The 576,716-nt window shown below is 37.4% G+C and overlaps 5 protein-coding genes across 13 annotated transcripts; 3 read left to right on the forward strand and 2 right to left on the reverse strand.

Moving 5' to 3' along the window:
- Positions 1-49,971: 49,971 nt before the first annotated feature.
- COPS2 (COP9 signalosome subunit 2) lies at positions 49,972-79,021 on the reverse strand. 2 transcript variants are annotated; one of them, XM_046009470.1, is made up of 13 exons: positions 78,893-79,021; positions 67,327-67,440; positions 66,565-66,642; positions 62,842-62,967; positions 60,464-60,574; positions 60,259-60,336; positions 58,621-58,795; positions 57,700-57,878; positions 57,537-57,589; positions 54,688-54,785; positions 53,269-53,351; positions 52,717-52,775; positions 49,972-52,074 (listed from the first exon to the last, which is right to left on the reverse strand). In XM_046009470.1, exons 1-13 carry the CDS (start codon positions 78,944-78,946, stop codon positions 51,930-51,932), a joined length of 1,353 nt encoding a protein of 450 aa, XP_045865426.1. In that variant the 5' UTR covers positions 78,947-79,021; the 3' UTR covers positions 49,972-51,929. The 2 variants fall into 2 exon arrangements, with proteins under 2 accessions (XP_045865426.1, XP_045865427.1); XM_046009471.1 differs by having other exon boundaries at positions 60,464-60,553; positions 78,893-78,969.
- Positions 79,022-79,177: 156 nt separating this feature from the next.
- On the forward strand, positions 79,178-201,714 carry GALK2 (galactokinase 2). Of its 4 annotated transcripts, none has more exons than XR_006818669.1 (11): positions 85,756-85,917; positions 95,566-95,654; positions 97,929-98,052; positions 107,065-107,155; positions 110,252-110,398; positions 155,312-155,410; positions 156,842-156,994; positions 166,611-166,821; positions 191,399-191,600; positions 200,501-200,649; positions 201,135-201,262. XR_006818669.1 is itself a non-coding variant. In XM_046008114.1 (11 exons), exons 3-11 carry the CDS (start codon positions 95,585-95,587, stop codon positions 201,340-201,342), a joined length of 1,305 nt encoding a protein of 434 aa, XP_045864070.1. In that variant the 5' UTR covers positions 85,787-85,917; positions 91,757-91,796; positions 95,566-95,584; the 3' UTR covers positions 201,343-201,714. The 4 variants fall into 4 exon arrangements, 3 of the variants coding, with proteins under 3 accessions (XP_045864069.1, XP_045864068.1, XP_045864070.1); XM_046008114.1 differs by lacking the exon at positions 200,501-200,649 and adding an exon at positions 91,757-91,796 and having other exon boundaries at positions 85,787-85,917; positions 201,135-201,714; XM_046008113.1 differs by lacking the exons at positions 85,756-85,917; positions 200,501-200,649 and adding an exon at positions 79,178-79,397 and having other exon boundaries at positions 201,135-201,714.
- Positions 201,715-201,837: 123 nt separating this feature from the next.
- FAM227B (family with sequence similarity 227 member B) lies at positions 201,838-403,357 on the reverse strand. Its single transcript, XM_046008116.1, has 15 exons — positions 403,259-403,357; positions 400,204-400,257; positions 395,069-395,300; positions 393,640-393,707; positions 389,001-389,036; positions 388,437-388,541; positions 382,360-382,458; positions 373,888-373,989; positions 371,837-371,963; positions 357,607-357,744; positions 238,869-238,966; positions 234,747-234,909; positions 209,639-209,714; positions 205,238-205,307; positions 201,838-201,957 (listed from the first exon to the last, which is right to left on the reverse strand). Exons 1-15 carry the CDS (start codon positions 403,304-403,306, stop codon positions 201,838-201,840), a joined length of 1,536 nt encoding a protein of 511 aa, XP_045864072.1. The 5' UTR covers positions 403,307-403,357.
- FGF7 (fibroblast growth factor 7) lies at positions 279,291-330,023 on the forward strand. Of its 3 annotated transcripts, none has more exons than XM_046008119.1 (4): positions 279,291-279,496; positions 280,092-280,647; positions 327,347-327,450; positions 328,743-330,023. In XM_046008119.1, the coding sequence occupies exons 2-4, from the start codon at positions 280,362-280,364 to the stop codon at positions 328,935-328,937; spliced, it is 585 nt and encodes a 194-aa protein (XP_045864075.1). In that variant the 5' UTR covers positions 279,291-279,496; positions 280,092-280,361; the 3' UTR covers positions 328,938-330,023. The 3 variants fall into 3 exon arrangements, with proteins under 3 accessions (XP_045864075.1, XP_045864074.1, XP_045864073.1); XM_046008118.1 differs by having other exon boundaries at positions 280,271-280,647; XM_046008117.1 differs by having other exon boundaries at positions 280,275-280,647.
- Positions 403,358-411,051: 7,694 nt separating the features above from the next.
- Positions 411,052-471,781, forward strand: DTWD1 (DTW domain containing 1). Of its 3 annotated transcripts, XR_006818834.1 has the most exons (11): positions 411,052-411,381; positions 415,024-415,342; positions 419,955-420,098; positions 423,600-423,849; positions 436,255-437,551; positions 442,417-442,533; positions 443,477-443,560; positions 445,263-445,422; positions 452,168-452,219; positions 452,812-452,876; positions 471,150-471,780. XR_006818834.1 is itself a non-coding variant. In XM_046010008.1 (5 exons), the coding sequence occupies exons 2-5, from the start codon at positions 415,079-415,081 to the stop codon at positions 436,500-436,502; spliced, it is 906 nt and encodes a 301-aa protein (XP_045865964.1). In that variant the 5' UTR covers positions 411,052-411,381; positions 415,024-415,078; the 3' UTR covers positions 436,503-438,363. The 3 variants fall into 3 exon arrangements, 1 of the variants encoding a protein (XP_045865964.1); XR_006818833.1 differs by lacking the exon at positions 443,477-443,560 and having other exon boundaries at positions 442,207-442,533; positions 471,150-471,781; XM_046010008.1 differs by lacking the exons at positions 442,417-442,533; positions 443,477-443,560; positions 445,263-445,422; ... (1 more) ...; positions 452,812-452,876; positions 471,150-471,780 and having other exon boundaries at positions 436,255-438,363.
- The last annotated feature ends 104,935 nt before the right edge of the window (positions 471,782-576,716 follow it).

Below are 576,716 nucleotides of genomic sequence, written 5' to 3' on the forward strand. Positions count from 1 at the left end.
CCTGCCAGCCAACCTTGGGGTTTCTGGATTCCCAGCTATGCTGAGCCCAAAAAGGTTACATTTCATAGGCTCTGAACTGGTCAAGTTCTCTGAAGGAGAAATAGTAGGAGCCATAGCCCTTGGCAGTCAAAAATAATGATCTGTTAAGGTTGTCCACAATGACCCATTATGAAGTAGTAATAGTAACAACAAGCCTACATCCATTGTGCCAGAAACAGTGATGATTCCTTTCCAGAAAGTATCTCGTGTAATCTTCACAACAGTACATGAGGTAGGAATCAGTGTCCTTTTTTTTTCCCCCCAGAACGGGAAACCAAGATTTACATATCTCAGTTAGCTTCCATAAGAGCCAGTAGAGTTAGAATGTGGCAGGACTGGAATTTGAACGCAGCGAGCAGGGGAGCCTGTCTCTAAGGAGACCATGTTGTTCTGCTGATGAGAGGGCATGCAGGGACGTTAACAGCTTTGCTTTGGCACTCAGGCCTGTTCGGTGCCCAGCTGGGCAAGGGCTCTTAAATGCTGCATCTTATTGCTTGTGCTCGGACTCTGACCATGACTGGAGCCACACTGTTGAGTTCTCATTCCAGCCTGAAAAATGCCCTGTGGTAGAAAATGACCTCACACTTAGTGAGCAATCATACTGGGACAGAGAGAGGAACTAAAGTTTCAGGGGAAAGGTCCTTCTGGCAGGTTCATGCAGCAAGCGCCAGGAAGTGGTTTGGGATGACCCAATCAGCTGGGATCAAAGAAGAACGGCAGCTGCACTGCTCCAGAGACTCAGATGTCCATATGTCTGGTAATATATTTTGCCAAGGGCACAAGAAAATCTATGGTCTCCTTAGCAGACGGTGAATGTATCCATTCCAAAAGATGGGAAACCAGTGTGTTTGGAGGAGGAAAGGAGGGGGACAGAAAATGCACATCCAGGAAAAGAGAAAGGAGAGGAGAAATCAGAGCAGTAACTAAAGCAGGGACAGAAAGAGGCTGCAGGACTCACAATGGGCATGGTAGGAACTCTTCCTTTTTCTCAGCCTGTCCATCACCAAAGCCTGAGGGCAGAGCAGTGAGGACAAAGGGGAGGGGCACACACCTGCCCTGCCCCCCTCACCCAACCTCACCCTTGCTTTCTCTCCAGCTCTTCCTCCACCGTTCTGCCATCCCTTCCTCTTCTCCACCTCTCCATGCTTTACTTTCTCTTCCTCTGCCAATTTTCTCATTCTGTAAATGCTCTGCTCAGAAGCATAGAGTGCTGAAAGGGCGGCTAGCCCTGGCTCTGGAGTGTGTGACTCATGACTGTGTTGTTATCCTGGGAAATGAGGTGAGTGAGACATTTAAGTCCAAAGCATGCAGTGTTTCTGAGATCCCTGAGACCAGGTCCTGAGGCTTGGCAGTGGATAGCATCGTAGCACTTCCAAAGATGTAACTTGGTTCTGTGTCTGCCTACTCCACCCGGGACCCCGAGACACCTTTGAAGTACGTCTTGTGTAACATCTTGCAATTCCACTGCTGCAGGGGAAGGATGTTTGTTTGCTATGGGAGTCCGTGACTCCATGCTATTAGTTCGATGTTTTCGTGCCTTTGTGTTCTTGAAATTGTATGTTGGTGTGATTAAGTTAGGACTTAGTTTCAAAGCATTAAAATCTTTGTTTTCTCACTAGAGGAAAGTCTGAGGGAAATCTATTCAGAGGGGAAAGATGCAATGCTACTATATAGAGAGATATCAGGTGGTAAAAGTCACTCTTTAGCACTGTTGGTAAGAGTGCTAGGCCATTTGTTCATTCAACACATAGTTGAATATGTCAGCAGTGATATCTGCTCTAAATAAATTAAAGTTTGGTAAAGGGATAATATATATAGGTGGGCTATGTTAGAAAGTTTGGTCAGGGGGCACGTGGGTGGCTCAGTGGGTTGAATCTCTGCCTTCGGCTCAAGTCATGATCTCAGGGTCCTGGGATCAAGCCCTGGCATCCGGCTCTCTGCTCAGCAGGGAGCCTGCTCCGCCCCCCCCCCCACCTCTCTACCTACTTGTGATCTCTCTGTGTCAAATAAATAAACAAAATCTTAAAACAGGTTGGTCAGGGAAGACCTCACTGAAAAAGTGACATTTAAGCAAAGCACTGAAAGGAGGGGATTGAACCATGCAAACACTGGGGAAAGAATGTTTCAGAGAGAAAGGACAGCAAGTGCAAGGGGCCTGAGATAGAAATGAACTCAATGAGCTAAAAAGAACAACTAGTTCTAATTTGAAAGCCAATCAAATTAGAGTAGGCTTAGGAGGAGAGCAGTATAGTCGTAGAGGTACACGAGCCTGTAAGGCTATAATAAATAATTTTTTAAAAGATTTTATTTCCTTATTTGACAGAGGCGGGGGAGGGAGCACAAGCAGGAGGAGCAGGAGTCTGCTGAGCCTGATCTAGGACTCCATCCCAGGACCCTGGGATCATGACCTGAGCTGAAGGCAGACACTTAACCATCTGAACCACCCAGGTGCCCCTGTAATAAATAATTTTGATTGGATTATAAATGTGATGATGAATCATTGGAAGGATTTGTTTTAAAAAAGATCGCTTTACCCTCTGGTTGAATAGTAGAGGAGAACACAGGCAGAAGCGGGAAAGCAAGTCAGAAGGCTATTAGGGTAGCCAAAGTAAGAGAGAATGGGGGTTCTCAGGTTTGGAATATACTTTGTAGAGAGAAGAGGACTTGATGGATTCCGAAGTGGGTTGTGAGGGAAAGAGAAGATTCAAGATCACCTTTAGGTTTTTAGCCTGAGCAATGGGTTAAGTGATAGAGCCATTTACCAAGATGGGAAAAGTTTGGGGAAAAGGCAGTAAACCCAGTGTTCAGTTTTATGAAGTTTGAGGTAAGTTTGAGATTGCCTAAGACACCCAAGTAGAGATGCCAAATAGGCAGTTGAGAGGTGACATTGACTGTGTAGTTGACTAAGACATACTTCTTACCACCACTGTTAGTCAATAGTTAGATATTTGAATTTCAAAAAAGGAATTCATCTCCTATCTAGGTCACTGAAGTTCACCCTACAGAGCCCTTCTCTCCATTTCAGTGCTGCCAGGGTGGGGAGGGTGGGTATTAAATGAGATATTAAGGAATCACCTGGCTTGTGGAGTTCACAATCAAATCTTCCAAGAGTGTCTTGAGCAATGACTATTTGACATTTCAAAGGGCCCCAACTAGAGAGATCATGTGCTCCTTTAAATGTCGTCCATAACCTGGACAGAAACTCTGGCCTACAGGAGCAGCTGAGCATATGGATGAGTGTTCCATAATATCAACGATCATTTTCAGGCATAGTAACCACTTTTGGAGGATGTGGGGAGTAACAGATTTAACAGTGTGGAGCATGGATTCTGCCGGAGGAAAGGGCACCTTGAAAGAGTTAATACTATTCAAAGGACCATGCTGAATGGAAACCCAAAACTCATGCCATAAGGTCACATTACGTGACAGTGGATGATCTGGATTACTCACGGAACTAACTCTAAGGCCCAAGGACTGTATCGCATTGAGATTACATGCTTCCCGATACTTCAGAGTATTTAACAGGATTAGTAAAGAGCCATGCATGCAAAAATGGAAGATTTTTCTCAGCCATGGCATTTCAAGAATCAGTAAAGACTTTTCCCACTCTATTTTCTCATGAGGTGTCTTGCCAGAGTTACCAAATAAGCCCGGACTTCTTTAACATTGAACGTTCACACAGCTGAGTTTGCCAAGGCCTTCTTTGTGTAGATACTATCACTCATCCTTTATGGAGATAGAGTCTTCTGGGAAGGAACACAGAGACCTGGGGCAGAGCATGTGTGCCATTAGAAAAGTCTGATCACAAAAGGTGTCAGCAGAATTCTCAAAGTATTTCCCAAGAGACTGGGACCTTATAAAGTTCTTTCTAGCTTTGTCCCCTTTTAATTGGTTCAAGTCTGTTTGGCATCTCGTCCTTCAAAGGAGTTGCTTACCAGTCAGACCCTGTTATCACACTCATTCATTTGAAAGCTAGGTGTGTATATTTTGCTATTAGAAAAACATGGAAAGAACTGGTTATCTTGTCAAACAAGGTCTCTTCAAATCAGTTGCATGTACCACCATGCTGTATGTCAGTCCTATGCCCAGGCTCATTAACTGCGCCTATGCTGTGAATGGGCAAGGTTAGAGGTTTATTAAGTTCATTAAGCAGACCTTAATTAAGTTTCGGCAGTTAGTTAACACCATGGTATTTGTAAGTTCAGAGAATGAAGTTTGATATGAGGCTTGACCTAGCTCAAGGCTCCCAGTGACTTATATTTTTCAAATTGAGGTAAAATTTACATAACATAAAATTAACCATATTAAAGTGTACAATTCAGGGGCACTTAGTATATTCACAATAGGAGCAACAATCACCTCTACCTAGTTCCAAACCGTTTTCAACACCTCCAAAGGACACCACTCTCTGTTAAGCAGTCATTCCCCATTCCCCTCCTCCCCGGGTCTTGGAAACCACTACCGCTAAACTGTTATCGTATTCTAGATAGTTCATATAAATGGGATCATATAATATGTGATCTTTCGTGTGTGGCTTCTTTCACTTCAAATGACTTATTATTGAAGATGAAACTGCAGATCCCCAAAGACTTACCCCAGCATCATCCCATCATTTCTGATACCTTTAGAATTTTCCCATGCTTGATGGGGACCCTGGGTCTCCAGGATTTCAGATTCTGTCCTCTATTAAAGAAATGCTTGAATGAGGTGTGGATGGATTCTCGGGAAAACCTCAGGAAGTTCTAAGTCATTTTAACATATCAAGTATCTGAGACAAATGACGCCCTCAGCATCTGGAGATTTTGGCAATGATGCAGTACATACGATCCTTGATGCCCTTATTACAAAAACAGTTCCTCTGAGGAGAGTGTATAATGTGCTAGAGCCTAATGAAAGATATATTTCCTGACTTCAAGCTTCCCATAGTCCACTGGAGGAAAAGAAAAGACAAATGACCAAACATTAAAATACAATGTAGTAAGTACTGTGACTCAATTAAGCACAGGGTACCACGGGATCACATGCGAAAGTACCTGTTCCTATAGGAGATGCTGAAGGGCTACTCCTTATACTCCATCTTTCCTGCACAAAAGGCTGAGTCCTTGTGTTGCAAATGGAAAAGAAGATTTTATACAACATGAGGTAATATTTTTCAGAATGTTAAATGGTTGTTGACTTTGGAGACTGTCCTAAGTTATTGTCATAAAGAGTGCTGTTACCATGGGTACATCTCCTTAGATTACTAGTGTTCTGTGTAGCCATTGATGCCAAGCAGCATTAAGGTACAAATTGCAAACTCAGGATAACATTCCTTATGGTATGGGACTGGACATTTATTGATTGACTCAGAAATCCTTACTGGTATTGGAAGAATTATTTTCTACTTAAACTCTTCAACAATTTAAACTCATCACAGCTTTTGAGAGGACTCTATTCTAAGAATAATTACGTTCTGTCTCAGCCCTCTGCTGCAGTCGTAAGTCTGCCCCCATTATTTGCAACATACATGCGTTATTACACATGGCCTTGCTGTCTTTGCTCAGGATCAGTCTCAAGCTGGATGACAGCTAATGGTTATCCCTGTGTCTGTAGCATTATAGACACACCCACTTTTATAATATTTAAATAAAAATAGCTCCTGGGTACCAGCCCCATCTCTCCTTGACCTCAGAAATTTTAGGCTTCCCTTTCTCCTAGTCACTTCTGATTCTGATGTCCTGCTTCTGCTGAATTCTCAGTCCTTGCCCTGGGTCTCACCCGTTGTACTTACTGAAGCTTTTCTGCACCACATCATTCCCATATTGGACACATTTGATCTCTCCACACCCCAAAATGCTACTGATCAAAGCAAGATCCAAATACTTAGAGACAACTGAAAATGTTTTAATGCAGGACAGAACACCAAATAACTTAAAATTGCATATTGTAGTCAGTTCCAAAGTCCCTTCGTCCATTTCTCTCACGTATTTTTTACCCACCTCTTTTTTTCTCTCCCTTAATTTCCCTCAGAATTCAGATTTTCTCCCATTTTATTATTATGCAGAGCCTCCCAATTCATTCTGATGCATGCAAAACTTTGAGAAGCCTTGACTTAGGCAAACTTTGACTATACACAATAAGTACAAATATGCAAATCTACTTCATCATATTTAATGGTTGCATGGATTTCATGATTCCATACTCCTGTGCATTTATGTTGTTTCTGATTTTAATACATGAACATACATCAGAAGAATACATGAAAAGATTAAAACAACCATGAGAAGATCTAGCTATTTTATTTTATGTTTAAAGATTTTATTTATTTATGTGAGATAGAGCAAGAGAGAGTACAAGCAGAGGGAGCAACAGGCAGAGGGAAAAGCAGGCTCTCCACTGAGCAGGGAGCCTGATTCGGGGCTCCATCCCAGGACTCCAGGATCAAGACCTAAGGTGAAGGCAGACGCTTAACTGACTGAGCCTCTCAGGTGCCCCAAGATTTAGCTATTTTAGATGAAATTTTAAAAATTCCTTCAGTGTTGGAATATTGTTTAACAAGAAATACAAATTGGAAGAGAGAATGTTAGGTAAGCTAGCAAAGGGAGGGAGTCACGCATTCTCCATAGAAGACACAGCACTGTGGTGGGTGAGAAACTCCATAAGGCTAGGGACTATATCTGATTTGTTTACTTTCATATGCCCAGTGCCTTGAACAGTGCCTGACACAGAGTAGGTGCTTAGTAAGTATTTCACGAATGAAAGGATTAAGTAAGTGCTGCTGAGTCTGAAATTGTATAGGTCAAGCCCTGGGCCTTGAACTTTTGGACTATCCAGGACTGTAACTGAGGCCCTACTTCATGTCCCAGAGCTTGTCTGCCTCGGGGAGATGCCCAAGACAACACCATAGTGAGAAGCCAAGAGCGCCTATCAGCACTCCTTTCTTCTGAAAGACCTTAACATTTCACCCATCAGTGAGCAGGTTTAGCAGCCTGGTTCTACACCAACTGAGTCATGGAAGGTACCAAGCAATTATTGTTACTTTTTATTTAGTTTTAATAACGGTATAGTTTCATGCAATAAACTGAAAAGAGCCAAAGAAAGAATAACGACATAATAATCATGGTTGACACTTGAACAATGTGGGAGGTTAGGGTTGCCAACCCACAGCACAGTCATAATGCTGGGTATAACTTTTGAGTCTCTAAAAACTTATCTCTTAGTAGGCTACTGTTGACCAGAAGCTTTACCAATAACATAAATAATTGATTGACATATATATTGTATGTTCTGTGTATTACATACTGTGTTCTTACAATAAAATAAGGTAAAGAAATGAAAATGTTATTAAGAAAATCATAAGGAAAAGAAAGTACATTTATGGTACTGTATTATATTTATCAGAAAAAAATCCATGTGTAAGTGGACCCATGCAATTCAAGCCCATGTTGTTCAAGGGTCAACTGTATATATATATATATATATATATATTCACACACATATATATAAACATATATATATAATACATACACATAAATATATATATTTAAAAACATGTATGAAATTTATATATATCAAATAATATATTTAAAAACCATCAGGATGGGAAATTTGAAGAGTGGGGTACAAATGAAACAAGATGGGCCATCAGCTGGTAATTATGGAAGCTAAATGATAAGTAGGGACTCATAATTAATATACCGAATATATATGTATAAAGAATAGTGTAATGATTATATCATTCTCTCTTTTTAAAAAAGTTCTTCAAGTCATCAGCAGGTGCTGTCCCAGTAACCACATGCTGATTCTCCCACCTGTACACCGACTCCTGGATATATATCTCTTGTTCCCTTTGGTACAGCAGAGCACATTCTGAATCTCAGTCCTTCTTACATTTTAATGCACTTAATACCAACAATCATTTCTTCTCTTTCCTATGTCATCAATCTCTACCTCTTTTCCGGATTATTTGGCCTCAGTCTTTTTTTTTTTTTTTATTTTTAAAAAGATTTTGTTTATTTGAGAGAGAAAGGGAGAATGAGAGAGAGGACATGAGAGGGGAGAGGTCAGCAGGAGAAGCAGACTCCCTGCCGAACAGGGAGCCCAATATAGGACTTGATCTGGGGACTCCAGGATCACAACCTGAGCTGAAGGCAGTCGCTTAACCTCTAAGCCACCCAGGCACCCTTGCCCTCCGTCTTTAAATATAACTCAAATGTCTCCAATATTAAAGATCAAACAAACATATACCCTTCAATTCAGACACCTCCTTCAGTAATTGCCCTATTTTTCTCTGTTCCAGAACCTCCAAACTTATCGAAAGTTGCCTATTTTTCTCTTTATATTTCTTTGCTTCTCTCTCAATCTACTCTGGTCTGGCTCTTTCCTCATTCATCAAGAATGATGTATATCACAAAATTCAATGTGCATATTTCAGCTGTTAAAATAACAACTCCAGCCCAGATAGTCTTCTTCTACAGAGAGACTCATCTCCCAAATTTGGTGACATCTCCATTTAGATATTCCATGGTTGCCCCAAACTCAGTATGTTACAAGTAGAATTCGTGGTCTCTCTCCAAACCTGTGGTCCTTCATTTTGGTGAACCACCAATAATTATCCAAACAAAAAAACACATGAACCATGTCTTTTTATTTTTAAAACAGCTTTATTGAGGTGTAAGAGATATACCTCAAAAAATACACACATTTACCTGATCTACTTTTCTGTCACTATAGGTTAGTTTGAGGTTTTTATTTTTTTAAAAGATTTTATTTATTTATTTGACAGACAGAGATCACAAGCACGCAGAGAGGCAGGCAGAGAGGGCGTTGGGGAACCAGGCTCCCTGCTAAGCAGAGAGCCCAATGTGGGACTCAATCCCAGGACCCTGAGATCATGACCTGAGCCGAAGGCAGAGGCTTAACCCGCTGAGCCGCCCAGGCGCTCCTAGTTTGAGGTTTTTAGAATCTTATGGAAATGGGATTATATAGCATGACTCTTTAATCTGGTTTTTTTTTTTTTAGTCAGCATAACTATTTTGAAATTCATCCATGTGTTATGTGTATTAATTGTTCCTTCCTTTTCATTAGTGAGTAGTATGCCACTTTATGGTTAGGTCATAATTTGTTTATTTATTCCCCTGCTGCTGGCCATTTGCATTGTTTTCAGTTTGGGGCTCTTATAAATAAAACTGGTATAAACATTCATGTACATATGGACATATGGTTTCATTTTTCTTGGTCCAGTTCCTATGAGGGGAATATCTGGGTTGTATGATAGGTTTTATTTTTTAATTTATTTTAAAGAATTTATTTATTTATTTGAGAGAGAGAAATATCAAGAGAGTGAGCAAGAGAGAGAGAGGAGAGAACAGGGGAGAGGGGCAGGGGAGAGGGGCAGGGAGAGAAGGAGAAGAAGACACCCTGCTGAGCAGGGAGCCCAATGCAGGGCTTGAACTCAGGCCTCTGGGATCATGACCTAAGCCTAAGACAGATGCTCAACCAACTGAGCCACCCAGGCACCCCTGGTAGGTGTGTTTTACTTTTATTATTTATTTATTACTGGGAGAGGACTTTTTAATTTTAATTTTTAAAGAAACTTCTGACTTTCTATAGCAGACATGGTTGACTCCCTGCCCAACATCTCACCCTCTGCTTCCTACTCTTCACTGTCTTCTCACTGGCAGAGGCTGAAAGGTAACATGTGCTTTCCCAGCACCCTTTGTAGCTGCAACTGGGTACATGGCTCCACCTGGCCCAGGGACCTGAAGGGAAGTTGGCTGGAGGTGTGGGATAGAAATGTACCAGGAAGATCCTTTGCCACTTCTGTGTTGACACCCCTTCCCACAGAGGGGAGGGTTCAGAGAACCAAGAGGCCACACCCCCTTGAGCCTGCAGCCTCCTTCTGCGTGAGCCTCTGGGTACCCAGGACCCTGAATTCCCTATCCTCACTAGCCCAACCGCTTCCACAGCTTTAGAAGGCTTCTTTTCCTTCTTCCCCCTAATGGCAGACTGCTGCTGGCCTGCTCCTCCCTAGACCCCAACAGGGGTGGCCATTTGTGGAAGGAGATGCTCTGAGGGGTCCACACCCATGTGGGTAAGATCTCAAATGGTGAGGGATGCGGTATGCAGTGGGGAGAGTTGGGAAGGCTCCCCTTGCACCCTTGTCCAGAAAAAGTTAGAGATAGGATACTCAGGTCTGCCTGTGACACTAGAAAGTTCAGCAGACATTCTGGGACCATGAGGCCTACAGCACCAGAATGCTAACGACAGTCCTTAATGGCACCTTGGAGCTCCAAACCTTCTCAAGCCGCCTGGCCTCTGGTCTATGTCACTTGTGATTAAGTCCTCTGTTTCTTGAGGCTCAAAGCATCCTGACTGATACTCTCCATTTCTTTCTCGATTCTTTCAGTAATCACACTTTTACTCCCCTGTCCTTAAGAATGCTCAAGTCTGTCCACTTCTCTTAACCTATCTGCCACGACAATGTTACAGCAGGACACTGTTATCTGATTACTGCAGATCCTGAAGGTTCTGCTCATGGTACAACAGCTAAGTACATCTTTCCTGGAGTCACCGAGTTCAAATTCCAGCTTGCTCCTTACCAGCTTAGTGACTTCTCTGTGCTTCAATTAAAAGTACTTTCCTGCCAAGATTGTTGTGAGTGTTAAATGCAATTAAAGAAAAAAATGTAGAGCATTTAGCACAGTTCCTGGTTTTACAAAAAATACTTGTTACGTTTCTTTTTCAATATCCACGTAATTTGCTTGCGTCGGTTGTTTTTTTGTTTGTTTGTTTTGTTTTGTTTTGTTTTTCAGAAAACCTTTCCTGGACATTTCCATATCTAGTTAAATCCTGCTTGTTTTTAAATTTCAGTTGAGGTGCCAGCTCCTTCAGGAAAAGTTTCTTGATTAACTTACACTTCTACTTTCCTTCCCAGAGAACAGCTGCTTTACCTTGCCAAAGTACTCTATCATGATGCTTATCACACTTTGGGGTTATTATTATCATTATTATTATTACTAGGCTCCTGAATCCACAGTAGTTAATGATGAACTTTTTGAAGGCAAAGATGATATCTTTAGCATTGAAAAAAATTTGCTGTCATGAAGTCCCAAGAGGAGACAAGTGTTAGTTAAAACTAGGAGATTGACATACTGATACTGTAGGATTCCAATGAATAATGACATCTGGAAAAGGCAATGCTATGGAAACGGGAAAATGATCAGTAGTTGCCACTGATTTGAGAGAATGAGGGGATAAGTAGACAGAGCACAGAGGATCTTTAGGGCAGTGAAAGTACTCTAGTGTGTAGTGTATGATGGGTGTATGTCATTCTATATTTCTGGAAACCCACAGAGTATACAGCACCGAGAATGACCTTAATGCAAGCTATTGACTTTGGCTGATAATAATGTATCAATGTAGGCTCATCAATTGTAAACAAATGTACCACTCTGGCACAGGGTGTTGATAGTTAGGGAAGCTACCATGTGTGTGGAAAGAAGATACATGGAAACTCTCTGTACTTTCCAGCTCAATTTTGCTGAACCTAAAACTGCTCTTTAAAAAAAGTACACACACTCCCACACACATGAGGCGCCTGAGCAGATCCCATGAAGTGAGTCAGTTTGACACTCATGCCTCCTGCATGCTCGGTGTTGGAGATGTCACTGTGAAGAAATAAAATCCTTCTTGCCTTTGTGGAAGCAGACATTAACCAAACATGATTATGCAAACTATCACTTATTTACCATTTAAGAAATGCTATGGAGCACAGGTCTTCCCTGAGAAAGCACAACTAGACAGGGAGAAGTTAATCCAACAAAAAGGCTATTCAAAGGGCCTAAGGACCCAAATGAGCTGTGTGTTCCAGGAGCATGAGGCAGAGAGGAGAGTAGGTACAGGCAGGCCAGACTAGTTGGGACGTGGTGAGCTAAGGTGAGACAGAGGAGGTGAGCGGAGGGCAGACAACATAGGGCTCAAAGCCATGATTAGGGTTAGGAGCTGGGGCCTAAGAGCAGTGGGAAGCCATCAAAAGAGAGTGATATGGTCAGATTGGAATTTAAGAAAAAAAAAATCTCTCTGGCTTCTGCATTAGTGAATGGATCAGAAGGGATAATCTAAGAGGGACTGGACCAGAAAGGAGAGAATGTCATAGTCCAAGTGAGGATGAACCCTATAGCAAATATGACCTACTTAGCTCCTTGTGGATGTGCTCCATGTGGGCATGAGGGACATGGATAGTGGAGGAAGACAGTGGAGAAGAGGAAAAGCGTGTGAAAAGGAAGGAAATGTAAGCAGGCAGTTAACAGAATGACAGAGCTGAATATATTGACATAGATCATAAAATAGAATGCTTTTAAATAATAGCGCTTTCATATCAATGATAAGTAATAAGAGCATACCCATACCGAGAGCTGGTATTTATTGAGTAATTACTTTTTGCTAGGCTTTTTGGTGCTTTGCACGCATAATAATTCATTTCATCTTTTTTTCTGGTTATCTGTTGCTTAGTAACAAATCAGCCTAAAACTTAGTGCTTAAAACAACTACAGTATATATATTTTGCTTCCAAATCTGTGGCTTGGGAAGGGCTTGCAGGTTGGGGGAAGCCTGCCGCTACTCTACTGGGGCCGCTCAGTGTGAGAGCTAGAATCTCTGAAGTCTGCTCACTCCCACGCCTGCAGTGGCTCCCACCTGTGTGCCCCAAATCTACGCCTACTCTTCTGTTGTTGGACTCAGCCCGCTCTACTGTAGTATATTTGCTGGCATGTCCGATTCTCTGCTAGACTTGGAGCTCCTTCCAAACACAAAACATGTCTTATTTATCTTTGTATCACCTCTTTTGGGGGTATCATCCCCACAGTAGGTGCTCTATCAAAGTTTATTGAAAAAGGAACAAATGGGGCACCTGGGTGGCTCAGTTGGTTAAGTGTCTCCCTTTGCCTCAGGATCCTGGGACAAAGTCCTGCATAAAATCCTTGCTCAGCAGGGAATCTGTTTCTAACTTCTGTCCTTCCTCGTGCTCGCTCTCTCTCTCTTACAAAAATAAGTAAATTAAAAAAAAAAAAAACCACTTAAAAAATGAAAAAGGAACAAATGAATGAATTCTCATCCCCATTAACAGAATATTTTCCTTTACCAAATCCTGGTAGGAAACTATCCATTTCCCCTTTGAACACTCCTGGCAACTGGATTTTTTATAGCTTTGCATGGCTACAACTTTATTGGGAAGTTCTTATCCCATATCTCCTTTTGTATGACTTTTACTCAGTGCTTCTAGTTTGGACTTGTAGAGCTCCATGCAATGAGCCTAAGCTAACTTCTCCGTGACATCCATCCCCTCAGTGATAAATATCAAATCACATCTAAATCCACTCTGAGCTCAATACCTCATTTCCTATCATTGTTCTTCACGGATATGTTTTTGGTCGTGACCTCACTCTTAGATAGTTATGGGAGTTCATAGAGATCCAGGACAAAATGCCTGGACAAATATTAATGATGAGCCTGTGGACACAAAGGAATGAAAGGGATAGAGAACCATTCGGAGACCATCATAAGAGGACCACCAAAAGGAGGTGCAGGATGGGACTGAGAGGTGAGGACGCGGATGGGATTTGGGGACAACATCCTTTCATGGTCCTTCCCTGGGTAGGCTGATCCTGGTGAAAAGAAGATGGAGAATGTCTGAGAAGGTAATCTGAGATATGGGTCAAAAATGGGGAAGGAAAAATGGGAAGAGTGGAGAGCTCATTTGAAACCCAGTTTCTCGTTTTAGGAGAGAAACCCACTTCTCTCCTAAAAGACTGTTTTTCGAAGCATACTTTATTGATCATCTTCGTAAGAACCCCATAATCTGCTGGTGAATATACAGTCCTCAAACTCAGCCTTACACATCCTGAATGCATATCCTTCACAAACTCCAAAGTAGTTCTTAAATACACTGAGAATCTTATTTTAAGGGCTGGGGAAAGACGGCAACTGCTCCTAAGATGGGCAACCGCTCATATTCAGATTCAGGAGTTTTTCAAACTGTTTCACAAATCTTCAGCTATTTCTTTGAAATATAAAAAGTCCCAGCTCATGTGTTTACTCTGTGCACGTTCCATCCCTTAGGTCCTCATCCCAAGCCTTAAGGGCCTGAAAAAAAAACAAACAAACAATAAAAGAACTGCCTTTGTCAAAAGATCCTATTACAATAACTCTTAGAGAAAGGCCTCCCACCCCTCAGCCCCCCACCTCCAGGAAAAGAGCAGTTGAAGAGTTCAAACCCATGATACATTCTTTCTATTCCCTTTCCCCAGCTTTATTAATTTTTTTTTCCTTTTTTTTTCTACTGATAGATTTTAAGATAGATTTTCCAATGAATTTTTAGTTAAATAATGAATGGAATGCGTCAAGTATAGCTTTAGCAGGCGTAGATTTTATGCTTAGAATAAGAGAGAAGCTAAAATGGAATTTATCTAAAATATGTTTTTTGCTCTTTTGGGGAAATATTTTAAGAACACTTACTGAGTGTCCTGAGGAAGTATCAGTGTACATGTTCTCCCTCCTCCTCCTATCTGTGCACAATTTTTATGAAATTTTAACACATGAAAATCTACCATTACTACACAAAAATATAATGGCCGGTTTTTCACATGTGAAAGAATTCTTGCTCTAACACAATGATTTTACAATAGCATTTCTTCGAATAGAAGCCTTTGCGTTTTAGTCTCTTTCCTCCAACTATTAAAGCATTTATTTATAGAGTAGAAGGAATATCAGTGAAAAATGTATTCTTTTAATGAAATAGTGCCAAGAGATGAACAGTCTGAAAGGGGAAGAAAGCATTAGTGATAATTACGGCAAAAGTCTTCAGAAAAGGATAAAAGTGGACTCAAAGTGGATTCACCAAAGCCCTTCAGAAGCACTGCTTTAAAAGTAACAGAGTCTATGGGGGCACCTGGGTGGCTCAGTCAGTTAAGCTTCTACCTTCTGCTCAGGTGGTGGTCTCTTGGTCCTGAGATCAAGCCACTTGTAGACCAGCTCCCTGCTGGGCAGGGAGTGAGTTTCTCCCTTTCCCTTCCACTCACGCACGCTTGCTCTTTCTCTCTCAACTAAATAATTAAAATCTTACAAAAGAAAAAAAAAAACACTAAAAAAGAAGGAACACAAACTATGATGCTCACTCATTGACTCCTAAAATATTTATTGAGATCACCTCCAATGTGACTGCTGGGGATAAAGAGGTAGCCAAGACAGGCACAACTTCTCTATTCATGACAGAGCTCCAAAGCAACCAGGGGCCAAGGCATTTAATTACAATTGCAGTGAATTCTCTTAAGGAGAAATGTAAAATGCTTTAGGAATAAATTTATCATCCTTTGAACGTTAAGTTGAGGTCAAACCAAAACTTTTAAAACTTTTTTTAAAACTCAAAAAAAGTTTAAACTTTTTTCCAAGCTTCAATTTGGACTTAACTTCTTTGCTTCAAAATTTTGAGAGTTGTTTAGAAGAGTGGCCTTATAAAACATGCATTGTGTGCCAACGCGTTTCTAGTTTTCTACGCGCTCCTTCCTTGAAAGCAAGGAAATTCACATTTATTGAGCACTGATTCTGTAGGAGAAATTGGACCCATTTTGCCCAATAATCCAAAATGTGTGTGTCACTATGCTCTCAGGCAGAAAACTGAGGCTCAGAGAGATGAAATAATTTGTTTCAAGTCAGCAGAACCTATTTTAGCTAGAAAGTGGAGGAGGGGAGAGGGTGACAGATAAAAGGCTAATTTCACTGACAATCAGGCTATTGTTAGCACAGCTAATGGGTTGAGCCAAAGCAATTGGAACCAACAGAATGCTGCCTTTTTATCAAAAGTAAAGGCCGGTCCATAGATGAAAGAACAACAACGGAGGTTCTTGAGAAAGGAACAGCAGTTGAGATTTTATGTGAAATATAGCTGGTAATAAAATTAGGTTGTACTAAAATGCATGAAAGAGACTGAGCATTGCGTTTCAAGCACTTTGTTGAGATGTTTGTTTTACCTTCAGCAAAGTTTGTAATAGATAACAAGGTAAGATAACAGAGAATTTATTTTGTCCAATGGAAAAAAAATTGCACAACGTCAATTTACACAACGATTTAAAGCTTTTGATTTTAAGCAAGAAGCCAAGGAAAGAGCTAAAGTAGTTGGATCAGAGAAATCTTAGGAAACCAGAGTCAAGATTTGTCAACAGGCCGTAATGTGGGAAATTGAGATCTGCTTCCTTCAGGAGAATAATCGGTTGTATTAAGAGAAAACAACAAACACTGAGATTAGTAAAATTCTAGTCTGGTCTCTGCTACATCTGCCCAATAAAGTCCAGATGCCAGCTACTCCAAAGAGTTAGATTTTAGTAAGTCCCAAAGCAGCTGGTGAGAATCAACATTTAATTCATTCTAAATTTAAACCCCTTAGGGCCTCATCATCCAAGGTGGCCTGGCAAGAAAGTGGAAGGTGGGAGCAGAGAAGCTAGGGTCTGTGGTGGAGAGACATTGAGATTTGCCTTGAGTTTTTATTCTCCACCAAATGGTCATCCCACTTATTTAATTTGCAGCCCACTTATTAATGTAAGTAAGGACAAGCTAAGGATACATTTATGTGCAAGGAAATATTTATAGATTCTAAATAATACTATAGATGATATTCAGTAGTGCTATTCTGTTCATCTGGTTACAAAACATTCTCTTCAATGATATTTTTGGTAGTAAATTATCTTTCAAAATCATCTCTTTCTGTAATATAAATGTCTGATTTTGATAAACTCTTCACCATTAAAATAGCAATGCCTAGTCGCTCTTCCCCTTTGTCCACTAAATATCTCAGTCACCTCCTCATGAAAAGCAAATCTAAACTCTTAAACTATTCACCAAATAAAATAATTTTCTAAAAGTCCAGACAATTAAAGGAAGTCGAGACAATTAAAAGAGAAAATTACTTGAGATTAATTTGTATATAGGACATAGCCTACTTTCCCCTGTGCATTTAAGATATTTTAATACATTTAATTTATTTACTAGATAGTGGGTCAAGTCTGTTTAGCCTCTAGTTCCTATCAATTCTAGCAATTCACCCAGAATAACAGAATCCTAGTTTAATAAAATAACATGTATATTCTTTTAAATATACATGGCTTATGTTTATAAATAAATGAATTTGAGTTTGTATGTCTACTGTTCTTTTGTCTTTCCTTTTAACACAGACTCTCCCAATTGCCTTTTTTATCAACAATCCTACTTCTACAAAAAACACAGAGAGGGCTGCAGGAGGAGATCATTCATGATGGAAAGCAGCAGCCTATATATTTTTAAAATAAATGCCCATGAATAAAAATGCTTCTTTGAGATCAGTCAGAACTCTTTCTGCTTTGTATGTAATGACAAATAGATTTAAAATTATTTATCAACTTATACCTCCAGAAAGACTTTTTTAGGCAACTGACAAAAACATAAAATACCCATGATAGGGGCTCCTGGTGGCTCAGTCGGTTGGGGGCTACCTTCGGCATGGTCATGATTCCCGGGTCCTAGGATCGGGTCTGTGGTGGGCTCCCTGCTTGGCAGGAAGCCTGCTTCTCCCTCTCCTTCTGCCTGCAGCTCCCCTCTTGTGCTCTCTTTTTCCCTCAGTCCAATAAATAAATAAAAACTTAAAAAAAAAAAACAAAAAACCCATGATAGAGTTGTAACAAAGACATATAGTTAAACAACAAACAAAAAGACAAGACTCCCCATGAGATTAATGCACTTGCCTTCCCTATTCTACATACTTGCTAGAGGGGGCTGCAAACACAGCTCTGACCTTTTTGGCAGTGAAGAGACATGGTCAGTAACATGATTCACAGAATCTGTGAAAAACTGGTCTTTCATTCAGGTGAAGCACAGACATTCAGACCTGCCTGAGAGGCTGACACCCCACTTCAAAGACATGTGGTTGGTTGACCGACAGGATCACACTTAGCATTGGGACAAACTGATGGTCCAAGGCCTAACGTTCTGTGTCATGGTGGCACAGTTGGACATGAGGTGGGATCTGAGACCATGGTTCCATAACTGGGGAAAATGTTTCAAGCACATTTCACCAAAACCACAAAAACAAACATACCACAATTCTCCGTAAACCTCCATAAAAGGCTGACTTTGAGCAGTCCCTTCTAGATTCAGTTTTTTACCAAAGGTATATCTGGTAGAAGTCATTTGCTGAATGTAGTTACATTTAAGGCAGTTGTATCCTGAGAGTTCTTTATTAACGTGGAAGACTTTGGCTAAAGAGTAGTTGGTAGCTATTGGCTCCATGACCCTCTCATTTCCTCTCGCAAAAGAACCAGTTCCTATGGGATTAGAGAAGATTTAATCTTCCACTTTCCTAGTTGGGTGCTGAAGGAAGAATGCTCCCACACTTTGAAATGGGTACTGGAAAATGCGTGGTTACTGGGTAAGTTAGTGTTAAACCCACACTCAGAAGAGAGAACGTGTACAAACTGCAGGCCCAAAGAATGGGGAGAGACAAGAAACTGAGGAGAGTTACAATCACAGGCATTGTGTTGGGCTCAATGCTCTGTGCCTGTGTGGTGCTTGGTGTAACAGATTTTGTGGGGGTGCTGTGAAAAAGCTTTTCTTCCTCCAAAATAATTAAATAAAAAGGAGGATGCTCTGGAACGCTGCATAACTCTGGGGAATTTGTCTGCTCTGGGGGAAAAAAAAGGCTGAAAATAGGACATTGAATAGGATATGACTTATGAAATGTTGAAGATTTTCTTAAATTCCATTTTAAGGAATTTGCAAAATCCTCAGTCTGTCATTTTAAACAATGCATTCAAGTAGGATGGACACACGCCTTTCAGGTTTGGTTTTTTTTTTTTTTTAGATTTTATTTGTTTATTTGACAGACAGAAATCACAAGTAGGCAGAGAGGCAGGCAAAGGTGGGGGGGCAGGCTCCCCCTCTCTGAGCAGAGAGCCCGACCTGGGGCTCGATCCCAGGACCCTAGGATTCTGACCTGAGCTGAAGGTAGAGGCTTTAACCCACTGAGCCACCCAGGTGCCCCAACCTTTCAGGTTTTTTTGTTTAAGGTGGTGGCTCATGGGAATAAAGTCAGGAATGGCCTAATACCATAGGGTAAAGACCGAAAGGAGCAGGAAAGAATTTTTTCTTTTTACAAAATGTCAAAGGCCTAACCAGAATATAACATTACGTATGTATAAAAAATTATATATAATCATTATGTATATCACATTAAGTAAAAAGAGAATAATTGAATATACAACAGCATTTCTGTACAGTTTGCTTGTTTTGAGTATGGTGATGACCGCTGATGGCTCTAGATGGAAGGATTTTAGAACTTCACTTCTTTGTATTGTGTATTTTAATTAATTAATTAATTATGTGCACATGTATAGATGCATGGATGTATTAGGAAGACGGTATTACTTTTCCCTTCCTGTATGTTCAGGTGGCATTGTTTTTAAAAAATTCAAAGAGATAATGTACATGGTTATGTTTTTCCAGTAGTAAAATTACCAACCCTAGTACAGAGTATTTTAAATTGTGTCATGTGCTGCTTTGGGTTGGTTGGTCTCTTACATGGGTTTCTTAGATTCATAAAACTGAGTATGGTTTTGTGGTGAAACAAATATTCTTTTGGAGTCCAGCAGGCATTCTCTGTATGTAGGTTTTTCCTTAATAATCCACACACAACCTGAAGTTCAAAGCAGTGTGGAAGAATAGAAGTCAGATTTTTTCAATGTTAAAAGAAATGCTTAAAACCTTAAGAAGGATTATAAATGTTTGGCCAGTTTTTTTGTTAAGACTTTTATCAGATTAACTATATACTTTGATTTTAGTTTGTTATAGTTTAGTGATATGTTAGCAATAAGCCTTAGACCATTTTCAGAAGTTTACTTACTCAAAAATATTTTGACGCAGCCATTACCTGGCCTTCAGTTATAACTGAAAGAAATTATTTCTCATCATACCCCATGTCTACCTCCCACTTGTCTAGTTCTAACTTTTGGAACAAGGCCAATTCCCATTTTTCTGGGTAGACGTTAAATTATTTGAAAACGGCTATTTCCTCCTCCCTAAGTCGTCTCTTGTTTAAGCTAAGAATTCCAAGTGATACAGCTTTTTAAAAACTCAAATGTAAGTTTTATATCAAACCCTGTTAAATTTCATTGTATTATTCTCATCAATTAGTTTGCTCTGTGAGGATATCCAAATATTTATTCTAGGATCCAAGACATTAAAAGCCTCTCCAAGTTCATGTCTTCCTGCCTTTGAAATACACTGGAAAAACATTTAAGAATTATAAAAGCGGAAGTCATCTTCACTTTCCAGCTTATGAATAATCAAAAGAGGATGGTAAAGATAAGATTTACTGAATCTGTCTTTAAAATTTCTCATGTGGACCCATTAGAAGTATTTAACTTTTTAAAAAAATGTTATATGAAATAGTCAAATATATTTGCATATACATGTTTTCAAAGTACCTGGACCATATTTTTTCATTCTAATAAGATAATTTACACAGTGACAGATGTTACACTGTACAAAAATATTTTTGAATAATCAGATTAAGCTCATGAATTAGAGATGATTTCTTTTCTTGAAACTTTATAAACACTACTTTGGTTAGTTGGAATAATGAAAGAAATTCTATTTTCCAGGGATACAAATTTAATTCTAAACAGTTAGGCTGTATCATGGCTTTAATATTAGACCTTCATCTTTCCTTAAGTTGTGAAGAATATATTTCAGGGTTTTACCAAACAATACTAACATACTTTTTGCAGGAATAGTTTAGACTAAATCTTCCTATTTTAAAAAAGCATTTTTAAAATAAGGGGGTTCACGTGCCTGGCTGGCTGAGTTGGACGAGCGTGACAACACAACTTGACTTGTGAGTTCAAACCCCATGTTGAGTGTAGAGCTTACTAAAAATAAATAAAATAAAATAAAATAAGGGGGTTAGCTTAAGTAATTTCTAAGGTTGCTTCAAGTTTTTTAATAAATTTTTTAATCCAGTAGAGAAATATTCTCTTATCCCTTGAACTATACCTCCAGTAGAGAGTTCATGTACACCCCCCCCTTAAAAAACACTTAAATGATTACTCTTCAATGTTCAATTTCTGTGTAGACATGCGTAATTCAGCAGTTGTCCATGAATATTTAGTTCTAACTCAGCAAAAGATCAGAAAAATCTGTAAAACTCTTCAGTGGAATAATACAACTTTCTGATTCTCAGAATGAAAACATTTGTTTTCATGTTGCTGCTATAGTTGGATTTTGATCATGTTCTGTAAGACACACCTCAAATGTGCTAGAAAACATACTGCTGAAGCTGTAGGGGACTTGGCAGCTCTGCGGGGATGAATACAGGAAGCAGAGCGAGGAGAGTCCTAATGCACTAGCGTTCTCTTGCCAAGGCTCTTCGGCTTGTTGACCCCTGGCCACACCTTCCAGCCTGGCTCTCCCAAGCCCCTGGGGTCTTCCTCATGTATATCCCTACCTCACTTCCAGCGACCACGTGAGCCCCCTTTGTCTTCCCTGGACTAATGCTTCATTTCTTGGATCACACTCTGACACGAAGTGGTCAGAGAGTGGGCCAGGTCTTCCCCAGCCCTGACTTTGAAATAAGGTCTGTTTATATTAATCAACCTGACAACGATCCTTGGAACATCTAATGTTACGCTGACCACCTAGCATTTCATGTTTGCTACTTTTAGAGGAGAGTGGGGGGGTGTTGTCCCCTGAAGACTGAAAGGAAGTGTGAACCAGGGATTACTTAACTAGCCTGATCTGCTGAGCCCTGACTCCACCAGCATTTAACATCCAACCCCAAGGCCTCAGATCTGGCCTGGTTCCAGCAGGCCAGGATCTGGCTCTCCTCTGAATCCAGGCAGCCCTGGGAAGAGAAATCCAGATTTGGATCAGATCTGTTTCAAAGGAATCATGAAGGGGAGATGATAACAGGGCACTGTTAAGCCTTCTTTAGAAAGGCCTGGCACAGGGCCACAAAGTAGGAGATGGGACACCTGATCCCAGATCTGGATAGGTTATTGTTTCTCTGGGCATTCGTTTCTCATTTGAGAAATAACAGGTCAATTAGGTAATTTTCTAGACGCCATCCATTGCATCACCTGTTCTTTTTAAGTAGATCTGAAACCACCTGTCAGCTTGAGAATGGAATAAATCACCTTGCACCATACCATACCCTTCCCAATGCAGATCACATGGACAACAAATGGGAGCATAAGGTGACACCAGTCTTCACATCAAGTTAGTTATGGTGCCTGGGTAAAGGCTTTTATTTGTGTTTATATTTTTTTATCTGTATTATTTTGCTGTTCTCATTACAGATAAGGCACAGTTGAATTCATACCAGCTGATCTGGTACAGAATATCTCTTTAAGAGGAAAGAGATTGGCCGCCAGTGTTTGGGACCTTCACAAAGAAAATATTTTGAAGTAGAAGAAGCTAAGATGAGAAAAGAGAAAGCAGGTTGTCCTATGCAGATTATAATCTCAAGTTGATTTTTTTTGCATACAGTTAAAACAAACAAAAACTCCAAATCAGAACAGAAAAGGGTGACTTTGTGTGCTCGGTTTCCTCCCTCTTCCCTCTGTTACATCTTTTCTCCTCTTTTAGACCTCACTTAAAATTCTGAGTTTTCATACTTCCTGGGACTCCTTTAGTCACAGAAAAAAAAAAAAAAAAAAAAAGGCAGGTCTCATAGAGGAAGTTCTTTAAACAGAAGTAGAGGTGGTGCTGTCTTTCCCAGAGCAATTCATCATTAAAAACCACGGAATAATCTCTCTTGATAGGCAAGAAAATAGAAAGCAAATCATCAGAGAAAAATCACTTTCACTCTCATCTTCCTCTCACACTGCTGTTAGCATTTTAATTTCTTCTCAACTTCTTTCTTTGCATAGGTTTTTCCTATGTGGTTGTAATGATACAGTATATGGATTCCATATCTTGTTTTTCTATGTTTTCACATAGCCTTTAATGGTTGTGTGCTACCCTCCCAGGAGGGTTATTTTTTTAACAACCATTCCTCCAAGTTGGGGCTCCCAGGTCCTTTGAGGTCTGGATGAAGCAATGGAATGACACAGAGGGATTACTACTCAGTGGCAAGACCTTACGTGCACTGGGAAGCATGAGGTAGAAATTTTGAAATGGGTAGAAGTTCATGGGCCCCATCCTCTAGATGTTAACAGGGAGCTCATTATAAGGAACTTCTTTTTCTTTTTTGTTTAATTTCAGATTTTACTGTCATATAACTCACATGCCATAGAATTTAGCTGTTTAAAGGGTACAGTAGTTTTTTACGATAGTCACAGTGTTTGTGTAGCCATCACCATACTGAATTTTAGAACATTAATGGTCGATTTCTATGAGGGATGAGAAAGTGAATACCTTTATCCCACATGGAATTTGAAATGAGTTTCCATGTTTTATTAGTTTTACAATTATTTATTTAAAACAGTGTTTTTCAAACCAAGGTGGTGCATTAGTAATACCCTCAAACTCTATTGCTTCTAAGCCTGGGCAGGTGGGAGGGTTAACAGGTTCCATTACAGAGGCATATGCCCTTTTGGCCAGTGTGAGAGAGCAGATAGCAAGTAGTCTTTGCTGTAGGGTCAGGCTTACTTCTGGGTTCCCATTGCTGGTGTTGTGTTTTGATCTACCTTAAATTCAGGAGTCAGGAGTGCTGATGACTTCCTCTTTCTCTTCCTCTTCTTTCTTCTTCCTTTTAAATAGGCTCCATACTGGACATAGGGCTGAGACTCACGACCCCAAGATCAAGAACCACATGCTCTGCCAATGGAGCCAGTCAGGTACCCCAAGATTACTTCTTTCTCTTTGGGTCTCTGTTGGTTTCCAGTCCCCAGCTTACTCCTGACTCTCAGTAATCCATTGACACCCAGGTATCTGCTTAATGCCCTGGCCTCCTGGCCGGGGTTCTTGGACGTACTCCTGATCTCTAACTGCACTGGAGTCCTCATCCCCCAGGTGCAGGTTCCAGCCCCTGACACCACTTGGCCCTCTCCCCCGCTGATCAGTTTCAGCTGTTGCCATCCACACCCTATTTTGAAATCATGAGTGATTAACTGCACATAAGCAGGGCTCTCTCTTTAACTGAAGATAAAGAAGTCCGTGTTTCAAAGGTCATTGCTTCCAAATTCAAGAATTGTAAGATCTACTAAGAACCAGAGATAAACTAGTTAAAAAAAAAAACAAGCCTTAGTGATTCTTTTTTGGTAGAAAGATGTTTCACATATGTTATTTATAAAATTGAAATAGCTAGCAATGGAGGGTAGTTGAACGAATTAAGATGTATCTCCAAGAAGAAATATTGCTCAGCTATTGATACTGATATTTAGTAAAAACCTTTAATGATGAGGTTAATGCTTATATGTTTGGTTGAAAATCAGGATTAAAATTACATATAAAGAATCTCAGTTATGTAAAACACACATAGGGAATTAAGCAAAATATTGTATCTTGATAGATACTGACTCTTTTCTATGCTTTTCTGTACTTTGTAAAATGAGAATGTCTTCCTTTTACTTTTTTTCAAGATTTTATTTATTTATTTATTTGAGGATGGAGAGGGGCAGAAGGAGTGGGAGAAGCAGACTCCCTGCTGAGTGTGAAGACTGATGCTGGCTCAATGTGGGCTGGATCCCAGGACCCAAAGATCATGACCTGAACTGAAGTCAGATGTTTAACAGACCGAGCCACCCAGACACCCCTGTATTCCTTTTATAATCAGAAAAAAGAGTATATCAACTTTTTAAAAATAACTTTACTGAAGTGTATTTTACATATAAAATTTATTCATTGCAAGTGTACGATTCACTGATTTTTAGTAACTTTACCAAGTGGTACAATCATCACCATGAATCAGTTTTAGGTCCAATAAGATCCTTCATGCCTTGACAGTTAATATTCCTTTCCACCCTCTGCCCCAAGCACCCACTGATCTTTTTGTCTCTGTAAATTTGCCTTTCCTGGACTTCTCATGTAAATAGGATTATACGGGATGCTGGTTCTCAGGTCTTGCTGCTTTCATTAAGCAGAATGTTTTGGAGGCTCATCTATGAAACATGCATCAGTTTGTGTCTCTTTATTATTCAGTATTTTATTATGTAAATATGTTGTATTGTGTTTATTTATTCATCAACTGATGGACATTTGGGTTGTTTCCAGTTTGAGGCTATTATGAATAATGCGGCTATGAGCACTCATGTGCAAGTCTTTGTGTTTTCATTTCTCTAGGTACGTAGCAGTGAAATGTTGGGTCACATGGTAGATTTATGTTTAACTTTTTGAGAAACTGCTGAAGTGTTTTCTAAAATGGCTACATGGACTCTTACAAATTCTACCCTAGGACTTAAAGTCCACCTCTCAGCATTTAGATGTGCCCCTGGATCTGGCTCTTCCATCCTTTCTTGAGCAGATCTAGCTGGTGACTTGAGGGGGTAGTATTATAAAACTTATAACCATATTGTATTGTCCTATGATATCATTTTAGAAATTATTAAAGATTCTCATACAGCCTCCGTATTTCCTTAAGCTCACAAAAAACCATGAATTCTCTGCTTGGCTTTCTGAATTGTGGAAATTTCTAGCATAAAGAATTTGTGTATTCAAGAAGGAAGTATGCCTCTTTCCCAGTTGCATGGCCACTTTGGAAATGTTTTTATTGTTATCCAAAAGGCAGCCTTGAAAGACTCTGGTTCACCCTGGAGAGAATCTAATAATCAAGAACGTGCAAATGTGAAGTATGTGCCCAAGACTCCGCTAGGTACTGTGGATTATAAAAAAGAAATACTAGGTCATCTTTCCTCTCAAAAAACTCACAACTTGGCTGTGAAGATAAGGCTAAACAGATATTGGAGAAAGGGGAACCCTCTTGCATTGTTGGTGGGAATGCAAACTGGTGCAGCCACTCTGGAAGATAATATGGACGTTCCTCAAAAAGTTAAAAATAGAGCTACCCTGTGGTTCAGGAATAACACTACTAGGTGTTTACCAAAGGATACAAAGACACTAATTCAAAGGGATGCATGCATCGCCATGTTTATAGCAGCACATCTACAATAGCCAAATTAGGAAAACAGCCCAAGTGTCCATGGATTGACAAATGTATAAAGAAGATGTGGGGTGTGTGTGTATATATATATAATGCAATATTACTCAGACATAAAAAAGGAATGAAATCTTGCTATTTGCAATGACTTGGCCGGATCTAGAGTCCATATGATCTCACTCATATGTGGAATTTAAACAAATGAGCAAAGGGAAAAAAGAGAGAGAGACAAACCGAGAAACAGACTCTTAACCTACAGAGAACACACTAGAGGGAGGGGGGTAGGGGGGTTGGTTAAATAGGTTAAATAAGTGATGGGGATTGAGGAGTGCACTTGTGATGAGCACAGGGTGTTGTATGAAAGTGTTGAGTCACTACATTGTATGCCTGAAACTAATGCTATACTGTATGTTAACTAACTGGAATTTAAATAAAAGCTTAAAAAAACACTAAATACATATTAGAGGACAATTGAGGACTCAACATATTGGTGATGACAGTAGTGTGGGTTGGGATAATGAGCTAGAAAAAATAAATCATACAAGAAAAGGAAGGCAGAGGCTTTGGGATTTATTTTTCCGCTGAGGACTTACTCTGTGTCAGGCATTCTTCTAGTTCCTGGATATATAGCAATGAAGAAACGGACAAAATTCCTATATTCTAAAGAGCTTGCATTCTGGGAGGGCATGACAATAAATAGGATAGGGAGTTGGGCTTATATGCACATATTAAAATAGCATGGTCACGGGGGTGCCTGGGTGGCTCAGTGGGTTAAATGTCTGACTTCGGCTCAGGTCATGATCCCAGGGTCCTGGGAATGAGCCCGGCATCGGGCTCTGTGCTCAGTGGACAGTCTGCTTCTCCCTCCTTCTGCCCTGACCCTTGCTCAGGCTCTCTTTCTCTCATATAAATAAATAAAATCTTAAAAAATAAAATGAAATGGGGGTGATCAGGGATCATACATCTTAGAAGGTGGTATACATAGGTACCTCCACTTTCCAAAAGTTTGCATCACCACACTTTGCTTTCACAAAAAACCTGTTTTATGCCTGTTTTGCTACCAAAAGAAATTAAAAGAAAAGTTTTAAAAAAGATTTTATTTATTCATTTGAGAGAGAGAGATAGCAAGAGAGAGAGAGAGAGAGAGAGAGCATGCATGGAGCAGGGGGGAGAGAGAGAAACAGGCTCCTCACTGAGCAGGGAGCCAGACGATGTGGGGCTCCATCCCAGGATCCTGGGATCTTGACCTGGGTCAAAGGGAGATGCTTAACTGACCTAGCCACCCAGGCACCCCCCAGAGAATTTTTGCTTTCTTAAAGAAAAGCCATTATCTTACTAACAGTCTTTCGTGAAAGCAAAGTAGCATAAAACAAAATTTCAGGATTTAGGGATACTCTTCTATGACCTTTAAGCTTATGAAAAGTTTCATGGAACACTCTACTCTCAGATAGCAGGAGAAGCCTAGATCTATGAGAAAAGAGCCGAGGAAACGAAGGCATCCGTAGTGTGGCTCTCCAGTGGAAAGAGCGTCTCAGGCATAGGAAACAGCAGTTAAAATGGCCTGAGGGGGAAGATGCCTGGCAAGTTTAAAGAGACTGCAGAGACCAGGGTAGCTGGGGTGAAGTGAGCAAGGGAGTGAATACAGGTGATCAGGTCAGAAGGGCAATGGGGGGGGGCAGTCTGGACAGGGCATGGCAGACCATTTTAAGAATGTGTCTTTTGGCCTAAGTAAGTGAGATGGGAATCCAATGGCTTTGAGCAGAGGAGTGAGATAATGGATGGGCTTTCACAAATCACTGTGGCAGTGTGCTAGGAGTAGACTGGAGATAAACTGAAGGGTGAAAACGTGGAGACCAATTAGGAGGCTGCTGAAGTAATCTCTCAGGAGACAATGGGGATTTGAACCAGGATGGCTGCCGTGGAGGTGGTGAGCTGTGGTTGGCATGGTTGTATTTTTTAAAAATATGTTTTATTGGACTGTAAATGGACATTCTCTGGTTTTATTTTATTAAAAAATATTCTCAGTAAACTCTATGCCCAGTGTGAGACTTGACCTCATGACCCTGAGACAAGAGTTGTATGCTCTACCAGCTGAGCCAGCCAGGTGCACGGCGGTATTTTGAAGCAAGGAGCCTCCATGAACAAAAGACAGAGGTGGTCAGGGAACACTGAAGAACCATATTGGGCTAGTACAGAGAATGCTAAGTGGGGAGAAGTTGGAGATGAGGCTGAATAATTATGGTAAGATTGAATTTGGTAGGGTATGTAAAGAAGACTGGAGTCAGAAAAATAGGGACTAACCCTAGCATATTAGTTAGCTTGGGCTGCCATAACTGAATACCAAAGACTAGGTAACTTAACAACAGAAATTTATTTTCTCTCAGTTCTGGAGGATAGAAGTACCATATTAAAGTGCTGGCCAGTTGGGTTCTTGGTGAGAAATCTCTGGCTTATAGGCAGTCACCTTCTCACCATGGCCTCACATGACCTTTCCTATTGTGCTAGCTGGAGAGAAAAAGTTTAGGTCTCTCTTCCTCTTCTATTGGGACACCAACGCTATTGGATTAGGGCCCACCTTTATAATCTCATTTTACTTTAATTACCTCCTTAAAGGCCCTGTATTTGGAGTTAGGGCCAATACAGTAACATTAGGAATTATAACTCTGGCTTGTGAATTTGCAAGGGACACCATTCAGTCCATAGCAATGTGGTTCTCAAGTGGAGAGTTTTAGGGGACAAATCTGGCACTGGCTACCAGTATGAACTGGATGAGAAAAGTCTAGGGGACTAATTGAGAAGTTATACTCTGAGGTTCAAGACAAGGGATATTGCAAGCCCTACTAAGGGGTAGAGAGGTTGGCTATCCAGCAGGACAGAGTTTGAATGGAATTTCCTAGCTCTACAACCACATTTTTTTATAGAAAAGGAATTTTGTATCTTTATTCCCCCCCCCTTTTTTTTTAAATTATTGAACATATACCAGAGTAAATGCCAAAGAGTATACTAGGCATACGGATACTCCATTTACCCATTCATACACATACACCCAAACACTCAACTCTATGTACTCTCACTCCCCCACACCCACTTGTACATACCTGTATTCATCTATGAAACAGAAATTCAAGGATACAAATGAAGAAAAAGAATGAGTCCAAAATAGGAGTTTGTGGGAGAAAGACGGGAAGGTAGGAGGGAGAGTCAAGATCGTGACAGTTAAGAGAGAGGGTAATGTCAAGATTGCTAAAGCCCAGGGGAGGATCCATGACTACATTCGATGAATTTCTCTTTATCCTATTGTGGGGAGCAAGTTGCATACATTTCCCACTACTCTGTTGATATATATCATACTAAAAACCAGTGTTGCATAAACAGGCATATGTGGCATACAAATTAGAGGTATCATCTTTGTTCAGGTTTACATGAAGAAGTCACTGGGCCAGGGGAGCTCCTGGCTTTTACTCAGATGGACAATGTCTGCTGACTGTGTTCTGTTAGAGTAGCCTGGGTTGAATATGGATAGGACTTTCCAGAAGGGATACTCAAAACAAACAAATAAAAGGTAAAACAGGCAATAGTTCAAGGGCATTGTGTGGGAAGAGAAGTGACAGGTGTTGCACAGGAGTGGAGTTAGGTAATATAAAGATAGCTTCTGGCCTCTGGAGTCAGACTGACCTAGGTCTAAATCTCAGCTTCCCCACTTGGCAGCGTGACTTTGAACACATTATTTAGCCTTCATGTGCCAATGTTCTGCTAAGTGAGAGTAACCTGGAGAAGAATAATACTTGTCTCACAGGTTGCTCTGAAGATTAAATGTAATAATGTATTCAAAGCATTCAGCATAGTGTTGCACATAATATGCATGAAAATAATTAAGTGGTGGAAGTTTTCCCTTAATGTCTAAGAGAGAAAACCTCACAGTGCTTAAAATAAAATAAAATAAAATAAGCATTAACCTTTCTGTGGAGCTTATTTAAAAAAAAATCCAACCAGCTTATAGTATTATAAAGATATTCTTTAGAATGGTGGGAGTATCTTGGTCAAAAAAATTTGCATCAAACATCCCACTGGTAGAATGAGTTTTCTCACAATCCCATTCTTTGTGAGACTGGATATGGAATGCAGCAGAACTAGACAGGAATCCCACTCTAAGTTTGCTGACCACCAGAGGCATGATGACATTTTCCCAAGATATTTATTTGCTCGATTTTTTTTCCCCCAAATAATGAGTCATTATTGTGAGATATTGTTCATTGTAAAACTCCTGTGTTTCTGCCATACATACCAAAATGAAAGGTCATTTTACAGGCACTTGATGTTACAGTCAAGAACAAAAGAAAATAACATAATGCTGTGAAATGTCATACTGTGGTGTGGTGGACACCGTCTTGCTGTGCCTTTTTTATACTGACTTGAAATATACATATGAGGAACAAAGCAAGTGGAACATTATTTGGATCCACTCATGCAAAAATTATATGCCTTTATATGCACGGATAATTTCTGGAAGGACAGAACATAATCTGTTGATAGCAATTATATCTAAGGTCAGGATCCTCCTGCTTTTCATCACATACCCCTGTGTACTCCAGAGTTTAATTTTCAAATGAACATATAGTAGTTGCAGAATACTTTCCTAAGCCATGTGAAAATGCTTTACAGAAAAAACTTTACACTGCCAGATGAAGAGTAGGTTTCAATGTTCTAGGTATAGTTTAGGGAGAAGGGATAAAACATTGTCATCTGACACTGTTTGTCTTTCAAAATAAAAGACAAACACCAAAGATAAATAAATGTGTGTGTGTACACGTAACTATTGTATTACAGCAATTGCTTACAGCCTAACTCATGTTGAGAACAAGGAGTTCCCATTAAGAATTACCTCCAAGAACTCCCATGACTACTCTGTAAATGTGGGAGGCTGAGATGCAGCATTTTCACTAAAATGAAGCAATCCAATGGAGTTCAGTTCAGAAGAAACTGTTCTGGCACAGGTTCCAGCCATACTTCCCGGTGATAGGGATCACCATCTGGTTGTCTCAACCTAGTTGTCCATCTGGATATATCCTGGCTGCCTCACTCAATTATGCTCAATACCTTTCCTTTGCTGAGTCAGAATAGTGATTCTTAGGGCTGTAGTTATATCATGAGGGGAATGGATTCCCTGTCCCTACATTGCCTAGGTATTTTGCTTTTTATCCTGCACCCATATCCAATCTGTTAACTATCATGACAGAAAAGCCAAGTGACTTCTATAACCTAATCTGTCTGTATTCTTATATAAAAATGGACATTTAAGGAATGAAAAATTTAAATTTCCTGGTAAGAAATTTCTTGATATGGGAGAATATGTGTGTGTGGGGGGTGTAAACCAGAGAATAAAGTCACAAGCTCCATCCTAAAAATCCTCAAATTGACCTGCAAACAAAGTCAAATTAGGATAAGAACAAACATTCTTAAAGCTTAGTGGAAAATCTTCCAAAAAGCAGGAGTCTTAGCTAAGACATGACAAAATAGCAGTTTTTGATGGAGTCCTTCTAAGGTAAGCAGATAGCTGTGATCTGCTCTGGAAGTGTCTTCAGTAAATATACAAAATAAAATGATGCAGAGACTTGTAGCTCCTCTACCCACACAGTAATCATTTTTAACTGCTCTATGGATAGTGAGCCTATATATGGGTAGTGTGAGAAGAGTTTATGGAGGAGAAAGCCTCACTTTGTTCAGATTAACAGAAAGAGACCACATGGCCAACATGAACTCCTCGCTTTCACCTCACAGAACAGAGTCTGTTAGACCCTCTCCTATAAGGATGGTTTGGGATGAATGAGGACAAGACTTTCTGTAAAAGAGATTCAAAAGAAAATAGCAAAAAAATCTCTCTTCTTTCTGTCATTGTGAACCTGTAGGTCTCAGCTGACCCTGTCTGTATTTTACAGAACCATCTTACAATCTGTTCCTCTATACCTGATTTCCCAGAATAGTAGCACTATAAAAACGAAACCCTTAAGTATATTAATTCAGAATCAACAACACAGAGAAAATTGGCTGGATTTTGTTCATGGCATAAGTACAAAGTATACATTATCAATAAGTACCTGGAGGAAAAAAAAAGAGAGAGAGAGAGAGAGAGAGAAGACTCACAGTAAAGTGATTGAACTGTTTGGATTAGTTTCCATTTTTGACAATTCTGATAATAGGTGTTCCAACTTTAGTTTAAGCCAGGTTATCTGCTCAGATTTTTTCTTTTTCCCTCATATTTAAGCAGACAAGCAAAAATGGTGGCGGGGATGGCAGGCTCCAAGTTTGTACCACTGGAGAGTTAGAATCCTAGGAGGAGCTGGTGACTCTGCTGAAAAAAAAAAGGGGGGGGTGGGGTGGGGTGGGGTAAGGGAATAACTTACGAGGGAGGGGAGAGAAACAAAGAGAGGAAGAATAAGAGATGTCCTCTCATTCTGTGGAAGAGACAATACAGTAGGAGCTTCAGGTAGCTGGTACCCGTGGGCTATGAGGAACCACAGAAAGTTTAGTCAATTTGATGAGAGTGTCAGACTCTGCAATGACTAATATTCAACCCCTGATATTCAAACCCTGTATAGTACTGTAGCTTCATGTTTGAAGTTACATGAAATCCCTCCTTACCCTGAGTTCCCTAAGAGAAGGTTAAAGCATACACGGATTTAGTTCTTAAGTTGATACTCACTGTTTGCAGAGTCCATATTTGTGAATTCACATGCTTGCTAAAATTGATCTGTAACTTTCATGATCATTTGTAGACATACACATGCACAGAGAAGTGAAAAATTTGAGTCATGAGATGCATATTTCCAACTGAGGTTAGACAAAGTGATATCCTGCCTTCTTGTTTCAACTCTCATTCTGATAACGTATCCTTTTTGAGGTGTATAGTCCCATGTTTTTTGACTTTTGGTGCTTTTGATTGGTGCCTTCCCTATTTAAAATGATCCCCAAGAACAGCACTGAAGTACTCTCTTGTGTTTCTAAGTGCCAGAAGGCTGTAATAATGCCTTGCAAGGAAATACGTATGTTAGGTAAGCATTGTTCAGGCATGAATTAGTGCTGTTGGCCATGAATTCAATGCTAATGAACTAATATGAATTAAATTAAGGTGTCTTCAAACAAAATACACATAAAACAAGATTATATATTGATTGGTCAATTAATTGGCTCACAGAAACCTATCTCTATATTTCTTCCAAGTCCTTCTTAGAGAAGAACTTAATAACTTAATGGATGGGTGTACTAGTTTCCTAGGACAGCTATAACAAATTATCACAAAGCTGAAGCTTACAACATAAATTTATTCTCTCGTAGTTCTGGGGCCAGAAGTCAAAAATCAAAGTATTAGGAGGGCCATACTTTTCCCATAGGCTTTAGGGGAAAATTCTTCCTTGCCTTTCTCCTAGCTTTTGGTGGCTCTTGGCATTCTTTGGCATGTGGCAGCATAAGTCCAATGTCTGCCTCTGTCTTCACATTGCCTTCTTTGTGTATCTCTCTGTTTCTAGATATCCTTCTCCATTCTCTTATAATGACCCCAGTTATTAGGTTTAGGGTCCATCCTAAATCCAGGGTGTTTTCTTGTTGAGATCTTTAACTAATTACATCCATAAACACCTCGCTTCCAACTAGGTCACATTCTGCAGTCTATGTGTACCTGAGTTTTAGGAGATACTATTCAACTCACTATACTGGTTTTAATAATAGATTACATACATTGAGGAGAGAATAAAAATGTTGGAGAATAGGCAAAAGAATATCCAAAATAAAGCATAAGCAGGCAAAAAATTAAAAAAGGGAAAAAATCAAAATTAGGGTAAGAAATATAGATGAGAAACTCTAACATAGGTTTTGCTTTTGTTTTTTGTTTTTGTTTTGTTCTGTTTTGTTTTTTTGTGAGTTTTTTGTTTGTTTGTTTGTTTGTTTTATTGAGTCTCAGAAGGGAAGGAGAGGAAAAACAGGGCACAAAAAAAATACTTGAAAAGACAATGGTTCACATTATGCTAAAAGTGGTGAAAGATGTCAATGCACAGATATAAGAGATGTGATAGAGGTCAGTTGCAGTATTTCTTTTAGAAGTCTACATCTAGAAACATCATAGGAAAACTGTAGAAAATCAAAGACAAAGAGAACAGTATAAAAGCAGCCAAAGGAAAAATGACTGATAATCCTCAAAGGCAAAACAATTAAATTGACAGTTGACTCCTTAGTAGAAACACTAAAAATGGGTGAAGGTTGTCAAAAGGTACAAATTTCCAGTTACATGATGATTCCGTTCTGGGGATTAATGTACAGTATAGTGACTATAGTTATTAATACTATATTATATATTTGAAAGTTGTTAAAAACGGATGCTGTATTTTGTCAAATAAAAAGCATTTGACAAAATTCAGCATCCATTCCTGATTAAAACGCTTCAAAGTATAGGGATAGAGGGAACATTTCTGAACTCCATAAAATCTATCTATGAAAGACCCACAGCAAATATCATCCTCAATGGGAAAAAGCTTGCAGCCTTCCCGTTGAGATCAGGAACACGACAAGGATGCCCACTCTCACCACTCTTGTTCAACATAGTATTAGAAGTTCTAGCAACGGCAATCAGACCACAAAGAGAAATAAAATGTATCCAAATTGGCAATGAAGAAGTCAAACTCTCTCTCTTTGCAGATGACATGATTCTTTATATGGAAAACCCAAAAGACTCCACCCCCAAACTACTAGAACTCATACAGCAATTCAGTTATGTGGCAGGATACAAAGTCAATGTACAGAAATCAGTGGCTTTCTTATACACTAACAATGAAAATACAGAAAGGGAAATTAGAGAATCGATTCCATTTACTATAGCATAAGATACCTGGGAATAAACTTAACCAAAGAGGTAAAGGACCTGTACTCGAGGAACTACTGAACACTCATGAAAGAAATTGAAGAAGACACAAAAAGATGGAAGACCATTCCATGCTCTCAGATTGGGAGAATAAACATTGTTAAAATGTCTATACTGCCCAGAGCAATCTATACTTTTAATGCCATTCCGATCAAAATTCCACCGGTATTTTTCAAAGAGCTGGAGCAAATAATCCTAAAATTTGTATGGAATCAGAAGAGACCCCAAATTGCTAAGGAAATGTTGAAAAACAAAAACAAAACTGGCGGCATCACGTTACCCGATTTCAAGCTTAACTACAAAGCTGTGATCACCAAGACAGCATGGTACTGGCATAAAAACAGACACATAGACCAGTGGAACAGAGTAGAGAGCCCAGATATGGACCCTCAACTCTATGGTCAAATTATCTTCTACAAAACAGGAAAAAATATACAGTGGAAAAAAGACAGTCTCTTCAATAAATGGTGCTGGGAAAATTGGACAGCTATATGTAGAAGAATGAAACTCAACCATTCTCTTACACCGTACACAAAGATAAACTCGAAATTGATAAAAGACCTCAACGTGAGACAGGAATCCATCAGAATCCTAGAGGAGAACATAGGCGGTAACCTCTTCTATATCAGCCACAGCAACTTCTTTCAAGATATGTCTCCAAAGGCCAAGGAAACAAAAGCAAAAATGAACTTTTGGGACTTCATCAAGATCAAAAGCTTCTGCACAGCAAAGGAAGCAGTCAACAAAACAAAGAGGCAACCCACAGAATGGGAGAAGGTATCTGCAGATGACAGTACAGACAAAAGGTTGATATCCAGGATCTATAAAGAACTCCTCAAACTCAACACACACAAAACAGATAATCATATCAAAAAATGGGCAGAAGATATGAACAGACACTTCTCCAATGAAGACATACAAATGGCTATCAGACACATGAAAAAACGTTCATCATCACTAGCCATTAGGGAGATTCAAATTAAAATTCTCATAACAAAAGAAATTGTAACTAAACAAGGTGACAGTTGTTAACTAAAGTTATTGTGGTAATCATTTTTCAATATACATATGTATCAAATAATTATGTTGTATGCCTTAAACTAATGTAATGTTATATGACAATTTTATCTGATAAAACTTGGAAAAGAAGAAATAACAAAAAAAAAATGAAAACAGTGAAGTATGATCAGTGTACTGAAAGGAAAATAAGAAAATAACAGAAAACTTAGATTTCTAGACCCAGTGGAAATATCCTTTAAAAATGAAGACATTTTCAGATAAATAAAAACCAAGAGAATTCATCATTAGCAGTTATAGTTAGTATTAGACCTATTTCTTTAGTAAGAAAATACCAATAAGGGCTGTGCAGACCTAAGGAAAAATTATCCCAGATGGAAATTCAGAAATGTAAGAAGGGATAAAGAGCAAGACTATTAGTAAGTATGCAGATAAATCAAAATACCGACTATATAAAATGACAACAAAGTTCTTTGCAATGTATAGAGACATTAAAATTTGATAGATCAAGAATCCATGCTATAATCTCTAGAATAACCACTAAAAGAATGATAAAGGTATATATAACTTCCAAAGAGATAAAAGGAAAACAATACACTAAGGAGAAGTAATAAGTCCAAAACATTTAGTGAATGGGTTACATAATAAAATAAATATACCTGAAGAACAAATTAGCGAGCTGAATATAGGTCATAAAGGCAGATAGATCAGGGAGGGGAAAAAGTTGGAAAGAATAGAAAAACAGTTAAATACATGAGGGTGCCTGGGGGCTCAGTAGTTTGAGGATCTGAATCTTGGTTTTGGCTCAGGTCATGATCTCCAGGTTGTGAGATTGGACTCAGCACTCAATGCAGTATCTACTTGAGATTCTCCCTCTCCCTCTGCCCCTTCCTTCTTCTTGCATGCACATGCATGCAATCTCTCTCTTAAATAAATAAATGAGTCTTAAAAAAAAAAAACAAAACTAAATACACGAAGGACAAGAGTGTAAGTTTAATAGGTTTCCAGAGGTGAAAGAAAGGATAAATGCTAGGGAAGAGATCTTTCAAGAAGTAATGACAGTTTTCTAGAATTAAATACGGATATAATCTTTATATTGAAAGAATACCAAACAGAATATATAATAAGAACACAATGGACAAAAGTCCCTCACCTAAATATATTGAAATGAAATAAAGTAACATTAAAGAAACTTTGAGAAGATGTTAGCAGATTACTCGTGAAGTAATAAAAGTCAGAGTATATCAAATTTCTATATTGGCAATACTAGATGCAAAAAGACAGCAAGATAATGTGTTTAAAGTTTTGAGGGAAAAGCACTGAACCTTGTTTTAGCTAAATTATCATTTATATATAAAAATGAGTCAAGTTATCCACAGGCATATCAGGGACTCGGAATAATCATCACACAAGATCCTCTTTGAATGTACTCAGCAAGAAATGAATGAAGACTTATTGTTGTTGTTGTTGTCTAAGCAATGACCAATGTGTTCAATGTATTCTGAAACTAAAATTCTAAAAGATTCCAACATCATGGTTGGGCAGAAGGGGATAAACCAGAGGGGTGGTCGGGGAAAATGTGACAGTTACTTTATTTTGTTGATAAAAAGACATAAAAGAAATAGATATTGGGATAAGTTTTTAAAATTCATAAATGTACCATGGTGATATAAGATGTTAATATTAGGGGAAGCTGGGTGAAAAGTACATAGGAATTCTCCATACTATATTCGCAACTCTTCTATAAATCTAAATCATTTCAAAACAAAACTATTGAAGAAAAAAATACAAAAAAAAGATGACAGAAACAAGTCTAAAAATAACTCTAATTTTAAAATTTTAAAATAAGCTTCAAAGGACAGAGAACAGTTAATTGAATTTTAAGATATTAAAATCCAGTAATATGTTAATATGTTGTCTACAAGCACATGTGTCCAAAGGGGAAAAAAAAAAAGGAATATGAAAAGTTTGAAGATGAAAGAGAAAAATATACCAGGCAAATATAAGCAACAACAGCAAAAGCTAAAGGAGTGATTGTAAAACAAGACAAAAAGACGATAAGGAAAAAAATCATAAGTGACAAAGAGAAAAATATTTACTGGTGAAAGCAACAAGATATCACTGTACGAACATATATCCAGCTAAGAGTTGTGCATTAAAATATATAAAGCACCAAGTGACAGAATTATAGGAAGACATAAATGAATCAACAGTTATCATTGAAGATTTTAATAAATTCCTCTATGAAATGGATACATCAAACAAATAACAACACACTTGACCAAACAGTTTGGAGAAGAATATTACAGAATATGCATTAATTTATTTTTTAGTTTTTAAAACTAGCCAGCACCCATGCCCAACATGGAGCCCACGGTGGGGCTCAAACACACAATTGTGAGATCAAGACCTGAACCACGATCAAAGTCGAATGCTCAACTGACTGAGACACCCAAGGACCCAAGAATATGCATTATTTTAAGGCATAAATGGAAAAATCACAAAAGATGTCTTTATCGAGCTACAGAGTAAATTTCAATATGTTCAGAAAAACAATATCACACATTATATTCTCTAAATAGAATGTATTAAAATGGTAGTTGGGAATATTCCATGTTTGGGAACTAAAACCCTATACTGATGAATGGGGTGTGGCTTAAAATTTCTTGGCTAAAAAAAGAAATGAATAGCAACTAAAGCTTTATATATTAACAGTTTTGAGCAAATTTTAACAAAGTTTAAAAATGATTCAACTCAAGTAGCTATAAAGAGAGTCATAATAGATATTCAAAGAAATGAAAATAAAGGAAATACTGGAGCAGAAATAGAGAACAATAAAAACAATATTAAAGATGAAACAAAAGCTGGTACTTTGGAAAGCCTAATAAGATAACAAGATAACAAAATCAACACATGTTAGAGTAAAAAGGAGAAAATAAGCTAAATTTAACAGATATTTAAAAAAGAAAATTACAAATTACAGTTGACCCTTGAACGATATGAGAGTTAGAGATGTCCAGCCTGACCCACTACAGTAAAAAATCTGTATTTATCTTTTGACTCCCTAAAAATTTAGCTACTAATACCCTACTCTTGACTGGAAGCCTTATGGATAACATAAACAATCAATTAACACATATCATGTATGTTATGTATATTATATACTGCATTCTTGCAATAAAGTAAGCTAAAGAAAGAATGTGATTAAGAAAAGCATAAGGAAGAGAAGACATATTTACAGTATTTTACTGGATTTATAAACAAAAAATCTGCTCATGGGTGGGCCCATTCAGTTCAAACTCATGTTGTTCAAGGATCAAATGCATATCCTCATAAATGTGAAGATGTAGACAAAAAAGATGTATTTCTGAAAACAAATGAAAGTTAAAATAGCATAAGATGAAGCAGAACACTTAATTAGATGAATCATCATATTTAAAAAGATGAATAATCATTAAGGGATTGAAAAAGTAATTTAGAAATCTTACTAATTCTAAAAAGTCTCAGTCCAAACAGCCCTGCGAGTTCTTCCAAAGAACAGATTTACTCATATTATACATATTGTTTAAAAAAAAAGAAATAAAGTGAAATGTGCCTATTCACTTTAAGATGTAAAATAACCTTGATAACTAAATTGATTAAAGATATTCAAGAAGAGAAAATTATAGGCTAATTTCACTTCAGAACATAGATGGAAAACCTCTAAATAAAATGTTGGCTAGAAAATCCAACATTGTACTGAAAAAGAACATACAATTTACAGTTGGCATCTATCCTAGAATGTAGGGATGAGTTAATGTTAGAAAACCTATGAGTGTAATTCACTCCGTGAATGGACTAAAAGATGAAAAATCCTGGATTTAGGTATATCTTACTAGGTACAGAAACATTTAATAAAGCTCAAAACCTATTTAGGATTTTTAAAAAAATACACATGACTCTTAGGAGACTAGAAATAGAAGGAAACTTTAGTTAATGAAAGCTGACTCCCCAAAACTGATCATAAACCTCAGACCTAATGGAGAAACTCAAGATGCTTTTCCTTTGAGACGAGATTAGTTGTCATCCCTTCTGTTCCATATATTTTTGGAGAGCCTGAGCAATGCAGTAAGATAAGACAGAAATAAGAGGTATAGGGATAGAAGAAAATGCATAAAAATATAATTTTCTTGATAATATAATTATCTACATAAAAACACAGATGAATCAGCAGACCAACTATCAATAGAATAAGGTTCAGCAAGGCTGGCAGATTAAAAAAAATCGGTATGCAAATATTAATATCATTTTTCTACCCCCAAAATAACCAACTGGAAAATATTTTAATAAATAAAATAGCATTAAACTATAAAGATTTGGAAGTTGATGTAGCAAAGAATGCTCAAGATCTTTATAGAGAAACTGAAGACATTCTTTTTTTTTTTTTTTTAATATTTTATTGATTTGACAGAGAGAAATCACAACTAGGCAGAGAGGCAGGCAGAGAGAGAGGAGGAAGCAGGCTCCCCGTGGAGCAGAAAGCCTGATGCGGGGCTTGATCCCAGGACCCTGGGATCATGACCTGAGCCGAAGGCAGAGGCTTTAACCCACTGAGCCACCCAGGCGCCCCTGAAGACATTCTTAAATGACATAAAAAGAGACTTAATCTCCAAATCCACGCAATTCCAATTAAAACTTTATAGAGCCTTAAGGAAGTCAACGAAGGTATTCCAAAACTGATATAGAAAAACGAAGGTCTACAAAGACTAATTTCAAAGTGAGCAGCAAATTGGGTAGGAATTCTGTAATTAAGACGTTATTCAATTCAGTGATAAAAACACAAGGTGACACTGTTGAAGAAACAGAACAGTTGGAAGATTGGAGAATCCAGAAATATATCCTTGTGTATGTAAAAATTTGATAGCTGAAAATGGTGGCACCAGAAATTAATATGGAATAATGATTTAGTAGATGGCACAGAAAAAACTAGCTCATTACACAGAAAATATAAGATTTGATTCTTATCTCAAATCATGCTCCATTAAGCTCCATTAAGAGAACTCAATATAAAGGAAGAAATTATAAAACTATAAAAGAGCGTTTTTGTAATACCAGTGTAAGAAAGGACTTAAGATTCAAAAAAGTAGGGGCACCTGGGTGGCTCAGTGGGTTAAGCCACTGCCTTCAGCTCAGGTCATGATCTCAGGGTCCTGGGATAAGTCCCACATCGGGCTCTCTGCTCGGCAGGGAGCCTACTTCCCTCTCTCTCTCTCTCTGCCTGCCTCTCTGCTACTTGTGATCTCTTCCTGTCAAATAAATAAATAAAATCTTTAAAAAAAAAAGATTCAAAAAAGTATGGTTGATTGGGGGAGGAGAGATGGAAAGATGCAACAACAGAATGAAAGATTTCTATTCAGTGAAGGAAACCAGAGACAGAGCTTCAGAGTATATTTGCAAGTCTAAAATAAAACAGATAAGGAGTTAATATCTAGATTATACAGTGGCGTCCAAAGTCATTAAAAAATAGGAAGCCAATAACAGATTGTGAAGAGTAAATAGTCCACAGAAAGGAAAACCTGAATGGCTAATAAGTGTATGAAGAGATGTTCAAGGTTATTAATAATTATAAAAATGTAAGTTAAAATCAAGAAATTTTTAAAATGTCGTTCTAGAAAGTCACATATTATCAAGGGCTGTCAAGGAGAGAAGAAAACCAGAAGTCTTATGCACTACTGGTTAGAACATAAACAGTGCAGCCATTTTGATGAATAATCCAGCAATACCTGGCAAAATTAAGCAGTAAGCCCAAAGACCCTGTATTTCCAGAAATACACCTCAGAGTAATTTTTGCGCAAATCCGTAATGAGATAGGTATACAATATTCATCATAGAATTATCTACATAGTAAGGATTTGGAAGGAATACAGATGTCTATCACTGGAGAAATGAGTAGGTAAATTGTGACATATGCATGAGATAGAAGAGACAAAACAGGACTGATGAACTAGATTTGAAAATAACAGATATAAAAGAGAATGAAATTTATATCATTATGGAAATTAAAAATAGACATGCAAATTATTTTTAAGATATATGCATATCTAAATACATGAAAAGTAGACTGAAAAGACATGATAGTGTACCATATGCCAAGGATTAGGATTTTTTTCAATTCTGAATACTTGAGGTTAAGAAGACTTATTGAACTAAATAAATTGGGAGTTCAGAGAGGTTAAGTGAGAGGGTCTCAATTCAAGGCCTTCTGAAAAATGCAGATCCCTTGTTCCTCAGATCTGTCAACTTTACCATACTCCTTTCTGCTAAGAAGCAGCAAAAGACATCTTTAAGATGTCAACCTCTGTCCTAGAGTTCAGGTATTTTATCCTCAGAAGTAGAATCCTACTTGTCAATTGTTTCCTGATTTTTATTTATTAAAATTAAAAAAAAATAGGCTCAGTGCCCAATGTGGGTCTTGAACTCATCATCCTGAGATCAAGAGTTGCATGCTCTACCAGCTGAGTCAGGCAGGTGCCCCACTGATTATTTAATTGTGGAAAATGACTACCATAATTCTGAGATACAATAATCTGTAAATTTAATTATTCTACTTGCTTTATGAGCATTCAAGTATATAAGCAAATGTGTACTTTCAGATAAAATAATTTCTAGGTAAGGTATATTGTTGTTCCACTGACTATTTGAGATTGCTCAAATATCAACCCCTTAATTGTCACAGTGTTGTTTGCATTTGAACAAGTTCCTTGGAGACAAATCCAAACATTTCAAGAATTCATGATTTTGGTGACATTAACATCCAACTATACTGATATACCAAAGTATAATGAAAGTTGATAAACTGAAAGGGCTTTGTTTACATATTACGAATCCATTCATCATAAACACTAGAAAGGTTTGACAGCTCTTGTAGGGACATAAAAATGTTAAGTGAAGCCAGGGACTTGAGACAATTTCATAGTTAATATGTGTCAAAGAGAAAATTTAAAATTAACTGCTTATGTAGTGTTGGAAAGGGGAAATGGGTCTTAAATCTCTTACAAGAGACATTTTGTAAGAAGTCTGCTTGTTCTTTTAAAAATTTCCCAAGTTCTCCTGCTTAACATTCAGGAGATGTAAAAAACAGACTTTTTGAAAACCTTCAATTTATAAGAAGTAAAGGACAGTGACTGTTAAAGAAGTTCCTCACAGTTCCTCCAGAAGAGCTGGAACATACCTGTCACACATTAGCCACTCCAAAGACTATCTTGATAAAACCTACGGCCTTCTCACCCCTTACCTTATTTAACTTCTCAGCAACATTCACAGTTGATCTTTGTTTTAAAATACCTAGCTTCTGTGATACTACTATTATTTCCAAGTTTGTAGTCCACTCTGGTGTCTTTGGCTCGCTCTGCCTCTTCTGCCAAAATTAGGCTTTCCTAGTTTTCCCATTTTATTTAATGATACACCTGTCTACCAGTTGCTCAGTAAGAAACCTAGGAACCGTGTTCTCTTTCTTACAAATCCTCAGGCCCAGTTCATAAGCAAGTCTTGTTGGCCTGTCCTGATCCTGTGCACTTCTTTCCAAATCCTAATCTAAAAGCCTCTATTACCTATCGTAGACTTCTGCAATGGGCTCTTATTTCTGCCTGGTCACACGATTATCTCATATCATCATTTCTCCACACAAGAGCGAGAATTATTTTTTAAAATATTTTATTGGAATTTAAATTTCCAATGGTTTCCCATCATCTTTAGAATAAAATCTCAATTCATTATTGAAAAACATAAAGCTATCCATAATCTAGTCCCTGATCACCTCTGCCATCTGAACATCATACTCTATCTTGCCTAAATTGGATATACCCATTCCACCTCAGATGGATTTAACGTCTGACTGGACTACTCTTTTCCTTAGCTCCTTTTCCTCATTCATGTGTGACGTCAACTTTCACATACTCAAGAGGTGCCTCTCCCACCTTCATTTATTGTATAGAATTTTTCTCTATGAAAATTTATCTTGTTTATCTGCCTCTTCCTGTGGCACTAAGCTCCTTTAGCACAGGGATAATTTGTGTCTTATGGTATTCTTTAGCTTTAGGACATAGCAGACAGTCCCTAGGACTTAGCAGGCATACAGAAAATACCTGTTAAATAAAAATAAAGGGGTTAAACTTTTGTAGCAACATGGACGGGACTGGAAGAAATTATGCTGAGCGAAATAAGTCAAGCAGAGAGAGTCAAGTATCATATGGTCTCACTTATTTGTGGAGCATAACAAATAACATGGAGGACATGGGGAGATGGAGAGGAGAGGGAGTTGAGGGAAACTGGAAGGGGAGATGAACCATGAGAGACTATGGACTCTGAAAAACAACTAGAGGGTTATGAAGGGGCGGCGGGGGAGTGGGGGGGTTGGGAGGTTGAGGGACCAGGTGGTGGGTAATGAGGAGGGCACATACTGCATGGAGCACTGGGTGTGATGCCAAAACAATGAACACTGTTATGCTGTAAATAAACAAATAAAAAACAAACAAACAAACAAAAAAAACAAACAAAAAAAAATAAAGGGGTTAGAGAAAATCTGTTTCTTTTAGTATTCTAGCACTTTTAAATTTCTTTCCTAATTGCCTCTTGGTGATGAAGACAATAATGAAAAGGGGGAAAGACCAGGTTTTAAATATCATTCCTACCCTACCTTATCAAGTCAATCCTACCCTATAAAGCATATCAGTCTATAGTCTATGTTTGTTCACAACAAGTCACTTTTGGCAGGTCCAAGGTAGGTAACCCTTCTTTAGTTCAAGTGCAGTAACCTACAGTGGATTAATTACAATACAACAAAGCTTAAAATAGGTTTCTACAGGCACACCTGGGTGGCTCAGTTGATTAAGCATCTATCTGCAGCTCAGGTCATGATCCAGAGTCCCAGGATGGAGCACCGCATAATGGTCTCCATTCAGCAGGCAGTCTGCTTCTCCCTCTGCCCCTTCCCTTTCTCATGCTCTCTCTAATAAATAAATAAAACCTTAAAAAATAAGTTCTTGGAAAGAATACTATAAACCTCCATTCATTACTCTAAAAATTACCATAATTTTTTTTTTTTTTTAAAGTAGGCTGCACTCTGGGCAGGGATTTGAACTCATGACTTTGAGATCAAGACCTGAGCTGAGATCAAGTGTCAGCCTCCTAACCAACTGAGCCACTGAAGGAACCCTGGGACCATAAAACTATTAAGTAAATAAAAATACAACTCAGGATATTTGATGTATATATTGCTTAGGTAGTTCCTTCCTGGGCTATTTTATCAACATACCAACTACCACTACTGTTTGAAATGTAGCCAAGGGGCGCCTGAGTGGCTCAGTTCGTTAAGCAATTTGCCTTCTGCTCAGGTCATGATCCCAGGGGCTTGGGATTGAGCACCGCATATGGCTCCCTGCTTAGTGAAGAGCTTGCTTCTCCCTCTCCCTGCCTTTCTCCCTGCTTGTACTCTCTTGCTGCGTCAAATAAATAAATCTTAAAAAAAAAAAAAAAAAAAAAGGAGCCAAAATAGAAGTACTCGATCTGCCTCCTTTCGTCCTACTCCCATAACTTAGAAGGCCAAAGGACATTGGTTTTATAGATTTACATTGGAACCTTGGCCATACGGCTTAGCCTGGAAGTTCTTTTGACTTTCAAAAACTGATTTTGTTAACGTGTTTTGAGATAAGGGTTTGTCCATTCCACTAGGTTAAAAGTTACACCTGAGACCATTATTTTTTGGATACATAATAAATTCACAAATGTTTTCTTAGATGCTGCAGCCCTAAAGGGTTCATTTTAAAGCACCAAAGCAAGGATTTGGGAGAGTACATTTTTCCTCCACTTCCTTCCTTGGCCTAATTTCCTGCTTCAAAATGTTTAATTTTATACTAAAGGAGTAATTCCCAAAACACTTGTTTGCAACATGAATTGTTTAAGGATAGATCATTAAACAGGGTTCAGGAGAGGTCAACTCCTCTATGAATGCTTCAAAGAACAAGAAGGTAATCTTAAAAGTGGAAAATATTTAAACCCTGAATTTCAAACAAAGTGAGCATGATTTTCAGAGAAATATTCTTAAAACATTTAAAAGCAATTTCAGAGTATACATTATTTGATTACTCAATCAAATACACACAGTGTAATGTTTGAAGCCACTGTGTTTTGTGCTGAGACTAGTATTTACACAGTAAATACTTAAAGAGGCAGAATATGTAACTTTTATTACCAATGAAGAAGGTGTATTTCCAGTCAAAAATCTTGAGTACGTTAAGTCTTAAAGCATCTTGTGACTCAACCTGCACATAGTCTCAGTATTAACCTGTGGGACTTTTAATTACAGGTAGACATCCTCTGCCACACTTCTAGTAACCTGTTTTCTACCACCTGGTAAGTATGAGCTCAAGGAATTTGTCATTTTTAATGTTAGTCAAAAACTAGTTAGAACATGGGCACCTGGGAGGCTCAGTCGGTTAAGTGTCTGCCTTCAGCTCTGGTCATGATCCTAGGGTCCAGGGTGGAGCCCTTCATTGAACTCCCTGCTCAGGGGAACCCCTCCGCCTGCCCCTCCCCCCTCAACCAGGCTCATTTCTCTCAAATAAATAAGTAAAATATATTTTTTAAAAATAAGTAAAATCTTAAAAAAAAAAACCCACTGAGAAGACTTGTAACGCAACCGTGTAATATGGCAAAACCAAATGATTTTACATTTTCCATCATTGCTCTATTTTTTGGTTGACATGTAACTGAAAACTCAATTATCCCCAAACTGTTATTTAATATAGATGCATTAAAAATTTAGAATTGTAGCAGTTAAACAGGAGCTTGGCAAACATTAACAAAAATGAGATATTTAACACAGCATTAATATGTACTATAAGCATGCAAGCTTTTGACAACTTTATGGGATGATTAAACTTCCAGATTAATTTTATAATCTTTACATTCATGTTAAGATGAATAATGTCCAATAAAACCTTTATCAATTGATTTTAAAACACTCTACTTTGGAAATTAAAAAAAAAAAAACAGCTACCTAATTCCTCTAGATTGTTTTGTAACATTGGACACTGACTTCAGGAGAAATTTAGGTCACAACGAAGTTACTGGTACAGTGGCAATTCTTTTCATAGCCTATGTTTGCATCAGAGGTTAAGTGAAAAGTAATGGCAACTGAAAAAAAAAAATCGTGATGGATTGGGAGTTAAAATTTTGTATTCCATGGCTGCCTGGGTGGCTCAGTGGGTTAAGCCTGCTTTAGGCTCAGGTCATGATCTGTCCTTGATCTGTCCTGGGATCAAGGCTGGGACCAAGGCTGGCATAGGGGCTCTCTGCTCAGCAGGGAGCCTGCTTCCTTCCTCCTCTCAGCCTACTTGTGATCTGTCAAATAAATAAATAAAATCTTTAAGAAAAAAAGATTTTGTATTCCTACTTATATATACACTCACATGTGAAGTGTACACACACACACACACACACACACACACACACACACACACACACACACACACACACACAAATGCTGGCCAGCCATTAATGTGAAAATCATGACCAAGGTTTAAAATTTAAAAAACTTAGCCAAGAGGAAATACAGATGTCCCCAGTAGAAAGGTAAGTATCTGAGAAATGTTTCTTTTCTTGCCTCTCACAGGGTATTAAGGTACAGTTGGCATCTACCTTTGGATGCCATATGATTTGACAGCATTCTTAATTATTCCAGCAGGTTTATAAAATAACATAACTCTAGAGAAGCAAAAATTTAGAGAACCACACATTGGTTTCTTTTGGGACATTACCCAAGTTAAATAAGTCTTCTCAAGGTTCAAAAGCAAATTGATACTGAATTTTAGCTTTTTGAGAAATATTCAGAATCAGTGATTTAGATTAGATGTTTTATGGTGCTTAGCTTCATAAAACTTAAATACTCCAAAGGTCGTTACCATTCTATAACTTACCTTGAAATCCCAAAAGTGAAAACTTTTCAAATCTCATTGAATGATAAAAGAGAAATAAACATCATTGGTTAATCCATTCTATTAAGGGCACATGCTAGCTAAAAGATACAGAAAAATCTAATAATCTTGAATTAATAGATCCTGATATACTAGCATTCAAAAAGTTAAAAATCTCTGATGTCTACACTAAGGAAGTTCTTATGATTCCTACTTGTAATTGTATGAAAATATAAGATGCTCTTGTTGTATGTATAGGGAGGAACCTAATCCAAACACAAGTAAAACCTCCAAAAAAAGGAAAGTTTTGATTTTGGTCACGCAAATGAAGACCAAAGTCCTTGCGCTTCAAGTTCTGAGACCCAACACCCAGTGTCTTATTCTAAGTACTTGGATAATATTCACTAACACTTTGAAACAAAATAGCTGAAAGTCAATTCCTTCTGTATTATGTTGAAGTATTTCAGTTCAAAAGGATATTTTATACATCCCATATAAAGAATGAAACTCCTAGCTTCACTAGTTTTTTAAAGCAAAAGTTTCAATTTAAAGACCTGCATCGAATGAAAACTTTTCAGGTTTATTTAAATATAAGTAATAATTAAAATATTTTAAAAACAGGTTGTTGTTAAAAAGGAGCCTTAGTAAATAAATAAAAGTAGTTATCTGAGTCCCTTAAAAAAGTTGAGAGGTAATCTATTAGGCAAGTACGTTTTTATCCTATGGACTAAACTGACCATTGTTCTTTACCAGCATAATCTGCTTCATATACTTATTAGATAACCTCACCCCACCCCACTCCACCCGAAAGTTTACTTACCATTGTTTACTGAATAATTATAAAGACTACTGATTAAAAAAGAAAATGAAAAAAAAAATCCTACCATCATAGATATTTTAAATATCAAGAGCTGTTTTCCAGTCTCTGACAAATCATTATCTCACAAGGTAATGAAAAAGTACTAAAGGCCCCCCAGTGTAACCCGTTTAAAACAAGCTTCACTAAACTATACCCCAATGTGACATCAGATCCTCCGTAGTCTTGAAGGACACATTATCAATGTTTAGTTAAAGGGACTCATGTAATGAAAACAATTCTTAGTACCTACATATTTATCTCATCTTAAAAAAAATACGTTATGTTAGAGGCGCCTGGCTGAATCAATTGGCAGAGCACGCAAATCTTGATCTCAAGTCATGATTTCTAGCTCCACACTGGGCATAGAGATTACTTAAAAAAAAAAAAAAAATCAACATAAGAGCTTACAGCAGACATTTATCTATTACCCTCAGCCGAACAGCAGCCGAATTTGCTGTGGAGTGAGTGTTTCCAGGTTTGGGGTAGAAGAGAAAGGAGATAAACACATCACAATATGATGTAAAGTACAGAATAAAGTATTCTGTAGTTTTCACAGAAGGAAAGATTTAATCAGTAATTCAAAATGCTAAGAATTTGCCAATTAACTTTTTACTTCCCTTAAATTTAGTTATATTTTGAAATGCAATCTCAAAAAAAACATTTCAACTCTGTAAGATGCACAGGAACACAGAACATGTTTAATGGGAAAAAGTAAAAATATCTTTAAGTTAATCAGACTGTTAAGATGTATCAAAAACCTATGTCCTAAAATAAATGTGGCAAATAACTTTAAAAAAAGAACTTATGTTTAGAAAATATTTAAACAAAGCCTATATGATACATACAATTACATTAAAGATTATATAACTTTGGATATTGTTATATGCTTAGCTCAGTTTCTCAAAGAGTAAGTGCATGCTTTCCCTCTAGAAACTGGAAGATGCACTATTGCCATGGGGCAAAGAAATCACAGGGGAATTGGACATTATAAAGGTTGGAATGTAAAGGTTAAATCACATCCTTCAAATCCTTTAAATTCTAATTCCATCAACTCTGAGTTAAGCAGGGCCTTTCCCCACAGTTATGACATGCATACATATTTGAATACAGGCACAGAAACTTGTCATTTTTATTTGGGTAACAAAGGGTCTCCAAATTATATTGAAAAATAAGTCCTAATTATTATCACTCCTGTAAAAAAAAATTTAGCACATTTTCCACAAATGATTTATGTAAAAGAGAAGAAAATACACATAATTTTATAATATCTTAAACTTTTTTATTCCCTACCAGAGACATCTTGTCTTCCGTTTTCTTTCAGTTTTCTACAATTTCCAAGTTGCATCTGTATTTAATACTGCTTTAATCTGCTAAAGACATTAACTGATTGCTTTCCTAAATCTAAGGATTATATAGTTTTAGTATAAATATATACCACATATTTTCGTAAAATTTTGACAAAACCGAATAAGCATGCCTTGTTTTAAGTCCATGCTCCTTCCACTGTTTATAAAATCTGATTTAATGATCAAAAATTCTTGGTTGTCATTCTTCAGTTACAACAGTCTTCCTTCTGAACTGCCACTCACTTCTTTTTACATAATGACAAGCAATAGAAAAACCAAAAATTATCTTAATCTTAGTTCTTCCTTTTGACACTATAAAATAATGTGATTTTTTTTTTTTTTAAATGAAACAAATACATCCAAAACTCAATACATTCAAATGAGCTATGCCTCCTTTTAGGTGGTCACCTTGGTAGGCCATAGGTTCATTATCCTAACTATGCTACCACTGCTCAAAATACCTTTCAAACTCTTTTGGGATTGCCTTCAAAGCTAGCTGCATCCTTTCTAATATTACCTCAAAGATAGATTAATTTTTGGAAACTGTCCAAAGTCATTTGGTGCCAAGTGATGGTAACCATAAAAAAAAATCAAGCCTGATAATACTTTTTGTTTTCTTAATGTGAGTCATAAACTTAATAGTGTGTATGACTTAAATTAGCTCTGAATGCAATTCTAAAAGAGCAAAACCCAAGAGGTTTTGAGCAATGGTAGATTGCTGGAATTAGGAAATAATTTTCCAGCATGATCACTATACAGGGTAACATTCATTTAGCTGTCTATGTTCTGGCATATTTGTTTAAAGTGAACATTCTGAGAGTTAGAATTTATTTTTAAAAAGGAATATCATTCTTAGAAAAAAAAAAGAATTTTATTCCTTTAAAGCATCACTGTCAAAGTAAATACTATGCAAGTGTTTTGTTAGAAACTAGTTCTCCTTACTTTATCAATAAAGACTACTTCAAAAACCCTGAAAGCAAATAACCAACTTACTTGCTCCCAGGCTTTTTAAAATCATTAACTGAAGATAAAATAATTTGAAATTTCTAAGGTACTAAAAAACAAAACAAAAACCCCAAATGTAATAAAAACACATCAAGAACCAAACTACAATTTCTGAGCTGCACTGTTTATTTTGCTGCTTGAAACCTAAGTGACAGTATGCCACTATAATTATGGGGTTTCATCTAAACCTTTACTACACTGCAGGTACAGAAATATACGGACACATTTTTGGAGAATTGACATTTTGCAAAATGCAGCAAACATTTTAATTTATACATGAGAAAAGGAAGTGTTCAAAAGGGTATGCATTTCAAGTTATTGCAGGTTATTTGTGAGAGAATTTCTGCAGGTAAAACATGTTTAAATTTAACCAACAGTAACATGTCAGTGTATTTAAAATCATGACAAAAATCTTCTCGCTCTGGTCATGTTGCCCATGACAAATTACTATGATGTTGTATGTTTAGGGCAAGACGTCAATACAGCATAAATCCCATGGCATTTTGGTTTTCTTCTGGAGATTAAAGCTGTTTTTTCTTGGGATAAATGCAGCAGCAAAACACAAACCAGTTGATCAAAAAAAGCACTTCTGCCATAACTCCAATAATTTTCAGGACACATCAACCGACAGTAGTTTTGCCATTCCCAGTTCTTTTAAGGATTACATCTCTGCACTGTTGCATTAAGTACGTCTGTGAAAGCTTGTTCTCTGTTAAGCCAGTTTACTGACTACAGCCTGGTTGAGAGAATTTAGTTGGTTGGTCCATTTATCTAGTGCAGTATATCGGGCACCACCCCTCTTCTGATGATCCAATTCAAGGAGTTGGTTGACTTGATCAATTCTGCCATGAATAGTGCTGGAAATAAATAAAAGACATGTCCACAAACCATTTTCACTGACTCTAATTTTTAGACTAATGTTTCATAAAATATATACAATGTCAATAAATGCAAAAGAAGAAACTACTGCCTCTACTAAGGGACTCAATTCAGGATTACTTATTTCATTCACTGCCTTACTAAAACTCTACACAGAAACTGGATTTCAGCCACTTTTTATCAATTTCACTAAAAGAATCAGTAGGCAGAGACTTACCTGATTAATCAAGAGCAAATGTAAGCTTGTGAAGCTTTGAAAACCATACTGCTTTTAAGAAACATGTAATTTCAGAACTATTACATACCATACCTTATACTTTAAAAACAGAAAACCACCCCCCTCCACTATTCATTAAATAATTCTCTAGCTGGATATGGGACACACAAAGAATGAGAAATCTTTCTGAAAACCATTTACAACTTTTTCAGAGATCAAGGGCTTAATACGCTCGCTCATCCATAAAAAGCCACCATGCATACATATATATCTCTTTTAATAGAAAATTATAGCCAGAGGGTGCTTTTTGTGAAAAATCAAGAATTCCACTGCTACCTCTACTCCCAGTATTCAAATGTTATGGTCCTAAACATTTTGTGATAAGAAACAGCCAAGTACTTACTTATCCAATATGCACTGCACCAGCAAGCTCTCCACATCAGCTACATCTATGTTTAACTCCTAAGACAAAAGACTTATTATAATTCTAGTAATTAACTTCTTTAAATACTTTATGATAAGGAATAATTATTCTGATTTTAAATTCATTCCCACCACCTAAAAGAAATTTAGTATAAAGAAATTTAAGACAAATTTCATTATCACCTCAAAATATTTCTGAGAACACAGGTCTGACAAAATTTAACTTTGTAATCTTTAAAGTATATTCTTACTACAATTTTATTGTGGTTGGGTTAACACTACATCAATTATATATTTTACCCACTACTCTGTCTTCTACAATGTTCTTTGAGGCTGAAGGAATCTTTAAAAAGAAATGTAATGATTCCTTATTTCTCTTTACTGTTAATTTATTCCAAGAAAACACAGAATAATTTACGTTAAAAGGAAAGCCCTAAGCTATGCTGTATTTTGCAAATGTAGTATCAAATGTACCAAAAATAATTTTAAATACATTTATAACTACAAATTTAAGATCCATGAATATAAGTACCTTAGAAATAAAAGGAATATGTATTCTTGTGTAAGGCTTAATTAATTTTATGAGCACTTGTGTTCTGATGTTTCGCAAAAGCTCTGAAAGACAAAAATGAAAATAAATTTAATAGTTTGTACATCTGCATGAAACATTATGTACTTCTAAATCACATTAATTAATTATATCAATTATTTTCTCAAAGTCTTTCTGCCTGGCAAGGACATAATGCATTTGGGTTTTTTTTTTGGTTTAAGCAAGCTTTATGCCCAACATGGGGCTCGAACTCCTCACCTCAAGATCAAAAGTAACATGCTCTACTGACTGAGCCAATCATGTGCCCCAGACATAAGGTATTTGGAGCTAAAAATATTTGGGTCCAACAGATGCACAGTAAGATTAGAGGCTGACTTTCCCATAATTTTTCTTGTTCCCACCTCCCTGATTTTGCTTATGTTGTGATGCTACCTAAAATATCCTTTTTGCCTTTTCAATAAGACTCCACACTGCTCATCTCTCCTTTATAGTTAAGATCTTTCAGGAAGCTCTGATTCATGCCAGTCAAGTCCCTTATTTTATGTTCTCTCAAAATCTAGAGTATTATATTTTATACAATGATCGTGCAATTTTCTCCCATTTCTTCACAGACAAGTGCCTTAAAAAAAAAAAAAAAAGAACAACAAGAAACTAGACTGGAGTTCATGCACAAGGCTTCTAAAATTTTCTATATCCACCAAGTATAGTACCACTCTAGCTTCATACAAGAACTTTTAAAAATGTCTGCTAAATGAAAGAGAAAGGAAGGTGGTGAAAAAAGAACATTACTTCTAAAGTATTCTTCGGATTTTCCTGATGCATGTGGAATTTAAGTATTTGAATGAGTTGTTTGAAATGGTCATTTAAAAACCCTCAAAGAGCTCCATAACAGGTGGGAACACTGGAGATACAAAAGAGGCCCCAGAACAAGGAATGATTTTTGTTTTTGTTAATCCAACAGAACTTATTAAAAAATCTCATACACTTACTGGTACATTAGCCACCCTTCAAAGTAATGCATCTCTGCAACATCTATAGCAGACTATTTTAAAAGTTTTTGTTACTTGTCCAAAATCCTAAAAATGAACTTTGAACCTAAGTATTAGTAATAAGCACGCAACAATATCTAAATTAGAATAAAAAGAACAGACAGCCACCTTAAATGAATTGCACATCATATAAGAATTTGATTGTTAATAAATAGCAGGAAACTGGTAGATGATTTCTTTAAAACAGCTTTATAACTTTAAATAATAGCCTATTCCATGACCACATTAGGAACATTTCTATACTCAGCAATACACAGAGGAAAACTGGTTTAATTCCATGCCGCTCCCTTAAGAAACACTGATTGACAGTGGCAAAGAAGGTAATTGAATTCAGTTAGCAGAAAGAATATACCTTCAATGTGTTCCCTAATGAAAGGATCATCCATGATGTTGCTGTGATTTGTTTTTAGAATCTTTTCAAATTCAGTGATGTCATTATTCTGATAGGCACTAAAAGGAAAAGTACAAATCTTGTCAAACACGAAGAAGTCATGTATTAACTCAAATAATCCAAAAGCCCAATTTTTTTGCAATAATCTAAATTACGTTATAGTTTTTATATGCAATAATCTACATTAGCTTGTTATAGAAATCAGAGTTATATACACACATTCTTCTGCAAACAAAATTAATTTCTTTTTTAATGTTTTTGGTTTTATAAAGATTAAATTTCTTTTGGGGGTCAAATATTATATTTATATATATTCATTAAAATCTCAAAATCTTGACACCGTTAAAAACTCACAAATTTAAAAACTGTTTAATGCTTGATACTTTCAAGCTAAATTGTGCATTTATCACTAATCCCTAAGAAATTAGGTTTCATACATACTACTGTATGGAGGAGTTTGGCCTTGTCTTTGAAATAAGATATTACATTCTCTCTGAAGATTATCCAGAAATGCAGCTTCCTAATTTTTATCTTCTAGAAAGCTACCAGCAATTGCCAGAACTCTGCAAAGGGAACATTTGATTCTAAATTTTCTCTAGCCTTAAAAATCCTACTGAGTTATATAGCAGAAATATCAGTGGCAGGTAGCTAGTGCCAAATGGGACACACGCACAAAGAAGAATGTGATGGACACTGCTGCAGAAGGCCAAAGGCTGATTTATGTTCAAAATTCTCTGAGGTGTCTAGTATCTGCTCCTAAAATAACTCTGTAGGACACTATGGGGATTGCTAAAGGTGCTGAGAAGGAAGAAGCCAACCTTCTGGATATGGCACCACTGTCTGCTTTATATGTAAGACATATCATCAGCCATTCTGCACGCCCTCTGCTGTGCTTCCATCTGTTGGGTCGCAATGTAACTTCATGTTAGGGGCAGGTGATTCAAGTGCTTCAACAGGAATTATTTTCCTCTAGTCTGCTGGCAACTGACTAGGAAGATAAAATTAGGAAGCATTACTTTTTCACCTACCCCAAATACATTATTGCAAAATATACTATAGGAGGATATATTCAAGTAGTGAAACACTTGCACATGTGTATATTTTAACCAAGAAACATTCTTCCACTATTTAAGTGACTTCAAAAAATATATACAAAATGTGAGACAACACAAGGCACTTGCTTGGGTCGAAATTTACCATTAAAATAAACTGAGTTCCAATACAGAGGTTTCAGTAGAGTAAATTGTATGATATAGCAAATACGTAAGTATAGCTATTACCACTTAAATTTCTGATAAAATCAGCCCTTTAGTCCATTTTAATGTATTTAACCAATTTAGATAGAATATTAATGTTTAGTGCAAAACTCTCCCTCAATTTTTAAGTTTAGTTGTTGCTCAACAATTAACTTCACAAACATTTTTCTAAAGTACTACGAAGTGAATCTCTAACCAAATCATCTTTTAGTTAATGTGGCCAAATGCTGAGGAGTAAGAAATCTCCTTTCATAACTAGAATCTATTTAATTCAACAAATTGAGGATAAAGGAATAAACAATAAAAGAAAATGGTATTTTTTTTTTAAAAGTAGGCTCCACGCCCAGCATGGAACCCAACATGAGGCTTGAATTCAACCCTGAGATCAAGACCTGAGCCGTTATCAAGAATTGGACCTTTAACCACTGAACCACCTAGGTGCCCCAAAGAAATTGATTTTTTAATGTTGCAACTCAGAGTTCTTTTCTCCTATCTATTCCTAGTCCCCTTAAAATAAAATCATTATTTTTTACAGCTAAAATTAAAATTTCCTTAAACAAATCAACCTAGTAATTTGCAAAAACCTATAGCCAGATAAAAACAAAGTAAATGAAGACATTTTACATAGGAACTCAAACAATATCATGTAATAAGCTATTTGCTCCAAGTATATAAAATTTATATATGGGTGACTCATAATTTATAGTCTAACAGTACTTTTAAATCATAAAAGACTATTAAAAGAATGTTTTATCACTTCCAGTATCCACATACATATGCAAAAACCCCACCCTACTCTATGTCCTTAATATTCTTCCTGCTTTGGAAGACTTGGCAGCACAATTTAAAACAAAAGACTTGAAAAAACCTATGCTCCATTTATTCCCAGCCCAGAGGAAAATTTTTCTTGCTCACTGATTTCTTTTGCAAAAGTAGATCTTCTTTTCTAGGCTTTTCACTTTATTTTCTGTACCTTATTTAATATTAATTGATCACAGCAGGTTTTTCAGCTGCTAACCATCATACCACAGAAGTCATCAATAAATCCTTGGGTTTTTTACCAGTATGACCCCTCTGCTCCTCACCTCAGAAAACTATCTGAGGTAAACATTTTTTAAATGATTTTTTAAATCTTGTTAATTGAGAAAATATGTGAATAAAGACATTGTCTTATTGAAAATTTTTGATTTGTGTGGACCAATTCATAATTTCATATTGGATTAAGAGAGGGAGAAACAGCAAACTCTGTGAAATTGTTTTAAGATATCTACAATCAGTCTTCTACTGAAAAACAGTGCACACACAAACATGTAGATATTTTAAAAAGCAGCCAATACTATACTAAATATATCAATACTATATAAAATCTTGGAACTAACAGAAACAGAATAAATGACTTAAAAAAATAAAAATTTTAAAATTTGAAATAATTCAAACCAAAATACAAAAGAGTAAATTTGGTGTATTAACTGACTTCTCAAAATTTCTCTCCCTCTTTCCCCTCTACTTCATTGCTTTAAGGAAATTTACCTTAACCGAAATATAAAATCTTACCTTACTAAATTCGTCATTGCTAGGATTTCTGGGTCATTTTTGTATGGTTTGGCCTAAGGAAAAAAAAAAGAAAAATTAACTATGCTGTATGTACAAAGAAAGAGTAACATTTATTTCCAGAAAAGACAGGTGACAGAAATGAACAATTAGAACAAACACATACCTCCTGTGAGTCAAATGGATTTATTCCCGATTTCATTAGCATATTTGCTAACACCAAATATTTTAAGCAAGTGGTTCGTCTTGGACTTCCTGATTCATCATAATTCTTGAAGGCTTCAAAAAAATCAGTGTGTGCCTTTTCAAATTCACCTTCTCTCAAGTGCATTTTACCACCACATTCTATAAGAATAAAAATGGGATAAAAGGGCATTTGCAGTTCTACAGTATGACTGAGCACTTTATAAAAATCAAATGAAAACTATGATAGTGGCTTTCCAGTCTTTTAATTCCATAGACTGAATTGTATTAGTCCCAAGGTACTCACTTTAATTTTTTTTTTTTTTTTGTAGGTGGGGGTGGGGATAGAAAGGGAGAGAAAATCTCAAGCAGGCTCCACTCTCAGCATGGAGCCGGATGTAGGGCTTGATCTCACAACCCTGTGATCATGTGATCATGACCTGAGTCGAAATCAAGAGTCAGATGCTTAATCAATTAAGTCACACAGGTGCCGCAGTACTCACTTTAATTCCAAAAAGCAAGTCCTTCATTATAAACATCAAACAAGCATTTGCAAATCTTTACACTTAGTTGATGCAGAAAATAATTTTATGTATATCACTACAATTCAAGAACAGAATTTTTTTCCCCATCTCTCCCAACCACCCCCAAGTCTTGAGAATAGAACATCTGATGGTAAATTTTCTACTGAAGTAGTTCACTGATATAACCTTTTACAAGACAAAAAATTCAATTTCTAATTCTAATTTCTTTCCAAGACTAGACTACATCATTTCACTGATTTTACTATTTTGCCATTTATTTTCACTAAAACAGAAAAAGCCTTCGGAGTCATTCAGTCATATCCAGTGACAACCTGGTATCTTCCTGTGACAGTGCCCACCCTTCTCCAAACGAAACTTGCCTCTGATGACTCCCATGATCAGTGGATGAGGGATGGCGGACTTGATGTGAAGTGACTGCTCATAGAGAGCTTTAAGTTTTTTGTTATTCTTCTGTGCTGTGTACATTTGAATTTCCAAAGCGTATATTTCTAATAACTGTGTACCTTTTTTCAGGTCATCCTCTCCATCATCAGTCTAAGGAAGCAAATGATGAACTTTAGTTAAAATAGAACTCAGTCAACCTAGTAATTTTTATTAGAGTTAGCCTGAGATCCTTATGTTTATAATACTAATTCTGAGCGAACACACACTACAAATTTTAGTTAAGATCTAGAACATTAAGAACATTAAGAACTTTTAACAGCCAAAAAGGAATGCACACGTCCTTTGTATTTTCTAGTCATTCAATAAGGAAAAAGTGACCAGAAGTATTTTTTAATGTATAAAATGTTATAATGTTTGTTTCTACCTAAGAGATTCTTTATGGTCTTCCCCAAATCTTCACAACCACTTTATATCCACTGATTTGATCAAAATGCACTTCCAAGAGCCTTCCTAATGCCAGGCACTAGGTCTAACATGGCGAAATACACAGTTAAATAAGCTAATGTTCCTGGCCCCCAAAAGTTCACAATCTAGAAGATTAATCTGTAAACAGATAAATTACAGTAATGATTCTATTTGAAGTGCCCAGAAGAATGGAAGAGAAAGTGACTAATTCTGCTGATGGATGTCAAAGGAGTAACAAAGGTGGTAACATTTTGTTCAACTTTGAAAAATAATCCAAAAGCTCACAAAATACAAGTCATGAAAAATAGCATATAGGTAACAGGCAGATAATCATAAACATCAAGCTCTTACACAAAGCCAAAGTTTATTATTTATTTGTTCTTCCAAAAGAATTCTATGTAGTCATCAAATGAAAATACATGCAGGTGATTAGAACACTTTCCTGATCAACTTTTTTCTCATTCAAAGAAATAACATATACAATTGAAATAGTACATAGCATAGGAAGAGGTTTAAAAACATTTAAAACAGTATTTCCACATAAATATTAAACTAAAATGAAATAACTTATTGATCAAGACAAAAAGGAAACACAAAATTATAACCGCAGCTAAAAAGTTATAGAGGTGCACTGTCCGCATCACGTGGCCATTCAAATTTAAATTAAGTAAAATTAAAAACTCAAACACATTTCAACTGCCTGATGACATGTAGCTGGTGCTATCATAGTAGTGCAGACACAGAATATTTCCAGTTTCTAGCATCATATGAAGTCCTGATGGACAGTACTGTTACAGAAGATTCATATACTATGAACTAGATATGAAATATCTTTATTACACATCTCTAATGTTCTTTCCGATTTTCACATGGTCTACAACTAAATATGAAAGACTTATTCCTAATAAGTATTAATGACTAGCCTATTTGTTTATGGATACCTGTGCCTTACTCCACAAAAATAATAATTAAACAGGAAGAAATGTAATACTCAGAAAAAATTAGCTTCTTGGTGTCTTTTTTGCCGAATTTTATTTTGGGGATGAATCCTGAACAAAAACATCCCTAAGTAAAAGTTTCAAATATAATTTTTTTCTTATGCTTTTTTTATTATGAAAAAATACTAAGAAAAAATAAGAGAATGCTACCTGGCAAGACTGATGTAATTGACGTAAAATTTTTTGAAGTTTTCCATATTCTTCTCGTTCTAAATATAATTTCCCAAGCTGTAAAAGAACATACTTATTAAAATCAAAAGATTTCAACAGGAAAAGGCATGAATTTTTAGGACAGTTTATTAAGGATGCCCTCCCATTCTTCAAAAAAAAAAAAAAAGGTAATTGTAATTGTTACCTTTGTGTTTGTCTTAAACCACAGTCTATCATTCTTAGCATCTTTCAAAGCTTCCAGTGTTGTTTCATAGAATTCCTGCAGTAAATCCATCTGACATAAAAAATCAGAATTCTATAATTGTAAACAGCAAATTTGTACCTGTTAATAAAGTTAATTTGAACAAACTAAAAGTGCATCTTTGAACTTTAATACACATAAGATACCCTGTTTCTGAATGTCTGTGTCAGTCTATAATTTAACAAAACCTTAGCAAAACAGACCAAGTTTACAAAAGTGCCAAGATCTGTTTTTATGTGAGTTTTTAGAAAGTAAAACCCAGAAAGAACCCAATGCTCTAACAGTATGATTTGTCCTTCCCAATCTAATAACTCTTTCTATATTGATGGAAATGAACGACATACACTTTGAACTAGTTGTGCTGTTATTAACAGTGTGTATCTTATTCACTCAACTCTCATTTGGTACCTATATGGCAAACACTAGGTAATCAGCTAAAGAAACAAAGAATAAGCTTCCCTCAAAAATTCTTCTACAAATGTAATCAATCAAGTAATCAAACTACACAGCTCTTAAGTTACTGGTAAACTGTGGAGTTATGGAGAGGGTAAAGTCCAGCACAATTTTAGCTGTGTCTAAACACCATCAATTCACCAATCTAAGTGTGACATTTTTTCATGGAAATCATTCTATTTTGCATTGTGATAAGCTCCCTTATCTACCTTCATCCCCCCACACTGGGCTCTGCCTTTGTTTGAATACCTGATTCTCTCAGTCTCTATTTAGCAGAATCAAGAACTAAGAGGGCCATAACAACAGGAAAGTTTAATACTTTCAGAAACAGCTGCCTATCTATTCATGACTGCTGATGGCATACTGAATGAGTACCACCCACCTGATATCTATTCTTACTTTCAAAGACAAACACCGTACTTATAAGAGCGCAAAGCAAAACACAATCTTGGAAGTTTGAAATTAATATGCCCCCACCAATATCTGGAATAACATTTATAAATAGTGTACCAAAAATGTTTTGATGACATTTGTTTGTAAAGCTCAGAATATACTTCCCCACATAAGAAAAGCCCCCCAATATGTACAACTCTATAGTGCCATTACTTACTAATGTTTTAACAAAACATACACAGTTGACCCTTGAATAACATGTTTGAACTGTGGGGTCCACTTATACATGGATTTTTTCTTGTAAGTACCGTACAGTACTATAAATGTATTTTCTCCATAACATTTTCTTTTCTCTAGTTTATTATAAGAATACAGTAAACACATTACATACAAAATATGTTAATCAATTGTTTATGTTATAGGTAAAGCTTCTGGTCAACAGCAGGCTATTAGTAGTTAAGTTTTTGAGGAGTCAGTAGTTATACTACAGATTTTCAACTGCAAGGCAGGGGGGGCAAAGGGGAAGCGCTACCACTAACCCCCATGTTGTTCAAGGGTCAGTTTTAAGTTTATTTTTTTCTCTATTTCTTTATTCTTTATTTCTCTATTCTTTATTTTTTCTCTATTTCCTATACATATATTTTAGATAGAAAGAGTAAAAGTAATAAACTACAGTAGAAAATACAGAATGAGATTCTGAGATGAACATTGTTTATAATGAACATGAAAAGTATTAAACATTTCAAGAAATCCTAAATGATATGGAGAATAAATGACAGAGAGTACTTCTTATGCTAAAATATCAGTATTTAAGAAAGTTATGTTGCTTAAGAGTACGAACAGCAATCCAATTAAAAATTATCTTGGCAATACAGTAAAATCATTGCTTTTCTTAACAACCAAAATCTAGAATAACAAAAGCACTATCCTTCCCAAGCTTCGTTGTAGTTTCTTCATCATAAGCCCTTTCTTTTATCATCCAACAACCACCCATTCTTTGTAAAAGCATTTATTAAACACCTACTGAATAATGTCAATTACTAATATGAGTACAGGGTCTCCTCTCAAGAAATCAAATCTACACTAATCTAACTGAAGTGATGATGGAGTTTATTGGAACGAACAATGATAGTAACTATATGGGAGTTTAAACCTGTAAAAGTTGTGTGCAGATTATGTACCTCAAGATAGTTTTTGAAGAGACTTAGCTAGTTATTGCCTTTTAATACTGTATGATTAGTACTATAATTAAGAAAATAGTATTTATTATTTTTAAAGCACATTAATGCCCGGTGTAACTGTTTAACTAGAAATCTCTAGACCTAATTAAGAAAGAAAAAAAAAAAAAAAAAAAAAAAAGAAAGAAAGGGAACAAAGTCTTTAGTATAAATAACTACAGACAGCTGGATGGGTTTGTTATAATGTATAAGTAATAACACATTGGTAAATACCAAGAGGAAAAACCAGAATCTAACCTGTTTAGAAGTGGAGATATAATCAAGAATAGAATTAATGGATTTTTCAGAATAATTTCTTGTGACTGCACTCCGAATATAGGTCAATAGTTGCTTATATCTATTCATCATTTCTGGAAAGTTTGTCTGTCAGGGAAGAAAAATGCATTATTAGATATGTATTTAGGTGCTGAACAGCTACATGATTAAGACTATAGCACATACTACTACATAACTGAAAAACAAAGTTTTATGATAAAGTATGCATGTCAGAAACACCATAAACATTTTCGCTTAAATTTGGAATTTCTAGATTACTGACACATGAACCAAATTTACGAAGTTACCCTATGAAAAAGTACAATTTATAGATTTTCAAAATTTCAGATGTTGTTCTCATTGCACAACAAATATTTACTGAAATCCTAAGAACTACTGAAATATTCACAGACTAGAAAGTATAAATGAATCCAATTTTTCAAATGCCTTGGGTACCAACTATGCAGATATCACCTATATCCTCTCCTGAAGATTTACTCCTCAATGAGAAAGCTCTCTAATAATGATATGTTTCTTTTCTCCCTATATTATTGGTTGGCTCAGTGATAAAATGTGAAGTTGAAGGAATCTTTTCAAGCCCAGGTACTCATCCCACTATCAAGAAAAGTCCTCCCACCCAAGGCTCTACTCAATGGTAGATGTAGCTAATGTTGTTATTCCTTGCAGGACTATTTGTACTACTGCACTCTCCAGGAAACATGAGAGATCTGAGAAATGAAGAACTACCAAATTTTCAAAACTTAAGTATTTTGGTGGATGGTCTATCCTCCCTCAAAGTATATCACGTAAGTCAATTTATGAGTCTAACCTGATAACCTATATCCACACACAGTCCCCACAATCTCCAACTGCTATTAGTCCTTCTTTTTATTGGGTTCTACTCTGCTTTTAATCAGGGAGGTGGAGCACTGGTAGATACAGTGTTTTTCTTGACTAATAGAGCATGTGTGTTTATGAACCTGAGAAGACTCCCTGAAATCTAAGCAAGAACTGAGTTACAAAAAAGAAAACAATAGTTGGGATAGGTGGGGAAAAATGGACAGAGCAATGGGAAAAGCCTGAGCAATATATATCAAACTACCTTATTTCCAAGTATGCCAGTACCATTTAAGGGCAGATAATAGGTAATGTCCTATCAATGAACTGTTAAAACCCAAGTTACAGAACATTTTTTATGGCAAAAGGCAAATCAGAAATGGGACTGTCCGAACTTTGAGATTGTGTCTGGATACTGAAATAGGATTTTAGCAAAAAGTTAGTTTTGAATTCATTTTCTTATGCTCTAGTAATTTTAAAGCTCATTTTTCAATAATTCCGTTACTGTATTTAAGATTAAGGGAAGATTAGGTAAATTACAGTGGTGAACACAGAGCAGTTGATAACAAACCCTTTCAACTTTTTATTGCTCAAAAGCTTCACATAGCAACATGGGTCCTATTCTGAATCCAACTAGAAAATGAGGGATAGAAGCTGAAACTACTATTCACAGAAGCTGTTTGAGCAAATAAAAACACAGTGAAGGAAGGTAGGCAAGGTAACACTAACTACAAATAATCCTTTCCCTACTTACTTCCCATCTTGGCTCAAGGTAAAATGGTAAAATCAAGTCTTATGGGTAGCATATATTTAAATGGGCTCAAAAACTAAACCACTGTTAGTAATGTTAAGACAGCAGTTTTCTAGAGTTTTGGTACTATTTCAAATCATAAAATCTTAAGACTTGAAGCCCAATGTTCAAGTCAAGACTAAAATTGTTTAGTCAAAGTCCCTGTCCCTTGAGATACCTGATGCTTCTCCCACGTCCTTCTAAGCTATTAATTTAAATATGGTAGGTGTTTAATATTTTCACAAATAATTAATGGAAAGAAAGCACAAAGGCTTTCTTTGTGCAACGGAGAGATACTTTTTGAGAATATCAGAGTAGAACTAGAAAGGGTGAATTCAAGACAGACATTCTCCCTTTAACTATATAGAAATGCAGTATGAAATATACTTATTAATGTCCAACATTTTTTGAATAGTCTTGATATTTTGGGGGGAATAATGAGCTAAAATATGGATAGTTTCTATAAATGTCATGGAAGGATCCTCCTTTTGAAGGCAGGTGAGGATGCCAAAGAGTATGTCAAGAACAGGATGAAAATTAGTGCAAGTTAACTAGACAAAGGTAACAGTCAAGTCAATTCAGGGAGTTCAAATTCAAATATATGAGATGGAGAGGTTAATAGGGAGAGAGAGGAAACATATGAGAAATATATAGACAAGAGGAAAAAAAAGTGGTAATAGATTGCCACCTATCCTTCCATTTGCCATAGAAGCAAGTGCTTACCTCTGCTATCCAAGCTCCACTTTATCTTTTTCTCAAAAATTCCCCTATCCTTAGTGATTTTAAAGTTCTGTCTGTCCCTACTCCTCTTATCTTACCATTTATTCCCCCCCCCACCTTTACCCCGCACTCTTGATGACTAGCAATTCTATGAGAGTACTATGTCATGACAATGCCAACAAGACATTTGAGCACCTACTGAATGCCAGCCACTATTACAGGTGACAGGAATGTGAATAGGGAATAAATTCCAACTCTCATGGAGCTTACAACCTATGAGAATGAGGGCAGCAGAAAGGCAATAAGTAAATGGATCAAGGGGTGATACAGTCAAAAGAAAAAAAAAAACAGCAGAGTAAGATGAATATCAGTGATGATGGGAAGGATGTGATTTTATATAAGGTAGTCAGAGGAAGGCCGTCTTGATATATGGTGACCCTGAACAGAGATCTGATCAAATGAGGAAAAGAGCCACATGGCTATTCGAGGGGAGAATTTGGGGCAGAGGAAACAGCAAATACAAGTGTTTACAAGTAGTAGCATGCTTAGGATGACATGAGGACAGCAAGGAGCCCAGTGAAGGAGAGAATAGAAAACAGTATCAAAAAGGAGGCAAAGGGTAAGCAGACATAGGGCCTCCTAGGCCATGGTAAGGATTTGAATTTTATTAAGGAGAGTAGGAACCATTAGAAGATTCAGAGCAAAGGAATGATATAATCTGACTTAACATTTTAAAAAGATCACTCTAAAAACAAAACCAAAAGGATCACTCTGCTGCTTGTGGAGAACAGACTGTTAATAAGGCCAGGATAGAAGGAAGGATACCAGTTAAGAAGCTACTGAAACAATCCAGGTAAGAGATGAATTTTGGCCAGGACAGACTAATAGACATAAAAATGGTTAAGTAGCATTCATATACTAGGTGTATTTTAAAGATATTTAAAGACACCTGAATTTACCAATAGATTATTTGAGGAGAGAGAGACAAAGAGAGGAGTCAAGAATGATGCTAGTTTGGGTACTTATCATTGAAGTGGAACTCCCTATAATACAAAGTAGAATTTTTAAACTCCAAAATAAACACAATAACTTGTGGAAAAATCTGTTAACAGTGCAGCCAGATACTATCTATGTATCTATAGGAAAAGTTCTCTTAAAACAGAAAAGTTTGACTCCTGTGCCCAATTTTTTTTACTTAGTATTACTGTAGTCACAAATGAAAAGTAGGCTTAAGTACAGAAATATTATCACCAGAATTATCTTAAAGAAGTAGACAGAATGGCATTTTGTTGCCATGAGGTTTTTACCAACAGAATTTATTTTATTATTAGTTTAATTCCCCTCAAAACAAATCTTACCAACTTGAAGTTAATCTTAATCATTTGCTTCAGTGCTTTAAATCCCCATTCTCCTTTTTCACCTTCAAGTTCCAAAACCTAAAAAAAAGAAGACATTTTTCATCTAACTTAATGCTAATGTTATTTTCTAGTTGACAACAATGTCTGTTTTGAATTAATTTTACATCAAATGTATGACAAACACTTCCCCCAAAATTCCACCATTTCTCAATGCCATTTTTAAAAGGCTTTAAAAAAGAAACATGTCTTAAAATGCTTAAGTATAAGTGAGCTTATTTTTAAGTTTCTTCATCAAAATATTAAATAAGAACTACTGCTCAATTATTTTACAATCCCAGAAATCCTTTTTCTCCCTCTGAATAATCCATTGGTAAGAACAACCCAAAAGTTTATCAGCCATTGAGAAATCACATTATTTAATAGTGGAACCACACCTGTGTGATCTGTCCTCCAAAAAAGGAACAAAATTGTAGTATTATCCTACAGGTATTATCCCAGTAGGTATTATCCTATTGATCATAATGGTGGTTTCCTTCTGCCAGAACCATTCTAGCTTTCCAGGACAATGGCTCTGCTTTATAGATAGCTTGATTAGAAAAAACAATGGTATACCCCTTTTAAAGTATCTCCCTGCATTGCAAAATGCAAACTTATTTACAGGATTAACACTTAGTACCCAAAACACATTTCTGAGATAAAATTCTGAGACATCATTTGAAAAAATAAACTTTAAGAAACAATCAATCAGAAAAAAATATGAACCTTTTGAAAACTGCTTAATGCTGCTTTTGGGTCATCTTCTTTTAGCGCTTTGGAATTATAGTACTGATTTTCCAAATCCACATTTGGCTCAGAGTTACTATCTTCAGAGTATTCCTGTGTGTTAGAAAGAGACAATAAAATGAAAAAGAATTCAACACATTGCCCTGTAAAAAGTGAGTACTGTTAAGACAGAGAAACCATACATTTACACAAAACAACTTTACACACATAGGTAAAATGCCACTAATACTTAATCATTATTTAAAAAACAAATGAAAGAACCAAAATCAAGTGGGGAGAACAGAATAATTTCTTTCTTTCAGATCAAAACTACAATTTCCATAGAATTAACAAAAAAGCAAAATGTACAAAATACTGGTTAGTGACCCCCAATTTTGCAGTGGTTAATTTTCCGGTGGTCAGAGAACTCAAGAAAAATCACCATAAATGTTAATTACTACATAAAAGCTAATTATTCATCTTAAGTTCTGTAATTTAAATTTCTCTACTCCTTAAGTCTATATTTCATTGTTCTAATATGGCCTGACTACCTAGGATGGTAATCTATATGTGGCAGAGCAATTTATTGCTAAATACAATGATATGTTAATAAGAATAGTTGTTTTATGTGCACTCCACATTACCCAACAGCTATTATTATATTAATGTACTTTAACTAGCTTCATAACAAATCAAATTAAGAGCAACCGAATTTAAACAATTTTATTTGACTTTTACCACATAAATTCAGTTCTTTGTACTGAAACAATAAGAAAAAAATTGGAATAAAGCTACTATTTTGTGAAGCAGTATAAACAAGAATTTAAAATAGTTTAAAACAGTTCAAAAGATAGTCAACTTAATGATGAGGATTATAAAACATAAATAGCTTGGTAGAATCAGACACAAAATTATTTCCATCAGCTACAAATCATTACAAAAGGCAAAATGTCAAATTAAGAACGGTACCTGGAAGTAAACACAAAAAGACAAGAAGAGTATTACAGAGTTATTTCTAAATCCAAATACTTAATAATTTTTTTAGAGATATTCATGAAAAATCTTAATTTCACAAAGGCCAAAGAATGAAAAAAAGCATAGTTGAGTACAGTGCTACAGAGCTCAAAAATACATAAATACAAGATGAGTTTTTTCTTTGACAGCAGATGGAGGAGGATGTTTGATGTTAGTATAAAACCAGTTTTATCTGACCACAGAGGCTTTGTAATGTGCACCCTCTAGAGGACAATTATTTCCCTGTGTAAGGACATGAAGCACGGATGCAATCTTCTGGATTTGATTGGGAATTCTGTTTAACATGAAAATCCTTTGTAATACTTCTCTTTGGGATGAAATCAAATTGTGGGTAATGAATAAATCTGATAATCAATCATTCACTTCTTGACCCTGTAAGCTAGGTTTGACTATAACTGATCAAACCAGAAAAGCAATTAATAAAGACTTAATAAACAAGCTAACGTATCAAATAATGCTGTGAGAGTGAAGGCTTCTGAGCTAGGTTCTGTAAGATAAATGGGGTTTTTTTTGCCTGCTAGAGGAAATAGGAGAGGGGAAAGAAAACGGTAGATACAAAACAGCATCATGGGAGGTGACTAAAGAACTAAAAGCAGTCACATTGTTGGAACATAAAAAGTCCTTACTGATTCTAACTTCAACATAAGTCTCAAATTCATGCACTTTCCTCCTTCTCCTTTGCTACCACCCTAGTCTACCAAGCCACTTTCATCTCTCCATAGACTTTCTGTTATCATTTTTTAAAAGATTTTATTTATTTATTTCACAGACAGAGATCACAAGTAGGCAGAGGCAGGCAGAGAGAGGAGGAAGCAGGCTCTCTGCTGAGCAGAGAGACCGATGGGGGGTGGCGGGTGCTCAATCCCAGGACCCTGGGATTATGACCTGAGCTGAAGGCAGAGGCTTTAACCCACTGAGCCACCCAGGCGCCCTGTTTTAAAGGAAAAAAATTATATGCATAGGGATGAAGAAGTGGAATGTGTAACATTTTTTGCATAACTGCAATTCAATTCTTAAACAGTATTGCCAAAATGTCTAAGTACATAAGAACTGGTGTTCCTGACTGGCATTCTTATAATTAGGCAGTCCCTTGTTATGATCTGTAACAGCGTACTCAGAGGGTTTGAAACCAGCCTCTGTGACATGACTACTCTGTCATATGCAGTTCAATGAATCAGTACAAGCTGTGTACTACAGAAAACTCATCTTTGCTATTAGACAGATATTTTGAGAAATCTTTAGAATAATTCTGTTGTTTAGATATCTACTGTTAGATATCTATTTAGATACTAAGTGATAAGATCTTCAGCATATACCAGCAATTAATGTTGCTCATGCATATGCAAATTAAATCTTTCCATCAAGCTATTCATGGTCAGGGACAGATACGCAAATGAAACAGCAATGCTCTAACACAATAAAGACACATATTAGGTACACCAGCAGCTCAAAGAAAGGAGTGAATTACGTCAAAAAATGGGCAGAAGACATGAACAGACACTTCTCCAAAGAAGACACACAAATGGTTAACAGACCCATGAAAAAATGTTCATCATCATTAGCCATCAGGGAGATTCAAATAAAAAACACACTGAGATACCATCTTACACCAGTTAGAATGGCCAAAATTAACAAATAACAAGTGTTGGAGAGGATGTGGAGAAAGGGGAACGCTCTTACACTCCTAGTGGGAATGCAAGTTGGTGCAGCCACTTTGGAAAACAGTGTGGAGATTTCTTAAGAAATTAAAAATAGAGGTACCCTATGATCCTGCAATTGCACTACTGGGTATTTACCCCAAAGACACAGATGTAGTGAAAAGAAGGGCCACCCGTACCTCAATGTTCACAGCAGTGATGGCCACAGTTGCCAAACTGTGGAAAGAACCAAGATGCTCTTCAACGGATGAATGGATAAAGAAGATATGGCTCATATATACAATGGAATATTATGCCTCTATCAGAAAGGATGAATACCCAACTTCTGTATCAACATGGGCAGGACCAAAGAGAGTCAATTATCATATGGTTTCACTTACTTGTGGAACACAAGGAATAACACAGAGGACACTACTGGGAGATGGAGAGGAGAAGTGAGTTGGGGGAAATCAGAGGGGAAGACAAACCACGAGACACTGTGGACCCTGAGAAATAAACTGAGGGTTTTGGAGGGAAGGCAGGTGGGGGGTGGGTGAGCTCGGTGGTGGGTATTGTGGAGGGCACGTATTGCACGGGGCTCTGGGTGTCGTACATAAACAATGAATGCTGGAATACTGAAAAGAAATAAAATTAAATTAAAAAAAAAAGAGAGTGGGGGCGCCTGGGTGGCTCAGTGGATTAAGCCGCTGCCTTCGGCTCAGGTCATGATCTCAGGGTCCTGGGATCGAGCCCCGCATCGAGCTCTCTGCTCTGCAGGGAGCCTGCTTCCTCCTCTCTCTCTGCCTGCCTCTCTGCCTACTTGTGACCTCTCTCTGTCAAATAAATAAATAAAATCTTAAAAAAAAAAAAAAAAAGAGAGTGAATTAGAAGGAAAAGTTACCTGAAGCAGGTCTAAAAATATGAATAGGAGTTGCCTGGGGATTAGGAAAGGCATTTGAAACAAAGCAGTTAAGGTGCAAAGGCATGGAAGCTTGAAATGGTACCACATAATTCAAAGACGCATGGATAGTCAGATTGGGCTGAAGCACAGGATGTGTACAAAGAACTAGTGAGAGAGAAACTATCAGACAGAGGAACACCACAACAGAAGTCTAGCAGGGAGCTTAGATAAAGTGGAGCCACTAAATAATTTTACAGGGAAATAATCAGATTGTGTTTTAGGAAGAGTCCTCTGGTAGCAACGAAATAGCCTGCTGGATAATCTTACGACTGTCTGGCTAAAAGATGATGGAAGTTTGATTCCAAGTAGTAGAATAGGGAGAAAAGGAAGGATATAGAGTAAGTACAGAATATGTCAAGAGATGTTTGGGATGTAAAATAAAAAGGACCCACAACATGGGCATGGGATAAAGGGAAATAAAAGTTATCTCTAATGACTGGGGTGCCTGGGTGGCTCAGCTGTTTTGAGTGACCAGCTCTCGGTTTCAGCTTAGGTCATGAGCCTTGCCTTGGCTCTGCACTCAGCACCGAATCTGCTTGAGATTCTTTCTGTCCCTTTGCCTCTGTTCCTCCCTGTGCTCATGCTCCCTTTCCCTCTCTCAAATAAATAAATAAATAAAATCTTAAAGTTATCTCTAATGACTATTGATGACTTGGATATACACAGTGCTGTTAATCAGAATAGAGACTATATAAAAAGTATTAAATATTGTTGAACTCAATTCCCTCATGTCAGATGAGAAGGATAGAATTATAATTTGTAAAAGTTTAAAGAAAATGCTTTTAAAAAGAGAAACTGGTATTTCAATATATTAAGCATGTTTTCAAAAAAACAAAAAAATTAAGCAATATATGAAAAGAAGGCATATGAAAATTGTTAAAAGGATTAAAAGCCTACCTGTTTTTAAGTTCCACCTATTTATATAATAACTCATGTCTTAATCTCCCCAAAGCAATCTGTGATCCATGCACACACCCAAATCTATTCTTCCTTTCCCACATGTACCACACAATTCAAAATCTCTATATTGGCATTAACTGTCCTCTCTGCTAGGAATTCTAAATTACCTCCCCTCTTTACAAACTTCCCACTTTTCTCCTATGATGCTTCCCAGCCCTAACAGTCCTGGAAGATGTACTCAAGGCTTACCTTGTGGTTCTTCCTCCAATTCTACTTAGCAAAAGAAATTTTCTCCTTAGTCATGCTTTTACAGGACATGCATCTCTCTAATATGGAGCCTTGTTGAGTGTTTTGTTCCCACCTCCCCTCACCTTACTACTATGAGCTCCTCAAAAAGCAGGAAGTTTCTCTTCCTTATTTTGGCATCCCCAGAGTCTCTTATAACACAAACTACTCAATAAATGTTTGTTTACCTGAAATGAAAAGTAGATGAATGTTCCAAAATAACATTTAAGAACAGAACAGCCAGGGGCAATAATGACTCTATGTTGGAATGCACCTACTGCTAAAGGTCAGTTTCATAGCTCTACTTATTCCTGTGTCCCTTGTCAAAAGAGGTCTTTGAAATGTGCTCTAGAACAAAAGACCCACCATTAATAATGCTTTCCAAGCCTTGATCACATCTTGACAGCTGTACTAGATGTTGGGCACAGAGAGGCAAAGGGCAAGGTCTCATTATCTTTAAGGACTAGATATAAGACAACTCCTAAGTAGTCACTTGTGGTTTAGCCATTCATAAAGTTGTCCTAAGTTTTTAAAATTTCACTTAAGTTAATGGGTCCTAATTCATCTACAGGGTAAATCAGAAGATTCTTTAATTTGTCCTAAACTTTCAGTCTTCAAATTAAATCTTCCAAAGAGAGAAATCATAAATGTCATTAGACCTGGGATATACTTTTGACTCTCCCACTAATCTGTCTTATAAATTTGAGTGAAACACTCAGACATGATGCTTTAGTTTCTCTCTTATCAAATGTGGTGGGTTGAACCTTAGGAACTTTCTAATTCCCACTGAAATTCAAGTGTTTGAGATATAACATACAAGTACAAATTCATGCTGCTAGATATTCACAGTTCACAGATTTCAGTTATGGGTAAAAAGTCTTAAATTTATCTTACTCTCAGCATGTTAAGAGCTGTCTCCTGTTACTTATCATTTTAGTTATACTTGTTTTAACCTCTCCAATTTCATTATACAGAGTATACCTATGAGGTGTAGGACTTTTTGGAAATACATCGAAACATATTCCAAACCAACACTTATCACTGAAGTAGTAATTTCAAGAGGCAGTAAAGTTATTCCACTGACACAGATTATTAAGCAACGTTTCTGAAATTCTGAAGAAAAACTTCACTAGATGTTTCTAATCTAAGAGTATCACCCAGTTTGATGGCCCAACTTGTTTATCAAACATGACTTAGAATATGGTTTTCCACATCTACAAAAAAAGATAAAACCTATCACTTTAGTTAAAAAAAAAAGCTGCACATTGTTTAACAGCAAAAGGAAACAGGACAAATGCTTATCAAGAGAGAACTGGTTATATAAAGTATGGCACACCCATACAGTCAATGCAGCTGTAAAAAGAAAGAAGTGAGCTTTTTGCATACTTACATGGAATAATCTCTAAGGCACATTAAAAAACAAAGCATAGAACAATATGTATAATAGGCTATATCTGGTTTAAAAACATGTATTTGTTTATGTATGGGAGGAATGGGAACTGGACAAATGGGGAACGAGAATGGAAAGAAAACTTTTTATATTTTGTTTGAACTACGTGCACGTATCACCTATTTTAAAAAGCTACACGCTTCAGGTTCTTCGAAGAACTCTAAAAATTTTGAGCTATGACAAAATCATTATTTGGTCTCTCATGATCAAAGTAGTATTTCTGTTCATCATTTATACCCTAGAACCTGCCCCTTCTCACCTTAGCAATAAAATACAGGTTCACTGAGAAATAAACAAACTTTTATTTCCACCCAATTAAACTATAATACAGATTACATATTTATAGTGTATATGTGTTCACTGTGTGCATAGCATTGGTGATCAACCCTTATTCTCCCATGTGAGGGTTTTCAATTACAGTGCCCTACCCACAGAGGAGGGCAAGCGATACCATCTCCTTCTCCACAGCTGTTCACAGAGGAGGGTAAGCGATTCCATCTCCCTCTCTACAGCTGTTCACAGAACGCCACACAGACCTTAGCTGGGTCAATAAAAGTCCTTCCTAGGGCTTTGCTGTTAGAGCTAGCAAAGACCCTTTTGCCTTTGAGGTTATAATACTAGGAAGATGCTGCATTACATCTTGTGATGTAATGTGAAGGCAATTATGCCGTTACAGCGAGGAAAGCAGACCAGGAAGAAAGAAAGAGAAAAATAGCCACCACCATCATCTGAGCCATGAATCCAGCCATATTGATACTTCCTGGTGATGTCTGTCAACACATGCTCTTCTTAGTTTAAGCTAGTTTAACAATATTCTTGTCTCTTATGCCCAAGAGTCCTGACCAGTACAAGTTATCAAAGTTTTTCTTATCACTGAATATTATTCAGAGCATGGTTTGAAATGCTGATATAGCATTCCATCACATGGATATACCATAATTTATGTGGCATTACCTTATTAGTACTAAAAGGATGAGTATTTTCCTATTATGGATAATCTGGAGTTGTTTCCAATTTATTTATTTATTTTAAAAAGATTTTCATTTATTTATTTGACAGACAGAGATCACAAGTAGGCAGAGAGGCAGGCACAGAGAGAGGAAGGGAAGCAGGCTTCCAGCTGAGCAGAGAGCCCATTGTGGGGCTGGCCCAGGACCCTGGGATCATGACCTGAGGTGAAAGCAGAGGATTTAAACCACTGAGCCACTCAGGCGCCCCTCCAATTATTTATGATTAAACATGTTAAGTTTCTTTTAAAAGCCTCAGCTATAGAATCAAATTTCATCTTCATGAAGAGTACATGCAGAATTCCAAATGTTTGTGCAGCATAGAAAACAATGGCTCAGACCATAAGCAGTATACTGCTTGAAAATCTATGAAGGTCCCCAACATTCTGTCAAATAGTTAAGTTACTGGCACAGCAGTCTCAGAGGGGAATAACCTATAACTCCCAAACTCCTTATAGACACAATGAATGACAAGTGACATCCCTCATACTAAATATACAAATTCCTAGAGCTGTTTTTTTTTTTTTGCCCTTGTCCTATATCACCACTTCTTTTCAAAGGAGATCATATATTCTATTTGTAGTAATTCAAAAGTATTTTTTAAAAAACAGAAGTGTTATATTTTCATTTGTTAAACTATGTTCTAAGATTCTTTATAACACCAGAAAGTAAGTTCAAGCCATTATTTGCTAAATGGTTAAAATGGTGACAAATGAGATTCTATAAGATATCCTATGGCTACGACTCATTTTTCTCCCCAAAAAATGCAGATAAAAAAGAAGCAAATGTTTAGAGCATTAAAACAGCAACATATTAAGACCAGAAAACCCCAATGCTAGTAAATATTCATTCACTAATCACAACTGTGAGGATGGCTAGGGGAATATGAGGCTCACAGCTTTAATATATTTACCCTAGCAGAATTAGTCTATCTTTTTGACAAACTTTTTCCATTTAAATGCAAATATACACTGCCCTACCTTACCACAGGATCTACTAAAGAATAATACTTGGAGTGAAGTCAATCTGTCTTAAGTCCTTTCTAAAAAAGATTATTAGAAGTCCTAAGCAAAAGCAAAACAAAAAAACAAAACAAGCAAAAAAAAAAAAAAAAAGAACTACTAAGGAATTTCATGCTAGAATGGTTGGACCGTAGAATTACAATACGGTTAACATATCAATAGCCTTACTAACTTAATGAATGGTAGTATAGTTATTACTTAGTATTATCAGACTAGCAAATATTCAAGACATTTACCAGTACCATCTCCTACTTCTCCATTTACTGATATATAAATTCCTATGCTTAGAAAATGCCTGCTTTTGGGGCACCTGGGTAACTCAGTCAGTTGGGTAGCCGACTCTTCATCTCGGCTCAGGTCTGGATCTCAGAGTTCTAAGTTCAAGTCCCACCTGGGGCTCCATGCTAGGCCTGAAGCCTACTTAAAAAGAAAAGGGGAAAAAAAAAAAAAAAAACACCTGCTTTTGCTTCTAATAAAAAAATAAGATAGGTCTTAGAAATAAGAGCTCAAGCAAATTAGATTTCTTTCACATTTGTTTCTTCTTTTTTAAACCAAGTTGGTTCTCTTTTCTTCCAGATCTTGGGGTATACACCATTAATTACTTTCTTATACAAAAACAGTATAGTTTTAGAAACAGTTTTACTTTTCCTGGTGGTATCCTAAATACCTACTTCCACTAGATTGGGCAAGTACAAAAAATGATTTAGGGTATTAAAATCTGCCAAAAGACAACCCAAAAAAAGATATGCTGAATATATCTGCGGTCAGAAATACTCAGAGCTTTAGTTAATATATATTTTTTAAAGATTTTATTTATTTATTTGTCAGAGAGACAGCACAAGCAGGCAGAGTGGCAGGCAAAGGCAGAGGGAGAAGCAGGCTCCCCGCGGAGCAAGAAGCCCGATTCAGGACTCAATTCCAGGACTCTGGGATCATGACCCGAGCCAAAGGCGGATGCTTAACCCACACGTGCCAGCTTTAGTTAGTATTTTGGCTAAAATGAAATCGCGAATTTTCCAACAAACAATATTTTTTTTTAATAAAAAAGAAATTTCCCTAAGCCAGCAAGTCAATTCTTTTGACACTTTAAATCCCAAGAAACAAGTCTCAAGTAACTACGAAGAAACACCCAACTTCTCTCTTGACAACATGTAAGCACGAAATGGCAACCGGCCCTCCTAATCTTTTTTTTTTTTTTTTTTTTTTTAGATCTTACTTTTATGTAATCTCTATACCCAATGTGGGGCCTGAACCTCAAGATCAAGAGTCCCCATGCTCTACCAACTGAGCCAGTCAGACGCCCCCTCCCTTAGTCTTTGTTTTAGAAACATATAGTGGTTTAAGGAAATTAACAAACCAAGAAATAAACTGCTAAATAAATTCTATGCCATCAAAAGACTTTACCTCATAGTAAAAAAAGCTTTCACTATTTGATATCTGATTAGGAACCCAGAATGGTATCTTCATAGGACAGATATGGGGGGTGGGGCAGAGGGAGGACTATTTAACAGAATGCTGGGGGGAAGATTTCATTTAATTATGTAGTAGTGTAAAATCTTACATTTTTTGGTTAAGAAAAAAAGTTAATACAACTATATATTAAACTTTATATTGTACATGTAGTGTAGGCTCTAAAAGGCTGGAAAAAACCTAGCCAAGTTAAAGAATGCATGTTTAAAGTTCTTTCAAAAACTGAATACTTTATGGGACAACAAAATTCTCATTCCCATTCCTACATTACATTCTCATTGATGATCTTCAAGTTTACCACAGTGCTAATAAGTCATGTACTCAATACTACTTAGGAAAGATAAGCAGAAACATTTAAGAACAAAAATCAAAAATACAATTTTAAGAGACACTTCCACAGTTATGAAAATACCTGTAATATATAAATAAACATGCAATAAATAAAAATGCACATGATGTCACAAGTAATACATTCTTAATGCACTGCCTAAAACTGGTCTGATCTGCACAAACTAAAATGTAAAGCAGAACTCATTACTATTAGCAAAACTCTACATTCAACTTTAAGAATTACCAAAACCTCTAGTTTGATTTTCAGGTAACAGCAAGCACTTTCCTCTACCTTTTGCAAATGTGCCTTCATTTAAAATATGAAGATTAACAGTAAATGACTATACAAAAGTTTCAGACGCATTCAAGATGATATATTAATGTCTCAAGAATATCTGGCACTTAAAATATAAGATGAGCCAGATATCCCTAAGCATCTACTTCATAACTTGACGATAAGGCAGAATCACTATAATATACAAGAAACATGCACAAAAACGCTCCCAAAGTAAAAAACAAAGTTGATGCTAATTCTTGGCCCGAATAATTTTTCTTAGTCCGCTCAGTTATTGTTCCTGAATAGCAACCCGAAATGGTAGTGAATTTTTTTGAAAGCTTGTAAATACGTTTAGTTAAACCTTGAATCTTTACAGATCACCGTTCAGTTACATAAATTCGTTCATTTTTATACTGTTGATATTTTTAACTTTGAATACTGGGAAATCTCAAAGTCAAAAAAGAAATCCACTGGGTCAATCCCCTTAACCCCACCCCCCCCCCACCAAAACAAACAAAAAAGCAAAACCTCTTCCCCAACTTTTACCGAAACAAGTAGTTTAACTACTTTGTTTTGTTTGTTTGTTGTTGTTGTTTAACAGCTATCCTTGCCCTGAACGCTCTGCTGCACCTTTTTACCTTAAACCAAAACGGACCCTGGACTATTATTCCTAAGCTGTTTCCAGGAGACCCACCAAGAGGCGTTTCGCGGCCAGGCCTGGGAGCAGTAAGGTCCCCTAGTTTTCAGACCCTTCTCAGCATTTCTCACTCGCTCAGTTCCAGGGTGAAGAAGAAGGGGCCCGGAAAGCTGGGCCCGAAAGGGCAGAGTCAGGGCCTAGACCGCTGCACGATCCCCGAGGCGGCTCGCGCGGTGGGGAGGAGGTAGGAGGCACCGAAAACCGGACGCCGGAGGCCAGGTTTGTAAACGTATGTAAACGCAGGAGACGGTCAGACTTGAAGCGCAAGGCTCGGGACCCCCCTCGCTGCCTCCTTTACCCTCCCCTCCCCCATGCTGGAGAAGCAGGGCCCGGGCCCGGTGAGGGAAGGGGGAGGAGGTAAACCCGTCCTGTCACTACACCGGGAGAAACTGGAAGAAGCACATGTTCTACTGGGAGAGGCTGCGGTCGACCCTGCCCCAGTCCCTAAAGCCAGACACCACCCTTAATCCCAGAGTTCCGTCCCCACCGCCTCACCAAGTCGTAGTCCTCCTCATCATCGCACATGAAATCATCCTCCATGTCAGACATCTTGGCCGGGAGGGGGGGAGAGGGAGGAGAAATTGGAGACAACCTCCTCCCACAATCCTCCACGGCTCAGAGGCGTCCCTCCCAGCTTCTCCTCGCCTTCCCGTCGCTCTTAGAGGAGCTGAATGTTTCCTCCCGGAACAAATGCGCTCGGTGTCGAGAGGATTCGCTACGACGCCAAAAGGGAGTGCACTGCCCCGTCTTCCTGCGAGACGGTTGGTGCCTTAGCAACTAAACCTAGCAACTGGGGAATCCTCTAGTGCTGAGGATCTCTGCTGAAGGGCCTTGGAAACCTTGCGCTCACGCTGAGCAGTTTCCAGCCTCCTGGGCAAGGGAACAGTCTCTTCCCTTGCCTGGGACTCTGGAACCATCTCATTCTGGTGAAAGTAAGAGGCACCGTAGGATCAGAAGCGTTTCGCGGAGAAAAGGCTGACATGCCCGTCCTATTTGACAGGTAGTAGTATTTCTGCCTTGATTATCTTTGTGCATTTTGCCCACCTATTATGGTGGGTGTTCCTGTGATGTTTGGAGACCCTTTCAGCAGTACGGTTTACACATGATGTTTGTTATGTTTGTACTCGGCAAAATGATGCTGTGGCTCTCCCAAACCAGTTACGCATCAATCGAGGCGCCTAAAATCTTACTCAGCTTTTCCGACGAATTATAAGCTGACCTTTACTGCCCTTAACCAAAATTAAGGTAACAGGTAACGACTGGTTTTTAAAATACGTACTATTGTTGCACAAAATTATAATCAGAATTCAAAATGAAAAAAAAAGTGAAATACGGGGGCGGGGGACTGCGTTTTAAACAGCATTTTCCATATAAACTTGCAGTTCTGTCCACTTGAAGCAAATTTTATATAGTTATAGCACAGATATAATTTCGGATTATTTTTGCACCTAGTTATGTAACAGCATAGGACAATATATGCAATATGTTTTTGACAGTGAGAATTTAATGGTTGTGTAATAATACCTCCATTGAATGTACCAATGCACCACAATTCACCTAAGCATGCCATTAATATTGTACACTTAGAATACTATTTTAAACAATTTTGCAACGAATATCTTTGCCACTTTATTTTTTCTTGGGAAAAAAACCCAAGAGGAGGAATTATAGGCTGCATTTCGTAGCAATCAATTGAATTGCCATCTTTTTGGTCATAGTTCTTAAAAGTTGTACTTATAACAACAAGACTGCCTATCTATAAACAGTTTTTCCCTAAGAGTCTTTTCTTGACAACTTTTTATTATGAGAATTTCAAAAATTCAGAAAAATTGATGTAGTCCAGGGAACATGTGTGTACCCACTATCCGCTTTGTGTTTGTGTGTGTATTCCCTGAATCAATTGAAAACAAAATGCTTGACACATCACTCTTAGATGCAGCTATGTGTATTTCCTAAAAACAAGGACATTTTCTTATATTATCAGATCATTATAACATCAAGAAAATTAATAATTCCCTAATATCATCTAATATAAAGTTCATATTCAAAATTCCCCTATAAAGCATAGGATTTTAGAATTGGAAGAGCCTTTAATGATATCACTTTAGGGTCCAAGGCTTTCCAAGCATGGCAGTCCATTAGATTATAAACCTCCCAAATCCCACACCAGAGATTCTGATTCAATAGGTCTGGGGTATAGCTTGGGAATCTATACTTGTAAACCTTAAAACAAACCAGAATCTCCCTATAACTGGGGTGACTATACACCTCAGTTTCCCTGGGACAGCCCTGATTTAATACTGTTGTCCCAGAGTAATAATTATCACCATCCATTTCTCTCAGGAGTTTGGGCAGTATATCACATGGTTACTCTACCTGAAATCCATAATTCTTCAAAAGAGAAAATAGAATTCCAAGGTGGTTAATAGGTTAATTTTTTAGAGTAATCGGAACTACATAGTTTTGCATTCTAATCAGTATAGCAATTTTGCGATTTTCTATTAACCTTGTGCATGGTGGTTTACATTGAATTTATTGATATAATTTTCTGCTTTTTAATTATTTGCTACTACAAAGGGGAAAGAAATCAAGTGAGTTAGTGACTAGGAGCCCTAGAAAAATTGCAGGTAAATGTTGAGCATAATATTCTTAATCATTTCCAAATTTAATCAATCCAGTCTGGAAAAGTGCTCAGACAGACGAAAAGGTCTTCACAGTTTTTAGCACACTGCTTGGGTACACAAGTTTGTTTATTGAATGAATAAACATGTTAATTTTTCTATACAAGGAATGCCCTTATAGCTATCACTGTGCGTCAAATCTTTTCTGTCCTTAAAAATCCGTTTAAATGTGATTTTACTCACATGACCTATCTTGAACAATTCATAATTGTGCAATTATGATATTCTCTTTTTCTTGAAATCAATTTTATTCAATGGTAAATAATTTTTTTTTTAACTTTAACAGGGAGCATTAATGTGATGTGGTGCCCTTGTAGAAGGTGGATCCATGTTTAAAAAATACATATATATAGGGGCATCTGGGTGGCTCAGTGGGGTAAAGCCTCTGCCTTCGGCTCAGGTCATGATCTCAGGGTCCTGGGATTGAGCCCCACATCAGGGTCTCTGCTCAGCAGGGAGCCTGCTTCCCCCTTTCTCTCTGCCTGCCTCTCTGCCTGCTTGTGATCTCTGTCTGTCAAATAAATAAATAAATAAAATCTTAAAAAAAAAATAAAACTTTATTGAAGTATAATTTTTCAGCTTTACTGAGGTACATTAAGCTGCACATACTTAAAGTGTACAATTTGATGAATTTTGACATATGTATATACCTGTGAAACCATTACCACAACCAAAGTAATGAATATATTTATCATTGCAGAAACTTCCTCATTACCTCTTGGTAATCTTTGCTTTTCAACCCTTTCACTTTTCCCAGGCAACCACCAATCTACTTTTTGTCATATAGATTATTTTTCATTTTCTGGATTTTATATAAATGAATCATACAGTATGTACTCTCTTTTGCCTGACTTCTTTCACTCTGTATAATTACTTTGAGATTCATCAGTGTTGTTTCAATTGGTTTCAATTGATTGTTTCTTTTTATTGCTAAGTGTTCCATTGTATAGATATCTCTCAAGATATCTATTCACCTGTTGATGGGTATTTGAGTTTTTTTCAGTATTTGGCTAATACAAATAGAGCAGTTGGGCACATATGTGTACAAGTTTTTGTGTGGACATATATTTCATTTCTCTTGAGTAGTGTGGTAGACAGACAGAGGTGGTCTTCTTACTAACCATGCTCTTGGATAATCCTTCCCCCCTTGAATGTGGGTGGGATCTGTGACTTACTTCTCTTTTTGTTTGTTTGTTTCAGCTTTAGTGAGGTGTGATTGACAAATAGATGTGACTTGCTTCTAATAAGATACAGCAGAGGTGATATATGTGATTATGTGAACATAATTACATTGCACAAGGTTGGAAACTCATGTTGCTGGGAGAGACTCTATCTCCCTTGCTGCTTTGAGAAAGCACGTAGTCATGTTATGAAGGATCATGGGGCAATGAGCTGAGGGTCACATCTGGCCAATAGCTAGCAAGAAACCGTGGCCTTCACTCTGACAACCCATGAAGAACTGAATACTGCCAACAGTCAGGTGATCTTAGGAGTGAATCCTTCCCCAGTTGAACCTCAGATAAGACTTTGCGAGACCCTAGAACAGGACCCAGCTAACCATACCCTGACTCCTGAATCATAGAAACTGTGAGGTAATCAATGTGTATTGTTTTATACTGCTATGTTTGTGGTAATATTGTTATGTAGTAATAGATATGAATATAGATAAATACCTTGCAATGGGATGGTTGGTAGGTATATGCTTAAATTTCAAAGAAACTCTCAAATTGTTTCTTTAAGTGGTTTTGCCACTTTGCATATCTCTCAGCAATGTATAAGAGTTGCAGTTGCTCCACATCCTCATCAACACACAGTGTGGTCAGTTGTTTTAATTGTAACCACTCTAGCAGGAGTATAGTGGTAGATCATTGTGTTTTCAGTTGTCATTTCCTTAATAATGAATTTTGAACATCTTTTCATGTGCTTATTTGTCATCCATGTTATCTTCTTTGGTAAAGTATCATTTCAATTCTTGTGCTCATTTAAAAATTGGGTTATTTGTCTCATTACCATTGAGTTGTGAGAGATTTTTGTGCCTTTTTTGTTGTATTTAAGGAATATTTGCCAAAACCAAGGGCACCAAAATTTTTTTAAGTTTTCATCTAAAAGTTTTACATAGTTTTAACTCTTATATTTAAGAGTTTAATTTCAGGTTTAATTTTTGTATGTAGCATGAGGTAAATGTGGAGGTTTATTTTTTTCTGTGTATGGATATTAAATTGTTCTAGCTTTGTCTGTTGAAAAGATGACCTATTCTGTGTTGAATTGTCTTACTAGCTGTGTCAAAAATAATTGACATATAATACCCAACATAATTCAACCCTTTAAAAGTATATTTTTATTTGCTTTGTTACTGTGTATTATCATTATTTTGTGTTCTTTATTAAGCTGAAAGCTCCTTCAGGACACAATTATCTTACTTATCTCTGAATCCCCTGAAACTAAGCATGTGCTTTGCCTATAGAAAATGCTCAATGAAAATGTGATATTTTTAAGTAAACTCTGGCATTCATGATCCCTTACTTCTCTGGGTTGAGACATATGGTTACCCCAAATAGGCTCATGATCTAACATCCCTTCACATTGATCATCTTAATTTTTTTTTTTTTTACTACATTTATTTAGAGAGGCTGAATACCATAAGTTACAAGGCAAAAAGGGAGGACTCCTTTTATAATAGTTAAGATCTGGACAGGAAACTCAGGGTGTACTCAGGGGGGTTAATGAAAAATTTAATGAAGCCAGCCTGGCTGGCTCAGTTGATAGAGCATGAGACTCTCAATTATCAGGGCTGTGAGTTCAAGCCTTACATTAGGCTCAGAGTTTACTTAAAAAAAAAAAAAAATCAGCTGGATTTAGCAGAAGTTGAGATGGACTTCCCAACAGCAGCCATGGTTGTAGAGAAATGAGAAATGCAGCTACTGTCACAACTGTAGCAAAGGTGTGGTGTGGAGGTCAGGTGGGAGAATGGTGATAAATACCTCAACTTTGGCTGTAGCCTAAATTATATACTTCACTCAGGGAAGGAATTTTCTCTCCTTCAAAGGCAAATTGACAACTATCTGTTGTTGGAGCATATCCCTTGATCTTACCAACCAACCTAAGTGGCTTATCAAAATGTTATTTCTACCAATACCCACTCTTTCCTGAGAGGAGTTCTGATGAATACAATTTGCATGATTGCATTACATTCCCACCTTATAGACTAATGGCCTTGCGTACTTACTGCTCCTTTTAATCTGCCTCAGTCTCTTCAGATTAAATAAAATGATATATGTTAATGCATGGTGCTTACAAAATACTTAATAAACATATCATCTTTAAATCAATCGACTGTTCATATTAGCCCTTCAGAATACTCTATACTGCAGTTAAGTTTTTTATCTCTAAAATTGCTATAGGAGGAATGTGCCAAAAAAAAAAAAAAAAAAAAGATGATTAGGCCTGCTGGGACTTTTCATTCCTTATGCTGTCCTCGACCTTGTAAAAATGTCTTTTGTAAAAATGCAATTGCACACTTTTAGTAATATTATTGTTGTTTGCCATTTTGGTATCTCTAATTCTCATTTATTTTTATTCCCACCCCAAATGGTAACCATACATCCCTAGGTTTATGAAATGTGAACCACCTACTTTTCAGAAGGATGTATGGTATGGAGGCAAAGCAGGGAGCAGACACAATTACATTGTAATTCCAAATTTGTCTTTGTTTCCTTTACTGAAATCTGTAAGTTCTTTATGTTTTGCATTAATCCTCCCATGATTCCCCTGTAAACTAAAGCAGCACTGAAAGTGCTTAGTTGATAATTCAAGTTTTACTACCAATTGACTGTGTGACCTTAGGAAGTCACTTCACCTTTCATTTGTTCATTAAGTTCATCTTACCTATTAAGAATCTGCCAGATGCTGCCTAGATACACAGTTCCTCAGTACCCTCAACTTGCTTACTTTGTAGTGGTAGTGATGGTGGAGATGTTGAAAGACAATACGCAAGAAAAGAAATATGCAGAAGTTATGAGAACCATGAAGGAAAGAAAACAAATATACTAGAATGATGGGATGGGAATGGTGTGCTCTTTTCATAGGGCATTTGGGATTTCTCTAGGTAGTTGAAAAATGAAGGGGTTGAACTGGTTGCGAAGGGTTCTTGTAGTTTGAAAGACATGTATTTTCTTCTTTTCACTATTAATTGCATTCTGGACAGGCCCACTGATGCCTTCATTCTGGAAATAAGCAAATACGTTTAAATCAAATGCATCAATTTTATACTGCCTTAAGGGAATAACTAAACAATTTAGGGTGTATTTGGGGGTGTAGTTGCTGGTCACGAAAGAAAAAAAGAAACACCCTAACTCAAAAAAAAAAAAAGAAAAAGAAAAAAGAAAAAGAAAAAGAAAAAGAGAGAAAGAAAGAAAAAAAGAAAGGAAAAAAAACAACCTGAGGCGCAAGGTTATAATCGTGTTCTCAGGTTTACACCCCAGGGCGCATAAAATAAACTTCTTAGCGTCTTCGCACTCACCCAGCCAGTCCCAGTGCCCGGAGCTCCAGCAGCATGCTGGCTGTACCTGACAGTTGCTGGGAGGGCACTAGGCCCTGGAGCCTGGGGAGGAGGAGCCGTAGGCGGGACCGACTGAAAGCAGCCACCTCAGCAAAGCGGCAGGATTTCCGCAGGCTGAGGGCCGCTGTCGCCCGGAAGAAAAGGTTCCTGCGGCAGATGTCTCGTGATTACCTTGGGACCTCTGTTTCGCCAGTTGCAACTGCGGAGGAAAGAAGGATCTAGCGAAATATGGCTACGGAGGGTCCTGCCATGCGTCGAGTGCAAGTGGCAGAACATCCCAGGTGGGGGAGAGGAGATGCCGCGTTTTGGGATCGCCTGGGTAGGCTAGGTGCAGATAGTGTCCAGGATTTCTGGCTCTTCGCTGGCTGCTTCTTTTGCTCCTGGGAATGGACAGAATCCTTGGGATTTTATGAGGCCGCATGGCTGGGCTTGCGAGAAAGACCACATCTCAAAACACTTTACACCTTGATTCCTACCAAGGGTTGAGGGTTTTTCTCCATCCGTGCAGATCCTTTAACCTTTGGTGCTGAAGGTGGTACACTGTTTCTGCTGGGCTTTAGCAGAAGTGCCCAAACTAACTTAGAACCCCTTCTTTCTTTGTCTTGCCTGTCAGTTGGTAGTGCTTTTTAAAATCCCCTTTCTAAAATACTCATTGCAAACAAACACACCCAAACCCAAACCCAAACCAACCTCCCTTAGTCTCTGCATCCCTTTAAACAAACCATGAAATCTAGGCACAGCCACTTAGGGAATTCATCTGCTGCGGGTACCTAGCTACAGAATAGCTTTAGTGATACCTAAAGGAGGATTTTTTTTTCATTTGAGGGCATCTTGCAGATACTTTGTAGAAATACTTAGTTCTGACATAGGATGGAAATCTCATAGAACCAAGTCTCTAACCTGCTGCATATTAGCTGTGCAGCTTTTCTAAGGTTGGATTCTCTCCTTCTTTGCTCTTTTACTTTTTCCCTGTTAATTTTTTCCTATAACATTAAGTCTTCAAGCTTTCGCTGCTTCCTGGTTTTTCACAGTCATGTGGGAGTTGATAATATTATAACTTACTAAAACTTGCAAATGCTTTTTTCACCCTTAAGAAATCAAACAGTGGGTGTTTAGTTACCCGAAAGAAAGGAGAGCAGCAGGGCTTTAGACTACTCATGTATGTCTTTGGATTTCCGTGTATTCTCTGAAGGTCCTTGGGAGGTATTGTTGACCTTACATACTTGAATGAACTAGGACACATTGTGAAAGACATGCTTCAAATGAAATTCATCAGGAATTTGTTATGTGAAAATTATCTAGCCCCTTGTAGTTTAGGTATTTTGTTAAAATGAAACATATCCATGTATAAATTTCTTCTGTTTCTATTAGTTATGATTTAATTATAATGCTTAATATTTCTGTAATTACTGTGGGGGGGGAGGGGAAATGGTGGTAACATGTACAGAAACTGAAGAATTATTTACTAGGTTTCCTTAGAGTTGTTTCTTGCCTTTTATGAGTTTCACAGTATTCATTCATGCAACATACATTTATTGTTAACATTTATCATTCTGTGCTAGCTGCAGAAGAGATCATAATGGTTAGATAATTGTGCTCTGCCATTTTCTTGTTTTTCACTTGTGCAAGAAATACAGAAATAGTTTTAAGCAATGTTTCAGCCACTTACTCATTTTAGCGGGGACGAGTTCAGTGAAATCTAGATAGTATATCTATAAGCCCACCTAATTGGTCATATGTTGCAGTATGCTGAAAGAAAAAAAATGCATAAGGGCCCCACGGCCAGACTGTCTTCTTTGGAATTCCTACTGTTTCTTTAGAATGCCTCTTCAGCTTCACAGGGCACCTGATGTTCTAAGTAAAGGCACTAGTCAGTCACATTAAACATTTCAGCAAACGTAATTTCTTTTTTTTTCTTTTTATATAAATGTCAAATAGAAATAGAAACTCTAATTTTTTTTTCTTCATTTCAATCTCGCATACTCCCTATACTATAAGACTACTTCAAATTCCAGTGTTCTAGCTTTCTTAATGCATTCTTTTTTTTTTTTTTTCTTCTTAATGCATTCTTAGGAGTAGCTTTCTTAATGCATTCTTCTCTTTTTCTTCTCTTTGGAATGAACCTTTAAACTGTTGGATTATTGGTGGTTGTTTTTTTTTTTTTATTGTAACAGCTTTATTGATATAATATCCCCATACTATACAGTTCACCTGTTTAAAGTTTACAATTAAGTGTTTTTTTAGTATGTTCACAGGATTGCACAGCCATTGCCATAATCAAAGTTAGAACATCTTCATCATCCCCCAAAGAACTCTGTATCCCTCAAACTATCACTACCACTTCCACCCCACCCTTCTCTACTCTGCCCTAAGGCTAATGTACTTTCTGTCTCTATAGATTTGCTTATTCTGAACATTTCAAATAAATGGTATCATATAATATGTGTTTTTTTGTGACTGGCTTCTTTCACTTAATGTAATGCTTTCAAGGTTCATCTGTGTTGTAACATGTTATCAGTATGTCATTCCTTTTTATGCTTGAATAATATTCCATTGTATGATATCACGTTTTGTTTATCTCTTCACTGGTTGATAGACATTTGGGTTGTTTCCATCTTTTGGCTTGTGAGTAATGATTTTGCATGAATTGCATTCTTAATATGAAAGATTTGGATTATTTAAAAATATGTTCATTAAAAATTAATATATAAAAATATTCATTAAAGCTTGAAAATTTCACAGTTCCTTTCCTCACTATAGTCTCTGATTGCTATCCTCTGCCAGTTCTTACCTCCCTTCTTAGAAGTTATCCATTTGGTTCACATTCTTGTAAAATCATTTTATCTTTATGGTATCTTTATATCTTTACTGTATCTTTTATATTTTTATATAAAATATATTTATTATATATTTACAGAATATAAATTTTATATATTTTTATCTTTTATATTTTTACTGTATCTTTTTATCATTATTACAGTTTTTTATAAAAATGGTATTATAGTCATAAAAGTGAAATCATATTTATTTTTCTGTTACTTACCTTTTTTCACTTAAAAATACTTCTTAGAGATCCCGGCATATCAGTCCATACAGATTTATATCATTGTTTTTTAGGGCTGAGAGTATTTCATAGTATGAATAATGCTATTTATTTAACCACTCAACTGCACTATACATTTAAGTTTCCAGTTTTTCACTCTCATAAAGTGCTTCAGTAAACATCTTTGTACATATATCTTTGGGCATTTTTGATGCTATTTCTTTAAGCTCATTAATGGAAATGGAATCAGAGTCAAAGTTAATAAGTATTTAAAATTTTGATCGTTCCTGCTCTGCAAAAAAAAAAAAAAAAGATAGATTGTCTATTTGTTGTCAGTTTTTAGGAACTCTTTATGTATGTATATATTTTTTGTATGAAGGGATGTAGTTTTGGATATAAACCATTTGTTGCTTTGTATATATTATATATTGTTCCCAGTCTAGCACTTTCCCTTTAATTTGATGATGTCTTTTGTTGTGTAGATATATTGTACTTTATGCATTATAGTACAGTGTTGAATGATATCATCTTTGTCCTTATTCTGATTTCAGTGGGGAAGCTTCTAATATTTTGTCATCATATAAGTTGTTTACTATTTCTGATAAGTAGCCTTTATTAAATCTAGGACATTTCTTTCTTTTCTAGCCTGTCCATGCTTTTTAAATTATTATTATTTTAAATTTTATTTTAAAAAATTAGTCATGGTTATTGAATTTTTGTGCATATTTTGAGAGGACCATGGAATTATAGAGTTTCCCCCTTTTATTTGGTTGGAATAGTATGTGTTTAATGAAGAGATTTCCTGGTACTATCTTTATATTCCTGGAATAAACTCTGTTCACAAATATTAAATAATGTGTGTTGGATTAAAATTACCAATATTTGTTTTTTCTCTGTTTTCACAGGGGATAGTAACCTATATTTTGCTTTTGTGGGCTGTCGTTGTTTTAGCATCTGGGTTATTCTGGCCTCCTAAAATGAGATAGAAAGTAAACAGGAAAGATGTTAGGGTTCATAGCTGATGGCCAACAAAAAATTCTTGAGATGTCTTTGGTACAAAAAGGTGGTTTTATTAAAGTGCAGAGACAGGACCTGGGCAGAAAGATCTCTGTTGGAGTTGTGAGGGGTGGCAATTTTATACCTTCAAGTTGAGAGGGGAGGTTAGTGTTAGTCTCTAAGGAATTTTGGAAGCAAGGCTTCTAGGATCTTGAGGGAGCTAGCTATTGTTAGGAAGAGGTCATTTATTACTGTCCAGTAAAACCTTAGTCATGAGACCCTTCAGATCTGTATCAATGGGTCATAAGCTTGGTGATGATTGCTAATAAATACCTTGGAGGATTTAGAGATAAGGAAATTTCCAAAGGAATTTTTATATATTTAAGTGGCTTACAGGATCCTGGGGGTTCAGGCAAAGATTGCCTTTTGCCCTTAGCTAAGGAATGTCTCTCTGCCTGTTTCAAGGACTTGTCAATGGACTATATATAAGGTGTAAGGAAATTTCATTTTTCTTCTGCCTTTGTTTACCACATCAGAAAGGCTTTCTGTAGCTTGTACTGTTAGAACCATTTATAAAAGCAAAGCATCATCTTTATTTAAGGTCTGGCAGAACTAACTCATAACATTTTCTGAGCCTTGTTAAGGAGATTATTTCTGACTACTTTTTCTGTTTCTCTTCTGTCAATTTTTAGACACATTTTATATATATATATATATACACACACATATACATATATACATACATATATACATATACACACATATACATATATATATACACGTGTATATGTATATATACACACACATATATATGTGTATATATATATATATACATATATATATTAAGTTAAAAGCATTCAGAGCACCAGATTCAGCAATTTGTGTGGCGATGTTTTGGCCAATTCTGCCTTTAATAGTATAATCTTTGTAGGAGCTATTATTTTCTTTCTTTCTTTCTTTTTTTATTCTTTTTATTGTGGTAAAATAAATATAATATAAAATTTGACATTTTAACCATTTTAAGTATAAAATTCTTAAATTTAAAAATTTAAATTAAATTTAAAAATTTAAATTAAATTTAAATTAAAATTAAAAAATTTTAAGTATAAAATTTAAGTATAAAAGTATAAGTAAAAACCATTTTAAGTATAAAATTCAGTGACTTTAGTTACATTCACATTGTTGTGCAATAACCACTGCTACATATTTCTGACATTTTTCATCATCCCAAATAAGCTCTCTACTCATTAAGCAATAAGTCCCTATTTTCTCTACCCCTCAGCACATGGTAACCTCTAATCTACTTTTGTCTCTATGAATTTGCCTATTTTAGGTATTTTATATAAGTGAAATCATACAGTCTTTGTCCTTTTGTGTCTAGTTTATTTCACTTAGCATAATGTTTTCAAGGTTCATCCATATAGAAGTATGTATCAGGCCTTGATTCTTTTCTGTGGATCAATAGAAAATTCATACATACATACATACACACCACATTTTGTTTGTTCATTCATCTGTTGTTGGATGCTTGGCTTGTTTGCACCTTTGGACTATGGTGATTAATGCAGCTGTGAACATTCTTGTGCAAGTGTCTGTTTGAATCCCTGATTTCAATTCTTTGGACATATACATGGAAGTAGAAATATTGGGTCATATACTACTTCTGCGTTTAACCTTTTGAGGAAACACCAAACTCTTTTCTATTCTGTTGTTTTTAATGCTATTGTAAATGGAATTGTTTTCTTAATTTCACTAGATCTGTTGTTTTGTATCCTGCTTTTTTAAAAAAATAAACATATAATGTATTATTTGTTTAGGGGTACAGGTCTGTCATTAGGGGCTATTATTTTCATATTGAAAATGCTCATTGTACTCTTGGGGAAGGGACATACTTTAAATGACTACATTTTAAGAGACGGAGTCTTGCTGGTGACACCCAGAGCTGTGAAGAACAGCTAGTACCCCAATTACAGCCATACTACTTCATTATTAGAGGATTAGGTATCAAGTTTAGAAAAACACTGTACACTTCAGTTCTTTCTATTCTTAGAGAGAAATACTTTTCTCGTTTCCTTTTATAGCTTCCGTGCATTTGAATTTCAAAGGGAGGAATGTTGAATGGTAAGTAAGCCTCTGGTGCTGAGCACTTAAAAAAGCATGGACAGACTGCCTTCCTGAGGTAGTCTGGGAAAAGGGCACGTTTGAGAACGCCCAAATCATTTCATTAAAGCATGTTTTAGGAGGCTCATTCTAGCTTTGTTGCTAGCACTTCACCTTATTTGTGTTTGCAGCACTCATAAAGGCAAATTAATAAGGATTCAAATTCAGCTGACCTTGAATTTTGTCTGCATATGATTTTCAGCAGAAACAAAAATGAGCCTCTGTGGAGGCTAGTGGAGTTATGGAAGTCAGAAAACGAGGAGTTACATGCTTCTTCCTCTTTCTCAAATTTTCTCACTTCTAATTGGTCACTAATTCCTATGGCTTTGACTTTTAAAATATTACCTTAATTTAATTTTCACCTTTTTCTATCCCCATCACTAATGTACACTTGAACTTTCTCTCTAGGTTTACTGTAAATGGCCATTTATTGGATTTCTTTGTTTTTACCTTGTCTTCCTCCAGCCCATCTTTCCTACACTTCTCAGTGAGCTTCTTGTGTGAAATTGATTAATATCACTCTATCTGTAAATGTGTCTTCACATCCATTGCCTGTGGCTTAAAAGCCAGGTTCCTCAACATGGCATACCAGGCCCTTTAAGATCTGAGGCTTGATTACCACCAGCCTCCTCCTCTGATGTATTTAAGCCCTAATTATAATTTTCTGAATGCAGCATGCTGGGACTTTTCATTCCATTTGCCTGGAATGCATCACCCCATCCCACTTGTCTGACATCATCCTTTAAAATTCATGTTAACTATTGTCTTTTGAGGGAGGCTTCTCTAACTTAACCTCCCCCTTCTGGATTTATTTTACCACCCACATTCTCCTACAGTAGGGTTGAAGTATCTTTTCTCTGTACTGCCAAAGAACTGTATTTTTCTGGCTTATTGCTCTACTGTCTCTCTGTATTGTACTTTTAGCTTAACTATCTTTTTTTTTCTGCCAAATGTTTCCTAGAGGCCAAGGGCTACTATTAATTTCCTTTCTAAGTAGAGTACTTAGTAAAGCACCAGTAAATACTTCTTTAAACAAATGAACAAACACACTTTGTTGTTTTTTTTTTAAAGTAGTCTTCATGCTGGGCATGAAGACCAAGGAGGGGCTTGAACCAAGACATGGCCTGAGATCAAGAGTCATATGCTTAACCAACTGAGCCACCCAGGCACCTCTTAAAATTTTTTGGTTATTTTAAAATAAATTCATACCTAACATAAAAGTCAAATATAGCCAAAAAAAATACTGTATACTCTTTTTTTTTTAAAATATTTTATTTATTTGACAGAGAGAAATCACAACTAGGCAGACAGGCAGGCAGAGAGAGAGGAGGAAGCAGGCTCCCCACGGAGCAGAGAGCCCGATGCGGGGCTCGATCCCAGAACCCTGAGACCATGACCCGAGCCGAAGGCAGAGGCTTTAACCCTCTGAGCCACCCAGGCACCCCAATACTGTATACTCTTATCCCAGATTCTCCAAAGGTAACATTTTACCATATTTGCTTTATCATCTTTCCTATGTTTTATATATATATATGTATATATATATATATACACACACACACACACACATATATATTTATATATATACAAATATATATAAAAGACTTTACAGATGTGTTCTTTATGATTTAATATAGGATCAATATTTGTGAATATTCCATGCATTCTTGTTATATTTCCCATTATCAGAGTATAATGTTAAATATATGTACATATCCATAATCTATGAATTTTGTTGTTTGAGTCTTTTTTTTTCTTTTTGTCCACCTGATCTTTTTTTATACTGAGAAAGGTATCTTATAGTCTTCTATTATTAGTATATTTCTATCTGTATTTCCTTACTTTACATATAGATTTGCCTTATAAAAGTGGTTGTAGTTTCATTTGGGGGCATTTCTTAAACTATTACCTTTGTTCTGAATTGCAGCCCTCAGCATTAAGAATTTTCGCTGTATCTTCTTCAGCACACATTCTATGATGTGATTCTATGATTCTATGATGTCTGATATCAGGATTACTATCTCTGTTTTCTTATTTCCTAAAGTCTGCCACCCAGATTATGTTTTTTGAGAATTTGAATTAATGGACACAGAGAATTAATTAGATAGTATAGGACACGGGAGCTGTTAATTGTAGAGTTGAGACCACAGTGTCAAGAAAACTGAAGGTATGGAGGAACAGAAACCAAGATACTCAGAGAGGCAACTGAAATGTGAACAGCACAGAACAAAGAGAAGTGGAGATGGTGTCTTTGGAGGGATGACAGAATGAGACATGAAAAAAGAACTAAAGACACTGATATAAACAATTGCTGATGACTGTCCAGTTCTTAGGACACCATCTTGAATAACTTCCAAAGATATTCAACATATCTTTCTATCATTATAATAAATTTCCTTTTTCCTTGATCTCTTTTTGGTATGATTTTCTGTTTCTTACAGCAAATTAACCTTTAAGATCAATCAATTAATGAGTGTCTTGAATATAGTAGGCTTTAAAAGATATTTATTGTCGTGTTATTATGCAGATACATATGATGTGGGACTGTTAACAGTTGGAGGGTATTCATAGAAGTGTCTTGAGGTGATTGAACAGTATAAAATTATTAAATCTATTTTAAGAATTTTGGATCTACAAGGGGCCTATAAGGAATATCTAGTCAAATTCTTTAATTTCACAGAAGAGAGGCTAAGGGAAAATGATTTGCTCCATTGAAATTAGAACTGTGGTCTCCTGATAACTACTCTAGTTTTCTTTTCTTTTCTTTCTTTCTTTCTTTTAAGGATTATTTATTTATTTATTTGAGAGAGAGAGAGAGTGAGAGAGACAGACAGAGCACAATCAGGGCAGAGGGAGAAGGACAAGCAGATTTCCTGCTAAGCAGGGAGGCTGATGTGGGACTCTATCCTAGGATCCTGGGATCATGACCTGGGCTGAAAGCATAATGCCTCCTCACCTGCACCCCATTCATGTCCACCTGGAACCTCAGAATGTAACCTTATTTGGACTAGCATCTCTTTGTACTTAGTAATCAAGTTAAGATGAGTCATAGTGAATGAAGGTGGGCTCTAATCTGATAAGACTGGTGTCCTTATAAGAAGGAAATACAGAGACAGAGAATTCTGTGAGAATTCTGTGAGAATTCTGCTTGGTGGCAGAGACAAAATTTGGATTGATGCAGCTGTAATCCAAGGAATGCCAAGGATCGATGGCTACCACCCAAAACTAAAAAGAGGCAAGGAGGGATTCTCCCCTCCAAGTTTCAGAGGTGCATGGCCCTACTAACACTCTGATTTTGGACTTCAAGTCTCTAGAGCCATGAGACAATGAATTTCTATTATTTTAAGCCCCACCCACTTTATAGTATTTTATTATGCTAGCCTTAGGAAACTGAAGTACTACCCCATATGATTTCTTTTAGTATAAAGAGATTCTTCTCTGAATATTTTTCAGAAAGTTATATTCTTTATAATTGAAGGAAATAATTTTTCCTGTTGAATACATTAATCTTTTTTTGTTCTTCTCTGTGCTTGGCTACACTATTGTGTCATCTAGGAAGTTACCATATTGTCATATCCTAGGATTTTCAAAGAAGTATATCAGTGAAAAAATTTTGCTTTTCTTTTTAGAGATAATTAATGGTGGTAGGTATATGAAATATGTTTGTTTGTGTATCTTATGGATTTTTCTGTTATACAGATATCCTGAAGTATTCTACTCTTGCTTTCAGATTGCTGAAGCTAAAGGAGATGTTTAACTCTAAGTTTGGATCCATTCCCAAGTTTTATGTTCGAGCACCAGGAAGAGTCAACATAATAGGTATTGCTAAAGTTCCTTCTCTTATTTTTTTCTTCCTTTGGTAAGATCTAAATTTTTATTAATATACTTTTTTTCTTAACTTTTCTCAAGAGAATTGAAAAAATAGAGTATTTCACATGTATCTCCTATAGCAAGTTAAGCTTTTACGTAAAGAACACACTATATTTTCATCATTCCCAATCCATGTGATTGTTAATTTTGTCCATTTATTTTAAAAAATGTATTGAAACTTCATTGTTAATATTGTTTTCATGAGAGATGAGAAGATTTTTTTGTGCTGCAGGTTAAATTTTTAGATTGTGGTGAATAATCTTGATGGTTTTACATTTACTCATTGGATTAGAAGAATACTGGGAAGCCCTTTTAAAAGTGTGGTGACCCGGAGGGGGCACCTGGGTGGCTCTGTCGTTAAGCATCTGCCTTTGGCTCAGGTCATGATCCCAGGGTCCTGGGATCGAGCCCAGTGGCAGGCTCCCTGTTCAGCGGGGAGTCTGCTTCTCCCTCTCCCCCTGCTTGTGTTGCCTCTCTCAATGTCTCTCTCCGTCAAATTAATAAATAAAACCTAAAAAAAAAAAGAAAAAGAAAGTGTGGTGACCTGAAAAATGAATAGGTTGTATTAAGAGAAAATGGCATGGAGAACTGAGGAAAAACTAGGAGTCAAGGAGAATTAAAAAGAAAACTTTCTATAATGGAAAATATAAACTTACAAAAAAGTCTTTAGAATAATATAATGAACTATCATTGATATTGAATTAATAATATTGAACTAAGTCAATTATTATCGACTTAGGTGACTTATTTTATTTTGAAGCAAATAATGGAGGATTTAAAAAAAATGGGATGTTTAAGCATGGTTAAATGAGGGAGGGAGGGGGAATGGAGTAAAGCCAGTGGAGAGAGAGGGATTATAGATAACTGAGAAGAGAGGAACTGATGGAGCAGATTTCCCAAGAAGGCTAGAGAGGTGGTATCTAGGGCATCAGAAGAGGGTCACTTTGACTCTTTTAATAGCCAGCAAGGAAAAAAAATGGTGCAGGTTCACGTAGGTAAATGTGTAACTTTCTACTTGGGAACCACTCTTTTATATTACTGTCTTTTTTTTTTTTTTTAAACATATTATTTATTTATTTGGCAGACAGAGATCTCAAGTAGGTGGAGAGGCAGGCAGAGAGAGAGAGAGGAGGAAGCAGGCTCCTCACTGAACAGAGAGCCTGATGTGGGGCTCGATCCCAGGACCCTGAGATCATGACCTGAGCCGAAGGCAGAGATTTAACCCACTGAGCCATGCAGGTGCCCCTATTACTGTCTTTTTTGAAGGAGGTGAGAAAGACAGTTTTGAAAACCACTTCTCCATTTGTCATTGTCAATCCATAAAAAAAAAAACCCTTTTATCAATTCATTTTAAAGGACACATCAATATATAAAGAAAAGATTTGCTCCCTGTAATAATATGTAAAATAATAATTATTTAAAAACACAATTATAATTATGCAGTTGAATTGTCTTCCTTTCATATTGTGTTTCTTAGCTGGGCAGTGTTTGTCATAGGAACAATCAGGCATGAAAACCTGTCCTGGGGAAATATAGATGAGCTTGCTTATTGTGCTTATTTCTTTCTCGAATTGTTATTTTGTATTTAAATCTTATGAATAACAAACTTGAGTTTAAATAGCAACTTGGAGAAAATATTATGGTACGATATGAAATAAAATTCCTGATGATTAGAGCTATGTCTAACACACTCAGCACAACTTATCAATGCCAGTCTAATTTGTTAGACATTTATTTAGGCCACAAAAATAAATAAAGTGAAGTCCTCAACTTAAAGGGCGTGTTGGCTTAATAAAGAAGAGAGTAAAATTCACATAATGTTAATATAAGGCAGTGTGTGAAAGGCTTCAATTGTCCATACTTAACAAGGTAATATGAAAGAGCAACAGAGAAAGGAGATATTACTTTTTGGATACCTCATGTAACTAGTCACAAAACAAAATATTTGAAGATGATCACTATGAATTAGAAAGTAGAAAAAAACTTGTGAAGGTTTAAAGAAATCTAAAAATTAACAGAAGCCAATTAATATACTTATTCTAGCAGAAGTTTCTGGCTTGGATGTCAGGGAGAATAAGAAAACTGAATCATTTCCTGCACATAGTATTTTTATTTTCTGTTAAAACCTGGCTCGTGGTCAAGTTTTTCCTGTCTATCAACCTGATTGAGATTCTCTTGTGTCATATGCTAGCAATATTAAAAATTCTTTCTCTTTTTCTCTAGGAGAACATATAGATTATTGTGGATATTCTGTTCTTCCTATGGCTGTAGAACAAGATATGTTAATAGCTGTGGAACCTGTGAAAACCCAAACTCTTCAACTAGCCAATACAAATCCCTTATACCCGTGAGTATTTAGGATTGCTACAATGTGTAATGGTGTGTGTGTGTGTGTGTGTGTGTGTGTGTATTCTTATCCAAATGAACTCTTTAGAAGCAGTCAAATTTGTAATAAATCATTGACTTTATTTAAAATCTGTATCTGACTTCCAAAATAGTCTAAGTCTGCTCTTTAATATTTGTTCCTTTTTTTTTTTTTCATTTGCTCATTCATTTAAGAAGCATTTCCCATTTTAGATCCTGGGCTGTACAAAAATGAAAATAACTGTCCTTGTCCAGAAGGTATTTATCACCTGTTTAGGTAGCTGTCTTCAGCAAAGTCAGTGGTGGTGCTTTTCTTATGTTACTAGGGCACCCTCTAATTCTCTCATCATAACATCTTACCACGCTGTATTACAAATACCTCCTTACTTGCCTGTATTTCCCCAGTAGATTATAAACTCTGTGCATTCAGGTACTGTAGCGTCTTCAGTGCTGTGAGGCTCGGTGTCGAACTTCAAGTTTGGTGCATAATAGATATCAGTTTCTAGTACATACGCTTTATCAAATTAAGGGCACACTTTTTTGTTTCCTGTTGTTTTTGAATTCTTAGTTTACTAAGATTAAAAGATTAAAAGAAATCTGTTAATCTATTAATTGAATTTTATTAAATGTCTATTCAATATTGAAGAACAGTTTTAAAAAATATGAATTACACTGATGGATTTTCTAATGTTGAGCTGTTTTTGCTTTCCTGGGATGAGTCCTACTTTCTACTGGGATGAGTCCTTTTTCTTATAATATAGTATGATGGACTTGATTTACTAATTACAAAAAAAAGATTTGGGCATATGATTGACACCTTTTATTTTTGGCTTATTGTTCATTGGCTAGTTTGCCTGCAGTAATGTTTATTCATTCAGTAAATATTTTTTGTGTGCCTTTAATAAGGCACAATACGAGGCTGTGTCTGGCTTCTACATTGAAACCTTTAAAGAAAACTTTACATTGTCTCAAACAAAATTTTGTGTCATTATTTGTAAACATTTAAAACTGGCTACGTAACAATTTGTCACATTGATTTACTCAGATTCACTTAACCATTCCCAGCATCATGAATATATGGTTTCAGTTTCATTTTTTCACAAACGCAGAGCCTGAGACAGACTTGAATGAAGGTAGAGTATTTGGGATATGATCCTGGGTGTGGTACTGAAACAACATGGAGAATGATTCAGGGAACCAGAGAGGAATTACTAAGGTAGGTAGTCCCTGCTGTAGGTAAGGGGCTTCATTCTACTAGGACTTCTAGGAGGTATGTAGCATGCCTCCCAGAATTGTCCACATGTTGTGTAGCATTCATTGCATGGAGATACTATACTTTATCTACTCACCATTGAAGGGCATTTAGATCATTTCTAGCTTTTGGCTATTATGGATAATGCTGTTGTGGATATTTATAGACAAATCTGTGCATCGACCTGTATTTCATTTATCTTGTCGCTATCTAGGACTATTTGGTTTACCTTTTTAAAAACTTGCCTGGCTGTTTTCCATAGTGTTTGTACCATTTTTCGTTCCTATCACCAGTGTATAAGAGTTCCATTAGTTCTATGTTTTTGCTAACATGTCTTTTTAAATTTTAACCACTCTCATAAATATGTACTAGTAACAAATTGTGGTTTTTTATTTTAATTTCTCTAACTAATGATGTTGAACATCCTTTCATGTACTTGTCACATAGATATCTTCTTTGTTGAAGGACTTGTTCAAATCCTTTGCTCATTTTTAAGCAGAATTTTTGCCTTCTACTATTGACTTATAAGATTATCTTTTATGTTGTAGATGCAAGTCCTTTGTCAGATTAATTTTTTTTAAGATTTTATTTATTTATTTGACAGAGAGAGATCACAAGTAGGCAGAGAGGCAGAGAGGGAAGCAGGCTTCCCGCCGAGCAGAGAGCTCGATGCGGGGCTCGATCCCAAGACCCTGGGATCATGACCTGAGCCGAAGGCAAAGGCTTCAATCCACTGAGCCACCCAGGCGCCCTCAGATGAATTTTTTGCATATATTTTCATCTAGTCTGTGCCTTGGATTTTCATTTTTTACCATGCCTTTTGAAGAATAATTTTTTTTTAATTTTTTTTTAAAGATTTTATTTATTAATTTTGACAGAGAGAGATCACAAGTAGGCAGAGAGGCAGGCAGAGAGAGTGAGAGGGAAGCAGGCTCCCTTCAGTGCAGAGAGCCCAACGTGGGACTTGATCCCAGGACCCTGAGATCATGACCTGAGCCGAAGGCAGCGGCCTAAACCACTGAGCCACCCAGGCGCCCGAAGAATAATTTTTAATTTTGATCAAGTGCAATGTATTGATTTTTTTCATGGTATATAGTTTTTCTTTTTTTTCTTTTTTTAAGATATAGTTTATTTATTTGATATAGAGAGCTCGAGAGAGAGAGCACTAGTGGTGGAAGAGGGGCTGAGGGAGAGGGAGAAGGCTCCCTGCTCAGCTCAGTCCGTGAGCTTCACCAGAGCTGAAGGCAGATGCTTAACAAACTGAGCCACCCAGGTACCCCTCATGGTTTATAGTATTTGACTTTTTAGGAAACCTTTGCCAAACCCAAGGCACTGAAAGTTTTGTAGTGTTTTCTTCTAGAAATTTTATAATTTTAACACTTAAATTTAGGTCTATGATACAGTTTGATTTAACTTTTATATGTGGCATGAGATGAAGGTTGAGGTTTATTTTTTTGCTCATAGCCATCCAGTTGTGTCCTACCGTTTGTTGGAAAGATCGTTTCCCATTGAATTATCTTGAGAAACTTTGTTGAAAAGCAGGTAGCAATAAATATGTGGGTCTATTTCTGGACTCTATTCTGTTTATTGAGTGTTTTATTTGTCTATCTTTTAAAATAAGATTTATTTCTTTATTAGAGAGTGAGAGCACATGCATGAGCAGCGGGAGGAGCAGAGGGAGAGGGAGAGGGAGAATCTCTCAAGCAGACTTAACACTGAGCATGGAGCTCCACTCAGGGCTCAATGTCATGACTTTGAGATCATGACCTGAACTGAAATCAAGAGTGACGCTTGATCAACTGAACCACCCAGGCACCCCATGTATTTATCTTTATGCCAGTATCACACTATCTGAAAACCATAGCTTTTTAAAAAATTTTTACTCTTTTTATTTGAGTATAGTTGATATACAATGTCACATTAGTTTTAGGTGTACAACATAGTGATTCAGCTTCCCTATACCTTATGTTATGCTCACAAGTGTGGCTACCATCTGTCACCATACAAGGCTGTTACAATATCATTGACTATATACCCTATGCTGTGCCTTTTATTCCAGTGACTTATTCATTCCATAACTGGAAACTTGTATCTCCCACTCTCCTTCACCCATTTTGCCCATCCCCCCACTCCCTTCCTTCTGGCAACCATCAGTTTATTCTCTGTATTTATAGATCTGATTCTGCTTTTTGCTTGTTTATTCATTTGTTCTGTTTTTTAGATCCCACATATAAGTGAAATCATATGGTATTTGTCTTTCTCCGTCTGACTTATTTCACTTATCATAATACTTTCTATGTCCATCCATGTTGTGACAAATGGCAAGATCTCATCCGATATATGGCTGAGTCATATTCTAGGGTATATATAATACATTTTCCTTATCTATTGATCTATCTTTGGACACTTAGGTCACTTCCATATCTTGACTATTGTAAACAGTGCTGCAATAAACATAGGGGTACATATATCTTTTTAATTAGTGTTTTCATTTTCTTTGAGTAAACACCTATTAGTGGAATTACTGCATTGTTTGATGTTTCTGTGTTTGATTTTTTGAGGAACTTCCATACTGTTTTCCCCAGTGGCTGTAACAATTTATTTTCCCACCAACAATGCATGAAAGTTTCTTTTTTTTCACACCCCCACCTTTTGATTCTAGCCATTCTTTCAGGTGTGAGGTGATATATCATTGTGGTTTTGATTTGCATTTCCCTGATGATTAGTGATGTCGATCATCTTTCATGTGTCTGTTGGCCATCTGTATGTCTATTCGGATCATCTTCCCATTTTTTAATTGGATTGTTTGGGGTTTTTTTTTTGGTATTGAGTCATATAATTTCTTTATATATTTTGAATATTAACCCTTTATCAGATACATCATTTGCAAATATCTTCCCCCATTCAGTGGGTTGCCTTTTTGTTTTGTTGATGGTTTCCTTTGCTATCCAAAAGCTTTTTATTTTGATGTAGTCCCAATAGTTTTTTTTTTGTTTTGTTTTCATTTCCCTTGCCTGAGGAGACCTATCTAGAAAAATGTTGCTACTGCTGATGTCAGAAAAATTACTGCCTCTCTTCTCTTATGGATTTTATGGTTTCAGATCCACATTTAGGTTTTTAATCCATTTTGAGTTGATTTTTGTGCATGGTGTTAGAAGTGATCCAGTTTCATTCTTTTGCATTTAGTTATCCAATTTTCCCAGCGCCATTCATTGAGACACTGTATTTTCCCCATGGTATATTCTTGCCTCCTTTGTCATAGATTAAATGACAATATATGTGTGGGTTTAATTCTGGGATCTCTACTCCATTCCATTGATCTCTGTGTCTGTTTTTGTGGCTAGTACCGTACTGTTTTGATTATTGCAGATTTGTAATATATCTTGAAATCTGGAATTGTGATACCTCCAGCTCTGTTTTTCCTTCTCAAGATTGCTTTGGGTATTTGGGATCTTTTTTGGTTCCATAAAAATTTTAGGATCATTTGTTCTAGTTCTGTGAAAAATGCTTTTGGAGTTTTGATAGGGTTTGCATTGAGTTTGTAGATTCCTTTGGATAGTGTGGATGTTTATCAGTATTAATTCCTCCAATGCATGAGCATAGGTATTTTTTCATATGTTTGTATTGTCTTCGATTTCTTTCATCAATGGTTTATAGTTCAGAGTACAGATCTTTCACCTCCCTGGTTAAGTTTATTCCTAGGGATTTTATTCTTTTCAGTGCAATTGTAAATGGAATTGTTTTCTTTCTGCTACTTTGTTATTAGTGTATAGAAGTGTTACCAATTTCTGGGTATTAACTTCCTATCCTGCAATTGTACTGAATTCATCTATTCTAATAGTTTTTTGATGGAGTCTTTAGGGTTTTCTGTATATAGCATCATGTCATCTGCAAATACAGACAGTTTAACTTCTTCCTTACCAATATGGATACCTTTTTTTTTTTAAATTTTTTAAATTTATTTATTTGACAGAGAGAGATCACAAGTAGATTGGAGAGGCAGGCAGAGAGAGAGGAGGAAGCAGGCTCCCCACTGAGCAGAGAGCCTGATGCGGGGCTTGATCCCAGGACCCTGAGACCATGACCTGCGCCGAAGGCAGAGGCTTTAACCCCCTGAGCCACCCAGGCACCCCCAATATGGATACCTCTTACTTCTCTTTCTTATCTGATTGGTGTGTCCAGGACTTCAAGCAGTATGTTGAATAAAAGTCGGGACAGTGGACATCCTTGCCTTGTTCCTGATCTTAAACAGCTCTCAGTTTTTCACCATTGAGTATGGTGTTAGCTGTGGGTTTTTCATTTATAGCCTTTATGATGTTGAGGTATGTTCCCTCAAACCCACTTGATTGAGAGTTGTTATCAGGAACATATGTCAAATTTTGTCAAATACTTTTCCTGTATCTATTGAGTTGATCATATGATTTTTATCCTTAGACTTGTTGATGTAGTATATGACATTGACATGCAAATATTGAACATCCTGCATCCCCAGGATAAATCCTATTTGATTATGGTGAATGATCCTTTTTTTACACTTGATCTTAGCCAAAAGGTCGAGAAGTGATTGATCCTTTTTTTAAAATTTAAATTCAGCTAGCCAACCTATAGTACATCATTAGTTTCAGATGTAGAATTCAGTTATTCATCAGTTGCATATAACACCCAGTGCTCATCATATCACCTGCCCTCCTTAAATGCCCATCACCCAATTACCATATACCCCCTACCTCCCCTCCAGCAATCCTCAGTTTGTTTCCTATAGTTAAGAGTCTCTTGTGGTTTGTCTCCCTCTCTGATTTCTTTCCATTCTGATTTCCCTTCCTTCCCCTATGATCCTATGCAGTGTTTTTTATATTCCACATATGAGTGAAACCATATAATTGTCTTTCTCTGACTGACTTACTTTGCTCAGCATAATACTCACAAGTTCCAGCCACACTGATGTAAATGGTAAGTATTCATCCTTTCTGATGGCTGAGTAATATTCCATTTTGTGTGTGTGTGTGTGTGTCTGTGTGTGTGTGTGTGTGTGTGTTTCTGTATATATGTGTATAAAGAACACATCTTTATCCATCCATCTGTTGATGGACATCTCGGCTCTTTCTTTAGTTTGGCTATTGTGGGCATCCTTTTAATGCATTGGTGAATGTGATTTTCTAATTAAAAACCATAGCTTTATAAGAAGTCCTGGAATCCGGTTGTGTAAATCCTCTAACATTGTTTGTCTTTTTCAAATTTATTTTCACTGTTCTAGATCTTTTGCATTTCCTTGTTCATTTTAGAATCAGCTATTCAATGAATATGAAAGAGTACACTGGGATTCTTATTGGGGTTGTTGGGTTTATGGGAAGATGTGTAAATCTTAGAAAATGGTAGGGCAGAGAGGCAAGACAGGGATGCTAGAAAAAAACAGGCATGAAATAACTAATCATAAGAAAGATTTTTGGGGCACCTGGGTGGCTCAGTGGGTTAAAGCTTTTGCCTTCGGCCCAGGTCATGATCCTAGAGTCCCTGGATCCAGCCCTGCAACTGGCTCCCTGCTCAGTGGGGAGCCTGCCTCCCCTTCTCCCTCTCTCTCTGCCTGTCTCTCTGCCTACTTGTGATCTCTGTCTGCCAAATAAAGAAATAAAATCCTTAAAAAAAAACAAACCCACAAGGTTTTTTTTTTTTTTTAAAGATTTTATTTATTTACTTGACAGAGAGAGATCACAAGCAGACAGAGAGGCAGGCAGAGAGAGAGAGAGAGAAGCAGGCTCACTGCTGAGCAGAGAGCCCGATGCGGGACTCGATCCCAGGACCCTGAGATCATGACCTGAGCCGAAGGCAGCGGCTTAACTCACTGAGCCACCCAGGCGCCCCCCCACAAGGTTTTTTTGAATGACGTATTTAGGCTATATTTCTAATTCTGTAGGAACTGACACTTTTCAGCTTTGTCTTTTGCATTTCTCATGTAGCTTTGTGCATCTGTACAAATTTCCTCTTCTACCCCTGTTTCCTTGTTTTCTTTTCTTTGTGGTGACTTTCAAGATCTTTGCTTAACTACGAACAGAACCTGATCAGTGTTGCTAACATAGTTTTATCCACTTTCCAAATTCTGTGGCCTCTTGTTGACTGTGAGCAATATATTTTAACTTCTGTAGGTGACACTAAAATGCTTGTGAGCTGGAGTCATACTGTGTGTTTCCTTGGAGAGTCATTAAACCTCTTTAAGCCACCAGGAAGGCCTCCCCTCTTCACTCTAATATACTGATCATAGAAATGATGCCCTTTTGGTCTCACATCCCATTCCATATTATACACCATCACGTGACAGTAGTGTGTGATCATAGTTTGTGTTCATGTTGTCTCAGTTAGTTTATGAAAAGATAATCCCTGTGCCATTTTCCTTTATATTCCTGTGAATGCCTTGCATGCTTAAATATTTTTCTTAGGACAGGATGTGTCCATGTTACTGAGTTAAGATAATGCATGGAGGGCGCCTACTACAGTGACTGGCATATAATAGGTATTTAGTAAACTATGTGAAGAGTATTCAGTCAATATGGGGAATGTTGCTTATTTGCTTACTTTTTATTTGACCCCATCTTCTTCCATTTCATGTTTTTTTGTCCTTTAGCTGATTTAGAATCCTTTTTATCTATTTTTCATTTTGAGATAATTTTTGACTAATAAAGAACTCAAAAATAATACAAAGAATTCCCACACATCAACTGATATGTTCTCAGTTCATGATATCAAGGAGACGTATGATGTCCCTTTATTGATGGTGTTAATTTTGATCATTTTGTTGAGGTGGCGTCTGCCAGATTTCTTTGCCATAAAATTATTATTTTTTTCCCTTTACAATAAGTATCTGATGGGGAAATACTTTGAGTCTATATAAATGTTTTGTTTCTTATCAAACTTTTTCTCCCTAACTTTAGCATCCATTGATGATTCTTTCCTGAAACAATTAACATGGAGTTTGCCACATAGTGATTTTTTGATTTCCACCATTTCTACTTCATCTATTCTTTGACATTTTACTCTAAGGAAGAGGTTTTCCTTCTCCTTCATTTAGGTGGTTTTTCGTTTGTTAATTTATGTCAGTATAGACTCATGGAATCTCATTTAACAAGTTATGATCCATTAGAATCATTATTTGTTTTTTCCCCCATCTGCTTCTTAAACTGTGAAGATGATAAAATTGGATAGGTGGCAAAGAGTGTGGGGAGAGAAGTGTTTGAGTTCTGTTAAAGTTAGAGATATACCAAACAGCAAACCCCATGGATAAGCATTTATGTCGTTTATATCAGCTTAACAAAGACCATCATGAAATAAAAGTTGGTGTAGATTATATTTAAATATATCGGTTCCTCTATGTTTCAGGAAATAAAAAGGGTCAATAAGAAGTAGTTTAATTGTTAACTTCCCTTAACTTTTAGCATGTGGGGATGTTTGTTGTTGTTTTTTTTTTTTTCTCCTTTTTTTTTTCCATTTTATTTATTTTTTCAGCGTAACAGTATTCATTCTTTTTGCACAACACCCAGTGCTCCATGCAAAACGTGCCCTCCCCATTACCCACCACCTGTTCCCCCAACCTCCCACCCCTGACCCTTCAAAATGGGTAGACTGTGAAGTACATAGATAAAAGTAAATGGAGAATGAAGTTTCAGTATCACTCTTGTGGCACAAGATGGCAGCAGTCAGCCATGGATTTTGCAGCCTCTAGCCTTAAATTAATGGTGTCTTTTGTTTTTGCAGGGACTTCAGTACTAGTTCTAATAATATTCAGATTGACAAAACCAAGCCTTTGTGGCACAACTATTTCCTATGCGGATTTAAAGGAATTCAGGTAAATTGGTTTATCAGGCAACTACCAGCTGTTGAACTTAAAGTGTGTATTATATATCAAGATTTTAAAAAATTTATTATGTATTTTTTTGTCATCTTTCAAAGCAACACATGTTTCTATTATTTTATTTTAGAGGATGAGGTAGGTATGACTGTTCACTGGGGTTCACAGGGAGCAGTAATGTCTGTTCATAAATCAGTTGCATCTGATGAAAATCCTCTTTTTAAAAAAATCTTTGTTCAAATTTTCTTTTGAAGGATGCAGTCTAGTAATATATTTGTTCTAAAAATATGTAGGTATAGGCGCCTGGGTGGCTCAGTGGGTTAAAGCCTCTGCCTTCGGCTCAGGTCATGATTCCAGGGTCCTGGGATCGAGTCCCACATCAGGCTCTCTGCTCAGCGGGGAGCCTGCTTCCTCCTCTCTCTCTCTCTCTCTGCCTGCCACTCTGCTACTTGTGATCTCTCTCTCTCTGTCAAATAAAAAATAAGATCTTAAAAAAATAATAAAAATATGTAGGTATATACTGTAGTAGGATTTAGTCATACAGCCCTAGGTTTGAATCTGAGCTCTGCTCAACTGTGTTAATTCAGCCTCTTTAAGTGTCAGGTTTGTTATCTGTATAATGATGTCCTTGCTGTCCAGCAAAGAGTTGTTACAAGGATTACACAGTGCTTGACACACAATAGGCATTCAATAAATAAACAACTAGTATTGTTATTACCACTTCAGATAGGGTAAAAAAAAGAGGTAGTAAAGTTTATTAGAATAAGTATTTTCCTTAGAAACATTGAATAATCAGGAACATCTCTAATGTCATGGGAAAGAATAAGAAAATGAAATATTTCTACTTTTTCTCCAAAATAAAAAAGTGTAAGTCAATTTGATTTGTTAAAATCCATGTTTTAGAGAGCTTGTGTTCCTTGCTGTCTGGTGGTCCTATCTGAAGCTTTGTCACAAGTAGCTCAGGACTCAGTAACATATTTCATTTCAGGAAAGCATCAGATTTATTTCTGATGTGTAGTCCTACACTCAGATTTTGGTGGTTCTGTTCTTAGAGTTCCTGCATTCATTTCTTCTCTCCCTTCCTTCTTCCTCCCTCCCTCCCTCTTCCCTCTCTTCCTTTCCTTCATTCATTCTTTCTTTCTTTCCCTTCCTTCCTTCCTTCCTCTTTTTTATTTTTCTTTCTTCTTTATCAAGACACATGGTAATAACTTGTGGGAATAGGTATTGGCAGCTTTTAAATCTTCAAAGTTATCTGGCTTATCAAATGCATTAGTGGGAATTACAGTATTTGGAAGGATTTGCCTGACAAATGCAATTTGATCTTCCTTATAGCAACATGCCTTTTATAGCATATGGGTAAGTGACCTAAATACTGCTTGTTGCTTTCTGTTGTTTCTGAAAATTTGAGATCTTAAAGCCTTCTTTTTTGGTTTGACAACTTAATGTGCTAAAGTAGGTCTGTACAGCAAATTTTTGGCAGAGAATTAATTTAAAAGTTAGCCTGTTTAGAAAACTTCAAATTCAAATACTAGAAAATTTCAGAGGATAATCTGTTTATATTAAATTGAGCATGTTATCCTTTTGGGATAGAGCTATTACAGAATTTGGCAAAATCCATTTACGTTTTTGAATCTGTTGTACATGTTAATTTAAACATTGCGTGATAAGTTTGTAAGTATGATTCACATTCAAGATACACTGAGGATCAGTTTATGGTTAAATATATAGCATTCTCCAAGGATTTTTTTAAAAAAAACAAGCTGTCTGATGTTCTGTATGAAAGGGCATTGGCAGCAGCAGTGTTTCAGTTTATAATTTGTTTGTATTTCTGGAAAGGAAATTTTTAGATGACTTGAAATCAAGAAGAGAAGTACATCCAACAGAATCTCTTTTTTTGTGGTATGTGAGTTTTGCCAACATAGGAAAAAAGGACAAGAAATTAAGGGGAAAAAACCAGCCTTTAATTTGCAGAGTTTTGTTGTTACTTTGGTTATTCTAACTAGTTTATTGAAATTTCTCCCTAGAATAATATGTATGATGAAATGCATAATTATGTAATATAATAGTATTTTGTACTTTGGTCTTGAGCTTTTTGAGTAATTTGCAAACATGTGGTATTTTTTCTTGAAAATGGGGTGGCCTTGAATTTATTTTTAATCCTAAACCACAAAGGTTATGATATAATATCATCTTAAGTGTCATCCTAGATATTCATCTAAGTATCCTAGAGATTTCCATCTTTAGATCAGAGTCTCATTATTTCTCATTATTTTTTTCTTTCCTAATTGTAGAAATAAGAGTTTCTCTACTTCATTTAGAGTCTGTGTTCTCATTTGTGGCTGAATTCTAATTTGGCTGTCTTGAAAGCTACCATATGGCTTAACTGTATCTATAAATTCTAGTAAAAATCTGGATTTTCTCATATAGCTCACTTACATTAAATCATAGTGACAGTATGCTGGCCCGTGTTACTGACTGCGGTGGAGAAGTTCTCAACCAGAAATCAGAGACCTGGGTCCTACCCCCAGCTCCCTATATGCAATGTTGGAAAAAATTTTTAATCTTTTGGTACGTAGGTTTTTCCATAAGTAAAATGGAACTGAAGTTGAGAACACGTTTTCTTCAGAGAAACTTCTGAAGAAATACTCAATAGGAACAAGCTGCTGCTTGATGTTAGACTTTCACAGTCGTGTGTTGGGCTTTGTTACATGGAGCTTTAATCTGCCTCACTAATATTGTGTATTTCTTATCTTGCTACTTGAGAAATGGAATTATAACTGTTTAATTAATTTTTATGTTTAAGTCAGTTAATGTTCAAGAAAAAGGTGACTCAAGGCAATTTTATGAAATGGATTAATAGCTTTTGTTGAACAAAGTAAAAAATAATCTACAGATTACCAAACCCTGTAGCCAAGAACCATTAAATGAAATATCATGTATAGACTCAACTAAATTGAATTGCACAAGTAGTTTCTATAAATAACATAATAAGTCCATTGATAAATGTTTGCTCTCTGGAGAATGAAAGAATGTTTGCTACTCCTCCAATCTAACACCAAAGTTACTAGCACTGTTTTTTCCTTCTATTCTTAGGAACACTTTGGTCTTAGCACCCTGACTGGAATGAATTGCTTAGTGGATGGAAATATCCCACCAAGTTCTGGACTCTCCAGCTCCAGTGCTTTAGTCTGTTGTGCTGGCTTGGTGACACTCACAGTGCTGGGAATGAACCTATCTAAGGTAACCAACTTAAATGTGTTAGCCTTACAGAACTCTCTCTTTGTAAAGCTGTTAATATCTGAATCTCCAAATTATAAGATCTTTCTTTGATTATAAACTTTGTCTTACCTGAAAGGACTCTACACATGCGAATGCACTGTAACCTAAAAATTAATAAGTCCTGCTTGTGATAAACCACTATAAAGTATCTGATACTTTATAAATAGGGAGCAGATCTGTGACTATCTGTATTAAAATGCTCTTGTGCTCTTACATTAGTTGTGGAGTTTGAGTGCATGGATATCTTTTTGGATCACCTCACTAACAAGTTCAGTTTAGACCAAGAAATTGTGGGCCTCATAGTTGGACCTGCTTATTTTCAACCAAAACCTTAAATTAAATATTTGACAGGCACTGGGTAAAAAGGGTAAAGACCAGGCAATAAAGGAACTGAACAGCATATCTGTTTATACCAGCAGGTTAGTCACTGAAATAAACTTTAAAAAAAATATTGCATTACAAAGAGGAAATGCTTATTTAAAGGAAACATAAATCCTACGAAAGGTCAGAAGGCCTCAACTTTACAAGTTCACATAAATCTCTGATTTTGCAGTTCAGAGCAGGTGTGCTCAGCTTTAATTAATGCTTTGGAGTTCTGGTTCAAACAAAATGTTATCATAGGTTCTTTTTTATCCCGTACACATATACTACCACATTTATAGGTGGTTTGGGAAGGGCATCAGGCAGATCAAGAGAAAGTCCGCCACATACTTGGTCTGTCTTCAGCCTGTTTAAATTTTCTTTTTTTTTTTTTTTTAAAGATTTATTTATTTATTTATTTATTTTTCCATTTTATTTATATTTTCAGCGTAACAGTATTCATTCTTTTTGCACAACACCCAGTGCTCCATGCAAAACGTGCCCTCCCCATTACCCACCACCTGTTCCCCCAACCTCCCACCCCTGACCCTTCAAAACCCTCAGGTTGTTTTTCAGAGTCCATAGTCTCTTATGGTTCGCCTCCCCTTCCAAATTTTTTTTTTTTTTTTAATAAACATATAATGTATTTTTATCCCCAGGGGTACAGGTCTGTGAATCGCCAGGTTTACACACTTCACAGCACTCACGGTAGCACTTATGCAAGAGGAAAGAGAAATAAAGGAGAAAGCAAAGGCTCAGATAGAGTTCTCTTGTCTGTATATTGGCTGTCATTTATAAGTATACATTAGTTAGCCCTTTGTGACCCATGGCTTATTTGGTGGGAAGAGCAAATCACTTGTTTTTTGTTTATTGAGAGGAAGGAAAGCAAGGGAAAGAAATCCATATGTGAAATGTGTTTCCAGTGGTACTATGTTTAATCTGATGATTTATTTATTTATTTATTCATTTATTCATCATTCAACCATTATTTATTTAGTGGCTACTTTGTACCAGGTAATGTTCAAAGCATTAGAGCTATGATAGGTCCAGTTTTAACCCTCACAGTGCTTATGATCTGAAATGGGAACAGAGACAAGTAACAGACAACTATAATAGGTTGTGATGAGTGGATAAATGCAGATTTAGAGAGCATGGAATATCTAAACTGAGACACAAGGTTTTTAGATGTTTGTCAAGAAATACTGATAGCATGAAAACACTGGTAACATCAATAGGCATGTATCAGGTGGAGGGAAACTTAAGTGGGAATATCTAGAGTAAGAGTGATCATAGATTGTTGGAAGAACTAAAAAGGGGCTTAATTTGGCTGGAGTAATTTGGATAACAGAGTAGAAGACCAGATGTTGGGTCTTATGAGCCATGTTGAGGAATTTGGGCTTTATCTTGATAGCAGTGTAAAACCATTTCAGGCTTTTAGAAAGAGGGTAACATTATCATGCCTATATTTTACAAAGATTCTGGCTCTATTATAAAATCTAGATATGAGGGTAGTAACAATATTGGTAGTAGGGAAATGATTTGGTCTAGGGAAATGGCAGTGAGAATGGAGAGACCTGGATCATAGACTTAAAGTACATCTCAGACAGAATCAATAAGACTTGCTCATTGATTGGGTATAGGGATGAGGCACAGAGAAGAGTCAAGGATTTTACCCAGGTCTCTGGCTTGGTGTGATTTGTTGGAATAAGGAATATAGATGAAACTGAAATGCTGATAGGAAGAGGTCTCTGTGGGCATGCTGATAGAGGTATATAGTATTTAGTCACAAACAATATCCTTGAAGATAAGGAGGAGGATCTGAATTCGTGGTGGCCCATTTGAGAGTTATTTGCATATAACTGGGTTTTGAAGCTATAGGAGTGGGGGAGGACAACCAGTGGAAGAATGTAGATAGAAGGACAAGGAAGACTAGGACAAGGTTCTGACAAACATGAACATTTGAAGGATGGGCTTAAGAAGAGATGTCCACTGAAGAGACTGAGAAATAATCAGATAGATAGAAGGAAAATAAAAAAGATAAGGCAACAGCAAAGACAAAAAAGAGACTATTTCATGAAAACAGTGGTGTCAAATGCTACTGGGATGTCAAGTGAGACAAGGACTAATCTTCATTAGATTTGGCATCAGAGAAGTTGAAGAAAACCTTGGCAAGAACAATTTAAAATAGGAATATGTTAAAGGGTCTATGAGAAGTGAGAAAGTGGAAAAGTTCAGTGGATACAAAAAATCTGGCTGTGCCTGGTGAAAGAGATAAAATGATGTCTGTCATGGGGATAGGGTCAAGAAATTAATTTATTAATAAGAGGATTGGTGAAATTTACTTTTTTTCACTTTTTTTGGCTTTTAATGGTATAAATATGTAAGGGAAAAGAAAAAAATGATGGGAAAAACCACTTGAAACTTAGGAATTAATTTTGGCTGCCCCTGTGTTTTCAAAGTAAAAAAATAACAAATGTATTGACATAAAAAGAGATACATGGATCAATGGAACAGAATTAAGAGCCCAGAAATAAACCCATGCATATATGTTCAATTAACTAATGACAAAATATATAACAAACTCATACAACTCAATAGCATAAAAACAAACAATATGATTAAAAATGGGCAGAGTATCTGAATCAACATTTTTCCAGAGAAGACATATAGATGGCCAACAGACACATGAAAAGATGTTCAGCATCACTTACCATCAGGGAAATGCAAATCTAAACCACAATGAGATATCACCTCATACCTGTAAAAATGGCTAGTATCAAAAAGATAAAAAAATAAGTTGTTGGTGAAGATGTGGAGAAGAGGAATGCTTGTGCACTGTTGGTGGGAATGTAATTTGGTGCAGCCATTATGGAAAACAGTATAGATACTCCTTACAAAATTAAAAATAGACCATATGCTCCAGCAATTGCATTTTTGGGTATTTATTTGAAGAAATTGAAAACATTAACTTGAAACAATATGTATGCACCCCTATGTACACTGAAGCATTAAAATTGCAATAGTAAAGGTACAGACACAACCTAAGTATCTGTTGGTGGATGAATGGATAAAGAAAATATGGTATATATATATATGTACAATGACATTTTAGTTAACCATAAAAAAGAATGATATCTTGCCAATTGCAACAACATGGAGGGAATTTAAGAGCATTGTGCTAAGTGAAATAAGTTATACAGGAAAAGACCAATATGTATGATTTCACTTGTGCAATCTAAAATTTTTTTTCAATGTTTTATTTTATTATTTTCTCTTAGATAGGGAGAGAGAGGTGGGGGGAAGGGCAGAGGGAGAGAGCAAATCTCAAGCAGACTCCACACCCAATGTGAGGTTTGATATCATAACCCTGAGATCATGACCTGAACTGAAATCAAGAGTTGGGTGCTTAACCAGCTGAGCCACACAGGCGCTCCTAAATTTTTTTTTAACAACTGGAGCTAATAGATACAGAGAACAAATTAGTTGTTGCCAGAGGTGGTTGTTGGGAGATGGGCAAAATGGGTAGAGGGAGTCAAAAGGTACAAACTCCCAGTTATAAAATAAATCATGGGATGTAGAGTACAGAATGGTAACTGTAATTAACAGTACTGCATTGCATATTTAAAAGTTGCTAAGAGAGTAGATCTTAAAAGTTCTCATCACAAGAAAATAAAATTCTATAACGATGTATGGTGATGGATGCTAATCAGACTTACAGTGATGATCATTTCACAGTATATACAGATATCAAATCATTATGTTATATACAAAAACTAATATGTTAGTTATACCTTGATTAAAAAAATGAATAAAAAATAGCAAATATACTTTTATCAGAACTGACTTTATTGCCTAAAGGGAACAATATGTATATCCTAGCTTTCCCCGCTTGTCTAAGTTGCACTGACAATACTTAATATTTCATAAGGACCTAGTATCATTATTTAGGAGAGTTTCTTTGCTGTAGTGAGATAGAATTTTTTTTAAAGATTTTATTTATTTATTTGACAGAGAGATCATAAGTAGGCAGAGAGGCAGACAGAGAGAGAGAGAGGAGGAAGCAGGCTCCCTGCCCAGCAGAGAGCCCCATGTGGGACTTGATCCCAGGACCCCAAGATCATGACCTGAGCTGAAGGCAGAAGCTTAACCCACTGAGCCACCCAGGAGCCCCGCTGTAGTGAGATAGAATCTTAATTGAAAGGAAGCCTGATTTCCTCAGAGTCTTTATAGTTAAGTGCTAATTGTTGACATAGAATGTAAGAACTCAATGGACTTTAGAGATGAGCTGGTTCAATTTTTTTTTTTTTTAACTGATGTATCAGTCAGTGTCTAATAAGAAAGAAATGGCACACAGGGTATAACTGAAGACAGTTTAATAAGGAGACTATTTACATAGATGTGGGTAGGTTCAGGGGAACCAACTAGGAAGAGTTCCCTTGTGAAATCAGAAGCTATTATACTTTAGGAGCTATGACTGTAGAGTAATGTTGCCAGAGATGCAATGAGGTGGGAAAGAGTGAAGTGGGTAGGAATGGCAGTGAGTGGGAATGGACGAGGGGAGTTGTCCATAGAGGTCAGTCTTCTGGGGATACAGAGAAGTGTGAGAATGGAGGGCCAGAAAGGCAAATGGAGAATAGCCAACCTATCTGATAAGAAAGGTAAGTCCCACAGGAGACTGGTGACTAATCTCTCCCAATTGATGAATAATCCCCTTCCAATTAATATGTATATCCAGTAGTCCCTGTTAAATTGCAGATAATAATTACTGTAAATGAGATATGATAAGTAGATTTGGAATTTGGTAACTCATTAATAAATGAAATGTTTTATGGCTGAAACCACTAAAACAAGATGGCTAGTCACCCAGAAATTCTGGAAGCCTGAAATTATGAATGAGAAGGAAACTGGTGAAGAGAATATGGTGTAATAAAAAGACCTATGAAATAGAAAAGCCTAGAGACTTCTGGTTTCAAGATGCCAGAACAAAGAACATATCTACTTTTTCTTTCCCCAGCCCTCATTTATTTTGCTTTTTCAAAAAAATCATCCCCAAACAATAGGGAAAGCAAGAAAATGGAGGCACAGGTTTCATCTTTGATAAATCAATGAGACATAAATAACCCTAAACCACAAGATACAAAGATGAAAAGTCAGTGGAAGGGTGGTACATGACTTAGGAGAATGAAGAAAGGTCAGAGCCAAGTGCCTGTGGAAGGAAGTGCAGATGGAAGGCAAATTGGTTTACAGTTGTCTGGAAAGGCTTAGGAATTAGAGGCACCCAGTACCGTAGAAAGTAGGGTGACAGTACAGGGCTGAACTACATCCTCATGTTAAAATCTAAGGAGGAGAAACCCTCTACAATCGTGGTTGATGAAGGCTGAAATGATCAACAGAGAGCTGTGGGCTCAGAGGGCATTCTGTATGCAGTTATCTTTTGGCAAAAATACAATTCATGTTATGTCTGAGTAACTTGGAATATGAATTGGGCATAAAACTTTTCCTTGAGGGTTGCTGTCCACTAAGGAAACTGGAGAAGCTCATGGTTAGGCATCAAGAATCCTATTTGTTATTGGGAAGCCTGGAATAACACAAATAACACTGGATTTATGAGGGAGTGCTTCCCAGCGAAGATAGGCTTTTCAGCCACAGTATAAACTTCCTATCCTAAGTCTTGGAATTAGCATTCAGTGACATTTATTGAACGCCTACCAGGTGCCAGGCCTTGGTCTAGGCACTAGGGATACAGCTGTGAATAAAATCGGTGAAGCCCCTGCTTTCATGGGACTTAAGTGCTAGTGTCTGTGGTGATAGTAGGAGATAATGAACAACTATCTAAATAAATGTAGAATATCAGCCAGGGCTATGAAGAAAAATAGGCTGTAGTGAGGGGAAGTTGCTATTTTGGAGGAGTCAGAAGTCTCTTTAAGGAGGAGCCATTTTAACAGAGACTAAGGAGTGAGCACAAAAGAGAAGTAGAAGGAACAGCTCATCCAAAAGCGCTAGGGCTAAAGCATGTTCCTCATGGCCGAGGAACAGTGGAGGCAGTGTTGTCGGGGGACAGGACAGGGTGGTTTGAGGTGAGCTAAAGAGAGGTGATCAGAGGCCACATTGCCACATTGTATATAGATTCTTCTTTGGATTTCATTCCAAGTATGATCGGAAGCCTTTAGAGGGCTGTGAACTGAGGTGTCCAGATGTGATTCACATTGCTTTGAGTTTCTTGCAGTTGGAAGTAGTATGTTGTACCCTATACTGACCAGGGAGAAAATAATCTAAAAAACAAACAAAAAGAAAAGAAAAGGAATGGGAATGGTCAGTGCCTTTATGGAACTTAAACGCACATAGTGGGGTACCTCACAAGACTTATTAATTGAGCATCTAGCTCATACAAGATCTGAAGTATTTTATGTGTAAATGGAGAACAGGGTATTAAGAATGGCTACTTGATGTTGTTAAATGGGGAAGTTTTTTTTTTTTTTTTTAAGATTTTATTTATTTGACAGAGATCACAAATAGGCAGAGAGGCAGGCAGAGAGAGGGGGGAAGCAGGCTGCCTGCTGAGCAGAAAACCGATGCGGGGCTTATCTGAGGATACTAAGATCATGACCTGAGCTGAAGGTGGAGGCTTAACCCACTGAGCCACCCAGGCTCCCCTAAATGGGGAAGTTTTCAAGTGAGTGGTAAGTTCTAAAAAAGCAAGGAGAGGCTGTGTCTTGACACAAAGTACTGGGAGGGGTCCAGGGCATTTCAGGCAGAGTGAACCCTTAAGTGTATTGTAACAGTTCTCTGAGCCAGACTGATAAAAATGTGTCAGCCAAGGCCTAGAAATTCCTATGCTGCCTCATGACATTCCTTTTCAAAATTTTATGTGATGACATACAACTCTTCTTGTTGCTTAAGTCCCTCAACGGGTTTGAATAACTTAATTTCAGGGGTGAGTTACTCATATAGACACGGATTGATCCTCTTTCAGAGGAGTGTTTTGGTGTTTGAAATCCATACGTACAAGGGACCTTTGAGATTCAGAAGCAGAGTAAATTAAATGCTCAACATTCTGTGCCAAATATGTCTAAGTTTTCATTTCCTGAGTTTCTCTGAGAAAGTTTAAGGGTATATTTTTCTCTACATATAGTTACATTTAAGTTAAATATTTCTTGACCTTCAGAATGAGATCTTGTCCTTAAAAAGTAAAGACAAGATGTACAGGAAAATGAAAAGAATCTCACAATTACACAAAAGTGTAAACTCTGATGAGAATGTTTTAGTAGCAGTTTGCTATATGTTACAGGACAATCAGAAAACAATTTGCACTGTCACTAATCATTACGTTTAGAAGTCCATAGAAGGATGTTGTTTCACTTTGCATAGAATAACAAAAACCTCCTCCATATAATGGTTAAGGAAAATAGTAGTTTAAAACAGTCCAGCCAGATGTGGACCGCTAATGAACTGCAGCAGCATGGCCTCTAAGAAGATGGTAAATCCAGAACACAATTTTTGAAAACAATCTCTTAATTAAGTGTTGGACGTGGACTAAAGCCATGTGCTCACTGGCACAAAAACCAGGAGGGCTCAGCGTTAGCACCGGGTGGCCTGTGTTTAAAAATGTTTGAAATTTTGGGGCACCTGGGTGGCTCAGTGGGTTAAGCCTCTGCCTTCGGCTCAGGTCATGATCCCAGAGTCCTGGGATCGAGTCCCGCATCGGGCTCTCTGCTTGGCGGGGAGCCTGCTTCCTCCTCTCTCTCTGCCTACTTGTGATCTCTCTCCTTCAAATATATAAATAAAATCTTTAAAAAAAAATGTTTGAAATTTTAAGTTAATATTGTTAATACATAAATATAAAACCATTCACATAGTTTTATCAATAAAAAAGAACCAAGTTTCTTTCAGTTAGGTGGCATTGTGTTTGTCTCTCGTTATATTCTTTTTTAGGAGTAAAATTGGAGACAAAATTTATTTAATGGTTTTGAGTAATTTGGATTCACTTGGATGTTGTGACCAAGCTATTTGCAGATTAGGAGGCTTGCTTTGCGGAGGTTGTTTAGGTCACCTCTGTTTTTTTTTTTTTTTTTTTTTTTCCATTTCCTTTTCTAGGCTAAATACATGTTTACCTTTAGCATAAACTGAAGCAAACAAGACAAACTAGGGAGCAACAGATTGGAGAACTATGGTTCACTGTTTCCGAGTGTCTTCAAAAAAAACCACTATTGCTGAAAATTCATGCATATGCCTTGGTTGTGTTTGAACTTTTGCTGTGATCCTTATATCCTTATCATTATTAGGTCACTATGTGTCAAGGCCTCCAAACTTTGACTTGCACCCAGGAATAAGTTAAATGTGATCTAGTATTTAAAGAATCAACTGGGACAGTCCCCGTGATATTAAGTATGCCACATGTGTGCATAGTCCTTACCTACTACATTCACTGTATGCAGAGAAAATAACTAAAAGATGAACATACAAGCTCGTTTCTTTTTAATACTGGATAATATTTCATTGTGTAGATATTACATAGTTTATCCATTCACCTGCTAAAGGACATCTTGGTTGCTTTCAAGTTTTGCCAATCAAGAATAAATTGGCTATAGACATCTGTATGCAGGTTTTTGTGTGGGCATAAGTTTCGACTCCTTTGGGTAAATTACAAGGAGTGTAATTGCTAAAATGTGTGAAAAGAATATGTTAAATTTTGAAAGAAACTATCAAACTGTCTTTCAAAGTGGCTGTATCATTTTGCATTCCCACTAGCAATGAATGAGATTTCCTGTTGCTCCATATTCTCACCAGCATTTGGAGCTCAGATTTTGGCCATTTTAATAGGTGTGTACTAATATCTCATTGTTGTTTTAATTTGCATTTTCCCAATGACATATGATGGGGAGCATCTTTTCTTGTTTTTTTTAAGATTTTATTTATTTATTTGAGAGAGAGAGAATGAGACAGCGAGCGCATGAGAGGAGGAAGGTCAGAGGGAGGAGCAGACTTCCTGCTGAACAGGGAGCCAGATGCAGGACTTGATTCCCCAACTCTGTGATCATGACCTGAGCCAAAGACAGTCACTTAACCAAATGAGCCACACAGGCGCCCCATGGAGCATCTTTTCATTTATATGCTTACTTACCATTTGTATATCTTCTTTGGTGAGGTGTTTCTTAAGATCTTTTGCTCGTTTTTAAACAGGTTGCTTATTTCATACTGTTGAGTTTTAAGAGTTCTTTGTATATTTTGGATGATAGTCCTTTATCAAATATGTCTTTTGCAAGTATTTTCTTCTAGATAGTGGCTTCTCTTTTTATTCTCTTGATATTATCTTTTGCAGAGAAGAAATATTTAATTTTAATGAAATCCAGATTATTAATTCTTTCTTTTATGGACTGTGCCTTATCTCAGAAGTCATTGCGAAACCCTAGGTCATCTAGGTTTTCTCCTATGTCATCTTCTAGGAGTTTTATAGTTTTGTTTTACATTTAGGTCTGTGATCCATTTTGGTTTAATTTTTGTAAAGGTGTAAGGTCTGTGTTTAGATGCTTTTTTTTTTTTTTTGCATATGAATGCCCAGTTGTTCTTGTACTATTTCTTGAAAAGACTATCTTTGTTCCATTGCTTTGCTTTTGCTCCTTTGTCAAAGATAAGGCTATATTTGTGTGGATCTATATCTGGGCTCTCTGTTTTGTCACATTGATCTAATTGTCTGTTCTTTTGTGAATACCAAACTGTTTTGATTGCTGTAGCCTAATATGAAGTATTGAAATTGGAAAGTGTCAGTCCTCCAACTTTATTCTCCTTTCATATTGTGTTGCTATTCTGGATGTTTTGCCTCTCCGTATGAACTTTAGAATCCATTGATAACCACAAAACAACTTGCTGGGATTTTGGATGGGATTGCATTGAATCTGTGGATCGAGTTGGGAAAAATTAACATCTTAACAATATTGAGTCTTCCTATCCATGAACATTGGATATCTCTCCATTTAGTTCTTTGATTTCTCTGGAGTTTTATAGTTTTCCTTGTGTAAATCTTGTACATATTTCATGTGATTTATACTTAAGTATTACATTTTTTCAGGTGCTAATGTAAATGGTATTGTATTTTAAATTTCAAATTCCACTTGTTTATTGCTAGTATATAGGAAAGTGATTGACTTTGTATATTAATATAGTATGTTACAACCTTGTTATAATTGCTTGCTAGTTCCAGGAGTTTTTTTTTTTGTTAATTCCTTTGGATTTTCTGCATAGATAACTATGTCATCTGTAAACAAAGAGTTTTATTTCTTCTTTCCCAATCTGCATATCTTTTATCTCCTTCTCTTGTTTTATTACATTAACTAGAACTTCCACAATGATGTTGAAAAGCAGTGGTGATGGACATTCTTGCCTTGTTCCTGATCATTTTACCTTTTGAAATTCATTCTGAAATTGTCATCTAGAAAGATTTTATCAATTAATATGCAGCAACATTACATGAGCGTCCATTTCCACACAGCCTTACCAACAACTTTATCAATCTTTAAGATCATTTCCAATCTGATAGATTCTGTCTTGGGCATATCTTTGATGATTAGACTGCTTAAACATCTTTTCCATGTTTTTTATTGGTCATTTATAGTTTTTGGACTTTGTTATATATCTACTCAGTTTCTATTACTCCATAAGAACTCTATATATTAAAGTGTTCATATATTATATGTTGCAAACATCCACCCATTTACTAACCAATTTTCTGTTTGACTTCTTTTAAACTAATAATTCTGTTTTTTGTTTTGCTTTATTTTGCTTTTTAAGTAAGCTCTGTGCTCCGTGTGGGGCTTGAACTCATGACGCTTAAACAACAGTTGTATGTTCCACTGACTGAGCCAACCAGGTGCCCTTAAGCTAATAATTTTGTATTTGCTTTTTAAAAAAATCTCATGTATTTATTAGAAAGAGAGAGAGAATGAGCAAGGGGGAAGGGTAGAGAGAGAGAGAGGGACAAGCAGACTCCCCACTGAGCAGGGAGCCTTATGTGGGACTCGATCCCTGGACCCTGGCAGATGCTTAACCAACTGAGCCACCTAGGTGCCCTAAACTAATAATATTGAAGCAAAAGTCACTTTAGTCATATTTAAGCAAACACATAGGATGGGATCATTGTATATACACTTACTTTTATCTTTCTTGAGTTGAAAATACTGTACACCCTTTTATTTCATTTTGAAGTACTTGGACCCAAGTCTATTAAATGGACCCCAGGGCTCTCTAATTTACTACGTATTTGACATAGTATCTTTAGAAGCTTACTCAGAGGAACTAAAATCGTAACTGATTTGTATGGTAAGCAGGAATATTTTCCAAGTAGCATTTGTGCTGTAAGATATATACTTTTGAATTATGAATAATGCAATTAACATCTGTTTAGCACTTGGAGAAATGCAAAGAACTTTCCCCTCATCCTTTTGCAAGGCCACTTAACTCTGTAAAGTAAGAAGCAACTGCCAGCTTCTCAGAGCCTAGTGCCAGGATTGTGTACTTGTACTTTATGTTTTATCAAAGGGTTATGGCAGGTTTTACTTTTAGAACATATTAATGTTACTTCTACTTCCCCTGAAGGTCTAAAAACATTCAGTAAGAACAACAACAACAGCAGCAGCACCAACAGAACAAAACTGTTTGGAGGGCACAGTCATTATGTGGGTGGGTTCAGGGTTCAGTCAGCCCTTTTAGGGCTTAGGCAAGGCACTGGTAACTGACAATGGAGATTTCTTTTTAATTTTAAAGGACATATAAATCTGTTGAGAATAAAAGAAGGACAGTCAGTCTGGCAAATGGTAAATAACCTTAAAAACTTTTCTCTCTCTCTCTGAGGAAAGAGATGATTGTATCATTTTCTTCTGAGCAACTTTGTACTGTCTGGCATAAAGGAGACAATTAGTTGGGTTAGATTAAATTAGTGAGTTATTACTGCTACCATCATCTGCATAATAGCCATTTCCCCCTGTTTTTAGTATTGTATTTGGATGAGTTAAAGAAAAACATAAAATGAATGATTTGTTCCAAAGACAATAGTATCTTCCTGGAGAATACATTTATTTTTATTCTGAGAGTATAGGACTGAAAAACAGACCTGGGTCTTAATTCTGGTACTGCTACTCTCTAGCTTTATAACTGAGGGGAAGTCTGTCTCTGGGTCTCAGTTTCTTCACTAGTAAAATAAGTGAATTTAGACCACTAAATCTTTGAGGCCCCTTCTAGCACTAAGATTATGTGATCTAAGAGGTAAAGCAATTCTTAAGATCATCAATTTTTGAGGAGTTGCTGAATAATAATTAAACTCTTGCTTATACTATATCGAAATCTTCTAATGGATTTTCAAAATTCTAGATCCTAGTGACAATAAAATCATTATTGGAAATAAAATTCAACCTTGGGAAAGTTATATCTAAACTTTGGGAAACTGCTGTTTAGATACATGTTACAACGTAACAATGTAATATGACTCTGGTTGTATTGCTGACTGACAATTCCATCCCTAGGGGTGGAGGAGGACTGTTGCCTTTCCTTCTTACCTTTTTTTTTTTTTTTTTTAGTTATGTTTCTTATAATTACTTTGCTTAATAACTGGCAATCAGGAATTTACTGAATAAAATAAACTTTTGTGATCTCAATGTCCACTAGATGGAGATACTGTGGTAACCAAGGTCCTGAACTGACCGCATATATTTTTACTTTGGGTAGTTTGCTCTTAAGTTTTAATTAAAATAAATGAAATAGTAAAAAAAGGAAAAGAAAAAAAGGAACAAAACAAGTAAGGGCAAGAACTGAGAGTGAAATTCAGCTTTGCATGGCTCCAAGGAAAGATTCAGATACACCATAAATCATTGTGAAGCATTTCAAAGCTGTACTGCATATTTCCTGCCATTAAAACTGTGTATTGATCTAATTTGCAAATACCCACACCCCTTGAAATGACTGTGTTTAATTTACTATCTTTGAAAAAACCTAATAAAAACTCAATTTTTTAATTTCTCAATTTTAATTTCTACATTTAGTATTTATGGACATAATTTTTATTTTTGTCTTTTGAGCATTTTTTTCCTATTAAATTTTTTAGTAGCTCACTCTTAAAAGCATATTGAGCAATTTGTAAGTATTGCTTTTTCAGAGTTGGGGTGCATTTGGTAAGTATATTGTGACTTTTTCAAATGCAATTATTTTAAGGCCTTTGATGATTATAAAAGCAAGAGACTAGGGTCAAATCCTAGGTGAAAATGCTAGAAGTGAGGCTATATAAAACTAATATATTTATGGAATATTTTAGTGAAGGCTGTAGGCAGTGAATAATATAGGCATATAAAAATAATTTAATGATATTTATCCAGGTATGCCCAAAATAAATGAATAAGACAAAGAGTATTTTACAAAATAAATTTTCCTTGGTTACTGAGTATACCAGATACTTTATTTTATCTTTAAGATTTATTTATTTATTTTAGAAAGAGAGAAAGAGAGAGAGAGTATGAGAGTGGGGAGAGGGACAGAGGAAGAGGGAGAGGGAAAGGGGAAGCTGATTCCCACTGAGCACAGAGCCCAGAGCAGGGCAGGGCTTGATGCCAAGACCCTAAGATCAGACCCCGAGATCACAAACTGAGCAGGAACCAAGAGTCAGACACCCGGCCAACTGAGCCACCCCAGCATTTCTACCAGATACTTAGGAAGTACTATTGGAGATTATTTAGAATTTGGATGAATGGATGTAATCCCTTAATTTTAATCATATCTGAATTGGTAAGAGAGCAGAGGATAGAAAATTAATTTGGTCTGATCATATATACTATAGAATGTAATTAAAAGATGATTTTAGCTCAGCTTCCTACAGGATGTTATGACACAAAGAGCATGTCCTTTAGATTCAACACGACATTGAACTCTAGCTCAAGAGCTGTGTAACTTGGCACATTACTTAATCTCTCTGTGTCTTTGTCTGTAAAACTAGGATCATAGTATTTACCCAGTAAAGATAGTTGTGAAGATTGGAGTAATTATATAAAGTACAACACCTAACTTACAGTAAGAGGTAAGGCTCATTACAGTCATCCTCACTTTATAATAATGGTAATGATGATGATAGTAATAATCTGTAATTCTCATTTAAATTAACAAAATGTAGATTTTCTCTATTGGGGAGAATCTCTGGAAAACGGTTAGGCTAGTTTTTACTGGAAGCCTTTTTTTTTTTTTTTTTTCCATTTGAGGTTCAGGAATACCATGAACCCCAAATGGGTTAGGGTAGTAAAAAGAACCTTACTTTTCATTCCTTTATTAACAGTGTTACAGTGTTTATTCAACTAGGCAATCTTATAGAATCGGGGCTGGAAAAGTAAAGTAGACAAAGAGCTTATATTCTAGAAGGGAGAGACAGATAATAAGTAAATGAGCTATATACTTTCACATAGGGTTAACTTCTATAAGGAGAATGAAGTCTGGCAAAGATGGAGAATGATTTGGAGAAAGGCTACTTTAGGTTATGTGATTAGATTTAGATTTAGATTTAGATTTAGATTTGATTTAGAATCAAAGTAAGAGATGTGAGGAAGAGAAAAAAATGACTAATTAAAACAATTAGTAATTGTAAAATTTGATTAGTAAAATTTAATTAGTAAAATTGAGTATTATTGTGGGCAGCAATAACATGAGGATGTAGGGATTGACATTTAAGCTGAAGTATTATTAGACATTTAACTGTTAGCTATTCTGAACCTTTCTTCTCTGGATAAAGTTCATCTTGTTGGTCTGCAAAATTTTTCTCGTAAGGAGACTGGTAGCTCTCTTTGGATGCAATCTTGCTGATTCTGCCATGAGAAGCCATTGGTAGCTGCGGAGATCCAGGGTAGATTGGGATACTCCAGGGCCCTGGCAGGTTGGGCTTCTTTACTTTCTGTGGGATATCTAAAGTTAGGTAAAAGTAGAGTCAGTAGGCACCCCTTTAAAGGCAACCTTTGTGTTTCAGGATTAGGATCTTCTAGTGGATTTCCAGGCTTTGCTTTGTATATCTCCTTACCCATTTTTCATGGGAGTTCCAGTTGGAGCTGAACATGGTGAACAGTTGAGTACCATTTGTCTCACTTTGTCTAGGGAATCTTAGATGGTTAGTATTAGACTTGAAAGGTAAAAAACAAAGTTAAAGAGGAAAAACTGTCTATTAAGTTTTCCAATCAAGTTTTTGCTTGGTATTTTAAAGATTCTACCTTTCTATAATACATTGGATCATGAAGCTTCTCTTCTGGGGCTGGCTTAAGAAAGTCTCATGCCTTTGGCACTGGTTAGAGTTAGGTATTGTTAATACTGCCAGTTTCCTCAAGTTACCTAATTTTTATTCTCAAATCCTGTTCTGTTGTCTACAGTGATAAAATTTATGCGTTTTAACCCTTATTTCATGATATCATTGTATCTCTTTTGTTATCATTTCACTCTTGTCTGAAGAGATCCCACAATAAATTACTAAAATGAATAATGTAAGCCAGAGTTCCTGTTGTTTTGCTTTTTATACTTCTTCAAAAATAAGTATTTTAAGGAATTAAAACTTTTCAAAGAAGGAAGGATTTTCTTTCTAGGTATCTCAATGGCAAAGGCAACATTTGCGAAAATTTCATTTCACATATGCAGACTATTCAACTGGCAGGTTGGCAATTTGACATTTTAAAGTAACGTCCCATAATTAAATTATTTCCCATGGAATATCATAACTTCTTTGGAGCAATAGTGGGAGCAGGACTGGTGGATCAGTCCTTTCATTTTGGTTCTTCTAATGAACTGGGGAAGTTCTTTACATTCACCTTCTAGAAACCCAGGTTGTGTGCTGTTAACACTCTGGTGCCTGCTTTCTATCAACACCAATATACTTTTACTAAAGACAATATAAGAGGGGGGTGGTTTTTTTTGGGTATCAAATGATAGATTTTAATGAGTGCCACCCAGGTTACTCTTTGGCTAATATGCTGATTTAATTATTTTAAGCATGCAAATAAAATATAATTGTTTCAAAGATCTTGGGTAACATCCCACATAAGAAGACATTCTAGGCTATTAAACACTTGTTAATTTTCACTGTGTTTATTTAAATCAAGTGGAAGCAGGCCTCTGGGAAACTATGTGTGGTCATCACAGCTCATAATCTCCTATAATTTAAGTAAGCTCAGGGAAGGTAAAATTGGTCATGACTCCTGTGGTTACAAGGGCATCCAGAGAATAGTGATGAATGTTTCTTCTTTTGATACAACTTTGCGTGTTTTTATGAAAAATATGCAAAAATCAAGCAATCAGTGAAATTCAAAATAAAAAAAAATTAAATGTGAATTCATTTCATATGCTGTAAAGACCTCTACCTAGCGAAGAGGTGAAAGTACTCCTTTTTATTGTTATAAGTTAGGTTGTATTTATGTTTATTTTCATGAAAAAATGTTCTAATTACCAGATTTTATAGATATTTTAATTCTTTAAATTGGTGATAAATTTACTGAAAAAGCAAAAAATTTGTCAGAAAAAATAAAAATGCATTATTCCTTTAGGAATAATTCACATAAGCTTGCAGAAGTTTTCATTGATTAGCTTTAATGTTTTTGAGTAACGTTTTAAGTATGATACACTCTTACTTGTTGACAACAGTGTTAAACATCACATATTGAATTAGATTTATTTTTAATGTAGCACTGAAAGCTTTTTTCTCAAGTTTTTATTATGGGGAACTTTCAATTGTATAGAAAAAGTGCAAGAATAGGCAATGAATACACATGTTTTATCTAGATCCTTGTAAACATTTTGCCACATTTACTCTTTTTCTCTACTTTTTTCCTGAACCATTGAGTTAATTGCAGACATCACCCTTAAATATTTCAGCATTTGTCTACTAAGAACAAAGCATTGTTCAACATAACCGAATGAATTATCACATTGATACAATATAATTATCTAATATGCAGTCCATAGTCAAATTTCCCAGTTGTCCCCATAATAACATCCTTTACAGCTTTTCTCTTGTTTCTTTTTCTTTCTTTTAAATTTTTTACTGACCCAACCATTACATTTAATTCTCATGTTTCTTTCTTTTCTTTTATTCTAGAACTGTTCCCCAGCTTTTTTGCCTTTCATGACATAAGCATTTTTGAAGAGTCTGGACTAATTTGTGTGTGTGTGTGTGTGTGTGTGTGTGTGTGTGTGTGTGTGTGAAAGTTCCTCAATTTGGATTTGTCATTATGGTTGTCTTATTGTTATATTGAGATGAACCTTCTTCCACCAGCAATACTTTGTGGGTGATGTCCTTCCCAGTGAATCACATCATATGATTTCTGTCTATTCTATTATACTTAATTTTTTAATATGTATATTTGGTAGAGCTCTGCTACCTATCCGAAAGAATGCCTTAGTTTAGGTATGTAATGTAAATACCCTTTTTATAAAAGTTAGCTTTTTGTTAGTAGTTTAAACAGAGTTTAAAAAGTCCTTTAAGAGTGGAAAAATATGCTGTAACATATCTAGCTGTCTATTATGTGTTTTAAACACAACACTCCATGCATATTTGCTGAATGAGTGAACATACTGATGACTTAAAATCACAAATCCTCAGCTTTGTTAAGGAACGAAAATCCTCTACTGTTCCACTTTTTAAACTATTTTTTATGTTTTCCTTCATTGTTTTGTTTAGGAAACAAAATGTACTAAGCTTGGAATAAACGGTTTGAAATATCTAACATAAAAATAACCCAAGCAAATGTAATTTTAAACTGTCACGGTGTATATAGGGTCACATTATTTCACTTGCAGTCACTCAGGGTTTGTATATATCACATTTCAGTGTAATGACATGGGCCGGCTCCAAAGAAAATACCAGGCGACATGAATTTGGTTTGACTAACAAATATTTACATGTCTCTGTATCTCTAATTATTGTAGTCTTTCAAAAGGTTTATGCTACACAGGCTTGATTCTTGAAAGCTTCTGTTAGATTAAAAGAGGTTGATCAATAGTATATCTAACTATAAAAATGATACTGCAGGCTGTCTAGATAAATGTTGGAATTAAGCCAGAGCTTCTGCAGAGAACAGGTGGACTTAAGAGTGGCCTGACACAAGCAGACAACTGCCTGTCATGTGCATTCTTTCTTACATGTATTAACTGTTTTTTTCTTTTTTAAAAAACTTATTTTATTTAAATTCAGTTAGTTAACATATAGTATATCATTAGTTTCAGATGTGGAGTTCAGTGATTCATCAGTTGCATAAAACACTCAATGCTCATTATATCATGTGCCTTCCTTAATGCCCATCACCCAGTTATCCCAACCTCCCACTCCCCTCCCCTATAGCAATCCTCAGTTAGTTTCTTTTTTTTTTTTCTCAGTTTGTTTCTAATAGGTAAGAGTTTCTTATGGTTTCTCTCCTTCTCTGATTTCATCTTATTTTATTTTTTCCTTCCTTCCCCTGTGATTCTCTGTTTTGTTTCTTAAATTTCACATATAAGTAAAATCATATGATAATGGTCTTTATCTGGTTGACTTATTTCACTTAGCATAATACCCTCCAGTTTGATCCACGTCAATGTAATGGTAAGATTTCATCCTTTCTGATGCCTGAAATATTCTATTGTGTATATATACCACATCTTTTTTATCCATTCATCTGTCGGTGGACATCTGGACTCTTTCCATAGTTTGGCTATTGTGGACATTGCTGCTTTCAACATTAGGGTGCCAGAGCCCCTTCAGATCACATTTGTGTCTTTTGGTTAAATATCTAGTACTGCAATTTCTGGGTCATGGGTAGCTCTATTTTTAACTTCTTGAGGAAACTCCATACTGTTTTCCAGAATGGCTATACCATCTTACATTCCTACCAATAGGGTAAGGAATTCTCCTCATCCTCGCCAACATTTGCTGTTTTGTGACTTGTTAATTTTAGCCATTCCAATCAGTGTGAGGTGGTATTTTGTTGTGGTTTCGATTTGTATTTTCCTAATGATGAGTGATGTTGAGTATTTTTCATGTGTCTGTTGACCATTTGTATGTCTTCTTTGGAGAATGTTCTTTATAAATTTGGATACTAGCTCTTTATCTGATAAGACATTAATAAATATCTTTTCCCATTCTGTAGGTGGTCTTTTGGTTTTGTCAACTATTTTCTTTGCTGTGCAAAAGCTTTTTAACTTGATAAAGTCCCAATAGTTCATTTCTGCTTTTATTTCCCATGCCTTGGAGATGTGTCTAGCAAGAAGTTGCTGTGGCCGAAGTTGAAGAGGTTATTGCCTATGTTCTTTTCTAGGATTTTGATGGATTCCTGTTCCACACTGAGGTCTTTCATCCATTTTGAGTCTATCTCTGTATGTGGTGTAAGGAAATGGTCCACTTTCATTCTTTTCCATGGGGCTGTCCAATTTTCCCAACACCATTTGTTGAAGAGACTGTCTTTTTTCCATTAGCTATTCCTTCCAGCTTTTTTCCCATTGGATGGATATTCTTTCCTGCTTTGTTGAAGATTAGTTGACCATAGAGTTGAGGGTCCATTTCTGGGTTCTTTTTTTTTTTTTTTCCAGGTGAGTAGTGTTGATAGAAGTCAAGGTTGTCATTTCATCTTTTAGGTTTTTCTGGTCATCTAGTTGGTATATTATAGGAAAGAAAAGATAAAACAGTGCTGTCCTTGGCTAGTGAGATTGGTAGTTGGGTAGATGGGTAGTTGTATTGTTGTCTGCAGAACCATTCACATGTGTTTGCCCATTTAGTGCCATCCATGTCAGTGCTTTTGCTTTCATGAGATGACCAACTGGAAATGTGGGTTGAATCTATAAAACCATATATTGGATTCCCCTCTTAATTAAAGCTCCCATGTCAATGTGACCACAATAGAACCTCTAACTTCTCTATAGTGTTTCTCATTTTGTATTGCAAAGATGTTTCCCTTAGACTGTCTTGAGTTCTTCAAGCACAGAGACAGAGACAGACTATTCCTTTTTAAATCTTTGGATTCTCAGTGTATAGTCTGATGCCTTATTGAATTAAAAAAATGTGCTCTCATTTGCAATATGATAATTTGCTGGAAAATGTGCTCTCATTTGCAATATGATAATTTGCTGGCAATAATATAAATAATTACTTAGGCTTTTATTTAGGGTCAGCACTTGAGATTCTATTAATTTGACAGGCTTAGTCCTGAGGATTTATTCATTTATCCACATTTATTTAAGTTATTATATTTAGGTTGGATTAATACACCATTTCTCTTTCCTTTTCTATAACTAATGTCCATTTTGAGTAGTTGGAGTCTGTGCCATACTGTTGTTAAAAATGTAAGTATCATCCCTGGTTTCGGGCATTTGCAATAGGTGCTGGATTCATCCTATTTGCCAATAGGCTTTGTTTCTCATATACATATATGAAATCATGTCCCATAAATCCAAGCCTGCATATTCATAGAGTTGTCACACTAATGCGACATAAACACTGTCCCTCTTAGGCTTCAATGTGAATTTTATGAATTTTATCCCCTGCCTCTTAAATTTTCAGGTGAAGGAGTTATTATATAGGGAGTTGTTCACGGAGCAAAAGAGGCAATGAAACTTGACATACTCCTATAATACATAATTGGTTACCCAAAATGGTGGTGTTTCTACAAGTGCAAATCTCCCTTGATGAATGTGAAAACATCTTTTTTTATCTCTAACTGTATTCTTTGTGCTTGTGTAAATCTCATGTTGTCTTTGTTGTTTTATTTTCTGTTTCCTAATTTTCTTTCCACTGGAGAAAGGAAGCTGTTGTAAAGTAGTAAAGTAAGAGTTTTTGCTCATTGACCAGGAATTTAAGATCAGTGAAATATTTTATAATTAAAGTGTTATAGTGAAATTTGTATGTTTTGACTAAAAGTAATGGTGGTAGGAATACAAACAGTTTTCAAGTCTGGGTTTTGGTTTTGAGGCCTGTTTGTGAGCTGCAGGCGCCTAGAGTCATGAATAGAAGTGGGAAACACAAAATACCATCTTAAATGGGTGCAAAGATATTTTTAATAACTCCAGGTTTTTCCTGATTTCATCAGGAATGATTATAGGTTCCTCGAAAGTTATTTTTCTTATTATAAAAGCAATGTATTCTCATTATAGAACAACAGGGTATTTAAAAAATTAAGCAGTATTTATTGTGCATTAACTATGTACTAGGCTTTTAAAACATAACAACTCAATCAAATGGGTAATTATTATAACTCCCATTTTATAGATAAGGAAACTTACATGATTTAGCCACTGTGTTATCCTGATTAAGTGCTATGATAGTGCAGAGAGTCAAAGTCATTTCTAGGAGGTCATGAAAATTTCCTAGAGGAGTTGCTGCTTGAATTTAGTCTCAGTGAAAGAGCACTTACCCATAGTTATGAAGACAAGAAGACCATAGAATTCCTGTCTCATTTCTTCACCTGCTCTATTTCTAGAACCTATAACAGTGCCTTGCACATAGTTGACAATAAATACCTGTTGAATGAATGCAAGCAGATTAGCATTTTCAAAGACATATATGCATAGAGATTATAATTTCAGGAAACTGAAATTAGTTTGCTTGGACAGGAGCATGGGCTATGTGGTAACAGTAGAAGAAATAAGCAGAGGTCAGACCATGAATTTACTGTTATGAAAATATAATAGGGTACTTATTTTGGTAGTGTATATATAATAAAAATTGATAAGCTATAAAGGAGATGATTTGGAATCTGAGAAAGGATAAAATGCAATGGTGTGAATAGTTCCAGATATATGTTTGTTTGTTTTTTTTTAAAGATTTTATTTATTTATCTGACAGAGAGATCACAAGTAGGCAGAGGCAGGCAGAGAGAGAGAGGAGGCTAACTAAGCAGGCTCCCCGCTGAGCAGAGAGCCCGATGTGGGGCTCGATCCCAGGACCCTGAGATCATGACCTGAGCCAAAGGCAGAGGCTTAATCCACTGAGCCACCCAGGCACCCCATCCAGATACGTGTTTTTAACTCAATGGAACAAAATGTTTAAAACTGTTTGAATGTTTGAATATTCTTTGGACTTCTGTGATGATAAAGTATTTTTATATGCAAATGTAGATATTAAAACTCTTGCTTGCAGGATAAAAAGCACTTTCAAGGGATGTGTCCTGGAATGCAAAGGTGGGTTTATTGTTTAGCCTTTGCTGTGTAACCCTCCCCAAACTTAGTGTTTTAAAACAACCACCATTTGGGCTGGATTCAGCTTGACTGTGCTTTTGCTTATCTTGGCTAGGCTCATTCACACATCTGCTCTCAGCTGCTAGACAGCTAGGCACGCTGTTTCTGGGTTGGCTGGTTGTCAGCTGGGATGATAGGGGCAACTGGGCCACGTGTCTCATCTTCTGCTAGGCTAGCCCAGGCTTGTTCAAATGGAGATCTCAGGCTTCCATGAATGGCAAGAGGCAAGCTCTATGTATGAAAGCTCTTCTAAGCTGTTTGTGTCACATTTGCTACATATCCCATTGGTCAAAACAAGTTACATCCTAGATTCAAAAAGTGGAGAAATAGATTCTACCTTTTTATGGGAGGAGCTGCAAAGTCACATTGCAAGGGACTGGAAATAGGGAGGGGAAGGATTGGTAGCCATTTTGTTGTCTACAGTAATGGATGATAGCTAGGTTTCAGGAATGGACAGAAACCTGAATGTTGTTAGATTTGCCCTGTCCCTCCTTGCTTTCTTTCTTTCTTTTTTTTTTTTTTTAAAGATTTTATTTATTTATTTGACAGACAGAGGTCACAAGTAGGCAGAGAGGCAGGCAGAGAGAGGGGGGAAGCAGGCTCCCTGCTGAGCAGAGAGCCAGATGTGGGGCTCGATCCCAGGACCTTGAGATCATGACCTGAGCCGAAGGCAGAGGCTTTAACCCACTGAGCACCCCCTTGCCTTGCTTTCTTGTTGCCTGTCATTCTTCTCTATCTTTAGACCAGCTTCCTCTACTTCTCTGGTTCCTGTGGTTTAAAAAAAAAAAAAAAAGTTTGCTGACAACCTCTAAGATCATATAGAACAGATCTAGATATCCCTGAACTGACTCTTCCTTTCTCCACTGGGAAGATTCCCTTGGAGAAGGGAATCTAGAATCTAGAAGGGAATCTGGTTAGTTTTCCTTCAGTAAACTGGATCTGTGAACTGTGATGGTGGGGACTGGGTGTTTGTATGGAGGTGGGAGATGAGGGATTACAGTTTGTGAATCTAGCACTCAAGAGTTATATTACTATAACCTTGGGATAGTTGGGTTGGGGGAAATGAGAAGAAGAAGAAAGGGTATGGTGCCCTCAGAAAACAGTAGATACTGGAAGACATCTCATAGGGATCCATTACACTGAGTTTTATAAAAAATATAGAAAATTCAGGGAACTGAGAATAGTGACTAAGACCTTTGAGGAAGAGTGTAAGAACTATTTTTATTTGCAACACTTCTGACACCAAATATATGGGTTTTTTCCTAACACTAATCAATTCTCCAACTCTCCAGACACCAAATGGGTGTCCTTCAGTTCAATTCAATTCAGTTCAATTCAATGCACCTGGAGTTAGCATCAGATTCCGTAAGTTAAGGACTCAGTTTTACAAGAATCCCTCCTCCCACCCCACTTCAAATGTCAGTTGCAACTCCCAATTGTACCTCTACTTCTAATCAAATGGCTATAAATTCAGGGTTTCCAGCAACCCTCTTCTCAGTTTCAATAATTTGCTAGAATGACTCATAGAACTCAGGGAAGCCTTTTACTTATTATTACTGATTTATTATAAATCATGTGACTCAGAAACAGTCAAATGAAGAGATACATAGAAGAAATATGGGATGAGGGGGTAGCACAGAGCTTCTGTGCCTTCTTTGGGTGTGCACCCTGCCAGCATCTTGATATGTTTATCAACGCAAAACTCTCTAAGCCCATTCATTTAGGGTTTTTTATGGATGTTACATAAGACTGATTGTTTAAATCATTGGTCATTGGTGATTAACCCAATCTCTAGCCTCTCTTCTTTCCCCAAAGGGTGTGGGTAGGATGAAAATTCCAATCCCCTTACCCATGCCTTGGTCTTTTGTGGGACCAGCCCCCACCCTGAAGTGATCTGGGAGCCCTCAGCCACCATTCATCTTGTTAGTATACAAAATATACTTCAGAGATTCCAAGAGCTTTAGGAGCTGTGACAAGAATAAAATATTTATTTTTTTATTATATCACAAAGGGTAAATTGGGGTACCCATATGAGGAAAGAAAGAGTTAAGATTCAATCATAGTTGGAGGGGCTACAAAGTATGGCTAGGGGAAAAAAAAAGCAGATCCATAGGGTCAAATTAAGAAAGGCTATTACAGGGCACCAGATTAGCTCAGTTGATTGTCTGTTTCTGGATTTTGGCTCAGGTAATGTTCTCAGGGTCATGATATCAAGCCCTGCATTGGGTTCTGCTCTCAGTACAGAGTCTGCTTGAAATTCTCTCCCTCTCCCCTGCCCCTCCTCCAACTTGTGCGCGTGTGCGCACTCTCTCTCTCTCTCTCTCTCTCTCAAATAAATAAATCTTTAAAAAAAGGAAAAAAAGAAAGGCTTTTCTGGCAAAGACAGATTAAGGAGGAGCTGTGCAGAATCTGTAAGAGGGTGGGTAGGGCCTTTACATGTTCCCGAAAACTGAAGATATGGCTGCAGTGACCTGACTCTAAGGAGTTGGATTTTTAGCCTCACTAGAAAGGACTGGAGAATCCCAAAGTGGTTTCAAGTTTAAAGCATTAGGAACCAGATTTTCTATGAAGATTATAGGCATTTTTAAATATTTAATGAAAATAAGAAAGCTGGATTCATAAATAAACACTGACCTATAAATTACCTATCTGTAGCTTGCTATCTGAGATTTCTTCTACTATTAATTAATTAGTCTAAGTCAAAGTTTCTCAGACTTTTTAACTATGACTCACAGTAAAATAAGTTTTACATTGCAATATAATGTGTGATATTATGGTCAAACAAACTGAGAATTTTCACCAAATAATATGTATCCCCCCCTTTTTTTGTATCCCCCCCTTTTTAAGATCTGTTCATTTGTTTGAGAGAGAGTGCAATGGGCAGAGGGAGAGGGAGAGAAGGTCTCAAGTAGACTCTGTGCTGAGTGTGGAGCCTGACACAGGGCTCGAACTCACAACCCTGAGGTCATGACCTGAACCAAAACCAAGAGTCAGACACTCAATTAACTATGCCATTCAGGTGCCCCAATACATACCCTTTCTAACTGTAATATTTCCATTCCATTCCATTCCATCCCATTCCCTTTAAAATGTTTATTTTAAAATGACTAAATTGATTGCATGATCAGTTAAGAGGTTGCTACCAATTGTCTGAAAGCATTATTCTAAGAGATTTACTAAAATTATGATGAGCATAAGATCGGTACAAAGAAGAGGTATAGGGGCAAAGTAAAGGGGTAAAACTGTTCTGTCTCAAGGTCTCAGTCCAAGATGGGGAAACACTAATCTCTTTGATAATGGCAGCAGGGAGTTCCCGTTAACATACTGAGAAATCTTCTGTTTGGGAATGTCTTAAGTAGTTTTATCACTCAACCCCTTCTACACATAGCGTCATTTGTTTGGTAACAAATTATTTTTATTCAGCAGAATTTTCTAGGTCCTTTATTTCTCCCTTTTCATGTTGTTGACACTGTAGATATTTTAATAATCACTGATACATTTTCTAAGAAATAAATTAGAAAAGCGGAAAGAAGTGAAATCCTACTCTTTTATATTATTGTCAAAGGTAGAAGGTGCAAATTACTGAGGATAATGAGTTTTCCGGATTTTTTCCCCCTGTATCTCAGCACATGGAATGGTCAGTTTCTTTATTATTAATTTTTTTTAGAGAGGGACAAAGGAAAGGGGGAGGGGCAAGGGAAAAGGGAAAGAGAATCTCAAGCAGGCTCCATACCCAGCACAGAGCCCAGCACAGAGCTCAAGGCAGGGCTCAATCTCTGTAATCATGGCCTGTGCCAAAATCAAAAATCAGACACTTAACTGACTGAGGCACCCAGGGGCTCCTGGGCATATTTCTGTTTCTGAGTATGGTGGATTAGTAGGGGGATGAGGAGTTGACATCATATATTCATTTGTTAATGTATTCATTCAATATTAATTTATCAACAAATAGGTTAGGTTTTATAGATACAGGAGTGAACAGACACATGCTCCCTTACCTCATGGAGCTTAGACAAATGGGGGAAACCAGTATTAAACAAACATATACAAATATCTTCACACAGATTATGATAAACTATGAGAGGAACAGATTGTGAGAAAGAAAAAACAGGAAGGACTCAATTTACATGGCGAGCGATAGTTTTAGGGAAGGTCTTGTGGAGTTGAGATATGGAAGCGGAGTAGGAGATGACAGGCAAAAAAGACCTATTATTTAAAGTATATGTCATATGTTGACATAAAGCACAGAGTATTCTAGCATGCTTTGAAGAGCTAAAACTTCAGCTGTAGAAATAAGTAATGTACAATTCCTTCCAAGGAACTGGAAGGGAAGACTCATGAGGTGAAGAAGGAAAGTGAGCAGAGCTCCTTCCAAGGCACAGGTGGTCCGGACTGTGGCTGATGTTGGAGGTTGCTCTGTGGTCCAATGGCAGAGAGACTGTTACTTACTTTGCAAAGCAGCCAGGGCCCATATTTATCAGTATCTCTTGGAAACCATCTTTGTATTTTTTTCCCCTTCTCTCCTACCACCCCCCCTTTAGACAACATTTGTATCTCTTGTTACATGTGTTGGCAGAATGTAAAGTGGATGTATTTTGTAACAAATTATTTTACCAGTTGGAAACATCTCCTGGTCTAGGTTAGTTCCTCTTCCGTTAGAAATTATTTGCCCTTCCTCTGAAACCTTCTGTCAAGGTTTTGCTAAACCATTATCTGGCATTTCTGTATTTACATTCAGGAGAGTGTTTAGGCAATATCATTTCCAATACTCTTTCTGTTTTTATATTGGTCTTTTGCTGAACACAGTATTTATAACATGTATAATTTAGGGGAGTGTCAGGAATGACTACACACGGGTACCCAACAAGGAGTGAAAATCAGAGAAAGAGATTGCAATCAGACATTTGTTTTCTAAAGGACAAGTTTTTTTCAGCCAGTTTTTCTGCCTTTTGAATTAGTCTATTCTTGGGCTGATGATTTGTGATAACACTGTCCATTCATGAAAGCAGATGTTGGATGGATTTTGGCACTTCTTTTGGTTCTCCTATAGTACATGGTATAGAGCTCTGAATATATGTTAAAAAAATGCTGTATAAGAGATTACATCAACCTGTTCCTAGCTGCCCTTGCATAGAGTATGATGTGCAGTGCAGAGCCGGGGCCTGGTGGATCACATGGCGGGTGAAGGTAAGCTGTCCTGGTAGCCCCAAGCCAGCATGTACCTGAAAGAGCCTCATAGAGATGATGAACGATGGACCAGGTATGTGCATTAGAATCCATATTTTGTGATATAAGGTAAAATGGAAATATCCTACTGTTTTATGAAGTTCTCTCTTCCATCTCCTGCCCTACAAAGGGCAGGAAATCTCCTCCCTTGGAAGGATTCTGTGAAGCCAGCAGAAGGAGTTCCTTGAGTCACTGCAGGGTCTCTAGCCTTCTCTAGGCCTTCTATTTACATCTTCGTCTTTTGTCAAACAAAATAGTTATAATATTTACAGTCTTTGGGAAGGTGAGGAAATAAGTAGTTTCCCCAACAGCTGAAGTTAAGTGTTTCTATGTCTGAACACCAACTGTCAGGGACCCTCTCCTATGTGCCTAGTTATTCTAGTCACCTGCCAACCGGAGCAAAATTCTGCCCTTCAACATTCATAGGAGACAATTTTCTAACCTCTTCTTGAGTATCCCCGGTGATCTAATTGCTTCATGAATTAGCCATTTTCATTCTTGGACCACTTTAGTCTTTGGAAGATTTTTCTTGTATTTAAACACAACTTATCCTTTCTATCTGAATCCCCAATTTTCTCCTTCTTTTTCTTCCTTCTTGTTTAATGGACTGGGATAAAACAAGTATCTTCTTTTTTCTTTTTTTTTATTGATGTATAGGCGACACACAATATCACATTAGTTTCAGGTTTACAACATAGTGGTCAAGAACTCTGTGTGTTATGCTGTGCTCATGACAAGTGAAGCTACCATTTGTCACTATACAACACTATTACAATACCACTGACTATATTCCCTGTGCTGTACCTTTTATTCTATGACTTATTATTTCATAACTGGAAGCCTGTATCTCCCACTCTCCTTCACCCACTTTTCCCTTCCTCCCACCCCCTCCCTTCTGCCAACAACCAGTTTGTTCTCTGTATTTATGGGTCTGTTTCTCTTTTTGCTATTAGAGTCTTTCAAAGTTTGAAGGAAGTTCTTCTGGTTCCTCTTACTCTTTCTTTAGGTCATATAGCCACTATTTTTCAACTATTCCTTCTGGAATATGGTTACTGGACCTCTGCTATTTTTACTTTACCTTCTTAATAGGTAGTATTTCTTTTCATTGCCCCTCTTAACATGACTATTCCACCTGATGCATGTTATATGTCAGTTTTTTTCTTTTACTTGTTCCAAATGCCTATTTATTTTGAAGAAAAACTTAAAAATTATATGACCAAGAATATATATTCAATAAGGTTAATAAATTAGATACAGAAAACTGGGGCAAAGGAAAGAAATGAAGACACACCTTTTAATGACTGCTAATTACTTTGTGTAATTGTAAAAACTGTTACTTAATGCAATTGGGTTTTATTTAATAGTTTACTGAGATTCCTGGAAGCCAAATTAACAAGGAAACATAGTAAGTTTTGTAGGTCTTGTGACCAGAATAGAGACATCATTTCAGTTCTTCAGAAGAGGCTATGTTTTCCCGGGGGTATTAAATTCAAAATGTGTTTCTTACATGGATTCTTTATAGCCTACAGAACATAATGAGAATGAACTTGCCATTGGTCTGAAAAATGCAACATGATGTTCACATGACTATTTCTTATACTGACCTTTAGTAGATGCTCTTGGCATAACATTTGAGCACAATTCAGTAAAATCAATTTAACACTCTCCACCATTTCCTGACCCTAAATATTTTTCCCACTTCATGTCACAGTCTTTGTGAATTGAATATTGTACACATAAAACCCTTTCTCCAAGGCAAATGTGAATACCGAATTATGGATTTGGTTGATTTTGATGATGATCCACGGCACTTATATTTTCATCTTTGGTTTGGGTCTGTTTCTATATAGCTGGAAAGCTATATAGATAGTAGGAAAACTAACACATGTTAATTTTAACAATTATGATTATGTTGGGAGGGGCATGTAAATCATACTTAATGCCCTGGCTTCTTCTCTGCCTCCTCCTAGAGAGTCCAGATTGGTCTACAGAGTTACTGTAGTTAGGACCTTTAGGGTGGGGCAGGCCTGTGCTGCTCAAAAAACTCTGTATGAAGAACCCTCCCCAGAGGAATGGGAGCGTCCCTTTGACCACGGGAAGGGACGTGCAGTTCCAGGAAACATTTGCCAAACCACAGAGATTGCAGGCCTACTGCCCATCCATTATTATCATCATTATTTAATGTCTTTCAAAGGTCAGAGCCAAAATAAATGGTCTGTCAGCCAAGTGAGCGACACCAGCCTTTACCACAGGCATTGGAGGCCCTTTTGGTATTTAGTAGCAATGACTTGGGTCATATTCTTGTCTGATTCCATCAGTCTGGCTGGACTTCTGGTTTCTTCTGTCTTGCCACAACTGTTTTTTTCTGTATTGGCTGTGCCCGCCCCCCCCCCCCCAAGTAATAGTTACTTGGTATGTGTTTGTTTTCTTTTTTTAGAATTTAAACAATGAAAGGGATTGAATTTAATTGTGCTAGTGAGTGATAAAAGTATTCAGGGAGGCTTTCTGGGGGTCCTGAATTTTGGGCTCTGGTCCACCTCTGAGATTCTACTCCCCTTGGGGATAAGGAATAGTATTGTGGTCAAAAGCATAGAGCTAAAACTCTCGAGTTCAAATCCTGATTCTGTCACTTAGTGTCTGAATAATCTTGGGAAATTTACTTAGCCTTTCTGTGCTTCAGTTTCTTCATTATAAATTGGATTTAGTAATCAAAACCTCCTTCATGCATTTGAAATTTGATAATATATGAAAAGTACTTGAAACAGTACCTGTCTCAGTGTGTTAGCTGCTATTATTATTAGGCTGCAGAAATCATACCAAGATATCAGCTTTATATTGAGATCACCCGGGGTTGAGGCTGTTTGGGAAGGAGGTGGTTGGGATTGTCTTTGGAGATGGATAATGGGAAGCACGTCCCTCCCTCTGCCCCTGCCCCAGCCCCAGCCCCAGCCCATCCAGTGATATGGATATTTTTTTCTCTCTGGGGATAAAATGGAGTGAAATTATGATGACTCAGAAGTGTCTGCATCCTAGGGCTCATGGCCAACTTCAATGTTCCTTCTAACAGAAGGGATGTTCAGTTCAGGTATCTATAAATTTTGCTCCATCTGCTTACCAGGGCCCAGTATCCAAGCATAGGCTCTGTTGCCCGAGACAGGGGAACAAGGTAGCCTCATGGACTTTGAACCAGACCTATCTATCTGGCTCTGAATCTTAGGTTAGCTTGTTGACCTCTATGAGTCTCAGTTTCTTTCTCTATAAAACAGCAATTATAATTCTGACATTTCAGGGATGTTTTGGAGACTAAATCATATGGCACGTGTAAAATACCACATGTAGTATTTGACCTTTGAAGACATTTGCTTTGTTAACTTCCTTCCCTTTCTTCTAATTCTTCCCTATCTGCTAAATTTATTAAGAAAGCCTCAATGTAGGAAATAATTGAGAGAAATGCTTTCAAATTTAAGGTGGGGTGGCAGGGATCTTGTTAAGCTACAGATTCTGATTCAGCAGGTCTGGGCTGGGTCTGAGCCTGTACTTCTCATCAGTCCCCAGGTGACACCAGTGCTGTGTCTGAGGCCCTCACAGTAGCACAGCTCTGTATTTCCTCCCTTTGAAACTCATTATCACCTTTTAGATGCCTGTTAGTCTTTTGATAGTCTTACCACACACATGTACTTCTAGGATCATCATTTGGAGAAATAGCAAGGGCTGTATGTTATCACACCCCTTAGGTGCTTTCCCTTATGCAGCATAGGCAGCATGGTGGAGGTCTAGGAGAAACCTATCTTAGGCATTTTGTCAGAATCCCCATTGAACCTGGGATCCCAAACTGTTTTCCATAAAAACTCCTGTCTGTTGACAGCCTCCTGAATCTGGGTCCCTCTGTGATGTAGATTGCAAGTCAGCTAGGTTGGGGAAGTTTTCTTTGTTTTTCTCTTTAGAGTTTGAGGGGAGTTGACTTGAAGACTGTGCTTCTGCCCTCACTAAGCACCTTTGATATTTTTAGAGCTATGTGTTCCAGCTACTAGCCTTCTCTAGGTTCATTAGATTATGTTCTCTCCAATATACACAGATGGAACAGTCCACCTTTGTTCTTTTTTTATTTCATACACATTTGTGAGTGTTTGTGGCATATTCTTTGATTGGTTTTAGATTTTATCAGGTTTTTCAGATTTACTTTTGAGAACCTTCCTCACTGTTGTTTCTCTGTAGCATTGGATCTTTTTTTTTTTTTTTTTAAGATTTTATTTATTTATTTGAGAGAGATCAAGAGAGCTTGAGCAATGGGGAGAGGGAGAAGCAGGCTCCCCTCTGAGCAGGGAACCCAACCTGGGCTCAATCCCAGGACCCTGAGATCATGACCTGAGCTGAAGGCAGATGCTTAACCGATGGAGGCACCCAGGTGCCCCACATTGGATCTTTTAAATATTTTAACTTCTTTTTTTCTTTCCTGCATTACTTCCTGGAACTTTTTTTTTAGCCTGGACCATCATCAGGGTCAGATGCATCTGCTGTGTGCATTTTGGGAACTGGCCCTCAACACTCAGGCAACTTTTCTTGAAGTAAAAAATGTAAAGGCGACTAATCTCTTTGGGTTATACCCCTTTGAATTAGAGGTGTGGAGAAGAAATAATAGCCTCCTCCTCCTTCTTCAAAAAAAAATTTTTTTTTTTTTAAATTATAGCAAACCCTTTGTTTTAGAACACTCCAAATTGTCTATAAGTTAGATCTTGGTCATCAGCCATGTTACAAAGCAAAGCAAATCTACATCAGTCTTTTAGGCTTTCCTTGGTCCTATTTCTTAAAGAGTTTCTCCTGCCAGTTTGGGGAATAATTTGAAAATAGTCCCAGGTAAGAACCCAGGTATTTTGAAAGTTAAGATGGAGGAATATTGCAGGGGGAGAAAAATCGGGAAAATATTTGATGCAAAGAAGAGTCAGAGGAGCCATTAATATTTTCACATTATCTAGATATGTATCAGTCAGGGTCATAATAGAAAAACAGCACACTCATAATAAAGGACATAATAAGGACATAATAAAGGACAGCTTACAAAGGTGGGTGTATGGAAACCCAGGACTACTTATAGCTGAGTTATCGCACTTGGGCCTAAAAGTGACCTTGGCTGGGAGGGACCTGATCTCACTATTCTTCCCCCACACTTTTAATTTATTTCCAGCCAGAGCTCTCTGTTGGAAGAACCCAACAGGAAGCAGAGTGTACACAGTTCATGCTGGGCAGCCTCCCGAGGCAGATAGTAGGATGAAGATGGGTGGACAGAGGACTGAGAGGGGTAAACAGAAGCTGATTAGCACACTAGTTTTACACTTTCTTTTGAAAAGACTTGTTCACCTGGAGACAATATCAGTATTGAGAACTCCTTGAGGGAAGACAGTGGCCTCCCCCACTTATATGTGGGACACTGTTTAAAGGATTGTTAAGTGAATGAATGAGACCGCTCATCTTCTTCCATTCTCCTGACTGGCACTTGGGGTAACCAGGGATAGCCAAGTGCTGCTGTCTTGATGGAACGCTTGTGTTGTGAATGCAAGCACCTCAAAGTCACAGCTAACTGACTCAGAGATTAACACTTCCTGACCATGTAACTATTCTACTTTTAACAGTCTCGTTAATAAACTGCTAAACAAAGATAGAACCTACTGTATTAATACCTTGAGTCTTTTTGTTTTGTTTTTATAAATATCCAGATTTTGCTGGCATGGTATTCATGAATCTTTAGCCCTTCTCAGTGACTTTTTTAAAGAAAAGATTTACTTAAATAAATAAATACAAATAAAGAAGATTTACTTCTTTATTCTAGAAGGAGAGAGAGAGAATTGTGGGGAGGGGCAAAGGAAGGGGGAGACAAGCATACGCCCTCCTGAGCAGGGATCCCAAAGCCAGGCTCTGTCCCAGGACCCTGAGATCATGACCTGAACCAAAATCAAGAGTATGACGCTTAACTGAGCCATCCAGGCGCCCTCTTTCTCAGTGACTGTTAAATCTAACCCTGTTATTTCTCCTCTCACCAGTGCCCCACTGGTCAGCAGATGGGTAAGCTGTATAATTTGGGAACCCATGTGACTTTTGATTCTTTCCCAGGCTGCTTCAAGAGAAGAACACACAAAGGGCTAAATTAGCTTAACTATCTTCAGTAGCTTTAAAAGAAGGCCTATGAATAATGCCAGATTTCTCTTAACTGTCCAGAGAACAGGAGCTCAAAATAGAAATGAGTTTATTAGGTATACATTTTGGGAAAGTTCCTCATGCAATCCAATTGCCATCCCTAATGATTCTCAAACATTTGTATTTTGCGGGAAGGGATAGAGCTAAATGCTGCAAGTAACTAGTTTGGAGGCACCTGGGGTTCTTGAAGTACTCAGGTATAAGGGCAGAAGAAAATACATTGGTGGGGAGGGAAATGAGTCCCTTTTCACTTAGAGCTTCACTATTCTTGCCTGAGGGCTCTCAGGGCTTGTGTGTATGTGTGTGTCTGTGTGGGTCTGTGTGTCTGTGATGTGGGGAGATAGGAGAAGTGGGGGAGACTCAGAATCCTTTAAACCTCCAGGAAAAAAATGACTTTATCCTTTGTTAAATTGAATTGGGTCCTCAAATTCTATTTGATCTTTCTTTGAAGTTCTGATAGGTTTCTTTGCATATTGTTGGACAGATCATCTTATTCTCCTAAAAACTGTTGCTCTTTTACATAATTCAAATCCGAATAGAGTATTGATTCAATTCCTGCAAGGATTATAACTCTTGGAGGCCTTTTTTATAGATCTATTTCCAGGGCCCCCAAAGACAGAATAGGCACGGCTGGCTCACATGTATCCCTCGCATTACCCAGAATGACAGGCATTCTCTGCTCCCATTTACACGCCCTGCTGTTAAGGTTCCTCTGTTAATGGGTTTCCAAGTTGGGCTCATGACGTCTCTGGCTAAGGCTATGGACCTACAGAAGAATGCAGTTTTTTTTTGCTTCATCAGGATTTGAGATTTAAAAAACTTTTGTTTCTAGTTTCTTCACATGTCATAACAATTTTGGATTTGACATTTTTGCTTTTGGTATGGGGGTGAAGGGCTAGGGCCACTGGAAAAGCTACTTGCAGGCCTGCAGTTGAAGTTTCTACTACAAGCATGTTTTGTTTGACAGGCAGGGAACCACCCCCACAATCCTAGTTATATTAAACTGCTTCAAATGGAGCACACACATTCCTATTTGTCTCAGGTTCTATTACTGCCTATTGTTAAATTAGTTCTCCTGGGGACATCTGGTCTTTTATATTCTGTCTTTTCCTAAACACTTTAAAAAATGGTTGTGTTTTCCAGAATAATTATACCTGTTTTTACTTTTGGCTTGGGACTTAGCTACTTGCGTAAATCAAATGATTCTTTATTTATTATGTACAAATAATAAAATTAACAATTGTATAGTTCTTTAGAGCTTATGAGATATTTTTATTTAATTCATTGGATTGTCACAATAATCCCATAGCTAGGCAGGTGGGTATTTTTCTCCATATTATGGATAGGAGGTTATATAGCATGGTGATTAAGAGTATAGGCTCTGGAGTTAGACAATTTGTTTGAATTTCACCTTTTGTAATTACAAGCTTAGTCTCAGCTATTAAACCTGCTCAGTTTCCTTATCTGTAAAATGAGTATATAACTACCTATCTTACAGGGTCATTATTACAAAGTAATTAGAACATTTCCTGGCATATAGTGAGTGCTCAATAAATCATTATTATTAATAGTATATGAAGAAATGGAAACTTGGAAAAATTAAGAAATCTACAACAGCTAGTTGGCAGGAGCTTGGGACTTTAACTAAGGTTTAGAGGTGTCTGATACTGTTTTTTCCCCTCCATATTTACTACTGATTTCCGTATGTGCTTTGGGGGGACTGTAAGATAAATCATCCTTTCTTTTTTGGCTTCCTTATCTTCATTTTCTTTTGTTTCCTCACATTTAGAACTCTTGGGTATCTGTCCAGTCATGGGATCCATCTGTCAGAATTCAGCAAAATGTAGGGATGTCCATATCCCTGCAGGTGGACTCTCCTTGACACTGAGCTTCTGGGGCTTCTGGGATCCTTCTGAATTCTATCCAGATAGATAGTCTGGAAAAATTAACATTGCATTTAAAGTAAAAGTATCCTATTGTTGCCCCATGGAAGACATTTTAAAACATAATAAGCATGTATTTCTCAGTGCTTTAGTTTCTTTCCTCTTAAAAGGGAGGATACTTAACTTTTGGTGATCTCATTTGTCGTTTCACATCCCTTTGAGGTAGTGAGAAAATAGGTCGTATTATCTCCAGGGGTTGGGGACAGGAGAGGAGTAATGAAGTCCAGTGTGAAAAGAGCAAAGGCTATGGAGTCAGGCGGAGGAGGTTCAAATGGCTTTTCCACTTTCTGTTATATGTCTCCAAGTCCCATTTTTCTCATCTGTGTGAGGAGGATAACCAGAGGGGATACTGCTCAGAGAAGAGATTATGCTAGATACATAGCATGTAAATGTGGCTGTTATTGATGTTGCTGGGGAAGTGACTTTTCACACTGGCTGAGGGTGACAGAGAGACTCAGGTCTCATCATTCTTAACTGAATGCTCTGTGGACTTCCTCACCTCCGTATATTATTTCTTTCCATTTTAAAATCTAGGTGTTTTGACCTTTTATTTGCTACTTTATTATTTTTTTTATTTTAAATTTTTTATTTATTTCTTATTTTTTTATAAACATATAATGTATTTTTATCCCCAGGGGTACAGGTCTGTGAATCGCCAGGTTTGCACACTTCACAGCACTCACCACAGCACATACCCTCCCCAATGTCCATAACCCCTCTCCCCCTCTCCCAACCCCCCCCCCCCCCCCGCAACCCTCAGGTTGTTTTGTGAGATAAAGAGTCACTTATGGTTTGTCTCCCTCCCAATCCCATCTTGTTTCATTTATTCTTCTCCTATCCCCCTAACCCCCCATGTTGCATCTCCACGTCCTCATATCAGGGAGAGCATATGACAGTTGTCTTTCTCCAAGTGACTTATTTCACTAAGCATGATACCCTCTAGTTCCATCCATGTCGTCACAAATGGCAAGATTTCATTTCTTTTGATGGCTGCATAGTATTCCGTTGTATATATATACCACATCTTCTTTATCCATTCATCTGTTGATGGACATCTAGGTTCTTTCCATAGTTTGGCTATTGTAGACATTGCTGCTATAAACATTCGGGTGCATGTGCCCCTTCGGATCATTACATTTGTATCTTTAGGGTAAATACCCAATAGTGCAATTGCTGGGTCATAGGGTAGTTCTATTTTCAACATTTTGGGGAACCTCCATGCTGTTTTCCAGAGTGGTTGCACCAGCTTGCATTCCCACCAACAGTGTAGGAGGGTTCCCCTTTCTCTGCATCCTCGCCAGCATCTTTAGGATGCTGACTTTTCCTGACTTGTTCATTTTAGCCATTCTGACTGGTGTGAGGTGATATCTTATTGTGGTTTTGATTTGATTTCCATGATGCCGAGTGATGTGGAGCACTTTTTCATGTGTCTGTAGGCCATCTGGATGTCTTCTTTGCAGAAATGTCTGTTCATATCCTCTGCCCATTTCTTGATTGGATTGTTTATTCTTTGGGTGTTGAGTTTGCTAAGTTCCTTATAGATTTTGGATACTAGCCCTTTATCTGATATGTCATTTGCAAATATCTTCTCCCATTCTGTCAGTTGTCTTTTGGTTTTGTTAACTGTTTCCTTTGCTGTGCAAAGCTTTTGATCTTGATGAAATCCCAATAGTTCATTTTTGCCCTTACTTCCCTTGCCTTTGGCGATGTTCCTAGGAAGATGTTGCTGCGGCTGAGGTCAAAGAGGTTGCTGCCTGAGTTGTTCTCAGGGATTTTGATGCAATCCTTTCTCACATTGAGGTCCTTCATCCATTTTGAGTCTATTTTCGTGTGTGATGTAAGGAAGTGGTCCCATTTCATTTTTCTGCATGTGGCTGTCCAATTATCCCAGCACCATTTATTGAAGAGGCTGTCTTTTTTCCATTGGACATTCTTTCCTGCTTTGTCGAAGATTAGTTGACCATAGAGTTGAGGGTCTATTTCTGGGCTTTCTATTCTGTTCCATTGATCTATGTGTCTGTTTTTGTGCCAGTACCATGCTGTCTTGATGGCGACAGCTTTGTAATAGAGCTTGAAGTCCAGAATTGTAATGCCACCAACTTTGGCTTTCTTTTTCAATATTCCTTTAGCTATTCGAGGTCTTTTCTGGTTCCATATAAATTTTAGGACTATTTGTTCCATTTCTTTGAAAAAAAATGGATGGTATTTTGATAGGGATTGCATTCAATGTGTAGATTGCTTTAGGTAGCATGGACATTTTCTCAATATTTATTCTTCCAATCCAGGAGCATGGAACATTTTTCCATTTCTTTGTGTCTTCCTCAATTTCTTTCATGAGTACTTTATAGTTTTCTGCATATAGATTCTTAGCCTCTTTGGTTAGGTTTATTCCTAGGTATCTTATAGTTTTGGGTGCAATTGTAAATGGGATTGACTCCTTAATTTCTCTTTCTTCTGTCTTGTTGTTGGTGTATAGAAATGCAACTGATTTCTGTGCATTGATTTTATATCCTGACACTTTACTGAATTCCTGTACAAGTTCTAGCAGTTTTGGAGTGGAGTCTTTTGGGTTTTCCACATATAGTATCATATCGTCTGTGAAGAGTGATAGTTTGACTTCTTCTTTGCTGATTTGGATGCCTTTAATTTCTTTTTGTTGTCTGATTGCTGAGGCTAGGACTTCTAGTACTATGTTGAATAGCCGTGGTGATAATGGACATCCCCGCTGTGTTCCTGACCTTTACAGAAAAGCTTTCAGTTTTTCTCCATTGAGAATGATATTTGCGGTGGGTTTTTCATAGATGGCTTTGATAATATTGAGGTATGTACCCTCTATGCCTACACTTTGAAGAGTTTTGATCATGAAGGGATGCTGTACTTTGTCAAATGCTTTTTCAGCATCTGTTGAGAGTATCATATGGTTCTTGTTCTTTCTTTTATTAATGTGTTGTATCACATTGATTGATTTGCGGATGTTGAACCAACCTTGCAGCCCTGGAATAAATCCCACTAGGTCGTGGTGAATAATCCTTTTAATGTACTGTTGAATCCTATTGGCTAGTATTTTGGTGAGAATTTTTGCATCTGTGTTCATCAAGGATATTGGTCTGTAGTTCTCTTTTTTGGTGGGATCCTTGTCTGGTTTTGGGATCAAGGTGATGCTGGCCTCATAAAATGAGTTTGGAAGTTTTCCTTCCATTTCTATTTTTTGGAACAGTTTGAGGAGACAAGGAATTAGTTCTTGTTTAAATGTTTGGTAGAATTCCCCTGGGAAGCCGTCTGGCCCTGGGCTTTTGTTTGTTTGGAGATTTTTGATGACTGTTTCAATCTCCTTACTGGTTATGGGCCTGCTCAGGTTTTCTGTTTCTTTCTGGTTCAGTTGTGGTAGTTTATATGTCTCTAGGAATGCATCCATTTCTTCCAGATTGTCCAATTTGTTGGTGTAGAGTTGCTCATAGTATGTTCTTATAATTGTCTGTATTTCTTTGGTATTAGTTGTGATCTTTCCTCTTTCATTCATGATTTTATTGATTTGGGTCCTTTCTCTTTTCTTTTTGATAAGTCTGGCCAGGGGTTTATCAATCTTATTGATTCTTTCAAAGAACCAGCTCCTGGTTTCGTTGATTTGTTCTATTGTTTTTTTGGTTTCTATTTCATTGATTTCTGCTCTGATCTTTATGATTTCTCTTCTCCTGCTGGGTTTAGGGTTTCTTTCTTGTTCTTTCTCCAGCTCCTTTACATGTAGGGTTAGGTTGTGTACTTGAGACCTTTCTTGTTTCTTGAGAAAGGCTTGTACCGCTATATATTTTCCTCTCAGGACTGCCTTTGCTGTGTCCCACAGATTTTGAACCGTTGTGTTTTCATTATCATTTGTTTCCATGAATTTTTTCAATTCTTCTTTAATTTCCTGGTTGACCCATTCATTCGTTAGAAGGATGCTGTTTAGTCTCCATGTATTTGGGTTCTTTCCAGCTTTCCTCTTGTGATTGAGTTCTAGCTCCAGAGCATTGTGGTCTGAAAATATGCAGGGAATGATCCTAATCTTTTGATACCGGTTGAGACCTGATTTGTGACCCAGGATGTGATCTATTCTGGAGAAGGTTCCATGTGCACTAGAGAAGAATGTGTATTCTGTTGCTTTGGGATGAAATGTTCTGAATATATTTGTGATGTCCATCTGGTCCAGTGTGTCATTTAAGACCTTTATTTCCTTGTTGATCTTTTGCTTGGATGATCTGACCATTTCAGTGAGGGGAGTGTTAAAGTCCCCTCCTATTATTGTATTATTATTGATGTGTTTCTTTGATTTTGTTATTAATTGGTTTATATAGTTGGCTGCTCCCACGTTAGGGACATAGATATTTAAAATGGTTAGATCTTCTTGTTGTACAGAACCTTTGAGTATGATATAGTGTCCTTCCTCATCTCTTATTATAGTCTTTGGCATAAAATCTAATTGATCTGATATAAGGATTGCCACCCCAGCTTTCTTCTGATGCCCATTAGCATGGTAAATTGTTTTCCACCCCCTCACTTTAAATCTGGAGGTGTCTTCGTGTCTAAAATGAGTTTCTTATAGGCAACATATTGATGGGTTTTGTTTTTTTATCCATTCTGATACCCTGTGTCTTTTGATTGGGGCATTTAGCCCATTAACATTCAGGGTAACTGTTGAGAGATATGAATTTAGTGCCATTATTACCCTGTAAGGTGACTGTTACTGTATATTGTCTCTGTACCTTTCTGATCTACTACTTTTAGGCTCTCTCTTTGCTTAGAGGACCCCTTTCAATATTTCCTGTAGAGCTGGTTTGTTGTTTGCAAATTCTTTCAGTTTTTGTTTGTCCTGGAAGCTTTTTATCTCTCCCTCTATTTTCAATGATAGCCTAGCTGGATAGAGTATTCTTGGCTACATGTTTTTCTCATTTAGTGCTCTGAATATATCATGCCAGCTCTTTCTGCCTGCCAGGTCTCTGTGGATAAGTCTGCTGCCAATCTAATATTTTTACCATTGTATGTTACAGACTTCTTTTCCCGGGCTGCTTTCAGGATTTTCTCTTTTCACTAAGACTTGTAAATTTTACTATTAGGTGACGGGGTGTGGACCTATTCTTGTTGACTTTGAGGGGGGTTCTCTGCACCTCCTGGGTTTTGATGCTTGTTTTCTTTGCCATATTAGGGAAATTCTCTCCAATAATTCTCTCCAATAGACCTTCTGCTCCCCTCTCTCTTTCTTCTTCTTCTTGAATGCCAATTATTCTAATGTTGTTTCGTCTGATGGTGTCACTTATCTCTCGAATTCTCCCCTCGTGGTCCAGTAGCTGTTTGTCTCTCTTTTGCTCGGCTTCTTTATTCTCTGTCATTTGGTCTTCTATATCACTAATTCTTTCTTCTGCCTCATTTATCCTAGCAGCGAGAGCCTCCATTTTTGATTGCACCTCATTAATAGCTTTTTTTGATTTCAACTTGGTTAGATTTTAGTTCTTTAATTTCTCCAGAAAGGGCTTTTATATCTCCAGAGAGGGTTTCTCTAATATCTTCCATGCCTTTTTCGAGCCCGGCTAGCACCTTGAGAATCGTCATTCTGAACTCTAGATCTGACATATTACCATTGTCTGTGTTGATTACGTCCCTAGCCTTCAGTACTGCCTCTTTTTCTTTTGTTTGTGTTGATTTTTTCCGCCTTGTCATTTTGTCCAGATAAGAGGATATGAAGGTTCAAATAAAATACTAAAAGGGAGCAAAGACCCCAGAAAAATGTGCTGTAACCAAATCAGAAGAGACCCCAAATTGTGGGGGGGAGAAAGGGGATAAAAAGAGGTTCAGGAAAAAAAAAAAAGAAAAAAATTAAAAAAACAAAACAAATAAAGAAAAAATATAAAAAAGAAAGAAACAATATATATTTTAGATAAACTAGTCAAAAAACGTTAAAAAAGAAAAGGGTAAAAGTTTTAAAAAATTTAGTAGAAGAAGAAAAAAGAAAGAAAAAAAAATTAAAAAAAAAATTGAATTAACCACAAGACCAAAGAATCATGGGGAGAAAGCCATGAGTTCCGTGCTTTGCTTTCTCCTCCTCTGGAATTCCGCTGCTGTCCTAGGTATTGAACCTGCTTTCCTTGATAGATGAACTTCGTCCTGGCTGGATATTTTGTTGATCTTCTGGGGGAGGGGCCTGTTGTAGTGACTCTCAATTGTCTTTGCCCGAGGCAGAATTGCACCGCCCTTACCGGGGGCTGGACTAAGTAATTCGATTTGGTTCGCTTTTGGGAGCTTCTGTTCCCTGAATGCTTTCTGTAGAGTTCCGGCGGACGGGAATGAAAATGGTGGCCTCTCTGTCTCTGGCCAGGAGGGGCCGAGATCCCGGGGCCCCACTCCTCAGTGTGCCCCCAGAGGACAGCACCAATCACTCCCGTATCCCCAGCCTCTAGCCGCGCTCTGAGCTCACCCAGCCCGTGACCGGTTCAAGGTAACCCCGAGCTGAGACTTCAGTCCTCTGCTCTGTCTCTGTAGCCGGCTTCTCCGTTCTAACACCTGCGAGCTCTGTGACACTCTGACACCCCCGATCCTTCTGTGACCCTGCGGGACCTGGAGCCACACTGACCCTGCGTGGGCTTCACCCTGGTTTAGCCTCTGGAGCAATGTCCCTCAGTGGAACAGTCTTTTAAAAGTCCTGATTTTGTGCTCCGTTGCTCCGGCACTTGCCGGGAGCCGGCCCCTCCCCCCGCGGTCTATCTTCCGGTCATTTTGGATTCACTTCTCCGCCAGTCCTACCCTTCAGAAAGTGGTTGATTTTCTGTTTCTAGAATTGCTGTTCTTCTTCTCTTCAATCTCCCGTTGGATTTGTAGGTGTTTGCAATGTTTAGATAAGCTATCGAGCTGATCTCCTGCTACCTGATGTAGTCTCAGCCTGCTACTTCTCCGCCATCTTCGCTACTTTATTTTTTAAGTTGATTTTTTATTATGTTATGTTAGTCACCACCCAGTACATCGTTAGTTTTTGGTATATTTTTAATGTGCCCGTAATGGGCAGGTCACTTGGCTGTGTGTTTAGCAAGGCCATTTGCAATGCCCATTACACCAAAGTCCCAAGTTTACCTCATGTCACAAGCGAAGGTAGTGAATCCACATGACCAACAAGGAATGTGACACAGACTCTCTCATATGGTACTGGGGCAGCTATTCTCACAAAGTGAAAGCAGCAGGTATGTATTATTTACTATGTTGCTCAGCATTGTGTGAGGTTGGGAACACAATAGAAACACCAGAATTTTTCTGTCTTTAATAAGACTGACAATTTTCCAGGGAAAACAGATGTGATCAAAAGCTGACACAGTTAAAGAATGGTAATAAACACTGGGATTTAGTCACAATAGTTAAGTGGGCTCTCGTAGACTGGTGGATAACAAGTCTACACTTGTTAAAGCATGGTTTGGTAAATGAGAATAGAATAATTAGTATACAGGAATGTAGGGGAGGTGTTATGTGGTGTGTGTGCATATAGGTAGTGGTGTGGGTTCCAGGGAGAGACAGTGCTTGAATTGGTCCTGGTGACTAGTGGGGAATGCTGGGGAGAGGATTATTGAGTAAGGAAGACTGAAAAATGCACTTTGAAAGGCACTGAGAGATGAAAGAGCTTAAGGATGATAAAGAAAAGTATTCCTGGTCCGAACTTAGGTTTCCAGGGTTAGTGGTAGGAGAGCAGACTGGAGAGGTGAGAGAGGGATGTCATTAAAGACATTGTGTCATTATGGACTTAAAGGCATGTAGAGAAATAAGAGCATCAGGGTGTCGGCAACCAAGCAAGCCAGAGATGATTATCAGCTTCAGAATGATCACTCCAGGAGGATCTTCCAGTACAAATAGGTAAGAAATAATAAGGGCCTGAATCAAGTCTTAGGAGAAAGAAAAAAATGAATGGATTGATGGATGAATAGGAGAGTGAGTAAATGGATGATCCTAACTATAATTGTTGTAGAAGTTCAGAGAAAGAGGATGCCTTTGTAAGAATAATATTTGAGGAATACTTTATGAGGGAAGAAGATTTGAGTGGTTAGCCCAGAGACTTGTCCATAGTAGGCAGTTGGTAAGCCAGGTATTGACTGGCTATAGGATTTATATGAGAGAAGATAGGGAGTAATACCAGGTTGCACAAATGTGTGAGATGGTCAAAGAGACAAATCTAATTGGAAATGAGTGGTAGATAATATGATTTCATATGCAAATTGGTTACATATTTTAGAAGGCTTTGAAATGCTAGATTGAGGAGATTAAACTTATTTCATAAATTAGTAGGAAGTCACTGAAGATTCTTAAACACATATTTTGACATACTCAGTTTGGATTAGAACTGCGTTTGTGTGTTGGGCCTCTTCATCATGGTTGGAGGAAGATGTGTCTAGGGAGATGATGCTAATTCACGATCTTTCTTGATGAAAGGGATGTGACATGACAAGAATTTCATGATATTCCTATCTTTAATGGAAATGCCATACAGACGGCATTACTTTTGGACTGGAGGATAAAGTTGCATGACCCCACTTTGACTGTATGGGGACTAGAAAAGTCCACTGTGGGGAAACAAAGAAAGACAAATGAAGGGAGGGATGAGTGAGTACCCATATAAGATTTTTGGTGATACTAGTCTGGAGAGGGATGGAGCAAGTAGAAAGGTGGAAGAAACTGCTTGCCCTATGGAGTCTTTTATGGAGAGAAAATACATGGGGTGCATAGCCAGTATCTCATTACATCCCACTGGAAACATTAATTCATCATGGTATGTTTTCTAATGGAGCTCAGTGGTAGTCTTAGAGTCCTTGTTAACACAGTGCCTCAGGCAGCTTTTGTCAAATGATCAGAGTTAGCACTGGAATTCAAAACTGTCATGCCTGGAGTAAGAAATGAATGAGAAATAAATTACGACTGTACTCATAGTGCAAATCAATTTTTACTTTTTCAGGTGGAACTTGCGGAAATCTGTGCCAAGAGCGAGCGTTATATTGGCACTGAAGGAGGAGGGATGGACCAGTCCATATCATTTCTTGCAGAAGAAGGAACTGTATGTGATACTGAGCTATTTGGAAATATCAACTAGGGAAAGTTCATATGAAGAGGTTCTGGGCAGTCAATTCTGTTAGGTTCTATTGTAAATGGTATTTATCATCTACTTTGTAATTCAGGGCTGCTACTAGTTCATGTAATCTGTTTCATATTGATCACCTCTTCCTCAGGCTTCCAGAATCATACCTCAGATCTGTTTTTCTCTTGTGCCTAGTTATTCCCCCCTTCTTTTTCTCTTCATTGTTGAGATGAGATTTCTCAACTCCCACCTTTCCCGCTCTTGTACTGAATCACTCATTTCATGGCATTTTCATAATCTCTTGTTGGTTTTAAACCCAAATGTTAACTTCTCTTACCACATATATTCACAATCCTCTCTTTTTATAATTTACTCTTTGGTATCATTTTTCTCTGTCAACATTTTTGGGGCTTCAGTGGTGGGGAAAAGAATGTTGACAGGAAGCCAGGGATGAATTCTTTAGCTGGATACCACTTCCCCTTGGCTATCAACATCCTTAGGCAGGGTAGGGGTTTTTGGTTGTTGCCCATAAACTGCCCATTTCCAAAATAGAAGCAGACATTTCTTTAAAGTCTTTTCCTAGTTTTTCATCAGATTTCCTACAAGCTTGGCTATTTTCTAAGAATACCTAGATATGTTCTTATTAAGAATATTTATTTTTGATTCCTCTAAGCCAAAGACATGAACTGTGAGGAAATGTGGTTTAATGTTAAGAAAATACTCTGGGTGTTTTGGATGAGACCTGACAAGCAGACATGGTGGCAAGAGTGCTGATGTTAATGTAAGTTAGCTATAGAGTCTGAACAAAGTCCAAATTCTTTGAGCTTGCAAAACACGTCACAGTCTGGCTCCTGCTTTACCTCTGCATTCTACCCTCTCACCAACCCTCAACCCTCAAACTATGAGCTCCAGGCAAATTTCAATACCCAAAGCTTTATTAACACCTCCTGTTTTTTTGCCTCTGAACTTGTGTTTGCTTTTCCCTCTTTTTGTTATCCTGTTTGAATAGAGAAATCCTCTGTCTGCTCTTCTCTTGCTCAGCCTTTAAGACTCAGTGTAGATTTTCCCTTTTTCAAAGGAGCCTACACTAGGTGATCAGGTGCTTCAACTATGTGTCTATAAAGCAGCCTGGGCTTTTCGACCATTGAAACACAACCTAGGAATGTATTTGTCCATTTGATTGTCTTTCCTGCTGGATAGTAAGCTCTACGAGGGCAGGGACAATGTCTTTCTTCCTCACTGTTATATCTCGAGTGCCTAGTACAGTGCCTGGAAGTCAATAAATAATATTTGAAGTGAATGAATGCATTTTTATGAAAAAATTTTGCTACAGTAAATAAATAAATAAATGATTAAACATTTTCTGAATTCTAATACATTATATCTCAACTGTCTTTTTTGTTCCAATAGGCCAAGTTGATAGAATTTAGTCCTCTGAGGGCAACTGATGTGAAACTCCCAAGTGGAGCAGTATTTGTGATTGCCAACAGTTGTGTGGAAATGAATAAGGCAGCGACTTCTCATTTCAATATCAGGGTGATGGAGTGTCGGCTGGCTGCAAAGGTATGAACTTGGCAAACTGGTGAAACTTGGAGTAGGCTTTCTCTTGTCCTTTTTTTTTTTCTCTCTGTTACTCTGTCTCTTTCCCTCAAGTTAAGAGCATCATTCTGATTGGAGCGCTATTCTAAATGAAGGTCTTTGGGTAGAGAACAATTTGATTCCAAATTCAGGAGATAAATAAACCTACTAGGTGTGCCCTGCAACCTCGAGATATTTAGAAGCTATATGAACTTCACAGCTGAGTCTTCTAGGGGGGCCCTGGGAAGAAGAGGATAGTTTATATCTGTGAATCATAGGCCATGGTTAGGTAAGAGTGGAGAAAGATAGTTGGAGGTAATTGGTGGGAAGTGACCATAACTGATCTTGTTTCCTTGACAAATGTGGTGGTAGCCTCAACAGCTGTTCCTCTTGGATGCACCATTTTTGTAGTGGGCCATCACTGGTCACTCTAAAAATACAGGCTTAATGTAACACTCCTGTGCCCAAAAGACTTTTACATGTGTGCAAAGGAAACAGAAACCTGAAGGGAGTCTTGGCAGTCCTCTGTTCCACAATTTAGAAGACCCTTGCCAGTCAAACCTTTAACCTACATAGGAAGTATTCATTGAATACTTCTTGTATGCCTAGGACCATGAAGATATACAAAAGGATATAAGACATAAAAATAGAGAGAGTAGAGTGAAGAGTTAAAATTAGAGGATGTGAAGTAGGAAATGGTTAGTATGTGATCAGGTGGCAAGAGAAGTGAAATGTTGTGGAGGATCCAGAAAGGTACATGGTCTGACCAGAAAGATAGAGAGAACTAAGGCTAGGAGCCAGAGGTTTCTGGCTTAGGAGCTGTACTGTGCTTTCTCCTAGTTAGAATGGTGGTTTAGAAATTTAAATCTGATCCGATAATTTCCTTGGTTTACACTTTTCAAAACTTTATCTCCTTGGAATAAAGTAAAAAGTCCTTGTCACTGGCTAGAAAGCCTTGTAAGATCTGATGCCTGTGCACCTCATCCTCTTCTTGTCTTAGCATCCCCCACTCCCTTTACACTTCAGCCATAATGCTCATTCCTACCCCAGGGACTTTACACATGCCCAGAACACTCTTCCCCTACTTTGAAGTCTCAGTCAAAATGTCCCCCAGGAAGCCTTCCTTGACCTCCAGACTAAGGAAAGTCTCTCTTCTATTTCATAGCTCTTGCACTTCTCAGTTACAGAATTTATCACAATTGTTTAATGTCCATTTCCTCCTCTTGATTCAGTTTTATCTGAGAGCCAGGGCTGGATCCATCTTGCTAACTCTTATATCTCTAATGCCTAGCATAGTGCTTAGGTCAAAACAGGCTCAGGATAAACATTTGTTGAGTAAATGAATGACTACTCCCTGTGTTGCCTGCCCTGTCATATTTATTTTGCCTACGTTTACAATATTATACAAGTGAATATTGGACTAGTTACTCTGGACATATCTAAGGTGTGGGGTCATCCCTTGTGACTGACTTGCCACTTCACCCTACTCCCATCCCCTGAAGTTGTGAAGTTAAGAAGAGTAAAGATGTGAGGAACCACTAAAATAAAAGTTGTCTTTCCTGGAAAATTTTGGCGTTAACATTTTTTAAAAAAATCATGATTTAAATGTTTAAAATTGGAATTTACTCATTCAAACAATTTCTAAAAATTATTTAAAGGAAATGTTTTAATATTAAACTCTTGATGTTATCTGATCAGTGCGTACATGAGTAGTGCAGTAAACTTTAATATCAAGGCTTCAGTGAACTATATTTTCCTTTAGGACAAGCTTCCTCTTTCAGGAGATGGAAGAAATTAGTGTCTTATTTGTTTGAGGGCTGTGCTCGCTTCGGCAGCACATATATTATTTGTTTGAGGGCTTATTCAGGCTGACTTTACTTTGAGATTGATGAGTAAGTGTTGCCTTCCTGAGGAGACTTCAAGCATACACAGCGTTGTTTTCGAAGTCTTACACGAAATGAGATAGCCTCTACGAGATCTCTGGGTGAGCTCAGCAAGTATGAGATGTGAAATGGGTTCACCTTGTGACTCCTGTCTTCCTGAGATGCAGGGAGAGAGAGGAATACAGTGGTGGTGCTGAATCTCTAGTGAAAGTTGTCAGGATAGGGAAATGGTCAGAGTTGACTGGAAAAGGCAGGTCTTTTGGGAGCAGTTGTATGTAGAAATCTTAATCCACTGTGGAGCCTCCTCAAGAACTGCTGTTGATAGCTCCTTGGGAGTCTGAGAGGTACTCTGGTCAGTGAAATTGGCATCTGAACTTTGATTTTTGCTACTCACTCCTCCCAGTGGGTGCGTACTCTGAATTTACCTGTCTTTTAAAATATGGAAGAAAGTAAAGTGAAAGACTTTATCAAGATGGAAAATGTTTCTTAAATCATGTTGCTGCAAACTACTAGAATCCAAATTTCTGTATAATAAATAAAACTAAAATAAAGATAAAACTGCTAATATGATCTTGGTGTTAAGCATACACTTTTGCCTAGGTGGGGGCGCCTGGGTGGCTCAGTCATTGAAGCGTCTGACACTTGGTCTCAAGCCCCACATGAAGCTCCATGCTAGGCATGGAGAAAGAAGGAAAGAAGGAAAGAGAAAGAAAGAAAAGATTAAAAAAATAATACACTTTTGCCTAAGAACATAGGCTGGAATTCTGCTAAGCATATTTTCCTTCCAATATGGTTCCATTCTTTTATTTATATGTGAATGAATATAATAGTTGTTTGGAAATGATCTCATTAAATTGGGAAATAAACCTCCCATGTAAAAAGGTAAGGAACATTGTCTTAATCTGGACAAACTTTCTGTTTTCAGACAGTAGAAATGAAATGTCAGGGCAAAAATGACTGATTAGGAGAGTTTTGAAAATGACACTGATCAGATGGAGCTCTACACAACAAAACTGTAACGAGTGACACTTATTTTCCCACTCTGCTCCCAGCTCTCCAAAACGAGTGCCTTTTGTATCTACTTAAAACAGGGAAGTGCACTGAACCAAAGAAGATGGTTTTTCTTTGTTTTGCTTTCATGTTGATAGTTTCATCTATATCCTCAGGTCTACTTTCTGTCCCTCTTTCTTTCTCCCTCCTCTTCTCTTTCTAGTAGCTTCCAAAAACTAACTGATGCAGATTCATTGAAAGAGTCTTATAGAGCCATTTCAACTAAAATTAAGAACATTTCAAAGCAAACTCAGTAGAGATTTATAATTATTACTTACGTAAGTGATACTTTTATGCAAAGCACATTTTTATGTTCTTAAATTAACAAAATCTTTAATGAGCACAAATTTTTCATACTTTACACACATTCAGTGGCTTAAAATTTTCCAGAAATGTTTTATGTCTATGAAAGAGAGTATCCCTTAATTCTATTGGGGGATAAAATGTGTGATGCTGATAATGAGTATTATGGGAAGTCAAAAAGGAAAGAGAAATTTTTCCATTGCTTTTGCATACCCTGAACTCTTTCTGGCAACAACTGAAGCAATGAAAGAGAGAGTTTCATGTGGTCCTTTGGCACTTCAAGGAAATGTTATAATGTGATTCTTTACAGAGCCTGTCTAGTCAGGAGTCATCACTCACTCAGTTTTTTTAGCTCCTGCCGCTTAATGATCAGTATGGAACTTATTCTCTGGTGACAGAACGTGAGAAGTGGGCATAATGTCAAGGCTTTGACAGTTTCCTTGAATTTAAATGGGGAAAACCAGACACCTAAGAATGTAGCCCATTTTGTTCAGCACTGTTGATTTAGTAGAGCACACTCTGCCAAGACTCTAGTGTGGACTATGCCCAGCATGGTGGGTCCAAGCTACAGAGCAGAGGAAGTCCATGTGTTTAGTGGAACCAGGTTGTGGCAGGGCCTTCAGTGCTGCACTAAGGATCAACCAGGCTTTGTCCCAGGAGCAGTGGGCAGCTGCTGATACTGCTAGCAAGGTATTAGATGTATTAACCTGGCAGCAGGACAGCACGTCTGGGATAAAAAGGGAGCGATATGAGAGAAGCTGTGACTGAACCTAGTAAAGGGGGTTGGGTATAAAGCTCTCCATGATTGGGTGTCTGTTCTCCTTTCCCCATGAAGCTTTCCCACTCTCCTTATGTTAAATGTCCTTTTATATGCTCTTACCACCTCCTGTATTTTTCCATTAAAGCAGTTTATCACAATTAGCTTAGGTTCTTCACAGTGTAATTGTTATTGAAACACCTGTCTCCTCTGGTAGGCTGTGAGCTCCCTGTGGTCAGGAGCTGCACACTGTTGTTGTGCCCAGGGCCCAGAGAGTCGCATGCAAATATGCATCAATGAAGGAAAAACATTGAGTTGGTAAGCTGCAGTTTCAAGCTGAAATGATGGGGTGGAAAGCATAGTGCTGTCCCTGGTAGGTTTAGAGAAGGTTGGAAGGAATGTGACTGGAAAGTGAGAGGTAGTGATGTTTCTCATGGAGTTTTTGTCCTACTGGTTAGGAATACATCTGAAGGCTCTCCCCCATTCCTCACCTATATCTCTGGGCTTGGGGGATAGTCTTCAGATGTATTTGTTTGCAGATAGTAGTTGAAACCAAGAACTAGGTTCAATTTGCTGAGAGAAAGAATGTGGCAAGAAAAGTCCAGAAGGCCAGGGGTTAACCTTGGAAGGTGATTTTAGTTAGGAAGTAGGTAATGAAAGGGGAAAAATGAGTCATGGAAAGAAATGGTGCAAGGACCAGAGAGATGAGAGAGAAACCAGGAAAATTCAAGGCTACAGAAGCAATAAGACGGAATTGGAAGAAAGTAGGTACTGAAGAGTGCCAGAAGCCATTGCCTTATTAAGGCTAAAGGACCGAGAAAACTCCAGTGGCTTTGGAAGTGGTTCCGGAAGTAAGGAAAAACCCTTGGGAGGCCACATTCAATAGCAAGAGTGGCTACTGAAAGCCTAGATCATGGGCCACTGGTGGTTCGTCAAAGAGTGGGAGAGATAAAGAGCAGTAGCTTTAGGATTAAGGATTTTAAGACAGCAGAGATCTGTCTATGTTTGAAAGCATGGAAGAAGGTGTCAGGTGGGTGAGAACTAGTAAGAGAGGGGATGTGGGGAGGGAGGGAAACTTGCTCGTCACAAAAGTACCTCTTCTGGACCACTAGATATTTTTCATTGTTATCTTATTGAGTCTTCATAGTAGCTTGTGAAGTAGCCATTAAGTTTAAGTGTGCCTTTTTTACATACTGGGAGTTTCAGGCCAGCTTAGGCAGTGACCTGTTTTAAGGAAGTGCAGAAGTCCTGGTGTGTCTTCACCCCTGCTCTTTCCATTGTGCCCCATGGGAGTTAGGCGTGTTAGGGAGTTAGATCCAGAGCACAATATCTGGGGACTCCAGGATGTGCTGAGGGTACAGTGAGAACTGTCGTTGATTTGTTCTATACAGTTTTGCAGGTTTCTTCAGATTTATCCTGAAGGCTGAGTGCAGACAGCGGGGATTACTAACATTCAGGAGGTCAATGTTTTGCTGTTTTCATGATCGTGACGAGTAGAACATGCACATGGAAGTCACCAGCTGCTATGGAATACTGGAGAACAGCTCTATGTAGTTGGGAGGGGGTAAAGGGGACATAAGCAAAAAATAATAAGTCTTTATGATAAGAAACAACTATGTATGATCACATCTATATCAAACTTTATGTGTGTAGGTGTACAGAAAGTTTGCATAAATATAATATAATAGTATGGTTATCAAAATAGTGGTTGGTGCTTATCTTGTTGGAGTAATTACAGATGATTTACTTTGTATTTTTTTGTGCTTTGAGCTGTTTTGTGCTTTTTGAAATTTTAAAAATAAGCATGTGTGACTTATATAACCAGAAACAAAAACAACATAGCTGCTTTTGTTGTGTGGGAAACAGCTTGTTGAATGAATTGTTGTTTTTAAAGGTAAGTCAGAGAAGGGATTAGAAATTTTAGCCTTTGCTCCCCAGGGGGAAGAGAAGACTGGGTACTCTTCCCTTTGCTTTGTTAATATTGCTAAATGCAATGGGAATGTCAAAGAGAGGTGGATTCTGGCAGTTTCCTGAATTAGGGTCCAGATCTTAGCCCTCTCCTAGCACATGCTCTCACTGGGAACTCCAGCAACTCTCCCAGACTGAGGGCTTTTTCTGGCAGGGGCTGAGTTCTGAGTGTGCACCTGAGACGACCTGGAGGTGCTAGGGAGCTAATGTCCTTTGTAGTACCCTCAATGGGGGGATAGATGAGAGTTAGTGGGTAAATAAATATTTTAGCTTTCTTGCCCACAGGCAGGACACATGAGAGGTTTTTACACACAGGTTCCAGAGGGCCCAGCAGGCCCAGCCTCACCTGTCCATGTCACTACACCTTGCACTGACTTCTGTTCCTGTTTCACTTTCCACTCCTCTACCAGCATCTTGGAATCATCCTTTCCCCTAAATCCTTGCCTCAGAGCCCATTTCTGAGAGACACCAACCTGAGACAGGATCCTAGCACTATTTATCTGCCTCTTTCCATGTCTGTGGACAAAACACTTGTTGCCTGCTTTCTTGCCTACAGAGCATGGAACAGGTTCAGGAACCTCCCAGAAGTGGTATCTGATATGAATACTTAATTTTTGCAGTGGTGAGAAGAAAGTGGTGAATGTTGACAAAGAGCTGCTTTCTCTTATTTCCCCACCCTGCTACAAGTGAGGAGCTTGTGATGAAATGACCCATAGCCCTGACTCATAGCCCTGCTTCACAAATGTGATGTAGGCCATCACCAAGGCCTCAAGTGGCAAATTCCTTCATGAGGTTGTCTTTGAGCAACAGTGATCTTACCCACCCACTTCCCTCATCTGCAAGTCATCCTTCTGTTTCCTGAGCCAGATTTCAAAGGGCTTAAGCAGCTTTCCCATTTTACTCACACAGTGTAGTGTGCTATTAGTCCTGGCTCATGGCCCTGCAGCTGTCGTTGACGGCATGGGGTAGATTTCATCCTCCACAGAAGTACAGACCAATTGGCTATGTGGACCCTCCACCTGGGGGCTAAGTGGACCTAACTGGGATATTGCTGGAGTGAATGCTAGCTTTTGTGTGTTAATGCCTCTGTCTGTGGAGGCTTGCCTTTGAAAAACAACCTTGTAGGCAGCAGGCATCCCTCCCAGACTGTCTCCTCACACATCCCTGGCCCAGTTTCCTTGGATCAAGTGCCTGAGGCAGTGTCACTTGTTCAAGTGAGCCTGAGATGGAAACGTGAAGATTGTTGTTGACTTAAAGGTTCTTAGGAAAAGCCCATTCTCATTACTTGGGGACCATTCTTTAGTGTTTTTCCTTTTCCTCCTCCTCCTTCTTCCTTTTTTTTTTTAAAGAGGGAACCCGTCTATGGAAGGGTTTTTAAGTCACCAGACTGTTCATTTCTTTTTTTTTTTTTTTAGATTTTTTTTTAAATTTAAATTTTATTTTCTTTATTTGACAGCGAGAGAGAGAGAGAGAGAGAGAGATCACAAGCAGGCAGAGAGGCAGGCAGAGAGAGAGGGAGGAAGCAGGCTCCCCACTGAGCAGGGAGCCCAATGTGGGGCTCCATCCCAGGACCCTGAGATCATGACCTGAGCCAAAGACAGAGGCTTTAACCCACTGAGCCACCCAGGTGCCCCTAGACTCTTCATTTCTAACACAAATCTTAGTTTGTGCTTAGAAATCCATTGGTAGGAATTGAATGGCAATTTGAACTAGTGTGAGCAGAGATGAGATGAGATGGCATAGATATTAGCTATAACTCACTGAGATTGTGACCTTGGGGAAGGCAGACAGAGTCAGAGGACTGGAGTTTAGTTTCCAGCTTTGTTTCTTACTAGACTTTGGGCAAGTCATCTACTCTTACCACTTAAATAGAGTAATAATACCCATCTCACAAGGTTGGTGAAGATTAAAATAAATAAGAAGCACATTTTAAATCATACAGCACTACACAGTTGTTAGTTACTTCTCTTTGCCTCATTGCTTATTTCACCTGGGTTTGGATCTGGGTTTCATGAAAGTATCATTCTGGGAGATTATCAATCTCAGCTCTTTCTATATAAAATAAATATATTGCTTTATCTATGTCTTTGTAAGTTATCTGAAATTATTTTTAGAATACATTAGAATATAGACCATGAATGAATGAATTAAATGAACAAGTGAATCTGTGGAGGTCTCAGTCTAGCCCTGCTTGTAAACACTAAGTGTGCTAAGCAGACAAAGTCAGAAGAAAGATCTTAGCTTTAGTCCTTGCTTTAAAAATGGCACCATGGGGGCACCTGGGTGGTTCAGTGTGTTAAAGCCTCTGCCTTCAGCTCAGGTCATGATCCCAGGATGCTGGGATCCAGCCCCACATCTGGCTCTCTGCTCAGCGGGGAGCCTGCTTCCTCCTCTCTCTCTGCCTGCCTCTCTGCCTACTTGTGATCTTTGTCAAGTAAATAAATAAAATCTTTAAAAATAAATAAATAAAAATAAATAAATAAAAAAATAAAAATAGCACCATGTTCTGTGAAATAATGGAACAGAAAAGTATAATTCTTTTTCTCTTTTCCCAGTTCTGCCTTAAAATCATTAACTCCTTTCAAATGTATGAGCCAGAGTTTTAAAAAGAGGATTAATGAATATAAGAACTTCTGTTATTAGCATTCTTCAGAAGTGAGTGGCCCTAACCAAAGTTCAATGGTCTTTTGGTAAACCCTGCTTCCTGTCTAAAAGAAAGGAAAATCAAATCATCAGCTTAATAGAAGGGTAAATCAGATGCACATTTCCTTGAAGAGGAGTTTTCCCTTCTTTTGCTTGTTTCTTTTTGCTGTTTGTACTGTCTGCCCCTGCCTCACACCCAGGGAATGGATTTTATAGACCTCAGGATGAGAATATCTTCACTTCGTCAGGTCACCTGCTCTGAAGGGCTCAGTCAGTGGTTTGGGGAAAATGAGAAAAACATATTCTGGATTGAGGTTCCCATGGGTAGACCTGGTTACAAAGGTTTTGTTTGTACTTAACCCTCTCCATCAGGCTGAGGGATGCCTCAAGATGCAGTTGGAAGCCAAACTCTTTTGAGGGCGGAGAAACATACAGCTCTAGTTCCACCAGCGACCTAATGAAGTGGTTTTTCATAAGGTCACCAATGAGGTTTTCATTTAAAATCTGGGACTTTACTCCAAATACCCAGATACTTAAATTCATTAGCCATTTTCAAAGAAGCATGTGGTAAACAGGAAGTGCTCTAATGAAATCGGGCATACAGTGTCCACCTCAGGACCCAGATCACATGAGAATTGAGTAGTTTTCTGTAGACTTTATAGAGAGTAGGGTATTAGGGATGAACTGAATAGGGATAAAAGGACAAAATCATTCAAAGCAATAGCCCTGAGGGAAAGTGGTGACAGGCGGAAAAAAAACCACAAAAAATCCAGTGGGATATTGGGTTTTTTAAAGAAAAATGTTTAACTAGCCTGTGAGTGTCACACAAGCATGTTTTAATTCCAAACATCTGAACCCAGTGTACATTTGCAAGCAATGGTGGGCAATGTAGATAGGTTGAAAGGAAAAAAGAAAACAGTTGCATTTGGCTAATTAAAATGGCATTTTATCGATTTCTGAAATGAAATCTAACCATTATCTTGGTTTGAACTTGCAGCTCCTGGCAAAGTACAGAGGCTTGCAGTGGGGTAAAGTACTACGACTAGAGGAGGTGCAAACCAAACTGGGGGTCAGTCTGGAAGAAATGCTGTGGATCACAGAAGATGCCCTTCACCCCGAGCCCTATAGCCCTGAGGAGGTCTGCAGGTGTCTGGGAATTAGCCTGCAGGAGTTTCGAACCCAAATTCTGAGTCCAAACACTCAAGATGGTGAGTCTGCAGAAAAAAGTGAAGAACATGCTAGTTCCCCTACTCACAGCTGGAAAGATTCCACTTTTCCCATGAATTTTACTGATTTTGAAGCATACTTGAGGGTATTTGAAGAATGTGTATGTTTTGGCAAACTTAATTCTCTAGATTCTGGACTTCATTAAATTCATTGATTCATTCTTCAATAAACATTTCCTGATCTGCCATATGCCAGGTATTCTGGCGAGGTAAAGGTGGATAAAACATGGTTCCTGCCCTCGAGAAGTTCCTACTTCAAGATGTTTCTCTTTCTTTCTCCCTCTCTGCATTTTTCTGATTATTATACTACGTGCACACAAAAGTCTAGGTTGGAGCAGTGCTTATAACTGCTGAGATACCCCCTGGAACACCAGGAAGTTCACTGCTTAGCTTGGAACTTTTTGCCCACCTTAGCGTGAAAGCTTTTTCTGTTTGCCTGCTGCTTTCACACGATGTTGTTTTCACAATGATAACATCAGATCCCTGAGATGACGGTAAAGGTTGGAGGTGAGGGATGCAGCACTGGCGTGGCTTCTCTTCTTAGAAGTAAAAGTTGTCTATCTGTGGGCAGTCACCCCTGGGGAGCAGGGGCATCTAGCTAAGATCCAGTTGTCTCTGGAGGTAGAGTTAGGGTGCGAGCTTGTAAAGGCTGGCCTTCAGTTCAGTGCATTGCCTAAGCTCCTTAACGTGGATGCTAGTTTTCTCCTCAGTTTGGCCTAATCCTGTGCTTTCCCTACTCCCTGTTGAGTCCATACAAGCACTCAGACACTATTGTCTTGTCTAAGAACTATTGTACTTACTAATTGCATCTTGGTTGTGCCTCTCGACTTTTTTTTTACCTTTAAATATTTTTTTTTTAATTTGTTTATTTGTTTATTTACAGCATAACAGTGTTCATTGTTTTGGCATCACACCCAGTGCTCCATGCAGTACGTGCCCTCCCTATTACCCACCACCTGGTTCCTCAACCTCCCACCCCCCCGCCCCTTCAGAACCCTCTGGTTGTTTTTCAGAGTCCATAGTCTCTCATGGTTCATCTCCCCTTCCAGTTTCCCTCAACTCCCTCTCCTCTCCATCTCCCCATGTCCACCGTGTTATTTGTTATGCTCCACAAATAAGTGAGACCATATGATACTTGACTCTCTCTGCTTGACTTATTTCGCTCAGCATAATTTCTTCCAGTCCCGTCCATGTTGCTACAAAAGTTGGGTATTCATCCTTTCTGATGGAGGCATAATACTCCATTGTGTATATGGACCACATCTTCCTTATCCATTCATCCGTTGAAGGGCATCTTGGTTCTTTCCACAGTTTGGCGACCGTAGCCATTGCTGCAATAAACATTGGGGTACAGATGTGCCTCTCGACTTTTAATCCTAAACATCACTGCCCTATTCTGATGGGATCTTTACTCTTTTCTGAATTAAGCTTATTCTCTTTCTCTGTACCCATGTTCCTTTTTCTCAGCATCTGCATGTCTTTCCAACCTTTTTTTTTTTTACCATTAAAAAAAAACCCAAGTTAATTTCCCAGAAAACCTTGGAAAACACGAAAGATACTTTCCTTATTATAGTACATGCATTGCTGTTTATGTATATATTTAAGGTTTCCCCCCAAAATAATGGTTTAATTGTTTTTATAAAAACGATGCATGCTTAATCTTACTCCTTCATCTAAAATAACTACCCTATTAGCCCACTTGCAATGCCTTCTATAATTTACTTACACTTTGTACTCAATAAATCTATGTTGAATGAATGAATCCATTTTATAATTCTGTTATCCTTAAAAGGTTTCTTCCTCTTTTACTGTTGAAATTAGTAAGTTAAAAACCCAAATGTGAACATAAATCAGTCAGTGGAGTTCTAGAATCTCCTAGATTCATGTCACTTGATTTACTTTCTGAATCTAACTTCAGCCAAATTTCCAGCTGAATTCTCTTGGCACTCAGCTTTTACTTTAGGGATCAAGAAAGATCCTGTTGTATCTTCACTTTGTTCCTTCTGAGTGTGTGCTTCGGTTGGTCCAAGACCTCAAGAAAACATTTCTCTTAACCTTTTAGATAGTGTGATTCTTACTAAATGTGGTGCTACACTTAGATTGTATGAGGGGGCACAGAGATGACATAAGACCCCAGCACAGACTCTGGAGGGTGCCTCCGCCCTTTAACATACTTAGTTTCGACTAGAACTAATTTTTTTCATCAGGGAGATCCATGTCTTTCTCAAAGGGATGTGGAATCCACTGTTCTCTTTCAGCCAAAATTGGTTTCTTTACTTGGTTACGAGTGTGAGTTGGGAGATGTGGACCGTGAGGTGACAGTGTAGGGAGAGATGTTTACAATCAAACTGTGGCTCACAGCCTTTGCTAAGCCAGCCAGACTTCCAAAGGCTCATGGACAATTGTTTTTTCTTTCCAAATTTCTAATAAGTAGATTTGGAAGTGCTCAGAGGCCATTAAAATTAAGCACACAAAGGAAAATCCTCAAATCCTTTAGACGCTGTTTAGAATGGCCACAGTCCATTGCTAGGAACTGGCAAGGAGTAATTTAAGTAGTATCTGTTAGGCCTTCCCCATAGGTAGGAAGAGTCTAAGGGTGTAATATGGTGTGTGGGTTTCTAGAGGCTCCGGGACCAGGCTGATTTGAGGGAGGGGAAGTGTCTCCGAAGGTGTGAACCAAAAGGAAAAGACAAAGCTGTGGTCAGAAGCAGGAGAGGTAGGCACATACAGTTGGCATGGGGGTGGGCCTGCTGCTCAGATGCACTGTGCTGGGCTGGACACAAATCTCAGTGCTCAGATTAGTAACTGCCTGGGACCATGTGTGACAAAAGTGCTGGCCAGTTGCTGGCTAATTTGTTTGGATCCTGTGATTTCCAAAGTCATGAGCAATAATCAGGCTTTTGAGCAAGCACAGGGCACTGACATGGACTGCTCTTTAGGAAGACATCTAGAGTGAAAAAAAAAAAACAACGAAAAGTGTTGTTATTTGCTTTATGGTTTACATATTCCTCTTTACTCGCATCATATAGTTTGAATTTCATAACAACTCTGGGTCACATGGTTCTCTTCATTTCGTAGGTGAAGAAAGTAAGGTCAGAGAGGTACAGGATTTGTCAAGATTTACAGGTTAAGTGCTAAAGCCAGATCCCAAATCCTTCTTTTCTGATTTAACCCAATTCTCTTTCTGCTATTCATTTTTTTTCTTCTCAGCACATTAATAAGCTGGCCTTAGCAACCCTGCACCATAAGATAATATTGACTTTATTTTTTTTCTTGAAACCAGAGAGAGGTGATGAACATAGGTTACTTGTGGTTGAAGAGTTTCCTTTTGGCTCTTTCCCATTCTGGTGCTTTGGTCTTAGGAGTCTAAGATCATAAGGCATCCAGTAGCTTGCTTAATTTAAGGAGCAAACTCAAGTTAACCAGAATGTGCATGAGTTGTATTATAGAAGAATTGCGAGAAGCGCTGTGGAATTTCTCATTTGATAGAAGTGCGGTCCTCATAGATGATCTCAGGCCTAAGAAAAGTGGTTTGTTTTTATGTGATGGAAACATATAAAGGTACTTCATAAAATAAAAACAGTCAGTTTGTCAGTAATCTCACTTTCTAATTAAGTGTTCTCAGATATTAAGGAAATTGATTTAAAAAATAGCTTGTAAGCTACCAGGCCCTAAATTCTATTACCTCAATGCATTTAATTGTTCTTGTAAGAATTTTGGAAGAAAAGTTTTCTATGAAGAGTCTAGACGAAACTCCAAAGGAAAATATAGACCTTTCTAGAGTTTACAGATATTGGTTGAGCAGAAGTCCTTAAAATCTGGTGATGGACTTCTAATAATGCCAGATAAAATGAGTCCTTCAGTTTTGTTTGTTGTTTTCATTTTCACAATATAATAGATTCTTACGAAACAAAGTATTGAAAGATAAATCAAGTAACTATATTTGTTATGCACAAAAGATATGCTTTAAGTTGTTTTGGAAATCAAGTGTGGGGAAAATTAGCTTTCACTTAGTCCTTTTTCCTTTCCCTCTCTATCTGGTCTCTGTGTTTGTTGCTCAGTTCCTGTTGACTTCTTGGCTATCTGGCCACAGAGGGCAGGATCGTTCCAGGAATAAAGGACCTTTATTTTCTGGAAAATAAAACTTTGATCTCTGATCACGTGGGGATAATGCTTCCTTTGTGGGTTTTCCTCTTCTTCTTTCAACTGTGTGTATTATATACCCCTATTCTTTGGTTTACCTTCCCTTTTTGAATATTTAAGGAACTAAACATGAATGTGAACATACCTTATATGTATGATTTTTAAAGACATGACATCTTAAAACGCTCAACTTCTGTAGGGACACCCAGTATCCTTGTGTTGGAGTCACGCCAGTGATCAACGCCAGTTGGAGTCATGCCAGTCAGTGGCCAGTGCCTATGCCACTGACGGGAACCTCCCCCTAAGCCCACAAGGCTCCTGAACCACCCTGGAGTCACAAAAGTGGGAGAATTCTGGAATTTTCATCTCCTCACATGAGACTTTTAAAAGAGCTAAGAATGAAACAAATTCTGAAGGTACGTTTCGAGAAGCATTTGACCCCTACAGTAGTCTTAAATATATTTGGCCATCTTGAACTGAGACAGGCCCAGAATGAATCTATGAACTTGACCACCTCTTCATACTCTGTACCTTCAAACCCTCGAGTTCCCCAAGTATCTCACGTTAATGTGATTTGGGCACGGTTGGCAAAAGAGGATGAAGTGTTAGAGAGTTGTTAGATCAGTGAGACTAAACATTGACCTATGTCAGACACTCTGATCCTCTGTGTTGAGGACAAGTGTTTTCCTCTCTCTAGGGTCATCCTTGTGTACCGAGCCCTTAGCTTCAGAGAGACCATACCTGGTATAGGGAAGGCAGAAGGGGACATCTGCCTGCCTGACAATAGCAGACCCATGGACTCTGGTGACCTACAGCTATGAAAGCAAGCTGGAAGCAACTTTTCCAGCTTCCTATGAAACTCTCACACAGTAGTTACTAGAGTAGCATTTCCCAGAGACAAACCCTTGAAGAGTCACGGCAACTAAATATGAGCCACGAGGAATCATCTTCTCCGAGGATTTTTGTGCACCTCTGTATTCCCGTGATGACTAGCACATGTTCGCTGAATGAGTAAGTGACTTAAATGAATTTTCTTCTCTCCATATGGAGAAGTAATGGATAGGAGGCCAATTCAAGGAACTCAAAGTCTAAATAAAGGGTGTTATATCTAGCTTTAAAAAAAAATCTGTTCACCTGTATTAATAGTAATAATGGTATTAACAATATCTAACACTGAGTACTTACTATGTTGTAAGCACTTACACTCTTCTAAGTTCTTTTAAAATATTTGCTATACTTGTCCTCCTGTTTAGAGTACCTTCATGAAATAGTCCTTTTCCAGGCCGGAAACTGGTATAAACACCTTCAGACACATACATCCAAATCTTGATGCATTCACCCTTTACATCGTCCTCCCTACCCTCCTAATCTGTTCATACTATTGAGATATGACAATCAAACTCCCCAAATTAGGCAGCTCCTGGGGAACAAAGAACTTTTTGGTAGATGTTGTTTTTGTCTGTTTGAAATTCTGTTTAGAAGAGAAAGGCAGATGCATTTTCCATTACAATACTAATTAGGCTTGTGCTCATTGACATAACTGTTAATAATGCTGAATATTCCTTTTTCATTCTATAAATACAGAGTGATATCAATGTTCTGCAGCCAACAGAACTGTCTTGCATCTCAGTGTTTTTGACAGTGGTCTTTGAATTCACACCGGACTTTCCTTAAAACATTTGAAATCTCTGTAAGTGAAATAGAGCACAGGCTACGTAGATTTAGTTTAGAGGAACATAAGGGATAAAGATTGGCTGCAGATGATTTTGCTGCTAGGAACATTTGTATGGTAGGTTTCAAGATTTTGCTATTTTGCAGATGAGAAACTGAGGCACAGAATGATTAACTAGTCCAAGGTCACACAGCTGAAAGTGGCAGAGTTGGGATTCAAGCCCATGCAGTGATTCCTGAGCCCTCCCTCTAAGTAAACCCTCCCTCTTAACCACCGATGTGGGGGCTATATCAGGCTTTTATCAGAGAAAGGGATTTATTATTTAGATCTGACCACATGCAATAGTATGAGCTGTTTAAACAGTACATAAGGAGCTAGAACCTGAAGTTGACAAGAAAGACAGTGAGGCAGTGAGGGTTGATGTAAAGTGGGGAGCAGCAGGGACAAGCAGGAACCCATGAGGATGACCAGAAACAGGAGTCAAACTCTCACCACCTCTGGGCCTGCAACTTTGATGATACCAGTGTCCTTCGGGGGAAGCTTAAAATGTACTTGGCCCAAGAGTCAGAGAAGCTGAAAGTAGAGTCAGTGGGATTGGGATGGGGGTCCTGTGCACCAAACTGCTGCTCCATGCCAGTGAGGTGAGCTGGCAGAGAAGTGATAAGGTACTTGAGCTGCAGTGGCACCTGGTGTCCCTGCTTAGATCACTGAGGCATGAAAAAAAAGCCTTTCATCTTAATATTTTTTTTTTATTTGCTTGTTTCTCCTATAGCCACCTTGTTTCCCGGTCCTGCCAGCTACCTTCTTCACCCCAGCTGCCTCCTTGGCCTTGGCATTGCTGGTGCCCCTGGGCTGCTCAGCCCTGACTACCGCCTTGGTTCCAGCCCTGCCAGCCTCCTTGGGCCTGACCTTGTAGTTCCTGGCTACTTCCTCAGCCCATATACCTTTTTGACTCTGGTTTTGCAGGCCATGCCACTCCTGGCTGCCTCAAGGGAAGGGAGAGGAAGGAGAAGAAAGGAAAAGACAATTCGCAAACTTTTAAATATGTGTTTTTCTTAAGTCTAGGATATGTGACTTGACATTATTCAGTATTCCTTTTGCTTGAATCTATCATGGATGTATCTCTACCTTCAGAGAGGTGAAATCATCAAGGGGTCAGGTGTGAATTTACTAGACCCTCTTTTTTTTTTTATTTAATTTAATTTTATGTTTTTTTTCAGTGATCCAAAATTCATTGTTTATGCACCACACCCAGTGCTCCATGCAATATGAACCCTCCTTAATACCCTCTGTTTTGAGTAGAATGAAGCTTCTGTGGGTAGGAGGACAGCTGACGTCCCACTGTGTGCCGGGTTGCCCCTCTGCTGCTTTAGATTCAGAAAACACCTTCTATAGTCTTCATCTACCTAAGAGGACAGAATCTTGCCGTTCCTTTTTTACTTTTTTGCTATTTTTGCTTTCATTTTCACAGTTTTAAGTTTCCATGAAAGTATTTTCTTTGTATTCAAAGCTGCTTTTCTTATAGTTAAATCTGTTTATTTTGGTCAAAGTTATCATTTCCTGTATTGATGTGTTCAAAGCTGATTATGCTTTAGTAACAAGACCAAAGTCTCAGTGGCTTGACCCCTGAAAAGTGTGTTCTCTCCACATATTCAACTCAAGGCAGCAGAGGAGTCTGTTCATCTGAGAAATACAGGGACCCAGGCATGTCAGGGGGATGGGGGGAGGATGGGGGGAGCAGGGGATCTATCTCATTACATTTGTCCATAATTCCTGTGGCCAGAGGATGGGAATATTGCTAATCACTCACTGGCTTTTAACATCCCCTAGGGAGTGACGCCATCACTCCTACTCTCATTTCATTGGCTCCAGTAAGGCACGTGGATGTGAAGAACTTCAGTGGGGGTGGGGAAGTACAGTTTGTTTTAACATGTGTTAGGAGCACAGGGAACATGTGAGAAATATCCCTAATGACACCCACACTTCCCTGTGCTGTGTAGCTCTGAGTCTCATCCTATCAAATCGAAGTGATGAGAGCCAATTTACTTGCCCATGTAAAATTATGAAACTGGCCTTTCTTTCCAGACATCTGGGACAATGAATATTGTTCTTGACCAAATTCCAAGTATTTTCACTTAAAAATTAGACATACTGTGATCTCTTTTTATGTTGTGCATTTCTCTCACATTGGCATTTTATCTGCACTTTGGTGAAATCATTCCTAGTTCTTGGCTTGTCACTTTCTCCCTTGTCTTGTGGAGTTCACACAGACTCTTTTCAGGAGACTGTTTTTCTAGAGTCTTAGGGTATGGTCCAGGAAAACATCTCTTGTTTGAAATCAGTTGTGCACCTCCTATGTCTTTGTTATTTTTCAAAGCACCTCGCTTTAGGTGGAAGGAAATGTCCTAATAGAACTTCTAAATTAGAAACTGTGTACTTCTTCCTTTCCACATGAGTTTGTGTCCACACAAACTAGAGAAGTAACTAGGTATGGATCTAGGGACTCTGAGCAGGTTATTGCCAAATTTTAATAGTAATGACAACAAAATAATGACCCATTGTGTCTATCTAGACCTTCATAGTTTTAGCCTCATGAAATCTTGATTCATCTTTATTTGTGCTGCAGATTTCCTGACGAAAACATGACATGGGACCACTTTATGTTCAAAGGCAGAGATATAGCATAGTTTCTTGTTTTTGTTTTTTTCTTAATTCTTGAGGAAGCTGGTTCTTCATATTGTCTTCAGGTAGGAATGGGGTGGGAGACAACACAAGAATGAGCACCTGCAGTCCATTGGTGCTGCTGGGAAGCCTTAATTCTAGCAAGGGCTATTGATGCCGCAAAAAAGACCAGAGACCACCTCCCTGGGAATAGCAGTAACATTTAGTCTTTTAATGAGAAACTTTAAAATGTTCTAAGAGCAAGGAATATAAAATTCTACTCGATTAACACGAAATAGCAAGGTATATACTTCCTTTCTGTGTTTTAGTCCAACAGGGAAAAGGGGGCAAAGAGGATGCAAATCAAAAGGGAGCTGTCAGACAGACAAAGAAAAAGGGAAAAAAGAATCTGAACGAGAGAGAGACTAATGTGTACCCAGAGCTGGCTTATGGACAAGCATGTAAACACAAACACAGAGAGAGCACAGACCCACTCAGGCCTGCGTGCATTCACTCCCCACGCTGGTCCGCAGGGGGCTACATAAACACGTGCGTAATCACGGACTTCTGTGAACCAGCATCCTCCTCATCTGTCTCTGCAGGATATGACCGGCTATGTTGCAAGCCCCTGGAGAATGGGAACACTCATGAGATGTTTGTGAGAGTGCACCTCTTTACTCTTCCCTACTATCACACCGCATCTTGGAAAGCCCAGCTGTAGTGTGGGTCTACTGTCTTCAGTATTTGCCATGAGGCAATTAAGGGGAGGGTCCCATTTAGCTTGCCTCGGAGCTCCCTCACTCTCCTCCTTGTGCTGTGTCCAGGCCACCTTCCTGGTCTGAGCTAGTGCATCCCTGTCAAAAGCAAGCTCTGGGCAGCGGCCCATGCAAGCAGGCGTCTTGCATGGTGGGTGACAGAGCTTCTCACTTGCTTAATCTCTTGTAATTTGGCAGACTCCTACCTTTTGATCATAATGGCAAATAAATGAGTAATATGAGTAAATAGGGGTAAATTTTTATTCCTTTATTCAATAAGTACTCAACTGAAGGGCAACTATCCAAGCACTGTGCTAGGGCCTGTGATCAGTAAGGCCAGCATAACCCAACAATAAGATAAATGCTGAAGTGTTCTGATGAAAATATACTACTTATTTCTCAGATAAACATGGAGTTTCCCTTTGCCTCTCCTTGTCCTTTTTGCTCCCTTATGTTCCTCCTCTCCCACCCCCTGTAATTCAATTAATAGAAGATAGCAAAGACAAGAGCTCATTTCCATTTATGCAAAAATATTAGGACAGGCCAGCTCTAGGCAAGTGTGACCCTTGTTTTCCATAGTCCTTCATTCAGCTCTGCGTTGACCAAGACTCCTTCCCAACTCCCGAGGCCCCTTTTCAAATGACTTGAAATTGTCTTGTCCTTTCACTTTTTCCAAGAACAAAATTTTAGGGATGTTCTGGGAAGTTCATGGGCAAGTAGTTTGCTCAAGAAAGAGAGGGAAACAAAAATGCGGCTCATCCAGGAACTAGCTTTAGATTCTTTCTTCGCTGATGGGATGGGAGCCAGAAGTGGACATGTGTTGAGAATTAGTTGAGAATTATTGAGAATTTATCGTTACATTTAAGACTGTTTATTAGGTTCTAGGGTCTGGAGAGGAGAACACATCACTGCTAATGAGTCACAGTGTTTCACTGCTGCTGGGGGTGGGTGCCAGTTTTTGGCTACCTAGCATCCAGGCCCCTTTCCTAGGGAAATGTAGGTTGATGAGAGAGTGGGTCTTGCTTCCTGCCATAGCAGCTGAATGGTCCGATTTGCCTCTCCCAGGTCGCTTTTCACCTGGGTGTGAGCACGGGCCTCAGGTTCCTCCTGGTGTTCTGGCATGTGCTTAAGTCTGGGGCTTTGAGTCTGCTGGGCACAGGGTCTGTTGTTAGGGTATCTTGAGTCCGATGTCCTATCTAGACTTGTGAAGTGACTGTGACAGTGCTCTTAGCTGCTATAAAGATGAAGACAGCCCAGCCCTTGCCCTCCTAAAACAGAGTGTGATGACTGTAATTAGAAGGGAACACAGTAATTAGGGAATGAGGGACTCTGTCTTGTCATCAAAATGGCCCTGGAATTAACAGGGTCTTTGTGTGTTGCCAGAGTATAAACTGCAGGTGCGGGTGACAATAGCAGAGGGAGGCAAAGCCTTCAAGGTCAGAGAAGTAGAGTTTATTATGACGCTGACAATGCTGGCTCTCGCTGCTCTTGAAAATCTGAGCAAGGGAAGTTAGAAACATGTGGGATGTCCTTATTCTCCACAGACAAGATGGCATTATGTTGTGGATTTGCAAATATTCACAAATGACTCTTGGAATGTAGTTTTCCATGGATTAATGTGGTTTGTGTTGAAAGTGCTTATATATATATATATATATATTTTTTTTTTCATCTGTGGTTTTGCTTTTAAAAGCAGGTAAAGATTTTTTTCCTCTTAAATGTAAAATGCTAATTTAATTTAGTGTTTGCAGCATGGGAATGGGATGCTAATGTGACTGAAAACAGCAGTTCATTTTTTGTGGGTTTGACCATTTCAGAAACTTCACATTTCTGAAAAAATATTATTATTAGAAAAATAAGTTTGAAACCACAGTCCAACTTCAATGAGGAATATATAGTGTTTTTCCATTCTCCTTGTTTAAATAGTCCAAAGACTCTATGCCTCAGAGCAGGGACTTATTATAACTTTGCTGCATAGGAAAATAGAGGACTCCAGAGCAGATTCTGAAGTGGTTTTCCCCATCCACCTCTGGGTTGCTGTTCTTGGAAAACAACTCTTGGGTTAGCCCAGTGGAGCCTTTTGTTTTGAAAAGAAACTGGCCAGTAGCGTGTAGTTCCATGGGGGTACAAAGGCAACTGAGGACTCAACTGCTTTTAGCCCCTTGCCCAAACACCAGCAAAGTGTTTTGGGGTATGAGAGTCTCAGAAAGACTCATTATATACATACATGAGAAAGATTTCCAGTTCTCCCGGAGCAGCGTATTTATTTATTTTTTTTTGTGATTAATTATCCTGAGATGAAGTTTTTACCCAAGCCTGATTTCCCAAATATTGATCACTTTTGAGCATGTTAGCTGAAGGCCAGCACTCTGCATTCTTTCACGTCCACACAACCTTTATGCAGTTTGGTAGTATGAGGTGACACGAACTCTGTGTACTGAGGTTGGGGAAAGGACGGTCCAACCGTACTTGGCGCTCCTCAGACTGACTCCTAGGAGAACCACCTCGGAGTGGTGGGAGAACTCCCTTTTAGCGTTCTGGGAGAACTCTGGGAGTTCCACCCTTTTAGGGGTGGAGAGAACCCCTAACTGGGAGAACCACCCTTTTAGGAGGACAATCAGTGAAGGAGACTTGAAATCCAGTCGTGTGAGGGAAGCTGGGTGGTTGGTCTGCGGAGGAGAAAGCATCACTGCTAATAGAGTCATGGTATTTCACCACTGCTGGGCATGGGTGCCCTAGTTTGGGCTACCTAGCATCAGGTCCGATTTGCTTCTCCCAGGTCGCTTGTCACCTGGGTGTGAGCAAGGGGCTCAGGTTCCTCCTGGGGTCCTGGCATGTGCTTATGTCTCACAGAATTTGTGAGCTCCCCAATATCTTTAAAATAAATTACTTTTTTGATTAAGTTAGTCCATATCGGTTTCTGTTGTTTACAAACAGGAATCCTGACTGACATAATTGCTAAAAGCCTATAATGGTTTCTTATTTCTAGCTGGAATTTATAACCTGGATCCAAGGATAGCTTTATGGAATCTTGTGTGTATGTTGTACTATATGTAAAATTTTGGATATTTGTGCATTCAGATGGGGGGAGGTCTCTAGCTTTGATTTGACTCTGGAAAGTTTCTGTAATTCTAAAAGGGCCAAAAACCACTTACCTACAGGGTAAAATTTAAATACCTTACTTAGGGAAATGTACAAAACCTTGATGATCCGGCCTCTGTATACTGCTTCAGTTTTCTCTTTTATTGAGTTTCCTGTTGCTTCTGCTCTTTGTCCTCATTCCATGCAAGTTACAGCTGTGTACTGTGGATTCTCTAAAAGTACCTCGTGTTTTTTAATCTCCATGTCTTTGTTCATGATGTTCCTTCTGCCTTAAATTCCCAGTGTTTTTCTTGGCTCTTTACCCCACCTTTTAGTGGGTTTTCTGGGTACCTGCTCATCTTTTAAATTCAGCTGGTTTCACCTCTTCTGCGAAGGTCATAATCTCTGTGCTCCATCCCCTTGGCTCACCTGGTTCCAGCTTACCAGCAGCCATGTCATGTTAGCAGCTGGTGTGAGCGCATCTTCATCAGCTTGGGGCATTCTTCAAAGTCACTGAAGGTAGCTGCGCTGTCCAGGCACATCTTTGTGGAGAAGTTAACCCCTTTGGGGGCAACAGTGGGGATGTCTGTGGACAAATGCCTCAGGCCTCCCATCTGCTGGTGGGACTATTCTACATGGTTCTTCAGAGAGGCCCCTGAGCAACTGGGTCCCCAGTTGTCCACAGTGGTGCCCTATTTGGCACCCTCCATTGGCCCTTCTTCTTTCCTGTCTCCTTTTCCTTACTCCTCTGCTCCTGCCTCCTAGATTTCTGTTACCTGTACCCAAGGCTTTTTCTTAGCCTCTGCTTTTGGGTCAATCCATCAGGACAACCTGTTACTGTCATGCCTCTGTGTTAGCTCTGAGGAGATGCCTTATCATCTGTTGGCCTTTATTGTCCTTATTTAGTGATTTTTCTCTAGCAAACTATTATGTCTTTTTTATTAAATTTTTTTTTAAATTTATTTTCATTTCTTTTTCACTGTGGTAAGAACAGTTAACACAAGATCTATCCTTTTAATACATTTTAAGTGTAATTATTGTTGACCGTAGGTACATTGTTATACATCTTACTTGATAATCATCTTATTTCACTGAAACTTTATGTCTGTTGATTAGTAGGTCCCCATTTCCCCTTCTCCTGGCCCGCAGTAACTACTATTCCAGCCTTTGATTTTGTGAATTTAATGACTTTAGCTACTTCCTATAAGTGGAATCATGTAGTACTTACCTTTCTTTTGTTGGCTTTTTGGCTTATTTCATTTAGCATAATATCCTCAAGGTCCATTGATGTTGCTGTATATTACAGAACTTCCTTCATTTTTAGGGCTGGATAATATTCTTTTATATGTATATACTATGTTTTTTTAAGCCATTCATCCACTGGTGGACATTAGTTTGCTTCCATATCTTAGCTATTGTGAATAGGGCTGCAATGAACGTAGGAGTGCTAGTGTCTCTTTGAGATCCTGATTTCAGTTTTTTTGGACATATACCCAGGAGTGGGATTGCTGGATCATACAGTAGTTCTATTTTTAATTTTTTGAGGAACCTCTGTACTGTTTTCCATGATGGCTGCACATTTTGCATTCCCATCAACAGTGTGCAAGAGTTCTAGTTTCTCCACATCCTCACCAACACTTGTCTTTTGTTAAACTATTACTTCCTGAGGGTAAAGAGCTCATCTTACTCATTAGTGTTCCCTCAGTATTAACAAAGAAAATTGTATCCTCATCAATGTGTGAAAAAACTTAAGACATGAGAGCTTTTCTCAGAGCTGTGTTTACATGGCTCTGAGGAGCAGAACTAAGACCAATCAGTAGAAGTTACTAGAACACAGAGTTAGTTCAATATGGAACTATCAGTGCACCTAAAGGAGGGGTGGTATTTGTTAGTAACCGTGGATCCTTATGGCATGATGACTCATTTGGTTTGCCTACTCTTCCTTTTCTTGCCAAGAATTCCTGTAATAAAGAGCTTTGTGTTAAAAGAGAACATGCACATTCCTATAGGGACCAGGCAGGCATGCAAACTAGTGAGGCAATCTGAGTATCAGAAAATTGGGAATGGAGGGAACTGTGTAGAAATAAAGTGTGTGTATTCTGTCTAAAAGGGATAGCTGCTCCTCAGCTCCAGCCAATGACCTTTGTGCAAGAATATAGGTTCAGTGCTGCCAGGCTTCAGTTTTTCAAGGGAAAGCAGAAATCCAGATTCTTATATGAAAATTCCCAGTTTGGAAAACAATACATGGGTCACGAAGGCATCACTGGGGCTGGATATGGACCATGGGTTGTTAGTTTGCAACCTTTGTGTAGCATGTGTAGCAAAGGAAGTTAAAACTTCAGGTGTGAGGACAACCTCCTCGAGAGATTGCCCCAGGTTCTGGTCAGTCTGCTCTCTTCAGGTCTGTAAACGCACTCTGCCTGTTCCCAGCTCAGGCCTTTGGTCATCCTTTCTTTGCAACAAGGAAGCTCTGTGGTTCGGGCTCTTCTGTGATCCTTCCCATTACTGTTGTGCCTCCACCAAACCCTGTCATCTTAGTGCACCTTCAGCGGCTCTGGCACTTGCATGTCTGCTGCAGTTCATCACTTGTCAGTGGTCTCAGAGCTTGTTTTCTCTGTTTAACTGAGTTGTTGAGTTCCTCACATCCAGGGCTCCTATTTCACATGTCTTTCCTATCATTTGGAGCATGGTATGTGGCACATAGCAGGTGCTCAATAAGAACTGTTGGTTGACTGATGCTAGATGGCCATCGTGCTCAGGCCTTTTGTCATCACTCTTAGTAGGAGATGAGGTAATAAAAAGGCTTGTAAGTAAAAAAAAAAAAATATTGAGTTAGATTAAATCAGTGGGACTCTTTTAGAAATTGACTAGGCATGTCCCCCATCTCCTGTTGACCAGCTGCTCTTAGAGCTTTTATGAGGAAATGGTGTCTGGTGTGTTACCTCTGCCACAGACTCTTTCTCATCCTTTCTCACCAAAGATACAGCAAAAGAACCAATCATCTGTTCCCCATTTTAGATCCATTGCTTAGAGGTGGGTTCTGATCATAATCTATGTGGCCATTCTTTTAAGGTAAAAGTGAGCAGCACACAGCTTTTTGTTACAAAGATTGTCTAAAAGAAAAAAATTATCTTAACTAATTCTGATGATCTATTTCTCTTACTCCCCTTTTATTTGAAACACTTCTTGTTTGTTTTAGAAATCTCCTTTCTTCTATGTCTGTGAAGTAAAACACAATATAAACAATTCTGTCATCTGTGATAACGGGTATTAGGTACACTTTGGACACGGGAGTTTACTAATTGTCTTTTAACCTTCTTTTAGTCAGCTTTTCCCACTTTTTTGGTGAAGGTGCTAGTAAGCATAAACTGCTAAAATAGTAGGTGTTTTCTATTGCATTTGTCCCATAATTGTTTACTTCGCCAAGTTTTGCTACAAAGACAAGGAACTGACCATTCCTTCAGTGAACATTTATTGAGCCTGGTATGCCAGGCCCTATTTCAACTGCTGAAGATGCAAAAGTGAAATTCTGTAGACAAGGAAGGCCCTTGCTTTCCCAGGGCTGACCTTCTAGTGGTGAGAATCAACCACAAACTGATGAACAAATATATATAAGCAAGACATTTGAGATGGTAGTAAGTGTCAGGAGAATAAAATAGAATGGAGAGCATACGTACGTGAGGGAGTTACTCTGGAGTTGAGGGAAGGTCTCCTTGAAGCTGTGACAGCTGAGGCTTGAATGACAAGTGGGGTCCAGCCATGTCAAGATCAAGGGGAGGAGCATTCCAGGCTAACAAAACAGCTCATGCCGGGGCCTCCGGCAGGAGCTCATGTGGTAAGTGTACTGACCTAGGAAGTCAGACGGAAGGGGAAGTTTAGAGCTAAGAGAATTATTATACAAGTGAATATATTCAGAGGCTTGTACAGTTTAAATGTTTATGGTCGTGATCATTTAGATAGATCTTGAAATCTGTGTCATGGTTTCAGCATTAGACTCAGTCATTATCTAAGATTCACACTGGAGAAAGTCAATCTTTCAAAGTCTATGTGGTATGTCCTGCTTTGAAGCCTCAAATTTCCCATGATAGGATAAGACATTAATAGTGTCTGGTGTTATATTTTTTTTTTAAGATTATTTATTTATTTATTTGACAGCGATCACAAGTAGGCAGAGAGGTAGGCAGAGAGAGAAAGAGGAGGAAGCAGGCTCCCTGCGGAGCAGAGAGCCCCATGTGGGGCTCGATCCCAGAACCCTGAGATCATGACCTGAGCCAAAGGCAGAGGCTTTAACCCACTGAGCCACCCAGGCGCCCTGGTGTTATATTCTTTTTTTTTTTTTTTAATTTTTTATTTATTTCTTATTTTTTTATAAACATATAATGTATTTTTATCCCCAGGGGTACAGGTCTGTGAATCACCAGGTTTACACACTTCACAGCACTCACCATAGCACATACCCTCCCCAATGTCCATAACACCCCTCCCCCTCTCCCAACCCCCCCGCCCCCCTGCAACCCTCAGGTTGTTTTGTGAGATAAAGAGTCACTTATGGTTTGTCTCCCTCCCAATCCCATCTTGTTTCATTTATTCTTCTCCTATCCCCCTAACCCCCCATGTTGCATCTCCACATCCTCATATCAGGGAGATCATATGATAGTTGCCTTTCTCCAAGTGACTTATTTCACTAAGCATGATACCCTCTAGTTCCATCCACGTCGTCACAAATAGCAATATTTCATTTCTTTTGATGGCTGCATAGTATTCCATTGTATATATATACCACATCTTCTTTATCCATTCATCTGTTGATGGACATCTAGGTTCTTTCCATAGTTTGGCTATTATAGACATTGCTGCTATAAACATTCGGGTGCACATGCCCCTTCAGATCACTACGTTTGTATCTTTAGGGTAAATGCCCAATAGTGCAATTGCTGGGTCATAGGGTAGTTCTATTTTCAACATTTTGAGGAATCTCCATGCTGTTTTCCAGAGTAGTTGCACCAGCTTGCATTCCCACCAACAGTGTAGGAGGGTTCCCCTTTCTCTGCATCCTCGCCAGCATCTCTCATTTCCTGACTTGTTCATTTTAGCCATTCTGACTGGTGTGAGGTGATATCTCATTGTGGTTTTGATTTGTATTTCACTGATGCCGTGTGATGTGGAGCACTTTTTCATGTATCTGTTGGCCATCTGGATGTCTTCTTTGCAGAGATGTCGGTTCATGTCTTCTGCCCATTTCTTGATTGGATTGTTTGTTCTTTGGGTGTTGAGTTTGCTAAGTTCCTTATAGATTTTGGACACTAGCCCTTTATCTGATATGTCATTTGCAAATATCTTCTCCCATTCTGTCAGTTGTCTTTTGGTTTTGTTAACTGTTTCCTTTGCTGTGCAAAAGCTTTTGATCCTGATGAAATCCCAATAGTTCATTTTTGCCCTTACTTCCCTTGCCTTTGGCGATCTTCCTAGGAAGATGTTGCTGCAGCTGAGGTCGAAGAGGTTGCTGCCTGTGTTCTCCTCAAGGATTTTGATAGATTCCTTTCTCACATTGAGGTCCTTCATCCATTTTGAGTCTATTTTCGTGTGTGGTGTAAGGAAGTGGTCCAATTTCATTCTTCTGCATGTGGCTGTCCAATTTCCCAGCACCATTTATTGAAGAGACTGTCTTTTTTCCATTGGACATTCTTTCCTGCTTTGTCGAAGATGAGTTGACCATAGAGTTGAGAGTCTATTTCTGGGCTTTCTATTCTGTTCCATTGATCTGTGTGTCTGTTTTTGTGCCAGTACCATGCTGTCTTGATGATGACAGCTTTGTAATAGAACTGGAAGTCCGGAATTGTGATGCCACTAACTTTGGCTTTCTTTTTCAATATTCCTTTGGCTATTCGAGGTCTTTTCTGGTTCCATATAAATTTGAGGATTATTTGTTCCATTTCTTTGAAAAAAATGGATGGTATTTTGATAGGGATTGCATTCAATGTGTAGATTGCTTTAGGTAGCATGGACATTTTCTCAATATTTATTCTTCCAATCCAGGAGCATGGAACATTTTTCCATTTCTTTGTGTCTTCCTCAATTTCTTTCATGAGTACTTTATAGTTTTCTGCATATAGATTCTTAGCCTCTTTGGTTAGGTTTATTCCTAGGTATCTTATAGTTTTGGGTGCAATTGTAAATGGGATTGACTCCTTAATTTCTCTTTCTTCTGTCTTGTTGTTGGTGTATAGAAATGCAACTGATTTCTGTGCATTGATTTTATATCCTGACACTTTACTGAATTCCTGTACAAGTTCTAGCAGTTTTGGAGTGGAGTCTTTTGGGTTTTCCACATATAGTATCATATCGTCTGCGAAGAGTGATAGTTTGACTTCTTCTTTGCCTATTTGGATGCCTTTAATTTCTTTTTGTTGTCTGATTGCTGAGGCTAGGACTTCTAGTACTATGTTGAATAGCCGTGGTGATAATGGACATCCCTGCCGTGTTCCTGACCTTAACAGAAAAGCTTTCAGTTTTTCTCTATTGAGAATGATATTTGGGGTGGGTTTTTCATAGATGGCTTTGATAATATTTGAGGTATGTGCCCTCTATGCCTACACTTTGAAGAGTTTTGATCATGAAGGGATGCTGTACTTTGTCAAATGCTTTTTCAGCATCTGTTGAGAGTATCATATGGTTCTTGTTCTTTCTTTTATTAATGTGTTGTATCACATTGATTGATTTGCGGATGTTGAACCAACCTTGCAGCCCTGGAATAAATCCCACTAGGTTGTGGTGAATAATCCTTTTAATGTACTGTTGAATCCTAATTGGCTAGTATTTTGGTGAGAATTTTTGCATCTGTGTTCATCAAGGATATTGATCTGTAGTTCTCTTTTTTGGTGGGATCCTTGTCTGGTTTTGGGATCAAGGTGATGCTGGCCTTATAAAATGAGTTTGGAAGTTTTCCTTCCATTTCTATTTTTTGCAACAGTTTCAGGAGACTAGGAATTAGTTCTTGTTTAAATGTTTGGTAGAATTCCCCTGGGAAGCCGTCTGGCCCTGGGCTTTTGTTTGTTTGGAGATTTGTGATGACTCTTGCTATCTCCTTACTGGTTATGGGTCTGTTCAGGTTTTCTATTTCTTCCTGGTTCAGTTGTGGTAGTTTATATGTCTCTAGGAATGCATCCATTTCTTCCAGATTGTCCAATTTGTTGGTGTAGAGTTGCTCATAGTATGTTCTTATAATTGTCTGTATTTCTTTGGTGTTAGTTGTGATCTTTCCTCTTTCATTCATGATTTTATTGATTTGGATCCTTTCTCTTTTCTTTTTGATAAGTCTGGCCAGGGGTTTATCAATCTTATTGATTCTTTCAAAGAACCAGCTCCTGGTTTCGTTGATTTGTTCTATTGTTTTTTTTTGGTTTCTATTTCATTGATTTCTGCTCTGATCTTTATGATTTCTCTTCTCCTGCTGGGTTTAGGGTTTCTTTCTTGTTCTTTCTCCAGCTCCTTTAGGTGTAGGGTTAGGTTGTGTACTTGAGACCTTTCCTGTTTCTTGAGAAAGGCTTGTACCGCTATATATTTTCCTCTCAGGACTGCCTTTGCTGTGTCCCACAGATTTTGAACCGTTGTGTTTTCATTATCATTTGTTTCCATGAATTTTTTCAATTCTTCTTTAATTTCCTGGTTGACCCATTCATTCGTTAGAAGGATGCTGTTTAGTCTCCATGTATTTGGGTTCTTTCCAGCTTTCCTCTTGTGATTGAGTTCTAGCTCCAGAGCATTGTGGTCTGAAAATATGCAGGGAATGATCCCAGTCTTTTGATGCCGATTGAGTCTTGATTTAGGACCCAGAATGTGATCTGTTCTGGAGAATGTTCCATGTGCGCTAGAGAAGAATGTGTATTCTGTTGCTTTGGGATGAAATGTTCTGAATATATCTGTGATTTCTATCTGGTCCAGTGTGCCATTTAAGGCTTTTATTTCCTTGTTGATCTTTTGCTTGGATGATCTATCCATTTCAGTGAGGGGAGTGTTAAAGTCCCCTCCTATTATTGTATTATTATTGATGTGTTTCTTTGATTTTGTTATTAATTGGTTTATATAGTTGGCTGCTCCCACATTAGGGGCATAGATATTTAAAATTGTTAGATCTTCTTGTTGGACAGACCCTTTGAATATGATATAGTGTCCTTCCTCTCTGGTGTTATATTCTTTTTTTTTTTAATATTTTATTTATTTGACAGAGAGAAATCACAACTAGGCAGAGAGGCAGGCAGAGAGAGAGGAGGAAACAGGCTCCATGTGGAGCAGAGAGCCCGATGTGGGGCTCGATCCCAGAACCCTGGGATCATGACCTGAGCCGAAGGCAAAGGCTTTAACCCACTGAGCCACCCAGGTTCCCCCCTGGTGTTATATTCTTCAATTAAATTTGCCTTGGAAGTAATCACGCATGTGGTGAACATAGTAAGAAACAACTTCTTTCATCTTTTAATATAATAATTGCTCTCAAGCATTTTAAGAGCTTATAGACAGTTGGAACACCTGGTTTTAAAGTGAACTGGACAGGGAAGAAAGCTATTGTGGATAAAGTTTCAGATTTTCTTGGATTTTTTGGTATCTGAATAACAAGAGACCCAATGAATTGCCAGCACATAACAAGCCAGAATCCTGGATTCAAAGAGCATTTGTGATGTCCAGCCAATGCAGACCTGCTTTTTCTCCCAAAGGGTGGTCTCCAAATCTTTTGTAGCCCTTGGCAAGATTTTTATATCACAATTGAAACCAGATGCCCTTTCTGCCCTCTCCCTTATTGTTGGAGTTACTACCTTTGGGGGGGTGGGGTGTGAGCCATGGCGGTCTGTCATGCACCTTCAGAATGCCCTGCCAGAGTCCTCAGCAGATGTGCCTACTCAGAAATCTTGTGTGAAACACTGTGCAATGGAAAACAGATTCGAGAAGGTGCCAGGTTGTGAAGTTCTGGTCATCTGCTCGGCGCATTCTGAGTGTTTCTTGTCACAAAGCAAAACACCAGTTCTAAGGTTTAGTATAAGAGACCTTTCTGGGGGCACCTGGGTTGCTCAGTTGGTGAAGCCTCTGCCTTCAGCTCAGGGGCCGGGGATTGAGTCCCACATTGGGCTCCCTGCTCAGGGGGAGTGGCTTCCTCTCCCTCTGCCCCTCCCCTGCTTGTGCTCTTTCTCTCAAATAAATAAATAAAATCTTAAAAAACAAAACAAAACAAAACACCTTTCTGGATGGTTTCTATTTTAGAATATTTAATCCCAGTGGAAAACATTTCATCCTAAAGGACTATGTAATCCTAAAGAAAAACTAAAGCATATTGTCCCTACTGGACTATATTGAGTTTTCTTCTGGGCTACAGCTCTGGAATGTGCCTGTATTTTACATACATGACACTGGGAATCCAGACTATCAAAAGTCACTGTGAATTCTTGATTAAAAGGGACTTATTAGATATAACAATGAAACATAATGTGTCCCCTTTGTTCAGATCCTGGTGTAAATCAACTGAAATTTAAACAACTGGGGAAATTTAATCAAAATTTAACATGGACGGAATATGAGATGATGGACTGCAAGAGCGGTGTAGAGTCAAGAGAGAGTTTCCAGCTGGGGCCACCATGGCTTCTCTGAGCATAAAAAATTAAAACTGAAACAGGTGAAATTTTGAGAGAGAGAGAAAGGACAGGAAATGATTTCTGGTGGCTACCTAGTATCCTGAGAAGCAAACAGTGTTTGGGTAAGAGTAGGGGAGTTTGGCTGGAGGCAAGACATCCTGCTGGGATGGAGCGTGCTGAGGGCAGGAATCTGAATGATGGGAACCGCTGGTGAGGCAGAAGGTTTGGGGAAGTAGCATGATTAAGGCTGTGTGTTAGCTCAGTCTGGCGGTGTCATCCTCAAGGGAGGTTGCAGGGAGGAGAGATTAAGACAGGGATATCAATTTAGAAACTACTGCAAAATAGTTAAGTGGGAAAAGGAATAAAAGTGTAAATTTGGGTGATGACAGTGGCAATATAAGGGAGGGATGATTACAAGACATGTTGCAAAAGAACTGACTAGATTTGATGACTGAATTTAGGTCCTCTTTGAAAGAGGACAGGAAAATTCATAAGAATTTGCATCATTTCATTGATGCAAGCAGTTAACTATAAGTTTAATTTACTAAATATGACTGAATTGAGAATGTTTGAAAGAAAACTTTGATTTTTTAAATTAGTTTATAGAAAGGTAGCCCCACCCTTGTACTTACTGAAATTTACAGAAATCCTAAGAATGGCTTGGGCTCCTCTAGCCATGGCTGGCTTTTTATCCATTTCCAAGAGTCGGACAGTGCTGTGGAAGGGAAAAGAATGTGACCTGAAACTTGCAATAAAATGTATTGGTTTGTAAGAAAACTGTGACAGTACCTCTGAAAAAGTAGTGAAAGTCTAGGAGAGGAAGCGGCCGGCTGACACTGGAGGTGTACCTGAAAGGATGTTCATTGTCCTCCAGTCGAGTGGCAGAATCAGTTGCAAGGAGGGAGCCAGGGAATAAATCCTCTGATCTACTCTCTTCCCTCCCATTTCTCAATGATCTCCTTTTCCCTAGTCTACACAGCAAGGGAACCAAGGAGTGTAATCATACTTGTCAGCTTCCTGAGGCAGAGCAGAGAGTAGAACTGAGTGTGCAGACAGGAGGTAATAGTCACGGCAGCCTCTTTACAACATCTAACAACATGGGGGAAAGGGAAAGGCTTGGAAGGAGATCTTCATAGAATCATGAAATGTTAGACCTGGAAGTAATTCTCAGCCTCATTTTAGAGATGGGAAAATAGAACCGTGTAGAGGTAGCAACTGGGTACAGCTAATTTTCACAGAGCTGAGAAGAAATGACAGACCTTGTGATTCACAGCCCTGGCTCTTTCCAGAAGACTGGGTAAGCTTCCATATAATCACAAATTCCCCAGGCCCACAGCACCCCCTCAGCCACTTCGGCAAGATTGAAAACGGTAAGAAGGTCCCAGTTGTTATTCAAGGGAGCGTATAATCATTATTAAGCCATCGCAGTAGGATGTGTTTCTGTAACTGAAGTTAGAGTCATTGTGGATAATCTAGAAAGTATAGAAATGTGATTAAGGGGAAAATAAAATCACCCATAATTACCACAGAGATGATAACTATTAATATTTTGGTGCTTTCTTTGAATTTTTAGAAATTAAGGGCTCCTTGGTGGTTCAGGGAGTTAAGCCTTTGCTTCCGGCTCAGGTCATGATCTCAGAGTCCTGGGATTGAGGCCTGCATCAGGCTCGCTGTTTGGCAGGGAGCCTGCTTCCCCGTCTCTCTCTGCCTGCCTCTCTGCCTACTTGTGACCTCTCTCTCTCTCTCAAGTAAATAAATAAAATCTTAAAAAAAAATTAAAATTTACATACATGTATATGTGAATGTAAAATTAGTATCAGTTGTACCTACAGTTGTGTATCTTGTTTTTCACTTGATAGTGAATAATTTCCATGAGTAAATTTTCTTAGAATCTGTGTATCTAATAGCAGTAACATTTTTTAATGGATGTAGCTTAATTTTTAAAATGTTCCCTGTTATTAGACATTTGTTTCCTGTTTTTTGCTATGATAGATAATGCTGCTGTACATGTATGTGTGTGTATATACATATGTAAGTAATTGTGCTTATCTCTAGGATACATTTTTATAAATAGAATTGCCAGCATAAGCATTTTCAGTGCTCCTTTCTGGTGGGTCACAGTGGAAAGAATGTGGCCCGGGGATCAGACATCCTTATTGATATTCTGCTTCTCTAGTTTCTGGATGTGTGACCTCAGGCATGTCATTTCAGCGTGCTATCTGTTTAACAGGGATCAGGCTGCTACTCCTCCAGTGCTGTGAGGAGAATGACATGAGGCAGTCATGCCTCTAAAGGGCCTGACACGTAGGGAGCGCCCAGTACACCTCATCTCCCCCTCCCGAGGGGATGAGTTAGTTTGCATGCACATGTGTGCACACGTCTCCATGTGCAGAATGATGGGAAGAAAGTGTACTTCTGAGACTGTATTCCATATCAAGAAAAAAGTAAAACTGACTTGGAAAGAGACAGATGTGGATATGAAGATTTCTTTTGGTGAAAGAGAGACCTATTTACAGTCTAAGGATTTGAGAATGAAGATAGAAATGGAAGTCCTCAGTGACTACTTTTCCTTGCACTGGGTTGTCCAGTAAATATTTCTCCCCTTGTTCCCTGTTCCTTTTCTTCCTAAGTGCTCATCTTCAAACTCTACCAGCGGGCCAAGCATGTGTACAGCGAGGCTGCACGGGTGCTCCAATTTAAGAAGATATGTGAAGAAGCACCTGATGACACGGTCCAGCTGCTGGGAGAGTTAATGAACCAGAGCCACGCGAGTTGCCGGGACATGTACGAGTGCAGCTGCCCCGAGCTGGACCAGCTGGTGGACATCTGTCGGTGAGGCTGAGAGAGCAGCTTGGTGGCGGCGGGGGGACCCTGCCAAAGAAACTGTCAATGGATGAAAACTGCAGTATTTTCATAACCTTCTAAGTGAAAGGAGATCCTTCCCCGCTTCCTCTCTGAGGTGTTGTATACAGGGCTGAACTTGTTCTCTCCTAAATATTTGAGGGAGAAAGATTCCAGAGACCTGACTCCACAGCTTTATGAGGTTTGGAATCAGTTCTTCCTATGTTTCCATCTTGGGATGACTTGGTATTTCAGGAAGCTTTCCTTAGACAGGGGTCCTGTTGTTGCTTTCTCATCATATTTTCATCACTACAATGGTGGCCCTGCCAGAATCTTCTGTTTGGTGTCCTGAGTTCAGTAGCTTTATTTAAAAAGAAGGCAGAAAATAGAGGGCCTCAAACCCTCTCGGAGTGTATTCAGGGGCAGGAAAGGTTGCTGAAGGAATTACTCGGCAGATCAGCATGTCCTGCCTTCCAGATTTAGGTTAGGCAATTTGGAGAAATAAGGATTTGATGAAAGCCTCTTTTATAAATGTTTGATTGAGACAGAAATGTAAAGAGGAAAACTCTTTCACAAAGCCTGAGAACAGCTTCCTTATAATTGTTAGAGAATGGGGATAATGGATAGAGTAGAAAGGTCACTCTACCCAGAAGGGATTTCATTGACCTTGGGAGAACTGAAAGGGAAATTGGGAGAACTCTCAAATGACTAGATGTTATTTCCACTGTGAGAAGATGATACAGAACTGCCTGCAATTAGTCATGAGAATATAATTAACCACTTGGCGCCTATGGCTTGCCTCACTCATTGCCACACTCCTAGCCTGAAAAGTTTAAATCAACTAGCTCCAGTGATCACAATTGGCATGTATAACTCAACTTGTAGAGAGATTTGAACATAGCATTGACGAGAATCCTTCTGCTGACGTCAGAGTTTGCTCATTAATTGCCAAAAAGCCTTCCAGAGCTTGTTCCCTTAGAAGTGCTCTTTTCTGAAAGTATCAAGGGCCCAGTAAATGGAAGTGACAAATGTTGTTCAGTTCTGGAAATAAGAGGAAGTGGAATGATTTGTGCAGGAATCAGGAAGAAGTGTCTTTGCCTGGAAGGTAGTGGAATAGTTTGAATCCCACCTGAAAGGCAGTGAAAGGGCATTTGTCAGTCTCCTGGAATTCCCTAAAGAACTTTCTCTTCCGGGGATGGCCAATCAGCTCTTGCTCTTTTGGAGCCTACATTCTCATGGGGAAAGAGGGAGGTGACAATGAAAAATAAATTGAGTGGTAGTAATAAGTGCTATGAAAAAAAGCACAGAAGGGATAGAAAGCACCAAGGTTGGGGTGGCTAATCTTTCTAGGAATTGGTTGAAGAAGGCTTCTCTGGGGAGGTGATGTTTGAGCAGAGACCTGAAGGAAGTGAAGAAAGGAGATGACCAGTGCATAGGCCCCGGGGTGGGGACATGGCTGCCACGTGTGAGGAACAGCTAGCAAAGCAGTGAGGCTGGAGCGCAGTCAAGGAGAGAGTAGCAGGTGATGAAGTATGAGAGGTAGCGGGAGGCATACCACATGGGGCTTCATGGGCCATCAGCCATCGGAAGGACTCTGGCTTTGGGTGGAGAAAGGTAGCAGTGGAAGCGCTAATGGATCTGAAGCCCGATGAGCCTGGAAGGAAGATTCAAAACATCACTGTGTGCGTGAAAGACAAGAATTGAGCTGACTCCTGGGTTTTTGGCTTGAGACACAGGGCTCCATCCCAGGACCCAGGGATCATGACCTGAGCCGAAGGCAGCCGCTTAACTGACGAAGCCACCCAGGCACTCCAGGTCTATATATTTTTAAAGGTTGTGTTCCAGTGAAGGATTTAGTGGCTGTGTCTTGAAAGGGTTTAGAAGTGCACCTTTTATTTATTATTTCACTTGTTTGTTTTTGAAAGCTTCTTTTTTAATAGCTTAATTAATACTTGAATTTAACACTTAAAACACTTTACTTCTTAAAATATTTCTGTCTAGCCCATTTTCATCTGCTGTATTGGTTTTCTGAGGGAAATTCAGTTGTGTCTAGTTTAAGGAGTGCACTCCCCTTTTTGTGGTTGTTTTTGTTTGGAAAGTCAATTGCTAAGCATCAAAATTAGTTTCTGCTTACTCCATAACCATATAGGGACCAAGTTTCCCATATTGAAAGATTACCTTTTGGCATGTTGTAAATATTGGTCAGAATAGCTGTCTGGTCCTTAAATGTCTTATATAATTATTTTTTTCATTGCTGTCACTGTGACCAGCAGGTATTCTTCAAATGTTCCCATTGGTTGCCAGTTACTAGAGGAACCTGAGGATAGCCCCCGGGAGCTCTCACTGATGACATTCTTCCCTTGAGCCAGCAAATGCTTTCCAATAGGGTATTTGTGTTCTATGTGACACTGAAGTGTAAGCCCTATTTTCAAGAGCTTTAAAACTTTTTTGTGTGTGGATGGACGGGGGAGGTGGAGGAATGCAGAAGAATGAAAAAGATAGCGGTGATGTGGGGTGGTTAAAACTGGGAGAGAAAGACGGCTAATGGAGAGTAGTGGATGGTAAAAGTGTGGGAAGGTTCAGTGAAAAATGAGACACAGTTAAGCCCTGGTTGCTCCTGAAGCTTTGTGACTGTTCACTGGGCCAGGCAGAGGCAGTGCTGGGAAGGACCCTGGTAAGGCCAGGGGCCTGGTACATAAACTCAACTTCTGGGAGGGTATTATTTTGTTTAAGAATCATGATCAGCTCCAAACTTCCCTGTCCCTTTAAAAATGTTAATTTAATAATGTTAACAATCAAAATAATAACAGTAACAATGATGATAATAATAAAAAATAATAAATAAAATAAAAATGTTAACACCAATGGGGAAGGTGTGACCAAGACTGGGCAGCCTGAGAAGGTTGGTTGCCTTTTGGGAGACAGAAGAAGGCAGAAGGCAGCTGAAATGGGTGCGAGGAGGAGCAAGGCCAAAGACAATCTTTACTTCCTAGTCCAGTTGTGGCACTTCAGAATTCCTTTATTTTCCTGAAGTCCTGCTTGGAAACTATGAGCATGAAAAGACAACTAACTGATGGAATTAATGCCTAGATACCTAGGGCACTACATACAAGCTAAAATCTTTTAAGTTTAATTTTTAAAAATGTTTTATTAAATTCCAATTAGTTAGCCTACAGTGTAATACTAGTTTCGGGTGTACAATATAGTGATTCAACACTTGCATACATCACCCTGTGCTCATCACAGCAAGTGCCCTCCTTCATCCCCACTCCATTTCATCCATACCCTACCCCACTTACCATCTGGTAACCATCAGTTTGTTCTCTATAGGTAAGAGTCTGTTTCTTGGTTTGCCTCTCTCTGTCTCTCTCTCAGTCTCTCTCTTTTTCCCTTAGCTCATTTGTTTAATTTCTTAAATTCCAGAAATCATATGGTATTTGTCTTTCTCTGACTTATTTCACTTACCATTACACTCTCTAATTCCATCCATGTCATTGAAAATGGCAAGATTTCATTCTTTTCTATGGCTAAATAATATTCCTTAGTGTGTATGTGTGTGTGTGTACATACATATATATCACATCTTCTTTATCCATTCGTCAACCGATGGGCACTTGGGCTATTTCCATAACTTGGCTGTTGTAAATAATGCTGCTGTAAATATTGGGATGCATGCATCCCTTTGAATTAGTGTTTTTGTATCCTTTCGGTGAATACCTAGTAGAGTGATTACTGGATTATAGCTCTATTTTCAACTTTTTTTTTTTTTAAAGATTTTATTTGTTTATTTGACAGATAGAGATCACAAGTAGGGAGAGAGGCAGGCAGAGAGAGAGAGAGAGAGGAGGAAGCAGACTCCCTGCCAAGCAGAGAGCCCCATGCGGGGCTCGATCCCAGGACCCTGGGATCATGACCTGAGCGAAAGGCAGAGGCTTTAACCCACTGAGCCACCCAGGCGCCCCTATTTTCAACTTTTTGAGGAACCCCCATAATGTTTCCAAGAGTGGCTGCACCAGCTTGCATCCCCACCAACAGTGCCGGAGTGTTCTCCTTTCTCCACATCCTCACCAATACCTGTCATACAAGCTGCAATCTTAATGTGATCTAAGCTAGACTATCTTCAAAAGGCATCTCTAGGTAGCTAGCCTATAAGGACAGTGTATAAGAAGCAGCACTGCATGACCCAAGTGGAGAGAAGAGGGGGAAAAAGAAAGGATATTTTTTCAGTTGAGGCTTTTACTATTTAAGAGAAAATCAGTTTAGAATCTAAAGAAAGGACTAGGGAGGGAGAAGGAAACTACATTTATGCAGTTAGACTGTTTATTATTTTTATTAAATTAATGTTAGAAAACCTCCGTTATGTGAAAGTATAACAATGAAAGAAAAAGATGAAGCTTTTCCAATTATAAAATAACTCTACTAAATGAACAACATATAAATTTTAGACACAGCTAAATTGTAAAGTAGGATTCATTGAGAAACACACAGCAATTTTGAAACCAAGTCAGTTATATGTGAGACAGCTCATTTGTTATTGGTTTTCCTGGTTATACTTAAGAAAAAATAGTTTATGCCTTTTGTTTCTCTTTGACACTTGCTGAAATTAGAGACCTCATCAATACTGCATCATTGTCCAAGCTATTAAGGAAGATGAATGACAAATGTTAATAGGCTAACAAAGATTACAGAATCTAATTTGCTGTCTTCAGAAGTCTTTTCAAACTTTATTCCACAGCTATGCTGCTCAGCCTCTTGCACCCATTCTCTTGACCATGTCAGGGAAGAATGAAGTGTAAACCCATATTTGTATGTTCTTTTCCCCATGATCTCGAGGCTAATCTTCACACTCTTCCAGATAAAGGGAGAGGCCCACTTCAGCTGCACTTGGGGACTCACTTCTCTTGGGCCCACCTTCCACTTATTATCCTCCCCCCGCTTCCCATCCATATATATACCGTTTGTAGGAAACAACTCAACTGGTCTTTCAGAGCCTTTAGTGGCTTACATTCCTCATATAGACTTACAGTTATATTTTCCTATACTTTCTCATTTGAACAGTATTTGAAGTTTGTGGTTTCTTGAATCTAAAGCAATCTGAAAGTGTTTCAAACTTGGCTGCAAAAATCATAGAAATTGTTCTGGAAGGTCTGTTTTCCTGAGATTGTAGCCAGAAGATTCTAGGCTTTGAAGCAGAAGCTAGAAGTCTTTCCACATATAGAATACATTACTAACAGCTTATATTTATATATAACATGCATATGTAAACTGTCTCACATGTAACTGAAAATTATTTTATGTGCCTCGGAAAGTTCTATTTTATTTTATTTAAAGATTTTATTTATTGTGGTAATGAAACTGTGGTGAGTGAAAATGTTCTAGTATGAAGTTTTAGGGAAAGGACAAATATTAAAAGAATTTTAAATCATTTTTTCATGGTGTTAGAAATATAATGCAAATTTGATATTTCTTAAGAGACTGTAATAAAGGTTTTAAATAGTTTTTAAAAAAAAAAAAAGATTTTATTTATTTATTTGACAGAGATCACAAGTAGGCAGAGAGGCAGACAGAGAGAGGGAAGCAGACTCTCTGCTGAGCAGAGAGCCCGATGTGGGACTCGATCCCAGGACCCTGAGCCAAAAGGCAGCAGCTTAACCCACTGAACCACCCAAGTGCCCCAGAAAGTTCTATTTTAAAATTTAGCTATTTCTTATAAAAATATATTTTGTTCAGGGCCTCCTGGGTGGCTCAGTTGTTAAGCGTCTGCCTTCAGTTCAGGTCATGATCCCAGGGTTCTGGGATTGAGTCACACATTGGGCTCCCTGCTTAGTGGGGTGTCTGCTTCGCCCTCTCCTTCTGTCTGCTGCTCCTCCCTGCTTGTGCTCTCTCTCTCTGTCAAATAAACAAATAAAATCTTTAAAAATATATTTATTTTGTTCATTCAAAAGAAATATTTTATAGTTGTTTGGACATTGTCTCTTTATTATACGTTGTTTCACATAATTGAAGTTTTCTAACATAAATTTAATAAGAAAATAAACAGCCTGGATTTATATTTTGAGATTTTAAAGCAAATATAATAACCCAGCAAGCATTTATTAAAAGCTACCAAAATGTCTGGAATTAGTGCTGGGGCTAGAGAGATATAACCTGTCTCTAAATTCAAAATATTCTGAAATAATTAACAATATCCATTGGCATGATATATAAATATTTTGAAATAAATAAAATTGGATTGAACCACAAGGCACAATATCTTGCTTCTTTCCTTCTTTGTAGTTTATAGCAAAGTTGGGTCTTGCTGGATCTCCCTCCACCCTCCCTGCATTTTTCTGCACCTTGTATCTTAGTAAGTGCTTTATGGTCCAATCAGTTCATGTAAGTAGGAAATTTTCGTCAGGCTAATTGGGTGCCTAGAAAATTAGTTATATGAATGTACTTTTCAGTGATAAAAGGATCAAAGGGAACATTTTAATCTGCATCTCTCATCTTCTCTAGCCTTTGTCTTGTAGGCCGTGCCCATAATAAGGCAGAGGCTGCTTTTATTGTTTTGACTAAGCCTTCCACATTATTTCCAATCTGGTCACCACAAAGAAGCAGTATTTGGGGGATCTAGGGTTTTGGTTTTCGTCAGTTTTGTATTGCTTCTCTGATGTGCAAGACCTCAAGGATCTGTATTTTTAATATCTTACTGTTCTCACAGGAAAAACATGGCTCACCTACTTTTCTTTCTTAATAGAAAGCTTAAATTGGTCTCCTAACTTGGATTTCTCCCTGAATTTCTATGGCATATGCCAAAGGGCACCAAAAGGACCAGTTTGAACCACTGCAGACAGGAGCCTTCTGCCTTTTTGAGTGTATATAGCTGGGCAGCCTGTGACCAGCTACTGGGGCAGCCCCCTGATTTGTGACCACAAGTGCCATTGACTCAGGGGCAGAAGGCTATTGATCATAGCATTTACCATCTTCTGTTCGGGAATTAGGAGCCCTGATGATTTCAGACCATGTGGCTGATGCAGCTTCGTCCATTTCCATCTGCAGCAGGCAGGGTGGCAACAGAGCAACTCTGGAGCCTCAGAAGTGACTATATTTACCTAGAAAGACTTCTAGCTTCTGCTTTCTGGAGACTGGCAGGGCTCTGAGGAAAATAAGCCCTTTGGCACAATTCCACAATTCCTGTGGGCTTTGTAGCCAGTTAGAAACAACATTCAGTTTGCTTTAGGTTCAGTTTTGAAACCACAACTTTCAGAAACTGTTCAAATGAGAAAGTGTAAGAAAATATGCCTGGAAGTCCGTTGACGACCATGAAAGACCTGTTTGGCTTGGGTCCAGCACAATGGCAGAGCTTGGATCTTAGAGAATCACATAGGAGGGCACCCTGTTGTTGTCGAGACCATGCCCCAGGTGGCTTTGATGCCTCGATTTTAGGGTCTTTCAGAGATGCCTCAGCGACACCTCCTTTCCCGCCCCACCCCCAGCATCTTCCATGGGAAAGATAGTCTGATGTGACTGCATATCACAACTTATTTTTTTGTTTTTTCTTTCAAATCACTAAGTTGCAAAATGACCCTTCGCCAGCCCTGGAACTCAGAATTATCCTAGAATCTCCTAGAATCCCACAGTCAGAGAAGCTTCTCACCCTGGATGACAGGAGTCTGGGCTTAGCTCAGCTACTGGGCTATAAGCTGAATGTCTGGGGGACAGCAGGAGATGAGTAATCTTTATTATTTGGAAGCATCTTGTTTTTCTTCCTGAAACATCTATTCTCATTTGAAAAATATATCTTAATGAATAAAACAGATGAAAAGGAATCAATTAAAAAAATCATTGAGGGAAAATGAAGTTCTGGTGCACCATAAATCTGATGTCCTAGAGGAGAGTTAATATTCTATTGATATTTTCCAGGAAGTAAAGTAGCCTATTTAGATGGAAAAAAGGGGATAAAATTGTGCTAAACTAATTTTGGAGTTTTTAATTTGCTATGAATTTGGAGTAAATTTTATTAGGAAGAATTGGAAGTACATGTTAACTTTTATTATCAGGAGAAATCACATCTTTTAAAAATGAGGGACCCTTGTGCTTTGTGTAGGGCCTCTCACTTTGGTACAAATCTTAGGTTCGAAACTGTGCCTGGTTAATGGTGACTAAAATGACCTCTTTTAGTGTGGTGGTATAAATAGGGGTTTCCATCCCGATCACACAGTTTGGCTGATGGTAAATTCTGAGTCCAGTGGTTAGACCAGCTCCCAAAGTTGCAGGGAAGATGCATAGGGACCTGTAGAGGCCACCATCCTTTTTGTGGAAAGATCTGCATAACTTCCCATTGGAAATTAAACAGACAAACTGACCTAGAGTTTAATAACATGTTCTTTGTGGATAAATTTATTCAGCACAAATTTAGGCTATCTGTTCTTTTATGTGGAATTCTCTTATGATGGATTTTTTTTTTATTTGTTTATTTACAGCATAACAGTATTCATTGTTTTGGCATCACACCCAGTGCTCCATGCAGTACGTGCCCTCCCTATTACCCACCACCTGGTTCCTCAACCTCCCACCCCCCCCGCCCCTTCAGAACCCTCTGGTTGTTTTTCAGAGTCCATAGTCTCTCATGGTTCATCTCCCCTTCCAGTTTCCCTCAACTCCCTCTCCTCTCCATCTCCCCATGTCCTCCATGTTATTTGTTATGCTCCACAAATAAGTGAGACCATATGATACTTGACTCTCTCTGCTTGACTTATTTCGCTCAGCATAATTTCTTCCAGTCCCGTCCATGTTGCTACAAAAGTTGGGTGTTCATCCTTTCTGGTGGAGGCATAATACTCCATCGTGTATATGGACCACATCTTCCTTATCCATTCGTCCGTTGAAGGGCATCTTGGTTCTTTCCACAGTTTGGCGACCGTAGCCATTGCTGCAATAAACATTGGGGTACAGATGGCCCTTCTTTTCACTACATCTGTATATGACGGATTTTTTTATGTGGAATAGCCAAGCCTTAAGAACACACCTTAAACAGCCGCTGGAGGAAGCCCTCACTTGTGTAAGAGCTGTACTTTAAATTTCATTCGACCTCATTTGGAGCCACCTTCTGATACATATGTTGATCATGTTGATTTTGTCTGTTCCCTATTTGCTTTTTACTCCCTCTTCTTGATCACCTGTAAGTTTGCTATATACAACTGCTTCATGGGTGACTTTATGAGATCAAGACTATTTAGTGGGTTATTGCCGGCTTTCACCCAACAGTACTGCTAACTTCTCCTGCTTACAGCCAGCATCATGGCCTAGTTTTAGATACAGTTAAGTTTCAAATAACCTTCTTGAAACAGTATAAATTTCTTCATGTCCTAAAATGTTTGGCCACACTGAACTATTTTCCCCTACTCCACAAAGAAACCCACACATACTCTCTTCGAACTGGGGTCGGCTGTGTGTTCTCTATAGGCACAAAGCAAACCACTCTCATTTTCATTCGCACGTTCTAATATGTGTGTGTGTGTGTGTGTTTTTTTCTCATTGTTTTAGGAAGTTTGGGGCTCAAGGGTCACGACTTACTGGAGCAGGATGGGGAGGCTGCACAGTATCACTTGTACCTGCTGACAAGCTGACCAGCTTCCTAGCAAACGTGCACCAAGCTTATTACCAGAGGAGCGACCAAAACTTAACATTTGAGAAGCAGAGTTTGTTTGCTACCAAACCTGGAGGCGGGGCTTTGGTTTTCCTTGAGGCCTAAACAATGTAAAAAATCTCAGAGAAACTATTTAGGGCATTTAGGAACTGGCAGAACTTCTTATGCCACAGTAAATTAATCCTCTTTCTGTTTTGTATTATGATGATAATATGCTATTATCAAGATGTATTTCCAAAGAAACGGTTGAAAGCTCTCTATGCTTCATAATGATTATTTTTCCATTTTAAAATATGTTTCTACCAGTAAGAGCCAAAATTATGCTTGGACAGATATCTTAAGGATGATTTACTGAGATTTATTGATTTCAAGATTTTTGAAGATGAATGATAAAAGACATTCAATACTGACCCCATGGACTGGAGTTGAATTAAACATACTGTTACAATTAAACGGATACAATTGCCTTGTATGCCATATTCTTTTTTTTTTTTTCAGTGTTGCGAGAAGTATTTAATCACTCCACGTACATCATTTTGTTTAATCCTCATGACAGCCCTAGGAAGTATGAGGGACAGATAGATTATGTATGCCATATTCTTAAACATAGTTCATTTCTGGTTTCTCTTGACATTCTTCTTCTTCATAGTTGTAATCGTCTGTTGATGATGATGATGAGAGTGATGCCAGAAACTCCCTCTTGTTTCGAGCTTCAGAACGCTGTAAAATAATATGTCATTAAAGATTCATAAATTTTCCTGGATACTTGAATGTGAGGTTACACCAATTACCAAGATGAGAAGAATCATTTTTTCTTTTTTTAAAGCAAGGATGGATTTAGGCTTATTTACTTTTAAAAACTATGTGATATCACATCAATAATCACTTTCAGTTCTTTTGACCCTGAGCTTTCTCTGTCACTTACTAGAGAAACTTAGATAAAAGACACTTCCATCTTTATCTCTATTTTCCCATTGAAATAGAGAATTATCTGGATGGTAATTCAGATAATTCAATTTGTTCATTGAACTTACTTTCTTCCCACTCTATGCGAACTTTTCTCAAATGCTGCTCAGATCCAAAAAGCATGTTTACTGTTCCGGGATACTCCACCCATGCCCTGTAGCTCTCTGTTGTATGTCTAGCAGCTCTCATATGTATATGGGGACCAGTGGAGGATGGATGTGCAGGCCTGTGGGTAAGAGTAGGTTCTGGGACTGGGTAGAGGTGTTGGTGAGTCCTGCAGATGTTTATCAAAAGTGGTCAGAAATATTTGGCCATGCGGTGATGGTTAGTAAATGGCTTTCTCACAAGATGGACTTCTTGAGTTATAGGATGATTTAGACTAAAAAGCATTTTGCTGATATTATTAGATAATTGAGGCAGCAGCAGTCTTATGGTATGAATTACCCAGAAATTACCACAGTTTTGTTTTATTCTATGATTGTTTTGCTTGTTAATGTACAACTTAAAGACTAGACATCATCATTTTGAATCTCAGTTTCAGAGAGACTAAGGCAAAGCTGGTTCTACTATTTCTCGACGGACAGCAGTCATATATGAAGTATTTACTTTTATATTTATTTATAATTTTATATTTATTTATAATTTACATATATTTATATATATTTTTATTCTTTAAAGAAAGGTAAACACTTGAGAAAGTTTAAGTCCAATTTGTTGAATTTTGAGTTTTATAACACCTAATAACTCAAAATCTTAATTGATTTTAAATAATTCTTAGTTGTTGCTTTTTAAAATTTTAAAATTTATTTGTTTGAGAGAGAGTGAGAGAGACAGCAAGCACAAGCTGGGGTAGGGAAGGGCAGAGGGAGAGGGAGAACCAAGCTCCCTGCTGAGCGAGAAGCCCCACTTCCACTTTGGCTCAATCCCAGGATCATGACCTGAGTCAAAGGCTGACTCTTAATCGACTGAGCCACCCAGGCACCCCAGATTATATTTCTTTGCTTTTAAATACCCTTCCATTTTCCACAGAAGATCTGTGGTTGGTATATAATTACTTAAAGACACCTGGATTACTGTAAAAAAAAAAACAAAAACCCAAACCCAAAAAACAAAAGATGTGGTACTTTCCGTGCTTTGCTATTCTATTTAAATTTTTCACCATGAGATTCCTTCTTGCAACAGGTGAGTAAAAATTTCCGTTGTGCCCTCTGCTTTGGAGGAAACAGTTGTTCTAAGCCAGTGGTCTACTCTGTATTTGTCTTGATGTCTGGCTTGAAGAAAAGAACTATTTTTCAATCAAACCATCACTGTTATTCTAGAAATTATGAGATATGTCAAACTTTTCTAAAGGATGGGGCTAGGGCAACTGGATAAAAGTTTCATGAAGAAGATGGAATTTGAGCAGGGCCCTAAAGGATGAGTAGAATTTGAAAGCTGGGGAGTAGGCACGGCAGATGGACGAGTATATGAGTATGAGCAAACATGGGGTGTTCAGAAGGCTCAGTGGGGTGAAGGGTTTGCCCTGGGTTACAGTGGAGGAGAAGATAGGCTATACTGGCTGGAGGTAACTTTGGAAGAGCTCAAAAGTCCAGCATTTAGAGGAGGAGTTGCAAATCCAGCAGCCCATAGGCTACCTCTGCAGATACAGTTAGTTTGGTCCCCAGAATATTAAAAAATTTGGGGTTCTAATCAGGAATTCTGCAGAAGACTCTGGATTCCTGATGGTGGAAGATCTGATTCTCTCTGGACCTCCATTCCTGGGGGGTGACTGTGAACTAGAGCTGCAGTACAGCTGCTTTGTTTGGGTGAGGCGCTTGGAGCCTTCAGTGTGCTACAGTTTCCACAACTTGTACTTTTCCTGATACTCACGCCATGTACCATGTACCAGCTGAGGTCACTTGCCCTTCACCAGTACACTGGCACAGTGGTTTTCCTACACTTCATCAAACTTGTATCCATGTCTCTAGTAGTAGTAGTTAAGGGAGACCAAGAAGAATGGGAGAAAGAATTTCTTGTGTGGAAGTGAAGAATAGTCCTATTTGTTTGTTATTAAATAACCAGGTGTTTTACTCCCTTCTCTCACCTTTTGGCTCAGACAGGAATCTGATTTGATTATTTGACCTCTGTTTTTGACATTATACCAGTAGCCAACAAGGATCATTCTAGATGACATGCTAAAAATAAAAAGCTCTCTCCTGTTTCTTTCTTTCTTTCTTTCTTTCTTTCTTTCTTTCTTTCTTTCTTTTTTATTTAACAGAGAGACAGAACACAAATAGGCAGAGAGGCAGATAGAGAGAGAGGAAGGGAAAGCAGGCTCCCGCTGAGCAGAGAGCCCGATGTGGGGCTCGATCCCAGGACCCTAAGATCATGACCCGAGCTGAAGGCAGAGGTTTAACCCACTGAGCCACCCAGGTGCCCCAGCTCTCTCCTGTTTCTGATGTCAGATTGCCCAGCCTCCAGATTATCGCATCTTTTTCTCTACATGTTCTTGCCTGCTGGAAGGGAAGAAGAACCTTCAGATTTAACAGAACTGCCCAGAAGTTGAGGAGGAACATAAAAGGAGGGGACAGAGAAAACTGGAAAGATGGAGCAGACTCCCTTCTTCTCTTCCTCTCTCTCACTTGAGTCCTGTTTAGAACCTAATTTCTGCAGGGACCACTCATCTAACATGGTCATTAGAATCCAATGTATTTTTGTTGAATTCTTAACAGGAAATAAAATATGACTTCACACACTGATAATTTTCTATTAGTTTGAATAGAACTAATGTTTGAACACATTTGGAGGTTTTCAGTTATATAAATGGCCTGTGGTTGGAAGCAAGGGATGAGGATAAGTGGGTGTGACTTTGTCATTAATATGAAAAACAGAGATTATCTTAAATGTGCATGTGGATGATTAAATGACAACAGTGTATTCTACCTTGCCTCTGTAACTTGGATGTGAAACCGTATGGTGCTTATTAAATACTGTCCAGTCCATATAAGAGAAGCTACATAGAGGATACTCAGTTATCTTCAAAATGGAAACATACCAGTTTATGGAGAAAGTTCTCAAAGTCATTCTTAACTTCGTAAGGTTTTTTGGCAGCCTTTGCCTGGAGTCTAATTAAAAAATTAAAAAAAAATCAGTAGCCAAATCAATTGTTTTTATACTGACAGACACCAACTGAGAGCTAACATTTACACAAAATTTAATATGCTGGGCGTTTGCCAGCATTTTACATATATTCATTCAATTACCCTTACAACAATGTTATCAAGTAGGTACTACTATTATGCAATATTATGAGGAAAAAGGCTCAGGTAGTTAATTAACCTGCCTAGTCATACAGTCAGCAAGTAACACAGGATTTGAACCCAAGCAGTGTGACTCAAGCCTTCGAATCAACCACCTGAGCGAAGCATTCTCTTCAGTGAGGTGGTGTGCACAGTATCTGTGAACTGATTTCGCCTGCCTGGCTCTGGCGCAGACTTTAAGGAGTGTCCGTGGGGACAGAAGAGTACAAGGGACAAGCAGGGGGAAGATCTGGGGGGAAAGAGACGGACCAGTCTGGAAGCTCATGGGATGCAGGAACCCAGGAAACTATCCTGATTTTTGTCACCAAGCACTCATTCAAGAAATATTTAAGAAGTTGATGGCTGGATTCAGGAAGCAGCAGGAACATTTCCAGAGATCTGTGGACGAGTGGAGAGGCTGGGGTAGGCAAAGACTAGCATGGGTAAGAACTGGGGAAGAGGGAGGAACATTAGCAAGAGAAACAAAAATGAAAAGAGGGGTATATGGCTATTAATTTTCACCAGCAATTTTTCCTGCATGGGATTTGTAGGAAGTAAACATTTCTGAAAATTCCAAATATACTTTGCTAAATAAAGCATGGAGTTTAGATTAGCCCCCTGCAAGGCCACCTCTCGGTCTCTTTAGCATTTAGTGTCGGGCACCCGGGGGGCACAGCAAGGCTAGCTCTTGAGGGCCTCCTGCGTGCGTTCCTGCTTTGCCACCGGCATGCTGCTCACTCACTCTCTGCTTTACCTCTGTCCATTTTCTCTCTCCACTGCCTTTGCTCCTCACTTAGGGTCACCCTCTGCATCTCTCTCCTCCTGCCTTTCTCCTCTCGCTCCTACAGTTTGGGTCCCTTTCTCACAGGCCTATTTAAACATATCCCTGAGGCCCTTCCTCAGTAACACCCTCTCCGAATCTCCTTGAGATGCGAGTCATGTTCAGACTCAGGCTCATCTCACTCTTAAAATCGAGCCATTTTCCAATGCACATTTTTAATTTACAGTGCCCCCTTTCTTTTTTAAAATGACATATGTCTCATACCATAAAGTCTGCCCTTTTAAAGAGTGCAAGTCAGTGGTGTTTTTATTATTTTTATTTTTTTTAAAGATTTTATTTATTTATTTGACAGGCAAAGATCACAAGTAGGCAGCGAGGTAGGCAGAGAGAGAGGAGGAAGCAGGCCCCCTGTGAGCAGAGAGCCCGATGCGGGGCTCGATCCCAGGACCCTGGACCATGACCTGAGCTGAAGGCAAAGGCTTTAACCCACTGGGCCACCCAGGCGCCCCGTCAGTGGTGTTTTTAGACTTGCTGTCTCGCCACCACCACTGCCACCTAACCCCCGTCTCTCATCTTTCCTCTCCTCTCCGTGAGTGTCTTTTTTGAAGATTACAGATAGAAACGTGTATGCTGTGCCTATAGATTTAACAGGCACATGAGATTTAGATATATGAGTATTTTCCCCTTATTTTCTCCAACAATGTCCCACTGCATAAAACATATTTGAGTGCTTCTTGCAAACTGCTCTGACTGTCCTACATTCTTCTATTATATCCTCGGTGATGAGAAATCCTACCCCATATAGATTTAATCTTGGGGAACTTGTAAAAGTCACATGGAATCAGATCTTTTGTGTGTGTGTGTGTGTGTGTGTGTGTGTGTGTGTGTGAGAATGCAGGGGTGGAGGGGTGGGGGAAGAGAAAATCCCAAGCAGGCTCCACGCCCAGGATGGGGCCCAACGTGGGCTTGATCTCAAGACCCTGAGATCATGACCTCAGCCCAAACTGAGAGTCAGACACTTAACCAGTTGAGCCACCCAGGTGCCCCTGGAATCAGATCTTATAATGTAGGTATTGTGAAGGGGAAATTTGGGTGATAAGATATTTGGTAAAAGTGAGATAAGATTCCAAAGTAATGGGTTGGATTTTCTCATGTGACTGGGAAACTAGCTTTTTAATTTTCATTTTATTTACTTTTAAGATTTTGTTTTTAAGTAATCTCTACACCTAATATGGGACTAAAACTCACAGCCCCAAGATCCAGAGTTACATGTTCCACTGACTGAGCCAGTCAGGAGTTCAGAAATTAATTATTTTGTTTTGTTTGTTTTTGTTTTTTTTTTTTAAACTGAAGTCTAGCATACGTATAAGGTTATATTAATTTCAGGTGTACAACATAGTGATTTCATACCTCTATAGGAAACTAGCTTTTAAAGTTCCAAAATAGTAATTAGAAGATGAATGGCACACAGCTGTGGTCTTGCAAGGCCCTTGTCTGAAGGGCTGCACTCATCTGATACATTTTTGTGCATGTGGGTATGCTAGAAGTAGGCTAGTCTCAATACTTTATAGTTTTCCTTTTTATACTCTAATTTGTAAAATAAACAAATTAAATGTGCCCAAAAAGTGTTTGTGTGTGTAGGGACAGAAGGGGAACAAAGAACTAGCCCGAAGGAGATCAGCTAACGATAGGTCTTTTTTCTAGCTTACATCTTCCCTAGGGCAGGGCATGGTTTACTTTTAAAAGGTCTTGGGCTTAAGTCCTATAGCTGGAGGAGTAAAAGGAGGTGATCATGTTTAGCAATTAATTAAATTAGCAGAGCAGTTGGTTCTGTGGACAAAGAAGGTCAAATTGTTATTTCAGATGGACAGTTGAGTAGAAAATCTCTGCAGATATCTGAGTTGATGTACGTTTACATAATAAACCCATTGTAGTTTTATCTAATACATTCACTCAGTTAAAATGTTTTATGGGGTCTCTTATAGATTTTTAAATTGATTTTTATTTCATTTTTTTAAAGATTTTATTTATTTACTTGTCAGAGAGAGAGAGCGCACAAGCAGGGGGAGCGGGAGAGGGAGAAGCAAGGTCCCCACTGAGCAGGGAGCCTGATGCAGGGCTTGATCCCAGGCCCCCAAGATCATGACCTGAGCCAAAGGTAGACACTTAACCGACTGAGCCACCTGGGTGCCCCTAGATTTATTTATGTGTTTATTTGAGAGAACGAGAGTGAGAATGAGTGGGAAGGAGAGGGAGAGAATCTGAAGTAGCCTCTGCACTGAGCTCAGAGCCCCACGAGGGATTCCGTTCCATAACCGCAAGATCATGACCTGAGCCCAAACCAAAAGTCGGATGCTTAACTGACTGAACCACCCAGGCACCCCTAATAAAAATGTTTTTAATCACTACAAAGTTGAATAAGGAACAAACCTATCAAGCTCCTTGTCAATTCTTTCCTGCCGCTGTCTTAGGAGTTTTATTTCTTCGTTAATTCTGTGCTTTTCCCTATAAAATCAAAATTTTGAGTTAAATTTGAAAATAAAGCAGGATTCCTAATTGGGAAAGAATAAATTACCAATTTGCTGACTTCCCCAGGTCAGTAAAAGTCCTTTACACACCAAGTCTTCAGCATCCCCTCCCTATGCACTACTTGGTGTGAGGAATCCCCCAGAACATCCCCTCCGATAAATACATACTGAAGACATCACCCATGACCCCTGAGTATGGTTTGGACTCCACCTTGCTGCTTCCACAGGGGCCCTCTCACAAAGTGTCCATACCTGTTCTAACCACTGGACACAGGAACTCTAAGGGCTTTGTGTGAGCGTGCGTGTGTGATGGGGGTTGGGAGGCTCTAGCCGCAGGGAGGTCGAAGGGGAATGGGGCCCCTTGGAAAGCAAAGGCTCAAACTTTTGTCCTGCCTCCTGGATAAGACCTGGGTGGCTTCTCTTCCATCCAACTCTCTTTGCCCTATTTGACGGCTTTCCTCAATGCTGCCCCACTGCCACCCCAGCTCCAGGGACCTTCCCCTGCAACACACCTTTCTCTTCTTCCAGGGCTCATCTTTGTAAATAGTACCCCCGTCTCTGGTCCCTGGAGCTCTCGTCTGGCCTCTCCATGCTGGGGTGCATCCCTCCAACCTACAGCACAGCAAAGTGTCCTTCCTTCCTTTAATCCCTGACACCTGCCATGGCTCCATGGCTCTAACGTACATCCTAGACACTTACCGGAAAAGAATCTCCAAGTCTGTTAGACCCTCAGAAGTGACTCTCCTCAATGGTTAAGGAGCTTAGTGTAGATGATTTCTATGATGATGACTTCCAGCTCAAAAAGAGTTTGAGATTTTCTATTTAACAATAGTATGGCATCAACTTACATTCGAAATTCCTTTTGGTTCCTTGCAAATTGTCGTTTTGCCTCTTTTATAATATCACGGTAAGTTGGAGCAGGTGGTGTGATTGGCTTATGGTCAAGAAAAGATTTTTAATTAGGATCATTTGGGAGAAGAGGACAGTACCCGGCACAGGGGGACTGAGAGGGCCATCTGGCCTGGGCTTCCCAGTCACGGAGGGTCTCAATTGAGGACATAAATATGACGTCTGCAGGTACACTGAGAGGACTGACAGAAGACAGTACCCATTGGACCACGTTAAACTTGTGTCCCATTATCTGGAATACACCACCCACAGTGCACTAGGTCTTAACAGTTTTATAAATTCTGTAATTACCTTTTTTTGTACTGTTGTGTTGTGTGTAAGTGCTTTGTGTGTATGTGTATATGTACATTAAAAGCAGTAATTTGTTAAATGTAAATATTTAAAATGTACCAAAATGTTTGCAACCTTATGTAGGCACTTCCTCATTTCTACATATACCGAGAGCCTCAGGGTCTCTTCTGAAAGGCTCTGGAAGTGCCTGGCAGTATAGGTTGGTTGCCTTGGGCTGGTGGCCTCTGCTAACAGCAGGGAAGAAAGACAGCAAGTAGAAGGTGTCAGTGTGCTGTGGATGAGCCTGGGGCTCTTGTCCCATCTGTTTCTGGTATAGCCTGTGGTTGTGCTCCTAACCCTGGTCTTAAACCCACATTCGTGTCCGACAAAACAGACACTTCCCTTCTGAGATGGCAGTTGGCAAATGACTCCAGACAGCCCTCAGCTTGTGTTAAAAGAACTAATAAATCATTGAACAGAACATCCAAACCTAATGAGGTACTATACAGTGGCTAAGTGAAAATAATAATGATTATAATGATGATGATGATGATGATAAAAGACTAGCCTCACTGGTAAACTAGGAGCTCTTAAACTTCTGCAATCACCAAGATCCAGGGGATAAGACTATTCTTATATGGCCCCCACTCCCCCTCCCGAAGCACACTTCAATATTATCACTATCTTTCTCTGAATGCAAATTTAGGGTCTATTTCAAGGCTGTCCTTGATGCTCACTTTAATCTTATTTATCTGGCCTAAGAAAGTTAGGAGAAGTCCAGTGGATGTGGTCCCTGGAGCAGGACCACATAGGTACTTAACTTTATGACCTTAACTTCCTGAGTACTGTATCTCAATTGAGGTAACCAGAAGGAAAACCACGAATGGCTCCAGAACAAGGATGCTCCCAAGAGCTTGAATAAAATTTATGTCTTTCCTATGGTGCTCTAAACTATTGAGGAATTATTTTCAATCACATATAATTTGAACATCATGATCTTAGAACCAAGGAAAAGAACGCCTGATATTCTGTGCATGCCAGACCACTTTCTCAGCAATGCCAGAAGAGACAGATTCTCAGGGCTGGTCCCAGAGCCTGTTTAAGCGGGCTTTTAATAAGCATCACAGACTGTGGAGGGAAGCAGTGCTGACAACAGGACATACTCCATCCTACTAACCGTGGAGTCTCGGAGGGTCTGGGTGGTGACCATATTACTCTAAAATGGATCAAAATTCTCTGAAATACATTTTAGAGAAGCCTATTTATTGATACATTCCAAATTTCTTTTCCCCTTTAATCATATCTGGGTTTTAGAATAAGGTTTTCCTTAAAGAAAGAGATGAGCCTGACTTTCATGTTTAATGTCATAATGGCATAAGGTTCCTGGACTTATGATTTAATGAAAAGTTGATTTGTACTGTAGGTGACAATCAAATCAGTGCTTGGATAGCATCTGGCACTGCTAGGAGACAGACCAACAGTGACATTGCATGTATTCAGGACAAATAATCATTATCAACTTCAAGGACTCATTCAAGACACAGCCTGCTTCAGGGCCACATGAAACAAATCAGGAAATCAACAAAGTGTGTTTCTTCCGTGTTCTTTACTCATCTTCTCCTTTACTACTTTTCTTTCAGGACCCTCTCAGCCTTTCCTCTCTCCTAGGCTGATACAGGCCATTTCCCAAAGATTATAGGCACAGTGCCATCCTGAAGATTGAGCTCTGGTTCTGGTGCTGTGTTCAGCACTTCTTATCTAGTACCATGGTAGCCAAGGCAGTTAACCAGGCTGGCCCTCTTTTTCCTGGTATGTAAGGTGTGGGGGTTTAGTGAGATGGTCCTGTGGCTCCTGTTCTATTCTGATTTTCTATGAAATAGGATATGAGCCTATTTAAGTTCAGAAGTTTAGACCTATTAGTAAAGTAATGGCAAAACGCTTAGAGAGTATGGGATAGAATTTGAGGTTTTGCAAAGGAATGAAGCAGAGTTTGTTTACTAATAGGATATGGGAGCTGGATGAGATACAGGGAGGAGGAGAGATCCAATGTGGCTAGTATAACGGTGGAGTCATTTTACAGAGATGGGGAAGCCTGCCAATTTGAAGGATGTCCTACAGGGGATGAGAAGGTATTTCAGTAATGGGCATGTTCAATTAGAAACTCTCAGGAAATGCAGATAGAGACCAATGGGAGCAGATACGAAAACGGAACTCTCTTCAGAGGTGATGATTGAAACAATGAGAGAGAATGAGACTCTGAGGGACAATGCAGACAGAAAAGAAAGGAAAAGAGAGAACCTTGAGAAAGAGGAGATTTTAGGGATTAGTAGTAGGAGGAGGGCAGGAGCTGGTATAACACAGTGTCACATTCCAAAGAAGGAGCTATTTAAGAAGAAGTGTCAAGTAAGTCATAAAGGTCAATTCAAAAACTAATGAAGGGCCACCTAATTGGGCGAGACCATTACTCATTCAACAATTACTTTCTGAGCGCCTGTTGTGTGCCAGGCACTCATCTGGACCCTAGAGACTGAGCAGATTTCCACATCATAGGGCTCATATTCTAGAGCATATGCTTTCCGGAAGCCATTCACCACAGAGAAGTCAAGGCATACTCAAGTAAGTCCCCTGCTTAAAGGAGGGCGTAATAAGCAAAGAAACTGATTATTTTAAATACCATGAGGACAGTAAAAACCATGTGTGAGAGTGGCTGGGAATGTGTATGGGCACCACAACATTAGCCTGACTATCAGGGAGAAACAGGAGCTGGCTGTCACATGTGAGTAGGAGCTGGAGCAGAGTGAGTGTGGGCAGAGTGGTAGGAGATGCAATCAGAGAGTAGGTGGGGTTGGATCTTCTAAGGGGCTTTTTAGGCCATGGCCACATGGCGTGGAAGAATCTGTTGGAAGCCTTTAAGCAAGGGACTTAATTGAATTAGACCTTGACTATGTGACAAATGGCTTGTGAAAAGTGGAGAGAAAGGGCAGCTCTTCAGAGGCTCCTTCCATAGCTGAGAGGAGTCATACTGCTTGGACTAGGGTGGTAACAGTGGAAACAAAGAGAACTGAACAGTTTCAAGATACGATTTAAAGATGGGGTTGATCTAACTCAGGGCTGTTTTAAAATAGGAGTCCTAAAGATGGAATGATATTATAGACACTGGAATTTCTAACAAAACAATTTTGAGCACCAAAACTGGCAGTTGGCATGACAGTTTCGGGCAAGGAGTCCTGCCTGGAGGCCAGTCCTTAAATTATCTCAGGTCTAATCAATGCCTGTGCAGAAGGCTGACAGTGGACTTTTTCTAACAGTTAAACACCTGGGCCCAGGAAAGTGTTGTACCAGCTTATTCAGTCAACCTGCTTCTTGATTAGTATATCAAACACAGTGATTAACTAAAAAACCTCAAAGATACTGTATTTTAGGCAGTGGTGAGGGGTGTGGCAGTAATTGGAAATGGAATGGAGAAAAAAGAAGTTAACATTTGTTGGATACCCAACACAGGCCACGCGCTGTGATTGGATCTTTACAGCATCTGTAGAATTCTGCTTGAGACTCTCGCGACTGGTGTCTTTGCTTCCATGAAAATAGTTCTACCCCACACAGTCCTATTTGTTGCCTGGCAGAGGTTGTTCCAGGAAGCCTCCTCCTGGTCAGAGCCTCATTTTGCACTGGATTTCCGTTTTCAGTGTGCTGCTTCTTCCTTTTTTATTTTTTATGATTTATTTATTTACTTGAGAAAGAGTGAGCGCGTCCACACACGTGTGTTGGTGGGGGGAGGGAGAGAATCCCAAGCAGACTCCCCACTGAGCACGGAGCCTGATGTGGGGCTTAGTCTCACCACCCTGAGATCATGACCTGAACTGAAATCAAGAGCCAAATGCTTGACCGATTGAGCCACCCAGGAGCCGCAAGTTTTCAGTGTGCTTCTGAGGGCAGTGCATCTGACTCTGGGAAAGACATTTCATAGTAATGTAAGTTATATTCAAATAGTAGCTGTGATCGAAAAGCCAATGTATCAGCTGGAATTTCCTGTATTCAACCGATTGTTCTGTAACCTATAGTCAGAAACAAAGCATTGTCTTCAGGAATTACAAACATTCATGAGTTCTGATCACACTGTACAAATTACCTTGTCTTCAGGGATCTTCTAAATGACATTACTGGAATTAAATGTCCACATGAACTACAGTTTTCTCTTGATACGAATCAAGTCTGGATGGCAAAATTCCAAAATAAAACTTCCTTAAGCTAGGCCCCACTTACTTTCAAACTGGCTTTGAGATTTCATTCTGCATAACATTTGTGACTAAACAGTAAATGACAACTTTATGGACAGATTAGTCCTCAGATTTAAAAGGGAAGTAAAGAAAGCCTCACTTTAAATAATTAAAGCTGAAAAAACCTAAACCTCACAGAATCTACTCATTTGACAAATGTTTCCACAAGACTTGAAAAATGTTACTGTGGTAATCATTTCTCAATATACATATGTCAAGTCATTATGCTGTACACTTGAAACTTACACAATGCCATATGTTAATTATATCTCAGTAAAAGCAAAAAATATTTCTGTACAAAGAATATTATAGCAGCATTAATGTAAGCAAAAGAAAAGAAAAAATTCTCCTACAATTCCACTTTCCAAAAAATAAAACTATTTTCATTTTTCTGTGCCTTACCATCTGTCATACACAAATGTGTATTTTATGTTATTGTTATAATGATATGGTTGCTTCCTTTACCCAACTATCATAATTTTCCCATGCATCCAGGTTTTGTAGTCATTATTTTAATGTTTGCAAAAGATTTCAGAGTATCTGTACTACAGGGGCTCTGCTGCCCTGATGCAAAAATTTTGCTGGGTTTTCTTATATGAAATAATCAATTTCTCCTCTCTTCCCCAGTTGTGTTTTCCAGGATGACATTTCCCTACACTGCTCCCCACCTTCAAGTCTAGCAAGGGAGGGCTGTGTTTCTCCAAATTCAAATCCCTCTAAGTTCTGGGAAAAGATAGCTTGGTTCCTGCTTAGCTTTGGACTGGTGTGATGCCCACGGTTTAAAAAAAAAAAAAAAAAAGGTTGTAGTCCTGTTCATTACATAAGCAAGAAGCCTGCAATTTCAGTTATGCCAGATTTCTACCTTTAGTTTTTTCCGCCCTTTGCCTGTCACAGACTGTGACGAAATCCAGCAGCTTTACAGGAGAAGGCTTAGCAATCTTCCTGAAACAAAGAATACCTAAAGACATCAGGCTACTTTTATCATCTGTCTTACTCTCCTCACTACATCCAGTGACTGAAACTTTAAGATCTTCTCCTGAGTAAAAATCACAGAAAGTTGAATAACATTCCTCTTATAACATGATTAGCACAACTAAAGACATGCTTTTCTTAAAGTGTACATGGTTTTGAGCTGCTGAAATCTAATTTGCAAGCAGCTATTTCCTGGTAATATGTAATTTCAGAGTTCTTGTTAGAATTGCAAAGGTTTTATCCTTGTACAGAGTTATATTGTGCTCTTGAATATGGTCCCCACGATGAAGCATTTATGAGTGACATGGTGCTAGTCACTCTGAACTAATTGGATTTTCTCCCTTGAACATTCATTATATACTATTGGTATTAAGACAAAGAGCTATGTTTTATTTCTTATAAATTATTAATTTTGAACATATGTCATTATTAAAATGAGCTGGGTATATATTCTTTATAAAGTCATTCTCCTTGCATACAAAAGTTGGTCACAGTTGTATATTTGTGTTGTGTAATGAGGTTCTGGGCTGTATGATCTTGCTACTAAGATCTCAGCATTTTTTTGCACTGTTCAGTCGTGATGGTTTTTAGCTGACTTCTGTTAATTCTGTTAACGAATATCCTAATTTTTATTCTCATCAGATACATAAAGTCATCAATTTTCCCCAACTGTAGAAAATTAGAGTACTTACAGTTTACAAATTATGAAGAATGGCTATATTTTATTCCTTGGGGATGACTTGTGGTAACATGTTTTCCATCACGCTGTCTGAACTGACCTCACACTGTGTTTCCTCATGCAATGCTACATGGAGTTTACAAGGCAAGCCACTAAACCGAGATGGAGCCACTTGGGTACAAATAAAATAGTCGTGTCCTGGCACTTCCCAACAGCCACGGTTGGCATGGGACACACTAAAACCTGGAGACTTCCTAAAGGCCTCAGTTGAGACTCTGAGGGCTTTGATCTCCTGTTAGAGACAGAGTATTAACTAAACAAGGGGCCTCAGAAATTGCAGGGTCCAATTTGATTATAACACAGATGAAGAAACTAAGGCTTCTGAAAAGGAAGTGCCTTGCCTTGGAGAAGTTGGGCATGTGTGAGACTCAGGAAAAGAATGTCCCAGGGGCAAATTTTCTCCTATCTGCCTTAAGTACTGTCCTGGGATGAAGTTGCGGGAGGCTTTGCTGTCTACCCCATAGTCCTTAGGTCTACTCCTTGGAGTATTCTTAGAATTGCTAATAAGATTACCAGGTTTAAGGCCGAAGTATCCTTTCTACACATAAGGCAATTGTGTAAGATATAAAAGGAACCTTGGCAGCAAACAATGGCCACAATCTCCTCCTTTATTCACCAGAATTCACTTAATTCTTAATCCTAAAAACTAAATTCTTTTTTTTTTTAAAGATTTTATTTCTTTATTTGACAGAGATCACAAGTAGGCAGAGAGGCAGGCAGAGAGAGAGGAAGGGAAGCAGGCTCCCCGCTGAGCAGAGAGCCCGATGCGGGGCTCAATCCCAGGACCCTGAGATCATGACCTGAGCCGAAGGCAGGGGCTTTAACCCACTGAGCCACACAGGTGCCCCCAAAAACTAAATTCTTAAAATAACTTAGCATGTGGCCCAAAGTGATCTTAGAACAGTTATCTTCTGCTATTTACCTTTGCTTACACTTCAAATATTTCAGTGTCAGAATGGTAAGAGTGTCAAACATCCACAACACAACCGTTTATCCAGAAATTTTTTTAAAAGTTATTACTAACCCCATATGCCTTATTCTACGGGAGACAGTGGAACTGTCAGAATGTCACCCAGATTCTCTATGGCCTGGTATTAACGTATAAAACAGGGGTTTCGGTAAGTTTCCTTATTTAAGACATCATTAGAAGCAGTTTTGTAGCATAGTTTAGAAAATTGAGGGAGTAAGGCTACCAGAAATATTAACACGGATTTAGCAAAAAGCATTCCGCAAACTTGCCAGGGCTTTTACTAGGCATGGAGACACAAAGATGAGTAAGACAAGGCGTTTGACTTACAGGAATGATAAGTAGGAACGGGAAATAATAGGCAGTTTTTCAAGTAGAAGACAGAAGAGCTCTAAAAAATAGGCATAAAGACTATAAAAGTCTTGCATTCTGTTCTGCTTTAGGGCAGAGCTGTCTCCAGTTGGTTGAGGGTGCTCCCCTGTTCTGCTACAGCCACCTCGGCAGGATTCTGTGACTGATGACACAGTTTCCCGTCTTTGCTGTTGGACTACTTAGCACCCTCATATGAGTACTGGCTGGTATAGAAGGGGTGTTCAGGAGGTGGTGTTATTGGCCTCCTGAGCAAACATTCTTACTGATATTTCAGTGTAGCTGAATCCTAGGCTTCATCTTGAGAAGCCTAGTCATCATCGTCATCAAGTTAATTGTTTTTTTGCTATATTGCTTAAGAAATCAGGGAAGTATGATATATCTTTAAGGACAATTTTCATTAAAGCGGTTAACATAAATTTTGGTGCTTTAGATGGTCGGCTCCAGTTATCTGGAAAATTCAGTTATGGCAACAGTGCATTCCCTGATAAGACAGAATAAACAAGTTGTTGATTTGTAGAGATTCCATAATTTTTGTAACTTATGCCCTTGAACAGAGACAGCTCCAAGAGTTGCTTGGAGGGAATTTATCCATCCCCATTATTTCCATCAACCTCTTCTCCACTCACAAAGCTATTCTAAGTAAACATACAAACTGTGGATTTACTTTGCAAATACAGCACCTTGCTTGTAACTGGGTTGAATATTAAACCCCTCCTACAAAGATAGAAATTCTAGAGGCCCTACTCCCAAGATGGACCAAATTGGGTTATTTGACAAATAATACATGAAACAAAACAAACAAATACATGTGAGAAAAGGAGCCAGTTTGTTTGTTCTTAAATACACAGACTTCAGCTCTAAGCTAGGACATAGTTTCTACTTTCTGATATCCTGGAACATCTCTCAGTATCACTTGGAACCATAAGCTCAGTGACTTTTATGGGGTGAATGCAAAGTAACAGTGTGGATATTGTCTACCTTCTCCTTTGCCTGCCCACCTTTTAGGAGAAGTGGTTGGGTTAGATGAACACAAAATTATAATCTAGTCAATTGTCAATTTTTATGTTTAATTGAGATATTGCTTTTTAGTCTTAAATCTAAGCACTCAAAAAGCTATGGATTTTCCCCAATTTTTTTTTTTATTGACCAGTAACATATATAGCAAGAATATACATTTTTTTCAATGGTTGAAATCACTTAAACGGAAAATGAATTTTTCTTCTCTTATTTGATATGAATTGGGCTTTACCACATTTATACTACGTTAAAAAAAGCCAAAATCTTAACTGGTACTAACTCTCCAGGATGCGAATCCCTCCTGCTCCACAACCCCCACCGCTTAATTTTCCACTGAGCCATGTTTATAATCTAAAATACCAACTGTGGCTAAAAAATTGATACAATCCATTCCCTGGAACCTGATTACCCAAGGCATTAAAGTCTTCTATTCATTTCATTAGTTAGTTTAATAACAAGCTTGCTGAATTGTGGTTTGTGTCTTGTGCATTTTATTAAAAGGAAGGAAAAGAAAAACCCTAATGAGAACTTAAACGGAGTGTATAAGAAAAAAAGAAAAAAAATGCTGGATCTTACAAGCAATTTTTTAATTGTCTTTGGCTCAAGGTGGCTGCAAAATGATTACAATACACATACACATACTCAACTCATGTAAAACAAAAACCCCTTTGTTCCTCAGTTCTTAAAAAAAGTATGATGTTCATTTTCTACCCCACCCCACCCCCAGTTTTTTTGTTTTTTTTTTTAACTTGGCATACACTCTTAACTGGCAGAGTTTGCTAAAGGAGGAAACTTAGCAACCTACTCAACAAAGTTTAGAATAGCTTCCATTAAAAGTCATCTAAAAATAAAAATAAAACCTCCTTTTCTCTTCTGAGAACAAAATTTAAATACTTGTATCATTTATCCCACTATGTTCTATGATGTTTTTCTGCTTATAAAGTGCTCTACTCAATAAGTCAGATACATTTTTTTTAAAAAAATATAAAATCTGGTCCTTTAAGGAGTCCTTGAGAGCCTAACAGGGGGAGTTATGAGTTTATTCTGGTAACTGATATAAACTAGCATCAATGGGAATTAAGTAAAGGGAGTTCATGGATCAAATATCCGACCATCAAAAGGCAATCACAGAATTTTATACAGATCTAGGTTATTTATAAAGTTCTTGATCTGGGGGCTTCTACAGAGAGTGGTAAGCTTTTTTCTATGAAGTGAAGCCATGAGGAACACTGCAAAATTCTGCATGATGCTAAAAGTAGTTATCTCTGAACAATGCCAAAAATTAAACAAAACTAGGATAAAAGGGAAAAAATACAATAAAAAAAAGAACAATATGAGGGGAAATTAACTTTGTGGGTAATTTTGTTGGATGGATGAAAAAGGAGTGGATGAACAAATTATATGTAATCTTAAGCCACTGAACTTCTAAACTTAGAGGGCTGCAAGTGGCAAGGCAAAAGGAAGTTCTGATGTGCTGGCTGTCTGATATCCCAAGGTGACATCTCAAGTTCTGTGAAGAGATTAAACTTTCCTTCTTACTGAAGACAGTGCTGTCCATAGAGCATTTTTGTTATGAGGGATATGTTCAATATCTGCACTATCCAACAGTCACACACAGATAGTGAACACTTGAAATGAGTCCGTGTAACTGAAGAACTGTAGTTTTACTTACACTTAATTTTATTAAGTAATTAATTTTTAAAAAGATTAATTTATTGGGGAGGGCAGAGAGAGAGGGAGAGAATCTTGGGCAGACTCTGCTGCGCATGGATCCTGTGGGGCTTGATTGCACAACCACGAGATCATGACCTGAGCTGAAACCAAGAGTAGGACACTTGACTGAGGCATCCAGATGCCCCATTAATTTTATAATTTAAATATATGTTTAAATAGCCATGCATGGCTAGTGGCTAACATACCATATAGTGCAGTTCTAAAATTATGAAAAACATAATAAACACCTAACTCAATGTACATACATATGTCTATTTCTTTAAATCTTGCTCTAAATAGTACATATTATCACTTTATGTAATATTGTAAAATATTATTGAATAGATCACATACTATTCTTGGTTTTCTAACTATATGTTTATTTGGTCAAGACTACTCAGTTTGTTAACTCTTATTTGGAGAAGTTATTGATGCTTCTTAAGAACAGTGAGGAAAGAAAACCACCCTTTATGGGCTAGTGCCACAAAATTGAGTACAGAGTAAGAATCAATGGTCTATTTTTGAAAATAAATGATCTTCAGAATGCCCCTGAGGGTGCTGTGACTTTCGCCTTTTGTAGAGTCCATTTTCTCACCTTGAAAATTCTTGCACCTTTTTCCTTATATAATTTTTTGTTTTGTTGTTGTTTTTCCAAAAAGATTTTATTTACTTGAGACAGAGAGCATGAGTTGGGGGAGTGGGGCAGAGGGAGAGGGAGAAGAAGATTCCCTGCTGAAAGACACGAACAGACACTTCTCCAATGAAGACATACAAACGGCTATCAGACACATGAAAAAATGTTCATCATCACTAGCCATCAGGGAGATTCAAATTAAAACCACATTGAGATACCACCTTTCACCAGTTAGAATGGCCAAAATTAACAAGACAGGAAGCAACATATGTTGGAGAGGATGTGGGGAAAGGGGAACCCTCTTACACTGTTGGTGGGAATGCAAGTTGGTGCAGCCACTTTGGAGAACAGTGTGGAGATTCCCTATAACCCTGCAATTGAACTACTGGGTGTTTACCCCAAAGATACAGATGTAGTGAAAAGAAGGGCCATCTGCACTCCAATGTTTATAGCAGCGGCCATGGTTGCCAAACTGTGGAAAGAACCAAGATGCCCTTCAATGGATGAATGGATAAGGAAGATGTGGTCCATATACATTATGGAGTATTATGCCTCCATCAGAAAGGATGAATACCCAGCTTTTGTATCAACATGGACGGGACTGGAAGAGATTATGTTGAGTGAAATAAGTCAAGCAGAGAGCATCAATTATCATATGATTTCACTTATTTGTGGAGCATAAGAAATAACGCAGAGGACATGGGGAGATGGAGAGAAGGGAGTTGAAGGAAATTGAAGGGGGAGCTGAACCATGAGAGACTATGGACTCTGAAAAACAATCTGAGGATTTTGAAGGGGTGAGGGGTGGGAAGTTGGGTGAGCCTGGTGGTGGGTATTATGAAGGGCACGTATTGCATGGAGTACTGGGTGTGGTGCATAAACAATGAATTCTGGTACACTAAAAAGAAAATAAAAAAATTAAAAATAAAAAAAAAAGACTCTCTGCTCAGCAGGGAGCTTGATATGGGGCTCAATCCCAGGACCCTGAGATCATGACCTGAGAGCCAAAGGCAGACACTCAACTGAGCCACCACCCAGGCACCCCTTGCTTAATTCCCAAGACTTGGGCAACTTATCTCTTATTTGCTTCAGGTTATGTCTTTTCCTTTCCTAACCTCTAGGATCTGGAAGATGAAGATACAGTGAGCTGACTGGCCCCTTACTGTAACCCTTGATAGTTGTCAGATCAACATTGATAGGTGCTTCTTTTGCTTCAGTGCATTTCTATGCTTCTGGCTCCATTTTTTGACTCTATTTCCCCCAATTCCACTCCCTCCTTTCTTTTTCACCCTTCCAGTGGGATTTCCACAAGTCTTAAAACTGGATTATGCAGACAGATATATGAAATTATAGAAAGGAAGAAGACTCATTTCATGAAAAAGAGCAACATACTGAATCCTCTTTTCTTCCATCTAAGCCACTGTTCAGCCTACCCTTGTTCAGTACTTAAGTACCTCATTTATACTTCAATTGTTGCTCTGATTGCTTCCAGAATAAGCAAAATGTTACCCATTTCTCTGAAGATTCCATACTTTTCCAGGCAAATGAAGTGTGCCTTCTTGGACATTTAAAGATGTCATCTTCCTTAAAGGTCACAGTGCTGCAGCTTTTAAACATTGAGGATGGGGAAGAATAGAAATTGTTCAGGTAAGCATGGGAGGAATGCTAGAAATAGGATGTATCTTCGGTAAAGCCAACAAGTTTGTGGACAAAGTCATCCATTAGACAATAAGTCACCTGATAGCAGAGATGACAGTCATCCCTTCAGCACCTAGCACAGCACCTAGCACATAGATTTTCCTGTTAAACAAGACATAAGAAACAGTCTGGAGTCTGGAACCAGAAAATGAAAGCATATTCAGGTAATGGGACAGAATCAGACACTTAAGCAAGATTTGAAGCATCTGGAAAATAATAATTTGAGCAGACAACACATTTAGAATCCAAAACAAGGACTGGGGCAGGAAAGGAAAGCCGGGCAAGGGGCAAGAGTAGAGATAAATAGATGATCCCAATCTACTGCATGAAACAGATCTGCCCGCATGCATTACACTTCCCCTTGTTCCCCTTGACAACAAGCATGTTGTACCAGTAGACACTTATATGCTGCACAATTCTTATATAGATCACAAGACTTTGAGTCCTCTAATCAAAGCAAAAATGACTACCAGATATGGGATTGTTAGGCTAATTCAACATTTAATCATGCCTGCTTCTAGATCATGGTAAGGTCCTTCCTTAGGAAGAAATAATTCCAGAAGATGTGGGAAGCCATCTGGCCAGTTCTGCCCAAACTCTTGAAGCAGGTAGCTCCATTTCATGGTAGCAAATGAGACCCAAAACATAAGGACGTATTTTTTCAAAATGTCATTCACATACATTTTTTTCCTCTGCTATTTCATTGACTTTTGGGGATCCAGAAGAAAAAAACAGTAAGCAATCAACGGATTGTTTTTTCTATAATTGTGAGAAGTGAAAACGACATTGTTCCCCCCTGTGTTAAGTAATACTAGGAAGAAACATACTATCCCATGTGGGTCTTTTGCAAGCAGACCAAGAAATGGAGATCAGTGTGCAGAAGATTTATTAAGGAGTGCTTAGGATTAACATTTCTGGGTTGCAAGGAAAGGAAGTAAAATTGAGTAGAAAGAGAGAGAGATTGAACTATGATAATAGTCCCGGCTGGAAGTCTAAGCTGAGCTATAGGGAGTTCCAAAGCCAGGATGACGCTTCAGAATTGTTCTGAGTTGGGGTAGAAGGGGTCTCAACCTCAGTGACTTTATTGCATTAATCAATGGATGTGGGCTACCTTTGAAAGGGGGCATGGTACAGTTATCTATTGCTGTATAACAAACAATCCCATACTTAGTGGCATAAAATAACTGCCATTTGTTATTATTATCTCAATAGTTTTGGGTATTGACTGTGTTCAGCTCAGTGGCTTTTAGTTGGGGTCTCTCATGTAGTTGTGGTCAGGTAGTGGCTGGAGCTGGAGCAGTCTCAAAGGCTTCCTCACATGTCTGGTGTTTGATGATGGCTGTGGCTCAACCTCAGCTCTGGCTGCTAGCTGGAGCATGGCCTCTCCATGTGGTCTGACTTCCTCCTCACAGAGCGGATGTTTCTGAGAGCATTCCAAGAGTAACAGCAGAAGCATTATAGCAGAAGCTTTAAAGCCCTTTATGACCTAGCTTCAGAAGTCACACCACATTGGTTGAGGAAGATATAAATGTCTGCCCAAATTCAAGAGGAGCAGACACAGGTGCTCCCTCTTGATGGGACAAGTGACAACATCACATTGTACCAAGAGCATGTAGGAAGGAAGATACTGTTGTGGCCACTTTAAAAACATATAATCTGCCATAGAGCATGACATTGAGCAAGGCCACTATCATTAAATGATGCAATCCTTGTAAGGTGTTAGCAACGGAGGGCGTTCTGCCTTAGTGACCCCTCCAGCAGCTGAAAAATAACTCCCTTATTCTGGAAGGAAATCTGGGCTTTCAGGGCAACCACCATATATATTTTCCTGTCCCAGAACTTTTTTGTTTTCCAGGCTTTATTGAGATATAGTTAACATGAAACATTGTGTAAGTTTAAAGTGTATGAATATGTTGATTTGATACACTTATATGCTGGGAAATAATTACCATAGTACCATTAGTTAACAACTCCATCACCTCACATAATTACCATTTCTTTTTTGTGGTAAGGATGTTTAAGATTTATTCTCTTAGCAACTTATGAGTATATAATACTGTATGTTAACTATAATCACCACACTATACATTAGATCTCCAAAACTTGTAACTGTAAGTTTGTACCCTTTGACCAGCATCTCCCTACCCTGCCCACTCCCAGCCCCTGGCAACCACAATTCTACTTTTTGTTTCTATGAGTTCAGGTTTTTTAGATTTCATATATAAGTAATATTATACACTATTTGTCTTTATCTGGTTTCTTTCACTTAGCAAGTGACGGTCCTCAAGTTCCGTTCATGTTGTTGCAAATGCTAAGATACCCTTCTTTTTTATGGTTGAGTAATCCATTGTCTATATACCCATCTTCTTCATCCATTCATCCATTGACAGACACTTAGATTATTTCCCTATTTTGGCAATTGTGAATAAAGCTGCAATGAACACAGGATTGCAGATATCTCTTTGAGATCCCGTTTTTGTCTCTTTTGGATATATATATATATATATATATAGAGAGAGAGAGAGAGAGAGAGAGGGGTGCTGGGTCATATGGTAGCTCTATACTTAACTTAAAATTTTTTTTATTTAAATTCCAGTTAGTTAACATACAGTGTAGTATTACTTTCAGGCATACAATCTAGTGTTCAACATTTCCATACAACACCCAGTGCTCCTCACAAGTGCACTTCATCCCCATCACCTTTTTCACCCATCCCCTGACCCACCTCTCTTCTGGTAGCCATCAGTTTGTTCTCACTAGCTGAGTCTGTTTCTTGGTTTGCTTCACTCTCTCTTTTTCCCTTTGCTCATTTGTTTTGTTTTTTAAATTCCACATATGAGTGAAATCCCATGGCATTTGTCTGTATTTAACTTTTTAAGGAACATCCATACTGTTTTTCATAGTAGTTACATCAATTTATATTTCACCAACAGCACACGAGGGTTCCCTTTTCTCCACATCGTAGCCAGCACTTATTGCCAAATTTTGTTATTTTGATAATAGCCAATCTAACAGGTGTGAGGTGATATCTCACTGTGGTTTTGATTTGTATTTCCCTGATGATTAGTCACGTTGAGCACCTTTTCATGTACCTTTGGCCATCTGTATAGGTCTTCTTTGGAAAACTCTATTCAGGTCCTATGCACATTTTTTAATTGGATTTTTCTTAAACTACTGAGTTGTATGAGTTTCTTTTATATTTTTGATATTAATCCCTTACCATACGTATGACTTAAAAATATTTTCTCCCATTCTGTATGTTGCCTTTTCATTTTGTTGATGGTTTATTTTGCTGTGCAGAAGATTTTCAGTTTAATATAGTCTCACCTATGAATTTATATTTTTTAGCTTGTGCTTTTGGTGTCATATCCAAAAAATTGTTACCAAGATCAACATCAAGGAGCATTTTCCCCATTTTCTTTCAGGACTTTTACAAGTTCAAGTCTTAAATTTAAGTCTTTAATCCACCTCTAGTTAATTTTTATGAGTAGTGTAAGATAAGGGTCCAATTTCATTCTTCTGTATGCAATTATCCACTTTTCTCAACACCATTTACCTTTTCCCCCGTGACTATATTCTTGGCTCCCCTGTCAATTATTAGTTGACCATATATGTGAGGGTTTGTTTCTGGGCTCTTTATTCTATTCCACTGGCCTATGTGTCTATTTTTATGCCATTAAAACATAGTATTAAAAACAATATACATCCAATGTGTTGTATATTTTATATGCTTTCAGGTTACTAATTATCATTCTTTTACTTCAGCTTGAAGAATTCCTTTTAGCATATCATATGGAAGCTTCACTGTTCTTCCTTCTTTTTTCTTTGTTCTCCTTTGGATAATTTTAAAATTCTTATCTTCTGCCTCACAGATTCTTTCTTTACCTGATGCATTCTGTTATTGATGGTCTGTATTGCATTCTCCATTTCATTCATTATATTCTTCAGCTCCAGAGTTACTATTCAGTTCTTTTTTTTATGATTTCTATCCCTTTGTTAAACTTAGCATTCATTCAAATTTTATTTTCTTGATTTCATTGAATTATCTTTCTGTGTTTTCTTGTAGCTCATTGAGTTTTCTTAAAACAGCATTTTGAATTCTTTATCAGGTAAATTAAGATCTCCATGTCTTTGGGGTTGGTTACTGAATGATTATTGTGAGCTAATGGTGATGTCATATTTCCTTGATCTTTCATCTTCCTTGAAATTTTGTGTTGCTGTCTTCACATTTGATTAGCAGTTACTTCCTCTAGTCTTTGTTAACTTCCTTCAGGAAGGAAATACCTTCCATCACCCCTGCTAGGGATTCTGAGGCTTTCTCGGACCTTCTATGGATACATCTGCTCCATGTTTCTTGCTCCTCTTTGTGGCAGAATTCTTAAGGCTGTATTGCCGTCTCTTGATCCTGTAGCATACCAGGGCAAGTGCCGGCAGTCTTCCTTTTGTTTTCCCAAAGGTGGATTAAAGCTCAAGTTTGCGGTTCCTCCCTGAACCACAGATTTGGGCTGGCATAGGTTTTCTGTGTGTGCTCACCGACCATCTGCCAAAGCTTGTTCTCACCACTGCCATTTGGAGCATGCACAAGGAGCTGTCCACAGAATGTGAGTATGTGTGGGTAAGGCACAAGAGCACTGGGTGGAGTGGGGGTGAAGCAGGGGGGGGGTGTCTACCCATGGGCTAATTGGGAAGATTTGTGGGTGAGGTGTCCCCAGCAGTTTGTGTGCAGGCTTCTTGATGGGAGTCTATGATACAGTTAGGAGAATGTGCATCCCTTTGGTGCTCGCTGAGAGTTCTATCTGCCACTCTTCCAGTCTCTTCTTTCTCCCCAAGTCATGCAGCTCATGATTCAGTGATAAGTGGGCTAAGAGAGAATTGGGCCTTTCTGGAAGCAACCCACACAATTAGGGAAGCTGAGTTTCATTGACACTTTATCACTTTCTCCCACGTGAGAAATTATGGCAGAAAGGATCTCTCTTGGCCTTAAGCTGCACACCTTGGGGGAGGAGTGAACTCAAACTGTTCTTACCCTCTCCAGTGTGTTCACACTCACATATATACATATGTGTGTGTGTGCATGCATGTGCACACACGCGTATTTTTTTTTTTTCTATAATGCTGGAACTTCTCTGCTGGAAAACTGGATTTTCACAAAGGCCCTCTTGTCCACAGGTGATTGTCTGTGAAATGGTTTCCAGGGGTTCCCAGACTGTAGTCATGAGGGGCCAGAGTTGATTCACAAGTTACTATGGAGCCCACAGCCAGAACTGAGGTCTGTATGCCTATTACCTGATGCACAGCTAGGTGAGATTCCCCTCAGTTCCTTTGGCATACAGTGCTGCTCCCACAGTTCCCCACAAAGGCATTCTTATCTGCAGATGGATGTCTACTTGTTCTTGTTAAGAGATGGTAAAAATATGATTGACAAATGTCTTATTAAGCTGTCCCTGTGTTAAAAAGTTTGGGGACCATGCATACATTTTTTTTAATCCCTATATTTTATAATACTGAGAATAAGAAAAAAATTCCTTAGCTACGTGCTCCAGGAAATACTTTCTCCTGAAAGAAAAGACTTTGAACGAGTTATAGTAGTTTGCTCATCAAAACTCACTTCAAGATCCTTGCTTCACTGCGCCCATGAAACAAATTAAACACTGCCAAATCCCAGGTAATTCTCTGCCTTGCATAGTCTGACTTGAAATCATCCAACTTGGGCCCTAAAACCCTATAAATATCCCTGAATTTACTCATTATGAGACACTACTAAAGTTCTCTTAAACTGATACTCTTTCTTAGCTTTACTTGGTCAGCTGGTTATTCTGGTGGCCTTTTAAAGAAGCTGATAGCTGAGAACGAGATAGTGTCTGCTCTGAAGAACCTTGTTCTACAGTGAGTTGAGAAAATGAGAATGTTGTCATTTCAGGAAAAAACTGAGCTACTTACTAGTTTAACCACTGACAGCATGGAAAGTCCAATTCTTCCAACAGAATCATAAATTTCAGGGCGCCCGGGTGGCTCAGCTGGTTAGGCAACTGCCTTTGGCTCAGGTCATGATCCTGGAGTCCGAGGATTGAGTCCTGCATTGGGCTCCCAGCTCTATGGGGAGTCTGCTTCTCCTTCTGACCTTCTACCCTCTCATGCTCTCTCTCACTCTCTTTTTTTAAATAAATAATAAATAAATCTTAAAAAAAGAATCATAAATTTCAGGATTCAAAAATACTTGAAATTTATCTAGTCCAATCCATCTGATACAGATGGAGAAGCAGCTCAAATCTGGGCTCAAATTAGAGTATATTTTAGAGACTCCTTCAGTGCAACCAAGGGTTTTGGGATTCCTCTCTACTCCTTTATCTCTCCCCTTCATTCTCTTCCTTTTTCCAGCCTTAGCATATCTTGCCCCTGTTCTTCCTCTTTACAGACAAGTAGAAGAACTATCAGTTCTCCATCATGTTTTGGTGGAGAATGTCTGTGTTGCCACAGGGTTTGAGGGCTAGGTGTTTTCAACAAAAATGTATTTTTAAAAACCCATTCCAGGAAAAAAAAAACAAACCCATTCCAGGAAGCTAACATGTGGTTTCTATTATCTGAAAGGTCTCATTAAAAGTTAATATTGTCATATCCACACCCCTAGTTTTGAAGCTGAAGGGAAGTGAGGGTTAAATTTTGGGGGTATAATCTCATAAATAAGGGAACAAACTTTCCAGCAGTATAGGCCTTCCTCCCCACTTCACCCTGAAAATTCTAGAATGACTGAGGGGGAAAAAAGTATTTTATCTTATCTTTACTAGAAAAATAACTAGGTGAGAAGGTTCTGGATTAGAGGTTTCTTTCAAACATTTATCTTTTAGCTAATTTATCCTTTTAAAAATGAGATTACCAGATCCTTGGATATGTTAATTACTTGAAATATCAATGACTTGAAATGAAAAATATATTTGATACTAATTTTTAGTAACAACTGACAAGTTGTTATTCACATATCAGTGAGGAAAAAAATCTATGTATGCACATATGACAAAGATTACTGGAAATATTTTTATAAATAACAGTGAAAAGAAGTTGCACATGGCTCTGAAGAGTTTCCCACTGGACTCTTATTATGTGAAGACAGAGTGTTATACAGAGCTGATGACCTTTCATGAATCTCAGATTTCTTCCTTTCCTTTTCTTTTCTTTTTTTTTTTTTTAATGTACTACTTCTGGGGAAGTCATTTTTCTTTGTTTTTTTGGGGGGGGAGTCACTTTTAATTATTTTTATAGTGACCCTTTTATAAAGTGGAGAGTTTGAGGTGTTTTTAAATTAGTTAATTAACTAATTACTTTTTATTATTATGTTCAATTAGCCAGCATATAGTACATCAGTAGTTTTTTTTTTTTTAAAGATTTTATTTATTTATTTGACAGAGAGAGAGAGATCACAAGCAGGCAGAGACGCAGGCAGAGAGAGAGGAGGAAGCAGGCTCCCCACCGAGTGGAGAGCCTGATACGGGGCTCGATCCCAGGACCCTGAGATCATGACCTGAGCCCAAGGCAGAGGCTTTAACCCACTGAGCCACACAGGCGCCCCCTTACTTTTCTTTTTTTTCCACTGTTGACTACTTGCTTCTACCACATCTCAGATAATTAACAACAGATGATTTCTTTGTATAGCTTTTATTTTTATGATGGTTTAAGTCTTGCAATATCTCACATTATTTTCAATTACACAGTTTAACAATCCACCCCAGGCCAGGTTTTACATGTTAATAAGTTTGTCATATGTGATGGTCGGGGCATGTCTTTGTAGTAACACAATGCACTCTTTATGATACTGCACTGAGTTCAGAATTTTTTTTCTGAATTGCAACAAAATGTGAACCTTCTAAATTCATGTTAGAAATACAGATACAGTCTGTTGACTTTTTTTTTTTAACAGGACCCACGCATAGATACAGCCTATGGACATTCCACTTAATGGAATGAGACACAAACTACACCAACTGCACCACACAAAATACAAACTACACCAACACTGGGTTTCTCAGTTTTCTTTATCTTGTAAAAAATAATTTGTGTTTCACATGGAAAAAATATCAGATTTCCAGGTATTTTTTTTATTAGTCTACTCTCAACGCATTTAGAGGATGATATGATTTATAAAAACACATATGATGTGAGAAGGGAAAAGTAAGAACTCCAAATAGATTTTGCACATGATTCTACACAGTTTAAAGACATATTACACATTCAGTTCTGAGGTCCAGGAAGTAAAATTTTTGCCATTTTACTCATAATTCTAAGTAATCAATTTTTTTAAATATTCAAAGATTGTTCATAAAAATATTCAAATTTTCTACTAATAATTGTTTTATATACATTAGCAAAAAAGTTTATTATTTGCCTTATGGTTGTACATTAAAAATCCTGTCAGAATCATGAGTATCCCTGTGAAGTACAATTACATTTGTTCCCTTCCTCATCCTTTCCACAAACATCTCCAGGCTTCTCAGTATTTACATATGAATTCCAAAACATTGACAATAAAGTGATCTTCCCTCTTATGACTTTGGCAAGTCACTCCAAATCAAAACAAATACTAACTACAACGTTAAATTTGTTTTTAAATGTAGCTGTTCCATAAGACTCTTGATTTAAAAATTACATAGATCTAATATGATATTGCCTGTATTTGAACTTAAGAAAGTATATCAGAGGCAGATGGTGGGTACTCATCCTTTCTGATGGCTGAATACCGACCATTCAAATCGACATGGATGGAACTGGAGGGGATTATGCTAACTGAAATCAGTCAAGCAGAGATAGACATTTACCATATAGTTTCGCTCATATGCAGAACATAAGCAATAGCACGGAGGACCACAGGGGAGGAAGGGAAAACTGAATGGGAAGACAAAGAGGGAGACAAACTATGAGAGACTCTGGACTCCTGGGAAACAAACTGAGGGTTACAGAGGAAGGGGGGTATGTGTGGGGGGATGAAGTAACAGGGTGATGGGTATTAAGGTGGGTGTGTGTTGTGATGAGCGATGGGTGTTATATGCAACTAATTGCTGAACACTACATAAAAAACTAATCATGTATTATATGCTGGCTAACTGAACATAAAAAAAGGATGTTTCTTAAGATTAAGAATATTATTCTGTTAGGTAGTGTGTTCTTATAAATGTCAATCAAGTCAACTTGGTTGATAGTGCTACTTGAATTTCCTATAGCCTTATTGATTTTTTATTTGCTTGTTTTATCAATGGATCAATGGATTAAGATTCAAATCTCCAAAAATCTCTCAGTAAACAAATAAAAGGATTTGGAAGAGAATGTACATGGTCATGCAATCTTACATGTCTGGCGAAAAACTTCTAAAGTAATTTAATGCCAAATCAACAGTAGAAATTTCAAATAAAACTATTCTCAAATATAAGGAACATTATCATGGCATCCTTTCATTTTTGTCTTCTGTTGACTTCTCTGCCTCTCATCACCCTTGCCCTAAACCACAGTTATGATTATCTTTAGTAGACTAGAATATACTTTATCTTCTTCCAGAGTTATGCAGTTCTCCTGTGTAAACAATTAAGTACCAGAGTGCAAGTATACTGGCTGTGAAACCAGATCACCAAGGATAGACTCCAAGTGCCATAAGTTTCTTGTGCCTCAGCTTACTATTTAAAATAGAGACAATAATATATCTATCTGAGAAGTTGACATGAGAATGGAATGAATTAATAAATGTAAAGTACTTAAAAGAGTGGTACACAGGGCGCCTGGGTGGCTCAGTGGGTTAAGCCGCTGCCTTCGGCTCAGGTCATGATCTCAGGATCCTGGGATCGAGTCCCACATCGGGCTCTCTGCTCAACGGAGAGCCTGCTTCCCTTCCTCTCTCTCTGCCTGCCTCTCTTGTGATTTCTGTATGTCAAATAAATAAATAAAATCTTAAAAAAAAAAAAGAAAAAAAAAGAGTGGTACACAGTAACTGTTCAATAAATTTGTTTAAAACATCATTTTGATATGATGACTATAAAGATGAACTTTGTACCAGTAACTCCCAGATTTCTACCCCTATTCCTGTTCTCCAGTTTTCTTAATTTTAATGATGTCATTTAAAAAAAATAAAATGAAATTTGACCTTATCTTTATATAAAACCATATTATACTCATCCACCAGACATTTATTGAACATACATCATACGTAAGATATTTTTTCCCCAAGTTAGAGATATAGAGGTAAATGATTCTTTGTTCTCTACTGGCTGAGAAAAACAAGTGAAATTTACACTACAATGTGACAAATATTCGAATTTACTGAAGAGATTCATCTACATCAGACTTTTGCTGAACCGTTGTTGAGTTACCTGTTGATTACCAAGATTTATTTCCTCATGGATTGTTAGACTAAAAGTCTCAATTTCTTACATCCTTCCTCATCTCCCTACCATGTGGGCTTCTCCACACAGCAGCTCACAATGTGATAGTTGGCAGGAGGACTCTGAGAGAGTGAGTAAGGAAGTTCAGACATGACTGATGTCAGTCTTTTTGCAGCTGAATCTCAGAAGTGTGCCTTTCCCCTTTTGTTTCAGAGCTATCCAAGTTAATTCCATGTACATACAGTCAGTGAGTCATTGGAAATTATCTTGACTAAAATGTGGGAGAGAAAGTGTCCTAGGAAGAGTTCTGAGATTCTGTTAGAGCAGATTTTAATCATATATCCCATGAGTAAAAGCTACATGAGCACACTTCCATATAGGTATAATTTTAAATTTATGAATTATGTAATATATTATAATATTATAAAAGACATACAGTCTAAAAATCAGAAACAGTGAGATAAAATAAAATATTTAAATTACTGGCATAAACCTTTTATCCTCAAATTGTAGAGATTTGTTATCTACATAGTTGGTTTATAAATGCCTTGCAAATTAAACTGACATTATACAATTATTTGCTGATTTTGAAAAGTATAACATATACTCAGTGCTAGATTCATTGTTTATAATAATTAGGTATATCTACATTTCAAATAGTCTTTTTGAAAATTTTTGTTTTTTTAACCTACAACTTGGCAGAATTGATTGGCTCATCATTTATTTCATTACATTTCTTTTTCTTTTTACTTTCCTTTTTTTTTGAGAGATAGAGAAAGGGATGGGGGAAAGAGGGGCAAAGGGAAAGGGAGGGAATTTTAAGCAGGTCCCACACCTATGGCAGATAGAGATCTGTCGCAGGGATCCCATGACCTGAGCTGAAATCAAGATGACTTGAGCTGAAATCAAGAGTCTGACACTTAACTGAATGAGCCACCCAGGTACCCCATTAATTTCATTTCTTAATATGGCTGAGAAGGATCTTCTTCAATGAGTAGGAGAGAAATCATTATGGCATTTTCCTTATTTTTAAAAAAATTTATTCCTGCATTATAGATACTATCATCAATCCAAAGTTTTTTTCCAAGAGGCTTTTAAAGGTATTGGTCTACTTGTGAGTATTACTTTAGTTAAACTAGATGATGTAATCTATAAGTCTGCTTGCCTAAATCTGTTACCTAAACTGTTCAGCCAAAGAACACAGCAACACGTGATACCAGAAAACAATACAAGAGCAAAGACACCATTATTATCTTTCACAACAGTAGAGTGCAGACTGAAATATCTGCTAAGTGAAGGTACCCATTTACTAAATATTAGTAAAGTTTAAGTTTTTTATTTTTAAAGATAGAAATAGATATATAGAAGTAGATATAAATAAGAGTTTTGATACAGAATTTTATATATATATATGTGTGTGTATATATATAGAGAGAGAGAGAGTGAGAGAGAGAGAGAGTTGTGTCCAGTTTGGAGACCATGGTACTAGATCCCTGTGGGGCTCATCTGAGGCCCCAGTGAGGGCTGGGCCAGCATGGGTTATCTGGAGGGTGCAGGGGAGTACAAGTGTACAGAACTCTGGGGCCTTCACCACTGCCATAGTGAAAGAGCTCCAATTTTATTTGTATTATGTTTTACATATTAACCTTTCTGACAAATTATTATTAGAACAAAGAATTACCCAGCTAAAACACATTTGAAACTTTCCTCTGGAGAAAGGTAGGAGACCATAATCCAGTCTGATGCTTAAAACTGAGCACTGAAGAATAGCAGTCTTTTACTAAAGAGCGAGATATACCAGTTCCCAGGTTTTATGTTTTTTAAAACTTTTCTTGTATGCAAAATAATAGCCTTAGACCTAAAAGAGAAAACACTTTGGCTAAACATGCTACAAAAGTTTTGAATATAACTAAATACTAAGTAAAAAGCATTGGTTAAAAAATGCATTAAACTTTTTTCTTGATTGTGACATTTAGTAGTTTTGAAGATTTTAGAAATAGATCACATTAAAGCAAAGCTTATAAAAGGATATGGTTCTTGCGATATTTCAGTAAGTTTGATCTTGGTTTGTCTAGGGGCTTTGGAAATACCAGCTAACTCATGCATCTTAAGGTAATATAAAATCAGTGGACTCTGACCTCCAAAATTGAAGAGCACACGGTTAAACTCTGGACCAGTGCTAATATAATGGGACTGTAAAGGGAAGAAAAAAATCAAGTCAATTATTATTTTTATGTGTTTTTAAAGAACTGTAAATAAATATAATTGCATTGTAACTATAAAGTTACTATCTGGCATATTAAAATAAATAAAAGGAAACTCTGTAAGGCATCATTTTTTTAAAAAAGATTATTCTTGAGAGAGAGAGAGCACAAGCAGGAGGGGCAAAGAGAGAGGGAGAGAGAATCCCAAGCAGGTTCTCTGTTGAGTGGGGATCCCCATGCTGGGCTCCATCTCAGTACGCTGAGATCATGACCTGAGCTGAAATCAAGAGTCAGATGCTTAACCAACTGAGCCACCTGGCACCCCAAGCATCTTAATTATAGAAGTTTACTACAGTATGAACTATGAGTTCATGCAGTAAGGCCCTTCTAGCCTTCTTCTTTATCAGCTTGGTAGATAAGTCAATAGAAATTCTTCTGTCTGAAGAACAGAAAGAAAAAAGAAAGAAGAAAAGGAAAAGATCTCCAGAAAAAGGGACAGGAAAAAATGTGAAGAAAAACATGACCAAACCTCCAAATGTTTTTTGGAAAACATATCCAAGAAGCTTAATTCCAAGCAGGAAAAATACTCACCTAGACACATCGTATTCAAAGTGTTGAAGGACCAAAACAAAAAGAAAAATCTCAAAAGCAGCAAGAGAAAAACAACATATAAGGGAACCCCAATAAGATTAAAAGCTGGACTTTTATCAGGACAAAGGAAGCTCGAAGGCAGGTGGATAATGTAATCAAAGTGCTGATGGAAAAAGCTGTCGACCATGAATTCTTTGTCAGGGAAAGTGACCATAAATATAATTGCTCTAAGGTTCTATTACTGACTTCTTGTGGGATATGAGGTCAGGATAGTAACTACTCATGTATTATGTCTTTCCTCCATTTTTGTAATGTGTAGATGAGAGATTTATTATTTCCATTTCCTGTGAGGAGATAAAATTTTATTCTTCTTTTTTCCTAAGATTTTACTTACTTATTTGACAGAGATTACAAGTAGGCAGAGAGGCAGGCAGAGAGAGAGAGGGAGAAGCAGGCTTCCTGCTGAGCAGAGAGCCCAATGTGGGGCTCCATCCCAGGACCCTGGAATCATGACCTGAGCCGACAGCAGAGGCTTTAACCCACTGAGCCACCCAGGCGCCCCTAAAATTTTATTCTTATTTGCTTTTACTGATACATAAAAATTCTCTTGTGTTTCTTTTGGTCTTTTGGTCACTTTTTCATTTCTTTCCTTCAGAGATTCTCCATAATTACTTTGAAGAGTAGGACTATCATAATCAAAAGCAATTCTTTGATGGTGAAAACTCAATGTCAAAATCAGACACATTTTCTATTATGTAAATAATTTACTCCATCTCAGTCTTTCATGAAAATTCACATTAGGTGAACTGAATATTTAGCCTGATCTTTTTTCCTTTTTTCTTTAAAAATTTTTAAATTTAAATTCAATTTAATTAACATACAACTGTATTATTAATTTCAGAGGTAGAATTTAGTGATTTATCAATTGCTCATAACAAGTGCCCTCCTTAATGCCCACCACCTATCTAACAATATTAGCCCATCGCCCTACCCATTTCACCTCCAGCAACCCTCAGTTTCTTCCCTATAGTTAAGAGTCTTATGATGTGCCTCCCTCTCTGTTTTCCTCTTATTTTATTTCTCTTCTCTTCCCTGTGTTCATCTGTTTTGTTTCTTAAACTCCACATATGAGTGAAATCACATGGTATTTGTCTTTCTCTGACTGCTTATTTCACTTAGCCTAATACACTCTAGACCCATCCATGTCATCACAAACAGCAGGATTCATTCTTTTTGATGGCTGAATAATCTTTAAATTGCATGCAAAACCAGACCAAACTTAGTCTAGAATAAAAGGAAATACTGTTTCATCACCCTTTTCCTGGCTTCTGCCTTGGATACTGTAAGATAGAACCCAGATCTTACTGAAATTCTAGAAATAGAAATTTCCGTTATTTTTCTGCAGTTATCCATCTTTTAAAATGAAAACCACGGTTAATACCTGCTTCTTCCTCTATAATGGTCCCTGACTTTTTAAGGATAGTTCAACCTGACAAGAGCAGAACTAGGTATTAAATGCATATCCAGTGTTTTGTGGAGTCCTAGCCATTTTCTCAAATAGTTTAATCCTGAAGGTTTGAGGTTGCCTAAAGAATTCTTGCTAGAGATATTCCAAATAGTCAAAACAATTAGCAGAAACTTCATTGCTTCCACCTACCCCACAAAACAATGGTAGAAAATTATCAGAAAACTTTAAAATTCCATCAAACAAGACTTTAATAGTTAAGAGTCAACCTAGTACTAAATTTGAGAACCAAGCAATCTTAGAAAACTTTAAAAGCATCACAAGAGATGAGCTAGAAAGTCCAAGGGATGATTTTGTTGTTTAACTTTTTGACTAATTTATTAAAGGACAATTGCTGATGATGACTAGAAAGCTAAACTGATCTTTGAAGTTTGCATGTGCATCCTGCCAATGCTTAAAATGGCCTTGGGGAGCCACAGACACCCATTCAGCACCTGGACAACCCTGATGCTTAGAAAGTTCTTTATGTTGAACTGAAAACTGTCTCCCTATAGCTTTCACTTTTGGGTAAACATAAAACCTTTTTGGTTTGTATTGGTAAAAAAAAAAATTTTGAGCCACCACAGGAAAAGTCTAATCCTGCTCTCCATAGTAGCTCTCTACATACTTGAAAACAGTTATTCTGGCCACCAGGGTCTTGCCTTTTCTAGTGGAAATGCCTTTAAATATTTTGGCGATTGCTCAAAAAATATGGTTTCAAAGCCCTCGATCATCCTGATTATTTTCTATTCAGAACACTTCTGTTTGTCTATACCTTTCCACAAAGCAGAGCTCCAAAGTGAACATTATACACAATTGTTTAATCAGCATAGATTAGATCCCACATGTCTGTTTAAATAGCTCAAGAATGCAGTAGATTTGGTGGTCAACAACATTCTCTGCTGATTCATACAGAGCCTACTATAAAAGACAATTACCAAATCTTTTCAGATGCCTCTAACATGGCTATATTATCGTATACTTACACAGCAACTTATACTTTATCCTATGTAATACAACCTCTACTTATCCTATACAATGCAACTTATACACTGACTCCTAGAGATTACCAGTTTCTATTCTAAGTACTTACAAACCATTCTTGGAAGCACTGTAAATGTTGGAAAACATTCTATATATCTGGATTACTGAAGATCAGGAAACATGAACACTGACTTCAGAAAGTGTTTTTTATATAGGCATAACATAAAGTTAATGGTCAGACTTGACTAGATAATTCAGACAAAATTTTAGCAATAAAGACTGCAACAAACTTTAAACCCAATTGTCTAAGAAGAGAGCAAATTCAGACTATCAAGCCAGTAACCTCATCAAATCTTGGCTAATGCAACACAAGATGGTAAAGTCCATAAGGATTTCTCTTAGGGAGGCACCATCAGAAACACGGAAAAATGCTAAGCAACAAAGACTTATCAGTAATAGTATCTACATATGGCCAGTTATCCCTGGATCATGGCTTAAGAGGTAGGGACAGGTCAGCCATTGCTGAAAATTCTTATGAAGTTTTCCCTGCAAACTTGACTAGAACTTACTGAGATCAGAGCCATGTTTGTATATCAACCCAAGGACAAGCAGTGGCAGAAGTACAAGAAACGATAAATGCTATGTTTTTTTTTTCCTTTAGAGATGAGGATATTTAAAAAAAATGACTTTAAAAAATGACTTTTTAACATTAAGATTATCCTCTCCAATAAATCACTTTTGATCATTAAATTTTTCTAAAATATATGTCAGGAATGTAATAATGAACATTGCCTATATGAAGCTGTTCAACTAATTATATAGCAAATTAAATAAGTAAGAACATTATTAATAATTGCTATGCTCCAAACCTTTGTTGTTAGTCTTGATACACTTGATTCTTCCTTGAATGGGGGCATTGTATATGCTCTTGGGTTCTTTAAAATTTTTGTCATATTGAAGTCAATAGCTAAAAGAGAAAACAAAATATTTTCTTAAATTCTGGCTTTTTTTTCTTCTTTACAAAAAGGCATAATAGTTTTTTTCTTCTAGCAATGTACGTTAAATACGGAAAGAACCAAAAATGGATGGGATAGAGGTTAGGATATTGTTATGGCTTGCTTCAGTTAGAGGAAATAAATACACTATCTCATTTTGACTTAACAGGACTTTAGACCTGATAAAACTCATTTATATTATCTTGTATTATGGTCACAAACCATTCTGTGAACAAAGTAAGGTTTTCCACAATTTACAGATGACATAACTAAGTGCAGGAAATTGTATAACTCTAAGCTATAGCTTTAAGCTATCATTTAAGACACAGGTCTAGGTCTTTTGCTTCAGAGCCCAGAGCTTTGTCCATGACCCTCTAGTTTAATGCAATAGGAGGCTTGGGCCTCTGCATGTTAGGGTGCACCTTTTCCATATACTGACAACAAATTCAAATAAGGAAAGACTTGGTATGTTTTCCCTGCAACCAGCATGAATATACATGAAGGTAACAAGGGAGTCTTACCATGACCTAAAGAAAAGGAGAACTGTGTGGTTTAATCAGTATGTCAATCAGCCTAATAGAACAAAATAGTCATTAAGGATATCTTAACACAGAGCAGAGAAAATAGGTAATCTGAGGCTTATTAACTATAGATTGTGGCACTTATTATTATCAGGTACTAGGTAGACTAATTGGATTTACAGGTTGTAGATAAAGCTCTGAAGAGTTAAGGAAAGTCACTCAGATTGATTTTTGACACTACACATTCAAAGATACTAGATATCAGTCTGATACTTGAGGTAAGTAGGCATTTGTCATTGACAGAGTAAAGAATTGGTTAGGAACATGAATTTTAAAATTTTGAGTGGAAACAAGGTTAGATTAAGTTGAAGTTAGAATGGTCAAGAAAGGTTATAAACCATATGATTTATTTCCTTTAAAACAGCGTGCCTGGGTGGCTCAGTGGGTTAAAGCCTCTGCCTTTGGCTCAGGTCATAATCCCAGGGTCTTGGGATCGAGCCCCGCATCGGGCGCTCTGCTCCGCAAGGAGCCTGCTTCCTCCTCTCTCTCTGCCTGCCTCTCTGCCTACTTGTGATCTCTATCTGTCAAATAAATTTAAAAAAATCTTTAAAACATGCTCAAAAGCAAACATCCTCTTGTAGAGGGTATCTGGTAATATCTACAAAAATACAGATACATTTTCTCTTTGACCCAGCAGTCCCCCTTCTGAGACTATATTCTACACAATCTCCTATGTAAGTATGAAAGAACACAAGTACGTTTATTGATTGTGACATAATATAAAAAACTTAGAGATTATGAACAACCCATGTATTTAATAGTAGTGAAGTACTAGTTAAAAAAATGAGGGCACCCCATTTGATGGAATACATGCAGCTGTAAGAAGAAATGAGGAAGTTCCCTATACTGATTTGAAGAGATCTACATGTCATATCATTAAGTTATGAAAGCAAGGTATAGAACAGAGTATATAATATGATTGAATATATATAATATGCGACTTTTATAAGTATAAGAATATGTTGCATTTGCCTTATTTGTATAAAGAAACACCGGCAAGATAAGTAAAAAAAGGGGCACCTGGGTGGCTCAGTGGGTTAAAGCCTCTGCCTTAGGCTCAGGTGATGATCCCAGCATCCTGGGATCGAGCCCCACATCAGGCTCTCTGCTCAGCAGGGAGCCTGCTTCCTCTTGTCTCTCTACCTGCCTCTCTGCCTACTTGTGATCTCTGTCTGTCAAATAAATAAATAAAATCTTTAAAAAAAAAAAGATAAGTAAAAAAAAAAACAACAAAAATATTCTCTGGGAGGAATAATTAAAAAAATAAAACTTGGTCTATTTTGAATCATTCTTAAATACATATTTAGGTAATATTACTTTATTTCTGGTGTCTAGAAAAGACATAATATTAATAGTAAAATGACCTTTTACTTCATGTTAACTGTACCTACAATAAAACCTTACTTTTCAGAATACTTAACCTTGGTTGTAAAATCAGTCAACATACATTAATATCAGGCAAAAATCTCCAGCTGGGAATAATAGCAAAAGATAAAAAAGTAAGAGATACATAAAAACCACAATGCAAGGAAATTTTAGGAGTAAAAATTTCAAAGAAAAAATCGACAAAAATAGAAAATTTACAAAAAAGAAAAACCCACCCAAATATGATATGCATAATAAGTAATCTTAAAATGACTGTATTTATTAGATTTTTTCCTCCTATAGTCCCCAATCAATAATTTATTTTAGGTGAGAATATTAATTTATCCCTGATTACAGTTTTCATATATCCTCTGTCCTCATGTCCCTAAAAGCTTGAGAACAAGAACAAAAAGTGATTCTACTTGATAAAACCATAAGGAAAAATGTCTCAGGGCAACTGGGTGGTTCAGTTGTTCAAGTGGCCGACTCCTGATTTCAGCTCTGGTCATGATCTCAGGTTCTAAGATCAAGCACCATGTAAGGCTCCATGTTGGGTGTGGAACCTGCTTAAGATTCTCTCTCCCCTCCTCCACTCCCACTCTCTTTCTCTTCCTCTCTCAAAAAAAAACAAAGTCTCAACTGTTCTTACTAGGCTTCAGAAATTTCACTAGTAGCAAAATATTCTACTCTTACTTCACCTACATTGGAAAAAAATCATTCCTGTAATTATCCCCTTTTTATTTTAGGGATTAAAAAATTTATTTATTTATTTATTTGTTTGTTTGAGAGAGGGAGAGAGAGAGAGAAAGATAGGAGCATGCATGAGTAGGGAGAGGGGCAAAGGGAGAGAATCTTCAAACAGACTCCCTGCTGAGCACAAAACCTGACACAGGGCTCCATCTCACAATCCATGAGATCACAACCAGAGGAAAAATCAAGAGTTGGACAGTTAACTGACTGAGTCACCAGGTGACCCTATTTTAGGGATGTTTAAAAGGGAGACACTTATGTAATAAGTATGGTTATCTCTACCCACTTTTGTAGTTTTCATTAATAGTCTTTCTGAAATGCAAATAACTCATATATCTTGGTAAAATTAAACTTCATACAGTCCATATATATTAATACAATTATTGAATAAACTATAGAAACAAAAAAGTGTTACTCAGAGACCCATTTTAGAATATACCTAACTGAAATTAGAATTACTCTTAGAAAGTACCTAATACTGAAGTATAAGGGGAAACAAACAAAAGAGAAAACACAGGTAGTCATTCTGCAAAATACATGCTACCTGAGCAAATAATAAATAAAACAAACACAATTTTGTTTCAGTAATATAGGAAAATGAGACAATTATTTTGAAGAAAGTTATTATAGACCCATGAATATGTTCTAATTGTCTTATTGCATATATTTTCTTATCATGCTTCCCAGATTTTTTTTCAGATCCCTATAGAAATACTTCCCCAAGTCCCTTCAATCTTAGCATTTGCAGACCTAGTCATTGGTTTGTTTACATATTAGACCTCAAACAAGTTACATCTGTCTACATTGCTATATACAGAAGCATCCTCTCACCTTTCTATATGCAATTTGCTTTAAATTGGCAAAATGAAACATTAAGGACTTCTTCACAATGCTCTAAGGTAAAATTAAATTTCTTCTAGTAATATCAACATAACATATATAATTGTGAATAATCTCACAGAGAGGTTAGAGAGTTTAAGTGCCTATAAGCATACTTTGTTAACTATGAAGTGCTATATGTATGTAAGGTAACACTAACATACTTGGGTTTCACCAACTTTGAGCTAAATTTAATATATTCAAGAACATGAAGATTTTATGTGTATAAGATAGTGATCCATATCAAATTTGTTTCCCAAGGAAAATACAATATTATTACCTTATTTTGCCTTGGTAATTGACTTATTTTTATTAGTTGTTTTTTTTTTCTTAAAGATTTTATTTATTTGAGAGAGAAACAGAGAGAGATAGCAGGAGAGAGAGAGAGAGAGAGAGAGAGAGAGAATCTGAAGCAGACTCTGCCCTGAGCACAGAGTGTGATGCAGGGCCTGAACCCCACGACTGTGTGATCATGACCTGACCTGACACCAAGAGTCAGATGTTCGATTGACTGAGCCACCCAGATGCCCCTCTGTTACTTCTTACTATGAATTATATCTGTGTCTTAAAGGACAAAATCATTGCTTAGACAAGTTATAGGAGCAAAGTGATCAGTTTTCAAATTTTTCTATGGTTTTGTATAAAGAACTAAGTGACAAGTATCTGAAATAAGGAACTAGTATACTTATGAACTAAGACTCTATGGAGCCGAACATTACAAATGTAAAACAAAATAGCTTTTAAGCTTGAGTTGATCAAAGATGTTTTGGAAGGAAATGACCAATTTTAAGTCTTTCCTGTACAATGGAAAACATTAAAAAAAAAAAAAAACCAACAAACTAATCACTAAATGGGTTCTGAAGCAAAAATTAGAACATATTGTCTGGAAAACTCTTTTTTCTTGTATCATATGTAAATTTATCTACAAAAGAACTTTAAAAAGGATATAAAAATTAAGACTAATTTCATTGTACGTGGAAATACAAAGTATAAATTTTGAAAATAATAAAATTAAAAGGAATTGAGATTACCTTTATTTTATAACCAAGTCTTGACAGTCTTGCCTGGTGTCATAAAAATTCTTTACATTCTTCAGATTAGTGATTATATGAGCTTATTATTGATGGGTTGTATGTTGAAACTATGTTCCCACCATTCCATATCTTAAAATGTTCTACAAAATGGAAGGCTAGGGCACAGACTTTTGAGGCTACTAGCCAGAGGACCCATCCCTTGACAGCCTGGTTCTGGTAGCCAGTAAGATTTGTGTTCATGGGTTCTATAGAACAGTAGCAAACAAAGAAACAGCTCTTAATTGGCTATCACCCCAGGGTTCAGTGCAGAGAAAACAGACAGTCCATCTCCTAATATTTTCCTGAAAGACATATATTTACATATTTTCAAAGCTACTGCCTGAGGGCCTGGCTTCCACTCAGCCTGAACTAAGTGTTGACTGACATGCTTACCTTTGGGATACTGACAGTTCTTGACACACCCTCAAATACTAGGAGCCACTAAGAAAAAAGTAGCCTGCTTTAACAAATCACAAAGGCTTGAGAAAAACCAAGAGTTAGGGTTGAATGATAAGTTTCATCTCCTACAAAGGGCCACTGCCTTCAAGACTGGGAGAAGTGGCTATTTTACCTAATGCATGAAAAACCAACAGAGAGAGTCTAGGAAAATGAAGAAACAGAGGAATATGTTCCAAATGAAAGAACAAGTTAAAACCTTGGGGAAAAAAAACTAACAAAACAGAGATAAGTGATTTACTTGATAAAGAATTCAAAGTAAATCATAAAGGTGCTCACTGAGGTCAGGAGAACAATGTATGAAACAAGGTGAGAATTCCAATGCAGAGAAAGAAAAATAAGGAAGTAGCAAATGGAAATCACACAGCTAAAGAACGCAGTAACAGAGCTGAACAATACAATAAAGGGGTTCAATAGAAGACTAGATGATGTAGAAGAAAAGATCACCAAGCTTGAAAACCAGGCAGTGAAATTCATCCAGAGAGAGCAGAAAAGAAGAAAGAGGACAAAGAAGGAGGAAGAGGAGGAGAAGGAGGAGGTAGAAAATCAGGTGGAGGAAAAAAAGAAGAAGCAGGAAGAGTAAAGATTGCTTAAAGGACTTATGAGGCAACTTCAAGCAGATGATATATTATTTGCATTATAGGGGTCTCAGAAGAAGAAAAGAGAGTAAAAGGGCAGGAAACTTATTTGAAGAAATAATAGCTAAAAACTTTCCTAAACTATGGAAGGAAATAGACATCTAGATTAAGGAAGCCCAGGAAGTTCCATATATAATAACCTCAAAGAGACACACATCAAGACACATTACAATTAAATTGTCAAAAGTTAAAGACAAGGATAGAATCTTACAACCAGCAAGGAAAAAACAACTTGTTATGCACAAGCGAAGTCCCATAAGATTATTGGATTTTTCAGCAAAAGCTCTGAAGGCCAGAAGGTAGTGGCATGATATATTTGAAGTGCTGAAAAGAAAAAACTTGCCAATCAAGAACATTCTAGCCGGCAAAGTTGTTCTTTAGAATTGAAGGAGAGATAGAGAGTGTTCCAGATGACAAAAAGCTAAAGGAGTTCATCATTGCCTTACAAGAATGTTAAAGGGACTTCCTTAAGCTAAAATCAACGGATAATAATTAGTAATAGGAAAACATATGAAAGTATAAATCTCACTAGGAAAGGTAAACATACATAGCAAAATTTGGAATACTCCAATGTTGTAAACGTGGTGACTTAATCACTTACAAATCTGGTATAAGTAAAAAGACAAAAGTATTAAAAATAATTAACTCAATAATTTGTTAACAGTACATAAGGTAAAAAAAATTGTGACATAAAAACATAAACCATGGGGGAGGAGTAATAATGTTAGTTTTAGAATGTGTTCAAACTTAGCTGTACCAATATAAAATAGGCTGTTATAAATATAAGTTGTTTTATGGACACCTGGGTGGCTCAGTTGGTTAAGTATTTGCCTTAGGCTCAGGTCATGGTCCCAGTGTCCTGGGATTGAGTCCCATATCAGGCTCCTTGCTCCACTGGGAGCCTACTTTTCCCTCTGCCCATCCCCTCTGCTCTTGTTCTCTCTAACAAATAAATAAATAAAATCTGTTAAAAAAATGTAAGTCATTTTAGGTAAGTCTCAAAGTAGTCACAAAGCAAAAACTTATAGTAGATATACAATAGATATAGACCAGTGGAACAGAATAGAGAGCCCAGAAATCGACCCTCAACTCTATGGTCAACTAATCTTCGACAAAGCAGGAAAGAATGTCCAATGGAAAAAAGACAGCCTCTTCAATAAATGGTGCTGGGAAAATTGGACAGCCACATGCAGAAAAATGAAATTGGACCACTTCCTTACACCACACACGAAAATAGACTCCAAATGGATGAAGGACCTCAATGTGAGAAAGGAATCCATCAAAATCCTTGAGGAGAACGCAGGCAGCAACCTCTTCGACCTCAGCCGCAGCAACATCTTCCTAGGAACAACGGCAAAGGCAAGGGAAGCAAGGGCGAAAATGAACTATTGGGATTTCATCAAGATCAAAAGCTTTTGCACAGCAAAGGAAACAGTTAACAAAACCAAAAGACAGCTGACAGAATGGGAGAAGATATTTGCAAACGACATATCAGATAAAGGGCTAGTATCCAAAATCTATAAGGAACTTAGCAAACTCAACACCCAAAGAACAAACAATCCAATCAAGAAATGGGCAGAGGACATGAACAGACATTTCTGCAAAGAAGACATCCAGATGGCCAACAGACACATGAAAAAGTGCTCCATGTCACTCGGCATCAGGGAAATACAAATCAAAACCACAATGAGATATCACCTCACACCAGTCAGAATGGCTAAAATTAACAAGTCAGGAAATGACAGATGCTGGAGAGGATGTGGAGAAAGGGGAACCCTCCTCCACTGTTGGTGGGAATGCAAGCTGGTCCAACCACTCTGGAAAACAGCATGGAGGTTCCTCAAAATGTTGAAAATAGAACTACCCTATGACCCAGCAATTGCACTACTGGGTATTTACCCTAAAGATACAAACATAGTGATCCGAAGGGGCACGTGTACCCGAATGTTTATAGCAGCAATGTCTACAATAGCCAGACTATGGAAAGAACCTAGATGTCCATCAACAGATGAATGGATCAAGAAGATGTGGTATATATACACAATGGAATACTATGCAGCCATCAAAAGAAATGAAATCTTGCCATTTGCGACGACGTGGATGGAACTAGAGCGTATCATGCTTAGTGAAATAAGTCAATCGGAGAAAGACAACTATCATATGATCTCCCTGATATGAGGACATGGAGAAGCAACATGGGGGGTAGGGGGATAGGAGAAGAATAAATGAAACAAGATGGGATTGGGAGGGAGACAAACCATAAATGACTCTTAATCTCACAAAACAAACTGGGGGTTGCTGGGGGGAGGTGGGATTGGGAGAGGGGGAGCGGGCTATGGACATTGGGGAGGGGAGGCGAACCATAAGAGACTATGGACTCTGAAAAACAACCTGAGGGTTTTGAAGGGTCAGGGGTGGGAGGTTGGGGGAACAGGTGGTGGGTGATGGGGAGGGCACGTTTTGCATGGAGCACTGGGTGTTGTGCAAAAAGAATGAATACTGTTACGCTGAAAAAAAAAAATAAATAAAAAGGGAAAAAAAAAAAAAAGAACAAAAAAAAAAAAAAAAGAAAAAGGAACCTACACATACCATGACCAAAAAATCATCATATCACAAGGGAAGAGAGTAAGGGAAGAAGAAAGGAAAAAAAATTACAAAATAGCCAGGAACAATTTTTAAAAAAATTAACATATAATGTATTATTAGCCCCAGGGGTACAGGTCTGTGAATCACCAGGTTTACACACTCACACAGCACTCACCATAGCACATACCTCCCCCAATGTCCATAACCCCACCACCCTCTCCCTACCCCCCTCCCCCTGGCAACCCTCAGTTTTGTGAGATTAAGAGTGTTTTATAGTTTGTCTCCCTCCCGATCCCATCTTGTTTCATTTATTCTTTTCGTATCCCCCAAATCTCCCACATTGCTTCTCCACTTCCTCATATCAGGGAGATCATATGATAGTTGTCTTTCTCTGATTGACATATTTCGCTAAGCATAATACCCTCTAGTTCCATCCACATCGTTGCAAATGGCAAGATTTCATTTCTTTTGATGGCTGCATAGTATTCCATTGTATATATATACCACTTCATCTTTATCCATTCATCTGTTGATGGACATCTAGGTTCTTTCCATAGTTTGGTTTATGTGGACATTGATCCTATAAACATTTGGGTGCATGTGCCCCTTTGGATCACTACATTTGTATCTTTAGGGTAAATACCCAGTAGTGCCATTGCTGGGTCATAGGGTAGCTCTATTTTCAACTTTTTGAGGAACCTCCATGCTGTTTTCCAGAGTGGTTGCACCAGCTTGCATTCCCACCAACAGTGGAGGAGGGTTTCCCTTTCTCGGCATCCTCGCCAGCATCTGTCATTTCCTGACTTCTTGATTTTAGCCATTCTGACTGGTGTGAATGGTACCTCATTGTGGTTTTGATTTGTATTTCCCTGATGCCAAGTAATGTGGAGCACTTTTTCATGTGTCTGTTGGCCATCTGGATGTCTTCTTTGCAGAAATGTTTGTTCATATCTTCTGCCCATTTCTTGACTGGATTATTTGTTCTCTGGGTGTTGAGTTTACTAAGTTCTTTATAGATTTTGGATACTAGCCCTTAATCTGATATTTCACTTGCAAATATCTTCTCCCATTCTGTCAGTTGTCTTTTGGTTTTGTTAACTGTTTCCTTTGCTGTGCAAAAGCTTTTGATCTTGATGAAGTCCCAATAGTTCATTTTTGCCCTTGCTTCCCTTGCCTTTGGCGATGTTCCTAGAATGAAGTTACTGCGGCTGAGGTCGAAGAGGTTGCTGCCTGTGTTCTCCTCAAGGATTTTGATGGATTCCTTTCTCACATTGAGGTCCTTCATCCATTTGGAGTCTATTTTCATGTGTGGTGTAAGGAAATGGTCCAGTTTCATTTTTTTGCATGTGGCTGTCCAATTTTCCCAACACCATTTGTTGAAGAGACTGTCTTTTTTTCCATTGGACATTCTTTCCTGCTTTGTTGAAGATTATTTGACCATAGAGTTGAGGGTCTATTTCTGGGCTCTCTATTCTGTTCCATTGATCTATGTGTCTGTTTTTGTGCCAATACCATACTGTCTTGATGATGATAGCTTTGTAATAGAGCTTGAAGTCTGGAATTGTGATGCCACCAACCTTGGCTTTCTTTTTCAATACTCCTTTGGCTATTCAAGGTCTTTTCTAGTTCCATGCAAACTTTAGGATTATTTGTTCCATTTATTTGAAAAAACTGGATGGGATTTTGCTAGGGATTACATTAAATGTGTAGATTGCTTTAGGTAGTATAGACATTTTCACAATATTTATTCTTCCAATCCATGAGCATGGAACATTTTTCCATTTCTTTTCATCTTCCTCAATTTCTTTCATGAACACCTTGTAGTTTTCTGAGTACAGATTCTTTGCCTCTTTGGTTAGGTTTATTCCTAGGTTTCTTATGGTTTTGGGTGCAATTGTAAATGGGATTGACTCCTTAATTTCTCTTTCTTCTGTCTTGTTGTTAGTGTACAGAAATACAACTGTTTTCTGCGCATTGATTTTATATCCTGACACTTTACTGAACTCCTGTACAAGTTCTAGCAGGTCTGGAGTGGAGTGTTTTGAGTTTTCCACATATAGTATCATATCTGCAAAGAGTGATAGTTTGACTTCTTCTTTGCTGATTTGGATGCCTTTAATTTCTTTTTGTTGTCTGATTGCTGAGGCTAGGACTTCTAGTACTATGTTGAATAGCCGTGGTGATAATGGACATCCCTGCCGTGTTCCTGACCTTAGCAGAAAAGTTCTCAGTTTTTCTCCGTTGAGAATGACATTCACGGTGGGTTTTTCATAAATGGCTTTGGTGATATTGAGGTATGTACCCTCTATCCCTACACTTTGAAGACTTTTGATTAGGAAAGGATGCTGTACTTTGTTTTCAGTATCTGTTGAGAGTATCATCTGGTTCTTGTTCTTTCTTTTATTAATGTATTGCATCACATTGACTGATTTGTGGATGTTGAACCAACCTTGCAGCCCCAGGATAAATCCCTCTTGGTCGTGGTGAATAATCCTTTTAATGTACTGTTGAATCCTATTGGCTGGTATTTTGGTGAGAATTTTTGCATCTGTGTTCATCAAGGGTATTGGTCTGTAATTCTCTTTTTTGATGGGATCCTTGTCTGGTTTTGGGATCAAGGTAATTCTGGCCTCATAAAATGAGTTTGGAAGTTTTTCTTCCATTTGTATTTTTTGTAACAGTTTCAGGAGAATAGGAATTAGTTCTTTAAATGTTTGGTAGAATTCCCCTAGGAAGCTGTCTGGCCCTGGGCTCTTGTTTGTTGGGAGATTTTTGATGATTGCTTCAATCTCCTTACTGGTTATGGGTCTGTTCAGGTTTTCTATTTCTTCCTGGTTCAGTTATGGTAGTTTATATGTCTCTAGGAATGAATCCATTTCTTCCAGATTGTCAAATTTGTTGGCATAGAGTTGCTCATAATATGTTCTTATAATTGTTTGTATTTCTTTGGTGTTGGTTGTGATCTCTCCTCTTTCATTCATGATTTTATTTATTTAGGTCCTTTCTCTTTCCTTTTTGATAAGTCTGGCCAGGGGTTTATCAATCTTATTAATTCTTTCAAAGAACAAGCTCCTACTTTTGTTGATTTGTTCTATTTTTTGTTGTTGTTGTTGTTGTTGTTTGTTTGTTTCTATTTCATTGATTTCTGCTCTGATCTTTATGATTTCTCTTCTCCTGCTGGGTTTAGGCTTTCCTTGTTGTTCTTTCTCCAGCTCCGTTAGGTGTAGGGTTAGGTTGTGTATTTGAGACCTTTCTTATTTCTTGAGAAAGGCTTATTTCTTGAGAAATGTATTTCTTGAGAAATACATTTTCCTCTCAGGACTGCCTTTGCTGCGTCCCACAGATTTTGAACCATTGTGTTTTCATTATCATTTGTTTCCATGAATTTTTTTTCAATTCTTCTTTAACTTCCTGGTTGACCCATTCGTTCTTTGGAAGGATGCTGTTTAGTCTCCATATATTTGGGTTCTTTCCAAATTTCCTCTTATGATTGAGTTCTAGCTTCAGAGCATTGTGGTCTGAAAATATGCAGGGAATGATCCCAATCTTTTCATACCAGTTGAGACCTGATTTATAACTCAGGATGTGATCTATTCTGGAGAATGTTCCATGTGCACTTGAGAAGAATGTGTATTCTGTTTCTTTGGGATGGAATGTTCTGAATATATCTGTGATGTCCATCTGGTCCAGTGTGTCATTTAAAGCCTTTATTTCCTTGTTGATATTTTGCTTGGATGATCTGTCCATTTCAGTGAGTGGGGTATTACAGTCCCCTACTATTATTGTATTAATGTCAATGTGTTTCTTTGATTTTCTTATTGATTGGCTTATATAGTTGGCTGCTCCCATGTTAGGGGCATAGATATTTAAAAATTTTAGATCTTCTTGTTGGACAGACCCTTTGAGTATGATATAGTGTCCTTCCTCATCCCTTATTATAGTTTTTGGCTTAAAATCTTATTGATCTGATATAAGGATTGCAACCCCAGCTTTCTTTTCTTTTCTTTTTTTTTACATTTTTTTAAAAATTTCTTTTCAGCATTAACAGTGTTCACTGTTTTTGCACCACAACCAGTGCTCCATGCAACACGTGCCCTCACTAATACCCACCACCTTGTTCTTCCAACCTCCCACCCCTGCCCCTTCTAGACCCTCAGGTTGTTTTTCAGAGTTCATAGTCTCTCATGGTTCACCTCCCCTTCCAATTTCCCTCAACTCCCTTCTCCTCTCCATCTCCCCAAGTCCTCCATGTTATTTGTTATGCTCCACAAATAAGTGAAACCATATGATACTAGACTCTCTCTGCTTGACTTATTTCACTCAGCATAATCTCTTCCAGTCCCGTCCATGTTGCTACAAATGTTGGGTATTCATCCTTTCTGATGGAGGCATAATACTCCATCGTGTATATGGACCACATCTTCCTTATCCATTCGTCTAATGAAGGGCATCTTGGTTCTTTCCACAGTTTGGCGACCGTGGCCATTGCTGCTATAAACATTGGGGTATAGATGGCCCTTCTTTTCACTACATCTGTATCTTTGGGGTAAATACCCAGCAGTGCAATTGCAGGGTCATAGGGAAGCTCTATCTTTAATTTCTTGAGGAATCTCCACACTGTTCTCCAAAGTGGCTGCACCAACTTGCATTCCCACCAACAGTGTAAGAGGGTTCCCCTTTCTCCACATCCTCTCCAACACACGTTGTTTCCTGTCTTGCTAATTTTGGCCATTTTAACTGGTGAAAAGTGGTATCTCAATGTGGTTTTAATTTGAATCTCCCTGATGGCTAGTGATGATGAACATTTTTTCATGTGTCTGAAAGCCATTTGTATGTCTTCATTGGAGAAGTGTCTGTTCAGATCTTCTGCCCATTTTTTGATATGATTATCTGTTTTGTGTATGTTGAGTTTGAGGAGTCCTTTATAGATCCTGGATATCAACCTTTTGTCTGTACTGTCATTTGCAAATATCTTCTCCCATTCCGTGGGTTGCCTCTTTGTTCTGTTGACTGTTTCCTTTGCTGTGCAGAAGCTTTTGAGCTTGATGAAGTCCCAAAAGTTTATTTTCACTTTTGTTTCCTTTGCTTTTGGAGACATATCTTGGAAGAAGTTGCTGTGGCTGATATCGAAGAGGTTACTGCCTATGTTCTCCTCTAGGATTCTGATGGACTCCTGTCTCATGTTGAGGTCTTTTATCCATTTCGAGTTTATCTTTGTGTATGGTGTAAGAGAATGGTCGAGTTTCATTCTTCTACATATAGGTGTCAAGTTTTCCCAGCACCATTTATTGAAGAGACTGTCTTTTTCCCACTGTATATTTTTTCCCGTTTTGTAGAAGATTATTTGACCATAGAGTTGAGGGTACATATCTGGGCTCTCTACTCTGTTCCACTGGCCTATGTGTCTATTTTTATGCCAGTACCACCCAGCTTTCTTTTGATGTCATTTAGCACAATTGTTTTCCACCCCCTCACTTTACATCTGGAGATGTCTTTGGGTCTAAAATGAGTTTCTTGTAGACAGCATATTGATGGGTTTTATCTTTTTATCCATTCTGATACTTTGTGTCTTTTGATTGTGGCATTTAGCCATTTACATTCAGGGTAACTACTGAGAGATATGACTTTAGTGCCATTGTATTGCATGTAAGATGGCTATTACTCTGTATTGTCTCTGTTCCTTTCTGATCTACTACTTTTAGGCTCTTTGCTTAGAGGACCCCTTTCAATATTACCTGCAGAGCTGGTTTGGTGTTTACAAATTCTTTTAGTTTTTGTTTGTCCTGGAAGATTTTTATCTCTCCTATTTTGAATGATAGTCTAGCTCGATATAGTACTCTTGGCTGCATGTTTTTCTCATTTAGTGCTCTGAATATATCATGCCAGTTCTTTCTGGCCTGCCAGGTCTCTGTGGATAAGTCTGCTGCCAATCTAATATTTTTACCATAGTATGTTACAGACTTCTTGTCCCGGGCTGCTTTCAGGATTTTCTCTTATTCTCTAAGACTTGCAAATTTTACTATTAAGATGATGGGGTGTGAACCTATTTTTATTGATTTTGATGGGGATTCTATGCACCTCCTGGATTTTGATGCTTGTTCCCTTTGCCATATTAGGGAAATTCTCTACAATAATTCTCTCTAATATACCTTCTGCTCTCCTCCCTCTTTCTTCTTCTTCTGGAATCCCAATTATTCTAATGTTGATTTGTATTATGGTATCACTTATCTCTCAAATTCTCCCCTCGTGGCCCAGTAGTTGTTTGTGTCTCTTTTGCTCAGCTTCTTTATTCTCTGCCATTCGGTTTTCTATATCGCTAATTCTCTCTTCTTCCTCATTTATCCTAGCAGTAAGAGCCTCCATTTTTTTTTTAAAGATTTTATTTATTTGACAGAGAGAAATCACAGAGAGGCAGGCAGAGAGAGAGGAAGGGAAGCAGGCTCTCCGCTGAGCAGAGAGCCCAATGTGGGACTCGATCCCAGGACCCTGAGATCATGACCTGAGCCGAAGGCAGCGGCTTAACCCACTGAGCCACCCAGGTGCCCCAGAGCCTCCATTTTTGATTGCACCTCATTAATAGCTTTTGATTTCAACTTGGTTAGATATTAGTTCTTTCATTTCTCCATAAAGGGCCTTTATTTCTCCAGACAGGGTTTCTCTAATATCTTCCATGCCTTTTTCGAGCCCGGCTAGCACCTTGAGAATCGTCATTCTGAAATCTAGATCTGACATATTACCAATGTCCAATTGATTAGGTCCTTAGCCTTTGGTACTGCCTCTTGTTTTTTTTTTTTTTTTTTTTTTTTTTTGTGGTGAGTTTTTCTGCCTTGTCATTTTATCCAGATAAGAATATATGATGGAGTGAATAAGATGCTAAAAGGGTGGCAAAGACCCTGGGAAAATATGCTTTAACCAAATCAGAAGAGACCCCATATCACGGGGGGAAGAAAGGGGGCAAAAGAAGTTCAGAAAAAAAATTTAAAAAGAAGTAATAAGTAAATTTTATATATATATATATATATATATATATATATATATATATTAGACCGGTGAATAGAACAGGATCACCCACTTAAATTTGGGAGTATCTTGGTCTCTTAGAAGAAAACTACCTGCCCAAATTTTAAAGAATGAAAAACATATATAAGGGTAAACATGATGAAGGTCTGGAATATGACTATTAAGATCAGAAAAAAATTTTTTTTTAATTTATACAAAAGGAGTTGATAAGTTGGTTGGGAGAATAAAGAAAAAGAAAGTGGAGAGGATTTGCTCAGGCTGGAGACTAGAACAAAGTCCTGTGCTAGATTTAGGGTATATTTTGATCCGTTAGAAGAAGTTGTATCCCAAATTTTTTTAGAAGAAAAAACCCTAAGTGTATACAAAAAATAAAGTTAGATACAATGAAGGATAAAATAGGACTATAATAATGAAGGTTCAAAAAAGATTATTTTTTTTTAATGAAAGTTATTATTAAGATAAACTAGTTAAAAAACATTAAAAGAGGAAAGGGTAAACGTTAAAAAAATTTAGCAGAAGAAAAAAATAAAATTAAAAAAAGATGAATGAACTTTGCAAGACTAAAAAATCATGGGGAGAAAGCCATGAATTCCATGATTTGCTTTCTCCTCCTCTGGAATTCTGCTGTTCTCCTTGGTGAGTGAACTTGGTCTTGGCTAGATTTCTTGTTGATCTTCTGGGGGAGGGGCCTGTTGTAGTGATTCTCAAGTGTCTTTGCTGGAGGCAGAATTGCACCGTCCTTACCAAGGGCCAGGCTTAATAATCCGCTTGGGTTTGCTTTCCGGAGCTTTTGTTCCCTGAACACTTTCCGTAGAGTTCCAGAGGACAGGAATGAAATGATGGTCTCCTAATCTCTGGCCCAGATGAGACGAGAGCTCGGGGCCCCACTCCTCAGTGTGCCTTTGGAGAAAAGCACTCAATCACTCCCTTCTCCCTGGTCTCCGGCTGCACTCTGAGCTCACCCAGCCTGTGACCAAGCATCTCTGTCTCTGGCACACAGCCCCGCCCGGAGTCTCCGAACCCCCAGATCCCTGAGCTCATCCAGGAGGGTCTCTCCTGATCTTGTGAGGTCCCTGTTCACAGAGTAGTGGCCTGTGCCACGGATCACAATTTAAGGTAACTCCGAGCCAGCTCCCTCCTCGGCTCTGTCTCTGTAGCCAGCTTCCCCGTTCTAATACCTGCGAGCTCTGCAACACTCAGACACCCCTGATCCTTCCATGATTCCGCAGGGCCTGAGACCATGCTGTCTCCGTGTGGGCTTCACCCCAGCTTAGCCTCTGGAGTGATGTCCCTCAGTGGAGCTGACTTTTAAAAGTTCTGATTTTGTGCTCTGTTGCTCCGCTGCTTGCCGGGAGCCGGCCCCTTCCCCCGCAGTCTGTCTTCCGGTCACTTTGGATTCACTTCTTTGCCGGTCCTACCTTTCAGAAAGTGGTCAATTTTCTGTTTCTAGAAGTGCTGCTCTTCTTCTCTTCAATCTCCTGTTGGATTTGTAGGTGTTTGGAATGGTTTGATAAGCTATCTAGATGCTCTCCTGCTACCTAATGTCATCTCAGCCTGCTACTTCTCTGCCATCTTGACTCCTCCCCCAGATAACAATTTTTAAAATGGCAATAAGCATATGTGTATCAATAATTATCTATAAATATAATGGACTATAATTCTCCAATCAAAAGACAGAGGGGCAAATAGATAAACAGACAAATAAGACCCATCTATATGTTGCCCATGAGAGATTCAGTTCACATGTAAGGATACACACAGACTAAAGATGAAGGGATAGAAAAAGATATTTCATGCAAATAAAAACTGAAAGAAAGCTGGGGTAACTATACTTATATAAGACAACACAGACTTTAAGACACAGACTGTAAAAGAGAGACAAAGATCATTATATAATGATTAAAGGATTATTCCAACAAGAGGATATAACATTTGTAAATATTTGTGTACTCAACATTGGAGTAGCTAAATATGTAAGGCAAATAGCAACAAACCTAAAGGGGAAAAGGGACAGCAATACAATTATAGAGGGGACTTGAATATCCATCTTTTATCAATGGATAGGTCATTTAGACAGAAAATCAATAAAAATCATTGGCTTTAAGTGACACATTAGACCAGATGGACTCTATAGACATCTCTAGAACATTCCATCCAAAAAGCAAAAGAATACACATTCTTCTTAAATAAACGTGAATCATTCTCCAGGATAGATCATTTGTTAGGTCACAAAATAAGTCAACAAATTTAAGAAGACTGAAATCATATCAAGAAACTTTTAAGACTACAATGGTATGAAACTGAAATCAATTACAAGAACGAGAAATACCACAAATATGTGGAGATTAAATAACATGCTACTGAATAACTGATGGATCAAACAAGAAATCAACAGATAAATAAAAAAAATCTTGAGATGAAGAAAATGGAAGTACAACATACCAAAATGTATGGGTGGCATCAAAAGCAGTTCTAAGAGGAAGTTCATAATGAAAAATGTCTACATTAAGCAACAAGAAAAATCTCTTATGGTTTGTCCATAAGAGACTCTTAATCTCAGGAAACAAATGGAGGGTTGCTAGTGGGTGGGAAGTAGGGATAGGTGGCTGGGTTATGGACATTGGGGAGGGTATGTGCTGTGCTGAGTGCTGTGAATTATGTAAGACTGATGATTCACAGACCTGGACCCCTGAAACAATAATACATTATATGTTAATAAAAAAAATAAAATAAATAAACTGTTCTGCTATGATGACATGATACTCTATGTAGAAAACCTGAAAGACTTCATCAAAAAATTGCTAGAACTAACACATGAATTCAGCAAAGTTGTAGGATATAAAATCAAGGTATAGAAATCTGTTGCATTTCTATATACCAATAACAAAGCAGCAGAAAAAGAAATCAAGGAATTGATCCCATTTGCAATAGTACTCAAAACAATAAGATACCTAGGAATAAACCTAAATAAAGATGTAAAAGATCTGTATTCTAAAAAAACCTGTGGATCACTTATGAAAGAAATTGAAGAGGACACAAAGAAATGGAAAAGCATTCCATGTTCATGGATTAGAAGAACAAACACTGTTAAAATGTCTGTACTACCCAAAGCAAACTACACATTTAATGAAATCCCTATCAAAATAGCAGCAGCATTTTTCACAAAGCTAGAACAAACAATCCTAAAATTTGTATGGAACCACAAAAGATCCTGAATTGTCAAAGCAATTCTGAAAAACAAAAACAAAACTGGAGGCATCATGATTTTGGACTTCAAGCTATATTACAAAGATGTAGTCATCAAGACAGTATGCTACTGGCACAAAAACAGATACCTAGATCAATGAAACAGAATAGAGAACCCAGAAATGGACCCAAAAACACATGGTCAACTAATCTTCAACAAAACAGGAAAGAATATCCAATGTGAAAAAGACAATCTTTTCAAAAAATGGTGTTGGGAAAACTGGACAACAACATGTAGAGGAATGAAACTGAAACACTTTCTTACACCATACACAAAAATAAATTCAAAATGGATGAAAGACCTAAATGTGAGACAGGAATCCATCAAAATCCCAGAGGAGAATGGGGGCAGAAACCTCTTTGACCTCAGCCCTAGCAACTTCTTACTAGACATGTCACTGGAGGCAAGGGAAACAAAAGCAAAAATGAACTATTGGGATTTCATAAAGATAAAAAGCTTCTGCACAGTGAAGGAAACAATCAACAAAGCTAAAAGGTAGCCTACAGAATGGCAGAAGATACTTGAAAATGACTCATCTGATAAAGGGTTAGTATCCAAATTATCAAACTCAACATCCACAAATAATTAAGAAATGGGCAGAAGACAGGAATAGACACTTTTAAAAAAGAAAGCCATATAGCTAATAGAGACATGAAAAGATGCTATACATCACTCGGCATCAGGGAAATATAAATCAAAACCACAATGAGATACCACCTCACACAGGTCAGAATAGCTAAAATTAACAACAAAAGAAATAACAGGGGTTGGCAAGGATGCAGACAAAGGGGAATTCCCTTGCACTGTTGGTGGGAATGCAAACTGGTGCAGCCATTCTGGAGAACAGTATGAAGGTTCTTTAAAAAGTTAAAAATAGAACGACCCTATGATCCAGCAATTGCATTACTAGGTATTTACCCAAAGGACACAAAAATACAGATTTGAAGAGGTATGTGCACCCTGAATTTATAGCAGCATTATCAACATTAGCTGATGAATAGATAAAGAAGTTGGATACATATACAATGGAATATTACCCGGCCATCAAAAAATGAAATCTTTCCATTTGTAATGATTTGGATGGAGCTAGAGTGTATTATGCTGAGTGAAATATGTCAGTCAGAGAAAGACAAATATCATATGATCTCACCCATATGTGGAACTTAAGAAAGAAAACAGATGAACATATGGGTAGGGAGAAAAGAAAAAAAGCAGAGAGGGAAACAAACCATAAGAGACCCCTAAATGATACAGAACAAGCTGAGGGCTGATGGAGGGAGATGGATGGGGGATGGGCTAGATGGGTGATGGGTGTTAAAGAAAGCACTTGTGATGAGCACTTGGTGTTGTATGTAAGTGATGATTCACTGAATTCTACTCCAGAAACCAATATCACACTGTATGTTCACTAACTAAATTTAAATTAAAAAAAAGAGCAAAAAGAAAAAAAAAAACTGTTCTGCTAGGTTTTGGATCCTGAGACTTTAAAAAATTAGACAATAATATGTATCGAAGTGTTACTATTTTTCTTAAATCTTTTTCATTTTCTTTCTTTTTTTTTAAAGATTTTTTTATATGAAAAATGCTAATGTTATTTTGCATGCCTTCTTTTTTTTTAATTTATTTTTTCAGCATAACAGTATTCATTGTTTTTGCACAATACCCAGTGCTCCATGCAAAACGTGCCCTCCCTATTACCTACCACCTGTTCCCCCAAACTCCCACCCCTGACCCTTCAAAACCCTCAAGTTGTTTTTCAGAGTCCATAGTCTCTTATGGTTCGCCTCCCCTTCCAATTTTTTTTTTTTTTTATAAACATATAATGTATTTTTATCCCCAGGGGTACAGGTCTGTGAATCACCAGGTTTATACACTTCACAGCACTCACGATAGCACATACCCTCCCCAATGTCCATAACCCCCTCCCCCAACCCCAACTCCCCCCAGCAACCCCCAGTTTCTTTTGTGAGATTAAGAGTCATTTATGGTTTGTCTCCCTCCCAATCCCATCTTGTTTCATTTATTCTTCTCCTATCCCCCTAACCCCCCATGTTGCTTCTCCATGTCCTCGTATCAGGGAGATCATATGATAGTTGACTTATTTCTCCGACTGACTTATTTCACTAAGCATGATACGCTCTAGTTCCATCCACGTCGTCGCAAATGGCAAGATTTCATTTCTTTTGATGGCTGCATAGTATTCCATTGTATATATATACCACATCTTCTTTATCCATTCATCTGTTGATGGACATCTAGGTTCTTTCCATAGTTTGGCTATTGTAGACATTGCTGCTATAAACATTTGGGTATACGTGCCCCTTCGGATCACTATGTTTGTATCTTTAGGGTAAATACCCAGTAGTGCAATTGTTTTATTTATTTGACAGAGAGAGATCACAAGTAGGCAGAGAGGCAGGCAGAGAGAGGGGAAGGAAGCAGGCTCCCTGCTGAGCAGAGAGCCCGATGCGGACTGGATCCCAGGACCCTGAGATCATGACCTGAGTCGAAGGCAGCGGCTTAACCACTGAGCCACCCAGGCACCCCGAATCTTTTTCATTTTCTTTTCTTGCTTTGTTTTATACATACTGTATTATTTTTTTAATTTATTGGAACACTCATTTATTGGGATAATATTTTACATGTATCATTCTGTAAATACTTTTTTCAAACCATGGCTCCTGTTTTTCTTTGAAAAATATCACAGCTCTCTGTGAATGTCTCACCAATGGCAACGAATTCTGAAAACTTGATTTTCCTCACCCTAAAAGTATGTAAGCTCTCTCAATAGGTACATCCAAGGAATTTCACTCAGAGTTTGGGAGGTTTCTCATCCAGGCCAGGTCTTCTCTCCTAGTGGATAGAGATCTAACTTCCACATGACATATAGTTTAAAGTACACATGTGTGAATTTAACTTGCATTCCCAAAGGAGACTACTGTTAGTTAAACATGTAGGCCATTTAAATTTAATTTAATTTAAATGCCAGCACTGCCATTTGTAAACTAAGTGTCCTTGGACAGATTAATTTTGTTAAGTTTCAGCTTCTTCAAATATAACTGGATGATAATAATAATTACTTTAGAAACTTAACTGAATAAAAATGAGATCATATATGCAAGTCACAGTAACTGGCACATTGTAAAGGTTATATAAATGTTAGTAAATATTCTTATCAATATTATTTCTTAAGGAGCATAAATTCAAACTCACTTTTACTTCAAACTTACGAAAGTTTTCTTAAGAGAAAATATTGAGATGTGATTGAGTTTTGTTTATTTCTGCATTGGAAAATGGAGACATTCTCCAATTAAGGTAGACCACAAAGAGCTGTATATGAGGAATGAATTTTCCTGGCCATCTATAGATCCATTTTTACTAGATTATGCATTGTCTTTATGTCCTTGGCCAACACAGTACAATGTTATAGATTCAACTCTGGCTGTATTCACTATGTCAACATAGTTCATTAGATTACATACAGAGCTTGTCTAGGGAGTGTGTGGTAATCAGCTGGGTTGTTCAGATTAAATATTCACCTCTTTATCCTTCCAAGACACATGGTAACCTCTTCCCTCTTTCAATAATAAGCATGTCCATGTGGCTTGCTTTCAGCAATGAAGTAATGAAATTTGAGTCAAAATGATGTAGGGGGTTTTTTGAGAGAAAGGTTTAAGAGCCAGTGCATAGTTCATTGAAGTCTCTCCTCCCTCTTCAGTGATTACAGTGAATGGAGATAAAATCTTCTTTGGCTTGGATGTTTGAGTTACTATACTAATAGAGACTATAGCTTATATGCAATGGATATAAAATGTGAGTGAAAAAAAAGTTTGTCAGTATAAGCCACTACGATTTTGCTGACGTTGTTACTACATTACAATGTACCCTATCTTGATTGATATAGTGACTTACAGGGGATAAAAAGTACTATATAATCCTAGTATAAGGAATACATCTACTTCGTGTGCACAAATGGTTTGTTTTTATTTTATGGATATTGCCCAAGTATGTAAGCAACACTGTCCCTGGCAGATAGAAAGCTTTGAGCCAAACTTATTTGTGAGCCAAGTGTAGCAAAAGTAAAAGATCTCTCAGTAGGATTTTCATTCTAATTTCATCTCAGATGAATTTTCTTGTTCTGCCTCATTTTTCTTAGACCTTCTTTTTCTTATCTGTTAATTTAGCTTGCTATTTTATGCTGTCATAGTGAACATACTTCCATAAAGTTACCTAAATCCCTATAGGAAAAAAATGGGTATATATATATATATATATATATATATATATATATACACACACACACACATACATACATACATATATATATGTAATTAAATGTATACATAAGTATATTGCCTAATGTTTTAATAAAAAGGATTGAAACGTGTGATATACAAGGTGTTTCACTTTATCTTTCATTTTTGTTTTCTTGAAACGGCCTAATGGCTCAGACACCACTGTTATTCTGGTGTCTCTCCTGGGGCTTATTGATTGCCCTTCAGAAGAACACAGGATTAGGATTCAGGAATCTAAATTCTAGTTCTATTTTGCCACAAACGACATATGTAATCTCCAGCAACTCACTTCCTGGTTGAGTTTCTACTTCCCCATTTGTAAAATGAGGGCTGTAAAGAAGATTTTAAATTTATGTTCAAATTATGTTCCTTAATTTATATGAATAAAGGCATGAAGGGATAATTAATCTACCTCCATTAAGTGGGGGAAAAAACCACAAATGTGATTTTCTGGGACTAAATTTACTATTTTCCATTTATTCATGCATTCCTTCAAGAAATACTTCTTGTAGCCTATGTGAAAGAAAGATAGTACAAGGTTACAGAGAAGCAAAGGATACAGTTCCTGGCTGCGTCAGTCAATAGGTTGACAAAACATAAGCAAGTAATACTTGTGAAAAATTCAACATCTATTACAAAGTTAATATGAGATGAAGAGGCAAAGAGGTTGTATCAGAAATAAAATTTTAAGGATGAGACAGAGACTGTGGGATAAAGTTGTCAGAGAAGGCTCCCTTAAAAACCAATTTGGAGGGCACGGACAAAGAATGCAGACCAATGGAGTGTACACAGGGGTGAGGTCAGCTAACAAGGCATCTAGACAGGACCTTGAGAAGACCACCCTTGCTGCAGCAAAGGGTTACCTTGGGAAATGTCCTGAGAATAAGGAAAAGAAAAAGAGCAAAAGAGATTAAGATGGAGTGGTTATCCTAGTGTAAATAGATTTTTACTATGTGTCTGTCAGGAAATAATGCATTGAACTCAAATCTTTGAGGATGATTGAAATAATTGGTGGGTAATTATAAGTTCATTTAAATACTATAGTTGCTTAACAAATAATGTGAGTGATGTGGTTTTACCCTTTAAGTCATAAAGTTGCTAATGAGCCCAATTATTTCAAATTATCATAAATTTTATTTCCCCATGGATTGTTGGTCGAAGAGAAAGGTAACATCATAGTCTATGGAGGATGAAAGAAATTATGTCTCATTTTTTAAAAAATTTTTATTTATTTATTTTTTCAGCGTAACAGTATTCATTGTTTTTGCACCACACCCAGTGCTCCATGCAATATGTGCCCTCCCTATTACCCACCACCTGGTTCCCCAACCTCCCACCCCCATCCCCCCACCCCCGCCCCTTCAAAACGCTCAGGTTGTTTTTCAGAGTCCATAGTCTCTCATGTTTCATCTCCCCTTCCAATGAAATTATGTCTCTTTTACTTATTGTCATGGAATAATTTTAAAATGTTTGCCAAAGGCTTCAAATTGTTTGTTAGCTGAGTGTAGTCCTTCGTAATAGAAATAAGAAAGAACCAACCCGATCCCTATGAAAATCGGGGAAAAAGGAGCCAAGGAATGCATAGTTACCTGTTACCATAGAGGAATTAAAGGAGAGTACTGTTAAAGAAAAATTCAAAACCTTGAAGTAATGAAATCAAAGTGGTAAAGAACTCACATTTTGGCGAGGTCAGGGTTCTGTGCAATTTATAGGAGATACATATACTTCCTTCAAAATGTGGGTGGAGGAATCAAATGTACTAGGGAGAAAACTTTTGCAAGGGCTCATTCTGTTTTCCTCTTGGTGTTACTGTTAAACGGAGGGTGCTGTGGGTCACCCACATCATTTCCTCTTTGTTTATAGTCATTGTGCCCTAACGGGAAAAGTGCTCGCAGAAGTCTTCGTGACGCAGTATCAGTTCCCCACCCTTTCCCCAAAATCTTTCCATCAGAACATTTACTATAAGTTAGACTTCTGTACTGAACAAAGAAACTCACATTTTATTCCTTTATTTTAAAAAATAAATTACAAGCTCCAAACCTCTTCTATGGGTGGGTTCTCACTAACAATATGCCTTAAAATAAGTCCATATTCCAAGATCAAATTTGCAAAATGTGGCTCTGTTTTTAATTAAACCAAACTCTTTCTAAGTGAGTGAGAAATTAATAGTTAAAATGCATGATTAGAATAAGAATTGTCTCTTATAAGACTGGCAATGCCAAATTCTTTGAACTGGCTACCACTAAGCTTCTACCCTGAGTACTAGGACTAACTGAATCCAAACTTAATCAAATCAATCATACCAAGAAAAGGAACAGCACCAGAAGTTTCATTTGCAAGACCACAGGACACTAATAGAATTTAAGGAAGGTTTGAATTAGTTAGTACCTCAGTAAGACCTGTCCTTTTTAATGACACTTCCTTAGGGAGAAAGACTGAGTGCTACTACAATGTGATCTAAGAACCAATTTTACTTTTAAAATAATTGGTACCACTGTATTTCAGTGGAAAGTGCCTGGGAAAGAACAGAATGGTAAATGCAGCAATGTTTCTCAAACATCAAAGGGCATAAGAAATACCTGGGATGCAATTTTTGACTTTATTAGGTCTGGGGCCCAACAACATCACAGGTATTGGTGATGCTACTAGTCTATGGAATTGTCTGTTGAGTAACAAGGGGATAAATAACACAGACCAGCAACAGTTCCTATCTGACTTTGAACCTGTGTCCTCAGCCATAGAATGAAAAATGAACACCAATGTCAGAGGGTCACTGCAGGGGTAAGTGAGGTTGTGAAGTGCTTGGCAACACTGAACGTAGAGAGGAGCAGAGAACATGGGGTGTAATGCTGATAACTGGTGTTACTGTAATGCTGTAACTGGTGTAAAGCTGGTAACACAGCTTTTGCGATCTTCTCACTCTCATGACTCTTTATATGTATCATTTAGCTGTGGACTCTCAAAAACGAATCGCTAATGAGAAGAGTGAATCATTTTCTATGTTTAGTTTCCGAGATTTCTCATTTGAAAAACTAGGTTTCCCAAAATTATTTTGCTTTAAATGATTGTCTGTACAAATCCTACCTCCATAAACTTTACCTGAAAAAAAAAAAAGAAAAAAAAAAGCCTGCCAAGTAAAACTTGATGAATAGCTGTTTTAAAATTATTGGATAAAAGCTTAAATCACCAGAGGTTGCATCATTATGGGTTACTATTTGAGAATTGTTTGTTTTCTATAATATGAAGCTATTCTCAGAGGATTATGATTAGAATAGAAACCAGATGTGTTTTTCAGGACTTTACTGAAAAAAAAAATATAAACATGTAGAAAATTAATATAAGAATGACCAAAGGAGGTTTCCAGAAACTTGAAGCATAACAGAAAAACTGTGCATGTGTGCATGTTTGAGTGAGAAAACAAAGAGTGAGAGATACAAAGAAAGAGGGAAAAAAAGAATAAAAAATGTGGAGAAGAGGGGCACCTGGGTGGTTCAGTCAGTTAAGCAATTGCTTTTGGCTCCGGTCATGACCCAGGGTCCTGGGATGGAGCCCCATTTTGGGCTCCCTGCTCAGCAGGGAGTTTGCTTCTCCCTTTGCCCCATGCTCATGTGCTCTCTCATTATCTTTTTTTTCTCTCCTCAAATAAATAAATAAAATCTTAAAAAAAAAAAAGGTGTGGACTCTGAGAAACAAACTGAGGGTTTGGGAGGGGAGGGGGTGGGGGTTGGGTGAGCCTAGTGGTGGGTATTGTGGAGGGTACATATTGCAAGGAGCACTGGATGTGTGCATAAAAAATGCAATTTGGTACACTGAAAAAAATAAAGTTAAAAAAAAGGTGTAGGAAAAAAATGCAGAGAGAAAACGAAGGAGGATGAATAGGTTAAGAAACAGTTTCAGAATTCAAAATAGTGCAAAAAAATTTGAAATCTCTGTAAGTATGTGGTATCACCAAGGTAATAGCATAAATTTAATTTCACCTATAAACTAAGAAACTAAAAAGCAGGACAAGATGGTCTCTCAGTCAAAAGGGAATAAGAGCTAATGAGATAAAGACCATTGTGGAAAGAGAAAAAATTCCCCTTCAAACTTAAAATATGACATGATCTGGGTACAGTAAAATAATCCAGAAATTTTATATATATATTTTTTTTTAAGATTTATTTTTTTGACAGATAGAGATTACAAGTAGGCAGAGAGGCAGGCAGAGAGAGAGAGAGGAGTAAGCAGGCTCCCAGCCAAGCAGAGAGCCCGATGCGGGGCTCGATCCCAGGACCCTGGCATCATGACCTGAGCCGAAGGCAGAGGCTTTAACCCGCTGAGCCACCCAGGCGCCCCTGGAAATTTTATATATTTTTTAACCTTTCTCTTCTTTTTCGAGGGGTACAAAGAACAATACTGTTTCTGATGCTTTTGAGTTTGCTTCTTGGTTTTATATTTGATTATATTATAAAAAAGTTATCTTTATTACCGTAATATGTCAACACTGTGAGCAGAATAAAATGAAATGGAAGGCATGAAAAAGGTGTTCAAGGGAAGGGAGGAGTACATCATAAATAATTTCATTACCATTTATGAATCAGTCTTTAATTATTCCTTTAGTTGTACTAAGAACTAGAATTATCCTCATTTACTTTTATTTATTAAAGGGAAAAATAATAAAATGAACTTTATCCTAATAAAACATCCTATCTTAGAATACTTTATTTTCTTTTAAGAATTTTATTTCCAAATAATCTCTCCACCCAACGTGGGGTTTGAACCCACAACTCCAAGATCAAGAGTCACATACTCCACCAACTGAGCCAGCCAGGCCCCAGCATACTTTAAAATATAGTAAAACTTCATTCATTTGGAGTCCCTAAATTCAAAATTTGCTATCACTCAAATTGAGTTTGGATTGAAATTTATCTTTTTGCTTTGCAGAAATTTCCAAGATAGTGCAAATTAGTAAGAAATCAGTTATCATGGGAAATTCAAAAATAGTTGAGAAAGCAATTTTCAAATAATTTTCAGTACTTTCATATCCACATTCATAGAAGCTGATAAGCTATTTCCATATTTGTCTTATGGATACAATTAATCCAGGTAGCAGTTTGATTTATTACAAATATAGTACTTGGCATTAATAATCACTATTGTTTTTAAAATATGCTATAATTTGGATTTCCACTAATTCAGCACCTTTCTAAATTCATGATACAATGTTTCTAACTTCCAAGCTACTTATACGAGGAAATCAAAGCTATAATCATGTGTAGCCAAAAAATTCTATTAGAAAGAAATCAGTCTTATTTTATTGTTCTTTTGGCACTATCAAATGAATGATATAGTTGTCCTTTACTCCCCCCAAATTAACCTATTTTTCTTGCCATTAGGCAAAATTTTAGTTTTTAACATACTCTGTTGTGTAATCTACATGCTGATCTGAACTATTGTACTCCAACACTCCTCCATTAATATACTTCTTTCCACAGAAGTAAATATAGAATATAGAAGTAATTTTATTTTAGGTCAAGTAATCAGAGAGGTACCAAGTATTGATTAGTTTTTAAAATGCCAACATTGTTATGAAGAAACTTCTTTCTCAGTGTTGCAAGAATTGATTGAACACTGTACCCTAACCTACATTTTGACAAATTTAAAACCCATTTATGCCTGAAATCAAAGAGTAAAACTGTTTTAGGCTTTTACAATAACATAGCTTGAGTTCTGATCATTTCATAGGGCCTATGATATTTTGAATGTCAGAAACATTCATAATTAGAAAAATGAGGGAGGATGGCCCTTAACATTTTCATTAAAATACTTAATACTGCCATGAGAAAAGCTTCCCTTTTGCACCAGAGTTCCTTAAAAAGTGATTCGTTTCTACTTCCAATTTTGTGGTAATTGATTTGTAAGATCTTACTGGTAATCATTTCAAAGGAGTGAGAGGTCCTGATCCCTTTGATCCAGACCGAGTTTTGGTTTATACCATTCCTCTTAGTTGGACTTTCCAGCTGCCTGATTTTCCCATCCATTGCTCTCCCAGGCCTCCTTAGCTATGCAAAATGGCATCACTATTTATCCTATTGCGAATAACAGATATCTGGAATTGAATCTTTTTTTTTTTTATAAAGATTTTATATATTTATCTGAGAGACAGATACACACAGCGAGAGAGGTAATACAAGCAGGGGAAGTGGGAGAAGGAGAAGCAGCCTTTCCACGGAGCAAGGAGCCCAATGTGGGGCTCGATCCCAGAACCCTGGGATCATGATCTGAGCCAAAGGCAGACGCTTAACGACTAAGCCACCCAGGGACCCCGGAATTGAATCTTGACTCCTCATTGTCTCTCAGATAGAAGCTATCATCAAGCTTTTTCTCCAACATTTATCTGCCCACTTCTTTCACTCTCCCCGTCCAGGATCCTAGTTTAGGTTATCATCACCTCCAACTTGGATTACAGTCATAGCCTCCAAACTGGTCTCCTTATTTCAGCTTTTGCCATTTCCAAACCATTCTTCATGGTTTTAGAATGATCGCATGACTCACTGATCATAACCCATTATTTCTAGGATCAAACCCAAAATTCCTGCTGTTGGTATCAAGACCCTACATACACTGGTTTCATATCACCTAACGTTCCCCTTATTTGCTATGCTCCAGTTATACTGTCATCTTTTGATTTCTAGAACATACCAAACTCATTATCACCTCAGAACTTTTGCTTTCCTTGTTACCTTAGCCTGTAATGGACTGCCACTTCTTTCTTTCTTATTTTTTTTTTAAGATTTTTATTTACTTATTCAAGACAGAGAGCAAGAGTGCATGAGAAGGGGGAGCAGCAAAGGGAGCAGGGAGCCCCATGTGGGGCTCAATTCCAGGACTCTGGGATCATAACCTGGGCCAAAGGCACCTGCTTAACTGACTGAGCTACCCAGGCACCCTGGGCTGCCACTTCTGATTTCTTCTTATTCTTCAGATCTGAGCTTAAATGACCTTGTCAGAAAGGCCTTCTGTGCCCAGATTCCAACAACCCCTTTCTTCCCTTTTCTCTTGTGTTATTTGCTACCATAGTAACCTATTTATTTCCTTCTGAAATGTCATCAGAATTCTTAAAAAAAAAAAAAAAAGATTTTATTTAATTATTTGACAGAGAGAGAGAGAATATAAGTAGGGAAAATGGCAGAGGGAGAAGGAGAAGCAGGTTCCCCGCTGAGCAGGGAGCCTGATGTGGGGCTCCATCCTAGGACCCTGGAATCATGACCTGAGCCGAAGGCAGATGCTTAACCGACTGAACCACCCAGGTACCCCCCAGAAGTCTTTTTATGTGTTTATTATCTGTCCCTTCCTCCATCAGTTCCCTTCATCCCTTCTTCCTCAAGTTCCATGAAGTCAGGGACTTTGCTTATCTCCTATTATATTTGAGTATTATGTAAATACATAGTAAGTGATGATTTGAAGTAATTAGCTGAGTTAATAGAATACATAGATGATCAAGGATTCTATTGCATCATTAAAAACTCAGTATGTAAAATTTCAAAGGAAATATCTGATTACATGATTCTTGGATCCATCATGCAGACTGAAGATAGAATAAGGAAGGGAGAGAGAGTGGGGAGAGAAGGTAGAGAAAGAGGATTTGTTTTTTTTTACTTTTTATTTTGTTTATTATTATTATTATTTTTTTCCCCTTTTTATTAATTTTTTCAGCGTAACAGTATTCATTCTTTTTGCACAACACCCAGTGCTCCATGCAAAACGTGCCCTCCCCATCACCCACCACCTGTTCCCCCAACCTCCCACCCCTGACCCTTCAAAACCCTCAGGTTGTTTTTCAGAGTCCATAGTCTCTTATGGGAGGCGAACCATAAGAGAAAGAGGATTTGTGAGGAGGATTTCTTCTCTGTTAGTCTCTTTTCCTACCAAGAGGAGAAGTGGGAAGCAGGTGTTTCTCACTTTACCCCAAATCAATTGAGAGAGTAGTGTTTGAGGAATATTGGGATTCAGAGGATCCCAACAACAGAGGATGTTGGGCACGGAAGATTTTATATGAGAAAAGGAAGACTAGAGTTTTATTCATGAAAAATATAGGTGTTACTGAAGACTTTTGAGCAGAAAAATAACATGATTATAACTGTGCTTCAGAAAGATTAACGTGATAGTAACACATAAAATGGATTGGGGGTCAGAAAGAGGAGATGCAAGGAGGTGAGTTAGGACTAGAGTTGACATGAGAAAAAATTACTTGCCTTAGGATATGAACGTGATAATTGATAGGAAGCAACAGATGTGGAAAAAGTTGTGGTGATAAAATTGATGACTTTTGAAATTGATTAGATGAAGAAGGAGGACTAAGCATGACTAAGTTAATATTAAAAACCATCGAGGGGCGCCTGGGTGGCTCAGTGGGTTAAGCTGCTGCCTTCGGCTCAGGTCATGATGTCAGGGTCCTGGGATCGAGCCCCGCATTGGGCTTTCTGCTCAGCAGGAAGCCTGCTTCCTCCTCTCTCTCTCTGCCTGCCTCTCTGCCTACTTGTGATCTCTCTCTGTGTGTCATATAAATAAATAAAATCTTTAAAAAAAAAAAAACCTTCGAGAGGAAAATTTGAGTAATATTTAAAGATAGAAAGAATATTTAGCTTGAAGAGAAGCCTAAGGAGAAGCATTAACCCTCTTTCTCTTATGTGTGAATTATTTTTTTAGCCACCAGGTTTATAAGAAACTGTAATTTAATAGATATATGGCTTTTCATGGATTATCTTTATACTAAAAATACTGAACTCTGCAACAGTCTTCTCTTTCTTTGCTATTATAATTATCTTTATTCTGCCTCTTTCTGCTACTTTTGAAAAGTTCATTTGCTGTTGGGGTGCTTGGGTGGCAAATTCAGTTGCATGGCTGACTTTTGGTTTTAGCTCAGGTTGTGATCTCACAGTCACGATATTGAACAATCAACTCAGAGTCTGCCTGAGTATCTCCCTCCTTCTCTCTCTGCCTCTCCCCCCTGCACTCCCCACACTCGTGTGCACTCTCTCCCCCTCTCTGTCAAATAAATAAGTAAATCTTAAGAAAAAAAGTTTATTTGTTGCTAAAAATTCCTGGTTTTAAAGCTTATGATTTAAAAAATAAAGCCAATTCTGTTATTAACACATTGACATTTATGAAAAGATTTAAGAAATTTTTTTTGCACTCCCTTATTTTATTGCCTCGCTATGTAGACAATGAATATGGAATCAAAGAATGACAACTTTAAACAAAGAATGTAATAACCCTAATTGTACAGGGTCTTTGTTGTTTTTCATGATGTTCTCCTGGGGTGAAGCAAAATTCTCTCCCTACCCATTATAATGCTTTTCAACTGTTAGAGTGGCTCTATGCTGTCAAAACTAGGCACTAATGTATAGCACTGAATCAAGAAGACGGATTCTTTGTAAAGTTAAGGATTAATTTAAGTGGAGTCAAGCCAATTAAGAGTGAACTGCATAATATAATTTCATTATATAGAAATTTCCAAATTGAAAAAAACAATAACTAAAAACTCTAGAGATCTTATTCTAGGTCTAAAGTTGCATAGTGATTCAGAAGAATAATAATATATTTTGAAGAACTTTAGATTAGCATTTCAGAGAACTTTTTATAAATATTAAATTAAATAAAACAAACTTTTATAGACAGAGACACAAAACGTCAAGTTACATTTGTAAACTGAGATATTTATACAGTTGAGTCATAGGCACACCACAGTTTTGAACATATGACTCAGACTTTGTACCTTATATACAATTAGTTTTAAAATGTTAAGGCATTATGCCAAGGATAACCACAAAGTTTACATAACTGAAGATTTATAGGGACCCCAGGCTTGCTCAATTACTCTTGAGATTGTACTCCTGAGTTTAAAATACCACCACCAGGTCCATCAGGTTTAAAGGACACACACCTATACCCCAACTTCCTACTACACTTAGAATAAACCCAAACTCTTATTACCATGACCTTCTAAAGGTTCTTTAGCATCTGGCCTCTGCCTACTTCTTCAGTTTCATTTATTTCTCACTGTTCTTCTCTCCATTGCTCATGTACTTCATGTGCATTGGCCTTCTTTCAGTTCTTGGAAGTTCCAGGAAGCTTAAAATTTACCTCCTCAAGAAGTGAGTTGGGGGAAATTGGAGGGGGAGACGAACCATGAGAGACTGTGGACTCAAAAACAAACTGAAGGTTTTGGAGGAGAGGGTGGTGGGGGGTTGGGTGAGCCTGGTGGTGGGTATTAAGGAAGGCACTGTATTGCATGGAGCACTGGGTGTGGTGCATAAACAATGAATTTTGGGACACTGAAAAGATAAAATGAAATTAAAAAAATATTTAAAAATTTTACCTACTCAGGCAGGCTTTTCTACTTAAAGTAGGTTCCTCTACCCATTTACCCCTATCTCCTTGAATATCTTCTTTGTATCCTAATATCCACCCCCAACTTACACCACAGATTTATGTGTCTATGTTTGTTCCTTCACTGGAATGCATACTCGGTAAGGTCAGAGTATTCTTCCAGAATATTCCTTCCAGAGTATTCACTACTTTATCTCCAAAACTCTAGGACAACACCTGGTACCAAAATAGCTACTTAATAAATATTTTTTAGTGAGTAGATCAAGGAAGTAAGTAATAATGATTGTATGGCATGATCCAAAGTTGGGGCTAAATTTATGGGGTGGTAAAAAAAATTATGGAAAGGGACTGACAAGGTAAAAGATGAAGATAAATCCATAGTGTGGCAATAGCTGTGGGAAGTAGTAGTAGAAGTAGAAGTAGAATAGTAGAAGTAGATCTTGGATTATAATCTCAAATATGCAAGAAATAACATAAATTTATGTTTATAAATCAACCTTGTTTCAACTTTGAGAATGTTACCTCCCAGGTTGGTAAAAAAATTTTACCTCCATTGTTTCTGGGTTTCCCTCTTCTGCCTCAAGATGGGATAGGATTCAGGGACAAGGCAAGGCCCTCTGTTTTTTTTTGTTGTTGTTGTTTTAAAGATTTTATTTATTTATCCACAGACAGAGATCACAAGCAGGCAGAGAGGGGGCAGAGAGAGGGGGGGAAGCAGGCCCCCCGCCGAGCAGAGAGCCCAAAGCAGGGTCAATCCCAGGACCCTGAGACCATGACCAGAGCCACCCAGGTGCCCCAGCCCTCTGGTTTTTGAGTCATTGGTCTACTCTTGTTCCTTCTGGGTATTCTCTGACTCTGCTCACATAGTTCCTTCAGATATGGACTTTCTGCTGTTTTCAGATTTCTTTTTGAAACATGGGAAATCTTTTTGAGGGGTGCTTATGGCCCCCATCTGTTTAGATACATGAGACAATCCTTACTCTCTGGACCTTGGCTGCTTCTGCTGTGTGCTACAGTGTTTCCAGAAATATAGGAGCTGGGTTCCACAAACAGACTGACTTCTTTATGCTCTTTTCATGGTACTTAATACAACTCTGTAAAGTGGATCCAGGCTTAACCCAAGTCAGGAAGTGTATTTGACTTTTTTCTCACCCATCTTACCTTTCTCTCCTTCTTCTTCTTCTTTTTTTTTTTTTTAAAGATTTTATTTATTTATTTGATAGAGAGAGATCACAAGTAGGCAGAGAGGCAGGCAGAGAGAAGGGGAGAAGCAGGCTCCTTGCTGAGCAGAGAGCCTGATGTGGGGCTTGATCCCAGGACCCTGAGATCATGACCCGACCCAAAGGCAGAGGCTTAACCCACGGAGCCACCCAGGCGCCCCCCCCCCCATCTTACCTTTCTAATTATAAAGTTTGGCTATCTTTTTGAGAATATGAAGAACAGAAAAAACAATATAAAATGACAATTTAATATTACATAAACTTATTCTGCTAATAGGAATTAAATAAGTTTGGGCCACAATAGAGGCAGGGAGTATGATTCTGAACATGTCACCCTTTTGCTTGATATATTTTAATGGCTTCCTATGGCCTGTACGATGAAGATCTAACGCCTTAACACAGCCCAACAGGACTCTTCCCACCTCTTCATGCACCGCAATCCTTCTTATTCCCTCTAACAAAACCAAACTGGTGTTTTATTGTTAAAACAAATATGTTCTCTTTCAATACAGGGTCTTTATATATTTACAGGTACCTCTTCACCTGCTTAGCTCCTTCTCACCCTTTAAATTGCAGCTCTACTGTCATTACTGCAGGGAAAGTTTCCCTACTGCCACCTGTTGTACACTCTCCGATGGTGGCTTTCTCTCATAAAATGAGAAATGCAAGGGGTAACTATAATGAACGCCATTTTTACCTGTCAGAGTAGCAAAACCCGAAAAGTTTGGTAATACACTATACTGAAAACAAAGTTACACTTCTGCACTGCTAGTGGGATAATAAAACTAGCACAACTTCTGTGGAGGATAAGCTGGCAATATCTAGCTAAATAATAAATACATATACAATTTGACCTGGACAAGTTCTAGAAATTGATCCTACAAATATATTTGCACAGTAAAAAAAAAATGACATGTTTACAATTTTATTTGTTGGAGCTTTTTTTTTTTTTTTTTTGGTAACAGGAAAAGACTGGAAAAAAATTAAATGTCCACCAATAGATGGCTAGGCAAATACATTGTGATATATTCCCATTCAGTGGAGTACTATGCAGTTGTAAAACAAATTGAGGAAATTTCCTAAGTACTAATGGGGACTTACTATTTTTATTAGTAAAAATGCAACATGCAGCACATGATGTATGGTATGCTATCTTTTGTACAAAAAGAAGAAAAATTATATATATATGTGTATATCCACACATATGTATTCAATTTTGCCTATATATATACATAGAAAACTCTGGAAAGTTACACAAGAAACTAATAACAATGATTACCTATATTTTTGGTAAAGAATGGGAGCTAATAGGATGGGGAACAGGATAGGATGTAAAAATCTACAGAATGAAAATATTTAATGATGTTCTTTCCTACTGATTATATTACACATACTTATGAATGTGGCATAGGTTTAAAATTAATCATTGAAATGCAAAATTTATTAAACAAAAGCTATTTTCTATCATTTACCTCTTTATTAAATAGGAATATAGTGGAAGTTGCTTAAGCAAAACTAGATGGTGGTTAATCATTACCTTAAAGGCCACTTATGTATTCTTTTTACATATTCTATTCCCAAATCAACCAAGGCAAGAATTAGGCACTGTTTCTTTTTGAAGAATACCAGATGCTAATCTTTACTTTCTAAGAATGCTTTTATAAAAAGCCAGTGTTTAGGAATAGATGCAAGAATCCTTTGTTTTACAGATTTAAACCTTTGTTTTACAAATTCAAAGCTCGAGAGCTGGAGGTGTTTCCAATAAAAATTGAAGTTAACACAATCCAGAAAGTAAGAGAGACACTTCTTCGAAGTATTTCTGTGCTTAGCTTATTACTATATATACATTAAAAATAGAACAAAAAATGCTTATCAATGTAATTACCACCAAGAACTAAAAAAAAAAAAAAAAAAAAAAAAAACCCGGAGTGATGGAATGGAATAGAGAACCCAGAAATGGACCTTCAATTCTATGGTCAACTAATCTTTGACAAAGCAGGAAAGAATATCCAGTGTAAAAAAGATAGTCTCTTCAACAACTGGTGTTGGGAAAATTGGACAGCCACATGCAGAAGAATGAAACTGGACCATTTTATTACACCATACTCAAAGATAAACTCAAAATGGATGAAAGACCTAAATGTGAAACAGGAATCCATCAAAATCCTAGAGGAGAACACAGGCAGCAACCTCTTCAACCCTGGCCACAGCAACTTCTTGCTAGACCCATCTCCAAAGGCAAGGGAAATAAAAAGCAAAAATGAACTAATGGGACTACATCAAGATCAACAGCTTTTGCACAGCAAAGGAAACAGTCAACAAAACCAAAGACCATCTAGAGAATGGGAGAAGATATTTGTAAATGTCTTATCAGATAAAGGGCTAGTATCCAAGATCTACAAAGAACTTATGAAACTCAGCACTCAAAAAACAAGTAATCCAGTCAAGAAATGGGCAGAAGACATGAACAGACATTTCTGCAAAGAAGTCATACTAATGGCCAATAGACACATGAAAAAGTTCTCAGCATCACTCAGCATTAGGGAAATACAAATCAAAACCACAATGAGATACCACCTCATATCAGTCAGAATGGTTAAAATTAACAAGTCAGGAAACAACAAATGTTGGTGAGGATGTGAATGGGGAACCTTCTTACACTGCTGGTGAGAATGCAAGCTGGCACAGCCATTTTGGAACACAGTATAGAATTTCCTCAAAAAGTTAAAAATAGAGCTACCTTATGACCCAGCAATTGCACTAGTAAGTATTTACTCAAAGGATACAAACACGGTGATCCAAAGGGGCAACTGCACCCTAATGTTTATAGCAGCAATGTCCATAATAGCCAAACTATGGAAAGAGCCCAGATGTCTACTGACAGATGAATGGATAAAGAAGATGTGGTATCTATATATATAATGAAATATTACTCAGCCATCAAAAATGAAACATTACCATATGCAATGATGTGGATGGATCTAAAGGCTAAGAGAAATAAGTCAATCCCAGAAAGACAATTATCATCTGATGCCACTATCTATAGAATTTAAGAAGAAAAACAGAGGATCATAGGGGAAGGGAGGGGAAAAATGAAATAAGATGAGATCAGAGAGGGAGTCAAACCATAAGAGACTGTTACTTATAGGAAGGAAGTTGAGGGTTTCTGGAGGGGAGTGGTGGGGGGATGGGGTAACTGGGTGATGGGCATTAAGGAGGGCAAATGATGTAATGAGCACTGGGTGTTATATGCAACTGATGAATCACTGAACTCCACCTCTGAAACTAATACTACATTATATTTTAATTAATTGACTTTAAATAACATAAAATTTTTTAAAAATGCAGAGTGTAGGGGCACCTAGGTTAAGCATCTGCCTTCAGCTCAGGTCATGATTCCAGGGTCCTGGGATTGAACCCTGCATAGGGCTCCCTGCTCTGTGAGAACCCTGCTTCTCCCTCTCCCACTCCCCCTGCTTGTGTTCCCTCTCTTGCTGTGTCTCTCTCTGTCAAATAAATAAATAAAATCTAAAACAACAATAACAACACAACAACAACAACAAAACCCAGAGTGTTAATCCATCTAGAGATACCTGAAGTTCCTCTTGGTTTTTGGAGAATACCTCTTAAAGTATACGTATAATAAGGGCATAAGTGAGGTTTTCATTACAGCTGTGGTGTTACTGAAGCAGGGTATGGGCCTATCTTGAACTAATTATTTTCCATTAGGAAAACTGATAATCAAAAAATTATTTATTTAGAATTTTTCTTTAGAAGACTTTATTATTTGTCAGAGAGAGAGAGAGAGAAAGAGAGAGAGGGTATGTGAGCATGAATAGGGGGAGGGGCAGAGGGAGAAGCAGGCTCCCCACTGAGCAAGGAGCATGAAGTGGACTTGGTCCCAGAACTCCCGGATCATGACCTGAGCCAGAGAGACGCTTAACTGACTAAGCTACCCAGGCATTCTACTAATCAAAAGATTTAAATATAGTTACCTTGTTGAGATTAAGCCACTCATTAATATTATGGGGATTATATTTTCAAATCACAGAGTCCAAAGGCATCTAATGAACCTAAAATAAATAGATCACAATTTTGTGCTTTGTTTCCAATTTTACAGTTAACCCTATAGAACAGATTTTAAGGAGACACTAGCAGTCTTTATCAACAAACTATTTCTTTTATTTAAGTTTTGAGCATTTAACTAGCAAATCTTGACTTCTCATCTATTGATTTCTTAGTTTAAAATGTGTAGGCTTGGTGTGGAACAAATGGATTTAGTAGCTCTTGAATATCTTTACCTGTGAACTGTTAATAATTTTCACTTCTTTAGAAGCAATATCCAAGTTCTAGGAGTTCTGACACTGCTCCTTGCTGTTGCATATGGGATTATGATTCAGAACACAGTAGCATCATTCTTTCCTTCTCCTTGGCCTACATGATAGATTATTTTACAGTGACCTATTCAACGGAAGCAATTAGAGAAGGGCCCACCCTCCTCTGATCTAGTAAACTTACAAATTTCAATATCCGGTGCCTAAAGAGTAACTGGGTACATTTAGCCTTTTCCATGCTCTTGATTCTGTTCCCCCAAAGCATAGAAACCACATACACTATGATCTGGATTGGAAGGACTTAATTTCCTTTTTCTATTTGGTCTACATGCACCACCTGGTGGTAAAATAGTGAATTTCAAGGTGTGTGTGTGTGTGTGTGTGTGTGTGTGTGTGTGTGTGTGTGTGTGTGTTTTGGGGGTATTAACATGGGAAAGAGAATTTCAATATACATTCCTAAATATTGATTTAAATTAACAATGCAATTATTTTGCAGCAAATAGTTAACAAAACACTAGAACACTATATATATGCCAGATAGGAAGTAAAGGAGAGAGTACCTCATGTTGGAAAGTACAATAGCTTTCTCTTATTTACATTAACTACAGCTCTTATAACTCCATCCTTTGATAAACATTTATTTATTGTGCTAATATTCTTATTGAGACAAAAGTCAAACACATTGATAAGCAGTGTAAAACCATTTTCTTTATTTTTAATTTTTAAGGATTATAATTTTTAAAAGGATGCATCCTCTTTCTTATATTGGTAGTTAGTACAAGTCAGATTCACAGAATTTTAAAACTACAAGGCACCACAGAGTCATTTAGACTAATGCACTAATTTTACAAATATAGTAGCTGAGACTCAGAAATGCCAAGTGACTTGCCCAAAGTCATACTGGTAAATAGTGGCTCAGCTCAAATAAGAAACTAGGTCCTCTTACTTTCAGCCTAGGAATATAAAATCTAAAAATTATACTCATATACCATGGTAAAATACCTCTGTGTGAAAAGATATGCACTTAACTCGGCCACATAGTGCTTTAGAACACTAAGATGTGAATTAATTGACACAGGCTAGTTTTGTTCTAAAATTCTGAGTGCAAAGAAGTAACAGTAGAAATGCACATATCGTAAAGCTATTGAGAAGGTTTTCTAACCAGCAAAAATCCCTTTTATTTATGTTCAAAGGAATATTTTTCAACTTATATGTAACGCTGTTTTGTGAAGATGGTGCAAAAAATTCCCTTTCCCCTTTTAACTGCTTCAGAATCAGAGATCTGTTTCTACAAAGTAGGTACCCACTGGTAGGTTTAGGCATAAACCATGTTCATAGCTCCCTCTCATGACCATTGAATGAATACTATATAAGCCTCCTTTATTCTCGCTGTTGTATTCAACTAACAGCTCACTGGTTAAGTTTTAATTGCTTCCAATGAGGTCAGCAAAGGTATTTATCGAAAAGCCCTGAATAAAAAGGCTCCACACACACACACACACAAGCATACACGAGCTCACACAGAGAGAAAATCCTCTTGCCTGTTGATTTATGGAAACAATTATGATTCTGCTGGAGAATTTCTCAGCTGAGAAATAGTTTGTAGCTACAGTAGAGAGGCTCAAGTTGCACAAGGCAGACAACAGACATGGAATTCTTGTGTATCCAGCTGTTATCAACAGAACAAGTAAGTTACTATTATTTGTCTTTAAAAATAATACTGAATGGTTTTCTAGTAGTTTACCTCTTTCTCTGGTTTTAGTGCTGAGGGGAAAAGTAAAGTTACTAAACTTTTGAGCCACGTAATTATCTATAGTAATTATGCTGTAGAACTTACATAAAGATAAGGTTGATGTTCTCCAGACAATACTGGCATTTAACTTGAGAAATGTGGGTAGTTCAGGAGAAAGTAATTGATTAATCAGAAACATAAAAGCATACAATAAACAAATCTAGGGAAAGCATTTATACTTTGTTAATAGTGATTTTAGGACTTAATTTAAATCAATAGCTCTAACTGCAGGATGTTTCTTTCCAAATAGCAATTGGAATAAATGGTACAATCATATTCTGATTTGTCTCTAGTAATGCATAACATTTATAAATCTACATAGAGAGAAATGAAGATGTTGGCATCTTCTGTGAAAGCTGTTTTAAATGTGCCTTCACAGTACAAACTGCACTGCATGTTATACTACTGTTTACCTACTAAGATTTATACGTATAATTTTTCATCCTCCCCTCCTCTTCTTTCCCTATTCTTAATTTCTTATTGCAAACAGAAGTCAAGTAGTAAACAGTGTCGCAGCAACTGAACTTATTACAACCTGTTTTTATAAGGAAATACCAACAGAGAGTTATTTTAGGAGGAATCCTGTATTGTTATCAGGAACTAAAAGGATAAGGATAACAATTTGGAAAAAAACAACTGTTCTTTCTTAAATCAATCTACAATTCACAGATAGGAAGAGGTCAATGACCTAGGAGCAACAATCAACTCAAGATTTAATTTTCATTATGTTATTCATGAACACCCGGAGCACTACACTATAATGCGCAAATGGATACTGACATGGATCCTGCCAACTTTGCTCTACAGATCATGCTTTCACATTATCTGTCTAGTGGGCACTATATCTTTAGCTTGCAATGACATGACTCCAGAGCAAATGGCTACAAATGTGAACTGTTCCAGCCCTGAGCGACATACAAGAAGTTATGATTACATGGAAGGAGGGGATATAAGAGTGAGAAGACTCTTCTGTCGAACACAGTGGTATCTGAGGATTGATAAACGAGGCAAGGTCAAAGGAACCCAAGAGATGAAGAACAGTTACAGTAAGTAATGTCCTTTATTTATAGCATGTGTAGGAACCTTAATCTGTGAAAGAATCATTTTCAAGTGACAGGTTTTCTTAGTTTCCTTTTTTTTAAAAAAAAAATTAACTATCATCTTCTAATTTCTCTTAATTGGGATCATTGAACTATGTTTCCAAAAACATCTTCTGCAACAGGTCAAATCTACTAATATTATAGTTGGAACTGATAACCCACACCAATTTGAAAATATAATCCCTATGTCCTAAACTCAAAATGCTTATAAGCTAAGCAAAATGTAAATGATATTATTGACACTAAAATGTGACTCACTGTCTTCTATCAAAATTCATTAAGAACTCTTAAAGAGAGTTCTCAGTAAATGCTCAGTAAGTGAGTATTCAGTAAATGCTAACCAAAACCTACTTACTAGTTTGAGGAAAAGAAATTTTATTTTAAAAAGTAATTTGATTTTCTTTGAAACAATATGTCTGTAGTGGGAAATAATCTGTGCTCAAAAATGAATTTAGCAACTTGTGCAATTGTGTATAGTTATAAAATAGAAAGCAATCTGTGGTATCCTCATCTGTTTGCACCACAATGAGTTTGTATTAGATTGTTTATTCACCTGAGCAAAAAAAAAAAAAAATAGGTTCCTCCTAACATTTTCTTTAATCTTTACCTTAAGAGAATTGTAAATGTGAAGGAGGAAATAAAAGTGAGTTAGAAGAGATGTCCATGATTTTCTGTTAGTGTATTACATTTTTTCCAAAACCCAGGTTTTTTTCATGTTAAAATATCAGGGTTGGACTTATCATTTAGCAGTTATGATTAATAAATAATTTTAATAGTTTTAAATTTAATGGGGTAAAATATTCAACATGTATAGTAAGAATTTAAAATCCCTGAATGAAAATAGATTTTGTTTAAATTACTAGCATTTGAACAATGTTATTATTATTTCATCTTATAATATTATGTATGTTAAAGTAAACTGAAAAAGAATGCATGGGGTTGATGGTGTAAACATTTGCTTAAGTACTTACAGTATGTTTTGCTTGCAGTGAGTACTTGAAACTTCAGTTGCTTGTTTAATGAATGCTTTTTAGGCTTCTTAATTAATGAACCAGTAAGTGGGAATCTGGGGAATTATGTTTCCAATATGAAAATAAGAGGATCTTCTTTGTAACTATAATCGATATAGAATGCTAAGGCCATTTTAATGGATTATTAAGAGCAATACTTTAATCATTACAGTTATTAATAAAATTATTATGTTAGTCATAGAAAATTGTCCTGATTATGCTTAAGTTTAGGTAAAGAAATAACCATTTGGAGGAAGGTTCTGTGGATAATCACTTTTATGTGAGCAACAGAATTTGGAATATAATCAATTTTTTAAAAATTGAGACTTATCATGGATAATGGAACCTGGTAGAGGAGACAGAGCCCGGGTGGAAGTTATGACGCATAAATATAATCCCTGCCTGTAAATAATTCTGGAAAAATATTTAATTCTTTCCAAGTCTCAGTTTTTTCATCTCTAAGATATGGGATATGTGCAGATGATCTCCAATGTACCTTCTAATTCTTATGGTCTATTCTATTCTAAGCCATAGAATATATCATATAAATGTGAATAAATCTAAGTACTCATTATATAATTACCACATACTCTGAATGATATAGGTGAATATTATCTCAAGGATAAGATGAGCTGTCAGAACTAATTTGAAATCGTAGCAATATGGTTATCAAACCGAAACACTGTAGAATTCTTCTGTATGCCAGCTAATTCCTTTTGAATGCTTTAGTCAAGTAATGGAAAGTGAAAAATTAGACATAAAATCCAGTGAAAAGGAACAGTATGCATAATTATTTGGGATGAAAAATATCCACAATTAAGACACATTCACATATGTGTTTTATTTTGTGTTAAAATTTCTTAAAACCATGAAACCCAGGTGTTTGTAAACATACACAAAATGCCAAACTTATTTTATAATTTGAAACACAATTTAGCGTTAACCTTGAGTAACCATAAAGCTGATTTGGTATACCACTCCTCCTCTACTCTAATTCTACAGTAAAAATGAAAGAGAGAGAGAAAGAAAGAAATTCATTCTGTTCATTACTTAGAATGTCACAATACCAAGGTACTTAAAGACAGAATATATGTCATATAAGTAGTCTTCACTTCTATAAGTTTTTCATAGGCTGCATATAGAAGTATACTTTCTTGATATGGTGTGAATTCTCTTGGAAAGAGAAATCTTTAACGGGATGCTTTAAGTAAACCCTAAAACTCTTGGCAGGTTGTATTGTTATCCTATTAAAGAAGGAGCCACTCAACCTTCGGCATACTTGAAAAGCAGCTGATTCACCATTGTCTATTAGGAAATCCCAAGATACAAAAGGAAACACTTCATTGAAAAATAAATGAAGAATAACTTATTAGAAGAGAATTCCGGTAGTTGTTTCTTATTATTTCTGGGAAAGCCTTACTAATTTTAAGTGTGAATGTCCCATACATAAAATGTTTAAACTGACACATAAAGTTGAAGCTACTATATCCAGGTACAAAGAAAGTGCTCAATAAAATTTAAGAAGCCAAAGAAGAACAAAAACTTGAAATTACAAATATGAAGACTATTTACATTCCTCAGTCATTAACATTTGAATGAACAAATGAACAAAAGATGTGTCCTTCTTATTTAAAATGAGAGTAAAGGTAATTGGATTGTCTACAAAAGTGAAATGCAGCAGAGTTCAGAAAGTGTGATAGATCTGAATCAAACTCTTGCATTTCATTTTCAGTATTCCAATGCCTTAAATATGTTCAGTGGTTTTTGAACACCCTTCTTTAGAGGTCTTTTAAGATGGTATAGATTTAAATATCTTAGATGGTAAAATTTTGCATGAAAAGTTAATTGTCAGCTTGTGTGAGACATAGTTGTTCTCTGCATTACTATGAGAAGGTCCCCACTCCATTCTCATGGCTTTGCTTTGAATGAAGGGGAAAGTTACCTGATGAAATGAATAGGTTTTGAAGGACTGTTTACTTTACTAGGAGAAGGGTAACTTCTTCATAAAAAATGTGACTTACAAGATATTGCTAAGATAATGAACTGGAGTGAGTAGAAGAGGTAATAAATCTGGGTACACAATTCTGTTTCCAGAAGATTGGGCTCAGATAGGTTGATGGAGGGCCTAGAGGAAGAGAAGCGTTGTGGCAGGGAGGTGGATATGATAGCTCACGTCTCGTATCTTTAGGGAACTAAAAAAATTACCTAAGCTATCCTGAGTTGTGAGAACCTAGCTTTAGTCTTAACTATAGTGTTGTCTTGTGAAATATTTTAAATTTAGATTAGAATGAGTAAATTGCAGAAAAAGCATGCCAAGGAACCCAACAAAAATAAGACTTGTACTAATAGACATTAAGTAAGACCCAATTTGTAAATGTAGGAATTCATGAGAGGCTAGGAGATGCTAGACCACACTGGGGAGAGAAGCTGTTACTGGTGAACTGGTCCTCAGATTGCTTACTATTCTCACCTGGGAGGTAAGAAAGCCTGTTCTCTCTGGTGGTTACACATTTAGCCTTATAGTAGGTTTACAAGAGGCAAAACTGGAACCTAACCTGAACTAATATAAGGGTAATAAAAGCATTACATGCCCTCCTAAAATGAAAGAAATATTCATATCCTCTGCAGAAGGAGAGCATTAATAACATCATAAAGGGATGGTAATGGATGGTCAATACCTTCCCTGTTGTTGTCAGAACTCCCCTGTTGGGTAAGGGTGAGAGGGTGAATTTAGACAATTTTTGGACCAGGCACTCCATCAACAGACAGAGCCAATCACTCCACACCTGACAGAAATAACACTGCTGTTTAAGCAGGGGATTGAGGTGCCAAGTGAGAGATGGCAGCAGTGTACTGGGCAACTGACAACTGCCCTGAGAGACATGGGATCCAATTATTAAAAGGTTTTGCTCTTCCCAACCATGGTCAATATCATCCATTTCTTTTAAGAAGAAATGCTTAATTGTGATAGGCCACTGGCTCAAGCAAAAGCATGCCTCACTTATTAGAATTAAGCATTGTAAGTTCCATAGCAAAAAAAGGGTTAGCCATTCTGAAAACCAGCCAATGATTTGGCAATATTCTCTTTTGGATTGTTAGACTGTGACAGGATATGGCCTAACAATTGGCAAAAAGCAAATAAACACAGTGTTGTGGGGTTTGACTTTGGCCACAAAATCTTCAGCAACCCAACTGTCAACAATTCTTTGGATAAGATCCTACTCAGCAATAATCTCTGCTAGTAGTTAGCAAATATATATACCACCTCTAAATATGGAGATGGTAAACTTGCTTATGCTCTGAACAGTTCTTAGCAGGTTATACAAAAGAAAAATAATTCATATTATCAAAACAAAAATTAGAAAACCAGGGCAACATAAACTTAAAAAAAAGAACAATGAGAAACATATCTATGGAATTGAACCAAAATCCTGCATTACTGACAAAATGCAATCCTGTAGAACTGGTGACAAAGTACACATAATTTATTGCCACAGGTGCATCTCTTCTTTATTTTGTAAATCCTCATTTGAACTGACCATCATTTTCTTTTCAGTACCAAGCCAGAGCATCTACATGTATTTTCCCTTTCCACTCAGCTGTGTTACAACTCTTTAGCCTACAGTTCTAGAGCACTCAGAGACCCAAGTGAATTGGAGAGAACAAGAGAAGCCAGCTTTCAGTCAGCCACGTTCCCTTTTCCAGGTTTTCCTATTGCTCAGCTTTGGCTAAATACTGTAATCAGCTAGGGAACTTTAAAAAAAATACTGAAGCCAGGTCCCACCCACAAAGACTCTCATTAAATTGATATGGGGTGCAGCCTGGGCACCAGGAATTTAAAAAGCTCCCCAGATAATTCCGACATGCTGCCAAAACTGAGAACAACTGGATCATGTTAGAGGATCACATTAGATTATTGGGAGACCACTGTTAAATCAGAATCCTGAGAAGGTGGGGGAAGACTCAGGCATCAATATTTGTTAATGCTTTCTAGTGATTTTACTGTGTAGATAAGGTTAAAAACAACTATTTAATGGGACCAAGGGTTCTATTTCAACCTGGATGCCCTCAGGTCCCAGGAATGTTTTAGAGCCCTTGGATGGCTCCATAGTTAACTTATATGAGGATTTCAAAATGGGCTTATCAGGAATGACTCTCTGAATTATGAATTGATGAAGTTCTTCCGGGTCCAGCTGACCCCTCCGACAAATCTCAGTGGCTCCAACATTTGGAACTGGTCTGGAAATGCATGTGATGATAGCTCTGTAACTACCATGTGAGAAGGCTATGCAATGAATTCATTGCAGGGAAGAATAGGTCTTGTACCACAGTCTCACAATGACAGGCAGGTCTGAATCTCTTCTGACAATTTCAAGTGGTGCTACAGCTGGGACGTGGAGTACAGACATCAATGCCAGCTTACTTGGCACTTAAATGAGCCACTTATAACTATGAACCCAGATGCCCCCAAATTAGGGTCTCATCTCTTCTGGCCAGCCCACAGAGTTTAAGGCAGTGATTTAAAGAGATAACCTCAAGTCTAGAAAACCCAGGGGGAAAAAAACCCACAAGCCTAGAGGGTCTGTCCAGAATAGTGAAAAGGATATGAAGCTAGAGGTTGGTTTTCTTTGTAAATTTGGGATTAAAGCAAAGCTTTCTTTCTTTTCTCAGGAGCCTAGCTTTCCTTCTCTGTATCAAAAACCTTTGGTAGCACAGTAACTTTTTTTTCATCACTAGTGGAATACAATACTTTTCTATATTTTAATTTCACATATGGCACACAGAAGAAAAGGCAGGAATTGTGCATATCTAAGTAATATGGAGAAAAAAAGAACTCATTAAATGAAGTAAGCTTCTATATGAATTCCTTCCTTTTCTGAACCATATCCAATCTTTCTTAAAAAAAAAAAAACTTTACCGAGGTATGTTGACATGCAAAAATCTGTACTTATTTAATGTATACAAATTGACTAATTTCTACATCTGTGAAACTACCACCACGATCTACGCCATAAATATATCCACCACTTCCAAAAGTTCCCTCCAGTCTTTTAATTTATTATGTTTATTTTGTGATAAGAACACTTAACATAAGATCCATCCTTTTAGCAAATATTTAAATATACCATGTAACAGTATAAACTGTAGGCACTACACTGGTGCCTACTCTAATCCCTATCTCTAGGACATATTCACCTTGCATAGTTGAAATTTAGTACCCTTTAAGAAATACCTCCTTATTTCCCCCTTCCCTCCAGCCCCTGGCCACCACCATTCTACTCTCTGCTTCTACGAGTTTGACTATTTTAGATTCCTCCTATAAGTGGCATCATGTCGTATTTGTCCATCTGTGTCTGGCTTATTTCACTTTGCATAATGTACTCCAGGTTCCTATCGAGTCTTCCTATACACAAAATAGGTTGGAAAATGAAAATCCTCTGCCTTTCACATGGGTCAGAAAGCTAAATTAGTCACTGAACACTTAACTGTTTCTTGACCAAGATTCACATCTACTACATTTGAGATTATATCTGCCCCTGACTTAGGTAGAGAAGTCATACCTAATTTGCTAACAAAGCAAATTTACCTATTTACCTTAGTTGTGCAAAAGGGTTTGTGTAGTAATATATAAAGACAAAGGGACTAGGGTTGGCAAGCAGAGAAGAGAATTACCTAATATCCATGTCCAGGTAAAATTTGCCTTTTAGGCAGATAATATCATTCTCAGACCTTTTGGTTTGATGTATATTGGGAGAGAACTGGCTCTGGAAGTTCTCTGTTCCAGTCAACTTCCCTGCAGAAGAATGTAATCACTTCTACTAGAGTGGGCATGAGTTCTTGCTAGAGCCATTAGCTAGTGTCCTGAGAACAAATGGGAGGGCAACATCTTTGTAAACAGGAGAAGAAATAGCCCAGAGAGGAAAGGGGGAAAAGGACTTTATATAAAAATAAATGGATTTTGCATTTTATTTGTTTTAGAGATTTTTAAGTAATCTCTACACCAATTTGGGGCTCCAACTCACAACCCCGAGTTCAAGAGTAGCACTCTCTACCAACCGAGCCAGTCAGGCACCCCAGATTTTGCTTTTTAAGTTTAGGGTGGATTTAAACACAAAGGATCCTCATAAAATAGGGCTGTATTAACTGTTTTGATGCACTTGAAGAATAAGGGCAATGGAATGCAATATATTAATAATAGTGGGAGAACTTCTGAGATCAAAACAAAGCCAAACTAAATAGTGTACAGGGGGGTTGAAATAATAATAGATCATTGCAGATGATACTCAAATAGGAGGCTTGAATCTATTAGTCAAATTCGTGCCTAAAATTGCAATGATCTTTGTTTATTTATCAGGACTATATACAAACTCAGTTTATTTTTTATGGTTAATATAAGACAGGGCAAATGAGGTATATTTCAATATGCATAAATACCATACTTACCATGTTAAAATTACCATGTAATATTTTCCATTTATCTGCCTATTTGAACTTTAGATGTAATTGTAGATAATATTGAGAAAATGCTTTTGGAACAAATTCAGAATCAACTCAGCATGCAGATTTTACTTAAGGCAGCAATTCTAAACCTTGTTTCTTAGGACACTGGTCTCCCTTGAGATATTAATGGTGTTTCCTACAGCACAGTTTCTGTGGCTGATTGGGAAATATTAGGTTGAATAAAAGTGAATTCACAGTAGGAAATCTCTGAGCCTAATTCATGCTAATATAAATTGCAAAACTCTAGGAGATTATATATGGTTTCCCAAATTTAGTTGATGACAGAGTACACTGCTCCTGCCCCACAACTTTCTCTCTCTAGTTTGGGTAAAACACTTACATTTCATTAAATTGTAATTTCAGAGGGGTGCCTGGGTGGCTCAGTTGGTTGAACAGCTGACACTTGGCTTGGGCTCAGGTCATGATCTCAGGGTTGTGAGATCAAGCACCATGCTTGAGACTCTCTCTCTCCCTCCCCCTTTGTCCCTCTCCCTTTTCTCTAAAATAAATAAGTAAATCTTTTTTTTAAAAAAAGATTGCAATTGAAGAGCTATTGCCTAGGGATCTCTCTCTGGTGCAGTGAAGAACTAAACCAAATTTCCCCCTCATTTTTTGGTTCTAAATAAAAAGGCTATAAAATGGACCTGAAGCAATATTTTATGAATGACCTTGTACCAAGAATCTGTGCCAAAGTCAGGAGCCTCAATGTGATTTTGGATTATTAGGGTAGTATTTTGGGTATAGATGCATGCTGGGCTGAAATCCAGAGATTTGCAATGAGATTTAAGCCTAGCTTGAAGCCCTTTCTGAGTTTCGAGCAGCTTTAAAGGACCATTCCCCTAATCTGAAATGATGTCCAATACCTATTATTTAGGCAACCTAAAAACTGACCAAAAGCATTTCCTATGCATTAGCCTAAATATGTTTTAGGATTAGAACATGATTGAAGAATTCTTAAGTTATATACCTAAAAACAATCAACATTTAGTTTTCAAAAAAAGTAGTTTGAGCAAAAGTTTGCAGGTATTTTAATTCTATCCATAAAAAACAAGCTTTATTTACTGGTCAAAAACTATTTAGAAATTTGAAATTTAGCATAAACTGAAGGGAGAACTGCAAATTTAATGAATGAATTTTCAGCACCCTTTGAAGAGGTCACTTATTGGAGATATTCAATAGAATTGCCTTTTCCAGTCATACATAGCACTTTTGCTCTGTTTTGGATTCTTTCAGTTTGCATTTGGCAATGCTACTAAAAAAATGTAAGTTATGGAAAGATAAGCATCATGTCTTATTCTTCCTTTTGTCTCCCAATGGTAGAGGAAGAGCATTTAGCCCGATGGAATGGAGAAGGATTGACAGTCATTCAATATATTTCTCCCTTAAGCTTTTACATCTAAAATTAGTTTTGGATAAGAAATAGATTACTAAATTATCATGAAAATTTAATGGAGACAAGAATTAAAAGTTCGCTGAAATAAAAGCGAAGTATGTATCTTTCCCCTCTTCTCTCTTATTCTCTACCTTTAAAATACACTATTGGCCTCTGGAACCTACTTAATTAATTTTCCTGGGTACTTTCAAGGGACTGGTGGAGAAGTTTAATTGTAGAGGCCAATGATCTAAGCAGGCACAGGTAGCAGCGGTGATAATAGAAGGATGACTGACATGGCATGGTGAAGACCAGTCCTGGAAAAGTTATGGCCTCCTCAACACCCATCCTTGTTTTCATCTGTCACCTAATTCTTGCACTTCAAAAACTACATGCAGAGAAAAACGACAATTTGTTGATATTGGTTTAATTGCAGTATACTATACTGCATTAAAGGAGACAGAGAGGAAAAGTCTTTAAGAATTAAATGAGCTATACTAGTAAAACCAAGCAGCAGGCTGATAATTTTTGGGTAGTCTGCTTACTTATTAGTAACACATATGGGATTGATCCTGGTCTTAGTGACTGGTGTCAAAGGGTGGAGAGGACATATGTATGTATACAGAGAGAGAGCTAGGGGAGAAGTAGGAAGCTGGTGAATACACTCTCAGTTTGCTTTAGTGCCAGTCGCCTGATCCTTGGATAATCTTGGTGTTTTATAGTGTCTCAAACTGCACTTCTGATAAGAGCCTGGTTGGTCTGGTTCATATTGTAGCATCTTTCATGGGAAGATTCAGTGGACAGTTTCTTCCCTTATTTTCATGAATAATGAAGACATCTTACAAAACTTTGAAAGATTGATGACTTTTTTTTTCCACTCTTTTATTAATTCAACAAATATTCATTGACCCCTCTCCTAACCCAGACTTGGGCTACAATAGTAAGCAATTCCAGAGTCCATATTTTTAGAGAATTAATGGTTTAGTTGGGCATGGAGGGTGAACTACAAGTCAGAAGGGGTAAGTTCGGAGCAATTGGGGGTTGCACAACTCAACTCCAGGAAATGGGCATGGAAGTCTTTTCTGGGAGAAAATGACCTGAAGGATGAGCAGTATGAAAGCGAGAGGACAAATATATTACCTTCAGAGGAGATACGTTTGGAGATGTCTGGTAGTAAGACAGTATTCCAAGGCTGGGAAATGGGAAGTGACTTAATATCTTGCCACGTATCAATGTTAAGTTCACTAAAGTAACCTTTTTTCTATTAAAAATATGAGAACATTTGCCTTTTATCAGTTGGTAGACTTTGCTCTGTTTACTAAAAATGACTATTTTAAGGGTAGTTTTTAAGGGTAATTTTTTTCTTTAGAGGGTAACTTTTTTTTTAAAGATTTTATTTATTTATTTGACAGAGAGAGATCACAAATAGGCAGAGAGGCAGGCAGAGAGAGGGGAAGCAGGTTCCCTGCCGAGCAGACAGCCCAATGTGGGACTTGATGCCAGGACCCTGAGATCATGACCTGAGCTGAAGGCAGAGTCTTTAACCCACTGAGCCACCCAGGCGCCCAACTTTTTTGAAGGCATAATTGAAGTCTTGCTAATTGGAGTAATATTGTTTTCCTGGAGAGCCACATACTTTTTCTTTTTAGTGGTTTTCCAATCTTTGATCATAATTGTAACCTGTTAAGTCAAGTGTCCATAAATATTCATTATAAATGCTATGTTATCATTATGGAGGATATTTTTTCCCATAACAGTTTCTATAAAGTGAGAGGCATATGTTTGGCTTTTAAAGACAAAATTATGGAGGTTATCTGCCACATTCTTTACAATAAGCTAATTTTTACGACCATTAGAGCTGCATCCCTTGCTAAAATTATATATGTAGTGCACTCAGCAGTCAAGTAGCTGTGCATACTTTTATTTCCTTCAAATCATGAAGTAGATAATGAAGCAAGGTGTTTTCCCACTTAGATTGGCCAATCAGAGTGTCTCCGTTTCTGAGAAATTGTGCTCAACTCCCTGTCCCAGTAATGCATCACAAAATAACGTCAGATATTTACTAGACATAAGGAGGTGCTGTCGACTTTGAAAAGATTCTGGCCAAATTTGGTCTGGAAATTTTCTCTTAACTGGCTTAAAGTTGATCAGATATTGAATAATTCATCCCCGAGGAAGATGAGCATAAATCTATATATCATTGTGATTAAGTTGTACTCAGACCTAAAATTCAAAATGTTTTAAAGTATTAGTTCATAGTCAATCAGATATTTACATTAATATTACTACTAAAATTACTGTACTGTGTAGATATAAATTTTGTTTGTTTTTATCATGAATCTTCTAATTTAGCCTGTATAAAATTGTACAATGTATAACCAGGAACATTTTCGTTGAGCGACTAAACATTAGTAGATGACTAAAATGATGTTAATTCTTTTAAAATACGCATGTCAATATTGAAATTGGGGCAGAACACTTCATTCCTTTCTAATTAGTTCTCAGATTACCTCTTGCTGTAAGCTTGCAGTGATACTATTAGTCCACTTCACAGAAAGAAAGGAAAAGACTTTCAGGAAATTGGTCAGCCTGATAAGCTTGCTAATGTACAACTCCTAGTTTTAAAATTATATGTAGAACTATTTAGGAGTTGTTCATTTTAATTAAGAAAGATTGGTGTTAAAATATTAGCTGATGATTGAAATGATCATACAAAATTCTTTATGTGTAATGATTGGATTGTTTTCTGGAAATTCTTGGATAGTCAGTTAACTCTCAGAGAGCAGGTATTAAATAGTAAGCCTGGTGAGTTCACTGTGTGACTAACATCATTAAGTCTTAAAGAGTAAAATTCATGTTCAGAATACTGATTTAAATGTTTCAGTGTCCTTAGAGCCAACACAAGTTACTAAGAGATTTTAAAGGGGCAAAACCGAAGCTTTTTAAATAACATTTTCTCTCCTGTAATGAAAGAAGTAAACTTAACCAAGACGTTACCGTGTGCCTGGCACTGTGCTGACCACTTTCTGTATATTACCTCATTTAATCTTCACACAGCATTTTAAAAATTGGCAGAGTTATGTTCATTTTGCAGATGGGGAAACTCCAAAGCATAGTTTCAGTTATCACCACATGATCACTATACTGTCACTGGTGTTATTAAAATATCACACATGAATTTGAACCATGCGGTGGGATAATTTGCATATGAAGAACTATAAACAGCTGAAATTTTCTTCTCTGTATTATGACCTAAGGAGTACTTGGCATTATTTCCTCATTATTAAATAAAAACTCTACTCCAACGTTCCTTGTACAAAACATCTCCATCTGTTTTCCCCTGAGTTGGCATAGAAACTTCAGTTTATTTTGTGTACTAACTGCTAAAGATGCTGCAAAAATTAATTTGGTTGCATTTTAAATACATTTCTGGTATTTATTAAAATATTTATACTTCTGTTCATTAGTGTATACATAATTATAGTATACATACATATCTACAATTTAATTTCAGAAAATAAATAAGACAATTTTAGGAATACAGCCAGATAATTTCCCTCTCTAAAAGGCCATGCAATCCAAACAGAAGAAATACAAAAATAAACAAAAGAAACAGCAGAGAGTTTGTTCTAAGCAGCACTTCTGAAGGATAGGTTGAAAGAGAAATAGCTTACTGGCAAATTGGTTATTTCTTTTGTCCATGATTATTATGTTCTCAATTTATTTCTAATCCTTTTAGGACCTGCCCAATTTAAAAAAAAAAAGACAAAAAAAAAAGGGGGGGGACAAAAATGATGAGTTAGTGCAAAGATAGTGTATCTGGGCTTCTATTTTTTTTCAGATTTTTTATAGTTTTGTGTAAATTATATTGTATCTTTGAAAACTAAACATATACATTATTTGTGATCTGAATCACCTTTGGTTTTTTCAATATCCTAAAAATACCTTAGAAGGTTTTTATTCTCAAAGTTGCAGTGGCTCTTTTCAGCAACTAGGATACTATTTTTTTTAAACGTTCTTTTTTGCATTTTCACTTCACTTGCATATTTTCTTTTTGTTTAATTTTTACTTATTTATTTGACAGAGAGAGAGAGAGAGAGATCACAAGTGGGCAGAGAGGCAGGCAGAGAGAGGGGGAAGCAGGCTCCCTGCTGAGCAGAGAGCCTGATGCGGGGCTCTATCCCAGGACCCTGAGATCATGACATGAGCCGAAGGCAGAGGCTCAACCCACTGAGCCACCCAAGTGCCCCAACTAGAATACTATTTATTGCAATGTTGATTTGAGCATATATTATTATGCTATGTACTGTGGGTACATAGATGTATATGTAGAGACCCAGTATTTGAAAAATTTCAGCCTATTTGGGAAACCAACACCAAAAACCTCAATTTTAATAGAATATGGTAAGTATGTGATAAAAATATGTTCAGAGATGGACCACAGTGGAGGGGAGGTGACATAACCTAGAGGAAGCTGGACAAGATTCTTGAAAGACATGATGTTTGGACTTTATCTTCAAGAGCTAGTGGGCGTGAACCAGTTTAGAGAAGTGGGCAGGGAATAGGGAGGGGAGTCAAGTAAGGGCATCTCTTCCTGGAAAACATATGAGGAAAGGCTGAGTGATATTTCAGGAGGTATGTATGGGAATTATGGGAATTAGTGTTTCTGGAGTATTGGCTTCAAGGTAGGAAGTAGGGAGATATGAGAATGAGGTGAAGTCTCATTTCTTGCAAATTCATTTTCCATTTTATGGAACATGAACTTTATTCTATAGGTAATAAGGAGCTAACAAAGAAGAATGTAGAAATAGTAACTAATAAAAACGTCAGTTTCATTATTCACAAAAATGACCTGGATGGTTAATACTTATTAATAATTGGAAGATTTATTTTATTAGAAAATTTAGCCTCTTTTCCTCCCAAAGCTTCTTACCACAACCACTCACAAATGGCAAAGTTAGCTCATGTTAATTAATATCCATTACTTTTTGCTATTAACTTTTTGCCGTAGTTTATGAATGAAACTAGGTTGTTCAGAGGAGAAAACGAAGGGCAGGAAAAGTAGGCTTGAGCAATTCACCCAAGATTTATCAGTCTTAGTTTATCATACCAACAGTTTTCTTTTAGTATAAACATAAATATATATTATTTACCACCTAAGAGTAGAATTGGATTGAATAGAAAATAAGAGGCATGGAAATAACACTGTATTAGGTATTATGGGATCTGGGCTTTAATCCTATTCCTTCCAGGAATTAACTGAATGACCTTAGGCAAGTACTTAACTATTCTGGGCCTCAGTTCTGTTCTATTTTTTGTTTTGTTTTGTTTTGTGTTTTTTTCAAAGGGTGCTAGAGCAGATTATTTGAATGGGTTTCAACTATAAAATGTTACCAAAAGTACTAAGCAAGGGGGGGTGTATTAGCTGTCTATTGTTATATAACAAATAATCCAAAATTCAGTAGCTTGCAGTATTTATTATTTCACAGGGTCAGAGTGTCCTGAATCTGAGAGCAGCTGAGCTGAGTGGTTCTGGCGTATAGTCTGTCAGGAGTTAAGCTGTCAGGTGGGGCTGCAGTCTTCTCAAGACCCGACTAGGGCTGAAGGTTCTCCTTCCAAGTTCCTTCCCATGGTAGTTGGCAGGCCTCAGTTCATAGCAGCCTGTTGGCCAGAAAATTCTCTTCACTATGAGGGCCTCTCATGACCTGGTAAAAGGCCTCCCTCAGAGAGAGTGATGAAGGAGAGGGAGAGAAAGTGAGAAAGCCAGAGAGGGCACCTTCAAGGTGGAAGCTGCGGAGTGACATACCATCACTTCTGCCTCATTTTATGTGTCATGCAGACCATTCAGTAAAATGTGGGAAGGAACTACTCAAGGATGTGAATACCAAGTGGTGGGGATTGTTATAGGCCAAACCAAAGGCTGGCTACCACATATGGTTTCTGCATCTGAAGACCTTTTAGTCAAGTTGGGAATCAAAGTATAAAGAAAGAACAAGTTAAAGCAATAATAGAGCAACACTGGGGTGCCTGGGTTGCTCAATGGGTTAAAGTCTCTGCCTTCAGCTCAGGTCATAGTCTCAGGGTCCTGGGATCGAGACCCACATCAGGCTCTCTGCTCAGTGGGGAGCCTGTTTCCCCCCACCCCTGCCTCTCTGCCTACTTGTGATGTCTCTCTCTGTGTCAAATAAATAAATAAAAACAACTTTAAAAAAATAGAGCAACACATTTGTGAAATGAGCATGATGAACAGACAGTTGTCCTTACAGAAGCTGCTAATTTGGCTTAAGTTCTCATTAGGAGGTATTCTAACTGCAAAGGTAGAGAGGAAACCATATAGTGTGTGTTAATACTTGAAAGCAAAAAATCTATTTTCTTTCTCAACGCTACAAAGTGGAGTTGTATGGGACAAAAACAACTCCGTTTTGGAGTTAATAGGGCTAGAAGGAACCCTTAAGATCATCTAGTCCAGCGATCTTGATATGGAGTTTTTGCATGTGGTCCTCAGGGAAACTGGTAAAGAGAAATTGTGTACCAAATATTGGGAAGTGGATTCAAAGCTTTCATCATATTCTCAAAAGTATTTGTGTTTCCAAAACAAGTGTACAAAGTACTGATCTAGTTCAGCGTGATCATTATTTTGATGAGAGAACAGAGACACAAAGAATCTAGTCTTCTCTGGACTACAGTTGAAGTCTTCTGGTTTTTTAATTCAGGATTTAAAATAATACAACCATTGTGTATGCAATATATATTGTTACTGTATCTGTAAAAGCAGAGGTTAGCTGATTCTCCTCTATTTAAGCCCTCTTGCTATTAGGATCATTTTCCCTTTTGTTCCCCATCAGGTGTTAAAAAGTGGGTATATTTTTTATAAGTAAGAAGGTCATCAGAGAGAGGAGAACATTTTTCTAGTGTTTATAGGGTGAAAATTTAGTGTTTATACATAGAGTAAAGATATAAGCAAATAGATTATAATTGGTCTTTTATAGTATAAGCCCAAATACTGATCTCATAAATGCATTCCCTTGACAGATGTTTTAAGCATACTTAAAAACTTACTTACTCCACGTCGTCGCAAATGGCAAGATTTCATTTCTTTTGATGGCTGCATAGTATTCCATTGTGTATATATACCACATCTTCTTGATCCGTATCATGCTTAGTGAAATAAGTCAATCGGAGAAAGACAACTATCATATGATCTCCCTGATATGAGGACATGGAGAAGCAACATGGGGGGGTAGGGGGATAGGAGAAGAATAAATGAAACAAGATGGGATTGGGAGGGAGACAAACCATAAATGACTCTTAATCTCACAAAACAAACTGGGGGTTGCTGGGGGGAGGTGGGATTGGGAGAGGGGGAGCGGGCTATGGACATTGGGGAGGGGAGGCGAACCATAAGAGACTATGGACTCTGAAAAACAACCTGAGGGTTTTGAAGGGTCAGGGGTGGGAGGTTGGGGGAACAGGTGGTGGGTAATGGGGAGGGCACGTTTTGCATGGAGCACTGGGTGTTGTGCAAAAAGAATGAATACTGTTACGCTGAAAAAATAAATAAAATGGAAAAAAACAAAACAAAACAAAAAAAAAAACTTACTTACTATGTGCCAGGATTTGTGCTGGTTGTGTGAGAGGCAATATAGCAGGATTCAAGATAGAAACAACTTCTGCCCTCACACAGTTTCTAGCAGCCCTTCCCTGTCTGCCTCTACCACTTTCAGGCTCTTCTTGCTAACAAACTGTTGAGTGCTGTAGGCAGCATATAATTGGCGGATAGTAAGAACTGAGTAGAGATACAGGTATCATATAGAAGCCAAAACAGAGTATCATTTTAAAAAGAAGAAAAGCAAATAGTGGGGGGTTTAAATTGTCTGGTATAAATAGTGACAACTTAGAACTGAGCTTTTTTCTCTCTTCAGGTCTTAAGTAACTATGCTAGTGGGTTGCCTTTACATGCGGCTTTATAATGGTAGGCAATTATAAAGGACACTGAATAAAGTAATTACTGGGTAACTACTTCATGCCAAGTACTAACCTACCAGCTGAGATGAGAGGTGCAGGAAAGGAAAGTGGAGGTGATGAGAAGCAAGATGGGGAAGAGCTGATATATAATAGATATAAAGAAGAACAACACTTTAAATTCCTGGTCCTAAAGTCTACAAGAATAAAATAATATAGTGCAGGTTTCCCTATCGACATTATAATTTTCCATAAGTTTCTGAATTTTTCACTTACTTGAATAAAGACATTTTTTATTTAAAGTTTTTATATACTAAAATTATGGTATATTTCTAAGTATCAATGTTTTATTAATTTACATTACTTACTATCTTAAAAATAAAGATGAAGTAATTGGTATATTACAGTGGGGAGTAGGCTGACAACAATTTCAGTGATAAAAATGGGAACACTTTTAAAATCAGAAGCCACTAATTATGGAAGATTTGAACTATCACATGGAGTTAAGAGGCAATTTGATCTAGTTCCCTGGGATTTAAGTTAAGAATGCAAGTGAATTCAATATTTATAAAGCACTTTTAATGTACAAGGTAACACCGTTAATAAAGGCTACGAAGATAAATAATATAAATTAACTTTTGTCTTTAATATACTTTTATATGAAATAATCTGGTAAGTTCTCAAAGTTACTAATAAGTTTCATATGAGCGAGAGATGAGGAGCATGAAAGTGAATACATTTGGGTGCACCCAACAAGGTGAAAAGGACAGAAGAGAAGAATCAGAAGAAAGTTTCATGGAAAAAGTGCGTTTGAACTAAGGGGAAATGGCTGGAGGATTTTGATGTAGGGTGGAGAGTTTTCAAGCAGACAAAAAGTATGCAAAAAGGCACAGATGCGGTAGGGCAACTGTAAAGAATGGTGAGTCCTGGAGAATAGGGTGTAAGGAAGTGGTAACACAGAACTTGTAAACCAACGAAATGCTTGAAACCATATTTTAACTTCATATTATGCAAGGAGAAGACAGGAGAGCAAAAAGAGAGTGAAAGGGTGGAAACCCAATTAACGGAAGGAGGTGAGGAAGTAAACAAAGGAAGACATGAGCAGGGGCAGCAATAGGGAGAGTGAACACGAAAGAGAAGGAAAGGGAAGGAAAAGTCCATAGAGGTTTTGGCAGGTATAATCAGAGAGCCTGCCAGAGTTTGGGAGGATAGGGGATTTATCTTCTTAAATAAATCGACTGTGAACCAACTGGTATTATCCTAGTCACTGAATGAAATCACACGAAAGGTCAGACATTGCAAGCCTGTGGTTTCCTACTCTGATGTAAGGCTTTCACAAACTTATCCTTGTAATTTATGGAGATGGCCCATGGTAAATAATTATAAATAATCTTGCATTGTATTGATATTTCTCTTGACAAGTGTAAAATCTTGAGAATATTAACTGAGAAATTCCTTTTGTACACTGCTGGCAAAATACAGTCTCATTGCTTTGAGCTTACTTAGGGGCTAAGTCTATTTTGAGCTTCCCTAAGAAGCAAGCTAAGGTTGCAAAACTAGCTAGTGGTAGAGAAAGAGAGAAATAAGGATCTCGGGTGTGTGAAAAGAAATGATCTTCTATGGTATAATACTTTAAACAATCACATCCGTGTTTAAAAAAACTGATTTGGGTAAAATTGCAGTCTGTGCATGGAAAATTGTTAGTGCCTGAGAGAATTTTTACACTGGAATGATTTTGTCCTCACTTACTAATGACTCCAAATGAATTCAGCTAACTTACCACCAATGTGATGAAGAAAATATAAAATCAGAGATTCACAGACCAGGAATAAATGGAATAAACAACTGGTTTGCCTTTTGCTTTTCATGCACATTAAAATCTCTGGCAGAGGTAGAACCTTCAGGCTCTTGTCCTATAGGGATCTAGCTTTAGCTTCTACAACCAGAGAAGACTGACCCAATCACAGGCCACTTCAGCTATCCTATTGACTTGAGTATTTTAAATTGTTTTAATGCCAAAGAACAGGTAAAGTCTGTAACTCATGACTAACAAACTAATCTGAAGTTCAAAGGGCAGAAATATAACACAACACATTTTGCTCCTGTTTATAGCTATGGTGTTGTAGGGCAAGATGAATGGAGATTAGTCCAGGAACTCTCTCATAATCACTAAAACCTTCTTTTCAACCTTCTCCCTGGCATCTCACCACTGATGCTCCCCCAACTCTTCTGTTTCCCCTCACTTCTTTCTCCACTTCCTCCTCTTTTTCCTCCCTTTTTTCTTCTTCCTCTTCTTTCTTTTCTTTTTCCTTTCTTTCTTATTCTTTGAGCTCCTTTTCTCCATTTCTTTGCTTTAACTAGATGCACTCTAGAACTGAAGTACCTATTAAATATTCATTAAAGTGACTGAGTAAATTACCTTTACTTGAATTTTAAAAGAAATTTAAAAAGAATAACTTATATTTATCACATTAAAAACATAGTTACAAAAAGAAAAAAAAACATAGTTACAACTTTATCAAAATGCATAGGAAAAATGTTTGAAAATAAATATACTAGATTTTAACAGTGTTCAGGTAAATCTCTTTACATTTTTAGTGGCTTCCAAATAGTCTCTGGTGAGCATATACTCATTTTTTGATGGTCATGAATATGTATGTATAAATTTATGGGTATACATTTAATTATAATAAACTATGCTGTTTTTTCCTCTTTCAGTCACACTCTGATGAGGTAAGAAAGGCTCTCCCAACCACCACTAGTCTAAGAAATCCAAGACATATAGTTGTCAAACCTTTTCTTAAAGCTCTCCAAAAACGGAACCTCTTGCAATCCACTCCAGTATTATATTACCCTAACAGTTGGAACACTTTCTCATATTTAGGGAAATTATCCCTGCTTTAATGTAAGCCCTTTTCACTATGTTCTTTTTCTGCATATGAATTGATATGGCTAATAAAACACTCTTATCTATTTAGAGAAATGATATATCTCTTTTCTGTCTACACTCACCTCTTGATGATTTCACCTAGTCTCTTGGCTAATCACCACCAAATTTATGTCTTTAGTCTAGATCTTTCCCCTAAACTCCAGACTCAAAAATTCATCTCTACCTGGATGGCTATTAGGCATCTGAAACATAACATGTCCAAAACAGAACTCAGTATTTTCCCCTCAATCCTTGAAAATGGGAATGACAATGCCGTCTTTCTGCCGATTGAGTCCTGGGCTCTCAAATCATTCCTGACATCTTTCTTTCTTTTAGACTCTATATTCAATCTGTTAACAAATATCACTATCTTTCTCTACCAAACACATCATACCTGACCACTTGGTGCCCCCTCCCCTGCTGACTCCTTAGTCTAAGCTACTATCAGGTGGTCTCCCTGCTTCTACCCTCGCACTCCTAATATAGAATAGAGGACTTCTTTCAAAATATAAATCAGATCATGTCACTTCCTGCTCAGAAATATTTCTCCAATTTTCTCTCCAACGTTTTCCCAATTTACTTAGAGTAAAATCTAAGATTTGTATGATGACCCACAAAGCCCTAGGAGAACTGCAGCCCTCACCATCAACCCGCAACACCATTATCTCCCTTGCTCATGCTGTCTGATTCACACTGGGTTCCTTGCTGCTTTTAGGAAAAAGTCAGGCAAGAGTCTGCATTTGGCCTTGCGTCATCTGTTTCTCTGTCCCAAGTATTTCCTTCCCTAGATATTTGGGTAGCTCACTCTTTCACTTCTTTCTCTCTGTGTTGGAATGCCACCTTTTCATTAAGACCTTTTCAATTCCCTGTGCCCAACATGCATACTTCTTATCCTTTCTCCTCTTTTATTTTTCCCCATAAGCATTTATCACTAACATATTCTATATTATTTTTATTTATCCTCTGTGTAAATTGTTTCTCTGATTGGAAGAAAAAGTGTTTCATTCATTGTTATATATCCAGAAATTAGAACGGTGCCTGAACACAGTAGGTGCTCAATTAATATTTGTTGAGGGGATGAATGGATGAATTTCACAAATATTTACTGACTACTTCTCATCAGGCACTGGGCCAAGCACTGGGGATAGCAAAGAGAACAACAACAACAAAAAAGTTACCCTTCTTTGACTGCTTAGAGGGATGACAATAAGTAAATACAGAAATACAGAAATTTATCAGGGAAAATTTGAGTACAAGAAGGAGGACTTATGAATAGATCAACTTAAAAATGGCTCAATATTAAATTCACTATTAAGCACTGTGGTTAGGTATGTGCATTTGCCTGAATTTTGGGCTGTTAGATGACTCAGAATTATCAGTTGGTCTTTAAGATTTTAGCACATTCAAATCACTCTGATCTGTAACTAATAGAATCACCTATTTTTAATTATTCTGGAAACTTTAAGATGTTTGCAAAAATAGCTCCCTATTTTTCATTTTAGAAAAATCACTAGGTGATACAAAAGTGGTTTTCAGATATTAAAGTAGGGTTTGAGAGATTTAAGATCGGAAACTTCATACAACATCCTAATTTATACTCTCACATAGACTGTCAGAATTACAACAAATAAACTACGGTACTTTTTTTCTACAACTGCATATTCTTGGGAGAATGACTTATATTTAATAAATATTAATTGAATAATTGAATGTCTGGATGACTTAATGAATGAAAAACACATTTATTTCCAATAAAAGTAATAAAAATAGGAGATAATATATTCAGATCTTTTGTTATGTACCAAGAATTCTGCTAAGTGCTTCATAGGTACAGTATTAACCCTCAAAACAACTATCATGAGGTTGGCATTATTATCTTCATATTACAGATGAGGAAACAGAGAAACAGAGTGGTTAACAGATGTACCTGTGGTCATAGAGGCAGTAGTTGGCAAGGCCCTGATTGAAATTCAAGTTGCCTGATCCAAGAGATTAAACTAAACCAGCGCTGCTCCTGTGCTGCTGACGTACAGGGGGATGTTGGGGAAGGTGATTGTGCCTCACTTAGAAGGTATATTATGACTAATATTACGGTGTTGAAGGAAAGGCATGACTCTTATTTCTAATGAAACCGTAAGAATTCAAACAACTGAATAGTCTGAGTCAGACGTACTTCTGGCTATGGGAGCATGGATCACTGTCCACTCTTTGGATGGGTGATACCTGGCCATAAACTAGTTATCGCCCCTTACTTGGTTCTGGATCTTTAGGAAAGGCTCCTTCCCATTATCTTATAGAAGTCAAGAACATCATGTCACATCTCCAGTACCTGGCTAGTGGATAGTAATAATACCTAACATTTACAGGGACTTTCCTTGGTGTAAGGCACAGAGCTAAGCAATTCACATATGACACCTAATTTCATCTTCAAAATAATCAAAAGAAGCAGGCATATTACTTTTCTTTTACAGATGAAGAAATAAAGGCTCAGAAGGATTAGGCAACTTAGAATAGACATATTATCTGAATAAATTATCTGAGTGAGCTTCCAGTATGCATATAGTTAATGAGTCTAGTATGTAAGATTTTAGGATTTCATTTTTGTGCTTTACAAGACTTTATGCATACTTTCTGGTGATACTCCCTATAATTGAGGTGGTTTGTTAAGTGACTTCAAAATAAATGAGGAATCTCTGTAATTAATATTTTACATGCCCCTAATATCATTTAAATAATTATTTTGCTAGTATAATTAACAAATCTGACAGCTGAACTAGGAAGCAGTAGGCCAGAATTTTGGTTCCTCACCTACCCATAGTTTGTATTATGAAATACACAAAACATTTAATTTTTCTAAGTCCCTATTCTTTTTAAGAGGATTAAGCCAGCTTATTGATTGCTAGGATCTCTCTCAGTTTTAAAATCTTAGAGTTCCTGAGGCACCTGGGTGGCTCAGGTGGTTAAGCATCTGACTCTTGATTTTGGCTCAAGGTCATGCTCTCAGGGTCATAAAATTGAACCCCTTGTTGGGCTCCATACTGGGTGTGGAACCTGCTAAAGATTCTCTTTCTCCCTCTTCCTCTGCCTTTCCCCACCTTCTTCTTCCTTTTTTTTTTAAGTAAAATCTTAGAATTCCTCTAAAAATTTTCAGTGTTTTTTTTTTTTTTTTTGTTTACTTAAAATGCTGTGTTGGCTAATAGATAGGGACTTACATAGATTCTTCAACAATATTTCCAGTCTGCAGACATTGTTTATTACTCTTTCTAGCACTACCTCAGACTGTATTACCAGGTCCAAGTTTTTCTTGCTAATAAAGTAATTTCCTTCTACACAGGTTCATATTGAGCTTCTAATATATACTGTTATTGATTTCTGTATGGAATAAAACTATCATAAAGTCAATCTACCCAATAATCCAAAATAAAACCATGGATTAGTAAATGTTTTTTAGTTCTATACCTATAAGTTATCCTCCATAGGACAGTAAATGGCATATGAGTATATATTCTACTATAGCGTAGAGGTTTTATATTTCTGTTTAAGCTTATCTTTTCTAGGCTAAACCGTGTAAACTCCCTCAACCATTACTCTTAAATATAATGTCCTAACCTCTCACCATCTACCAGTCCTCTCTGGATACCACCTAAAATGAGATACCCAGAACAAAATGCTCTGAACTGAGCAAAGCGAGGCCAAGAGCAGGAGGATTACTGCTTCCTCAGCAACACTAGACTTCTATTGAGGCAGCCTAGCTTGCCATTTTGGAGCAAATGTGCTATACTGTTGGTTCATCTTAAGCTTGGCGACTAAAAGTTCCAGACTGCTTTCAAATGAATTGTCACCAAGTCAGATTCTTGTGCAATTGCTGTTTCGAACCTGCATTTATAGCACCTTAACATTATCTTTCTTAAATTGTATCTTGTTACCTTCATTTCAACATTCTAGTCAGTTATTTAAAAAATACAATGTTTCATGTGAAATAGGTCGGATATTCCTAGAGATTATTTAACTTTAGAGATATTGTCATCCTGTGAATTTCTAGTGTAATTCTTGAGTTGGGAAACAAGCTTTTAGAAACATATGGAGGGAATACACCAAAGACTTAGAAAAAGAGGACAGTGTCATGCTCAATCACAAACTAGACTGTGACATTGCACATTCACACAAATGCAGTTGCAAGAACTCATAAGGGATGGATCAGAAATGCATGTGCTGGTTGTGTTAAGTCCGTAGGACTCAGAAATAAATGAAAAACATAAAGTTGTAGGAAAAACATGCTCTCTTAGAAGACAATTCACCATAATGAAATTAGAATGGCAGAGAGTGAATTTAGCATATATGTCAAGAATTAGAGCTGAAAGAAGACATTAACTGAAAGTGTGTGTTCATTGTTCTCCTTGTTACCTTTTGGCAGTTGTCTGTCATTACAGGCCATTTCTTTCCTCCAAGTCTTGAAACTTTTGTTGGGCTCCTGACTGTCTAAGAGCTCCTTGCTCTGGGTCTTTGTCTCAAATTATGTTGTTACAGATTTGTTTTTCTCTTACTCTGATCTTTCAAGACTTAAACAAATGCTATTTTTTTAGGGTCCCCCTCTCAGTCAACCACACCATTAGAAATCAATGTTATAAAACGATGTAATAATTAATAGCTCAATGTGTAAACTTTCTTAGGAAAGAGAAAGTTGTGTGCCCCTGGAAATATGCTGTGTAATCAGGATCAATTCATTCCCAGTAGTGTAATTTCAGAGATGCAGCAGGCAGGAGCATGGATAAAGGATGTATTTGGGAGAAGAAAAACTTTCTTTATGCCTCTTGAATTCCATACCATAGACGTTCAATTACTTTCTTGATCTTTAAATCCAATTCAACCAAAACTTAATTAAATGGAACTTGTTATGATAATGCATTTTAAAATAAGGCCCATTGTATTTTTTGGTAAAATCTGTTATAGGTGATTGGATAGCCTAGGTTCTTGAGAGTTGTCTACTTATTACTTTTCAGATGTGGGCTGACTACATTTGGAAAAAACAGCTAATCTAAGGATGTAATTAGCACATTTATGGCTAGTCAACTCCTTTGAATACACTAAGAAAATGTATTGCCCTGGTCAGTGTCATCTGCATGTGGGAAAGATATTCAACTTTTACAAAACTTTTTAAAGAGACAGTTTAATCATGCCAAAATTTTAGAAGTCAGATATTAATCTCATGACTTCTAGAAAAAGTACATCAAAGGACAATTTTCTTTAGAATTTACATGTCTTTGCTTCCAAAATATTAGTTTTAATTACTTAATTTTAGTTTTTGGTGAAATTCTTTATTAATGAGAAGGTATTAGTTCCATGCAACTTATCTGTACTTTTAATCTAGATGAGACCTCAAGATCTAGATACTCCTCACAATACCTGTACTCCTACATTACAGTTGTACCATCGTCTATCAGCCAACAAGGACCCTGGCCCTATATAGAGCAGTATAATTTAAAGAGTAGTTTGGACACTACTTGTAGTATGATCACAATTTTACTTGTTAAAAGCATCCTCCCTAAGTCTCAATTGTACCCACTGAATCAAAATCTCTGTTGGTATTAGCCTTCTCAGGTGATTTGTATGCACGCTAAAGATAAGGCACCTGAAGTCTAGGTGACTTTCCTGTTCATCTATGTGTCATCATTGTTCCAGATGATGAATACACAGGCTTAACAGACAAACATGGCATCCCTAATGTATAGAGATTATTATAGTTGTCATAAATTCATCTAGCATGAAAAGCGAGGTCACCTATTTCTATATTGATTTCATCTTTTAAATATTATTTTTTAGGGGCTCCTGGGTGGCTCAGTAGGTTAAAGCCTCGGCCTTCAGCTCAGGTCATGATCCCAGGGTCCTGGGATCCAGCTCCGCATTGGGCTTTCTGCTCAGCAGGGAGCCTGCTTCCTCCTCTCTCTCTGCCTGCCTCTGCTCACTTGTGATCTCTGTCAAATAAATTAAAAAAAATTTTTTTTTTATAAACACCATGTACTTTTTAAAAAAGTGCATCAAAAGCCAGTATTTTTCAAAACAATTTGGGTGTTCTCTTAAGTAATGCAAGTATAGTAAGGGCATATTAAAGTAGTGAAGTGTTGTACTATACATGTGCTTAAATGCAGCACTCTGAGAAATAAAAGACAAATATTTTTTAAACTGAATTTGTAATTAGATCCATCATCAGTGATAAATAAGAATATATGGAAAAGTTGGTGACAAACATAACATAATAAAAAAAAGTCCTTTACAAAATATTTATAACAATTTAATTTCTTATCAAACATTTCCTACTTTCAAATACACATATTTTTAAGTGGTAGCATTTAAAACAAATAAATGCTTGTGGTGTTTTAACTAGATGTGCATGTTACTTACTTGCTCAAAGTAGGAGAAATACGAAAATAAACTCTTAAGAAAACTGTTCTACTGTTGGTACAGTCAGTAGGAGAAAATTTTCAGTTTGTCTCAAGTATGCCCTCCTTTCACCATTGGGTATTATTGATTATTGAACCATGGTTTTATTTCTTTCTTTTTTTTTTTTGGTGCCCAGATATATGCTTCTTCCAGTTTTCACTGTACAGCTTAAAATGTGTTGGAGACTGCTTCAGAACGGAAATTATATTGTGTAGGGGAATATCAGGAAAACTCTGGAAGAGCTCAGCATGCTATTATGTGCTTTCACGTGTTTTTGCCTTTTATAACTACTCTTAAGAGACATTCTAAAATTTTATTTTTTTAACTTTTTAAATATTTTTAAAATTTATTTGAGAGAGAAAGAGAACAAGCAGTGGGGAGGGGCAGAAGGAGAGAGATATGCCCCATGAGATATTGTCAAATTTTAAATTTAAACTAGACTCTATTACAGCATTCCATTTTTGTTAAGAACATTTTATGGAGATTTTTAGTTATTATTCCAAATCCACTACATTTTACAACTGAATACATTTTATTTTCGGTTTCATTTTTTATCCCATTTCACCCTGAGACCTGAATCATTATTCAAATCCCCGTAGTGTGTTTGATGATCATAATAGCACCTTTTGTAATAGAGCAAGAATTAGAGAGTTATATTTAGAACTTGAAAGAAATAATGGAAAAAGAAAAATAACTGGAAAGTGTCTTGCATGCCAAGTTGTATCTGCCAATTAAAATTACTTGACAGGGTTAAGAAAGGTTAAAGTGAAATGCCATGCTACAAAGGTAACATATTTGAAGTAAAATTTCTTAAAATTTTATTCCGGTCATTCAATAAATGTAGCATTTCTAACATAGGCAAGCATTCAGATATCTATCTATCAAACACTCAAAGATTATGTTTTTTTGCTTTTTCCTCCTCAAGAAGTTAAGGTTCTAAAAGGAAAGATGGCCTAACAACCCGAGCAACTATAAAATAAGGCAGGACAAAGTGTTCTTTTTTAAAAGGGTAAGATATATTTTGGGAATTTCTGAAAAGGGTAAAATGGGGAGGATCAGGCAATGAAAAGGGAAAAATGGGGAGGATCAGGCACTTGAGCTTAGCATTGAAAGACGAACAGGATGTTGACAGAAGAACATAAAGTTGAAAGTCACTTTGCAGGCTGATTGAACAAAAGTTTTAGAGTTTTGAGAATCAGTGACAGTCTAATTTTGTTAATGAGTGATAAGACTGAAGAAGGGTATTCCCACCAATAGTGTAAGAGGGGTCCCCTTTCTCCACATCCTCTCCAACACTTGTTTACTATCTTGTTAATTTTGGCCATTCTAACTGGTGTAAGGTGGTATCTCAGTGTGGTTTTTGATTTGAATCTCCCTGATGGCTAATGATGGTGAACATTTTTTTCATGTGTTTGTTAGCCGTTTGTATGTTTTCCTTGAAGAAGTGTCTGTTCATGTTTTCTGCCATGATAATCTGTTTTTTGAGTGTTGAGTTTGAGGAGTTCTTTATGGATCTTGGGTATCAGCCCTTTGTCTGTAGTGTCATTTGCAAATATCTTCTCCCATTCTGTGGGTTGCCTCATTGTTTTGTTGACTGTTTCCTGTGCAGAAGCTTTTGATCTTGATGAAGTCCCAAAAGTTCATTTGCACCCACTTTGGAAAACAGTATGGCGATTCCTTAAGAAATTAAAAATAGAGCTACCCTATAACCCTGCAATTGCACTACTGGGTATTTACCCCAAAGATACAGATGTAGTGAAAAGAAGGGCCATCTGTACCCCAGTGTTCATAGTAGGAACGGCCACAGTCGCCAAACTGTGGAAAGAGCCAAGATGCCCTTCAACAGATGAATGGATAAAGAAGATATGGTCCATAGTACAATGGAGTATTTTGCCTCCATCAGAAAAGATGAATATCCAACTTTTGTATCAACATGGACAGGACTGGAGGAGATTATGCTGAGTGAAATAAGTCAAGCAGAGAGAGTCAATTATCGTATGGTCTCACTTACTTGTGGAGCATAAGGAATAACATGGAGGACATTGGGAGAAAGAGAGGAGAAGGGAATTGGGGGAAATCAGAGGGGGAGATGAACCATGAGAGACTGTGGACTCTGAGAAACAAACTGAGGGGTTTGGAGGGGAAGAGGGTGGGGGGATTAGGAGCCTGGTGGGTATTAAGGAGGGCACATACTGCATGGAGCACTTGGTGTGATGCATAAACAACACATTTTTGAACACTGAAAAAAATAAAGTTTAAATATTAAAAAAATCAATAAAGAAAAGAACATATGATTAAAAAAAAGACTGAAGAAGGGTAGGTAACCATTTCCACAATATGTTCGGTGCTGTGTTAAGTGTATTACATATATCATCTAATCTACTTTAATTTCTTAAAAAATCAATAGAATTGCATCCATAGCACAGAGAAGGAAACTCAGAATTGGAATAGTTAATTAACTTGCCTAAGAGTACAGGGTTGGGGAGTAGAGGAGTCTAGATTCAAAGTTATTATTGTGTTTTACTATTACAACACGGTGCTGAAATATGCTGAAATAATTATACTCTATAATGCAAGGGAAGGATTTTGCATTTTGTTTCATGAACAGTGGGTAATTATAAAAAAAATACCTATGGAACATGTTGTTTCTTTAGGAAAGCCCTTTACTGGATGGATTGGAATAAGAGAGAGTAGGGTAAGAGAACAGAGTTAATTAATACTATAAAATTCCAAAAGTGGTAACAATGGTGTTTGTAACAGAAATGGAGAAAAATGGGCAAAATTTCCCACAGATGGAATTCATAGAGAGTGTAAATTAGATGTGGGAGATGAGAAATAAGAATTTTTTAAAAAGCATTTAAATTTAAAAGCTGAATGACTAGGAAAACTATGATGCCATTAGCTAAAACAGGAAAGCCAAGAGGACTAAACTTGAAATTTGATAAAATATAACTGCTTATGTCAAGTCTTAAAAATCTATAGCAGTAGATTCTTAAAGAATGAACACATTGTCAAATTCCTTGAACAACAGAAAATTTTCCATTTCCATTTCTCAAGAGGAGAGAAACCACAGAGTAGAGACCTGGAAAATGGGTTTATCAATTAAGTGGGATCTTCAGAGTATTTGAGGTGGTCCCAAGGCACCAACAACAGATTTCCAATGAATTATTGATTCAATATTTAGAAAATAGAAGGTGAATATTGAGGCTTTATTTATTATATTATTTACAACCAAGAGGGTTCATAAACATATTATATTAAACAAACCTAGGAGTTTCTGTAGTCCTCAATTAAATGATATATTTTTGGAAGGGGTTTATAATAGTAAGAAAACAAAACCAAAAAGCCCCTAACAATTAAAATGATCCAATTAATGTGTGCTAACGATAGCATCAAATGTATTAAACCTATTACTGATGTTATTTTTCTTAGGGTAAGCAATACTTTCCGAAGTGATTTTTTTAGATCCCAATATTCACTTCATTGTAAAAGTGTTGTTGGGGAAATCAAATGAGATAACATATGTAAAAATTCTCTAAAAACTTAGTGAAAGCTGCCTAGATAGGGCTTTAGCTTGACAGGATGGATATGTCAAGGTATTTATACTTATTAACATAAATAAATGGTTCCCTGAGGGGAAAAAAGAACACAAAAAACCAAAAAATAGTACACTTAAATAGTCATAATCCACAAATAAGCTATTATTTGGCTTCGAGTCATTTTTAAAGGTCATTTAAACTCATAAACATGCTCTTTCAGCCTAGTTAACTTGTGTTTCTAATTAATTATCATTTAGAGGTTTCAATTTTATTTGGATTATTTCTCATCCAAGATTTTCTTGTTCCTTCTTTCTCAATTTAAGATTCAACACACTTCATGCATTTTAAGATAATATTCACTAGAAGAAACTCTTTAAGAATGCAATGACTAGAAATGGCTTTTTACCATTGCCAGGCTCTTGTCTTTATAGAAATCAGAATGAACTTTATGTTCCCACATTTTTGACTTTCACACTAAGTGAAAATGTAATACATCAGACAACAAAACTCAAAATCAACTTTAAAATAATGTTTCATAATAGCAATGGGATTAGTTACGGTTGTGGATACTTTTGAGGTTCCTAAAATATTGTCTTTTAGAAATTTATTCTATAAATTCAATGTGTAGAAAAAAATAATCCTTGCATATAAATTCCAAGGTTTTTTTCCTGCACAAGTATTTTGTCAATTTTCTTACTAGGCTACCCAACATCTTGTATTGTAAGTAATCAATTATTTTATGATTATTAATTAGTTTAAATTATTAATTCATATGTTAACTAATTTTTATGGGGCTATTTGAGAAAAATTATCACTGATTGCAAAATATAGTCACTGCTATCCAGATCAATAAGACAATTCCTGTGATTATCCTTATTTTCTGTTTAATTTTTTAAAAGGCTACTCTTAGGGGCACCTGGGTGGCTCAGTGGGTTAAAACCTCTGCCTTCGGCTCAGGTCATGATCCCAGGGTCCTGGGATCGAGCCCCACATCGGGCTCTCTGCTCAGCGAGGAGCCTGCTTCCCCCTCTTTCTCTCCACCTGCCTCTCTGCCTACTTACGATTTCTGTCTGTCAAATAAATAACATACTCTTATGTAATTAATACTGGACAATATCCTCTCCTTCTTTGTGATATGAATATAAACATTATAAAGTATCTTATGAGTTTCCTGGGAAGTTTCAAAGTGCTCTCAGTTTTTGTCCAGGAGAGACACTGTGTGTGTGTGTGTGCATCTGTTTCTCCTACAATACTGTGGGTGGCTTGCAGGTGTAAGCTGTCCTAGAGGAAAGACTGGCACATTGCACATGTCTCTGTGTCAGTGCTCTCAACCATGTTAGCCTGCACCCAAATCAAAAGTTCTCTTAGAATTATGATGCCTATAATTAGTAAATCTATTCAGTGCATTTTCTGAACCTCCTCACCCACGTCTTGAACATTCTTAGAGTGCTATTTTCTTTTCTTTTTTTGAAACAAAGAGTGAAAGTGATTTTAAAAATGAACCTGCATTTCAGCATCATGGTAAATTCTTTCCTTTCCTGATTAAGGGGCTATAGTTTCCTATATCTCTATCTTAATTAATATATCTTAAAGTCCTCTTATTTTCTTTTACATGTCTTCTATTATTTTGCAGATTTTGATCTTAAGTAAATTCACAGAGTTTGGGGCATAATTATAACTAATATTTGTATAGCATTGTACATTATTATTTTATGCTTTAAAAATGATCTTACACGTTTTCAGGGGCCAAGGCCAGGCTATGGCTCACAGTTCTTGAGGCTTATAAGCAGTGTTGTGCTGGAGCCGGTTCATCTTAGCTCCTGAGTCAACAGTCTGCATCTTTTTCCAGCTCCACATATTTATCTCTTAAACCATATTGGTAGCTTGATAAGGGTATGAAGTGTATGACATGTGGGAGTATTTACACCATGGAAACTGGCAAATACTACAAATCTTTTCTTCTGGAGAGTCAGTTGTTAGGTATTTACCAGCATACTCACTGCACGTAGATGAAATTTCCACAGCTATCACCCTCCTCCCTTGGCACAACACCTCACCCCTGCCTGCTTTGCCTCTATCAAGAACAGACTGCACATTTTGTTACTGCTGTGGCAACCTGTGCATAGAAAGTCAGACCAGAACATCATGTATCATGGAAGAAGCAGGCCCTGGGCTCTGAGGAGAGGAACAAAAGTTGTATCTTTTCCCTGGTACCTACTCAAGTTATTTCTGAAGGTTTCAGGAAGGAAAAAAAAAAGTCTGAAAAACTCAATGCTCTAGAAACAAATAAACTGTACACTTAACTATATCATGCATAATCACTGATCCACACACAGATAACAATATGCTGAGACAGTCATACTTATGGGAGGTGAAGTTTTTTTAGTGGAATGAAATACATTTTACTTATTTCAGATGTATGGCATTTAAATATAATCTCTGACTGTACTTCGAAGTCTGGAATGCATGTACTCAAATTAGCTCAAATTCTAAATCTATAATACCAGGATTCATTTGTTTTCACTACTTATATTTTGACATTTCTTCACAGTCCAAGCAATCATTACCAAATATTCGAGGTGGGAGTATTAGTGAATTCCAAAAATGTTCTAGCGACAGCCAAGTCATAAAATAAGCATTTTAACCCACACATATTGTATTCATTATATTCTAAAAAAATAGAACTCTTGATAGAAGTCATGTATATTAATGATTAAACAACTCTGAAATCCCCCTTGCATTTGTAAAAGCACTGTAAAAATCCCTCTTGTACTGTAGAGCTTCCCTGTCTTGGTATTATGCTTTTTCTGCTTTAATATGTCTGAGAAGAGACATATTATCGGTCAAAGCTGTGTGGTCTTTGTATGTGAGGCAAATATCAAAGAGACTGGTTTGTTGTTGTTGTTCTTATTGTTGTTTTTCATAATTTGTTTGGTTTTGTTCTTGGTTTTTCTTTCTTTTTTAAAGCACTACTTCTCAAACCAAATTCTACTATGTCAAAAGCCAGGGTTGATAGCTGGCATCCCTGTAGACCACAAAGGAGGGATGCTGTTTAATCCAGTGAGGCCAGCCTTCCCCTGTACACACTGCTCTTCCCCCTACTTCTGCATTTAAAAAAAAAAAAGTCTATTTCCTTCTAGTCTTGCTTCTCCAAGACTCAAATATTGCCATTCAAGACCATCTGGTCTTCAGAGGTCCTCCTTAACTGGACTAGTGACACCGATCTTTTCTCTTCCTTACTACTTTGCCATTCAGAGCTTTCCTGGACATGTGGGCCAATTGTAGGTCTCTCTATTGGCCCCAGAACAATTCATTTCTCAAAGATGGACATCTAGCAACTTGTTTTCTGTGTTCTTTACATACTTCACAACAGATCCACGTATAATGTTAGACACAGGGCATGTGTACAATAAAAACTTAAACTGATTTGTTTTATTTAGATTTAAAAAAAACAAAATAAGACATACTCCTTAGTCATTATTAAAGTTATAAAAAGAGCAGTGGCTTATTTGACATTATATCTGTTTTTCAGTGTAGACTTGAGCTGGTCTGAGAAACTGGATATTCCATGCCCTGGCACTTCACACTTAAAAGTTAGATGTCTTGCCTACACTCTGTTTCAGCTTGTTCATATGAGGTTGATCCTTGCAGATACACTGGCTAGAATAGTTTGTGTACTGTGTATCCAGACGGTGTAGGTACAGTATGCACACTCTCAAGGCATTGAAAAAGTAAGGACAGCACTGATTCCTTTTTGAGAAAAAAATGTGTTACTTGATTCAAATATAAGAGACATCATGGAAAATTCAAGTTCAATTTCCTTATGCTAATTATTGTACTGATTTAATTTCAAATCAAACAGTTGAGAACTTACCATCTCTATATAGTTATTAGGACACCCTGATTTATGTACTAGATACAACTTTAGAAAATCAATTATTGCTTTTTTTGTACCTTAATCACATATAAATCCACAAAAAAGGATCCCATTATTTAAAATATCTTATTGAAAATCCATTCCAAAAAATGTATTTTGCAGGATGAATAATAAGCCCTAATAAATACGTTTACTAAATTTAGATGTTCTCTTAAAACAAAAATTAAAAAAAATTAAAAATTAAATAAAATAAAAATTTAGATGCTCTCAAATGAGGTTTCTTAATATTGGATTGTCTGCAATCCTTTCTTTCCTCAGGCTGGCTAGAGATACAGCCTTTATCCAGAAATATTTTTAATCTAGTCCCACAGTCCTCATTTCTAGCATGGGCAAATATAGCTTACAACTCTCTCAACATTCTATTGTAACTTTGTTATCTCTTGATTCCTTGTACACAATCAACTCTCAGTGGCACAGAAGAGGAAAGCATAGGGAAGGAAGGTAAGAGCAGGTCATGGTGACTTTTACCAGGACTTTTAATTTGCTCACAGATTCTATGATTTCTTTATTTCCTTCTCCTGTTTAATTTATTTTGCTTTCAATTACGTTAAAACACAATTTTAAAAGATGAACAAATAAAATATCAGATTATGAAAGGAACTTACACTAGTAAAGACTGAAATGCACAAAGGGGCTGACTATCTAGAAGATTATTAGTAAATGATAAGTTTGATTTTACATTCAAAATAAATAACATTATTTTCTTTCCTAGGTCCTAACTTAGGCAGTTATACATTCAATTTTTGCATACTGGAATTGCACTATGGTAGATATGGCATTATCAGATCCTCTAAGTATCTGATACCTCTGAAGAGGTTGTGTTTTAAATCACTCAAAATAGGACTGATGATCTGTATTAAGCATTTATGCAAATATAGCTTATAAACCTATTTGAGGAAATAAGTACACTCATCTCATCACCCACAGGTCTTGGTGCAGATGTTCATCAGCCCTTTCCTGGACAGTTATCATATCTTCTTTGCTCTTGCCTCTTGCCAAGTCATCTCCCATACTACAGGTAGAAGCACTTTTCTAAAACTTTCAGTGGCTTCCCATCTTCTACAGGATAAATATGCAATCTCAACTAGCCACATAAGGTTCTTTGGGATCCAGCCCCTGCCTATATTTCTATTTTTCTCTCTTGGCAGTTCCTCTTGTATATGTCCCAACCACAGTCAACTAACCCCCAAATGTCACAAGTGTCCTATACTTGTGCCTTTCTCATACAGTTCCTCCTGCCTAATTTTCTCTGTCTCACTACACAGTGTTGATAGAATAGAAGTTGCAGAAAAGCAATAGTTTCTGTGAGAGGAAAATTAAACCTATTTACTAATGCTCTTTTAGGAAATAAACATGTAGACATCATTTTTCATCTTCAAAATTATTTGATGTGGTTCGAGAAATAAGAAACTTTTTAAAAAAGTCACTATATTATGATCCCAGGATAAAGCTGATCTTTTTCATTGGGGGAGTGAGATACTTATTAAAACCTGGCTTTGAAAATCTTGTGAATTTTTCCACCCCAAATACCTGTTGTAGAGAGAACACTCCTATTAGTATCATTGACTAATTACAGTGATAAGTCCAGTGAGGAATGGGTTGGGCAGGGCATGACTTTCCAAGGATAGGTAGGAATTATCAGAAGCCCCATGTATAGTTTTAAAAAGTTAGTGATTCTGAAATCTTTTTCCCTAAAAGATGTTCTTTGCCCAACAATGCCTGCCCCCACCCCAACCCCGCTTATTCTGAGAATCAATGGTTGAAGAAAAAGGGACAAATTCAAAATAAGGAATTAATTTGAAAGAACATTTTGAATGAAAATATGTAACAGAGATATTCCTCAGAGATCAATAAAATGAGTCAACTTAGTCAACATTTCCTAACAATGAGAATATACAGTGAAAAGTCCAAGTTTGCAGATTACACTAACATCTTTAAATTAGTGAAATAAGGTAATGACGATAAAATTCTGGCAGACATAACATACATATATAGGTAAGCAGAAACTTGGCAGATGAGTTTGAGTGCAAAATTTTATAATAAAATTTAAACTATATTTATAAGATAAAGGGCCCTGAATAATACTTCTTCACAAAAAAGGTATCAAGAAATCACTCTGGATGTTTCCCTGAAGATATTATCTTAATGTGTAATTGTAGCCAAAAGACAAATAAAGCAATGGGCACCATCAGGAAGAAAGTAAGACACAAAACAGAACATATTACAATAGTTCTGTGTAAACAACATGATATAGCTACATCTGGAATGCAGATGTTGTCCTCTTTGCTTAGCATTAATAAAGACTACCCAGTACAATGGAAACATCTTGGAATTAGAATGAATGAATGATATAAGACATACATGACATAGACTAAAAAAACTGGGGAAATGATCTAGAATAACAAATGTTTATTTAAGATGAACCATATTCAGTGTTTATGAAATCATAATAATATGGATAAGAAGAACAGAGACTTGTTAGTCATCTCATGAAATATTAGGACTAGCATGCACTTCTTAAAGTCTTAATGCGCCAGAAGGCAGATAAATAGAAGTGCTATATAACACAATAAACAGAAAACATGAGAAAGTTGTTAGGCATAGAAGTGTTGCATGCTAAAAATATAAATAGGTTGAAGCAAGGTTTAGCCAATACTAAAAAGAAAAACCTACAACTGGTTAGAGAAGTAGAGATGTTTGGAGTTTGTCTTAATTGTTTTGAGTTGGCATCATGAAATGTAATCTGAGATGAACTGTTGTTTGAATTAACCATGGAATTTTGTGCTTTTTTTTTTTAAAGACTTTATTTTTTGAAATAATCTCTACACCCAACATCAGGCTCAAACTCACAACACCAAGATCAAGAGTTGTATGCTCCACCGACTGAGCCAACCAGGCACCCTGAGCTCTTTCTTACCTAATTAGATAAACTCCAAAAATGTAATGAAAATTAGAAGGAAATTTAACAAATACTTCTGGATAATCTCTTAATCTTAGTTCTTCTGATGTTTAGTATGTTTAGGAAACTCATTAATTCTTAAATCCTAGAATGATAACTAACTTTCATTTACTGATTTATAATATGACACAGCTATGGATTTATGTGTCATTCTATCTACTTCAGCATTTAATGAAAGCCTTCCAGATACAAAACCCTATACTAAGTACTAGGATTTGCAGAAGTACAAGGTAGTCTCCTCAAATGGCTTATAATTTAGACGCAAAAAAAGGGGCTAAACTTTTCAGTAACAATGGAAGAATAGAGATGAGTATTAATTCCTAGTTAGCAGTGTGTTGTCCTTAAAGAGATGATGACAGACCAGAAAACTCCGTAAAACATTATGTAGAAACTTGAATTTCAGTTTGGCTTTGAGAGAAAAGTGCCACTCAAGTAAATGGAAGCTTTTAAGATACTCCCAAGCCTCACCTCAGACCTACTGGATCAGACTTTCTGACAAGCAGGAATGAGCACTTGAAATTTTTAAAATAATTCATCACATGAATTCATTTAGCCAGTGCATGAAGAAATATTCGGGGAATACTGAAATAGAGATTCTATGTAATTATGGGTACTGGTGGGCAGAAGCAGGAAAAGTGCCTGGCTATTTGTTTGGGAGAGGAAGATGAGTAAATCAATGGCTTTGGGGGCCAGCGACTCATGCAAATTGTAGAGGAACAATGGGAGAAAATTGCAAAAGTAGACTGGACCAGATTTTGTAGGGTTCTGAATTCCAAGTACAAGAGGTTTTAATTTGGTTTGCTTTTTAATAGTGTGTACCATTGAAAATTTTGGAGCAGAACAGTAACTTTTGTAATGTGTTCCCTGGAGGCAAGAGTCTAGGCAAGAAACTAAACTAATAGATGAGGTACAAATAACGTGATGGCAATGGGAACAGAAAAGAAGTGGTAGATACATATTTGGTAATATATAGAATATAGAGAATATAGAAAGGGCAACTGGGAGTTTCTAGTAAGAGTTTGGGATGTCTGGATCTTCTTTTCAACATTTTAAGTATGTTCCTCTGTAAACTCAGATGTTTTATTTCTTCCTTTTTTTCTTTCACTTTAATTTCTGTGAGAAATATAACTACTCTGCATTAGAATGCACTGTTTCGACTGGTAGCAAAGAATGTGTACCTAAAAACTCTTAAGAAAACCAATGGCCAAAATGGCTTTAAATCATGCTTTAATTTTTCAATGCTGATTACCAGCAAGATCTGAAACCAAAGTGTTCAGAATTATCTTATTGTCTGGGTGGCAAAACATTTAAATACAAGTTAAAGAGGGAAAGAGGAAAGATTATATTCCAGGTATATTTGTATTTTGAACCTATCTGTAATCCTATGTAATGAAAATTCTGCTTTCCTACTGAAGATATTTTCAATTTTGGGAAAATCTAGAAAATGGGAGAGATTTTCTAGGGGGTAGTAAGAGATATTTTTCTCACATATGCTGGGATTATATCATCTGCACCTCTTGTGATAATTTTGGGGCCATTTTTAGAGTGTAGTAAAAGTGTTGTATTTAGCAGATGTAATTGTTCTACATGATCAGATAAAAAACTCTTTCCGAATAGTAATTTAGAATTTACAGGGATTACAGGGCAAACAAAGAGTATTTCTTTTGTCTCATTTAGGGAGAAAACTGGCCCCCTTTTGTTCCAGAGAGGTCATATATGATAAGGAAAAGGTCAGGAAATTGGCATAGAAATATAATTCTGTTCAATACAGTTCAACATTGTTCCCATTACATACTTTAGTAATATGCCACTGGAATCATCCTATTTGTTGCACAACTGAATAGTTTGTTTCTAATTCTGGCATGCTTCTAATCCTGCTGAAAGAAACTGTTGCAACTTAAATTCTTTCAAAAGAAAACATTGCCATCACTGTACCACACACTAATGTACTTTCTAAAGATTTCTAAATGCTTTGTTTTCTGAATAAATCTCTAAATGAATGACATGATTCTTTTTAACCTGGCAAATCACTTAAGTGTTTTTTACATCATTACAGAATAGAGGATTGATAAGAACTATAATTGATTTACCCCCTCTCTCCCCCAAGATAATGATGGTGTGGAATCAATTCTCTTATGCAGGACATTTCAGTTCTATTCGATACCAGCAATTGTGCAATCATGTGTAACTGTTTTGAGTTTCATGCTGGTTTGATGGGAATTATGCTTCCTGGGTTTCTGTAATAATTTATCTAGTTGTGTTTCTTTCTTGCTGGCTTTGATTTCATTAGTCTTCTAATTTCTTTTAGTGTATTCCAAGGTTCTGTCTTAGATCTGTTATTTAACAGTTACAGGGCATGCTTTTTTAGGGTAGGTGATTCAAAGATAAGATTAGCATTATCAACCAAATATATTAATTGTGTTATCTTACAATAGTAGGTTCTAGGGTTCATGGGAAAAGTAAGAGAACTTGGACCTGTTGGAGGTCTCTATCTCCACAAAGTCCTTTGTGTCATCTACTCTGAGTGAAAGATAATAAAGAGATGTGAGGCAAGTGAACTCATTTCTTTCCCAATTCAAACACTGAATCATTGCCTCCAGGCAGCAAAGTCAGCATGTGCATGGAATATCCACCTAATGGTTCTAATCCAACACTAGCCTTAAAAAAGAGATTTGTCTTCCATGTTAAGCAATCACTCTGTTTAAGCGATGGAACAAACTTATTTCAACCTAAGATAATTTGCTGTTTGTCTCTTTCCCTATAACGTTTGAAGAAGTCAATTTTGAATAATATGCATATACTGCTAAAGGTCAACTATTTACATTCTAAGTGGGCAACTTAAAATAAGATACAGGCAGCCATACGATCTTATTAAGTAAATATATCTTACATAATTTTGACATTTTGATAAAACTTAGTTCATGATAGAAGCTGTTTGTAAGAAAACAAAGTGTCCATAAACTATCTTAGTAAGAAATTTATGACCAAAACAAATTCAAAATAGTACCGAGCATTCATTGTCTCATAAGCAATTTATCAACAATGGTCAAAGTGAAAAGTTTATTATTCTGGTTTCAAACATACTTTCTTTAAAGACTCCTTTCTCAGGTAAGGGTAAATATGTCATTTATTTCACTGAGTACTGTCTATCTGTCTATACACAAAACTGCTACTTCTTCCAGAGATACTTTTTTTTTTTAAAGATTTTATTTATTTATTTGACAGACAAAGATCACAAGTAGGCAGAGAGAGAGGAGGAGGAAGCAGGCTCCCTGACAAGCAGAGAGCCCGATGCGGGGCTCGATCCCAGGACCCTGAGATCATGACCTGAGCTGAAGGCAGAGGCTTTAACCCACTGAGCCACCCAGGTGCCCCCTTCCAGAGATACTCTTAAAATTAAATGGCAAATACAGGCCTGAAGAGGAGGCTAGGGAAATTTTAACAGTTGCTTACAAGCATTTGAGAATGTGATGCTGATACATTCATGAAACATTCAACAAATCTTCACTGTGAGCCAATTCCTTGCTAGGCTCAATTTAGAGACAAGCCCTGTCCTCTTGGAGCACTGTAACTGATAAATAACTCTTCTTCATGTTCATTAAAGGAAGATCCGGGGTGGGGGGGGGGGCGCCTGGGTGGCTCAGTGGGTTAAATCCTCTGCCTTCAGCTCAGGTCATGATCCCAGTGTCCTGGGATCGAGCCCCGCATCGGGCTCTCTGCTCAGCGGGGAGCCTGCTTCCTCCTCTTTCTCTGCCTGCCTCTTTACCTACTTGAGATCTCTGTCTGTCAAATAATTAAATAGAATCTTTTTTTTTAAAAAAAAGGAAGATCCAGGGGAAATAATTTACCTTGTAGCAGAATCCAATGAGGTTAAATTTGTACTAACACAATAAAAAATGATGAAGAAATTCACTGATTCAACATATTTGCAATACCTTCAAAACTGAGTAATATCTGTTAAAGGACATATGGAGTAGTTTTCAAAGATCTTACTACTGTAAAATTGTATGAAGTCAGTGTTTTCCTTTCCTTCAAGTCCCTTTTACTCCTGCTATTCTTGCCTTCATTCAATATTATGTTTTCTATTACACGAAAAGGAGAATACTGATGCGCAGGTTTAGGGTTTCTCTCAAGCTCAGTCATAATTAGGAAATAAAACCTGTAATGTTTGCTAGCTTTTCTTTTATGGACCAACTATCCACAAAATGTAACTGTTGAATGATAGAAGTATTGTTAATTATATGTGGACATCCTCCCATTCAGGTCCAGTTACAACAGTAGATTCATATATGTCCCACCATTCTGATACTAAGTAAGTGAAGAACATTTGAGGGTTTTTGTTTGTTTGTTTCAAAGATTTATTTATTTGAGAGAGAGAGAGAGAACAAGAACATGTGAATGGGGAGAGGGGCAGGTGGAGAGGGAACAAATCCTCAAGCAGACTCCCAGCTGAGCACAGAGCATGACACAGGGCTCCATCCCAGGACCCTTTGATCTGAATCAGGATCACCTGATCTGAATCACCTGAATCACCTGATCTGAAAATCAGGAGTTGGCTGCTCAACTGACTGAACTGCCCACGTGCCCCAAGTGAAGAACATTGTTAATCTTATCTCTACATATTGGGGTTAAGAATATTTTAGTATATGTGCTGCCGAAGCGAGCACTGGGGTTAAGAATATTTTAAAAATCTTTCATTTTTTAACAACCCAATTAAAAAATGGGCAAAATATATGAACAGATAGATATCTTACCAAAGTAGACATGCAGATGGCAAATAAACATATGAAAACATGCTCACTCTTTAAAGGTTCTGCCTCTAACTGAGATGAAGATAGACTTGAAAATAGCAAGGTTCCTGAATGAGTAATATATTTTTTAAAGATTTTATTTATTTATTTGACAGACAGAGATCACAAGCAGGCAGAGAGAGAGAGGAGGAAGCAGGCTTCCTGCTAAGCAGAGAGCCAGACGCAGTGCTTGATCCCAGAACCCTGAGATCATGACCTGAGCCGAAGGTAGAGGCTTTAACCCACTGACCCACCTAGGCGCCCCTGAATGAGTAATATTTTTAATTGTTTGATGTACCTTAAAAATATCTTTCACCATGAAATTAACATATTTAAAGGTAGATTGCTTGGTAATGCATTCAGTAATTTGGCAGAATTGGTATCCTACCAACACTGACTTTCTAAACTGCTTTGTCCTATGTGCTGTGCCCTCTCTTACTCCAGAAAACACAAGAATGACTTTTGTTCAAGTACAGAGTGAGAAGTGAGGTTTTTATAGATCCACAAGGATCTGTAGAAGAATGAACTATGTAAGCTTATGAAATCCTACCCACCATACCAAAAACCAGGGAGTTGCTCAGAAAATAAAATATGAAAATATATAGCTTGCAGATATTAAGTTAGCTACCAAACTTACTGTACATGATTTTTTTGTCTACAGTATATCTATTGTCTTATATAAGACAAATATAAGACATAAACTCATGAGACTAAAGTAGAAGAAGAAATGAAAACAACACCTGTGCTCTCATGTCTTTCATTTTCCTACTCAAAACTCACTTATTTGTGGAGCATAACAACACAGAGGACATGGGGATATGGAGAGGAGAGGGAGTTGAGGGAAACTGGAAGGGGAGATGAACCATGAGAGACTATGGACTCTGAAAAACAACCAGAGGGTTTTGAAGGGGTGGGGGTGGGGGGTGGGAGGTTGAGGAACCAGGTGGTGGGTAATAGGGAGGGCACGTACTGCATGGAACACTGGGTGTGGTGCAAAAACAATGAACACTGTTACGCTGAAAATAAACAAAACAAAACAAAACAAAACAAAACAAAACAAACTGCTGTGTTGCTAGAGATCTGCCATCTCTTCTGGTGTGGCCATTCATTCCCACATGGGCCAGCATTCATTCAGCTTGATGAATCTGCCCCAACCCTTCTTCGTGTCTTGATATATACATCAGGAATATCCAGCTCCAATAGGAAGCTGTCTCAAACCTGTTCTGGACTGCTTTCCAGTCAGGGAACAACCTAATTTCCACTAGCTTTTCTCTTCATTACATAAACCATGAGATACTGTTGCCAATGCTTCTGAACAGCCAGACTCACCACTGTTGGTTAGAATAGCATAACTATTCATTTCTAAAGAAAATAGTTTATTACCACTTAACTATGCTCCCCACTCTGCAGTTATGTTTTCTTTCTCTTTCAGCCAATTTATTCCTTTTGTTATATTCTTTTTTTTTTTTTCCAAACACAACTTAACCAACTTTATTCCTTTTGCTATATTCTTAATGATAGCTTGGATTCCCTAGACTGTTAAGATTTTTTTTTTTTCTTACTGGCTTCTCTTCTGAATTAGTTGTTTTTTTAAGTCCCCTCTAAAAATGCTTATCTTCTCTAATAAGATGTATCATAGAAAAGAATATTTTGAGCTTTTTCACTTTCACATCTAGCCAAGAAAAACAATTTATATTTATATTACACATGATTGGTGACCATTCATACAGTAGGACAAACAAAACAAATATGCTCACGTCACTCCAAATAGTTCCGTTGGTGTCCTAATATCCAGGAATTTTTCCCGGCAAGCTGTTGAGTTCCGGGAAGCATTTCTTTTAATTTTCTGGCTGATCCCCTTGTCCCTGCATCTCTATTTTGTTAATATTTTAGGAAGTGGAGCATAATACTGGAATGAACCACCTTAGTATCAAACAAAGCTTCCTTTAGCAAATATGATAGAACACAGATACTCAATATACTTGACAGCAATGCTTAAAATTATTTCTATCCCATTTACTCATTCCTTTTGCTATGTCTATTTCCTCAACTTGTAGGCCCAGTGATGTCGAGGCTAAGGCATAAGGAAAGGGGCTGGAAAAGTCAAGTATCACTTTAAAGCTGGCTAATTTTGAGAATGAGTACAGAAGAAAAGTCAAGAAGATGCTATTTTTACTGGGGTGGGACTAATAATGTGGTTGACTTTTATGAAGATACTGAGTTAAAAGTGAGAGCAGTTTTCTATACCTTCTTCCTAAATTTGGCACATACAAACCACTGTGTGATCTAAATCTACAATGAAATTCTAGCTGTGCTAGATGTGTAGGATTAACAAAATTGCTTTTTAACAACAAAAAATAATTTTGCATAGCATCACAGCATTTCAGAATGTATCAGACTTCTAAAAATATGGTGATAGTGTATTTTACTTTTTAAATATTTAATATTTACATTGAACACTCTGAACACTGGGAACACCCAGTGTTAAAGAAGAATATCTGCAGGTGTCACCTGAAGCATCCTCACATGTGCTCCTCTGCCACTGCTTCCCTCTTTAATCTACTGTCTAAAATTACATCCTAGAATTTCATCATTATCACACCCTGATCACAATACTGAGATCTTCAAAAGATGTAGCAAGTCAGAATGCTCTGGTCTGATTATGATTGATGCAGGGCTTAAATTTTACTAGCGAGAATATTAAGACACATATTGAAGCATAATTATTATTTACACTTATTACCTTCCCCTATTGATAAAAGTGGAACCACTGAACTCTATGAATGTACTGTGGAAGTGAGAATTCTTTGGTTTCACGTGGACAGATAGTTTCTCGGTTCTCTTTCCTTCTCATTGTTTTTCATTTTGAATTTGCTTATTATTATGACTTCCTAGGGTCATAAAATATTGAGAGATAATGGTAATATATTTTATCCAGTAGCTTCTCAATCATATTATTGCTATTATCAACTACTTATAAAGGCATAGCTTAGTTGTGACCAAAATCTTGAGAATTAAGATTATTTTATTCATTGATGCCAGTAGTTGTTATGAGGTCTTTGACTACTTTTCATCTACCTTTTAGTAAAATCAGGGTATTTAATGAAATAGTTTATTGAATTTTTAATGACACCTAATAATTCGATCCTTAAATCATTGTTTACATCTCGAGTCCTATTCTGATTATAAGAAAGGGAGTAGAAATTGTGCTATTTAAAATGAAATGATTTGTTGGTCTGAAAATTTAGAATGAAATAAAATAATCATAAATCATTCATGATTTATTAGAATTGAATATAAAATATTTTCATGATTAAAACTAATTTTAATGCTCCACATTCTTCAAATACAAACAGAATCAAAAGCTTTTCTTTCCTTTTAATTAAGATATGTTTGCTATTTATACTTGATATTAACTTCTGAAGTTCAGAAATTAGAGCCATTTTCCTTAATTTGTGTCCTCAAATTACACTAGGGTTCTACACCTTCTGACAATACTTCATAAATACTTAAAAAGATTAATATTCATTCCTTTGCATTTCCTTCATAGACCTAAGTTTTTATGAGCAGCTCTAGAACTCTCAACTGGATGACCTCTGGCTAGTGCTAAGCATAGTATACTGTGAAAAGGGCCTCTATATGCAGCATATATGTGAAACAGATGACAAAAATTAGCAGGCTATATTAATCCTGATGAAGTGGGTTTCAATTTTATTCTCCAGATAGGAAAACTAAAGCAAAAAGAATAAATAAGAGGATGAAGCAAAACCATGGAATAAAAAAATCAGATTTTCCTTTAATTCAGTAAATATTTTGGAAAACAGCTTTTGGAGACTTGATTTTATGCAGATAATTTTCACTTGGAATTTTTTTGCATTATGTTAGGCACAGGAAGGAGAATGTCTCATGGCTGCATCTTCATGTTGAAAGTATAATTAATAGCAGTTATTTAAAAAGGTTCACTAAACTTTTAATTCCTACATTTAAATGTTTTAAATCATTTTAAATGTTTTTAAAAATTTCTTGAGATTTTACTGTATTTATGTGAGTCATTAAAATATAGCACTTAAAGAAAAGATACATAAACGATAATAGGTTATAAATAATAGGTTAGTATTCTTATGGTAACCATGTTTTATAAAAACAATTTCAACAAAGATTAAAAATTAGAAAGGTATAAAGTTATACAGTATCATATGAGCAGGATTCATAATTTGGTTTTATTTTTTTACTTTTTAAAAGTTTTTATTTATTTATTTGAGAGAGAGAAACAGCACATGCAGAGCAGTGGAGTAGGGGTGGAAAGAGAGAATCTCAAGCAGATTCCATGCTGAGTGTGGAGCCCCACCCTGGGGTTCTATCACGTGACCCATGAAATCACGACCTGAGCTGAAACCAAGAGCTGGATGCCTAACTGACTGAGTAACATAGGTACCCCTATAATTTGGTTTTAAACTGTCTTTTCATATATCAAAAAACTCAATATCAGTTTAAAATATTTAATCTTTCTTAAGGCAGTAGGTTCTATTACCATCATTTAAAATTGCTTTAAAAGAATTTTATTCAACTTCTGTAAATTCAAGAGATTTTCTATTAGCACTGATTTTTAACATAAAGTTTAAGAGAAAAGTAAAGATGTTAGCTTATTATATATTTTCATAGTATTGTATAATGATTAAGAACCAGATTGTCTGGGTTCAAATTTCACTTCTGCCATTTACCAGTTGAGAGAACTTGGGCAAATTAAACTTCTCTATGTGTGGGCCTCTTGATCTATAAAACTGGAATAACCAGAGTACTTATTTCATAGCCTTGGTGATAAGAAGGTGAGTTAATATATAGAAGCCTTGGAATAATTCTGAGAATGTGGTATAAGATCAATAAACATTAGCTGTTATCGTGATGATTATTATAGTAAATTAGAAATGTAATTCTAGGGAAGGAAAAGCTAAATTCAAATATTTACCTATTTCTTTGAATCCAGGTATCCTTTTCTATTAAAAAAAATCAATAGTTTGCACTTCCATATTTAACAGGGACTACTCTGGTGTTTGTGTGTTATGGGTAGGTGGCTTCAATCTGAGTTAATAATCAGATTCATAATTTTAATAACTTCTAACTGAAAAAAGGATAAGAACAAATGGTCATTCTTAGATAATCTGCAAAGTTGAGTGAATAACTGACTTATCTTTCTGTGATCTCTTGCAGATATCATGGAAATCAGGACAGTGGCAGTTGGAATTGTGGCAATTAAAGGGGTGGAAAGTGAATATTATCTTGCAATGAATAAGGAAGGAAAACTCTATGCAAAGGTATTGATAACTGATAGCTTAGACTTAATTTTTGAACTTATTTTTGTCAAAAATATGTTGCCTTTTCTTTTCTTTCTTTCTTTCAGAGAGGGACAGAAAGAGAAAGAGAAAGAGAGAGGGAGGAGGCAAGGGAGAGGCAGAGGGAGTGGGAGAGAGAGAATCCTAAGCACAGGCTCCACATTGAGCACAGAGCCCAGTATGGGCCTGATCCCATGACCCTGAGATTATGACCTGAGCCTAAACCAAGAGTTTCACTTTTAACCAACTGAGCTACCCAGGTGCCCCAAACAAAACATCTTGCCTTTCTGAAAAGAAAAGGTGAAACTAATTTCTTTCCAATTATATAATTTAATGATTTCATTAAAACATTATCTATTCAAGCATTGAGAAAACAGTTTTTGCAGGACCTTGGACAAATTACTTAAGCTCTCCAGGCTTGGATGTCTTCATTTGTGAAATGAGTTGGATTAACCGACCTCCCAGGATACTTCCATCTCTGAAATTCCATGTGCATTTTAGATACTTAAAATATAAAATTTCATTCTGAGAATATTAAAGCTCTTTAGTTAAAGTTCACCCAATCTGTACATTGCTAACATGAAAATTCTTGGGAAAAATATTCAGACATTTGTTTATCAACATCAGTCTCACAATCATGGGCTTTGAACTGTGAGCAATCATGTTGTTTCCACTTTATTATGATGTGAAATATGTAACAGTTCATCCCACCATAAAAAAATATAATCGACTTTCATTTGTATTCCCACAGCCCAACAGTCATGATTAACTGGCACAGGCTTATTATATAATAATGTAGGTTTAATGACTGAGTAGTTGGATGAATGAACAAATAAATTTAATTTTCTATCACAATTGCAGGCAGTATAGTAGTAAATGAAGAAAGGTGTGAAATATGTCCTTTGATTGAGGGAGGCAGATGCTCTGCTAATCATATCAAGTCTCATCAGTTAGGGAATGAGTGACTTGGGCATGGTAATATGAGAGCCGCTACTTAGAGTGAAATAGCTCCTAACACTAAAGATTAGTGGTAACCAATGGCCAAAAAGTTAGACATTTGAAAATATGTTGCATAACTAAATATGTGTCATTTTATCTTTTTAAAAAATTTTAAGATGTCTATTTTTTTGCAAATGCTAATTTATATCTAACAAACTGCAGTAGGTCCACTCAAAAGAAAAGGCCATATATGATTTAATTTTACTAAATATTACTGCTTACTATTTGAGTCCCTCTAAAAATAATCTGAATAATGTTGTTTGTTGTTTTAACAGAAAGAATGCAATGAAGATTGTAACTTCAAAGAATTAATTCTGGAAAACCATTACAACACATATGCATCAGCTAAATGGACACACAGTGGAGGAGAAATGTTTGTTGCTCTAAATCAAAAGGGGGTTCCTGTAAGGGGGAAAAAAACGAAGAAAGAACAAAAAACAGCCCACTTTCTTCCTATGGCAATAACATAGTCATATATGGTATATAAGAAACCAGTTCCAGCAGGGAGATTTCTTTAAGTGGACTGTTTTCTTTCTTTTTTTCTTTTCTTTTCTTTCTTTCTTTTTTTTTTAAGCAACAAAGAAAGGCTGGAAAACTACTGAAAAACTGATCAAGCTGGACTTGCGCATGTATGTTTATTTTAAGAGACTGCATTAAAGAAAGATTTGAAAAAAATATACACAAAAATCAGATTTAGTAACTAAAAGTTGTAAAAAATTTTAAAACTGGTTGTACAATCATGATGTTAGTAATAGTAATGTTTTTTCTTAAATTAATTTACCCTTAAGAGTATGTTAGATTTGATTATCTGGTAATGATTATTTAAATATTCCTATCTGCTTATAAAATGGCTGCTATAATAATAATAATGCAGATGATGTTATAAAAGATATGTCAGACCTAAAGGCTGCTGGAATGATTTGTCAGATAATGAAGCCAATACAAACTATGGAAGATGAGCAGTATTTGAAAGTTTTTTTAGTGAAAAATTATAATCCACTTAAATTCTAATCAGAAAAGAAAGAATATTCTCAAGAATTCTAGTATGGAATGGAATCAAATAGGTAGTTTTACAAAAGTAAAATATTAGAAAATGCTTGTACCTATTAACAAGAAGAAAATTCCCAATGCTGCTCAAACTGAAAGGATAATGGCTTAAAGGATGTTTTCAAAAAAATCTTGTATATAAAATAGCAATAATGATGAAAATACTGTATTTCATCTCACTTGGCACAAAATAACATCTTATAATCCCTAAAAGTAAAATTGAGAAATCTTTAAGTTTTTTTTCAAGTAACATAATCTTTTGTATAATTCATATTTGGGAATATGACTATTAATAATGTTCTTCCCATAAGTAATCATGCTTTTTCTCTGTGGTTATAGCATTAAACTCTAAGTTGTATTTGAACTTTATTGTTTTGTTATTTAAGTTTATGTTATTTATAAAAAAACCTTAATAAGCTGTATATGTTTCATATGCTTTTAATTCTAAAGCAATAACAAAACCGTCTGGCTCAACTGCAAGTTACCCTTCCCCCTCATGACCAACACCAAGTCCATGACCAACTTGTCATGACCAACATGTCATGACCAACACCATGACCATAGCACATGGGCCAGCAAATCCTGGATGGCAGACAAAAATGACAGCCTGCAGCCATTCTTACAATAGATGTTGCACAGGGAACAATAAAAAAATGTGAAATATATTTGGCCATATATATATATATATAGATAGATAGATAGATTGGATCATATAAGTAAAATCACTGCAGATACAAGAACTTAAAGGATTTTAAAGTTAGAATATACTTGAGTTCATGAGTAGAAAAGTGCCATAGTTTTAAAATATACATACTGAGTTAGTAATTTTCTAATGTCTAGAAATTTCTGCCATTCAAAATATTGCCACATGGAAAGATCTTTTCCTGATAGATGGCAAGAGCATAATGCCCAAAATAGAACATATAATTAGGTATTTGAGGACCTGAATATCATGAAAGCTTGAGGTGAGGCTACAGGTAATAGGCTTATCTGTAAGATAAAGATAAATTCCACTTCATAATTCTTTGATTGGCAGATTTAGTAGCACTTTATGTGTTCACCAATTGGAGGCCAACATTTATCTAAATTAAATTTAGATACTACTGGAATGCTTATCATTGTGTGTTTAATTTCAAAATATTCCTTGTCAAGTCCCTTTATTTTATATAAATATTATTGACTAATACATTTATAGGCAAAAGTTACATTAAAAGGCTAAATCAACAGGAACAACAGATTCATTTGATCTTCTTGCAGCTCACCTATATGTCAAAGTGGCAGGAAGCTAGAAAGAACTGCCCTTCCTCAGATATACTCTGGGACATGCTATGATTGATCTGGTCTCCGATTCATAGGCCTTGCTAGGCTAGGTTCCTAGATCAGGTTTCTATGGCTGAGGTCTTGTGAAAATATCAAGGGCAGAGGAGAAACTATGTGTTTCCTTAGTGCTTAGCAGAGTGTCTAACCATAAACAATTTTTATATGAATTCATTCAATGTTTGACTATTAAAATTCAGACTAAGACTAATCTTTCTTCATTTTTAAAAGTTAGGGCAAACATGATGATATAAAATTTGAACAGAGACAATATATATTATATATTATTATATAATATAGATATGTATATCTCTCTCTATATATATATATACATACACAATCAAATTACACAGCAATGCTAATTAAGTACACCAAATTTAGCAGTAAATCCAATCTGGTAGTGTTTCTAGGAACACTTCTAATTCATTTTTTATCTTCCCCTCTTTTAAAAATTTATCATGCAAATTTTAGAAAATAAAATCAGTACTAGTTACATACATTTAGAATTCTAGAATCTTAAAACTGTCTCTTGTATTCATCTGTAGACCAGGAAGCTGAGACTGTGATACATCCATAGTAGCTGGTTAGGTAGAAAGAGGTCACAAATGTCTAGGTCACTTAGCATGTATTTCATACCCTCAGATTATTAGGATTATTAGCTAGTAGTTTCCTTCTTTCAAAAAATTTCTATTGAGGGGTACTTGGGTGGGTCAGTTGGTTGTGTCCAACTCTTGATTTGGGCTTGGGTCATGATCTCAGGGTTGGTATTGGAGCCACACATCAGGCTCCATGCTGGGTGTGGAACCTGTTTAAGATTTTCTGTCTCCCTTTGCCCCTTCCACCACCCCCTCATGTTTGCTCTCTCTGTCACAACAATTTCTTTTTTTATTGAGATATGATATTTATGTTTGTATGCGAAGGCAATGTATGTTTTGGCAATTCACTTCATATACAATAATTAGTCTATACTGTGATGATTTGACCAAGAGGAGGAAAGAGATGATACAATTTCTAATCCTGTTTCCTATTCTACTCTTACATGTACCCCTTTATTTACAAATGGGGAATAGTAAGCAAAATGTCCATATAAATGGAGTAATCTTTTCTAAAATGTTCTTTGAAAGGGAAAATTGGTTAAATTCATAGGTTTCCAACAAGGAAGGAAAAAATTAAATGAAAGAATATAAACTGTTAACAAAAGAAGTAATAAAAAGATATTTTCAATGCAATTAGTGAACTAAAACATTTTGTTAAACAAAAGCCATAGTATAAATTATCAGCCTTTGAATTGGCTATAAATTGACCTAATGATAAGAGAGAAGATGCTCTTAGACTTTGCTCCTCGGGTTCTCTAGAGTTACAAAGAACATACAAATGGATTACAAGACCAACTGTAGGAAAAGCAATTCTATAACCACAAATGCACTAAATCAGTGTCTCTCAAAATTGTCTACTGAAATAACAATAATAGAAGAAGAAACGAATGAGGGTCTAGGGAATAATGTAAAGGTGGCACACAAAATTTCTTGAAAATCTTTTTTCTCTTAAAACTCATGTGATTTTTGTATTTTATTTCATAATATATTTGTGTTTGCACTAATATAAAATTTACACCAATAAACAAAAGTGATACATCAGAAACATTTACAAGGTTTATCATGCAGTTTCATTTATATCACTACCCTATTGCCATTTACCTGGACATGAATAAGACACAGGAGATCCATACAATTTTATTATCCAACTTTACACATAGAAGACACATGGCCAAAGAAAATAAAAACTTTATCTAAAGTTCACTATGAATAGGAATGATATTAAAAATATTTAATGACCAGCATGAATGGTTACAGGTCAATTAGAATATGCCACTTATCTATCAGAACAAATACAGGTCACTACAACTGACTTGTGGGTATCAGATGATTATTAGCTGTGACTATTTCTATGATCACTCTAAAACAGTTTTCAGAGAATATCTCTTAACTGGTCTCTATGATTTGAGTTCTTCATGTGCATCTTAATATGAAATAGTTCATTAAAATTTATAACTGTTTCAGCATTGTTGTCAGGATAGTGTTTGTTCAACTTCTATATTTATTCAACAAAGCTGCTGTTTTCAATGAAGTTGATGTTCCTTCAGGCCACATTTACTCCCATTCATCCTCTAACTTTGAATGGTTTATTAAGAAAATGCACTTTCTCTTAGGCTGGGGAGACTTGGCAGAAAGCAAAAAATAATAAAATAAATAAAAATAATAAAAAAACAACAAAGTCCAACTCTCTTCCCCCAAATCCCTGTATTTACTCTCCCCTGAGTACATTTCTTCTTACATGTTCCAAATATCACTTCCTGATAATTATGTGGTTCCAGTTTCCACATCCTCATCATTGAAATTATGAGAATCTATACAAACTTATTTTCTTTCCTATCACCAGAACTTACAACAACTGAAATATGAGGTAAATAATAATAATTAGTTTACAGATGGCAGGACTTTCTTCTTGACAAATCCAGACATGTGTTAGTTATAGATTGTTATTTAACAAATTATCTTAACACTTAATGGCTTAAAACAGCAAATATTTATTGTCTCATGTTTTATGTGGTCAGGAACCTGGACATGGGTTGGCCAGTACTCTCTACTTAGAATCTCTCCTAAGGCTACAATCAAGGTGTTGGCCAGGGCTATGGACATCTATTATTTCAATGCTTAGCTTAGAAAGGGATTCACCTTGGGTCCTCACTGGTTGTTGGCTCAAAATATCACTTTTTTTTTTTTTTTTTTTTTTTTTTTTTACCACATTAGCCTCTCTATAGCACTATTTAAACCATGGCAGTTTGTTTCCTACACAGCAAGGAACCAGACAGAATGCCCAAAATGGAAGCCACAGTATTTTTAGAACCTAATCTTGAGTGATATCCCATTACTTCTGCCTATACAAGGTAAGGAAATTACATAAAGGCATAAATACCAAAAAGCAGGGATCATCAGATACCATCGTAAAGGCTGCCTAACACAAATAATAAGTGGGATTTTTTTTTTTTGCTTTCTTTTTTTTTTTCCATTTTATTTATTTTTTTCAGCGCAACAGTATTCATTGTTTTTGCACAACACCCAGTGCTCCATGCAAAACGTGCCCTCCCTATTACCCACCACCTGTTCCCCAACTTCCCACCCCTGACCCTTCAAAACCCTCAGGTTGTTTTTCAGAGTCCATAGTCTCTTATGGTTCGCCTCCCCTCCCCAATGTCCATAGCCCCCTCCCCCTCTCCCAATCTCACCTCCCCCCAGCAACCCCCAGTTTGTTTTGTGAGATTAAGAGTCATTTATGGTTTGTCTCCCTCCCAATCCCATCTTGTTTCATTTATTCTTCTCCTATCCCCCTAACCCCCCATGTTGCTTCTCCATGTCCTCATATCAGGGAGATCATATGATAGTTGTCTTTCTCCGATTGACTTATTTCACTAAGCATGATACGCTCTAGTTCCATCCACGTCGTCGCAAATGGCAAGATTTCATTTCTTTTGATGGCTGCATAGTATTCCATTGTGTATATATACCACATCTTCTTTATCCATTCATCTGTTGATGGACATCTAGGTTCTTTCCATAGTTTGGCTATTGTAGACATTGCTGCTATAAACATTCGGGTTATAGTGCTCCTTCGGATCACTATGTTTGTATCTTTAGGGTAAATACCCAATAGTGCAATTGCTGGGTCATAGGGTAATTCTATTCTCAACATTTTGAGGAACCTCCATGCTGTTTTCCAGAGCGGTTGCACCAGCTTGCATTCCCACCAACAGTGGAGGAGGGTTCCCCTTTCTCGGCATCCTCGCCAGCATCTGTCATTTCCTGACTTGTTAATTTTAGCCATTCTGACTGGTGTGAGGTGCTATCTCATTGTGGTTTTGATTTGTATTTCCCTGATGCCGAGTGACGTGGAGCACTTTTTCATGTGTCTGTTGGCCATCTGGATATCTTCTTTGCAGAAATGTCTGTTCATGTCCTCTGCCCATTTCTTGATTGGATTGTTTGTTCTTTGGGTGTTGAGTTTGCTAAGTTCCTTATAGATTTTGGATACTAGCCCTTTATCTGATATGTCGTTTGCAAATATCTTCTCCCATTCTGTCAGTTGTCTTTTGGTTTTGTTAACTGTTTCCTTTGCTGTGCAAAAGCTTTTGATCTTGATGAAATCCCAACAGTTCATTTTTGCCCTTGCTTCCCTTGCCTTTGCCGTTGTTCCTAGGAAGATGTTGCTACGGCTGAGGTCGAAGAGGTTGCTGCCTGCGTTCTCCTCAAGGATTTTGATGGATTCCTTTCTCACATTGAGGTCCTTCATCCATTTGGAGTCTATTTTCATGTGTGGTGTAAGGAAGTGGTCCAATTTCATTTTTCTGCATGTGGCTGTCCAATTTTCCCAGCACCATTTATTGAAGACGCAAAAATTCTCGCCAAAATACTAGCCAATAGGATTCAACAGTACATTAAAAGGATTATTCACCACGATCAAGTGGGATTTATTCCAGGGCTGCAGGGTTGGTTCAACATCCGCAAATCAATCAATGTGATACAACACATTAATAAAAGAAAGAACAAGAACCATATGATACTCTCAATAGATGCTGAAAAAGCATTTGACAAAGTACAGCATCCCTTCCTGATCAAAACTCTCCAAAGTGTAGGGATAGAGGGCACATACCTCAATATTATCAAAGCCATCTATGAAAAACCTACCGCAAATATCATTCTCAATGGAGAAAAACTGAAAGCTTTTCCGCTAAGGTCAGGAACACGGCAGGGATGTCCCTTATCACCACGGCTATTCAACATAGTACTAGAAGTCCTAGCCTCAGCAATCAGACAACAAAAAGAAATTAAAGGCATCCAAATTGGTAAAGAAGAAGTCAAACTATCACTCTTCGCAGATGATATGATACTATATGTGGAAAACCCAAAAGACTCCACTCCAAAACTGCTAGAACTTGTACAGGAATTCAGTAAAGTGTCAGGATATAAAATCAATGCACAGAAATCAGTTGCATTTCTGTACACCAACAACAAGACAGAAGAAAGAGAAATTAAGGAGTCAATCCCATTTACAATTTTACCCAAAACTATAAGATACCTAGGAATAAACCTAACCAAAGAGGCTAAGAATCTATACACAGAAAATTATAAAGTACTCATGAAAGAAATTGAGGAAGACACAAAGAAATGGAAAAATGTTCCATGCTCCTGGATTGGAAGAATAAATATTGTGAAAATGTCCATGCTACCTAAAGCAATCTACACATTTAATGTAATCCCTATCAAAATACCATCCATTTTTTTCAAAGAAATAGAACAAATAATCCTAAAATTTATATGGAACCAGAAAAGACCTCGAATAGCCAAAGGAATATTGAAGAACAAAGCCAAAGTTGGTGGCATCACAATTCCGGACTTCAAGCTCTATTACAAAGCTGTCATCATCAAGACAGCATGGTACTGCCACAAAAACAGACACATAAATCAGTAGAACAGAATAGAGAGCCCAGAAATCGACCCTCAACTCTATGGTCAACTAATCTTCGACAAAGCAGGAAAGAATGTCCAATGGAAATAAGTGGGATTTTTTAAGGTCACTGCTACAAGACAGGATTCTTTAGGGCCTAATAAGAATAATTCACAGCTTTTCTTGGTGAGCCATTCAGCAGAGAAAAATAAGCATATTCTCTGTGGCAACATTCTTGATACTTTCTGAGGGATACTGTATAGCCCATTCTTGCAAAGGTAATTGAGAAAAGGTTGGAACCATAGTTTAGACTGCCTATTAGCTTGAGTTGTGCTTCTTTAGAACTCCTAATACAGCTGGAAAACTAACAGTATCACTTTGCCTCTATATAAATGATATGACCGAGCCTTCAGACCTAATCTGATGATAAGCCTCCCTTCCGCTTCCCTACCTCAAGAGAGTAAAATCATATATACCAGCTGAAACCTCCTTGAGCCATAGAGAGTCTTATTCTAGATGGCAGAGGCAATCAATCACAAGTTGCACATGACCATGTGAGGATAAGAAGACCTAAAAAGACAAAAGACTTGAAAAACAACCAATTTTAATGCTAGATGCATATTGGAATCACCTGTTGCTGTTTTTTTTTTTTTTTTTCAAAGAAAATGAGGCCTAGCCCCCAGGTCAATTGCATCGGTATATCTGGGATGGGATACAGGCAGTGATATTTTTTAAGTTCCCCAGGAGATTCTAAGGTACCTATGCATTTGAGAACCAATTGGCTAAATGGGGGGTGGGGGTGGGAGTGAGAAAGGAAATCCTTTTAGGATCTATACCTGGTTCTTAATTTTTGTTTCTTCCTTAAACACTCTGAAAAGCCTTATGTTGCTTCCCATCTTAATTCCATAATCAGAAATAGAAAGTATATAACCAGGAGATTCATATTTCTGTTAGTGGAAAGTTTGAAACAACCAAAATAACCAATGATAGATCAATTAAATAAGGAGAAGTAAAATAGAGGTCTTCTCATTTATCTAGACTGTCAGATCCATGAATTGACTGATTAATAGAAAAATTTTGTTAAATTGATATATGCATGCCTTCAATCTTTTTTTTTATTTCAGACATAACAATGTGCATTCATTTACCGGATTTTATGTGGGGCTATGAACTCTGAGTATGATTCTAATAATTATCATGCCCACTAAATATTGCCTACAGTGTACAGAGAATTCAATGATATCTGCCAAGGAATCTGCATGCATAATTCTGGATTGTTATTTTTCCCTGGTGTCTTGCCCACACCTAATTTAACATCTGAAGTTTTTAATCACTGACCTTTTCCATTGCCACTCCATAGGCAACTCTAAAAACTTTGATTTCTGTCTTGAGTAATATGGGAAACAATTGCAGCTTTGAACAGAGGAATCGCATAGTCTGAAATACAACTTAACAGAATCATTGTGGCTGCTCTGTTTGAAAAAGGACTACGGTGTATGTGGGGGTACCCTTTGCATAGTTTATACCCCATAAATGTCTGAATGCAAAAACAATTGTAGCTCTCTTTCTAGTGTTTGCATTTCCTTTTAGCCTCAACCATGAGTAGCAAAGATGTAACCAGGGGTCCAAGAAGCACTATAGACTTTGAAATTGTATTGGAAAATATTCTTGTCTTTACTTCACCAAAACCCAGGCAACTTCTTTTTCAACATCTTTAGGTGTATCTCTTTCTTGGTCCTTCTACAATCTCATGACCTCATGTCTAGGGTTAAGCAATAGTTCCTTAATCATTCTTCTGTCTCAAGTTCTGCCCCATCTCAGATGCTACCTAACTCCTAATCTTCCTAAAATACTACTTTGACTATGTCAGTTGCCAGCTGAATAATCCATTTTCTATATTGCCTATTGGATTTAAATTCTTTAAAATATCATCCAAAGCTGTCAAACAATTAGCTCTACCTTACCTGTTCAATCTTCTCACTGCTCAACACAAACTTTATAGTTTCCTTAGTCCACTGTGTTTATCCCATGGTCTGTCTCTCCTCACCAACCCATAAGTTTTATAAGAAAAATGATCTTAGGTTTTTCTTCACTTATGTATCCCAAGCACCTTTGAAAGCCTCTGGCACAGAATAAGCACTCAGTAAATAGTCACTAAATAAATAGTTAAACCAATTCCAATTCAGTGACAGAATAATGAGCATACATCACTATGAAGCATGATTACAATATTTAAGGAAGATACAAATGTAATTGTTACAAATGCATAGAAACATACCACCTTGTTTTGTTCAAATTGGTGACTAAAACTCTCAGAAGAATTCAAATCCTTATTTACTTCACCTTAGCATGGCTTTTTCATGTCTCTCAATTAAGAATGTTAATGCATTTCATAATACAATGAGAATCCACCTTTTTTTTTTCATGCTATCTGCACCTCTGACAACTGCTACCAACCAACAAATTAATGTATCTGGGGGAGGCATTTGACAGTCACCCTGTGACAGACTACGGAAGATAATCTTAAAAGCTAAATTAGTACTTAGAAAGTTGCTTGGTCAGGGCACCTGGGTGGCTTAGTGGGTTAAAGTTGCTTGGTAACATGGCATCAAAGCAAAGGGAGGTAAAATGGCTTTGAAAGATATATTAACCAAATTATTATAAAAATAGAATTCACAATGGTCAAATATGGATAGTTCTATAAAAACACTGCGGTTGGGGCACCTGGATGGCTCAGTGGGTTAAAGCCTCTGCCTTAAGCTCGGGACATGATCCCAGAGTCCTGGGATCGAGCCCCACATCGGGCTCTCTGCTCAGCAGGGAGCCTGCTTCCTCCTCTCTCTCTGCCTGTCTCTCTGTCTACTTGTGATCTCTATCTGTCAAATAAATAAATAAATAAATAAAATCTTTAAAAAAAAACACTGCGGTTTCTGATTCTTCAGGCTATATCTATTTTGTGCCATATGTTGTTTATCCCACTTTTGTTCACATAGTCTTTCTCCACATAGTATGAAATACAACCAATGACAATACAATAATACAACTTATTAAATTACACACTGAGAGTTTATATCTCTGTCCATCTTAGTGTTTTGAGGTTTCCTCTCCCTTTAGCCATGAAAATTCCTTGGTTTTCTTTCAATATTGTATAATGAAAAGCACAATGTTGAGATTTCACTGGTTTAATTCTCAGAAAGCTACTTTATTTCCAAGTTTTAAGAGTTCTTTTTTATTGTCCCTAAACATTGCTGACAGTGAAGAGGTAGCAAATTGACAGAGGTAAAAATTAAAGTTGAAGTAGCTATTGGGCTATTGTTCATTGGGCTATTACTGTTTCTGGAACATATCATTTGCTAAATATCACTAGTACTTGTATATGAAGTAACTAGTTACTAGTATACTAGTAACTATGTTTCTTTTCTGTTTCTTATCTCCCATAGCACTAAGTATAATGATATACACATAGGTACTTAAAAGTTACATGTTAACTGAACATAAGGATATTTTACTGCATATAGTTTAAACTACAGTTTATAAAAAATCATGAAGTATTTTAACTTCTTAACTTTCAAGCCAGATAAAGAAAAAATTTGGTTTAAAAACTAGGGGAGAGGTATAAAAATAGTTTTTAAAAAATGATCTTCATCTGAGTTTAAAAGGTTATATGGTGTTCCACAATAAGAGAAGTGAAGATTAAAACTTTAGTCTTGTAAATAGTTTAACAATACACTGGTTAAAGGGAGCTGACTTGTAAATCCTGAGTCATTCCAGATACTGAAATTCTATAACTGCTTACATTCCAGTCCTAAAAAGGGAGATATGCCATTTGGTTTGGAAGGCAAATTTTAACTATCTGCTGTCTACTTTGTTAAAAACAAAAACAGAAATTTTTTTAGTTTAAAATTTTGGAGAAAAGTTAAGCCCATATGATAACAAACATCTCAAATGTCAAGGAGAAATTATGGTTTAAATACATTTTGGATTAGAAGAAGCAATTCTGAGACAGTATTATACACGGAGCATAGGTTATTTTATTTCTTGAAAGTCATATATATGCACACATGCATATATACATCCACTCATGTTTTACCCCAATTCTACACTTCACCTGCCTTAGCATCCCTCTAGCACACAGATAAATATATTTATACACACAAGGCACACACATGAGATACACATAAACACACATGGGCATACACACAACTATTAGAGGGGGAAGAGTTCTAAAATAATAAATCTAAGTCACTAGTCTCTGTTGCTAATTCTACCTCAATAGTCAACAGCAACTTGGGAAGCTTATTCAGTATTTAAGAATAAAAGTAATAGCATAATAAAATGTTAGAGAGGGGGAAATATAGAAATAATCCAATCTGATCACGTCAGTTTTTTCAGGTGGAAAAGTTATGGAACATGATCAAAGAATTAATGTCTTTAATGTGCAAATTAAATACATTAGCGCTGAAGAAATATTAGTAACTGCAGAAAATTTTCCAAATCGAAACATACTCATGGCCTAGTAAATAAATTATCTGAGTCTTATGGTTAGGGTATTCTCCATAGTGATTGCAGAGTCCAGCATGGGGATAAGTAACACAGAAACTGTAAAACAACAAGCAGGATATGATAGCTCTCAAATGCCATGGAGCAAGCCTTCACAGTGCTTTCCTGTAGGGCAGTAACCCTCAAGCTTTTTGGTCTCAGGGCTCTTTTATACTCTTAAGAATAACTGAAGATACCAAAGAACTTTTGTTCAATGGATTCGGTATCTATTAGTATTCCCTATAATAGAAATTAAAACAGAAATCTTGAATATTTGTTCATTAAAAATAATAGTAATAAACTCATTTCTTATTAAAATAAATAGTATATTTATAGAAAAGCTAGCTACTTAAAATTTTTTTAAATTTAAATCCCAGTTACTTAACCTAATGTAGTATTAGTGTCAGGTACACGATAGAGCGATTCAACACTTCAATACATCACCTGGTGCTCATCACAAATGACCTCCTTAATCCCCATCCTATTTCACCCATCCCTCCACCCACCTCCACTCTGGTAACCATCAGTTTTTCTCTATAATTAAGAGTCTGTTTCCTGGTTTGCTTCTCTCCTTCTTTATCCCCTTTGCTTGTTTGTTTTGTTTCTTAAATTTCTCATATGAATGAAATCATATTGTATTTGTCTTTGACTGACTTATTTCACTTAGTATTATACTCTCTAGTTCCATCCATGTAATTGCAAAGGGCAAGATTTCATTCTTTTTTAACAGCTGAGTAATAGTCCATTGTGTGTGTATGTGCATAAATCACATCTTGTTTTTTTCTTGGAAAAGAATAACTATTTTCAAGAAAAGTTTTGAGAAGAATAACATAATTTCACATTTTAAAAATCTCTTTAACTTCTGCCTTAGTAGAAGACAGCATTCCAATATTTACTTCTGCATTTGTTTTGTTGTGGTACACTTTTTGAGAATATATTTGTATATTGATGTACATGAAGAAAATCTGGTATCACACATATAATTGGAAAAATGAGTATTTGAGTTGCCTTTTCATGTAACTGTGAATATTCTTTGAAAGTACACCAAAACTTGACAGGTTGTAACTTCTTTTTTTTTTTTTTTTTTTTTCCATTTTATTTATTTTTTCAGCGTAACAGTATTCATTCTTTTTGCACAACACCCAGTGCTCCATGCAAAACGTGCCCTCCCCATTACCCACCACCTGTTCCCCCAACCTCCCACCCCTGACCCTTCAAAACCCTCAGGTTGTTTTTCAGAGTCCATAGTCTCTTATGGTTCGCCTCCCCTCCCCAATGTCCATAGCCCGCTCCCCCTCTCCCAATCCCACCTCCCCCCAGCAACCCCCAGTTTGTTTTGTGAGATTAAGAGTCATTTATGGTTTGTCTCCCTCCCAATCCCATCTTGTTTCATTTATTCTTCTCCTATCCCCCTACCCCCCCATGTTGCTTCTCCATGTCCTCATATCAGGGAGATCATATGATAGTTGTCTTTCTCCGATTGACTTATTTCACTAAGCATGATACGCTCTAGTTCCATCCACGTCGTCGCAAATGGCAAGATTTCATTTCTTTTGATGGCTGCATAGTATTCCATTGTGTATATATACCACATCTTCTTGATCCATTCATCTGTTGATGGACATCTAGGTTCTTTCCATAGTCTGGCTATTGTAGACATTGCTGCTATAAACATTCGGGTACACGTGCCCCTTCGGATCACTATGTTTGTATCTTTAGGGTAAATACCCAGTAGTGCAATTGCTGGGTCATAGGGTAGTTCTATTTTCAACATTTTGAGGAACCTCCATGCTGTTTTCCAGAGTGGTTGGACCAGCTTGCATTCCCACCAACAGTGGAGGAGGGTTCCCCTTTCTCCACATCCTCTCCAGCATCTGTCATTTCCTGACTTGTTAATTTTAGCCATTCTGATTGGTGTGAGGTGATATCTCATTGTGGTTTTGATTTGTATTTCCCTGATGCCGAGTGACGTGGAGCACTTTTTCATGTGTCTGTTGGCCATCTGGATGTCTTCTTTGCAGAAATGTCTGTTCATGTCCTCTGCCCATTTCTTGATTGGATTGTTTGTTCTCTGGGTGTTGAGTTTGCTAAGTTCCTTATAGATTTTGGATACTAGCCCTTTATCTGATATGTCGTTTGCAAATATCTTCTCCCATTCTGTCAGCTGTCTTTTGGTTTTGTTAACTGTTTCCTTTGCTGTGCAAAAGCTTTTGATCTTGATGAAATCCCAATAGTTCATTTTTGCCCTTGCTTCCCTTGCCTTTGCCGTTGTTCCTAGGAAGATGTTGCTGCGGCTGAGGTCGAAGAGGTTGCTGCCTGCGTTCTCCTCAAGGATTTTGATGGATTCCTTTCTCACATTGAGGTCCTTCATCCATTTGGAGTCTATTTTCGTGTGTGGTGTAAGGAAGTGGTCCAATTTCATTTTTCTGCATGTGGCTGTCCAATTTTCCCAGCACCATTTATTGAAGAGGCTGTCTTTTTTCCGTTGGACATTCTTTCCTGCTTTGTCGAAGATGAGTTGGCCATAGAGTTGAGGGTCGATTTCTGGGCTCTCTATTCTGTTCCACTGATCTATGTGTCTGTTTTTGTGCCAGTACCATGCTGTCTTGATGATGACAGCTTTGTAATAGAGCTTGAAGTCCGGAATTGTGATGCCACCAACTTTGGCTTTGTTCTTCAATATTCCTTTGGCTATTCGAGGTCTTTTCTGGTTCCATATAAATTTTAGGATTATTTGTTCCATTTCTTTGAAAAAAATGGATGGTATTTTGATAGGGATTGCATTAAATGTGTAGATTGCTTTAGGTAGCATAGACATTTTCACAATATTTATTCTTCCAATCCAGGAGCATGGAACATTTTTCCATTTTTTTGTGTCTTCCTCAATTTCTTTCATGAGTACTTTATAATTTTCTGTGTATAGATTCTTAGTCTCTTTGGTTAGGTTTATTCCTAGGTATCTTATAGTTTTGGGTACAATTGTGAATGGGATTGACTCCTTAATTTCTCTTTCTTCAGTCTTGTTGTTGGTGTACAGAAATGCAACTGATTTCTGTGCATTGATTTTATATCCTGACACTTTACTGAATTCCTGTACAAGTTCTAGCAGTTTTGGAGTGGAGTCTTTTGGGTTTTCCACATATAGTATCATATCATCTGCGAAGAGTGATAGTTTGACTTCTTCTTTACCAATTTGGATGCCTTTAATTTATTTTTGTTGTCTGATTGCTGAGGCTAGGTTGTAACTTCTTAATGGTGGGTTGCAATGTGGAATCTAAAATCCCATTTTAAAAATCCATGTATTGGGGTGCCTGGGTGGCTCAGTGGATTAAAGCCTCTGCTTTCTCCTGGGATCATGATCCCAGTGTCCTGGGATCGAGTCCCACATCGGGCTCTCTGCTCCACGGGAAGCCTGCTTCCTCCTCTCTCTCTCCCTGCCTGCCTCTTTGCCTACTTGTGATCTCTGTCAAATAAATAAATAAAATCTTAAAAAAAATCCATGTATTATTGTTAAAAATACATGTACTGATCATTTGAAAAATACTGGTTCTGTGAGTTATGCAGATCTTCTAAATGTTAACACATTTCTTTATATGCTATCAAAAAATAACATTTATTAATAACACCACTGACTTATTAGGCAGTCTTTTAGTATTGAAAAACTGTCAATATTGTGGTGATAGAAGTACATTTCCAAAATTTTTCTTTGATATTCAAATTTATTTATTTATTTATTTTAAATTTCTTTTCAGTGTTCCAGCACCACACCCAGTGCTCCATGCAATACATGCCCTCCTTAATACCCACCTTATTATTGGTCACAGCAAAAGCATTCTATACACAAGGATTACTACACTACTCTTTATTTCAAAATGTGTGGCTTCCCTTTCCATAGTACAGAGTTGTCACTATGCAGCCCCTTCCCAGCCACAGCTTTTATTTTCTAGCCCTCCTTACATCTAAATACAGCTATGGCTTGTCCTCACTAATGGCATCTGATTGAAAGTGATGTGGGTAACTTCTGAGCCAAGACTTTTTAAAAGTGAGGTATAACTGACATCATGTATTAATTTCAAGTGTACAATATAATGATTTGTTATATGTATATACTGCAAGATGATCACCACAGTAAGTCGGTTAATGTCCATGACCATATATTGTTGCCAAATTTTTTTCTTGCTATGGGAATTTTCAAGATCCACTCTCCAACCTACTTTCGAATATGTAATACAGTATTATTAACTAACTCACTATGCTACATATTATAGTCCCATGAGGTATTCATTTTATAACTGGAAATTTAAAACTTTAGCCAAGACTTTTAATACTTCTCTTATGTTATCCTGGTGCAGATTAATTCTAATGGCTATCCAGTTCTATAGGCTGTGACCCCAGAAGGCAGAAACAGCCTGGATCTCTGAAACACTATGTGGAGGAGAGGTACTCATTGATCACTAGCTAAAATAAAAACTCAGCAAGATACCTTTAAAGGCAGGCTAGGGGCCTAGAAAAATATAAAAGCCTCAAAGTTCAAATAAACACATAGATTTCCTAGTAGTCACAATCTAAGTAGAAATTTAGAGAAAAAACCATTTTGTAAAAACAAAACCAAACCAAACCCAAAACCCTCTCTATGGAATTCTTGGCTTTTTGAAATGGTACAATCACCTTTTTAGTTTCCCTGCCAAAAACATTGGTGCATAGCAGACCTGTGCTTTCTCAGTGGAGGCTCAGTTACTTTCAGAAGATTAGAAATTCCAACTCTTTGTTGTCATTGCGCTTCCAGACTACTTTGGCCCCAGAATGTGGGTTTCTAATTCCCCAAACCACTGCTATTTCTAGAGGAATCCATATACAAAGTTTGGAAATAAGTGAAATTTCCCCCCAGTCTTCTGTTCTTTTTCTGACCCTTCTAGTAATATATCTCCCTCTTTCCTTCTCATGTATTAAAATTTGATCCCAAGAAAGGATCTAAAAACTCATTCACATTAGTCATGAATGAAGGATTAAGGCTATGGCCACTCTTATAAGTTGCAATTCTTATCCTATGATGACAATTTTAAGCCTTAAAGTACTTCTAAGCTTATAAAATTAAATGACTAAGAGGAAGCATGTTGAGTAGGCTATGAGTTCAGACTCTAAGGCCAGAATTTCCTGGATATGAATTCATATTCCACTACTTACCAGTTGTGTGACTTTGGGTAAGTTATTACTTAATTTCTTATGCTTCAATTTTCTTACTTTATAAGAGATAATAAAAGTGAACTGCTACATAGGAATATTACTAATAAGGCTAAAAAGTTAACAGACTTTATGAAGTACATACTTCAAATTGAAGATTTGTATGTTTAAGATAACTTATTAAATTTTAATTTTGAGCACTATATGAAAGGAAACACCCATAAACCCCTAATCTGCCCTCCCAAACTTAGAAGATCTCATCCAGAAATAGAAAAATCTACTCATATTTTAGAATCAAATATAAAAAAATATTTTTCAAATATTTAGGGGTTAACTAAAATACATGATACATATTATCAAGATTTCCTGTTATTAAAATTAAGTGTGTTTGAATCAAATATAATAGTTATGTTTATTTAAGGTGAAAATGATCATTGAAATACAGTTTAAAAACTCAAGCATTGTAATTAACCATCCAGAATGTTCATATTAGATTGCAATAAATGGATACTGAAATAATAACTTCTGAAAAAACAAGGATTATCATGAAGCAACATATAAATAAGGGATGTTTGGAATAAACATTATTGAAATAAAAGCTCACAAACAGGGGCACCTGGGTGGCTTAGTGGGTTAAAGCCTCTGCCTTCGGCTCAGGTCATGGTCTCAGGGTCCTGGGATCCAGCCCCACATTGGGCTCTCTGCTCCGCGGGGAACCTGCTTCCTCCTCTCTCTCTCTCTGCCTGCCTCTCTGACTACTTGTGATCTCTGTCTATCAAATAAATAAAATCTTAAAAAAAAAAAAGCTCACGAACAGTATTTCCTAGAAAAAGAGAAAAAAACCTTCTTGACTGTCTATAGAGTAACTTGACTATGTTTTCTTTATGGTCAAAAAAAATGGCTAATACTTATTATTTTAAATGATTGAATGTTGATTATTGTTAATTTTAAAATGCAAAATGGTTTCATGTATTTTGTTTATGTAAAGATCATAAAAACAATATTACATATTATGGACAGAGTGGATGCCCACAAATTTCAGTATAGTCATTACCTTTGGAAAGGGGGAGATAGATTTAGAAATGATACCAAAAAAACACTCTGTAAATAAAAGGCTTAAAAGACAACTATGGAAAAATACAAATATTTATTACATGTGAGAAATGTTCTTTACTGTTCTGCATGCTTACCTAAAATGCAGTAATAAAAGCACATCTATGAGGAGACTTCTACATAAGATGGTGAGATAAACACAGCTACTTTAGTCTATCTCCCAATGCTCAGTTAACTTACTATGAAACATAAATAGGAAAATCTGCATCAGCACCAGAACACAGTTTTATAAACTGGTATTATATCTGAAGCCTATGAAATAAAACCAAATTTGTAGAAGTCTTTGAAAATACTTTATCACATGAAGGGAAAGTACATGGGAGGAGGTCTTGAAAGATCCACATCTCCACTGGCGGAAGCCTAAGATGTTTTCCAAAGAAAACATTCAGATGGCTTACAAATATAGGAAAAGATGCTCACCATCATTTATCATCAGGGAAATAAAAATCAAACCCATGATGAGAAACCACCTCATACCTGTCAGAATGGCTAAAATTAACAACACAATGGGTTGTTGGTGAGGATGAGGACACTGTTGGTGGGAATGCAAACTGGTGCACCCACTCTGGAGAACAGTATGGAGGTTCCCCAAGTTTAAATATAGAACTACCCTATGATCCAGCAGTTACATTACTAGTTATATATCCAAAGGAGACAATAATACAAACTGAAGATTCAAAGGGGTACATATAACCTGATGTTTATAGCACTTTATCAACAACAGCCAAACTATGGAGAGAGCACAAATGTCCATCAACTGATGAGTGGATAAAGAAGATGTGAAAAAAATATATATGTACATAAAATGGAATGTTACTCAGCTACCAAAAAGAATGAAATCTTGTCATTTGCAATGATCAACGGAAGTAGAGTATATTATGCTAAGTGAAATAAGTCAGTTAGAGAAAGACAAATACCATACAATCTCATATATATGTGGAATTTGAGAAAGAAAACAGATTACATATGGGAAAGGGGAAAAAAGAGAGGAAAACAAACCATAAGAAACTCTTAATGATAGAGAACAAACAAGATTGACAGAGAGAGGTGGGTGGGGGATGGGCTAGATGGGTGATGGGTATTAAAGGGGGCACTTATTGTGACGAACACTGGTGTTTTATGGAAGTGATGAATCACTGAATTCTAGTCCAGGAACCAGTATTGCTCTATATGTTAACTAACTAAAATTTAAATAAATTTAAAAATGGGGAAAAAAATAAAAGCACAAGTTGCACTGAAATGAGACATTCAACTGGGAAACCAATGAGAAGATTTACTCAAAGTCATTTTACCTCTGCAGGCCAGAGCACCTGCTAGCCTGGTAATCACCTGAAAAAGGTAAGACATGATATACAAAATTGTGGTCTTTCCTAGGGACTTGAATTTTTGCTTTCAGCTTAACTTCCAGGGCCCTTTCAGTTTTAACTCTGTAATAGAAAATTGTTCTTGGTTTACACAACATTTACCAAATGAACAAATTTCAGTGGCCTTTTTCTTATTTTTTTTTCATTGATCCCTATATAATTGTTTTTATGCCACAGCAGTTCATCTGTTATAGCATACCATGTGAAAACCTTTCTCTAGAGATTTTATTTCCTCAGTGTTAGGAGGATACTATCCAATGATAGAATGAAATTTTTTGGTTAAATGTCTGAAACAGAGCAGGCCTCTCATCAGCCTGGCCGTGTAAGTTTCTGTCTCACTTGAAATATTTGGCAAAGACCTTTACTAGGTCTCAATGGAGCTTAGAGAAATGCAAGAATTATAATTAAATTGTCACTAGGAAAAATCTAGGAAAATTGTCATTAACATCAAAACACATTCCAGTGACATTCTCCATTTTTAAAGACAATTTAAAAAATCTTGGAAACAACTAAACAGAAAAGTAAAAAACAAAAAAAAATTCATAAATTAACTGTAAAGAAAAAATAAAAGAGTTGTCTTTAGACTTCTCTACTACACTAATTAATAGAAGATAATGAAGCAACATACAGTCTTTAGGGAAAAAGTGACTTAAAAATTTGATATTTAAATTGTAAAATAAAGTTAATATTTAAGTAAAATGTTTAACTTACATCAATCTGACTTTCCCAAAGATAAAAGTTATAAATTCTTGAAAATATTTTTTTAAAACACAACAATTTGGAGATACCAGAGAATGACTAAGAGTAGATAGAAATTGAAGGGGAGCTGAGCCTTATAAGAGGGAAAATCTAGTGCATGCAATTTGTGTTCAGGCAGTAGTAGCTTTTTGGCTGATGGTACTAGTTAGTCATCATAGTATGTAAATAGATGGAATTCAAACATAAAGTGGAAATATTATTGGTTTAATGAGTCAGAGAATGATATTTGGGACTGTCAGAGAGCTGAAAAATGAGGTAGTTCTAGAAATCCTGGAAATAAAGGGGCTACAGAAGGGGAAACCCAGAATCTAAATATTATAGGCTCTCTCCAAACCCTTGGGTGATGTATGAATTACTCAGGGTAGAAAGAGGGAACTTAGAGGGATGGGTAGAAAGGAATAGCTGGATGGCTAAAAGCTCTAAGTAGAGATCTAAGTGGCTGACCATCACGGAACACAAAGCATTTGGACTTTGAATACAGCCAACGTAACTTACTCGAACAAAATTAAGATTGTTTAGTGGAGGTTAACAGAATGCAGAATATCCTCAAAGTTTCATTCAGAATCCCAAGATTACATAAAAAGTTACTAGACATGAAAAGAGATAAGAAACTGTGATTCAGTCAAGAAAAAGATGTCATAGAAATCAATCTCATCTTATCTTTTGTTTGCCCCTCTAGAACTTCTGCTCCCCTTTCACAACCTGTGCTCTTTCCAGGAGAATGACCTTGAATGTTCCACCAGCTGGCTCCTTGTCTTCTAGCATTCACTTTTTTAAAAAAAATTTATTTATTTATTTTCAGTGTAACAGTACTCATTGTTTTTGCACCACACCCAGTGCTCCATGCAATACGTGCCCTCTCTATTACCCTCTGCCTGGTTCCCCAACCTCCCACCCCTTGCCCCTTCAAAACCCTCAGGTTGTTTTTCAGAGTCCATAGTCTCTCATGGTTCATCTCCCCTTCCAGTTTCCCTCAACTCCCTTCTCCTCTCCATCTCCCCATGTCCTCCATGTTCTTTGTTATGCTCCACAAATAAGTGAAACCATATGATACTTGACTCTCTCTGCTTGATTTATTTCGCTCAGCATAATCTCTTCCAGTCCTGTCCATGTTGCTACAAAAGTTGGGTATTCATCCTTTCTGATGGAGGCATAATACTCCATCATGTATATGTACTACAGAGGGTTATTCTTGAATCTTTGCCTGAAGTTGGTAAAGAGCCACCCACAGGGAGGAGCAGGCAGAACACTGCTTGAGGCTCAAACAAAGCTCATATTCTAGACAGTCGGATGGGAAACCTTTACAGAGCAAGGGGTAAAATAAGGAGAAGGGTATTGCCTCATCAGGCGAAACAAGTTAGGCCTAAACAAAAGACGTTGCTGATTCTACCAAATGAAACTTGAAAGGAAAGCTCAAATGTATCAAAGTATTTCTAAGTAACTGGATTGCATTCCTGAAAAAAACTCAAAAATATTTAAAGGAATAAAATAAAAAATCACACAGAACAACCAAGTTCATTTAAGAAGTAACTGATAACTGAATAGCCCTACACCTATTAGAGAAACTGAATTTATTGTTAAGAACTTTCCACGGAAAAAATTCTAGGTCTTCCTTGATGGCTTCATTAGTGAATTCTCCCATATATGGGAAGAATAATAAAAACCAATTTTACACCATCTCTTTTTAAAAAGAGAAGAGGATAGAACATAATGCTTATTACTAAAATGAGACAGGATAGTATAAGAAAATAAAACAAAATTTTATCAAATTAAATCCAGTAGTACATGAATAAGTTAATACACAATAGCCAAATGGGTTTTATACCAGAGATGCGGGGTTGGGTTAACATTTGATAATCAATCCCTGTAATTCACTATATCAAAAGACTGAAACAAACAAAAAAGTTCACCCCAATAGATGCTAAAAAGCATTTGTTAAGATCCTACATCTGGGGAGGAGTCAAGATGGCGGAGAAGTAGCAGCCTGAGACTACATCAGGTAGCAGGAGATCAGCTCGATAGCTTATCTAAACATTGCAAACACCTACAAATCCAACGGGAGAGCGAAGAGAAGAACAGCAACTCTAGAAACAGAAAATCAACCACTTTCTGAAAGAACCTGTTTTTATCCCCTTTCTCCCCCCCACAATTAGGGGTCTCTTCTGATTGGGTTACAGCGCATTTTTCTGGGGTCTTTGCCACCCTTTTAGTATTTTATTTGCTCCTTCATATCCTCTTATCTGGACAAAATGACAAGGTGGAAAAAATCACCACAAACAAAAGAACAAGAGACAGTACCGAAGGCTAGGGACCTAATCAACACAGACATTGGTAACATGTCAGATCAAGAGTTCAGAATGACGATTCTGAACATTCTAGTCGGGCTCGAAAAAGGCATGGAAGATATTAGAGAAACCCTCTCTGGAGATATTAAAGCCCTTTCTGGAGAAATTAAAGAAGTAAAATCTAACCAAGTTGAAATCAAAAAAGCTATTAATGAGGTGCAATCAAAAATGGAGGCTCTCACTGCTAGGATAAATGAGGCAGAAGAAAGAATTAGTGATATAGAAGACCAAATGACAGAGAATAAAGAAGCCGAACAAAAGAGGGACAAACAGCTACTGGACCATGAGGGGAGAATTCAAGAGATAAGTGACACCATAAGACGAAACAACATTAGAATAATTGGGATTCCAGAAGAAGAAGAAACAGAGAGGGGAGCAGAGGGTCTATTGGAGAGAATCATTGGAGAGAATTTCCCTAATATGGCAAAGGGAACAAGCATCAAAATCCAGGAGATGCAGAGAACCCCCCTCAAAGTCAACAAGAATAGGTCCACACCCCGTCACCTAATAGTAAAATTTACAAGTCTTAGTGACAAAGAGAAAATCCTGAAAGCAGCCCGGGAAAAGAAGTCTGTAACATACAATGGTAAAAATATTAGATTGGCAGCAGACTTATCCACAGAGACCTGGCAGGCCAGGAAGAGCTGGCATGATATATTCAGAGCACTAAACGAGAAAAACATGCAGCCAAGAATACTCTATCCAGCTAGGCTATCATTGAAAATAGAAGGAGAGATCAAAAGCTTCCAGGACAAGCAAAAACTGAAAGAATTTGCAAACACCAAACCAGCTCTACAGGAAATATTGAAAGGGGTCCTCTAAGCAAAGAGAGAGCCTAAAAGTAGTAGATCAGAAAGGTACAGAGACAATATACAGTAACAGTCACCTTACAGACTAATAATGGCACTAAATTCATATCTCTCAACAGTTACCCTGAATGTTAATGGGCTAAATGCCCCAATCAAAAGACACAGGGTATCAGAATGAATAAAAAAACAAAACCCATCAATATGTTGCCTACAAGAAACCCATTTTAGATGAGAAGACACCTCCAGATTTAAAGTGAGGGGGTGGAAAACAATTTACCATGCTAATGGGCATCAGAAGAAAGCTGGGGTGGCAATCCTTATATCAGATCAATTAGATTTTAAGCCAAAGACTATCATAAGAGATGAGGAAGGACACTATATCCTACTCAAAGGGTCTGTCCAACAAGAAGATCTAACAATTTTAAATATCTATGCCCCTAACGTGGGAGCAGCCAACTATATCAACCAATTAATAACAAAATCAAAGAAACACATCAATAATAATACAATAATAGTAGGGGACTTTAACACTCCCCTCACTGAAATGGACAGATCATCCAAGCAAAAGATCAACAAGGAAATAAAGGTCTTAAATGACACACTAGACGAGATGGACATCACAGATCTATTCAGAACATTTCATCCCAAAGCAACAGAATACACATTCTTCTCTAGTGCACATGGAACCTTCTCCAGAATAGATAACATCCTGGGTCACAAATCAGGTCTCAACCGGTATCAAAAGATTAGGATTATTCCCTGCATATTTTCAGACCACAATGCTCTGAAGCTAGAACTCAATCACAAGAGGAAAGCTGGAAAGAACCCAAATACATGGAGACTAAACAGCATCCTTCTAAAGAATGAATGGGTTAACCAGGAAGTTAAAGAAGAATTGAAAAAATTCATGGAAACAAATGATAATGAAAACGCAACAGTTCAAAATCTGTGGGACACAGCAAAGGCTGTCCTGAGAGGAAAATATATAGCGGTACAGGCCTTTCTCAAGAAACAAGAAAGGTCTCAAGTACACAACCTAACCCTACACGTAAAGGAGCTGGAGAAAGAACAAGAAAGAAACCCTAAACCCAGCAGGAGAAGAGAAATCCTAAAGATCAGAGCAGAAATCAATGAAATAGAAACCAAAAAAAAAAAAAAAATACAATAGAAAAAAATCAATGAAACTAGGAGCTGGATCCTTGAAAGAATCAATGAGAATTGATAAACCCCTGGCCAGACTCATCAAAAAGAAAAGAAAAAGGACCCAAATAAATAAAATCATGAATGAAAGAGGAGAGATCACAACTAACACCAAAGAAATACAGACAATTATAAGAACATACTATGAGCAACTCTACGCCAACAAATTGGACAATCTGGAAGAAATGGATGCATTCCTAGAGACATATAAACTACCACAACTGAACCAGGAAGAAATAGAAAACCTGAACAGGCCCATAACCAGTAAGGAGATTGAAACAGTCATCAAAAATCTCCAAACAAACAAAAGCCCAGGGCCAGACGGCTTCCCAGGGGAATTCTACCAAACATTTAAAGAAGAACTAATTCCTATTCTCCTGAAACTCTTCCAAAAAATAGAAATGGAAGGAAAACTTCCAAACTCATTTTATGAGGCCAGCATCACCTTGATCCCAAAACCAGACAAGGATCCCACCAAAAAAGAGAACTACAGACCAATATCCTTGATGAACACAGACGCAAAAATTCTCGCCAAAATACTAGCCAATAGGATTCAATGGTACATTAAAAGGATTATTCACCACGATCAAGCGGGATTTATTCCAGGGCTGCAGGGTTGGTTCAACATCCGCAAATCAATCAATGTGATAGAACACATTAATAAAAGAAAGAACAAGAACCATATGATACTCTCAATAGATGCTGAAAAAGCATTTGACAAAGTATAGCATCCCTTCCTGATCAAAACTCTCCAAAGTGTAGGGATAGAGGGCACATACCTCAATATTATCAAAGCCATCTATGAAAAACCTACCGCAAATATCATTCTCAATGGAGAAAAACTGAAAGCTTTTCCATTAAGGTCAGGAACACGGCAGGGATGTCCCTTATCACCACGGCTATTCAACATAGTACTAGAAGTCCTAGCCTCAGCAATCAGAAAACAAAAAGAAATTAAAGGCATCCAAATTGGTAAAGAAGAAGTCAAACTATCACTCTTCGCAGATGATATGATACTATATGTGGAAAACCCAAAAGACTCCACACCAAAACTGCTAGAACTTGTACAGGAATTCAGTAAAGTGTCAGGATATAAAATCAATGCACAGAAATCAGTTGCATTTCTGTACACCAACAACAAGACAGAAGAAAGAGAAATTAAGGAGTCAATCCCATTTACAATTTTACCCAAAACTATAAGATACCTAGGAATAAACCTAACCAAAGAGGCTAAGAATCTATACACAGAAAATTATAAAGTACTCATGAAAGAAATTGAGGAAGACACAAAGAAATGGAAAAATGTTCCATGCTCCTGGATTGGAAGAATAAATATTGTGAAAATGTCCATGCTACCTAAAGCAATCTACACATTTAATGCAATCCCTATCAAAATACCATCCATTTTTTTTCAAAGAAATGGAACAAATAATCCTAAAATTTATATGGAACCAGAAAAGACCTCGAATAGCCAAAGGAATATTGAAAAAGAAAGGCAAAGTTGGTGGCATCACAATTCCGGACTTCAAGCTCTATTACAAAGCTGTCATCATCAAGACAGCATGGTACTGCCACAAAAACAGACACATAAATCAGTGGAACAGAATAGAGAGCCCAGAAATCAACCCTCAACTCTATGGTCAACTCATCTTCGACAAAGCAGGAAAGAATGTCCAATGGAAAAAAGACAGCCTCTTCAATAAATGGTGCTGGGAAAATTGGACAGCCACATGCAAAAAAATGAAATTGGACCACTTCCTTACACCACACACGAAAATAGACTCCAAATGGATGAAGGACCTCAATGTGAGAAAGGAATCCATCAAAATCCTTGAGGAGAACGCAGGCAGCAACCTCTTCGACCTCAGCCGCAGCAACATCTTCCTAGGAACAACGGCAAAGGCAAGGGAAGCAAGGGCAAAAATGAACTATTGGGATTTCATCAAGATCAAAAGCTTTTGCACAGCAAAGGGAACAGTTAACAAAACCAAAAGACAACTGACAGAATGGGAGAAGATATTTGCAAATGACATATCAGATAAAGGGCTAGTATCCAAAATCTATAAGGAACTTAGCAAACTCAACACCCAAAGAACAAACAATCCAATCAAGAAATGGGCAGAGGACATGAACAGACATTTCTGCAAAGAAGACATCCAGATGGCCAACAGACACATGAAAAAGTGCTCCACGTCACTCGGCATCAGGGAAATACAAATCAAAACCACAATGAGATATCATCTCACACCATTCAGAATGGCTAAAATTAACAAGTCAGGAAATGACAGATGCTGGCGAGGATGCGGAGAAAGGGGAACCCTCCTCCACTGTTGGTGGGAATGCAAGCTGGAGCAACCGCTCTGGAAAACAGCATGGAGGTTCCTCAAAATGTTGAAAATAGAACTACCCTATGACCCAGCAATTGCACTACTGGGTATTTACCCTAAAGATACAAACATAGTGATCCGAAGGAGCACTATAACCCGAATGTTTATAGCAGCAATGTCTACAATAGCCAGACTATGGAAAGAACCTAGATGTCCATCAACAGATGAATGGATCAAGAAGATGTGGTATATATACACAATGGAATACTATGCAGCCATCAAAGGAAATGAAATCTTGCCATTTGCGACGACGTGGATGGAACTAGAGCGTATCATGCTTAGTGAAATAAGTCAATCGGAGAAAGACAACTATCATATGATCTCCCTGATATAAGGACATGGAGAAGCAACATGGGGGGGTAGGGGGATAGGAGAAGAATAAATGAAACAAGATGGGATTGGGAGGGAGACAAACCATAAATGACTCTTAATCTCACAAAACAAACTGGGGGTTGCTGGGGGGAGGTGGGATTGAGAGAGGGGGAGGAGGTTATGGACATTGGGGAGGGTATGTGCTATCGTGAGTGCTGTGAAGTGTGTAAACCTGGCGATTCACAGACCTGTACCCCTGGGGATAAAAATACATTATATGTTTATTAAAAAAAAAAAATTGGAAGGGGAGGGAACCATAAGAGACTATGGACTCTGAAAAACAACCTGAGGGTTTTGAAGGGTCAGGGGTGGGAGGTTGGGGGAACAGGTGGTGGGTAATGGGGAGGGCACGTTTTGCATGGAGCACTGGGTGTTGTGCAAAAACAATGAATACTGGGCGCCTGGGTGGCTCAGTGGTTTAGGCCACTGCCTTCGGCTCAGGTCATGATCTCAGGGTCCTGGGATCGAGTCCCGCATCGGGCTCTCTGCTCGGCAGGGAGCCTGCTTCCCTCTCACTCTCTCTGCTTGCCTCTCTGCCTACTTGTGATCTCTCTCTGTCAAATAAATAAATAAAATCTTAAAAAAAAAACAATGAATACTGTTACGCTGAAAAAATAAATAAAATGGAAAAAAAAATTCTTAGCAAGCCAAGAAGAGACTGAAACTACCTCAACCTGACAAAAGGCATCTATAAAAACTGGTAGACCAAATCTATTTAAAGGCAAATAATGTAACATTTCTCCTCTAATGTTAGGGATGAGGCAAGCATGTCCACTCTCACTGTTTTTAGTTAACATTTTTTTAGAGGTCCTAGTCATAGGCATGTAAAATAGACAAGGCATATAGATTGGAAATGAAGAAGTAAAATGCTCTTTAATATTAGATGACACGATTTTACATGCAGAAAATTGTAAGAAATCTATAAAAAGGCTATTAGAACTGATGAGACTGTAGGATAGAGATCAATATAAAAATATAACAGGCAAATGGGAGTACATAATTAAGCACATACCACTTTTATAATGAAAAACTAAAATGTGAAGCAATGTGAAGCAATATTCAAACTATTATAACACCAATCTACAAATCAAATGTTATCTTAAGACCCTCCAAAGAATTAATCATTAGAAAATTATGATAAATTCATAACTTAATATACTTGATTTGGCTATTTCATCTCACAGTTAACAATAAACTTACTTACCTGCCATTATACATGTCTGACTCTTTTTAATCCTGTCCTTTACAGATGTTGAAGGTGCTTTCTTAGTACCATGAATGGTTGTTGTTGTGAGCTCTTTTAGATTCCAGTGAGTCCAAAACCCTTTTTGAGGTTTTAAACCTGTTAATATAAAATGTAATTTAGTCAGGAAATTAGCATTTGAAAATATCTTTTAATTTCTCAAATCATTTTTGAATATTACGTTTCAGTCTCACAATTGTCCTGTGGAAATTGTCAATCTCGAGTTTCATATGAGAGAAATTCTGTAAGAAATATTAATGTCTTGGGGCGCCTGGGTGGCTCAGTGGGTTAAGCCGCTGCCTTCGGCTCAGGTCATGATCTCAGGGTCCTGAGATCGAGTCCCGCATCGGGCTCTCTGCTCAGCAGGGAGCCTGCTTCCCTCTCTCTCTCTCTGCCTGCCTCTCTGCCTACTTGTGATCTCTCTCTGTCAAATAAATAAATAAAATCTTTAAAAAAAAAAAAGAGGGTTATGAAGGGGCGGCGGGGGGGATGGGGGTGGGGGGGTGGGGTGGGAGGTTGAGGAACCAGGTGGTGGGTAATAGGGAGGGCACGTACTGCATGGAGCACTGGGTGTGATGTCAAAACAATGAACACTGGTATGCTGTAAATAAAAAAATAAAAATAAATAAATAAATTTAAAAAAATTTAAATAAAAAAAAGAAATATTAATGTCTTATGTAAAACAGTAGAAAAGTAGAAAAGAGGTAAAACTTGATATCATCTTCTGACTCATAGACATAAGCTAAGTTCACTGATGGACATAAGAGGAAGTTAGTTATTGCAAAAACTTGGAAAGGACCTAAATATCCAAAAAGACTCTATCCATACAATGGATTATGAAGTATTCACTAAAAATTATCTTGTAAATATTTGTTAACATAGAAAGGCATTTGTAATATATTTTTTTTTGAAGAGCAATTTTTACCTATTGTGTACGTGTGGCTGTAGCTTAAGTGTTAACATGATTGCTTCCAAGTATAGGTGACTATCATTATTATTCCTTGTCTGTGTCTCCTAGCATTTTAAAGTAATATTTATGAATTAATTATAGGAACCAAAAAGTAACAAAAATAAATTAAATTATTTTATTTAAGTTCAATTTAGTTAAAAATACTTTATTATTAATTTCAGGGGTAGAATTTAGTGATTCACCAGTTGCATGTAACACCCAGTTCTCATTATATGAAGTGCCCCCCTTAATGGCCATCACCCAATTACCTCTTCCTCCATTCACCTCCCTTCCAGCAACCCTCAGTTTGTTTCATAGAGTGAAGAGACTCTCGTGGTTTGCCTCCCTCTCTGATTTTGTCTTATTTTATTTTTCCTTCCCTTCCCCTATATTCATGTTTTATTTCTTAAATTCCATATATGAGTGAAATCATATGGCATTTGTTTTTCTCCAACTGATTTATTTCGCTGAGCATAATACCCTTTAGTTCCATCACAACATTGCAAATGGCAAGATTTCATTCTTTATGATGGCTGAGTAATATTGCTATATATGTATACACACACACACAGTATATAGATATATATACATTACATATATATATACCACATCTTTATCCAATCTCTATGTATACCACATCTTTATCCAATCATCTGCTGATGGACATCTGAACTTTTTCCATATTTTGGCTATTGTGGACATTGCTGCTATAAACCTTGGATACATGTGCCCCTTTGAATCACTGTCTGTATCCTTTGAATAAATACCTAGTAGTGTGATTGCAGGTTGTAGAGTAGCTCTATTTTGAAATTTTTGAGGAATCTCCATACTGTTTTCCAGAGTGGCTGTACCGGTTTGCATTCCCACCAATAGTCTAAGAGGGTTCCCCTTTATCTGGAAACAGATGTTTCCAACATCTGTTGTTTCCCGAGTTATTAATTTTAGCCACTCTGACCAGTATGAGGTGGCAGCTCAAATCAGTTTTGATTTGTATTTCTCTGATGATGAATGATGTTGAGCATTTTCTCATGTATCCGTTGGCCATTTGGAAGGCATTCTTTATCTTTAGCCTTGATTATTTTTAATTTCTTATTTTAATGTCAATTTTTACAGTTTTATTGAAATATAATTGACAAAAAATGTTAAGTTTAAGGTATACAACTGTATTGATTTGATACACTTACATATATTGGAATGATCACTCCATAGACTTAGCTAAGAGTTCCACCATGTCACATAATTGCCATTCTTTGTTATGGTGGGAACATTTAAAATCTATTCTCTTAGTAACTTTTAGGTATATGATACAATTTATCAACTACAATCAACACACTATGTATTTTCTCCAGAACCTATTCCTCTTATAACTGGAAGTTTGTATACTTTGATCAATATCGACCCATTTCCCCCATCCCCTGGTAACCACCAAATTCTTTTCTGTTTCTATGACTTTGGCTTTTTTAGATGCAATATATAAGCAATATCAAATAGTATTTGTATGTTTCTGTCTGATTTGTTTTTCTTAGTATAATGCATTCAAGGTTCATCCACATGGTTGCAAATGGCAAAATTTTCTTCTCCCCTATGGCCAAACAATATCCCATTGTCTGTATAGACCCATCTTCTTTATCCATTCATCCACTGACAGACACCTAGATTGTTTCCATATCCTGGCTGTTGTGAATAAGGCTAAATGAACATGGGAGGACAGATATCTCTTTTGGTATGTTTTTATTTCTTTTGGATATATATCCAGAAGTTGGATTGCTCAGTTACATGGTAGCTCTATTTAAAAATTTTAGGAACCTCTATATTGTTTTCTTTTCTTTTTTTTTTCCCTATTTATTAATTTTTTCAGCGTAACAGTATTCATTCTTTTTGCACAACACCCAGTGCTCCATGCAAAACGTGCCCTCCCCATCACCCACCACCTGTTCCCCCAACCTCCCACCCCTGACCCTTCAAAACCCTCAGGTTGTTTTTCAGAGTCCATAGTCTCTTATGGTTCGCCTCCCCTCCCCAATGTCCATAGCCCGCTCCCCCTCTCCCAATCCCACCTCCCCCCAGCAACCCCCAGTTTGTTTTGTGAGATTAAGAGTCATTTATGGTTTGTCTCCCTCCCAATCCCATCTTGTTTCATTTATTCTTCTCCTATCCCCCTACCCCCCCATGTTGCTTCTCCATGTCCTCATATCAGGGAGATCATATGATAGTTGTCTTTCTCCGATTGACTTATTTCACTAAGCATGATACGCTCTAGTTCCATCCACGTCGTCGCAAATGGCAAGATTTCATTTCTTTTGGTGGCTGCATAGTATTCCATTGTGTATATATACCACATCTTCTTGATCCATTCATCTGTTGATGGACATCTAGGTTCTTTCCATAGTCTGGCTATTGTAGACATTGCTGCTATAAACATTCGGGTTATAGTGCTCCTTCGGATCACTATGTTTGTATCTTTAGGGTAAATACCCAGTAGTGCAATTGCTGGGTCATAGGGTAGTTCTATTTTCAACATTTTGAGGAACCTCCATGCTGTTTTCCAGAGTGGTTGGACCAGCTTGCATTCCCACCAACAGTGGAGGAGGGTTCCCCTTTCTCCGCATCCTTGCCAGCATCTGTCATTTCCTGACTTGTTAATTTTAGCCATTCTGACTGGTGTGAGGTGATATCTCATTGTGGTTTTGATTTGTATTTCCCTGATGCCGAGTGACGTGGAGCACTTTTTCATGTGTCTGTTGGCCATCTGGATGTCTTCTTTGCAGAAATGTCTGTTCATGTCCTCTGCCCATTTCTTGATTGGATTGTTTGTTCTTTGGGTGTTGAGTTTGCTAAGTTCCTTATAGATTTTGGATACTAGCCCTTTATCTGATATGTCGTTTGCAAATATCTTCTCCCATTCTGTCAGCTGTCTTTTGGTTTTGTTAACTGTTTCCTTTGCTGTGCAAAAGCTTTTAATCTTGATGAAATCCCAATAGTTCATTTTCGCCCTTGCTTCCCTTGCCTTTGCCGTTGTTCCTAGGAAGATGTTGCTGCGGCTGAGGTCGAAGAGGTTGCTGCCTGCATTCTCCTCAAGGATTTTGATGGATTCCTTTCTCACATTGAGGTCCTTCATCCATTTGGAGTCTATTTTCGTGTGTGGTGTAAGGAAGTGGTCCAATTTCATTTTTCTGCATGTGGCTGTCCAATTTTCCCAGCACCATTTATTGAAGAGGCTGTCTTTTTTCCATTGGACATTCTTTCCTGCTTTGTCGAAGATTAGTTGACCATAGAGTTGAGGGTCGATTTCTGGGCTCTCTATTCTGTTCCACTGGTCTATGTGTCTGTTTTTGTGCCAGTACCATGCTGTCTTGATGATGACAGCTTTGTAATAGAGCTTGAAGTCCGGAATTGTTATGCCACCAACTTTGCCTTTCTTTTTCAATATTCCTTTGGCTATTCGAGGTCTTTTCTGGTTCCATATAAATTTTAGGATTATTTGTTCCATTTCTTTGAAAAAAATGGATGGTATTTTGATAGGGATTGCATTAAATGTGTAGATTGCTTTAGGTAGCATAGACATTTTCACAATATTTATTCTTCCAATCCAGGAGCATGGAACATTTTTCCATTTCTTTGTGTCTTCCTCAATTTCTTTCATGAGTACTTTATAATTTTCTGTGTATAGATTCTTAGTCTCTTTGGTTAGGTTTATTCCTAGGTATCTTATAGTTTTGGGTAAAATTGTAAATGGGATTGACTCCTTAATTTCTCTTTCTTCTGTCTTGTTGTTGGTGTACAGAAATGCAACTGATTTCTGTGCATTGATTTTATATCCTGACACTTTACTGAATTCCTGTACAAGTTCTAGCAGTTTTGGAGTGGAGTCTTTTGGGTTTTCCACATATAGTATCATATCATCTGCGAAGAGTGATAGTTTGACTTCTTCTTTACCAATTTGGATGCCTTTAATTTCTTTTTGTTGTCTGATTGCTGAGGCTAGGACTTCTAATACTATGTTGAATAGCAGTGGTGATAATGGACATCCCTGCCGTGTTCCTGACCTTAGCGGAAAAGCTTTCAGTTTTTCTCCATTGAGAATGATATTTGCGGTGGGTTTTTCATAGATGGCTTTGATAATATTGAGGTATGTGCCCTCTATCCCTACACTTTGAAGAGTTTTGATCAGGAAGGGATGCTGTACTTTGTCAAATGCTTTTTCAGCATCTATTGAGAGTATCATATGGTTCTTGTTCTTTCTTTTATTAATGTGTTCTATCACATTGATTGATTTGCGGATGTTGAACCAACCCTGCAGCCCTGGAATAAATCCCACTTGATCGTGGTGAATAATCCTTTTAATGTACTGTTGAATCCTATTGGCTAGTATTTTGGCGAGAATTTTTGCGTCTGTGTTCATCAAGGATATTGGTCTGTAGTTCTCTTTTTTGGTGGGATCCTTGTCTGGTTTTGGGATCAAGGTGATGCTGGCCTCATAAAATGAGTTTGGAAGTTTTCCTTCCATTTCTATTTTTTGGAAGAGTTTCAGGAGAATAGGAATTAGTTCTTCTTTAAATGTTTGGTAGAATTCCCCTGGGAAGCCGTCTGGCCCTGGGCTTTTGTTTGTTTGGAGATTTTTGATGACTGTTTCAATCTCCTTACTGGTTATGGGCCTGTTCAGGTTTTCTATTTCTTCCTGGTTCAGTTGTGGTAGTTTATATGTCTCTAGGAATGCATCCATTTCTTCCAGATTGTCCAATTTGTTGGCGTAGAGTTGCTCATAGTATGTTCTTATAATTGTCTGTATTTCTTTGGTGTTAGTTGTGAACTCTCCTCTTTCATTCATGATTTTATTGATTTGGGTCCTTTCTCTTTTCTTTTTGATGAGTCTAGCCAGGGGTTTATCAATCCTATTGATTCTTTCAAAGAACCAGCTCCTAGTTTCATTGATTTTTTCTATTGTTTTTTTGGTTTCTATTTCATTGATTTCTGCTCTGATCTTTATGATTTCTCTTCTCCTGCTGGGTTTAGGGTTTCTTTCTTGTTCTTTCTCCAGCTCCTTTACGCATAGGGTTAGGTTGTGTACTTGAGACCTTTCTTGTTTCTTGAGAAAGGCTTGTACCGCTATATATTTTCCTCTCAGGACTGCCTTTGCTGTGTCCCACAGATTTTGAACTGTTGTGTTTTCATTATCATTTGTTTCCATGAATTTTTTCAATTCTTCTTTAATTTCCTGGTTGACCCATTCATTCTTTAGAAGGATGCTGTTTAGTCTCCATGTATTTGGGTTCTTTCCAGCTTTCCTCTTGTGATTGAGTTCTAGCTTCAGAGCATTGTGGTCTGAAAATATGCAGGGAATAATCCTAATCTTTTGATACTGGTTGAGACCTGATTTGTGACCCAGGATGTGATCTATTCTGGAGAAGGTTCCATGTGCACTAGAGAAGAATGTGTATTCTGTTGCTTTGGGATGAAATGTTCTGAATATATCTGTGATGTCCATCTGGTCCAGTGTGTCATTTAAGGCCTTTATTTCCTTGTTGATCTTTTGCTTGGATGATCTGTCCATTTCAGTGAGGGGAGTGTTAAAGTCCCCTACTATTATTGTATTATTATTGATGTGTTTCTTTGATTTTGTTATTAATTGGTTGATATAGTTGGCTGCTCCCACGTTAGGGGCATAGATATTTAAAATTGTTAGATCTTCTTGTTGGACAGACCCTTTGAGTAGGATATAGTGTCCTTCCTCATCTCTTATTATAGTCTTTGGCTTAAAATCTAATTGATCTGATATAAGGATTGCCACCCCAGCTTTCTTCTGATGCCCATTAGCATGGTAAATTGTTTTCCACCCCCTCACTTTAAATCTGGAGGTGTCTTTGCGTCTAAAATGAGTTTCTTGTAGGCAACATACTGATGGGTTCTGTTTTTTTATCCATTCTGATACCCTGTGTCTTTTGATTGGGGCATTTAGCCCATTAACATTCAGGGTAACTATTGAGAGATATGAATTTAGTGCCATTAGTAGCCTGTAAGGTGACTGTTACTGTATATTGTCTCTGTACCTTTCTGATCTACTACTTTTAGGCTCTCTCTTTGCTTAGAGGACCCCTTTCAATATTTCCTGGAGAGCTGGTTTGGTGTTTGCAAATTCTTTCAGTTTTTGTTTGTCCTGGAAGCTTTTTAATCTCTCCTTCTATTTTCAATGATAGCCTAGCTGGATAGAGTATTCTTGGTTGCATGTTTTTCTCGTTGAGTGCTCTGAATATATCATGCCAGCTCTTTCTGGCCTGCCAGGTCTCTGTGGATAAGTCTGCCGCCAATCTAATATTTTTACCATTGTATGTTACAGATTTCTTTTCTCGGGCTGCTTTCAGGATTTTCTCTTTGTCACTAAGACTTGTAAATTTTACTATTAGGTGACGGGGTGTGGACCTATTCTTGTTGACTTTGAGGGGGGTTCTCTGCATCTCCTGGATTTTGATGCTTGTTCCCTTTGCCATATTAGGGAAATTCTCTCCAATGATTCTCTCCAATAGACCCTCTGCTCCCCTCTCTGTTTCTTCTTCTTCTGGAATCCCAATTATTCTAATGTTGTTTTGTCTTATGGTGTCACTTATCTCTCGAATTCTCCCCTCATGGTCCAGTAGCTGTTTGTCCCTCTTTTGCTCGGCTTCCTTATTCTCTGTCATTTGGTCTTCTATATCACTAATTCTTTCTTCTGCCTCATTGATCCTAGCAGTGAGAGCCTCCATTTTTGATTGCACCTCATTAATAGCTTTTTTGATTTCAACTTGGTTAGACTTTAGTTCTTTAATTTCTCCAGAAAGGGCTTTAATATCTCCAGAGAGGGTTTCTCAATATCTTCCATGCCTTTTTCGAGCCCGGCTAGAATGTTCAGAATCGTCATTCTGAACTCTTGATCTGACATAGTACCAATGTCCGTGTTGATTAGGTCCCTAGCCTTTGGTACTGTCTCTTGTTCTTTTGTTTGTGGTGATTTTTTCCGCCTTGTCATTTTGTCCAGATAAGAGGATATGAAGGAGCAAATAAACTACTAATAGGGTGGCAAAGACCCCGGAAAAATGCGCTGTAACCAAATCAGAAGAGACCCCAAATTGTGGGGGAGGGGGGGGGAAGGGGATAAAAAACAGGTTCTGAAAAAAAAAGAAAAAAAAAATTTAAGAAATAAAACAAATAAAAAAATATAAAAAAGAAAGAAAAAATATATATATTTAGATGAACTAGTCAAAAAACGTTAAAAAAGAAAAGGGTAAAAGTTTTTAAAAAAAATTTAGCAGAAGAAGAAAAAAGAAAAAAGAAAAAAATTGAAAAAAGAAAAAAAAGTAAAAAATTGAAAAAAGAAAAAAAAATTGAAGTAGCCGCAAGACTAAAGAATCATGGGGAGAAAGCCATGAGTTCCGTGCTTTGCTTTCTCCTCCTCTGGAATTGCTCTGCTGTCTTAGGAATTGAACCTGCTTTCTCCTTGATAGATGAACTTCGTCCTGGCTGGATATTTTGTTGATCTTCTGGGGGAGGGGCCTGTTGTAGTGACTCTCAAGTGTCTTTGCCCGAGGCGGGATTGCACCGCCCTTACCGGCGGCCGGACTAAGTAATCAGCTCGGGTTCGCTTTTGGGAGCTTCTGTTCCCTGAACGCTTTCCGTAGAGTTCCGGAGGACGGGAATGAAAATGGCGGCCTCCCAGTCTCCGGCCCGAAGGAGCCGAGAGCCTGGGGCCCCACTCCTCAGTGCGCCCCCAGAGGACAGCACCCAATCACTCCCGTATCCCCAGCCTCTAGCCGCGCTCCGAGCTCACCCAGCCCGTGACCAGTTCAAGGTAACCCCGAGCTGAGAGCTCAGTCCTCGGCTCTGTCTTTGCAGCCGGTTTCTCCGTTCTAATACCTGCGAGCTCTCCGACACTCTGACACCCCCGATCCTTCTGTGACCTTGCGGGGCCTGGGGCCACGCTGGCCCCGCGTGGGCTTCACCCCGGTTTAGCCCCTGGATCAATGTCCCTCAGTGGAACAGACTTTTAAAAGTCCTGATTTTGTGCTCCGTTCCTCCGCCGCTTGCCGGGAGCCGGCCCCTCCCCCCGCGGTCTATCTTCCCGTCGTTTTAGATTCACTTCTCCGCCAGTCCTACCTTTCAGAAAGTGGTTGATTTTCTGTTTCTAGAGTTGCTGTTCTTCTTCTCTTCACTCTCCCGTTGGATTTGTAGGTGTTTGCTATGTTTAGATAAGCTATCGAGCTGATCTCCTGTTACCTGATGTAGTCTCAGGCTGCTACTTCTCCGCCATCTTGACTCCTCCCCCTCTTTTCTTTTTTTTTTAAGATTTTATTTATTTGACAGACAGAAATCACAAGTAGGCAGAGAGACAGGCACAGAGAGAAGGGGAGGCAGGCTCCCTGCCGAGCAGAGAGTCGGATGCGGGGCTTGATCCCAGGATCCTGGAATCATGACCTGAGCTGAAGGCAGAGGCTTTAACCCACTGAGCCACCCAGGTGCCCCTCTATATTGTTTTCTAAGAACACCACCAATTTACTTTCTTACAAACAGTGCACAAGGGTTTGCTATTCTTTACACCTTTGCCAAGACTTACTTCTTGTCTTTTTGGTACAGGCCATTCTGATTGGTGTGAGATGAGATCTCATTGTGATTTTGTTTGCATTTCCCTGATGATTAGTGATGTTTAGCATCTTTTCATGTGTCTGTTGGCCATCCGTATGTCTTCTTTGGAAAAGAGTCTGTACAGTTCCTTGATCCATTTTTTTAAAAAAATATTTTATTTATTTGTCAGAAAGAAATCACAACTAGGCAGAGAGGCAGGCAGAGAGAGAGGAGGAAGCAGGCTGCCCGCAGAGCAGAGAGCCCGATGTGGGGCTCGATCCCAGGACTCTGGGATCATGACCCGAGCCGAAGGCAGAGGCTTTAACCCACTGAGCCACCCAGGCGCCCCCTTCTATCTATTTTTAAATTGGATTTTTGTTTGTTTGCTAGTCAGTTGTATGAGTTCTTTATATATTTTGGATATTAACTCTTTATCATATCAGAATATGATGTGCAAATATATTCCATGAGTTGCCTTTTAATTTTGTTGATGGTTTCCTTCACTATGCATAAAATTTTTAGTTTGATGCAGTCCCACTTAATTAATTTCTCCTTTTGTTGCTTGTGTTTCTGGTGTCATAGCCAAAAATATTCTTTTTTCTAAGATTGCTATCAAGGATTTCCCCCCTATATTTTCTTATAGTTTGGCCATTCAGTTCTTATTATTAAGTTTCTAATCTTGAGTTAATTTTTTGTGAATGGTATTAAAAAGTCCAATTTCGGGGCACCTGGGTGGCTCAGTGGGTTAAAGCCTCTGCCTTCGGCTCAGGTCAGATCTCAGGGTCCTGGGATCAAGCCTCGCATTGGGCTCTCTGCTCAGCAGGGAGCCTGCTTTCTCCTCTCTCTCTGACTAACTCTGTCTACTCGTGATCTCTGTCAAATAAATAAATAAAATCTTTAAAAATAAATAAATAAATAGTCCAATTTCATTCTTCTACATGTGGTTATCCACTTTAACCATCACCATTTATGGAAGAGAGTATTAGTTGACTGTATTTGTGAGGGTTTATTTCTGGGCTCTGGATTCTATTCCATGGGTCTATGTCTATTTTTATGGCAGTACTATATCATTTTGATTACTGGAGCTTTGTAGTGTAATTTAAAATCAAGACGTCTAATGCTTCCAGCTTTGATATTTCTCTGGATTTCTTTGGTTATCCGGAGGTTCTTTTGTGATTCCATGCAAATTTTAAGGTTGTTTTTTCTATTTCAGTGAAGAATGTCATTGGAATTTTGATAGGAAATATACTGAATCTGTAGATGGCTTTGCATAGTATGGAAATTTTAACAAAATTAATTCTTTAAATCCATGAACACAGGATACTTTTCCATTTTTTGACATGATTATCTGTTTTGTGTGTGTTGAGTTTGAGAAGTTCTTTATAGATCCTGGATATCAACCTTTTGTCTGTACTGTCATTTGTGAATATCTTCTCCCAGTCTGTGGGTTGCCTCTTTGTTCTGTTGACTGTTTCCTTTGCTGTGCAAAAGCTTTTGATCTTGATGAAGTCCCAAAAGTTCATTTTTGCTTTTGTTTCCTTTGCCTTTGGAGACATATCTTGAAAGAAGTTTCTGTGGCCGATGTTGAAGAGGTTACTGCCTATGTTCTCCTCTAGGATTCTGATGGATTCCTGCCTCATGTTGAGGTCTTTTATCCATTTTGAGTTTATCTTTGTGTATGGTGTAAGAGAATAGTTGAGTTTCATTCTTCTACACATAGCTGTCCAATTTTCCCAGCACCATTTATTGAAGAGACTGTACTTTTTCCACTGTATATTTTTCCCTGCTTTGTTGAAAATTATTTGACCTTAGAGTTGAGGGTCCATATCTGGGCTCTCTACTCTGTTCCACTGGTCTATATGTCTGGTTTTGTGCCAGTACCATGCTGTCTTGGTGATCGCAGCTTTGTAGTAAAGCTTGAAATCAGGCAATGTGATGCCCCTGGTTTTGTTTTTCTTTTTTAACATTTCCTTAGCGATTTGGGGTCTCTTCTGGTTCCATACAAATTTTAGGATTGTTTGTTCCAGCTCTTTGAAAAATGCCAGTGGAATTTTGATCGGCATGGCATTGAAAGTACAGATTGCTCTAGGCAGTATAGACATTTTAACAATGTTTATTCTTCCAATCCATGAGCATGGAATGGTCCTCCATATTTTTGTGTCTTCTTCAATTACTTTCATGAGTGTTCTATAGATCCTCGAGTACAGATCCTTTACCTCTTTGGTTAGGTTTATTACCAGGTAACTTATGGTTCTTGGTGCTATAGTAAATGGGACCGATTCTCTCATTTCCCTCTCAATGTTTTCATTGTTAGTGTATAAGAAAGCAACTGATTTCTGTACATTGATTTTTGTATTCTGCCACATTACTGAATTGTTGTTTGAGTTCTAGTAGTTTGGGGGTGGAGTTGTCACCCTCACTTTTGGTGGACACGTTTGCTTGTTAAAGTATTCTTGTTTTTTTTTCTTTTTAGTTTTTTTGTTTTGTTTTTGTTTTTTATTTCTTTTTTTTTTCCATTTTATTTATTTTTTCAGCGTAACAGTATTCATTCTTTTTGCACAACACCCAGTGCTCCATGCAAAACGTGCCCTCCCCATTACCCACCACCTGTTCCCCCAACCTCCCACCCCTGACCCTTCAAAACCCTCAGGTTGCCCCAACCTCCCACCCCTGACCCTTCAAAACCCTCAGGTTGTTTTTCAGAGTCCATAGTCTCTTATGGTTCACCTCCCCTCCCCAATGTCCATAGCCCGCTCCCCCTCTCCCAATCCCACCTCCCCCCAGCAACCCCCAGTTTGTTTTGTGAGATTAAGAGTCATTTATGGTTTGTCTCCCTCCCAATCCCATCTTGTTTCATTTATTCTTCTCCTATCCCCCTACTCCCCCATGTTGCTTCTCCATGTCCTCATACCAGGGAGATCATATGATAGTTGTCTTTCTCCGATTGACTTATTTCACTAAGCATGATACGCTCTAGTTCCATCCACGTCGTCGCAAATGGCAAGATTTCATTTCTTTTGGTGGCTGCATAGTATTCCATTGTGTATATATACCACATCTTCTTGATCCATTCATCTGTTGATGGACATCTAGGTTCTTTCCATAGTTTGGCTATTGTAGACATTGCTGCTATAAACATTCGGGTACACGTGCCCCTTCGGATCACTATGTTAGTATCTTTAGGGTAAATACCCAGTAGTGCAATTGCTGGGTCATAGGGTAGTTCTATTTTCAACATTTTGAGGAACCTCCATGCTGTTTTCCAGAGCGGTTGCACCAGCTTGCATTCCCACCAACAGTGGAGGAGGGTTTCCCTTTCTCCACATCCTCTCCAGCATCTGTCATTTCCTGACTTGTTAATTTTAGCCATTCTGACTGGTGTGAGGTGATATCTCATTGTGGTTTTGATTTGTATTTCCCTGATGCTGAGTGACGTGGAGCACTTTTTCATGTGTCTGTTGGCCATCTGGATGTCTTCTTTGCAGAAATGTCTGTTCATGTCCTCTGCCCTGTTTTTTATTTCTTATCTGAAGCTGATGAGCCATTGCTAGCTTTGAAGATGGAAGAGGGCAGTGAATTAAAGAATGTACACAGCTTCTAAAGGCTTCAAAAAAAATTTCTTCCACAAAACCTGTTGAAGAAACACATCTCTGCTAATATCTTGATTTTAGCCTAGTGAGACTCATTTTGGATTTCTGACTTCCAGGAGTGTAAGATAATACAGTGTGTTGTTTTAAACTTCTAAGTGCTAATTTTGTTGCAGCAGCAAGTGGAAACTAATGGAGTCTCTAGTGATCTGTTTTCTTACTGTGTATAAGAAATTCTGGTAATAAAAATTTTGTTGGTGAAAAAATGAAACAAAAATGAAAGCCAACTGATAATGTAAGTAATGGAACTGAGTATGTAAAGTACAGACAGATAAAGCCAATGAGTAATTACCTAATAGAGATACTTTATCACCTAATAGTGATTACTTCATCCTGAAAAAGAAATTTTTGATACATTGAGGAGGAGAATGCTGAATTTGGCATTTTAAATCTATGACATAAACCTTTCTTCAAAGAAAGAAATAAGAGAACAAGAAATAAGAAAAACATGTCTTATAAAATTCTTTCAACAAGTGCTCTAGCCAGTGCAAAATAGTCACAAATGAGAGAAAAAATGTAGCAAAAGTCGAAAAGGTCATTTATGAGGATAGACTCAGGAAACATTTGACTCTGATGGATATGCAATATGAGAAAAAGCATGGGAAAGAAATCTGTAAAAACATATTCATGGTTAAAAAAAAATCATAGCGACTCTCGTGTAGCTTAGTTTTCAACTTAACTTTTTATCAATGCATACCAAGAGAGCTTGATGCGGGGCTTGATCCCAGGACCTGAGCTGAAGGCAGAGGCTTCAACACACTGCGCCACCCAGGTGCCCCTTGAATTTCAGTTAGTTAACATACAGTGCAATATTAGTTTCAGGTGTACAATATAGTGATCCAACAATTCCACACATATAAATTGTTTTAAAAAATATAGTCATCAATATGGCATGTTTTATAAGGCAGAGAATTACCAATTTTTTTAGCTGGAGTAAGCAAGATACTGTATACAAAAAGTTTTAGTTATCAAAATAATGATCAATATGTAAATGATTTACTCATACCTGACAACCAAAGAAAAATGTTATTCCCTAGTTCTTCTTTAAATTCATCATTAAAAAGATTACTGGATTCTGGAAATGCTTCCTGGAATGTTGCATAGATGGCCTGTGACAAACAATCAGGATATACCTACCCAAAATAGAGTCAGATTAGAATAATTTTATATTTTATGTAGTATATGTAAACTACCAAAGAAATGATTATTAAGTTTGTGAAATATACATGTCCCTTTTTTCTCATAGCTTGTGTTTGGCCACTTATAACTTCTTTGTACCACAAAAAAATAGGGATCCAGAAAAAAACCAAGTCATGATTTGAGAAAAGTTATAAATATAACATCTATCAAAAGGTATATCCAGGGGTGCCTGGGTGGCTCAGTGGGTTGAAGCCTCTGCCTTCGGCTCAGGTCATGGTCTCAGGGTCCTGGGATCGAGCCCCACATCTGGCTCTCTGCTCAGCGGGGAGCCTGCTTCCTCTTCTCTCTCTCTGCTTGCCTCTCTGCCTACTTGTGATCTCTGTCTGTCAAATAAATAAATAAAATCTTAAAAAAAAAAAGGTATATCCATACCAGGAGAGAACATCTGGACAAAAAGATATGCAGTGGTGCCAGTACTTTCTTTGTCCCCTTTAAATAGACCTGTTATCCTTTTCTCAAGAGCATTATGTTTAAGCATGCTTGATTTCATCAAACCATGTAGGTAGGCTAGGCTCACCTACCACAAAAGGACAGAAAAGTGAAAGATCATGGATAGGAGAAATATTTGTTTTTGTCATCTTTAGACAATTTGCCCCAAATCCTAACCATTAACTAACTTTTACATGGAAATAAAAAAATATTTTAATATTAGCAGAGAAAATCCAAGTCCATCTTTCAGAACACCACTGTTCTATAAAATGACAATTCATGAATCACAGTCATAATCAACCTCTTCCAGCTATGGAACTGAGAGACCAAATGTGTTGCCCAAGATCACCCAGGTAATTAGCAGATTCTGGACATGAGACCAAGTCTCCTTATTCCCCGTCCACTACTGGTTTCCTTTTTTTTTTTTTTTACTGGTTTCCTTTTATAGACACTGCATGTATATGGCTGTGAGTAAGAAAGATAGGTGAAGACTGAACATTATGTTTTCATTGGGAAGGACATTTTACTGTTTTTATGTTTTACCCATGAAAACAGTCATCAACTCCAAAATATGAATGTCTTTCTGATTTACAGATGTCAACACAACAAAGTAACTAAATGTGACTTCTGCTTTGAGGTGCTAGATGTTTAAATTTACAAGTATCTAATGAAATTCCTATACATTTTCATTTCACATTACTAAAGGACACAAATTCTTTTAATCAATCCTATTCACTAGTTATTATAATAACAAAAATATAAAATAAACATTTGATTATAAATATGTGTTTTCATTTACTGTAACAGGTACTTAGTCCTTATATATAAACTTCTCAAGTCCTCTTAAACAGAACAGAGATACATTATAAAGTAAAAGAAAAATGATAATTTTATAGGTAAACAGAAAAAAATCATGAATATACACAGAATAAGACAGTAGCTTTCAAATTACCAATATGCAAACAAAATATCTATACCACACTACGGAAATTCCGTAAGACTTTGAAGCAAAGTATACAATAAAATGAAGGGAGAGGAGCGCCTGGGTGGCTCAGTGGGTTAAAGCCTCCGCCTTCAGCTCAGGTCATGATTCCAGGGTCCTGGGATCAAGCCCCGCATTGAGTCCCACATGGAGCCCCACATTGAGCCCCACATCTGGCTCTCCGCTCAACGGGAAGCCTACTTCTCTTCCCCTCTCTCTGCCTACTTGTGATCTCTGTCTGTCAAATAAATAAAAAAAAATCTTTAAAAATAAAATAAAATGAAGGGGCGAAAGTAACTTTTAAGACATTATAAATACTTTACTTCAGGAAATTTGCTTTCAAAGTAACAAAATATGTTATAATAGATATTTAAATAAAATAACTATTTTTAAATTTTTATTTGCTCTAAAAATGCTTAGTGTAACCAGTTAATTTCTATGTTTACCTGAAGGAATGTATCTTTTCGACTTGCAGGGATGTTCATGAAAAGTATCACATAACTTTCTGAAATTCTGTCAAACAAGGAATCTTGATTCTCTCTGTCAGGCTTAAAAATAAAACATTTTCTGAAATTAAAAGCACTAATATTATAATTTTAAATTGGAATTTGTATGCATAATATCAGTAATTTTATTTATTCTTACAAGGCAGATCAGTGAGAATGAGTATGGGTTTGGTATCATGCAGACCTGAATTTGAACACTGGCATTGTTATTCATTAGTTGCCTCACCCTGGGCTAGGTAATCAGTCCTAGTTTCCTCATCTATCAAATGTATATAAAATATACATACCTTAAAGTAGCATGGTAAAATAATGACAAGAATCATGTTTAGTTTGACTTTGTATTTCAAGCACTTAGCACAGTGCCTGGCACACAGAAAGCCCACACACATTTGATGAGTTAATGAAGGTTCCTGCATTAAAGCTGGCATGTAGAGGCAATCAATGACTATGACTTTCTTTTGTCCTATATCTACTCCAACTCATTATTAGTAACTCAGTGTGAAATTAAAGCAGTTACTAGGATGAGACCACAGCCAGAACTAGTAAAAATGTGACACAAGGGCTAAACTAAGACACAGTAAATATATTATAAGAAGAAAGAAATGTACAGGTAATAATAATCTCAATATTATAGTCAAATCCTGATAGGATGAGCTTGGGAAGATGGTGCAGTAGAGAGCTCCTTCTTTGTTTTTCAGGTTTTCCTTTCATTAGTTGCCTCTCTGATCTTTATTATTTCCTTTCTTCTGCTTATTTTGGATTTCTTTTACTCCTCTTTTTCTAGTTTCTTATGATAAAAGGTGAGGTCATAGTTTTTGAGAACTTATTTCTAATATATAATTTCTAATAGTTATTTTAATCCTCTACACTTCTAAATCCTGTTTGAGTTACATCCCACGAAATTTATTTTATTTTTTAAAGATAATTATTTATTTGAAAGAGAGAGAGTGTGAGTGCATGAGTAGTTGGGGAGGGGGAGAGGGAGAAGCAGACTCCCCACTGAGCAGGGACCCTGATGCAGGGCTTGATCCCAGGATCCAGAGATCATGACCTCAGCCAAAGGCAATGCTTAACTGCCTGAGCTACCCAAGCACCCTACATCCCCAAAATTTTAAGTATATTTTCATTAAATTAAAAAATACTTTCTAATTTCTCTATTGATTTCTGGTTTGACCTACAGATATTGAAAAATGTGTTATTTAGTTTCCAAATACTTGAGGATTTTCTGGATAGCTTTTTGTTACTCATTTATAATATGATTCCATTTTGGTCTGAAAACATACTGTGTTTGACTTGAATTGTTTTAAATTTATTAGGATGTTTTCCTAGCCCAGAAAGTAGCTGATAAATGTTTAATGTGTTCTGTTGTTGCTGGGAGGAATATTTAATAAATGTCAAATTTGATCAATTAAGCTGGTTGACAGGTTGCTCAAGTCTTCTATATCATTACTGATTTTCTGTATAGTCTACCAATTATTGAGAATGAGGTTTTTAAACACCTCAGTATACTTATTAATTTCATTTGCCTTGAAGTTTTAATTAAACGTGTTTCAAAGCATTTTTATTAGGCACACATATATTCAGGATTGTTATATTGATGAATCCACCTTTTTACCATCATACAGTTACTCTTTTTTCCCCTGGTAACATTCTTTGCTTTGAAATCTACACTATATGATAAGTTCAAAAAAGTTGTAATTTTATAGGTCATATCGCTTTTCTTTGTTGTTACATGGGTGGGAATGATGTGTTTTCTAGCTTTCTGAATCTTTTTGCGAGTCCAAGTCCCAAGGACAATTTTTAAACATTAAGCATATGGCAATATCGTTACCAAAGTTGTTCTAGTCAAACATCAAGGGAAACTCTTGTCATTAGCCTATCAATTGACCAGCAATTTTTGGAATAATTTTTGTTCTATTAATATAACAATAATAGTAATAATGATGGTGATGATATATTCATTGAACACCTACTATATATATATGTATATATATATATATATCTCCATATAAACAAACAAATTTACATGCACTTTCTCATTTAACCCAGAAAATATGTAAATTGGGTGATTTTTTTTAATCTTATGAAAGATTTAGAGAGGTAAATAACTATTCTAGGTCACATCATTTACTAAGTGGGTAAACTTGTTTTTGAAAGCCCGATCTCTTAACTCTATTTTGTTGATTCCCATATTACATTTATATAGTATTTCACAGTTTACTAGGTATCTTCTTCTTCTTCTTTTTTTGGGGGGGGTATCTTCTTATTTGTGTAACTTTTAATACAGCAACCTTAGGGGGGAAAAAAGCAGGGTATATTTTATTTTCTACCTGTTTTGTTTTTTAGAGATGAGATAAGTGATGGTCAGAGAGATTTTTTGACAAGCCCAAACTGTTAAAAATAACTATTTGGGAAAACTAGACTTAAAATTCTAGTTTTCTGGACCCAAGTTCAGTATTTTTTTCTACTAGACCAGGTTACCACTAAATCATGGGCAATAAACAACGAAAATTTGGTTTTCTATCAATCATATAACAATTACTGAAATAAGTTAGAGCCACCACACTGAAGCATGCTATATTCTAGAGTATGATTATATATTTTTTCATATTATACTCCAGGTAACTAAACTGAACAAGTGGTTCATGGTTTTACCATATTCCAGGTATAAAATCAGTACTATTTATCCTTCCGAAGTAGAAAGAATTTATGTATTTTGCATCCATTTTAACATATTTATATATATCATATATATTTAACAATAAACCCTCTTAGAAATAAAAAAATAGAGTTTATTGAACTAAACAGATGAAAGAAGAACTGTTCTAGTTAAATCATGGAGAGTTTGCTTCAATTTTCCCCCTTTAGTTCCCAAAGAACACTAGCAGAACACTGACCCAGCCAAATGTATTGATTCTCAAAACATGACAAAAATCATGACACTGAAATAAGTCAATCGGAGAAAGACAACTATCATATGATCTCCCTGATATGAGGACATGGAGAAGCAACATGGGGGGGTAGGGGGATAGGAGAAGAATAAATGAAACAAGATGGGATTGGGAGGGAGACAAACCATAAATGACTCTTAATCTCACAAAACAAACTGGGGGTTGCTGGGGGGAGGTGGGATTGGGAGAGGGGGAGGGGGCTATGGACATTGGGGAGGGGAGGCGAACCATAAGAGACTATGGACTCTGAAAAAACAACCTGAGGGTTTTGAAGGGTCAGGGGTGGGAGGTTGGGGGAACAGGTGGTGGGTGATGGGGAGGGCACGTTTTGCATGGAGCACTGGGTGTTGTGCAAAAAGAATGAATACTGTTACGCTGAAAAAAAAATAAATAAATAGAAAACATAAACTAAAAAAAAAAAAAAAATCATGACACTACAAATCTTAATAATTTATGTTTTAAAATTATTACTAAATTATTACATTTTAATTTCAGAAAGCTAGTTTCTAGAGAATAGTCTGATTAAAGATAAAAAATTCTAGGGGTACCTAGGTAACTCGGTTAAGCATCAAACTCTTTTTTTTTTTTATGTTGGTGAATATGCTTTATTCAGAGAATGGATGAGCAAATTTTCTAAAGGAATTCATATATCTGCTGTTTGAAATGTGATTATTATTTTTTCCATTTAAAAAATAGCATTTATTTTAAAAAGCTAAAAACAAACTTAAAAATATTTGATAGCTACAGTCATTGATTTTCTCAAGCTCTACATGATAATGCTTCTATCTCATTTTTTTATATTTTTTTATTTGTTTATTTTCAGCATATCAGTATTCATTGTTTTTGCACTACACCCAGTGCTCCATGCAATATGTGCCCTTGCTATTACCCACCACCTGCTTCCCCAATCTCCCACCCCCCCCCTTCAAAACCCTCAGGTTGTTTTTCAGAGTCCATAGTCTCTCATGGTTCATCTCCCCTTCCAATTTCTCTCAACTCCTTCTCCTCTCCATCTCCCCATGTCTTCCATGTTTTTTGTTATGCTCCACAAATAAGTGAAACCATATGATGCTTGACTCTCTCTGCTTGACTTATTTCACTCAGCATAATCTCTTCCAGTCCCGTCCATGTTGCTACAAAAGTTGGGTATTCATCCTTTCTGATGGAGGCATAAAACTCCATCGCGTATATGTACCACATCTTCCTTATCCATTCATCCGTTGAAGGGCATCTTGTTTCTTTCCACAGTTTGGCGACCGTGGCCATTGCTGCTATAAACATTGGGGTATAGATGGCTCTTCTTTTCACTACATCTGTATCTTTGGGGTAAATACCCAGCAGTGCAATTGCAGGGTCATAGGGAAGCTCTATTCTTAATTTCTTGAGGAATCTCAACACTGTTCTCCAAAGTGGCTTCACCAACTTGCATTCCCACCAACAGTGTAAGAGGGTTCCCCTTTCTCCACATCCTCTCCAACACACGTTGTTTCCTGTCTTGCTAATTTTGGCCATTCTAATTGGTGAAAGGTGATATCTCAATGTGGTTTTAATTTGAATCTCCCTGATGCTAGTGATGATGAGCATTTTTTCATGTGTCTGATAGCCATTTGTATGTCTTCATTGGAGAAGTGTCTGTTCATATCTTCTGCCCATTTTTTGATATGATTATCTGTTTTGTGTGTTTTGAGTTTGAGGAGTTCTTTATAGATCCTGGATATCAACCTTTTGTCTGTACTGTCATTTGTGAATATCTTCTCCCATTCCGTGGGTTGCCTCTTTGTTTTGTTGACTGTTTCCTTTGCTGTGCAGAAGCTTTTGATCTTGATGAAGTCCCAAAAGTTCATTTTCGCTTTTGTTTCCTTGGCCTTTGGAGACATATCTTGAAAGAAGTTGCTGTGGCTGATATCGAAGAGGTTACTGCCTATGTTCTCCTCTAGGATTCTGATGGATTCCTATCTCGTGTTGAGGTCTTTTATCCATTTCGAATGGTCGAGTTTCATTCTTCTACATATAGCTGTCCAGTTTTCCCAGCACCATTTATTGAAGAGACTGTCTCTTTTTCATTGTATATTTTTTCCTGTTTTGTCGAAGATTATTTGACCATAGAGTTGAGGGTCCATATCTGGGCTCTCCACTCTGTTCCACTGGTCTATGTGTCTGTTTTTATGCCAGTACCATGCTATCTTGGTGATCACAGCTTTGTAGTAAAGCTTGAAATCAGGTAATGTGATGCCGCCAGTTTTGTTTTTGATTTTCAACATTTCCTTAGCAATTCGGGGTCTCTTCTGATTCCATACAAATTTTAGGATTATTTGCTCCAGCTCTTTGAAAAATGCCCATGGAATTTTGATCAGAATGGTATTAAAAGTATAGATTGCTCTGGGCAGTATAGACATTTTAACAATGTTTATTCTTCCGATCCAAGAGCATGGAATGGTCTTCCATCTTTTTGTGTCTTCTTCAATTTCTTTCATGAGTGTTCAGTAGTTCCTCGAGTACAGGTCCTTTACCTCTTTGGTTAGGTTTATTCCCAGGTATCTTATGGTTCTTGGTGCTATAGTAAATGGAATCGATTCTCTATTTTCCTTTTCTGTATTTTCATTGTTAGTGTATAAGAAAGCCACTGATTTCTGTACATTGACTTTGTATCCTGCCACATTACTGAATTGCTGTATGAGTTCTAGAAGTTTAGGGGTGGAGTTTTTGGGGTTTTCCATATAAAGAATCATGTCATCTGTGAAGAGAGAGAGTTTGACTTCTTCCTTGCCAATTTGGATATGTTTTGTTTCTCTTTGTTGTCTGCCTGCCGTTGCTAGGACTTCTAATACTATGTTGAATAAGAATGGTGAGAGTGGGCATCCTTGTCGTGTTCCTGATCTCAACGGGAAGGCTGCAAGCTTTTTCCCATTGAGGATGATATTTGCTGTGGGTCTTTCATAGATTGTATGAAGTTCAGGAATGTTCCCTCTATCCCTATACTTTGAAGCATTTTAATCAGGAATGGATGCTGGATTTTGTCAAATTCTTTTTCTGCATCAATTGAGAGGACCATGTGGTTCTTCTCTCTTCTCTTATTGATTTGTTCTATCACATTGATTGATTTGCGAATGTTGAACCATCCTTGTAACCCAGGGATGAATCCCACCTGATCATGGTGGATAATCTTTTTAATGCGTTGCTGGATCCTGTTTGCTAGGATCTTGTTGAGAATCTTAGCATCCATATTCATCAGTGATATTGGTCTGAAATTCTCCTTTTTGGTAGGGTCTTTGCCTGGTTTGGGGATCAGGGTAATGCTAGCTTCATAAAAAGAATCTGGAAGTTTTCCTTCTGCTTCTATTTTTTGGAACAGCTTTAGGAGAATTGGTGTTATTTCTTCTTTGAAAGTTTGGTAGAATTCCCCAGGGAATCCAGCAGGTCCTGGGCTCTTGTTTTTTGGGAGGTTTTTGATCACTGCTTCAACCTCGTTACTAGATATCGGTCTATTCAGGTTGTCAATTTCTTCCTGGCTCAATTTTGAGAGTTTATAGTTTTCCAGGAATGCATCCATTTCATCTAGGTTGCTTAGCTTATTGGCATATAACTGTTGGTAATAATTTCTGATGATTGTTTCTATTTCCTTGGTGTTAGTTGTGATCTCTCCCTTTTTGTTCATAATTTTATTAATTTGGGCTTTCTCTCTTTTCTTTTGGATTAGTGTGGCCAAAGGTTTATCTATCTTATTCTTTCAAAAAACCAGCTTCTAGTTTCATTGATACATTCTACTGTATCTCTGGTTTCTACCTCATTGATCTCTGCTCTAATCTTGATTATTTCCCTTCTTGCGTGTGGAGTTGGTTTGATTTGTTGTTGATTCTCCAGTTCTTTAAGGTGAAGAGACAGCTGGTGTATTCTGGATTTTTCAATTTTTTTGAGGGAGGCTTGGATGGCTATGAATTTCCCTCTTAGAACCACCTTTGCTATATCCCATAGGTTTTGGACCAAAGTGTCTTCATTCTCATTGGTTTCCATGAATTGTTTAAGTTCTTCTTTGATCTCCTGATTGATCCAAGCATTCTTAAGCAAGGTGGTCTTTAGCTTCCAGGTGTTTGAGTTCCTTCCGAACTTTTCCTTGTGATTGAGCTCCAGTTTCAAAGCATTATGATCTAAGAATAAAGCATCCAACTCTTAATCTCAGCTCAAGTCTTGATCTCAAGGTTATGAGTTCAAGGTACCCATTGGGCTCCCTGCTGGCCCAATTAAAAAAAAAAGAAATGAAAAAAATTCTAATTCCTTGTTATTGCAAAAATAATCTTATAAATGTAGTAAGTCATTCATATTTTTGTGTTAAGTCTGTGTTTATTTAAAACAATAAAATACTACAATTTCCTGACAAGACAATAACTAGAACACTGCTAGATTATGTTTCTTTCAAAAAAACTTGCTATATATAATCTCAACAGATTTAAGTGGGAATGTAATGTTTCTCTGTCTTCATGGGAAAACATAAATTCAGGACCCAGATCCAGAGAAAGAAATTTCAGGTAATGTAATTCCTGATTTCACAAATTTCCCTCAGTAATTATCTTTTTACTACTGATATGCCATTTCTATGCATCATCCAGAGCTCCTAACAATACCAGAAATATAGGACAGATATTCTTAACCTAGAGTTACTCTAACCTATAGTTTATCCTAACATAAAGCACTAACTGAATGGTTTGTATGTAAAACTGGTTAACACCCAATTTCTTAATGGTGTAAAATTCCTGTGACAATTCATAAGCAGGTTTGTGTGAGTAATTTGAGCTGGAGAAAGGTGGAGAGTGGAGTCCATTTTCAGGCTTCCTTGATGGGGTGGCACACCTTCTTAAAGCTTAAGACTGTGATCCCTGGGGTTGATCTTACCTTCCACTTCCAGATCCAGAAGTCACACAATGGTATTCACCACTTTTTCCAGGCTCACATATTCTCTAACATGAGACTCGTGTGCTGTTTATTTCCATTCTCTTATCGTTTCCCAGCTACCTTTCCCAAATATCCAGATGTCTTTCTCTTCTTAATGCTAATAAGTTTTTTACCTTTCTGAATCAAGTAAAGACCCTCTCTTCATCTGCCCCGTAGACTGTTCCAAATGAAACCACCTTCAATGTCACTTATTTGCAGTGGGTTTTCATTAGCTGTTTTTCAGCACATTATAGTACTAAGTTAAGCTACAACTTTATTATTCATTACATTGTTTGATTTCACTGATCTTTCTCTGACTAATGAAGCCTCAGATCATTGAAATCCATATTAAAGTTTTAACTCCTATGAAAAGACTCTAGATTTTGAATAGGATTTCTAACATGTATGGAATAATAAAATCCAAGTTCTGTGAAAAGATCTAGAAAAATATTTTTTTTACCAGTGCCACCTCTACTAAAAAATTAACTGTGCCCCAAAGCAACTTAAGAACTAAATTTAAAAAATAATATCATACCTTAAATTTATGTAGAAACCACCACCAAAAGGAATCATGTAAAAGAGCAATAGAGACTTCTGAGAGAAAATGGGTCTTCCAGATTTTGAAAACCTTTTCCTATGGAAAAAAAGATGCATGGAGGTCAAATTAAAATCCATTATAAAACATGTTAATGCAAATAGGCTTTATAAAGAATATGTATTCAGTGGTTATAGACTAGCATTTTTCAAAAGAAATTTAATTGTGCCATATATCTAATATTAAATTTTCTAGTAATCATTTTATAAAAAAAAAAGGTGAAATTTATTTGAAAGACATATTTTAATCAATCAAATATATTTCAAATGTTATCATTTCAACATATGGGCATTAAATTTTTTCTTTTTTCTTTTTTTTAGATTTTATTTATTCATTTGAGAGAGAGAGAACACATGAGTGAGGGAAGGGCAGAGGGAGAGAGAGAGAATTCTCAAGCAGAGTCCCAGGTAAATGCAGAGCCAGACATGGGGCTTGATCCCAGGACCCTGGAATCATGATCTGAACTGAAGGCAGACGCTTAACCATCCAAGTCATCCAGGTGCCCCGGGCATTAAATTCTTAATGAAATATTTCACATTCCTTTGTAGCAATAGGTCTTTCACATATTGTATATATTTTATACATACAGCATATGTCAATTTGAATAATAAATTTTCATCGTAAATACCAGATCGGTTTTCAGACTTCATAAATAGAGTTGTGATTTTGCGCCAACCAAAATTGAAAGTTTTCAATAACTGAATCAAGTATTAGTTTTAAAATTTATTTATAAATTAAGAAATAAAATAAAAAATTCATCTCAGTCACATTAACCGCATTTCATATACTCAATAATTATACTTGCCTAATAGCCATTGAAATGACAGTGTAGGCTAAACAAATAACAGCAAACTCCAAAGTACATACTACAATTTCCCTTTTATTCTAAAGATAGGTATCTTGGAATTCTGTCCCAACAAGATCCGTCATAAGTCTAGACCCCATTCAAATAGAGTATACTCTTAAAGAAATTAATACAAATTGTCACATAAGGTTAAATCCATTTTCCATGACTATAAATCTTGGTTTGAATAGGCACATTCAATAGACCATTTTTATCTTATTTATTTAGTAAAAGTTTTTAAATACCAGAGTCATACAGTTAAAGACTTACTTTAATGAAATCCATAGGTAAGAATTCCTGTTCCTCAACACATGTCTATAGAAAGGACATCATGCAGACTTTTTTCTCTTTTAAAGATATTTTATTATATAAATCGTGAGGCAGCCAAGTCTAAATTATTTACAGTGAATTCCAATAGTCAAAATCATCTGATAATAAGATATTTCATTTCTTCAGATAAGTAGTTATGGATTGGAGTTTTTTTTTTTCATTTTATTTATTTTTTCAGTGTAACAGTATTCATTCTTTTTGCACAACACCCAGTGCTCCATGCAAAACGTGCCCTCCCCATTACCCACCACCTGTTCCCCCAACCTCCCACCCCTGACCCTTCAAAACCCTCAGGTTGCCCCAACCTCCCACCCCTGACCCTTCAAAACCTTCAGGTTGTTTTTCAGAGTACATAGTCTCTTATGGTTCGCCTCCCCTCCCCAATTAACATATAATGTATTATTTGTTTCAGGGGTACAGGTCTGTGAATCATCAGTCTTACACATCTCACAGCACTCACCATCGCACACACCCTCCCCAATATCCATCACCCAACCACCCCATCTCTCCTTCCCCCCAACCTTCCCCTCCAACAACCCTCAGTTTGCTTCCTGAGATTATGAGTCTCTTAGGGTTTGTCTCCCTCTCTGGTTTCATCTTGTTTCATTTTTCCCTCCCTTTCCCTATGATCTTCTGTTTCTCAAATTCCTCATATCAGTGAAATCATATGATAATTGTCTTTCCCTGATTGACTTACTGCACTTAGCATAATACTCTCAGTTCCATCCAAGTCGTTGCAAATGGCAAGATTTTGGATATTTTGATGGTTGCATGTATACCTCATCTTCTTTATCCATTCATCTGTTGATGAACATCTAGGCTCTCTCCATAGTTTTGCTATTGTGGACATTGTTGCTGTAAACATTTGGGTACACGTGCCCCTTCAGATCACTACATTTGTATCTTTAGGGTAAATACCCAGTAGTGCAACTGCTGGGTTGTATGGTGGCTCTATTTTCAACTTTTTAAAGAACCTCCATACTGTTTTCTAGAGTGGCTGCACCAGCTTGCATCCCCACCAACAGTGTGGGAGGGTTGCCCTTTCTCTGCATTCTCGCCAACACGTGTGTTTCCTAACTGGTTAATTTTAGCCATTCTGACTGGTGTGAGGTGGTATCTCACTGAGGTTTTGATTTGTATTTTCCTGATGCCAAGTGATGCTGAGCACTTTTTCATGTTTCTGTTGGCCATTCGGATGTCTTCTTTGTAGAAATGTCTGTTCATGTCTTCTGCCCATTTCTTGACTGAATTCTTCGTTCTTTGGGTGTTGAGTTTGGTAAGTTCTTTATAGATTTTGGATACTAGCCCTTTATCTGATATGTCATTTTCAAATCTCTTCTCCCATTCTGTCGGTTGTCTTTTGGTTTTGTTGACTGTTCCTTTGCTGTGCAAAAGCTTTGATCTAATGAAGTCCCAATAGCTCATTTTCCCCTTGCTTCCCTTGCCTTTGGTGATGTTTCTAGGAAGAAGTTGCTGCTGCTGAGGTCAAAAATGTTGCTGCCTATGTTCTCCTGGAGGATTTTGATGGATTCCTTTCTCACATTGAGGTCTTTCATCCATTTGGAGTCTATTTTTGTGTGTAGTGTAAGGAAATGGTTTAGTTTCATTCTTCTGCATGTGGCTGCCCAATTTTCCCAGCACCATTTATTGAAGAGACTGCCTTTTTTCCATTGGACATTCTTTCCTGCTTTGTCAAGGATTAGTTGACCATAGAGCTGAAGGTCAATTTCTTGGCTCTCTATTCTGTTCCATTTATCTATGTGTCTGTTTTTGTGCCAGTACCATATAGTCTTGATGATTACAGCTTTGTAATAGAGCTTGAAGTCTGGAATTGTGATCCTGCCAACTTTGGTATTCTTTTTCAACATTCCTCTGGCTATTCAGGGTCTTTCCTGGCTTCATATAAATTTTAGGATTATTTGTTCCATTTCTTTGAAAAAAGTTGATGGTATTTTGATAGGGATTGCATTAAATGTGTAGATTGCTTTAGGTAGCATAGACATTTTCACAGTATTTTCTTCCAGTCCATGAGCATGGAATATTTTTTCATGTTTTCTTTCCATTTTTTCCATGTTTTCTTTGTGTCTTCCTCAATTTCTTTCATGAGTACTCTATAGTTCTATGAGTACAGATTCTTTGTCTCTTTGGTTAGATTTATTCTTAGGTATCTCATGGTTTTGGGTGGAACAGTAAGTGGGATGAACTCCTTAATTTCTCTTTCTTCTGTCTTGTTGTTGGCGTATAGAAATGCAACTGGTTTCTGTGCATTAAATTTATATCCTGATTTTTATACCAAAAAGATTAGTTATCATGTATTCTGTGGGGGAACTTCTCTTCCATAGGCCACTAATTATAATATGGAGTACATAACGTAACAGCTTCAATTTAGTACTTAGTACTTAACAGCTTAGATTTAGTATTTTTTCATTACAAAGAACATATATGAAGTACATAAAGAATAAAGTAGAAAATTGAAATTCCAGGGGGAGAGGAACAATAATTTTGTTTAAATTATTTGAAAATTTCAAGCGAAGATAATTTTAACTGTACACTAATGGCACAATTCCTTCTATTCTAATTTTGGTTATGTTTAGTATCACTAACTTCCTATTTCAGTAAAATTTCAAATTATGTAGAATAAATCAATATTTAGCCAAAACAACCAAAAAAGTGGAAATTGGCTTAAAAAAAACAAAACAGAACCCAAACCCAGTTTAAAAAGTTAAATGATTCTCTCCTCTCCCCTCCCCACTTTGTGATACCTTTTTGATTCAAGTAACTATAAATACACCTTAAAATCTAGATTATCTAAGTTGCTTCTAACATTGAGTCTAGGTTGGACAAAATTACTTCTAATTTTCTATGAATTTCTATTCATATATATCAGTATGCTTGTGGCTTAGCTTTTTCCTCTGATTCACAATATAGCTCATTTTTCACCCATTTTAATTTAATAAAATTTTTACTGAGTATCAACCTATAGCCACAGTTCTGTTCTGGATGGTACAGAGGATAATGTACACTTTCTCTCATGAAGGAATTTAATTAATGACAGTATGCCCAGGAATGTGTTTAGATGGGTTTAGGCGAATTCATCAATTCCATGGATTCCCATATCTTCAATCATGTAATAGTAAACTAATACTCTTCTCGTTCCAAGTTTCAGATACATAAGTTTGATCTCTTAGTCTGTTACTATAAGCATTTCTATGAAAAAACATTTTCTGATATTTTTATTTTCCTACACTCACTTATATTCTCTTTGGTCTAATTTCATTATCTATTTTTTTAATGTCATTGCATTCTATATGCTATAGTAAGCCAATTTAAATTTTTTTGAAATCATATGGGAGTATTAACAAATAAAACACTAGTGTCTGTGTGTGGATATGCCCAGAAGCTTGTCATACTCCACCTGTCCCCTTCCTATATCTACTTCCACTCCTCACTTTCCTATTTCTTTCAATAATGCCAGTATCCCTAAACTAACTATATTAATAATTCCTTATAGCTGTACATCTCTGCCTTGTTTATCTGATTTGTGTTAGATGTACAGGCATCCATATTTAAATGGATGGTAAGATACAGTACCATCTTAGAACATGGAATGTTAGAAAGAATATCATAGATTACCCAGAACTACATTTATAAACTTAACAACAATTTAGCAATTTCTTTTTGTGACAATAAAGCCTTTTTTTCTGAGGAAATTGTGGAAAATATAGTCAGAAACAAATAAACAGGCTCCTGATCCAGGCATAACTACAATTAATATCTATAGTTTTTCTCTATAAAAATGGGATCAGGTGATCATATAAAGGGGGCAAACTAAGCTTTTACTCTCACCAAAATCCCACAAAATATAAAAGAGAATTGGAAAACATTTGCCTTAGTATGAAAAATAAGAGAATATCACTACTAAATCATTCTAGATATAGTTGTCAGTTGAGGTAGCCTGTAGTTGCCTGAGGGGTATATAGAAGACCCAAATCAAGTCAATCACACTCTATTTCTTGGAACATTGCATCTTGAAGAGAGTGAAAAAAAGGGGTTAAGTGGTTGATTATACTTCTTCTGATGAACTACAGTGGGAGCGAAAACAGGATTTTGTGTTGAGAAATGAAGAGGCACAGGAAAGCTGGAGGTGAGGGATGGGGAGTGATGGAGAGATAAAGGTGGGGAGGTAAGGGATGGACTTGGCCCCCCTCTAGGAGGGCTTCAGGAAATTCCAAGTCCACGTTCACCCCAGACAACTATCTGGAAGGAATCTGCCTGGGGTACAAGGAACATTGTTGAAGCCTGCAGGAAACAGAAACCTTGTTAGGTGACCACCTAATATTTAAGCAGGAAATCAGTATCAGGTACCACCCAACTTTCATTCTATGCTTGGCAAGTAATGGGCAATGATCTAGTTACTGTCCTATGCCCGCAGTACTTCAATTAGCTATCTTATAGGGATACTACTCAAAAATTCCCAAGATACCTGGAGGCTCAAAATGTGGCATTGTGGAGAAGGGCTCTCATAAGTTATTCTGGGGTCAAAATAAGCGGACTAAAATCTCTTGAGCTGATAAAGCAGGAAGAGGGAGGGGAAAACACCTGTTAGAGTCACATGCCAAGACAAAGCTAGCAACCTCAGACCCCTGAAGTGGTAACACAGAATCTAATACATTCTTTTCTGGTGATCAAGGTAGTAAACATCACTGGTCTTTTCCTTACAGACTTAATGCCCTCAAAATTCAATCATGCTTATCACCTAATTTGTCATAGCTTTAAATAAAAGTCTGATTCGTTATATCATATTCTCAAAATGTATCATACAATAAAAATAATGTTTACGTACATCAAAGTTATAGGCTTTTAAAATAAAAAGATAAATTTGTTCAGCATCCAAGTGTCTGGGTAGCTGAGTAAGCTCATTTGTTTTGAATCCTGAGAAGGTGAAACCCTAGAAAGAAGGAAATAGCACACAATGGTCATTACTTTACCCTTTCCAGTACAATAGTCTCGGAGGACTACAGAAGACAGATAAATATTTAACCATAACTAATTAACATATTTTACTTCCATTTATTAAAATAAGTGAAAACTTTTTATTGTACCTTAAAAAATCTTCCTATTTTCTGATTCTCTCAAATTAAGAGCTCTGGCATATTCATATGCTAAGTTCAAAAGCAAAATAAAATCGTATTTCAGAACGAACTTTGACAACTCGAATGATCAGAATTTTAGCTAGACTACCCATAAGGAAGGGGAAGCCAGAAGGAAAAAGCTTCTATGCCTGTTTCCACCTCTCTCTCTTAGAGCCCCATCTATATTTATAGCTATATCTATATTATTGTAAACATTCTTTATTTCTATATAACACTTCTGATACATAATCTTATAGAACAGAAATTTTAAATACCTCTACAGTCTTCTTTGTCTCCATTTCATCTGAAAGCTGGAAAACATTTAAAATAAAATCTTTAAAATTCTATAATAAATTTTTTATTTTGTAAATTTGTTAATTGTGTGTGTGTGTGCATGTGTATATGTGTGTGTGTGTGTGTGTGTTTATCTCCTACTGAAGCCTAGAATGCTGTCACTCTGCTAGATGGTGGGAATACAAAGATGGTCCTTGCACTCAGGCTAGTCATAGTTCAGGAGAGGAGTCAGATACATGCACAAACAAAACACAGAGAGATAAGGGCTATAATAAGAAATATAAAACTACTTATTGCACTTTTGGTTCACTGGGAAATAGACTCTGAGGTGGAGTTTAGTACTCAGAATGTCTATGGGAGTACCTTTGGGCTCAACGTCTACAGAAGACAAGGGAAGAGGTATAATTGGGAAGTTGGAGAAATCAGCTATGATACAAGTCTAACAGCTTCCATGGACTCTAAAAAGGGCTCTAGAGCTGAAAGGGCCTGTCACAGTTGTCCTGCATTTGGTTGAAAGAGCCATTCAGTTGAAAGGTCTTTCTGCCCCCAGCTTGATCAGTCATTAGATGTAGATTGTAGATGTAGATTGTAGATTGTAGATGTAGAAAGGGAATGTCTTTGGAAGAGGAAGTTCTTTGTAGGTAAAGCAACTCTGAAGGGAGCTGAAGGGTGCACCACTAACAGCACTCTTAGCAGCTAGGACAACAGATTCTTCCTTGAGGAAAATCTGGGATGTGCATCTCTATGTCCACCCTACTACTTTACACAGAGAATAAGTAGCCTTCTATGTGCATTAGTTATTGATCACTTGATATGTTGATAAATTGTTTATTAATTTCCACATCCCCATTTCTTCCAGAAATAACTAAGCTCACAGGCAAATCATACACATACACACACACACATTATATAATACACATATTATAGAGGAAGTGACATATGAAACAAATTTGCAGAATGATAACAGATTGCTAACAGAAAGAGAATGACATTATTGTCATTAAAAAAAGTACAAAAAGGAAAAAAAACAGATTACTTAGGCAAAATAAAATCAATTTTCATTTAATAAGAAAGAAGGCTGTGTGCTTGAGAGTTACAGATATCATTAATCAATGAGAATGGGGTCATATTTAGAAAGATGTTAATGTTAATCTCAAAGTCCTGGCTTTATTTTGCAGGAAGCAAGGAAACACTGAAAGTTTTCAAGGAGCACAATAATAGTAACACAAAACTAGTTCTTGATCATACAACCTGGAAAAGATATCACAAAAATACAAATAATATGTGTTAAAGTCCAAATAAAAAATCAATAAAAGATATTTAGCAATAAAAATAATTAAAATTTTTGTTATTATAATTCAACTAAAGGTCATTGCAATAGATCTCAAAAATTATCTGATAAAATTCAGAAGGCAAAATTTTTGAAATTCTTTTGAAAATTAAAAAAAAATTCCTTTCTCACATTGAGGTCCTTCATCCATTTGGAGTCTATTTTCGTGTGTGGTGTAAGGAAGTGGTCCAATTTCATTTTTCTGCATGTGGCTGTCCAATTTTCCCAGCACCATTTATTGAAGAGGCTGTCTTTTTTCCATTGGACATTCTTTCCTGCTTTGTCGAAGATTAGTTGACCATAGAGTTGAGGAAGAAATTACCAGTGTTTTCATGTTCCAACAACCCAGAATGGACTACTGTTGACATTTTAGTATTTGCTTACAACTATGTTATAAAATAAAATTTGAAATTTATTCAACAAAGTGTAAAGTTCAGAATTCCTTTTTACCATAATCTCTACAGTTCTATTCATGTGTTCCCCTTCCTTGAAAGAGTCACTATTTGTTTCATTTGCATCCTTCCCATTCCATTAACATATTTATATATATGTGTGTACATATATTTAAAGAATATAAACACCTTATATGTTTATATTCTTATGTGTTTTTAAAATGTAAAGAAATGGTATTAACTGTACATATTGTTTGGTAATTTGTCTTTTTTTCACTTAATATTATGTTTTGACAATCTACTCAAGTTGACATTTATGAAATCTGTTAATTTCCACATAGCTTTTCTACCAACCTACCTATTCCCCTGCAAAATATAAATAATAATTAAATCAACAGAAGTTCATAGTTGACTTTTGCCAAACATCCAAAGAACAAATGATATCAATACACATATATGGATAACAAATGATATCCCTATACAACTACCATGTTCTATAGTCTACAGATTAGAAAAAGAAATAAAACTAAGTAATTCATTTTCTGGGGTTAGTATAATTTTGATACCAAAACCAAAATAAAATCATATCTTATCAAACACAGATGCAACTGTCCACACAAAACAATAGCAAATCAAATCCAGTAAAGCAATAAAAAAATATAACCTAAGAATATAAGAATGTCTCAACTCTGGAAAAGTTATTAATGTAATCTGCCACAAAGATTAAAGGTTGAAAGCAGCTTCTGCTATCGTCACAGTGGATTATTTTCCTCTCCATTTAAAACCATGAAATTCTGTCTCAAGTGTTTGAGCACAGTGATACCTGTATCTAGATCTCTAACTGATTTATATTTAATCTACATCACATCCACAAAGCTTTAATAAACTAGGAATAGCTATTTAAACATTTAAAATGATGCTTGATAGCAAAGTACTAGCATTCTTTCCAAATCAAAGACAAGATGAGAAACCACTAACATTCCTGAATAATATGCATATACCAAAAATAATTTCCTTTATGCCAACAAAAACCATTTAATAAAATAATGGAAAAATAATTTCACTGATATTAGTAACCAAAATTTAAGATACCGAAGAATAAATTTAACAGGGAATGTTTAGAACTTATTTGAAGAAAATCACACAAATATACTGATGACCTAAAAGAAAATCTTTGTTTTACTATCTTACACAAAAACACTAGATAAAGAATCAAATACACGCACACAAATATCTGTAATAATAACAGAACAGAACACAAGTGAATATATGTAGGATCTTGTGACAAAGAAACTCTTCTCAAATATGGCACTAAAGACAGAAAACTTCAACAGAAAATTATAGATCCATAAAAATGTAAAATTCTATATAACAAAAAACACTTCTTAAAAGTGACAAAGAAATACATATTACTGTATGGGTAAAAGCCTAAAGAGCTCTTAGAAATAAAAAAAAAATAATAGCCAAAAGAGTGGCCAAATTTCATTAATAGGCAATTCACAGTAAAAAAAAAAAACACACAAAGACTAAGAAAAACCTAAAATATCAACTTCATTAGTAAAACATACAGTTGATAAGATTTATGCTTATCAACTATGCAAACATTAAAAAATATAGTATTAAATGTTGACAAGGAAATGGATAAGAGATCAATCACAAACCCTATTGTTACAAATATAAATTGGTACTGCCTTTCTAGAGAACAATTTGGCAATACGTATCAAAACACTTAGATTTTCACATTTCTTTTCCTATGTGGTTCCACTGGAAATTTATCTTAGGAAAATAATCATGGATAAGCACAATCTTCAGTTGCAAATGTGTTCAGAGTAGCTTTGTAAATAATAGTGAAGAAAACTACCTAAATGTCTAACCAGAGAGCTATTTTATTAGTTTACTTTTAAGATGGTGGAGAAGAATATTTATTAATGAAAATTTCATATTATATTTAATGAATTACAAATATATAATTTACTTTGAAGTTTCTAAAAGAAAATAAAAATGCAAGTGACAAGTGTGATTTATCTATAAATGATAGAATTAGGATGTTTATCCTTTCTACTGGTTAATTATTTCTTCTAATTTTCTAAAATGACTACTTTAGTCATAATCAGGAAAAGATAATTTTGAAAATTGAAAAATAACATAAATGAGATGGAGAGACTAGTGGTGGCACTTAAAGTCTTTATAGCTTTAACATAATATAATTTTAAAATGTATTTTCGAAAAGGACTAACTTTCTAAAAGTAATTCAAAGTCTATCATGAAAGACTATGGACACTGGGAAACAAACTGAGGGTTTTAGAAGGGAAGGGGGCTGAGGGTATGGGTGAGCCTGGTGATGGGTATTTAGGAGGGCACGGATTGCATGGAGCACTGGGTATTATATGCAAACAATGAATCAGGGAACACTATCAAAAACTAATCATGTGCTGTATGGCGACTAACATAACAAAATTAAAAATAAAACAAAACAAAATAAAAGTCTATTCTAATTCTAATCAAACTCCCTAAGAGACTTTTTTAAAAAACTGACAAAGCAATTTTGAAGGTAATCAAAAGGAATTATTATTTTTTTCTAAAGGAAGAGGACTGATATAGAAACTGCACTACTAAGTATAGGTTATTATAATTATTAAATAACTGGAGTTTGAATGTATACATTAAATTATGTCTTCAAGTAACTTACAGTAATGTGAAAATGCCAATATTCTAATATGGAGTGTATAAAGAAGAAGATGAGTCTAGCTATTTTAAAAAACACAGATAGATACAAAAGTAGACAATAAAAGATTAACAGGAAAATTGAAAAAAATTCTATCAGTGTTTATCTGTGAAATTATAATAATTTTCTGTGAAAATATAATTTTTCAAGGAAGATGAAAACAAATACCATACCATTATCTTCTTTCTCCTATGGTACTTCCTTAGAAATGTCTTGTATCTTTCCAAATTTCCTTTAGAACCTTTAAAAGAATGAGACATATATGTACACACATATATATCTTTTAAAGTAAATAAAATTTAAATGCCTTAAAGAAATTACATATAAAACTATTCATGAGATCAACTAACTATTTTGATCAGCATAATGCTAGACACACATACCCTTAGTTGAATGAATAAATATTGTATTTTCTGTTTCCTCTCTTTAGAAATGTCATGCTCCAACTAATATCTTTTGTACTTACCCCTAAATCTAAAGTTTTACCTCAATCCTTCCTACAGAACAACCCCATGTTTTTCACATGGCTCAGCTACTTATGTTTGGTTGCTTCATGGTCACCTTAAATTCAGTAAAGTACAGTACTTTGGAACAAGTCTTAGTGAAAGTTTATGGGGGACAACGTTGAAGCCAGGTAACTCAGACTTGAGTCCAAACTCCAGATATTTACATATTGAGGTAAGTGAGCACATACAAAATTATTTTTTGGAAGTGCACACCTGTGCTCACTCACTCTATGTCTCTCTCCCTCCCTCTTTCTCTATATACATATGTATATAGCTTATATAATTTCAAAGATATTTTTTAAATTCAGAAAATGATTAAAAATGCAATAAGAAAATTTAAAATAAAACAGTAGTGAATTTAATAGTAGTATACTAAACAAATTCTCAGAATTTGAAAAACCAAGGCCCAAAAAAGATATTAAATATTTAAGTAATATAATTAATTAAATGTATTTAATACATAGAAAATACTTTATAAGTACAACTAATATTATCATTTTTAAGGCTTGTATTATGAGAAGTTTGCTCATTGCATAAAGAATGATACAAGAATCACCACTAGTATCTAAAACTATTCTGGAAATATTAATAAATACAACTAGGTGAGAAAAACATTATATAAATACTGAAAAGAAGTGAAAATGATCGTTACTGGAAGATATGCTTTTCCTTCAGTCTGCAGTTTTTTACCACTGAATTCTAAACACTTCCTACAAGCTAACCTAGCTCATGCAGCTCCATTTACTTTGGGTTTTTACATGGTTCTGTTCTTATGTTCTGACCCTTACTGACTTGCTTGTCTCTACTACCATTACAGAATTGATCCAATCCAGTTTCCTTGATACTCGGCCACCTCCGCTGCAGCTGAACAAAGTTCACAACTACTTTAGGGTGTTCTAACAACACTTTTGTTAAACCCATATGCTCACATTCAGCTAAAACTCTTGATTGAACTATGTTGAAATGAAGAAGTTTTTAAAAATAAAATAATGTTTATGTTCTCTGATATTTTATACCTTAGGATTTCTATTCTTTATGAGAATGCACACAGACACACACAACTGACCATTACTTTGCTCATAAAAGTAAGATTTACTTGTATCAAAAGTTACGCTCTTCCACTCAAATATTTTAGAGGCATGGCTTTTCAAAAGGACTGAACATTCCCCTAATCTTGACTCCATGGCCATGACTGCCTCATGTATTCGAGGGACTGTTCCCCACAGATGTGTATAAATTGAAGTAAATGAACTATCTTCTTTTATTTTCTTCACAGTGTGTAACCATTCATCACTATTTCCAAAATGAATTTCCCTTGGCCAGTAATCCTGCAAAAAATGTGAGAGAATATAACCCAAGTCATTTTTAATGAATTTAAATAATAGAGTTTTAAATCAATGAGCTAAAAATTGAGATTTAATTCCACAGATTACATTCTTTATATTATTGAAGTATAATTGGCATATAATGTTATATTAGTTTCAGGTGCCCAACATACTATACAACACAGCATTACTTTTCATTAAATGCATTTTAAAAATTGTGAAATAATCATAAACTTCAGAAGTTTCAGATATTTTACAAAAAACTTTTCTGAAAATAATTTGGTTACATGACTGATATCCCATCATCTTTGAATACATTATTGTGTATTTCCTAAAACCAAAACCATTCTCCTACATAATCAAAATATAACCATCAGAATTAAGAAATTGTCATTGAGACATTGTTCCTATCTAAGTCTCAGACTCTGGTCAAATCTTATCAACTAAACCAGTAATGCCCTTTATAGCAAAAGGATTTAGTTCAGTATCACGTGATTACATTTGGGCTTCATATGTCTTGAGTCTCCTTCAGTCTAAAAATTCCCCAGTCTTTTCTTGACCTCCACATATTTAAAACCATGAGTTCACAATGAAACCTGAAATTCCAATTCCAAACATCCTAGTTTTCTCTTTTTCCATATTACAATTACCATCTCTAACAGTGAAAAATCTAGTTGCCATGATCTTTAATGTACGTACTTACTTGATCAATCTTTTCAGGTGATCACTCTCTCCCATCCACTGCGAGCCTCTTTTTTATATGTAGATGCCCTTTTCATCGTGCTTCGACTCTGATATCCAATCTTAGGCTGCCAATTCTGTAGGGACACCTTTGTTACCCCTACTTGGGCTCTGACTTCCCATATAAGCCACAGCGTACCTCCACACCTCCATGAAAAAACACTTCATCCCCAGCCTCAGGTGGCTACCATCTCAGTCCTTTGAGCTCTGACACCTTGGTGTCACATGAATACTATTCTTATAGCTCAGATAGTTTGCTTAGGGCGATTGCAGCATATTTTCCTCCCCAGTGCAAATATGGACCCCTGCCTTGTTTGGGCCCCCAAATGGCTTTAGGACTAAATTGTTCAGGAAGGGAAAAAGAGGAAGGGAAGGAAAAAAAGGGAAATGAAAGGAAAGGAAGGGGAATCATAACCATATTTGTAAATCTAAATATAAGATTATCTTTTAATATAATCATCTAATAGCAAACAAAGTTAGCCTACATAATTAAAGGTTTATGAGTAAAAGAATTTTCTCTGTAATGGTAGAAAATTTGTGGAGAATAAAACTCTTCAATGGAATTTGGGTGAGATACTCTGGGAATTTAGCTAAATGGGAATAAATCTAAAGTCTGCAGATCAGGAATTATAAATATGCCTTGGTTTATTCCACCTGCCTTTTACTCCATTTAATGGCTTCCTAAACCCATCATATGTGTCTCCATCATATGTGTCTGATTTATGAACTATGCTCTCTAATAATAACAGGTACCTAAAATAATAACCAGCTTTTAATTCTGGAAAACTTTCCCACAGAATACCTAGGTCCTTCTGTCGTTTTAGAAAAAAGAATACACTTTGGTACGTAAGTGCCATCTCCCAAATCCTACAAATGTGTACCTTAAACAAGATACAACTACTTGGAGAAGTTTTCCTGCATTAAAATTTGGATATTATGTGCCAAAAAGTACAAAGACTTCAGAAGAATAAGATATGATCTCAGGACAACAATCCCTGGAGACAAATATTGTCAAGTCAGAATGACAGCTGCATTTGGAAACACAGTCCTTATGGGTCACGCATTACTATTGTTAGGGGTGTTGGGAGAGTGGAAAGAGGCTGAAATGGAAATGTCATTTGACAAGATTTTACAATACATACAAACATTTATGAAAATATATCCCTTATGCCAGGCTCAAGATACCACAATCCTTATTTCTAAAGGATTGAAATATATTATGAGATGAATAAAGTATTCTGAAATCCTATAAGCCTAATTAATTAGACCCTGTATTCTGTACCTTCCCAAGGTAATCAGGGGATTGACTGGTGTCCCAAAGCCATTAATGTGATGAAGGTGATGTGTAAATTAGCCCTGATTCTTCTACTGGCTTCTTTGTGGCTGCATGATTAAATGGATACCCAATGATGATCTTGTAGTAGCTCATACCTGCCTTTCCCCTTCATTTCTCTAATTACTTTCCTTTATTATTCCTTTCTATTTTGCCTTCAGTCTGTTGCTTCTTGAATAGAATATCATCTGAAAATAACTTTTGTAGCCAGACCTAGGGAAGCTAAACAGGAGTAGCCAATAAGCAGATAAACTGCCAGGCAGAAGTGAACTCATTATGTCAGAGACAAAATCAGCACTGCTAGGGTTTAAACATCCAGTGTCCACAGTAATTATATTTATTTAAAAACAAGTATATTCCAATTACAAAGAGACAAAAGAATTGGACAGGAAATTTCCGTTCCCTGAAGAGTTAAATTCTACATTATTGCACTATAGTCTTCAGCGATAACTTCAGGAAAACATTTATCTTATTTAAAAGGTCAGTGAAGCAAGAGCTGGATATGTACTTGTTATGTTTACTTTAACTACTGCAATTAAACTCTGGCAGTAGCAGAAGCACAAAATATTGCCTACTGGTACACAACCAGAGATGGAGCCGAGTAGCCACAGCGAGACCCTGAAGTTCGAAAACAAATTTAGTTTACTGAATATATGGTTAGGTTTTTACCCATGTCCTAAGCCCTAAAAAACAGTGCTGAGGTATCCAAAAAAGGGTAAGAAATACAAGGAATGACTAGGGTTAGAAGAAGTGACGTTTAGTTCTTCTTCCCTCATATTAAATTTTAATATAGGGAGCGACTGCAATGGATGGATGAATGGATAGATGAATAAACAGACAGACAACAAACAGGCTGTTCCCTGAATAAAGAGAATGGGATTGAAATAATTATTCTATCCTTAAGTATCTTTGATCCTGTGGAATAAAATCACAGTAGGAATCTGAGTAAGCATTCTTAGATAAAAGTCACATGAAAACAGAAAAACAAGACACAGAATATGAAATAAATAACAAGGAAGATCAAATGTGATGTGTAAATAAAGAAAGAATTCAATTCTTCAGTACCTAAAGAACGGAACGGAAAAAAAGGATGACAATAAAGAAAAATAGTACAGAAGGAGGGTGATGCTAATTCCATGATGGCAAGGATTTTCCCTCTGATTTGTTCACTATTGTATCTCCAGTGCCCAGAACAATACCTAGGACCTGGGTGGTAGTGAATAAAAATCATTAAATGAATGAATGGATAGGATAAGTAAGAGAATTGATAGTAGTGCAACACTAGTGGAACAAAAGGCATTATAAAAATAAAATATAAAAATATTTTTGGGGCACCTGGGTGGCTCAGTGGGTTAAGCCACTGCCTTCGGCTCAGGTCATGATCTCAGGGTCCTGGGGTCAAGCCCCACATCAGGCTCTCTGCTCAGCAGGGAGCCTGCTTCCTCCTCTCTCTTTGCCCGCCTCTCTGTCTACTTGTGATCTCTATCTGTCAAATAAATAAAATCTTTAAAAAAATAATTTTATAAAAACAAAAATAGAAATAGAATGGTGATGGAGTAAAGGGGAAAGAAGCAGGAAGCAAATGTGGGAATTGATCAAATCGATAAATGAGAAATGATTGAAGGTTTAAAAAAAGTACACAGAACTTTAAGAGGAAGAGGAGAAAGATAGGAGAAGAGAGAATAAAATATTAAAATTACAAAAGAAAGAGGAGTACCTCGTGGCTCAGTGGGTTAAAAGCCTCTGCCTCCGGCTCAGGTCATGATCCCGGGGTCCTGGAATCGATCCCCACATCGGGCTCTCTGCTCAGCGGGGAGCCTGCTTCCCTTCCTCTCTCTCTCTGCCTGCCTCTCTGCCTACTTGTGATCTCTGTCAAATAAATAAAATCTTTAAAAAAATTACAAAAGAAAGATAAAAATGGTAGGAATTGGCCAAAATGAGACAGCTTTAGATGATGTGACAAAAGATAAACTATAAGACATGAGAAACAGCTAACATGTAGGTTCCAGGTACTGGTCTACTGCTAGCTAGTAGTAGAGCTGGGATCTGAGCATGGAGAGTCTGACACTAGAGCCTCTGTTTTTAACCCCTATACCACTAAGCAGATTCATACATTTGCTTTTATATTTTAGAGGGAAATTAAATAGATAGGCTTTCCAGGGAGCCATAAGCAGTTTAGAATATATTTTAGTTTCTGTTTTGTTTTACTCATTTATCATATGCCTTGTTTCTAAAAAAAAAATGACAGCTCCATCAAGGGGGTATCTTTGCCTGTTTTTAGTAACTAGTATATTCTAATTATTCATGTGGTTGGCATGTAATAGGTACTCAATGTAGTTTTTGAATTTCTATTCTTTTTTTTTAAAGATTTTTAAAAAATTTATTTGACAGACAGAGATCACAAATAGGCAGGGAGGCAGGTAGAGAGAGAAAGAGAGAGAGAGAGAGAGAAGGAAGCAGGCTCCCTGCTGAGCAGAGAGCCCAATGTGGGGCTCGATCCCAGGACCCTGGGATCATGACCTGAGCCAAAGGCAGAGGCTTTAACCCACTGAGCCACCCAGGCGCCCCGAATTTCTATTCTTAAAGTCTTTTCAAAGCTTTCCACATCTTCACAACTGATTATTTATTTATAGAGAAGTGGGGCGAGAGAGAGATAAAGAGATAAGCAGAGAGAGAGTCTCAAGCAGGGGCTTGATGGATTTCACCACCCTTAGAGCATGACCTGAGCTGGAATCAAGAGTCAGATGCTTAAATGACTGAGCCACCCAGGTGCCCTTCCACAACTGATATTTTAAAAGATGTGTTGGCATATAAAATAGATGTTCTACTCACCCAATTTTGAAACTTTAAGAATTCTTCAATGTTCCTTGGAGGTTTTTGCGTTTTCTAATGAAGTAAAATCAATATTGCTAATTAACATAAAATCAAACTGTTTATGTTTACATACAATTTACTTAAGTAAATGATACTAGACTTAAGTTATAATTTTCAGAGCCATAAGACATTGTAAAATATTCACCTTATAAAGACCCTGCACTTCAGAAAGGTAGAGATATCATTTTTGTGGTATATTTTATTTCATTTTATTTTTTAAAGATTTTATTTATTTATTTGACAGAGATCACAAGTAGGCAGAGAGGCAGGTAGAGAGAGAGAGAGGGAAGCTGGCTCCCGGCCGAGCAAAGAGCCTGATGCGGGACTTGATCCCAGGACCCTGAGATCATGACCTGAGCCGAAGGCAGTGGCTTAACCCACTGAGCCACTCAGGTGCCCCTAAAGGTAGAGATATCAATGTTTAAATCCCAGGCTTCCAAACCAAATTCTGTAAAAGGCTTCCCTCATATATTGCTCCTAGAAATAAATTCCACAAGAATTCTGTTGAATACCCTCATTTCAAATTCCTACAACAGTTCTGAGACATTTTGGGTTGCCTTGGATGGTGTCTACAATTAATCCAGAGCCAAAAATATAGTAACTTGCCCCTCTTGCCAATGACGTCTTTAAAAGGCCACACTAGTGACATGGTGAAAATAATTTAAATATTTGGATGTTTCTGTGTAATAAATAATATTCCCATTTTTATTAGTAGTTCCCTCATAAGTTGAAAACATATTCTTTCACTAGACAAATTAATTTTATCCAAGACCACATCTTGTTCTTCCTTGTATTAGAGACTATGTAACATTCTTTCTTCTGATTGGAAGGCTCCCTGTTCCAAACCCTCTCCCTCCAATTCCTGCTTGGCCTATTTAACTCCTATTTTAAATGTCAAATTAAAAGTCACTTTTTCTAGGAAGCCCTCCTTGTTCCCCCCAAAGATTGTATATGATAACACACAGCAGATTCATACCTATATGAGGATAGAAACTATAGCATAATCACTGCTGAACTGTCAAAATTTCACACAGTGATTGGCTCAGAGTTAGTGCATAACTACTTGCAATGTGTATAAATTAAGGAATAAATGAGTAGATAGATGTCAGAGAAATGTGTTATTTAAAAGGATAATAAGAACATTTCTAGAGAGTGAAAAACCAGCGAGAAGGCAGCAAAAATAAGAGAAATTCAGAATATCTCAATATAATATCCTAATGATATGATGACATGTCTGAAAAGACTAAAACACTAAACACATATTTCACATCAATATATAAATGATCAAGATTACAAAATCACCATATTTTTTAAAAAGAGCTATACATTTGAGGCTGAAGAGAATATTTCATTCTGTAAAATTGTTTAAAATAGATGATGAATATAAGCAGATAGATAACAACAAAATAAAAGGTATATGTAACAATCATTATAAAAATAAGTGTTCAGAAGCAAAGCTGCATAGAGTTGTCAAAAAAATTTAATGGAGAACATGGGACTCTAGATTGAGAAGGGTAAGAAATAAGAGATGGTGTGCAGGGGTGCCTGGGTGGCTCAGTGGGTTAAAGCCTCTGCCTTTGGCTCAGGTCATGATCTCAGGGTCCTGGGATCAAGCCCCGCATCAGGCTCTCTACTCAGCAGGGAGCCTGCTTCCCCCCTCCATCCCACCCCGTCTCTGCCTGCCTCTCTGCCTACTTGTGATCTCTCTCTCTGTCAAATAAATAAATAAACTCTTTAAAAAAGAAAGATGGTGTGCAGAGTATGCTTAGAAACAAACAAACAAAAACGTTCAGGATACAGAGAGAGTGAGTGTGAGTGTAGTAGTTTTGCTAGAAGGAAACTATCAGTATATTTTGAAATACATGGACTATAAAGAGACTAATTAAAATAATCTAAATATTGCCTTTTTTTTCTTGTGGGGATTATCAAACCATTTCTAATACACAGCACTAAAAATAATACCCACATTTCTCTTTAAAAATTCTTTTTTTATTTAAGTACAGTTGACACACATTACATTAATTTCAGGTATACAACATAGTGACTCAACAACTCTATAGGTTATACTCTGCTCACCACAAGTGTAACTATCATCTATCACCATACAACACTATCACAGTATCACTGACTATATTCTCTATGCTGGACCTTTTATTCCTGTGGCTTATTCATTCTACAGTTAGAAGCCTATACCTCCTATTCTTCACCCATTTTGCACATTCCCCTAACTCTGGCAACCATCAGTTTGTGCTCCATTTTTATAGTCCTGATTCTGCTTTGTTTGTTCATTCATTTGTTTTGCTTTTAAGTCCCACATATAAGTGAAATTACATAGTTTTTATCATTCTCTGTCTGACTTATCTCACTTAGTATAACACCCTCTAGGTCTATCCATGTTGTTGCAAATAGCAATATTTTATCCTTTTCATGGCTGTTTAATATTCCTGTGTGTGTGTGTGTGTGTGTGTGCACGCACGCACACACACACACATGCTATCTTCTTTATCCATTAAAATATTACCCATGTTTCAAATAAAGGAAATTAGAAAAAGTATTATGGAAGTGAAACTTACATGAGAAAGTTCCAGCTAATTTCAATATAAAATTCCAAAGTTCTCTAAGGTAAATGTTAAAAGGAGATAGGTATAAATTAAATGGACTTCTGCTATCAGTATAATGTAGAAGGATTCAAAACACCTATGCTTCCATAATAACAACAAAAGAAACCCAGACAATATAAAAACCTTACTTTTCTATGAGGTTGGCGAAGAGCAGTGGGTGTCAGTAAGCAGGACTGGCTATATCATTTGTGCCAATGCAGAGTCCCTAGTCCAAAAATTAAGAATTTTAAGATAGTAACATGAGACCACTAAAACAAGTGTGGGGTCCATTTAATCATGAGACCATGTGCAACTTCCCATGAAGCCTTCCTACATGGAAGCCTTAATGACCAGAAATCCAAAAAGAAATATTCTCTTTATAAGTGAGCATAAAGGTCTGGCAGCTTCCTTACCTGGCAGTGAGCTCTGATCATCCACTGAGGAAAGTGTTGGCTTGCCATGGTGCAGTAACTTTGAGGAGATGAAGAGAAATCACTTGGACCTGAGTCGTTGATGTGAGCTGGAGGAACAGGCTGGAGTCTGAAAGACACCCAAATACAAAAATATATGAGTCAGACAAACAATCCCTTCCCAGACCACTATGCCTCACTTCTGAGTTTTGTCTAAAAAGCAGCAGTCAAGGAAGGGCTGGAAAGATAGAGAACTTATATAGGCCAACACATTCTTATGGCACTTGGGTTCCACGGCCCTGATAGAGTGGGCTCCAAAGATGAAGCAAAAATGTAAAAAAAACTTCAGTCCCAACTTCTCCCAATTCAATATTGACTCGCTATTAGTTGGCTATGATGAGGGAAGTTGGAAGTTGTGTTAGTCAAAAGTGAACTCAATCCAATTAAAGCTGAAGCCAACCCTAAAGCTCAACTCAAGTCTAGGAGGAATAAAAAGATCAACATCTCACTTTGAATGCCAAGGAGAGTAACAGGCTTGTGCTTTCTGAAGACTAAGTAACTAAATTATACTTTGTCCTCTACAAGTTTTTCCCATAATGTCTAATACACAATAAAACAATTACAAGAATACTAACAAGAAGTAAAATGGGGCCCATAATCAAGAGAAACCACAGTCAATACAAACTAATTTACTGAGAACACAGTTGTAACTAGCAGGCAAGGACTTTATAGCATCTGTTACCAATATGTTAAAGATTTTACAATATAGGTTAGATTATGGTACATGAAGAGATCAGTTATTCAAGAGAAACAGAAATTCTAGAAAAGAAACAAATGGAAAAAAGACACAGGGTATCAGAATGGATAAAAAACCAAAACCCATCAATATGTTGCCTACAAGAAACTCATTTTAGACGCGAAGACACCTCCAGATTTAAAGTGAGGGGGCGGAAAACAATTTACCATGCCAATGGGCATCAGAAGAAAGCTAGGGTGGCAATCCTTATATCAGAACAATTAGATTTTAAGCCAAATACTATAATAAGAGATGAGGAAGGACACTATGTCATACTCAAAGGGTCTGTCCAACAAGAAGCTCTAACCATTTTAAATATCTATGCCCCTAACGTGGGAGCAGCCAACTATATCAACCAATTAATAACAAAATCAAAGAAACACATCAATAATAATACTATAATAGTAGGAGACTTGAACACTCCCCTCACTGAAATGGACAGATCATCCAAGCAAAAGATCAACAGGGAAATAAAGGCCTTAAATGACACACTGGACCAGATGGACATCACAGATATATCCAGAACATTTCATCCCAAAGCAACAGAATACACATTCTTCTCTAGTGCACATGGAACCTTCTCCAGAATAGATCATATCCTGGGTCACAAATTAGGTCTCAACCGGTATCAAAAGATTAGGATCATTCCCTGCATATTTTCAGACCACAATGCTCTGAAGCTAGAACTCAATCACAAGAGGAAAGCTGGAAAGAACCCAATTACATGGAGACTAAACAGCATCCTTCTAAAGAATGAATGGGTTAACCAGGAAATTAAAGAAGAATTGAAAAAATTCATGGAAACAAATGATAATGAAAACGCAACGGTTCAAAATCTGTGGGACACAGCAAAGGCAGTCCTGAGAGGAAAATATGTAGTGATACAAGCCTTTCTCAAGAAACAAGAAAGGTCTCAAGTACACAACCTAACCCTACACCTAAAGGAGCTAGAGAAAGAACAAGAAAGAAACCCTAAACCCAGCAGGAGAAGAGAAATCCTAAAGATCAGAGCAGAAATCAATGAAATAGAAACCAAAAAAAAAAAAAAAAAAAAAAAAAAAAAAAACCAATAGAAAAAATCAATGAAACTAGGAGCTGGATCCTTGAAAGAATCAATGAGATTGATAAACCCCTGGCCAGACTCATCAAAAAGAAAAGAGAAAGGACCCAAAATCAATAAAATCATGAATGAAAGAGGAGAGATCACAACTAACACCAAAGAAATACAGACAATTATAAGAACATACTAGGAGCAACTCTACGCCAACAAATTTGACAATCTGGAAGAAATGGATGCATTCCTAGAGACATATAAACTACCACAACTGAACCAGGAAGAAATAGAAAACCTGAACAGGCCCATAACCAGTAAGGAGATTGAAACAGGCATCAAAAATCTCCAAACAAACAAAAGCCCAGGGCCAGACGGCTTCCCAGGGGAATTCTACCAAACATTTAAAGAAGAACTAATTCCTATTCTCCTGAAACTGTTCCAAAAAATAGAAATGGAAGGAAAACTTCCAAACTCATTTTATGAGGCCAGCATCACCTTGATCCCAAAACCAGACAAGGATCCCACCAAAAAGAACTACAGACCAATATCCTCGATGAACACAGATGCAAAAATTCTCACCAAAATACTAGCCAATAGGATTCAACAGTATATTAAAAAGATTATTCACCACGACCAAGTGGGATTTATTCCAGAGCTGCAAGGTTGGTTCAACATCTACAAATCAATCAATGTGATAGAACACATTAATCAAAGAAAGAACAAGAACCATATGATACTGTCAATAGATGCTCAAAAAGCATTTGACAAAGTACAGCATCCCTTCCTGGTCAAAACTCTTCAAAGTGTAGGGATAGAGGGCACATACCTCAATATTATCAAAGCTATCTATGAAAAACCCACCGCAAATATCATTCTCAATGGAGAAAAACTGAAAGATTTTCCGTTAAGGTCAGGAACACGGCAGGGATGTCCCTTATCACCACGGCTATTCAACATAGTACTAGAAGTCCTAGCCTCAGCAATCAGACAACAAAAAGAAATTAAAGGCATCCAAATTGGTAAAGAAGAAGTCAAACTATCACTCTTCGCAGATGATATGATACTATATGTGGAAAACCCAAAAGACTCCACTCCAAAACTGCTAGAACTTGTACAGGAATTCAGTAAAGTGTCAGGATATAGAATCAATGCACAGAAATCAGTTGCATTTCTGTACACCAACAACAAGACAGAAGAAAGAGAAATTAAGGAGTCAATCCCATTTACAATTGCACCCAAAACCATAAGAAACCTAGGAATAAACCTAACCAAAGAGGCAAAGAATCTATACTCAGAAAACTATAAGGTGTTCATGAAAGAAATTGAGGAAGACGCAAAGAAATGGAAAAATGTTCCATGCTCATGGATTGGAAGAACAAATATTGTGAAAATGTCTATACTACCTAAAGCAATCTACACATTTAATGTAATCCCTAGCAAAATCCCATCCAGTTTTTTCAAATAAATGGAACAAATAATCCTAAAGTTTGTATGGAACCAGAAAAGATCTTGAATAGCCAAAGAGTATTGAAAAAGAAAGCCAAGGTTGGTAGCATAACAATTCCAGACTTCAAGCTCTATTACAATGCTGTCATCATCAAGACAGTATGGTATTGGCACAAAAACAGACACATAGATCAATGGAACAGAATAGAGAGCCCAGAAATAGACCCTCAACTCTATGGTCAAATAATCTTCAACAAAGCAGGATAGAATGTCCAATGGAAAAAAGACAGTCTCTTCAACAAATGTTGTTGGGAAAATTGGACAGCCACATGCAAAAAAATGAAACTGGACCATTTCCTTACACCACACATGAAAATAGACTCAAAATGGATGAAGGACCTCAATGTGAGAAAGAAATCCATCAAAATCCTTGAGGAGAACACAGGCAGCAACCTCTTCGACCTCAGCCGCAGTAACTTCATTCTAGGAACATCGCCAAAGGCAAGGAAAGCAAGGGCAAAAATGAACTATTGGGACTTCATCAAGATCAAAAGCTTTTGCACAGCAAAGGAAACAGTTAACAAAACCAAAAGACAACTGACAGAATGGGAGAAGATATTTGCAAATGACATATCAGATTAAGGGCTAGTATCCAAAATCTATAAAGAACTTATCAAACTCAACACCCAAAGAACAAATAATCCAGTCAAGAAGTGGACAGAAGACATGAACAGACATTTCTGCAAAGAAAACAGCCAAATGGCCAATAGACACATGAAAAAGTGCTCCACATCACTCGGCATCAGGGAAATACAAATCAAAACCACAATGAGATACCACTTCACACCAGTCAGAATGGCTAAAATCAAGAAGTCAGGAAATGGCAGATGCTGGCGAGGATGCCGAGAAAGGGGAACCCTCCTACACTGTTGGTGGGAATGCAAGCTGGTGCAACTACTCTGGAAAACAGCATGGAGGTTCCTCAAAAAGTTGAAAATAGAGCTACCCTATGACCCAGCAATGGCACTGCTCGGTATTTACCCTAAAGATACAAATGTAGTGAACTAAAGGGGCCCATGCACCCAAATGTTTATAGGAGCAATGTCCACAATAGCCAAACTATGGAAAGAACCTAGATGTCCATCAATAGATGAATGGATAAAGATGAAGAGGTATATATATACAATGGAATACTATGCAGCCATCAAAAGAAATGAAATCTTGCCATTTGCAATGACGTGGATGGAAGTAGAGGGTATCATGCTTAGTGAAATAAGTCAATCGGAGAAAGACAACTATCATATGATCTCCCTGATATGAGGACGTGGAGATGCAACATGGGGGGTTAGGGGGGTAGGAGAAGAATAAATGAAACAAGATGGGATTGAGAGGGAGACGAACCATAAATGACTCTTAATCTCACAAAAGAAACTGGGGGTTGCTGGGGGGAGGTGGGGTTGGGAGAGGGGGAGGGAGTTATGGATATGGGGGATGGTATGTGCTATGGTGAGTGCTGTGAAGTGTGTAAACCTGGTGATTCACAGACCTGTACCCCTGGGTATAAAAATACATTATATGTTTATAAAAAAAAAAAAAGAAGGATGAATACCCAACTTTTGTAGCAACATGTACAGGACTGGAAGTGATTATGCTGAGTTAAATAAGTCAAGCAGAGAGAGTCAAGTATCATATGGTTTCACTTATTTGTGGAGCATAACAAATGACATGGAGGACATTGGGAGATGGAGAGAAGAAGGAAGTTGAGGGAAATTGGAAGGGGAGGTGAACCATAAGAGACTATGGACTCTGAAAAAGAACCTGAGGGTTTTGAAGGGGCGGGGGTGGGAGGTTGGGGGAACCAGGTGGTGGGTAATTGGGAGGGCACGTATTGCATGGAGCACTGGGTGTTGTGCAAAAACAATGAATACTGTTACGCTGAAAAAATAAATAAATAAAAATTAAAAAAAAGAAAATATTAAAAGAAAGATCTTCAAAGGAAAAAAAATATATATATATTTATAACCAAAAGAATGTGCAAGAAGTGATACTGTGTTACCCCTTGAGAGTAGGCCAGAAAACAACTTGTAGTTTATACCTTATTCCATGAACACTTGACTTTGGAGCCCTGGGCCTAAACTAGAATTCTAATTACCCTGCTGCCATCCTGTGAGGAAGTTCAGGCCACATGGAGAGGCTACGCATGTGATCTCTGCTAGCATTCACAGATTGTCAAGCTGAGTTATCAGAGAAAAGCTGTCCCTCTGTGCCCTCCTGAACACACAATTCACGAACACAATAAAAAGGTTGTTTAAGCCATATTTTGGAGTAATTTCTTACATAGAAGTAGTAAGCCAATACTCGCATCACTTCAATTAATAAATAGCATCATTTGTTTTTTAATCTATGCACCTGAACTAAAGAAAAAGGTGCAAATTATTTATTCTTGGCTTGGAGACTTCACTAGTGCTACTTCTCTTACCCAGAAAGCTCATCTTTCTTCACAAAGCAGTGGCTTTCAAACTTTTTAAGGAGAAACATACAATAACAAACACATTTTATATACACAGCTAGTGCACAAGGATGTACACATGTGCACACATAAAGATATTCTTTGACTTATGATGGGGTTATGTTTCCATATACCCATCCTAAACTGAAAATGCATATAATACACTTAACATACTGAATTAGCTTAAATGTGCTTTAATGTGCTCAGAATACATGTTAACATACCGCTGGGCAAAATCATCTAACACAAAGCCTATTTCATAATCAAATGTTAAATATGTCATGTAATTGAACACTCTACTGAAAGTGACAAACAATAGTTGTATGGGTAAAGAATAGTTCTAAAATGTGGAACTTGTTTGTTGTTTACTCTAGTGATGGTCTGGCTAATGTGGCTGTGCATTATCACAAGAGAATTTCATCCTATGTATCATTAGTTCAGGAAAATATCAAGTCAAAATCTAAAGTATGGTTTCTACTGAATGCTTATTGATTTCACACTTGAAAAATCCTAAGTCAAAGAAATGTTAAGTCATGGACCATCTGTAATTTAAAACTCCATGAAGTTGGGCTCCTGGGTGGCTCAGTCAGTTAAGCATCTGCCTTTCACTCAGGTCATGATCCTGGGGTCCTGGGATGGAGCCCTTCATCAGGCTCCCCGCTCAGGAGTCTTGCTTCTCCCTCTCCCTCTACTGCTCCCCCTGTCTGAACTCTCCGTCTCTCCCAATCAAATAAATAAGTAAAATCTAAACAAAAAACAAAACAAAACAAAAAACCTCCATGAAGTAATACTTAACTTTACCAAGTGCCATACACTGACATTTTCACACTATACTAATTCGTTTTTTAAAATCTCTAGTTTTGGGGCACCTGGCTGGCTCAGTCCGTGGAGCTTGTGACTCTCCATCTCAGGGTTGTGAGTTCAAGTCCCACACTGGCCTTAGAGCACATTTAAAAGAAAATAACAACAACAAAAAAAATTAAATGTGTAGTTTCAATTCAGTATATTTGCTTTCCTACAAATGGGACCTCCACCAATCCCTTTGAAAAGCACTGCTCCGGGCCATATCATTCTCCAAAACCTTACTCAAGTACAATCAATAAGCCTTCATTGACCACCCCATTTCTGAGCTTTTGTGAAATTCCTACAATTTATTAGTCATGTGCCTTCTATACTAGCTCTTTTAACTTGATGTCCCAAGCTCCTCTAGGGCAAGCATCTGTCCTTGATCCTTCAGATGCTAAATTCAAAGTACTCAATAAATACAATCCTCAGGGTCTGTGTTTCTGAATCTCACAGTTTTAACATGCACTCCTTAGTCTGGGATTTTCTTTGGGGTCGGGCAAGGAAAAGTGGTTTTATAATCTATCCACATTTTATGCTTAATTCCAAAATGGAAAAGTGCAGAAAGCAGTTCCAACTCTACACGTGTGTAGTTTTCAAGCAAACCAAACCATAAGATACACAGTTTCCCTGATAGCTTTCATGACGACTAGTACTCATCTTGACGTAGCCCTAAAAAAGTAATAGAACTAAGTTCTCACGACTACAAGAGCTGTGGAATGGGTAAAATGGAAACGTGTTCTATAGGATCAGTATTTTTCACAACTCACTGCAACTACACCTTGAGAGTATACTTCCAGAACCGCGTTCCATTCAAGGGGCCTCCGCTAGTCAGCAGGGAACTCAGCGCAAGGTTGCCGGGCTGTGAGGACCAGCTCCACAAACCCGACCTCGCTTTCCGATCAGATCTCTCAGGACCAGGGGGACTCCGCCCGCAGCCGAGAGGCTGAGGCGGGACTTCCCCTTCTAACCACGCCCGCGTCCCTCCCCGCCCGTTACTTTCGTCGCGCGTCGAGCGCGGCGCCAGGCTCTAGCAACGGCCCTAGCAACGGCCGGGCTCCTCCCTCGTGTGTCTCCGGGAAAGCGCTCCGCCGCGCCCTAGCGCGACGTCGGGCGGGCGCGCTCCTCGGGTTCCGACGGAGCGGAAGGCGCGTGGAGCTGTGTGAGGACCCGAGGGAAGCGCAGGTCTGAGTCCCACTCCGATCGCTGGTGCGGGTCTCCGCGCCCCTGTGCGGACCAGTGGCCTGGCCGGAGCCGTGCGGCTGCGGGGAGAGAACGCTGCTTGGTCGGGCGCTAGTGGAGGTCGTGCAGGGTGTCTCCTGTGAGCGGGACCTTGGTCCCTGTACTGGAGCGCTTGCGTTTTTTACGATCCTGCGGGCCCTTCGGGGAAAAGGCTTCCAAATTGTTCCTCAAAATTTTTCTTTGCCCTAACAATCATTTTCAGTGGTTTCCGCCGTGAGGAAAGTCTGTTCTGGCAGGTAGTCACCTAGGAACTATGTTTTTTAGTGTTTGGAGTGGTTTGCGGGGAATTGGTAATCACAGAAGCTGCAGCTTAGTACAGAAATAGTGTGCCATGCAGTGTATTTAAAATATTAAGATAGTGGTTACATAATAAGCCAGGGAGGCTGTTTCTTAGGTGTAAATTGTTTCTTGGGAATGTAGAACAAGTAAAGAAGTATATTAATAGTTTAAGATACCAGTTCACGGAGTTGGATGATAAAAATCTCTGCTTGAGTGAAAACATTTAAGGATTATTTCTTTTAAGCATTTGAGGATTATTTCTGTCTGAACCCCGGTGTACCATGAAAAACTGAGGCAAGGCAGTCTGCCTGCCTGCCAAGTGATGGGGGATGTGGGAGGGGCCACTGGTCCTGTATGAAAAAGTTGGCACCTTGGATTTTAAAAAATGAATGTTGGACCTGTGTGTGTTATTTGAACGGGTTCTTAAAAATACTTAAGGAAAAAAAAAATTCGAAGTGGGTTTTATCTAGTATACCGAATTGGTCTACAATACATGGTAGGGGAATTTTATATAGTATTCCATTGGGAGGTGACCTGTACCTTGGAGCTTTTAAGATCATTATTTTGGGGAGGGGGGGTATCTGCCATGTTGCCACTTGTGCCAGGCTGCAGATGGCCCATGAAGGTGGTTTGTGAGATCATTCAAGAGGGAGATGCATACATATGTTTTCTTTTTCAGAATGGTTTTGATTTAATAAGTAATTGTTGAATTCCTCTTGCTGCATGAGACACAGGGAGAGATATGTAAAGAACTGGTAAAGAGTCCTTCTTTTGCAGAGTTGATTGCTAGGAGGGATAGCTTTGCTAAAAGGCAACTCTAGGCTAAAGCGGATTTTTCCATGCTAAATATGTGGAACCAGAAATAAAGGGGCAAACCTAAAAAGATGTAAGAGATTGCCATAGATCATCTAGAGTCCTGACTTTGAGCCTAAAGTTAGAGAATTATATGTTAGGTGGAATTGATGAAACTTGATGAGTAATTGGTTTTTTTGGGAAAAGAGGGTAGAGGGGGAGTAAAAATTTGTTTTCAACCTAAGTTGCAGAGTGTACCAGATGTACCATCAAGGTAAAAATATTTATTCTTTAGGAATATATTCTTTTTATGTTTTCTAAGTAACTCCCACAACTCCACTTTTATTCCCTGCATGAATTTGATATTAATAAGTATGTTTCAGAGGTTGTGAACCATCATTTGCAGCAAACTATCTGTACACATTTGAGGCAGGCTATTGGCTAGGTGAGAACAGTTGCTGGTGTCATATGGTTTCAGAGACCTTTGGAGGGAGCTATCCATGACTTACTATTTCTGGACTCTCTGTGTGGCCACCACAGCCATAAGAGAGAGTGTATAGGTGAGGCAGGGAAAGGAGCCATAAACATTTCCCTTTCACTGCCTCATAGGTGTTTATGTTGTTTGATTTTTGTAGAGGAAGAACATTTATATAAGGCTTTACTAGTATCCATTTGGCTTTATGGTTGGAAGGCCAAGTGAAATATAAGGGAATATTTCTGAGGCAGAATGCACTTGGAAGGCCCTAGAAAAACTCACCAGTAGTTTTCCATTGAATGTCAGGAAACACATTGACTTTCATGACATCCCCAGGAACCGTGTACTTCAGCCCCATTATTCCTGAGGCCTTTAGTGGCATATTAAACCCCCTAATTAGCCACTAGAACACCCAGGAAAATGGAGTCAGATTGAATTAGTCCAGTCTAGTTTCTTTTTTAGGATGGGTCCCATGATGGGATAATTCAAGACTATTATAACCTTAAAATGTTTCTCTGTAAGGACTTCAGAAAACACCAGAGCAAACCCAAACCAAGACTTAGGTGCAACTTAAACCACCTTCCTAAGTGCAGTAATGAGACCTATTGGCTTGTGACAGCTGACCTTTAGTTGCCTAACGGGATTTGTAGCTCTGATTTCTGGAGACAAATAGGATCTCTTCCCAGACTTTTAAAACTGCTCCTGTCCTTAGAATGACTGTTTGAGCTTAGGATTTCTTTACCTGGATCTGTAGATGGACTCTTAGAGATCTGCAAACTATCTGAAATTGTGTATGAAATACTGTGTCTTGAGTATACATTTTCTGCAGATAAGGTCCAAGACTCAACATGATCTTAAAAAGATCTGAGATTCAAGGGAAGGTGACAGCTTGGTAAATTTACTTTGAGTAAATTTGGCAGTGTATTTTATTTTTCCTTCAGGTATAAGCATCTTTTTCCTTTGCATCTTTTTATTTGTGTCTTAAGCTTACTGGGATTTACAACCTATAAAAAACTCTTGATGAGTAATTAAATTAGTATCACTAACTTCTTGTTGCTAAATTATGTTGTATATTATGTTCCACTGGACTTTTTGTTTACTTTCTATTTGGAATACCACAGAAAAGTTTCCTGTTGCAGTCACAGCATTTCTCCTGTCAGTGTTTGTACTCAAAGTGCCAGGGGCCTCATAGTTAAACACCGCAATGCCATAAGCTTTATAATGAGAGACTCATTTTACAGTTTTGGAATGCATATCAAATCAAAAGGGCCCCAGTCTCTTTTCTCCCTCAAAAGATACTGTGCTTACAGAATATTTGAGTAACAGACATCATTCTTCTTGGAAGGAAATATTTAAGTGAGGAAGTTATTTCACTATTTTATCTCTGGAACTGAAGACTCTGAATGAATTATATATATTATTTAAGATTTTATTTATTTGACAGAGAGAGAGAGAGGGCACAAGCAGGGGGAGTGGCAGGCAGAGGGAGAGGGAGAAGCAGGCTCCCTGCAGAGCAAGGGAAGCCCGATATGGGACTCAATCCCGGGACTCCAGCATCATGATCTAAGCCGAAGGCAGTGGCTTAACCAACTGAGCCACCGAGGTGCCCCTGAATGACTTATATTTTTTAAAAGTGGTATGAAGTCTTTGAGTAAAGGGACATTAACATTACTCTGTAAATTTTTTTTAATTTATAAGATCACACTTTCTTTTTCTGGGCATGCATTTCAGCTTTGGGGGTATTTTACAAATCATAATTGGTAGTAGATGCCTGTCCTATTTTAATGGATGTTTAGTTATATTTTTGTATGTGTGATGTAAGTTGGAGAAGAGTAAGTCTTTTGAACCATAACAACAACTAAATTTTACTGATTTCACTGGAACCTTGTATTTTCATTAGGATCCAAGTTGAGATTTTATGTCATATAACATCGGTTTAAAGTCAGAGTGTACAGGGTTGAATACATTCTGGCTGATAATAGCATTTAAACACTATATTCCTAATATAAAACAAAATAAGAGTCACTGAAAAATGTATTATTGGTACCTAAGTTTTATATTTGAAATATTTTTTCTAAGAGAGCACCTTTTTATTTTTATGGAGGGAATGACTCAGAAGGGTAATTTATTGTTTTGAGTTTATTGCTTTTTAATTTTGTATTTTAAATCATGCTAATTAAGTGGTTTAAAAAGCTTATTAATACTTGTTAATAAATACTAAAAATAGAATGCAGTTGTAAATTAAATTGGGTAATTTTCTTTGTGGAGACAAGGAACAAAATATTTCCTGTCTTTATTTCACCCCTTCCCCACTTTTTTTTTTCTTTTGCAGTGCACCTATGATTTATGTTTTAGAAATAGATGTTAAACTTTGGTTTGAATGAAAAATGTCTCTCAATCCACCTATATTTCTCAAAGAAAAGGAAGAAAATAATTCAAAATTTGTAGAAACACAGCACTCACAAACTACTTCCATAGCTGCAGAAGATCCTTTCCAAAACTTATGCTTAGCATCTCAAGAAGTTCTTCAAAAAGCTCAACAAAGTGGAAGATCAAAATGTCTCCAATGTGGTGGTTCAAGAATGTTCTATTGCTATACATGTTATGTCCCAGTTGAAAATGTACCTATTGAACAGATGCCACTTGTGAAGGTTGGTAAGAAATTTAACTATCTGAAAGTAGGAGAAGAGGTTTTAAAAAGATATTTCATACATACCTACTCTAATACAATTGATAAGCTTGATAAGTAACATCATTATGGAGATGAATAATATTAATAGAAAATTTAATCTTACAGACTGGTAAACCTATTTGCTTTTCTTGTCTTTGGAAAAAGACACACTGCTAAAACACTTGGGTCTGAGATGAATGATATTGTTTTGAATGAAATCACTTTTTCACTAACGATTAGAATTCTTCTAAAACATAGGGGAAAATGTGGCATAAACATGAATACTACAAGAGATAATTGTATAATTGCCTGAAGGAACTTCAAAAACTACCTCAGGGCCTTAGACTTCTTTTTAAGAAAACATATCCTAAAGGAAGTAGGATTGATTTTTTTGCTTGGGCTTTTGTAGAACAGGCTTAGCCCCATTCTACATGGAGATGGAGCTCATGTCAGTGACCAAAACTAACTAAAATTAAAAATACTAAGACTGGAACACCCGGGTAACTCAGTTGGTTAGGTGTCTGACTCTTGGTTTCAGTTCAGTTCTCAATCACAGGGTTGCGAGTTCAAGTCCCACATTGGGCTCCACACTAGGCATGGAGACTACTTGGGGAAAAAAAAAAAAAGGACTAAGGCCACTCACTGGGCTATGTTATAATTGTAGTGATTTAAGCCAGACTTTAAAAAATTGATTTGAATCGATTGCTTACTTTATACGTTTTGTTGCTTACCAAGACTACTCTTGTTTAGGTAAAAGGTCTGTGGACCATGATGTCTGCGTAATCAAAGAATTTATTACATATATGTCAACTTGTCTAACATTGACATGAATTTTAGGAGTAAATCAAATAATGTGTAAAATTTGCTGCCTATTAGGAATTTAGAGAGACTAAACTCTACACATGGACTCAGTAGAACTTACTAGTAAGAAAATAAGTTAAAACTATATTTAAAGATATTTAATGTGGTGATTTTAAGATTCATTTAAATTTGAAGTAAAATACCTTAATACTTATATTTTGTTACTTGAAATTCAGTTTAGCTTATATGTTATCTTGGTAAGTCCAGGGTCTCCTCAAGGGTCTAAAATCACACTTATAGGCTATTGGAAAGTTACTGGGCAAGATGAAATAAGCATGGAACCTAATCAGCTTCATAGTTAACCTTAGAAAAACTCAGAGTTTGAGGAAAATAATCTTCTTTAAGTTTCTTATTATTTTGTAAGAATGCTAAATTTCAAAAGTATAGTTTTGGAAGTATAAACGGAATTATTCTATGTTCTTTTCATATCATAGCCACATAGAGAGTATCCCTTTAAAAGTTTTATCTTAAAATGTATTGTGTTCAAAAGGATTGAAGATCAGAATAATAAAAGTCGGTCACATATTGACTTTTCATAGACATTTATTTTCATAGAAATTTAATAGAGGATTATTTTCCAAATCAGTGATCTAATATCCATTATTTAGAAGAAGTGACTTAAAACACTATGCCAAATGTTTGATCAATTCTAGATGGCCTACCAGAGCATGCAGAGTTTTTAAAATTGTTTGTATTTTAATGGCCATATATAAAACTCAGTATGTTAATGTATATTAATAGTAAAAGCTCTATAAAATTTTTTTCTAATTTTTACTTTATTTTTACAAATCATTCAGCATTTGCTTTTAGATAGCCTGCTTGGGAAGGGAAGACGACTACATAATGAGTAAGTGCCTCCCAAGCTTTAAATTTCAATCTACAGATAAATTCATAAATGCTGATTTTTTTCATGCAGAATATGAGTTTTTAAAAATGTCATGTGAAATGCATGAGTAAAGGTTAAAGATACTCTTGGTATTTTTTAAAGGAAGAGCAAAACTAATCATGAGGTCAAAGAAAGCTTCATCTTTTTTAGAGTTCTAGAATTTAAAATACTCTCTTTGGGAAAGTTGATGATCACATAGGAAAAGACTTAGGACTTCTTGCTAATGGCATTTTGATAAATTTGAGCAGAAAGATTTGATAAATCTCTTATAAGAAATATAAGTGTAGAGAACAGATTGATGTTCTTTGTGGTTGAAAACAGAACATTTCTACTTGAACTGTGTGTCTGGTCAGTGCTTCTGGTGTTCCTCCGTACCCTGTCATTGTTTAGGAAATATCTTCCTTTAAAATGTGTGAACTAGAGCACAAACATTTGTTTCCATGATTTGATCTGTGTCTGTGCTTTTGTTTCATAATGTTAGAAATTTCAGGCTTGCTCAGGGAGAACTAAAGTAACTAGACTGGGTCCCAGTAATAACTTCTTGAGCACAAATTTTGCATAATTGTCTTATACCTATAGGATTTAGTCCATAATAGGCAAGGTATGTGATGTTTAAATACATGAATAACAGTCAGTCCTATGTCCTTGATAAATATGATACCCTTCAGACATAGCCAGCTGATGGGAAATGTTGATGGTCACCTTTGGAATTTTCAGTTCTGCTCATCAGCCATGTAAGAAAGTCAGTTTTATTAGTAACACAATACTTTATCATGATGTGCTTTGAGAAATGTTGATGGTCACCTTTGGAATTTTCAGTTCTTCTCATCAGCCATGTAAGAAAGTCAGTTTTATTAGTAACACAATACTTTATCATGATGTGCTTTCTTTTTCTTCTTTCCTATCTTCCGTGGGCTAAGATAATGCTGACCTGGGACTGAGAGACCCTGGGGAAAGGGAATGTAGTGTCAACTGAGACTGAGCATCATGAGGAAATTCTGATGTAGAGTTCAGCCAGAAGTAGACTGATGTAAAATCATTTGTGAACTGCCCACTTAAATGGTAAATTTTCTGTGACAAGAAGTTGGTTTGACAATTTAAAGCAGTTGGCCCTAATTGGTTACTAGGCCTAAGTGGGGAGGGAAGGAGATACAGGGTTTGAAATCCTAAAGTGAAAACTATTTGGGATACATATTCATGGCCCTTCTGGGATAGATACCATCCTTTTTCCACACAAAAATCCAGAAAGATAAAGTATAGGCACCTGGGGTCATTCAGTACCATGCAACAACTGCCCCTTTAAAAAACAGCTCTGCAGTTAATGATACACACAACAATATGGATGAATCTCAGAATAATTATTCCGAGTGAAAGAAGTCAGATGAAAAGAGTACTTACCATATGATTTCATTTATATAAAATCCTAGAAAATACAAACTAGGGGCGCCTGGGTGGCTCAGTGGATTAAGCCGCTGCCTTCGGCTCAGGTCATGATCTCAGGGTCCTGGGATCGAGCCCCGCATCGGGCTCTCTGCTCCGCAGGGAGCCTGCTTCCTCCTCTCTCTGTCTGCCTCTCTGCCTACTTGTGATCTCTCTCTGTCAAATAAATAAATAAAATCTTAAAAAAAAAAAAAAAGAAAATACAAACTAACTTATAGTGAGAGCAGACCAATTGTTACCTAAGGACTGTGGGTGGTAGTTGATGGGGAAAGGGGAAGAAGGGAGGCTTTTGGGGGTGACAGTTACGTTCGTGACCTTGATTATGATGATGAATTCAAGGGTATTAAAATTCATTATATTCTACACTTTAAATATATGGAGTTTATTATACCAATTTTATCTATTAAAGCTGTTTTAAAAAAAGAAAAATAGTTTTATACTCCAGGGTAAATTTAGCTTTTCCCAGGGTAAATACCTAGGATCCTGCCTGTTATGGGTGCGGTGGGAGCTGGAAGAGTATTGGTAATAATATATGTCATTTATAATCTGCACTGAAGAATCCATCTCAGAGTTTCTCATACACATTTTTGGAGGGATCTGACTCAGCTTTCATTTTCATAACCATGGCTGACTACAGCACTTGTGCAAACGTTATACAGGAAACTAAATCAAACAAGTCAGGGAAATAACAGAAAAATCTGACTTGAAAAATGTTAGAGAATATTATTTTTGCAAAGAGGCAGGATGTAATTCATAAGAAGTAATGAAACTTAAAGGAAAATAGACAAAATGATTTTTCAGAGAGTTAATTTTTATATGAAGTGTGCACCTCCTAGACCTATTCTCCTAGACCTTTTCCAATTGATAATTATTTCATTTGTGCTGTTAAATCATGATGTTCACGATAAAGGGTGAACCCTTTTAAGGGTAATACCTTGGACCTCAAAGGATGTATAGGGTGTAAAATTTTGACTTGAATTTTAGATGTGACACTTTTGCCCAGCTTATATTTCCTTTTATTGTGTCATAAAATTAATAATCCTAAAATTTATAGGAATTATAAAAAGCGTTCTTGATACAGATACTGAAATGCAAGGAATTGGACTCAAAGCCTATGTAGCTTAAATGAAAATGGCCTTGAAGCTTTGCTTTAAGAACAGATTCTATGTTAAATACATTGGAAATAATTGTTCTATTATATGATCAACAATATTGAGGAAGAAATTTAGGATTTGCTTTATGACTCTTAGCATTCCTAATCTGGTTTAGAAAAGTATGCCTTTCATATCATATTTACAGGATCTTAGTGTGAACTTGTTATGTAAACTTTGAAGATCATTTTTAATTACATAAAAATCTGGATTTTTGTATTTGTTGTGTTCATTTGTCCTTTTTTTACTTTTAGCTTCCACTGAAGATTGACATCATTAAACATCCAAATGAAACAGATGGCAAAAGTACTGCTATACATGCAAAACTATTAGCACCTGAATTTGTAAATATTTACACGTATCCTTGTATTCCAGAATATGAAGAAAAGGACCATGAAGTAGGCAGCTTATTTTTTACACCTCTTCACATTGAATCTAAAAAAGATTTTTAAATTCCATTGCCTTTCTGAACTTGAACATAATTAAATATTTTTCTTAATGACCTAGGGTTATCTTTATGTAACAGTAAACAATATATAATTTACTTACTTCATTGGTATCTTTTTTTTTAAGATTTTATTTATTAATTTGACAGAGAGAGAGAGAGAGCACAAGCAGGCAGAGCAGCAGGCAGAGAGAGAGAGGGGGAAGCAGGCTCCCCACTGAGCAGAGAGCCCCATGCGGGGCCCAGGACCCTGAGATCATGACCCGAGCCAAAGGCAGAGGCTTAAACCACTGAGCCACCCAGGCACCCCTCATTGGTATCTTCAAAGATCAAATGATCTTAGATTGTTAAGGCTTTTTGAATTTTGTCTTTCTACTTTTGTTTTTTTTTGTTTGTTTGTTATTTTTACTTTTTTTTTGTTTGTTTTTACTTTATTTTTTAAATTAATTAATTTATTTTTCCAGCATAACAGTATTTATTGTTTTTGCACAATACCCAGTGCTCCCTCCATGCAATACGTGCCCTCCCTAATACCCACCACCTGGTTCCCCAACCTCCCACCCCCCGCCCCTTCAAAACCCTCAGGTTCTTTTTCAGAGTCCATAGTCTCTCATGGTTCACCTCCCCCTCCAATTTCCCTCAACTTCCTTCTCCTCTCCATCTCCCAATGTCCTTCATGTCATTTGTTACACTCCACAAATAAGTGAAACTATATGATAATTGACTGTCTCTGCTTGACTTATTTCACTCAGCATAATCTCTTCCAGTCCCGTCCATGTTGCTACAAAAGTTGGGTATTCATCCTTTCTGATAGAGGCATAATACTCCATCGTGTATATGGACCACACCTTCCTTATCCATTCATTCGTGGAAGGGCATCTTGGTTCTTTCCACAGTTTGGTGACCGTGGCCATTGCTGCTATAAACATTGGGGCACAGATGGCCCTTCTTTTCACTACATCTGTGTCTTTGGGGTAAATACCCAGCAGTGCAATTGCAGGGTCATAGGGAAGCTCTATTTTTAATTTCTTGAGGAATCTCCACACTATTCTCCAAAGTGGCTCCACCAACTTGCATTCCCACCAACAGTGTAAGAGGGTTCCCCTTTCCCCACATCCTCTCCAACACATGTTGTTTCCTGTCTTGCTAATTTTGGCCATTCTAACTGGTGTAAGATGGTATCTCAATGTGGTTTTCATTTGAATCTCCCTGATGGCTAGTGATGATGAACATTTTTTCATGTGTCTGATAGCCATTTGTATGTCTTCATTGGAAAAGTGTCTGTTCATGTCTTCTGCCCATTTTTTGATATGATTATCTGTTTTGTGTGTGTTGAGTTTGAGGAGTTCTTTATAGATCCTGGATATATAGTTGTTCTGTGTTACTTCTTCAGGTTTTTACTCTTTGCCCATATTGCTATGCCTGCTTTTACTTTCTCTCCTCTCCATTTTCCTGCTGATGCTACATAAAGATGATTTGATACAAATTAAGAAACCATATTACAAACGTTGGAATTTCTCCAAAAGAAGAAAAGAAAGTCTGAATTAGAAGGATTTTCAAGAATTCTCCCTGAATTAAGAACTTTAATATATGACCTTTGTAACACCTTTTGCTTGCTCAGAGGCCTTCCTTTGATCATGTCTAGATTCAAAATTGGTTTGCATGTATTTAAAATTGTCACATTGGTGAGATATTACAGCTCTTGTTGAAAAGAAAAAAAAGTACCCCCCCCAAAAAAAAGGCCTTGGGTACTTTTTAAAAAAGTATGTAAACTCTTCTAGGTTTCTTGGAGATATTTGTTGTGTGGTTAATCTGGAAACATAATTAAAAATTAATGTGTTCATTTGCTCTAGACGAACTTAGATTTTCCTTTTCCATCCGTATATTTGTGTTTTGGTTGAGTTTATATAGTTGTTTGTAAATGATTTCTGAGTTTTGGATCAAGGAGTATCTTTGTGTTTCCCTCTCTGGTCAGCAAGGTATTATTTATCTCAATTGAATAGGATATAGTGTTGGGTTCTATAAAGAGATGTGATATGCTTACAATCCAAGAAGATAACAAAGCCCTGACCTTTGCTTATTGGGTATGGGGGAAATATAGGCATGCATTGTAAATGCTTGAGAAACTTTTATAACTGGAGTTTTCAAATTCAGGATTTTTCCTTTTATTTATTTATTTATTTATTTTTTTGTTTGTTTGTTTGTTTTTTTTCCATTTTATTTATTTTTTCAGCGTAACAGTATTCATTCTTTTTGCACAACACCCAGTGCTCCATGCAAAATGTGCCCTCCCCATTACCCACCACCTGTTCCCCCAACCTCCCACCCCTGACCCTTCAAAACCCTCAGGTTGTTTTTCAGAGTCCATAGTCTCTTATGGTTCGCCTCCCCTCCCCAATGTCCATAGCCCGCTCCCCCTCTCCCAATCCCACCTCCCTCCAGCAACCCCCAGTTTGTTTTGTGAGATTAAGAGTCATTTATGGTTTGTCTCCCTCCCAATCCCATCTTGTTTCATTTATTCTTCTCCTATCCTTTTATTTTTATATTGCTTATGTTTTCATATTAAAAATGATATATGTTCATTAAAGAAAATTTGGGAAATATAGAAAAGTACAGGAGATAAAATACCCATGATTTGACCAACATTTGTTCATTTAACAAATATTAATTGGACACCTTCTTTGTGGCAGGAGCTGTTCAAACATTGGAGGCTCTAAAGTGTGTAAGGTTTCAGTAAAAACATGCTGAAAGAAAGGTAGCATAATTTACAGAATTATTCCTTGAAAGTCAGATTTTTCAGTCTTAATTTTTCACTGTAATATACTTTAACAGATATTCTGGATATTGTGAGTTGTATTTACGATTATTTTTTAAGGTAAATTCCCAAAAGTGAAATAACCAAAGGGTGTGAACATTTCAAGACTCTTGATTCAAAGTGCCAAACTGCTTTTGTGAAGAGTTATACTATCGAAACCTGACATCTGCAATGGCTATAAAGGCCCAGAACATCATATCCTCACCAGCAGTGACAGTATTATTTGTTTGATTTCTGCTTATTATATTGAAATTGTGAAAATTGTATTTAATTATTGAGTGCTTTTCATTGGTTCTTTTACCTAGTGTCACGTACTTTGTGTTTTATACTGTGAAATATTATAGTAGTTAGTTTTTTGATTCATGATACAATTAACTTGGCTTTCTGTCAGTTATTTTGAAACAATACTTCTAGCTAGTATATTATGATTTTTAAATCTTAGGGAAGAGCCAAAATCTTTACCATACTTATTAAAGAAACACACTAACTTTCAAATGGCTTAAGTGGTTGTTACAGAACCTAATGCTTGTTTCTCAGGTATGCAGCATGTTCGTTTCTCTTTAAGTTTTAAAAGTGTCAGAATTTATTCATTTTGAAGGTCATAACAGCACCCTACTAACTTAAGTTTCTTTGCTTTAGGTTGCACTTGTTTTTCCTGGACCTAAGTCTGTCTCAATAAAAGATATTTCTTTTCATCTGCAAAAAAGGATTCAAAATAATGTTAAAGACAAAAATGAAGACCCCGACAAGCCATTTATTAAACGCAAGAAAACTGAAGAACAGGATTCGAATGACAGCAAGTGCCAAGACACAACACTGAAAAAAATTATATTTATAGATAGCACCTGGAACCAAACAAACAAAATACTCACTGATGAGAGACTTCAAGGTAAAAAAAAAAATTTTTTTTTTGTGGATTGTTCCTTCCCCCAACTTTCATTTCAGATACTTCAAACATGCAGATATATTGGACGAATTGCATCAAATACCCATACATTTTGCCACGTTTATTTCTCTATTATATGTGTGTGCATACTTAGATATTGTATACATTTTTGGCTGAACCACTTGAAAATAAGTTGTAGGCTTTGCAATACTTCACCCTTAAATACCTAACTACATACATATCTTTTAAGAATAATTGCATAATCTCAATACCATTAGCAAAAGTTAATGGGAAAATTAATAAAATTTCTAATATCTAATACAGTCCATATTTACATTTCTGTAATTGATCCAAAAATATCTTTTGTAGCTTTTTTCTTCTGATGTAGCATATAAACTCATTCCATGTAGTTTTTATACCTCTTCAGTTTTAATGTAGAGCAATCCCCTGTCTGTTTTCTGTGACTTGTGTGAAGAGGGCAGGTCAGTTGTCTGAATGCTTCATCATGATGAGATTCAGTTTAGTGTTTTTATAAGGATACTTAGAGATAAGGCTCAATCTAGGGTTGTTCCATGACAATTCCAGTTTATACCTATTGTTTTTATTTAACTATTAATCGCATTCCCTTTCCCTCTCAGAAATATGGCTATTCAGCTGATAAATTATATGATTATCCTATTCATAGGTAAAGTTGTGTACTTATTGCATCAGATCAGGAGGCATATAAGTTCCATTAGTGGTAATAACTTTAATTATTTGATTAAAGTGGTGATTGCCAGATCTCTGTATTATAAAAGTTCACTACTTCTTTGAAACTGGTAGTATTCTTTGGGGTGATGCTTTGATACTGTGAACTATCTATTTCCCAACTGCTTTTCACTAAGTGGTTTTAGTATTTATTGATGATTTGCCTAAATCAGCAAATTGAGGATTGCAACATGATGACATTTTAATGTATTATTTCTTTTATATTTGTTAGATGGTAAAGAGCTATTCTTCTCCCTACCCACCCCCACTTTTTTTCTCTCTCTTGCCTTTTTTTTTATTTTTTTCCCATTTTATTTATTTTTTCAGCGAAACAGTATTCATTGTTTTTGCACAACACCCAGTGCTCCATGCAAAACGTGCCCTCCCTATTACCCACCACCTGTTCCCCCAACCTCCCACCCCTGACACTTCAAAACCCTCAGGTTGTTTTTCAGAGTCCATAGTCTCTTATGGTTCCCCTCCCCTTCCAAATTTTTTTTTTTTTTTAATAAACATATAATGTATTTTTATCCCCAGGGGTACAGGTCTGTGAATCGCCAGGTTTACACACTTCACAGCACTCACGATAGCACATACCCTCCCCAATGTCCATAGCCCCCTCCCTCTCTCCCAATCCCACCTCCCCCCAGCAACCCCCAGTTTGTTTTGTGAGATTAAGAGTCATTTATGGTTTGTCTCCCTCCCAATCCCATCTTGTTTCATTTATTCTTCTCCTATCCCCCTACCCCCCCATGTTGCTTCTCCATGTCCTCATATCAGGGAGATCATATGATAGTTGTCTTTCTTCGATTGACTTATTTCACTAAGCATGATACGCTCTAGTTCCATCCACGTCGTCGCAAATGGCAAGATTTCATTTCTTTTGATGGCTGCATAGTATTCCATTGTGTATATATACCACATCTTCTTTATCCATTCATCTGTTGATGGATATCTAGGTTCTTTCCATAGTCTGGCTATTGTAGACATTGCTGCTATAAACATTCGGGTACACGCGCCCCTTCGGATCACTATGTTTGTATCTTTAGGGTAAATACCCAGTAGTGCAATTGCTGGGTCATAGGGTAGTTCTATTTTCAACATTTTGAGGAACCTCCATGCTGTTTTCCAGAGTGGTTGCACCAGCTTGCATTCCCACCAACAGTGGAGGAGGTTCCCCTTTCTCCGCATCCTCGCCAGCATCTGTCATTTCCTGACTTGTTAATTTTAGCCATTCTGACTGGTGTGAGGTGCTATCTCATTGTGGTTTTGATTTGTATTTCCCTGATGCCGAGTGACGTGGAGCACTTTTTCATGTGTCTGTTGGCCATCTGGATGTCTTCTTTGCAGAAATGTCTGTTCATATCCTCTGCCCATTTCTTGATTGGACTGTTTGTTCTTTGGGTGTTGAGTTTGCTAAGTTCCTTATAGATTTTGGATACTAGCCCTTTATCTGATATGTCGTTTGCAATATCTTCTCCCATTCTGTCAGTTGTCTTTTGGTTTTGTTAACTGTTTCCTTTGCTGTGCAAAAGTTTTGATCTTGATGAAATCCCAATAGTTCATTTTTGCCCTTGCTTCCCTTGCCTTTGCCATTGTTCCTAGGAAGATGTTGCTACGGTTGAGGTCGAAGAGGTTGCTGCCTGCATTCTCCTCAAGGATTTTGATGGATTCTTTTCTCACATTGAGGTCCTTCATCCATTTGGCGTCTATTTTCGTGTGTGGTGTAAGGAAGTGGTCCAATTTCATTTTTCTGCATGTGGCTGTCCAATTTTCCCAGCACCATTTATTGAAGAGGCTGTCTTTTTTCCATTGGACATTCTTTCCTGCTTTGTCGAAGATTAGTTGACCATAGAGTTGAGGGTCGATTTCTGGGCTCTCTATTCTGTTCCACTGATCTATGTGTCTGTTTTTGTGCCAGTACCATGCTGTCTTGATGATGACAGCTTTGTAATAGAGCTTGAAGTCCGGAATTGTGATGCCACCAACTTTGCCTTTCTTTTTCAATATTCCTTTGGCTATTCGAGGTCTTTTCTGGTTCCATATAAATTTGAGGATTATTTGTTCCATTTCTTTGAAAAAAATGGATGGTATTTTGATAGGGATTGCATTAAATGTGTAGATTGCTTTAGGTAGCATGGACATTTTCACAATATTCTTCCAATCCAGGAGCATGGAACATTGTTGCATTTCTTTGTGTCTTCCTCAATTTCTTTCATGAGTACTTTATAGTTTTCTGCATATAGATTCTTAGCCTCTTTGGTTAGGTTTATTCCTAGGTATCTTATAGTTTTGGGTGCAGTTGTAAATGGGATTGACTCCTTAATTTCTCTCTCTTCTGTCTTGTTGTTGGTGTACAGAAATGCAACTGATTTCTGTGCATTGATTTTATATCCTGACACTTTACTGAATTCCTGTACAAGTTCTAGCAGTTTTTGTGTGGAGTCTTTTGGGTTTTCCACATATAGTATCATATCATCTGCGAAGAGTGATAGTTTGACTTCTTCTTTACCAATTTGGATGCCTTTAATTTCTTTTTGTTGTCTGATTGCTGAGGCTAGGACTTCTAGTACTATGTTGAATAGCAGTGGTGATAATGGACATCCCTGCCGTGTTCCTGACCTTAGCGGAAAAGCTTTCAGTTTTTCTCCATTGAGAATGATATTTGCGGTGGGTTTTTCATAGATGGCTTTGATAATATTGAGGTATGTGCCCTCTATCCCTACACTTTGAAGAGTTTTGATCAGGAAGGGATACTGTACTTTGTCAAATGCTTTTTCAGCATCTATTGAGAGTATCATATGGTTCTTGTTCTTTCTTTGATTAATGTGTTGTATCACATTGATTGATTTGCGGATGTTGAACCAACCCTGCAGCCCTGGAATAAATCCCACTTGATCGTGGTGAATAATCCTTTTAATGTACCGTTGAATCCTGTTGGCTAGTATTTTGGAGAGAATTTTTGCGTCTGTGTTCATCAAGGATATTGGTCTGTAGTTCTCTTTTTTGGTGGGATCCTTGTCTGGTTTTGGGATCAAGGTGATGCTGGCCTCATAAAATGAGTTTGGAAGTTTTCCTTCCATTTCTATTTTTTGGAACAGTTTCAGGAGAATAGGAATTAGTTCTTCTTTAAATGTTTGGTAGAATTCCCCTGGGAAGCCGTCTGGCCCTGGGCTTTTGTTTGTTTGGAGATTTTTGATGACTGTTTCAATCTCCTTACTGGTTATGGGCCTGTTCAGGTTTTCTATTTTTTCCTGGTTCATTTGCGGTAGTTTATATGTCTCTAGGAATGCATCCATTTCTTCCAGATTGTCAAATTTGTTAGCGTAGAGTTGCTCATAGTATGTTCTTATAATTGTCTGTATTTCTTTGGTGTTAGCTGGGATCTCTCCTCTTTCATTCATGATTTTATTGATTTGGGTCCTTTCTCTTTTCTTTTTGATGAGTCTGGCCAGGGGTTTATCAATCTTATTGATTCTTTCAAAGAACCAGCTCCTAGTTTCATTGATTTTTTTCTATTGTTTTTTTTGGTTTCTATTTCATTGATTTCTGCTCTGATCTTTATGATTTCTCTTCTCCTGCTGGGTTTAGGGTTTCTTTCTTGTTCTTTCTCCAGCTCCTTTAGGTGTAGGGTTAGGTTGTGTACTTGAGACCTTTCTTGTTTCTTGAGAAAGGCTTGTACCGCTATATATTTTCCTCTCAGGACTGCCTTTGCTGTGTCCCACAGATTTTGAACTGTTGTGTTTTCATTATCATTTGTTTCCATGAATTTTTTCAATTCTTCTTTAACTTCCTGGTTGACCCATTCATTCTTTAGAAGGATGCTGTTTAGTCTCCATGTATTTGGGTTCTTTCCAGCTTTCATCTGGTGATTGAGTTCTAGCTTCAGAGCATTGTGGTCTGAAAATATGCAGGGAATGATCCTAATCTTTTGATACCGGTTGAGACCTGATTTGTGACCCAGGATGTGATCTATTCTGGAGAATGTTCCATGTGCACTAGAGAAGAATGTGTATTCTGTTGCTTTGAGATGAAATGTTCTGAATATATCTGTGATGTCCATCTGGTCCAGTGTGTCATTTAAGGCCTTTATTTCCCTGTTGATCGTTTGCTTGGATGATCTGTCCATTTCAGTGAGGGGAGTGTTAAAGTCCCCTACTATTATTGTATTATTATTGATGTGTTTCTTTAATTTTGTTATTAATTGGTTTATATAGTTGTCTGCTCCCACATTAGGGGCATAGATATTTAAAATTGTTAGATCTTCTTGTTGGACAGACCCTTTGAGTAGGATATAGTGTCCTTCCTCATCTCTTATGATAGTCTTTGGCTTAAAATCTAATTGATCTGATATAAGGATTGCCACCCCAGCTTTCTTCTGATGCCCATTAGCATGGTAAATTGTTTTCCACCCCCTCACTTTAAATCTGGAGGTGTCTTTGCGTCTAAAATGAGTTTCTTGTAGGCAACATACTGATGGGTTTTGTTTTTTTATCCATTCTGATACCCTGTGTCTTTTGGTTGGGGCATTTAGCCCATTAACATTCAGGGTAACTATTGAGAGATATGAATTTAGTGCCATTATTAGCCTGTAAGGTGACTGTTACTGTATATTGTCTCTGTACCTTTCTGATCTACTACTTTTAGGCTCTCTCTTTGCTTAGAGGACCCCTTTCAATATTTCCTGTAGAGCTGGTTTGGTGTTTGCAAATTCTTTCAGTTTTTGCTTGTCCTGGAAGCTTTTTATCTCTCCTTCTATTTTCAATGATAGCCTAGCTGGATAGAGTATTCTTGGCTGCATGTTTTTCTCGTTTAGTGCTCTGAATATATCATGCCAGCTCTTCCTGGCCTGCCAGGTCTCTGTGGATAATCTGCTGCCAATCTAATATTTTTACCATTGTATGTTACAGACTTCTTTTCTCGGGCTGCTTTCAGGATTTTCTCTTTGTCACTAAGACTTGTAAATTTTACTATTAGGTGACGGGGTGTGGACGTATTCTTGTTGACTTTGAGGGGGGTTCTCTGCATCTCCTGGATTTTGATGCTTGTTCCCTTTGCCATATTAGGGAAATTCTCTCCAATGATTCTCTCCAATAGACCTTCTGCTCCCCTCTCTGTTTCTTCTTCTTCTGGAATCCCAATTATTCTAATGTTGTTTCGTCTTATGGTGTCACTTATCTCTCGAATTCTCCCCTCATGGTCCAGTAGCTGTTTGTCCCTCTTTTGTTCGGCTTCTTTATTCTCTGTCATTTGGTCTTCTATATCACTAATTCTTTCTTCTGCCTCATTTATCCTAGCAGTGAGAGCCTCCATTTTTGATTGCACCTCATTAATAGCTTTTTTGATTTCAACTTGGTTAGATTTTAGTTCTTTAATTTCTCCAGAAAGAGCTTTAATATCTCCAGAGAGGGTTTCTCTAATATCTTCCATGCCTTTTTCGAGCCCAGCTAGAATGATCAGAATCGTCATTCTGAACTCTTGATCTGACATATTACCAATGTCTGTGTTGATTAGGTCCCTAGTCTTCGGTACTGTCTCTTGTTCTTTTGTTTGTGGTGATTTTTTCCGCCTTGTCATTTTGTCCAGATAAGAGGATATGAAGGAGCAAATAAAATACTAAAAGGGTGGCAAAGACCCCAGAAAAATGCGCTGTAACCAAATGAGAAGAGACCGCAAATTGTGGAGGGGAGAAAGGGGATAAAAAGAGGTTCAGAAAAAAAAAGAAAAAAATTTAAAAAATAAAACAAATAAAGAAAAAATATAAAAAAGAAAGAAAAAATATATATATTTAGATAAACTAGTCAAAAACCGTTAAAAAAGAAAAGGGTAAAAGTTTTAAAAAATTTAGCATAAGAAGAAAAAAGAAAAAAGAAAAAAAATTGAAAAAAGAAGAAAAAAATTGAAATAGCCGCAAGACTAAAGAATCATGGGGAGAAAGCCATGTGTTCCGTGCTTTGCTTTATCCCCCTCTGGAATTGCGCTGCTGTCTTAGGAATTGAACCTACTTTCCTTGATAGATGAACTTCGTCCTGGCTGGATATTTTGTTGATCTTCTGGGGGAGGGGCCTGTTGTAATGACTCTCAAGTGTCTTTGCCCGAGGCAGGATTGCACCGCCCTTACCGGCCGCTGGACTAAGTAATCGGCTCGGGTTCGCTTTTGGGAGATTCTGTTCCCTGAACGCTTTCCGTAGAGTTCCGGAGGACGGGAATGAAAATGGCGGCCTCCTAGTCTCTGGCCCGGAGGAGCCGAGAGCCTGGGGCCCCCACTCCTCAGTGCGCCCCCAGAGGACAGCACCCAATCACTCCCGTATCCCCAGCCTCTAGCCGCGCTCCGAGCTCACCCAGCCCGTGACCAGTTCAAGGTAACCCCGAGCTGAGAGTTCAGTCCTCGGCTCTGGAGCTGAGAGTTCAGTCCTCGGCTCTGTCTCTGCAGCCGGCTTCTCCGTTCTAATACCTGCGAGCTCTGCGACACTCCGACACCCCCGATCCTTCTGTGACCCTGCGGGACCTGGGGCCACGCTGACCCCGCGTGGGCTTCACCCTGGTTTAGTCTCTGGAGCAATGTCCCTCAGTGGAACAGACTTTTAAAAGTCCTGATTTTGTGCTCCGTTCCTCCGCCGCTTGCCAGGAGCCGGCCCCTCCCCCCGCGGTCTATCTTCCCGTCGTTTTAGATTCACTTCTCCGCCAGTCCTACCTTTCAGAAAGTGGTTGATTTTCTGTTTCTAGAGTTGCTGTTCTTCTTCTCTCGATCTCCCGTTGGATTTGTAGGTGTTTGCAATGTTTAGATAAGCTATCGAGCTGATCTCCTGCTACCTGATGTAGTCTCAGCCTGCTACTTCTCCACCATCTTGACTCCTCCTCTCTTGCCTCTTTTTGAGGTCACTGTGGGTTTATGGATTTCCTTTATCATATGTAATATGTTGTGATTGTATTCTTTTTGATGTCCAAATTGTCTCAAATTTTGCCAGTGGAAGCCCTTCAAGTCCTCTGTAGCATGGCCTTATTAGTCTTTCTGGTACAACGGGATGTCCCAAGTTAACTTGTACATTTTTCCTGCCCCAGACATAGAACCAGTGATTATGTAAAAGAGCTATGGTTCTTTTTAGTGGGGAGTAATATTAGAAACCAAGATCTGGCAAATTTATTACAACTTGGATGTCATTTGTTTCGGTGGATAGAGCCAAGGGAAATAGATATATATCATGAGTTCACATGGATAGTTCCAGTTCCAAGATTGAACATTACAGGGATTTTCTTTCTTTTGTTTTACTTTTGTACTCTTTCTCTTAGAGTGAAAAGTTCAGTTCCTAATAAAATGGTTTAAAAGACTTGTTTTGCTTGCCCAAGTAGCACAACTAGTAATATGAAGAACAGAAACTCAAGTTACCTCTCTTGTTTACTTGTACCTTACTCAGTTCCTCAGGTTTTTTCAGTAGTTTCTCTAAAAACATTAGGTTTATTTCTAGCTCTTGATGCCCCTGTATGTAAACCATGTATGATTGGAAGGCAAGAGAGCTACCCAGTTGGTTTTAGGCATTTGCCAAAATTTTCTCAGGCTATTTGTTAAAAATGCACTTCACCTAGAACAGAAAGTTTATGACATGATTTGGAGTTTAACTTGTAGTAAGTAATCCCAAACTAAAGTTAGTAACAATACTAGATTTAGTTTAATTTACATAGTTCATAACTCTGAGGTCAACATAACTGTTAGAAAGACTGCTTTGTCATTCTAATCGTGTGTGTGTCTGTGTGTTTGTATGTGAGAGAGATAGGCAGAAAGATAAAGACAGAGAAAGTGTGTGTATATGTGTATGTGTGTGAGAGAGAGACAATGGGGAATGAGGAATGTGAGAGGGAGAGGAAGAGAGAAACTACAGAGAATAAGACCTGAAAGAACCTTTCACTAATGTTTAATAGAGACCCTGCTTTTTTGGAGTACTACCTGCCAATATTACCTTGGATGGTTACAGCACCAGCTTATTCCTCAGTTTGAAGATTTTTCTGAGCCACTCTCTTTATAATTACCATATATGGTAATTGAAAGGATCAAATGAAAGAACATGAGTGAGAACAGTAGAAAAAACTATAAAAGGAATCATTGAGGTACAATTCAAAATCTGTTTTCAGAGTGTTCATATTTGAGCTTAAGGCTTAAAATCAGATTTGGAAAAATTTCTGCTATTCCTTCCCAGATCACATAGTAAGTATCATATATTTCAATTCTGTGCTACATGAAGACTTTTAAAAGGGACTTCTTAATCCCTTCAAAATCATGAAATAAACAGATTTGGTCTTTTCTTCATGTATTATTGCTGCCCCTACCCCTTCTGGCTCCTTATTGCACCATAGGGAATATGGGGCTCTGCACATATTTATAGACTCTGTATATGTGAAATACCAGTTTCCAGATGAACTGAGTTATTTCCTTAAGAAACAACCCATGTTTGCTGTAAATCATTGCCTTTGGGTTTTAAAACATTTTATCATTTGATGGCAATAATTTTGAACAGAAAACCACTTATAATTCTCTGCTTTAAAGTTCTGCTAAAAAAAATTTGCTGAGTTCATCATAAAGTTATTGATGGCCAGAAATGCTAGCAAAAGAATTTTTTAGTGTATATATTGAACTTTTAAAAATAAATCCCATACCTGTGTACTTCAGTGTGTTTTAAAAGGTTCTGTATACTTGCAAGCAAATCTTTAAAACAGGATGGAATAGTGGAAATAATCATTAAATCTTGATTATCATTTTTAACATTTTAGAACATATTAGGTGTAGTAGAAACCAGCAGCATTTAGTTACTCTTAAGTTTGTTTTTTTTTTAAGAAATTGCCTGTGCTGTCAGATCCTATGTTAAGATTTTAATTATACTGATTACTTAGAATATTTTCAAATGTCTACCTACTTCTTGGATATAATTAACATTAATACAAATAGTTTAGAAGAGTTTGGTTTGGGTTTTTACAACTTTTGTGTGTCTTTGAATCAAAATTATTCAAATTGAAATATTTTCAAAATATCTAGATAAAATACTTTCAAGTTTTTTGCAATTTGTCCATTTATTCAGTACTATTTGTTGAATACCTATTCCTGGATGGTTGGTGTCCTAGACTGGGGTATATGAAGGAGAATAAAGCAGTATCTCTACCTTCCAGGTGATCACAGTGGCTGTTAGTTAGGGTTGTGTCTTACCACATGAAATGGAAGCCCAGATAGAATCTGAAAACGGGCGCCTGGGTGGCTCAGTGGGTTAAAGCCTCTGCCTTTAGCTCAGGTCATGATCTCAGGGTCCTGGGATTGAGCCTCACATAGGGCTCTCTACTCAGCAGGGAGCCTGCTTCCTCCTCTCTCTCTGCCTGCCTCTCTGCCTACTTGTGATCTCTGTCTGTCAAATGAATAAATAAAATCTTAAAAAAAAAAAAAGAATCTGAAAACAAGTTGGGTTTACTTTTTATAGGTTCAAGTCCAGAGATGGGTAGTCCAAAGCTGTTACAAAGATTTCACAATGTCTGTTAAGGACTCAGACACATTCTGTTTTCTTCCTTCATCATTTTCACTCCCATACTTATAAGATAGCTGCTAGGTCCTGAGACCTAGCATATGAATATCTCATATATATTCCAGGCAAGACAAAGGACAGGGCAATATGTACGTGCCCACTGAGTCTGGCTCTTTCATTAAAAAATAAATATAATAATAATAGCTTTTTGGAATTTCCACTGAGGAGATTTCATTTTTCCTTTCTTTGGCCAGAATGGTTCACATGACCACTCTGGCCATTAGTAAGCTGGGAAACTGTTTTTAGCTGGACACGTGCCACACTGAACAGGATTGAGATTTGTTAATATTGAGAGAAGGGGGAAATGAGTATTAAGAAGACAGTGGACATTGTCTGCCACATAATCTGTTGTGGGAGGCAGGCAAGTAAGCAGGTAAGAAAATTCAGTAAGTTTTGAATATGATGGTAGCATTGAGGAGACACAACCCTGCTCTACCCAGAGTCCCTGGATGGATTAATTGTTTATGTTGAAATCTTGATGGATAAAGGGCTAAGGGTTGGGCATCTCAGATAAAGGGAATGGCATATACACAAAAATGCAAAAACATTGTCCTGCATTCAGGAGACTGAAAAAGTTGAAAATGGGGTAGAATGTGTTAACTATTCTCTTGAATTATGTTTTTATCATTCCTTTGTGTTTTATCATATACATTGTTTTCATAATCTTCATATTGTTTAGTTTATTTTACCTGCATGTTGTATTCTTGGGGACCTGAAGTTACCATTTTATTTCTAAGGTTTGTCCATGGTGTTATATGATTAGCTATAGTTTATTCATTTTCACTGCTGTATATTATCTGACTGCGTTAAAATACTACAGTTTATCCAGTTTCCTGTGGATGAAACACTTGAGTTGTTTCTAGTTTTTGCTCTTACAAATAGTGCACCTACAGACATTCTTATGCATGTACAAGGTTCCTTAAGGAAACACCTAGATGAGGACATTGTTGGGTCATTGGACATTGTTGGGTTCTTGCATATGAAAGTGCTCACTTCTACAAGATAATGCCAGTTATCTTCCAAAGTGTGGGTATATAAACTTTCACACCCATCATTAATGTATAAGAGTACCCATTGATCCATGATGCCGCCTACCTTGGTATTGTCAAATGTTTTGATTTTTGCCCATATAGTGGATAAAAAGTGTGGTCTTAACTGTGATCATAATTTGCCTTTCCTTAATATTCATCTTTCATGTTTGTTTTAAGTATTGATATTTTTGGACATATTTCTACCATCTAAAATTTTATTTGTCCTGTTTTTTCTTTTTTTTCTTGACTTTGATCAATCAAGTTTTTATTTTTTCTTATTTCATTTTTTTAATATACCTATTTTGTTTCTTTTAGAAAACTGGACTCTGCACATGTAACAGAATAATTCAAAGTCAGTATTTTTGCCTCTCCTTTTTAACACTTTAAGGATTGCCTACACTAAAGTTTGATTCAGCTCCCACCATGTCCACCAGGTTACTGTTATTGTCTTCATTATTTTTTTTTTGTCCTTTATCTTCAGCCCACAAATTAGATACTACTATTGTTTTTGTTTCATTGGGCAGCATTTATTTGGATTTGCATAGATGTTTATCGTTTTCTTTGCTTGCCATTCTTTTAACCCAGACTTTGCTGAAATATATTCCTTCTTGCTTTTACTTCTCACTTTAAAATAATAGGCTTTTTAAAAAATGTATAGCAAAATATGTGAGTCTAAGTACTGGTCTAAAGCGCTGAAAATATTTTGTGTTTATATGTTAACATCTGAGTTTTAAGAGATGAGAGTCCTGTTCTGTGCTATGAATTATTTCCTCTTTAAGTCCACGGGAATAAGGCATTCTAGCTGACTATGTCATTGAGGTTTCACTCAACAAATGTGGCAGAGCCAAGGAAACAACTCTAGGTACTCTGTTCATGAAGATATAACCAAAAAGTGGTAGCCTAGAAGTAAACTTTTAACCATATTAAGAGCCATTAACCTGCCTATCTTTCAGTGAATTTTACAATGATGTTTTAAATGTCAGTTCACCAAGGAAGTGAAACCCTTCTGAATATTGGTGACTCTGTGGTTAAGAAGAAATATTTATACTTTTTTTATTTGTTTTTGGCAGGACTGTTACAAGTTGAGTTGAAAACAAGAAAAACTTGCTTTTGGCGCCATCAGAAAGGAAAGCCAGATACCTTCCTTTCCACAATCGAAGCCATTTACTATTTTCTGGTAGACTACCACACTGACATATTAAAAGAGAAATACCAAGGACAATATGACAATCTCTTATTTTTCTACTCTTTTATGTACCAATTGATAAAGAATGCCAAATGCTCTGGAGACAAGGAAACAAGAAAACTGATCCATTAGTTTTTTAAGAAGCTACTATGTCATTTTATTTTGCTAAAAATCAATAAACCTAAATTGTGCTTTCTTTATTCTTAGGAAATAATAATGTGTAATGCCTATAAGACCATTTGAAAAAATAAGGTTTCATTCATTTATCTCATATTTTTTTAAAGGGAGTTATTTCTAAAGGAATTTTCAGAGATAGCATTGATTGAAAAACTCATTTCAGAAGTCATTTGCTTAAGTTTGGCATATCTCAGTTTTATTACTCTATTTTAATATAATATATTTATATCTATGTAATTAGATCTAATTAGGTAGTTGTTTAGGGATCTTCATATTTTTCCTTTTCTACCCACTACCACATTTGGAGGTAGGACAGGTCAGAATCTTCTTGCTGAAAATTAAGTCATAAATAATTTGCTGGAGGTTTGTGGCAAACACAGGCAGAACTGGAATTGTGGCTTCAGTCCCTAGGGCTATTTCTTTAAGTCTGTACTGCCTTGATGGACATCTGTCGCTTTTTACATTTTCCTGACATCTTTTTTTAAGGAGAAATTGCTGGCAGTCATGGGGGCATGTGATCCAGTTTAGCAAGCAAAATGCCCAGTGATTGACAAGGATGAGCATATGATCCGGCATCCTTTTTGATAAGTGATATGAATGCTGTAGGAGATTGCGTTTATTTTTCAAAAAGCAATATGGTGCAGTAGTTACAACAACAGACTCTAGAGCTAACTACCTGAATGTAAATCTCAGCTTATCCTTTTCTACTTAGCAGTCATTTCTACTTAGCAGAAATTTGTCAGTTTCTTCATTTCCAAAGAGATGGTAGTACAGTAGCTCCCTTACAGGATTAATATGAGGATTAACTGAGTTAAGGTATCTAAGGAGCTTTCAACAGCACCTGACATATACTAAGTGCTATATATGTGTTTACTCTTTTTATTATTTTATCTGAAAATGCAAACTAACCACGCTATTACCCTAGAGCTGCTGGTGGCATCTGTGCAGCAGATGGCAGGAACTTGCCTTAGAATTAAGCCAGCAAAGGAAAGCAGAGTGGAGAGGTAAGACTGAGTCCTGAGGACATCATTTAATTACCTAATCTAGCTGCTTATGAATGGAACCCTACTGCCCAGGAAAGCTTCTTTTTGGATTTGCCCTCCACTCGTTTCCATTCTGCTCTCTGCTCTGTGAGGTGGGTCTCCTTCCCCTCTGCCTTTTTGTTAGGTTCGACAGATGAAAGCACTTGCAAGAGATCAGAGGTTGAAGGAAAATGAAATTGTCTTAGTTCCCTGGCTCCTTTCCTGCCAGGTTACCATGGATTGGCTGTGTACGTCTACTGGAGATCATCCTATCAGGGCATCTCTTTCCACGTATTATCCCAGTTACTGTCTAATTTCAGGTCCCTGCTCCATCCCTTTACAGGAAGTAACAGCTCCCAGGTGTAACTAGCCCCAGAGTAGTTCGTTATTCCTTGCTGGCTTCCTTACACTCTGCCTATATATCTTTGTAAATAGTCATTTTATTATATTCTTCAATGTCCCTGTGTGAAGTTGTCCTCTGTTTCTTTCTGGGACCGGTGACTGATAAATTCAACCTTGTGGATGCTAGCAATAATGGTACATTTACCTAAGTATATTCAGGGCAACAGATAACATGTTTTATGAACAAATGAGTCATTGGCGAAATTTGTTTTCTGCACGTTATATTCCCCCCTAGAGATTCAAAAGATACAGCTTAAAAATGCTGAAAAGTCTTGAAATAAACATTTTGAGTTTTAAATTAGTATTTCTTAAACTTATTTGAATAAGTAATGCCTACTCACATCTTGTGGATATGGGATAGTTGGAACATTACTGTTTAGAACAATCCCTGATTATACAGGCAGCTCGACCTAAAGAGATTAAGTAATTTGCTCATGGGTCACACAGCTAGTTGTAGGATCTGGTCTAGCATCTGGGACTTCTGATTTGGTTCAGTGAAGTCACCATTTTATTATGCTATTTCATAAAAAGTAATGTGGATTATATAAGGTTTGAACATTATTAGTCCCATAGTTTTAGCCAAATCAACTGGCTTGCCTATTTAGTACTTATTTTACAAGAATGGAATTAAAACAGATTTCTTCATGTTTAGAACTTGGCACTGGGAACAGAGGAAGCCTCGAATTGATTTAAGCAGGGCCAAAGTTGGATTTCTCTGGGCTAAATTTGGACTGCCCTGAGCCAAAATCTATTGCCATTTAACTGGCTTTACAAACCAACTAAACATAACAGGTAAATGGAGGGCATTTGCCGCCATCTTACTGCTGGCATAAAAATGATGACCCACAGACTTTGTAAGAGCCTAATTTATAACTAAGGCCAGATAAAATCTTAACTTTTTCCAAAGAAAACAATAATAATACCTTTTAGAACAATGAATTGTTTTGTTGGTATGATAGACTGTAAAAATATCACTAATTCTTTACTTTTCCTGTATTCATGGTCCTTTTTCATTCTTCTTTGAAGTACCCTTTCACTCTGACTCTGGACCATATTTATTTCCAAAGATCTAATGAATTTTTCTTAATCTTGTGCTTCTGCTGTTGCCATGAGCACGTACATGTTTGGGTTAGCCTGCTGGGGGTTAGAGACACATGGAGTAGAACCAAGTTAATTGGTTACCCAAGCTGAATCCTGCCTAGATTAGCTGATAGCCAGTCAACCCCCAGATAAGGTGGACAATCTCCTCTGGGATCAGCAGAACCACCTGACACCTTTCTGATTCCAGACGTGTGAGCAAGGGATGTCCACTGTGCCACTGAAGGTCTATAGCTGTTTATTATACAGCATTATTGTGCCAACAGATAACTTCGTCTTTAGATTCCGTATCAGACACATCTTCCTCAAGTGCCTTCTCAGATTCTTGGCTTCTGTTTCCCAGGCCACTAACCACTCAGCCATAGCTACCACCCTACATAGGTAGTGACAGATAGTGATTCCTCTGCCCGAGGCCAACTAGCCACATGCTCAGAATCCCAGACCTATCCCAACACTTCTGCACTCTAAGAAGCACCATGCCCCAAGGTTTCCCCAGTGACTGTCAGAACGGCTAGGTGATGTATGTGGAAGAGCAGTGAAGTTAACTGTTCGGAAAACTTGGATCAATGAACTAGATCAATTTCTCTTTTTTCTTCTGATAGACTGGTTTGAGACACAGTGTTTCACCTTCCTACCCAGAAATGCACCGTGTAGCTAAGCAAATGTACTTGCCAAGTGAGTGGCTGTCTCTTCATGGCTTTTGATGAAACAGAAACCAAGTCCTGTGCAGTAACTTATCAGTTTGCCTTTGCTTCTCATCCTTGCTAGCCTTTCTTCTTCCTAACCTTCACAAGCATGTATTGCCCTTTCTTTTTTTTTTTTTTTAAGATTTTATTTATTTATTTGACGGACAGAGATTACAAGCAGGCAGAGAGAGAGGAAGGGAAGCAGGCTCCCCGCTGAGCAGAGAGCCTGATGCGGGGCTCGATCCCAGAACCCCAAGATCATGACCCGAGCCGAAGGCAGAGGCTTTAACCACTGAGCCACCCAGGCACCCCAGATTGCCCTTTCTAATAAAGTAATATATTAAATTTTTGCCTTAGGCTCTCTTTTCTAGGCCAGCCATGTGTTTTATTCTGGATTTGGTAAGGAAAGAAGATTCATTACAAGTTTTACAGGAATAAAGATGTTTAATAAAGGAACTAGGGCTCACCCAAATATAGGAGTCACTGTGTGAGTAAAGAACTGGAAGACTGTAGCAGAAAAGGATTGGAAACTGATATTAACTGATATTAACAACCAAGATGTTCCAAGTACTCATAACTTAGTTTGTAGACATGTATATCTTGAGGATATTAGTCCTCTTATTAGTCTTATTAGTTAATCCCTTAATCTTTGAGGTAGTTCTTTAGTTCAAGGGAAAGCCATCTCCTTTCATCCCTTCAGAGGAATGGAAAAATATGGGTATAGGAACCAAGGGGTGGAAGAAGTGCCCCCCACTATATTACCTTTAATGAACTTAGGGTACTTTGTGCTCCCTGTCTTTACAGTTCTGAAGTCTGCATAGATCCTTAAAGGGACATACTTTTTTTTTTTAAAAGATTTTATTTATTTATTTATTTATTTATTTATTTATTTATTTATTTATTTGGCAGAGATCACAAGTAGGCAGAGAGGCAGGCAGAGGGGCGGCAGGGAGTAAGCAGGCTCCCTGCTGAGCAGAGAGCCCGATGTGGGGCTTGATCCCAGGAACCCAGGATCATGACCTGAGCCAAAGGCAGAGGCCTCAACCCACTGAGCCACCCAGGTGCCCCAGGAACATACTTTTGTCAAAAAATGTAGCAAAAGTCACGTTGAACTATAAACTTTTTCTTGAGACCATGGTAATGGCAATATATTGGATTTTGTCTTTGTCCTAAGCCCTCATTTAACTATGACACTTTTGATTTGGTGAAAGGCAGTTCATTTTCCAACCCTGCCCACCTAGGCTCTGTATTCCATTTCAATTCTGTTTGCTTGCCCACCTCATTATTTTTGAGCTTGTTTCTTTCTTAGGGTAAGTATTTTATCAGTTGCAGCTAGTAGCAGCCACCTTATTTTTCAAAATTCTCCCTTAAAATCTCACCAAATGCCATGAGTGTATTAGGTACATTTTCTGTCTTCCATGTTACTGCAGGTAATAATTTTACCAAAATTTTGCCTCCAATACTAACAAAATACTCTTGTAAAGTTTGGGCAAAACACTTAATGAGAGCTTAATGAAGACCACCAGCCAAAAAATTAACACCCATAGATGAAAACCACGTATCACTCAACACTTGGTAAAATGAAAGCCTCCAAATAAAGAAAAGGAGGGGGGATTAACAAGGAGGGGTAAAATCCAAAGGAACCAAACAAGCTGATAATAATAATTAAAAAAAAAAAACATAAAATATCTTTAAAAGAAAGAGATGTATAATTGTGTGATTTTATAACAATAAAAAGATCCTGTAAATTGAAGAATATGATTGTTGAAATAAAAATTCAATATCAGAGCTGGAAGATAAAATATGACCTAAGAATAGAAAATTGTAAATTCCAATAAAGTCCAACCTTAGTTGGCAGAACATGGAAATCATAGATTTGCTGGGATCCTGGATGGCTGGATCTTAAACACTGGCGTGAGAGGTCACTTCTGGAGGCCTTTTTAGCTCCCACTTCCTTCACCCTGAAGGACCGGATCACTTCCTTACTTTTTTCCCCAAAAACTTTGCTCCAAAGCTGGACAGAGGTCCTGTTAGGCTTTGAGACAGCCATTCATTTGTGTCTTATTTTTTCATATCTGGAACTCATTCAGTCTTGGCGATGGTCCTGTGAGACAGACACCAGTATTGTGTCCATTTCACAGACTATCTAATCCCCCATAGCATGCTGATGAAAACCATGGGCTCATGTAGCAAGAAGGGAACAATTGGTAATCTGGGTGAAAGGTATACAGAAGTTCTTTCTACTGGTCTTACAACTTTCCTGGATGTTCAACTCATTTCAAAATAAAAAGTAAAAAACAAAACAAACCATAAAAGTCCAACCTTAGTTGAAAGTTGTACTTGAAACCATAAGCTACATGTAAACATTGTATTTTTTAAAAAAAGCTTGAGGGGAAAGTTTTTTACTGATGATAGTGTTAATATTAGTCATTACTCTTTGTTGTAAAAAAGGAAATTACATGCAACTCCTACCAGGAGCGTCACTACTAGAGAGGCACTGACAATAAAGAAGACTGAACAAATTGTCCCATTGACCTCATCTTTCCTTCCGTAACCATTAGCCACCCAGGGCTGGCATAACAAACACATTAATGCAATGTTCACTGTGGAAAGGATGAAAACTGACCCTGGGTTCAACAGCTTGAATTTCCTCTGATTAAGGCTGATTTAGCTTCTGTTGCTGCTGAGTGGCCCAACCTACCAGCAATAAAAAAGCAAGACTGAGTTTCCAGTGAGAAACCAGAAGTTCTTCCTCACAGAACAAGACACATATTACAGGTATGGCTTTTGCTTTCTTGGCCCACAGAATCTCAGCCAGTACCACCACTTGAATGTTTTTCTAATGTTTGACTCACTAGCATGGGATTCCACATAATATCAGGGAAGTAGAAGAGTGGACCCATATCCACAGGATCCACTGATAATATCACAGATCTCACCATCCAGAAACTGCCAGACTAGCAACATTGGAACAACTGGCTAAAGGTAGAGCTGAACACCAGTTCCAAAACAATACAAAGATGCCATACTAAAAAATGTATTATATGCATTGGATCCAAGATTTTTATACAGCACTGTGCCCCAGTACAAAATATATGGGTATAGGAACCAAGGGGTGGAAGCAGAAGTGCCCCCCACTATACTATCTTTAATAAACCTAGGGTACTTTGTGCTCCCTATCTTCACAGTTCTGAAGTCTGCATAGTGAGAGGTCTTCTTCCCTAAAGGGACACAATTTTGTCAAAAAATGTAGCAAAAATCGCATTGAAATAATAAGCTTCGGATGCTTCCTTGTTACTCTGGGCTCCTTGTATCCAGAGACCAGTAGGCAAGAAAAAGAGTCACCATCTTGCCAAGGCTAATTTACTGTGATCATCAGGAAGAGATCGAGATCCTGCTACACAATCAGGGCAGGAAGGAATAAGTGAGGAGCCCACATGATACACTTAACAAATTGTAACTCTAATGAGTAGGTATAGCAACCTCACCCTGAAAATGAGTGATGACAGAAATGCAGGCCTCTCAGTGAATGAGGGCTGAGTTGCAACTGAGTTCACTAAGTTGCAGTGAAGCCAGTGAGGGCAGCATAGGTAATAGTGGACAGTAAGAGAAATCCAAATGAGCAGTGGAGGGGGAGACGATGAGTACTGATTAAATTCTCCAGCCTGACCGCAGCAGTGGGAACTGTAGTTTGCTCCACTAATCTCCATTATTCCGTCAGGAAAGGTGACCCCTTCAATCCTGTAGGAGGAACTCCCTAAACATACGGAGAAATAGACCTATGGGAAGCAAGCAGTGGATTGTGGTAAGCAACGAGAAATGCTGTCAGATTCACCTTCAAGAAAGACTTGTTACCTAGCTGCAAGGAGGGAGGTCAACAATCTCTAGCTGTCAGCTTCTTCAGAGTCTGCCTCAGCAGCAGAGAGCCAGTCATGCCCTTGCCACATCTGACGAGTGAGTGAAGTCCGCTGAATGCAGCTGTAGAAGTGATCCTAGCTAGCATACAAACAGAATTGGGAGAAATAACGAATCATTTTAAAACACTACATTTTAGGGTGGTGTTATTTAGTAATAGATACAGAAATTGGTATCTGGAGAGGGGTATTCTAACAATAAGCTGAAACATGGGGTGTTGGCTTTAGGACAAGGTGGTAGGTGGAGCTTGGAAGAATGGTAAGAATATTGTTAGTTGAGGCAGAAAAGAAAAGAAAAAAGTGTAGTAGGCAGAATATTGCCCCACCCCAGCAGACATGTCCACATCCCAATCCCCAGAATTTATGAACATGTTGCCTTCTGTGGTAAGAAGAAGTTTGCAGACGTGATTAATCATCTTGAAATGGGGAGAGTATCCTGGATTATCCAGGTGGGCCCAATACAAGCACAAGGATTCTTAAAATGGATAAGGGATACATAAGAGAAGGTCAGTGTGATACAAAATGAGAACTCAGCCCACTGTTGCTGGCTTTGCAGACTGTTGAAGGGAACCACAAGTCAAAGAATGCAGAAGGCCTCTAGAAGTTGGAAAAGGCAAGGGAACAGATTCCTTCCTAGAACCTCCAGAAGGGAATACAGTTCAGTCAACATCTTGATTTTATTCCTGTGAGATCTGTGTTGGACTTCTAATCAACAAAGCTAGATAATAATAAATTTGTGTTGCCTACGCCTGCTAAGTTTGTAGTGATTTGCTACAGAAGCAAAAGATAATACTGGTGGTTAGGAGGTTATTACCAAAGGCTTGAAGAATAGCAAATGAACAGGAGAGGGTGCAAAGGCAGTAAAAAAGTCATCAAATGCTTTAAAAAAAAAAAAGTGGGACCTGGGTTATGCAATAAAGGAATGCTTAGCAATACTTTTACTTGTCATAGAGAAGAATGAAAATAAACTTTATGATCTTACAGATCTCTTAAGGAGATTGCCATACAGGATGGTAAAAATATCAATTAACTTTTTAAAAAAGATTTTATTTATTTATTCTGAAAGAGGGAGAGAGAGGGAAGGCAAGAGAGCAAGTGGGGGAGGGGTAGAGGCAAAGAGAGAGAAAATCTCAACCAGACTCCATGCTGAGCACAGAGCTCAACATGGGGCTCAATCTTATGACCCTGAGATCATGATCTGAGCCGAAATCAAGAGTTGGATGATTAATGGCTAAGCCACCCAAGGGCCCATCAATTAACTTTTTAACCACTGATGGTAATGTACAAGAAGAAATGAGCTAAAGCAGAACTCTTCAGTTTTAAAGCTGTATTTAGACGAAATATTTCCAACCCAGCACTTGTCATTTCTTATGAAAAAGGAAGCATGTATAATCAAATGGTAGAGCAGACTGAAGGGAGGATCCAGGAAGCAAGGCAAGTGATGGATTAGGAAATCACTACCAGAGGAATGAACTGAACAACAGTCAAAGGCTGTCCCCTTGCCCTTAGTACTGGTGCTCTGACAATTTTAGCTCTTGTTTTCCTGCTCCTTAACTTTTGACTGCAAGGGTCTGTGTGGTTTTTCTATCCTAGAACACCTGGACTGAGGAGGCCACTTCCAAGCAGCTACACCCAAGGGACTGTCCTTGGACTGTTCCTGATAAAAGTTCTGAGGACTTTTACCCTGACTTAGACCATAAGATACTGAAGTTAAAACTTATGTCATAATGGAATAATATTTTTAGGGTACATGGTGAGTACATTTTGCATATGGGTTGGGCAAGAATTGTGGCCAGAAGATGAACTGTGAAAGAATCTTCAAAGATAGCCCCCAAACAATTCCTTACTTCCTCTACAAGCATACCATTCAACCATACCAAGGGGTGAAGTCCAATTTCCTTCCTCTTCAATCTGGGCCGGTCTGATAACTTTCTGTGACCAACAAAATGTGAAAGTAAGGCCTGACAGTTTCTGCTTTCATGCTCTTGGTTTCCTGAGTCATCACGTTTGAATTCCAGGTTATCCTGATGGAGAGAGGGACATTAGGAGAGTCCTTAGAGATACCAGAGGGAAGGAAAGGCCTCATAGGGAAGAACTGAGATACCCCAGTCAGTAGCATCAAGGGCCCAGATAAGTGGGAGAGGTCTTCTTGAGTCTCCTAGCTCAGCTCAGCTCAGCTACACTCAGTGTAGTCACATGAGTGATTTCCGCTGTCACTGTTTTAGAGCAGAAGAGCCACTAGTCAATCCACAGAAACAAGAAATTTAAAAATCATTGTTTCAGCCATTATGTTTTGGGATGGTTTGTTGCATAGCAATAGATAATTGATGCAGCAATATTTTTGTTTGTAGAGGAGGGGTTAAGAAAAAGAGTTTTATGAAGAAAAGACCTGTAGAGAGCTAGGGGCCTAGAGATAGCTTTTCATTTTGCTTCTGTCTCCTTTAGTTGGCCGGTGGTATCTTCATCAATACAAAGTTTTTCTTAAAATCTTTGTGAGCCTTCTGTAGCAGATCAGTTTACTTCATTAGACAGAAGTCAGTTCTATAAATCTCTTTTAGGTCCCTTCTAGTGTGGGCTGAGATTCAGGGTGCTGTGGAGAATGCTCATAGTGTTCTGCAGCTCACAGGGCCTATGAGGCATTGCTTGACATCATTCTAAAATCTTAAAGGGTCTTACAGCCTCTGATTTATCATAACCCTGAGACCATGTTGTATTTTTCAATTTTGGTACCTTGGGCTTTTTATCTTTGCCCTGAGACTATTTATTTATAACACTGAAAAGATTTTTCTGACTGGTCAAGTTGGGAATAAAACTGGTAGAGAATACTTTAGAGATTGTTCCGGATGCACTGTGAGTTTATTTTTTTTTTTAAGATTTTATTTATTCACTTGACAGACAGAGATCACGAGTAGGCAGAGAGGCAGGCAGAGAGAGAATGGAGGAAGCAGGCTCCCTGCCCAGCAGAGAGCCTGATGCAGGGCTCGATCTAAGACCCCGAGATCATGACTTGAGCCAAAGGCAGAGGCTTAACCCACTGAGCCACCCAGGTGCCCCTGCACTGTGAGTTTATAGGAGGATATGACGTCTACATTTTTTACTTTCCTCTCTAGACCCATCATAAGGAACTTTGAAAGTAGGACTTTTTAAAACGAATGCAAGTTAAACCAATAGGTAATAGCTATTTTGTTATTAAGTGCATTATAAACATTCATGATAATGAAACACAGTATAATCATAAGCATCCATGAATGTTTAGTCAACAACTGTTCATTTCTGAAGCAGAAAGGAACATGAGTGAAAGTTCTGGTGAAATTTTTTAAAGTGGAAGCGAATTATTTATTAGCATAAGAAATACTTTACGTTTGATTGTCCTACATGAAAAGTGTTGATTGCATCTGGTTCTCTGCTGGGAATTGAAAAAAAAATTCAAATATTTATAAAACAATATATATCTTATTTACTCCCAAACATTAATAATTAAATGTTTACAACTTTATTATCAAGGGCAATGGTTTCTTTTAACAAATATATATCCTTGGCCATGCTGCAGATAGAATCTGAACTACTGAATCAAATTTTCTAATTTGATGACTCCTTTTTCTTTTTTAACTGATTATACATTTTTAGAATTTTATAACTATCCTGAATCTGAGAAATAAATTGTTTTGTTATCTTCAGAGTTTTTTTTAAGTCTGAGTATAATGGATTGTAACTATAATGGAATAAAAGCAATTCTAGATTTCTTCTATTCTCAAACAAGATTACCTAATTTTCTTTCTATCACTTTTTTTTGCCACAGTGATAGGTTATTAAACATTTGCTATTGTAACCACTTTTTCTCTTCCACTTTCTCAAGTAAATATTTCATGAACACTTTAGTAAACCCTGGAGAAACTTTTAATACTTTAACACATAATAAGTTCTGATTGTAAAGTACTTTGTCCAAAAGGAAGGAAGGGAAAAAAATGCACTGACTGAACCAAGTGGCCTAATGTTTTATAATCTTAAAGGGGAAAAAATCCTTTTTATCTTTCCAAGACAAATTCCCCTGAAAACATGTTTTTTGTATTTAAAAAATAGAAGCCTTTGTTACTTTTGGAAAATACTTTTGTAAAGTTAAAAATGTTCTCCAATTTTAAGTCTGGACACCTCAATTTATTTCAACAATGGGAGTTAAGATGCTATTCCAAAAGTAAATTAATTTTACTTCTCAGACAAAAATCAATGTACAGAGATATTTAAAGCTGTAACATGGTATCCAGAAATCCAAGCTATCCTGCTGGAGAGGTAGCATATCCTTGGAGGCACTACGTGAAAAGAAAGGCTACACAGGGAATGACTAAAGTACCCCACTCAATAGCACCAAAGCCCCAGACAAGTTAAAGAGACCTTCTTGAACTTTCTAGCTCAACTTAGCCACCAGCTGAATAGAGCCACAACAACAAACCCAGTTAACATCCCTGGAAGCAGCTGTAGAAAATATTTAAACTGGGTACCACATAACTTTTTATTAAGCAACATTAAGTTGACTTAATATTTTCATTGTCTAGTCAGTGATTTTGTTGTAATATGAAAGTAGCCGTATCTGACAGCTTTTTTTTTTTCCATTTTATTTATTTTTTCAGCGTAACAGTATTCATTCTTTTTGCACAACACCCAGTGCTCCATGCAAAACGTGCCCTCCCCATTACCCACCACCTGTTCCCCCAACCTCCCACCCCTGACCCTTCAAAACCCTCAGGTTGTTTTTCAGAGTCCAGTCTGACAGCTTTTTACCATATACGAGAAAACTAGAGGGGTGTGTGGGTGGCTCTGTTGGTTGAGCATCCTACTCTTGATCTCAGCTCAGGTGTTGATCTCAGGATCGTGAGTTCAAGCCCCATGTTGGGCTCCAGGCTGGGTATGGCACCTACATTAAGAAAAAAGAAGAAAAGAAAAAGAAAACTGAAAGTTTGCCAGTCATTGCTTTTTTCCCTCAAGATTGCCAAGATTAGGTCTTTAAATACAATGTGCACATCAAAAATAGGGAGTAGCATATTGCTCATTGAAGTTGGTTTGCAAATTGCTGAAAATCACTTTTTATATCCATCTATTAGTAGTAATAAGAAATAATTGGTATTTCAAATTTCAGTTTTCTAGAAAGGAAGACATATCATTATAGTATATATATAGTATATATATATCTGTGTGTGTCATTCTATATAAAAGATGTTGATTATGGGTTGGTGAACAATTGATCATAATAAAATGATAACCAGTAAGAGTCTTTTAGGGTCAGTGAAATTTTTAATTAAGTTTTTAATTTTAATTTTAATTCTAGGATAGTTAACATTTAGTATTATATTAGTTTCAGGTGTACAATATAGTGATTCAACAGTTCTATACATTACTCAGTGCTCATGATGATAAAGGCAGTGAATTTGAATCAAGAGCTGCTACTTTTTCGATCTATCTGTATTAAGATCTCCTTTTCAAGGTGTAATGGATTGAATGTTTCTGTCCTCTTCACATTTCAAATTCACATGTTGAAATCCTAATTCCCAGGATGATGGTATTAAGAAGTGGGGCCTCTGGGAGGGATTAGGTCATGAAAGTGGAATCCTCATGGATGGAACTAGTACCTTTATAAGAAAAGAAACCAGAGAGATAATCTCTCCTTATATTGGTCAGAGCCATACCACATGCTCACGCCAAACTAATCACTGACAAGGGCAGCTCAGTCAGTATTTGCCTTTAAAATAGACTGACTTCCTTGAGGTAAATATCTGAATGAAGTCACATTTTGTTATTTAAACAGAAAGGGAAGGAGGAAGGGGATGATTATTGGGTTGATTAATAATTTCAGGCTTCAGGTTGCAACCCATTAGGGGATCATGAAATCAATTTAGAGAAATGTAATCAACATTTTACAAAATAAAATAAAAGTAAAGCAAATGATAACTTCATCATGCCTAATAGGTGCTAACATGGTTTATGAAACTTACATTTCAGTTATGGTGTGTATATTCAGTCATGATGTAAGATGAATTTGTTAGTGCAGGTCAAAGCACTTGAGTAGACAGCCAGCTGCATCTGCTATAGAAAGTCCTCACTGGTATTCTGAAATTGGTTAAGAGAATATCTGATCTCATTCTTCCCTACAAGATATGAAGTTTACCAGGCAAAAGAGATCCAAGAGTAAAAATTATCTACAGTACATGGACTATCTAAAACACATGAGCTTATACAATTATTTAAAAACAAATTAATAATAATAATAATAATAACTGTGATCTAATGAGAAATTATGCATCTGGGATTTTACATGCAATCTCTTAATTTTCTCAGCATCCCAAGGTTATGTATTGTCCTCATTTTAAGGTGACAAAAAGCAACCAAAGCTCATAGGTTAGTAATTTGGGAAAGTTACATAATCAAATAAGTAAGAGAACTTGGATTTAAATATAGGTCTTTCTAATTTTAAAAAGCTCAAGTTTATTGACTACATTAATCTACCCCTCCCCGCATGCCCCGCCCCCACCCCATGCTCAAATGCCTCCAATTTATCACCACAACAGCAATTTTGTTCTATGGAACAATGACGGTGTAAATTTAAAGCCATTCTAAAATTATGCAAACAGAAGCAACCACATAAAATATTTCATGTTTAATTAAACCTCACAAATTTCTAAGTAATTAAGTCTTTTCTATTGGTGATTTCAAGGTGGAGTCATTGACTATTTCCCTTATTTCTAGTTGAAATTTTCCAGTCAGTGAAAGAAATGGCATACTATGTTTTATTCAAATCTAGGCAGATGGTGCAATCATTCTTCTATTGTAGACAATGAGTGAGTATTTGTGTTGATATAATAAGAAATTTTGTTCCAACTACAATTTTTATGCATAAAGTATATATCAGGAGACGAGCTGCTTATATATTTAGAATTTTTTAAAGCCCTTATTTCATTTTTTTTTGTTTTATAGATTTAGAGCCCATTTATCTGCTTGAAAAAGTGGATACAAATAGTTTTATTACTAAGTGCTTTAAAATGAACAATGTTGGGGCACCTGGGTGACTATGTTGGTTAAGCATCTGACTCTTGTTTTTGATTCAGATCATGATCTCAGCGTTGTGAGATTGAGCCCTGCATTGGGCGTGGATTTTGTTTAAGATTCTCTCTCTCCCTCACCCTTTGTCCCACCCTCTCTAAAAACTAAATAAATAAAATAAAATAAAATAAAATGAGCATTGTTTCCCTCTTGGTGCCTCAAAGACCTTAAGACTGCCAAACCTTCCCTGTTTCACCCACTAAAATAGAACATGTACTACAGGTATTAGAAAGAACTGTAATGGGCCCAGCACGGATTGGGAGGGAGACAAACCATAAATGACTCTTAATCTCACAAAACAAACTGGGGGTTGCTGCGGGGAGGTGGGATTGGGGGAGGGGGAGCGGGCTATGGACATTGGGGAGGGGAAGCGAACCATAAGAGACTATGGACTCTGAAAAACAACCTGAGGGTTTTGAAGGGTCAGGGGTGGGAGGTTGGGGCAACCTGAGGGTTTTGAAGGGTCAGGGGTGGGAAGTTGGGGGAACAGGTGGTGGGTAATGGGGAGGGCACGTTTTGCATGGAGCACTGGGTGTTGTGCAAAAAGAATGAATACTGTTACGCTGAAAAAATAAATAAAATGAGAAAAAAAAAAAAAAAAAAAAGAAAGAACTGTAATGCTATGAATATAATAATGCAAAAAAGTAAAATTAATAAGTAATCAATAAACATGTGTTCACTTTACCAACAATGTAGTACTATCTGACTAGTTCTAAAATGAGAGTTGGGATGGATGTATAATTGCTAACACTTGGGGTCCTAATCTCTTGCCGTTATCAGCAATGTTAATCCTGAGAATTCTCCTCATTTGTGTTGAAAAATTAATACATTACTGTAATTAAGATCACTAAGATTATGCAAATATAATTTTTAATTTTTCTGATACATGTTAATTAACCCAAATGCACAGAGCATATTGCTTATAACAGAGTTATAAGAAGCTAACATTCTACTAGAAGCTTACCTGGCAAGAATACAATGCCCACTTAAATACCACAGTTGAAAGGAATCTTTCATTCGTAGAGTGGATTATTTAATATGCTTTAAGCCTGTCTGGCTGCTTCTAGCTATCTGGCTTATTCTCAGATGTTACTGTCCATGAGTAATTGTTATACTTTTGAGGTATCAGACATCTTAACACCACCCAGAAAAACACATTTTGACATATAATTTTATTGAAAACCAGAAGTAGACACATTTGAAATCCAAATTGCACATTTATTCAACAAATATCAATTGAGTATCCTCTATTTGGCAGATATATCCACTATGCTTGTTACTGTTCTTTAAAATTTTGATTTCCAAATGTTCATTATTAGTATTTAGAAATGTGATTTATTTTGTGTATCGATCCTGTATACTGTGAATTTGCTAAACTCATGTACTATGTAAATTTTGCTTTATTTTAGGTTCCTTGGGATTTTCTGCATAGACATCATCTGTGAATAGACAGTTTTTCCAGTAAGTATATTTTTTATTTATATATTTTTTTCTTGCCCACTTGAGTTGGCCAGGGCATCCAGTATAGTGTTGGAGAGAGGCATGAGAGTAGACATCCTTACTTTGTTCCCAACATTAGGGGGAAAGCATTTAAACCTTCACCATTAAGTATGATGTTAGCCTTAAGTCATAGGTGTGTATGCATGTGCATGTTTACACATGTTACCCATTATGAGGTTAGGGAAGTTCCCTTCTATTTGTAGTGTGCTCAGTTTATATGTAGATAATGAATGGAATTTGAACTTTATCAAATGCTTTTTTTTCATCTGTGAGTTTTTTCTTCCTTAATCTGTTGAAATAGTGAAATACAGTTTTCTAATTATATTTTCTAATGTTGGACTAGTCTTGAATTTCCAGGAAAGACTCTACTTGATTGTACTGTATTATCCTATTTATCTACCAGTAGGTTTGATATATATTTTGAGTCACATATTTGGTATATTGAATATTTTGATATATTGCTAATATTTTGTTAAAGATTTTTGCATCTCTATTTGTGGGATATGTTGTTCCATAGTTTTTTCATTATGTCTTTCTCTCATTTTGGTAACAGAATAATAATAGCCTCCCAAATGAATTGTGAACTGTTCCTTCCTCTTGTGTGTTATCAAAGTTTGGGTAAGTTTGTATTTTTTCTTTCTTAAATGTTTAGTAGAAATGACCAAAGAAACTATCTGGGCCTAGAATTTTCCATTTTGGGAAAGTTTATGAGTAAAATTCAATTCCTTTATAGATATGGGAAATTTTAGGTTAACTTTTCTTTTCTTTCTTCCTTCCTTCCTTCCTTTCTTTCTTTCTTGTGAGGTTTTGTAGTTCATCTCTTTAAAGAGTTAGTCCTACTCATCTGACTTGGGGAATTTATGGGCACTGAGGTGTTCATAGATTCTTGTATTATTCTTTTAATGTCTATAAGGTCTATAGTTTTCTATTTTTTCTTGATTGATCTAGAAGGAGGTTTATCAATTTTATTTGATTTTTCAAAGAATAAGCTTTTTGTTACCTGGATTTCCTCTACATTTTATTTCAATTTTACTCTTATATTTATCATATTTATCATTTACTTTTTTGCTTGGTTTGAGTTTAATTTGCTTTTTCCTAGTATTTTAATATTGAAACAGATTATTGGTTTGAAATCCAATTGATAGGTTTGTTATAGCATTTAATGCTATAAATTTTCTTCTAAACATTTCTGTAGTTACATCCTATAAATTTTGATATGTTGTGTCTTCATTTGCAATTAGTTCAAAATAATTTTCAGTTTCATTTGAGACTTCCTCTTGATCCATGGACTTTTTAGAAGTATGCATATTTAATTTTAAACAATTGGGATTTTCCAGAAAGTCATTTATTTCTAATTTAATTCCTTTTGATCTGGGAGAAAATTGTTTTGTTTAATTATTTTAAATTTGTTTTGATTTGCATTATGGCCCAGGATATGACCTATCATCACGAATTTCCAGGAATACTTGAAAAAGATGTATGTTCTATTGTTGTTGGAGTTTCTTTAAATGTCCGGTTGGTTGATGTTATTGTTTAGGTGGTCCATAATCACTGGAAGAGATAGATTGTAGTTGGCTTACTTCACCTTGGCCAGCAGTGGAAATTTAAGTTGGATTTTGAACCAGATTTTTTTGGTTAAGTTAATATTTTCAGTATGCCATAATGAAACATTTAAAACCTTTTCTAAAAGCTCCAAAAATCCCTTATGTATTGTGCAACATAATTCTTGATTTTAAACTCATCTTTATACTGTAAGTTTTATTTTTGCTTGGAAGGGAAAAGCCAAAATCTACTTAGGAAATATATAAAATTTTCTTGTTTTTGTTTTTGCGAACAGACACAAAATGTTTTGTTTCATTGGTTGCTCATTGCAAACAGGCAATAATAAGTTTCCTAGTGTATCTAAATTTTAGAGGCATGCCCTTTTGACTCTTTTATTTTAATTTTTTGAAGTTTTTATTTAAATTCCAGTTAGTTAACATACAGCGCAATATTAGTTTCAGGAGTACAATGTAATGATTCAACACGTCCATACATCACCTGAGGCTCATCGCAAGTGCAGCCCTTAATCACCATCACCTATTTCTCCCATCCCTTCCCCATCTGCTCCCCTCTGGTAACCCTCATTTTGTTCTCTATAGTTAAGAGTCTTTTTTCTTTTTTTGGATTGCTTCTCTCGCTCCCTCTTTTTTCCCTTTGCTTGTTTGTTTTTCTTCTTAAATTCCACATATGAGTGAAATGATATGGTATTTCTCTTTCTCCAACTGACTTATTTGATATAGCATAACACTCTAGCTCCAACCGTCTTGTTGCAAATGGCTAGATTTCATTCTTTTTTATGGCTGAGTAATATTTTTCACATAAACATACACTCATACCCCCACATCTTCTTTATCCATTCAGCAGTCAGTGGATACATGGGCTGTTTCCAGAATTTGGCTATTGTAGATAATGCATTCATTTTCTTTTGGAAAGGTTACTTTCCTTTAGCTATAGAGAGAAAACTGAGGCATAGTGAAAGAAAGAAATCTATTAAACTACTGGATCTGGTACTGAATTTGAGCTTTTATTCCCTGCAGGCTGACTACTTTTCCATGCTTTCTTCCATTCATTATGAGTTAGAGAGGCAAGTTAGGACAGTGTTTCTCAATCTTTAAAAAAAAGAAAAGAAAAGAGAAGAAAAGAAAAACAGCAAAAAGACATATTCCCTTTTCACAAATATAAATATCCTATATTCTTTTTATATTACATTTAAATTTTCTAAATGAACATTTTGACTTAAAAATTTCAGGAACTTAGGGTGTTTCCCCCCAAATTCCTCATGTTACCCTCTCCTAAGATTAAAATACATTCCAGGGAAAGACACCTTATGTTGGAAATGTAAATTGTTTCTTCCCACCAGTTCATTGGTACCTGTCCATTTGGGATCCTTTGGCAGCCTTCTTATTTTTTAAAGTCTTGTTTGTAACTAATGAATCATTGAACACTACATCAAAAACTAATGATGTACTATGCGGTGGCTAATATGAACATAATAAATAAATAATTTTTTATCGAACATAATAAAATAAATAAATAAATAAACCAAATATCACTGCTTAAAAAAACTCTCAGAAGGAATGCAACCCTGTCCTTATCTTGCTAGTAGTTTCCAGAGACCTATTTTGGACTTCTGATAGCCCAAACTTTAAGATATTAAATATGCTTTGTTATTTAAAAAAATTAAATCTTACTCACCCTAAATGGTCAGACTGTGGCTCATCTGTATATCCAGAAATAGAGCAGGTTCCGCTACTATTGATAGTCACCTCCCTTTCCCCCTGTAAACACATGCCAGCTAGTTTACACAGAAGTGTGCAAAGGAGGGGCACCTGGGTGGCTCAGTGGGTTAAAGCCTCTGCCTTCAGTTCAGGTCATGGTCCCAGGGTCCTGGGATTGAGCCCCATATCGGGATCTCTGCTCAGCAGGGAGTTTGCTTCCTCCTCTCTCTCTCTTTGCCTGCCTCTCTGCCTACTTATGATCTCTGTCTGTCAAATAAATTAAAAAATTCTTTAAAAAAAAGCAATGTGCAAAAGAATCACCTGTGTCACAGCCCATGAGAATAATTAGTAACAGGTTAGAGATGGTTGTCCAAGGGCTGAAGTCTAGCAAACTCTTGAGGGCAGGGTAGGAATTACCAGCAGGTCACTAGTAATGAGAAACTTTCTTCTTCGTGGTTTGTTATGGAAGTGAAACTATATTGGCTCTGCTATCAAGTCTGCCATCATTTAAACAGAGCCAGCAGAGAGACTACCAGACAAATCTATTCTTTAACCAGTATCTTTCCAACATACTTGAAATAATAGGAAAAAGTAACATGACATTATTTCAATAGGTCATATCAACCCCTTTCTTTTTTCTCTAAGTTGTTTTTGGATTTTGGGTATTTTGGCTGTGGGATGATGTAGGATATTTCAAAGAGTTTTCCTACAATCCCTGTAACATTATATAAAATGTGAGTAAGGTCTATAGAGGTATGGAGAAAGAAAAGCAGCAACAGAAATAGAAGCGAGGGAGTGAGCAAGGAAATGGGCTAGACTAAGAACGAGAGTATGTGTGAGACTAAAGGTCTGGCATATTTTAAGCCTGAAATCAACATTATTTCTTAATTGATCTCTTTCCTTTGATTTTCATCCTCTTCTGATTGAGCCCCTTCCATGGCAGAGTCAATACTTACAGTGCAAATCTAACCATGCTGGTCCTTTCTTAAAATTCTTTGTAGGATGAAGTCCCTTCAAGATCTGACCCCCATCCTTTGCTTTAGTGTCACCAACTGCCACCCTTTATCTTATGCTTAGATGATTTTCATTTCCTTTCTGTTTCTGAGGACACTGGGCTATGTCATTCTCTTTGTCTTTGCATTATTCCTTCCCCCTGGCATTTCTGGTCCTTGTCTTTGTTGGCCAGTTATACTGTGATACTTCCTCTGTGACTTCTTCCCAGGCTGTATATTCTATGATAGTTAATTTCTTCCACAAAACATTATACATAGTACTTTCATTATAACATTAATTGCTATATGCTAATTATTGGTTTTGTGTTTGTTGTGCCACTGATCTGTGAACATTTTGTGGACAGGGGCAAAGTCTTATCATTTCGTTACCTGGATCTAACACTGTGACTGGTACACCATAAACTCTCAGAAAATGTTGGTTGATCTTAATTAAATAGAACTGTAATAAGAAGTCACCATGCAATCTTTCACTTTGTGGACTCTTAAGCTCAAATATGCAGCTGTGATTATGCTATATACTTTATCTGCTTTAGGAAAAAAAAACCAACAATGTTATTTCAGGCAGATAGCTGGGTCAAGCAATCATGTTCTCTTTTTCCATTGGGGTAAGGATATTCCAAAGGGAAAATATGAACAGGAGCCTTTTACACCAATCTTTTATACCTAGGGGGAAAAAGGATTGCAAATTTTTCCGAAGCCAGTTAGAAAATTGGGCCCCTCTGCAATGTGATACTTCTAAAAATAATGCCCAGAGGAACAGCAGTTCTAGAGAATACTAAATCCAAGTGTGGCTAGATTCCATCTTCATTTTGGAAACAGCCACAGCTGTGGCCAGCGCAGTCAGACAATGGAATGCAGTTGGGGATTTGATATGGGGGGAAAGGAGAGGGAACTTGGTTTCCCGTCCTGAGGCAGTTGGCACATAGTCCTAGGTCCCTCCCCATCCCCCAACTCCAGGCCCCAACTCTGTCCTCATCACCTAGGAAATATATCAGTGATTGGGGTAAGATCTGGCATTTGGATTTTGTTTGTCCTCTTGGGAATATTCTACTGAAAGAAACTTTAAAAAATTCAAGATGACAATATTATACTGTACACATCTAACTCTCTCTCCAAGTATGGACAAGTACCAAGTTAAGCCACAGAGAAATGTTTTCCTTCTTTTAAAAAATTTTCTATAAATGGTATTTTGCAATTTATCTGAGACAAAAAGAAACACAGTAGTTCCAACATCATTAAGTTTCCTTTCTCCAAAATGTTACAAGATCATGTGTCTGCTGGAAATTACACACTGGTCTTAACCGGCAGCATTTTATAGAGAAGATAATTTCCAGTCCTATCTTCTGTGTCTGCTTGTACTTTCCTACCTAACCCCCTTTATTAAATCATCAAAAGCTCACATGGCAAAGATGAGAGAACGATTAGCAACTACGTGGAAGTAGCATGTCTATTCTGTAAAGAGTTACTAAAGAAAAAGATATATGGCTATGTTAGTCAGAGTGGCGGTTACTTCTGGAAGGAAAGGTTGGTAGTAACTGAAAAGAGGCATGAGGGAGACTTCTGGGTGCTGCTTGTGCTCTGTTTCTTGATCTGGTACTGCTTACATGGGTGTGCTTAATTTTTGATACATGACCTATACCCGTATGATTTCTATATTTTCCTGTACATTTTACTTGGATAAAAATAAATAATGATAATCATGGTATTAGGCCCATGTTGGATCAAACACCATTTAGTACAAAGAAAGTAAAGATCAATAGATCCATGTCTATATGATAATAGACAATACATATATAATATAATAATATAAAATACATTGAATACACCTAGTAGGAGCATGTGGAATATACCTTTTAGGAAGAGGTCATAGGGAATAGGAGGCCCAGAAACCTAGCCTTTTTCCCACTGAGTAATAGGCAGGGAAGCTTCTCTTCAGCTCTTGTTGCCGTACTGCCCAGTCATTCTTCAGTTGCCTTCATATTGTTACAGAACAGCCCTTCAGGAAAGATAGGGCAGATATTATAAACCCATCTTAGAAAGAGGAGTCTGAGATACATACTAATTTAATAATTTATTTAAGATAATAAATTCAGTGGTGATGCTAGGGTCTGGATCTAGGTCTGTTGGTTCCCAGTGGAATTTCCTATTCATGCAAGTGAATATGATACATTGAAGTCAATAGTCACGGTGTCCACTTCCCTCTTCTTGATATCAAATCAAGAAAATACTATGACTATTGGGAGAAAGCCTCATTTGTACTCTGTTGACCTTGATCAAAGTCCTCTTCATTAAGCTCTTTTGACTAATCCTGCTTAAACTTCTACCAACGGAAACAATGCCCACCCCTCTCTAGAATCTCCAGCAGGCAGGAAGACCAGAGATCTCTGAGCTTTCCTCAAATAGCAGACAAAGCCGGCAAGTCTGTGAGAGGATTTTTTGGTGAAAAGGGGTGATGGAGTTATAGGGGATACCCCCATTACAAGTTTCTGAAATCTTTGAAAGAACCCAGCAGTAGTTTCCCAAGGGGAGGAAGTGGGGGGCTGTGGAAGCCGTTTGCTCTGGGTGCAGGAAAAAGGAATGCGCATTTTCTGTAGAGAAATTTTAAAAATAGTAAATCCAAACAAAAGTTGTTAACCTGCTTTTTATTATCACCATGTGCCTGAAAATCCTTCGGAGCTCTACCTGGAGACATTCACCAGACCAGAGCACAGTAGTGAGGAGTGCAACTGAAGCCCTTCCCTCTGTTTCTACCCTGTGCCTCATTCTGACATTAAAATGTTAGTTCTTGTAGCTGTAAAATGTCTCATTATTGTCAGTGCACCAGCCAGCATGCTCTGTCCCTGGAACAAAAGGGGTGAGAGAATTGTTTGTAGGAGTTGTTGTAGGTAGATATTCTGGCTCATTCTGGGTCTGCACCTATCTCGTGGCCACATTCCGGCACCTCTTTACAGAACTACAGCCCAGAGTATTTGAGCAGATGATTGAGAACATGTACAGGGTTTGGCTCAGAGACCACTGCAAAGGAGCCCTCTTGCTCTTCTCACCTTGTAAGACCACAGCCTTTCCAAGGTGTTGCTTACAACCTTGAATAGCTGAATAATTTCTCCCTCCCACCTCCTCACAAGGACACCTCTGTTTTGATCACCTACTCAGGCTAAGCCCATTCTTATCTCTCCTACTCTCCACCATTTCATTGTAGAAATTAGTTAAAAGCTCCAAAACAGATGCTAACTTGTAACTATGGCTGGTCAGTGACTGAAGAAGACAAAGGGAGTGGAGGGAACTGTATCTCCTTTCAGTTAGACTCTGGATAGCTGTATTGAGGTGTCTGCTACCATTGGGCCCTGTGCCAAACTTATTATGCCTTAGGAACTGATTCCAAATGTTCCAAAAGTTTGAAAAATGAAGGATGAATGAAGTTGAATTAGGCAAATGATAACTTAAAGCAAAAATGATAATGTTAGGGATGCCTGGATGACTCAGTCAGTTAAGTGTCCAATGCTTGATTTCAGTTCAGGTATCGACCTCAGGGTCATGAGTTCAATCTCCACCTTGGACTCCATGCCTGGCTTGGAGTCTACTTAAAAAAAAAATGATAATATCAGACAAATTAGAATTTTAAGAGATCATTAAATATAACAAAGGTACTGCAAGTGTTTATGTATCAAACAATATAACCACACAATATTTATTGAAAAGAATAATTGGAAACACAAAGACGTGTAGAAACTCAATAGTCATAGTAGCTTTTAATGTATTCTTTCCAGAAATTGATGGATCAAGCACACAGAGAAAAATTTACTGAAGTTGAAAATGAAAAAATAAATAATTATCAGTATATAAAACAGAGAATAATAAATTCTTCAAATATTCTTGGAACATTAAAAAAATTATTTAGGTCATAAGGCAAATCAAATTTCTGAATCCACATTCTATGACCAAAATGCAATTAAATTAGAAATTTTAACAAAAAGATAACCCAGAATGTTTATTCTCTTAGAAATTTCATTAACAAATAATCTCTGTGAGGAAAAGAAGAAACCAAATTATTTATAAATCTATTTAGAAATACAATGAATGCATAATACATCAAAACATACAGAATGCCACCAATACATATATTTATTAAAAAACAAAAAAGATGGAAAATAAGTGGACTAAGATTCAATGGAAAATCTGAAAAAGAAAAAAGAAAGAAGGAATTTATAAAGATAATATTGGAAATTAATGGAAGGAAGGTGTTTTAAAAATGGATGATATATGGACTCTGAAAATCAACCTGAGGGTTTTGAAGGGTCGGGGGTGGGAGGTTGGGGGAACCAGGTGTTGAGTAATAGGGAGGGCACGTATTGCATGGAGCACTGGGTGTTGTGCAAAAAGAATGAATACTGTTACGCTGAAAAAAAAAAAATAAAGAAAGACCAATTAAAAAAAAAAAAAAAAAAAGAAAAAAGAAATAAAATAAATAAATTAATTAAAAAATGGATGATAAATAAACCAGCTCCTTGAAAATACTAATGAACTACTGAGAGGTGCGACCAAAAAAAAAATGAGAATATAATGCAAATGTCCATTTATTGAGTGACACAGCAGTCCAGGGTTTTGTTCTTTTGCTGGGAAATTTGATAAGTTTTTTGTTTGTTCAGCATCTTGTTTTTTGGGAATTGATACTCCTTCCATTGCCAAGGTTTCAATCACATAGCCCTGATTTTCCCATATGAAGAATAAGTAGTTACCCAGATTGGCCAATTCTTCTGGATACAATGATTTATCCAAGCTTGGGTATTTGACACAAACAGGTCTTCTTCTTGGGGATTCAAATGGGCCCCGGAGAAAGACTCTCTTTTTGTAAGATACTAAATTCTAAAGGACAAATAGGCCTGATGTTCCTGGGACCTTCTTTGCTACCTGAGGGATGAAATCAATACAGAAGATTTTTGCCAAGAGACAGAAAAAGAGGGAGAAAAAGAAAACCAATACATGCATGATCATGTATGCCAAAAGAGTGGTTTTGCTTCTGGAGTTTCCATTCTTCTATCTTTGACCTTAAAACAAATATGCTTTCTTGGTCTTGAAGATATGAGTCTGAGCACTCCAGATACTTAATTTTCTAGATGCCATCACTTGCTTTCATCACTGGGGAAGACACACGGAGAAAAGAGTATAAAAAGAGCTTTCTCTAAGTGTTCATCAAGTACTTTACCATTGTGATACCACTGAATCCTGTTTCAATACTTAAAAATGAGCAGAGACACAGAAAAAGATACGTACATGAGTAAGACAGGCTAAAATCGGTATCCTTGTGGAACTTATAGGCTAGTGGAGAAGAGAGACAATAAATTGTGAACATAATAAATAATAAATAGTATGGCATGTTAGAAGGGGACAAATACTATAAGAAAAATAGAGCAAGTTTAGGGGTTTCACATATGTGTTTTGGGGAGTAGTGCAGGTTGCATATTAAGTAGGTCAGAGAAGGCCCTTGAGAAGGTATCATTTGAACAGAGACTTAAAGGAGGTAAAGGCATTTCCCAAATGTATAACTGGTAGGGGGAGGAGGGTAGATGTCAAGATTGAAAAACAATTTTGCAAGACCCTAAAATAGAACCATTGCTTGTCCACATAGCCTTCATTTCCCAAGACCCTTCATTGCCACTTGACAGAAATGTGCAGTAGTAAATAGGTACATCTATATCTATCCATCTATCTATATATTTTTTAATCAAAGCTAGCCCTGATTATCTTAACTATGTTTAACCAAACAAAACAAATTGTTGAGATTGAGGTGATTATAATACAACATATAAACAACAGAGGCATAAACATGGAGAAACATTTATTCTCTATTCCTTTCCCATAACCAATTATCTATCATTTATTTATTCACCAATCACCATCATCACCATAATACTATATAAAATTTTAAAGCAATATACTATTTACAGAGCATCTTAGACTATCGTCATATTGATACTCAATCCCCAAGCAGTTATATTGTCTGTATCACACTGGTGAGCAAATTCCAAGAAACCCCTATGCTCCGTAAACCTCTATAAAGCATCAGATATCCTATTTTCATATATAACATGTTGATAAGTTGAGTATTTCTTAATTGAATAGTGCCTATAGACCATATTAAACTTTTGGGGGATACACAATGCCAACCAATTAATTTTCAAACAATATTTTTTTAATAGACAATTGTCTTTTCAAGATCATTCATTGTGTATTTGAAGCACAGCTTAATAACTTCTACCAGGTTTTAAAGACATCTGCTTCCCAAAATGAATTTTCTCTTACCCAAGATTGACAATCCTTCAGAAACAGTATCATCGAGGAGACTCTGCTGGTATCCTAAAGAGATGCCCTTCACTACCCAGGATAGCCATCCCCTAGATCCTAATATATCACTGCTGCTGCTTCTTGTTTCTCCAGAGAATTTCTCTCAGCCAAACAAAAGCCATCTCACTCAGGAACCTATTCTTCCTTCACTTAATTCCTCTGCACTATATGGCTTTTTTCACTCCCCTTCCCTTGAGGGCACTCCAATAAATCAGTTGATCAAGAATTCCTGTCTCAGGCTCTGCTTATAGGGAACTTGACTAAAAATACAACATTTGTTCTTTAAATGCATACATGTCCCCAAACATACTCACTATAATTTAGAGAGAATTTGAGGTACTGAGCATGCTCGAATGCATGTAATGGGAAAGCCAAAAACAATCATTAGAAATGTTCTCACTTTTTACTGTGGGGCAAAGAGTGCTCTTATTTATTCTCTACTATGGTTACTGTCAATCAACTTGGCATTTGAATATTTCCTGAACGGGGTCAGGTCTGATAAGATCCTCAAAGTACCAACTGCTGTGGGTCAAGGCAGCTTCATGTTGGATCCATTCCTTAGGAACAAGATGGGTGGAATTTTGCTGGCAGAGGGTGAAATTATACTGCAACCTGGCACATAATCTATCACTTTGTAATGGGGACCTTATGAATGAAGACACCAGAGGACAGAGGACGAGGGTGATATGTCACTAAGAGAGAAGAGGGAGGGAACTATGGCTGGGAAAAACCAAACCATATGAATTTGCCCATTATATCAAAGGTTTCCCAGCATGGAAAAGGAGTCTAAGGAAAGCCTTGTTACCAATTAAAATAATTTATTTTCTTGTATATCCAGGAACAAGTCTGATGGTATTACTCATAGTATATTTTCATATATGTACGTAGACATGTATAGACATACATTACCAAGCACTAAGAAAATGAACACAAGATGGTTCAATCTTATCTTGCTTTAATAATACATTGTCCTGGATGCCTGGGTAGCTCAGTTGGTTAAGCATCTCCCTTCGGCTCAGGTCATGATCCCAGGGTCCCAGGATGAGCCCTGCATCTGGCTCCTTGCTCAACAGAGAACCTGCTTCTCCCTGTCTCTCTGCCTGCTGCTCTGCCTACTTGTGCTCTCTTCTCTAATAAATAAATAAAATCTTTAAAAAAATAATACATTGTCTTTCGCATGTCTTTATGTGTCATTTAATAATATTTATCACATAATGTCTTCCATTGTAGCTATTTGTGATTATTTTTCATTATGCCTTCCCTATCTCTTTCATATAATTTTGAACTCCTTAAGGGGGCAAGACATGGTGTCTCTCACAGAACTGGTCACAAAACTCATCATACAGAAGGGAATCTATATTTACAAAAATGGGATGAAGATGGCCCTGACCAACCATCAGTAAGGCACGGACAATTGCCTTTTCAAATTGTGGGGATGACTTTATTCTTACTATTGTCCATGCTCTGTTTGGAAGAGTTTCACTTTATGACATAGAACATGAATTTATAGGATAATTGTTAAGTAGAAGCTTATTATTATAAAACAGAATTGGGTTAATTATCCTGTTTTGGGATTAAAATGGGCAATGGAAAATAGTTTCATTGACCAGGAAGCTGGGAAACAGTGTTAATGAACTCCTGCCAGAGTGACTTTTATTCCAGGTAAAATCATAATAATAACTATTATTATTATTATTAATATCTAGGCCCTAGTCAATTACTCTTGGAACATTTGTTTTGAAATTACTGTTTAAGAAAAACGAAACCCTTGGCATTTTTCTTCTGAACCAGCTACCAGGATTCAGGAGTGACAGTTTTCCTCTCCAGTGCTAACTGCAAAAACTTCTTCCCTTATTTCCTTTGTTATCTTCTTTTTCCTCATTTATAAGGAAGATGGTTCCCTGTGGTTTTTTTTTGTGAATATGAGGATTATAAATTGGCTGTTGAAAGTGAATTGTCTATTAAGTAATTAGTTTGACCAACATGTTCACCAAACAGACTTGCCTGATCCAAATAGGCTGTGTGGTAAAATGTGGGTTTAGTAAGCTGAAACAAACTCTTTGTTTTTGGATTTTTAACTCCGATTTATTCACTAGTCTTTCTAGAACTTATTTTGTTTTCCTTTCAGTTCCTATGTAACCTCTTAACATAAGAAACCAGGATAATGCACTCCATTGCGAAAACAAAACCAAATAAAAAAATATCCAAAGAGTGTAGACAAGAAACAGATCTTAACTTCACTCCCACATCATGAATTCTCATTTACCTACAGTGCACTTTGTGTGTAGAAGGATAAGTGACTCATCCTCTCTACTCATTGTCTCCAGCAATCCTCTTGGGTAATGAACCTTCATTCTCATCTCTAGGGGCTGCCTATGTGGTCTCCCCTCTTCTACATATCTGGAGTCCCCTCTCCTATGAAGAATCTATCTCTTCTCACTTTCTTATTTAGATATGTGAATTTCTTGTACCTCATAATCTTGTGTACTTTTCTCAGCCTTTCACCTGGATTCTCTGTTACTTCCTTCCATCAGACTTTCCCTCTGGATGGAACCTAGTGAGTTAAAAGAGGTAAGAGTTGATTATGCTGTCTTATATTCTTCCCCGTTCCCCTAGATTACATCATCAAGACCAAGCATCTTCAAAACAGTCTTCAAAATAATTAGACTTTTCACATTACTAAAAGTGATCAAAAACACAATAGAACGTAGAACATAGAACATCGAGAACAGCTTAACTATTCAGTGCCATTATGCTATATTTCATTTTTCTACTTTGAATTACTTTTAAAAAGACCCATTTCACATAAGAGACTATGGACTCTGAAAAACAACCTGAGGGTTTTGAAGGGTCAGGGGTGGGAGGTTGGGGCAACCTGAGGGTTTTGAAGGGTCAGGGGTGGGAGGTTGGGGGAACAGGTGGTGGGTAATGGGGAGGGCACGTTTTGCATGGAGCACTGGGTGTTGTGCAAAAAGAATGAATACTGTTTCGCTGAAAAAATAAATAAAATGAGAAAAAAAAAATACATGAGAAAGTAGAATGGCAAAAAAAAAAAAAAAAAAAAAAAAAGACCCATTTCAGGGCACCTGCGTGGCTCAGTGGGTTAAAGCCTTTGCCTTTGACTCAAGTCATGATCCCAGGGTCCTGGGATCGAGCCCCACATGGGGCTCTTTGCTCAGCGGGAGCCTGCTTCCCCCTCTCTCTCTGTCTGCCTCTCTGCCTACTTGTGATCTCTCTCTGTCAAATAAATAAATAAAATATTTAAAAAAAAAAGAAATCCATTTCTGTAATTGCAGTTTGGTGAATGTCTGACCTCAAGAAGGTAGTGAGGGGTGGGAGTACAAGGGGGTGGAGAGGGGAATGGGAATGGATTAGCCTATATCAGGCACCAGGAAAATACAGAAAATGGAAAAACAAACAAAAAACAAAAACTCTGTCTTGTTATGCTCAACTGTGGATGAAGGAAAATAGAGTCAGTCTTTGGAATAATGTGTATTTAATTCTAGGTTTTTGACTTTTAATAATGTTAAAAGGCCATTAGTTTGGCTGATACTGATCCTCTGTGACTTGAACTGGACTTTAGTTTCTCAGCTGCTCTCATTTAAAAGGAAGACAATATTTGATCAGCCTGTTATTCCTTACTTTCTTTCTACTAATTGCTTTCGTTCTCCCTTGATCTCAACCCAGAACAAGATGGCTGATTAGAAAGATATTTCCTGTAAGAGGGCTGATCTAGACATATCTACACCACGTCAGAATGCTTGAGCACCATCCAAAAGAGCAGAAAATATGTTCTGTGTTACTAAAATGCTGGAATTGAGGTACAAAGTAGTACACAGTAGGTAAGAGCATGTTTTATATCTGTGTCAGGGTTTTATGACATTAGTGGCTCAGACTAAAATCAAACAAAATGGTGCAGCAGTAGGTCCAGCCCTTGGCTTTGTAAAAATGCCAGGGTATAATCACATCTTATTTATTTTTCAAGATGACACAGAAACCTAAGAAAATTTAATCCAAAGAAGATTCCAGAAACCATGTATCAGCAACCCCCCAGAATATGTAATTATTATTTTTTTATTAGATTTATTTATTTATTTATTTGACATAGAGAGATCACAAGTAGGCAGAGAGGCAGGCAGAGAGAGAGAGGAGGAAGCGGGCTCCCTGCTGAGCAGAAAACCCGATGTGGGGCTCCATCCCAGGACCCTGGGATCATGACCTGAGCCAAAGGCAGAGGCTTTAGCCCACTGAGCCACCCAGGTGCCCCATGTAATTATTATTCATTCCTCAGTGAAGGTAATGGAAATAGAAATGGAGGTGAGTGGCAACATTATTATGGATATTGAGGATTGCTGAAATAATGATAATGGTGATGAGATAAACTTCCTGGGGACTTTGCTGGCTTCTAGGTATTATGTCCACTCATATTAGGAGCCAGTGAATTCTCAAGGACTGGCTTCTGAAGAAATAAAGTAATTCTAGCTGAGCTTCTTGAGGCTGAGACTCTCTAGGAGAGGCTGAGTATTTAAAGGAAAAGTTATAGGAAAAATTGAACTTGGATTATCCTGTAATATTCCAGTTAATCACAACAAGTATATTCCAGAATTGCATTTCACTTCTGAGGCCCTGTGGCACTGGCCCCAGGATAAATAACAGAATTTTCTTGTGGTTATCAAGTCATCACTGACCCTGAAAATTGATTGCATTCACATTTTGCTGTTCAACAAATCATACCCAATTTACATCCTGGTGTTAGGTTCTTGCCCACCTAGTGATATTTCAACTTCCGCAAATGGCATCTGGCCTGCTAAGACAAGATTGTTGGTTTGACTGTTGAAGGCCTCCAGCCAGCTTTTGTGCATGGCAAACTTATCTGAGGGACCCAAGACAAGCATGGTCTTTCTGAGAAAATTCACAGGATCGCTCTTCTCTTCCCTAACACCATACTACCTCATTCCCAGATGCCTTTGGTCTGCTTGTTCATTGGGGCTATTGTGGTCAGTACTCCTTCACAGAGGGCAGAGGAGTTGAAACTTTATAGGAGAGTAAAAATATTCACCAGTAGACAGTCACGGGCCCCTGAGAAGAAATCATAGGAAGGTTCAGGCCATCTAACATTCTCTTCTCTCCATCTCAGTCTTGATCTCAATCTCTCTCATTTCTTAACCTCCCTTCCTTCCAGTCTACACAAAGCATGAAGATCCCAAGAAATGGTTAAAACAGGGTAAATAAAGAAGGCATTTTTCGGGCTTAGGTGGCTCAGTGGGTTGGGCCTCTGCCTTCGGCTCAGGTCATGATCTTAGGGTCCTGGGATTGAACCCCAAATTAGGATCTCTGCTCAGCAGGGAGCCTGCTTTCCCCTCTCTCTCTACATTCCTCTCTGCCTACTTGTGATCTCTCTCTTTCTCTGTCAAGTGAATAAAAAAAATTTTGGAAAAAAATTTTTTTAAAAAGAAGGCATTTTTCCTAGTCTTAAAAAATATAGGCACAGATGTTTTCTGACTTAATATATTTTAAAATAAAGTGAAGTGCAAAAGAAAAGCTATATTTATATGGGATCCCTTAAAAAAAAAGTCTTATTTATCCTTTGGCTCAAGTGATCACTGATGAAGCTACAAATAGAGTTCACTTGGAGGGAAAGCAATAATTTTCAACTATTAATCACAAATATTTATTTTCTTCAAAAAATGTTTGTGAAACAGAAACTTCTCAGGAGTTTACAGGGTGAAAAGTCAGGAGCTCATCGTGAGAATGAATTACTCAGAGAGAAAAAGGGAAAATGGAGTTTGTGTAGAAAACAGGAAGGCACACAAATGTGAGAGAAAACACCTGCTTTCCTATAAACGTTGGACTTAATACATTTCCCAGAAATCTTCAATGAAATAGTTGTTAACAAGAAATTCAGATTCAATTAACATGACATTACAGTTTCAAAGGTCAGGAGTAAAAAGCTGACCTCATTTTCTCTTTACTTTTGAGCTTGCTCCCTCTCCAGAATTCTGTGGTGATCTAGCCAACAGACGGAATTATTTCTTTTTAAGCTTAAAGAAAGGTCGCAAATAGCTTTCAACAGATTACAAACAATTTGACACATGATTTCAGAAGCTGGGAAAATTCCATGGATGCAGGGAAACGTCAAGAATTGGTGAAAAGATTTCATAACAGTTCAAGCCAAAATTAACATTGTTAAGGCAGGTTCTATTTTAATTAATTAAGCACAAACCATAGCACAGCCTCTGGATCAATTGTGACTGTTGTGCTAGACAATTTTGAAAATTCTTTGATATTTAAATTTGATGTTATTGCCTAACAGTGAAAGGCCTTTTGTTACTTTAAGATAAACACACACACACACACACAGAAACCCTCTGCTTTTATACCCAGACCAGTCCATGGTGTAATTTGAAGGATTACAAAGGCACTGTCCTGTCCAAAATTATTTTCATTAGGCTCAGCTGAGACAATATTCTTATTCTGTGCTCCCTACGTGGAATAGAGATCCTTTTCATTCCCGCAGATGGTATGCAGAGAACCCCCCTCAAAGTCAACAAGAATAGGTCCACACCCCGTCACCTAATAGTAAAATTTACAAGTCTTAGTGACAAAGAGAAAATCCTGAAAGCAGCCCGAGAAAAGAAGTCTGTAACATACAATGGTAAAAATATTTTTTTATGGTAAAAATATTAGATTGGCAGCAGACTTATCCACAGAGACCTGGCAGGCCAGAAAGAGCTGGCATGATATATTCAGAGCACTAAACGAGAAAAACATGCAGCCAAGAATACTCTATCCAGCTAGGCTATCATTGAAAATAGGAGGAGAGATAAAAAGCTTCCAGGACAAACAAAAACTGAAAGAATTTGCAAACACCAAACCAGCTCTACAGGAAATATTGAAAGGGGTCCTCTAAGCAAAGAGAGAGCCTAAAAGTAGTAGATCAGAAAGGTACAGAGACAGTATACAGTAACAGTCACCTTACAGGCTAATAATGGCACTAAATTCATATCTCTCAATAGTTACCCTGAATGTTAATGGGCTAAATGCCCCAATCAAAAGACACAGGGTATCAGAATGGATAAAAAAACAAAACCCATCAGTATGTTGCCTACAAGAAACTCATTTTAGACGCAAAGACACCTCCAGATTTAAAGTGAAGGGGTGGAAAACAATTTACCATGCTAATGGGCATCAAAAGAGAGCTGGGGTGGCAATCCTTCTATCAGATCAATTAGATTTTAAGCCAAAGACTATAATAAGAGATGAGGAAGGACACTATATCCTACTCAAAGGGTCTGTCCAACAAGAAGATCTAACAATTTTAAATATCTATACCCCTAACTTGGGAGCAGCCAACTATATCAACCAATTAATAACAAAATCAAAGAAACACATCAATAATAATACAATAATAGTAGGGGACTTTAACACTCCCCTCACTGAAATGGACAGATCATCCAAGCCAAAGATCAACAAGGAAATAAAGGCCTTAAATGACACACTGGACCAGATGGACATCACAGATATATTCAGAACATTTCATCTCAAAGCAACAGTATACACATTCTTCTCTAGTGCACATGGAACATTCTCCAGAATAGATCACATCCTGGGTCACAAATCAGGTCTCAACCGGTATCAAAAGATTAGGATCATTCCCTGCATATTTTCAGACCACAATGCTCTGAAGCTAGAACTCAATCACCAGAGGAAAGCTGGAAAGAACCCAAATACATGGAGACTAAACAGCATCCTTCTAAAGAATGAATGGGTCAACCAGGAAATTAAAGAAGAATTGAAAAAATTCATGGAAACAAATGATAATGAAAACACAATGATTCAAAATCTGTGGGACACAGGGAGTTCCTTCTTAAAGATGAAGGAATTCTCAGAGTTGCCTGGTCCCTAGTTTTACTAAAAGATTCCTGACACAAGGAAAAATTCTAGGATACTGAGGTTTTCCTTCAATCAGATTGGTTAGGAGTAAGAAAGGCCTATTATTGCTTTAAGGAGAATAACTTCGAGATTCCTTTGAACTTTGGGATGTGAATCTTCAAAAGAATATAGTATTTATTTTTATTTTTTATCTTTTCTAATTGACTTCAAAGAGACAAATTGCTCTTAAGCTCTTTCTGTCTTTAGTTATTAGTTGATGGAGGACCATGCAATAAGTAGTAAATATATTCATTTCAGTATCATTATTAATAAGGTAGTACTAGATACCAACAGGGGTTAATAAACAGATTCTGATGCGCCTGTTTATGTGCTCTTTTTCCAAGACCAAGCAGTGGTGAAGCAAGAACATGCAAAGCAGTTCATAAAATCTCTAAAAGACCGTCAAAGTAGAGTCTGCCTTCCAGTGACTAAGAGGCCTGACGCAGAGTACTGGGGAACTGACCGGGAAGCTATCGTGATTGCTCTGGAGGTGGAAAGGAACTTATACAAGCACCTGCAAGAGTTGAAGAACTTGGCTTCTAAGAATCGTGAAATTGATCTCGTAGAATTCGTGAAAATTTTCTTGAATAAACAGAAAAGGAACATAAGATATCTGCAATACCAGCATAGCTATCAGGAGGAATTAGAAAGGCTGTCTGGGAGGGAAAGCACACCTGAATGGTTTTTGGAAACATGAGGCCAAGAGGCTTCAACATCTGAAGGATGCACAACAAGTCATCCATAGCAATGGCTCTTGAAGGCAGCTACTTAAGAATCTTGATCTCTGTTTGACAGAAGACTGCTTTCCTTTTAATCTAGTATCCCAATCTTCACTGTTATGCATGGAAATAAATTTGGTTTTGCATTACAAAAAAAAATCTGGATATTCTGAATAATCTGAATATTCTGAATAGTCTGAATATAACTAATGCTTGTTCTCTTTCTCACCTTTGCCCATATTTATCCTGGTATTTCAGAATATCACAAGCTTACTCCCAAAGTTAAACAAAGTTTTTCTTTATTCCTTATAAGGATAGTCTTGTAGCATAACCTTAATGAGAGCTTCTTTACCTATTTCAGTTTCATTTTCCTCATTTCTAAAATGAAGGGTAGTTTACAATTTTTTTTCTGTCTCTAAAAATGTTATGATCAATGTAGATATTTTTTTAAAAAATATTTTATTTATTTATTTGACAGAGAGAGAGGTCACAAGTAGGCAGAGAGGCAGGCAGAGAGAGAGGGAGAGAGAGAGGGAGAAACAGGCTCCCCACTAAGCAGAGAGCCCGATGCGGGGCTTGATCCCAGGACCCTGAGATCATGACCTGAGCCGAAGGCAGAGGCTTAAACCACTGAGCCACCCAGGCGCCCCTAGATATATTTTTTTTAATGAATGGTGTGATTTTGTGGTATTTAGGAATCTTTATATACTACCCATGCATTCTTCCTCCCAAAGTCCTAAAAAATGTGCTCTGTCAGTATAAGGGATTAAATCAAGAAAGAGAAGGACCTAGAATCTAGGACCTAGAGAAGTCAATACAGAAGGTGTAAAGGAAATCCCATGATGACAGTAAAAAAAATCCTAGTACAATATCTGGGTAGTGCGACTACATAATAACTAGTTGAGATCAAAATCAGAGGACAGAAGGCTTCATAAAGGCTACCTTTAAGGAAAAAATAATATGGAACTTACATTTTTTTTGGTTGTGTTTGACATATTGAAAAGGGTTTTAGAATTCTCTAGAAGAATTTGGGGATAAATTTGAGGTTAGTGCATAAAAAGAGCGTATCATGCTTAGTGAAATAAGTCAATCGGAGAAAGACAACTATCATATGATCTCCCTGATATGAGGACATGGAGAAGCAACATGGGGGGGTAGGGGGATAGGAGAAGAGTAAATGAAACAAGATGGGATTGGGAGGGAGACAAACCATAAATGACTCTTAATCTCACAAAACAAACTGGGGGTTGCTGGGAGGAGGTGGGATTGGGAGAGGGGGAGCGGGCTATGGACATTGGGGAGGGGAGGCGAACCATAAGAGACTATGGACTCTGAAAAACAACCTGAGGGTTTTGAAGGGTCAGGGGTGGGAGGTTGGGGCAACCTGAGGGTTTTGAAGGGTCAGGGGTGGGAGGTTGGGGGAACAGGTGGTGGGTAATGGGGAGGGCACGTTTTGCATGGAGCACTGGGTGTTGTGCAAAAAGAATGAATACTGTTACACTGAAAAAATAAATAAAATGGAAAAAAAAAAAGTAAGCATTGACAAATTTAGGCTATTATTAACTCCAGGAAAAACAAAAGTTGTACAAGAAAACAAATGTAATACACACTATATGATTATACTTATATTCTATTTATGTCTCGATAATGATGTAAATGTTTTTCTATACAGCTAAAGACTAAAATTTAATTATATTGAGATAATAGGTATGAGGTCATAGAAGGAAAGTGTGTGTGTGTGTGTATGTGTGTGTGTGTATGTGTGTATGTGTATATATATATATGTACATATATATGTATTTTATATATATATAGTGGGGAAGGATGGGCTATGTGAAAAGGCTATATCCTAATATTTTATAGTCAAAAGTCATAATACTATCTAAAATATTGAAAGCATTTTATACATAAAATTTGGAAATATGAACATAAAGACCAGGAGAAACAACAAAATGTGTTTAAAGTTGCTTCTAGGAACTGAGACTCCATATTGGGAATGGCTCTTATTCCTTATATCATTGTACTGCTGTTTGATTTCTCAGCCATGTACAATAATTACTTCAATAAAAATTAAAATATCTTCAAAAGAATCTTGGGTATGTTGAGAAGAAAGATACCATCATTTGGCAACTGTTTTTACTCAGGTGGAATCATTCACTTTATTTCAGAGTGGTGCTTTTTTTTTTTTATCCTTCATTTACATTTATGAAAATGAGATTGTCTACATTGCTAAAATAACAGTCATAGTAACTCTCAACATAGACTGAAAATCAGTCACTTAAATTGTGAATGCTAAAGATAACATGTGGGCTCATTTTTAGCAGTGACCCCTGCACAGTCCTCTCTTTGTCATCTGTAGTGTGTCCTGCCTGCTACTTCCTAGGTTTACCAGAAAAAAATACAAGATGCCCCATTAAATTTGAATTTCAGGTAAATAACAAATATTTTAAAATTTTTAAAAAATTTATTATAAATTTTTAATAATTTTATTAATAAAATAAAATTTTATTGTGTTGTTTTATTAACATATAATAACAAATGCACTTTTAAAATAAGTATGTCTTAAATATTGCATGGGGTAATGAAATAAAATATAATCATTATTTAAATTCAAATTTAATAGGGTATCCCCTAATTTTATTTGCTAAACCTGGCAACCCTACCATATCTAAGTGTTAGTGGGGGTTCCTTTAGTTGCTAGAGTTAATGAGTGGTAAACAGCCTTAATGATTTCCCCCAATTCTGAAATTTCCAGGTATTTTTGAGGTTACTGTCTCCCAGTTTCTGCCTTCTGGCTGGCCAAACTCACTGAAGATTTTATTTAGAAGATAGTAGTGTATAAACAAAATAATAACAACAGCATTCACCACAAAAAAATAAACAAGGAAGGAAAAAACCTATAATTTTGATGTAATTTTGACCCCGTAAGTTTCCACTTCATATATCCTGTGCTCTCACATACTACAAACTAATGGCCCAAAGCACTTTTATTCACTGAAGGACAAATACAGGAGCAATTGCTTTATGTTAGTGATTTAGTTAGCTATATATTTCATTGTCCAACTCAGTATATTAGAATAAAGAAATATTGAGGGGTTTAAGAAATATTGGTTGTTTTTGGATATAGTTTGCTAAGTCAGTTCCATCTACTGATATTTATCTAGTTTCCACACATTGCCTTTTTCAGGCATTTTGCTTTAGAAAAATAAAAAATACCTGAATCTTTAATGAGTTTTAAATGCTTGATGAACACACAGTGGGCTAATCCACAAAGTAACTGAAATGAAAGAGTACCATGAGGGATTAAGAACAAACAACCTATTTTCAACATTTTGAGGAACCTCCATGCTGTTTTCCAGAGTGGTTGCACCAGCTTGCATTCCCACCAACAGTGGAGGAGGGTTCCCCTTTCTCCGCATCCTCGCCAGCATCTGTCATTTCCTGACTTGTTAATTTTAGCCATTCTGACTGGTGTGAGGTGATATCTCATTGTGGTTTTGATTTGTATTTCCCTGATGCCGAGTGACGTGGAGCACTTTTTCATGTGTCTGTTGGCCATCTGGATGTCTTCTTTGCAGAAATGTCTGTTCATGTCCTCTGCCCATTTCTTGATTGGATTGTTTGTTCTTTGGGTGTTGAGTTTGCTAAGTTCCTTATAGATTTTGGATACTAGCCCTTTATCTGATATGTCGTTTGCAAATATCTTCTCCCATTCTGTCAGTTGTCTTTTGGTTTTGTTAACTGTTTCCTTTGCTGTGCAAAAGCTTTTGATCTTGATGAAATCCCAAGAGTTCATTTTTGCCCTTGCTTCCCTTGCCTTTGCCGTTGTTCCTAGGAAGATGTTGCTACGGCTGAGGTCGAAGAGGTTGCTGCCTGCATTCTCCTCAAGGATTTTGATGGATTCCTTTCTCACATGGAGGTCCTTCATCCATTTGGAGTCTATTTTTGTGTGTGGTGTAAGGAAGTGGTCCAATTTCAATTTTCTGCATGTGGCTGTCCAATTTTCCCAGCACCATTTATTGAAGAGGCTGTCTTTTTTCCATTGGACATTCTTTCCTGCTTTGTCGAAGATGAGTTGACCATAGAGTTGAGGGTCGATTTCTGGGCTCTCTATTCTGTTCCACTGATCTATGTGTCTGTTTTTGTGCCAGTACCATGCTGTCTTGATGATGACAGCTTTGTAATAGAGCTTGAAGTCCGGAATTGTGATGCCACCAACTTTGGCTTTGTTCTTCAATATTCCTTTGGCTATTCGAGGTCTTTTCTGGTTCCATATACCATATAAATTTGAGGATTATTTGTTCCATTTCTTTGAAAAAAATGGATGGTATTTTGATAGGGATTGCATTAAATGTGTAGATTGCTTTAGGTAGCAAAAAAAAAAAAAAAAAAAAAAAAAAGAACAAACAACCTGACTCAAACTTTTTGTGACTAACTCTGTGTCTAAACAGGTAAGAAAAGACCTCTCATACAGATTTTTGAATCTATACTTCAGTGGTACTCTTGTTTCTAATGAGAAGCAGAGGTTTCATAATGTGTAGGGAATGTTTGTCAGCGTTATGTTGGTACCTGAAATGGGCATTAACTATTGATGAACTGCTTTAGATGGTCCAATAGAAATGTTTCTTAGTAAAATGGGCACAAGTGTTATTTGGGTAAAAGAAAGAAAATTCTCAACCCCGAATACCTTCCTATACCCAGAATTGCAAAAACAAATAAACAAACCCAAACTCCACTTCAGGCAAAGTTCAAAACCGTGGACTTAACATGGATGACCTTTTCTCACGGTAACCAACATTCTACAGCACTCTATGGTGCTACACTTGGTTGAATAGTTTGCCTACCAAGGATTTCTGTCCATTTGTGCAGGAAAACAGTAAGCAAATTTTTTCTGAACTGTAAAATATTTGTTTTATGAAAATTCAAAAGAATCTTAATACTAAATAAAAGGAGGGGAGAATAAAACAAATGTAGTTGTCTTAAATTCTGACCATTAGATAGATTTCCTATTGACCTCTCACATCTTTTACTGCTGTATTTTTAAAATCTGATGGAAAAAAAATACAAGTAGTTGAGCATCTGAATATTATTAAAGCAGAAGGACCACACAAACATTAAATGATCCCTAAATGGCGTTGTCTCCTTTTGTTCATCACTCTCTGTATTGTTTTTGACCCCTTTGTTTTTATTATTAGGGACAAAAACAGGAGGGGAAAAAAATCTTTCAAAAAAGGAGGAAAAATATTTTTTCCTATTAGGCTTATAATCACCCTCTACTCACCCCAGCATTTTTTTTAACCTTTTAAGATCCTGTACATTTGTAATGCTAAAACAATTAATCTGCTTAATTCCATGCTTTATTCCATGGAACTCACTAAAGACAAAAGTCTTTGGTATCCTGGAAAGAATTTGCTTCTTCCTATCTGCTTTCTGTAGACTTCCAGTGACCTTTCTGTCTTCTCACAGCCCAAGAGCTGGTTTGACTGAGTTTCAATGTTGAGTTCAGAAAATAGTTTGCAGTTGAATAAACAAATCTGAATCATCTCATGGGTGAGGGTTAAACAATGAGATGAGAAGTTTCAGTCAATTGTGAGTTTTATCTACTTATATGATATTTAGGGACCTTGGGGGCAGTGGGAAAAGTGACCATGCAGTTCCCATCAGCGGGGGCAACAAAGGAGTTTCTTCTTTCAGTAACTATGTAGGATATTATTAGGCACGAAGGATTTCTCCTTTCAACAGCTTTGTAGGATATTTTTAGGTACCATGGAGAAAGTGATGAGAAAGTTTGACTGTTTTAGTGGCTATAGATCCAAGGGAAATGTGTTATTTAAAATTTTTATAAACCTGAACCCTCAAGATCCTTGTATTAGAAAACTTTGATCTATAAATTAGCATTAATTAAAGATCTTGGAACTTAAAATGCTATTACATAAGAATGGAATAGTAAACTCAGAATTCCTAACTGCTAATGAAAATTGCTTGCAAAAATAAATAAATAAATGAACAAACAAAATATTGTAAATGTAAGAGTATAACATTTTATACATTATGTCTTTTGATCTCCCATTTTCTGAGGTATATATTCTTAAAAATATTTTTTACAGCTATTTCTAAGGTTGAATACTCTGGATAAGCCTAATGCTGTTGATGATAGAAATTTTGAAAAATAAAGTAAAAATTATGAAAACATGCAGACTCTGTCCCTGCCTTCCGAGTGACCTGAGGGGAAAAAAAAAATATATATATATATATATACATACTAAAGATGCTTCTCAAACTTTTGTTCATTAATCAAATCTGTACAACTAAAGCATGGCATCATTAGCTGAGAAAGTAGATTCCATTTTTGGGGGGGTTATTTATTTATTTGACAGAGAGCACAAGAAGGGGGAAGAGCAGACAGAGGGGCAGGCAAAAGGAGAAGCTAGGATCATGACTTGAGCTGAAGGCAGACACTTAATCTACTCAGCCATTCAAGCACCCTGGGAGAATCCGTCCTTGAGAGGGATATTATTATCAGCTTTGGATATAGAATATTGAGTTTAATAGAATGATGGAAATATCTTTGTGGAAATATGTAAGAGAGAGAAATTTCAAACTGGGTCTTAGAATAGAAGCAGGGCTTGAGAAATTGCTTTGGGATCATCTATCCATCCAAGAAATCAGGAAAGGATAGAGAGAAGAAAGAACAGAATTCCCAGAATCAAAGCTTGTAGAGCATGCATGGTTTTAGGCTGAAGAAATAAAAATCAGAATAGGCAAGGTTTAAAAAAGATCAAGATATCTGAGTATTGTAGAAGCCAAGAGAAAAATTTTTAAATAGGTAGGTTTCAAAAGAGTGTCAAATGTTACAAAGAGAGCAAGAAAAACAAAGACTGATTTTTTGTGGAGACCATCTATCAGATGATCTAATGAAGGTGGTAGCAAACATATTCTGTTCTATTTGGAGAATAGAACCACCCTTGGGGTAATCTTCATGACTCCCTGAGATTTCAGTTGCATAGGAAATCTTGATACTGGGATGTGTTAGTGCAAAGGCATGCTATCCATAAATCATAGAATGTAAGGTCATCACTTACCATGGATCACAGACCATTTCACTGATGTCATGGGATGTAGGGTCTGGGAGTGAACAATCAGGAAAGAATTCTTGAGACATTTTTGGTGCAAAGAAAGATGGTTTTATTAAAGAATGGGGACAGGACCCATGGGTGGAAAGAGTTGCCTGGGTTTAGGAGGAGCAATTGGTTATATACTTTTAAGTTGTGGTATAGAGACAAGAGTAGTTTCCAAAAGGATGTTCATATGTTAAAGAAGACTTATAGGATCTTAGAGGCCTGGCTGTCTTCAAGCTAAGGTTGCTTCTAGGCATTAACATTAAGACCCTTGGGAATTCCTGGAGGAATGTTATAGATATATGTTATACTCTGCCTCTCTCAAGTATCCGTCAATGGGCAGCAAGTTATAAGGTGATTTAATTTTGTCTACATTTCCTTTTGTCTCTGTTCTCCACATCTTTCACCAAATGGAGGCCAGTCATAAGTTTATCAAACAACTTCATTTTAAGCAGTCTCCTGTGTGAATAAATATGTCTTTTACTCCTGATGATATACAAAGATAATCTGTGTAGACAGACATTAATATTCTCTGTCTAATTTTTCTAAAGTTCTGTAAGGATATTTTGTTAAATTAAGGACCTAGTTATATCAATTCTATGTCCAGAGCCTTAAGTTTTTAAATGTACATAAGAAGAACTTACAGAAGTGCTACACCTAATCCCTAAAATAGTCATGGCATGGATGTATCCACACACTTTATATGGCTTTCTGTTCCTAGTTGGATGCATTTTTTCCACCAGTTCTTTGTACTTGTTGAGTGTTATGTGATGGCCACCCCAAGAGTTAATTTACCCCATTTTTACAGATCAGTCATGACAAACTTAAAAGATACTGCCCATGATCATACAATAGAGAGTGACAAATGAAATAGAAATTTGGAACAGGTATAGGGCTGCAAATACACATTTGAGATGGGTATTGAAGAGACAGGGAAAGGTATTTGTAATCAGTAGAGGAGAGAAAGGTGTTTATACAAAGGCAGAGACTCATCCACCCTCTAGGTGGACACTTGCTGACATTTGGTATGAAAGACATAGAGTAGGAGATAGAGATGGAGTGTCACTTGCCTGGGGACTTTCCCTCTTAGAACCAGAGGGGGAAAAAACAGATGAAAAAGCTAACGAGAAGCTGAGTCATTCTCTCAGCTAAAGTAGTAGTTGTGTGGGGTTTTGATAGAGGTTTCAAATATTACCTAAATAGTGGCCTTTGAAGGAACTGAGTCATTCTGGAATTGAAGGGATGGAGGCATGAAAAACCTTGGAGTGTTCAGAGACCTCTTTACTGGAGAATAAAGAAAGATGAGAACATGGTTTAGAGGAGCCAGGCCATAAACATAAGCAAATAAAGCAATGATTGTGGCAGTGGTGATGGAAAAGAGAGAATGTACTTGAGAGATTTTTAGATCATACATGAAACCAGGGCGGTTGATTGTTGTGGAGAACAAGGGAAATGGAGGAGTTAAAAAGTTATTTTGGGGGTGTCTGGGTGGCTCAGTGGGTTAAAACCTCTGCCTTCAGCTCAGGTCATGATCCCAGGGTCCTGGGATCAAGCCCTGCCTCTGGCTCTCTGCTCAGCAGGGAGCCTGCTTCCTCCTCTCTCTCTGCCTGCCTCTCTGCCTACTTGTGATCTCTGTCTGTCAAATAAATAAATAAAATCTTTAAAAAAGAAAAAAGTCCTTTTGGATTTCCGGTTTGAGTACATAATGATGGCAGTAACTGAAGTAGAAATATCTTACAGGGAAGATGTTGGGCATATTAAGATTGAAGGATCTTGGACATCCTGGTGAATATGCTTTGTATGCTGTCCAATATTTTGGTCATGAATCCAAAGGAAAAGATGAAATTGGATTTATAGACTATTTTTTTAATTCTATGAATTTTATTCTACTCATTACGTTCATAAGCAATATCTAAAAGGAAAAGTCACTTCATTCTATCCAAGGATAATAATACAGTATTTTAATACAAACCCATGTGTTGGTATTGGAAGGACTATTTTGAGTAGCTTGGCATGCCTGCCATTCTGTTATGGGTACAGCGTGTACTTGGAGAGAGATACCCCTAATTTAATCTGAAAACTTAGCCAAAAATTTAGGAGTGTTTGTCTGCAGTGGTTTTCTGACTTCCTGACTTGTGGACTTCTGGGAGGAATTAAGGGAGAACTCACTGCGCTCTAGGACAATGGGTAAACTATTGAATGAGCCCTTATATTACGGAAATTGAATTAGAGAAAATTGTATGCATCTTGAAAGTTAGGAGTTACAGAATGAATTCAGAGACATTCCCAGAGGACTGACTGCTCATGAAAGAATGCTTATTCAAATATAAAGCAACTTGTCTCTCTCAGTCCCATTTCCTAGTTGCATGACAGGACAGTGTGTCAAGACTTACCTATTTGTTGAGAAATGTTTTATTTCCCTCTCCTCCTGAGGCTAGAATATTAAAGAATGGAATCCACCAAAGATTTGAAATCTGCTTCAAAAATTCTTTTTATCTTGTACCCATTTTTAAACCTTCACAAGTGGGAAAAAATAAAACTAATAATAAGCAACAGACAAAAAGCCCTGGCACAATGATGTGTCATAGACCTGTCTTACCTCTTTTAAGTATTTCAGGATAATTCCAGCTGACAGCAGTGGAAGTTGTTGTGTGGGTTTGGGCTGAGTTTAGTTATCTTAGGCAGACATTATTTTCATTGCGTTGTCTTAAATGAGTTAAACCAAAATCTAGATATTTATCATTTGAAATTTTTGTTACAATGACCTAATTCAGTGAACTTTGGGCTGTGACTGTTGCACAAAATGTGCTCAATAAAATGTGAAAAATATTTTATCTTTGCAATGGGATTTAAGGAGAAAGAAGAGGAAATGACTTTTACTAAAAATATACTGTCATACAGCTCTCAGTGATTTGCCTCTTACTGGGGTCTTAAGTAGGGTAAGTAGGATAGTGGGTAGCAGAAGTGTGCCACTACTTTTATTTTACAGAAACCAAGAAACTTTCAGACTAGCATTGACTTTGATGCTTATTCTAGTTTCTAGACTCTAGAAACAATTGACTAGAATCAACAATTACCTGTTGTGGTTCAGGCCTGAGGAAGTTTTTGGAGAGAAGGATCTCAAACTCAACATATAGAAGTCTGAATTCATTAGCTCTACACTTTGTCCAAAATAATAATAATAATAATAATAATAATAATAATAATCTGTTCCTCCTTCTGTGTCTTTGCAATGATGCTACTACCATCCACCTAGTTACCTATGTTATGGAATAAACCCCTTCTCCAGAATATAAAAAGGAAATGTGGTCTACTGGTTAAGAGTAAGGATGCTGGTGCCAGACTGCCAGGGTTCAAATCCTGGCTTTACTATTTATTAGTGTGTCACCTTGAGCAAAATTCTTAACCTTGGTTGAGAATTGCCTTGTCCTCCTCAGTCAAAAGAGCAGGATGATACAAAGAATACAAAATATTAATTCAAAATGATACATGTATTCTGATGCTTACAGCAGCATTATCTACAATAGCCATATTATGGAAATAGCCCATGTGTCCATTGATTGTTGAATGGATAAAGATGTAGTATATATGTGAAAATACACACACACACACACATACACACACATATGTAAGTATATATAATAGAATATTACTCAGCTATAAAAAAGAATGAAATCTTGCCATTTGCAACAATATGGATGGAGCTAGAGAGAATTTTATGCTAAGCAAAATAAGTCAGTCAGAGAAAGAAAAATACCATATGATTTCACTCATATGTGAAATTTAAGAAACAAAACAAATAAGCAAAAGGAAAAAGAGAGAGAGAGACAAACCAAGAAACAAACAACAGTAGGGAATATAAGGTGAAGTCCCAGCTTGGCCTCATCTCTTCTTACTCCTCTTCACATTATTCATGATCGGACATAATTTTACATAGCTTTTCCCTTTCCCTGCAGGATGCTCCAGCCATTGTCTCCCTACCCAATTTCTATTCAGTTTCCCATGTTAAGTTCAAGCATTCCTTGGCCACTAGACCAATCCCCTCATCTAACCTAGGCACAGTTGGATATTTCCTTTGTGCTCTCATGGCACTCAGCACACACTCACTCTATCAGCAGCTGTGCTGCAAATACCCAGCTGTGTTTATTTCCTTGATTAGACTAAAGCTTTCATGGACATCTTCAGTACCTAGTTCAGTATGTCACATATTTGGAGCTAAAACATAGTGGATAAAGCACACAAAGTTTTGTCTATTCCTCTTCAGGGAGTCTAAGAATTTACTGTTGTACGTTTTAGAGATAAAAGGGCAGGAAAATATGTATAATACATGATCAAAACCTGCAGGAATGTATTTCAAATTTTAAGGCTAAAATCAAAACTCTTAATGAAGTTGAGATGAGCTGGCAAAGTTAGACTTGAGTAATGATCAACTAAGAACAAAATGAAACTGGTAGCAGTATTATCACAAAATTGAAAAAACACTTAATTTTTCTTCTTCTTTTTTAAGATTTTTATTTTATTTATTTGATAGACAGAGATCACAAGTAGGCAGAGAGGCAGGCAGAGAGAAAGGGGGAAGCAGTTTCCCTGCTGAGCAGAGAGCCTGACGTGGGGCTTGATCCCAGGACCCCGAGATTATGACCTGAGCCGAAGGCAGAGGCTTAACCCACTGAGCCACACAGGCACCCCAATTTTTATTCTTATTAACAAATATTTAATTTTTCAGTGATTAATGTTGTCACTTCCTGACTAGCAAGTGAAGATCTTAATAGCTATTCTTATGAAATATACAAACTGTAGTTTGCTAAAGCTTATTCGGTTCTAATATTTCATAAGAATAGTATCTGCATCTGGAATGTACTAAGTACTTCACATAAATTTATTTGAAGACTCATGTAGATAGTTCTACAAAATATAATTACTGGAACAATATTAGTTATGAAAAGTGAATCCACACCTAAACTCCTTTAAGAAATTCTCATACATATTATGAGACAGCAATGAAAATATTAATTTAAATAGAAAAAAAAAGTGTCTCATATTTTTAAAACTGCTCTGTTCTTCTCTGGTTGAAAACACTCTTTCCAGGATGTCAGAATGGCCTGTCCCTCTGCCTCAAAGAAGAGAGTTAGAGTGGATAACACATAAATATCTATCAATCCTGCCTTCTTGCTGCATGACATTAGTGAGAGAAAAGCCACACCTGTAACACTAGATCATATGTATTAAGTGATGATGTATATTTATTTATTTTATTTTTCCCCATAGAACATCAGTTGATTTTTATTTTTATTTTTAAAATTTTATTACTTTTTTATGATGTTATGTTAGTCACTATTTTTTGTCATTATTTTTTGATGTAATGCTCCAAGATTCATTGTTTACATATAATACCCAGTGCTCCAGGCAATACATGGCCCTCCTTAATACCCATCCCCCTACCCCATCCCCTCTAAAAGCCTCAGTTTGTTTCTCAGAGTCAACAGCCTCAGGTTCATCTCCCCCACCAATTTCCCCCCTTCATTTTCCCTTCCTTCTCCTAATGTTCTCCGTGCTATTTCTTATGTTTCACAAGTAAGTGAAACTATACAATAATTGACTTTCTCTGTTTGACTTATTTCAATCAGAGTTATCTCCTCCAGTCCCATCCATGTTAATGCAAAAGTTGGGTAGTCATCCTTTCTGATCGCTGAGTAATATTCCAATGTATATATAGATCACATCTTTTTTTTTTTTTTTAAGATTTTATGTATTTATTTGACAGAGAGAGATCACAAGTAGGCAGAGAGGCAGGCAGAGAGAGTGAGAGGGAAGCAGGCTCCCCGCTGAGCAGAGAGCCCAATGTGGGACTTGATCCCAGGACCCTGAGATCATGACCCGAGCCGAAGGCAGCGGCCTAAACCACTGAGCCACCCAGGCGCCCCTCACATCTTTTTTATCCATTCATCTGTTGAAGGGCATCTTGGCTCTTTCTACAGTTTGACTATTGTGGACCTTGCTGCTATGAACCTTAGGGCATATATGGCCCTTCTTTTCACTACATCTGTATCTTTGGTAAAAACCCAGTAATGCAATTGCTGGGTCATAAGGTAGCTCTATTTTTAATTTTTTGAGGAATCTCTACACTGTTTTCCAAAGTGCCTGTACCAACTTACATTCCCAACAACAGTGTAAGAGGGTTCTCCTTTCTCCAATCCTTTCCAACATTTGTTGTTTCTTCCTTGTTAATTTTTGCCATTCTAACTGCTATAAGGTGGAATCTCAATGTGGTTTTGATTAGAATTTTCCAGATGGTTAATAACAGTGAACATTTTTTAATGTGTCTGTTAGCCATTTGTATGTCTTCTTTGGGGAAGTGTCTCTTCATGTCTTCTGCCCATTTTTGGACTTAATTATTTGGGTTTTTTAGGTGCTGAGTTTGAGGAGTTCTTTATAGATCTTGGATATCAGCCCTTTGTCTGTAGAGTCATTCGTAAATATCTTCTCCCATTCTGTGGGTTGCCTCTTTGTTTTTTTTTTAAAGATTTTATTTATTTATTTATTTGACAGAGATCACAAGTAAGCAGAGAGGCAGGCAGAGAGAGAGGAGGAAGCAGGCTCCCTGCTGAGCAGAGAGCCCCATGTGGGACTTGATCCCAGGATCCTGAGATCATGACCTGAGCTGAAGGCAGAGGCTTAACCCACTGAGCCACCCAGGTGCCCCGCCCCTTTGTTTTGTTGACTGTTTCCTTTGCTGTGTAGAAACCTTTTTATCTTGATGAAGTTCCAAAAGTTCATTTTTGCTTTTGTTTCCTTTGCCTTTGGAGACATGTCTTGAAAGAAGTTGCTGTGGATGATGTTGAAGAGGTTACTGCCTATGTCCTCCTCTAAGGATTTTGAGGGATTCCTGTCTCACATTGAGGTCTTTCATCCATTTTGAGTTTATCTTTATATATTTAGAAACATGAAAGATTCATTGAGTATGGTATAAGCCAAATTTGTAAATGTTTCATTAAACAACCCCCTCCTTCTTATTACAGCTCTAGCCCACTGTTATTCAATAATTGATTGCAATTTTGTATTTCCTCCACATTACCTATCTTTTGTACAAAATCTCTCTGCCTTCCTTGCAGAGTCCCTCAGATTAACTAGACTTTTCAAGAAGGAATGTTTTTGGTGGAAGGTACTCATGAGGAACAAGAAAATTTTTAGGTTTTTTTTGCTGGTGAAAACACACAATTGTCAATATATCTACTTTTGAGTTTTTTGTTGGTGTTCTGCCAGTTCATCCATGCATTGGCACTGAAATTCATCTACTTTCCAACCATTTTGACTAGTTAGGAAAACCTTTAAGGTATCTCTTTTCCTGCATATAAATATCGTTGAAGCCTATCCATCCCTCATGTACTTTAGTTGGGATGTTTTTATTTTATTGAAACTTCAGCTCCAACCCTTGACCACTGCCTAGAATTACCAACTATTTCAAAGATGCCAACTCACTCTCCTACTTCAATTCCTCAGAATTAGGACATTTTTAAACTATTGATAATTTTTCTGAATTCCAGCGTATTGCCACTTGTACCCAAGCAGAACATTTCTTACTTGTGTATCAATTACAAACTGAAAACAAAGTACAAAGTCTGGTCTTTACCAACTAGATAGCCCAATTTTTATCACCAGTTTATGTATTCATATTTTCCATAAGTATTAAAATCTAATGAATAAAAAAGTAATATCTGTATATTTAAGTCAGAAATTGGATATTTGGATCAGTCAAACCTAAATAGTGATGCATTCATGTTGTAACTGAGAAAACAAGCACAGCCATCCTTTCATTCTCAATTTCCATATCACTCTTTCTCTGACAATCCGATTAAATCCCTTAATCCAAGTCATCCTTTGGCTCAAGTTGAAAATAATCTTTGCATGGAGAAATCATTTTTAATCAATTCAAGATGCAGCTGGAATAAATGCTAGTGGCTTGAGTAGCCATTGTTCTTGGCAAAGTCCTCTAAGCAATAAACAATGAACACCACACCCTCATGAGAAAAGGAGAGAGGGATGGGGATAGTCACTGTTCTCATTTATATTGCTGAATATTACTATGGTCTGACATGTAATATACTTGAGGGGACTGACATGTAATATAATTGATATAGAACAACACAAAATAATCAGAAGTTCTGACTTGCTGGAGACCAATATTTCAAGTACTTAGTTTATAATAAGCTTGGTGTTCAGTCATGAAACTAATACTCAATGCGGAAAATATTTAAAAACATAACACTTACCAAAAAGACAGTAGGGGGAAACTTTGGAAGATAGTCAATGATTGAGTATATAGATTCTCATAGTGTTTACTTGGAAAAGGAATAAAGTTTGTGCAAGCTTTGAAAATGTTCATTGCTTACCTAATACCGTTATATACAGAAATTAGTGTCTCATCAATTGTGTTTTCGTTCAATCATAAACAAGATTTCAGTAAGTGATGACCTATACAATAATGTGTTTCTGATATTTTGAAAACATAATTTCACATTCCCTATCATGTTAAAATTGATATTGTGGCTCAGTGGTGGTGGGATATCCAGTTCTACAACCTCAAACACTATGTAGATTTGAACTTTGGAGCCTATGCCTTAACTACAAAAGGTTTTCTTGTAGCATTGATCACCCTCTCTACTAAACAGTTAAGACTTATGTATCTGAGCTGAACATCTTGCCAACTACTCCTATGGTTTGTAAGTGTTTTAAGCATTGGAAGTTAAGTGAAAAGATAGTGTATATAACTGACAGGATTGGTCAGTAATAGGTTATACTCATCTTTTTTTTTTTTTTAAAGATTTTATTTATTTATTTGACGGAGAGAGAGATCACAAGCAGGCAGAGAGGCAGGCAGAGAGAGAGGAGGAAGCAGGCTCCCTGTGGAGCAGAGAGCCTGATGCAGGGCTCGATCCCAGGACCCTGAGATCATGACCTGAGCCGAAGGCAGCGGCTTAATCCACTGAGCCACCCAGGCGCCCTGGTTATACTCATCTTTTAAAGAAGTGACCATTTGGGAATAAAGAACATGGCCTTCATTCACTGACATGCACCCATGCAAGAAACTCATGGGAAGCTTCATATTTATGAGGAAACTTCAGTATAATGGCTAAGAATATGGGCTTTGCATTCAGATACCCCAGGGTAAGAGTCTTAGCTCCATTACAAATTATGTGACTTTGGAAATTAATCTCAATATGCACACTCACAGAAATGGTGCTTATCTCATAGAATTTCTATGGGGATAAGATAGAGCAATACACATATAGTGATTGGCATAGAGTCTGAAACATACTTAACATATTTAATATACATAGAGTTGACCCTCACCATTCATGGAGTCTGTACCCATGAATTTGCCTACTTGCTGAAATTTATTTGAAGTTACAAAATCAATACTCAGGGCACTTGCACAGTCATTCACAGACATACACATAGCAGTGAAAACTGTCACTCAATGGTCATGTTCCCAGCTGAGGTAGAATAAAGGAATGCTCTGTTATCTATTAGGAGGGAATACTCCCTTTAATTTGGGGGCCCTTAATCACAGCATTTTATTTTAATCATTTGTTTTCTGTCACAGTCTTCAGGCACTCTATGGGAAGCCTCCGGGAGCCACATGTGCACCAGAGCTATAAATGGACTCAGTTCCTTCTGTCCATACATGTAACTGAGGCTAGTCGCCCATTGATGTTAAATCAAATCTGAATTAAGGCTGGTTTTACATTACTATGAAATGAAATTGCCTAAATTCTAAATTTTTCCAGTTTATCTTGTACTATTAGATTCCAAAACTTATTACCTCAGTAGTTACATACCCTTTCCCTCTGCCTAGAATCTTCTTTCTCTTCCCAAGGAGGGGCAAAGTCTTTTAATTTAGGACACAGCATAAGGATCATCATCTTACAGAGGCCTTTCCTAGCTATCCTATCCAAACTAGGTACCCAATATTCTTGACCATGGCAACTTGCAGATTTCTTCTCCACATTTACCACTGTCTGTAATTGTTTTTCATCTGACTGTGGTTTCTTAGGTGACTTCTATATCAGCATCTACATTCTATAAGGACAGAAACTTGAGCTATTTTGTTCATTGTCTGTTTCCTCATTGCCTAGACCTTTGGCTAGTATGGTCACCCAGTGAATAGATGAATGAATGAATCCTATTACATTTTCATGTATGTTGGTTTGAATCTTCAAATGGTATTTCCAAACCTAAACAAAATAGTTTATTATCTAAGGTAGGTTCTATTCCATTTTTAATTACCATTTTTAAAAGATTATATTTATTTATTTGACAAATAGAGAGCACAAGGATGCAGAGCAGCAGACAGAGGGAGAAGGAAAGGCAGGCTTCCCACTGAGCAGGGAGCCTGACGTGGGGTTTGATCCCAGGACCCTGGGACCATGACCTGAGCTGAAGGCTATTGCTTAACTGATTGAGCCACCAGGTGCCCCCAATTACCATTTTTTTGTATCGTCCAACAAAATACAGTTTAAATCACACTTGCTTAGAGAAATAGAATAATAGATTTTTACCAATTTTGCACACTGTGCTCATGTCCATGATATTAAATGCAATATCTCAGATCCTAACCTTATTTCCCAAATTCATATCACACATTAAATTGCAAATAAACTGTCATTTGTTGTTAGGGCAAGGAACACATGAGTTTCTGCTCTGGGAAATCTAAATGTTAGAAAATACAACTGAGGGGCGCCTGGGTGGCTCAGTGGGTTAAGCCTCTGCCTTCGGCTCAGGTCATGATCTCAGGGTCCTGGGATCGAGCCCTGCATCGGGCTCTCTGCTCAGCAGGAAGCCTGCTTCTTCCCTCTCTCTCTGTCTGCCTCTCTACCTACTTGTGATATCTCTCTCTATCAAATAAATAAATAAAATATTTTTAAAAAGAAAATACAACTGAGATTTTTATCTAGGCCTAAAGTAATAATCTCATGTGACACAGTATAGAACACTGTTCTAAGAAACAGAAAACGTGGGTCATAACACCTGTTCTGCTACTAGCTTGCTGCATGATTTTTGGTCCTGTGGACCTCACTAATGAAATCTCTAAAAGAATATGGATTTGGACCATTAAACACCATGGTTCCTTTTAAGTCTCTATGGCTATAAAAGCTGAATAGATCCATCTCTTCATTCACAGAGGAGGAGGAGACAGAGGCTCAAACACAAAAAGTTAAAACCTGCCTGGTCAAGTTTCTAACTGAAAGCATTAAAGCAGTCTCCTGCCAGTTTCCTCTATGTACAGCAAGACACTGTGCAGTGACGACACTTTAATGTAAGCACACAGTGAGGTCACAAAGAGAAAGACCAAGTTTTTGAATCTGTGTAGCTAGTGCTTTCTATTTTCTAGGCAGACCTACACAAGTCACATTTTTAAAAAATATTTTGTTCATTTATTTGACACAGAGAGAGAGAGAACAAGTAGGGGGAGCAGCAGGGAGAGGGAGAAAGAGAAGCAGGCTCCTCGCTGAGCAGGGAGTCTGATGCAGGGCTCAATCCCACGACCCTGAGATTATGATCTGAGCCAAAGGCAGACACTTAACCCCCTGAGCCACCCAGGCACCCCAGGAAACCACATTGTAAAGAGGATTGCTTAGTGTGCATGGAATTACAGTAATGGAACAGGGGAAGAAAAGGAGGAGGAGGTGAATAATAAAGTGGGTCTGCTGACAGAATTTGAGGCACCTTTTCTGAGGTGACTGGTAATGTTGTTAGTCATAATTCTGAATCTGACTGCCCAAAATTGCTCTCTTTGGACGTGCATTGGTCATTATAGCTAGTTTGCTTCTGGGATCCTTCACCCACTCCATTTTATTGAGGTATGATCACCAAATGAAAGTTATATCTATTTAGGCTGTATAATGTGATACACACACACACACACACACACAAACACACACAAACATTGTGGAAGTATTATCACAATCAAATCTATCACTTCACATAGTCATCTCCCTTTATTTTCGTGGTGAGAATGATTGAGGTCTACTCTATTAGCAAATTTTAGTATACAATACATTGATATTATCTGTTATCACCTTGCTGTACATTAGATCTCCAGAACTTATTCACATTATGAGTGAAAGTTTGTACCTTTTGATCAACACCTCCCTATTTCCCTACCCCCCACCACTGCCCTAGCCCATAGTAACCATCATACTACTGTTACTATGAGTTTTACTTTTTTACACATTCCACATATAAGTGAGATCATGCAATCTCCCTCCACCCCCGGCTTATTTCATTGAACACAATGTCCTCTATGTTTATCCATGTTGTGACAAATAAGATTTTCTTTCCATATTGAGTTTTTTGGCTCCCTTGTCAAATACTAGTTGACTGTACATGTGTGGGTTTATTTCTGGGCTCTCTATTCTATTCCACTGGTCTATGGGACTGTTTTTATGCCAGAACCATACTATTTTGATTACTATAACTTTGTAATATAATTTGAAATAGGAAGTAAGGTTCATCTACTTTTGTTCTTCCAGCTCAGGATTGCTTTATTTACTCAAAATCTTTTGTAGTTGTATACATATTTTAGTATTGTTTTTTTTTACTCTCCTTTCCTCCCCTCCATGGCTGACCCTCTGAGAGTCCTTTTTAGTATTGTTACTAAATCTGTTTTAGACAGGCTATAAAAAACCCCAGACACTTCTTCAAGTATTTGCAATGGAGAGGTTTTAATCCAGGGAACTAATTATGTGAGTGATGTCATAGCTAAAAGGTAAAACAAGGAGTGATAGTGAAGCAATCCAAAAACTAGCAGTAGCAGGAAATGATTCTCACCAATAGGCTAAAACTACACTGTCCAATATGGCAGCCAGTCACATATAGTTGTTGAGAACTTGAACTGAGATGTTCTTAGTATAAAATACACATCAGTGTGCCTGGGTGGCTCAGTGGGTTAAAGTCTCTGCCTTCGGCTCAGGTCATGATACCGGGGTCCTGGGATCGAGCCCTGCATCGGGCTCTCTGCTCAGCAGGGAGCCTGCTTCCTCCTCTCTCTCTGCCTGCCTCTTTGCCTACTTGTGATCTCTCTCTGTGTCAAATAAATAAATAAACATTTAAAAAAATAAAAAAAATAAAATACACATCAGATTTGGAAGAAATAATAGAAAAATGGTTCATTAATATTTTTGATACTGAATATACAGAGAAATGACATGTTGAATATATTGGATTCGTTAAAATATGTATTTAAATTCATTTTTCCAGGTCTCCTGGGTGGTTCAGTCGGGTAAGTGTCTGTCTTCAGCTCCGGTCATATCTCAGGGTCCTGGGTTCCAGACCCCTCCCAACTTGTGTTCTCTCTCTCCCTCTCTCTCTCTCTCTCTCTTGCTCTCAAATAAATAAATAAATAAAATTCATTTTGCTTTTTAAATGTGGCTACCAGATAATTAAGACTTACATACATGGTTCACGTTATATTTCTGTTTGATGGTGCTGGGCTAGAGAGACAAATGTGAGAGATGGTGTTACTAAAGTTCACGGTCCCTGGAATCTTTATGCTCTGGTTCACCAAGAACTTGAGGCAGGAAGGAAACACAGTTGTTACTTGAAGTGCCAACTGGAGCCAGAAAGAAGGGGAAGAGTACACTGGCTACACCCTGTCACCCCAATCTCCTATCAGGGCTGCTGACCAAGCAGGTAGTCACCTAGAAAATGTAGCCGACAGAGGTTAATCTTCCTGTGATACAGACTTGAGTGTCACAAGGGCAAGGGATGTATCTAAGAGCAAATTGATTTATTTAGATTACAGTCAGGTCTTACTACGTCCTTTTTGTTCATTCATTCATTCACTCAACAAGTATTTATCAAGTACTGTTGACTATACAGACCATGCAAAATTATTGCCCTGAGTTCCAGACCTTTGCTGTTCAGATTCTTTGCTTGATTTGGTTTCAGATTCCCTCACTGCCTAGATTATAGTCCAGATACTTGTAGCTGCCCTGGTATTTGATCAAATGAGTCATCCTATCCTGTATTATGTGCTTAACATTTTCTGATGATGAGTATTTTAACTCATTGTCTTATCTTGTTCTCTTAATTCCTAGTGACCTATCTGGGATTTTCACTTAATTCTTCATTCAGTATAATTTATAGTGCTTCTACTACCCTTGGTATAAATAACCAGCTACTTCTACAGACTATCAGCTACTGTAGCCATACATAAGCCTTCTGTCTTTCTTCTTTCTTATTAACTACTTCCTCTCTGTAATATACCACCACACATGGGAACAGTGATGAAAAAGATGTCCTCTTGATTCATGGCATGAAGAGATACCTAAAAGGAGATACACAGATCTTCATTCTAAAAGTGAATTTTCCTGGTCAAAAGCTAATATCACAAAGTATCTTCTTTAAATAAGTTTAGAGCCTAATAATCACCAAGTTCATAGTGAAATGTGTATTTTTATCATCAATAAACTTTTTCTGGGCAACGAAGATATGTTTTCTAAGTATCAGAACACAAAGATGAAAAGGTGAAAAAACAAACTCCTGGAGGGTAGATATAAGAAAAGATGAATAATCCAAGAAGTCATGACAACAAGTGGCACAAATAATGAGTGTCCTGAAAGTTTAGGTGAAGAACTCCCTGTGTCAGGGAGTGTTTGAGAGAAGAAGGGAAACTGATCTGGGCTTTGAAGAAAGGCAAGGATTAGATAAACAGCATGGAAGAGAAAAGTTTTCCAGGAAGAGAAAACTGTATACACAGCAGGAATATACAGAAGCAGGAGTAAATTTATTCCATATTGAAGTATGGTCAGGAAACTCAAGTCCATCAAGAATAGTCTTCCCCTAAGTGAGACCCCAGAGCAAACTCAAACTGAGAGAAGGACCCTATAGCATTTTTTTATTAAAATTAAATGTATGGCTGGAAAGTACAGCTCATTAGGAGGTAGAATGGGGTACTTTCCTTGTTAGTACTGTCTACACTACACTGTGGTTCAGCTACCGCTTTGTACCATAAGCTTTACGAGGGACAGAGCCTATCCTGTACTCTGTTAAGGCCTAAAGGCATGGCCCAGAGTAGATGCTTAGTGATTCCATGCTGAGTGAACGAATGCCAATAAATGGTATGATAGTGCATGAGACCCTGGGCTGAGGAGACCCAAGGCAAACATTCATTCAATATTGATGTATTCCAGAATAACATTTAGGGAATTAGAAATGGAGTTAGACATTATCCTTCAAGTATTAGGAGAAATCCCTTCAGAGCTTTTAGGCAGTGTGCCCCTGGACCGCAGTTATGGGGGATTTAGGAATCTTAGTGGAGAATTTGGTTAACCTGGTATGTTATTAGGAAATGATAAAATTTATAATGTAATTGTCATTACCCATGCCTTTGTAATCATTTCCTTTTTGTGTTACTGACTTAAGACTGATTTCATTAGGCATATCTGGATTGGATTAGAAAGTATATTAGATTTATCCCAGAGCTAATATTTTAGAGACCAGACCCTTGCAACCCAAGGTAGCTTAGCAAATTCTACCAAAACAGATACATTATCATCACAAAACCTAGAGAACCATAAGAATCATTGAAAGCCTCAGGGGAATGGCATTACATGAGGGAGGCTTTTGAACAGGTAGCACTCTACTTACTTCCATACTGGGGAATGTTGCTGTATGTCAAATACAAGCTGTGTGTTAATCCAGCACTCAACCCAGTGGAGGCCATACAGCTGTGTAGAGTGGGCATTATTTCTAGAATCAGCTAGAGCTGGATTCCAAGCCGGTGTTCTACTTTTATTACTCTGTAAGCTTAAACAAGTGATGAGGATAAACATGGTGCTTACACCATATGATAGTCACAAGACTTCAATAAAATAATGCAAGTAAAGCCCATAGCACAGTGCCTATCACAAATAAGTGCTTGGTAAATGTTAATTCTTTCTCTAAGAATAGTAGAAGTGTGCCTAATACCCAGTAGTCTTTTGTTTTCCAAAGAGGACCCCCCCCACAACACACATACAAGTTGGGGATTCATCCAAACCAACTATATACGTGTCCTATTTCCTATGCTTTGCCCAAAACATAATCTCTTCAATTCTTTACTCACTTTGATCTTGGATTTGCCTGTGAATCATTTTTGTGTACGCCTCTCTCCCAAATGAATACTTCTTGCCCCTGTCCTGGTTTTGTTTCATTGATGAGGTTTTGGCATGTGAGTCTTGCTGTCTTAGCATATGACTTAAGTTTGCTTCTACTTTCTACTTCCGTCCTCCTGATACTCATAGTGAAATTCACACTACTAGGGAGGCAAACAAGCAGAAAGGAAACAAAATAACCTATATCAGATTGCTTTCTGAGAGCAGCCTTTGATGAGGAAAGAAGAAGACAAGTGAAAAGAATAGAGCACAAAATCACTGCCCCTCCATCTCCAATGAGAAGACAGAGTCGGAGAGAGTTTCAGGGCTAGGGTGGGGATGGATGGCGGGGTAAGATGTATAGAGCTTACTTCTGCTGCTTTATGATGCTGTCTGGGGATTGTGACAGTTAATAGTAACCTCAGTGAGAGTTAGGAGGGCTTAGTCAAGAAGCCACTTAATCAGCAAATCTTGTTACCCTTAAAAATACCTCCAGTTTCTCTACTTTTGGAAATGGAAAGAAAAAGCTATTTCTGTGGTTTCTCCAATCCCTGAAATTGTAGTTTGGGTGCAAATTTTCAAAGTAGTGTCTGCCAGAGTGTTGCTTTTATAAGCCTAGAACCAGGCATTCAGCTTTAGGGAAGCCAGGGATTTGGAGGTAAGCCATGGTGGACCCAAAGCCAGCTTTCAGACTTCTGATCTTTTATGGCATTTACAACTCACCACTCTCCATCAAAACCATTGCCTCAGATGAGGGGATAAGAAAAGAGTGTGGCCTTGTGAAGAGCCCTACTATTCAGGAAATTACTCTAGACTACTGGGATACCTGCTCTGCTATAGAAAACCCTGATGTTTGAGCATTGTTTTGATTCAACATGGTAAAGACTGAAAGAAACTGATGCTAACAATGAAGTTTCTTTACACCTCAGGCATCACATATGCAAAAACATACAAACCCATAAATCCCTCCCCACCTTTCCACTAACCTCTTTCAGAGTCATTAAGGCAGTTTGGGAGCCATGAGAGCTGGTTGTCTAGCAGCACTAGGCTCTGTCCATACACAGAAAGAAAAGAAAGTTCTTTTCCTTTAAACACAGTCTTCCCTCAGTGCCTCTGCTTAGTCCTCCTTATTCTTGGCAATATTTTACCTTCTCTTTGTTAAATATTTCAGGAGATTTTCTCTATGTCCAGTAACGTAGTTCAGGGCTTCCCTTCTAACACAAAATATAGTACATTAGATAGCTTTAAAGTGCCTTACAGGAAAGTTAACTGTGATTAATGAGATAGAAAATGAGGTGTTGCTATTTTTATATTAGTATGATCGAGGAAGATCTCTTTGATAAGGTGAGCAGATAATTGAATAAAATAAGGGATGGGACTTGGAAGTATTGGAGAAAGATGATCTAGGAACAGCTCATGCAAAGGCTCTGAGGTGGCAGGGTAGTAAGCAGGTATTCAAGGAAAAGCAAGAAAATCAGTATGGCTGGAGCACAGCAAATGAAAAGAATGACAGAAGTGAGGTCACAGACTATTGGGGAACCAGATCACTTAAGGTTTAAAGGCCTTTACTCTGAGAAAGACAAGAAACCATTAGAGAGTTTTGAGCAGAAGAAAGACATGATTTGATGTAAGTTTTAAAAGGATCGCTGGCTGTGTGTTGAGAATAAACTATAGGGAAACAGAAAAGGAAGAAAGAAAACCAATTAAGGAAATTATTGCAATAATTCAGGTGAGAGATGATAATACCTTAACCAAGGTTATAGCCTATGGATATGTGTGAGAAAACTATAACAGAAAAAGATGCTGAGAATTGGTAGGATTATGGATATAAATCTAAGGTGGAGCCAACAAGATTTCTTAAAAGTTTACTAGTACAATATGAGGAAAGAAAGTTTTTTGGCCCAAACAACTGGATAGATCAATTGCTATCAGTAGAGATGAGCCACCTGCAGGAAAATGAGAGTCAAGGGGAAAATGAGAAGTTCTGTTTCAAACACATTGACTTTAAATTTGTATTAAACATCCTTGTAGAGATTTTGAACAGGAAGAAAGAATTTCAGGTGAGAGATCTAGAATGAACTATAGCTTTGAGCATTAGTGGCATATAACTATTTAAAGCCATGAGACCACATGAAATTGTAGATAGACAAAGGACAGTGTTTAAAGAGGTCAAGTGGATGTGGAGAAGTCACCAAAGGTGGCTGAGAAGAAGCAGCCAGTGATGTAAGGGGAGAGCTCAGAGACAGTGATGTGCTAAAACCAAATGAAGAATATATACAAGAGGAAAGGAAGTGTCCAACTTTATTGTATACTGCTGTGAGGTCAAGAAAGAGGAGGACTAAGAAATAACCAAAGTGGAAAGTTGAAAAGTGGAAGTTGACCTACAGTTGGACTTTTAATATATTTTCTCTTAAAAATTTAAAGGACCCAAGGATGTGGAGACAAGGAACCATTTATTCTGGATAAATAAAATTAAGAGTTTGGGCCAGTATAAAATGAGAAAATTTTGGTGTAGTTGGGGGACATAGAAGAGAGATTGTTGAGAATGAAAGGAAAAGAAGATATTTATCTATTAAGATATCTTAATATCTATTAAGATATTTGGGGGGGCTGCCCTCTCTTTTATAACTTCATGCTTAATCAACATTACAGCATTGCTTTTCTCATAGAATGCCATTTCTATTACATAATTATAAAACTTAACCATGAGATCAAAGGAATATGCCAAGAAGTCTCCTTTACTCCCTGATGCCTCCTGTCCTTTGCCCAACTATTTCTGAATTTTAGTTGTCCCACTATTCTTTCAAAGCCTTGGGTATCTTCTTGGGGACATTTCTGGGTAGAAATATTCAGAACAGAGTAATCCTTCTCATAAAAACAACAGAGCATAAAGCTTTCAAGAGATGGAATATGTCTAGATAATATTTCATTTGTTGTCTCATTTCTTCTGAACCATAATGTGCTTCATTTCCATTTGTAAGCATTGAAGAGCAGATAGGAAATGACTCTGAAAAAACTGCCACTTCTGTGAGGTTTATTACTTTCTTCTTGATTGAAACATTGCTTGGGCATAGTGACGCTATTTGGATTTTACATGGTAAAGCTTTTTTGTTTTTTTAAAGATTCTATAGATATTTTAAATTTAACACACTAACTACATCCTGAACTAACATCTAATTCAAGTTCCTAATTATAAAACCATCCTTCCCTGCTTTCGTTTCATTCTTTGTGATCAGGACTGGTATCTTTTTCTGTGTGTGCATGGCATCTACAGCCCAGCATTCTGCACAACAGAAGCATTTGCATAATGAAACTGACTGATCTGGAAAAACAATACTAAAATTTTTGTCTTGGTCTTGAATTATTAGAAAATCTTGAATCGGGGCGCTTGGGTGGCTCAGTGGGTTAAGCCGCTGCCTTCGGCTCAGGTCATGATCTCGGGTCCTGGGATCGAGCCCTGCATCGGGCTCTCTGCTCTGCAGGAAGCCTGCTTCCTCCTCTCTCTCTCTGCCTGCCTCTCTGCCTACTTGTGATCTCTCTCTCTGTGTCAAATAAATAAAAATCTAAAAAAAAAAATCTTGAATTATTAGAAAATATTAAAAATTTTGTCCAAGTCTTCAATAATTAGAAAGAAAATTGGAGTGTTTAACATGAATTTGAACACGTCAATGAACAGAAGTATAGACGGGTCTTGCCGTTCAATTTCCTCTTCATGCTTTAAGTCATTTTCTTATATTTTTCCCCGAGAAACTTACTTATAACTTTTAGTTTAATTGAGGCAGAGATTGTTTTTTGGCTAAGATGAAAATCATAAACAACATTCACAATATGAGCTTATATATGGAAGTATCTTAAGAAAATGTATGTGTTCTTATTAGTGTACTGAGATAGAAGATGCTCAACAATTAGGAACCCAGATTACCAAACTGAGCACTGGAAGTTACTTTGGCAGGAAGCCATTCAGGCAAAACAAAAGTTGACAAAATGATAGGAGTTAGGAGAAGAATAAACAGGATAAATGACATTCTATAGTTACCTTTTAGAGGCAGCCATTTTGATATGTGGACTTTTTCACACAATCCCAAAACAAACTAAATTAAAATTTTAACTCCTTTTAATATTGAGAAATGTGTGACATAGTCATTGTCATTCCATTGCCTGGCAAAGAAACCAGTAAGACATGAGCTAAGTGTTGGGGTAGAGGGGAGGGTAAAGATGGGGAGACACCCAGACACCATCTGGCAGACAAACTACAGATAACCAAGGGGCATGTATTCACCAAACTCATTTTTAAAAAGGCCATCAATCATTCTTTTTTTTTTTATTTTTTTTTCCATTTTATTTATTTTTTCAGCGTAACAGTATTCATTCTTTTTGCACAACACCCAGTGCTCCATGCAAAACGTGCCCTCCCCATTACCCACCACCTGTTCCCCCAACCTCCCACCCCTGACCCTTCAAAACCCTCAGGTTGCCCCAACCTCCCACCCCTGACCCTTCAAAACCCTCAGGTTGTTTTTCAGAGTCCATAGTCTCTTATGGTTCGCCTCGCCTCCCCAATGTCCATAGCCCGCTCCCCCTCTCTCAATCCCACCTCCCCCCAGCAACCCCCAGTTTGTTTTGTGAGATTAAGAGTCATTTATGGTTTGTCTCCCTCCCAATCCAAGATGGGATTGGGAATCATTCTTTTTTTTAACATCTTAATTTTATTTTGGTTTTTTTTTTTCAGTGTTCCAAGATTCATTGTTTTTGTACCACACCCAGTGCTCCATGCAATACATGCCTTCCTTAATATCCACCATCAGGCTCACCCATCCCCCCAACCTCTCCTCCTCCAAACACCTCAGTTGGATTCTGAGTCCAGTCTTTCATGCTTCATCTCCCCCTCCAATTTACCCCAATTCACTTTTCCTTTCCTTCTCCTAATATCCTCTGTGTTATTCCTTATGCTACGCAAGTAAGTGAAACCATGTGATAGTTGACTCCTTCTGCTTGACTTATTTCAGTCAGCACAATCTCCTCCAGTCCTGTCCATGTTGACATTTGGGTATTCATCTTTTCTGATGGCTGGGTAATATTCCATCATATATATGGACCATATCTTCTTTATCCATTCATCTGTTGAAGGGCATCTTGTCTCTTTCCACAGTTTGGTGATTGTGTCCATTGCTTCTGTCAACGTTGGGGTACAGATGGCCCTTCTGTTCACTACATCTGTATCTTTAGGGTCAATACTCAGTAGTGCAATTGCAGGGTCATAGAGTAGCCCCATTTTTAATTTTTTGAGGAATCTTTACACTGTTTTTCAAAGTGACTGCACCACCTTACATTCCCACCAACAGTGTAAGAAGGTTCCCCTTACTCCACATCCTTTCCAATGCTTGTTGTTTACTGTCTTATTAATTTTGGTCATTCTAATTGGTGTAAGGTGGTATCTCAATGAGGTTTTGATTTGAATTTCTGTGGTGGCTAATGATAATATCCAGATATGGACCCTCAATTGTGTGGTCAAATAATCTTTGATAAAGCAGGAAAAAATATACAGTGGGAAAAAAGACAGTCTTTTCAATAAATGGTGCTGGGTAAATTGGACAGCTATGTATAGAAGAATGAAACTCGACCATTCTCTCACACCATACACAAAGATAAACTTAAAATGGATAAAAGACCTCAATGTGAGGCAGGAATCTATCAAAATCCTAGAGGAGAACATAGGCAATAACCTCTTCGACATTGGCCACAGCAACTTCTTTCAAAACATGTCTCCAAAGGCAAAGGAAACAAAAATGAAAATGAACTTTTGGGACTTCATCAAGATCAAAAGCTTCTGCACAGCAAAGGAAACAGTGAGCAAAACAAAGAGGCAACCCACGGAATGGGAGAAGATATTCACAAATGACACTACAGACAAAGGGCTGATATCCAAGATCTATAAATAATTCCTTAAACTCAACACCCAAAAAAATGGATAATCAAGTCCAAAATGGGCAGAAGACATGAACAGACACTTGTCCAAAGAAGACATACAGATGGCATGAACACATGAAAAAATGTTCATTATCATTAGCCACCAGGGAAATTCAAATCAAAATCATCAATCATTCTTAACTAAAGCAACTATCCATTCTCTAAGAATTTACATGAATGAGTGGTCCAGGTGTCTGATTTCTCTTTTAAAGCTATAATAACCATACTAGTTTACTTTAAATCAATACATAGAACCTCTGCTTAATCATGATAGCTGATTTTTAAAATTTGAAAATCAAGATAGGCATATATGCTTTTTGTGGGCTTCCTGATATACAGAATTTGGGAAAGGGAGGAAACTTTGGCAGTAATTTGACCCACTAATATTAACTTAGATCTCCATAGGGAATCCTTCATTATGTATTTAATGATTTTCTCAGTACTCAATAAAATACATATATAAATATCCTTAAAATGAGAGTATCCTAAGATTTCCTGGAGTTAATGTGTTCTATTTCTTGGTAATTAAAAAAGAGGGGGAAGTTTGTGTATTAAATTAACATACTTTGACACAGTTATGCAAATAGTGGCCTTGTTAAATGTGTTTAAAAGTCTGTCTAGTCAAAAGAGTCTTGAAAAAATGACTCCACAAAGTTTTCTTGTTTCAAAAGTAATCTTATGGATAGGAATTAATTTAGATTTATAGAATGTGGAGAATTTTGTTCTTTTTATTATGAGAATGATGGATGGAAAGTTTTCTTCATTGCTTGGAAGGATGTATGATTGTGCCTTTTAGAGACCACCAGACCAATCTCTCATTTTTTACTACAGTAAAATGTCAGATACCCAGAATTCTTGAGAAATGGTGAAATCTGTTTAGCTCTCTATTTTATTTTTCTGATGTTTAAGAACTTTTTCTGTGTATGGTTGTTTGAACAATCATGTTAGGAAAAGTGAGTATAAGGAAAACATTATAAAATATATTAGTCCTTTCTCCTGAGTTAGTTGAATACTATTTGGTTTTTTTTTGGACTTTGAAATTTAAATTTATTTCTTTTTTTTTCAGCATAACAGTATTCATTGTTTTTGCACAACACCCAGTGCTACATGCAAAACGTGTCCTCCCTATTACCCACCACCTGTTCCCCCAACCTCCCACCCCTGACCCTTCAAAACTCTCAGGTTGTTTTAATTTAATAAATTTTTTTATTATATTTTTGCTAAGCAACATTGGATAAAGAACTATATGTTTTGCCCTCAAAAAGGTCACTATTTAATGGGAGGAGAGCGGGATGTGCATGCAATTATATATTAATCAAAATAGGCTAACTGCTATAACAATATTAATGTTCAATGGTTTAACACAACAAGAGTTTCTTTCTTGGTTACATTGCTGTCCACTGTGGCTATGCAGAGAGAGTAAAGTGGGCTTTCTGCTTCATACAGCCCATTCAGGCTCCTTCCATTAGTGTCTGGGCCATCTTTTTGGTCCTCAGAGAGCTCCACTGATTCTCTACATCTGTCTAGCAGGCCAGGAAAAAAGATAACATGGAGTATTACAAGGGACGTTTCATGCGCCAGGTCTGGGGAGCCATCTTTACACATTCCATTGGTCAGAACTCAGTCATATGGCTGTGTCAAACCTAAATGTTTTATCCACTTCAGAGGGCTTTAAAGATATTTAAAATACATACATCTATCTATACATACATCTTATCTATCTATCTATCATCTATCTATCTATCTATCTATCTATCTATCTATCTATCTATATCTCCACATATGTGTAAGTTTGTTTCTGGGCTTTCTATTATGATACATTCATCTATTCATCTCTGTATTATAAGTCTGTTATTTGTTAAGTAGCGATTCCTCCTCATTTTGTTCTCATTTTGCAAAACAGCCCTGGCAATTATCACCTATTTGTGCTTTTCCATCAGAATTTTATTTTATTTTAAGATTTTATTTATTTATTTGACAGAGAGAGATCACAAGTAGGCAGAGAGGCAGGCAGAGAGAGGAGGAAGCAGGCTCCCCGCTGAGCAGAGAGCCCGATACAGGGCTTGATCCCAGGACCCCGGGATCATGACCTGAGCCAAAGGCAGAGGCTTTAACCCACTGAGCCACCCAAGCTCCCCTCCATCAGAATTTTAAATCATCTTATGAAAGTTTCATGAAAGAGCTTGTACCACAAAATGTTTTTTTCAATTGCATTTGATTATGATTTTATTAGAATTAAATTTTTTTAGAGTTAAATTTTTATCTGATTACCCCAGACTTTATTACATTGTAGTTGCTCAATAAACACTGTTTATTGACTAAATAAAAGAAAGATGACAATTGAAAGCTTGAGGACAATGTGCCCATTATAAGCTTTCAGAATATATATTCAGAATTGCAAACTAATTTTAAGACTGAGCAAAACAAAACTGAAAATTTAACTGTTGCTGACTCTTTGCCATGCAATCCACTGATGATAATCATTTTTCAGGACACTGGACTTACTCAGCTATTTAAACATGATAACATATGTAAAGTGCCTAGGACATCAGTTAGTCTTGTTATGGTAATAACAGAGGGTATGACTGAATACATGGTAATTCCCTCTAGCTATTCTACTTTTTAGCAAACCTCATTAAATCCCCATGCATAAATTAAAAAAAAAACAGCCTGGGGAAATAAAACATAAACATTGATATGTTATTTGTGACTTTTAGAAAACTATGTAATACTTTTAAATTTATTACTGCTTTATTTATGTAATACTTTTATATAATATTTTTAAGTTTATTACTACAAAATCAATTAATTTGAGTGCCAAACAAGCTACAGCTACTATTTTTGCTTGATTGCTTGCTGAAGTTTAATAGCAGAATACATAAACTTAAAAGTTATCTTATAAAACCTAAGATTATCTTCTAAATATCTAAAAAATTTAATTAGCTCTGTAGTGGTATGCTTCTTCTAAAAGGTAAATGACTACTGATATAAGTTGATGAGTAAATCTTAGTATTACACAAAAAATAGCTGTGACACAAAGATTTTCCAAGGAAAAGAAACAAATGCCAACTGGTTTGCTTACCTATAGTTACACTCTAGTTGAATGACACAATCCCAGTGTTGCAAGTTGCCTTGATAAGATTCATTACTATTTCCTTCCTCTCTCCCTATCTCCCTTCCCAACAATGACTCTGTTTCTAATCAGGAAGAATAAAGTTCATGGATGAAAGCCAGTTTGGAAATCCAGATGGGTAGCAGGAAACCATAGGTTTGGTTTTTCTGTTTACAGGCCCAAATAAAGAGGTTGACATGGTCTATCAAATTGACAGGGTTGGTCATTAATGGTTCATTCTTTCCCTGAACCTGTAGACAGACGTGAAGGATAAGGAGACACAGCACAGATGTATTATGGTACAGTAACATTTTAAGTGGTGAGACAGATGTGAGCAGGTCCCAAGCTCTTGTCAGGAAATGGTAAACAACACCTTTCAAGGTGTCTATGAAAAAAAAATTCCCAACTTCAACTTCTAATTTTACTTTACCATCAATCTACTATCATACTATCTCACATGAATGAAAATGACATAGAGCTTGTGCTCATAAACACATGTGGGTCTTCTAGAATATAAAGCAGTCAATTTGGAGTTTTAGCAAATTGGCAGAGTATCGCTCTGAAATAAGAGTCATTCATAAAACTGTCTTAAACACTAGAAACAAATAAAAAACATGAGTACTACTTACCAGGTAACATTTTGAGTTCTGTCTTATGCTGAACCTTGAATATAACAGGAATGTGCCTCAGCTGGAGAGCAGACCCATTCTCTGTCTCCTTATTACCCAGAAATTAATTGCACACCCTTGTGTTCCACAAGGGCATGGGGTGGAGGGAAGGGTTCAGACTCCTGTCTCAGGCAGTTTGAGTGGGACCCCAGTTGTTACTTACCAGCCATGTCCTCAGCCCAGGCCCTTGGAACCTCAATCCTTCTGTCTGAAATAAGGAAATAAAAACACTGATCGGATTGCTGTGAGGATTAGAATCAATGAAGTAGCTAGCTCCTGTTAGAAAAGACCTCCATGGGGCACCTGGGTGGCTCAGTGGGTTAAAGCCTCTGCCTTCGGCTCGGGTCATGATCCCAGGGTCCTGGGATTGAGCCTCACATTGGGCTCTCTGCTCAGCAGGAAGCCTGCTTCCTCCTCTCTCTCTCTCTCTGCCTGCCTCTCTGCCTACTTGTGATCTCTGTCTGTCAAATAAATAAATAAAATCTTAAAAAAAAAAAAGGCCTCCATGTCTCACATTACTCACCATGGACTCTAAAGTACCTAAAATTCCTGCATTGCTCATGACTGTGAGATAAGGCAGGGGTGATGCAGTAAAAATGGGAATGTACTGGGTGATGGCGGTAGGAGTGAATGGCATTTTTATTTTTATTTTTTTAAATGAAACATTTTTATTGCATGTATTTAAGAGAAATTTGAATCACATATTCATTTCTCATTTGTTTTAACACTTTGATACATTATTTTACATGTCATCACCAGTCCAGGAGTGTCAAATTTTCTCTGCCCATCCAGACATTTAGTAAAGAAAGTCAGTCATTTGCTTCATCTGTCAGTTGTCTTTTTCTCCTTTTCAATGTAAAATTCTACATATTGTGTTTTGGAGGAAAAATGGAAAATGGATGTTTTAGCTGGTTTGAATATAATATTAGCAAACTATGTGTTTAAGCTCATGTGGTAACTTGAAGATGTATTTTTGATTCAAGTTGTACAGCATAATTTTAGAGTTTTTTGTAAAATGCAATAATACATATATTTAATATTTCTTGAATTACTAAGTTCAGTTTTTGCATATAGAATTTAAGTGTACTAAAATTGAATTATTTATTTCTTTATCCTTCAAAAATCTTTATTTTACATCTACTATGTGTACAGCCTTATGCAACATTAAGCAGTTGTACAAAATATGGTGTCTGTATTCAAGGAATTTATTCTATATAGTTAGGATTTAATATATGGAGATTTCGAATGCAAAATATTATGTGCGGTTGGTATGAGCTTCCATCTTTTCCAATTCAAAGATGCCTTCTGAAGGTGATGATGTACCAACAACAAGTGATTATAATGTGGACACACAATCACGTGATTTATAACTAGATATACAGCATACACAAAAATTCCCTTTAACATCATAGGGTGATGTTAAACTCTTTTACACAAAAATTTATTTTCCTCAAGGCATTATTTATTTTCAATATCACAAACCCCTCCCAATTTCTTCCCTCAATTCTCCCTAAATGTGGAGTTATCCAAACTAAACGGGTGCCCCTGTAATTAATACATTGGTTATATTGCGCATGGGTTGTTTTTTTTATAATGCTTTACCGTAAAGTGGAGGGGGATGGGAGGGAAAGGCTTACTGCTGAAGCAACAGGGAATGGACAAGAGCAGTTTCAGCCTTTACTGAGATTTTAACTCTGCTTGAATAAACTCTTACTAGATTCTTAAATTACCTCATTCATTACTCTGAAAAGTTCTCATCTTTATGTTTTCCATTTCTTTGGAAACCAGAGATTTGTTCTTCTGAATTCACTGACTTCATACATTCTACTTCAACAATATAACATGGATTTCTTTCCCTCTTCTAGGACAATAGAAATATTTTTCTTCTGAACATTTCCAACCATTTAACATTCTACAAACAGTTGCATGTGTCCTGCCAGATATTCAACTGGAGTGTAACCAAAACCTAATGCATAGTTTACAGTTAGATTAATTCCAAGATAAAACTTACAACACTTGGCCTGATCAGGATATAGCATTATGGATGGACTGACTTGGGAAGTCATCTATGTTTTGCAACCACTCTTTAGCACTCTTTTTCTTACCTTCCCTATTCCTTGTCAGAAATAAAGAGGCACGATTCCTTTACTTTACTCAATGTTTTTCTTTTTTTTTTTTTCCATTTTATTTATTTTTTCAGCGTAACAGTATTCATTCTTTTTGCACAGCACCCAGTGCTCCATGCAAAACGTGCCCTCCCCATTACCCACCACCTGTTCCCCCAACCTCCCACCCCTGACCCTTCAAAACCCTCAGGTTGTTTTTCAGAGTCCATAGTCTCTTATGGTTTGCCTCCCCTCCCCAATGTCCATAGCCCGCTCCCCCTCTCCCAATCCCACCTCCCCCCAGCAACCCCCAGTTTGTTTTGTGAGATTAAGAGTCATTTATGGTTTGTCTCCCTCCCAATGTTTTTCTTTTTTAAAAATTTAATTTTATTTTATTCTTTCAGTGTTCCAAGATTCATTGTTTATGTACCATACCCAGTTCTCCATGCAATATGTGCCCTCCTTAATACCCACCACCAGGCCCACCCAACCTCCCACCTCCCTCCCCTCCAAAACCCTCAGTTTGTATCTCCGAGTCCACAGTGTCTCATGGGTTATCTCCCCCTCTGATTTCTCCCAACTCACTTCTCCTCTCCATCTCCCAGAGTCCTCCATGTTATTCCTTATGCTCCACAAGTAAGTGAAACCATATGATAATTGACTCTATCTGCTTGACTTATTTCACTCAGCATAATCTCTTCCAGTCCCATCCATGTTGATACAAAAGTTGGGTATTCATCCTTTCTAGTGGAGGCATAATACTCTGTTGTATATGTGGACCGTATCTTTTTTATCCATTCGTCCATTGAAGGGCATCTTGATTCTTTCCACAGTTTGGCAACTGTGGCCATTGCTGCTATGAACATTGGGGTACAGGTGGCCCTTCTTTTCACTACATCTGTGTCTTTGGGGTAAATACCCAGGAGTGCAATTGCAGTCATAGGGAAGCTCTATTTTTAATTCCTTAAGGCATCTTCACACTGTTTTCCAAAGTGGCTGCACCAACTTGCATTCCCACTAGGAGTGTAAGAGGGTTCCCCTTTCTCCACATCCTCTCCAACACTTGTTGTTTACTGCCTTGTTGTAACTGATGTAAGGTGGTATCTCAGTGTGGTTTTGATTTGAATCTCCCTGGTGGCTAAAGATGAGGAACATTTTTTCAAATGCATCTGTTAGCCATTTGTTTGTCTTCTTTGGACAAGTGTCTGCTCATGTCTTTTGCCCATTTTTTTTTATATGATTATCTGTTTTGTGTGTGTTAAGTTTGAGGAGTTCTTTATAGATCTTAGATATCAGCTTTTTGTCTGTTGTGTCATTTGTGAATATCTTCTCCCATTCTGTGGATTGCCACTTTGTTTTGTTGACTGTTTCCTTTGCTGTGTGGAAGCTTTTGATCTTGATGAAGTCCCAAAAGTTCATTTTGGCTTTTGCTTCCTTTGCCTTTGGAGACATGTCTTGAAAGAAGTTGCTGTGGCTGATGTCAAAGAGGTTACTGCCTATGTTCTCCTCTAGGGTTTTGATGGATTCCTGTCTCACATTGAGGTCTTTTATCCATTTCAAGTTTATCTCTGTGTATTGTGTAAGAGAAGGGTTGAGTTTCATTCTTCTACACATAGCTGTCCAATTTACCCAGCACCATTTATTGAAGAGATTGTCTTTTTTCCACTGTATATTTTTTCCTGCTTTTTCAAAGATTATTTGACCATGGAGTTGTGGGTCTGTATCTGGGCTCTCTACTCAGCCTATGTGTCTGTTTTTGTGCCAGTATCAACCTGCCTTGGTGATCACAGCTTTGTAGTAAAGCTTGAAATCAGGCAACGTGATGCCCCCAGTTTTCTTTTTCTTTTTCAACATTTCCTTAGCAATTTGGAGTCTCTTCTGGGTTGACATCTTGGTCTTCAGTTACTTTTGCAAACTAGTTGATCTGTGACTATGTAGGGAATTCATAGACAGGAACACCATGTACAAAAGCTTGGAATATAAAAGGGCATTTAGAAGATCATCAGAGGGCTGGCCTGGGATGGGAGACAGTGGTCACACCACAGCCCTTGGATAAGTAAATGTGAGAGTTCTTAGGGTTAGAAAAAGAGTAGTAAAGCAAAGTGGAGTTGGGGGAGCGGAATGAGGAGACTGTGCATTGAAACAACATTTGGAGCTGGAGCCATCCTTGATTCCCCTCTCATACCTATAGCCAAATCATCAGCCAGTTCTACTTCCAAGATTTTTCCAGGATACAACCAGTTCTCACCACCTCCATAGATACTTGGTCTCCACCACCTTCTTACATCCTATTTACCACATCCTAGCTTCCCACTTGTGCTTTGCATACCCTTCCCTCCTGCTGTCTGCTCTCTGAGTGTGCCTTTTAAAAAAAATGCCAGGTCCTATCACTTCTTGCTCAGAACTGTCTAATGGTTTCCCATGTCACAAAAGAATAGTAATAATTCCAAATCCTTTCCATGGTCTGCTTTCCTGGACCCATGTGTTTTAGCTCCCACCAACCCTCTGACTCTCCTCCTTTATCTACTGTGCCCCAGATGCATGGACCTTCTTACTGTAACTTGAACATTCTCCAGCCTCAGGACATTTGCACATTTCTTCTCTTTCTCTGGATCTTTCTACTTTCAGGAATCTACAATACTCACTCCTTCAGTTTATTCAGGTCTAAACTCAAATATCACTTTCTTCATCTCAGAGGCCCTTCTGGACCACCCCGTTTGAATGTGGCATGATGTACCCCATTATCCCCTATCCCCCGACGTTGGTCTTGTTGTTGACCAACACTTCCCAATGACAGCACACCACTGTATTTGCAGAGACATACAACCACCTCACAAGAGCATGAGCTGCCACACTTGGAAGAATCTGAAGCCCTCCCTTTGAGTTGCACTAATCTGCCCTCAGAATGCCAGGAACTAGACTTTGTGGACTTCAAATGTCTCTGCTATGAAACCCATCCAGCAAAGCAAGGGCCAGGAACATACCCAGTTATGAGAAATCCTAGAGATCAAATACACCAGGAATACATGCAATGCATTTATTTCACCCTTATAGAAGCTATTTGCCTAGAAAACTACCTACAAGAACACCTTAAAATACAGAAACACGTGTTGCTCAAGAAGAATGAGTATTCTATTGTTTTGGGTGGAATTTTCTGTATATATCTATGAGGTCCATGTGGTCCAGTGGGTAATAAAAATTTTTTTATACATATTAAATAAATAAATAGAAACACTTCTAAGTAATCTTAGAAAAACTTTAAAATAAATTGTTTCCCATGGAAAATAACAAAATAGTCTCTCAAGAGCCATGATCTGAGCTGCAGAGAAATCTCAGTGGGAGTTAGGTCTCAATGATGGCTGGTTGCTGTTGGGTCGACCAGAACATCTCTGAGGGTAGTGAATGCTGTGGTGTGCCAACCAGTGCCTGCTGCATACTCATTCTCCCAGTGCTGGGAATGTTGCCTGTGATGGCTCACAGCCAGGTTCCTCTCTGGGCCTTGCCCTTAGTGAAAAGGAGCTGTCTTACCCAAAGACATTCCCTACCTAGAGACAGCCCACATCTGTGGCTAGTAGATAGATAAAAAGCATGGTGTCTGTACTTCAGTTTGAAATAACTCTGAAAGGTTTCACAGCTTCAGGGCACCTTGTGGGACTGGCTGCAGCCCTTCTTGCAATTGAGCCACCAAACCTTGCTTGCTTCACTCCCTCACAGGGAGCGTGTACCTAAGTGTGCCTCCCACTTAACTTCCTGCATTCAGATCTCCATTTCAGAGTGTGTTTCCCACAGCACCCAACCTAAGACACTGACACAATTCAATCTAATTATTGCTATAGCCAGAAGAACCAACCTGCACTGTCTGGGGTCAGGTCATTGGCATTGTAACTGATTCAGGAACTTTCCTGGAACTGTTCATGTAATGAGAATAAGACCAGAGTTCAACCTTTCTACCTGGGATTCAGAATAGAGCCGTCTTTGAAGCATCAGAAAAAGTTCTAGCTGACCAGCTCTAAGTGGAAGAATGGCTAGAAGTGAGACACATGTGTTTGTTCTCACTGCGTGCTTCAGAGGCCTTGCAGGTGTAGAGGGCTCACGTCCTCTCCCCACCAACCCTACCCTGCTTGTGAGGTTCCTATTAAAACGGCAAAGTGCTTAAACCTGCTTGCATCCTCCTGATCTATACCCCTGCATTCTCTGCCAGGGAACTGTAGCACCACAAGATATCTGAGGTAGAAGGGGCTCCCCCCTGCAGTGGTTTTTGGGTTTTTTTTGTTGTTGTTTTTTTTTTTATGCTGGGTCCTCTGCTTTAACCACAACAGCTCTCCTTTTCGTGTTTTCTGTATTTCACTGAAAAAAGGCAGTATACTTCTGAAGAAATGAGAAACTACTGCCCCTCATGTTAGAGTTGAGGAAGCCAGAATCCAAAGAGGTGCTATGAAGGCCTATAGTCCTAAGACAATTAGTGGCGGAATCAAACTGTGACTGTGGGTGTTGTGTCTTCAAACACAGCTCCATTTCTCTGCACCATGCAATTACTGCCTGTGCTAATCACTTGATAGGGCATTCTTTGTTACTTAACTTTCCCCATAAGTTAACACTGTTTTCCCCACTAGTTCTTATCAAGTCTTCAAGGGCAAGACAGAGCGAAGTATGGCACTCTTTGTGTCTCTAAGCCCCACAGAGCCCAGCCCAGAACGCTAGGCTGAGTATTTGAGTGATTGCAGCTACCCTCTCCGGGTGCCCATGAGCCAGGAAGCAGAGTCAATTCTGCCCTCTTCACCTGGTGCTGTGCTTCCCTTCTGGAGTTCCAGAGAAATGCCGAATCCTGGAAGAAGTAGAAGAGGAAGAATGTCCTCTAGTCCAGTCTCCTACTCCTCTGCCCTCTCGTAGGCCACACCCCTTCTGGGTACCCTGTCTGGCTTCTCAAAGCAGCACAGATGACAGCCCTTCTGCCTATCTAAGATTAGGGATGGGTGAAGACGTGGTTGCTCCGAAACCAGCTCCGCCTTGTCTATGGAGTTTGCTCTGGTCCTTACACCTTCCCTTCCCTCCTTTTTAAAATTTTTAAATTTTTTTTATTTATTCTTTTGAGAGAGAACGCATAAGCAGGGGGGTGGGGCAGAGGGAGTGGGTGAAGCAAACGCCCCTGGATTAGGGATCCTGATGTGGGACTCGATCCCAGGACCCCAAGATCATGCCCTGAACCAAAGGCAGATGTTTAACCGACTGAGCCACTCAGGCGCTCCTCCCCTTTTTTAATAAGGTGATTTCGTGGTGAAATTACAGATAAAAGGGGATATATTTGGGTGCCTGGGTGGCTCAGTCGTTAAGCATCTGCCTTTGGCTCAGGTCATGATCCCAGAGTCCTGGGATCGAGCCTGACATCGGGCTCCCTGTTTGGCAGGAAGCCTGCTTCTCCCTCTCCCACTCCCCCTGCTTGAGTTCCTACTCTGGCTGTCTCTCTCTCTGTCAGATAAATAAATTAAATCTTTAAAAAAAAGGGGGGGATATATTGGTTAATTATTGCTGTGTAACAAATTAATGCAAATTTAACACAGCTTGAAACAACATGCATTTATTTATTATCGCAGTTTGCATGGGTCAGAAGCTTAGCTAGCGTCTCTGCTTAAGGTATCACAAGACAGCATTCAAGGGGATTGCAGTCTTTTCTGAAACTTAGAGGTCCTCTTGCAAATTCTTGTGGCTGTTGGAAGAATTTATTTCCTTATATCTGTGGAGCTCAAGACAACTTGCTTCTTCAGGGCCTAAAGGAAAAAGAGAACCTCTGCTGTTTGGAGACTGTAAGCTTAGGAAAAGAATAAGCCCTCTTTTAAAGGACTACCTGATTATGGTATGCCCATCCAGGATAATATCCTTTTGATTAACTCAAAGTCAAACTGATTAGGAACCTTACTTTCACCTGCAAAATCCTTTTATAACACAAGACGATCACCAGAAAGAGATCATGTGATCATTGCCATCTCTATTAAAAGCTAGATGCAGATCTTGCCCACACTCTGAGGAAGGAGGTTTGGTGAAGGCACGGATACCAGGAAGCAGTGATCACAGGGGTCATCTTAGAAGGTTGCTACCAGAGGGAGCTTCTTAGAGGAAGAATAAAAGCCAACTAAGCTTAATTCAAGATAAGGAAATGAAGTCTGAAAATGGTAAGAAACTTACTCACGGGTTGTCTCATGGCAGAACCAGGTTTCTAATTAGGAGTGCCTGAAGTAAGGGCTTATTCATTTAAATTTTTGTCCTAAATCATATATTTGAAAAACAAATGAAGACTGTTGTGAGATTTACTGGTAAGAAACCTGGACAAACAGACCTGTTTTCTTTTCTGAATTTGTCATCTAACTAGCCAGGTATAACCTTTGGTAGCTACTTAACTCTGTGTCTCATTCTTTCTTCCCTACCTGCTTTTTGTGAGGATTACTGAAGAGAACAAAACACTGCAAACAGTAGGTACCAATACATGCTCATTAAACTAAAATGAAAGGTAGCAATTTTAAGTAGAAGGAACTTGACCAATTTAGCTGCTTCCTTATTCTTCCAAGTTTGGTCTAGAATGTTATGAGAATTGGCAAGATTAGAGGAAGGATGAGGATCATAGAAAGTGAATGTTCCTGAGGCACCAATGCCCCTCTACAGTCTCCTGAAAGCCAGAGGCACATTGGAGCAATTCTGAGCAGTACAGTTTTAGGATCAGATTTCTGGTTCAGAAAATTTTCTCTGAAGGTGGAGTGAAAAAGGAGACCAAATAGGAAGCTGCTACAGAATTCTGGGTGAGAGATAATGTTAACCTGAATCAAGGAGGCAAAAAGGGGACTGGAGAGGAAGAGGAAAGCCTCTGTGGATACAGAACCTATAGGATTTTGTGGTCATTTATGGGTGAACATAAATAAGGAGCCTAAAACAAAGTCTAAAATAATTGAAGTGTTAGGAATAAAAGCAACAAGATTCCTATGAGAAGATGACAATGCCCATTCTGGTCACCATCTCTCTGAGTCAGGGCAAAAAGGATTTATCAGAGCTATAATAGCAGGTGAGGTGACTCTAAGCACATCTAAGACTGGGTTCCTTTGCTCTCATTAGTCTGAAACCCTGGGATTGGCAGAAGCATCACCGGGGAAGTTGCTAGAACTTGTTGCATCCCAGACCTATTGAATTAGAAACTAGGCATAGGGCCTAGAAATCTGTTTTATCAAGTCCTGGTGATTTCTATGCACATTATAAAGTTTGTGCACTTCTCTAGAATTATGGTTCTGAAAATACATCCATTCATAAAACCTTTGCACTGTCAGACCAGGGGCATCTGAAATGGGCCAGGTCTCGACTGGCTAGACATGTTGGCTAGATATGTGAGAATGTAATGAGAAAAATGCTTACCTTTCACCTCCACCTGAGGATGCTAAATGAAACCTTCCAAATTCTTGAAAGAAAGATGCCTCTGACTCCTATCATGTTTGTCTTTAAGTCTTGCTCAAAAGAAAACCTTTTCTTATCTACAAAAAGATTTATTAGAGGGGAGGGAGGGGAGGAGGGGGGGGAGGTAGAATGGGGAGCAGAGAGGGGGGAGAGGAGGAGAAGGGAGAGAGGGAGAGAGAGAAAGGAGGAGGGGGAGAGAAAAGAAGAGGAGGAGAGAGGAGAGAGGAGAGAGGGAGAGAGGGAAAGAGAAGGGGGAGGGGGAGAGAGGGAAAGAGAAAGGAGGGAGAGGGAAAGAGAAAGGAGGGAGAGGGAAAGAGAAGGGGAGAGGGAAAGAGAAAGGAGGGAGAGGGAAAGAGAAGGTGGGAGAGAGGGAAAGAGAAGGTGGGAGAGAGGGAGAGAGAGAGAAAGGGGGAGAGGGAGAGAGAGAAAGAGGGAGAAGGAGAGAGGGAGGAGGGGGGGAGAGGGGGGAGGGTGAGGGAGAAGAGTGAGAGGGGGAGAGGGGGAGAGGGAGAGAGAGGAGGGGAGAGGGAGAGGGAGAAAGGGGAGAAGGAGAGAGAAAGGGGGAGAGTTGAGCTAATGGCATATCCAGTATTTTAATTTTTATCTGTTTTTTTCATGTCCCAGAATTCTTGGCCCTACAGATTTAGTTGTGGCAAGAGAGCATGCTACTCCTCTGAACCTATTAGTGAAGGAAGATTTTCAGAATTGTGTTGATCCTAAAGCAAGGCAAAACCAGTCAAACGCCTATGCTCTGAAAAGGTTCTGTGAACATTTTTATCTCCTATAAAGCTAACATTTTGGGGCCGGGGGTATTAAATTTCCATTGACAGAGATTTGAAGTATTCAAAGGTGGCAGGTTCTCCAACCTTCGAAGTGGTTCTAGGGGGAGGTTTTACAATCTTCCACATGTCTTTGAGATAGAAAAAGCCATCTCTCTGAAGAAGCATCTCAGTCCCACTATTCTTTAACACCTTACCTTCATCTTAAAATTAGGGTATTGAATAAGTTAGGGTGGTGGTGGTGGTGGTTTTTTTTTTAATTTTTATACAGTTGTAGCCAGGAGATTCTACAGCTGTGTGTTCCTTTCCCACAAATTATTTCCTTGAGTTTTAATGTTTCTTTCACTCTTTTTCCACTTGAAAAAATACTTTGAGCAAGACTTAAAAGCAAATGGAATATGAGTGAGAGGCCTCTTCTTTCTCTTGAGAAGTTGGGAGGTTTTACTTGGCAACTTCAGGTGGAGAAGAAAGGTGAGCCATTTCCTCATCTTCAAAGTCTAGCCAACTGTACTTCAACTTGAGTCCTGGCCCATTTTAGAGGATTGTAAATCTGTTTTGTCCAAATACCCAGAGGTTTTATGAATGGATGCATTTTCAGAACCAAACAAAGTAACAAAAGTAAAACACACAGAACTTCCTGGGGCGGGGGGAGGGGGGTGACTCTGAACTGTTTTCTGGATTTCAGCTGTATGACACCCTTTTATTACAACTTGAACCAAAGTATTAATTCTTGAACTGAAACACACTTCCTTGTTTATCTCCTCACACAAATGCTTGTGTAATTTTATCTTGCATGTAATCTTTCCCTGCAATTTTTATAGTAACTGAAAGTAATTTCCAGAATTATTTTGAAAGTCAAATGATGCCTCACAATACTTCTATGAGAAGTATTTGAAGAGGAGTTAGAATAATTGTTTTCAAACAAGAGTAAAGGCAAAGAAGGATGAGGCAATCGATTAAGACTACCCAGTGAGGGGCGCCTGGGTGGCTCAGTGGGTTAAGCCGCTGCCTTCAGCCCAGGTCATGATCTCAGGTCCTAGGATCCAGTCCCGCATCGGGCTCTCTGCTCAGCAGGGAGCCTGCTTCCCTCTCTCTCTCTCTCTGCCTGCCTCTCTATCTACCTGTGATCTCTCTCTGTCAAATAAGTAAATAAAATCTTAAAAAAAAAAAAAAGACTACCCAGTGAATTATTAATTGCATTAGATTAGAATTTAGTTCATTCAGTAAATACTCAATAATATTCCCATTATCAAGCTAGTTTCTTTTTTAAAGATTTCATTTTTCTATTTGACAGAGATCACAAGTAGGCAGAGAGGCAGGCAGAGAGGGCACGGGAAGCAGGCTCCCCACCGAGCAGAGAGCCTGATATGGGGCTCGATCCCAGGACCCTGACATCATAACCTGGGCCAAAGGCAGAGGCTTAATCCACTGAGCAAACCAGGTGCCTCCAAGCTAGTTATTCTTACAGTAGGATATATTTCTTATGTTTTTGTCTTATATACCATGTGCCATCTTTTTTTTTTTAAACAAGCAGAATAATTTGTCTCACAGAAGTCTGAGATGAAGACATTGGTAGAGTTGGTTCCTTCTGAGAGTTGTTTGACTGTTCCAGGCTTCTCCTCAGGTTCTGGTGGTTTGCTGGTAATTTTTGACATCACCTTACTTGTAGAAGTGTCACCTGCATCTCTGCCTGGTTATTCTTATAGCATTCTCCCTATATGAGTATCTGTCTCCAAATTTCCTCTTTTTTAAGAACACCAGTCATACTGGATTAGGACCCACCCTAATTACCTCTTTTTAACTTGGTTACCTCTGTAAAAACTCTGTCTCCAAATAAGGTCATATTCTGAGGTACCAGGGTTAGGACTTCAATATACAAATTTTGGAGGGGTGTGAGGAGAAGAGCCCAACACAAATACCATGCAGTATAAGAGCAAAAATATGTTTCTTATTAATTTAAAGATACTTACAGAGCATACATTACATGCAAAACACTATGCTAATGTGCTTTTTATAAGGATAATTTTGCCCTAATAATTCCCACTCTTCCCAACATATATTCCAAACTCACACAATCACATTATCAGGTGGGAATCTTTCCTACTCTGAATCAAAAAGAAGAGAGAAGAGCTAAGGAAAGCAGAAAAATTAACATAAGCCCAAGAAGGCACACTAAAATGATTTTTATCCTTTGGCTGTAGTAGAGAAAAATGAAAGGTTTCCCAAAACAGGACCAGGATTTTCCACTGCCACCATTTAACAATGACCTTTACACAAAACCTTCTGTGAAATTTCTCATTGTGTAACTCCTGATTCAGAAAAATCCTTGGTGTTAAAGACTGGGTAACTTTAGAAGATTGAGACCTTATTATAGCTAAAGTATCTATTTTAGAGAGAGTACAGTACTCTCCTGTATAAATTAAGAGGATGAAAAATTGCTTGAGCTATAAAGGACTCCTGAGATCATCTGCTTTAGGTAGGTAGTTTCCATCCTATGTTGTTTTAAAATAGGCTTATTGTTATTTAGATATGGTAGGGCCAACAGATCTGGAGACAGCTACCACTAAAAGAGTAGTTTTTAATATTCCTAGATCCCAAGAGAAGGGATATGTGATGCCATGGGGGAGAGGGCTTTATCCCTTTGCTGGGAAAAAGGCTGTGATAACTTCTCCCAGGGGGAAGCACTGAAGTTGGGCAGGAGAGAGAGGGGAGAAGTGTGGATAAGAACTGCAGGAAGAAACAGGCAAAGCAGGGTAAGCAGGTTTAGGATTGACTAGTTTGAATAATTTCAGCAGTCTAGGGATTTAGGCACTATTTCTAGTTGTCTGGTACCTGGTCCTGAGGTGATTAGGACAGATGGAGAGTGGCTCAGTGTGGCAGCCTGATGAAAGAGGTGATTCTGGTGTAGGCTTTATATTGGTCGGTTTGCATTTGAAAAGTGTGCTCCTGGACAAGTTGTTTTCTATTTCTAGGAACTGCCTAACCTTGAGAGGGGCGGTCCCTCCAGGGCCAGCAAGGCCCAAATATCAAAGTATCAGAACACAGAAAATAAGAGATCTAATTAACATACATGTGTGGCTTCTAGTTAAGTGATAGGGATGTCCTAGATGGGATGTTGTTAAGGATCCTGAGATCATATATGGGTTCAGAAAAAGAGTTATGTTTGATTTTCAATGTCTGCCATGGACATTGGGGTAAGATGTGACCTTGTATTGATTGTCACCGTGTAATCCAACTCTTCCTTATAAAGATGATGCAAATGGGATCGAGTGAGGTAGACTGACTTGCCCAAAGTCACATTTAGTTATTCACGGGCATGGAAATACAACCCAGCTCTTTTGACCCCTAAAATAATATTCTCTGCTAGGCATGCTGGCTATAAACTACCCACAAAACAGAAGTATTAGGTGTAGACCACAGCATAATTCCAGCACAGCCTCCCACAACATCCCCACATCACCCATAACTTTTAGAGAGAGACCTCTTGTTCTGGGTCCTATCACTGGCTAATTATTCCCAGGAAGTTTGCTGCAAGTTCTTCTATAAGCTGTGACATCCTTAAGGGTCTCTATAGTTTTTCATGATGATCATGCATACCCTTCTTAGTTGATGAAACTCCAGGCCTAGTCAGAGACTCTCCAACTCATCCAGAGCGGTGGCTTTTCTTCCAGGCCACCTGGACATCATAAGCAGAGTACTGGAGAGTCTACCATCCTTTTATAATTAGTTGACTGGTTCTTTTTTTTTAAGATTTTATTTATTTATTTGACAGACAGAGATCACAAGTAGACAGAGAGATAGGCAGAGAGAAAGGGAAGCAGGCTCCCTGCTGAGCAGAGAAGCTCGACATGGGGCTTGATCCCAGGACCCTGAGATCATGACCTGAGCCCAAGGCAGAGGCTTTAACCCACTGAGCCACCCAGGTGCCCCTGACTGGTTCTTTTATCAGACTTTCTTCTGATGTTCAGCTCTTGACATCAGTTTCTCCTCTTAAGATGCCTTGTCCTGGCTGCCTTATTAGTCTCCTCCACGGTCAAAGTGATCCTGAGATATATTGTGATTTCTTGAAGAAAGGCATTTCTCAGTTCTCTAGAACAACACCCAATGTTTGAAAGACAGAATTATGAATATTCACTATTTATTCATTTATTGTCTGTTAGGCAAACATGCAGTAGTGAGTATGGACTATATATAAGGCAATTCTATAAATATTCTGGGAGATGTAAAAATGGGTGAAAAATGGTCCTTACTATTAAAATTAATCAAAAGGGGAAGATCAAATAAATAGTGGCAGAACTAAGATTTTGGCAAGGACTGTCTAGCTGGTCACCCAACCTATTTCTTTTTCTTCCTTGATACAGTGTTTAATTAAATTTCTCAGGCTCCCATATAGTTAGCTGTAGCCAGATTATTGAGTTCTAGTCAAAGGTATGGTGAGCCAAACTTCTATGTATCCCTTTCAAGTCTAGCCAATAAAAACTCACTTTAAAAAGCCAAAAATTGGGGTGCCTGTGTGGCTCAGTCAGTTAAGTGGCCAACTCTTGATTTTAGCTCAGGTCATAATCTCAGGGTATGAGATCAAGCCCTGCATCAGGGAGTCTGTACTCTGCAGGGAGTCTACCTGAGGTTCTCTCTCTCCTCTTCCTCTATCCCTCACCCCAGTGCTTGCTCACACACTCTTTCTCTTAGATAAATAAATCTTTAAAAAATTAAATAAGAGGGACACCTAGGTGGCTCAGTCGTTAAGCATATGCCTTTGGGTCCTGAGATGGAGCCCAGCATCAGGCTCCCTGCTGAGCAGGAATTCTGCTTCTCCCACTCCTCCTGCTTATGTTCCATTTCTCCCTGTCGAATAAATAAAGTCTTTTAAAAAATAAAATAAAATAATTAAAAATTAAATAAGAAGTTAAAAAAATTCTTTTTTGCTCTTTCCTTTTAGCTTGATACTGATGAACCTAGCAATCTTGGGATCCACATCTTAAAGATGGCAGAACCACAGGGTACCAGGATTCTAGGTCCTTGTATCACCACTTGGAAGAGAACAGCACACCGATCAAGAATGCACATTTGGGTTTTCCTCAATGAGAAGTAAGATTCTATTGAATTAAAGCCTTTGTAGATTTATGAATGGTTACAGAGGATAACATCATCTCAATTAATATAGGCTAGAATCCAAGTCTTCTGACTCCTAGTTCAGTTCTATTCTCCCCAAACCACAAATCCACATGAAATAATTTGGTAATGCCCAGATTTTGACCTTATATAAAAGTCACCTTCTAAGTCATTTAAGAGACTATATGAAGAGTCAAATAAATTAGTATTGAGAGGGATACCTGCAAAGAATGAGAGTCTGTGTGAAACAATGGAGGAACAAACCCAGTGTCCAGTTTATTATACAAAGTTAATACATGAGGCATTGATCGGTCATTAATGGATTCCAAGGTTTAGCAGAGTATTCTTAAGATTATAAAAGGAGGTTTCCCTTGGTTGATCTGGATATGGAACGCTACAAACTCCTCTTCCAAGGCTCATTGTTTCTACCTCTTGAAATACCATGTTAAATCACCAAGTGCTAGTGAATCCCATGGTCTGGGACAAACTATTTAGACATAAGGCTGACTGTGCTCGCTTCGGCAGCACATATACTAGACATAAGGCTGACCCTAACTGCCTCCTCAAGTACAACTGATGGACACTAAAAATGATCACAGAGATCGTGGGCCAGAAGCAAAGGAAAATCTATTATGTGGACATAATTTTTCTTTAATATATTAACATTTTACTTTTAGAAACCTTCCCCACACTTCTCAGACTTTCTGGAACCTCAGTACATGCATTCTGTTAACTAGATGCCCAGGGTCCCCAAATTCAGCCTTTTCACTGACCCTCCCTTTTTTTTTTTTCCCTTTTTATTTATTTTTTTTTTCAGCGTAACAGTATTCATTCTTTTTGCACAACACCCAGTGCTCCATGCAAAACGTGCCCTCCCTTTTTGAGTGTTACTGCCTATCTCATCTTTTATTCTGCCATTGAAAAAACCTACCCAAATCATGAACTTAAAGAAACAACAACAACAAGGTGAGTGTGGGAGTGTCAGCTAGGTTAAACTTGTTACATTGCCTGGAAGAGAATCTACTCCATTAGGTTACATCTGTCTACCATGAACTGGTAGACAGATTAGCTGGGTCCAAAAGGAGGTGATACAACTCAGAATTATCAATGGAATAGGAATAGGAGAGCAACCACCTCTAGGTAACCATGTCCCTGGCTGCTTTGGGGTAGGTTGCTGGGAAAGGGGCTGTGATAACTTATCCCAGAGAATGTCTTGCAAAAGAGAAGTGAGAAAGTGTTACAGCAAATATTGCCTGTTCTGCTCAAGAACAGACCTGACTTTATGACCTCTTTTCCCCAAGAAAACATGTGTAGGCAAACTTAGTAAACTGTACACACCCAAGAGAATTGAAAAGATAATCTACTTTGCACAATGCCAGTTTAAAAATGCCAAAGTTCATTCTTATGCTGTAATATTTAGCATCAATAGTTAAGAATGCCCTTGGTAAGTTATTTGCCTGACTGAAGAAAGAGCATCCTGTTTTTTATAAATATTTTGAGGGGATGGAAATAATGGCTTTTGTCATTTTGTCTTGTTTTTATAGGATTCTGTTTGAGACTAGCTTATGAATTTGGGCTTGTTCTGATTTATACGTGACCGTTGGATGAGTCTGCAGTTGTTCCTGGAATTTATACCACAGGGATTCCCTTTCTGTCCTCCTTAGTTAATTATTCAACCTATCACACATAAATGCAATGAGAAGGCAAACATTTAAATTACTTTCAAGAGGAAGCTTATGTTGGAAAATATTTGAGCTACATCCATCTTGTGGGTTTCTTTTGTCTAATTCAAGCATTCTTTCATAATTCAGTCTTCCTGATAAATTATTACTCAAAAGCATTTGAGCTTATTGTTCTTTCTTCAGAGTACTGGTGGCAACCCAATACTCATTCAGACATTGCCTCTGACTTCAAGGTTTGGTAACCTCACCACACTATTTAATGAAACGCTTTGTGTAAAATGTCACCGTTAAGATTGCAATTCCTGAGAGGGAAAAATTTCCTATTCTGCTGACAAGTTAGTTTCTAAGATCCAGAAGGGCAACTCGTGTCCTTTCTTTGCATGGAAAACTTCAGAAATAAGAATTGCAGAGAAGATGATGCTTCTAGAAGCCATGGAAATTTGTCCCTTCGGTGACCTTAATGACAAATCTGGGTAGGACAGGCAATGGGAAAGTGATCTGCCTGCCAGAATATCAGCAGATGTCCTCCTGGATGCCTCATCTGTATTGTACTAAAAACACATGGAAGTTGTTTTCTACAGAGGCAGAGCTCTGCCCCGAACTTGGCACCAGATCAGTTCCATACTGGGTAATTACTGGGAAAGTTTTCCCCTTCAATACCACTGTCATTATACCACTTCCTTGCTTTAAAATATCCCATAGTGTGGTGGTGCTATTGTCTGAATATTTGTGTTACACGCCCCCCTCCAAATTAATGTGAATCCTAACCCCCAACTTGATGGTATTAGGAGGTGGGCTTCTGTGAAGTGATTAGGGACAAATCCTCATAGGTAGGATTAGTGTCCTTATAGAAGAGGCCTGAGAGAACTTCCTTGTCCCTCCACCAGGTGAAAACAGAATGAGAAAGCACTGACCGAGAACCAGGAAGTGGATCCTCAATGAAACACCGTGGTGCCAGCACTCTGACCTTGGACAGCCTCCGGAACTGTGAGAAACGAATTTCTGTTGTTTATGAACCACTCATCTATGCTATTTTGCAACAGCAGCCCCAAAAGATCATCACAGGTAAGCAGAATAATGGTCCCTAAAAAATGGTCATGTTCTAATCCCCAGAACCTGTGAAGTTGTTGCTCTACATGGCACAAGGGCCTTTGTAGTTGTGATTGAGGTGAAGAAACTTGAGATGGGAAATTAGTGTGGATATCCAGGTGGACCCAATATAATTATAGGACTCCTTAAAAGCAGATAACCTTTTCTAGCTGTGATCAGAGAGAAAGTAAGAAAGAGAAGAAATGTGGTAACAGAAGAAGGATCAGAGATGTGAGGTGGAAGGAGAGATTTGAAGTATGAAAGAGACTCTCAGGGCTTTACTCATAGTCCTCCTAACTTACCCTGACTATTCCCACTACCACTCCTCTGCTTCTCCCATTTGAGTCTTAGCAACTTGTGGGCTATGTGCCGTTCTGGAACAAAGCCAGTCCAACCTATAAAGTTTCTCAATTTTGTGCTCTGGTACCACTTACTGCTTTATTGCATTGTACACCTAATTCAGAAATTCTCAAACTTATTAGTCTAAGCATTTTACTTTCTTTTTTCTTTTTTTTTTAATTTTTTTTTTTTTTTTTTTCTCATTTTATTTATTTTTTCAGCGTAACAGTATTCATTCTTTTTGCACCCAGTGCTCCATGCAAAACGTGCCCTCCCTATTACCCACCACCTGTTCCCCCAACCTCCCACCCCCGCCCCTTCAAAACCCTCAGGTTGTTTTTCAGAGTCCATAGTCTCTTATGGTTCGCCTCCCCTTCCAAATTTTTTTTTATAAACATATAATGTATTTTTATCCCCAGGGGTACAGGTCTGTGAATCACCTAAGGACTTCAAGGATCTTCAATTTATGTGAGTTATATTTATAATATTTATTGTATGAGGAATTAAAATTTTTTAAACCATTATTAACGTATTTAAACATCACAATAATAGCTCCATTTCATGCTAACCTAAGTAACATATTTTAATAAACATAGCTGTGTTTTCCTAAAGAAGAGAATTTAATGAAAAGTGTGGCACTGCTTCAGTTTTACAAATCTCTTTGATGTCTCGCTTAAAAGAAAGCAGCTGGATACTCCATCTATTGCTATATATCAGTTTGGTTTAAATATTTGAGGAAAATCTGGCCTCAAACTATTGCACTTACAAAAGGGAAATTATTTGAAAAGCATTTCCAGATAAGTCTAGATATTCTTCTTTGATATTACACCAAAACTCAATAAGTAGCAGTTTCTTAAAGATTAACTGCAATATAGAATATGAAACTATATCAGTGAACCAATTAATACTCTATTATATTAAAATCCATTGATTTCCCTTGCACTTTGAATGAAATTTTTCCCCATGCATGATTTTGTAGCATACATGATTGGTCATTTGGAAAATATTGGTTTATTCAGTTATGTAAATCTTAACGAGTGTTGACACAATTTATCATGCAATATCAAAAATTGTGTTTATTAAAATCACCACCAGTCTCATCAGAAAAGTATTTATGTATTGAGAAGCTGTCAAGTTCATAGTGGTGGGTACAAGATTTCAAAAGTTCTAATTTTCTCTTGAAAGCTTAAATTTTATTGTTTCAACAAATATTGTCAGTTATTTTGCTTGATGTGACAGCTCATTTCATTCATTTTTGAGAAAAAAATGCTGCCAAATATCGCAGTCTGAAATCCCAAACTGACCTAATATGTCAGTTCTTATTTCATGAAAAAAGTGGCAAGTCCAGCTTACAAGTCAAACTGCAATGAGGGAAGTCATTGACATCCAATGAAAGCCATGAAATGCTTAGATCTAGAACAGATTTCCCTACAAGTTTTGAGTCTGGTGAGTGTTCTTTCACTTAGAGTAGTCACATTCACACAGGCCAGCCCAGGAGAAGTGGGTAATGTTCCCATAGAGATCCTGCTTGGCACAAGAGAGTAGGGAGGCAGAGTTGTAGGCAAAGTCATGGTGATCTCACATTTTTTTCTACATCCTCTCCATCTGAGTGATAGCGATCAAGAGGTAAGGGGCAGGGCTTTCTCATGAGCCAGTTCAACTTCTTGATGGCTAAGACTGAATAAAGAGAAGATGAGGAGTTCCAGTAGAACCAATTGAGCTGAAACTATGGGCTTCCCAAATTCATCCCCATCTCTTCCCATTCTGTTCTATAAGGATACTGGGCCCCAACCAGAGGGATCTAATCATCAGAAAAGAACCAACATAAAACAGAGGTCAGCAAGAAAGCACAGTGGGGATGGGGAGAAGGAAGGGAAGATTAAAAAGAAGGTAAAGATAAATTTAAAGAAAAAGATAAAAAATAAATAATTCAAACACAGTCAGACTTTCAAACAAATTTAAAACTTAAACAGACTCAATAAGAGATAATAAGAGACTACAAAACAATGGAACATGATAAGCAAATTCATAGAGCAAGTTGGAAAAGGAAATATTACATATAGTGACATCAATGAAATAAAAATAGAATAAGTACAATTTGAAGTGAAATTTAGAGTATAAGACATCCTGTTGAGAGAGATACAGAGGAAATGAAGAAAAATCACAAAAGTATCTATAATTTATAAAGAAGACAATTATGTGTAAATTATATAGAATACTTCATGTTCCTAAGGAACATAGGGGGAAAAAAAGAAGGAAAAGTATTCAAAAATCTACCAGAAGGAATTTCCTTCAAATAAAGATTTATAGACAGAAAAAGTATGCCTGATGCCAAGAAAAAATGATACAAAAAATTACTGTGACACATCCTGGTGAAATTCCTTAACTTTAAGGATAAAGAAATAGTACAAGCATCCAAGCAGGAAAAAAAGTGTAGTGTTAAAGGGGAAAATTGGGTCTTCGTTAAACTTGTCCATAGCAGCAATTCTTACTACTAGAAAATAATGGAGCAGTCTTTATAAAACTGAAGGGACATATGACCAAAGAATCTTATTCCCAAATAAGTTGTTTTTCAAATACAAATGCACCAGGCATCCTCAAACATGCAAAAACCCACGGACTACAGCACCCATAATTTGTTCTTCAGAAAAAGAACAGCTTCTTAAAAATGAAACCGGACTAAGATATGAAGCAAAATTTAAAACTTGGAAATAGAGTCTATGGTAAAAAAAATTGTATGTAGTAAACAAATTTTAATCTAGAATTAGGGCTAAATAATTATAAAAATACGGTTATAGTAAAAATAAGCTGTTACAAATCTTTAATTATAAAAATAATATAACAAAGGTCAGAAATTAGAGAGAAGACAAGTTGGAATAAGATGGAAGTGTGCTGATTTTCTGTTCTCTGACAGCAAGGGATCAAAAGATGAAGCCTGCCTCTGTATGGCATATTTCCTTCATAGGACAGTGCATTTGATTGCTTTCTGAGGATATTATCAACAAATTTATTGACCAGCAGTAGTATCTTTGGGGGCAGGAGAAAAACAAGTTATCTTCCCATTTCCATCTCCACAGTTAAGGACAAAAAAGGCTTGAAGAGCAGAGACATAACCAGGCTTCATCCCAAGAAATGGATCTGTTCAGAGGCAAATCCATGGTTAATAGGATTTTAATATTTTCTTCATCTAAGAAAGGAGGTGTGTAGATTAAGAAAATGTTCCATGTTCTTCTTTGATTACTAGGTTTTGTAAGGGCTGTCAGCAAAATGCTTGGAAGTTTTTTCTTTCTGCTTTTGTTTATGGTTTTAAGAAGAGTAACCATGTTGTCGAGGCCAACTTTACAATTGGTGGTCATTTTTTCCTATCTCACAGTGTTATAATTGGATACATGAGAATGATTCATATGACCACACTTATATGACAGCAAAAGCAGAAAAACAGTACATGAATACATGTGGTATAACTTGGCTAGAGAAATGTATAAATATAAAGTTACAAAGGAAGATGAAATTTCCAGTGAGTAAACAATTCTGCATAACATGTCCTGACATATAGATAACTCAGAGGAAGCACAAATAGAAGACGGACTTGCACATTTGGTTAGATTTCATTTTGGAAATATAACAGAGCTAAAAGCACATGGGCACTAGCATCACGGACGTCCGATTCTAAAACCCGGTGTTACTCTTATTGACAGAATATATTTGGACAATGAGGCAATAGTTTCTTCATTTATAAAATAATAACCTTACCTACCACGAGGTTGTTGTAAAAACTGGTAAAATCATAGATATGGCGAACTCTGTACACCGTGTAGCAGAATAGGTCCTCAATAAATGGCAGGTGGATATGGCCAATTAGGAAAGAAAAAAAATTCTTTGATCTAGAAAGCAGTTTTGGAAATGTTTTTAACTAGTTGGCAAAGACCCATCATTTGCCTTTCCGTTCACATTGCACAAACTGTCAACCAGACAGGAGTCACGTTCTGACCCTAAATCCTCCACTGATGTTCTGTGTGGCCTTGGACAGATCATTTATCTTCTTTTGCCCTTAGCTTCTTTGGCTGTATGATAGGGAATCACTACTTCCTGATACATTGTTAGAGCCAAAAGAAATTTAGAAGGCATACGAACTCTGAGAAATATGGCATTGTAAACCAAGGTGAGAAGACAGGAACAATTATGTTTTAATTTCTACATTTTCTCTTCATTTCCCTTTGTTATTCTTTCCCTTAAACTAAGGAACTCTTAGTTAGCCCTGTGCTTTAGGAGGGGGGCATTTTCATGTCTCTGTGCCCCCCCACCCCAAAGATTGATGAAATGGAATATCCTTCCCCTTGTTGCACAAAAGTCCTTCTTTATCCCTCAGGGTTCAGCTTAAATAGTCACTGTTCTTTGAACTCTTCCTTAACTATCCCTTATCTCTGTCCTTATAGTATACTGTCACTTTTGCAACTCTTATTACATTGTCTGGTGGTTATTTCTTTATATCTCTGCTTCCCAGTAGCATATAGCAACTAGAACATGAGTTGCTTATAGGCCAGACTTTTTCTATCACCATCCTCTAGCAGTGTGAGTGGCTTAGAGAAGCATCTCAATAAATGTTTGTGGAGAGAGACAAAAGCTAGAAGTAGAGAGGAAATGACCAGTTACTGAGTATCTAGTAAGTTTCTGGCATGAACCAAACCCTTTGTATACAGTATCTCATTTAATTCTTCTTATCACTGACATTTTGTATTCCTTCATTTAACAAATATTTATTGAGCTCTATACTATGTGTCAGTCACTGTTCCAGATGTTGGGAATACAGCTACCCTTACATGCTTAGTTCCAAGTGAGGAAAGACAGAAAACAAATTAGCAAAACATATATGTAAATGTTAAATGGTGATGTATTCTGTGAAGAAGAATAAAACTGGATAAGAAAACAAGGTTATGGAGGTTGGGATAATGTTCTGTTTCAAATTGAGGACCAAAGAGGCAGTTTGTGGTAAGGTGACTTTTAAAGAACTGAATGAAGTAAACTGATGAGCTATAAGTACCTGGAAAGTGAGTGTTTCCTAAAGCGGTCTAGCCAGTGCAAAGGCCCTGAGGCAGAAGCACATGTTGTATGTTTGAGGGCCAACATGGAAGCTGTAGAGAAGAGTGGTCACAGAACTAAAGGATCTATGAGGTCAGAAAGATAATAGAAGTATGTCATATAAACCCTTATGGGGAGACCATGAGAAGGCTTCATAATTTTATTCTCCATGACCAGGGAAAAGGTGGGAAGAGTTTGAACAGAGAAGTGATCTCATGGATGCTGTGAGGAAGAGACTATGGAGGAGCAAGGTGGCTGGGATATTCTTTTATTGCAATTGGCAAGGAGAGAGGTGATAGCAGATAAGGTTAGGGTGATGGCAGTGATGACCAGGTACTGAATACAGTTTAAGGTAGGGCCAAGAGATAGGCTGATGGATTAGAAGTGTGTGGTGAGAAAAAGAGGCTTTAGGCCAGAAAAACTAGACAAGTAAAGAGGTTACATACTGAGATTAGGAAGGTTGTGGAAAGATTAAGTTTGGGGAAGAAAATGAGTTTGGTTTGGACATACTTAAGTTTGGGATGTCTATAACATATCTAAGTGGAGTTGTTGAGTTGGCAATTTGATTCTAGAGTTTAGGTTTCAGGGGAAAGTTTATGGCTGGAGGTACAAGCTTTTGTGAGTCCTGACCATGAAAGAGGTACTTTCAGTTAACTGGATGAAATTACCTAGGAAATCAGATTAAAGAGGTGAGAAAAGAAGTCTGAGGGCTAAGTCCTGGACACTCCAAAAACTCAAAGTTGGGAAGGTAAAAAGAATTTTGAAAATGAGGCTGGGGGGGTGGGGCACCTGGGTGGCTCAGTGGGGTAAGCCTCTGCCTTTGGCTCAGGTCATGATCTCAGGGTCCTGGGATGGAGCCCCGCATCAGGCTCTCTGCTCGGCAGGGAGCCTGCTTCTCCCTCTCTCTCTGCCTGCCTCTCGGCCTACTTGTAATTTCTCTCTCTGTGTCAAATAAATAAATAACATCTTTTAAAAAAAAAGGAAAATAAAAAGAAAGAAAGAAAATGAGGCTGGGAAAGTGTGGCCAGAGCGCAAGAAAGACATGAAGAGGGAAGAGTGTCCCAGAAGCTAACAGAGGCTAGGGCTCATGAAGATGGAAGTGGTCACGAGGGTCAAACGCTGCTCACCAGTCAAATGAAGCTTCAGAAATGATTTGATAGATTTATTGTACTGTTGGAATTGGCCGTTTTAATAAGTAGCCATTTTTGTCCCTCTTTGATATATAGTCTGAGGTTCAAAAGGATTTAAAGGGTATCTGGCTGGCTAAGAGGGTAGAGTGTGCAACTCTTGATATCCAGGTTCTGAGTTTGAGTCCTGCACATTGGGTGCAGAGGGTTACTTAATATCTTTTATAAATGAGTGAATGAATGAATGAATGAAGTCTTTAAAAAAAAAAAGATTTAAGCAACTTGCCCAAGTTTAGACAGGTAGAAAGTGAGAGTTATGGCTGAAACACAAATCTGCCCTCTTGGAAGCCAATATTCTTTTTCCTCCTCTGGTCACAGTTGTGCAAGTTGTGTCCTGCACAAAGCACCTAGCTGCGGGGGCAACAACGGACTGAAATCTAGCCTGTGCTCTGCTCACCAAACCCAGTGCCCTGGGCCTGGGGAGCAATCTGACTTGGGGAAATCTCTTTCAAAAGGGGCAGGAGAGACTTGGGCAGTGGTAAGAAGAGTGATAAGAAATTGGTCATGTCAAATGAAAAAGATAAAAATTAACTTAATAAAGCAAATCTGAGAATTGGCTATGTATCAAGATTATCTATGGATATTTAAAAACATACAGATGCTTAGGCACCACTCCAGACTTATGAAATCAGAATCTCCAAAAATGATCTTCTGTGCACCCTAGCACTTACAGGTAGATTGTACACTGCAATATCAAAAGACTTGAGCTCTTCACACTGAAATGGTGTCCAGATAATTGTGGCTCTTTAAACTTGCGTGAAATTTCCAGCCCACGCAATAACACAGACCAGTAGAGAGTCTGGAATGGATTTTCTCACTCTATTCTGGGTATCCCTACTCCTGTCCCCTCCAGTATAATCCAGGTATCCACTCTAATGGTCCCCATATGCCAGTCCCTGTGATCAGCAGAAAACTTCTTCCGGCTTTTGTTTTCCTTTTCCCTCTCCCAAGGGTCTTCAGATTATATACTTGGCCCACCCTCCTTCACCTCTCATCAAAATCTAATCATTTATATTTGGTTGAGCTCTGGATTCTGTGAGAGGAATGAAGACAAAAAAGTATGCTCTAAAGCGTTCATTCTCTAGTCTAACATCATGGTGATTTTTTAAAAGGCTATAAGACCTTTCACATTGTCAGAGTTAACCACCTACAAGAATAGCTCCCATATAGTATGCTCAAGGAATGTGTCTCTTCTTTTGTCATCCTAGCTCAGAGTGTGCCAAACCCCAGAAAGGTTGTGGGATGGTGGGGACTGTAAGAGGATGCAGAGAAATAAATCTGAACCATCCTATTTAAATTTTTCAAAAGGGAAGATGTTGAGAATTAGATTTGATAACAACTGATAGGATCTAACCCCCTTCCTGACTCCCATCTCCTTATAGGTACAGAAGTTGAAGCCTGTGAGATTTAAGTGACTTAGGCAATGTAATGTTGCAAGTTTAGTGACAAATCAAGGGTTAGGAGTCGGGACATCCAATTCTCAGTCTGGAATAAGACAAAGTTGAATATAATCTAGTGGAAGTGTAGTACTGTTGGTAAGTTGTCACCTAGGACACTGCCCTAATACCTGGCCGCACCACAGAGATTTTGTTATAATAGCATGGAATGGGGCCTAGGAATCACAAAACATTTCTGATGCTCAGCCAGGTCCAGGGAACTAAGATGCAAAGAGATCAGTTGCAATCAATGCTGTGAGCTTAGATTCCTCTAGTTGGCATTTCCTAGGGAAAAAAAAAAATCCTCATAAACTGAAGGTAAAATCATTGTAAATAGAGACTGAGTGGTATAAAGGGACAATGAGCAGGATATAGGTAGGAGAAGAGAATAACAGATTTGACCCAACCTTTTCAAGCTCAGTCTCCTTTTGAAGCTTGACTGAAGACTTTGGGTTGTATGGGTTATCTCTGTTTAGGAATCATCAAGTGAAACTGCATAGAAGAAACGAGATGGCACCAGAGGACAGTGAAAGGACATGGAATTTTGGTTTCTTGAGTCTCTGGCATGCATCTAGCTCAGGCTGGCAGGCACCACAAGTCATTAGCATGAATTGAATTTCCTGTGGTCATAGTGAGCTCAGACCTGGACTCTCTCCAGTTCCTGGGAGACTAGCATCTCAACTAGCACTAAGGGTCTTGGAAGGGTTAGCTAAAAGGGCCAGTCAAGAAGAGACCATACAGGCTTTCTGCTACTGATTTGGAAAAGAAGTATCCCTGGAATCAATGAAGATTGACAACCCCTCAATACAGGGTTTCTGCTTTGTCTTTCACTTTCTATAGATTATGCAGCTGCCTATTCAATTTTGTTCCAAATAGCAAGAAGTGATTTAATATGGCTCCTAACATAAATATACACTGTTCTTAAGATCACTCTATTTTCTTTTTACTTTAATGAGTTATTAAGCTCCCCCAGCTCCTGACATAGTGGCTAAATAAAGGTTGTTTGCATAACCTTTTTGTATGGGAGTAACTGAAACTTGAAACCTACACAAACCAGTGGGACCCCCAAGCCAAGGCGTTAGAGTGCAGTCAGGGCCAACAACAAGCAGAGCAAGAAAGATAAACCTATCCTTCAGGATGCCACATCAGCAGCTGGACCATCTCAGGCCGACTTGGCCAAAGCTTCAACAGGTAGCTTTAGGAGATGGAATTCTCTCCCAGAGCTATCTGGAGCTAGCAGAGAAACAATAGCAGAGCTCACTCTGTAATTTTCCATGTTGCTATACTGAGCCAGTTCTGGCTTTCCTGAATGTGATTGATTGTGGCCCACCTTGTCCATTTGTGAGGTAAGAATCAGTCCTGCCTAAGATAGGATAAGTAATTGCTGCACAGTTAGGAATAGGACCTAAAGAAATCTGACCTCACCAACAATATCTCTCCCCATGGTCCTCCCAAAACTTTGTATCCTCTCAAGATGCAATTACTCCTAGAAGATTTAGCACAGTAAGTTTACTGAGAATTCAATTATAATTTAATATAATTTCATTGGTTTATACTCAACTATCAGAGAGGGTTAAGACTATTGAGTTTGTATTTATGTATGAGGTGCTGGAAAAGGTGATAAGGAGAACTTTCAAGGCTGTGATTCCAATCTGGGGAATCTACAGACCCACAGACCGCACTGGGGACTGCGGTAGGTGGTGAGGAGGCATTAGAGGAGAAAGTTAAGGAAAAAGGAAAGAATATTCCTATCATCAGTATTTCCCAAATGTTCATAAGACTACCTCAGAATCATTTGCGGAACTTGTAAAAAAAAAATGAAATTGATAGGACTCTATCCAAAGATCCTGTGGCTCAGTGAGCCTGGGGTCGGGCCAACCAAGCTGAGGAACCACCACACTTAAGCGGCCTTCATCTACCTCACTTTTTTTTTTTTCCTTTTTATGAGGTCAGCTGTATGAATGGCTTTTCCTTACAAACACTTTTCACTTAGAAGGATAGTCTGGTCTCCCTCATTGGTCTTCTAAGCTGAGAACAGAATAAAGCAGTAATAGTAGATTCAAAGGAGAAAAACCTTCCTGAGGTAAATTAGGCAATCCATCTCCTAGGTCTGAGCCTAAAAAGAGGGGAGCAGGATATCTTGATCTGGTTCAATTACCAGTGGTTGAAACCCTGACTCTTCTTTTTTTTTTTTTTTAAAGATTTTTATTTATTTATTTGACAGAGCGAGATCACAAGTAGACAGAGAGGCAGGCAGAGAGAGAGAGAGGGAAGCAGGCTCCCTGCTGAGCAGAGAGCCCCATGCGGGACTCGATCCCAGGACTCCGAGATCATGACCTGAGCCGAAGGCAGCGGCTTAACCCACTGAGCCACCCAGGCGCCCCAAAACCCTGACTCTTCTTGACCCCTATCGCCTTTAGACCTTTTCAGTCTCTGAAAATATGTAAATAAGTATCCAAGGAAAGACAAATTTGAAGTAAGAGATGCTTGTAAAATGGGAGCTCTTTGTGCCTTATTAGTAGTGGCAGAGTATGACTGGTATCATGCCTTATTGTGCCTTATTAGTAGTGGCAGAGTATGACTGGGAGTGGGCCAGATCAATTTAAAAACCCGACTCCAGAGTATCTTTCTAACAACACAACCACACTGAACACCTATCAGAGATAGGAATGGAAAGGGGTTAACAAGGAAGATTTGTAAGGGATATCTCTTCTTATTCCCCAAACACTTTGATGATATTTAATATTTTTACTGACTTGAATCTGCTCAGTGTCTGAAAGCATACAAATTTGAAAACATTTCAGCATGTAGGTTGTATCAGACTCTAATTGGTCCAATATTTGAACCAGTTTGGATTTTCATTTAATGAATTCCTTATCCAGACCCAAAGGACTCTGGAATCATTTCCAAGCTTGAATTGATTCAAACTGTGACTATTTCTGAATGATGTCAGGTTGGTTGGTTATTTCATGGAGCCCTGTGGAGCTGTGTGGGAGGGCTGGGACAGGAGCAGCCACAGAGATCCTTGCACATGGAGCTCTCAGCAGTTAAAGCGTTCTGTAGCTGGATGATACAGTATCCCTAAGCCAGAGAGCATAGAACTATCGCTTGCCCCATTGTGGGGCCTGCCACTGCTGTGACTCATAGTAAAATATCCTGACTCCTCCATCCCCTACTCCCTCTTACCACCCTCCTTCCACAAAGAGAAAATAAGGCCAGTTTGTCTCCAGAACTCTCCTTATATTTTTCATTTGTAGGAGGAAAACAAATCCAGGCCTGGGGTTATGTTTGCATGAAAGAGAATCATGTAAAAGCCAGATCCCACATTCAGAAGAGATTAGAACAAGTAGAATATCACAGGCTGGTGATAATCAGTGTTGCTCAAAGAATGCAACCAATGACTTTGACCCTGTAGAACAGGTTGTTTTCTACAGAAATAACTTTCTAGGACAACAGAAACAACTTTGGAGAAGATACATCATTTTTTTGGAATCCTGAGATTATAGACAACTTGGACATATATAAGATATTTAGATAAAACTTTTGTCTAAAGACTTGTTTCCATAACAGAGGATGAAGCTCCCATTCTCATGTCTAGATGTGAGCCATTTAATTACTCAATAAGACATCAAAAATGTAAAAGTAATAGTTGCCATCTTAGGGCTTATGAGCAATATCAAAGTGAATTATGTGAACTTCTTAAGCCAAGAGAACCAAATGTGTATCATGTATTGCTTTATACTTTTGTGCATGCTTGGTAGGATTCTAATGAGAACTATAGGATCATGATCAAATAATTTTGTTTTTCCTCACAATTGTGGCCCTGGGTGAAGTTCGAAAGTGAACTGGCAATGTTGTCTTAATGTATTTAGCCAACACATAACAATATTTATTCTCCCTGTTCAGTTCACTTTCAGTAAAAAACAAGACAAGTTTATAGCTTTAATGATTTGTATAGAAAACATTTTCTCTGATAAGTATACAATTTTGTTTAAACTTCCTTAAACTTTTCTTGTCACTATTTGAAAATTTCTAAGAGTATTGATCAAATTAAATTACAAATTCATATTTTCCTTTAGTTACTAAGCTATCTGAATCAAGGCAGAAGCTATCATGATTTGTTTATGTTCCTCAGATGTTGGGCCTCAAATCTAGTAGGTTTTTTCACTGGTTTCTAAATACGTTGGAGGTACCTTCACAAAAATTGAAGGACAATTGCTGGTATCTTTTCTTTATTCCCTTAAAAAATATTCATGTAAATCTCGGGTCTCAGGGAAGTCCTAGCCAGCATTTAAGTCTGACTTTATAAAACATAAGAGCACTACCTTTCATATCTCTTCAACATGTTCTAATTCATTATGAAGATCTTATAAAAGGACTTTGCTGGGGGGCACCTGGGTGGCTCAGTGGTTTAAGCCGCTGCCTTCGGCTCAGGTCATGATCTCGGGGTCCTGGGATCGAGTCCCGCATCGGGCTCTCTGCTCGGCAGGGAGCCTGCTTCCCTCTCACTCTCTCTGCCTGCCTCTCTGCCTACTTGTGATCTCTCTCTGTCAAATAAATAAATAAAATCTTTAAAAAAAAAAAAAAAGGACTTTGCTGGGAGTTTCCATGTTCTATACTACAATTGTTAGCATCCATACTAAACAGGTTTCAATACTTGTGGTAACACCTGGGGCTTTTAAATTCCTTTTTCTCGCTAGAGTCCTGAGAGAGACTTAATTTGGCTGGAAATATTCAAATAAGAACTACAGTGGATAAAATGCACTGATTTCTTCAAATGTCACTTTTCTGCCACCACCTACAGCAACAAGTTTATTTAGCTGGAGGAACACTAAAACTTGAATTCCTACTGGTATGAACTACAAGCTTAAGTAGTACTTGTGTGAGAACTTTGGAGAACGTACAGCATGCTGTCTCATCTTTTCCTTTCTATTCTGCTGAATTTATCTTGTAAGAATGAGCTTGATCCTAATTTTCCATGCCTCAGTATTCATATCTGGAAAATATGGCTTATTTATCCCCTAAGGCTCCTGGATGTGTATGTAGCATTAAAAAATAAATGCAAAAATGTAGGGAATTGTTCACTTATAAACAGCAAGAGGAATCTTCACTACAAAGCAGTCCAGCTTTAGACTTCATTTACTTAGCACAGTTTGGACTATCCACAAATTTAAGATATGATGATAGTGATTTATTCCATAGATTTTTTTGTCCAGGTCTTCTGGTCTTATCTCTTTGACTAGAATAAAAACAAATCCATAGAGAAGCAGATCTTGGGGGTGGGAGGGTCAACATCTCCTTTTAAAGTATTTGTTAGTATCTATAAGGAATTTCTAAAATGATCAAGAATGTGCACTTAATTGAAGTAGATCTAGGTGATGACAAAAAAGAAAGCAAAAAACAAAACAAATAAAAAAATAGTTTCCTCAACAAGGAGGTAGCAGTGTTTTTAAATACTAGGCATTCTAGTATTTAATGAATGTTTGAGTCAAATCTAATAATAGTATCTCATATAGGCCTCTATCCTTTCAAAATTTGGAGTGGGCTTCAAAGCTCAAAACAATACTGCCTGTCTAGCTATTTGACTATTAAACCTGATAAAGGAAGAACAAAGAGACAGTGAAATAAGAATTAAGTATCTAATAAGAAACAGGGAGATAATCTATATGAACTCTCAATGTGACTATGAAAATTATATAGATAGTAGTCCATTAGCCTTTTGATTGCATAGATGAATTAAATGCAAGAGATTATGTTTACTTAATGCAAAGCAATTAGTCAACTAAAACAAAAACTCCAAAGCAATACTTTTTGTTTAACTAGATTGAATACATTTTTTGGTTAAACACAGGTGCTAAGAGAAGGTTGGAAAAGAGAAAGAATTAAGATTTCAGCGATTTTTTGATGGATGCATAGTGTTTCATTGTATGTATACACCACATCTTTATCCATTCATCTGTTGATGAACATCTAGGTTCTTTCCATAGTTTGGCTATTGTAGACATTGCTGCTATAAACATTCAGGTGCACGTGCCCCTTCGTATCACATTTGTATCTTTAGGGTAAATACCCAGTAGTGCAATTGCTGGGTCATAGCGTAGCTCTATTTTCAACTTTTTGAGGAACCTCCATACTGTTTTCCAGAGTGGCTTCACCAGCTTGCATTCCCACCAACAGTGTGGGAGGGTTCCCCTTTCTCTGCATCCTCTCCAACATCTGTCGTTTCCTGACTTGTTAATTTTAGCCATTCTGACTGGTGTGAGATGATATTTTACTGTGGCTTTGATTTGTAGATCCCTGGTGCCTAGTGATGTTGAGCACTTTTTCATGTATCTGTTGGCCATTTGGATGTCTTCTTTGCAGAAGTGTCTGTTCATGTCTTCTTCCCATTTCGTGATTGGATTATTTGTTCATTGGGTGTTGAGTTTGATAAGTTCTTTATAGATTTTGGATACTAGGCTTTTATCTGATAAGTCATTTGCAAGTATCTTCTCCCATTCTGTCAGTTGTCTTTTGGTTTTGTTAACTGTTTCCTTTGCTGTGCATATGCTATGGTGAGTGTTGTGAATTGTGTAAGAATGAGGATTCACAGATCTGTACCCCTGAAGCAAATAACACATTATATGTTAATTAAAAAAAAAGAATGCAGTCTTAGTTAATACAATGAAATAACTGGAACCATAAGTATTTTCAAGGATCCCAAAGTAGGGAATTTTAATGATTTTAAATGTACACAAGTCTTAACAAAATTAGATTCCATGAGACTTAGGGGGGTCTAAAGCATTGGCAGCCTAAGTAAACAAACTGAAACTTAAGCCAGAATCAATTCCCGTAAATGCATCAAGGTTAAGAAATCAAAATTTAAGGACAACCAATCACAGCCAACTAAACTTTCCCAAATAAGGCAATGACTTAAGCTACAGCCAATCAAATAATTCCCTTGCTTTGCTTCTGCATCTGTTCTATGAAAACCTTTCCTCTGGCCCTGTTGCTAAAGAGCTCCTCCACATTTGTGGTTTGGCACTGCCCAATTCAAATCAATGTTTGCTTAGACAAGCTCTTCAATATTTTAATACACCACAGTTGGTCTTTTATGAAGAGGATTTTTTTTCCCCCAATGGGAACCAAGCTCGAGAATTAGAATACATTTCAGTAGGTAAATATAATCTAATATAAAAATATTTGCTTTAAAAACAACATATTTGGGGCACCTGGGTGGCTCAGTCATTAAGTGTCTGCTTTTGGCTCAGGTCATGATCCCAGAGTTCTGGGATCAAGTCCCACATCAGGCTCCTAGCTCAGTGGGGAGACTGCTTCTCCCTCTGAGCCTGCTGTCCCCCTGCTTGTACTCGCTTGCTCTCTCTCTCTCTCTCTCTCTCTGACAAATAAATAAAATCTTTAAAAAATATATTTAAAATCTACTCATTCAGTTGGTTGGATGATAGTGGTCAGAAATAGTGTATCTCATTTATTCTTCTCCTATTCCCCTAACCCCCCATGTTGCATCTCCATGTCCTCATATCAGGGAGATCATATGATAGTTGTCTTTCTCCGATTGACTTATTTCACTAAGCATGATACCCTCTAGTTCCATCCACGTCGTCGCAAATGGCAAGATTTCATTTCTTTTGATGGCTGCATAGTATTCCATTGTGCATATATACCACATCTTCTTTATTGGGAGGGAGACAAACCATAAATGACTCTTAATCTCACAAAACAAACTGGCGGTTGCTGGGGGGAGGTGGGGTTGGGAGAGGGGGAGGGGGTTATGGACATTGGAGAGGGTGTGTTATTGTGAGTGCTGTGAAGTGTGTAAACCTGGCGATTCACAGACCTGTACCCCTGGGGATAAAAATACATTATATGTTTAAAAAAAAAAATTGGAAGGGGAGGCGAACCATAAGAGACTATGGACTCTGAAAAACAACCTGAGGGTTTTGAAGGGTCGGGGGTGGGAGGTTGGGGGAACAGGTGGTGGGTAATAGGGAGGGCACGTATTGCATGGAGCACTGTTGTGCAAAAACAATGAATACTGTTACGCTGAAAAAATAAATAAATTTAAATACTGAAAAAAAAAAAAGAAATAGTGTATCTCTAAAAGCCTAGTCAAATAGACTTTTGTGGGTTAGACCAGAAGACTTAACTACTTAGAGGTTTTACATCTTGCTAAGGAAGTGTCTTTGCAGGGTTGCATTAGTAACAGAGGAATCACTAGAAGAAAGTATTAGGTTTAGCATCATCTCCAAGGCAAAAATACAGAGTAGTAGTCAGGCAAGAAAATAGGTAAATATACCTAAACGCTGATGGTCAAGAAGGATCAGGAAGACTAAAGTGGTGATTCAACTTAAAAGTTCTTTAAGATATCTGCACTGGAAAAACTTAATGAGTATAAAAAATAATTGAGGCAAGGACTTCACAGAGTCTGAATTCAAGGCAAGGTAGCTGCTGAGCTTGGGCAAAAAGATAAGGAAAAAAGTACATGATTCCAAACACAAAGATCATAGTTGAAATCCCTAGAAAGAAGGCAAGAAATAGTTACACCATATGAAATGTGCCAGGTGGTACTCTCCATACTTGAACAAAAAATCTGGACAGCCAATATGAAGCTCTGCAATCCTAATAACTTCTATCTCATTTCACTTCCTGCTATAGCAGTCAGTTCCAGGACATAACTAACTCAGAGTCTTCAGGCTATAGCAGATAAATCAACTCAAAACAAGTATCTTGGGTGAACTGGGTATTACAAGGGCAATTCAGTGAGCATGCACACTTCAATTAGTTCATTTATTCACCCATTCAAAAACACATACTATGAACGTCACTAAAAATGGAGAAAGAACATCTAAAAAACTTGATATGTGGAATTTAAGAAACAAAACAAAGGATCATAGGGGAAGAGAGGAAAAAAACAAAATAAAACAGGACAAAACCAGACAGGGAGACAAACCCTAAGAGACTCTTAATCATAGGAAACAAACTGCGGGTTGCTGGAGGGAAAGGTGTGGTGGGATGGGGCCACAGGCTGATGGACATTAAGGAAGGCATGTGATGTAATAAGCACTGGGTGTTATGTAAGACTCATGAATCACAGGCCTGTATCTCTGAAACCAGTAATACATTATATGTTAATTAACTGAATTTATATTTTAAAAATGTTTAAAAAAATAAAAACTTTTTTTGAAAGTTAAAAGAACATTGGCAATAACACAACAGAATTATCAGAATCAACTTTTTTAGAAGTCTGGAAACTAATCAAAGGTTTGGCACAATCTGGGGAGCATTCATTAAAGGAAAATAGCTCAATCCTGAAAAGCAAACTCTGTGGTAATTTAATTTGTCCTGTTCTCACCCCAACCTTCCCTTTGCTCCTAGCTTTGTGATAGCCTTAAAACCCAGCAGCTTGCAATCTTTATGAAATCCAGCCACCTGGCAGCTAGTGGCAGAGACAGAATGGGATTGGAACTTCTACAAAGCCACCTTCCCAAAATATCATTATTTGACCTATCTGGTGGTTCCATTTTAAGTCTGCCTTTATTTGACTTGACACAGAATTTGCCCTCTTCCAGTGGGGATTTGTCAAAAACAATCACAGGTTATTGTGGCTACCTGAAGCAGTGGGTAGCATTTAGGACAGACAATGAGCTATTTACAAATCACACATCTGATAAGCATCTAATATCCACAATATATAAAGAATTTTCACAACTCAACAATAATAAGACAACCACATTTTAAAATAGGCAAATGATTTGAATATACATTTTTCCAAAGAAGATAAATGAATGGCCGATAAGCATATGAAAAGATGCTCAACATCATTATTTATTACATAAATGCAGTCAAAATCACCATGCAGATCAAAGGGGGTAAGCAAAATGGGTGCAGGGTGTCAAAATATAAAAATTTCTAGTTATAAAATAAGTCATGTAAGTATGGTGATTATAGTTAATAATACTGTGTTGCATATTTGAAAGTTGCTAAGACAGTGGATCTTAAAAGTTCTCTTCACAAGAAAAAAATTTTTGTAACCTACGATAACAGACATTAGTGATTTATTGTGGTGATTGATATGGTTTTGGAGATATGATATGGTATAGGAGAGGTGTGGTGGTGTGCGGTCCAGAGCTGATGGCCAAGAAGGAATTCTTGAGATGTCTTTGGTGCAGAAGGTTAGTTTTATTAAAGCACAGGAACAGGACCTATGGGCAGAAAGAGCTGCTGCGCCTGGGTCATTAGGGGTGGCTGATTATATGCTTTGGTGTTGGGAGAGGTAAGAAAAAGGGAGATTTCAAAAAGGATTTTCATATGTTAAAGAGGACTCACAGGATATTGGAGACCATGCTGTTGTCAAGTGAAGGTTGTTTTTCCCTCTAGCAAGGCATTAACATTAAGATAGTCCGGAGCTTCTTGGAAGAATGTTCTACATATCCCACCCAGGAGTGGGGGTTGGAGGTGGAGGTTGCAGGGTGTCAGCTCCTGCTTTATCCTTAGCTAGCCTTCTGCTCCCTCATCAGTGATCATTTTGCAATGTATACAAATACCAAATCATTATGGTGTACACCTGAAACTAATATAGTGTATATTAATTAGACCTCAATTATAAACACAAAAACTTGAGACCCACTAGGATAGCTACAATAAATAAGACAGATAATAATAAGTCTTGAAAAGGATTTTGAGACATTGGGACCTTCATACACTGTAGGTAGAAATGTAAAATGGTACAGCAACTACGGAAAACAGTTTGGCAGTTCCTAAAAGAGTTAAACATAAAATCTCTAGAGATTATACCCCTATACATCCAAGAAATTTGAAAACATACATCTGTACAAAACCTGTTACATGAATGTTCAGAGATATTATTAATATTAGCCCAAAAGTAGAAACAAGCCTAATGTCCATTAACTGATAACTAGACAACAAAATATGCTATATCCATAAAGTAGAATATTATTCACTCATAAAAGCAATGGAGTGCTGATTCATGCTACAACATAAAAGAACCTTTTTTTTCCTTTTTTTTTTTTTTTTATTTGACAGAGAGAACTCACAACTAGACAGAGAAGCAGGCAGGCAGAGAGAGAGGAGGAAGCAGGCTCCCCGCGGAGCAGAGAGCCTGATGTGGGGCTCGATCCCAGGACCCTGAGATCATGACCTGAGCAAAAGGCAGAGGCTTTAACCCACTGAGCCACCCAAGCACCCCAACATAAAAGAACCTTAAAAGTTTTATGATAAGTGAAAGAAAACAGACACAAAAGGCCACATATTGTATGATTCCATTTATTTGAAATATACAAAATAAGAAAACTTATAGGAATAGAAAATGGATCAGTGGCTGCCAAGGACTGGAGAGAGGGTAAAATGGCGGGTGACTGCTATTGAATGTGGGGTTTCTTTTTCAAGATGAAAAAAGTATGTGATTATATAATAGTAATGCTTGTGCAGCTTTGTGAGTAAATGAAGGGACCACTGAGCCATACACTTTAAAAGCATGAATTTGAGGGAGGGCGTATTGCATGGAGCACTGGGTGTTGTGCAAAAACAATGAATACTGTTACGCTGAAAAAAAATAAATAAATTTATAAAAAAAAAGCATGAATTTGATATTGTGTGAATTTTGTCCTTAAAAAAAAAAACAAAAAAACAAAAACGCACTGGGGATCTAACAAGTTGCTATTTGGGGCACTAAAGTTACCAAGAAGACTAATGTACACCTGTACTGTTGTAGGAGTCTAGTGAGGAAGAAAGATGACATAAATAATGTACAATGATAAGCACTACTGTAGAGTACCATGAAACCAGAAGAGGAAGCATGTGATGTTGCTGGGATAATATAGGAAAAGCTTCACAAAGGAGGTTAACATTTTTGAGCACTGAAGCAGTTCACCAGAAAGGCAAAAGGAAGAAGGAGATTCAAGGCATAGAAAAAAAAATGTTCAAAGGTCTAGAAACTTGACACAGCAGGCCTCAACAGAAATTCAGTACATAACACAGTGACTTTTTATTTCTAAGTTTACTCTAAGAGAGACACTTTTAAAAATGAGACAAGGCAATGAAAAATGTAGCTGTCTCATCAGTTATGTCATGTCCCCAAATAGAAATTCATGTTATAAGAACTGTTTATACCAGTCAAGATTAGCTACATGTATACAGTGAGGTTTTTGTCAAAATTCACTTCTGGGTGACCACCTACATAACAGGCAAAAAAATGATTCAGAGTAAAGAAATGAAGTTTTGGCATACCTTTATATGGACTAAAAATTTGTGAAATTCAGTCCCTTGGATCTCACTAAATATAGACTCAGAGTAGTCTCAAGTTTTTGTATGCTTTAGGTGTTTTTTTTTTTATTCAGACAATGGGTGGGTTAACAGTGAAGAGGAAGAATCAAAGAATTAACTATTTTTCATATAATGAAGTAATTTCACTTATTTATCTTTTCAACATTTATTTTATGTTTACTTTGTGCCAGATGTGGGCTAGTTGTTTTTCAGTTATCTAAAGCTAGATGAAAAGGCATAAGGATGAGAAGAGGAGTGAGGGTCACACCCTTCTTTGTATGTATAAAAATCCACAAACATGTGTTAAAGGCACAATAGGATAATGGGAGAAAGGATTACATACATAATTCTTTGATATATTTGGTACAAAAACTTTTATCAAAGCTTCAAAGAGGGGCACCTGGGTGGCTCAGTGGGTTAAAGCCTCTGCCTTTGGCTCAGGTCATGATCCCAGGGTCCTGGGATCGAGCCCTACATCAAGCTCTCTGCTCGGCAGGGAGCCTGCTTCCCTTCCCCTCTCTCTGCCTGCCTCTCTGCCTACTTGTGATCTCTGTCTGTCAAATAAATACGATCTTTAAAAAAAAAAACTTCAAAGATTAAAAGATAAAAGATCTATTTGGAAGGTTTGAATAAAGAATAATTCTAGGAATCATTTGTGTTGCCATCCAGGTAGAGGTCAGACCAGACCGCAGGACCAGGTTTTATGTAGAAATCATTGGACTTTCTTTCTAAACAATATACAAATTTCCAATCAGTACAACCAGAAAGAATATGCATTTCTACTTCTAACTATGACAGATTGAGAACAATTATAAAACCTGGACAAAATACCCTAAATAAGTATACTCAAAAAGGAAAAACAGAAGTAACTGTTGTGGTAGATATAAAGAAATAGTGTTTAAATCAATAGTACAATGTCTTTGGGTTTTTAAATATGTGTAGAATTTAAATACACAATAACAAAAGCACAAAGAGTAGGTAGTTAAGTGGAGTCCTTGAGAGTATTGTGCTAAGTGGAGTAAATCAGATGGAGAAAGGCAAATACTGTATGATCTTACTTATATGTGTAATCTAAAAAAGCCAAAATCATAAAACAGAGAACAGAATGATGGTTGTCAAAGGTGGAAGGTGATCATAAGGCACAAACTTCAAGTTATAAGATAAATTATCTCTAGTGATACAATATACAGCATGGGAACTATAGTTAACTAAACTATATTAAAGTTGCTTTTTTAAAATTATGTTCAGTTAGCAACATACAGTACATCATTACTTTTTGATGTAGCATTCGGTGATTCATTAGTTGCGTATAACACCCAGTGCTCATCACAACACATGCCCTCCTTAATGCCCATCACCTCGTTAACCCCTCCCCCAACCCCTTCCTCTGTAATCCTCAGTTTGTTTCCTGGAGTCCAGAGTCTCTTATGGTTTGTCTTCCTCTCTGATTCCTTCTCATTCAGTTTTCCCTCCCTTCCCCTGTGGTCCTCCATGCTATGCTTATGTTCTGCATATGAGCGAAACCATATTATAATTGTCTTTCCATATGATTATTGAAGTAAGTACTGACTTACTTTGCTTAGCATAATCCCCTCCAGCTCCTCCATGTTGATGCAAAGGATGGGTATTCTTCCTTTTTTTTTTTTTTTAAATATTTTATTTATTCGACAGAGAGAGATTACAAGTAGGCAGAGGCAGGCAGAGAGAGGAGGAAGCAGGCTCCCCGCTGCGCAGAGAGCCCGATGTAGGGCTCCATCCCAGGACCCTGAGATCATGACCTGAGCTGAAGGCAGAGGCTTTAACCCACTGAGCCACCCAGGCGCCCCTATTCTTCCTTTTTGATGACTGAGTAATATTCCATTGTATATATGGACCACATCTTTATCCATTCATCTGTTGAAGGGCATCTCAGCTCCTTCTTAAAAGTTCTCATCATGAGGGAAAAAAAATTTGTAGCTATGTGAAGTAATGGATGTTAAATAAACATATTATAGTTATCGTTTTACAATATATACATATATCAAAATCATTATTAGACATCTTAAACTAATATAACATTATATATCATTTATATCTAAATAAAACTGGAAAAAATATTTTTAAAAAGTGTTACAAGGTTCTTTCGTGGTCTAGAAAGTTTATAAAATATTAATTTAAAGTATGTTCTAATCAAAGATGCATATTGTAATAACAGGATGCAAAGTAGAAGAGTATGAAAAATTAATAGAGGGAAAATAAGATAATTAAAAATACTTTATTATGCAGTATTACTAGAGATAAAGTAAAATATCTGTATGCAATAATTTTAGAAGAGTTAATTTTGACAAATTCTAAAAGAAGCTTTCATATTTCTAAATATTTTAATATTTAATGTTATTAGAGATAATTATTTCATTATTTTGTATTAATAGAAATAAAGGGGGACATTTTGTAGTTATAAAATGGTCAATTCAAAAGAAGATTTAATAAACTAAATATATATACACCTAATAGTGTAGCCTTAACAATTCTAAGACACAATGTAACAGAATTAAATGGAGAAATAAATTCATAGTCACACATTCAGTAACTACAGAATACACGATATTTTCAAATGCACATGGAAGACTTACCAAATTGAGCATATGCTGGATAAGAAAGCAATTTTCAATAAATGATAAATAATTGAAATCATATTTTTCCTGACCGCAGTGGAAATAAACTAGTAACATATAAATAGATTATTCCTAAAATAACTAGAAAATAGTATTTAAGAAGGGAGTTTAGCAGTAAATAGACTAGAACATGTTCTTCAATAACATTGGGAAAATGTAAAAACCCTTGGCTCAGTCACTGTCTTTTCATTTGAAATTTTTTTTTACTTGTCCGTATGCTTCAACTCTACTGCAGTTGTCAAGCTTGATTCTCCCCTCCTTTCAAATGCTGGGTGCTGTCTTGCATAGCAGAGAGAAAAAGCTCTTCTGACTTTTACTGAAAGTCTCCCCATTTTTATACATTTCTACCTAGAGAAAATTTTGTAAGTTTTTAGTGTACATTTGCACATAAGTGTAAAAAAAAAAAGTCAACTGGACATTGGAAATAAGTTAAACCAGTCTATGTTTAGTAGTTACAGTGGACAGATCAGCCCCTGGTTTTCTGGAGAATAAGTCTGACCATATAACAAATTGAGAGGGCCGGTATGACAAAATTTCTGTGAACAACTAAACTAGATAATAAATTCAAGAAAACCGTGACCAGGAAATCTCTTTTCTTGGATTGTGCCCTGTATGACTTAGTGAATGACAGTACATAATTAGGATGCTGCATTCTTGAATGAGGAGTCAATGACTCAAAAATCAAATTTGATTGGATTTTGACTGATTCAACCACCATAACCAGCAAACAGGTTGGGTGGGTACCCATCGCCTCGGTTCTTCCATAGTGTGGAAGAACTTCCTGGCCAGTTCATCTTCTGCAATAGATTAGTCATCAGGCTAAAGAAAAATGTAGGACCTGACTCTGCTAGATTATTCAATGGACGACCTCTTAGGAGTTAATAGGGGTTAATTCTTCACAGAGTTCAGGAAATCTACCATCCCTTCTTGTGAGTCTTGGTTCTTAAGTTCATATGGCTACAACTTCTCCTCCTTCATAGCTCTCCGCCTCTTCTCTTGCTATTTCCTTTGCCTAGAACCCTCTTCATTTCTCAACCAAATGAGATCAAATTGTACATGACCCTTTCTGACAAAATGAATGTCTACTTCCTCTGGGCTTTACTGTACTTTTTTTGAGCATGTTGATTATTGCACTTTTGTCTTCATATAATTATCTATTTAAATGATCGCCTTTCCCTTTATACTATGAACTCCATAAAATTAGGGACCCTGTTTAAGCAGCCCAGAAACATATGTCCCCCTTTAGTCTAATCTCTGTGTAATCCCTGGGAGGTTTGTGTTGTCACTGAAGGGAAATACTATTACTCTGAGTCAACTTTGGTTTTGGCTGATAGTCTCATTTTATGAGGTTTTATAAGCCTCTTGTGTCATTAGTTGTTTTGTTTTCTATTCTTAGAGGCCTTGCCAATAACAGCATTGGATTGAGGTATAGGTACAGTGCTGCTTTTCTCTGTCTGTGAAGGGAGGAACCAGAGCAAGTCCCAACGGTGCCTGACAGAGCTTTCTCCTGTAGAGAAAGAGATCAGGGCAACTAAGAGAACTCTCTCAGATCTACAATTCAATCCCACTACCATGGGCCCATTTGGGAAGAGTGGGAATAATGAGAACAGCCTTTTATAATGTTTGGATGACTATGGAAACTCACTTTAAGCCTGCACATGGAGTATAAGGACAGGGCTTTCTTCCCAGACAAATGTTCCTCTTAAAGCCTAGGAAAATGAATGCAAAGCAATTTCAGAGATGCTACCGGCCAATTATTTTTTCCCCCTTGCTTTGTCATTTTTTCCCCTTTCAGTTAAAAATTGGTGCATTGGCTTTCTTTCCCAGAAAAAACAACAACAATTCTTCTCCTTGTCATACCAACCCCTTGGCAGAAGAGAGAATTGATGCAGATACATGCAACTGAAGCAAAATTTTTTTTAATTACCATTAATTTCCATTCTTTGATCTAGGTTAAAGAGTGGAGAAAGTTAGGAACTTGTTCCCTTCACTTTTTATGTTACTCTTTTTTTCTGTGCACATTTCATTCTACATTAATAATCAAAGTCTCAGATGCATGCTTGGAGTTTTTTTTCCCACTCACTAATTCACTATGTCCTGACCTCAGGGACTGTGTTCTACACATCATTATTGAAAACAGTGTTCTCTTGCTAATAAATACTCATCATATGTATGCAATATTATGAAGCCCCAGGCCTTTGATAGAACCTAGAATAGTTATGAAATTCAAAAAGAGTGGTTGTTGGGACCCATTCCAACAATTGAATGGGAAGGGTATTGTGGTGGAATTGTAGTTTAAGGCCAAAGGAGTGACTAGGTCCCAACAACAGGTGCATTAGCTTTCTTCTCTCCTTTGGCCCTAATCTAATCAACATGTCATCCCAACTGCCAATGCCCTCAGTGATGATTGCTCCTCTGCCTCCAATGGATAGGAGTTGAAGGAAAACTATCTTGAGGATCTCCTCCTCTTCATTTGTTATGGAATTACTAGAGGTTCTTAAGTGTCCAGAGTCTGTTGCTCTCAGTTTTTTTGACAAAATCTGTATCCACACTCAGATTCATCCCTGCTGCACCTCCATGTCCTATTATATTTCAAAAGGTTAGTCCCTAGCCCCAGTCACTGGCACTCCACTTTCCTACTGAATGTGGGTCTCTGTTCCTTATTTTTATAAGCTGGTAATCATACAAATGTCCTCCTAGGCCTGCAACATGCAACGCAAAAATAAGCCATTTAAAATCTCAGCATGATGGACCATTTCTGAGCACCAACTAAAGTTGAACGAGGAATTGGCAACAGGCACCCGACCCAAACTTGATAGGTTTAGTGAGAGAAACTGAAGAAAAAGATGTCTTTACAAGAGATAAGATTCATGGGATTGGCTATACCAATGTCTGATGGATTCTATACCAAATACATTCCTTAACTGGTCTCAAACATTGACACATTATGCCAGTTAGCAAAAGGAAATAAGAAAGTTCATGTGCTGGAGAATGGTAGAGGAGAGGATAAAGGAAGAGTATGGACTCTGGGGTCTGTAAGACCTTATTTGGAAGTTTGGACATCTCCATCATTATTACCTCCATGATCTGAGCAAGCTCCTCAATCTCTCTAACTCTGTTTCTTTATCAATGAAGTGAGAATTGTAATAGAAACCCCCTTTCTAATCCTCATCTTTCTCTGTATAAAATGGGAATTATAATGGTTCCTACACTGAAAAACATACAGGATGTACACTTTAATAACTATTAGCTATCAGCTTTGTTTTGGTTTTGGTTTTTTATTTTTTTTTTATTTTTTTTTTTAAAGTAAGAAAGCTTTCACAAACCCAATCTAGAGTAAAGATTATTTTGATCAAAGACAAACAATCATATTTCATTAAAAGGTTCATTTCAAAATATTTGTTAGATATTAGCAAAAGTAAAATCCAAATCTCAGAGACTGGGGGAAAAAAAAACAACCAAAATGTCCAGTGACTTTCTCTTAGTGATGGGCTTATGGGAACTCTTTTTTTCTTTAAGCGTTTGAAAAATTCTAAGTTTTCTACAGTGAGCATATAGTACTTTCATATAGTCAGGAAAAAATCATTACCTTTTATAAATATAGATACACAATTATCAGATGACAGTGCATGGACCTTAGCCTCTCTCCTCAATGTCTCACACTTAATTGGATATCCCCAAGGTGGTCTTTGCTGGGTTCTTCGGTTAAATGTGGTGCTTAAAGATTGGAGGGTTGATAAAGTGTAAATGTGTGTGCATGTGCACGTGCACATGCATGAATGGGTGCCTGTATATTAGTCTGATTTCAATTTTTTTGCTCTATTTCATTTTCAAAATATCAAAACACAAAACATAAAATTAACCCACTCTCAGTGATGATCAGACATTACCAGTTAGTCCTTTTTGCTTCAGATATTTTGTTTATGTAAATAAAATAGAGTATTACACACAAAATTCAAGTTCCCTTTGTTTCTCTCTCCAAGTTCCATCCCCCTTTCTCTTCTCCAGGGGTGGATGGCCATTATTATGAGTTTGGAGGATACCACTTCAGTTCATATTTTTTTACTTTAATTGCATGTATGTATTCTATGAGTAATAGATAGTATTGCTTTACATGTTTTGTAGTATTTACAGATTTCTTTTATAATGTATCTATCATTTTGTAGCTTGTTTATTCTAACTCCATTTGTATTTTCTAGATCAGTGCTCTCCAGTAAAAATATAATATGAACTATAATGTTATAAATTTTTCTAATATATCAATAAAATGAAAAGAAAGAGATAAAATTAAATTTTGTATAAATTTATATAACCCAATATATCCAAAATATTATTCTAAAATATATATTTAGCCACATTACAAATGCTCAGTAGCTTTATGTGGTTAGTGACTCACATTGGAGAACACAATTTTAGATCTACTTATATGATACACAATCACTCAATTGTTGTAGAGTATGTCACTGTATATATGTAGTATATACATAGTACATACCGCTTAGTATATACCATAGTAAATATGTACTGTGTGTGTGTGTATGTGTGTGTGTACCACCACTGATTTACCCATTCACTAATTGATGGACAATTAGGTTTTTCCCTACTGCAAATAATGTTCACTGAGCATTTTTGTCTATGTATCCTGTTGCATATGTACGAGTTTCTCTTAGTGAATATCATGGGTGGAATTTCCAGTTCATAGGAATGAGCATCCAATTATAGGCTGTTGCCAAATTGCTCCCCATAGTAGTTGTACCAGTTTCCATTCTTAACAACAAGGGTTGCAAATGCTTTATTCCTACATCTTCACTACAGACTACCAGAGTGGAATCCCACCTCTACTTCTTAACTGGGAGACTTGACACACTATTTCACTTCTGTTTATCTGTGAAATGAGGATAATAAAAATAGTATCTATCTCACTGTCGTTAGTATTAGGCGAGTTAATACATGGAAAGAAAGCACTTAGAACAATGCCTGAAATTGGGAATTCCTCAATAAATGTAAGTTATTGTTATTTTGTCATCCTTTCATTTGTTCTTCAAACTGTTCTATATGGTAAGCAGGACAATATTATTATTACCAAGATAAGAGATTGAATAAGACCCTATCCATGTCTGGGATTTATTAAATGATGTTGAATATCATAGCTACAAAGAGATAATTTCATCTAATCTTCCTATTGCTTTAGAGAAGAAAAAAATGTGGATTTCCTGGGATTTTAACTAACAACTAAATTCTCCAAATTGGTTAGAGTATTAGAGTCTAGAATATTAGAGTGTTCTTACTCTCAGATATTACTAGTTGTGTAAATCCTTATTTTTCTCAAGAAACATTGGAGAAAACATAAATTGTGTATGATCAAATGCCAAAGTTCATGGGAAATACCATAGGTGTATAATTTATTTTAATTAGAACAAAGATTTATAATACTTTCTTCTTATATCCTTATATTCAGTTAGAATTTCAGTTCTGTCTGCCACCATTACCACCAACATCACTAACATCACCACATGACCAATGCCATTTTTACCCTCATCCCCACTGAGATCAGACCTGCTTCAGCTGGAATAAATACTGTTGAATAGTTATTGACTGTGCCTCCATAATGTTTAGTGAGTAAATTAGAGCCTCATGCTTAGATAAAAATGCCCAAACTTAGACAGGTAGGAAGGATGCTAGGGTCAGGAGAGTTTTCTCTTTTCTATCTTAAATTTTATTGTAATTTCTCCTCCTTTTCCATTCATTGTATATATTTTTGGAAAAATATACTATGGCTGTGCAGTTTCTATCACCTGGATCCTCTCAGGCTCAGTTTCTATTTAATGCTTTTTTTCCCTGAGTATTTTTTATGTTTTCTTTGTACATCCAATGATTTTTGATTGACAGCTGGACATTATGAACTAAACAAGATAGGATTTCTGAATTTTGTTAAGGTCTTTGAAGAGTAATTTGTTTTAAGAGGTAGTTAATTTGGATAGACTCAAACTCCCAACTCTGTCTTGTGGTGAACAGCAAATGAACTCTCCCTACAGTTCATTTACCTCCCAGCTACTGTTATTTTTCAAGACCCCCTGAGGCCTTCCCTAGAACATGTATAGCAGTCATCCAAGGTTTTAGACAGATTTTTTATATGTTTGTGACTCTTCCTTTGTGTAGTTCTCTGCTTTCTAGTATTATCCTTATAACTTTCTGCTCTGCTTGTCCCAGACTGTGTCTGATACCTCAAATCAGTAATATGGTGGCTTTTTACTGTTGCTGTTGTATAGGCAAGAGCCTTCGAACCTTCAACTCTCATTCATGGAAATTCTTCTTTCAAGGATAGATTTTCTTCTACTTTTGAATTTGGTTTCTTTCCAATTTAATAATTAAAAAAATATATTATCCATATTTTATAACTGCCCTCTGAGGGAAAGTTAGTCCAACCCAGATTCTCTTCTATTTCTGAAGGTATAGCACCGTGGTAAGTGTCTGTTAACCTAAAAGAGTTCCAACTTCCATGCTATTTACTCACTGAAGAAATCAGATAAGAGTTGAAGGTGGATGAAGGTATTTGTTGTGTTCTCTCTTCTTCTGAAATTGCTTGAATTTCACCTTAATAGAAAATTTTAAATGAAAAGATTACTTCATGAGTGGTACTGTATATTTCCTATTATTTGGAAAAAAGAAACATGAAAAGAAACTTTTAATAATATTAAGACTACTCTACCTAGCTGGAGGTTTCAAGCAGTCTAAGCAGAAATCAAGATCTCAAGGGAGTGTTGAGAGGAGAACATCTCTCAGTGGGATGAATCATTGCATGCACAAGTGTGGAGCTACAAGAAAGAAAACAAACTTTTGATTTGACATATTATTCTCTGCATTGCCTCTGAGAAACCTGCAAACTCAGGTCAAATGAGAAGAGAAACACAGTGATCCAAGAACTAAGAGGAAGTCTGACAAAGACCTGAGAAAACCCTTATAGAAGAATTGTCAGTAAAATTACGGAGTACTGAGAATCAATCGCTGGAGTTTCATAATGGAAAGGAAAGAAGGCAGCATGGGAAGGAACTAGACCACTGTGCGGTGTAAATGTTCAGCAAGACCATCAGTGAGTTCTCAAGCTATAATCAACCATTTTATGAATACCAGGACTCCCACAAATGAACTTAGCATCTCTGTCAGTCAGTCACTGGTGGAAAGCAGCCCATAGCAAGTATGGTCTTGTACAAATGGTAGAGTAGATTTCAGAATCTGAGGCCATAGTGCCACTATAATTGGCATATTTTCATGCCTGCCACCCTCTATAAGAGCAAGGGCTGTGTTCTCCCCCTCTATTACCAGAACTTTTCATAATGTCTGACACAGATGATACAAAAGATATACTTGGGCAATGAATGAATTGAATAAACAAAAGAATGAACAACCTTACCCAAGGTCACATAGGTGGAAGAACAGAATTTGGAAACCAGTTTTCCCAGTTCTAGATAATTAGTGCTACTACTGCTTTTATCTATGCCCACTATATTCTACTGTCTCTGAAACTGTCAGCAAGAAATAATAAAATCAATTATGTATCTTTGACTGGGCCTCTGAGGCATATTTACATCTCTTCTGTAACATATTGTCCAAAGAGTCTACCTTTAACACAGTTTATTCCCTCACGCCTGACAAAAATAAAAGTTTACTACCACCATGCAGAAGAAGTAATGTTAAATGCCCTCCCTCCCTTCAAATATATTGGATATAAAAAGTGTAATCTTTTTTCTTCAAGAAAATCACAAAGGGCAGAGAAAAAACAGAAACCAGTGCTCTTCCAGAAGGGTTAAGAGTGGGCATCAAGTCTGTACTCTCAGCAAATATCATGTAAGGAAGAGCAATATATTCACATTATCACTGGTTAATACAGTAATTAAGTCTGGGATATGTGTATAAAGGAGTTGTTGAGTTTTATCACAAAGGACAAACATCTAACTTGACCATCTTACAAAAATGTTCAAAAACAGAAGAGACTTCTTAAAACAAGCTTCAGTGCATGCAAGGCAGGCAAAATAATAGAAACCACATAAAATTATTTTTAAATGTTATACTTTGAAGCTGATAGCTTGAGATCAAAGACAGTGGTGAAGTGCTTATCTGAAATATCTTCTCAGAAATTTGGATGGCAAAAATAAACAGCTTTGCTCCAGGCTTCAATAATTTTCCCTAAAACCCAAACAGGGTAATACTACTTCTCCATACACAGAGTCCAATGTAGTAACCAAGTAAAGAAACACTGGTGCCACATAAGAAAACTTGCTACAGCGACTTGTGTGAGGCAAAGAGCTAATCTTCTGTTCATCTTTGTTTTGAAACCCTGGGGACTTCATTCTATGTAGTGAGTTGGATCCTAGAGAAAAGAATGCCTTTATCATTAGCCTGAGATCTTTGAGTTGTTTTGACTTTAAAGGGGTTGGAGACAGGTGAGAAGAAGTGAAGTAGAGAGGAATGACTAGTCACAAAAGAAGAGGTGGAATTTGCCTTTGTGGATCACCATGATTTGCATAGATGGAAATTAGGCAAGTGGTGTAAAACAGAGAGAGGAGAACATCCTGATGATTGTGGAAAGTTCTAGTGGAGGCAAGGATGAAAATGTTAATTTTGCCTAGTGCTATTAATCTTGATTTATATGCAATTTCCCTGTGCTCCACATCAGACTTACTAAATCAAAATCTCTAGGAATGGGAATGAGAAGTACCGCCCCCCCACTTTTTTTAAGATCAAAAAGTAATCTGCATGGTCATTCATGGTCATGGCAGACTGGCTCAATTGAATTCTAGGTCTCCAGTTACTAGGCAATTAATTTCAGCAAACATCACCATCAGTATAGATACAGGCAATATACACTTCCATTTGTACAGCTGAAACCAGTAAGAATACCCACGAGCATACTGCTTTCATTCCTTTAAGACGTCTTTCTGAGAGTTGACAGTGTTGCATTCTTGTCTCCTTTATGTGGTGGAAAGGAAGGAGGTTGCAGTCAGACTGGAGATACCACACAGGTATTTCAAAGGCAGATAAAGATGAAGAGAGTTGATTGCCAAGCCAACGAAAATGAAACTGATCCACATTTTTACAGTTTCATGGACATAGAACTGACTTACAAACAAGTGCATATATGGAAAGTGCACACTTCTTTAAGTGTTGATATACGTAAATATCTATAAAATCATCACCATAATCAAAATAAGGACTATATCTATTACTCTCCAAATTTTACTTGAAATCCCTCGCTTCTGTCTTTCCCTGTTGCCCTTTCTTGTCTCCAGGCAACAATTAATCTGCTTTCTTCCAGTTTAGTTTTAATTTTCTAGAGTTTTATGTAGGTGGAATCACTGAATGTTCTCTTTTCTGTCTGGTGTCTTTCACTAAGCATAAATAATTTTAGATTAATTTATATTCTTATTGTGTCATTCATTCCTTTCCTTTCCTAAGTCAGATTCCATTGTATGGACACACCGGTTTATCTAGTCACCAGATGATGAACATTTGAGTTTCCAGTTTTTAGCTATAACAGATAAAGCTACTATACACATTCATGATAAGTCTTTACTATGGACATAATTTCATTTTTGTATGGTAAATACCTAGGACTAAAATAGCTGGATTATATTGTAGGTGTGTGCATTACTTTTCAAGAAACTGTTAAACTGTTAAACTGTGCAGAGTGGTTATACTATTTCATATTCTTGCCAGCAATGTATGAATGTTCCAGTTCCTCCACAAGCCAAATGACACTTGGTCATAATATATTATCAATTTTTATAAATAGCTGGATTTCATTTGTTAAAACTTTGTTCAGGATTATTGCATCTATGCTCAGGGAGTATACTGGTCTATAGTTATGTTCATCTGGTTTTGGTGTCAGGATAATGCTGGCCTCATAGAATGAACTGGGAAATATTTTCTCCTATTCAATTTTCCGTAAGAGTTGGTGTAAATTTTGTATTATTTCTCCATTAAATGTTTAGAAGATTCATCAGTGCAGTCATCTGAGCCTGGTAAATTTTGTATTATTTCTCCATTAAATGTTTAGAAGATTCATCAGTGCAGTCATTTTCTTTTTCAGAAGGTTTTCTTTAACTACAAATTAAATTTCTTTAACAAATAGAAAACTATTTAGGTTATTTCTTTTTGAGTAAACTTTGATGATTTGCATCTTTCAAGGAATTTGTCAACAGTAACTTTGAAAGCCAGAGAACAGTGAAGCAATGTATTAGAAATTCTGATAAAAAGGTATTTTCTATTCATGGTCAAACAATTAAGCTTGAATTAGAATAGATATTTCAGCCATGCAAGCTCTCATTCTCCTGAATGTATAAAAAGAAAATATAAAATATGTCTAATAGTGAACAATATTTGTAGAGATATAATAATATAAACACTGAATGTTCATTTAGCCAAGAAATATTAAATTGATAATGTCAGTTATTAAATTGACAGATTGGGATAAAGGGATATGAGATAGAGAAGAGGAACAGGGAGACAGAAAAATTCTTACCTGCCATAACATAAAGTCAACAGATAATTTTTAAAGTAGGTAAATATAAAGAATATAAATGTTGTATTTATAAATATGAAGATAAATTACAGAAGAGAAAGCTAAGAAATAGTACTTACTGGGGCACAAGAAGGTACATAGCCTGGGACTACGTTTTTTTTTTTTTTTCTTTTAAGCCTTATAGTACTATTTCACTTCCTAAACCATGTATATTTATCATTTTGTTAAAAATAAAATTAATTTTATATAGGCTAAAGTTATCACTATGTTCCACTACAATAATTTTGACAGGAAACTTACTAATGAACCTTCTTTATTATATTACAAAATTTACAAATCGTCTACATTATTTATGGAACAAAGATCCTAAGCTTCTTAGCTATTGCTATTGCTGGGTAATAAACCACCCTTAAATACAGTTGTTTAAAATTATAAGCATTCTCACAAGTTTATAGGTCAGCTGGGTGTTTATCTTACTACAGCCCACTCTTATGGACTAAGTAGGCAGCTCTGCTAATATAGAAAGCATTCTCTCACAGGATTGGAGATTGCTGGTTCTTGGCTAGTCTAAGATGGCTTTGGCTGGGACAGCTGGGCTGTCTTCCACATGGTCTCTCAACCTTCAGCCTATTAGCTGGGCTTATTTACATGACAGCTTCTCAGGGTTCCAAGAGGGTGAAAGGGGTGCAAGACTCTTTTAAGCCCTAGGCTCAAGATTGCCACATAATTATTTCTGCTACTTTGTTGATTAGGGCAATTATAAGGCCAGCCCAGATTTAAGAGGTAAGGAAATAGATTTTATCTCTTGATGAGGAGGGCTACAAAGTCACATTGCAAATAGCATGAATATGGGGAGGAGCAGAAAATTGTGGCCATTTTTTGCACTCAGTGTCCCTCAATATTCAAGCTCCCACTTTCCTTCTTATGTGAGTTTCCCAAGTTCGTATACATTGTCTTAGTTCAGGCTGCTTTAACAAAAATTACCATAGATTGGGTGGCTTAAACAACATTTATTTCTCACATTCTAGAGGCAGGTAAATCCAACTCTGGCAGGTCTGATGTGTGACAAGGACCTACTTTCTGGCATGTAGACAGTTGTCTTCTCATTGTACCTTACATGGCCAAGAGAGATCATCTCTCTCACGTCTCTTCTTATAGGGGCAGTAATCCCATTCATGAGGGTTCCTCCTCCATGAACTAATCCTTTCAAAGGTCCCACCTCCTCACACCATCACATTAGGGATTAGGGCTTCAATGTATGAATTGTTGAAGACACACTCATTTGATAGCATACATGTAGGCCTCCATGTTGTCTCATCCAGAGGGCTTTTCCATATATTTTATAAGATATTAAAAATCTCTCCTTCCACTAGGAATCTAGATCAAGTCTCTTTTCCTCTTTTAAGCCTTTCCTGGCCTTTCCAAGCCTTTTGTGATCTTATATTCATCACTTAATTAAATTTATCATAGAAATATATTAGCCCTTCCTTGAAACAGGAATTGTACATTGTAACATTTAAAAAATACTGCCTTTTTCTTGGAAGACTGCCCATAAAGTTTTGATGGATGGATGGACGGATGGACAATTACATTACCTCCTCTGACTTGGGAGAGACTACTGCCTATATTATATCAGATGGAAAGAAAACTGGATAAGCCTCATACTATATAAAACCATGATTCTAGCGTGTGTAAGCTGGACAATTTCCTGGAATACAAGGTTGGAAAGGAAGAAAGGGAGAGAGGGAGGAAGGAAGGACAGAAGGAAGAAATAGAGACTCCCTCTTTCACCCCCACAAACATACAAAGCACACTAATGTAGGGTCACTGAATCTCCTTCTGGACTACAATTATGAATGTTGCTCCAGGCTCTCTTGCTGAGAGTGTCCTACCTATCTCTATTATGTTGGAAAATGCCCTTCTGTCTGGGCTCCACTATGGGCCATGTGGAAAGGGGGCTGATAGAAGCATAGTGAGAGGCTTTCTTGCCTTTCTCATGCTCTTTTCCTGATGCATTAGTATCTTGGCCCAAGGCACTCTGGACAGTCTCATAAGAACTAGAGACTAGGCGTCTAACATTTTTTTATTGGTTATTATGAGAAGTTGAGTGCCAGTCTGCAGAGAAATTGGCCTTCCTGCCAACTGCTGGCTTCCCTTCAGGACAGAGAGAACCTATTACTGTGTCTCTCAAGCTCTTTTGCCAATCTGCTGTTTTTATAAAACCTCCTCTCTTGTCCATCTGTATTTGATCTGCAATATATTTTGTTGCTCATTTTCTGGTAAAATATTTTAAAGCTTAGATATTTGTTTTTTAGTGGCTCTTATATGCATTCCATTAATTCCTCTAAAGGTACCATCTTTCCTATTTAACTCATGGAATTTGCTGCTGGATTGTGCTGTCACCACTAGAGGTTCTGACAATCTTTCTTTTCCAATTTAAATGCATGCTGTCAGCTGCTGAATGGGTTTAAGATTCTTTTAACTAGTAATAAGACCATCTAAATCAACTCTGCTCCATAAAATTAGAATTCTCCACAGTGCTGGTCAGTCTGCAGAGCTGGCACCATCTTGGGCCTTTTTTTCCCCCCTTCTGTTGCCCCAGAGTTTAAAAGGGACATTGCAGTTTTGTTTAATCCTACATTTTGAGGTGTTTAAAACTAGTTGTAAAAGATCTGATGAAGATTAAAATGTTTTCAAAGTTTAAACTGTTCTACATGTCTCATGAAAGTTTCCTAATTCACAAGTTCAGACATCTCATTATTTTGATAGTTAAGCATCAGTTGAAAATAAAAAAAGAAGAGAGGTAGGTAAGTTGAATTGTGCTGGCTGGTTTGTATTGCCCATGGTAAAGATGCATATAAAACAAAATATAATTAGTAGAAACCAGAAGGGAGAGTAAAATGTAGCTTTAGTCTGGATGTTATCAATCCTTATCTGTCCTTTCAGATTCTGGGTAAGAAAACCACATAAGCAGCCCATGTGGCCCCGGGCACTTCTAGGCATTTTTTCTTAAAAGAGTATCCTGGTGTCTGAGACCATGTACACGTATGAACTTCTTTCTGAATATTGCACAATACCACCTAGTAAACTCCCAGTAATTCCTCTGTGTTTTATTGGCTTCTTCATATCCCCTTCGCTTTTCTCTCACTAACCATTTAGTCTCTCAGCATAGAATCTCTCAGGGTGATATGTCTATTTAGTAGTTAGATGGAAAAAAAAAAGTAAACTGTCTCAACTAGGGAAGGATTTTCTATAAAGCTAGTGAAGCTTCATCTCAAGATTTCTCCCTTGCATGAGCTTTTCCAAGGCTCTAGACCTAATTTTGTATTCATATTATTTTTTTTAAAATGCTCCCCTAAATCATTTAAAATTCATTTTGCTTCTAGTCATATATGCTCAGATATGCCCCTGGTCTCTTCTCACCCCTGGACTTCCTCTTAACAGTTACTCAATTTAAAATCAAATTACAATCAAAGAAGTGCCAAACTTACTTTCTCTTTGAGTTTCTCCATTAGACAATTCATCAAAACTATTTTTTTATTAAAAAAAAAATTTGGAAGGGGAGGCGAACCATAAGAGACTATAGACTCTGAAAAACAACCTGAGGGTTTTGAAGGGTCAGGGCTGGGAGGTTGGGGGAACAGGTGGTGGGTAATGGGGAGGGCACGTTTTGCATGGAGCACTGGGTGTTGTGCAAAAAGAATGAATACTGTTACGCTGAAAAAATAAATAAAATGAGAAAAAAAAAGAATGAATACTGTTACGCTGAAAAAATAAATAAAATGGAAAAAAAATATTGTGATTTACTCCATCAAAAAAAAAAAACTTTTTTAAAAGGCATCTTCTCTTTGTTCCTAAGTTCTTCCCATAATTATATGTGTCATCCTATTTTATTGACGAACAAATTCTAGCTTTAAACTGAAAACTTTTAGTTTATCCTGTCAGTTCATTATCTTCAAGGTAGAGAGTTAAGTCAGGGTTGGGGACAGCTCTTAGCTTTCCATCATTACTCAGGATACCTCCAGTCTCCAAAGGGAAGAATGCAGGGAGGCGCCATTTAAGATGTTTGCCTTTGTAAAATGATAAAAATTTTTTAAAAATTTAAAGATGTATGGAGCGCCAGCTTTCTCAGTCAGTTAAGCATCCACTCTTGATTTTGGCTCAGGTCATGATCTCAAGGTCATGAGATGGAGCTCTGCATTGGGCTCCCTGCTCGGCATGGAGCCTGTTTAAGATTCTCTCTCTCTCTCTCTCCCTCTGCCCTCCCTCTACCTGCCATGAATCCATAACCGCCCCACCCCCCGCCAGCTTACACATGTACACTCTCTCTCTCAAAATAAATAAATAAATAAATAAATAAATAAATAAATAAATAAAGTGTGCTTTTGTAGTTCCCAAACAACTGGATACTTTCTACAATGTATCATTTCCTTTCCCTTAGAACTGGTGTTTCAAAGTCCTTTTGAATTCAAATTGAAAATTCTTTTCATTCAAAGGAATGAAAATGAGGTCATGATCCCCAGGGTCAGTCTTTCTGCACATAGAAAAGGCCCTAAATCCATAGTTTTGTGATGACTTTTTGCCAATGTTTATTCACAAGCAAGTCTTCACACACCTGAATAATTCATACTAGGCGAGGAAATAAGAATAATGGAACAGGGAGTCATGACCTGTCACTATTAACTGCCTATACTGAATTTGATCATCAGATAGGCTGGAGTCCAGGGTTGAGCCTGAAGCTCCCTAAGTAAGGCACTCTGAGGACGGGGCAGCAAGGCAAATGAAAGAAGCAGGTCCTTACAGCTATATGTGGCCTCCTTCCTCTGAGCAGCCCATGTCCTCTCTTCAGCTAGCACAACTTGTGAAATGCAGTTCCCATCTTAGAGCTTTTATTTGGCCTTCTGCTTTTCACCCCTAGTTTTGTTTTAGGAGCTCTGGATACAACCACTCAAGAATCAGAGTTAGGAGCACAGGTCAGGCCATCCTGGATTTGCTTCTGCCACCCGTTTTGGCCTTGGGTAAACCATATGAAGCTGCAGGTTCTTTATGGATAGAATGGGGCTAGAATTAATGTGGTTATTAGGAATTAAACAAATCTGTAGAGTCCTAAGAAAATTATAAGCATTCAGTAAGTATTAGCTGTTGTTTTCATGATTATTTTTTAAGAGTCTCCTAAACAAAGTGAATGGTAAGAGCCAAGTGATAACAGAATCAAAGAAGTTGGGAAGACATGCCTATTGCCCACTCACTCTATCCTTTTCCTAGACCACTAAGATCCTAGAGATGGGGACAGACTGGGGGGGCCATAAACAGATGGAAATAGAAGGAAACACAGAGAACATCAAGTGTGTTGAGAGGATATGAACCCTCAAGGGCTAGAATTGCTGATGACCACTGGAGGAGTATTCTTAATGTATACTGAGAACCGTCCTCTAAGTCTAGAGAGGTTCTTCCTCTAGACAACTTTGATGAGTCTCAAAATCTGGGAAGGACACCAGAGAAAACTGTAGTCTGAAGAATAAGTTCTTCTTTTCTATTGGCAGAAGAGTTCTGGTTAAGTCAATTCAGATAAAATATATCTACTTATTCAAGCTAGCAGGTTTATGACGTTTTAAAAGTAGAAATTATCAGTCTTCTTCATTAAAAAAATTATGAAACCACTTATTAAATTCAATATAGGTGTCACAAACTTGTATGGCTAGAAGGAAATTTAAAGACAATTTGGTTGAATCCTGTTGTTTGTAGGATGATATAACTCAGGTTCGGAAGGGCCAAAGGACTTGCTCATGGTCATGTTGCAATTTTGACCAGATAGCCAAAATAAAAATCAGCTAAGATAGACAAACAGTTGGCTTGGCTTTTAAATTTTTATTAACTCAGACTTGATCAATTAAATTGGTTTTGGAATGTAAATAGAGATTAAGAAGTACCGGTAAGTAAATGGAAAGAAAATAAAAAGACTTGGATTGTATTTATAGTGCTTTTTTCTTTTCCAAAGGATAATATTTATGAAGCCTTGTTGATTCTCACACCATAAACTTTGAGAAGATAGTTTTACTTTTTCCTCCTCAATTTTTTCTTTTTCTTTAAACATGGGAGAACAACGTGGTAGAACACAGTTTATTTGTGTCCTGTTTTTCCCAGACCTCCGCTCCTCTCCTGTCCATCAAAGAGGAGGCTGCCCCTCCACACTCTTCCTCTAATCAGCTCCCCAAAAGGAGAGTAGTCAGTCTAGAAGAAAAAAAAATTGAGTGTAGGTAGAGGAGGAAGAAGAAAAGGCAGAAAAAGTCTTAGTGGTTCTAAAAACAAAGTTCAGCTGAGTAATTTGATGATCTAAGTGGCTTTATTCAATGATTCATGAATCAGGGGACATCCCATCTGGCAAATGGAAAGGCACTCCAAAGGACTAAGAAAAGGAAAAGTTTTTAAAGGCAGGACAAAGAAGTCATAAACAAAACAAAACAAATCATTTTAGGCAAGGTCACCTTCTTTTGGGGGAACTAAAGGGTCTTACTAGGTGTATTTCCTTTCCTGGGCTGACTAGGAAATTCCAGACTGACTGGTTAAGATTACATTCCTGGGGAAGGTTGAAACTGCAATCAGGTGAGATATTGAGCCCAAGTCTTGGGCCTAGCACAAGAGACTCCATTTTGAGTCTGTGGTTTTCTTTTTTTAGCAGTGGTTTGAGGTGGAGGAGGACAAATTTTATCAGGGAATTTGAGTAATCTGTTTGAAACTGTATATTTCAGTCTCCTTCAATAGCCTCTTACAGAATTTCTTTCTGATTACTTTTGCTCTTAAAATCTGCTTGTACCAAAGAGCACTACTATAAACTATAAACCTGAACCTCCCTAGAAAATCTTCTGCAGGTTTATGAGGGTTATAAACTATGGTTTACGAAGCCAGCTTGTGTTTGCTCACAAAAACAAATTCTGTGCATTTCTTCCAAATAGCATTTAGTGTCTTCTCATTGGTAGCTTGTAATTACCATAGTGGGAATATTTACACCACAAAAATTGGCAAACACTGCAAATTAAGATTTGTTTTTCTCCCCCTAGAGAGCCAGTTTACCAGCATACCACTGGACAAAAAATGCACAATGAGAAAAGAATCCTCCTTCCAATTCTCACATTCAGATTTTTTTTTTTTTAAATCAAGATAGCTGTGTTCTCCTTTGGACTCTCTCCATTTAAAATAAATGCTTCTAAAAATACAGCATTGGGAACTGGAAGATAAGCAATGGAAAGCTAACTTCTCCATTCTTTCAAGTAGTAACTCTAGTGCCATTTACTGTAGTTAACTCAGTGTGTTAGAATGTGTCACTAACAAAACAGAAAAGTCATTGTATCAATCCTGACAGTCCAGTTTTCTTCATTCCAAGAGAAAAACTAGACTTTTTTCCAAGGTCACTTTCCATACACCAGAATATTAGCAGTTAGTTGTTTGTTTCAGGAACGCCGAACAAGTAAAGTCAAGGAGGAGAGGTTGAGGGAATGTCTATAGTTCCATTCAAACCCATCCCCCACCATTAAAATAACAGTATGTGCTATAACAATTGATGAATAGCAACTCCTAGCATATGAAAACACTTTTTTATTTCTTAAATACTTAAATTTATTATTAAATTTATAGCATTCTTCTAGGAGCCTTGGTACCTATAAAATATATGTTTTTAAATTTAATTATTAGAGAGGGAGCTAGAGCATGAGTTGGGGGAGGAGGAGAGCTGAGGGAGAGGGAGAAGAGGACTCCCTGCTGAGCAGGGAACCCAGTGACATGGGGCTCAATGCCAGGACCCCAGGATCATGACCTGAGCCAAGGGTAGACTCAACCAACTGAACCACTCAGGCGCCCCACCTATAAAATATTTTTTAAAAGGATTCTTGTCCTCTTTCTGTCATAAATACCTTTGAAAATAATGAAATGACAGACCCTCAAACTGGAAAAACACATAGAAGTGTGCCTCCAACTTCAGTTAACTCCACGCTATAAACCGTACCTGTGGGCGAGGTCCCTGTTCTGTAGGCATTTGCAGTCTCCTTGGGGGAATGTTTTTGGAGAACTACTGATCTGAAAGTCCCTTAAATATCTATTAACACATTTTGTGCATGATTTTAGAAGTTGCATCATTTTCCTCTTGGGTAAATTCAACTTACAAGAAAAAAAAGTCAAAGGCTATTTGGCACCAAAGTTGATAAATCAAGTGGGCAAGGAAATTAGATATTACCTTTTTTTTTTTTTTTGTAAAAAGAAGCAGAGAAAGAGTTAATAGTGCCTTTTCTCTTTCTGACTCATAAACTTGCTCTATCACAGACTCCAAAAGATTTCTGGAAAAAGATCTGAGCAATGTAAAATCATCAGAATAAGTGGGTGTCTTCTACTCATCTCTATAACAAATAGTTATTGGGCAGATGATAAGGGAAATTGCTCATTTGGATGCTTAAGTTCTTAATTCCCACTACTTTAACTGAAAGAAATCAATCTTACTACTATATATCCTATTTCTAATAGTTAACATGTATCAAACTTTCATCATAAAGCAGGTACTGTGTTAAATGCTTTCCATGCATTCAGCTAAACTCTGTGAGTTAAATGTATATCACTGTTATCTTTAATTAATAAATGAGAAACCTGAGGCTTTGAGGGGTTAAGTAAGCAGCAGCCTGGAATTTGAGACATGAGTCTTTCTCTCAGTCCTGTGCTCTTAAAAACCATTAAGAGTGCTTCCTCCTGTCCACATATGAAAATCATTTACGACCTTCCATTACTAAATGAAAAGCTAACAAAATGAAGCAGGTGAGATTTGAAACAGGAGTTCAGAAAGAAGTAGCCACATCGCTTCTCGGCCTTTTGGCTAAGATCAAGTGCAGAAAGAAGTAGCCACCTACCTGGGCTGTGATGTAAGTGTTCTGGGTGGAAGAGGCAAAACTTCAGCTCAACAGAATTAAGACAGAGGAAAAGGGAGTGGTTGTGGGCAGCAGTGGTAGGAAGGGCAAAGGCTTGAGGGTAGGTACAGCAAGGTGCTTTTGCTAAGGCAGAACACAAAGGAACAGAATAGAACAGGCAGAATGGCAGCAGGGGAGACAAGTGAATCCTAGTGGTCGTGAAAGCTAAGGGAGACAAGCTAACAATTACCAAACAAAAAAGAGCAGCCACGTTGCCATCTCAACTTAGGAGCAGAAACCAAGAAATCACATCTAAGACAAAGGTTTCTCACTCTAAAGTTTTAGGGAAACTTAAAAAAAAATTCTCAGTCCCAGGCCCAGATTATACCCCAGATCAATGAATCTGGATTTTTAGAGATAGAGCCCAAGCCTCAGTTTGTTTGGTTCATTTTAAGTCCCCCAAGCATAAAAGTCACTGGTCACTTTACCTTTAGTTAAAGCAGATGAAGTAGAGAAGAAATGAGGTTTCAGTATGTAAAACACAATCTGGCAATCTGAGAAGCAGACCAAGAAGAGGGACATAGACAGAGAGGTAGGAAGGACACAAACATGGGCTAGTGCCAAGAGACCAGATGAAGTAGGACAGCCATGGCAGAAGTGGACCCTATATGTATACAACAGGTGCTTGGGTTCAAACCAACTCTGCTCACTCCAAATGGATAGAGAACCTCAGAAAGTACAGAGACTTGATATAAGGAGAGTCTCTACCCATGTTAACTATGGGACCCTAGGCAAGTTACTGACTTTTGTAAGCTTCAGTGCTCTCATCTATAAAATGAGAGTGTTAATTATCTCTCCTTCAGGAATATACATGCGTGCAAGGCATAGGAGGAAGAGTATAAGCTGATGGTCCTCTAGCCTCAAGGTGTCAGTTCTAAAACAGGTGGAAAACTGAAGTGAAAAGTGCACATTCCTGAGAATGAGAAGATGGTAATAGAAAAGTAGATTGGTGTCAGGTAGTAGGAGAGCCCACTCACTTTTTTGTAGTAATGATGGGGAAAGAGAAGCACAACGTTTTTGGAAAGCACTATGGAAAAATACATCACAAGCCAAAAAGTTGTTTATACCATTTTATCCAATAATCCCACTCTTGGAATTTATCCTAGAGAAATAAATCAACAAGAAAAAGGAGCTTCAGTATATAAAGATCTATAATGTAAAAGAATGGAAACAACCTAAACTGCCAACTATAGGTCAATGGCTAAATAAATTGTTACACATCAATTCAATGGAATAGGAACTTTGGGATTCAGCAAACTTATCTGATTCATCTTCTAATTTTTAAAAATTCATCCTTAATTATACAAACAATTCTTAAAAACATTTAAAAATAGAGGAAATGCTAAAAGTTCCCTTAACCAGTATTAGTTTCCTATCTAAAGATGGCCACTGTTGGTATGGACTCTCCCAAACAATTTACATATTTACACACAAACACACCAACTATATATATATATATGCATATACACATACATACTTACATATTTTTGTATCTATCCAGTTATATATTTTGTTCAGAGTATGTGTTAGGATAATGCTGTCTTGCTGTACTTGTTTTTCTGCAACTTTTGTTTGCTTGTTTACTTAGCAACAAGCCTTGGAAGTTTTCCATGTCAGTATTGATCAAAAGATAGAACACATTCTTTCTAAGAATAAATATTTCATAATTTATGTAACATTTCCAAATGCTGATGAGCAGTTATGTGGTCTTCAATTTGTATGATTACAAATGTTACAGTGCATATCTTTGGTTTTGTCTCCTGAAGCACTTAGCAGCTGTTTCTTGAAAGTAGATATGGAAAAGTGAAATGGTTGGTGTAGAGGATCTATGCATTTGAAATGTTAATAGTTAAATGCCTGCGGCCACCTGGGTGGTTCAGTCACTTAAGTGGCTGCGTTTGGCTCAGGTCATGGTCCCAAGGTCCTGGGATCAAGCCCTATATCGAGCTTCCTACTCAGCAAGGAGTCTCTCTCTGCCCCACTTTACTCCTGCTCATGTTCACTCGCACTCTCTCTCTTTCTGTCAAATAAATTAATAAAATTTTGGAGAAAAAAAAAAGAATGCCATTCTTTAAAAAAAAAAAAAAAAAAGTTAAATGCCTGCCCTGGCTTGCACTTGGCCAGCAAGAGAGGGGAATATTCATTGTCCTACATCTTACTCTAAAGTGGATATTAGCAAACTTTTTACTGTTGCCAATCTGCTAGGTGAAAATAGTAACATTGCTTTAACTTGCATTTCTTGACTTTTTGTTAGGGTAAGCCTCTCTTTTGGCCATTTATATTTCCTCTTTGGTGTGCTTCCTGTTCATCACCTTTGTCAGTTTTTCTATTTTATCATCATTTTGATATCTCTGTCACACAGCACAGTCATTTTTAAATAAGTGCTCAACTATTAAGTGAATTAAATTATATTATTAAAAATTAGAGGTAATGTCTCCATAGAAACAGTGTATTTATGACACAGTGTTACAGTGAAAGGAATATAAATTATGTGCAACATGCAATGACATCCATGCATTTGGACATAGGCTGGAAGGGAACACCTAACATAACAATAAAACCAGAAATAGTTGTTAAAATTTGTATAGCGCTTAACACGTGCTAAGCACTAAACAAAATGTTTACACATATTAACATCTTTATTCCTTACAACAGTCCCTAGTAGATTTCTCTGAAGTTGCTAAAAATCACATTTTGCTTAAGTAGAAAAGCCAAGAATTGATAAACCTGGGCAGTCTGGTTCCAGAGGCTGCATTCTGAACTACTGTATTACACTAATATAACTTTGTTTTTGATTAAGCAAGAATTTTCAGTTTACTAGATGGAACAGACTTGCAACATAGTCTGCATAATATAGCTTTAAAAATATTTCTTTAGCATTTCATGATATTTTTACAATAGGAAATATCAGTGAGAGGTCAGGGGGCCTTTTCTCTGATGGTTCTTTTCAGTCAGGGTATCTGCGCCATCTGAGAGTCATTGTGGTCCTCTCTTTGACAAATTCATAAACTCCATCTTGACAGTATATCCATGTGGTGAGAGCCCAGGGAACTGAACCATGTTAACCAAACCCACAAGAGACTGACTAATTAATAAATCAGAGCAATATCAATTTTGTTCACTTATATGGAGAGCTTACATTGCCAAGAGAAATGCAATTTTCATGGCAGTCCAAGCATGTTCTTCTTGCTGGAAAAGTCTAAACTGGAAACCAAACTAAAGATTAAAAAGTTGTCCAGTCCAATATCACTGATGAATATGGATGCTAAGATTCTCAACAAGATCTTAGCAAACAGGATCCAGCAGCACATTAAAAAGTATATCCACCATGACCAGGTGGGATTCATCCCTGGGTTACAAGGATGGTTCAACATACGCAAATCAATCAATGTGATAGAACAAATCAATAAGAGAAGAGAGAAGAACCACATGGTCCTCTCAATTGATGCAGAAAAAGAATTTGACAAAATCCAGCATCCATTCCTGATTAAAACGCTTCAATGTATAGGGATAGAGGGAACATTCCTGAACTTCATACAATCTATCTATAAAAGACCCACAGCAAATATCATCCTCAATGGGAAAAAGCTTGCAGCCTTCCCGTTGAGATCAGGAACACGACAAGGATGCCTACTCTCACCACTCTTGTTCAACACAGTATTAGAAGTCCTAGCAACGGCAATCAAACAAAGAGAAATAAAATGTATCCAAATTGGCAATGAAGAAGTCAAACTCTCTCTCTTCACAGATGACATGATTCTTTATATGGAAACCCCCAAAGACTCCACCCCCAAACTACTAGAACTCATACAGCAATTCAGTAATGTGGCAGGATACAAAGTCAATGTACAGAAATCAGTGGATTTCTTTTTTTTTTTTTTATCAGTGGATTTCTTATACACTAACAATGGAAATACAGAAAGGGAAATTAGAGAATCGATTCCATTTATTATAGCAGCAAGAACCATAAGATACCTGGGAATAAACCTAACCAAAGAGGTAAAGGATCTGTACTTGAGGAACTACAGAACACTCATGAAAGAAATTGAAGAAGACACAAAAAGATGGAAGACCATTCCATGCTCTTGGATCGGAAGAATAAACATTGTTAAAATGTCTGTACTGCCTAGAGCAATCTATACTTTTAATGCCATTCCGATCAAAATTCCACCGGTATTTTTCAAAGAGCTGGAGCAAATAATCCTAAAATTTGTATGGAATCAGAAGAGATCCCTAATTGCTAAGGAAATGTTGAAAATCAAAAACAAAACTGGTGGCATCACGTTACCTGATTTCAAGGTTTACTACAAAGCTGTGATCACCAAGACAGCATGGTACTGGCATAAAAACAGTCACATAGACCAGTGGAACAGAGTAGAGAGCCCAGATATGGACCCTCAACTCTATGGTCAAATAATCTTCTACAAAACAGGAAAAAATATACAGTGGAAAAATGACAGTCTCTTATATAAATGGTGCTGGGAAAACTGGACAGCTATATGTAGAAGAATGAAACTCAACCATTCTTTTACACCATACACAAAGATAAACTCGAAATGGATAGGGCACCTGGATGGCTTAAAGCCTCTGCCTTCAGCTCAGCTCATGATCTCAGGGTCCTGGGATCGAGCCCCGCATCAGGCACTCTGCTTGTCAGGAAGCCTGCTTCCTCTTCTCTCTCTGCCTGCCTCTCTGCCTACTTGTGATCTTTGTCAAATAAATAAATAAAATCTTAAAAAAAGAGAAATGGATAAAAGACCTCAACGTGAGACAGGAATCCATCAGAATCCTAGAGGAGAACATAGGCAGTAACATCTTCGATATCAGCCACAGCAACTTCTTCCAAGATATGTCTCCAAAGGCAAAGGAAACAAAAGCGAAAATGAACTTTTGGGACTTCATCAAGATCAAAAGCTTCTGCACAGCAAAGGAAACAGTCAACAAAACAAAGTGGCAATCCACAGAATGGGAGAAGATATTCACAAATGACACTACAGACAAAAGGTTGATATCCAGGATCTATAAAGAACTCCTCAAACTCAACACACACAAAACAGATAATCATATCAAAAAATGGGCAGAAGATATGAACAGACACTTCTCCAATGAAGACATACGAATGGCTATCAGACACATGAAAAAATGCTCATCACCACTAGCCATCAGGGAGATTCAAATGAAAACCACATTGAGATATCACCTTACACCAGTTAGAATGGCCAAAATTAGCAAGACAGGAAACAACGTGTGTTGGAGAGGATGTGGAGAAAGGGGAACCCTCTTACACTGTTGGTGGGAATGCAAGTTGGTGCAGCCACTTTGGAGAACAGTGTGGAGATTCCTCAAGAAATTAAAAATAGAGCTTCCCTATGACCCTGCAATTGCACTACTGGGTATTTACCCCAAAGATACAGATGTAGTGAAAAGAAGGGCCATCTGTACCCCAATGTTTATAGCAGCAATGGCTATGGTCACCAAACTGTGGAAAGAACCAAGATGCCCTTCAACGGACGAATGGATAAGGAAGATGTGGTCCATATACACGATGGAGTATTATGCCTCCACCAGAAAGGATGAATACCCAACTTTTGTAGCAACATGGATGGGACTGGAAGAGATTATGCTAAGTGAAATAAGTCAAGCAGAGAGAGAGTCAAGTATCATATGGTTTCACTTATTTGTGGAGCATAACAAATAACATGGAGGACATGGGGAGATGGAGAGGAGAAGGGAGTTGAGGGAAATTGGAAGGGGAGATGAACCATGAGAGACTATGGACTCTGAAAAAGAACCCAAGGGTTTTGAAGGGGCGGGGAGTGGGAGGTTGGGGAACCAGGTGGTGGGTAATAGGGAGGACACGTATTGCATGGAGCACTGGGTGTGGTGCAAAAACAATGAATACTGTTATGCTGAAAAGAAATTTTTAAAAAGTGAAAAAAAAAAGTCCAGTGAAAGCAGAGTCAAAGCAAAGGTAACTGAATGAGATTGGGAAATAGAGTCATTACAGAGCAGTTAGAATGAATCCTAGTCTATCAACACAGGTATATAGGAACAATGACTCTTTTTTGTAATTTATAAAATATATACTCTTCTTCCTGCCCCAAAGCTACCAGGAAATCTAATTCCAGCCATTTTCTTGTTTCCCATCCTCTCAATGATTTCTGGAATCTAATGCAAATCCATGCCTATGGAGGTGGGGCTGGTCACATTGCATATCATGAGGTCCTCTGTCATCAGGCCACCGAAGTTGCCAGTGAGATATCCTCCATCTTTTCCAGCATCTGCTTCTGTGCCATTCCTGATGTGCCTCTGCTCAGGGCCAAAGCTCCCTAGTATAGCCTAATTGACCATCCTACACAGTCATTCCTGGGGTATATGTCCTCTTGATTAGGGATATGGTAACGTTCTATCGCTTCTCAAACCAGGAGAACTGCTCTTGTAGGCTGTGGAAAATCCCGTCTTCATGGTTCTGGTTAAACAACTTTTAAATACTGAATCCACTTCTCTCTCTAGGTTTGTGTACCCAAATCTAAGATAACTATTAGGACAGTTTCTTGTTTTTGTGCTGGTAGACGTCTCCCCTGACATAATGAATACGGAGACACCTGTTGACTTGGAATTGAGGTGGGAAGCTAAAAATACTAAAAATCAAGTACATTAGATAGGTAGATAGATATGAATAATAATGCAAGTTATGCTGCCACATAATCTCATTTAGGGATGAGAATATCCAAGGATCTCTCTTTCTTCCTTTTTTTAAAAAAAGATTTTATTTATTTATTTGACAAAGATTACAAGTAGGCAGAAAGGCAGGCAGAGAGAGAGGAAGAAGCAGGCTCCCTGCTGAGCAGAGAGCCCGAAGCGAGGTTTAATCCCAGGACCCTGGGATCCTGACCTGAGCTGAAGGCAGAGGCTTTAACCCACTGAGCCACCCAGGCACCCCAGGGATCTCTCTTTCTTGGACACCGTTGGTACAGTTAGGTCTCTAGTAGCCACTGTCTTTTTTTCTCCAAGTTGTACAAATCCTCTGTCCTTCCTTGGCTATTCTGAGACACCTAGTGCATTCATTCTCCATCACATTTTTATTCTGTTGCTGTTCCTGCAGATATCCCATGGACAACCAGGGCCATCTGCCTACATAACTATTTGTGGGATGTAGGGAAGTCTCATTTGTTCCCCATGACTCAACAAAAGGGTAGCTGGAGTAGCACTATTGGGGTCTTGCTCCCCTAAGAACAGAGCCAACTTCATGCGCATGAACCTGTACAGTCACATAGAACACTGCATTTGGTTTAAAGCATTTCTATCATCATCCTTAAATTATTTTTCTTTTAAAAAAATTTTTGTTAAAGATTATGTATTTATTTATTTGACAGAAAGAGATCATAGGTAGGCAGAGAGGCAGGCAGAGAGAGCCTGATGCGGGGCTCAATCCCAGGACCTGGGATCATGACCTGAGCTGAAGGCAGAGGCTTTAACCCACTGAGCCACCCAGGCACCCCTCTTTTTTAAATTTTAATTCCAGTGTAGATAATGTACAGTGTCATTTTAGTTTCAGGCGTACAGTATAGTGACTCAGGGTTCATCATGATAAGTGTATTCTTGTTCCCTTCACCTGTTTCACCCATTTCCACCCCCCCACCCCCCAAGAAGCATCAGTTTTCTGTTGTTAGAAATCTGGTTTTTTTGTCTCTTTTTTTTTTTTCCTCTGTTCATCTTTTGTTTCTTATATCCAAATATAAGTGAAATCATATGTTATGGTCCTTCTCTGACTGACTTATTTCACTTAGCATGGTACCCTCTAGATCCATCCATATTGGAAATCGTAAGATTTCATTCTTTTTCAAGGCTAAGTAATATATATACATATGCATATGTGTTTGTATATATGCATATAAAATCACTTATTTTTAAGTAATCTGTAAACCCAACTTGCAGCTAAAACTTACAAACCTGATAGCGGTTGCATGCTCTACTGACTTAGTGAGCCAGTGCCCCTGTGTACTGCTTATTTACCCTTTCTTCTGTTGATGGACATGTGGGCTGCCTTCATATTTTGACTATTGTAAATAATGTTGACATAAACACAGGGGTGCATGTATCTTTTCAAATTAGTTTTTTTTTCATATTCTGTGGGTAAAAAATAGTAGAATTACTGGGTCATATCGTATTTTTATTTTTAATTTTTTAAGGAATCTCCATACTGTTTTTCAGAGTGGCTACATCAGCTTGTGTTCCCACTAACACTGAACAAGGTTCCTTTTTCTCCATATCATAGCCAACAATAGTTGTTTCTTGTGTTTTTTATTTTAGCCAGCCTGACAGGTATGAGGTAATATCTCATTTTGGTTTTCATTTGCACTTCCCTGATGATGAGTGACATTGAGGCTCTTCATGAATCTGTTGGTCATCTGTATATCTTTTTTGGAGAGATGTCTGTTTATATCTTCTGCCCACTTTTTAATTGGATTATTTGGGGGGGGTTGGTGTTGAGTTGTGTAAGTTCTTTATATATTTTAGATACTAAACTTCTATCAGACATGTCACTTTCAAATATCTTCTCTCATTTAGTAGGCTGTCCCTTAGTTTTATTGACTGCTTTCTTCATGGATAGAAGCCTGTTATTTTGATATAGTCCCAATAGTTTATTTTTGCTTTTGTTTCCCTTGCCTCAGTACACATACCTAGAAAAATGTTGCTATGGCTGATGTCAGAAAAATTACTGCCTGTTCCCTCTTCTAGGACTTTTATGGTTATGGGTCTCACATTTAGGTCCTTGATCCATTTTGAGTTTATTTTTGTGTATGGTATGAGAAAGTGGTCTAGTTTCATTCTTTTTCATGTGACTATCCAGTTTTCCTAACACATATGTTGAAGAGACTGTCTTTTTCCCATTGCATATTCTTTCCTTTGTTGGATACTGATTGAATATATAATCGTGGGTTTATTTCTGGGCTCTCTATTCTGTTCTAATGATCTGTGTGTCTCTTTTGCCAGTACCATATTGTGTTGATTACTGCAACTTTGTGGTGTATCTTGAAATCTGGAATTGTGATACCTCCAGTTTTGTTTTTCTTTTTCAAGATTGTTTTGGCTATTCAGGGTCTATTGTGGTTCCATATAAACTTTAGGATTTTTTTTTCCTGTGGAAAATGCTGATGGTTTTTTGATAGGGATTACATTAAATCTGTAGATTACTTTGGGAAGTATGGACATTTTAACAGTATTTGTTCTTCTTACACATGAGCATGGAATATCTTTCCGTTTATTTGTGTCAGCTCCAATTTCTTTCATCAATGTCTTATAGTGTTAAGAGTATGGGCCTTTCATCTCCTTGATTAAGTTTATTTCTAGATTTTATTATTTTTGGTGCAATTATAAATGGGACTGCTTTCTTAATTTCTATTTCTGCTACTTCATTATTAGTGTATAGAAATGCAATGGATTCCTGTATATTGATTTTGTATTCTATGACGTTACTGAATCCATCTATCTGTTCTGAGTTTCTTGGTGGAGACTTTAGGGTTTACTGTTTATAGTATCATGTTATTTGCGAAGAGTGAAAATTTTACTTCTTCCCTTACCAATTTGGATGCTTTTTATTTCTTGTCTGATTGCTTTGGCTAAGACTTCTACTGCTATGTTTAATAAAAGTGGTGAGACTGGACATTCTTATTCCTGATCTTAGGGCAAAAGCTCTAGTTTTTCACCATTAAGTATGATGTTACCTGTGGGTTTTTCACAAATGGCATTTATTTTTTCAAGGTATGTTCCCTCTAAACCTACTTTGTTGATGGTTTTTTCTTTTTCATGAATTGTACTTTGTCAATTGCTTTTTCTGCCTCTATTGAAATGATCATGTGATTTTTATTCTTTCTTCTATTGATGTGATGTATCATGTTGATTGAATTATGAACATTGAAACATTTATTCCAGGAGTAAACCCCATTTGATTGTGGTGACTAATTTTTTTCAATGTATTATTGGATTTGGTTTGCTAGTATTTGTTGAGGATTTTTGCAGCTATGGTCATCAGAGATATTAGCCTGTAGCTCTCTTTACTTGTAGTGTCTTTATCTGGTTTGGTATTAGGGTAATTCTGGCCTCAAATAATGGATTTGAAAGTTTGCCTTCCTCTTTGGATTCCTTTTTGGAATCATTTGAGAAGAACAGACATTAACTCTTCTTTAAGTGTTTGGTAGAATTCACCTGTGAAACCATCTGGTCCTGGATTCTTGTTTCTTGGGAGTTTTTTGGTGACTAATTCAATGTCAGTGTTGGTAATTGGTCTGTTCAAATTTCCTATTTCTTTCTGCTTCAGTTTTGGGAGGTTATATAATTCTAGCAATTCACCCATTTCTTCTAAGTTCAATTTGTTGGCCTATAATTTTTCATGATATTCTCTTGTAATCCTTTGTATATCTGTGGTGTTGGTTGTTTCTCCTCTTTCATTTTTTATTTTATTTACTTGAGTCCTTGCTCTCTTTTTCTTTCTTCTGGAGAGTCTGGCTAAAGGTTTATTGATTTTGTTGATCTTTTCAAAGAACCAGCTCCTGGTTTCTGGTTTTATTGATCTGTTCTATTGTTTTTTTTGTTGTTGTTTTGTTTTGTTTCAATTTTTAGTTTCTGTTTCATTTATTTCTTCTCTAATCTTTATTATTTCCTTCCTTCTTCTGGTTTTGGGTTTTGTTCTTCTTTTTCTAACTCCTTCAGGGGCTAGGTTATGTTGTCTATTTGAGATTTTTTCTTATTACTTGAAGTAGGCCTTTATTGCTGTAAATTTTCCTCTTGGAACAACCTTTGCTGTATCCCAAAGATTTTAGACCATTGTGTTTTCATCTTCATCTGTCTCCATGTATTTTTTTTATCTCCTTTTTGATTTCTTGGTTGACCCATTTATTGTTTAGTAGCATGTTATTTAGCCTCCATGTATTTGTTTTTTTTCCAGACTTTTTATTGTGGTTGATTTCTAGTTTCATAGCATTGCAATTGGAAAAGATGCATGGTATGACTTCAATCTTTTTAAATTGTTGAGTCTTATTTTGTGGCCTAATATGTGATCTGTTTTGGAGAATATTCCATGTACACTTGAGAAGATTGTGTATTAGAATGTTCTGAATATATCTGTTAGATCCATCTGAATTGATGTTTCCTTTAAAGCCACTGTTTCCTTGTTGATTTTCTGTTTGGGATGATCTATCCTTTGATGTAAGTGGGGTGTTAAAGTCCCATACTATTATGGTATTACTATAAATTACTTCCTTTATGTTTATTATTGGTAGCTTTATGTATTTGGATGCTCCCATGTTGGGTGCATAAATATTTACAATTGTTATAACTTCTTGTTTGATTGTTCCTTTTATTACTATGAAATACCCTTCTCTGTCTCATGTTACAGTCTTTATTTTAAAGTCTATTTTGTCCAATATAAGTATTCCTACCCTAGCTTTCTTTTCACTTCCATTTGCATGCTAATTGCATTTTCATCCTTTCACTTTGAATTTCAAGGCATTTTTAGGTCCGGAATGAGTCTCCTGTACGTAGCACATGGA

This window comes from Meles meles, chromosome 6 (assembly GCF_922984935.1).
Source record: "Meles meles chromosome 6, mMelMel3.1 paternal haplotype, whole genome shotgun sequence".
In the NCBI taxonomy this organism is placed as follows: domain Eukaryota; kingdom Metazoa; phylum Chordata; class Mammalia; order Carnivora; family Mustelidae; genus Meles; species Meles meles.

What these genes read in the sequence shown, in the direction of transcription:
- FAM227B (XM_046008116.1), bottom strand. Translation starts at nt 403,306, where the DNA reads ATGGCAAGCCAACACTTTCCTCAGTGGATGATCAGAGCTCACTGCCAG. An exon ending in TCTTAAAGTTTCAAAATTGG is followed by an intron (nt 395,301 to 400,203) that starts GTGAGTAGAACA and finishes CATTTTTTGCAG; the next exon opens with GATTACTGGCCAAGGGAAAT. An exon ending in AACCAAAAGGAATTTCGAAT is followed by an intron (nt 205,308 to 209,638) that starts GTAAGTTGATGC and finishes TTTTTTAATTAG; the next exon opens with ACTCCAGGCAAAGGCTGCCA.
- DTWD1 (XM_046010008.1), top strand. Translation starts at nt 415,079, where the DNA reads ATGTCTCTCAATCCACCTATATTTCTCAAAGAAAAGGAAGAAAATAAT. An exon ending in ATGAAGAAAAGGACCATGAA is followed by an intron (nt 420,099 to 423,599) that starts GTAGGCAGCTTA and finishes TCTTTGCTTTAG; the next exon opens with GTTGCACTTGTTTTTCCTGG. An exon ending in CACTGATGAGAGACTTCAAG is followed by an intron (nt 423,850 to 436,254) that starts GTAAAAAAAAAA and finishes TGTTTTTGGCAG; the next exon opens with GACTGTTACAAGTTGAGTTG.
- COPS2 (XM_046009470.1), bottom strand. Translation starts at nt 78,946, where the DNA reads ATGTCTGACATGGAGGATGATTTCATGTGCGATGATGAGGAGGACTAC. An exon ending in TTAAGATTAACTTCAAGTTG is followed by an intron (nt 62,968 to 66,564) that starts GTAAGATTTGTT and finishes CTTCCCTGACAG; the next exon opens with ACAAACTTTCCAGAAATGAT. An exon ending in ATCCATTTGACTCACAGGAG is followed by an intron (nt 57,590 to 57,699) that starts GTATGTGTTTGT and finishes TTTTTTCCTTAG; the next exon opens with GCCAAACCATACAAAAATGA.
- GALK2 (XM_046008112.1), top strand. Translation starts at nt 85,865, where the DNA reads ATGGCTACGGAGGGTCCTGCCATGCGTCGAGTGCAAGTGGCAGAACAT. An exon ending in TTCTTGCAGAAGAAGGAACT is followed by an intron (nt 155,411 to 156,841) that starts GTATGTGATACT and finishes TTGTTCCAATAG; the next exon opens with GCCAAGTTGATAGAATTTAG. An exon ending in CAGCTGGTGGACATCTGTCG is followed by an intron (nt 191,601 to 201,134) that starts GTGAGGCTGAGA and finishes TCATTGTTTTAG; the next exon opens with GAAGTTTGGGGCTCAAGGGT.
- FGF7 (XM_046008117.1), top strand. Translation starts at nt 279,458, where the DNA reads ATGGAATTCTTGTGTATCCAGCTGTTATCAACAGAACAA. An exon ending in AGCTGTTATCAACAGAACAA is followed by an intron (nt 279,497 to 280,274) that starts GTAAGTTACTAT and finishes ATTCACAGATAG; the next exon opens with GAAGAGGTCAATGACCTAGG. An exon ending in AGAGATGAAGAACAGTTACA is followed by an intron (nt 280,648 to 327,346) that starts GTAAGTAATGTC and finishes GATCTCTTGCAG; the next exon opens with ATATCATGGAAATCAGGACA.